This window comes from Cyanistes caeruleus, chromosome 16 (genome assembly GCF_971803275.1).
Source record: "Cyanistes caeruleus chromosome 16, bCyaCae1.hap1.1, whole genome shotgun sequence".
Lineage (NCBI taxonomy): Eukaryota > Metazoa > Chordata > Aves > Passeriformes > Paridae > Cyanistes > Cyanistes caeruleus.
This window is the reverse complement of record NC_141716.1, coordinates 7,929,777-8,475,526: the sequence shown is the minus strand read 5'-3', so window position 1 is coordinate 8,475,526 and position 545,750 is coordinate 7,929,777. Positions and strand designations below refer to the sequence as shown.

The following is a 545,750-nucleotide window of genomic DNA, read 5'->3' as shown; positions in this document are numbered from 1 at the left end:
AAGTATATTCTCGTTACACGTTACTTAAATCTTTTTCCCCAAAAGGAACTTTCCCCCATGCATTCAGTCTACACAGAAGAGAACAAAGAACATCAATTTAAACAAAAAAAAGTACTTAAGTTAACTTCTGCACAAATCAATAGCAAAAACATCAGCATTACTGGGAACTGTCTTACACACCCTGTAAAAATATTAATATAGAATAAACTTTACACTTCCATCATACTGATCATGATTTATACATCTCAACAAATGGAGTTTCAGGACATCTCTATAGGTGGTAATTGATTCTACAGATGCAGAGACAAAGGCACAAGAATGTTAAACAATCTGGTCAAGGTCACATCACTCTGGAGAGCTGTAAGAGGATTTATTGAATCTAAAGTCTGTATCTTAACCTTCCTCCAAAAATGTGAGAAAGTCTAAAAATGTCTCTACCATACAAACTGCAAAGTGTGTTTTGATACAATTCCAGTGATGCACAACTGGTGATCAGACAAACGCATCCATTTCAGTTCACAACATCTTGTGGAAGAAACAGGGAGGGAGATTTTGAGGAACCTGAAAGGGATGCACAGATCTTCCCTCAGTGGTAGTGTGACATTCCAGAGAGGACATGGAAGAATAAATACAAGTTCAGTGAAGCCCAATGTTTCCCCACACCGATTCAAGAAACCACATGAGTGTCTTAATGATAATTCCACAAAGACTCTGAGTGTCCCTGCTGAGATGGATTACAGCTCCTTTGTGACTGAGTCTGTGCCTTCCAGAAGCCTACTCATTCCATTCCCTGGAATGCAAAGAAGATGGGTTCATATTTTTACATTATTTTAACTGCAGGAAGAATAAAAAACAAACATGGGACCAATTTGCTAAATAAATTCAAGATTACTGCCATTTTGTAACAATTTCAGATGTGTTCACAAGGTTCAGTGGAAATGGTACCCAGCAGATACAATGGAAGTTGTTCAGCAGAAGAAATTCCTAGTTGGACACAAAGTGCAAACTGAATTCTAAAGAAGCCATTATGTAAGTCACTGTGAGTACTAGAGGTGGGGAAATTAGGGTTGCCACAGTTGCCTTTTAAATATGCACACTTACACACATGGAAATAATTAAGTTTCAGTACTTAGCACGGTCAGAATATGGAATGTGCGAGACTCCTTAAATGTGTTCAGATCATTCCCTGAGAGGTAAATTTTCCACCTCTGCCAGTTTTACACATATGTACATTTTGCATACATATTAAACATGCACTAAGGTTTAAAATTATTTAAATTGCACGTGCAGTCATTAGAATACAGAGGTGTCTGTAGCTGTGCAAGACTAATGCAAATGTGTACAAAGTTATAAACATGCACAAATAAAGTTGGAAACCTTTCACACCTTCCAATTCTGCTTTACATAACTCAATACACTTTGTGTTACAGAAAACCGATGAGGATTAACTGCCATTTTTCTGAATATTACACAAAACCACCGTAGGATCTTACAGCCTCGCAGCTATTCACAAAAGAAGCCTGATGTCTTAGAAGTCTGCTATTGGATTTTAAAACACATACAAAACCTTATTTTTAATGGTAGTTCAGTCCAAGCAACTCGGGGCTGATGCTGCAGAGGTGCACAGTGGTCTCAGCTGAGACCAAGTGGAACTGAAATGCTGTGAGGAACGTGGGAAGCCTCCATCCTCACCAAGAGCTGTGTTTGTGTGGAATCTGACGGCTGAGAAGCACCGTGCCTGAACATGTGTCCAACACACACAGGGTGTCCTGCAGCTGGGGTGTGCACAGGGAAACAGAGACAGAGGAACTTCTACAGCACATCAGGCCTCACAGTCACAGTGTGGGGAAGGTACACAGATAGTTTCTAACAGTGTATTTCATTTGTACTTTCCCTGCTGAACCCTGCACAGAGGCAGAGCATGTGCTGTGACCAGGGCAGCAACAGCTCAGAAGCTGGCTCTGGCATGAGCACTGCAGAGCACAACCAGCTGAAATAATGGGCTAAGATGGTGTATAAAATACAAAAATCCAACTCACTTTTGTCCCATCTACTGTGACTGACACTAGGGAATTCAGATGTCCTTGGTTAAGCCTTTGATAGTAAAAACCCAGGTCTGATTCCAATGTGATTTCTCATTTCATAATGCTAATGTGCAAGACTGCATGGGAGAGACACTGCTGACAAATGCATATTCTTTTTCACAGGTACTGAGATGTCACAGGAATATCAAGCATAGCTCAGAAATAATTAAATCTCTAAATCTCTTTAGAATACCATAGACAAAATGATACTTAAAAGATATTTTAAATGAATTCTATATATTTACATTGATGATGTAGTCAAGTATATACATGAAATGGACCAAAAATGTGAAATGCCTCTGCCTGTCCTCAGTGCCTTTGCCAGACTAAGATTTTTGAATCCTTGGAATAAAGGGGTGGAATGTTGCACAGCAAAATAAAGCATTTTGCACTGCAAGCTGAAACTATACTAGTGAATTCATCTCTTGATACAACAGCAGACAGTGACAACCCCCCAGAGATACTGAGCAATTTTAATGCCAGGAACAGCATTGCTGCAGACTTTAAATTATGACACTGTACTTACAATTGTGGGTTGAGTAGTTGGAATATAGGTGGTGGTCTGCGGTACCTGGACCAGTTTTATAGGCTGGTTGCTTGTCACACCTGTTGCTATCTGCAGAGACAGCACAGGCAACCTCAGTAGAAGCCTCAGCTTTTACATAAATTCCACCTAGTTGTTACATCATTATTATGATAAGCAATTTGTGTTGGACATTTTCTTCGTGTTAAAAATTTGCAACTTAATGAATTCACAGCTTACTTCTTTGTTAATAAAACAAAATTCAAATGATGAACATGGTCAATGTATACAGCATGATGCTTCAGGTAGAACATCTATATAAAAGCAATCCCATATCTGTGTAACTGGAATATTCCCTGGCAGGTTTTAGGTCTCACATTCCCTATTTCCCCAGTAATACAAAGCTTGGGCTGCCATAACAATGAATACGAACATTAAGTGAGTGAGCCAGAGTTTAACCAACTTCATCAAAACATTTAAATGAAACAGCACCTCTTTTTTCCCCCTCTTCAAATCTGTTCCCCAAGTTACTCCCTTAGATGACATTTCAAGCCCAGAGATCTAACACCAGACGGTAGCAAAAGTGTCAAGAAATGAACACAGCTCTCTAGATTACTATGCTTCCCAATTCTACAGGACTATCTTGATGAGACATCATGCTGGAATCACAATACTACAAAATTAGTTTGCTTTTAATATTTTAAAGTACAACAAGGCTCCTACTGATGTGGAGGATCATGTGTAAGGGTTTGAAGGATCAGCCCCACCCTCCCCCCCCGCTAAAATTTTTCATTTCATAAATCTTGCAAGGGCAGAAAAAAAATGATGCCAAAATTGCTAATAGTCAAGCCCTACCTATAAAGCAGAATCTTCTCTATAAACATTTTCTATATATGCAATGTTAAGTCCCTTTTTTTAGAGCATTTGCTCATCCTTGCCTACTGAAAACTATCAGAGTAGATGCTATGGAGGATTTCAAAACTGCTCCGTTAACCGTAGATCCAGGTGAAGTGTTGTATCAGTGTTATGGAACATTGTGGTACCCTAATGGCAGTCTGTGGTGAGAAAGTAAGTTGGTTTGAATGCAGGTCTTGAGCTTGGCCTCTGAACCCCCAGGCAAGAAGGGCTTGGAAGTGCTGCAGTCAGTATTGCTTATCAGAAGGCAACTTGTATCGAAAGATCCAGACCAGAAGCTACACTGATGGGTCCTGGAGAGAGAGAGAGAAAGAGGTCCAGTCCCCCTTGGCTGGAAGGATGAGTCAAGCCAACACAAGGTTCTATTGGGAATAAGTGAAGGGGAAAGGGTGTTCTCAGAGGAGAGAAGGAGGTTTTTTTACAAGATGAAGAATGAAAACCACAACTCTCTATCACTCCCCAAAACACACTCTTTGAAATATTCAAATGGTTATAAATTCCTGGTGTATCCAGGGAAGCCTTTAGGGGTAGGTTTCAGAGAAATCTTACACATTATTTTTGTTTGAAGTGATGATACTCACTGTAACACTCTCTTTGCTCTTATCAGCTGAGCCTTCCTTTTCCTTAGGAGTGCTGGCTGTTTCTGTGGGTGTAGACTGCACGCTTGAACTGGGCTGGGATGATTTATTTAGTGTTTCTGTGCTAATTTCAGTATCTGCTTCTTGCTGTGTCGCAGTAGCTAAAATCAAGGAAAAAAGAGAATGAGGCAACTACTCATGGGAGCCAGTCCACAGTCCCTCCTCAGAGCCACATCTGCACATGAAGAACTGAGCCACTGTGGATCCATCCAGCCACCCAAACCCCCCCAGCTGTGTAAGAGGCACCGTTACCTGACTGTGTGCAAGATTTCATATGCTCAGGCCAATGAGCTTGTTGGCAGGGGTAGTCGCAGTAGCTGGTGTTCCAACAGCAATAAAAGATGGCCTCTTTCTTGCAGTTGGCACACCATTGCTTCTTCTTGGTCTCATCTACTGCTTGTTGCTTTTCCAGTTCCAGCTGCTTCTTCACCTCAGCAATCAAACGATCTCGTTCCTGCTCCAGGCTCTGACGCATTTCAGCCATTGTCAATTCTATTCAAAATCCAGAGAAAGAGGGGTTTGCATTGTCTGCCCCCCAACAGCAAGGAGCAAAACACATATTCAATATAATATTAATTATATTTAGTTATTATTTAATATTAATAAGTTTAAAGACAACATGAAATTAAAACTAGCAGTCAAAAAGTGTTCCCTGAGTTTGGGCATCTGTTTAATACCTACTTGACAAATGCAAGTCTTCCATCTTCTTTTCTTATTCTGGCACCATGATTTTTAACCATTACTTTCCATTTGTCTAACACTTTAGTTCTGAATGTCCCACAGAGGACCAGAATACAGCATAAGCACAAAAAGGACAAATGCAGCTGCTGCTAACGTGCTTTGTCTTTGCAAGCCCAAACTTTTGTTCGGCTCCAATATTCAGAAAATACAGAGGATTCCATCTCTCATCTCATTTGTTCATGGAATCTTGGTTTCTTTACAAAGCAAAATGTGGTAGTTCCAAGCGGGACAATGTGCAGCACCATGTGATGAAGGTAACACACACTAAAAGCATTTCCATTTCCTATGTAGGACAATACCTTACACGCTGTTTTGGACTGTCAATTTCATACCTAGATTGTGTTTCATTTCTGAAAGTTCCTGTTGATGTAACCATTGAAGTTTTTCTATCTCAATCCTCAAACGCCGAATCTAAATATTAAAAATGTAATAGTTAGTAATAACAAACAGGGCGTGGTGTTTAATACATAATTACTATATAAAAAAACCATGCCCAAAGCAATGAGCCATTATTTACATCAAGGCTCTATCTATCACACTTCATATAACATGAGGACAAGACAATTGTAAACCAACCCCAAACCAAAGTGTGAAGGAATCTAATTATCTGTTTGCTAAATTTGCTCACCAGAAAGAGCACAGGACTCTTTGAAGACAAAAATCTTCTGTTAAACTTACTCTTGATTCCTCCAAAACTGTGAAGTCCTAAATTTCTGAATGGAATCAAGAACCTATTCCTCAGTGCTGTTTGCATTTATTAAAATAATATTTCATTTATTTTATTTTTAACTAGATGAGGCTTAGAAAAGCAAGATTACACAAGTTTGTTGTTTTTTTATTCTTTCACTAACCTCAGCTATTGTACTTCCAGTAGTATTTTTTGAAAGATCATTATATATTTCAGTCATTGTTCCTTTGATGGCATCCATCATCTGAAAGACAAAAAGAAAAAAATTTCTTTGGTATATATTTTTAAAAGATTTTTTCTTTCAACCCCTCTACTGGGAATCTATATTGCTACCCTTCTTTCTCTCTAAATATATGTAATTTACCTGTTTCTACTTATTTAGAAGGTAGAGCACAACAATTTTGATCAGCACTCTGATTTTCAGGTGTCCTGAACAGGTGAACTGCTTGACTTTCTACTTTTTGAAGAAATTATTATTGATATAATTTATGAAAAAAAAAAATATAACCATGAATTTGGGGAAGAAACGCAATGCAAAAATATATAGTATTCATTGATTTTTTAATCTAAATATCTAAAAGAGTATGGAAAGCTCACATCCCCCTTCCCTCAGTGTCACTCTGATGAGACCAACACTACAGCACCCTTCTCTGTAACAACCTAGCACCTGTTTAATGCATGAACACACTTCTATGACAATTTCCAACCTGATGAAACTACAGGGTGTTTTAAAAGTACAACTCCTTCCTCCAGAACTTACTTTGCTGGTATATTTAGCAATATCTGCAGCCACATCAGCTGAAGCTGTTGCAATTGGCAAGTCTGTGTTGAGTGAGGAAGAAAGTGTGCTTGCAGATCCAGAGCTGGTAACCATGGAAATGGGCTGAGTGCTTGTGACCAAGGTTATAGTGGATGTGGAAGTGCTCTGGGTGATCTCTTTTTGCTGCACAGCTAAGAAAAGAGAACATTGAGGGCATCAATCACATAAGGAATTATGAAAACAAACTTCTACCTTCAATATCTAACTAAACTGAGTGCATGTAACCATTTCAGATTTATTTATACAAATAAGTGCCATCTAATGATTAATTACACAGTGCCCAGCCACTGAACTTGTACATAACTGTAAGGCTCAGAGGTAATGAAGCAAATATAACTTTGAAACTTATCATTTTAGACTGGCCAGTGCAGAAGACTCGCTCAATTTATCTGCTGGAGTATTTTTTAAATAGTATTTTTTTAAGAATAAAATGCTTCAAGCTATTTTTACTGATTCATATTATAAAAGAAGTTTTCCTTGCCAATATCCTCAGTAGTGAAATTACTGAAATGTCCATTTATTCATCTTTATGTGCTATATTTTTGTTTATGCCAATTCAGTACATAAGAAATCTATAGATTTTATAGCTTTCACATGATAGATTTCTAGACTATAATATTTAAGATGCAACATTGCCATGATGTGCTCAATAGTAAACAATATTGAGAAAAACTCACGGGCTGAACACAAAGTTCATCCCATACTATTAAGGTATGTGTTGAAGTTCTTCAACTTCTCCAATTTTCACATTTATTTTTCCTCATTGAATATTTCTGTATCAATTTGTGAAGTCTACAAGAAGGAAGATACCACTTCCTCAACACTGTTTAAATGACAGAAACAAATGCAGTTTGGGACCAGAGAAGTGAGCCTCTGTAAATGTCTGTATGTGAACCATCACCTAAACCTCTCTCCTCTATAAAGTCACCTGTGTGCCAGTCAGCAGAGTGGAGAATGTCTCCTCATCAGGCACAGCAGTAAACATTTCAGGTTATTAACTTGAAATGACAAATGAAGCTGATTTACATAAAGTTGGTATTAAGTGAAGGGAAGAAGCAACAGCAGCACAGGCTTGTGTTACCCTGTGCCAGCTCTTGGTGAAGGCTCCAGCAAAGGGATGGTGAGAAAACACTTGTGAAAACATTCTGAAATGCCAGGGCTGTTTGCTCAGTAAACTAGCATCAAAGTCCTGTTAAACAACAAAGACAAATCCTGGAGCCTGGGTAATTTCATTGTTGTCAAATTATACTCTGAAAAATCTTCCAGATCCACTGCTTGTCAGATAAAACTGGAAGCAATTTGTAGGTACTGAGGTGACACTGGTAAACATGCAAGTGGGATAGTTAATAGTTTTAGTATATGATCCAGAAAATGATTCAGTTCACCCTTCCAAATCTGTTATGGCTATGAAAAGCAAAAATATTTATACAGACACACAATTTTTTTGTCATTAAAATAAGGAAACATGACTCTAAATACACACCAGAAAGAGCAAGTACAATGAGCCACTTGTATACTGAAGACACTTATCAGAGTAGAACCAGAGTTCTGAGATCTTTTTTATACAGAAGAACTCTTGTCTGGGCACCCTTGGAGCACAGGGATCACCACTGGGGAATTATGGCACCACAGGCACATTGAGTTAGAGAAGTGTGTACCTTTAACTGCTTGTCTTGTCTGGTATCTTGTCCCCTGAGAGGACTGAGGCTGCTGTGACTGAGACTGCTGGCTCTGCTGCTGCTGTCTCTGTACCTTCTGCATGTGCCATTTCTGAGAAGATGTCTGGAATTTATTTGAAGAATTCCACACCACCCTCTGCACAGCAGGGGCTGTTTCCTTGGGCAGCAGAGGCCTCTGCTTTTTCACAGGGCTTCCTGTGGCAGCTGAGGGGGCACTGACAGTGGAAGCAGCACTGGTGGTTGCTGTCACGCCGGCTGGGGGGGTCTGCGATGCGGAGCGGGTGAGCACTGGAGTTTCTGGTAGAGGCTGGGTGCTTGCACTGGAGGAAGGTGGAGTTTTACCTACAACTAAACAAGCAGAAAATGTTACACCAGCTTTTCACCAACACATCTGATTCATAAGTTTCCATCTAGTTTTTGGAACAGCCATATATACCTTCCAGTCTGCTTTGAATTATTTTCTTCAAAAGTAATCAATATTCTACAAGTAAAGTCATTTCAGTCTAGTTGAAACTGGTGGCAATTCAGGTGCATCAGTAACTAAGCAAAACAAGAAGTACAAAACCAAGAAAAACCAGCCTGACCTCATTAAAAAGATATGTGAGAGGTTAGCATTTGTTAGGGTGTTTCTGCCTTACCACTTTCACCTGTCATCCCAATTTCTTTCAGGATAGAAAAAAAAACATTCTAAAGGATTAATGTCATCAGTTACTGAAGGAACACTATAAACTTTCTAAACATCAGTGAACTGACATTGACAACCAAATGCAGATGACACCACATTGGGCAGGAGTGCTGACCTGCTCAAGGGCAGGAAGGCTCTGCAAAGATTTGACAGACTGAATCAATGGGCTGGGACAACTTAATCAGGTTCAATAAGGCCAAGTGCTGGGTCCTGCCCAGCAAAAAATATGTATATTCATAGTTCTACATTGCTGAAAGGAAACAGTAAAACTAATTCTGTTTAAACCAGAAACTATAATGGGGACTCAAAACTTTTTTCATAGGCACAAATGTTGAACAATCACTCCTAAAAATTGCTTTAATACAGCTATTTTTATCTCAATGAAAAAATAAAGGAGGCAATTCTACCTTTGGTAACAGCCCTACAGAACAGAGGGGAAAAAAGGAAATAATTCCATCCTACCATCTTGTTTAGGAGAAGGTTCTTTAGAATCTTTCTTGTTTTTCCTTCCTTCACGAGCACAATGATCATCTCCAAGATCGATGACAAGTTCACTCTCAGAATCAGAGTCCAGTCCTAGATGCACTGTTGGAGAGTCTGTTTCATCTTTACCTTTCAGCTTTTCTTTTGCAGGATGCTGTAAACTCTTTCCCTTTTCAGAAAATTCTTTTTCAGTGTCTGAAACAGCCTTTTCCTTGAGTGGTTCTTCTGTTTTCTCCACTTCTGGACTTGTGCTTTTAAGTTCCTCCTTGTCTTCATTCTGTGCTGGAGGCTTAGGTTTTTTTTTCAAGCTCAATGATTCTTTGTCACTTCTTGCACCTTCCTTGTCCTCACCATCATCTTGATCATTCTTTGATTTCTGATCCTCATCACTGTATTCACTGTCACTGGTATCAGATTTCTCAGAATCTTCAGAGTCACTGTGTTCTACTGCAGTATAAACAGCTTCAGATATTTCATTTATTCCTAATTGTGGGAAGGAAAGCACATTCCATGCTGACATCAGACTGACTGACATTACCAAGAAAATACTGTATATACAGGAACAAAGTGTACACATAGCATTACCTTAACTGTCAGTCCTTAAGCTACAAAGCTTAGTGCCCTATCCCAGCACCACAATGTGTAAGAATGAACTTCTAGATACCCCAATTAATATTTTTATTTCATTAAATAGCCCTCCTTTCACTGCTTTTCCCCCACTACCTGCAAGGTCTTTTGTTCAACTCAGTGCTAGCAAACAAAAAAAGGAGTTACTCTTATCCACAAGAAGCCACCTTGAAAATAAGCAACACTATTTACCTGATTATAGTTAGTTTCATTCTACATTTTTACATTTGTGCAACTGACACAATTTAGGCAGAATTATCTTAATTTTTCAACATGCAAAGCAGGCAAGACTATAATCCTCTCATACTACATGCATATCTACATCAGAATGGTACAAAAACAGGTTAAAAGATGAAAGCTTTTTGACAAAAATTTGAAGCATCGGGTCTGTGTTCTAAATAAAACTAGTTCAGTGCATTCTACGTGCCTCAGAGAGTTTGAATATCCCCTACTTTATTTTAAAACATAAAATACTTATGGTTTTACTATTCAAAAACTTATTTAACTTCCAGTTGAAGTGCATCCTTCCCATGACCACTGTGTTGTTGAGGGACACTCACCCAGTTGTGCTTTACAGCTCTCGATGGTCTTGTCGAGGTTGAGCTGGAACCTGCTGCGGATCTGGCGCTTGGGGGAGATGAGCTGCACTGGGGTGCTCTGCTGCTGCACCGACTCACTCAGCTCCTTCAGATCCATCTCAGCTTTGCTACGATCTGCAAAAACAAACACCAGCTAAGAAAAAGATTTTACAACAAGATTTGAGATCATTATCAAGATAAAACACATTTCACCAAAAAGCAATGCAGACGATCTGGAACATAGTGCACTTTTTTTTGTAATTATGGGCTAAATAATGACTTCAGTACAAAAAAATGGGTTCTTCCTCTCTTCACACACAAAGCACATGCATCAGTTATGGGGACATTTTCTCCATCAATGTGAATTTATCCAGAAATCCCCATTCAGGTTTGTAAAGCTGTCTGACAGCACTTCTAAACTACTAAACTACTGCTGTTATTTACTACTCTGAATACTACCTTCACAGAGAAAATTAAATAAAATCCTTATAAGATTTAAAGACATATAAAATCTTCATAGTCATTATTTAAAATCCAAAAGTTAGGTCATGAGAATACATATAAAATGTGGATTATTTCACTGGATAGAATAGTAATTTCAAGATAAAATAATACATTTTTCAGTATATGTCAGCGAAATCTTGAGTTTTCATCTACATGTATAGAATTTTCACTCTGAAATGCACACCTGTCTGCAAAGAACACATACTACAGTGCTAAGGGTAGAACTGTCTTAGCAACCAAGTTTCACATTTTTGCTTCAATTTTCCCATTTCAGAGGCTGCATTTGTACAGCACAGTCCTATCCTTTACCCTTTGCCAGCAGTGCTGACATTCCATCAGTGCTCAGGGCACTCAATCAGTTGGAGTTAATTGAGGGAAGAGGAAGGACCCATGAAGAAGGGGGAAAAAAATTGAAGAGCAGAATTATGTTTGACCAATTTAGCTCCTTCAACTGGCTCCTAAGTAAAGAAGGACCAATTCCATAAGCTGAGAAAGACCAGTGGCTATGGAGAAGTCAAAAGGTAACACCAAGCACAATGTGCATTTGTGCTTTATTTTCAATTTTCATTCCAGAGTAGTTAAATATGACAGTATTGCCTTATTATTTTTTTTTTACAAGACATTTTCCGTTAATGTACAATTTACAGAAAAGTGAAATAAATACAAAGGGCTGAACCAATGATTCCTCTGACCAGACATCCTTTTTAAGTCTGACTTTCATATCATATTCTTATCATTTTTTTATTGCCTCTGCTAACCAAGAGCAGGTCCTATACTATCAGAGACATGGGTTTTTTCTCCAAAATCCCCATATATCTTACTCATTCACACCTTCATTTTTCAAATTAGCAAGTCTGCCAGTAGCAACAGATGGTTCATTTCTTATATTTTTCCTTTCTTTTTGCTGAATTGCAGACCACAGAGTCCTCCTAGCATTCTGCTGAAGATACAAAGTGTCTTTGTTTTCTGGACTCTCCCTTTTGTTTTTGCAGAGAGAAACCCTGGTCACATCACCCAGGACAATGGGACACAATGAGTTATATTGGAAAAATTCTAACATCCACAGAAGAACCTATGTCTGGCACAGCTGATGCTATTAAATGAAAAAGGGTTTTTATTTTCACTCTCATCAACAAAAAGTATATTTATAAAGGAAGTTCCCTTAAACCTGAAAAAACACCCAGATATTCTACTTGAGAGCATACAAGCACTTTTTTTCTGGTATTACTCATGGACCATAACATCAGATTTTTCAATTTATGTTATTTATTCAAAGTGCTCCAGCTGATATCTTCCATCTGTGCCTCAACAACTGCAGTATTTTTTAACATTTTTCCAAATGCACTGTCACCTCAGATGAGATGCAGAAGAAGAAATTAATTCTACAACTATGTCCACACATGTGATCCACTGAAAAACAGACTTATGAGCTTATATCCAGGATCAGAATATCTGTAAGGCACTGAAGACATTAACTCATTATCTGAACTTGAGCCCCCCTGAAATACCTGCCTAACACCAAGGGGCAAAATCCTGATTTCTCTGTGTAATATCATTTGGAAGTAAAAAGTTGCCAGAACAGAATCAGTACGGTCACAGGAACAAAGCATGACTGAGGAAACTGACTTTTATCTGTTTGGCTTGTGAAACTATTTTACCAACTTAGTACCTACCTACTCCATCTTTCAAAATTTCAAAATCCCAAAATTTACTTCTAGGGAGTTTCAAGACTTCAAGAATTCTGCTAATTCCTTTCATCCATCTATCTCCCTAGAGAGGGATGGTCAGTGAGGAGGTGATGTAAAGGCAGCAAGAGAGAAGCCCTAGTAAATGCTAAAGATCACAAGAAAACCTTGCCAGCAATTCACTTGAGAGAGACTGAGTGGTGAAGAGAAGCAATGTTCATGTAATTACAACCATTAGAAACTTGCCTATTGTTTAGACACACTCATTTGTACAGCTCAGCTAAGAAAAAAAATATCCTTTAACTACTTCCTTTCATCAACAAGAAACAGTAACAGAAACTTTCTTTTATGAGATGAAAAACCCAGTAAATCTGATGAAACAATAATTGCACGTGTGCCTCATTTAAAGACCTTTGTTCATTTAAAGCCGCATACAAGCACATTTGTTCATATTATGCTGCAGACACCACCATAATTTGTTCAGCTGTAAGAATATTAGGTTTTCAAATGTCAAAACTAACCAAGGTTAAGATTCAGAATGCTTCCTGGAGTGGAAGTTCTTTCTTGCTTAGCAGAAATTGGTGTTGATGCTTGAGGAGAGAAAGGTTTGGGGCTGCCTGACAAGCTCCCTGCTTGACCTGTTCTTGTTGGTGCTGGAGAAGCTGAAAAAGTACAAAATTAATAAAGACAGATTTAAAACCAGAACACCTACTCATGACAATTCTAATTTTTTTGTATTTATTTCCACTCTCCATTCACTTTAATAGTTACAACTATTTCCTGCTATTTAAATTGAACAGGTTTAGTCACTTTTCAGGATTATTTATTCCTTCTCAATGTGACAGAAAGAACTGTTCTTTCTTATCTGTGATACTGAGAGTTAAATGCATCTCTTTTTTTAGAATTTCTTCATAAACCAAGTAATAATATAGCCTGTCATTAAAAAGTACACAGAATAAAACCAGTCAATTTCCAAAGTTCTGTACCCCCTTTTTTTTTTACCTGTATTTTTCTCAATGAAGTCCATGGACTCTTCACTGGCACTAAAATGACTGGAAGTTGCTTTTTTCTCTGCATCCTGTTCAACATCAGACCCAGTGTGAACTGATGAGTTTGTACTCATTGGTGACCGTGGCATATCTGTCAGTGAAATCCTGCGACCTGTGCTACTGCCCAGCATGGACTTGCTCATCAGAATCTTGGGTGATGCTGTCATATCAAAATTCAGTTTGATTTTCTCTTGTTTGTCTGTCTTTGCAGTTCCAGCAGCTGGGTTTGCAGGGTCTAACAACATTTGGTATTGATTGTTGGGAGTATATGGTGTCCGGAAAGGTGCATAATTAAATACTCCAAATTTTCTACGAATGTTATCAACATAAACCTCCATTTCTTGCATTGCACTATTGAAGATGCTTTTAGTCTTTTTCACAGAAAAAGGAATTTCTTTAGACATGAGGTAGCAATTATTTATTGGAACCCAGGCCCTATATGTAAAACAGATAAATAAAAGATAATATAACTACATTTCATACTGTGAATTGACACTGCCAACTTTTATGCACATACTAATTTATTTTTGCCTAATCATAAAGATATGAATAGTTCAGATTATTTTAAAGAAGCATCATTACATTCTTTTAATATTTCAGTGCTTAGTTTTGGTAAGTTAGCAAATTGCATGCCCTAGATTATCACTGGCTTATTTTACTTTATCCAGTAGAAATAAAATGACTTAACACTCGTCCAATATGACAAAAAATATTCCTAATTGGAACAGTCTGTGTAATTGCAAGACAAGCATTGCAAAACAGTTTGTCATAGCACAAATCATGGCACAAAAATGTAAAGAGCAGGTAAAAAATGAATACTTCACATGCACCTTCTTAGAAACCCAAGCCAAGTTGGCCAAATTCCTCAGTGGCAGGAAAAGTTCTATCAGCAAGTACTGGGCAGTTTTATTTAACATTAAATGAAAACTGCCTCCCAAAATCCTAAGATAGCAGGAACTTTGATTTCATTCTCCGTAGCTGTGTATAGTTGGTTTTTTTACAGCACATGTTATTATAGATTTGTATTTCTAATTCATGACAAATCAACTTGTATTCATCATAGTTGTGTCCATCTAAGCAGAGGATTCACAAATACAGAGAACTCCCTTCAGAGCAAAACTGTCATTTTCAACACAGGTTATATTTCTGTATTTTTCAAACCTACAGGTTTGTGTATATTCTCATTAAGGTTTAGACAACATAAATGACTTCATTGGTCTCTTCCACTTTTAAGTGGAATACCACCAGACACAGGAATTAAGCTGCATATTCACCAGATTCTGTAGGTATCTTACAAACACGGCTCACGCTCTACAGACACCATGTAAGGGTTTAAAACTGTGTCTGCTACAATAATTACACAGTTTGTTAGGGTCAGGGTTCTAAAGACAGGATCAAAAAACGTGTAAGCACACAAAATTACAACACAATTTTTTTAAGTACAGTCAGACATCCTTTTGTTCAAGTCCCACCTGTCATGTTGGCCAAAGAAACGGGCATCGACTTGCCCATCTTTATCCCTCAGTGCTTTAGCAGGCCAGAATGGAAAGCCTTTGAGTTTAGCCCAGACCAAAGGGTGGGGATTGCTCTAGAGGAAGAGGCAAAATACACAGGAAGAAAATGTAAGCACTAGTACCTTCAAATCTGATAATGAACATGATTTTGTAAAAATTGTATGTATTACTTAGATTCAATAAAGACCCAATGTGCATAAGGCACTTACCAAATACAAGATTCCATTTTACTATAAACATAATAAATTGTGAGAGGACAAAATGATAAAATTATATTAAAAAACTACCAAAACATAAAACCTTACACATCTTGATTAAACTTATCATAGTTACACTTCTTTATTCATTTATTTTTGATTAGTCCCCTCCAAATGTATAGCTTAAGTCAGGCTAGAGCCAATCCTTGAAATGCTCTAATTTTCACTTAGGCTTGTGTCTTGGCAGATTATAAGACACTAAAAAGTGCTCGGCTTAGGGCAAGCACTACTTAGCAACAACCAAAACATCAGTGTGTCATCAACAGTATTCTCATTCTGAATCAAAATCACAGCACTGTTCCAGCTGATAAGAAGAAAAGGAACTCTTATCTCAGCTGAAACCAGGACAGTCCAAGAAAGAACTTGATGGATTACACACTTCTACTTAAGAATTGTAAGGTCTCCCCAAATTCTGTTCACTATTAAACAGGAAACAGACAACCTATCAATAGGTCATGAAAGAAAAATCAAGTCCAAACTGATGCACATTGCAGAAAGAAACATTCACATTTCAGAAATCCTCTGAGCACTGAGGGTACCACAAGCAAGCACTGCTGGCACAAGGCAGTCACCCTATTTTTGAAGACAGAAAACTTGTGAACTGGTTGCTGACAGCCTTTACAATTATTTCCAAGTGGACCAATCCTTTTGGGACAACCTGCAATCTTACAGCTAAGACATTTGAGACAGTCTGACTCCACAAGGATGATATGCCAGCCTAAGCTGCTTGGTAAGCTACAGCAGCTTTCCTTGACTCAGCAACCAGGTTTAAAACAAAGAGGGGATAACAGTCAAATGAGAACTGCTAGTTTATGTAGTAGCTAGACTATCATAATTTTTAACTTACACAAGGCTCACAAAACCAATTCTCGCGTTTTTGGCAAGCAGCTAAATAACATTCCGGACATACTTCAATTTCATTCATCTGGAAAGAAAAAGCAAAGTTATTGGAGAGACTAAACAGAGTGCAAAGTGTGGTCATTTACATTTATTCAGAGGAAAATCGTATTGTTACAGTAAAAGAACCACAAAAACTACATCTATGCATCAGAAGATGGTGGTCACTTTTTCCAGCTCCAAATATTCATTAAACAAGACAGGTGCCTTTGAGCAGAATCCATAAATCCACCTTCTCCTCTTCCCTCCCCTTCCCACAAGTCTTAATTATAAATAGTGAATATCCTACTGGAAGATATGTTAGCAATGCCTTTGCCAAATGCCATTCTGTAGGCCATGGATATGCACAGCTAAATGTAGGGAAACCTACAAAACTCTACAATACATATTATGTCACTCACAAATACATGGCATGGAACACTAAACATACAAAACAATTAATTTAATTGGGGCACTCATACCTCATGCTCACAGATTTTGATGATGACTTTTGCTGTTTGTGTCAATTTGTGATTTCCTGAGGAAACAATAAAATGCTTTAACTAAGAAAATAGTTATGGTAGAACTATGATAAAATCAACAGTTTTCAGATATAAAAGTCATTCGTAAAAACTAAAGAGAAGATCTAAAAAGACAATGTAAAAACAGATGCATGAACTATATGCTTGTAAAAGCAGAACATCATCACTTTTCTTCTCAATGTAGCATTTAATAATCTTTAAATGCTCCTTTTTGTAGCCTATTGCAGCCTTCCCACCACTGACACACCCTTGCAATGAGGGATGCGCTGTATGATTTTCTCAATCAGGTCTCAATTAAGTGCTGTACAATGCAAAACACTAAAGCAATTTGAGAGTTGGAACTAAATGATGCAGGTTGGATCAGGTCATCTAAGGTCCAATGATCCTATGAACCCAAACCTTTCCATGATTCTACCTTATTTGAAATGTTTTCTCTAAGGTGGAACGAGCAAGTGACAGCACAAGTTGTATAAGGCTCTACAGTTTTATTTATGCCAGTAGTTAAAAAAACAAATTGTTGTTTTTAGGCACTGTGGTCATTAACAGGAAGATACTTCCAGTGTAGAAGTCTACAAATTGCTCCATGACTAACTATGTAAAAGTTTCATATCTGAGGATGTAAGTACATATTAATACCTACCCCCATTGTAAATAATGCAGTTGTGCAAAATCCATTTGGCATCAGCCAAAAATGCTTCAGTGCAACCGTACATTTTCTTTTTAACATTCTGTAAAGAAGAAATTAAGAATCTATCAGGAAACAGAAATCAGTAAAAAGTGACAGCTTCTTCCTGAATGTTGTGTTTTATCAGTCATACAATAAATAAAACTGAGCCCTGGAGGTGTTCAAGGCCAGGCTGGGCAGAGCTCTGAGCAACCTGGTCCTGTCAAAGGTGTCCCTGTCCATAGCAGTGGGCTGGAATGAGATGAGCTTTAAGGGCTCTTCCAACCCAAACCACTCTGGGATTCTATGATATTTATTTACTGCAGACTTTTGATTCTCAATGCTTAAGAATCTCTCAAATTCTTTTGACTGCCCTAAAAATGTATGAACTGTCTAAATTAAATCTAGATAGTGAAATACTTAGATCAACATCTCAAACACTTCCAAAAAATCATGTTTCCTAACAAAGTGTTAGGAACATGATGTTTCTGCAGAAAACGGTTTTGGTTTCTTCTAATGATGTATTATCACTTCACAGCAGTTTTAATTTTTACAAGACCCAGAAAATATGCTGGTCACAGTACATTAGACAGAATGTTTGATATTACAGTCTACCTAGTGGGTAAAGCAATTTGATTAAATAAAATCAGTCCTGTGGTTTTGTTACCATACTTTATACCATAAAGGCATCAACCTCCACTGTAAGGACACAGAGGATGAAAACTTGACTCTTCACCAGGTCCTGACAGAATAAAGTAATGCTTCACTCTTCATTAAGCAATGGAGAATTTCTTGATTATATGTACTTTCAAATTACTATCGAACTGAGAATGAAAGTTTCATTATCCACCTCTTGACCGTTTCTTTTTCTTCTACAGCTCAGGTGCAGTGGAGATTACAAGTATTTGTTGAATGATCAGTAAAACGTGTCTGGAATGACCCCTGGATATACATCAAATGGTCCCTAATTAATGAACCAATGATGCATAATCATCAAATGAAACAGAAGGATCAAATGAAAATCCTGCTTTAAGAAGTGTCTCCTGGAGATCATTCATGGAATCAGATATAATTTAATAGGAGGAAGTCAGCAGTGTAAGCTTGTCTTTTTCACACTATTTTTTCCTGAGCACTTGTTACTGGCTCAAACAAAACAGTGAAGTTCAGTTAACATATGATTGTTTTTAAGCTGTAAATGAACAGACTTTCATAATAACCAAGAAACCATCCCACACATCAAAATAATTTTTAATATCTTCCCCTGCCATTTTAGAAATGTTACAGATGGCAATCAAACTCAAGAAACCTTCCTCCGTTAGCTTCATACCAACCTTCTCTAATGTACAAAGGTCCATTGGATGAAAGATATATTCTGCATAATCTGGGTGTTGATCCAGTGAAACTGGCTTTTGAAATGGCTCTGTCTGTTAGGGGAAAAAATAACCACTGGTTACTAGTACCAAACAGTTCATCAGTGACACAACACTCATTTTCTAATACTACTTCCAGCTGTGTTATCAGACAAAATTCTTCAAAGGTAATTATAAAATGCTGCAAGGTAATAAATTATTAGCAGAACAACAAGAACTAAAATGTCTCAATTGATTTTTTGTATAAGGTACTGTTGTGATTTACAAGACACAATGGCACATGTTTTAGACACACTGAAAGAAATTTTCTCAGCATTTTAAAAGTATGTGATACAACCAATTTCTGTGGTAAGAACACTTGGTAATAACAGAGAGAAGCTACATTTTCAACACATATAATCAATAATGCAGCAGTGTCAGTGCCTAGGGCCCCTGTCCATGTAAATATGTTGGGAAGAGATCATTTCTCCACATTCCCCTTTTACATCCAATACAGCATTGTCCACTTTCAGACAGTAAGAAACCACCACCTTCCACTGGAAAAACACACTGTATTTTCATTACACCTACTGAAAATACATCCAGAAGTTACATCATAAAACTACATTTTAAATGCACTCCAAAACAGTCTGTACAACCTAATCTTTCTGTGCTAGACAGGTGGCAGACAGAAGAAAAGCTGTCACAGACAATCTGATAAACTAAACATGCATTATCCACTTAAGGAAGCAAACCCCAGATTATGACAAATACATGACCCAAGTATTTAAAGAAGAAAACAAAAATTTCCTTACCCCTGGCTGTTTCATTTTCTGTAGTGCAAACTTCAGTAGATATGATAGCTGTTCAATGGTGAGCATTGTCATTGCTTTACTCTGTGTTTCTATGCATTCTGCAACTGTGATTTTCTAAAAGTTCGGATTAAAAAAACATTTTGTCAGCAAACATTTCTAGATAAATCCTTCTCCACTGAAACATTCTAGCATTCAAATGAAAGAGAAGAACTGTTTTATAAAAAACAAAACCTTTTTGATAATGCAGTGTAAGTACTTCAGATGCCTGTTTTACCTGGCTTTTGGCCTGTGTATGCTACCAAAAAAGAAAAAAGGAAAAGACCGGAAAATTATCCAGCACCTTCAAGATCACGCAAAGTGAATACATGAATATGTAAAATTCCCAACTACAGTGTGGATTCAGAGCAATGTGAGAGAGTGAGGAGGTCATCTGGGCTCTAACAAAATCAGTGATCAGAGGAAAACATGCCATAAAACAATTTGCTTTCACTACAGATACTTGAATGCTAAGTATTCTCTCCCCAGAAATCACTGGAGAGGAATGATTAAATTCTTCCACAGTAACAAAATACCCACTTGTTTATGTAGACCCTAAAGTGCATTGTTTTTCTGTGCTGTTGAAAAGCTGATCAGCCCACCAGAAGAAGCACAAGTTAAATTAGTGAAAACTGCAGAATGATTTCAGAATTACTGGTGCCTGATGAAGAGATCACGCTTTGAAATGGTGTTTCTCTAGAGCTGGAGGCACAAAGGAAGCTGGAGACTCGTGGTAAGAAGGCAAAACCAAGCCAGGTAGCACACAGAGAAAAAGTGGTGAAGCAGAGCCATGGATGCCTCCTCTTCTGTACAAATTTTTCTGGTTGACCAGAGGCAATGTAGGAATAAACCAGAAACATTTCAGAACACAGAAAAAGCTGTTTAAATCTCAAAACCAAGAAAGGAATCCACTCTTTATATCAAACTAACCTCACATTCTGGGCAAAACCAATCCCCCTCTGGTTCGGCTGTCAGTTTCAGACACTTAGCATGATAAACCCGAGGACAGAGCTCACAGCAGAGGACTTGGCCTTCCCGATGACAAACCCAGCAATAGAAATCATTCCGTCCATCCTGTGGTACAACATCAACAGGGTCTGTGGTGAGTGGCTGCTTCATATAGTAAAACGGACCATGTCTTAGCTCTGACTGAAATGTAGGCAAGAAAAACAGGTTTGGTTTCAAAACAAATTTGCATTTTTTCAAATCATAATATTCATAATATATAAGCAAAAAAGCAATTTACAGGGTTTGATTAACATATAAGCAAGCACAGTATCTTTGTCATTGCACAAAATCATTCATAAAGAAGTTTACTGCTTATTCAGATGTCGAATGACAATTTGCACTCAGGACCAGAAATAAATTTTTTGTGGCAAGTGAGGACATTGAGTGCAAGACATGCAATTCAACAAGAGCAAGCAAACATTTTCAGCTTCAAGAAAGAAGTATTGCTATAGAAGCTATGAGGCCCTCTAAACTCAGAATTTCATGGGGCCGTGCAAGCTAAATACTGAGATATTTAGTGGTGGCTAAACCTGGGACAACTGAAGAGGTTAGTCCTGAAACAAGGAGTTGAACACCATGCAAATCTGTGCTAGTTTGCAGCAGTTTATAGCTTTGTACCACGAAGCAAGCCAATGCTGATTTTGATTAATAAGGCAAACTGTAGAGAAGGACAACAAAGGAGCCAATTCACATCCTGAGCAGCCACTACAGGAGAGATTTCATTCACCACCTAAATGCATATCACAATTTAAGACTCACATCTCTATTGGTTTGCCTGCACTAGGAAAGAGTGTTAACTTTGTAACCTGCATGAACTGGTCTTCCCTCTGAGCCTGACATCTCAAAGATGACACAGCTGACACCAAAACACAAGAAGTGAAGAGCCTGGGATGGCTTAAATGGGTCCAGAGATACCCAGAGTTTGTTATATCATCTTTGAAGAGTTGCTAACATCTATTGGAAAACTACTTTCTATTTATTAATGACAAGGAAACTCAAATTCTCTGTCTGGTATTCATTACAGGGGTGGTTTGGTTAGGAGGAAACAGCCTTGAGATTTTAGACAGCTCATTTAATGTAATTTTTTTGTTTGATGTAAAACGACTTGCTCATGACTTCACTTGAAATTATCCAAACACCTGTAGTCTGAAGAACCATTTTGTTTGAATCTCAGGTCATTTTGCAAGTGTCCTACACCATTTACAAATCTGAAGCTTCTGAGACTCTCGATCACACCCATGTGATTCACAGAACAGGGCAACCAAACGTGGGTTCTGTACCTTTGAGGCATCCTGAACAAAATCAGTCACACAGGGCATAAATATTGTCCCCAGAAAGCACCAGCATGCCACTTTGAACCATGGTATTTACAAAGGAGGAGGTCTAATTATTTGCAGGAATAAGAGATCTTCAAGGTAGAAGCAACAACCCACCTGAAGATACTGTATCTCAAAAAAAAACCCCAGATTATCTAACACTATAAAATATTTTAGGCAAAGAAAAGATGTTATCCATAAACACTCTGCCACCTAAAGTTTCACATGATTTTGTGCTAGTTTTGGTGGTTTTCATTTTCTATTCTACAGACGACAAAGCACAAAAAGACACTTGGTTCCCACCACAAAAATGGGCAAAGTGTTACTTCTGTTCTTTATCTATACACACATTTAATGACATGGCAAAAATTTCAGAAGGATGGTTCTATGAGATCTTGTGGAATAACTGAGACAGCATAAGGGTTTCAGTCCATTTCAAATCAATTACTACAACAAACATTCAAAGAAAGAAACCAGAGTGGGGAAGGGAAAGTTGTACTTTCCAGTGCAGAAACATGTTTTGTTTGCAGCTAAATGCACTGCAGCTGTGAGACCAACATCTCAATCTTATACGTGGAAAGGCAGCTATGGGGCACTTCCTCCATTGCAGATAAAGGAAATTACCAGAGGAATTTAATATATATTCTGACTTTGAAGTGAACATAAGTAGTATGTTCACACTAACTTTGTAAGATTCAAAGATTCTGCTTTAAGACAAACATAAAACCTGTGAAACTTCTACAAAAATCATCACATCCAAACTGAAGAGAAGTCAGTTTTTGCTGGAACATGAGATGAATTGGTTTGCTGTTCAAGGATGTTTTTTTCATTTAGAAATCTATCACCTTATTTTGCCTAAGTCAACTTTAAGAAACAAAACAAAAATGGGTTTAGAGACTCAAGAGAGACCCAAAGAACAAAACTAAAAAACTGAAAATGAATGATTCAACTGTATCAAGGAACCTTTTCACTTGTTCTAGTGAGAGTAATAGGTTTTAAGAGTTAAAATTTTAACAGTTATTCAAGTTCAAGCTCAACTAGGTGGTCGCTTGTTTTATAGGCTTTATTGACATTATTAAGACCTGTAGAATGACAGAGAAAACTGAAGAAAACAAATAACAGTATTGTAGTGCTGTTTTGGAGAGAAAAAGATCACTATTTATATTCAGTTTAAATTTAAAAAATGAAACTAGTAGTAAAACAAGCTGACAACTTCAATTACATTATAATTGACCAATTTAGTGTCAGAAGTTCCTGATTTTTCACCTTAGTTACATTCTACAATTCCTTAATTCTTGGCTTGATTTTTAGCCCTTTAAATACTCGATGGCACCATTCTGAAGATCTGTTACTGCACCCACAATATGTAATACAAAGCTTTGTGCAACTGTAATTTTAGTAATGGTATCTTGAAATGTTCAAGTGCTATAAAGCACTTTGTAATGTAGAATATTAAGTTAGAGGTTTCCAGGGAGGTTGTGATACCTCAAAACAGATTTATCAGTCAATCAGAACCACAGCTATCAGCTACATCATACTCAAACTCAGGACTCAAACTAGAACCTGTATGCTCAGCTCACATCTGCTCAGCAGTGAAAGAATCTTTGAAAACAACTCCTGCTACCACAGAGAGCAGAGTTTGAACCTATTTAGACCCAACAATCTTCAGGCATGCCCACTTCAAATTTGACATGCAAGACAACATCAAATGAAAAGCAACTTGTAAAAGCTAAACAGAACTAAACAGATGATATTTTCTTGCTAACTTGTAATAAACACAGCAAAAAAAGCAAGTCTGATAGGTTTTCTTCATTAGATACACAACTTTATTCTATCCTGTACATTTCAGGTCTGAGATACCTGGAAAACAGAAAAGTATTTACCAAGGGGAATTTATCAAGTTCAACAACTGCAACTACATTTTCACATATATTTTTAAATGCAGGAAAAAAGTGGAAATTAATACCCAAGGATTCAACTCCACTGTTTGCAAGATTATCTCTGCACTGCACAGTAACAAGCTCAGACTTAAGAGGGGCAATATCTGCCCAGAAAATGTCCAAGATGTAAAGGAATAAACCCAGGCTGCAGTGAAGCTCAGCAAATGACAAACTGACCCCAGTGTACCTCCACATGATACAGTTACACTTCCTGATTATCCTGAAATAAAATACAATTTACACTGAGTTTTAAGGCCTGATTTATTCACAGCTTTTGTTCCAGGACAACCGCAGTGAGTAGGAATTTCATTTTCTTTCTTCACCAGTACAATTGGACCAGCATAATGTGGATGCTCTTATGCCAAGAGAAAGTGCTTTGAATACTTAGAACTTAATCCTGTGTTTATATGACACTGGCAAAAAGCCCTGTGACACAAAAAAGCACTTTGAAAAACACACAGGCATATCATTAGTACATCAGGTGTGAAGTAATTTCAGTAATACTGAAGATTGATTTCATGTAATCTACTCCAAGATGATACAGATGCTTTACAACATTTGCTATTCAATACAATTAATATAATCCTTTTATGTGCATCATACAGTGAATCAGAAATTGTCAAAGTCTTGTGGAGTCAAGTTCTAAGAAGGACAACAAATGCTATCAGTTCAGCACTTAGAAGACAATGAAAATAAGGTTACAAGCATAAAGACTGAAAAGTCAGTGTGACCCTTTGATTTAACTATTTTGGTAAGAGTGTACACAGCCTAGAAATTTTAAGGAAGAGGAGGAAATATACAGAGTACCAAGGTGGAGCTGACTAACGGGCAGTAAGAATGGACTGCAAGCAGATGAGGAACTTCAGTGACATTATGAGACCTTTCTTAATCTAGGTTATCCTGCTACTGAACATTTCCTGCTAATGGTTTTAATAAAAAAATAGCTATTGTTGGTTTTTGGTATTGTTATTATTCATTATTGCAATTATTCGTAATAATCCTATTCCAAATTGCATTTATTGGTTATACATCTTGTTACCTTTATGAAATCACTAAGCAGTACACAGATGGTCTTTTTCAACAGATGTAAAACAATAATCAAAGTGCATTCAAATAGAAATTATAATACCAACTCCTATCCCCACTGCATTCAAGAATTAATATCCATTCCTTAAAAGTACAAAAACAGAGCTTCCTTGAAGGAGACTGAGCTCCTGATCAGCTATTTCTACATCCTTTATTGTTTCATATTTTAGCACAATAACAGCTTCTCTTACCTGCTCTTTATTATTACTGTTCAATAAACCAGGCTTCTTTTTCTTTTTTATAGGACTTGTTGATGCATCTTGAGGTGAGTGGCCATTGGAGGAATGTGGAGGGCTGGGAAATTTCCGTTTTTGTGCTGTGCGTTCAGCAGAGCCAGGATCTGTGACAGATACAAACAACATGGTTAAAGACTTCAAACTGATGAAAAATGTTCCATCAATGTTATGGTTTGTCATTCACACTCTTCAAAGATTTTTATTTCATCTTTTTAAAACACGAGGATTTGCAACTTCATTCTCTCGGAACAAAATTTCAGCTATCCCTAATGAATATGAAATACTCAGCTCAATTAAAAGGAACTTACAGATATTTTTCAAAAAAAGCAAGTACACAATCAGCTGTAAAGGACAGTGATATGATTCTGACAAAATACAAATGGAATTTCAACACAGTTGGGTCAACAAGTTCAATTTTTCCTTAAGCTTCTAATGCATGCAACAAAACAAAATTCTACAGCTTTTGAGAACCACAGGGATCAGAATTCAATAATATCACAAGAGAAACAACTGAACCTTCCCCCTAATATTTAACTGCACAGAAAAATATAAAAAACTCTAGTGATTTTGGCTACTTTCTACACAAATCCGTGGAAAATGTAGTACTATGTGATGACTGTGATTAACCAAAGGTTTGGTTAACATGTGTCAAGATAACATTTAGGGAAACTATAAATAAATATGAAAAACACGTGAAAATAGAGATATAAGGACCTATAACTGAAAGAGAGAAAACAAAAGTAAGAGTGTTTGCCCATCCTGTGTTTTACTACTCTAGAACAGCTACACCAGGCTAACATCTGGAATTTCAACAACTTCAACAATTCTAGAGGTGTTTGACACTAGTCCTGTAGGCACAGACTTCAGCAGTGCTGTCCATATTAGTGCCAGCTCTCAGAGAAACTCTTCTGATGACATAAGCTATAAAATGTAGTAAAGCTGGTTTAAATAAACAAACAAAAGCCTGTCATGTTTTGAGCTTTGACACTGAGACCTGTGACTGACTTCCTTTAACACACACCCCTCCCCTTTTACACGTACTGGCAGCATTTAGCACCAGTTATCTGTTGATATGCCTTGGGTGAAATCAATCAATACAATATGTCTGAGGCCATTATTGTTACTTGCTGTGTTTGGATTCAAGCAAATCTGCCTCCTGCTCCATTTAGGTCAAAATTTAGATTGATTTGACAATAAAAAGAGCTGCTATTTCACCTATGTGTGTGAAAAATACAGTGTCTGCCTCCTCCCCTCCTTAAGCAATTATGACAATAAAAATGCCAACACAGTACAAGAATGCTGACAGGGACTCAGAGGGTTTGTCAGTTTAGCTGATTATGCACAGAAGGTGGCAGAAGAACTCCTCGGGCTGGGATATGCTTCATATATCCCAAGAGAGCTGTGCTAATCCAGATATCCTGGAAGAAACTGCAGCATCAGTGTCAGCTAAACCAAAGCCCACAGCTAAATCAAAATGAGCAAACCTGAAACCAAACAACCTCTGAATGCTATGTTTTTCATGAAAGTAGAGTGGAGCTTATTCAGCGTGGGAACTGTTTGCATTCAGAGTGATCCACAAAAAACAGCATCATACCATGCCTTTCCTCATCTTCCCATCATCACATTAAAGTCTTTGTTTCTTTATTATCATTTGCAAGGAATATCCTCAAAGGGGTCTCTAAGGCCAAGTTTCTCACCAGCAAATAAAGCTATCTCCATAATTCTCTGAAGCGATTTGGGTTTTTATTTCCAGACTGTACCTATGCAGGCACACCTTAAACTAGGGGGGGAAATGGGCAGTAGAGTTTTCTGCCCTTTGGCTTTATTTCTTACTTCCAGGCGCAAAACTGCCACCAGTGGAGCACACCAGTTTCATTTCAGCTCTACAGCCTCACTTGTGAGATTTACAAAGAAGCTGTGACACTGCATGCTGTGTTTCAGCTCCACGTATGAAAATCAGCTGTAAAGTTCCCGCCCCCATAATGTGTTGCTTTTGGCTTTTAAATGCTCTTTATTTCCTAAACTAACTAATTCAGGGTCAGGAAAAGTGTTAAACTGTTATTAGCTAAACCAGAACTGAATGACTATTCAGTGACAGCCAAATCCAAGCTCAAATTCAGCAGAAAAGGTGCTGATTCAATATCAATCTTATGAAATGGTCACACAAACATGTATGTTTGGTTAAGTAATTTCAAAAACTACTTCAAGTGATGTAATCTTCCTTCTTGGTTCAAGAAGCCTGAGTATACTGGGGCTTTTCAAATCAACTAGTGGTGACTCATAGACAACATACAAAAACTGACCTGAAATACACTTCCCTTTTTTTTTTTTTCAGCTGGCAAGTTATTCAAATGCACACAGATTTTCTTGAGGCAATGTAACTGGAAAATTTAAGGAATAGACAGGAAAACAGCAATGCACAGACATATTTTTTCAGATTTAGTTGTACTAGTGGAATAGGCCAGTGTCTTTAAATACTACAGTATGCTGCCAATTTACTAATCTGTGAGGGACCTGATAATATGAACAATCTTTTAATTCAGTTCAAGTAACAAAAGAGTGCTAGCATCTTCTTAAATTGTTTGAGCTATAGTTTCCAGTTCTAATTATGATTTAAAAATCGCATTTTGTGTGAATTTCTTTCAGTGGGAATACCCTGTTTAGCACAAACTGTTGCTTCTCCTTCCCTGGCTCTCCCAGCTGTATGAGCAGAGTTCCTGTAGCTGAGTTTTGAGCCAGATTAAGAAACTGATCCCTGTTAAAACAACCTGTCAGGAGGAAAGTTAATTTTTAATTTTGGATCATTTCCCTAGTGTAGAGTTACTTGAAGAAAGCAACAAATCTGGGGGGAAAGAACATAAGAGACCAAATTTAAGCAATAAGTTGGTGACTACAACAGTTGCTTAAGGGGTGGACTAAAGTTTCTGCTCCAAAAGGGAACAGCCAGAATTTCTGTGATAAGTATTTTTTCAAAAAGTGTTTAATGAGCAAGAATGGTCTCACCTTAGGAAGGATCTCACCATGCCAGCTGGTCACCATTCAGCACATGATCCTGCAATCTCCCTGCTCCTACTGAACTCTTGTCACACACTGAGCTCATCAATCTGAACCAAACTTCTCATTGATAATATTAAAAATATTATTTTTGCCAAACAACCTTAGTCGACTTATTTCTTGATTTTTTTTGTGTGATTTTGCTTTCTTAGCACAATTTAAAATGTGCCTCCAGCTCAAGTGAAAAAATAGACACCTGAAATAACTTTTTAAGTTCCCTGGTTTTACATCACTAGGTTGGTATTAATTGGTCTGTGATGTTGTCAAGGTTGTCAAGGTTGACAACAAGCAGCTCTGAGTGCTCTTGCCAATCATTCACTGGGGAGCAACAAGCTAACCTGAGCTTCACCTGGAGCTTAAATCTTTGTTTCTGTATGCCATCATGTGACTAAAGGATTAGTAACTGCTGCTCCCAGGGATAGACTAAAGCATACTTAAACCCTAAAGCAATTTCATTTCACACTTTATGACTGTTTTGTAAGTCCAATTTTACGTGATGGCAATGCACTTCGTAAGCAGATAACTACAGTAATGACTTACTATAGTTTAGCTTAAAAAATTATAAAAAACAAACAAAAGTGTATTATTTATATCAGAGGTCTTATCCTGCTGCAGCATATGGAACACAGACCACAACCAAATATTTTTATACTCTGTGTATTGCAAAGTGCTGCACTGTAAGCACTCCATAGCAGGGATTCCTGACAACTGACAAGTCTCGCTTTTCTCAATAGAAGCAGGTGCCAACTCAGAAAACCTGTAAAAGTAGGATGTTGTTTTCCTTGCTTTTCCTGTGATATTTAAATGTAATTCTTCTTGAAAATAAGCAACATCAACATGCCTTACTGTAAGAACACAGCATAAACTGCTCAGTACCAAAGACTGACAGTGACACCTCCTTATACCCTTCTTTTCATACTCCTTGTTATATTTTTAATTGAAAAACTTCAGCTAAACACTATCAAAGCAATTCCAGACTAAAATAACAGTGAATTCATTTCTACATATGTGTTTCTAGGCATCTCTTACATTTGGATTATTTTCTCTCCCAATAAAGCCTTAATAAGAGCTGAAATCCACACCCAAGTCAAAGCTTCACAGCACCCTTCCACAAATAAAATTTGTTCCTTTCTTCTTTCTCTAGCCCTGTGGTTTGTTCACCCAGGAAACAAAATGATTTGGAAAACTGATATGGCCTAAATCAAGAAGAACCTTAAAATTTAATTCCAGTTAAATCAGCAGAGCAACAAGTGCCAGAGTTGAATGAGCCAGCATAAGGGAAAAGGATGGAAACATGATGATGGAGGGATGCTGGTATGGCAAGGCAAATGAAAAAAGCCTGAGTAAATCAGAATTGCAACAGACTATGATTTTCAAATTCAACCTCACAAAAAAAAGTTAGGCAAACAAAACAAAAACCTTCCCAAAAAGTGTGGAAATTGCAGGATCAAATCTTTTACTGTGAGAGAAGAACCATCTTTATTTGAGATTGTGTGCATGGAAGGCAAAGTTTTGCATTTCAAAATACAGCACAGACAATATAAAAACCCAGAACTTAACTATATCAAGTTTACTTTCATGAAGAGTATTTCTTATGCAAATTCTGTACCTAATTTTCTTAAATTGTAGTCATAAATCCTATGAAAAATGAGCTGTTTACCGCTTGAGGAATAAAACTTTTCTGTTCTGGAAATTTTCAGAAAGTGAGAAGAGGGAAACTAAGACACATTTGTTTAAATAGCAACAACAACAACAAAATAAAAAAATAAAAAAGTTTTCCAATATGATTTGTGATGAAGATGGTCAGATAAGCAGTCATCTTGGTTTTCCAGGAGCCAGAAACAGCAATGTACTTTTTCAGTGAAAGCATTATTTAAGCCTCCCAGAAGATATCAGTAAACTGAGACTTAGTTACACCAATGAGTTTTCTGTGATCTAAGCAGGTTTTTGATGTCTCAATATAAGTGGGTCAAATATGCAAGATTCTGAGTAATGTTTCCAACTAGAAACACAACCAAGTGTTCCACGTAAGACACTCAGCAGAAGTGTCACTTAAACAGAGCCAGCTCAAGGCTACTTCTGTTAACCTTGATTCCCAATGCCATGCCATGCCTTTTATTATGGCACAGTTCTGTCAATGTTTGCTGAACCAAATCAAGGAATTAAATACAATAAAATACAACACAAAAAAAAATTATTGAAAATAGTTGCATGAACAATTAATTTGATGGATTTAAGAAACAGCTGTAAAAAGGCAGTCTGAGAGAAGGTACAAGAAAAGAAAAAAAATCACCTAGACTACCACATCTCTCTTTACTCCTTCTCAAAATCTCTGAATGCCTGTACTTTAACTGGCATGGAGTGTAATCAATTAAGAAATCCAGCAGAAAATGTAGCAATACTAAATTGTCCCATTTGATAGAACAGGCTTCAATTAATAATTTAGACAAATTCCAGAACTGCAAAGCCTTCCAGTTAAATTTATTATCCTGAATGGCTGTTAAAAGATTTCTGATTTTCCAAATCCATTACCTGTAATACTTTAGAAGGGTAAATATCTTAAAAACTTAATAAAATCATGGATAAATCTGTTAGAACTTACACTCAGCTTTGAGGAATTTTAATTTTCTGCCAGAATTTTGAAACATGATGCAGTTGCAACCAACCACTAAAGCCTTGTTTACATTCCAGAAACTTCAACCGACATAATTAACCCAATCCAGTTGCTTAATGTAATAAATAACAGAGGTCAGCCGTGGTTGTGCAAATTCTGATGAACTCCTGCCACATTACAGTTTTACGCAAGTACAAAAAGATTCTGTTAGTTTCTTTGCTGTAAGACTTTGAGAGATAAAGAAAAAGAAACACTTCCCAACAACTTGCAAGGTAAGAGTTGAAAGGCAAGGATAACCTGGAGCCTGGCTGTGGGGGATTTGCTGTCCCAAGGCTCTCCTAAGGTGGGTCTGCTGATAGCAAGGGCTCTGCACTAGAGACAAAAGCCCAGGGCTGGATTTCTTCCCTGCAGGAGTCTCATCTTCACACTGGAGTATAAACCCTATCTCTGTGTGATTAAATACTTGGTATGACTACAAAGAAAGCTGATAGAGATGTACTATTATGAAATTGTTACAAAATGTATCATGCATTCTGGGAATTCCATTTTATTAGTCATTTTTGTATTTTTATTTATTGTATCTGAACATTTTACCACTGAGAGGAACTCCTAAGCCCAAAGCCTTTAACACAAACCTGAAAAAAAACCCAAACCTGTAAATGTCAGAATTCTCCCCATTAAGCAGTAAGGCCTCAGTATATGATTTCATGCCAAGCTAGGACCATCTAATGACCAGCTGTCCCTGCTGGGGCAAGGCTGTTTCCAGCAATGTCCAACATCTGCTCAACTCCCCAGTAATCTGGTTCAGTGAGAAAAGCAGGTAGAAAACAACCTCTCCACCCAAGTCCTAAGAGCCAGCAGAGATGCAAAGGCAGTTTAAGAGAGGTATGACTGATGATGGCAAGAAGAGGGTTACAGAGCTCCTTTTGACTGGGCAGTAAACAGGCAATGGCTCCAGTACCAGATGAAATACATGGAAACCTACATGGAAGTCCATCTGCCACCACAGCTTGCTACTGTTGGCAGCTAAATAAGTTAAACTAGCAGAAAAGATTTTTTTAAAAAAAATCTTCCAGGTTAATAGGAAGAAAACACTCAGTGGAGAGTTCATTCTGTCCAAAGAGAACAAGTACAAGCAAAGACAGAATTTCCTCTGAAACCACAACCTGGAAATGCTTATACATTTAACCAGAGACCTTGCAAGCCCCATCTTGAAATATATCATAAACAAGGGTAAAAAGCAGTCCATAAGGCTGGGACAGAAATATAACAAGATGTTTCTGCTGGGTATGTTAATGTATCTTATACAAAGGACAAAATATAATCATATAATCCATGGCCTCTCTCCTTCATTAAAGAGTAATCCTCTCTTCACTCCATTTTCTGTTTTTGGACTCCTTGCATTCTCTCTAAGCTGTCATTTCCCATTTCCAGTTCTCAGATGCCTTACGATTTATTTTTCTTATCAAGAAAGCAGTGCATTTTAAAACCTTGTCTTTAACAAGGCTGCACATGCACAGCTTATAAACAGATCTAAATTGTAACTGTTAGAGTAACTCTACTCCTCTTTCCCACCTTACCAGGCATCTGTCCCCACAACTTTTCAGAGACAGGCACTTGTGTGTAACAGTAGCAATCAGTTCATGATTCAGGCAAAATCTGGTACTAAAAAAAATTATCAATTTTCTGCCAGAGCAGCTGCTTGACACAGCTGACTGTGCAACAGCAGAAGTATTACAGCCAGCAAAGGAGAAGGGTAGAGAAATGCAGCTGAACATGTAGAGCTTCATATCTCTGACCCCAGCTACAGACTTGCTTTATCTATCAGAATATAAAGCAAGAAGTGCCAGTGATGGCTTTCAGCTCTGGTTTCATTCCAGCCTAGCCCTGTCTAAATGCTTGCTAACAAAGCTCCACACTTCCTGCACCCAGCTGGTGTATTCCTGCCTTCTCTCTTACACCGGTTCTGGCAGTCCACCAAGCTGTTTCAGCACACTGAGCTAGTAGAAGACTGTTCATGTTTTATGGTTCAGTTAGTTTCCTGCCAGCTATGGTATGGAAGGAAGTGGATAGAACTGCTGCACTGAGCAGTTTGACCAGCTTAGGCTGCTTTGAAACCACCACATTACCTAGACCAATTCAAAGGCTGTGTTCAGACCCGTGTTACAGATTAAACAATGCACGGTTTAGTTTAGCTTCAACTGCAATTGAATTACAGCAATTAAACTGCTTATACCAAAACAAGAGTGTTCATGAAGAGGTCTGCATCAGGCTAATTGGTTTTAAAGCAATTAAATGCATTTCCCTACAACTTTCCTTAGACACAGGCTCACATGAGCTGTACAAACCATGCAAGGTTTGTAACCAAGCAGGTCACAGATCTGCAGCACATCTGCTGTTCTGGGTCATGTCTGAAGTTATACAGTGCCACAGACTGATCTCCTGCACAGGCTTCTCACACATCAAAAAACCCAAACAAAGCACAAAGAGCTGTGTGCTGTCTCCAGGTTTGCCTAGATGGGGTCAACTTCATCATCTATATCCTTTCCAAAACACACAAAGCAAAACTCTACACAAGCTAATTGCTACACGTGGAGACATTGCTGCCACCACCCCACCAGTTGAGAGCTTTGCTGCACTTTTTCTGCCTTGCACAGAGTAGAATAACAGTTTTGAAATTCTGGTTTGTGACTTCTCTGCTGGAGAAATACTGCTCTGAACTATCAGAAAAGCTTGTTTTAATCCAAGCAACAGGAGCCCAGAAAGATTCATTACACCAGGCCTGTAATGTGGCCAGCTCTTGGAGATGACATTCATGATCCTTTCATTTTCTGTGAGAAACTATATTTTCAACTATTATAAAGTTCTATCACTAATTTACAGATTAGGTTGGGTATACAACAAAGAGAAATGGTTAACAGGTATAAGACTAAAGAGTTCTTTATATCCCACATTCTCACTGGCAAAAATATAAGCCTGTAAGGGCATGGGGTGGCTGGTTGGTATTCATGTCCTTGGAGTGGTGCTGCCAGGGCTTTTATCAACATACATGTTAAATTTAACAAACCAACCAAAGCCAATCAGTATCTAGTTAAATAAATACCAATTCTCTTATTATTGGAGTGATTCAACATTTGCTAAGTTTTATCTCTACTATGGTGATACCGAAATGCCATTTACATCACTCCCACTGGTATTTAAAGCACTAGGAGAACATCTTTGCATGGACCAGTGGCTCCCACACAATGACAGCTTGGGTCAACCTAAACCAGCGCTGTGGAGAGACTGGCTTTGGCATCAGCTAGTTCAGGGAACTGCAACAACAGTTAACAGTATGAAAACACGAGTCTTTTTCTGCCAGGTTAAATCCCTCTTAACTGACCAGCTCTAATTAAGAGCCCACAATGCAAGGGAAGCTGCAAGATCATGTGTATGAGAAGGCTGGGACATGACAGTGACCTTTTCAATAACCATGATATTAAATCAGCTCACTGTCCTAAGAAACTTCATCTTAACCCTACCAAACAAAAAGCAAAAAAATTCCTGTGGGCTTAATTCACTGAAACAACATATCCTGAAGTTAGGGCAGCTCTAGAACTACCACAAAGAAATGGAAACTTTATGTATGGCCCACACACCTGTTTGTGGCTGATTAAAGCACCAGAACTAAAATGTAAACATCCACATAAGTAGATATAAGATTTTTAAGTGTCTTTTAGATATTAATTACATCAGAGAGACATAAGTAATGATTTAGCTCAGTTAAGGCATGCAGTACTATTAATACTAGAAAGTGGGCCAGTGTTTCTAAGGAGAAATAAAGATGAGATTTCATGGACAGCTAAATGTATCTAATAACCCCTACTGTCTGTTTAACCAAGTTCTTATGTTATCAAACTCTTTCACAAACTGGTCACTACAACAGCAGAAAAATGTTTCAGTTTTTAAGTTGGTTAGCAAGTTCAGGTGGCTGGGATGTGACAAGCACCACAATGGAAGTGGTGGAATGCAGAGCTAGGAGCTTACCCCAGCCAGTAGCAATCATTAAAGCAAGAAAAACATTTACTTTCTGCTGGCTTAGAAAACTGAAATACAAAGAAGAGTAAATGTTGAGAGCAGTCCAGTGGTGGAGACTGACAGACAAGTTCATAAGGAGAGAAGGGAGAAAAAGACAGGGAGAAGGGACAAAAGGAGCAAGTGTACCTCTTATGAGGTGTCAGGTCCCATATATAATACCTCACTTAACCATACCATGAGAACTGAAACAAGAAATTTACTCTCTGTTAGCACAGATAAGACCTGAATCCAATTTTATAACCATTATCCAGCCAAGATTCCTCATTAAAAAACATGCAGATTATCTGTGCCATGCCTTCAAGACAAACCCACCTGTAGATTCAGAGTTAACCAGACTTGTGAGCCCTGCTGTAGGAATGTGAAGAGCAAGTGGGTATGTGTAAGAACTTTAAAAGGAAGGTAGTAACTATTGTTGCTGTTTTAGAGAAAAGGCTTTCAGGTAAACTCAGCTGCAAAGTCAGTTGCAAGTACAAAAGGAGATGGACAGGCATGAATATCCATGAAATACATACTGCTCAGGGGACTAATTTCAGTGGAAACAGAAATTAGCCACTGTGATTCTTTGATCTTAGGAAAAAATTATTTATTGCAGTAGGAAATACTACCTTAATAGTTTTGATGTTACTACTACTTTCTCCTGTCTTGCCAATCTAGAAGTACTGCTTTAAAGGAAGCCATGGTAAGTGATACAACAGGTTGTTGGTTTTTTGGTAATTTAGCTTTAGTTATTCAGAAACCTAAAATAACACTGAAATATTTGTGTGTAGATTTGAAACATAATGAAAACAAAGGAAAAATTAAAATACTTTCTAACATACAGTAGTCATTGTAAAAAATACAGTAAACCTTGTCTCCACTTAACAGTAGCTTCATGGTAGATGACACTGCTTCACTATCCTGGTTTACAAATAATTGCATTGTAGAGCCTAATTGAAATATTCCTCTTACTCACCTTTGGATCGAGTGGAGATGTCCATCCCCTCCACCACCTCCTGCTCTGCCTTTATTTCCTCTTCAGCCAAGCTGCAGAATTCAAAAAGGTGAATTAGAATACTTTATGGACTGTGTTAATCCCATGACTAACTTCTATCCATTAAGTTCAACCCAACACTGTTAAACACAACTAAATCAAAATTTCTGATGGAATGAAAGGTTTGCTGTTTGCCAGAGCATACATTGACCAAACCACAGTGAGAAACAATCCAGGTACACACATATGCTGCAAGTTACCAAGCACAAAAGTCACATTTTTGTACCAAAGACAGTCTTGTAACATGTACTGAAGATTATGGCAATGTATGTATGAACTGTATGCGTGTGACAGACAAACAGGAATTCTGTTCCTTGCAGCTTCTAATCTCAGATAAACCATGTGGACAGATGCCTGCCAACATTTAAATGCTCATCAGCCTTCGTGAACAGATTAGCTGAAGTAACAGACTTACCAACACAGAACAACTTGTAAAATTAGAAGGTAAAATGTAATTTAAAAATAAATAAATAAATAATTTTAAGGATTTTGGAACTAGACTGTATAACAGAAAACTGAATATTTATCATTTATTGGCAATATAATTCCACCAATTATTAACCATAAAGAGTAGTAACCATAAAGAGTAAGTTGTTACCATTCAATCTTATACAGTCAGTTTCCGTTTGCTCCAGGCAGGATTAAATTATTACAAAGTACATCTGACTTTCTGATATTCTACTAGTGATATGCTATAGTGATGCCATTCAAGAAAACAACTCAATCAATTTGGCTTGTTAAGTCACTTTGGGGAAAGAAGATGGAAAGGAGAGGATAAGTGAACACGAATGAACACAGAGTTACAGAGCAGTTTTGGAGATGTTACTATCCTAGATGAAAGGTAAAAGAAAACACACAATGTTGAAGCAAACCCAAATTCAAAATGATGGACAAATGGGGCTCTGGAGCATCAGGCAGGTATTGCAGTGTCTACCAGAGTACAACAGCCATGAGGGATGCTGCTCCTCTGCTCTACAGGGACAATTCACCATTCAGTCTGTTAATGGAAGCTGTTGCTGATACCAGTTTGCACTGATATGGCAGATTATGAATTTCTGCTGTTGTGCAGCTGGCTGAGGTTCCATACGCCACCCCAGCTTCAGGGACAGGGCCAAGAGGGCAGCTGGAGACCTTTACTTTAGCTACTGTGTATAAATCTGCCTGAGACATCTCATCAGAGCTGGGAAACAAGTGAGGACTTAGTTACATTTATACCAGAGAAACTCTTCAGCCTGACAAAACAGTTTATATTAGCAGGAGTTTTGTTACGGGTATAAGTTAAAAGAGATTTCTAAACAAAGTAAAACTTAAGAGCAGAAGGATTTTTCAGTTTGCTAATTGACAAAACTGCTTTTAATCCACTATGAACTACTGGGTTGCAATTCCTTTCGCAGTTCTAAACAGTACAGTTATGTCAGCAGAAATTTCACATACAAATTAACCAAGCTCAATGTATGGAAAACCCAAAGCTGAGAAGTTCCATGAATGCCAGAAGTCATTGTTCTTTGTCATCTGGATATAGAAATAATTTACAAAATAAGCTCTTTAAAGTCACAAGACACTGAAGGGAAGTTCTATTCTACCAGCATCTACCTCCCAGCTCATGGACTATTTTGATAATTTCAGGAGCAAGGCAAGGCACCCATGTGACCACAATTATGGTAAATGTGTAGCACAGTTGACTGTAAAACAATGCTTCCCAGATTTATTTTGCAAGGGCAGATTAAATGCACAACACAGCCAACCATACTACAATGCTCACACATTTACTATGCATGGGCAGATCAATTATCCTGCACATTTGTTACACCCTTTCCCAGGGGCCTCAGCAAAGAGGAGCTGGCAGTGGCCTGCAGACACCAAAACATTTCATGCACCACTTGCCTTTGCCCATTCCTCTCCTAAGCAAAGGGAAGGGATGGGCTCATGGGATGGGCTCATTGTTCCCTTCCAGTGTTGCATTGGAGTTTTTTCCTTTCCCTCCCTCTTTATAAAATCCTATTTCAATATCGCCAAACTGTAACACACCCCGTATTTCTTGAACATCATGTATATACAATAAATAATGCATACAGGTAAATATGTATTCACACCCAGTAACTCAGTAAGACTGGAGTGATCTGGCAGGGCACATTACCTGCTTCTAAAACACAGGTCCAGTTCTAGACACAGACTAGGACATACAAGGCTTTACAAGACTCAGGTTGAACACTTATGCTCACTTTACATGGGCTACTACTAAAAGGAATGGTTTCCCCAGTCCTTAACTTCTTGTTCCAGAAATCATGTCCATTTCACCCAAATCAGCTCTGGAATGTAACTCTCTGTGCAGCTGGACATGCAGAAAACGGGAGAGAACCACACAGGGAGAAAAGGGCTCCACCCTCTTAGCAGCTCACATTTAAGTTACATTAAAGAAACCATAATATTCCAGACTCATCCAAATCTATGAAGTCATTTTGTTTAAAAAACACACTTTAGGGGAACATGGTACAACATGAAAGATACAGGAGTTGGTACAAATCAGTATTACAATCCAGAGAGTTGACCATGAATCCTGGCTGAAAAATGGGAGTGATGGATCAATCATCAGCAACACCATAGCAGGAACTGTTCCTACTTCAGTGACCAAAGCACCAGGAGATGTTTCAGACTGACTGAGGATGTTCTGTGCCCCTGGGCCCAAACCCATCAGTGCAGGGGGTTACAGGGCAGGACTCCAACCTATTAGTTACAGCCTAGCAGGGTTTTTCAGCTCAGAATGTGTCCCACTCATGTAGTGAGCTGAATTTAGGAAACTGAGTCAGTTTCCTCCATCATCCTTTGAAGTGTTCTTGCAATAGTGCCATGAACAAGAAAAATATTCTTCAGAAACATTTAAGTGAACAAAGTATCTTGCAAAATCTTGATACAAAGAATCATAGAATGATACCATGGCTTGCCTTGGACAGGCCCCTAAAGATGATCCAGTTCCTTGGGCAGGGATGCAAATATCACCTAAAGGATGCCTGAAAACAGCCTTCCCAAAGATTTTAAGTATAAATGAGCAGTCAAAAATACATTCTCCACTTGATACCAAGGTTCTCCACTTTTCTCAGCAATGGAGGAGCATATTCCCTATATACACATGTGCACAGTGTGCATCACTCACACAAAATCCAGCAATTACCTCCTGCACTGTGAAATCTGAACCTCAGAGGAACACAGGCATCTCCACATTCTCTGCAATTAATTAATCTTTTAAGGGAACAAACATTTAGGTATATAAGAAAACCACAGAGCCTCTTCTTAAAAAAAAAAAATCACAATGTTGGTGGGGAACAGTTAAATAAAAGTGTGTCAAACATAGCTGTAAAATATACTGAACATTCAAGGCTCTTCAAAAACATCTCCCATTGCTTTATTTGCCATAATGTATAATGACTTCTGCAACATGACATTGTTTGAATGTTGGTAGTAATGACTGCAGTGGTCATCTTTGAGATTCAAGTTTATAAATACATACCAGCAACCCATAACAAGTTTACAGTAACTTTTCTAAAGCTGACATCTTTTCAATTTTGCACCCTCCATCAATACAAGGAAAATTCTGAAAATGCTTTATAAAGCACAAACTTCCAAATGCAGATATTAACAAAATATTTCCAATTAAATAATTCAAGAAAACAGGTTCTTAACCAGTTACCTTGCTATTACCCACAACAAAATAAAAGGAAAATTAAGACCAGCAGCAAAATAATTAAAAACAAGTATCTCGTTCCATGGAAACAATAACTGTGTGGTCAAGTTGACTATTCTAGAGAGTTTTATTTTGAGAATTCATTTTTGTAGGGCTCAGAGCAGCTATTTCAGCCAGCACGTATTACTGTCACGCATGTATGAATGGGATTCTCTGAGGCTGCAGATCAGAAATGATACTGAAATATACCCAATTTAGTACCTTAATGAATACAACAAATAGCTTATGTAATTCTGAAAGCTACTCTTATTTCCTCATTAAGATGAATGAACACAGAGGACCACATCTTAAGAACACAACTGAAATTTAAGCTTTGCCAGTTTCCCTGTCAAATGACCAGAAAACCAATTAATCATTTAAAACTTCCCTACTCATATTGACAAAACTTGCAACAACAACAACAACAACAGAAGTTTGTTTTCTAAAATGTTAAGCTAATTTGTTTCATACAAACTAGTTTAGCATGTCTGAATGAGGGTAGAAGGGGTGGAGATTATTTCTTTGGGGAGAGTTGGGCACAGAAAGAAAAAAAAATAAGGATTGCAAACATACAAGATTTATTGATACTTAGGTAAAAATGGGAAAAATAACTTAGCTGCCTAATTTTTAAATATGTTCTCTACCAAACTGAAGAGAGGGTGGGGTTTTTTTAATATAAAATTCAGGTTTTCAAATTTCACATCCCTGAACTATATATACTGACTTCTCTGTTTAGGAAAATCATTCCTTCACTAATAGTAGTACTTACCTGAGAAAATGTACATATACAAGAATATATAACACTGCTCTAATCCACAGTAACTACAAAGAGCAATTAAAAGTTGCAGATGAACTACTGCACCTTGACATTTAACCAAGAAAAACTGACAGATATGGAAAACCACTCGAAACAGCTAATGCCCACATACACAATCTAGATCTACATTAGGGAATAACACATGAATTTCAGATCAAGAACTACATATTTCTGGAATTCATTTTTCTTTTTAATTAACAGAAAGCAAAACAAAACAAACAAAAAAAAATGGTTAAAGACTATAAGCACTAAAACTGAATTTCATCTTTAAGATAATTCCTGCCTCTCATGCATCACATTTGTGAGCAGCAATTCCAAATAAAGATTCCAAAAAACTGCATTCAATAAAAATTTAAAACCAAAAACCACTATTTGCATGCCATTGCTGAATAAATAGCAGCTTTGTATGAGCACTCACCTATAACAGTCTCTTACTCATCGGTAGCTATGCTATTTATGCAGGGCTCTTAAAATGGCGTCTGCCAGCACTGCACTGCCTCACTCCTGCTCTGGAGCTAAAATGGTAGCACTTTGTTCAATACCAGCAGCTCCTGTTTACACAGCAGGGCAAGATTCAAAGCCAGCGTCTAAATATCAGAAATGGTAAAGAAGGACCAAAAGGACACCTGACATCCGAACGTTTAACTAAAAAGGCACAAGATAGGGAGATTTGTGAAGTCACAGGTTACTAAGGAAATCACTCAATTTTAGCTTCACCCTCCAGTGTGAGCACCTCGTATTTTACATTTCCTTTTGCAGAATTCCCTGCAAAATGCTCCATGTGTATTAAGCAAACAACACTTCGTATTAAGTAATTAACATACACAAAAGGCTCGTTCAGATATCAGTGTACAACAGTGTTTAAGCTGGTTACCTGTGATAAAAAGCAAAGTAACTACTTTTCATTTAAAATACATTTCAGTTCTTTTTAAAACATTACTCTTATTCAGTGTCCATTTAAAATAGCTGCAGAAAAGAGAAAAATCAGGGGAGGAAGGGGGATCCTTGGTGTTACATAGTCATCTTTAAGTCTATTATCTACACAGCTGAGGCCCAAGCAAGGCAACCAAATAGCTGCAGATTTCAGATGGTAAAAATATAATTTGAGAACAATCATGCTTGAAATTAAAGGTTTATATCAGGTGAATTAAGAATGTTAACATCCTGTTACAGGATGGTTTTAATCTCAGTGTGAAACTCAGATGCTCTGACAACAGGCAATAAAGGGTTAACATGAGAATGACAGACAACTACCAAATACATGAAACTCATTTCTTATGTAGCTATGGCTAAATGAGTCTTTAACCCATGAGTACAAGACATGTTTATTAACAAATGTACTTAAATTACTTTCTAAATACAATTTAAAGGGCCAAGCTGGATGGCCTACTGTGATGGTTTCCATTCTGCAGACCCCTCAAAGCCAGTGTACTACCACAAAGGGGTTTGCAGACAATAACCAAGTAAATCAAACCTAGTCTAACAGGCTTAAAGTCACCCCAATGGGATTTATGTGCCCATGGGAAAAATACTGGGGATCCACAAATATGCAAAATTTGAAAATTGGTGTCTACTCCATTTTACATGGGCAAAGATTTTGTTCAACTTTCAAGATACTTAGGAAATTCAAATTAATACCCAGAATTTCAGACAGAGGAGAGCTTTTACTGAGATTTATCTCCCTTTAACCAATTATGCTGGAGTAGTACCACCACTATGGAAAACTGACCACCAGCTATCACTTTTCAGCCACTGGATCTACAGGCAGGGCCAGTAGCTAAAAATTGATATAATACAATACACTGGAAAACAAGGCAGAACAGGAAAAACAAAACAACAAAGCCAGAAACAAAACACCAACAAAAACCTCAAGTACAAGTGATATCACAAAATGGAAGACAGCTCAGGAAGACAAGCCAGTTGAAGTTTGTGGACATGATATGAAGGGCTAAATTTGTAATGTAAACTATCTATTTCTGCTCTTTAAGCACGAAGTTCCTTTTATTACATGCTCCCTTAGTAGCAACGTAGGTTTTCTGCAACATTTCAATACTCCTACCTTCTGGGGGTGGGGGGGGACTGTTACATTTGGAGTAGTTTATACTCTGTATTTTTCTCATTCCCAATATGTTAAGTAGTGTCATTTGTTTAAAGAAATTACTCAGCTTTTCCCTAGCACTATTTAGCTTCCAAGTAAAACAGTTTGCCTGCAAAGAATGAAAAAGGCATGTAGCTTTTAAAAAGCTACTGTTTTCACCATGATTTATAATCCAGATCGCTCCTTTGTTTCCCCCCCCCCCTTCTTTGTCCAGTTAATTACAAAAGTAACTGGATGTTGGCACTAAATAATAATGGCTAATCATATTCATCCTGGGCAATTCAAATTACTCTCTAGTAACCAGAAAACTTACAGTGCAATTATACGATTAACTGCTAGTTATAATCAGAATAATGGCCATTTGCTCCAAGCTGAATAAACCTCAGCTGCATTGCTTCATACATGTCCTGTCTAATTGTGATTGTAACAAGATCCAGGCCAGTAAAATCTTGAGGAGAAAGCATACGTGCTTTTTCCCTGCATCTGTCACTTACACAAAACCCCACATTCCATCTGTCCCGAACAGAAAAAAAACAGCAGAGTGCTGCTTATTATGCAACCTAGGGAAGTGAGTGTACCTTGACAAAGCACCAAAGAAAAAAAATAAAATAAATTATATATTAAATTCTTCAGCTTGGCTGAATTTGCTTTACTTAGATGGAACAAAGATGGCAGAAATTTCCAGAAGGCCTTTCTCAGCCTTGCCACTGCAATTGTCAATCTTTAACCTGCCTGCTGCGGCAATTGGCTCCGGCGCTGGCGGAGCAGCGCCATTGGGCTGAGCCGAGGCACAACGCTGCTGTCTCTACCTTGCCTCAGACATCTTGCTGCAATGCAGACATTTGTTTTTTGTGAACTATAAAAGAATTATACTCGAGTGATTGAAAATAGTGAACTTTAACAGACTCACGATGCTCCGTTTCATTACATGCACGAGGGCAGCTCACACAAACGCGCTTCACTGTCAGCAGCGTGTCTGGAGGTGCAGATTTGAAACAGATCCTGGTTTAACAAAACCTGTGGGAGCCATTTTAATACAAGCTTTCTGATTGCAGATCACTTACCCCTGCTTCCTCATATTAAACAAATATTATGTTGTTCACTCTTAAAGGCTGAAAGTAAACTACTAACGTGGATAAACTGCTACTAGGAAAATTGTGCCCACTGCTAATATGTATAAGCTACTACTAGGAAAATTGTGTCCAAATTTCTGGTTTTTAGCAAGTGAAGAACAAAAACCAGAGTGACTTCTTAGCTGTGTCAGCACTTTCGTGTATGCTGAAAAATGCATTAAAATTGCATACAGAAATACTATCACATGAAATCCAGTGGTACCCCAGCAGTGTTTCAGGTTTCAAATTGAACTAGATATTCTTATAATCTAATCCTAGGGGATTGGGATGGGGGGGGTGGGGGGGGTGGGGGGGTGAACGGAGAAGGAAAGCTTTTAACCAAAGTGAGACATCCAACATAAGATACACTGGTAAACAAATAACCAGAGGTAAATTGCAACGTTAAAGAACATTACCAAATACATGGCAAGGGGCTGTGAAACTTTGCATGCACTGTGCCTCAGCACAGTCATTTGCAAAGCCAGACTAGCTTTCAGTTCTTTCCTAAAATAATGAATGTGTATGGACTGTTAAAACAAGTGCAAAAATTACATGAAAAGCACAAAAGAGCATCCTTCCTCTGCTTTTGTAACAGCCCTGGTGATCACTGAGAAACAGCTTGTTCAAAAAGCATGCAGGCGCTACAATTAAAATCTTTATAAAGAGCACAAAATGTTTCTAAATTAGTTATAAACCAAGCAAGTTTGTCAGAGGTTACACTTTGTATAGTATCAGAAACATATGCTCATTAAGTGTTATTTACTTTACTTCATAAGGTCACTTCATTGCTGAGGACTAGCACTTTCATCACACCCAAAAAGCCCAAGGAACAGTGAAAACGCACTTTACCCTGCAAACATGGTAATTAATGATCTATGAACAAACAGCAAGTAGAATATTTTTCACTGGCCTAAGGTAAACAGGAAGTAAAAGCTTCAAAATTTAGAGACAAATTATCAGAAAAACAGTGCATTCAAATAGAGCAGTTTACATGTACAAGTCCCTTAAAATGGACGCTAAGTAAATCTGATCTTTTAAGTGACTAAGCACCAACATCACTTCACCTACTGCACTAACTGACCCAGTAAAAATAAAATCTTTGGAAAACTATTAAAAATGTTCAGAGAGTAGCATGCTGCTTACTTACCAACTGTTCAAGCACCCATCTCATTTTTCCAGTTAAGAAGATACAACAGGCTGGCAGATTTGGGAATTGATCAAAAAGGAATTTCTTGAAATAATTACGTAGCATTAAACCAAAAGTTAAAAAAAAATAAAAGGGAAAAAAAAAACCAAGAACGAACAACATGTACTACTGTCATGAACCACACATGATTTTATATCTTCTGGACTCCACAACACAGAACTGTAGCTGATACAATGTAAAACAAAAAGGCACAGATAAAAGTTACATTAGTTTATTTGAACTATGCAAAACAAGAAAGCTAACAGTTCAGAAACATTATCCATAAAGCATCAGATTTGTAAACAGATGCACTGCTGCGTTTTACTGAGCAGCACTCCATTCCCAAAATCTGCAGCATAAAAACTCCCTTTTAAAGGAACAAAATATTAACCATACATTGTCCCTCAGAAAGAGAAAAGCGTTGTATTAATTACTCCTGCAAGAAAAAAGGTTCAATAATCATTTCAAGTTAAGATAAGCTGCATAAAAAACATGATGCAACAGCACACCACCACCTAGGCCCAATATCTACAATCTGCCATTAGCACTTTTTGCTGATGCCTAGGTTTTTAAAAATCCCATATTTTCTCAGAGATAACTTATCTTAGCTGTTCCATTCACTGTTTAGAAAGGTAAACTTGCCTGTTCCTCTGTCTGCCATTATCCCTGCTTGACTCCCTGTAGGGCAGTTAAATGCATCTGCTCCCTAGCTTCCATTTTCTCTCCAGCAGGCATGTGACACAACAGACAATAGTGCTGGCAAACTGCTCAGAGACAGAAACCTCCTTTGGAATACCAGGATCTTGATAAACTCTAAAAACACCATCCTCCTGTGAAGAAGTAGGCATGCCAAGGCTTTGCCAGACTGTAAAATAAAGCTGTGGCTAATGGCTACTAACCATGTGACCCAAGAAAGCAAATTTAAACAGTTCCAACTTAATATAAGTGCTGTGGTGTGAGTTTTGCACGAGAAATCACAGAGAATCACACTCTCAACCCACAACTCATAGGTCTTAGAGAAAAAGCAAGGTAAAAAGCAAGGCTTACCTCTGTGGATGCATTGTTAACACAGTGTTATGTCAATACTTATAAAACATGGAGGACAGGCTCTCAGTACTCGGGCAGGGAGGGCTTGGCACTTGGGCTTGATGATCTGTCTTCCCCATGAAAGCCGCCCCCGGATTGGCTGCCCCGGCAAATCCGCATGTACGGCGCCAGGGGATTGGCTGAGACACTTCCTGAGCGATTATCTTTGTGCGGCTCGGGGAGCAGGAGCCATCCCGGGCTCGGAGCAGGCCGGCGCGCTAGGCCCCGCTCCGCTCGCCGCCGCCCTGCCGCCCCGGCCCGCTCTGCCCCGGGCCCGGGCCCGCACCGCCCGCCTCGGGGAAGCGCCCGCACACCGCCTGCCCGAGCAAACGGGCCCCAGCCTGCCGCTCGTTGAAGGCAATCTGTGTGCTCCAAACGCGAAGGAGGCAGAGTTCGCCCGGGTCGCGAGGGCTGTTCTTTTGTTTGCACGGAAAGCGAAATTCGCTTTGCTGGTGCTCTGCTGGCCGAGAGAGCCAGGCCGCAGGCAGAGAGCAAAACTTACCGAAAGGGCACGTGCACAGGAGGGACTGAAATTAATACCTCAGAATTCAGAGAAGGGCTCTCCTGCCCCAGAATTTAAATACATGAGCATGCAGCAGAGCAACAATGTACCTACAGCGTGATTTCTTTAGATAGCACGATACAGCTGAGTCTTAACAGCAAAAAGGAGCCTTAAACAGGAACACTCGTGTCTCCTTTTCCCAAAAAAATTATAATAAAAAAAAAGTATTCCAGAATGGAAATCGCTTTATCACAGAGCGTTGCTGCCACTTGGTGCAGGCCCTCCCTGTGTTTAAAATGCTGCAGAGCAAAACTAAAAATATCCAGGTCACCCCAGCCCCTGAGATCTGCAATCCCCCCCGGCCCCCACCTTTCGGCCTGCTCGGGCTGTTACACAAAAACTGACTTCCTCAGGAGCGGCTGTAGCTGCAGTTTCCTGGCCGTTAACCCTGTAGCACTTGGTGCTTTTTAAGATGCAGCGCAGGCCCTGGAAGCACACATCTCTCTCTACGTGGCAAAGTTATCAGTCTGCCCCCACAAAAGCATTCACGTAGCTTTTCAGATGTTTTTGCTTTACCTTTTTGTCTCCTGCTAAAATGCTGCAAATGAAACAAAATGAGAAAACGGTGTGTAAGCAACCGGTTTGATCTTGGGCCAATTCCCAAGCTTTTGATTAAAAAATGTGATTCCGTTCTTTTCCCTAATGCAGTGAAAGTGGGAGGATTTATCGTTCTGCCAAGAAGGAAGTCTTAACTCCAGATGAAGATCTTAAAGGTTAAATTTTTAGAAAGCCTCCAGCAAGCCTTTATATTATGGTTCAAAATTTTGCATCTGTGTTACATAGCTCTGTATTATCATTCTGTAGCCATGAAGATTGTAATGGAAATTGCAGATGAAAGGGTGATTCTGAAGCATATTGAATATCAAATAATTATTTATTAAACAAAAGCAAAAAGAAAACAACAAGGGAAGATGTAGAGGGAGACATTGACATTGAAACAATAATTATTAAATAATGAGCTAGAATAACCAAAGGAAAATAAACATTCTTCCAGTACAACATGCAGGATCTCAGATGGTACAAAAACAACTGTAAAAAGCCCTCTTCCATAAATCTACGACAGTTGCAAACAGAATATGCACATCACGTTTAGTCGAGTGCTAATAATCCCAGAAACAATCACCACAAAAAAACCTAGTGCCCTCCCTTACCTCCATACAGCACCTCTCACGATATAACTACTTTACCACACAAACCTCTCTGCCTGAGAGCCGACGTGACTCACAATTGTGCCACTCAGTAAAATTAGTCATCCTGCTCTGCATTGTCCCATACTGCATTCAGATTATTCCTTGAGATAGCATTGTCACAGGGAACTGCCACAGCAGCCCATCTCTGTGCTTACACTTCTGTGTCTCTGCATTTCAGGCTGCAACAGAGGATTAACAGCCCAGAGTATAAATTATCATCTCATAAGGAATTCTGGAGTCCCTGCTGGAAACATTTTCTCTTTTTAGATTTGGCAATGTTTTTCAGGGCAGGGAGCAGGGAGGCTCATGGATACACTGACCGTTTGTTCTGTTTTAGGAATGTAGCAGAAACTGGAGAGAGTGCTGCTATAAAGGGAATCATACAGCCCACTACAGCAGCGGGAACACAGTGGAAATTCATCACATTCAGTGAATGCTTGCATCAGTTTCAACAGTTCAAACCATTCAAGATAGATTTCTTTTTAATTGAACTAAAAAGGCCTATGTTGCTCAGAGATATCACCCCCCCAACACAGAAACATCCAAATTTTGATTCCTCTTAACAGGAAATGTGAGGATTGCCAGTCATTAACATTTATGCTCATTGTGTGACTGCTCTACTCTAATATTATTCTCTTAAAAAAGGAAAAAAAAATATCCTAATCCCTGTGAAGAACAGCATGAGAACAAAACTAAATACACAGAATTTGTCAATGCTTTGTGCTAAGCCAGACCCGACTCCGGGAATGTTGTAATGCTGATGGTGCCTGGGAATGCTGCCAAGCTGACACACTTGGGCCTATCAGACAGAACGAGCACGCAGTGGAGAGAGGCAACAGCAGCCTTTGGAAAGGCCTAGGGCCCCCTCTCCTCTTGATTCAAGGAAGTGGTGGCCCAAATGCAAAAGAAAAAATTTATAAACCTGCAGTCATTAGCAGGAACAAAACCATAGAAAACACATCAGACACATATAGCATGTGTATTCAGCCACTCAGCTACTCTGCTCAAAAAAGACAAAAGAATTCTGTCAGGAATCAAAGGGGAAGCTTGGAATATATTTCTCTTTATTCTCTTGTCTACAAGACAAGCTATTTCTCTACATGCTTATTTTGCAGCAGGAGGTACAAGCCTGGTATAACACACAGGTACATCTGGAAAATACAGATTTTTGTCTTAAGTCACCATGATTGTATGTCCTGCTGCAGCTTGATCATTTCTTTTACATAGGAGTAGTGATTTTTTGTTTGCTTTGTTTTTTTGGGGTTTTTTTTGTGTGGGGGGAGGGAAGGAAATGTAAAAAAACAAAAAAGAAGAGCATGAGAGGGGATGCTAAAAGCTTTGTTAAAGCAGAAAACAGGGCGGAGCTCAGATTAGCTTGTATTTGTCCTTTTCAGCTCTGGAGATACTGAGGGAAAACAGGGCTGTAAGGCAGGGGTTAAAAATGGCTAAACAGAGAAACCAAAGGAAAGATGGAAAGCAAATTCAGTCAAAAGGAAATTAAAAGACAATAGTGTTAAAAGTACAACCCATTATACAGGTCTTTACAAAGAATTCTGCCCACTGTACAGCATCTCCAGAAAGCGCACACACCAGGCATCACAGAGTTATAAGGGACTATACTACATAATATATACCAGAGCCTCCAAATTAAACAAATACCAGTAAGGAAAATGTCTGCCTGTATGACAGAAACAGGGGCTGATATTTACCCCTCCCTACAGTGGGTGAATCATCACTGACAGAGATGGAACTTTAAGTGATGGACAACAGATGGAGCATTTTGAACAGATAGACAAAAGGGGAAGTGTCATATTTTTCATGTATAATAAATAGATAAAAAGAGGAAAGAAAATGCATTAAGAGTGTGTAGAATGGGATTTCCAAGTTCTTGGCTGATAACCCTGATTTCTAGAGTAAGAACATAAAATATTGTCATTCAGTGTCCTGGAAAAAAAAAATCTTCAACTTTTCTCCTTTTATCCTGAATCTGACAAAATATCAGTAACTGCTTGAAGACTAGTAGACCGCTGTCTGGTACAGAATCCAACAATAAATGTCTATAGAAACAGTTCCTCAATTTTCAAAAGTAGATTGGATTCTAAAATTAGTGACCTGTCAAAGAAGGTTGTTAATTTCATAAATTATTAGAAACAACAGAAGAAGGTATCTATGCACAGCAGGCCCCTGGCTTGCCTGTGAGCTTAAAACGCCTTGCATGCATTGGTCCTTCTGAAGAGCAGCTTTCAGTACTCTGGGCTGACAGTACTTGTTCTGGATTAAAATGGTCACTCACTGTCTGCAGATTAAAACCTGGTTCAGTTTGTAACACACACTGAATATCTGGTGCATTATGAAAGTGTCTCTTGATCGCTATTTTTAGTGTGCTTCATGTAAATTTCTTTCAAAAGGAAATCTCCATTCATGTTCAATCATCTGCCAAAATACCTGGGGGGTAAAAAAAAGCATCTTTGAGCCCTTTAACAGCTGTAGCTTTTTAAAAGAAGTGCTACAGCCTATGTTATCTTAAGGCATAAGCCCATTTCATTGCTTTCACCTCCACTTTGAACCAGTCTTTCCACAATTAAACAGCTGGGCTGCTGGATATTCTGTATAAAATGGAATTTTCATTATTATGTATTTAAATTTTATGTTCTATGTTAAAGGCCTAACAGATACAATTGCTTTCATATTTTATATGCAGACAAATACTTCTCTAGTTACCCAGGAGGCAGCTGTGAGACACATGCAGCCATGGTGCACTCTGGCCTGAAGCACACCCACCGTGCAGGTGAACAAGTGGATTTATCAGCCCTGCTCTGTGATGAGTCCAACCCTGCACAGGCAAGCTCTGTGGCCATGGAAATGTAAGTACCCTGCATGAGGCCTAAGTACAGAATCTTGAAAGAGGTTTGTACTTCACCAAGTGATTTCAATGGCCTTGTGTGACACATCTTGTATGTAGCACTTATTCTGGCATAGGGTACTCCTTAAGGAAACAAAAGGAAGTCACTGCTCTTAGGCAAGGATTATTCAGGACTACGTAATGCTAAACTCCAATCCTGTTACCATGATTTCTTTCTTGATTTTTTCACATTCAGAAAGCAGTTGGTTAGCAATAATCAGATGACATGACTTCTTTCATGTTTTGGTTTGTTATTACTGTTGTTTTAGTTTGTGTTTTTTTAATTAAATCTGATCATGTCTCAGAAACTAAAGCTCATACCAAAGATGTCAAGTGACAGAATTACAAAGATAAAGTTATTACATTAATTTTTCCTGCACAACCCACTGCACATTCAGACAATATCACTTTCACTTTTAATCTCCTTCATGTTCCTCCACACACTTAATTCAGCTTGGCTTCAGCTTCAAGGCTCTGCACGTTCACACCTTTCTCCTCGCTATGTGCTATTCCAATTGCTATTTCATCTCAGTTTTGTGGTTTACCTCTCACCAGCAAAAAGTCCTTTCTTTTTCCACCACAGGTTTCTTTTCTTTTTCAGTCAGACTTACTGCATCTCATCCTTCCTTCCAGCCACTGCACTCAGCTGCACTTTTAGCAGAACTGTCTGTGACACCAAGAACAGTGAACCAAAGATTTATTATGTTAACTTCAACCAGGAAAGGCTCCAGTTCACACCAGTTCACAACACTGCTGCAGTAACTGTTGTCATGGCAGGACTGGGAGCAGGCATGAGCAGCTCCAGGAAATCAAAACCATCACTGCCACCATGAGAAGTTTTTGTGAAACTATGTGATCAAGCACTACATCTATCTTTTCATCACATTTGTGGTATTAACTAGGTTTTCTTCATGTCTTAATGACACTGTAGATCTGACTTTGTCTCTTCAACCCATGAAAGGACAAGAACAAAAAAAGCCTTTGAAATAGAATCATGTCTCTGTAAAGAAGCAACACGTTTTCCAGCTGTGGCTTTGCCTTCTGAAGCCAGGTGAAAGCCTTGCCTGTAATTAGTACACATCACTCACATTAATTAGCGTGTACATAAACTGTTGAATTTATGCTATGACCTTTACAGATTGTTATTTTTCCTGCACTGCTGGACTGACAGCCAATGTTTACTGACTTCCCCTTATCAGGTGACAAAAATGAGGACATTCCTGAGCTAAAGACACTGTAAAGTTGTTTTCAACAGTTGTTTCATTTTGCTTACTGTAAAGAAATGCACACCCACACGAAAGTAATTCTGAAATACCAGAACGAATCATGCTCTATTTAATCTACTTGCCTTTAACAATCAAATCCAAGTGTGTGTTAATTATGTTCAAAAAGTAAGTCTTTAGTATGTCAGTGGTCTGCAAGTTTTGTTATTAAAAGTCACAATATCCTCATATGAATTAGAGTGGACACGTGTCACAGTTGAGGGGAGTCAAAAGTGAACCCGTATGCAACATTTCAGCCATATAAAGAGCACATTTACATTGGAGCTATTTACATGGGTATGCATTTGTTCAAAGCTTAGATCTTGATAGATAGTGTAGAATACCACCAGCATTTCAAATAACACCCAAAAAATGCCCTTTTTTCTGATGGCCCAAAACCCAACAAAGGGACTCTGACAAACCAATGATACACTGTCTTAAGAACAGAGCAGCATGTCCTAAGGCAGGGCTCTCAGCAGAAACTTCAAATGCAGCTGCCTGTATAATTTAACATATCAAAAACTCAGTCCTCTGTAACTCAGTGTATGAAAATTAAAAATTCTCTTTAATATTGCTTCTATTTGCAAACATTTGTAAAGCAAATGCAATTTCTAAATAGCAATGCTTTGAAAAGTCATTCCTGCTTGTTCCAAACTTGTTCTTTTAAATGAAAAATGTTACCTACATCTGGTTTTATATTTTGTTCTTCATTTTAAAAGATGATGAAAGTTTATAAATACTTGAAAACAATGTAAATTATTTAAAGGAAAAACAAGTCCTAGTGCAGAACAACCAGCTTTGCTCTATAAGAAATTTCAGACCAACATATTGTTCTGGTTTTGTTATCAATGGGCAATTTCTAAAATTTGAGTCCTGGACTAAAGATCTCTGTAGATTTGTGCATAGTGTATTTGATATTCTCTACTGACTTCTGTATACAATTTACTGAACTGGACTCATGGTCTTGACTTCGACATTTCTATATGATAGAGACTTAAAAATAAACCTCTATACACACATAAAAAGGACATTTATATATAATAGGACAAACAACTAGTAAAGAATATTAAAAATTATCTATTTCTACTCACTTGAATACTTACTAATAAAATAGCCTTGCTGCATAGAATGACCAAAAGCTTCTTTTCCTTATTTTTTGTGTGGAAAGGAAATAGTAATAAGGCCACTAAACTGGTATTTTCCAGGCCGCAGATGTGAAATTGTGTAGGAGGGTAGCATCCCCTAGTGCTCGTTTGTGGGACATTACAAGACACCCGGAAAGGCACTTTGTTAGTGAGTTCCCCATGGAACATCTGTCCTAGGATTTGGTGGGAAAGAGGAGCTTCCTAAGGCATGATATCCTCCTCCATCCACATCAAATACCTCCTGCAATAATTTAATTTTATGAATACAAGCAAATACAAACCATTTGGAATCATTGCTGATTCTCAGTCCAGATATGTTTTGGCCGTATAAGTCACAGTGTATTGTTAAGTATTGTAGCAAAACTTAGTCAGGGTGGCAGAAAAGACACAGGCTAGAAACAAACGATTTCTTTTATGGTGCAGCAGCACACAGAAAATCCTGAATAAACTGAATAATCCACCAGAATGCACAAGGCAGCCACACACACATAACTCCAATATACACTAATAAAAGCTCACCATACTCATGGTAACACCTCATAGAGAACAGGTGGGCATATGGGCCCTCAAAATACACCTCTAATTTCATTACAAAATGTTGATATCTTCAAAGTTTTTTCAATACCCAGTGACATTCAGAATGAGTTCTCTTGAACAAAGCACACGATTCCTTTGAGCTTTAATATGGCAGATTAAAATTCAGTTTGATATTAAGTTCACTAAAAATAAGGAAGGTCTGTCTGAGCTTTTGGAGCTACATTTCATTTACATTCAAGTGAGCTGTTGTAATCAGAATAACATTTTCTGAACAGAATGTATTCTCTTATTAGAAAATTGAAAAAAAAATATTATTTTCAAGTGGTATGAGAATGGCAGTGTTAGAGTTTTAGAAGTTAATTTCAAATGGACATAAGAGCTTAAGTCAGAGTATCTGTGTTTCCTGCAGTAACCCAAAACTGAAAGAGCTAATTTACAATTCTCTTCTCAATTCCCGTCTAAACTTTGTGGTTTATCACATTTTTGGGGGTGATAAAGGTCAATGATGAATTAAATTATTTTCAAGTGTTTCATCCCATTTCAGGAGACTTACTGCATCAACATCCAAGCACTATCAGTGTGCTCACACAGCCACAAACACACTACCTCAGAAAATACCAAAGAAAGCATAATAAATATTACTCAATATTCACTTATGCAGAGTAACCATCAGATTCCTGAAAAAAAACCACCAAAAAAACCAAAAGCCAAACAAGGGAGTCTTATGAACACAGATTTAAAAAAAAACCCCTCATACAATACAAAAGAAAAAAATAAGCTTATTTACAGTTTCAAATATTTCCAGTGCTCAGAAAGCAGGGGCAAGGCTGGGGCTGAGGTAAAAGCTCTGCCCTGCTTTCAGGATGGGCTGGGGGCTGGGAGAGCTCTGTTTCCCCCCTCAGGTGTGCAGACAGGGGCTCTCACCCTCCTCACAGGGCTGCTCCTCTCTCCGGGCAGCCAAAGGAGCACAACAGCAAAGGCCACCCACAGCAAAGCCCCTGCCCTGCACACCGGGAGTTTGTGCAGCTCAAAGCCACCCAAGGCACCCAGAAAGTGCCCTGGGGATGCCAGGAATGCCTTCACCCAGAGGACCTCTTGTGCCCCCTGTGCAGCTCCAAGCCGCTGCTCTTCTTTCCCATTTTTGCCTCACCATTCCACTCCTGAGCTCGAATCCACTGCTCCTCCTCCCTTGTCATGCCATGGCTTCTGCCAGTGAAGGATGACACACGTTCCTCTCAGTGACCCTTATGTCCCCCCCCACAGGGACACATTGGGCACCATCTCTACATGCACTTCCAGATGAAAATTTTACTGTTACAAACATGCATGCACACAGGTGTTAAAGACATTTCTTGCCCTAGGTTTCCTTCGGTAGTGTCAGGTATTCAATTTCAGGGGGGAAAATAATTTAATAGTTGAGAGGTACAACAATAGGAACAGCTCAGACTGATGCCTGTGGACACAGACCCTGAACAAAGCAACCCCTGGAGTTTTGTGCCCTTACAGTACAAATGTACAAATTAATGTACCTCTCTCCAATGGTGATTTTTGTCTCTGGGGCTCTTCAGAGTCTCTGGATGTTGGACTCTCTCCACCCTGGCTGGAGACACAGGTCCTGAGGCCTTTGTTAGGCAAAGGGTGGACACCTGTTCCTGGCTCCAGGTGTTTCCAGGGCACAGCATGCAGCTTGCACTGGTATCTTGCACACCCACCTGCCTGCCCTGGGGGGATTTCTCAGCACAGGCATGGTGGAATGCTCTCCTTATACACACACACACAGTCTTAACAAAAAAGGAGTTTATTAAGCAAAGAACATAACCTGCTGTTTACTATGAGAGCAGTAAATAAACATTAGGAAAGAAACCACAGACTATTTTAGTTCAATTTCTGTCTGTGCTGGCAGGCAAGGGCTACATTACTGAAAATATATTAGAAATAAATCACAAAAAGCTCCATTCAAATGAAGCAAAGAACTGTAAATATGAATTAATCTAGTGTGAGAGCCAACAAACACTGCCCCAAAGTTTCTATGTGTCTTCCCTGTGCAAAGCAATGCATAAGGGTGAGTTTCTTCTTCCATTCCTGATAATACTATATTAATTGCTTTTGCTCGGAAATCCGTGAGGGAATTTACATTTAAAGCAGTTGAAAAGAGTTATCAGTGACTGAGAGACAGGGACATCCGAGTTGAGATCAGAAGCCAATTTTATTGAGTATACAAGGCATTTATATAGGGTTTTACTTGTATGGCACTTATACAGGGTTCTATTTTTGGTAACAATTTCCCATTGGTTATACACTCTTCATGGCATCAGTTACCTGGAAATCATTACAAAGTTTCACAACGTATCTCTTGGTCACTTCTACCCCAGGGAGAAGTTATCTGTGACTGACTCTCCCATGATTTCTGTTTAAGTCTAAGATCCTAGGCTCCTTTATCAGTTCCATTGTGCTCTGTTTCATTCCCCATAAAGAGTCAAGAAGAGGGGAAGAAAACAAGCGAGTACAGCCGCATGCATCTCGCTGTATTGAAATGCTTTTGGTGGTAAGGGTGGCCAGTTATGGGGGTGAGGGAGTGGGCCAGGACCCCTGGTTGGCCAGCTCTTTCTGGAGCAGCATTTGGGGGATGCTGTGGCGCATGAGGCTCGGAGCTCGCAGACACCGGACCCAGCGCAGCTGGAGCCAGGCGGGGACCGCTCCCTTCTCCCTGGCACAACGAGAGGGCACGGACTGGAGCTGCACCTAGGGAAGTTTAGGTTAGACGTTGGAAAAAAATTCTTCACTGAAAGAGTGATTGGGCAATGGAATCGTCTGTCCAGAGAGGTGGTGGAGTCACCGTCCCTGGACGTGTTTTAAAAAAGACTGGACGTGGCACTCAGTGCTGTGGTTTAGTTGATGAGGGGGTGTTAGGTCATAGGTTGGACTTGACGATCTGAAAAGGTTTTTTCCAACCTAGTTCATTCAGTGATTCCATGATTCTGTGTTTCTGTCATCCTGTGACTCCGTGCTTCCGTGTCTCCGTGGTTCTGTGGGCGCCTGCAGTACCGCGCTCGGGCCGACAGGCGGCAGCAGCGCAGCGCAGGGCCGGGGCTCCCGGGAGAGAGGGGACCCCGAGCCGGGCTTTGGGGCCTGGGACAGCCCCGAGCCGGGCTTTGGGGCCTGGGACAGCCCCGAGCCGGGCTTTGGGGTCAGGGACAGCCCCGAGCCGGGATTTGGGGTCAGGGACAGCCCCGAGCCGGGCTTTGGGGCCTGGGACAGCCCCGAGCCGGGCTTTGGGGCCTGGGACAGCCCCGAGCCGGGCATTGGGGCCTGGGACAGCCCCGAGCCGGGCATTGGGGCCTGGGACAGCCCCGAGCCGGGCTTTGGGGTCAGGGACAGCCCCGAGCCGGGCTTTGGGGCCTGGGACAGCCCCAAGCCAGAGTTTGGGTTCGGGCCCAGCTCCGAGACGGGCTTTGGGCAGCACGGAGATTTGGAGCAAGGCTGGATGAGCCTGGGTTTGAAGGTTTGAGTTACAGCTGAAAGCTCCGAGGGCCTTTGAGCTGGGCTTTGTTCACGCCCTCCTGGCTGCTCGTGCCTTGGCAGGATGCTTGCAAAGGTCTGCAGATACGAGCCTGTAGTTCTTGGTGGCAATGCACAGTCATTTCCTGAAGAGAGCCTGTAAGAAAGATGGAGAGAGACTATTTATAAGAACAGAGACAGAGCAAGGGAAGATGGTTTTAAAGTGAAAGAGAATAGGTTTAGATTTGGTACTAGGAAGAAATTCTTTACCGAGAGGATAGTGAGACACTGGCCCAGGTAGCTCAGTGAAGCTGTTACTCTTCAAGGCCAAGTTCCAGCTCCATTCCAACCCTTTCCAGTAATTTTCCCTGCAATCTGCTGATACTGACAAAGTTACCTTGCACTGCTGTGAAAATTTAAATTCTTCTAAATTTCTTTAAATTTGAGTTGGGGATAAACAAAGTTTATTTAACAAAAAGCTTTAATCTTTCTTCTAGCTATCTGTCTTCCCATTTCCCCAGTTACAATTCCTGGGGTAGCACTAATTGAGCCTTACTGAAATTGATCTCTGAGCTTTATAATTTGGACAGTTCTCCCACTTCCTCTTCCATAGCCTTGGTCACTTGACAGCCATTTACCTGGGATAATAACTTGGTGCCTTGTAGCTTTTAAAGGATAATGCCTCATCACACACAATATATGTGCATCATACTTTGTGTTACAATATACAGACTTGGCAGTACATGTTAGTGAGATTTTCTCCCAATCACCAGAAGAAATTTGGTTTCTCTTGTTTGGAGATGGAGGCAGCTTTCCATCAGATCTATTTGATTTGATGACTTTAGTTTCATTATGTTTGTCCAGTGTCTTCAACTCCAGCCATGACAATCTAAAAACTAAGCATGGCATCTTTCTAGTTTAACAAATGCAGTTAAATTTACAAATAGAATCAGCTGAAAGAAAGCCAAGATAGATAACAAGTAACAACAGTGGCAGAGTGCAAGTGGGAGACAAAAATAATCAACTATTATCCTCAGTAGTTATCGGAGTTAAAGAGGTTGGACCAATTCCTTGTGTAGGATATTCAGGTGATACAGGGTTCTGCTTAATATGTTCCCAGATATTTTGTCTGTTGTCTTTTAACATTTGCTCTCATTGGCTGTATCCCTGTAACAAAGAGATAAGCTTTACATGTCATTTTAACTGAGATGCTGTTAAAGTTATGTATGTGTTTGTTTTGTTTAGTTTTCTTTAGCATGGTGGTGAGGTTTTTTGCTGTTTTGTTTTCTTTCTCTTAAAGGAAATAATCACTCACCATCATACACTAGAGGGTATCATTATTATCATCATAATAATAATAATACATCACTCACCATCATACACTAGAGGGTTAAACTTTTGGGAACATTAGATACAGCACCTGTCACTATTAAACAGGTAAGATCATCATCTTACACTCACCTGCAACATCTTACATAAAATATTTGTTTTATTCTGTCTCAGTGCTATTCTACTGTTGGATATTCTCTCTCAAACCCTCATATAAACATGCTTAACCCCCAGCACTCTCAGTCTTTGACTGCCTACAATGTGGATGACATTTAATGAGCTTCCAGGAACTGCAGGCCATTATTTAGCCACAACCACATCTGTAGCTGACAGACCAGTGCAGTCCCTCTCAAACAAAGCTACCGGTACCTGAACTCAGCAGCTCCTCTTACAAAAGCCTGTACAGCACTGTTTTTATCACCGGGTAACACTCAATGGAGCAATAGTATACAAAAGAGCACTAAAGTATTTACAGTCATCCAGAGGTTTCATCTCACTGTCCTCCATCCAAAGTGTTCACAGCACTGAGTTTCATGACTAAAAAGCTGCCAAGAAACCCCAAGTACAATTCATGCTTTAACAAGTGAGTGAGATAGTTTACACTGGTGACTTTCCATTGGGAATGAGTGTTGCTCTGTCAGAATGACCAGCACAGAAGTGCCTCCAAGTGTAAAATGATTGTGAGAGGTACAGCCCTTAGCCAGGATCCTCTATAGCTTGTCACCTGTTTGAGACACTGTACTTCCCTTGTCAGGAAATAAAACTGAAGACAGGCTTTTCACAGAACAGGAGACAAAAGGACAGGTAGCCAATCAATGACATTGCTTAATGGCTCACAGTCCTGGGTCCCTGAAGGGGGCAGTTCCAAAGTCAGCATGTGGTCATGCAGCAAACAGAACCCAGGAAACCTGATGACTCCCAAACCGGCACCCTTTGTCCTCAGCTGCACCACAAGTAATCCTGGTTGGACTAGCCAGACATACACATCCTAGTCCTTGTTAAAATGCAGGTATGAAAAACAAGTAGGAAAGACTGACTGAATGAAATCTGCAGGAGAATAAGCGTGACTGAAATCAGTTTTGTTTAAAATGAAATCACCTTCCCTTTCTATACAGTCTCACATTTAGCTTTGCTATGTTCATTTTATATCTGTAGATGCTCACAGCTGATTGTTAAAAAATTTCAAGAAAATGTAAAAGTGTGTGCTTACAGAAGAATGTCAAAGGAGAGAGAACTGTTTAGGGAAGTGAGGACATGGCAGGTTTGAAATGGCTTATCTTTTTGAGGCAATACTTTTTTCCCCTTTTGCCCAAAGGAAGTGACTTGGCACACTTAAAATTTCTGCTGTTACACCAATATCTTCTTATTTCACAGTTCACGAAGAAGAAATAACTGTTAAAACAAGTTGGTTTCTCAAAACTGGCCCTGAGTATGAAGTTACAGGAAATGTCCTAAACATTTGTGTACAATGACACATGCACTGCTGTACTAATATGAGCAACCTGAACAGAGAGAGAGCCAGGAAAATGAGTATTTCTGTTTACCTGAATACGTGAGGCTTAGAAACACAATTTCAAATACAGAACAGAAACTACAACGCTTAAAGCCCTCAAGATTTCAAGGCTTCTCAGAAAGTATTTTACATTGAATGGAAAGAAAAAAAGAATCGATTGCAATAGTCAGTGTTGTTATTGTTATTACCAACAGCAGTTTAAAGTTGTGAGGTATCTGGTACCAGTGACCAGTTCTTTCTGTGTGTAGCCACTGGGTCATGCCAATGGTTATACTGCTAAATACAAAGGATTAAACTACTGCAGTATCATTTATAAAGTTATTTGTTAAAAAAAAATCCAAAAGGAAACGAATTTTTATAGGACAAGAAGTCTGGCAGTATTGTAGTGGGATGGGACAAGACACACTAACAGTGCCAGATCTCAGCACCTTTCTTGCCAGTTTGGCCAGCTGTAAAAAATGAATTCTACTCACTACAGATACAAAGTTTTAGGGAAAAAAATGTTAATAAAAAAGTGTTCAAGGTAAGCTGATAGTGTTATGGATATTTTTACCATGAAATTATTATGTTTGCAAGGACATAAAATGGATAGTATTATAGCCATAGCATGTGACCTATCTATGCCCCTTCCCCTCTTTCAGTTACAAGTGGCTTCAGATTTCAGAAGTAAATCCTGTCTAAAATAGTATAAAATAGTTCTGTTGTTGAACCTGCCTCATGGTTCTAAGAGAGCTGCCACCATTCTCTAACAATGGGAAACACTTGCCCTCTTGTTTGACAAACAAGGCAATGAGATTCACTTAACTCTCTAAAATGAAAATATAGGCTGATCTCTTGCCTTGGAAATAATCCTCAGGAAATGCCTTTGTTTGAGTGTCATGTTTCTGATCTCTCCCCAGATCTTTTTCACTCTTACTCCAGACTAATGGATTGAGACTAGTGTGGGCCCTAAATGGATTATGCTCTATTTTAGCCATAGTCATGCATTCCACACTGATCAAATGCTTTCTTCCTGGAGGAGCTCAAAGCAAGGACAGGATGGGCTCATAGCTAAGTAAGATGCCAGGACACTGGTGGCCAGAAATGTCTTCAGTCTGATTTGAAGCTGAGAAAAGTTGTGTGGCTGTGAGTAAAGATGAGCTACAGAGGCAATGCACCATGCTGGGTTCTTCAGAACAGGTTTGGGTAGTTCAGGTTAATTCTATGCCTGTGACTGGGGAGAAAACCTCCCCCAAATCATGACACAGTGTTTGTAGCCCAGTATACGCTGGGCAGGACCTGTTTCTTGGCACTCATATATTCCAAAGAATTCTCTTTCAGAGTCAGCATTAGGCATAATTATCCACTATGGAACTACACAGTGACCTCCTAACTGTTTTGTTACAGCCCTGCCAAATCTGTAAGTGCCTGATTGCCCCTGCTGCAAGAAAACAGAACAAGGAAAGGGCTGGAGATGCACAATAGAGCTGCAGGAAATGCCCAGGAGAAAAGAGACTTGTCACTGGTGTGACAGAGCTGTGGATGGCAACCACTGCTTCTGGGAGAGTTATTCCCTATCCTACAGTAGTTGCACTCCTGGCAGGGTGTGCCTGCTTGGCAGCAGGAACAACTGTTGGGATTTTCCAACGCTCTGACGCAAAAAATCCCCAACGGCATCTGCTGACTCCCCAGCAGCCTCTGTCCTTGGCATTTTCCTGCTTTGCAGACTGTTAAGAGTCTCAGCAGCCCACTGCCAAGGGAGCTGGAGAATTGTGGAATGTTTCCTAAAACTTCCTAGTTATGCACAGCCACAGCATGTAGTGCTACCTGATTCCCTGCTGAAGGCAGAGAATGTCTAGCCTTGAGTCAAAGGCTCTGCTGGCAGAGATACAAGCACTGGGTCCCAGGAGAAGTCTTGCTTTAAATTCTTAGCACAGATTCAGCATTGCCAAAATTCCACAACTATTCTAGCAGCGCTGTAGCTGTGTCCAAGGTCACACAACAAACAAGATATGAAGGATAGAGCAGTCACTTATTACACCAGCAGATGCAGCTGGAAAACATAGAAAAGCTATGGGCATGTTGTGATTTCTTACACCAGGTTTGCTAACTATTTTGGAGAGCATCTTGAATTTCAGTGAAATCACTGAAATACAGTATTTTTATATATATGCTGATTCTGTACTTTGTTACTCACTATCCCCCTCCCTTTTCTTCCTTGGTTTGGTCCTTGATTCTCTTAAAGCTTCCATTTCCTTCATGCGAGATCATTTTTCTCTCTCATACTCATATCTTCCCCACCATCCCTAGGCTAGGCATTCCCCAATACCTCCTTCTGATGACATTTCCTCAGACATCATTCTTCTCTTCCTCAGTTTTACTCTTCTTCCACTCTAATAAATACCAAAGCACTATTCTAGTTCAGTTTTTTCCGTCTTTAAGTCGCCTTAAATTTCTTTCATTGTTTTCATTGTCCTCTCTTGTAGGGAATATTTCTTCCATGAATAAGATACCAGAATGTCTGGTTTTCTTCTTCCCCATAGCCTAACTTTCTATCTTTAATTTCTCTATTTCTCTTTTATCTTAAATGTATCAACTTTTCATCTTCCTCCCCACTGCAGGCTGTGTTCCATCCCAATTCCTGATCTCCTTAATTCTGTTCCTTACTATTTCACAATTGTTTGACTTCTCTCTAATAAGAATATTTGCTTGCATCTCAAACAATTGTTTCCTTTGCCTTTCCAGCCATTGCAGCATTTTCCTTGTGGTTACCAGTTCCCTGAGCACCCTATTTACAAACCCCATGTCAGCTCATTTGATACACTCCAATCCTCTCCTTTAACATTATGGAATTCACACATCAGCTTCTTGTGCAAACTCTCTTCACACTATTTCCAATACACCCATTTTACCCATCCACACAGCTAAACATCATGTCCAGGCTTGTTATATCTTCTTATGACATTCCAATTCCTTGGAATGATATAATTCCTTGGAATTACATAATTCCACAGGATGAGCAAACACTGTCTCGTGGGCTAAGCTGAGCAAATGCTGAACTAACGAACAAAAATGGCATTAATAGAAAATAGATCAGGAAGTACTAAAAATCACTGCCACCAATTTCTTATAGTGTATTTTCCCTACAGATGATGTTTCAATTATTTTTTATTTATATCACGAAGGCATACAGGAGAAACTGAATGAGTTTCAGAAATGCACAACATATTCAAACTATGGTGTCAACATGAAAAGAGACTGGAATGTCTGATATTATGTAATTTGGAGGAATATAATGAGACATGATATTATAGAGAAATACAAAGCACTGAACAATAAAGTGAAGCAAAGCCTTGGGTACCTTTTTTAATCCTGACGATGTAAAAACCAGTAGATCTTAAATGAAGAAAGGGAATGTTTAGAACATTATTTACACAACTCATAATTAGCATGTGAAACACATTGCTCTAAGGTATGAAAAACCAATGAACTCTAATGGATTCTAAAAAGGAGGTGGCTTTTCTCTGCACACACACACACACACACACACACAAAAGGTGTGTCTGTTTTCAGGTCAGTGCTGTAACTTCCCTCTTTTGGGAACAAGTGACCAAGTGACTGAAGGTGGGACAGACTTTTCCTTCACAAGATAATGGAAGGAGATTGCTGTGGGGCTTGTGAACTGGCTTGCACTGGCAGATGCAATACTGGACAGACAGACAGACAGACAGACAGACAGAGGTTAGCACTGTGCTAACCTCCCTCTTTCTATGCAAAATATTTTATCACTCCTTTGGCATGAGCAGTTCTTAGGACAAATGTGACACTCAGTCTGCAGGCTCATGTGTCACAGCAGCTGTGAGGACACAATGTGAGGTGTGCACTGTGAGGCAAGTCAGCCACAGCAAGAGAGCAAAGCCAAGGCAAATGAGACTGAATCAGCACTGGATGCAGAATGCTTCACTCAGGTCTCAGCTCACAGGTCTGCTCAGGTCTCTCTACCCCATGCAGTTCAGCATCAGGTGCCCACAATAAGCAACGGGGGAAAAGTGTCACTGTCACACCTTTGACATCAAAATAAATGCCCCAAGGGCAGCTCAACTATGAAGTTATGTTATCCCTGACAAATCTGCATTGTGGTTATTCTTAATCTCCATGGAAATAAAAAAAAATTAACATTTTGATAACCTAACCAGAGGGTCTAACACTTTTCCTCTCTGCCAACATTTTATGTTTCTGTTCAGTGTCTTCAGTCAAAGACTGAAGTTTTTAAGACCATGACTCCTCAGTTGACCTCCTCTTTCTATAGCCACTTTTCATCTTTTTCAAAAATCATCACATCTCTGCAGTCCTCTCTGTTTTACACTGATCCAGCTTGATCCTTCTATTTGTTTTTTAAGCTCTCCATTCTCTGCAGTCTTGACATTATCCAGCTGAGATTAGCCCTGGGCTAGCATAATGCTTCAGCTGAACAACATTAACAACAGAAAAGAGCATATTTAAAATGTCAATGCTCCAAGGCAGCTTTTAATGGCACTTCAGCCACTATGCCCTTCCAGTTTGATGGTGATCCATTGAAGCAATGCAGCATTTGTTTTTTTAACAACAAGTTGTGCAGTTAACTAATAGAAATCTTGTGTAATCAGTGTTTCCAAAGTGTACTTATGAAAATACCCTGTGGGATCTTGTTGCAAATCCAAGTCAGCATGTGGTGATAGATGACACTTCTTTCTTCTCCTCTGATGGGCTCAGCTGGCTTCTTGGCATGTCTTAGCTGGCTGTTATTCATCTAGATGCTAAGAAGTTCATCTCTTTCAATGTTTTCCAGGAATTTGAATCAAAATAGTTGATGTCAACTGTAATTTCGCAGTTCCTTTTCATGCCTCTTGCCCCATTTTATACATAAATACTGTGCTTGCCCCTCTTTGATCTTATGAAATTTCCGCCTTTCAAGTTCTTCAAGGTAAGCACTAACATTCCTGAGATTGCTTCAGTCTCTTCTCATCATTGTAGATAAGCCAGATGAAGTAATAATGAAGAGACAAAATACTTTGTTCAAGTCTGTGTAAGTGTAAGGAAACAGAAGTTCCCGTATGTAGAGGGCAGAAGAGAGAAAGAGGCATCTGTGATCAATTTGCTGGCACTGATATGGAAGATAAAGGATGAGCCTGAAACAAAAAGAAATACTATGAGGCCATTCGGACAAATTCATTTTCTTTGTACCTATAGAATTTCCTGTATTTGCCAATGAAGATATTTTAACATTTATTGTTCTCTCTCTAGAGTCAGAAACCAGATGAGTAACCACCATTGAAACAAAATTGGAAGTTATAATTTATACTTGCTCCAAAATGAGTCTTTTATTTGATGGTGATGAAGTTTCTCTTCGTGTAGGGACAGTTACTGCCTGAGATCCTCTCATCAAAGCTATTCAATGCTCAGTGGTTTGTCAGGTTACTACTAGCTTACACTACATGTACAGCATTCATGCCATTAGTGTAATTCACAGAGACTCTAAGGAGGGGCTGACACAAAAGCATTACTGTGGTGATCCCCAAAAAAGGACCAATGAGGCAAATGAAAAGTTCTGGGGTTTTCTTCAGGACTCATGAGTACACTCATAGGGAGGGGACCATATGAATTTGATTATGAATGTATACTTTTATTGCATGAATACTCAACTTTGGATCATACTGGGAAGAGATATTAATTTATACTGACTCAAAAAACATCCCTTGCCGAGTGATGCATCATTGCATGTGAAATTCTGGATTCCAGGTATGCAATTAAATGCTCTGCTTTTCTAAGCATCTCATCAACCTTCTGGATAAATGACCTGAATTGCACAAGTCCAGTGTCTTAAAACCCATGAGCTAATATAGGGTTACTAGGAAGTTTACATGACCACTGGTATGACTTACCTGCCTCACTCACCTAATGTGAATTATAATTGGTTTGAACATAAGGAGAGGCCTAAAGTTTTCCCTATAAATGCTGCAGCACAGCCAGAGCTTGAAGTCTTATCATATAGGTCTACTGTTGCTCACAGCAATACAAAGTCCAAGGCACAGAGGAGCAAAGGAGCATGGCTGGTAAGTTAAAAAGAAAAAAGAAAAAAAGTCTCTTTGTTCATATGGAATGGGAAAGTGAATAATGTACCATGTGTTAGCTTTCTCTGTGGGGTTGTTTTGTAAAGGGCTCTGAACTGTTGAAGTACAAAACATTTTGAGAATTATGCATGTGTTGTTTCAGTGTTTTTCTTTCCTGAATTTTACAAAAGACATGAACAAGCAAAAGAAGATAATCCATCCATTGCTATACTGAAATTAACTATTAAATATATTATAAAATTTCAAATACAGCAGAAGAAGTTTTGGCAAACTGCAGACTTTATTTTAGCATGAAATTTAATGAATCAAGGAGTAGGTCATGTATGAATGGTTCTTTTGTCAATGGGAATACTTATGCAAAGGATACACTACGGACTAAATTTCTTCCTGCAGATCCAGAGCTAGTAATGCCATTTTAACTACTTTTTAAAATTAGTGCGAAAGGCAAAGGCACTTTAAAATGCAAACAAAGCAAGCAGAAGTCCAGCAGTGAAGTCTTAGAAGGAAGGAAATTAAATCAATACCTTTTAGTAAGATTGGCCATGTACTTGCTTGGGCCTGACTTGCTGGCACCTGTATAAAGTGTATGGAATCACAGAATAGTGTGAGCTGGAAGGGGTATTTAAAGGCCATCTGCTCCAGCTCACCTGCCATGAGCAGCAACATCTGCAGCTAGATCAGGTTGCCCATCCACCCTGCTCTTGCATTTTTCCAGGAATGGGGTATCTACCACCCCCCTGGGCACCCTGTGCCAGTGCCTCACCACCCTCTGTGTTAAAAACTTCTTGTATCTAAGCTAAACTGAGTCCTTCAGTTTAAAACCATTACCCTATGTCCTAGTGCAACAGGACCTGCTAAGATTTTGTTCCCAACTTTCTTCTAGGTCCCCTTCATAAATACATAAGAGGAGTCCTGAGTTTACCAGTTCTAGGCAGAGCATATGCTGTGCTGGCTTTATGTGACTTAGGCTTGAAAAGCTCAGAAAATTAATAAAAAACAAGCATGCACAGATCAGGGGGGTCAAGTGCAGAAATTACATGTTTTCCCCTCATGCAGTTTAAGAGAGGCACAGTTACCCCATTCTCACAGTTCTAGAAGTCATTGCACAAACTCTTAGAACACAAATGTTTGTCCTTATATCTATTGTTTGAAATTATTCCTGTTATTGTTTTGACCTTTTGCCAGCATCTCTCACAGCATCTGCAGTTTGTCTGGCCAGCTGATGGTTAATTAATGACTATCTCAGTGCAGCTGCTGTGATATCATCTATATGTTTATTTGTTTATGAGCAGAACTGAGGCAAGGAGGGAACTGGGTCCATGCAAACAGCACAGGGCAGTAGATTTCTTCATAAATCTCCTCTGAGCAGAGCTTAAATAAATGGCAAAACACGATTTAACAGGTGAAGCTGAAATATTGGGCTGAGTAGAGAAATCCTTTTCAACAAAAGAACTGTACAGTAAGGTGGACAGTTAAAACCTTCAGGTGTAGCAATGGGGGAAAAAACCCCACAAACCAATTGTTTCTGCACTGTAACACTTCCTTTTAAGCAATGATTTGCCAATAACTTAGAACATTTTAGCAGGGCTCTCTCTCAAAACTTCCTCTTGAAATTTCAGACAGCAGTCTATCCTTCTCAACGGCAATTTTCTTATTGCATGAAACTCAAGAAGCATTTAATGCAGTGTTTAACAAACAAACAGGTATTTGCTGATCATGATCAGCACTCGCTTGTGAAATACCCAAGGTCCAAGAAATACCCAAGCCCAGGCTCAGCTGGAGATGTCAGAACTGCATGAAGATGCTCCTCATGGTACCAGGCACAATTTTTTATGTAAAAACCTGTGAGGGTTTGTGTGCAGGTGTGTGTGTGCACTGAGCTTTTTCACTCCTTCTCTTCCTCTCTCCCCACTCCTTCCATCCCCTGACACACATCCTGCAGACAGACACACCTTTTTTCCCAGAAAATCTTTATGCATTTGTGGGCCAGTCTCCAATGGACCTGCTTTAACAGAATCCAGAAGGTGATGCTTAAAGAAAAGGGAAAAACACTGAAAATGTTCCTGTAAGTTTGCCTGGTTTTTAAAAGGTTTTGATAGTCTGCAGCACCACTATTGCTACTAAGGATTTGACAACTTGTTCCATAGTCTCACATTGAAAATAATTATCTCAGCTTCTTCCTGTCACTTTTAAGCTTCAGTGTCATTACAATTAAGGTGTGAGTTACACCAGCAAGCATCTTGTTTGTGCATTAGCATTGGGAGCGCCTGCCCGCAGAATGGGACAGCACGCTGGGTTCTCAAAGACAGGAGCAGAGCAGGGCAGTAATGGGAGCCTGCACAGGGCTATTCCTGCATGATGAGTGTGCAGCAGCAGCTGCAAGTTAAAACTTCCACATAATGTCTTTATTCCATTCCAGTGCAAGAGATAGGTGCATGAGTGGCAGAGGTAGGGAAATACATTTAAATATCATAGGTTGTACATAATAGGTGCTGTGTGACTACGTGGGAGCTGTCAGGAGAGTCCAGCAGAGGTTCACCTCAGTCTGTGCACGGCCAGTTTGGCTTATTCCTGTGTGCTGGTCCTGTGGGAGCTTTTGAAGGTCACACATCAGTGCATGTCACTGTTATGTCACTGCCAGCCTCCCTTCTGAATAAGCTGTCACATCTGGAATGAGCTGAGATTCCAAGAGGAAGCTGAGCCCAACTAGAAGGGTACCCTCCTTACACAGCCACTGTGGAAGGTGACTGTCCCAGGTTCTGCTGTCATCAAAGAAAGGCTGTTGGCAAACTTCAGGAACAGCCAGGAACTTCAGGAAGGCTTCAGGCTGCAGCAGGCTGCAAGCTTCCATTCCAAATGCCCCTGCTATTAAAGCATGTGAGTGGAAGAGGCAGACAGAAAATGAGAACCATGTCTCGGACAATATGTAAGGCTTGGAAGAGATCTTGGCCAAATAGTTTTGCATATGGACCTGACCATTGTCTGTCAGGTGTTTCTAGACCTGAAAAGGCTAACTGATGTGAGCCAGTCCACAGCAGTGTCCCAGGGACCCAGGTGTCTCCCTAGTGTGGGTCACAAATAAAGCATAGCTGCAGAAAACCACTAGAATTCCTGAATCTAGGATAGCAGGAGTGGGGTTGCTGATGGAACTTCTTGCTTAATTATTCAAAAATGGGATGTGATAAAAGATAGACTAGCCCAGACTCCTCAGGATACTGAATCACAGAATCAGAATCATTTAGGTTGAGAAAGAGTTGTAAGATCATCAAGTCCACTGAGGCAGTCCCAGTGAGTCATGGCTATGTGGTTGCAGCACAATGCTTTAGGGATATGTTAAAGAAGAGCTGAGCTCAGACAGAATACAGGAGCAGATAGATTATCATAGGTACTACTTTTCCATCCTGAACAAAAGCACAATTAATAATAGGTGACATTTCATAAAATGTAAGTATCACTGAGGATACATATAGAGTTGGTGTGAAAGAAAACACTGGAAAGAAGGAGAGAAAGGAGTTTACTGAGGGGAATTTGTCAACATATGTCCTTCATTGTTCAGTGCTGAAACTCTTAGTCTTATATATTCATGTTTTAACAGTTACTGGGGTGAGAGAAAAAATCTGGGTATTACTGGGAAAGGATGTTATGAATTATATGACAGGACCAGCCTGCAAAAGATGATTCTGATATACCTTCTGGGTACATGAAACAATATACTAAGGTGGTTCATAGCTTCAGTTTTTTGAGGTCCAAAAGAGTCTTCTCTTGCTGTCCACAGAGTTTCAAGCACCTGCCTGTGCAGTCCCTACATTTAGAGGCATTCAAGCTCTGCAAGCATTGCTTGCTGAGGAAGCTGCCTGGGTCAGACTGTGCTTGACTGACTGCGTGTTCTGACAAGTGTTAATATTTCTCATTAATTTAACCTTCATTCTCAACCTTTGCCCATAATCTTTAATCCAAAGGTCCAGTATGTATCATTCATCTGTTTTACAAACAAAGCACACCAGAGGCCCGCAAGGCAACTTAGGCAGAGCTGGGAATAAACACCAGAAGCTGACACAACAGCCACAACTCGTTCTTCCTGACATACTGTCTGCCACCATAAATGGACTGTTCTTCTTTTTCTTTCAACATTAACTAATCTTCCTATCAAAGAAAAAGGGTTTGCTGTGTATCCAAGGATAGGCTGAAATCTTAAATTTATTCTGAAAATTGGTTTTGTGCCATTTAAAAGTATTTAGAAGTATGGATAGGAGAGTATGTCTTAACATCAAAAAACTAGAATCAAATTCTAAGACATTTTAAATTTAAGAATTAGTCTTATAATTTTAAAATGACAGTTGGGCTTCTATGGTCCCTGTTAAGATTAATATAATTAATGAACAGAAAGTCAAAGTAGCAGTCTGAATTATAACCAGGTGAAAACTCTTTCTTCTAACAACACCATTTATAAGAAACATGAATAAAACATGTCTGTGTATGAAATGGGTTGAGCAAGTTGCAATTCTAGATTTTCCAAACATGATCCAAACCAGAAAATAGAACAATTTGGCTACTGAATACTGAGCCCAGACAACTAAAACAATGAATCTGGGAATGTGTACAGCTGTGCCCAGTCCAGCATGATGGGTATCACTGAGAGGCATCTGTAGATGTGCATTGAGTTCATCAAATTTGACAGGTAGTTTGATAAAAGTATCAGAATTAGTCTTATCTCTTTCTTAACACAAAGTGGAGCCATCTGCAAAGCATAAGCAAAATTTGGTCTCCTTGAACTTAAGTGGAAGTTTCTGGGCATAAATTTGCTTTGCCAGTAGCACAGTCAGAGATGTCTTATGAAAAAATTGTAGAGCATCAGCTGAAAGCACCAATAGATATTCTATCACAAGCCATAAATATACTTGCAAATATGACAAGGAGTGCTTGTCTGTTGAACAGGGTTAAACAGCAACTATGTGATAAATTAAAAATTGGATCTTTAAATTTGGCCCTGATTGGACCTGGGGCAGAGACAATAACTTGGTCATTGTTTTTCAATTACTACAATGCAGGGAGAGGAAAACAACCAGCTCCAAAACAACAGATTTAGGGAATCAATTTAAAGAAAACATCTCTGTAAATATGAAGTATTAAAAATACTGTTTTGCAAGGAGGAGTTATTCCTAGAACTTTAGCACTACAACAGAAAGAAAAGAAACTAAATGCTGAAGCTCTTATAACTTTTAAATACATTAAGAAACTCTTAACAAGTGGCCAGACTGTTAGGAATAAATATTGTCCAAGCTTCAGATGTTAAGTTGCAAGGAAAGGAGATGAGGAGATGAGGACTGAGAGAGGAAATGGATGAAAGTGAATCCTCAAGGCCCACTGGTCAGATCAAGGCTGGGGGCAAAGACAGCTACTCAAGCTCCACCCCCAGAGGAAATATCTTGCAAACAGACTTTAAAGAAGTGAAAGGCACCAGTCATTCCTTGAGGCAGCAGAAGTACAGGAGGCCATTCACAGGGAGCTTCAGAAGCTGCATACAGAGGACACATTGATCAGATATGGGCCAAGGTGAGAAAGGGGAAAGCCCATCCTGTGATGCTCTTCGTTGCTTTCTTGCATCCATACTTCAAGTTCAGCTCTGTAATGGACACTGAGAGGTCACTACTTCTCTAAGGAGTTTTGACCCAAGAAAAAAAAGTAAGAGAAAATTCTTCCATTGAAAGTCAGGAGAAGGATTTTCATAGGAACTGCATTTTTTTCACTTGAGTGCATGGGAAAAGCAAGCTTATCAGAACAAGATTTGGCAGTGCAGGCATATTAACTGATATAAAAATGTATTTTGCAAGTAGGAAGGGAAAGTCTGCAGCTATTTGGAGTTGTCAGAAAAGTGCAAATAACAGACTGGCAGATCTGATATAAGAGAAAGAAGCAAAGCAGAACTCTGGGGTTATATCACTGCAAAGGCTGAGGAAGACTACAATGAGCAGAGAAGGCTGAAGGCTGAAGTTAAGGCAGAGAGGATACAAAAATTGGGGGGCTGGGGGGTTTGTGGTGGTTTCTTTGTTGCTGTGGTGTGGTGGGTTTTTTGCTCACATGCTAATATTTATAGATATGCAATCAGACCAGTTTAATAATGATTATAAAGGGTCTTAGGTTGCTTTTCCAGCTCCTACTGTTCTAAAGACAAACCTCCCCAAGCCCTCAGCTTGTTCTACAATAGATATGCTTCACTGCTAAGTTTCTGAAGATTATTTTTTAATAGTAGGTAATGTTCCTGAAAAAATGATTCGTGCTTCTCACCTCAATACCGTAAAAAAAAAACCCCATTCCTCTGGAATTTGTTAGACTGTGACTGCATAGCTTAAACTACCAACATAGTTATTTCAAGGCTTGTCTGAACTTGATAAATTTAAGATCATGTTGAAAAAACCTTTACATTAAGAAATCTGGTTGAACATAAGATGATGGTATTTTTACTCAATAATGGCACAGGGTAACAATTTTCCACTCCTAAGCACCTCACTCTTTCCTATTCTCCCTCTTCGCAGGGGAAGGAAAAAAATCTTTTTCTTCTGTTATTCTGCACTTCATTTAAACCATCAAACGATCTCCTATTAGAAATCCCTCCATAGGCTCCAGTGATGTCAGATCCAAGCCAATCTTGGATGTTTATTCTTTGGCCACTGACTGAAGCCCTAGTTCTCATGCAAGAACATTCTACAGCATATTTTAGGAGTGTTCTCTCTCCAATTCTCCCGTCTCTCCCACTGCTAAATGACAGTCCAGTGTCCATCAACATGTTCCTGTTAGGTGCTTCCAACAGTGGCAGCTGTGTGACACATCATGGGACTAGAGACCACAACATGCCTAAAAATACACGAGTGCTTCTCAGCTCAGTCAGGTTTATTTCTCATTCAGAGGCAGCAAGGCTGTGCCTCTGTTAGGCTGACACCATCTCAGAATGGTAGAATTAATTGAGTTCAGCCAGATTTTTATCCAAGTAACTCACAAATATTCAATTCTCTCAGGTTTCTCTCCTCTTAGATGCTTTTCTGATTTTTCTTTAGTACAAGATATACTACTGCTTCTATATTTAATTATGCAGACAACTTCTAACAGCCTGTGCAAAATGGAGTCTTTTAAAGAAAAAAATGTTCATACATAAATTATTTCTAATTTTCATGGAAGCCTCATGTGGGTACCAGTTACCTGTAGAAAGGAATAAGCAATTCTTCAGAGTGTGTTTGTGCTCCTTCCTCTTTGGATGTACCCTCAAGCATTTTTGCTCTTCTCATTTTTTCTAGCTGCAACGCAGCCAAGTACCAACTGGCATCTGAAAGAAAATGCAAGAGAACACCACACAAGTAAATTCTCTAGTGAAGAACTGATTGTGAGGAGAGGACAGGCCTTCACTATCACCTTCAATGGAACAGAACGGCCTGAGCAAAACTTAATATTCATTGCAGAAACAGGTATGGCCCCCAGCTTCTTTTACAGAGAATAGTTCTGCCTCAGGACATTCTTCTGGCCCAAGATGCAGTACAGAGCAGCAAGAGAACACCTCAGAGCCAACATGCTCATTCACACAGCAATGAAACTGTGTGAGGTGTTTGTTGTGTTACTCCCACCTCAGCCACAGCTTCCCTCAGTTGCCAATGCATGGCACAAATTCACCTGAGGGGAGGGTTGGGAGGGTTACATCCCTGCTGACTTTGTTGATGTTTCAGCTCTGTTTCAGCATCTCTGAATCTCTGTTTCAGCAAGCCTGGGAAAAAAAATGTTATTTATTTTTCTTGAAAGGTCCAAAACCCTCAAAAGCGACCAAGACCCTGGCCACGTTTGATATCTCCAGCACAGTGAGCAAGGAGGGCTGGAGTGCAGTTCTACAGTCCAGCAGCTCCAGCTCTGTGAGCATCTCCATTTCCAGCCCACCTAATGCTGTCATTGGACGCTACAGGCTGGGTGTTCAAAGTGGCAGCTCCTCTCCAGCAAGTCTTGGCACTTTTGTTTTGCTTTTTAACCCTTGGTCTTCAGGTATGAATATGTCAGATTTCCTCTAAAGACTTAAGTTGCTTTTAGCTTCATTTGTATTTGCATTCTCCATTTGAGCTATACTCTAATATAGCAGCTGAAAATTGACAACATAACGTATCAGTGACCAGAAAAAGGTGTCTAACAGTTTCTTAGGATCTTCTGGTACATAAAATCAGCTCTGCGGCATGCACATGCTGGAGAGTTCATTGCTCTAAAAGATAAGCTTCTGCTTTTGACAGAGCTTCCCTACTTCTGCACAAGTTTAGAAGTGTGTGTCTGGTTCTGTAGAACCAAGAAAAGAGTCATATTTACCATTTTCTCACAGATTTGGCAGTGTCATGCCTCCATCTTCATTCAGACACCTCCCACTTCTTTCTCTAATTGTAGAAGATCCTGAGTTTCATGATCTGTTTATAGCAGCAAGAACAGCAAAGGGTGGATATCTGCAAGCACCCTTATAGACAGAGAGCAAGGCTCCTGAGGTTTTGTTTTATTTTGCCTGCTGTATTTGTACATCTCTCTGTTTTGGTTTTTCAGGTGATGATGTGTTCATGCCTAACAAGGCTGAGTGTGAGGAATATGTGCTAGAAGAGTTTGGCATCATTTTTGCAGGCAATAAAAATCATATCAGCAGCTTTGGATGGAACTTCGGCCAGGTAAATGTAGCACTGAAACACCAGACACTGCTTCTGCATGAACTGGGTCATTTGGTTTTTCCAGTTCATTGCATACATCTCTGAAGAGCAGAGCTCTGGTGTTGCAATCAGCACTTGGCCAAGCCCTGTTTCACTGATCAATACGAGGATTTGTAATTTACTAGTCCCTGTTCTGCCTTGGAAAGCAGCCAGCAGAAACATTAATATCTTTACTAAGACTATGTAGCCTTAACTTAGTAAAGTACTGTAGCAATGTTGAGAGGCCTCAAGTCCACAGATTCCAAGTTTTGAAAAGCTCTGTGAGTTCTGATTTTCAGAGTTTGTTGTGGCCACATTTTGATATGGTTGATGACTGGCTGAGCTCTCCAGCACTTCAATCAGTGATTTAAAAACCCCATCCAACATTAATACAGCTGTCTGCATCCTGATTTTTAGTAATCTGTGTTTTCAAAACACTGATTTATTTCTGTACCACAGTTTCAAGAAGATATCCTCAATATTTGCCTGTCCATAATGGATCGAAGCTTATACTACCGTCAGGATCCTGTCACGGATGTGTCTCACAGACACGACCCCAGGTACCTGGGCCGTGTTCTCAGTGCAATGGTAAGCAGCATGTTCATAAAATATCCTTTAAAAGTAGTCAGTGAAAGTAAATATGAAAACATTTCATAGAGAATTTTAGGCCTCTGTCTGTATGCACCAGACAATATGGGTGGTGAAGTGTGGGCCTATGTGGTCATCTGATCTGGGCCTGCCAGATTTATCTCCTCTGGGACAGTTCTGACATTTATCACTTTGATATCCAGTAGTCAAACTAAAAATGTAAGACAGGGGTGATTGAGGGACCAGTTCCTTGGAGGTGTTTAGTCCAGTCCCCCATCTGAAGTGGAATTACTGGGTACTAGATCAGCTCAGCCATGGATTTGCCAGGCTGCTTTGAAGCTCTCCGAGGAAGGAGGTTTTGTGGTCTCTGTGGGTGACCAGTCCAGAGCTGCCCTACCCTCCTAATGAGGAATTTGTCTCTTATGTCAAATACTATTTTCCCAAACTACAGCTTTCTGCTGTTGCCTCTTGGTATATAAAAGAGAAAGGTTAGTTAGAACACACATTCAGATGGATGTAAACTGGTTTTACATTCCCCGCACCCACCTTTACCAGACAGAACTAGGCCAGTTCTGTCTGGTTAATCTCTTAATGGTTAGAATCTCAGCTTCTCCCCGTAGATTGTGTGTGCAGGACCCCTGAGCATCTTGCAGCCGTCCCTGGTGGGTCCTCTTCAGTGTCTCAACATCCCCTTGAGCTGACAGACCCAAAACTAGAGACAGGACTCCTGGCACAGCCTTGCTAGGCATAATTAAAGGGGGTTAACAAGCTCTCTCAGCCTCCTGGTCACACTTTCCCCAAGTGTACTACACAGCCTACTGTGAACTTTCCCTTTTTGATGAGAGAGGACTGTTGGCATAAACAAACAAACAAACAAACAAACATTAAATGTATTATATGTGTAAATATATATAAAAAGAAAAGTAAATATAAACATATATAATTAATTAAATCAATAAATAAATATGTGTATGTGTATATATGTGTATATATATGTATATATATATGTGTATATATATGTGTATATATATATATATGGCATTTGCTATAACTCCCAGGGCCCTTTCAGACAGGTTGTAAACTCTTAATTTGCCTCATCATAAATTTAGTGAATATCTTCTCAGGTCAACGCCAATGATGACCAAGGGGTGGTGCTAGGAAACTGGAGTGGAAAGTATGAGGGTGGTAAAAATCCCAGCAGCTGGACAGGAAGTGGTGAAATCCTGCAAAGCTGGAAGAAATCAGGATTCAAACCTGTTAAATACGGACAATGTTGGGTTTTTGCAGCAGTATTGACTACAGGTATGTTTTATGTCATGCACATGACTGACATTGCACAGATCCTGTTAAAAGAAGCACTAAGAATACTTCCGATATGGAAGCCTTTAAAGACATTACTATGCTATATGAAGCCTGCATGTAAATATGAAATATTGCTTTCTGACTGTGGTTTTCTCTTCACCCTTTAGTGCTGAGATGTCTGGGGATTCCCACTCGTACAATTACAAACTTCAGTTCTGCCCATGATGCAGATGGAAATCTGCGTGTGGACGAGTTTTATGATGCAGACGGAAATCATTTGGAGAGGGGAGCTGACAGCGTGTGGTAAGGCTCAATATTTAATAGCAGAGCTTATCAATGCCAATAGTTTCTCCAAGTGCAGAGCATAGATTCTAATGATAAATGCTTTATCTTCTTAAAAATTGCCTTATAAACTACTACACACACAGAAAGCATCAATAAAAAATGCTACAAAATAATACTACAAAACTTGGTGTTTTCAATCTTTCTCAGTTAAACAAAGAACTGTGACGCTAATTGCAACAGCTAATTGAAGTCAGGGCAGGCAAAATTACAGTTAAGATGCCACAGATGATTGAAAATTTTCTATACTGCACTGGATGTATCAAACAGTGGGGACTTCACCTAGTTTGAAGCCATTCTTCAAAACCCATTCACGTTAAACTGTAACATTTCAACAGAACCAGCTTTCTTGCAGTGGCATCAGTTGCAGTGCAAGTAATTTAACTACTGCCTCTATTAAGCATCACATGCAGTTCAAACAAGCTTGCATTCAGCAAAGAGCAGAAGCAGTCCCTCAGTTTTGGTCTTGTTTATTCCCCTTCTTGTTTTGGACCCATTCTATCTACACATGACATGTATAACTGAAGGAAACCTAAAGCTAAAACTAAGGATGTGCTCAAAGCTTTTGGAGAAGAATAGGCTCAAGGCATCTTGTATAACTTCACAAATTTGATTTCTGCCTTTGAACATTTGTATTTATTCCACAATGGAATTTTCAGCACCTTTCTAGTTAATGCAGTGAGGGTCAAGGTAGAAGTGGTGAGTCTCAGATAAGAACTGTGCAAATAAAGGCATTTAATCCATGTAACTAAGATTGCTGATTAAAGGAGATGGACAGGAATCCACAAATACGTACTAGTAGCTTACCTTGTTCATTCTTGCACACAGGAATTTCCATGTCTGGAATGAAAGCTGGTTTACACGCAATGACTTGGGGGCCTCATACAGTGGATGGCAAATTCTGGATGCAACTCCCCAAGAAGAAAGTGGAGGTACACAAATTTTATTTCAGGACTAATGTTGAAAATTTATAAAGTCAGTTAGTTTTAGAGAGAATTAAAAAAGTAAAATCATTGTTAAAGCAAATTGTTAACCTGCTCAGAAAGAGTTGCAGAAGAAAACATTTATTGGTTGCATTAGAAAAGCTTCAGGTGATCTGTGGATGCTAAGAAAAAAAAAGGAATTCCAGGAACAGTTTTTACAGCAATTCCTATATTTCCAATGTAGGTATCAAGTGCTATTGAAAATGAAGGGATAATATAAAATAAATCAAGTGTACTTTCAGAATAAACAAAAGATACATTGATGATTGGCCGTGTATGAGAGTTTATGTGGATGAAAGGGCTTGAATGGAGCAGCAGCACTGGGCAGTTCAGGAGTCAGTGATAAATACCTGTCTAATAATGTGCTTATTGACAAAGATGATGCCTAAATTCCTTTTCCTTGATGCCATAGGAATTTATCAGTGTGGTCCTGCCTCACGGCACGCCATCAAAGAAGGAGAAGTAGATCTGGACTACGACGGCCCATTTGTGTTTGCAGAAGTGAATGCAGACTGCATGTACTGGAATTATGACTCTGCAACTGGAAAGAAAAATCTGATTTTCTCCAAGTCCACAGAAATTGGTGCTTCCATCAGTACAAAGGCAGTTGGTAGAGATGATCGTGTAGATGTCACCAGTGATTATAAATATGAGGAAGGTAAAACCATTGGTTCTTCTGATCCCATAGCTGCTTCATTCCCAAAAGTACATAAATTTTCAGTTAGAAATCTCTTAGTGCATTTATAAAATAGTAGCAGAATTTATACTTCATTTATTCAATTCCTACAGAAAAGGGGAGAAAAGGTACTAAGTAAAAAAAAACCAAAACTGTCTTGCCCTTTTTGATACGGAATTGCTTCGTGGGACCTAAATAAGTCCAAGTATCTCCAAATAAAGTGTTCACTGTTCCATCTGCATGCACTGTCTGCCTCTGCTTAGTGAGAATTAGGCTACAGCCCAGTTATTTGTCTGCAGGACAAAAAGCCTGTTGCACAAACCTGAGCTAAATCAGCACTTAAGCCCAGGAAAAGCAACTCCTTCAAAGGGTGCAAGAGCACAGCACCTCCTCAGTCCTTCGGGTCTGATTGTCCCCATGTTACATTTCTCTTTTTCCTTGGCTCATGAGCAGCCTCCACTTCTCCTGTTAAACTGTCATTACCTCAATCCATGACCTCAATCCACGAGCTCTCTCCCCTCCTTTGGAAAAGGGCAGTGAGATGGATGGCTGGCTCCCTGCCAGACTCAACCCATCACACAGTGCCATCAGCCTGGCCCAACATTTGGGGCTTTCTCTGTGCTAGCAAATAAAAATTCACCTTTCTTAATGTTATAGACATAAAAAGGGATAGAAATGGGGAAAGAGAAACTTTAAACTTAAGATTTTACATCAGAAAAAAATGTTATTAGAAGGACAGTGATGTTACTGACTGCAGACCCAAAAAATAAGGTATGGCTGTGGAAAACAGAGGGCCTGTTTATCTCTAAGCACAGACACTGCATCCTGGCTAGCTTGTCTCTAGAAGCCATGAAAAATAAGAGATGCATGTTAACTGTTGAGGATAATTTTCATGGTTCTTCCTGACAGGCTCTGCAAAAGAAAGAGAAATTTTTAAAAAAGCCCGTAAGAAGCTAGGACTGGGGGATAAATTTGATCCTACAGCACCAAAACAAGAGGAAATTGAGCAGAAGCCTGACATCTCAGGAAAATTCAAGGTGACTGGCTCTTTAGAAGTTGGCAAAGATCTCAACCTGCTTCTGGTTCTCGAAAATTTACAATCTGATGCTAAGGCTGTAAATGTAAATATGACTGCATGGAGTACTCTGTATACCAGAAGACCAGTTAATGAGATCTGGAAGGACTCCATATCTGTTACTCTGGCCCCGAAGGAAGGTAATTTTTCAAATTCCTTTTAATCATAATGGTTTTATCAGTAAATGGGCATTGGAGGCAGGTCAGCTTGGGGAAAAAAGCTCTAACAAACTGCAATCCTAAATCCCTACATAGAAAAGGCTGAGAAAAAGGCATGTTTCACACTGTCTGGTCCCCAAGTGCTTTTCACATTTTGGAAAATGTTACCATTAAGAGCCTGAGATAAGAGATATGTCAGCATCTCCAATGTGAGGTGAAAGATCATTGAATCACAACTGATACTGTCTTGCATGAATCTTAGGCTTCAAGTAATTAGCAAAAAGTAGAAATAAGAATTCATTTCTTAATATGTAATTTAACTTCAGGAGAGGCACCAGTAAACTCCTTAAGCTCCAGGTGCTGCATTTTTCAGAGCAATAGGGGGGAAAACGAGCCAGGTAATACAGTGGCAGTGAATGAAGGAGGGATAACATTGAAGAAATCACTATCTATCTAAAGCAAACTGATAGATTTGCCTGAATTAATTTTGGCAGTGATGGCTGAAGGCCCTCCTAGTCCTAATCACAGCATAAAAAGAAAATACTAATGTTAGATATGAACCTCTGTGGGCTTATAAAAGTCTGTACCAAGTTGTTTTGGGTTTTTTTCCTTCCAGAAAAACAATTTCCCATTAAGATAAAGTATCCTGAATACCAGCAGCAGTTAACTACAGACAAAACAATCCAGGTCACAGCTTTATGTCATGTAAAAGATGGGATGCAAGTGCTTGTGAAAAGAAACATCACCCTGGACAATCCTGCCATCGACATACAGGTAAATTCCCTTTGCTGTAACTAACTGCAGTGGCAGAGAAAAGGGAAAGTGAGTTCTTTGTGAGCACTTTCTTCCCTGAAAAAATGTTCTGCTCACATTCTGCCATGGTTCATCAAAGCCTCTCATAATATCTCCTCTTCTGATGCCTGAAGAGGCTCAGACAGGAAAGAACACTGAGGACCTGCCCTCACAAGCATTTTCTTTGCACAGGTACATGGTGAAGCAAAAGTGAATAAAGAGGTGGTTGTGGAAGTGGCATTTACCAACCCAATCAATTCAGAGGTGAAGGACTGCGTGCTGCAGGTGGAGGGCAGTGACCTGCTCCAAGGAATCCTGGAGTTACGGTGAGTGCAAGAGACGTCTCCCTTCTGCTGTCAAAGACACATGAGCAAGAATGTGGGCATGGATGAGTTGGAACTGAACTGTTTCAGGGATGAGACATCATTGTCTTCTTGTTGTAACCTGGGAGGCCACTCAGTGTGACACCTCAGAACAAAGCACAAAGTGATGAACCAGCTCTTCATCTAGGCTGGGCTTTGGCTCCATGGTTTGGGAGGTCAAATAATTGCTGCCATAATTGGACAGAACTTGTTTTCCTGCCTATCTAGCAGGACCACACTCTTCCAGAAAAAAATTCATGCTTACCCAAGCTGTAATTGTTGCTGAGGCTGTCTATCCTGCTATAGGCCAGAGGGGTTGCACCTTCTTGTTCTGATCAAAGGCCAACGATAGGATACACGACTATTTCTGTCCAGTCCTACCCAAATTACAACATATATCAACCAGGATAATTTTTTCACTTTATTAAATGGACTGCAGGGGCCAATCTGGGTGCACAGCATTGTAAATAAATTGTATTTATATGCAACAGGTAGAAATACATGTAAAAAGCAGATACAGCAGTGTCTCGGCTTTAGGAATAAAATTAATACTGCTGAGACACAGGTTGTGATCTCAAAAGTGGGACCTCTGAAAGGCACAAACCCAGGTCTGCTCCATGCTCAGCTTTTCCAGACACAGCAGATCACAGTTTGAGGAGGATAGGTTTTACAGAACAGCTACCATGACAAGCAGCTTTTTCCAAAATGAGAGCTACAGGCACACAAATTTTCAAGCTCTGCTTTCAGAGCTCTACCAAGTAATTATCATAGGAGATTAATAAAGAGAGTCAAGAAACCATTTGATGATGTTGAGAAAGTGATTGAGAAGACTGGAATAAAATACTTTTTTTTTTTTACTATAGATCCCAGTTTCCTGTTATATGCTTTGGTGATTTTATATCTTTTTCTGCCCTTTTTCCTTCAGTATTTTATAATTGAAACAGAAAGATTAAATTTCCAGACTGTCCCTCATTCTGTACAAACAAGAAATTACACAAAAATTTCAACATATCCTCACAAATGCAATTATTTCTGGAAAATACCAGGGATATAGGAACCTGCTCTTTAGCTGAACACACAAACACAAACAAACACAGCAATTTAACATTGCCATTTGCACTTGAGCAATTAGGAATGGTTCATCCCATCATTTATAATTTCTCCTGAGGGAATTTACCAATCTCATGTTGTCTATCCTACACAATTTTATCCTCAGGCAAGACAAGACAATATGTCAGGATAAGGGAAAAACATTAACAACTTTCCAAGAGTTAGAAAACACACTGGTGTAAGACTTTTTAACTTCCATTCAGAATTTCCTGCTCTGTAAACACTGAGGTTTTCTTGGTGCTATAATCCATTCTATTTCAAGAACTGGTATTAACATCCTCCGTGGTCTCAGATTATTCTGTGGTAATGATTCAGTGATGTGTTTTACACCCTCTGTTCTGCATGAAATCTTATCTCACATATTATTATGTCCTTCTTTGTGGGCTTATCTGGGTTACTGCATAATGAATTTGTGAGAGCCCTTAATGAATAGATTTGAGTCTTTAAGTACTTATCAGATACCATGTGTGGTGTTTTCATGGCCATCTTACTTGGAAGTGATAAGAGTTCTTATTCCAGGTGGAAGATGATTAGTGAAGAAACAAACATGATGCATAAGCCTGTTTTCAACTTATATTTTCCCTCTGTTTCTTTTTATTTTAGCATACCACCACTGAAAGCCAGTGAGAAATCCAGTACCAAGTTTAAACTTATCCCTTCTGAGGCGGGTCCCAAACATCTACTTGTTAATTTCTCCTGTGATAAATTTGTAGATATCAAGACCTTTAAGATGGTAAATGTGATTAACTAATCTGAAGATATACAAGAAATGGTCTGTGTGTGTATAAACTGAAAAAAATACGATAAGAAATCTTATATAGAAAACAACGAGATAATCAGCAAAACAAATCTTCACTTCCTCTGATAAAGGGTCACCAACATCATATCATTGCAATTTTACATTGTAATTTTTAATAAACTGAGGAATGGTTGATTGTTCATTTACTGTTGTGGGCATCCATGTTATTAAAAAGAACATTTTACCTTCTACTTAGAGACTCTGACTTACATCTGTCTTTCTTTGGAATTAATTCCTCCTGGCTCCAGATGCCATTAACTCATTTTTACATATGAAAGCTTTATCCTGTGGACTCCCAAGGCAGTGTTCCTCCCTACTGGGACTGTGATACTACAACATAGTGAGGATGACTTGCAGAATTTATATCACTTAGCTTTGTCTTCTGTCGTGACATTTTCCTTTTATTTTTCTTTTCTTTCTTTTTGGTAAATCACAGTGACCAAATGAGGCATAAGAAATGTTCAGCAGGAATTTGGGTCATGTCCAATTTGAGAGCCATTCAACAAACACATTGGGGTAATTGCCCAACTCTGTGTACATATTTTAGCATGTTGATATTTTGCATTTGCTGAAAGTCTCCTTTGGAAATAAAAGGCAGGGGAATCTTAAGTCTGAGGGTATTTTGACTTGAGAAGAGCTAGGAATTCTTCACTATAGATGATGTGTCAGGAAGTTATCTCTTAGATTCGAGTTTAGTAAAGCAAACTTCAAGCCTTTATGGGAGGACAGGTACAGGGTAAATGATGGGTTCCAGTGAGGTGGGTGTAGCCCAATGAGTGACTTGGTTTATGGGCAATAAGTGTGTAACAGTAAGTCAAGCTCTGACTGAAAATGACTCTGTGTGTAGGTAAAGTGGATGGAAAGCCAAGCTGCTGCTCTGGCACTGTTGGGCCAGGAAGCAATAAAATCTTAACTCAGTGCCCCAGCTTCCACCACACTAAAGAGGGTTCTGTGACTTGTCATGGGGACTTCTCACTGTTGAGGAGCCCAAGCTCAGATAGATTATAAAGTTCTTTGTCCTTGTAGCCAGAAAAATTGCTTTAGAAGGGCACCTGCAGCCCCCCTGGTTTCCTGCTGCCAGTCACAGGATGTCAGTACAACACCACACTGGATATAAAACGGGATGAGTGGCAGAAAGGATGCCCAAGGAGCCCACAGTAGTACCTTCCCTTTTTTCCTGGTGTTCCTCAAGGCTTGCCAGAGCCAAGAGCTCTCATTGTGTAAATCACAGATCCATAGAATGGCTTGGGTTTGAAGGGACCTCAAAGAAAATCTGGTTCTAATCCCCCTATTGTGGGCAGGAACCCTTTTCATTAGACCAGGTGGCTCAGAGCCATTCAAGCTGGCCTTGAGCACTTGCAGGGATGGGGCAGCCACAGCTTCTCTGGGCAGCCTGTGCCAGGGCCTCACCACCCTCACAGGGAAGAACTTTTCCCTAATATCCAATCTAAACCTACTCTGTGTCAGTCTGAAGCCATTCCCTCTTGTCCTGTCACTCCACACCCTTTTAACTAGTCTCTCTCCAAATTTCTGGTAAGCTCCCTCCAGGTACTGCCACAATTAGATCACCCAAAAGATTCTCTTTTCCAGGCTGAAGAAATCCAGTTCTCTTGGGTTTCCTCACAGGAGAGGAGCTCCATCCCTCTGATCATCTTGGTGGCCTCCTCTGGGTCACAGTAAACCACAGCAGAAGTTTGAGCTCAAGCACAGCCTCAAGTTTAGAATATAGATCTACATTTAATGAAAGAGATGTTCTTTCTACATCCCGTGCGTGTGAAACACCCAGACTGTGCTAAAGTCAAGTGAATTGCACGAGCAGAAATGAGAGAACCTTTAAATCAGACCTTTTACAGCAACATTCCCTGCACATGAAGTTAATGGGTGTAAGTAAAAACCAACTCCAATACAGACTTAGAGAAGAGATTCTGCAATGGGTGGGGGTTTTTTGTTGGGTTTTTTTTCTGGCATTTATACTGCTTTCCTTTTTCTAGTAAAAAGTAGTAACAAGACAATTGTAAGGTAGATTTGGTTACTCTGGGGATATGAACAGTAGATAAAATTATTAAGAAGACAAATCAAATCTAAAAGTTTTTCTCTGAAAGTCAGCAAATTGAACTGCAATTCCAAGACTCTGATACAAGGGAAAAAGAGGAACAAAGTATTTTCAACCATTTTGGATGATGGGTGGGTGGAACTGAGCTAGGAAAAACACCTGGGACAACGTTTAGTCATTAGTCACTCAGGAACCATGACTGCAGCATTCCAAAGGGATTACAGCAGCTGCTGCTGGTGCTTTGCTGTGGTGAAGGTGAGACTGGCAGGTGCCAGTTTGGGATGTAGGCCAGGCTGAGAGAGGCTCTGGTGGCTCGGTGAGCACCACTGTGGGCGTGCCTTGCAGAGGTAAAGGAGGTGGTTGCAGCCAAGACAGAAAAAGTGTTCCGAGATTTAATGACCTGTGTGAGCAGCAAGGAAGAAGAAAGGAAATAGTCAAATGCCAGTGGGAGCAATGTGTAACATCTGAGGCAATCACTGTAAGTACTGAACGCCTGAACTTAAGAACTGGTCGATGCGGTTTGTCACTAGGGCTGTGTGTGAAGACCGGGAAACATCAGAGGCTTGTGGCTCTTATGGTTTCCAAGGAATATGAATTAAGGAAAAGAGAAAAAGACCAACTGAAGTAGCTCTGGACAGCAATCAAACCCATTTGAGGTGATTCCCGGAACAAGCCTTGACAGCAGGAACATCCTGGAAACTTCCAAGGGAAGGAAGAACCGCTGAATTATAATGTAAGTGGAGATGTACTGTGCCAGATGTACTGCTGCCTAGTGGGAAAAGCTTTGTGTTTTTCTTTGGGATGGGGCTGGCATGACTCTCATATTAGGAAGTACTCATAGCCTTTGTAATAGGAAACCAAAGTTTCTCAAAAAGGTACAAAATCAACCTTAGAAACAGCTGCTGGAGCTTAACTTTTGCTATTTCAGTTGGTTTTTCTTTAACTTAAAATTCAGACTAATTTATTTTTAAGTCTACTGAGTGCTAAAACCTGATCAGTGGGGTTGCAGAATCTTAAGCAGATAATCCTCTTCAAAACTACATAATTTTATTACTTGTACTCTTTTACAAAGTGATGGTACAAGACCAAAAATAAATATATTTATAAACCCAAAAACAAATATAGTCATGGTTGTTAAAATGGACAGGCTTAAGGTTTGTGGTGAATAAAAGTAATCAAAGTTATTAGTTTGTGAGTTCTTTTTGAAATAAAACTTTTAGAAAAATATTAATATATGGAGCTAACTTAACAGGTAAACAGATACTTGTTTCTAGTGGGAGCTTATAATTTTATTTGTCAGTGGGTATTGGAGATAATATTAGACCAAAAAAAACCTGTCTGATAGCAACCCACAGCTATTGGACAAACCCAGAAGTGATCTTAACCAACATGGAAGTTAAGTCATCAGGAAATGCTCCTTTTTCCCTTCAGACAGCTTTTACGTCCCACCACACTCCCCATTTCCTCATCCTTGAAGATAACTTATTCATGGCACACCTATTATCTTTGTAGGAAGTTCTTCTTGTCTTGGGATTCAAGAGCATGCATTTCCTCTGAGTAAATAATTCTGGTATCTCCTCCCATAATTACACCCACGTTGAGTAGGAACACTGGCATTAGACAGATACATATTATAGGAACCAGTTAATTCATTTAACAACTTTACAGGTATTAATAACAACTGCTAAGTACCTCTCCCTTCTCTCAAATTTCAGCTGACAGCACGAAAAGATTGCTGGGTTTTTTTCTTTTTATGATTGATGTGACTTGGACATCCTTGAAGAGCAAAGTAGAAGTTGTATGCGATTCTCATAAGCTGAGGGAATGGCAGGTGAGTTCTGCAAGTCATTTGTTTCCCTTCAGCAGGTATTTACTCAGGGCTGTTTCCTCAGGATTCATGCCCTGTAGGTATCTGCTCAGATTTCTTATCTGAAGGTAATTTTATATTGCAATTTGTTCTTGCATTTCATTTTCAAATTTTTGTTGTTATTATTATTAAGGCTTGTTTGAGAATAATTTTTGAGCTAAACAGAGGATATTGGGACAGGGAGGATAAAACAAATTTTCATTACTTCAACAGGCACCATTTTTTAAATGCTTTGTCAGAGATGTGTTATGCTTGGTATTAACAAAATTTGTGTAATCCATCCTAATGGAGCTCTAAGCGTGGAACCTATAGATGGATATTCAAAGATACATTAAAGCCCTACCAAAGGAAAACAGTAATGAGAATTTCTCTGCTTTTTCAAGTTTAAAATGAAGATGATTATTGAGACAGGCAATTGCAAAGCAGGGTTCTCTCTCATTTAATGCTGGAAAAAACATTTACAAATCTCCTCTGCAGGGAGAGCAGCAGCTAACTGCAGTTTGCTGTGGCCCATATATTCATGCTAGAAATTCTCCTTTTCCTCCCATCAATACTTTCTCACATTACCTCTTTCTGGTCTTAAACTACCAGAAAAAGAAATTCTTCCTTTAATTTAATTATAACACTTTTTTAATAAAAATTAATTCTACTTTTACCTCTTCTTCAAGCATTAGATGTAAATTGTGCTTTAATATGCAGCTATATTGTTTCAGATCTGGCTTAGTATTTTACTGACAATCTGCATGGTATAGAAGTTTGTTTGGAGATCACTTAAATAATATTGCATAGGCATTAATCCATCCTCTCCATCCTATTCTTTTTGTTGTTATTATTGTTTTCTTTTGATTTCCCTTTAAAATGGTGGTGGTCCCCCATCCTGTCCCCACTCCCCCCACCCCCAACCTCATTGCATTTATGACACTGACCTTAGTAAAAACGACTTAGAAGAGCCTTCACCAAGGTACTTGCCCTGAGCATTTGTCAAAACTTGAAACACAATGTTCCAGGTGTATTTTGTGGAGTATCCCAGGGCAGATATTAACACAGAAGGTGCTTCTCAGCATTCCCAAAGGCAGCATAACTGCTCAAGTTTGAGCACAGCAACAAAACACAGAAGGGAAAATAATCTTGCAGGGAATACCATGTACATATTTGCTTGGCAAAAAGGCAGTTTTGCATTTGAGGTGTCAGGAACCACTTTATGGGGTTTAAACCACAGAACATAATAACAGCATATGTGCAGGAGGACACAATATCAGAGAACTCCAAGCACACTGCAAGAATTCTTCCATGACCTGAAGTTACTGCCTACTGGAACAGGAACTCCAGTGGTCCAGTTGTCAGTTTGAACAGAGTTAGATCCAGACAGATGGATTGATTTGTCAAAAGCTTCAGCATGTCCTCAAATACCTCTTGCTCATTCCTATAAGACAGATGATCTCTCTGTGCATTTTTCCTTGCATCTAGGCCAAATGGCATCAGGATCTAAGCAGGAAAAGCAAGATGTCCTAATTGCTGTTCCTGTGATCCTAAAAATATGTATGTTGAAAATGCAGAGGAGCTACAGGCCACTTTCTTTGGTGCTGATTATGAAATGACACCAATTTGCCCCTGTAAATTTATTTTTAAGTCCAGTGGTAAAAGAGCATCCAACCCTGTGTAGGAAGTACATAAGTACTCTGTATGAGGGCTCTTTAACAAAACCAAAGACTTCCATTATTGACCAATAGACTTAATTTAGTGGGTCATCTGCTTTTCAGTTGTACTTCCTCCCACAAAAGGTAATTGCTCTTAGTAACCTCCTCATGCCACTAAAAACAGCAAATGACCTCATGCCAGTTGCTTCTCCATGACTTTTCTTGTGTTTTACAGATCTGACCCCGACACACATCAGCTGGCAGCCGTCAGTGAACGCAGCCAACCACCACACTGACAGATATGCCAACACCGAGCTGACCGTCAGGCGAGGACAAGCCTTCATTATCACCCTGTACTTCAACAGGCCGAGGCAGAATGGGGAGAGCCTAGGATTTGTCACTGAAATAGGTAACATTCCCACAGCTTAATCCATGTGCTCAGAGAACTGTAATCTTTATTCCTTGTGGTTCTCTCCTTATTCTACTTAAAGACACGATTTTTCTGCCTGTATCTTTAGTGCTTCCCACACCCCAAAATGCTCAATTTCAAGTGTGAGGTCAATGTTGAAACCCTGGGACGGAAACCAGTGACTCCTTCTCTCTGGCAGGACCATCCCCCTCGGAATCCCATCGCACAAGGGCAATATTTAACCTCTCTGAGGCGGGGGGCAGTGGCTGGAGTGCTGCCCAAGGAGCCAGCGACTCTGCAGCCATGAACTTCACAATAACCAGCCCAGCCAACGCCGTCATCGGGCGCTACAACCTCACCCTCCGTGTCACCACGGGGAACAAGATCTTCTCCAGATACCTGGGCCAGTTTGTGTTACTCTTCAACCCTTGGTGCCCAGGTAGGTGCCAATGCCTTTGCTCTTGAGCACAGCTGAGCTTGTTGTTTTCCTACCTGCACACAGCTGCTCCCTCAAGCTGTCTCCCTTTGGGTTGCCAGAGGCTGCAATCTCAGCTCTGTGCTCCGAGATCTGGCTTCACTACGTTAAAAAGCTGCTGTCACCACCCCACCCCCTTTGTACCCTAACAAAATGTGCTATATGGGGTTATACCACAGACTCCTCAGAACCAAGCAGGTCACTGTTTCTGTAGACAAGGGCTTCTCTGGGCAAAATCTTCCAGTGCATCGCTGCCCTCTGGTAAAGAATTTCCTAACAGTTAATCTGAATCTGTCCCTTTTTTGGTTACAGCAGCTCCCCCTTGCCCAGTCACTCTCAGCCTGTGTAAAGCATTTCTCTCCCTCATTTTCATAAGCCTCTTTATGCACTGGAAGGCCACAGTGAGGTCTCCCTGGAGCCTTCCCTTCCCCAGGCTGAACATCCCCACCTCTCCCAGACTGGCTCCAGAGCAGAGGGCTCCAGACTTTGGAGCAGCTCTGTGGTCTCCTCTGGAGGCTCTAACAGGTCCCCATCTTGTGCTGTGTGAACCCCAGAAGTGGGTGCAGTGCTCCAGGAGGTGCCTCACAAAGGCAGAACCAAGGGGGAGAATCCCCTCCCTCAACCTGCTGCCCACCCCTCTGTTGGTGCAGCCCAGGACATGGCTATAAGCACACACTGCTGGCTCCTGCCCAGTTCCCATGTTCTTCATTTTGGGTTGAAAATGGACAACTCTTGTTGCTCCAACTTTTAATTTCTGCATTTCTTCTGCTACATGCTGAGGCTGCAAATTTCTAACCTCATATTTTCCAACTATGCAATAGTCTAGAAACCTAGATTAGCCTGAAAACATGACACTCTAGTGTTAAGAGAACTCTTAACCATCCCAGAGAGTAAACAGCTTATAAAAGAAAAGTAGCCACAATCATCCACTATTTTTTTTCAGTGACCATATGTTAGTCAAGACCCACTAAGAAATGCGTCAATAACCAAGATGAAAAAAGCTGCTAATTAGCTCAGCAAGTCCTGGAAGACAGAAATAATTATACAAATATGTTCAGGAAACTCAGACCATCTCTATACAGTCCTGAGGGAAAAAAGCTCCCCAGAAACCCCTGAAAAATAATTTGTGTGTAACTTGTAATTGATGGAAACCACACTGCAGGGACAGCAATATTTGACAGCTCCTGAACTGGAACACCAGCGTGGCAATGCTACTCAAGAGACCAAACTCTTCTCAGATGACAGCAGAAAAATTAAGTTGTGCCCATTACAATTTTAAACTAATGATTTTGCAGAAGAGTCCTCCAGATTTACCAGATGATGCAATGGCTACTGACAGATAAAAGGGAGTATCCTTAATCCTGAATGAAGGATGCTGCTGAAAAGGTTCTGCAGAGTGCAGTAGCTCCCTGATCCTGACAAACAGGAGCAGATTCAATTTGAGGGTATGTTATCACTATTGTAACTGTCATAGCAGAAGGGAAATGGAAAATTTATTTTCTTGCTAAAGAATAAATGGAAAATCTGGTCTGTAGATATGGTTCCAGGTGGGAGATTAGTCCTTAAGATGAGGAATACAGAAATTAATTTATGAACTGTTAATATCAATAAAGAACTACTTGTAAGAAAACAGTCAGGACTAGAGATGAAAGAAAAAATACTAGATTGGAGAAAAGCTACTGGAGAGTAGATCCTTAAATGTCATCTGAAAAAACACTCAGATCACTGACTTTGGCATGCTGACATTAAACAGCATTGTCCATGCCCAAATGGGCTGGGACAACACACAGAAATAAATTGGCTGACCTTAGAGAGTGGAGAAGGTGAGAAGAAATAAGGTATAACAATAGGAAATAAAAGACCACACTCTAGGGAGAAATAACAATGATTTCAGTGACAGACTTATCACCTGGAAATCATGAAGAATGTGAAAGCCCTTGTTAATCAAAGAACAAGAACCAAAGTGAAATGGCCCTGAAAAAGGAAAATGCAATCTTAAGCTGTATAAGAAAAAACAGTCAGATTTGAATGTTAATGCCATTGAATGAGATGACAAGAATTAAACCATGTTCTGTGAAGGGTTACTAGGATAAATGAAGATGTGAAAAATCTTCTGGACCAAAAAAACCCAAAAAATGTAGTTTAGAAAGGTACAAATGTTTATTGAGACCACATAAACCCTAGGGGAAAAAAAAAAAAAAAAGATGTTCTTCAAGTGATTGTACAAGGACATTTAGATTGCTCAGAATAATAAACTCACAGGGCTAGAAGGATCTTAGAAAGTCATCTACACCACACCAGGGCTCTAAGGCAGGTTCAGTGCAGCACTTAGGTCATTCCTGAGAGGTCTTGAATTCCTTCTTAATGACCAGCCATTAGGGAAGCTCCCCTGGAAATTCCTTCCAATAAAACACAAGCCTTTTTATAAGATCTTTATCCTATTAACTAACCAAATGCTTCTTGCTTTGACTTCAGTATATAATTTCTCATCCTACGTATGATAGACACCAAGAATAGATTTTATTTCCCTCCAGCCCCATCCTCTTCACAAGAATTTCTGGAATTGATTACAATGCTTGCCCCATTCCTCACCCCCATTTTCTTCCTACCTTAAATAATTCTGAGTTAATTCATACCTCAGATTTTCAGGAATGCTGAGCCTTCTTAGTGCTCCTCCCCCTTTTTCCAACTGTTTCACATCTTGAAGTGCAGCACCTGAAGCTGCACACAGGCCTCCATGTCCATGAGACCCCAAAACCTCAGGAATCAATGGTGATGATATTATTTTTAAAAAGTGTGGTCAACAACCACAAAAATAGATTTATACCACATGATACAATTTTTAAAATAAACTGCAATCTTTTCATTTGCAGGAAGGGAAGGATGGGAAGTTCCTATAGGAAGGCAAAGAAGTTGAATCAATAAAATAGAAAAGCTGATCTTTTTGTATGTATTTCCTGAAATCCTGAACCTTTCAGAAAATATCTTTAAACATTATGGACTTAAAAGCAGAGCTAAGCAGATATTGCTACCTAAAGAGTGACCAAAACAACCTAAACCTCTGTGGGAATCAATGCTTTCATAGCACCTAAATGTTGTGCCATAAACTTGGGAAAACAATGAGGAACAATGAACTCCAAGTCAGTGGCTGAGCAGGTTATCCTAATAACATTCCTGATAGGACTTTGGATCAGGCAAGCATAGGTCTTCATTTAGGAAACTTAAAACAAGACAAACACATCTGGAGAGAAAAATGTCATCTGTGTGGCTCTTTTCAAATATCTGTTCTGCTTCTAACTACTCTGAGAAGACAGAAAAATGTGGTGAGCTATCCTGGACTTTTAAATAATACACAAGGCTACCCTAAAAATAGAGGAAAAGAAATAACTAATATTATATGGATCCTCCTTTCACCCTCCCCCACTTTCCCTGGCCATGTATAAAAACAGACATTATCACTGAACTGCACCAGTTCATGGAGCTGAAACAATTCTATTTTGCAAATAGAAGTTTTCTGCTTGCTAAATCAGGACAAAAATGTTTCTGATAGGTTACTGGTATTCTCAGCTTTAAGCCTGTCCAACTTGGTTTTCAGGTGATGATGTCTACATGTCCAATGAAAATGAGAGACAAGAATATGTTCTAAATGAAAATGGAATAATCTTTGTGGGCAATGCAAGGTACATTGAAGCAAGAGGGTGGTATTATGGACAGGTAAGTCACAAGGACTTTGTTTGGACTCTCATTCTGTCTCCAACAGCATTTATCTTATCATTATTTGCTGTTTATATAATACCTGCACAAACCTGGGGAGCCTCACTTGTGGTTTGCTCACATGTGCCCCACTGTCCCTGTCACCTTTGGGCTGGGATACCTCAGAAAGGAGGAACTGCAGTAAAATCTCCTTTAATTCTGTTTGTGAAAACATCCATTTTCTTAAAAATGTATCTTACCTGATCACAGTTTCAAGACCTTCTAAACATCTGTCTCACCATGCTCGATCTGAGCCTGTACTACCGTCAGGACCCAGCCATGGATGTGTCACGGAGGGGAGACCCTAAATATGTGGGCCGAGTAATCAGTTCTATGGTAAGAAATGGACACCTTGACCCCAATCCCACGTGAGTAAGCAGCAAACCCCACTGAGACTCAGCCTCCTGCACCCTAAGCAACTGCATGAGCTGCACACAGTGCATCACAGACAATTAATGATGTGCATTCTGCCCACTGGCCTCTTCTCAGATCAATGGAAATGATAACGACAACGGAGTTCTCCTGGGGAAGTGGCAGGGGAGTTTCCACTCGCATGAGAACCCATCCCGCTGGGATGGCAGCGTGGTGATCCTCAAGAAGTGGCGCCAGGACAACTACAGGCCTGTTCAGTATGGCCAGTGCTGGGTGTTTGCAGGTGTGATGTGCACAGGTGAGCTGTCAGGATAGAGGACTGGGGTGAAATGGAAATTGATAGAAATCTGGTTTTATCAAAACTACAAAGCGATAATTTCTACCAAAGGAACAGTGCTGTGATGATTGCTAATGCTGAAGAATCACAAAATATTTAGATGCTTCTCAGATATTTGTAATCATTGAACTAAAGCTTTGTGGTCTGTTGCATTTCTTCAAAATGCTATTTTTTTTATTATTTTTTGTAAAATATATTTCAGTTTTGAGGTGCTTGGGGATTCCAACTCGTTTGGTTTCAAATTTTAACTCTGCCCATGACGTGGATAGAAACCTGAGTATCGATAAGTACTATGACAGCTCTGGAAGGAGTCTTAATATCAGCAAGGATTCCACATGGTAAATATAATTTCTTCCATTTCACCCACAACAATAGAGAGAATCTAGGAGACTTAAAAACATGAGCACTAGTAGTACAAAAGCAACTGAGTGGGCAAAATGTGATACAACCACCTAAATTAATACTGCAGACATCTATTTGGAAAACAAACAAACAACATAGTTCATGATTTTCTCTCTCCCTGCCCTGAGGCCTATACCTCAAAAGCAGGCAGTAAATGTGTCCTTTGAAAGAGGTACTGTAACTTGACAGTTTGTGTCTCAGTTTAGAATTTAGGAATTTTTGTTTTGAAATTCACTACTCCTCTCCAGCTGGAAGTCTGCTTGACTCTACATTATCGTGCTCTTTAGACATTGTTCTTTGTCTCCAGGGATTATCATGTCTGGAATGAAAGCTGGTTCATTCGCCCAGACCTGGGAAGATCATACAATGGGTGGCAGGTTTTAGATGCAACTCCACAAGAACAAAGCAGAGGTAAGAGCGCAAGTTCTCAGCCTGACTTAAGAGTCCTTCTCCAAACTGAGCACAACTAATAAAGTTTAACCATTTTGTTTGTTTGTTTTTCCACAAACTAGGAATTTTTCAGTGTGGCCCTGCATCTGTCTTAGCCATTAAAGAAGGTGAAGTAGACCTGGATTACGACACCTTGTTTGTGTACTCAGAGGTGAACGCTGACTGCAACAGATGGATTGTGTACAATGATGGAACTAAGAAAAGGGTTTATTGTGACACTGAAATCATTGGCAGGTCCATCAGCACCAAAGCTGTGGGCAGCAACGGCCGTGTGGATGTCACTGCCAACTACAAATATCCAGAAGGTAGAGGATTTAGCCCAAGTGATCTCCTGTTATTGCCTACTGAATCCTTGGTGCTGGGAAGCTACAATGGGGAACCTGCTTAGTCTGGACATCTCTACCCTGCCTTCAGAAAATATTTCTCCAGTGTGCTCAGATTACTTTCTGAATACAATTAAGAAGGTGTTACATTTCTGGGTTTGTGCATTCAGTAGCTTCCTTATTAAGGGACAGTACAAAATATACTTTAGTCCCTTCTACAGAAGTGTAAAATCTAATGGATACACAAAACAGGGCTGTAAGACACATTTTACTACCCAAGGCAGACAAACCCTCAGGGTTTCACTCCTCAGTGCTTTAGTGTAACCTTATTTAATACAGAGGCTGGCTGTCATCAGACCAGCACAGTATCACTTAGCACACTACTGCATGCTCTGACCAGAGAAAAAGAAATCTCACTTCTAAATAAATACAAATGCATCATATTTCATTTTAGTGATTTATTCACCTTGTAACAGTATATCCCCTGTGAAAAACCTGAATGGAGGCTTAATGAAGATACAGGGAGCTTTTAGGTACGGCATATTTCTGGGTGATGCTGATACCCTGTACTGGTCTGAAAACCTGTTTACAGAGGAAGTGCATTTGCAACAAAAGTAGAATTTTACTTGGTTCTCTGCTTCCACCAGGCTCTTCTGAGGAAAGACGAGTCTATAGAAAGGCCTTGGCCAAGATATTGGGAACGAGCGTCACAGAAGGACGCACAGATTCTGCTGGGGGAAGATCTTCAGAGACAATGAGAAACCCTGGGATCGCTGGGAAATTCAAGCTGGCTGAACCCCCAGTTTTTGGCAAAGACATTAACCTAATCCTGGTCCTCAGCAACCTCTCCTCTGACCGCAAGAGCGTGAGGGTGGACATGAGTGCCTCCACCATCCTGTACACAAGGAGAACGGTGGCAGAGATCCTGAAGGCAGCCACTTCTGTGGAGCTTGGTCCTAAACAAGGTAACTTTTAATGTCCCTAAGGAGCCAATATAGCTCTGTTCCTAGCCACAGGAAGGCAACTGTAAGGAGGAAGCATCAGTATCATGCCTGTACCAGCTTTGTGGTGCATCTACTCATCCCACCTCTTCACAGAATTCTTTATGAGTACACTTTACTTTTTTTTTTCCCCCTCTGAAAACTTTCAGTTGTTCAAGTACTAAATGAATGTTTCATGAAATGTTACATAGAGGTTATACACTTAGGTTATAGCTCCAGAGCAGCAGTATGTGTGTGTTTCATGGCTTCTGTATGTATATATATGTGTATGTGTGTGCGTGTGGTGATTATTATGTAGGAACACACCTTACCCTTAACAAGAAATAAAAGTCTGATGTGTGCCTTCTGCCACTCAATGGGCAACACATGAAAAGAAATCAACTAGGAAAAAGTTTAAATGTTACAGTGAAATTCTGTCTCTCTTTTGAAGAGTCAAGACCATTGAAATTATTATAGAGATCTTTTTCATCCCCAGGGGCTACAAAGATAAACATTTTCCCCATACACAGCAGAAAAGTTGTAGGACTACAATGAGCAGCTGACCAGGTCACTTGAAAAGGATCTCTGTGAAACTTGACCCAAACTTTCTTCTCGACTGAGGTAAAATAAAGAGGATATAAGGAGGGAATAGATTAAAATGGTTATATCTCTAATCATAAGAAATACAAAGAGTCAGGAATTCAGTAAAATGTAGATGAGCAGACTCACTCATTTTCAGGCCAAAATCCCCTATTCAAAACTGTAAGGGTCAAATGAGTTAAAGTAGGCAGGGGAAATACACAGTCAGTCTCACAAGAAGGAAATATAAACAAACTTCACTGCCATCTTTATTCTCGTCAGTAATTAATAAAACCCCTCACTATAACTCTTTTTTCTTTGGCTTGCTTTGAAAATGTAATGGTTCCTAAATATTTGTCTGAATTCTAGGGAAGCATATCCGGGTAAAGATCCCTTATACTCATTATGGAAAATATCTGACTACTGACAAAAGGATCCAAGTTACCGCTTTGTGTGAAGTCATGCGCACACACGGGCTGAAGCTGCTGGTGGAGAAGACAATCATTTTAGAGGACACAAACATCATCATTAAGGTGAATAATTTTCTCCCTGATGTTCTGAACAGATGCTAAAAGGTCTTTCTGGAGCTCAGATCTTAAGAACCTGGGGATAAATGTATTACTTTTAGGCTGCCATTTCAGATGTTGTTCCAAAATTCTGCCTGCTTGAATTGAGAATGCAAGGATGTGAGAGGCTGGGTCTGAACCTTGGCCTGAATCTGGCCTGGTTTTCAGAACAGCTCTGTTACCTTCTTTTTTTTCCAATCACAAGCCACTGCCTTATGTTCCACAGGACTTGTTTTCATTCCATGTATTGGCAAGTGCTTGTGTTGTCCTTAAAGAACTTTGCCAAAATACAGATTTAAACCCTTAATTCTAACCAGTGCTAGAGCCAGTTCATATTGTTTTGCACATTAATCCTAATCAGTGATGTGCCAAAAAAGGAGAAAAAGCCACTCAGCAACCAAAATATCAGACAGATTTCATGGGACATGTGTGTGTGTGTAGCCAGGGCTCTATTTCACCGAAATAATGCACAAAATACAGCAGACAGCTGGACAGCCCTATTGAGCCATGCCAGCTTCAAACATCAGGAGAGCCAATGCTTGCCAGCTAAATGCCACTTGCAGCTCCACTGAATTCTGACTCCAGAGAGTGATCAGAAGGTGTTTTGTCCTGCAGCTGCCCCGGAGGGTCGTGGTGAACAGAGCTGTGTCTCTGGAGATCTCCTACGCCAACCCCCTGCCGGAGCCCGTCAGCCGCTGCGTGCTGCTGGTGACCCTGATGAACCAACAGGTCAAGATAAAGTAAGTGCAAGCTGCAGCCATCACTCACTGCTTACTGTGACCAACAGCATGTCTAATTCCTCAAAAGAAAGAAGGAAAAAAAAAAACCCACACTTGACCTGGATTTTTTATGTTTTCTATTTCTGAAAACAAAAACACCACCAAATGTGATTAGGAGAATACAGATATATAGAATATAGATATATGAGAACAGAGATGTGATTCCTTAATCATGTGGTGCTTTTTCCACATGGAACTTCTTTAACAACTCAAACCTGATAGCATTCTTCTTTCCTGGGAAAGCAAATGTTCATGTCAGATTCTTTTGTCTCTCTGCAGCTTATTCTATGGTTTGGCTTTCTGTTTTTATTTTCATATACAATACCCTGATACTACAAAGATAATTAGGCAAAAGCAAATAAGTCAGACACTCCCCTTGGTTCAGCCCAAACAAAAAGTTGCTCTGTTCTTCTTGAAAGCAGGAAAAAACTTGCCTTTTCAAAACATAAAAGCAAATTCTTCTTTTTTTTCCTTTTCTTCTGGGCTCTGCTGCTTTATGGATCAGCTCAGTGCTGAGTAATAGTTTGTACTTCCTAAAGCTCCTTATACTGTAAAACAGCCTGACTTGCTTTGGCTGTGGAACTGTTTGGACTTAATAATCCATAAAAAAAACCTTCAACATTATTCCAGTAAAAGACAAAGCAAATTTAGGCCAAAAGGAGATACAAACCAAAGGACAATGGCCATTAGAAAAGTCATTATTGTCAAAATGGATATGAACCAAGCAGGCATTGGAGAGAGTGCTGACCTTTGCCATCAGAGTTCTTCTGTTCTGAGTTTGTGCTGATTATCCAAATTTGCAGCCAGCCCTAAGACGGAGCTGTGACATTGCACCTCTCTTCTCCATAATTCCATTTGAGAGTAAAGGAGGATGGTGCTGTCCTTTCTCATCTTAGTCTACACAAAGCCTCAAAACCCAAGGCTGGGTCTTAAGTAACTACAGTTCTGTTTCTTGGGAATCTCATAAAAGACAATGCAAGCCTGAACTAAATCCTTTTTTTTCTTTTCCTATTTTTTTTTTTCAGTTTGGCACCACTGGCACCGAGGGAGAGATCAAGAATTTATTTTGAGTTCACACCTCGGAGGGCTGGGCCCTTACAGCTGCAAGTAGACTTCTCTTGTGACAAATTTTCACACGTTAAGGGATTTGTAACAATTGCAGTAGCACCTGCATAATGTGATGGAATCAACCTTCCATTTCAGCATAAACACAGCAAGACACTCTCCTCTGTATAGGGACAGTGATGACAGAAAAGAACTTTGCACAAAAATTCCTCTTACATTGCAGTAGAATCAAGTCTGCTTCATGGTGCTTAATTATTCAGTCTCTAATTGTACTTCTCTTCCCTCCCACCCCCCGACAAAACAAAAAAATGGAGTCCCTTCTTTGTAGAAATAGTTTCAGGATTTTCAAATCCCATTCTGTTAAGATCCCAGTTTTGACTTTTCCCTCAGATAATTAATACAATCTCCTTTTGACGACATTCTAATTGTCAGCAATAAATAAAAAATCATTCTCAACTGTATTGTTTTAAAATGATTTATACATTCCATGGGGGTATTACAAGAAATCACAAGACTGAGGAAAAGGTTATTTTTTTTCATTTCACAAGCCACTAACCTAGAAGAGCAGAACATTTCCTCCATTGTTCACCTAAGTTCTGTATTTGTGATGCCTGTAGTTCCACAAATGGAGAGGGAAAAAGCCTGGGAAGGCTGGGAAAAGTGATGCTTGGGGTCCATGGCATTATTGGTGTAGCCTGTGGGCAGAGGCCTGTCACAGGGTGGAGAACACATACACATATTCAAAACATTAGCTTAAATCTTATGCAGCCTGACAGAATAAATAAAGCACAGAGAGGGTTTTGCAATAACGTGGCAGCCCAGCAACACAGAGAAAACTTTTCTTGCCCACCAGTGGAAGGTCACTGAGGATAAGGAACACATTTATTTTTTGAAGGTCTTCAGACCTTCCCCGTGTGGCACACTCAGAGGCAGCCCCACACCTGTCAGTGTCTGCAGACACAAACCTCTTTTGTGAGTTCCCAATCCCAGCATTTCCAGGTGCCAGGTCTCCCCTGAAACCCATCTTTGAGTGGCTGTGAGGATTCCCTGTCCCTGGAGCTGCCAGCTCACCCTCAGAGCAGGATGTGGGGCAATCGTGGTGTGCAAACAACTCTGCTGAGCCTGAAGAGTTCTGTTCGCTGTATGACTTACAAAAAGTTTAAAGCAGAATTAATAAGCTGAAAGAGAGCTGTCAGGAGTTATGGACCTGGGTATTTTTGTCTGACAGTTGATCAGAGTCTGAGGGATCCAGATATAATCACAGATTTTTACAGAAAAAAAAACCCAAAACAACAACACACAAGAAACCATAAAAAACCGCTTTAGATTCCCTTTTTAAAAAATGTATTTAAACTGCAGGCAATTAATTCACCTTTTTGGTTCCCAGAAATCTTGATATGGAGTGGAAACAAAACAGAAAACAGAACTGAAAAAAAAAAAGACAGAAGGCAGAATGTAGAGGTGAGGAAAATAAGAGATCATCCCTTCTCCTGACACCCCTTACTCCTCTCATTCCAGTCCACTGGAAGTCCAGAGCAGCCTGCAGCTTACTCTTGGGACAAATTGTCAGGACATGTTTTTAGATAAGCTGCTACACAGGATGAGGGAGGAGAGGGCAGGAGGGAGCTGCAGGAGCAGAGAGTGCCTGTAATTACCGTGGGCAGGGCTCACACCAGAAGAGCAGCTCTGCAGCTTCCTCCAGGGCCCAACCAACCCTGCCGTGCCAAACAGCTACAGAGAAACTATGTGCATGTGTGATGAGCACCAAACTACAAAGAAAAATTAATAGAAGCAGAGGCAGCCATTAAACACTTCTCTTTACTTAACACAGGTCCCTGATCACAGTTGTGCTGACTGCACAATGCCCCCTCCCTGGCAAGTGTTCCTCCTTACAGAAAAAAATGCATATTATAGGCAATCATGTCAGAAAGAGGTAGTGATGAGAAGGAAGCATTATTACAGCAATGTTGTGGCAAAGACAGAACAAATTATATGAAGTTATGAGGAAGATCTTCAGACAGATGTCTTAAAAAAAAAAAAAGAAAAAGTGGGGAGAAAAGCTACTGGCAGTAACGTTAATTATTATAAATCTACTTAGATCACTCCATGTCCCACGTGGATGTGTTGTACCATAGGTACATTAGTCTACACTTGCTCTCTGGACATACAGCCCCAAAAACCTAGATTGGCACAAACCACCTAAAATTAAGTTGCTCCTGTCTACTTAAGATAATATTTCCTTCTATTTCCTCCTATTAGACCCATTTTGGACGTTTGAAAAGGCCTTCCTCTCTAAAACCCCAGAATACTGATTATCATCTTTCCTCAGTCATTCACCAGTTTTACATAAGGATAATTGGATTCAATATTGTGCAATTAAGGCAGTCATCAGTGGATGCTCACGTAGGATATCACTACAAAAACAGTGGCTACCAACCACAAGTCACACCCAGCTTGTATAAACTCCAGCCTATGTAGCCAAGTCCAGTCCTGAGCCTTTCATTACTGGTGCTGGTGGAAGAGGATTTAGAATGTTCTTGCACACTTTTGTGACTGTAACCTGAGCTACGCACAAGTGTGGAAAAGAAGAAAGAATCCTTATGGCAGGTAAGTTCATCCAGCTTGATGGCTCCAGACATCACTCTTCCCATCCAGATGAGCAATATTTGCTGAGGAAACAAGATAAATTACATCTAGCTGCTCTTTCAGGAACTTTGCTTTTTTAGATTAAGTGTATTTATTGTTTTTTCTACTAGAACTGATTTTCTTTTTTCTTTTATTATCACATGTCTTGAACTTTTTTATTTTTCCAGTAACACAGAAAAGTAGAGTAAAGAAATATTTTTCTGTCATATCAATTAACTGCTCTATTCAGTGCTTTGGCAGCCATCTAACTAACTATTGGCTAGTGATTGGGGCATCAAACTGCTACACACAAACCCCAGGCTCCAAGATCCAAGTCTGGCCTCAGCCAGGTGGCCTCTGGTCTCCCAAGAGGAGCTCTGCCAGCCGAGTGCTGCTTGTCTGTCTGGGGTTGCACTTGCTGTGCTCACTCTCATGCTGACTGTAAAGATCTTGAGTTAGACATGTGTACCATGGAATACTCACACACAGACTCTACAGTTCAGCCTAAACTGGTTTTCCTGTTAGAGCTTCGGCTTCCAGTCAAAGGCAAAGAGAACCCTGTGAGCACCATGGTCAGCATCTTCACCAGGCTTTTCCTTCTGAGCATGCTCCATTACAGAAGGGACACCCAAACAAATTTTTGGCCAACTGTACATTGACAGAATTATAGAAAATAAGTTTTCCTCACAGGCACTGAAAGAAGAAAAAGAAATTATAAGATTGAAATTGAAACTATGAAGATCAAAACAAGGATAAATTTGAGATGCACGTGGACAAAAGACTGGCATCAAGCTTTACTGTGCTCTTTCCCCATATACAGAACTTTTCTTTCTGATCTCCTGCACATATTTTCTAGAAATGCATATGCAGCCATGAACTTTGCAAGGCAAATCAAGCTATTGATGCAGTAAATTGTTAGAGCAAACCAAAGCTAGCCACTGCCTTCTTTATCTTTCCTACTTCTGCTCACTTCCCCTCTTCTTTTTGGACATCTTGTCTTTGCCTGTGACATTTCACTCTGACAGTCTTCAGCAGCACTATTTAGGTCCTTTAATATCAGAGCCTTGCTAATATCAGGCCATGGCTCAGCTGCCATGAAATCCTCTATGCATGACATTTTTATTTACAAATGTGCAAAATGCTCTCAGTTTCCTGCATCCCTGCACAACACGTGGTGCTCCCTGCCCCGCAGAGCCTGGGCATTCAGGATACACATGGAGAAATTGCAGCAAGGCAAACTGACTCCTTCTCAAACCCTGACTCCAAGTGCCCTTCAGAAACACCTCCTAAGTCACTCTTAAATTAGAGGACTTGATATTAGGAATGATGTTTTCCATAGGTCCCTTTCAATTAAACATGTTTGAGGCAGGAAAATGAAGTGATGATGCAAGCAACACGCTTTCCAGGCATTTCACATCATGTGACTCAAACATCAAACTCCTGCCAATGGAATTTTGGTCTCCAGGTGACACATCTGAAGCAAGACCCTTAACTAAAAACACTCACACATGCTTATGCAAACAGACTACAGGAAAGCCACTTGCTCCAGGCCTTTACTGCCTGGAGTATGCCTCAGAAATGCACATTTCTTCCAAAAAGCTGAAAAATGGGTACAATTACACCTTTATCAAGCCTTCATAGAATATAACTCCATGCTGCAAATGCAGCAGAAAACTGAAATCTCACCCTCTCTATTATTATAGTAGAACCTTATCAATTGTCTCAGACATCTTGGTTCAGTGAAATGTTGGAAATGTTGCTTACAGCACCATTATTCTGCACAGGCTTAACAAGATCTAGTCAGAGCAGGAGGTTTTCTTCATCTGAAACTCCTCTGGAATATCATACCAGGAAAGGGCACTTCCCAAACACCTGTTCTCATAGGGGAACCTGCATTTTTTTTGCTTTGTTTTTGGGTTTTTTTTGTCATTGTGGGGATTTTTTAATCTATCAAGGAAAGAGAAAGCTTGAAGCTTTTGTAATCTGAGCTTCAGTGCCCCATTTTCAACATTGGGCAACCTATCATGATATAATAGAGCAATCCATAGCACTGCCTCGAGATATGCCACTCCTCTGCTTGTAATCTTTTTCCAGCAGAGTGTGAAATAACACCCAGCTTCAAGCTACAAGCCTGTAAATTAATTTAGATACAAGATACGTGAGAAGATAACAAGCAAGTTCCACACTGAAGATACCAACCTTCTAACCATCATCTGTCAGGCAGTGTTTCCAGAGTCAGCCCTGCATTTCCTGATAAGAGTTTTAATATTTCTTTCTGTAAATCTGTAAAGAATTATGGAAACTAGATATCACCACAGAAAAAGAGCAGGAACACAAATATTACCTAAACACAAATATTTTGATTTTTTTTGTTTAAATCCAAGATGAATCTCTGAATTTTGAATTTTTGAATGGTTTTTTTTTTTCTCTTTCTGAAAGAACCCTACAGAAAAGAGTTAATCTTTCAGCTGTTTTTCTAACTCCCTGGCCTTTTTTTAATTTTTAATAATAATGGATTTTTCTTTTTTCCTATAGCACATAATGCCAGGTATATATAAATATAATAAAATTAGTACATTAGACAAAATGAAAAGGTGTGCAAGTCTGAAGGAAAATATTTTTAATTAACATGTCTTGTGTCTTTCTAGCCCTAAAAATAGGAAAAGTCAACTGGCAACCCAAACTAAATAAAGCTGCACACCACACCTCTGATTACTGCAGCACAGAAGTAATCTTGAGGAGAGGGCAGCCTTTCAACATCTCTCTGAACCTCAAAACAACAGCACAATCTTGGGACAACTTCACCTTCATTGCAAGCACAGGTAATCTCCCCATGGCAGCAATCTCATATCCATGTTAATTCAGCTCCAAAATACTTGTGCCTTACAGGTCTACATGGCCCATAAAACATTAAACTTTGTCCTGTTTCACTCAGGATTCCTCGTCATTTTAGTCTTAGGAGCTCCCATTTTAGTTTGATCTGTACCTTAAGACAAGAGAGAGTTAAGGTAATAATTAGAAGAAAGGCAGGAGCCATCCTCATTCCAAAACCAAGGCTGGATCTCTGCTCTAAGAACATCCCTGTAACACTGCACGTTATCTTCATTCTGGCCCCCAAACGTGATTCACCTCTACCTCTCACAAACCACCATCCACTCCCTCCGCAGGACCATCTCCAGCAGAATCCCAGCAGACCAAGGCCATATTTTCCCTTTCTGAGGAGGGTGCCAGTGGCTGGAGTGCAACCCAAGAGCCCAGTGAGCCTCGCTGCCTGAGCTTCACCATCCTCAGCCCAGCCGACGCTGTCATCGGACGATACAAACTCCAGCTCCAGGTCCTTGCTGGGAACAAGAGCTCTTCCAAAGTCCTGGGCCAGTTTGTGCTGCTCTTCAACCCCTGGTGTCCAGGTATGCTCTGATGTATCACATCCTTCAAATAACTCCTTGTTTCAGCCTGGAAATCTGGGTGTCACAGTAAAGTCTGACAGTCACAGCTACAGAAAGATGTTTTTTGCTCAGCATCAAGGATAAAGTTTTTGTCCCTTATTCAGTGTTGCAAGGCATCAAAGACCCAGACTCCTGCTTGTAGGATAAAAAATCAAAGGCACTAAATATTCCAAATACTCATTCTATATTTTTTTTCCTCTGATTTTTCCTCTGATTCTTGCATTCAGTTGTAAAAGAAGTAACATGTGCCAGTGAGACAAATTCTGCGAAGGGACAGGAACACAGCTCCTCATTTTATTCTTATTTTACTCACTCTCTAAATGGTTACAGAGGTGTAGCAGAGAGTCCTAAGCCTGAATGCATGGGAAGTCTCGCCTGATCCCTAGAACTGCCCTCTATTTGAGATTTTCAGTTACAGCAGAACAATTTCCCTCCAGCCATCACATCTCATTCTGCTTGTAGATGATGATGTCTACATGGCTGATGAAAAGGAGCGGCAGGAGTATGTTCTGAATGACAGTGGAATCATATTTCAGGGAGTGGAGAAAGATATTCAAGAAGAAGCTTGGAACTACGGACAGGTAAACAGCACCACCTCTTCCAGAACTTTCAAAATAAGAATAATGGATAAATAGGCTCTTGAAGAGAAAAAAATCATTCTCTCCTAGTATAATAGTTCAATATTCCTCACTCACTTCAGATTTTCTCACAGATACATATCTCATTTATCATTACATTACAGACAGCATCATCAAGCTCATTTCCCCCATGTGGCATGTGCTCACACAGAAATAAAAGAAACAAAGCCTATTTTTAGTTTTCCTTTGCCTGTTACACAAACTGGTAAAACTGGACTTGTTTTCTTGGCCCTTGTAGAGAGCAAAGAAAGCCACTGGGTATTGCAAAGCCAGTGCATGTAAATATTTATGCAATCTGTTCAGTAATGGGGCAGAAGACACAAAAAGGATACCCCAAATGTACTCAACTGAAACAACTCGTGTTGGAATTTTTAAATGTCAGCCTGGCCCTCCAAGTCAGAACTACAGCCCATCTCTAGTCATGCAGCCATCCTGCAACTGCCCAGGCCAGCCAGAACCATTCCTGGCCACTTCAGGCCCTCCAACTGCACCAGCATTTGCAGACAGCATTTCTATTGATCCTCCTGAACCCATGTTTGCTTTTACACTGATAATGAAACCAGGCCAGAGTTCCTTTCCATCTCAGAGGTCAAGGGCCATCCCTGCCTGGCCACATCCATCCAGCCAGCCAAGCACTGGGGCGTTCTCTGGGCCAAAGCAGTGTCTTGGTGACCCTAATCCACAATAATTGTTTTTGTGGGCTTCTTTCGGTTCAGCTCACCTGATATGAGGTGGAGGCAGCCCATGAGAGTAAAGCTTTCGTGATAGACAGGTGCCTGAAGGGGCACGGCAGGATGTGGGAGGGTGTGACCCTGCTGAGCCCAACCACACTGGTCTTATCTGTGCCACCAGGCCACGCAATGTCCTCCTGGATGCCAGTGGCCACAGCCCCACACGGTGCTCACAGACATCTTTAAAATACTATGAGAGTTGGCAGCTTAATGGCTATGTTTTCTTCTTGGCTCAATTCTCTTTAACAGTACAGAAAACACCTCTATTCCAAACATCATCCTCCCATGCTAGGAGAAGGAAACTAGGTGGGTAGTCTATCCTTGCCTTTTTTATGAAATTAACCTTTAACATATCCCTTGTTTTGATTCCAGTTTGAAGAGGACATCCTTGATATCTCCCTGGCTATTCTGGATCGGAGCCTGAACCACCGCGAGGAGCCAGCTGTGGATGTCTCCCAGCGGAGCAGCCCTGTCTATGTGAGCAGGGTTATCAGTGCCATGGTAAAGTGACCCAGCACTTACAGCTGGAAATGCACCTCCCAGCAACACCACAACCCACACTCACGCTTGAGCGTGAGTTCCTCAATGTTTTATAGGTGTAGCCAAGCAAAAAATAGCTACAAAATAGGTAAAATGGAGATTCAGTCTTCTTCCCAAAAGTTTGCTCGTGACTGAGGGAAAGTTTCCAAGAACTTTTGAGAAACATCAAAACTCAGATGTATTTTCCAAACAGATTTTCAGTCCATTAGATATTTTCACTAATTTGGTCTATTCTGAAATCACCTGCTAAGTTTTTCAAACACCAAGAGAAGCACAAAATATTTTGGAAAACTAGTGCTGGTTCAGCTGCATTTAATGTCTGAACTGAGCATTTTTTACTTAAGGGATATTTGTTCAGTGAGGTTTTTATTATTTCCTGCAACAAATAGTTACAATTTCTCAGCACACTCATCTTCACAAACACATAGACGCACAACTTAGGCAGCTGAAAAGTTTTCCATTTTATAAATAATGCATGCCTTATCACATCCCTTAGCTGAGATCCCTCTTTAATAGCTGTGGTCTTTTTCAGCCTTTTGGACAGCACTCACTTGAGGCATTCTCAACAGATTGTAAATAACTCTAATCAGATGTACAAAATCACTATAAATACAAATAATTAGGAAAAAAAATGTTAATAACTTACTGCATCCTGTACCACCACACTTGATACTTAAGCAGGGCTCTACAATGGATGAGCACAAATATATACAACCACACCTAACAAGTTTGGGCAAGCTGTAAGTACTTTGCAACCAATGCACATTCAGAGAAAAGATGGATTTCCCAAGGCTTCCATAAATCACTTGAGAATGTGAAGCAGCATGGATGCACAGTCTAGCAGAGTAATGACATGCAAGGAGGTGAGATCAATAGAGATGAAACAGAGAAAATGTAAACAGGTGTCAGCCGGTACATTTGGGGCCATGAGAACACATTTGGGTACTGAAAACAAGGCAGTTTAGAATCACCAGACTTGCAATCTGGTCTGGGTTTGATCTTGGGTTTGGTCTTTGAGCAGACAAAATTCTAAGATTCAAATATTCTGTCCCACCACCCAATCAATGAGAACAGTGCTACCCACACAGGATCACTTCTAACTATTTCCCTCTCTCTTTTCCTGTGAATGCTTTAATTCTCTCATGAGAAGGACTCTTTCAGGTTAACAGCAACGATGAGAAAGGAGTAGTGGAAGGGAAGTGGAGCGGGAAGTTCCGCTCGGGAACAAACCCCCTGCGCTGGAGCGGGAGCGTGACCATCCTTCGGAAGTGGTACCGGGCCAGGTACCGACCCGTGCGCTACGGCCAGTGCTGGGTCTTTGCAGGAGTCACCTGCACAGGTACACAGGGAGAGGTGGAAATGACACCACAGGGGCAGCTCACTACCAGTTCTGCAGCCTGACTTTGTCACAATACCACTGAAGCTGTTTCAGCTTAGACAGGGAGAGTGAAGAAGCTCTTCTCTCCATAACTGAAGGGTTAATCCTTCAGTTTACAGGTTGTAATAACTTGTGACAGCTTTGTGAGCAATCAAACAAAAACCAGAAGGGTTTTCCAGGCTGGGCTGGTAAGAAGAACAAGGTTTCCTGTTTGAAATCTAGGATTCAAAGAAAACCAATACTCTTTTAAGCCTTTCTCCTCACAGTGCCAGTTTTCTACTGCTGTATCTTACCTGCTGGTGACACAAGAACAAGTTACAATTGTGAGGACCTGTAAAGGGAGCTGCAAGTCAAGAAAATCATTGCATCCTAGCAGTGTCCAGTAAGAGCTGCTCTGAGACACAAGAACCCCTTTGGGGAAAATACAAAGGAAAATTGAGAGGTGTATCTCCATAAGTGGGAAAAAACCCAAGGTTCCTCCAAGAGGAAAATAGGATGACGAATCAAAGATTAAAATTAATGGGTGAACCAAACTCTTATTAAAAAGGACATGACAGCTAAGAATGTCATGTCAATGGAAGTGTCTTTTAAGCAATTTTGCACAATGAGTGTGACCTTTATCATAGCTGGAGGGACATTTCTGAAGGTCTGTTTCACCACTGTAAACATACACTAAACTGTTTGACCAAAAAAAACACTTTTTAAATGTCTGCAAAATCAGTTTATAGGGCTTTTATGGTATTCTGTATTGCAGTACTGAGATGCTTGGGAATACCTACCCGTGTTATTACAAACTTCAACTCTGCCCATGACAAGAACCTAAATCTGAGTATTGATAAGTACATTGACGTGTCTGGAAACAACTTGCACTTGAGTGAAGACAGTGTGTGGTAAATATACATATTTCTTTAATATTCCTTCCATTATATTCCCCACTAATTGAAATATCTAGAATCATGCTCCTGAAAAACCACCCTGACCTCATCCTCTCAGTGATAAAACTCCACACCAAACCTTTGGCTTTTTGTTCAGGAATGTCCAGTATTGAATTACTGACTCTGAAATGAAGTATTTTCCTTTTAACATTTATTTTTCATAACATCCCAACATTTCTCAGCAGTATAACACAAAAAGCTGGCAAAAAAGGGGAAGAAGGTACTCATGCAAGGAGTACAGCAGCTGCTCTCTCTACAGAGGAGTTTTCATTCACTCAGTTAGGATTTTTTCTTGCACTGTATGAATCAGATATTCTGCATTCTACCTCCCTTCCAGGAATTTCCATGTCTGGAATGAAAGCTGGTTCATTAGAAGAGACCTCGGCTCTTTTTATGATGGCTGGCAGGTTCTGGATGCAACGCCCCAGGAAAAAAGCAAAGGTAGCACATGCAAATATAAAAAACCTGTAGATAGTGATACTCCTAAAGATTGCCAGGGAAATTTCAGGACAATTCTCTTCTATATATTCCTTGTAGATGTAGCATTAATTTGGGTGCACAAGAAAAGCAATACCCACATCAATCTCCAGCAGGAAGCTTTTCTGTCAGCCTCTGGATTGCTGACCAATATAACAATTCTTCCTTTTTTAATTTCAATTCTCTCCCTCCACAAAAGTCAGCACATCTTAAGTTCATTTATCTTACCCTTGTTTATCTTAGCTCCTCACATCACACAGTCCCATTCCTCACTACCAGGTTTAACAAATTCAGTTTGCTGGTTCTTCTCAATGCACACCCTGCACTGTTGATTCCCATCTCTTCAGTCTGGCTGTACTCCTGACTGGGCTCCCATCCCTCACATCCTCTCCTTTCCCCTGCCAGCTTTGCCTTGCAGCCTTTGGTGGGTGAGAACATTTCTCATGGCACACATCATCAGGAGCTTTAGCTCTCCCTACCAGCCTCCTCTGCAGCCCCACCTTTTGACAGAAAGTACATGTGGAATCTCTGGACATGCTGTTACCACCTTACACAGACATAAAAACAGAGTACTTGACCCAAATGTGTCTTTGCAGTGAGTGAGCCTCTCCCTCTTGCTGTCAGCAAGAGGATTTATGTTGTTCAACTTCTCCCTCTGTAATACAGGCATCTATCAGTGTGGTCCTGCCTCCACCAGAGCCATTAAAGAAGGGGATGTGAACCTGGATTACGACAGCCCATTTGTGTTTGCAGCAGTGAATGCTGACTGTGTTACTTGGATTCGCTATAGCAAGAAAAGAAAAGAGAGAATTTATTCTGATACCAGGAAGATTGGAAAATTTATCAGCACCAAAGCAGTGGGCACCAACTCCCGTGTGGATGTCACTGCCAATTACAAATATCCAGAAGGTAAATTCTTTATTACAGTAGTTTTGCCACTGATGATCAGATGTGAAAAGAATTTAGGCCTTTGTTGGACTGAGCACTGATTCAATTTCTTTACATCTAGAGTCAAGTAATTGTGAATTTTCAAAGTCTTAGGGCTCCTTATCTGCTGATACTGATTCAATTGAAACAACAGCTATTCTGGAGTGCTGTTTGGGGAGAATTTCTGCAAAAGGGTATTCTTACCCTTCTCAGTTTCAGAGGAGATGGTAACTGCCCTACCTTATGCAGAATTACCTTTTTATTGCCCACAGCTTCTCAGAGGAGGCCATGAACAGTCACCTGGAGCTGATGGGCAGGTTTTACTGTGCAGCCTTCGTGGCCATGTACATTCATTTGTTTTTGTGACAAAATTCACATTGAGGTTAGACCTCATTTTCTCCTCTGAGTATCTTTGCCCTTCTCAGCTTCCCTAAATTTCTGAGATCATCCATGGCTCCACTGCACTATACCCAGTACATGCACAAGATCTCTGATCATGGTATCTTTCAATGCAGGATCCTCAAAAGAAAGGCAGGTGTACAAGAAGGCACTGAAGCTGCTTGGTGTGAGAAGACCTGGAAAAAGAACCAAAATTCCAAGACCCAGAAGACGATTTTCAAGGGCACAGCCTGCAGAAACCCCCGGCATCTCGGGGAAGCTGCTCCTTGATGCATCTCCTGTGATTGGCCAGGACATCCTCCTTACCCTGACACTCAGAAACTCGACCTCAGATTTTAAGACCATAAAGGTTAAACTGAAGGCTTCAGCCATTCTCTACACCAGAAAACCCAAGGCAGAGATTTTGCAGTTGCATAGGTCTGTTAAACTTGGATCTGAGGAAGGTAATTTTAATTTTATTACAGCTTTTATTACTGGACAAGACAGTTGTGGGTTGTGGTCAGATCACATGAAAATAAAAAATGGCTCAAGAAATGTATGACCTGCAAACAGCTGGAGGTCAAAGCTCTTCAGGGCAAAAGAAACACATATATTTTCCCTATCTTAAGCATTTGCTTTCAGGCACTGACAAAAAGGAGACTGAGCACAGTGACTTTTTGTCTGACCCAGCACAGCCACTGTTGGTGCTACCTTGTGACCTTTTTCACTAAGAGAGAACAACTAAGAGACACACTCTAGAGATTTGTGAGCCACTAGCTCACTAGCAAAGCATAAAGACAGACTAAAGGGGGAAAGCCAAGCCTAAGACTGACAGCAGCAACTGCAGGAAGGGCTGTGCCACCTGCAGAGAGTGGTCTCTGCCCTGCTTTCATAGGGACAGTGCTGAAAAATGAGAGGTAGCACAGATGAGCAGAACTACCATCTCAAGCTAAAACATAACACATCAGAACTCATCCCACAGTTCCAGCAGTGGAACTCTTTTTTCTCAGTATACTGAGTTCCACTGCATCCCTCACTGGCACAGAGACTCTGATTGTGCAAGGCAGAGGCTGGACAACTGCATTTAAAACAACCCACCTTCTGACCTCTGCCCTCTTTGCAAGGAGGGAGAAATAAATTCCAGCTCCAGAAAAATGAAAAATCACCAGCAGGTGTTGCCACATCCATCCATCCTTGGATCTGTCCTGGTACCAATCTGTACCTGACCATTTAGTGGTTTATGTAAATGTAAGTCACCCATGAGCATCATTCCAGTCTGTTGGTGTCAACACCCACAGATGTGCAGCCCCAGGGTGATAAGAGTATTGCTCCTTAAAACACAGGTATCTTACAGGTACTCAGGTACAAGTATCTTATCTGGTACTCAGAAAAAGGAAGAGAGGGAAATTTTGTTTCTGTTTCCGTTCCAGTGAAAGAGATTTCTTTCAAGATCTCCTATTCCCAGTACAAAAACTCTCTGATGGATGACAGGAAGATCCTAGTGACTGCTGTGTGTCAACTCAAACAGGGAGCCTCACTTCTAGTTGAGAAGGATATTGTACTCCAGGATCCTTTTCTCACCATCAAGGTAAAAGCTACTCCCTTCTGTGACCCTTGAGAGATGTGCTGAGAAGCAGAAACTAGAATTCCCACTCCTATTCCTCATGGAAAGAGTATGGGAAGTGAAATCATGTCTGAGGGTGACTGGATCTTGTTGCTGTGGTCATATGATACAAATGAAATTTGTAATATGAAATACACTAAAAAGAGGCAAATCTTTCCATGGCATAGCTGTGCTGGGATATTTTTGCTGATGCTTATTAACGTGGCACTGATAAAGTTCTCAGTGTTACAACATTTACAAGGTGAGTGTACCTAAGGAGGGACAGGAAGAATACAGATAGACAAATCTCATCCATATTTAGACCTCTCCTTTTGTTAGAAAAGTCTGATCAATATCTTCCAGTTTATTTAGGAAGATTGATGTTTATCAAAGACACCTCCACTGACCAGCTGATTATACCTGTGAGGGCTGTGAGTCTATTACCAATATTGGAAGAAAGTTCTTTAACTGTATCAAATGAGTGTCACTTTTCACCTTCTGCAACACTGCCCACGTGATTAATTAGGACTGGAGGCTTTCTCTTTCTTGCACTTTTAACTGACTTTTGACAAATGTCATACAATGAATAAAAAGAAGTTCTTAGTCCACAGGAAAGATCCTGCACTGTGTTTGCCCAGGGACAGTCCTGGCTTTGCATGGCCCATCACATCCACATAAAGGAGCTGAACCGGTTTTGGACACCAGATTTAAATACTGTATAACACACAGGTTCAAATGCTATCTGCTCATCTTACTGTAAATAACATAGAGGGAATATGGTAATGTGGGAATGTGCAGAATCCTTCAGGGCCTCCAGACTAGATTAGCTGTCCCAAACCACTCTGCCAGTGGCATACAAGAAAAGCAAGGGCACACACAGGAGTAAAAAGTGTGGTTTTTTGCAGGTCTGGCAATTTCTGAATACCAAGTTCTAGTGAGATTCCATAAAAAGTCTTTGTGCTGTGCCATGCAAATAACAGAGTCAGTTTATGTAGGGAAGGCACCTGGATTAAATTACTTCAGTGATTAAGTTCTAAGAAACATTTATATTTCTGTTGGTTGAAACTTCCCTATAAACATGGAGACAGTAACAGAGAAATGCAGTTGGGCTGATGGACCTCTCGATTGTGTTAACTAATATTACATTATTTACAAATATATACCACATGTACCAATTCCACATTATCTCAGCCAAAATAAGGTAATGAATATGCTTATTTGCTAATTTACATTCTTTTCTCTGAGACACCACAATTCACCTGTCTCACACCTCCCATGTCCTCCAGTTCCAAACCTTTCATTTAGCCCAGTTAAAGGTAATTTAAGGTACCTCCAGGAGTTAACCATATATGCCAACACTTGCATTCTCATTCTGTTCTCACTCTGATGAGTATCATACCCTGTGTTATACATGAAACCATGCACTGACCTAGTTAAAAAGGAGATTAAATGGAAGATTCTCCAGCAGTTTGCTGACTCTTAGCCACACTGGATGGCTCACTCAAGGCTGAACTCTCTTGCCCAGAACTATGTACATGAACTAATTCCTGGCTCCTCCCTGCCCAGGTGATCCTAAGAGGGTAAGTGGTTTGCAGTGGGAATGGAAGGAGAAAAGCTTCAGGAAGACATGAGACTGATGCTGTGGCTGAGCAGAATGTTTTCTGTCTGTAGGTCCTGGGTGCAGCTGTGGTGCACAAGCCTGTCAGCGTGGAGGTGACATTTACCAACCCTCTGTCTGAGGAGGTGACAGACTGTGTCCTGAGAGCTGAAGGCAGTGGCCTGCTCAAAGAGCAGCTCCGAATCCAGTATGTAAATGCTTCTGGCTGGTAACTTGTTCACTTTGGTGGGAAATCTGAAGTACCAGTGGGTTTTTAAAAAGATTCTGTCAACCTCATGACTTTCATTTGCATCAGCCTCGGACAAAATGCCACCATGTCCCGACTCTCCATACAGAAGATAGAGTTTTTGCACCTCTTTTACCAAGGTTTGAATTACAGAATGCTCAGGGAGTGGAGAGATGGCATACAGTCTTAAATTTGAGTACTCAAAAGAATACATAGCAAGAATCTTTCAGCTGCTTTAACTTACAAATGCATTCTCTCTTTTAGTGTGGAAAGAATGGCCCCCATGGAGACTTCAACAGTGGAATTTGAAATCATTCCCTACAGGAGTGGCACCAGGCAGCTTCAGGTGGACTTGGTTTGCACCCACTTTTCAGACATTAAGGGATTTGTGATGCTCCACGTGGCTCCTGCTCAGTGATACAACCTGTACAACAGTTCAGTTTTGCCTGGTTATGAGGTGGTGCAGTGCTCATGCATTCTCATGACTGGAAGCACAGAAATGCAGATTACTCAGCCAAAATAAAGTGATGTAATATGAACGGGAACTAATAAAAAGGTACCACAGACTATACTGTAAAGACAGTGTCACCTTTCTCATTCTCCAGCCTGTTTTATGGGCCTTCACACATACAATTACTAGTGGGAATCATTATATAATTTAACTTGAAGGACAGGATCAAGTGGTTTTCAGCATTAGAGCCTGTAGCAATAATAGCAGCTGTATTTCCAAGGAACATAATTTAAAATCACTGGTTTTATAAGCTTCATGGAATGCAATTTAATTATCACAGAATGATAAAATGGTTTGAGTTGGAAAGAGTTTTAGAGCTCATTTTGTTTCAGCTGCCTGCCATGGGACACCTTCCACTACCCCAGAGCCCTGTCCAACCTGGCCTTGAACACTTCCAGGGTTGGGGCAGCCACAGCTGCTCTGGGCACCCTGTGCCAAGACCTCAGCACCCTCACAGGAAAGAATTTCTTCCTCTTATCCAATCTAAACCCATCCTCCTCCATCTTAAGGCCAGTCCCTCATGCCCAATCTCCCTTTTACCTTGTGAAAAGTCCCTCTCCATCCTCCTTGTAAGCCCCTTTTAGGTACTGGAAGGGGCTCTAAAACCTTCTCTTCTCCAGGCTTATATCCACTAAATATGTTTTATTCTGTAGGAGCCAAACTACTATCCAAGTAGCAGACATAATGAAATACTAGAATTAAATTTATCATTTCATCTTATTGCCAGAAAGAAAAGACACCAATAAGATATGGCAGTGTTACAACAGAACTCTCTTCTTATGACTGGAAAAATGAGAAGCTACAAAAATGTAGAAAAGCAGAAAAGTAAGGGCATCAGAAAGACATATGAAAATTCACAATTAACAGTCACTCAGCCCACAAAGCTGCTTAAAGCAGATCCTCATTCATGAGGGAGGCATTGTGCCACCCATATCTAAATCCCTAATGTGCCCATTCATTCTTTGCAGAGTTAACAAGCCAATATAACAAAGCTCTGAATGCTTCTAAGAGACAATTTGACTTTTTCCTCCTGACTGTCAGTAATGTCCAGCAAAGCAGGACCAGCTTCCCCCAGAATGTCCCATGCACACAAAGTGACCCTGTGACACAGATTAAACTGAAGACTCATTTAAATATTTCTTTGATTTACAGCCAACAAAAATCTTCAAAACATGTGAAGTCCCATTTTATTACATCAATTACAATATTTTGCCACCCACACATATACTTACAGTGGATGTGGAAGCTTGGTAAAACTAGTCAGCCCGGAGAGACTGGAATGAAGGTTGAAAAGGACACACACACAGAGGAATTCAGATTTCTCCAGGCAAAGGAGAGGGGAATAGGTAGCTTTGCACCTATCAATTAAGTCTTGCAGGATCTTGGAGAGTCAGGGTATACAATCCTCCACTAGCCTCAGAAAAGGCCTTGAGGTAGTTGATGGTATTTCAGAAAATCTTATTAAATCTTGCAAGAATGCAGACTGACATTACATTTAACACACAGTACAGCCCAAACATTCAAATTCCTTCAGTATTCCCTCTTAAACACAATCCAGGCAATTATTTCAGACAGTGTTTGTTACAGGAGTTTGGAATGACCTCATCCTAATTAACAACCTGTAAAGGAAGGCTGCAGTTCAAAGGGAAAGCAGCGCTGCAGAGCCTGGGCCAGGTTCCCAGCTTTGCAACACTCTGGTTTTTCACAGTGTCAGCATTTTCATCTCCCCTCAGCAACCACACCCAGCTCAGCCCGAGTGTGAAAATGCAGATCTGGCCAGTGCCATGCAGGAGAAACATTCTTCCTGCATGAGAAGTGAGACAACTGTTCAATTACGCTAATGTTTATTACAGAGAAAAACATGTAAGTGCCCGAGGAAGGGTTTAAATTGCTTTTGTCAAACCTACAATCTTTACACAGCCCTTGGTCAGAAGTCAGTGGGAGTCGGTGGAATAAAATATGTCTAATTGCCAGTATTTCTCTTTATAAATATGCAGCTTAAATAGGAGCATGCCCAAGAGGCTGACCCAGCCAGCCCCCATTCCAGTCTGATCACTCCAAAAAAATCCAATGAGCACTCACTGATACAACACATTCACACCATAAATTGTCTTGAAACACACTAAAATCAGCCTACAGGGTTCTCCCCATCGTTCTGTTCATCTAAGCTTCTCGATTCAGATTTTAAAAAAAGTCAAAATTAACCAGAAATAGCCAAAGTTGCTGGTTTCAAATCACATTGTTCTGTCACCAAAGCTTCACTGCTTTACTTGGTCTGTCTCTCTCCTGTACTGAATGTGGAGGGCACTGCTCTCTGTAAAGGACAAACCCAAAGGCACAGTGTAAGCATTTCTTGTTGCTCTAAAGCAACAAAAAATTCCCCTCAAAATCAAAATTCCCATCTAATTCATGGGTATGCCACATCAAAGCTGGAAATGTAGACACACGAAAAGAGTGTATGTAATTCTTGATCACTACATTCAGAGAGAGACAGTTATTAAAGATGCTCACAAAACAGTTTAAGCTTCTTTTTTAAAGGTAATAAAATTTTTATGGATTTATGTCTGGACCTGTAAAACAAGTATCCCTACACACTAAAAGATAATAAAATAAGATCCAGGCAGGATGGACACTTGCAAGGATCTTATGGATTACTTCTCCTCAGGATTTCTAGGAGCATGTCAGGGATGCAGTGGATAGAGAAGTGACAAAACCAACTAAGTTTAACAAAGGCAAGTGCTGGATTCTGCACCTGGGACAGGGCAGCCCTGGGTGTAGGGACAGCCTAGGGACAGGGGCCCCATTCTCACCCGAAGAAATGCCAGTACAAACATTTGATTGCTACATGCAGAAGTCTCTTTTGTCTGTTAACCCTCTCCATGGGGTTTTTAAGCCCATTTCAGTGTCATGAAAGATACAAAGGCACAATAAGTATGCCTCTTTTCAGAGCTGAAGCACATCCTACTCAGGAAATCCTACTTGCAGTTGTCAGTTTGTCCAAGAGATGGTACTGTGTGTACACACAGCCATTAGAAGGCAGTGATGATGGGATAGATACTTCCCTGTTCCTAAACCACTCTGTTTAGAGGTTCAAAACTCATACATATACTGCACAGGTGCATTTAAGAACATTGATCATGCAAAGAAAATCAAAAATTTGAGCACAATCAGTTGGTTTACAATTTACTTAGACTGAAACTGGACTATATTATGTAATCAACTTCACAAATTATTCTTGAGTTTGGTGGAGATCATGGGTGTCTGCAAAACTATTGATGACTCACTCCACAGTGAAAGTTGTTCACTTCTGATAACTTATTTCCTGTCTTTTGACCAATTATTACCAACCCAGGGCCATTCCTTTTATATTACAGAAACTTTAAGAATGTATTTAGTCCAAGCCTCCAGCACGGCATTTTTAAATAATCTGCATTAAGCTACATGAATTTAGTTGTTTCTTTTAACACATTTTCTCATTTTTAAGTGGTTTTACTTTTCTGAATTAGGCACAAGAGCAATGGATTTACTGACTGTACTTTTTAACTCCTTGAAGGGTGCACTCTGTGCCTTGTTTAGAGCCATGTAAAGATTTACACTTCCTACTCTGGGGCCCTCAGTGCACAGCTCCTTGAAGGAATTGTCACTGGCTGTTTCTAAATGCTTTGCATCCCACTGTTGCTACTCTTCTGTAGCCTGTCCTCAGTGTGGTCTGAGAGATAAAAGAGTCCTCAACATCTGCACACCAGATAAGCAGGAAAGGTGGCAGCACCACGTCCCACCCTGTACAAAGAAATCAAGCAAACAACTCTGCAAGAGGACAGTTTTTAAGACAGCTGGAGGAAGGAGCCACTGCCCACCAGAGCAAGCAGAAGCTGAATATTTTCATGGTACCTGGAACCAGCCATGGGCCAAGGTAAACAAAAATAATTTTTATTAGTTCCAAGCAATTGCCAGCTGTGTGTAAGGAAGAGGCAACTCCAAGACATAGCTCATGAGGCCTGTGGAAGAGCTGAGCTTGCAGGGCAGGTGCCAAGTGCTCTAAAGGCTTAGGGAGCTCAGTTTGCATGGCAGACTGCACAAAAAGGCACAGCAATCAAAAGCTGGTATTGATGTCTGAGAGGAGTCTGAGAAGCAGCAAGAAGCAGCTAAGGCAGACAGGTGAGAGTCTGGAAGCAAAGGTAAGTGAATCCTCAGCACAGGGAATGGGAGGGGTGGGAGGAATTAAACAACAACTGAAACAGAGACCAAGTGCTTGAGCCCCTGGAGCAGGGAAACAGTCCAGGTTCCAGGCAACCTTGAAGAAAGTGACAGTAAGGTCCATGAAAAGTCATTTGATGGAGAGGGAGCCAGACTCCACCTCACTCACCATTCTTTAAGATAGACAGAACAGACATCTTCATCACAGAGAAGAAAATAGATGAGGTCAGAGCTGGCTCCATAAGGCCTGAACTGGTGCAGGGCTTTGAACTGGGACAGCCATGATAGGATTTGAAAGCTGGACCAGAATCATTCACTGAAAACAAAATTTATATGGGGAAAAGAGAAACAGAGCACACAATCCAGTAAGAGTCACCAAGAAACACAGAAGGGATAACCACAATGGGAGAAGGTATCAATGCAGAGGACAAGACAGGACAAGACATCAGGAGAGAGTGAAATCTGCAAAGACAGCAGTTATGGCTTTAGCACAGGAGCAATCAATTTAGATAGCAGAGAAATGCTCCACGGATTTTAATTATTTTTAGCTGCAACAGAGGGACAAGTATGGGTCAGCAAGGGGAGGTGGGTGACAGCACATGTCACGTAAGGGGCAGCAGTTAGAACCCACAGGGCCAGGGATCTTAGTGATGAGCTACAAACCAAAGAGATAAATAAAGTCAGGATGATCCCAAGGCTGAGATAAAACAAGGAGTAACTGGCTGCTTGAAATTGTGACAATTTTTTTGTCTCCTGGTGCTGGACAGAAGCATGCATGATGTGTACAAAGCCTGTGTAGGAGACAGGAGGAGCATCTTTTCTGTCTCCTGCATCTCTGGGTATAGCATTGTCAACAAATGTGGTACAAAGTAGGAAAACTGGTGTTTATCCAGCTGTGCATTTGAACCAGCTCAACAGTCAAAACCAGAACAATCAACCTCAGAGTGAAGGTCCCTACCATTGCTGGACAGAAAGTCTCAAAGTCAGGGGGAGAATGTCTGGGTGGAGAAACACCTAATCAGTTGTTTGTGTGTCCCAGAATTCAGCTCAGAGCCCAGCTGCAGGCAACTCACATTCTGTGAGCCCAAACTCATTCTGTATCTTCTCACACTACAGGTCTGAGCATCCAAAAATGTGATTTCATGATCCCAGAGAATAACAAAAACCACCACACAGAAGAAATCAGCACAGAAAGGCTCATAGTGAGGCGGGGACAGCCATTCACCATCACTCTGAGCTTCTCAGCTCCAACACACAACTACCTGCAGCAGATGAAAAGGACCTTCCTCATTGTACAGACAGGTAATGCCATTACAAACCTACCAGAGCTCTGCTCCTCCACCCACCTGAAGAACAGAGCTGGGGGAAAAAAGCCATCTCCAGAGCTGGGCAGGAGTGACCAAATTTAGATGTGAGGGCAGTGAACTCTTCAAGTAATGCAAAATAGTCTCCTGCTGCTGCAGGATCACAACCAGATCCCTTCCAGAAGAGACACTGCAGCACAATAACCAACACAAGTTCACTATTCCATGATTTCAAAGTACTCATGGGATCTCTTCTGGCTTTTGGGGTTAGGAAAGTTCAAACCTACCTGGCCTGTCACAGATTTTTCTGTTAGAGTGTTTTCTAGTGAGACCCCTGAGAAGGGCAGCAGCTTTCAGCCCCAACTTGTTTTACCATATTGTGATCACTGGGCTGTGATTTTTGTTGCAAGAAACTAAATTCCAGCAACAGCAGGGCTGCACCATTCTGGCTGTTCCTGCTTTCTATAAATCTATGGAAATCACATCTCACTTTCAAACATGGAGGCCATGCTGACCTTGGAGGACACTGACATACTGCCCTTAGCAATGTTCAGTAGGCATTAAACTGCTGAAGGATCATGAGCCTCTCACAAGGAGAGCTATGGCTCCAGAGATAGACAAGGTCCCTGCAGTCTGCACAGGTGAGGAATAAATACAATGTTTGGAGTAAACACAACCAGATTTCTCTGCCTGCAGGACCACATTCTTCTGCAGCAGATGAAATCCAGGCTGAATTTCCCATCTCCAGCCTGGGAGACCAGAAGCAGTGGAGCGCAGCAGTGGAGGAACAGGACCCAAACTTCTGGACCCTGTGTGTGAACACACCTGCCAATGCCCCCATTGGCCAGTACACTCTGCTTTTACGTGCCTCCAAATCCCTTCAACTCCTGGGCAACTTCACACTCCTTTTTAATCCCTGGTGCCGAGGTAGGTGGTCAGAAACAAGAAGGCAGGCTGGGATCAGTCACTTCACAGAAACAACTTTGGAGCTGTGGCACTGCCTCCATGGAAGGAGGCTGGGGCTGATTCGCCCAGTGCTCCTTCCACACCTGCCCTGCTCCTCTCAGCACCTCAGGAGAGAGGTAGGGGCTCATAAAGCCCAAAGTTTCCTGCCTCAGCACTTCTCTCTCTTCCTTGGAGTACTCCATTGCAGGAACCCTGTCCTTCTGCTAAGGGAAAAATGTTTGATTAACTGTTTCCTATAACAGAGATTTTAGAATGAGTCAAGATTATAATTGGTCTGCTTAAGACCACTGTATCTTTCTTAGTATTAGAACTTTTCAGCCAGGAGAGTGGAAGAGCCAGCAAGTGCAACAGCCTGGGTTCAGAGGAACTTTTTGGACAAGGAAATGGAGATAACAAAATTCTTCTTTCCTGTCTGATTCACAGACTGTGGTATTTTTCAGGGCAGAATGCCAAAGCACAGTGGAATCTGCTGAGGGATGAGAGATGCAAGTGCCTCTGAGACCAGGAATGCTTTTTTCATGATGCTTTTTTTCCTCTAATCTAGATGATGAGGTGTTCTTGGCTAATGAGGCACAGCGGCAGGAGTACATTTTAAACCAAGATGGCATCATCTACCAGGGGACTGAAAATGCAATCCTAGCCCAACCCTGGAACTTCAGTCAGGTAAGTAAGAGGTCCAATATGTCTGTGCGCTCTTCCAACCACCATCAGAGGAAAGCTGCATGTATTTGGTGTGAACAGGATGCTCTGATGAGAGTTCTATCCATCTCCATGTTCTCTGCACCCACTACCTCCTGTGCAGGAGAACAGGGGCCTATGTATGAAGTCCTATAACCCAGAACATGTAATTTCAGTTTCCTTCTCAGGCAATCCTCTATAAAGGAATGCATTGATCTGTATCTAAGCTTTGTGCTCCTTCCTTTCATCAACAGGTATAAAAGCATTTAACAGAGCTCAGTAATACTGTCTCTAAATAACAGATAAAGTGAGGACAAGAAGATCTTTGTTTGTCCAAGGCCATCTGACACAGCCAGTGATTAGAATGGGATTCTATTTCACTTTAGTGCCAGCAGATCATAAAAGTACCTCTGTGTCAAGCTGGAGAGTGCTCCAGAAAAGCATCAATTTCCCTCAATCAGCGGATACAGTATCATGCTGATTCATTTCCTACCTTCAATGAAGTTGGAGGTCTGTCCTCAGCTCCCCCTGCAAATATCTGCCTGGAGCCCTCCTTCACAGCCCACTTACCTAAAACTAACAGCAGAAAGGGAGAAACAATCTGCACAGCCACAAACCCTTGTAGGGACTGAAGAGAACAAAATTTCATAGAGAATTTCCTGAAATGATGTGTACTTGTTTCAGTTTGAGGAAGATATGGTTGACATCTGCTTCATCCTGCTGGCTCTAGGGGAGCACTTCCAAAGAGAAAAGGATCCTGCCCAGCGCAAAAGCCCCGTCCACGTCTGCCGAGCAGTTGCTGCCATGGTAAGGAGGGCAGAGAGCCAGGGGGAACCTTCTCAACCCCAGGTCAGGCCAAACCACTGACCAAAGGGGAAGCCTGTTCCAAACAACACCTCCTGCCCATCTCCAGCCTGTCAGGACTCAGCAGACAATCGTGCTGCAGGAGGTTCTTAGCAGTGAGAGTGCACTTACTGAATAAATCTCAGAGGAGATGCTGTACCTGTTCTGCTCAGCCATGACCTTCATGCTTTGCACAGAAAAAGTCCTCTTGGTTTCGTTTGCTTTGGGAGTAGTTTCCACCAACAGGATCAGGTGGACCTATCAAAGAGAGGCAATTCCTTAATACAATGTTCTCTTCTTCTCTGCAGCTGAACTGCAGTGAGTTTAGAACCCTGACAGAATGTGAGCCTGGGCAACCCTATAATGGGACACCCCCTTCCAAGTGGCTGGGAAGCAGCCCCATCCTCCAGCGGTGGATTGCATCAAAATTCCAGCCTGTCCGCTACGGGAGGTGCTGGGTGTTTGCTGCAGTCCTGTGTTCAGGTACAGTGCTCCTATAACCTTTCATCTTTAGGTGAGAGGCAGATCTTCAGCTTCCTCATCAACACTCAGCATCACTGCCTTCGAGATAAGAGTATCAGTACATCCATCCACTGAATGCACTTATGAAATCTTATTTCCTGAGGGAGCAATGCTTCTTGCAAAGTCCAAACAGCAGACCTGGTGCTATTCCTAACAGGCCTAGCACCAGAAGAAGCTCTGTATCTATCAGCAGAGGCACCCTTAGGGCAGGATGTGTAACTGGTTCATAGCTCTCTCTTCTGCACAGTTCTGAGATGCCTGGGTATTCCTACCAGGGTGGTCACTGGCTTTACATGGGCTCACAACACCAAGAGCATCCTGAGCGTGGATGAGTATTATGATGAAGATGGGACACTGCTTACACAGGACAAGAGTGCTCGTGTCTGGTAAGAATACATGGCAGGGCCCAAGAAAGAATTTGAGACAATACTTGGATATGGGAAATGAAACATGGGGGAAAGAGGTAAAACAGCTGCGAGGAGGTGATAGGAGACAGCTCAGCTGAGATCCTGTCTACAAAACCTGCTCTTGATAAACTGCTGCAACCCAAACTCAAAAGTGCCCTTTCTCTAGGGCCCACAAAGGAAGAATGATAGCCCAGTCCAGCTAGAGAAACTCCACTTGTTCCCCACACAGAGGTCTTGCTCTTCTCAATATGAACTGAACTCTTTCAAGGGAGCATTAACTGGCTGTGGTTTGGCAAAAGCTTCACTGTATCTCAGGGCTCAGTCCCTCGATACAAGCTCATGCTGCTGCCCCTTGCAGGACCTTCCATGTTTGGAATGAATGCTGGATGGCTCGGACAGATTTGCTACCAGAGTACAGCGGGTGGCAGGCACTGGATGCCACCTGCCAGGAAAAAAGCAAAGGTAAGATATCAGAGCATGAGCAAGGGCAGGGGGGAAGTGAAGCATGGCACAAATAAAGCTGTTCAATATTCCTCCTTTCCCATCTTCCAGTGGAAAGATGCAAAAGGACAGGAACTCACTCTGGTGACTTTAGGCACAAAACTATCATTTGTTTGGTCTGTGCAGCTCACATAGCTCTAAGAGCTCTGTCGCTGCTTCCTAATGGCCTCCTAAACTAGATACTTCACCAGTATAGGTCTAAAGTAGGGATGGGTTTAATTGGGAAAGCATCTGAATCTTAACTGGACCACATTTTCTCTTCAGGTCTATCCTTCTGTGGGCCAGCCCCTGTTCATGCCATCAAGGAAGGGGACACACAAGTTGATTATGATGTCTCCTACTTCTTTGCTGCCATCAATGCCAAGTGTCATGTCTGGATACACAAAGCAGATGACACCCTCAAGCCAGCTTTTGGTGGGACAAAATACACCGGTAACAACATCAGCACCAAGAGCGTTGGCACTGAACGCTGTGAGGACATCACACAAAACTACAAGTATCCGGAAGGTATGGGGCAGGCACATTCCTTGTCACTATTACAAGCAAGGAGACTAGAGCAGAGCCAAACCAGAGCACCAGGGTCATCCACTTCTCACTACTTCCCCTTCTTCAGTGGCACTAGAACACCTAATTCTCCCTGTCTCCAGAGCCTAAGTAGAGGTCATTACCCAAACTTCATCCTGCTTTATAGCATTAAGGTCTCTAGAAGACCAGGTATTTGTTCACCAAGCACTTTCATGTCTGGAATACCTTTTCTCATTTCTGTTATCTCTGGACATCCACCTCCCTTTACCTCTGTAATGTAATATGGATAGATTATTTCAGACTCTAGCTTTCTGAAAAGGACTGGTGTGCTCTCAGATGCTGCCTAAATCTCTCCCTCAACAAGTATCTCCCCTTTCAGAATCTGAGTGCTGTTTCCCTGGCCCAACCCTACCACCTCACTTAACCTGTGGCTTGTTGTCTTCATGGCTGCAGAAGACAACTACAACTTCTCCACACATGAGAACATGGAATTGTGCCTTAGCTACAGCAAGAAAAAAACAGCTGCCTCCTCTACTCTGAGAGATGTTAGCACCAAGGTGTTTTAAAAACTATGACAGCTACTCCCAAGTAGAATCTGTCAGGCACATCCAATGAATATCCTGACAGCTGAAGCTGTCAAACTGTTCCAATGCACAAAAGGATATCTCTCTATGCTCTTAGAAACAGTTATCTACAGTACTACCAGAAATCAATGCCATTCTCCTGCTGTTTCTCACTAGTAAACAGGAAAGAGTACCAAAGTATACGCTGCTTCTTTTTTGTGACAGGTTCTCTCCAGGAAAAAAAAGTACTTGACAAAGCCTACAAAAATATGAAGGAACTTGAGACAACCAGCAGCAGCACAGAGTTTATCTCCATTCCTACTGCTCTGGAAGACCCAGTCAACCTTTTCATCTGCCTCCAGTCGAGCAGTTCTTTGAAACTGGGACAAGATATTACACTTTCCATTGAAGTGCTAAACCACAGTGGTAGAGAAAAGGCTACTCATCTAGTAGTTGGGATCCAGTCTCTGCATTATAATGGTGTTCCCATTGCCCAACTTTGGAAAGAAGATTTTCATTTTAACCTCCAAAGCAATTCAGGTAAGCACTCTCCTGGGTGCATGGCTAGAAAAGTCCTCTAGTGCTTTCAATACAGAAAAATCCTCCTAGCCCTAGGTTTACAAAAGGTTGGCTGAATAGTTGATTCTAGGTGATTTCCCAGAGAGATTGTGGAGTCTCCCTAACTGGATATATTCCAGAATTGACTGGACACAATCCTGTGCCATGTGCCCTGGGATGACCCTGCTTGGGCAGGGAGGTTGGACCAGATGATTCCCTATTGTTCATTCCAACCTCACCCCTTCTGTGAAATAACACTTTGGCAACATCACCTTAGAGATTTTCAATCTGCAAATCCAATTTGGGTCACTTAAGCATTTCAATGCTGCAGCTTTTAGTACAATGTTGGGCACTGAACACTGCTAGGTATCACGCAGGAAAAGACCAGACTGCACTCATCACCTGTTATTTCACCGCTCTGTTGCAGTCAATAAGCTGCAGGTCTCTGTGCCTTACACATGGTTTGGAAAAGATCTGGGAGAGAACCACCTGCTCAGGCTGACTGCTGTGCTGAGAGATGAGGACTCCTTCTACATGTACCTGGCACAGGAAGAAATCAGCATTTGTGAGTCCCCTCTCACCATTGAGGTAAGATTGGGCTGTCATTCTGCCACTGCAGTAGGGAGAAAACAGCTTTCATAGCCATAAGCAGCAAAACAATTCTGCTGTGCTCAGGGGCTCTCTGAGAAACTAGAGCAGAAGAAATTAAGCTGGACGTTGTCTCTTCTGGCAAATAGGAGCTCAGGCACTGAAAAATTACATATCTCTCTTTAATCATAGAAGAATATAATTTTTTTTCTCACAGTTTCAGCTCATTTGCTTCTTTCAACAGTTCCCAGAAAACATGGTCCAGTATGAGCCAAGCACAGCAAAGATCAGCCTCCAGAACCCCCTCATGGAACCCCTGGAGCAGTGTGTGATCACAGTCGCAGGGCAAGGGCTCATTTACAGACAAAGGAATTACAGGTAAGCACAAACGGACTGATCCAAGAACAGCAAACAGAGACATAATACAGGCAAGAGAAATCCTTGCACAGGAAAGGTTGTCCCCAAAAATAACCAGGCAACAACATGGCAGGAAGATATCACTAGAGCATGAAAGCCCTAAGCATCCCATCCTTTATTTACAGATAATGCAGACAATTTTCACACTGAGAAGGAGAAAAGCCAGCTAAGAGAACTTTCAACAGATGTGTAATACATAAGTTGAAGCCAATATGGCATCTGTGAAAGCTTCAACATCAAAGGCATAGACAGCAAGAGGAAAACCTCCTGCCAACAAAAAGGATAACCAGAGAAAGGCCACAAGACTCAGTCAGAAACACACATTAAATAAGACAACAGTTAGAGGTCATTGAAATGTGCTATGAAATTTAGAAATTATTTGCTGTTGAGAAATAAATTACTTTTTAGCAAGCAACCTGAACATCCTTAAGTGGAGCAGAACTGTACTGTTCATGACATCTTTACATCCATTACCCACTGTAAGCCATAAAGACAGTGGTGTCTTCCCCTTCTCTACTGAACAACCACACAAATGTGACTTAGCCAAGTTACCAAAGGGGCATGCTCCCCTTCACATGGCAAACACCCCACATTTGTCTCAAGAAGCTGCATTAGGACAAAGTCCCCTTCGATGTCTCCATGGAGAGTTTCAACTCTCCTGTCCTATCTCCCTCCCAAACTACTTCTAGATGACAATTTAAGTGTGGTAGCTCAAGTAACTGCCAGCTTTCTTCTATTTATTTTTTTTTCTTTCCTTCTCTTTGGCATCACATTCCTGTCTAGCAAATGCGTATCCTAGACCCAGCAAACAAAAAACACAAGGGGTGACTCCTGTATAATCCCTCCTCTCCTTTCAGGTTGGGCTCTGTTCAAGCTAAAAGCACCCAAGAGCTGCAAATCCCATTCACCCCCACCCGAGCAGGGCCCAGAAGACTCACTGCACGTCTTGCCTGCCTTCAGCTCCAGAACCTGAAGAGCTACAGAACTACCAACATTGCAGCTGCCTGAGGCCAACTCAGAACAGGTCCTGCTGTCCCACTCAAAAGAGTGGCCATGATCTGTGCCCTGATCACAGGCAAGCATAGATGTTAACAGTTTAACAAAATTTATATTTAAAACCATGTTTGATTTTGATTGTTTGCACAAACTCAACTCTTTCCCATCTGCCACTATGTGCAGTCTCCAATTTTAGAAGTTGAACCTCACTATGACAAAGATGGACTCAATGCTCAAGCAGACATTGCAGTTCCCACCACACCTGTGCTTAGTCTCTTGCCCTACACCTGTGACAAAGTAAAGGGTATCCTGGAACTTTAAAGGGATGATAGATGTAGCATGTCTCTAGGGATATACATATACATATAGGAGGATGTATCCCTCTATAGATCTTTGATATTGGTAAGGTAAGGTAGTAAACAATATTTTCTGCTGTTTTCTGAGAAAATAAAAAAGAGAAAGCTCATCCACTGCTCCCTAAGGTTAGACAGAAAATAGCAGAAGTGCAGCACATTTTATAATTATTCACTGGGCTGCCTGCAAAAGAAGCAAGACCCTTTCATCCTGTATATATCCTTTGCCCTCTGAAGACAGATAAAGCAACTAATGTAAATCTAGCAATATTTTATTTTTCTCTGAACCCCACAGTAGTTGTAATGTCTGAAGAATGGGGCACGTTAAGATGCAGTATTGCATCATCCCAAGAATCCAAGCAAAATGACACCTTCTGCAATGGCAAAGGGCAACTTCCTGGAGAAGTTCTTCCAAGTGGCAGTGAAATTCTCTCCTATATTGTTCTCATCATTTTCCATGCAGCTGAAGAACAGCAAAGTTCACTGGAAATGCAGATGCCAGAACCAGTGGCAGCAACACACGTAGGCACACAAGAGTTAAAGTTGATCCTGTGTGAAGTTCTTAACTTTGTTCATGTTGTGGTCTACTGCGCCAGTTAGAAACTGCACCCAGCCTTCCTCTGATGCTGGACATACATGGCTTGTCCTGCAAAAGCAGAGGAAATCCATTAGGGAAGCCTCCTGGGTATGTTATGCATCAAGGCAACATGGGGATATTGTGAAGCTCTGAATAAGCACAGCAGTAAAACAAGGCTGCTCTAGCCCCACAGGGCTTTGAGCAAAAAAGAACTCACGCTCATGTCTGTAGTCCCAAACCCAAAACAAGGGAACCACTATCATCCCTAGCATCCTTTTCTTACTCCCAACCCTTTGTGACTAGATAACATCATCACAGTTCTGAAATGGCAGCATCTACTGTCTAGAAATGAGTCATCTTTGACATGAGGCAGAAACGTATCAATCTTCATAGTAGGGAACACACTCTTATAAAACTGTAGCTCATACTCACTTTGCAATCTCTAAGACTTTCTTTAATACTGAGGCCAACTTAGCAGCCTAGAAAGAAACAAAAGGGAAATAAGGTGAGCCAAATGTAAGGAAAAGTAGGGTCTGAAAAGTATTTGAAAATACAGAGGACTATAGGGATGCACAAGAGCAAAGAATGAATAAAACTGCCACAGATCCTGATGCAGAATGAAGTTATCCATCACTGCCATGCTGGAAATGTCTCCCAGCCTAATCCTGGTTGTGACAGGAAAAAAAAAACCTGGCTGTATTAAAAAAAATATTACTGAGGCAGTCACTAACACCCATCTCTCCCTGAAGTCACATAACCCCTCCAATCTGATTTCTTCCCCTTCCTTACAGCCAGGCCACTTCCCACGTGCAGATACTCAGATACTGAGATATCAGTACTGCAGATACTCACATTAAGTCGCACAGCCAATGGGTTCACAGGCGGGTACATGCTCAGTGCCAGCTCATCAACACTAGAAAAAAAAAGAGGGCAGCAAGGAAGAAATGTTCTGCTAGCACAACTCACAGAACCTGGTCAAAGCCTGCACCCATCCTGAATGCAGGTCAGGAAAAACAGTGAGATGTCAGCTGTACCAATGTGAAGCTTCTCACTGCCTTCTCTGTGTGTCGTTTTCACCATGGAGTGGTCACAGCTCCATCCCCTATGTTCCTCTCCTGACCTACACAACTCTCAACAGCTTAACAGCTTTCCCCCCACACCCCCCACCACCTGCTTACAGCTCCATTATCATAAAGGTTATGATACTCAAGACCCCAAAAAAAGACCAGGACTGCTCTAGAGGGAAAAGCAGCATGGGGAGAATCCTGCTTACCTTGGGCTGATCTCATTAGCAATGTCTGCCAGGTCATCCAGCTGTGCAATCTGCTCTGGAGAATCAGCTTTGCCATGGGCCTTCACTGCAGCCAAGACTTTCTTCAGGCAAGCTTTAGAAGCCTTCATTAATCCCATGCAGGAGCTGAGCAGCTGCCGGTCAGCCTCTGACCAGTATGTGTCTCTGTTGCCCCGAAAGCCCAGCTCTTCATCTTCCATGATGTCCCCATAGGGATCCTGCCCTTCCACCAGTGCCTGAGAACACAGAGGCACTGAAAACCAAGAGCCTAACTCATTTCCAGCAATACCCAGGAGGAAAGGGAATGCATATTCTAGACATCATATAAATAATTAATGGAGAAATCTCAGTTGGCTATTCCAAAATGACTGGATTAAGAAAAACTAATCCACCACTCTAACAGTGCAAACAGCAAGAACCTGGTAAATTCTTACATGACCCTAAAATGCCTCCCCCATCCCCAATTCAGGACATGACTTCATGAAAATCTTATACAAAGTAAACCAGGCTTGAGAATAAAAAATCATTAAAAACCACACATAAAACAATAATCTGTGTCATTTCAGAACAAATTTATATTAAAGCCTGTATAATTCCCGTGTTTCATCACTGAACCACCATAGAGGGTGGTTGGGCACTGGAACAGACTCCCCAGAGAAGTGGTCACAGCCCTAAACCTGCCAGAGTTCAAGGAGCATTTGGGCAACTCTCAGGCACATGGTGGAATTGTTGGGATTGTCCTGTGCAGGGCCAGGAGCTGGACTCGACGATCCTTGTGTATCCCTTCCAATTCAGAATATTCTGAGTCTATGAATCCACCACTGCAGGTTCCTCTAAGGCTTAGAGGCTTCCTTACATGTTCCATCTCCTCCACAGCATCCTTGACCACACCTAGACATGCTGCCAGAGTCGACACAACTGCTGCCTGGTTATCTGCAAAAGCAAAAGGATGAAAACTGTGGCACCCCACTGTTTCAAAAGTTTGCAACAACCTTCATCTAGGCTTGCAATCACTGTAGGATCAAACTTTCTGCAGAGCTCAGAGCTGCAGTGTTGTCAGGCAAAGAATCTGACCTGGTTTCCAAACTTATACATCTCAAAACCAGTCAAGTTTTTGAGTCATTCTCCATTCAGCCTTCACTGTACCAGCTGGATTGCCCTTGCAAAAGCTATTGATCTTCCAAGTCAACACATCCCAGTTCTGTTACTCTACATTTACAACACTCACCTCGTGGCAGGTTAGACACTTGCTCACAGGCCTCCCACACACCTCCAGTTGATATCAGCTGTTCCTGAGACAAGCTGAAACAAAACCCTCAGTCAGTACCAGAGCTCTGCTAGACTGTGGTCCAATTTTCTGCACCAAAGATTATGAACGTCAGCCAAAGTTCTGTAGCATAGATGTCACCAATCAGCTTGTCACTAGTATGCAATGTCTGCGTAGGGCCCTTGCTGCCTCCTAACAAGTACACTTGTAACTTTTTCTTGCCTTTTTCCCCAAAAATTATCACAAAATCATAGAATCATGTGATTGAAAATTACAACCTCTCCACTGGAGCATTGAGAATTGTGTCTGTGAGCTGGATCATCCCTTCCACTACTTCAGTGGTAGCATCTCGAACCATCTTCCGAAGAGTTGTACCTGGTTGAGATTGAGAAAGAACAGGAAAGTTGGCACAAAGTCAGCACTGACGAAAAACAAGTGTTGAAGATGAACACAGACTGCTCTGTTTGTGTGGATACACTGTATAAATGAAGTTACAAGTATTTTGAAAAAGCAAAATGCTTCCCAGTTCCAAAAGAACGCTGGACAAGGATTTCAACACTTCATAAATTTCAATGCTCAATCAACTACACAACTTCCTATATTATCACACTCCCACAGATGGAAAACTGCAGCAGCAACAAACAAGTATTTCACTCATAAACACGTTCAAAGTCTACAGAATAGCTGACAATGGGATACCATGCTAATGAAAACTTGCTGATACCAGACCTCATTAGGCTCTGAAACACTGAATTTCTCTATATAGTGGCGGTGAAAGAACCACCATCCTATACAGTGGTGACTGCCTTGCTGTCATTATCTCACCTTGGCCCTTGGGTAGCCAGTAGTACACGGTGGCAACTGCAAGAATGGCATTTTGGACATCCTCACTCAGCTTCTGACAATCCTGAAAATGGAGAGGCAAAAGGTCACCCATGAGTAACACACAGCTGCACCATATTTAGACATCCTCACAAGCAATCACTGGCCTTCAGACTGCTCTGAGAAAAGGGAAAAATAGCAAAGACCAGTCTGCTTGAAAAACAAATACAGCAGGAGAAGAAGGCACCGTAAGGAAGCTGTATGCACCTTAACCTGCCTCATAATTAAGTAACAAAACACTCCCTGGTGTGGTGGTCATACACCAGAGAGAAAAGAGTAAATCAGATCATTATTCTGAACTGAAGGTCTTTTTTTTTCCTGTCCTCCAAACACCTGTACTATAAACTTCTCTTAACTGATAGCAAAAATATTGCATATTCTTTGTTAAACCTAATATCTGCATTCTCCAACATTCTATCAGCAACTAGTTGTAGCTGATAAAGAATATAAGAATATTATTATTTAGTGTGTCTCCCTACCTTACAGAAATTAGTTCTCTGGGCAGTTCTTGGACTATATTAATACACTCTACAGTACACTGCCCATTTAGTCAAATGAACCAAGAAATACCCAAAGCTTGCACACACACTGCAATTTCATAGTCTGTTGAGGCTTTCTCTCACCTCTGCAGAAGGTAGTGGAGGCCTTGAGAATGCCAGACTCAGCTTTGTAGCTTCCTGTGATGTTACTTGGAATGTCTGACCTAAAAAAACAATCCAATAGGAGCAAAAGAGAAAGTAACTCAGCTAAAAGATAAAAGAATAGAACAGCTTGATGAGCAGCAGCTCCGATCCTACTACTTGCTTCCCATCACACCCAAGCCACACCAACACATAAACTAAACCCCCATTACAAAGAAAAACTCCCTGGTGCACTTGTGCCATGCATGTTGCTTGTGTCCTGTGTCTCCTTTTTCCCTATTTTTTTTTTCACTTGGCTAGTAGTGACAGCCAGAAGCCCAGTCTTCATCCTGGTTCACGACCTGTTCACCAGGCTGTGCCAGGAGGCTTTAACAGAGACCTTTATGAATCTTGTATGAACAGTTCAATATCGGCCTCTGCTTTGCCACACCTTGGACTGTTTGGAGACCAGAGTTAGGGTGGTCAGGCACTGGAACAGGCTGGCCTGGGAGGTGATGGAGTCACTAACCCTGGCGATGCTTAGGAGGCTGGATCTGCCACTGATGTTGTTTAGGGTTTATAGAGATATAGCGCTGAGTTAACGGCTGGACTTACTGATCTTAAAGATCTCTCTTTTCCAACCTTGCCGATTCCGTGGCTCCATGAGTGGAGGGCACGCCCCAGAGCTGGAGACCCGCCGGGAACAGCAGCCCTGCCCCGGCCCGGCCCCGCGGGGACCCGGCCCCGGCGCCCCCCGAATCCCGGCCCGGCCGCTCCCCGCCCGTACCTAGCGCGTCCCAGAAGCGCTGCAGCTCGAACGGCTCTCGGCCCTCGCCCGGCTCTCCCTCTGCAACGGCACAGACAGAGCTCAGCCCGCGGGGAGCCGGCCCGGCTCGGCCCGACCCCCGCCCGGTCCCGGCCCGCACCTCGCAACCGCGCCAGCACCGCCCGCAGCGCCCCGCGCACGTCCCGCAGCGGCTCCCGCGCCTCCATCGCTGCGGGGCGGCCTCAGAGCGGCCTGCGCGTCACGTCCGCTCCGGGAGCGGCTGGAACGGCCCCGGCCCGCCCCACAGGGACAGCTCCGCCCCACAGGCACAGACCCACAGAGACAGCCCAGCCCCAAAGGGACAGCCCCGCCCCACAGGGACAGCCCAGCCCCACAGGGACAGCCCCGCCCCACAGGCACAGACCCACAGAGACAGCCCCGCCCCAAAGGGACAGCCCCGCCTCACAGGGACAGCCCCGCCCCAAAGGGACAGCCCCGCCCCACAGGGACAGCCCCGCCCACAGGGACAGCCCCGCCCCAAAGGGACAGCCCCGCCCACAGGGACAGCCCAGCCCCACAGAGACAGCCCCGCCCCACAGAGACAGCACAGCTCAGTTCGCAGCGATACACACTAATTTATTGATGATCAAGCAAACGGGGAAAGCAGTGGGGCTGTGCCCCTGGTTGCGCGTCTGTGATAAGAAGCAAGGCTCGCACCCCACTACATTAGCCGGCGGAGGTCCTCGAAGTTGAGCATGTTGTTGGCTACATCGGACCAGGCCGCATGGGTTGCTCCGTCCATCTCCGGGGCCAGGCTGTTGCTGCTCTCCAGAGTGTGGTTCGTGCCGCCAATGACTTCATGGCATTCAGGGCACGTACTCTTCTGCATTGCCCCTCCACACTCCCCAATTACATAGATATGTCCATTTTTGCACTTGAACCAGTGGCCACGGGGACAGCCAATAGCGCTGACAATCTGCACCCGCTCAGCTTCAGAAATCCCTAGCCCTGACATGGGCAAGCCAGCACTGATCTTCTTCAGGTGAGCCTTCACTGCATCCTCATCCTCCTCTGTGAATTTCGTTGTCCTTTCCAGGATCTCACGTGCATTCTTAATCTCTGCTGCAATGTCTGTGGGTATCATCCTACTCGCTTTGCACCTTGCCAAGAGGCTCAGCAAGTAAGTCAGTCTCTGGATCTCAGACTGCAGGTCAGTGAGCTCCTGTCCTGAAAAACTGGTGCGCGTCTTACACAACCACAGCAGCACTTCATCCAGCCTCTTTCTCAGCCCCTTACTTTCATTCTCATCAATTTTGTTCAGAGAACTAGTCAAGTCTGCTACACGTTCACAGAAATTAAGCAGGTTCTCAATTAGTCCAATACTCCTTGTGGAGTGAGCAGAAGCTTCTAGTTTATGTACCAGCCAGCCACAATTTATATCAAATAGATAAATCCTCAGATCAACATTCTGCTTCAGTGCAGCCCGCAGCCTCTGTCTTTTAGACTCAATTTCCTGTGCTGGGCCTTGGATTTTCTGTTTCACCCGTTCTATCTCCTCCACCTGCCTTTTCACACTGGTGCCATATCTCAGGTTCTTTCTGATGGGTGTCTGACACAAAGGGCATACCTTCAGCTTGACAACATCGTCATCTTCATCCATATAGTGGTCAAGGCCTTGCGACTCAAAGACATGGCCACAGTCTTCAAGCTGTACAAATCGAGCATCTGGGTCATCCTCAAAGCCAAAAAAGATCTGAGTGAGTTCCTCATGGTCACAAACAAGGCACTTCTTTGGGCAGGGCTCTCCACAAAATCCTACACAGGGATGACCACAGGGCAGCATCTTAGCACAGGGAACATTGCAGCGAGGCCTGTTGCACGGCTCAGAGCAAAGGCTGGTACACTGGTAGTGCTGGCACTGCCATTCACACGGCTCAGCACAAGGAACACAGCTTTCCCAACATTTCTTTCTGCACTTACTGTGAATACAGTAGTTCTGACATTCCTTTTGGCAAGGAGGACATTCTGTAGTACAAGGCTCTTGACACTTGTGGGAGCAGATCAAGACACGCCTGCATGGGCTGTCACATGCCTTATGAAATCTTCCTCCATAGCAAGTATGACAGGATCCTGAACATACATGACCACAAGCCAGTGTGACAGAACACTTACTCTCACATTTCACAGCCTCCTCATTTCCCATGCTAGTGATCCAGCAAAAAACTTCCTGCTTGTGGCCACATTTCAATGTAGCTGTAACCTCTTCATGACATCGCACCATGCATCGTTCCCCACAGGAATTCCTGCATGAGTGTCCACAGTTTAACTTCTTCTGGCAAGGTTCTCGGCACCTAAATTGCCACACTGGCATATGGCATGGCACCATCTGTGTGTGGCCACACTTAGAAATAGTTTTCTCTACCATCACCATACATTTTCCACAGGGCTCATAACAGGACTTTGGGCAGCGGTGCCCATCTGCACAAAGCATCTTTTGACAAGGCTTTAGGCACTGGTAGTCTTTGTGCTCCAGGTCATATGGGTGACATGCCCTTGTGCAAACATGTCCACAGCTCAACCTAAACTCACAGGGACGAGTACAGCCTCCCTCTGGGACGCTGTTGAAGTCTTCACCTGTAGATACCTGTGTCTTCATTTCAGGGTGGTTTTGACAGCAAAGCTCCAATGACTTGCCAATGTGACCGTTCTTCCCAAGTGTTTGAATGATCTTGTTCCAGAGAGGAACTTTGCCAAGCATTCTCATGTTTCCAATACAATAGAGCCCTTTCTTAGCTCTGGATAATGCCACACATATCCGATTAGGGATCTGCAAGAACCCAGGTCTCTCCTCTTCGTTGCTCCGCACCAGTGACAGCAGAATAATATCATTCTCCTCTCCCTGGTACTTATCTACTACATGAACCTTCACACCTTCAAAGACCTTCGCTGGCATGAGTTTATGCAGACAGAAGAGCTGTCCAGTGTAAGTAGTGAGAATGGTGATCTGAGAAGGTTCATAGCCCTGACACAAGAAGTATTTGCACAGTTCCACTACAAAGTGGGCCTCATGTCGGTTCTGGTGACTTTTCCCTTCCTGAATCTCTTGTTCAGGAACTTCATGTTCCACAAAGAAGACATTAGTTGAGACACCCTGAAACAAGAGGAAGGATGTCAGAGAGAGAATTCTAGTTTCTGTCATCCCAGCCTGTTTCCATGTTCCTTATTATAGACTGACTGGAAGACATTTAAGGAGTTGACTACAGTATGCAGTTACTGTGTACTTAGGTCATTTCCTCTTAGATTTACAAAGGTTATTAATGAAATTCTCATTTCAGCTTATTGGTAATATTTCAGTATTCTAAAATAAAATCAGTTTCTGTGGGTGATTTTATTCCCTGTCTTTCCAGAGATGTCTCTGGAAAGACAGGGAATAAAATGTCTCTACTGTACATTTCCAGGCTCTACCAAAGAAAACATTAAGTGTTAGTAATATCCCAAAGCATATTCATGGTGTGAACCATGTCTTGTTCTGGCCCTGTGGGAAAAATATACGAAGTTACCAATGCACTTGCCTAAACATGCCTCCCCTGTTGCTGCAATAAAAACAAAGCAACAAGGAAGATTTCTTCTTCATCAGAAAATACTGGGAATTCTAAGACTCCAGTAGTCACTTACCAGCTCATGGTGTGTAGAGTTGACTTCTCACCCGTTCAAAAACTCTATTTGCCTTGAGTTAGCAGGGGCTTTTATTTTTTTTACCTATTAACTGGAATTATTCTACCCATAAGAAATGATTGTTCTGACTGCCAAAACCCAGAGACTGATTTTAACAGGAAAGAAAAGTTTTTGTAGATCAAACACAGATCTCTGGTTTTCCAAGGTATCCATAGTGGTAAAGTGCCCAGTGGAGTAGAATTTAATTCAGTCATCACCTACATTGGTTATTGTACTAGCTGGGAAGATTCAATTTTGATGCCTTTTGGTACCTCAAGTTTGTTTTAAGGCCAGATGGAACCACAAGATTCTCTGTAATAGATTCTTGTAGGAGAAATGGGGTAAAAAATTGTGGTCTCCTACATTGTGTGTTTTAGGTGGTATTTTTCTTGTTTGTTGGGGTTTTGGTTGGCTGGATTTTGGAGGGAGTTTATTTGGATTTCTAATTTATTTAACTAAATCATCTTCTACAAAGACTTGATCTGGATTTCAATATATCAAAAGAGGATCTGCCACTTTCCCAAATAGCTTATTCTAATAATTAAATCTTCACTATGAATTTTCTCTGGTCTGACTTCAGCATTCTGCTATAGTTTTCAGTATGCTTCCTTCATCCAGTTAAAGAACCTTTAACTAATTAGTACTGGGGTTTTTTTTATGAATACAGATTTACATAGTCTAAGCTATTGTAATGCTACTTCTGCAACTGTCTCAAATCTTTCTCCCAGGGTATTCAGTGGCTCGTGTTTCAGAGATCCAAGGGCATCAGTGTAAAAATGTAAGCTTGGCTCAGACTTCTGGGAAAATAGTTCAGTTGTGACAGAGAGCTGTGAACGAGTCTGCAGAAAAGTGCTATGCAAGATATGCAAGGGAAGATTACAGAGAGATGATTGTTAATAGTTCAAAGATGCAAAAAAAGCACCAACATAGAGATACATGAAGTCCTGGTTAGGGTGAGGAAATACAAATCAGAAAATAGAGAGTGAGTGTTAAGATGGAAATTCAGTACTATTAAGGAAGAAGCAAAGACTGACACTTCTGACTGATAACCAAGGTGAGCTTTCTAATAACTTACTAAATTCTGACTATTTATTGTGTATGTTAGATAATAAGTGATTACTTTATACTTGTAAGCTGCATAGATTTTCTTTCCAGATGTTGTTTATTGGTAAAATACTCAAATGGAGAAAACAAGGAAAAAAAGTTACAGTAATCCTGTTGCCTATTTTATGTCGGAGTTTCACATATTACGCTTTAAGTTGTTAAAATTTCTTCCTAGCTTTCAAACTCCTACAAATCATTTGTTCCCACTTCCATTTTTTACTGTTCTTTTAATGTCACTGGTATTGGATCTTTTTCCACTGTCCACCACCACTAATGCCAGAAGAAGTTACTTATTAACTAAGAATTACAAATTACTTACCTAATTCTATATTGCACAATCCCTTGAATCAGGTATAAATTTCAATAACTGAATTTTACCTAAGAGCTTGAAATCCTTGAACACTGTATTTTACAGAAACTCATTTAACCACTAACAGGGGACAAAAGCAACCACTTGGATTGCTGAAAACTCACTTTTATATTCTCATATTCCAGGACAGAGGGATGGTTCTCCAGCTTCTGGTATATATGAGGGCTGATAAGTTGGGCAATTTCAGGGCGCATGCGGTGCTGAAACACAAACCAGTTTTATCTTTAGTCTTGAAGAAGGAGCAGAATATTTCCCTATCATTATTATTTTACTCCACTGTCCAGATGGTGGCTGAATGCAAGACAAGGATGACTTTTCAATAAGAGACAAGAAGGGAGCACTTCCCAATCGCTGCTCTCCCTCACCCCATTGCCAATGCCACCAACAACTACAGGAGTGGTAGTAGCAGAGTATCTTCTAGAAAACCTCTTGGTAAGGCTGTTGTACAATAAAGTTGGTTTTAGTGCTAATCTAAGCACATTTATAGATAACAAAAGCCAGCACTTCACCCTAACTACTAAATGAGCAGGTGCCTTTAATACAGGATTGTTGGTGGTAGAATTAACTCCTCTGGGCACCAAGATAGATGATTATAGCAATTTAGCAGGAAGCAGCCTGAGAAGAATTGTGCTGTCTTACTCTGCAAAGTTCTGGAAGTTTCAGCTGCCACAATAAATTGTGTTCTTCACACAAAAACATGAGAACCACAGTGCTGTGGATGATATCACTAAATAACTGAAAATATGCTGGAATTCTGTGTCAGTTTGACAGATCCTACCACTTTTTTCAGAAGTCAGATAGTAAATTCTTGTCTTTTGGGCTGCTCTTACAGTAGAAATATAAACCTAAGTGTATTACAAACTTAAAACAACCTAAATACAAATGCCATGAAGTTTTTTATAGCTCTTTCTTACTTGGTACTTCAGACAGACAAAGGGGAAATCCACTTTGATCAGACGTTCAAAGAGAGAGACTTCGAGGTTGAAGTTCTTGGCCAGGTCATATACATTTGCACTAGGCTGCAACTGAAAGAGAAGGGATAGGAGGTCCATGTTTTGGCACTTTTCCTTTGTGTAAGTATTTTCACTCTCATTTTCTGTGACTGCTCATCCACTCAAAGGCCAGAGACTGGATTCTCGCAAAAGTGCTAAACATCGAAGCTAGATACAGTCACAATCAAAGCATATGTAAAATTGTATCAGTTAAACTAAAACACCAATCCCACTGGAGCTCTTGTCTGAAACTACAGGGAACAGGACCTCTGGTATCTGTGGAAGCAGGGGAGCAACAAGCCTTGGCAATTTTCTCACACAGTATTTGGTTAGACAGTTCTTGTTCATTAACACAGCAGATAGAGATGTCAGTCATGAACATTACCTGCTGGTGATCTCCAATGAGGATGAGGTGCTGGCAGTCTTTACTCAGAGTAGTAATGGTGTGAGCCTCAAGCACCTCTGCTGCCTCCTCTACAACGACAATTCGCGGCTCTATGAACCGCAAGATCCGTTGGTATTTTGCAGCACCTGAGCAAGGACAGAAGATAAACCTTAGGATATAACTACATTCAAGCAGTAAGGCAAGACTTTTCACAGAGTGGAGTAGGCTCTGTTTCAGAAAAGACTGGGGTTATTCTCAAGATTCCCCATTTCAACACTTAGCTTTTTGAATTTTAAAACAGCACCATACCAGGGACAGCTTCTATATAAAGAGTTATTAAGAAAGGCAGGTGGGGATTAGCTGTGCCTTACTAAGGCACAAATGGTGCAATTCCATTAGAAGAATGCTACTCGAGACAGGGGGAGTGCAAAAGGGCACAGAAGCTGCTCATGCCACTAATTAACAACTCTCACAACAGCCATGTTTGCAAAGAGAGCCAGAGATTAAAAAGGCTGCAGACTAATGCAGAGCCTGACCCAGGCTGTGAAGCAGCAGATAATACTCATCCTTCTGCAAAAGGCTTCTTTTAAACATGACTGGAAGCAATAAAATACTGGTTTGCTTCCTAACTGCTTCGTACCTGTAGTTGTCATCCCCACAATTCTGGCATTTTTGAGAATGCAGAGATCTTGCTCCAGCCTCAGTTCTTCCAGTCTTTCTGCTGCTGCCTGATACTGCTGTTCATGCCTCAGAATATCCTCTCGAATAAAACCCTGGTAAGTCTTCAGCCAAAGCCTGGGAAGAAAGTACCATTATCACACACTGCAAGGAAAACAGGATGGTGATCCAACACTTCTGAGTGGATTCAGTTCAAAACTTTCCCCGTGTCTTTTGGGAAACAGATTTTTACCATCTGTACCTAGTCCTGAACACATACAAATGCAGGGCATGACACTGCCTCCCATGCAGTACAAGGAAGGTAAGAACAAGCATGTTCAAACAAGGAGCTGAACAGGCACAGGCAGAAACATCATGGCTTGACACAGTTTGCAGACTGGAATGATCCTAGGAAACACCTGCCTGACAAGCCCTGCAAAATAGCTTTGTCACCTGTAAAGTCTCCAGCGGGAGCTCAGGTCAAGCTGCCACACATCCTGAATAGCATTGGCCTCTAACTCTGTCATTGTGTTCTGTTTAAGGAGCTCAACCTTCACCTTTTGCTTAATTTTTCTCCTCTGGCCAGGAGTTATCTAAAAAAAAAACAAAAACAAAAAATAAAAGCACCCCAATAAGCCCCAATAAGCAGTTACAGCACAAAGAGTCTTTTGTATTCTTTTGTATTAACACCCCCATGTTATTCTTTACCTAGTCATGCTAATGCATGCAGTTACCTCCCACTGCGTGGTCTCCCATCGTTGTTGAGCTGTTTCTTCTTCCTGGTCCAGATCCATAGCCAACATGGAACAGGGTAGCGCCCGAAGAGGTATGCTATCTTCCATCCTTCTCCTCCTAGGATTTCCTATCTTTTCATCCTCAATCACTCTCTCAGCTTCAATCAGGTCAGCCATCTCTGGGATCTCCAAAAGCTCCTCTTCTGCTTCATCTACCCCCTCCTCCTCCTCTCTTTCCTGCTGACCACCTGTGAGAGTCACCAGTCACATGAAGCAAGACACAGCCACTTATCAGTGCAGCAGTCAGATCACTACATGGAACTTAGGGTTAATCTTCTTTCCACTCCCTCACAGTATCACACATCATTCTCTGCCTGTTGAGTAGCAGTGTCTCTTTTCTGGCACACATACACTGCTTAGGTAAACACACTTGTAGAGGATGTGTGTGGGGTGGGTGTCTTTTGGTGTTTTGTTCTGTTTGTTTTACCTGGATTTTCAGCCCATATATTCTCTGCAGCATTCTGAGTGAAGGCAGATACACCAAGTCCCAGCCACTCCAGAATCACTGAGTGTCGTGAACCAATGTTGTAAAGCTCAGTGTCCTCCTAATACAAGGAAAGTCAAGTCAGCCAGGCCTATTGCACTTCAGAGTCTTAGGATAATGCCCAAGCAGCCCCTTACAGCAGTGGCAACTAGGACAAGTCCCTGCAAGACACCCTCCAGAGCTAGAAAGTCCAAGCAGCCCAAGATCTTCAGAAAAAACACCCTTCCTCCCCTTCAGTTTAAGAGGCTTTCCTTCGGGTATTTGCATTTTTATCCTGCTAAAGATCGCTTAGAATCTCTGCAGTTTAAAGAAGCAAAATTCCAAGTCCCTGTTTGCCCCGCCTGTCTAGACTACTATCATTTGGCACAGCTTGCTGTTCATACCCTTACGTTCCCAGCAACCAAATGATGCTAAAGAGATGCATACTGGGGGAACCTCAGGCCCATTAGCAGAAAGGATGCTAAGCATGCACTGGGACTGCTTGACTTAGAAGAAAGGGACCTCTCTTACCTTAGCCATTGTCAGGCTGGCCCAGTGCTGAGGTGCCATGTGCTCTTTCAAGTAGCGCGCATTCAGAACTCCCTGGGTCGTGCACTCCAACTGCTTTGCTCCTTCAAGGAGATTCTGCTCAGCCCTTCTCATCTCACTCATTACCTACTCATAACAAAGAGAAGGGAGGCAGTGTCACGCTCACAGAAACAAAGTTCACTAACAGCAGGACAAAAAACTGACAGAAGAATTAAAAGACCAAATTCAGCGTAAAACAAGGTGAAAGGCCAGGTGTGGGGGAGGTTTATTATCTCCTCCAATGCACAAGCAACCCAGTCCCAGCATCTCCCAGCAGGCCTGCACATACCTTTTCATAGTCTCTGGAGAGGTAAGCTGGGAAGTCAAATGCGTAGGGAAGCTTCCTCAGCTCCTTCAAGGTGAATCTGTGCAAGGCTGTACTGCTACTCCTGCCCCCAATACGCACTATCTCATCTTCTTGAAATGAGAGTATTCCTGTGAATGAAAAAGGAACATTAGAAGTAAAGGGCCAAGCTCAGTTTTCAGCAATAGGACAAGGAGTAGGAAAAACACCCTTTGACTGCACATTCTACAGTGGCTTGCTCTGGGTGAAGTTTTTTTATCTATATCAATGGGGCTAGGGTCACGAAAAATAATCAAACCAAAATGGAGGTTATCATGCCATACAATAAGCAGAGTAAGAGTTATAGTACGGTTTCTAATTACAGGTTCAAAAAAAAGGTTGACCAGAGAATTTGTGGATGCACTATTGCTTGAAGTGTTCAAGGCCAGACTGGACAGAACTTGGAGCAACCTGGTCTAGTGGAAGGTGCCCATGTCCATGACAGGTGGGTTGGAACTAGATGATCTTTAAGGTCCTTCCAACTCAAACCATATATGATTCTACCTCCATCCTGCTTGCAGGTACTCTTACCTTCTAAGAATTGATCCAGTGCATGGTTAGTGTAGCAGACTATAAGGATGGGACGTTTCTGGTGTGTGTCTTGCCACACGACATCATTAGTCAAGAGAGCCTGAACAATCTTCAAACCCACGTAAGTCTTCCCTGCAAGACAAGCTCAGAATCAGAAAAGGGTTACCCACCCTCTTTGAGTGCATTGAAACACAGAAATCATCAAAAACAGATACAATTCTTTCTAGGGTGCCAATCTGCTCTGTACCAAGAAAACTGACCCCGGGGATAAATAGCATACAAAATGTAGACAAAGTAGAATGACACTTACTTTCTGGCCTTTAATTGAGCAAGGTCACAGTCTGCAAGAATGCTATTTTTTGGATAATACCCCAAACCTGGACATAGGGTTTTCTCTCCCTCTGCATCCCCCAGCCCACTGGCATCATACATGACATTTGGCTGCACATGAAATATCCACACACTATTGCAACACAAGCACTGGTGCTTGTTAAATTCAGGTACCATTTAAAACAATTACAGTTCATCTTGGAATACTTTATTCACACAATGGTTCATGGCTAAATGCTCCCAAAGCTCTAACATGCCATGAAGAGTGCTGCACAGCAAGAGGGACCAACTTCTCAAAGGTGATTGAAAACTTCTTCACCCCAATATATAAGCACAGCCAACAGTGCAGTTGGTATGTACTTGCAAGTACATAGCCACAGACCAGATGTGGGTATTTCAGGATACTAACTGTCTCCACAGCTCACACTAACTGGGCGACTCAAGCATTAATTAGCCACAGGACTAAAGCTTTGGAGACAGTACAGCTGGCTTTTTTCTGAAGTTAATCTCCCTAGTTGGGGGAATCAATGAGAATTTCTTAAATTACACAGTCTTTAAGCAAATACTTCTCACCAGTGCCAGGAGGTCCTTGGATAATAGCCAGCTCCTTGGTGAGTGCAAGATTCAATGCCTGCATCTGAGACTCATCTAATTTCAAAGCTTCCATTGAAAGCCATTCATCGGGATCTAGAATGTGGACTCTTTTCAAGCTATCAGGGCACTCCTTTCCAAATGAAGTCTCCACCAAGGGTGCAAAGTTGTAGGCAGTATCCCCTGTCAGGTATGCTGGCTCCTTCACCTGTACATTACATTCCACAATGTACTTCTGGAACGGGATATCTTCTTCCCGCATTTTCTGCAACCCTTCTAACACATGCCGATAGGCCTCAAAGTAGGCAGCTGTCTCTACCATGAGGAAAGAGTCTGAGGGTTGAATGTCTGCCAGCAGGGGCCGGCTGGCTGCATCAAAACACAGCTCCACAAACCCATTGACAAGTTCTTCAGCATCACGATTAGAAACAGTGGCAAAAAGGAACGTTTCAAAGTGATCCTGGGACATGCAGACTAGGGATCCATATAGCAGTCGTTTAGAATTCTTCCACTGGACAAACCTCAGTGGTTTTGTGTCAAACTGGACCTTGTGAGCAATACCAGTTGAGGTACAACATGGAGCAATAATCCGTGCATCAAAGTAGATCCTGATATCATCAAATTTTTTCCTTCTCAAATTTCTGCCCTCGAGGTTCTGCAAAACCTCCACGATACCTTCCCTCAAAGGCCTTACAAAGTCTTCTCTCAAAAGTCGGAAGTGGGTGTCAAGATAAATACTGGCGCTTTCGTATCTTCCAAGAACAAAATTGGGACGTAGAAAAGGTTTCTCATTACCGTGTATCTCATCATATGTTGGATAAATGCTCATGATACGATAGCTTTCTTCTTGCCCATCTTGAGGCTTCATAAATGTACACTTATCAACCCTCAGTGTGCCTTCACGTCTCTTCTCCTGCAGATGCTTCATGAGCATCTGGACCTTACTGAGATTCTTCTCTGTCTCTTCTGTGATGTCCACACCGAAAGCTCTCAGGGCATCTATGGATGATGTCAAGACTGTCAAGAGAATGGAAACTTTCTGCACAGAGCTGGCAGGGAAAGTACTTATCAGGTGCTCAAGAAGTAAAATGATGTTGCTGATATGCTCAGGGTACTCATGGTGTACAGCAGGAACTACTTCTGTTACCATGTCAGACACGTACTGTGGCAGACAGATCTTGAGAAAGTTTGACTCCTTCACAACTCCAAGAATGTGTTGGACATTCCGTCTATCCGTTTGGCAACTGTATACTTTTTGAAGCACCTGGCAAATGAGCTGAACGAAATTGCGGTTCATAGTTGTTTGGGAAAGAAGCTCCTTCAACCCTGAACTGGAAGCAAGTGTGATGACAACTTCTGAGGGGTCTTTCTCAAGGAGACTTTCAAGGAATTTGTAGCCCATCCTTCTGGCTTGCCAAGGCTGCTCACTGTGGTGGCCACCACCTGGGGTGGCATTCTGGTAGAAATGAGGATTCTCTCTAGGTTGCCTCCTCCATGTGCTACCTTCATTTTCCCACCCAGTCCTCAGCCCTCTCCCTCTAGTTCCACCCTGAACTTGTCCACCTTGATACCTCCTTCCCCTGCCTCCATTTTCTTGCTCATTCCAGGGTCCTCTGGTCCTCTCACGAGCTTGTCCAAGCTGACACGTTCCTCTTCTAAATGCATATTGCTCATGCCAGGGTCCTCTGCCCCTCTCATGTGTTTGCCCACCTTGATACCTCATTCTCCATCCCTCATTCTCCTGTTTAGTCCAGAATCCTGTGGCTTCACTGTTGGTCTGTTCACCTCGAATCCTTGGTTTATTCTTATTTGATTCAGGAACCTTCGAAATCCAACCACCAAACCTGTCTTCTCTTTGCTCAGGTAGAAGAGTATAATTACTGTCTTGGAAGTCTTCCCCTAACTGAGGTGCCTGGCATGGTACATTATTTGTTCTGTTTCTGCCTCTTCCAATAAAGTCAGTGTCCAAATGAACTGCATGACCTCAAAAAAAAAGCAAAAGAAAGAGACACTCTTTAATTATAAATCAACCAAATTAACATGTTTCCCAACAAAGATGAATGAGTATATTGACCTGACAGTCAGCATATATTGAGCATTTCACATCAAGTTAAAAAATTTATTGTATTTGCACACAGACTTTTGAATCGGTTTCTCATTTGTAGCCCTTTTTCTAACTGCTAAAGAGAGTGCCATGCTTGTACACTTGACCTACGAAGATACTGGAAAACAAAACCTCTTTCCATAGAACTGAAAGCAGAAGTAAGAAGGTGAAAGATTAAGTTTTCTGCACAGGACATTTCCTCGGGAGGAACATCAGTCATCAGTGAAATAATACAGAGGACGTCATAGCTGCCTTGAACTGGCTGTACATAGCACACGAAAAACATGAAGCCTCTTGCCGAAGCCCAGGCTCTCGGAGTAGCAGGAAGCTCAGCCCTTAGTGCCCTTCTCAGACTCCCCACAGGACGCTGAGGAAAGAACTGATTGCTGGCACGAACAAGAAGCAAGAGGCTGCTGAAACAAATCACCGCATCATGGCCCCAAACAGACTCCAAGGGCAAATAAAGAAGTGTTGAAACTCACCCTTGAGAGAAAATTTTGCTGTACACAAGCAGGGGAGTAGCGGATCCCCTGTAGGAGCGTCCCACCCAGCCCTCCTGCCCTGCATTCCCCGGGGCACCCTTACCTCTCGCTCCATCTCGGGGGTGTCGGGCGTGAGGCTCCTGCCGAGGACCCTCCATCGCCCGGCCCGGGACTGCCCCGGCTCTGTTCCAGCTCTCCGGGTCGAGGGCAGCGCTGGCGCTGGGGACCGCGGCGCTCCTGCGGCCGAACACGGGCGATGCTGCGCTGCGCTGTCCGCACAGCTCGGGAGCCGCCGCTTACTGTCCCGTACACACACCAGCGCTTCCCCTCCCAATTCCCCGCAAAGTTTCGCTTTCCAGTTCCCCGCAAGTCCCGCCCGGTGGGCAGAACGCCCGCCTCACGTCACCGGCGGGCAGCGCCCCCGAAACGGAGCTTCTCCTCCTCTCTCCGGCTCCCGCATCAAGGGAAAGCGGAGAGGAGAGGGCGCACCAGCACCCAGCCCTGGCCCGGCCGCTTTCGGTTTCCTTTCCCGGCATTGCGGGGCGGAGGCAGCCGCGGCTCTGCCCACCCGCCCGGGCCCGGCCCCCGGCCCGGCCCAGCGCACGCGTGTCCCGCGGGGTTCCGGCTCAGAGCCATGGCCACGCTGGAGAGCCTGGGCCTGGTGGGCACCATCGCTGAGGGGGACGTGGTGCCCGTGGACTCCGAATCTGGCGACTCGGAGGATGAGGAGGTGGGGCCGGGCGGGCAGGGAGCGGCGGGCCGGGGCGGTGCGGCGGGGCCGGGCGCGCTGCTCGCTCACCGGTGTTACCGCAGGAGCTGCCTCGGGCGCCGGGCCCCAGGCGGCGGGGACCCTCCCGCGGGGACTTCAGCGTCGATTTCGTGTTCGGGGAGGCGGAGGCCGGCGGGGAGGATGCCTGGACGGCAGCTCTGCGGCAGCTCCGCGCCAAGGTGAGGCCTGAGGCCGGCATAGAGCTGCGGTGCCAGAGGCCACAGCGCCCACTGCTCTCCTGGGCCCCTCCTACAGCTCTCCTGTTGTGGTTTTCTGCCTAGAAAGCAGCTACGACGCTGGATGAGAAGATTGAGAAAGTGAGACAGAAAAGGAAGCTCCAGGTCAGGGTCTTTCTCGTTTCTGAAAAGACTGGTATGTGTTTGTCCATTCCCTCAGCCACGGCGCTCTGGCTGCAGCTCATCGCTTCGGCTCGGTTTGCTGCCACATGTGAAGCGTTGCTGAATGGATGAGGTTGCAGAATTATTAGTGATTAAAGTTATGCAAAACCATGGATTTGTGAATGGGCTTATAATAACAAACACAGACTCAGAAAGGATTGAAGTTTCTTTTTCATCCTTTCTTTTAAAACATTTTCATTTTTTTATTTTTTTTTCTTTTAGGAAAGGGAAGCTAAACAAGCAAAAGTGAAAGATGAGGATGCAGAGGCTGAAGATGATCAAACCAAAAAGAAGGAATGTGAGGATTGCAGTAGGGATGATGAAGATGTGGAGTCTGAGTATTCACTGGATGATGAAAGTATCTTCACAACAGCAGGTATCAGCCGTACACAGTGAGATGGACAAGAATCTGACACAGAGTTGGCTCACTGGAGAAAAGTCTGAAGTAAAGCCTTGCTGGGAGAGGGCAAGAACCTTTTCTACTTTATTTCCCTTCTGCAGCATTCCTTCTGATTTTAATCAAGCTTATTTTGAATGGTAGCCATAATTGAACTCATTACTGAACAAGGATATTTACTTGGCAATTTTACTCCATTACATGCCTCTACTTATTTCTGAGGCTTCTCCCTCAATATCTGAATTGAGAGCAAAAAGTATGAGATTACAAGGTTAAGACAGTTCACAACATCTTGTTATGGGTTTCCCTGTGTTTACTAATTCCTATCACATTTCTCTTTCTCTGCAGATAAGGTCAAAGTGAAGGAAAAGAAGAGATCAAAAAAGGGAGAAGTTGTAAGTGTGAAAAACCAGTCAAATTTCTCCAGAATTTCTTATTGAGGAATTTTCTTTGGTTAATGAATCAATGACCAGCCCAGAGCCCTTTGATAGCATGTGTTGCTACATGTGTTGTTCCAGTTTTGTTGTTTTTCTCTTTCTAGGAAGCAGAGAGCTTTTTTGAAGATGCTTCTCAATATGATGATAAGTTGTCATTCCAGGACATGAATCTTTCACGACCTTTGCTAAAGGTATTTACCTTGTTGATTTATTACATGTTACTCTGAAGAATGTTGTACAGCCTCCCTGCCACCAATTAGAATCATCAAATTTCTAATTGTTTTGCAACCTCTCTGACAAGGAAATAATTTAGCAGCTAGTGTGATAGTCCTTTAGGAGCTGTTATTATAGATTAATGGAAACTATTCTTTGATTGTGTCAATAAAAGATCGAATATGTTAATACCATCTTGAGCAAGACTTATCACAGTGTGGTTGGAAGGAACTTTGGAGGTCATCTTGTCCAACCCCTTCTCAAGCAGGGCCACCTAGAGTTGCTGCCCAGGAATGTGTCCAGATGGCTTTGAGTATCTCCAGGGCTGGAGACTGCAACCTCTCTGGACCCCTTGTGCTGGTGCTTGGTCACCCTTGAGGTGAAAAAGTGGTTCCTGGTGTTTAGAGGGAGCTAAACATATATATTGCCATGTTTTAGTTTGTGCCCATTGTGTCTGTCTTTGGGCACCACTGAACAGAGCCTGGCTCCATCCTCTTTTCACCCTCCCATCAGGTGTTTATTGGCATTGACAAGTTTCCCCCTGAACTTTCTCCAGGCAGAGCAGTCCCAGCTCTGTCAGCCTTTCCCCAGATGTGGGGTGTTCACAAGCCCTTTATAATCTTCATAGCCCATTGCTTCTCTCCAGTATGCCTATGTGTCTCTGGTCTCTCTCCAGTATGTCTGTGTCTTGTAGTGATGAGCCCAGCTCTGGGCACAGCACTCCTGGTGTGGCCTCACCAGAGACAGAGTTTAATTTCTCTCTCTCCTTTGTAGGCAATCACAGCTCTTGGCTTCAAGCAACCAACCCCAATTCAGAAGGCTTGTATCCCAGTGGGTCTTCTGGGAAAGGATATTTGTGCTTGTGCTGCCACTGGGACAGGTAGGGGGTTGAGCAGGGCACTAGAAACAGAGAATTAGCTATTCACAATAACTGGTAACCCTTCTTAATTTATTTTTTTTTTCAGGTAAAACAGCTGCCTTCATCTTGCCTGTCCTCGAGCGCCTGATTTACAAACCTCGTCAGGCTCCAATAACACGTGTACTGGTTCTGGTGCCAACACGAGAACTGGGTATTCAGGTGCACTCTGTCACAAAACAGCTGGCACAGTTCAGCAGTGTCACAACTTGCCTGGCAGTGGGTGAGTGTTAAGTCATTTATGTGAACTGTACTGCTCATTGTAGACCACTGCACGGAACTGGGAATTCTGTGTTATGAAACTAGAGGCTGTATGGTTATTATGCTTCCAGTAGATGCATTATAGTTTAAAATCCTGTTTTCCAATATTGTGCTGTACTTGTTTACCCATTTGTGAGAAAGAAAATATGGGGTCATTTCTGGTTTTGAATGTGGTTTTATCTGAGGTGCTTCCCATTCCTCAGGCAGTTTGCATCCCTGTACTCTGCTGCAGTCAGCAGTGTGTATTCCCTCTCTTTCAGGTGGCCTGGATGTGAAGACTCAGGAAGCTGCTCTGCGCTCAGGGCCAGACATTCTTATTGCCACTCCTGGGCGACTGATTGATCATCTCCACAACTGCCCTTCTTTCCACCTGAGCAGTGTTGAGGTGCTGATTCTGGATGAAGCAGACAGGTAGGGTAAGCAGGACAGCAATGAAAAACATGGTAGTTTTCTGCTTTCCTTTCTCCAGGATATCAGGCTGTCCTATTGTTGTTTTGCATTATGTAATACTTCTTGGCCAGGCCCAGGTGAAGCTGCTTTACCTTGCTGTTTTTCTCCTGTATAGGATGCTGGATGAATACTTTGAGGAACAGATGAAGGAGATAATCAGGTTGTGTTCCCACCACCGTCAGACAATGCTTTTCTCTGCCACAATGACTGAGGAGGTAAGACAAGCTGTTGAGAAACATACTGAGGCAGGAATTTGAATGGGAGTTTGTCAAGTCTTTTACCAGAAATCATGTGAACTTTTTTTTCTTAACCTCTTTTTGTAGGTGAAAGATTTGGCTTCCGTTTCCCTGAAGAATCCTGTCCGAATTTTTGTGAACAGCAACACAGATGTTGCTCCTTTCCTGCGTCAGGAATTTATCCGGATCAGACCCAACCGGGAGGGGGACCGGGAGGCCATTGTTACAGGTTAGTGATGAGCCAAGGCAAGCTGCAATCTGAGTGATTATGGAGCAGGCTGCTGAGAGGACTTTGTTTTAGCTCTGCTGACACGAACGTTCCAAGATCATGTGATGCTTTTCACCCAGACCAAGAAGCAAGCTCACCGCATGCACATCCTGCTGGGACTGATGGGCCTGCGGGTTGGGGAGCTGCATGGCAACCTCTCCCAGACACAGCGGCTGGAATCACTCAGGTATTAGCAGGGTTAGTTAGCAAGCCTAGGCTAAAAAGAAGGTCCAAGTTGGAAGTTTTAGGGTGGAAGTAAATGGCTACATTCATTGTTAATGTATTTTCTTTCTCTGCTCAGGCGCTTTAAGGATGAGCAGATTGATATTCTGGTAGCTACAGATGTGGCTGCACGTGGACTCGATATTGAAGGTGTTAAAACAGTGAGTATTTGAAATGCTGAGCTTCTTTATGAGGCCTTTCCTGTTGTTTCCCTACCTGTAAATGTTTCTGTTACAGGTAATCAATTTTACCATGCCCAACACCATCAAACACTATGTCCACCGTGTGGGTCGGACAGCCAGGGCAGGCAAGGCTGGGCGTTCAGTTTCACTTGTGGGTGAGGAAGAGCGCAAGATGCTGAAGGAGATTGTCAAGACAGCTAAAACAGCAGTGAAAGCCAGAATCCTCCCCCAGGGTATGTGGTACCTTTAATGAGGTGAAGAGCTGGAGAGAGTACACAGGAAATACTGTGGTACAGAGGGACACTAAAGGAGGTGCTGAAAAAATGGACTTCACATGACCTGCCTCTGGTGTTCATATGGTATTGTTTTCAGATGTCATATTGAAATTTCGGGAGAAGATTGAGAGTCTAGAGAAAGATATCTATGCAGTTCTCTGCCTGGAGCGTGAGGAACGTGAGATGCAGCAGTCAGAGGCCCAGGTAAGCAACTTTTTTAGTATCTGTGATATAAAGGTGTGATATAGTCCATTATGAGGTTACGCCAAGTGTACTTAATTAACCTGCCTACTTTAGAAAGGGAAGAGAGTATTTTTTGGCTACCATGAGCTCACATCTTGCCTGAATTATCACAGATCAACAAGGCAAAGAAACAGCTGGAGACAGGAAAAAAAGAGACTGGGAGTGAGAGTTTGGAGCGGAGCTGGTTCCAGACCCGTGAGGAGAGGAAGAAAGAGAAATGTGAGTCATGATGCTATTGACATATTAAATTCTATAGCCACAGCTGGCCCCTGCTCTGTGCTTTAAGAGGTTCTTTATTCTGTTTTTCTTTCTCTTTCCAGTGGCTAAAGCCCTGCAGGAATTTGACCTAGCATTACGAGGGAAAAAGAAAAGGAAGAAATTTGTACGGGACACACAGAATAAAGCCCAAATGACAGTGAGTTCATTTGTAGACAAGTGGGACCCTGGGCAGACTATCATAGTTTTCCCTTAGCAAAGCTTGACATCACCAAAACTTGTATTTTAACACCTTTCAGCCAGAGGAAAGGTCACAGTTTGAGATCTTAAAATCTCAAATGTATGCTGAGCGGTTGGCAAAGAGGAATCGTCGAGCAAAGAGAGCCAGAGCCTTGCCAGAAGAGGAACCAGCAGCAGCACCAGCAGGTAGAAACTTTTGTTTTACAGATAACTTAGTTTATGTCACTTACTTTGCTAGAAATGGCAAAATTAATCCAGTTTGTATAGAGGGAGGCACTGATCTTTGAAGGAATGGCCACAAGTGCTGGCCCAGGGTCCATGTTTGCAGTCATTTGCCTCATGTTTCGGTTAATTGTTGTGTTCAAGAGTACTGTGATGATGCTGTGGCCTTCTGTTTACAACCAGTGTTCTGATTATTATGTTAGGTCCCAAGAAGAAGAAGAAATTGTCTGTGTTTGACGAAGAGCTGACCAACACGAGCAGGAAGGCTCTGAAGCAGTACCGCGCTGGGTAAGGTCTTAGCAGGTCTACACTAGAGCAGACTGCAGTAGATGAGAATTTGTTTGCATCTCTGCTTCCTCAGGGATACTTTGAGGTTCTGAAATTGGGGCAGGGTTCTTCTGAGAAGTACCTGTCCTACTGATAGAATTCTGTGACATGTCTGACCTCTCCTCCCTCCCCCCTTTCTCAAAAGCCCATCATTTGAAGATCGAAAACGCTTGGGTATTGCTCAGTACAGGAAAGGAGGAAACTTCAAGTCCAAGTCCAGGTATAGATCCCTTTATTTTTTTGTTCAAGTTTTGGGGCTTTTTCCCTGCTTTCTTCTTCTTCCTCTTGTGATTGGTTAAAGGCCCTTGCTAAAAGGTATGTTGGTTTTGCAGTACCCGCTTGCTGCAGGTCTGATGCTGGGGGTAATCAAGGATAGTGCCTTTAATAACACATTCCTAGGCTTCTGCTTGGGAGACCATTTAGCCTAGAAAATGCTCAGTGCTGCTCCTCATCTGTCATTGAGAGATAGGTTGATGGAATAATATTATTTCAATTATCTTCTCTTTCAGGTATAAGAGAAAGTAAAGTAAGAACTGTTACCAAATGGGTAATTTCAGAGACACTGTACAGGCCCTTGATTTTATAGTACTGCAAGACAACATCAGTAAAATTGAAGTTTTTCTTCAAGTTGTGGAATAGCTCTGGGATGTTTATTAATTAAGTGGTTGAAGACTGTGAAAATATCTGTAGCAACCCATGAAATAAAGGATTATTTTTCTTTTAAGATGTTGACTGTTTTATGGATAGCTAGAACAGCTGAGAGTTGGAATATGTTACATCTTTCTTGTTCATGTAAGTAATCTGTAGGGCAAAAACTGAACAAAATTTTGATCATGTACTTCTCTGATCTAAAACAGCAGAGCTCAAAAAAAGATTCATGTGGCTTAGGACCCATTCCTATAATAGGAAAAAAGGGTTTTTCAAACTACCTGTCACAAAGATGGTTTCTTTAATTTTTTACCATCTCCACTCTCACGATGTCTTTTTTTTTTTTTTTTCCATCAGCCTTGCTAAATTTCATTGCTATGGTTTAATTCTTATAAGGAACACAGACCAACTGTTAATAGACCAACTGTTAATTTCTGTCTATACAAATGAAGCTTTTTTTCTTCAAGCCTGCTCTTCTGGGATGACCAAAACAGAGCAGTAAAAAGTAATGGCTGCATTCTTAACACAAACAGACCAGCACAACAGTGACTCCTAGTACTAGGTTTTCCAGCTTTATTATAAAGGTCAAACATTACCAGCAGTAGATATAAAATATACATATCAAAGGTCTGACAGGTGGTACTGCTCAGTGTATCCCCTTCCTTGGTCTTCTCCCAGTTCAGAGGTATATCACAAAATTCTCACGGCCGTGGGGGGCGCATGCCAGGTGGAGGAGGTCCTGGGAATAAAGGAAAGAGTTGAAGAGAAAAGAAGCAGCAACACTAAACAAAAATTATTTTGAAGCTCAAAACAGTCATAGAATCCCTTTTTTTGCACCAAAGCATTTATGACAACTAGCAGAGCTAGGGAGATACTGGAATACATCACCCTTCAAACATTATGTTACAGCTTCTTAGAGCTCCTAGGCAGCTGGGATAACCTCTGCTCACCTCTCATTCCTGGGGGTGGTGGTCTCATGCCAGGGGGGGGCATTCCCATCGGAGCCCCTCGGCCAGGTGGCATTCCCATGGGTGGGCCCATTGGTGGTCTCATGCCAGGTGGAGGTCCCATCATTCCTTAACCCAGAGAGAAAACAAACATGTAAATCCAGCTGACTATTCAAGGCACTAGCTGAGTACCAGAATATCTCCCATAGTACCAGATTTTCATCAGAAAAATTTTATTACAAATTTTGCAACAAAACTTGAATCCTACAGAGTAATTCCTACCTGGAGGAGGGGCTCCTCTGCTCATGGGTGGGGGAGGACCCCCACGCCCTGGTGTGTATTGAGTTGGGGCTCCTGCTATGCTGGCAGTGGCTGCTGCAGCAGCAGCTGCAACCGTTCCACGACCCTGGGGTGTCATCACCTGTAGATGAAACAAGCAGACTCAGAAAAATAGCACCTGCTTTATCATAATTACAAAAAAAAGAAGATTGAAGTTCTCCTTCAGAAAATTACATCAGTCTCCTCTTAACTTACTAAATAACTCTACAGCCTGTAATATGATTCAGTGGATACCACTTGAATTATGTGTGAAAAGCTGCACTGTTCAACCCTCTTCTTCTGTCATATAGGACAATACCTAGGGAGATCTAGTACCAAAAAAAGCCTTGCTAGGCTCAAACTTTGTGGTAACAAAAACCAGGATTCCAGTTCTTCCACTACACCGATTTCTTGCATCACACTGCCACCAAAATACAAAAGCCACATGGGTCATAGTTTCTCACCTGTTGGGATGGTCCTCCCACTCCTCTGACAGGGCCAGCTAATCCTGCTGGAGCTTGTGGCATGGGGGCACCAGCTGGTACTCCTCTCCCTGCTGCTCTCCCAACACCAGGTCCTCCAGCAGCTCCAGCAAGGGGTACCCGGGCAATTCCAGTCTGAAAACACAGCCCACCAAAAGAAAGATTTATCACAGTCCTCAGATCCTACAGATGCCCACAGTCTTCCTTTGTCCAATTAAATGTCCAAGCCCAGAAAGGAATTAGAGCTTCCTGCAGTAAAGTTTGTTGGACCTAGTCACAACAGCATCTGTAAGTCTACAGCAATACAATAGTAGCACTCCCCTGCAAAGGAGCAAATACATCAGATTTCCTTTCCCTTTTTCTTTAGCTCTCTGCTCATTCTTACATCTTTTGGAGGTGGTCCTTCAACTGTCATGGACACCAGGTTTTCCCCTCGCAGCAACACAAGTCCAAGGACTCGTTTCTCTTCCCGTTCTGGTTGTTTTGAATTTTTAGGTCTAATGAGAAAAAAAATTGCAAAACAGAAGGAAAATCAGAATGAATGAATGAATGAATGCTGCTCTTTGAGCTTACAATAGAATATATAACAAAGCTGCTTCTCCAGCACATTTTTCTATGCCTCAAACTGAGCACACAGAGAAGTTTGAACTGTTACAACTGGCATCACGTATGTTGGTTATTAAGAAAGAACTGAGACAGTGTCCCGCAAGTCTTGGAAGTTTGGGGATTTGACAAACGAGACTAAACCCATGACTGTTCTTGCAGCAGCCGGCAGCACACGCTGCCCCATTGCTGTCCTGGCTCTCGCCCCGAGCCCCCCTCCCTGGAGCCGGGCTGGGGGCATCCCCCCGCTCACTTGATCTTGCGGAACTCGTCGCAGTCGCAGAGGATGAGGTTCATGTGCTTATCGAAGGCCTTGAACGTGCCGATGAAGACGCGCCCATCCTGCAGGATGCACCGCATGCGGTAGTCGATGTGCTGCAGCATCTTGCTGCTCTTTCCCACCGTCTGCAAGAGAGCGCCGCGTTACCCGCGGGGCGGGCCGGCCCGGAGCGGAGCTCGCTGCACCGCCGGCCCCCGGCCCGCCCGGCTCACCATGGCTGCGGCTTTCCGTGCTCCCCCCGCCGCTGCTGCTGCTGCTGCTGCTGCTCCCGCCGCGCTCCCTCGCCGCCCGCACCCGGCCCGGCCCGGCGGAAGCTGCTACGCGCGGCCGCCGCGACTTCCGCCCGCGCTGCGCAGGCCCCGCCCGTTCCGGCGCGCCGCGGCCGCGCTTCCCGGGGCGGGGCGGGCCCGGGGGCGGGGGCTGCGCAGAGCTCCGCGGCCCCGCGCTCGCTGCCGGGGCGGAGGGAGCCGAGCGCGGCCGCGGTGCCGCCGCAGAGCCCCGCGCCAGCCCGAGCGGCTGCCCTGCATGAGCTCCTGCACCCCCGGCCCCTGGCGCTCGCAGCCGCTCCCGGAGGCGGGGCACGGTGGGCACGGGGAGCTGACGTGAGCCCCGCCGCGGCGGCCCCGGAGGCGAGGAGGGGCGCAGGGACGAGGGACGCTCGGTTAGCGGCGCTGACTCGGCTGCCGAGGGGGTGCGGCGGGGCGGGCGGGTCGGGTCTCCATGGTCCCCGCGGTCTCCATGGCAGCGCGGCGGGCGCATGACGCGCCCAGGGGCGGTGCCAGCGCCGCGGCGGGGCCGGGGCAGCGCGGGCAGGGCGTGGGTAGGGATAAAGGGAGGGGAGGGGGCGTCTCGGCTCCGCTGCCGCGGCCGCCGCCCTCCCCGGCGGTGCAGACCCCGGCCCGGCCCGGCCCAGCTCCCGCTGCGCCGCGCTCCGCCCCCGCTGCCCCCGGAGGGGCCGCGCCACCGAGAGGGGCGAGGCCGCCGCTCCCTCGGGAGCCGGGGCACAGCGCCGACGGTGCTCGGCAGAAAAATTACTGTTTAGTGCCTTTAACTAGGTTTTGGGCCAAGCTTCAGGGGTTGCCGCCTGGCTGGCGTCTTTGAGGTTACTTGGCTGATTAAAAATAATAAAGCAGTTCTCTTTTTGCTTGTTGCTATCAGTTTCTGTCTTTGCCAAGAGATGGTCTCTGCCATACTGTGTTGAAATGTGCGTGGCCAGGGCCCATAGTAGTGCTTTACAGCCAAAGCGCAGCCATGGAAGGCCTTAGGAGTGTAGGATTCCAGAGGCAGGGAATCTGAGCTCTTTGGCTCTCTGGTTTATCTAGAGAGGGATGTTTCTCATTGCTGTGTGAGGTAACGTAGAAAACTGCATAGCCTTTGGGTTGGACTCTGCTCTCTCCTACCCTTTCATGCTGCTTGGCCAAGGACTGTGTCTTCTCTGCCCACCTGTCCCATTAGTCCCTCTGCCAGCATCACTTCCAACTTTAGCTTGGCCAGTTGGTACCATCTGGGGACTTGCTGAGGACTGCTGAGGGTGTTTTGTTGCATCTACAGGTTTCAGAATCTGCAGCTATTTGCTTGTTGACTGGGGGATTCTACCAAGCAGCTTTTCTTTTTCAGGGAATGTTCTTTCATCCTCCTCATTTTCATTCTGTGTGCAGCACACTTTGTTCTCTATCTGTAATGAAAAGAAGATTGAGTTTGTGAATAGAGAAATTCTGCTTAAAATACTCTAGTTGTTTTAGCTTGCAGCTTCTCAGAAGTCTTTTCAATAGTGTGTTTTTAGTGGCTCTGATGATTTTTCCTTGCCCTGCAGCTACCCCTGCACCACTGCTTTATATGACAGATCTTACTCTGCAGAAGCAGACTGAATTAATTTTTGATGGATTTTAGCTTGGCTTCTGTCTCTCCATACAAAGTGTGAGAAACTGTTTACATGCTGTTGAGAAGAATGTGCTGTGAGAGCATGCACATAAGTGACTGACTGATAAACACCATTACACAACATCATGGTCTCTACTTCCTCACAAGAGCTTCTCAAAAATTTTATCAGCTCTATCACTATTGCACTGCAAAATATCCATTGTAAAACCAAACATCTTGACACCCCTCTTGTCTGCAGATGCACAGTGAAATCTTTTCAAAGCATGCTTTTGGCAGACAACCCCATGTTAAGAGGCTGACCTGAAGTACCCTTTGTTTTCATAGTCCAGTTTTCTTTGTTCTCTTCTGGAAAGCTGCTTCTGCTGAACCATCGATCTGTGCTGGTCTTTCAAAGCATCGTTTGACCAAGACTGTTCTAAAAAGTTTCCTACCCTTTTAAATTTTTAATTCCTGTTTCTCTGAGTTCTCCTTAGCCAAGTCACTTTAGTGTTCAAATCTCTGCCTTGGTAGGGATGCCTGTGGTGTCTGTTCTGTGAAGCTGCTGTGCAAAAAAAGAAAAACCTTGAAGATATTTTTCAGAGTCCTGAAGCCCTGTTTCTTTCACTGTATTTGCTGTGCCTTGAATACTGATTGGAATAGGGAGCACAGTTGCCAGTCATGAGTGGGTGCTCATTTATGGAAGAAATTTGGGGCAGAAATAAGTGTTAAATATCATGGTGAGTTATTTTGAATTTGTTTGCAGCTGAGAGCTTTTTCTTTTTTTTTTTTTTTTTTTTAGGATATCAAGGTAGTGCAATTCAACTTGATTGTTTTTGGTGGTGAGGATATCAGGGCAGCTGCAGGTAGAGTGTGTGACCTCTGGGTGCTGTGTGCCTCTGCAGTACTTTTTGGGGATGAAACAGGACATTTATATGGTTATTAAGGATGTGATCTAGTGGTGGACTTGGCAGTGTTAAGTTTATAGTTTGATTTCATGACCTAAAGGGTGTTTTCCAACATAAATGTTCTATGATTTCTGCAGGATTTCCCCTCATGTCAGTGTTTCTGTTTCAATGGGCACTTCCCCTCTCTGAATGAGGGGTGTTCTTTGAGTGGAAAAGACAAGTTAGAAATTTGTAAAGGCTTCTACCTCAGTTAATCTGGACATGATTGTTTTGGCATATAAAGTGCTGTATTTCCTTGTACTTTGCAGTAGCGACTTGCCACTTGAAATACAAATAGATGACTATGACTGTACTGCAAGAGGCTGAAGGGAGAAGTGGTAATTAGATGCTAATTGCTCATGCATAATTACTCATGGGTAAATTAGCTTAAAAAGTTGCAAATTCAATTCTTTATTCTCAGGGACTAATCTTTGAGCCTTGTCTCTTCACTGTGTATTTGTTGTGACTTGAACAGATACAGATTTAGATATTTTCTGGTTGTGACTTGGCTCGCTCGTGGGAGAGGTAATTACCTGTTCATTATTACAGGCTGGTTACTGGGGATGTTGTTTGTGTGCTTCTGCACAGCACTGATGTTTCTCAGGCTCTCAGTTTAGGCCATCATAGCCTTTAATTGCTGGAGAATAGTGAGTGGAAATCACTCACCATTTGGGAACTGCCTTTCTGTTTCTAGATTTAATACATGGAAACCTGTAAACCCTGCAGGTCTGTGGGTGTCATACAAATTGGGCTCTTTGGGGACTACTGGTTGGATACTGGTAATTGCCCTGATTTGGTGCCCTGAGCCTGCTGCTTTTCCAAGGCCAGCTAATGTGTTCTGCTTATCTGAAAGGTTGGAGATATTTTGAACCTAACTTGACACTTTTCTGTGTGAGATGTGTTTAGTCTTAGAGTCATTTAATGAGTTTTAAGAAAATACAAGCCATTCTCAGGAGTACTGACTTGTAGCCATCTCTGTGAATTGGGGTAGGCTTTCCTGAATATATGAAATTCTGAATCTGGCTTGCTAGATACGTCCCAGGGGGTGGTAGAGTAGACCAAGTCTGGCTGTCATAGGAGTGCAGAGGTCATGTAGTCCAATGTTTTGGGCACAAATGACTGTGTCTGACAACTGACTGGGACCAAACCCTGAATACAAGCTTATGCTCTGAAAGGCAGAAAGTGAAAGGTGGACTTCCAGAGCAAGTGCCAAGTTACCTTATTTTCTGTGATGGATGCTCATGGTTTGGATTTATGATGTTACAGGAAGGGAATAGGATAAAGCTAGCTGCTGCCTCTTTGCTAAGAGCCTGTTTGGGTATCCTGAGTGGATCAAGTTATCTAAGAAATTCGGATGGGGTATGAGTAAACACCAGCCCAGGGGAGGGAGGCTACCTGCGCAGTCTGTTGCTGTTCTCACCTACAGACAGCAGCTGGGCTTAGGGAGCTGCTGCTTTAGTAGTCCTGCAGACTGAGCTGTCAGTACAGACAGGGGTGGCAGATGGGGCTCTGATCAGTGACCCTCCTTTCTGTGAGTGCCCCAACAAGCTCTTAGAAGTATTTCTCAGGTGATGAAGCTGGGCATGCAATTTCACAACATGTTGTTTGTATGAGGCCTTGTTCTCTGCTAATACTGGGTGTTTTGTCCCTGTCAGGCCCAGGAAACAATAAGGCTGAGCTTAGATGTTTTGAAGCTTGGTGTTAGGTCCAGTGCAGCAAGTGAAATAATTTTCAGAGAAGATGCTCACTGTCCTTTCTCTTAACAGGTGTGGAGGTGTATGCTGTTGTAGGAGGAGTCTGGAGCAATGCCACCACCTTCAGACATTGTGAAAGTGGCTGTTGAGTGGCCAGGTGCCAATGCCCAGCTGCTGGAAATAGATCAGGTGAGACCTGGTAACCAGATGGGGGAGGAAAGGCACCCCAGCGTTGCTACTGGAATGTGGGAAGCATAGAAATGGGCAGTATTCCTTTCTGGTTGAGAGGAACACAGCTACTGAGGACTCTCTTTCTGTTCTAGAAAAGGCCTCTTGCATCCATCATCAAGGAGGTCTGTGATGGGTGAGTAGTTCTCTGGGAATCCTTGTGGAGAAAGTCTGTCCTGCTGACAAATCTTGCTGGGTTACTGTGGAAGTCTGCTGCTTGTTAATGTGCTGCTAGCACAGTCCCTGCTGCCTGCTGCTGGTTTTGGCCATGGAATGGGCTGGGATTTAAATTGTGAAGAAAAGGATCTCCTGGAAAATGGGAGCCTTCCATTTTTATTCCAGTTCTAAGTATGTCCATTTGTATGCCCTAGGGTCAATTTCTCTGAGGATTAGCCAGCCCATCCTGCTGTTCTTGAAGTGTAGGCCTCCTCAGGTGTTCCACAGAGTTAATTTAGAGTAGGCTGAAGTCCCATGTTGTCCTCAAGAGGAGTTTTATCCCCTCTTTGAGAGACCTAATTTCCCCTGCTAAAGCTTTGCTTGAAAGTTCTTTTGCAACTTCCTGGGATCAAGCTTCATTTCCTAAATGAAAACCAGAAGAAAGAGGACAAAGAGGCTTAATACATCCTTCTTCTTCCTCTGCCAGGTGGTCATTGCCAAACCCTGAGTACTACACGCTACGTTATGCTGATGGTCCCCAGCTGTACATCACAGAGCAGGTCAGTGTGAGAGGCAGCAGTTTGCTGATGTCCTGGGTGAGAGTCCAGAATGTCTTGGACTACAGTCATGGGACAACACTGGCACTAATCCTTGATGAGCATCATCTCTGCTCTCAGATTCAGACTCAAATGGTGCCATTCAACAGAGGAGCCTCGCACTGCTCCCTTTGCATGCCTGTAGGTGTGGGGACTCAAGTTCAGTACTCTCAGCAGGGTTGTGTGGCATAGGAGCCCCTTTACTTGTGCTTACAGATGTGCACTGTAGATCCAGCTGGGATTTTTTTTCCCCCCACCACTTTCCCACAGTTTAAGTTTGGGTTTTCTTTCAGACTCGCTGTGACATCAAGAATGGAACTATCCTACAGCTGGCAGTCTCCCCGGTAAATGCTTCCTCGCCTCCCTCTTTCTCAGTAACTCTCCATGGGTGACAGGCTGTTTCTTAGCTCTTGGCTTTTCTTTCTCCTTCTCCCCACATTGCAGGGGGTTACCTTTGTGGTGGGCCCCTCCACACAGTGAGGCATGCACTCTTTGTTTTCCATACTGGCTGTGGTGTGTTCCTTTCCTTTGGGTGCTCTGCCCTTTTATAGGACTTCCTGTCAATAAATCCAGTTTACAGTTTTAATGCATCTCCTAGATTAAGATGCTGTGAAACACCCAACAAATGCGTTCTCAATATGAGTACACTTAGCATGGTCAGTTAGAAAGCAACAGTTCCAGCGACTGAATGCAAAAAATTAGAGACAAATTTGATTAAGAGGAGGTTGTTCCTGCTGAATTGTTGCTAATGTGCCCTCAAAAGTCATCTTTTGCAGCTTTCTTTTTATTTTAATTCTTAAACCTTTTTATGTGCAAGTGTCTTGGTGTAGAGCTGAGGGTGAGTAGAACTGGGAGAAGGTCCCTGGGGAAAAGGGAATTAAGAGGATATCAGTGATCTGTGTCTGAGAAATCTTACAGAATGCCTTGTGGATACACAAAATGAGATCATGCTTCTCTTTGCATCTATGAGACTTTTTATCAATATTGTATTTCTTTAATGGTGTTGCTCCATATTTCTATACCCACCTCCACTCACCTCAGCAAGGAGAAAAACAGGCATTTGCTCTAATATGCAAAACAGCATTTTATCTCCTGCTTGGCTGTAACTTGCTGAGAGAAGCCTTTTTTTAGTCTGTCTCAGACTTGCTGACTGCAGCTACTGAATGTGACTTTGCTGCTATCTCTAGCCTGGCCCTGCTCTCCCTGCCCACCCATGGGCTTCTGACAGAATGCTGATGCTGGCAGGACTCAGGCTGCAGGTGACTGGTCTGTAACTGGCAGCATCCCTCTTTCCTGCCAGTCCAGGGCAGCTCGCCAGCTGATGGAGAAGATCCAGTTGCACAGCATGGAAGCCCGGCTGGAAGCCATGAAGGAACTGGCGAAACTTTCAGCAGACGTCACCTTCGCCACAGAGTTCATCAACATGGAGGGGATTACAGTGCTGACACGGCTTGTGGAGAGTGGGACCAAGCTTCTATCCCAGTAAGTTTCATTTATTCCAGGACTCTGGGAGAAGGCCTTGAATAAGGGGCTAATTTTGCTTGCTGAAGTGGCATTAAGCAGCTAACCTTATAGCTAACGCTCATCTGTGGAGACAAAGTCCTTCTTGTTATTTGCTAAACCTTACGAGACAGGAGACAGTCATGATTTGCTCTGGAAGTTTCCTCAAGCCCATTCACAGTGAGCTATGATGCAAATAATTCACCTGGATTTTCTGTTGCAGTTATTATATTTTGTTGAAAGTACTTTTAAAGTCTTCATAACTTACTGTAATAACATTTATAGCTCTGCTTATATATTAGCAACTAATACGTTTTTGGCAATTTTTGCAATGTTTCCTTCAGTCTCTTTTATCTTTCTGTCTTGTGGTTATGTATTAAATTTTCCACAATTCATGCTGTGCCTTCATTTTATTTCAAGTCAGGTCCCAATATTTAGAGGACAATTAACTTCCCTTAGTTTTTTTTTCTGTTGTGAAAACGTGTTTGTTCCTTTGATTAGCCACTGATGCAGGTGGTTGTGAGTCTCTGGTGGCAGAACTAGGGACTCACTGCTGCTGATTTTAATTTGTGCTTGTAACCAGGAAATATAAAATATCTTTCTACAAAACAGTAAAATTACCTGCATAAATGCATACACTTTATTGCTCCCCCAGGTACCAAACTGTTATTAGGAGAACGTGGTGACATTTTTCTCTTATCCAACTTGAGCAGGCTTTTTTTTCCTGCCAGCAGATCTATTGTAACTGAATTCTTCAATTTCTCAGTTATAGTGAGATGTTGGCTTTCACCCTGACTGCCTTCTTGGAGCTCATGGACCACGGTATTGTCTCCTGGGACATGGTCTCAATAACCTTCATCAAACAGGTGAGTTTGGCTGGAGGGGGTGACTGGATATTATTTATTTCCATGCTTTAACGCAGAACACTTTGAGGAGCTGAGTACTGTCTGAGAGCTCAGTGCACCCCCTTTCTGAGCCCTGGCTCACTCAGCACAAGGTGTCCTGGATGGGCAGCAGCTGACCTGCTGGTTGATGTGATTTCAGATTGCAGGGTACGTGAGCCAGCCCATGGTGGACGTGTCCATCCTGCAGCGCTCCCTGGCCATCCTGGAGAGCATGGTGCTCAACAGCCAGACTCTGTACCAGAAGATTGCAGAGGAGATCACTGTGGGGCAGCTCATTTCCCACCTGCAAGTGTGAGTGTCCACCCAGCACTGGTGTGATTTATACTGATTTTATGACTACTTGTTTATTTAAAAATACATCCACTTACCTTTGGAATACTTAAGGATTACAGTTTTCGTAAGTATTACCAATATGACAACTTACTTGAACTTGAAGATTTCTAATGGATTTGTTTTAAAAGTGAGATCCTAGAAAAATAAGTTCTGTGTTCTGGGAGCACTTGGGCACATGAGTGTTGAACAAAGATATTTAGCTTAAAATAACTGCCCAGGTGTGTTCAGTGCTAGGACCAAACCTGCATTTCACTAGAACTACTTCTCAAAGGTTTTGCATCCAGCTGTCTGTCACTTGTACCTCTCCTTAAATTGTCTCCACTAGAATCTAAGAGCTCATCATCTTCTGGGTTTTGTCCTGCATACTAAGGAAGAAAACAATTGCTTTTCTTGCTGGAAGGGATTAAAAATTCCCTTCATCCCCTTCCTCTCTTTCCAAACAAACCGGCAAATTAATATCTGTCTCTAAGGGCTGTTTGTCTAGGTCAGTTCTACTCTTCATTATAAAAAAGCAGCATGTAGTTGTTAAAGCTTTGAGTAGGTTGAGTTTTTTCTCAACGCTTTTAATTCTGAACATGTGGAAAAGCACTATTTGTGAATGTGATGGATACTCTTTAGTCAGTGAACAGTAGTTTAACCAAATTCTAGTGCAAACAAAGTATTGCATCAATGTCACTGTATGCTTGGAATGTTTATACATTTGAATTTGGTTAACAGAAAAGCTGAACAAGTTCTCCTGAACACTCCAGCAGCTTTGTTCTACAAAGAGTCTATGTTCTTTCAGCTTTACGATTTCTGGCTTAGTCAAACACAGACTTGGTCCTAACATTGAACACACTTACACAGTTGTTTTTTTTTAAGCAAATCATCTTTGCTCAAGACATAAACTTGTGGGCTTAAGTGCTTCCAGAACACAAATGGTCACTTAAAAAAGCATCCATGCAGGGAATATTTTGGAAAGGGATGTGGAGGGTGAGTCAGGATTTGCTGGTGGTTTTCTTGGCAAGACCATCAGGAGGAAACAGTTCATAGCAGAGGATATGTTCTGGAAGAACATGGCCATGGAAACATGTCCAAAGGAGATGAGTTAGAGGAGGAGAAACTAACCTAAAAAATTGTTCTGCTTTGCCAAAAAGCAAGTAGTGTGCTGAAAAGAACAACAAGCCCTGACAAGGAGAGCAGAAGTGAATTACCGAATTCAGAGACCTGTGCAGCTTGGGGGCCCAAGGAGAACCTAGGGTGGTGCATGGAGATTTGCATGTCTGAAGTTCAGCAGATTGATCAAAACAAAAAAGATTTGGAAGGGAGCAATAGAAGAAAGAATATTGTCGTTATCCAGAGATATGTCAAAATGAGGAAAATACTTAAACTATTTAAACTAACAGGTTTTTGCAAGTCTTTTGAAGAGCTGGACATCATAAGCACAGGTTACATGAGTCCTGCTTGTCTGTTGAAAATGCAAGACAGCTGTAATCAGTGTTTTCATGGTGCAGGTAAAGCAACAAGCTGCAATATTCTGTACTGCCTGTTGCCTTACAGGTCTCCTTTTTGTTCCTGCAGCTCAAACCAAGAGATTCAGACATATGCCATTGCCTTGATCAATGCCCTCTTCCTGAAGGCACCTGAGGACAAGAGACAGGTTTGTTCTTGCCTTTTGACTTTAAACCTGAGTGATGGTTTCTGCCTGGCTGTTTATGCCTCAGAAATCATATTGTCTGGGCAAGGCAGACCTCAGACCTTGCCAAGAACTTCAGTGGCTGTTTCAGTATGGCAACAGAGGAGAAAAAGTACCATCTCATTAATAATGTGTCCTGGAACACACCCCTATAGTTAGGACATGCTCAGAAAGGATTCTGAAAGACCTTCAGAGACAGAAAGTAATCCTCCAGACTGCACGGGAAATTTTTTAAGTTGTGTATGGGAGAGGAAGGCTGGGTAGACTCCTTGGGGCTGTATGTACTTAATAAAAAAATCACCCCACCTCCCTCTTCCCCTAAAAGGGACCTTTCTTAAGTAGAGGGATATTCCTGCTGGCAAACATGAGAAATGAAACACTGCCCTGCTCTGAAGAAACTCCCAAGATCTCAGCTACCTGCAAGACGTGCATATGTGTGTATTGTGTAGCTTTGCTGTGTTAAGCCTTTCTTCTCTAGTGCCCTGTTTGTGCCTTATTCCTGGACTCCAAGCTAAATCCTGTCTGCTTCTCTTTGTGCCTTTTTTTGCTTTCTGCCAGCAGGACAAGCTGCTTAACCCACTAGACCTGCCCATCACTGTAAGTAACTCAAGCCTGGGGGCTGGTCATGTAGGGGACCCGTAGGCATGTTAGCTTTTCACTAGCTGTGCCTCCTTGTATCCCAGGGATGATGCCCACAGCCTCAGAGAGTGGATGAACCTAGGGAGAAGGGCGGGAGGACTCCTGGGGATGCACTCAGACTGTGGAGGGGAGAAGAATCAGTAGCAGGAGAAACCCTGAATGGCTTACTGTGCACACAAGGTCATACAGCTGGTCATAAAAGGAAACTGATACTGCAAGACTGACCAGGTGAACCAATTGTAAAACTGAAACAAGTTCTTTAGCAATCTGAATCTGCTTAAACTTACTGCAGCATGAGTTTATACCCCAGATCTCACTTGTGTTAATGACAGTTTCATATCCAGCTGCATCCTTCTAAAGATAGAGCTGTTTGTCAAGAGCAGTCACGAAACGTGATGCTGACTCGGGGCTAGAGCATAAATTCTGCCTAATTTGTGACTTCTCCCTTATGGTAATTGTAGTGTAAGAATGTTTTTTGCCCTGTGCTAACTCCAGGGAAATCACCATTCTTATTAATAGGTTGATTTGGAACCTTCTGTGTTGTGATTCTGGTATGTTTTTTTGTTTTCTGCATGGCACAGAGAATGTTCCACTTTTTTCAAGGAGGCAGCGCCTTCAGAGTGGAAACTGCCATCTCAATAAATGTACATAATTTGTAAAATTAATGGATATGCTTAATACATGAACATAAGAAAAACCATACTCCTCTGTTGGTAATTCAGCAAAGACAGTAGACATCATAGCAAACAAAATTTCAAGGGATTTTTCACTTTTTTCCCCTCCCTTGAATACAATCCAAATTACCACAAAGGGCCATGAAGTTGGCTAAGGGGCTTAGAGTATCTTCCATATGAATAGAGCCTGAGAGGTTTGGGATTGATCAGCCTTAAGAAGAGAAGACTCAGGGAGGTCTTATGTGTTTAAATATCTGATGGAAGGGAATAAAAAAGAGGGAGCCTGGCTCCTTTCAGTTGAGCCTACTGACAGGACAAGAGGCAGTGGGTGCAGCTTAAGACACAGGAAATTCCACATCAAGACATGCACACATACACAACTTAAATGTGAGAGTGATCAAACACTGGAACAGGTTACCCAGAGAGATTATGGAGTCTCCATCGGTGGAGGTATTAAAAACCTGACTGGACACAGTCCTGGGCAACCAGATCTGTCTGATGTTGCTTGAACCAGCAGAGCTGGACTAAGTGATCTCAAGATATCCCTTTCAGCATAAATCATTCTGTGTTTCTGTGACCATCAGGCAGCAAAGTGGGCCTTACTGGACTCTCAGCAGAGCATAGATCCCTTAGCAGTGGTTAGACTGTGTGTGTGCTCATGCTTCTTTCCATGCTGTTCAGAATTGTTTAATTGTCTTTGTCCTTCCCACTCTTAATCTGCTTCAGTCACCTGTTAACTCCATCCCATGTACAAACTAATTCCTTCAGAGAAAGGATTCTTTGTGTTCATGAGCAAATCCTGACAACAGAGCCTGGTCCTATTCTCAGTACTACATCTCACAAATAGTAGTAGAAAATAGTGACTCAGAGGGCAGTGTGTTCTCTCTGAAAGCACCTCCTACTTCATCTAGATGCTCCTTAGATACCTTCCACTCAAGCACTGACTCACTTTGGTTGTAACATGAGCACTGCTGAACTTGAAGCCATTAGAGCTTGCCTGTCAGTCACTGTCTTGGTTCAGGAGGTTTCTGTCTGGATCAAAAGTGATAATAGGGACTCTGAACAAGGCTAATGCACGCATTTTACTAGACTTCTTAATCTGTCAAGATTGATGTTGATATGAGCACTTGGAAAGTCTTTGATTGCTCAGAATGTACAGCTGATCGAGTGCAATTGTCTGAGACTCCACATCTGCTCCCAATTCTCAATCTGCACTGCACAGGAATGTGAAGAGATCTCAGACTGTCAGTTCTTTTGGACTTCTTCCAGATGATAGAATGCCCAACAGATTTTTCTTACCCAAAAGGTTTTGCTTGTAGCAGCAAACTTATGATATTCACCTTAACATTAGCACTTGTGCCATTCTCCTAGCAGGGGTAATGAGATCACTGGTTTGTTAGAAAGTGCCTCTTCACAATTTACAAGGAAATCACAGGTTAGGTTTTTGCAGGTGCATGTGTAACTTGGTGGAACTGAAGGCATCTTGCATCTGCTGTAACTGTCTGTCATCATGACTTAATGTTTGGGGAAACCCTCCTCATCCAGAGAAGGAAGCCATGCAGTCAAGAGGGAAACTGGAAGCTTTCCTCTAAGCATGAAAATTATTAGCCTGTATTTTTGTAAATTGAAATGCTTCTGCAAATTGTCCTCAAACTGACTTCTGAACATCTCTTTAGGAACTGGACAAAGGAAATAAATTTCAGAGGGAGAGTTTTTGAGAGGCAGGAGACCTGAAACCTGGATCCCATAGCTCTTGATACTGGGTGTTTACCTTGGTATAAAAGGCTGTGAAATGCTGATTGGAGGAGGCTCTTGTAGATGGCAGATTTTTCCTGAGCAATGCACAATATGCTGCCTTGTCTCCTAACAGTGAAGTACCATTTGATGTCCAACATTAAGCTAAATTTACTTCAGTGCTTTGACTATGCTAGTGGCTTTCTCCACATTAATGATGTTCTGTAGGGGAGCCATCTATGAGTTGTGGTGAGATGTCATGCTAAATTGAATCTGTAGAAAAGCACTTTGTTATGTGCCAGTGCTATCTCCAATTTATAGGCTTCTTCCATTTTCTCCTTTCTGCACAGTGTGGGCTTTTTGTTTATATTTCACTGATGTTATTTCATCTTTAAATTCCACAACAGGAAATGGCTAATGCGTTTGCCCAGAAGCACCTGAGGTCTATCATCCTAAATGTAAGTATGCCTGGAATGACAGAGTGCTTCCTAATGTCCTCTCAATGGAGGTTTCACTTATGCATAGTGTAAATTTTGATGCCTTCAGGCCACTTTCAGAAAAGTGACTCTTTCAAAGGTAAAACTTGTTCAAAAGGGAGTTACCAGGAGGCTGCTTTTTGTTCTTACAGAGCACTATGATTATGCTTCTGGTGGAATATGGAGGTTAAACAACTGAATCTTCATACAGAGAGGTGCACATGCAGTCTGGCATATGCCTAGGGCTAATACCTCAGCTTTTATTTGCATTCTCTTAATTTCTACCCTCTCCTTTATTTTGCAGCATGTGATCAGAGGAAACCGCCCCATTAAAACAGAAATGGCACATCAGCTCTATGTCCTGCAAGTCCTGACCTTTAATCTCCTGGAAGAGAGAATGATGACCAAGATGGATCCAAATGATCAGGTCAGTATTAGGGCTGAGTAAGACCTGATAGAATGGGCTGTACAAGGGGCCTTATTCCCAAGCTTGCAGTATAGAAGGAGGACTGGCATTTTTTAGGTGTCTGTTACTCAGCTGTATTGCAGCTTTTAAGTAGAAATGCCATTGCCTGAATGCCTAGAAATTGGCTGTAACTAAACTTGCAGTTAAAGAAAAATTCAAACAAATACTTTGCATTACCCACTGTAGTGAAACTTGCCATTTTGAAATGAATTACCTTTTTGTGCACAGTGTTAATGACCTTTGGCATCCCTCTCTGTTCATTGTGTGAGCTCTGAAGAGAGCTCCAGGACTGTGCATTATGTGAAAATACTGCTGTAGTGATTGATCACATCACCATTTCCCTGCCTTCTGTCCTTCAGGCACAGAGAGACATCATATTTGAGTTGAGAAGAATTGCATTTGATGCAGAGTCTGACAGCAACACCGTCCCTGGCAGTGGAACAGAGAAACGCAAAGCCATGTACACCAAGGACTACAAGATGCTGGGATTCACTGTATGCATCTAGACTGTGAACTTTGTGAAGGCAATCTAAGCCATCTCCATAGGAGTTGTGTGGAAATAAGGAGCAGAAATAGCTGTTTCCTTTACCTTACTTTGGTATCTGAGCTTAGAGATTCAGTTACACTCCCACTCCTGGGAAGATTGTTATGAACTTGCTGATGGGAGAAATGCAAGGGTTCATTAGGCATTCTCTGGAGGTATTTCCTTACCATATGCACCTGTGCTATGAGGAACTTGGAATCAGCCTCTCCTCTAGAAAGTTCAGATAGCATTGTCAGCAGGTGCTCAGCTTTACCTCTTGGATAGATGTGAGGGAGTGCTTGATGGACAGGTGGTTTAAAATCCATTCAGAAAAAGTTCTCACACAATTCCTTTGAGCTAATTTGTTTGGATTCTTTCTACACACTCTTTTCACAGAATCACATCAATCCAGCCATGGATTTTACACAGACTCCTCCTGGGATGCTGGCATTGGACAACATGCTTTACTTGGCCAAATTTCATCAGGACACCTATATCAGGGTATGTGAAGCTGCTGATTTTTACAGATGCCAACTCCTCAGCAGCTCTTCTTAGTGTGGCATCCTGTTCTTGTAGATTGTTCTGGAGAACAGCAGTCGAGAAGATAAACATGAGTGTCCCTTTGGGCGCAGTGCCATTGAGCTCACCAGGATGCTTTGTGAGATCCTGCAAGTTGGGGAGCTCCGTAAGTACCATTTATTACCCAGCTTTACAGGCTGCTGGGATGATGCTTTTAGAAAGTAGTATTCATAATTCACAATTCACAATTATCATTTGTACCTTGTTCTCACTTCTGCCATGTAAGGACATGGTGAGCTTGGAGTTAGCACTGTTGATGTCTGAGTGATAATACCACTATCAAAATAAAATAAGAAATTTTGGTGTTTGCACTCTGGTTCTCCTGAAAAACACAAGCAGAAAGCTTCAACTTCCCAGAGCTTCAGGAGGGTGCTGTATAAAAAAAAACAGTCGTGAAACCATCATTAACTTGGGAGAAGTTTATTAGCTCTGGCGGTTTCAAAAGCATTCTGAGAAAATCAACCAGAGGAAGATAGGAAATACTGCAAGCAGTTATTTTGGATGACAAGGGCATGAATCACAGAGTATGGCAAAGTGTGGGGAGAATTGCTGTTGTCAATAAACTGTCTGTGGGGTGACAAAGTATTGAACTGTCTTAATCTCTTGGAGTAAGAACTGTTGCACACCATCAGTTGTCTCTCACTGTAGTGGACTTCAGTTACTCCCAGTCCCTTTTGTCCAATATGCTCACGTGCTTGTGGTTTGTTTCTTCCTGAAGCCAATGAAGGCCGGAATGACTATCACCCCATGTTTTTCACCCATGACCGTGCATTTGAGGAACTGTTTGCCATCTGTATCCAGCTGTTGAACAAGACCTGGAAAGAAATGAGGGCGACAGCCGAAGATTTTAATAAGGTCAGGGTAGAGAAGAGATGTTTTTGTAAAATCTTTTGCAGATCACTCAGTCTGTACATTTGGTTAAAGACTAGGGCGCAGAAGATGTGACAGGGCATTGTAAGGGAAGATGATTCAGATTTTGTTTGGAAGGCCCTGAGGTTCTTCTTGGTTCTTCTGGATCTTCAAAGTGACTAGAATGCTGATACTCCCGGCCCTGGTTATCCCGTGTCAGTTCTTTGCTGCCACTGAGCTGTGCCCTGATACTCTGCTGCCAACAAGAATGTGACTTGTTTTTCTTCCTGTCCCACCTCTTTAGGTTATGCAGGTTGTTAGGGAACAGATCACAAGGGCTCTCCCCTCTAAACCAAACTCCTTGGACCAGTTCAAGAGCAAACTGCGCAGCCTGAGCTATTCTGAGATTCTGCGGCTACGCCAGTCTGAGAGAATGAGCCAAGATGACTTCCAGTCTCCACCTATTGTGTACGTGCCTAACAAAAACAGCTGTCTTCTGTCCTTGCCATTATCTCCATTTTCTGCTTACTTTTCCATATTTGATTGCCAGGGAGCTGAGAGAGAAAATCCAACCTGAGATCTTGGAGCTGATAAAGCAACAGCGCCTGAACAGGCTTTGTGAGGGAAGTAGCTTTAGGAAAATTGGAAATCGCAGAAGACAAGGTAAGGTGACAGTGTCTACTGTATTTTTTCATGTGAAGAACTATAGCAAATAAGATCTAATAAATCAATCTGTCACCAGGCATGTTTCCAGAAAGAAAAGCTGTTTACTTGGGCTGTCCATATCAGCCAGGAGTTTGGGATGGCACAGATGTGCATTTCTAAGAGTACAGCCATCCCCTCGTGAATAATAAGCTGTGCTGAGGAACTCAGTGAGCAGATGGATTGGGTGGAGAAGCTGTAACATAGTGGCTGTGAGACCTTATGTGAATGATCCTGCTCAGCTTACTCTACTTGGTGTGTGTTCCAGAAAGATTCTGGTATTGTCGCCTGGCTCTGAATCACAAGGTGCTACACTATGGAGATCTGGAAGATAATGCCCAGGGGGAAGTGACCTTTGAATCTTTACAAGAAAAAAGTAAGTCCTGATTACAGGCTGTGCACTCTTCTGTGCTCTAGAGGCTGAATATAATCCAAGATAAAGATGAAAGACCCAAGGCTGAAGCCCTGATTAAGGGGTTACCAACTTTTGGTCCTTGCTCAAATTCTTCAAATCTTGGAATTACTTGATAGTTCTTTTTTAAAAGCCAGCTGCAGGGATGTCTTACTGGTAACGTGTTTTGGAAAACTAGCAAGCTAAAGAAGCAAACTGTTCAGTTGCAAATACAAAGTTCTGTCTTTTCCTGGTTAGGATTGCTTGTTTGGGAGTTTTACTTTTTCACTGTTAGTTCCAGTTGCAGACATCAAAGCCATTGTCACAGGGAAGGATTGTCCACACATGAAGGAGAAAAGTGCACTGAAACAGAATAAGGCAAGTGCTCCCTTTTCACTGTCATTAATATTTAATACTGTAGTGTTTAAGAGTGAAAGCGAGCAACAGGAGTGAGTGCTCTCTCCCACGGAAGGGTGTGTTGTGTACAAACCCCATCTCCTGTCTGGGCCCTTTACTGGTGTTCCTTTGTGACTGCAAGGAGCCGTAAGCATGATCAGGAGCTGCAGCAAGGCAGCTCTCTCGGGGTGGCAAGCAGAAGGTGCTGTAATGTTTTGCTCAGCTGGTGAGTGAAAGATTCTTTTCCATTTAGGAAGTGTTAGAATTGGCCTTCTCCATATTATATGATCCCGATGAGACCTTGAACTTCATTGCACCTAATAAATATGAGGTAAGAAATGTAGTGGTTAAGCAGTAGCATATTTAGCAATTAACTTCAGAGATTAAGGAGGATCAGTTGTTTCTCATTAGAGACTGGAGCAGTCTGTCTCTCACCAGTTTCATTTCTAGAATATGTTGGCGATGCTCATTATGGGCTATCTTTTTTTCCCCTTAGTTATCCTTTTCATTTAAAAAAAAAAAGAAATCCCACACTAATTTCCTGTAGTCTGGACTGCTACTTTTTTCCCTTCTATGATGCCTAGAATAGGTTTACTTTTTTCATTTGTTATTCCACGGTAGAAGCTCTTGTCCTTCTACTACAAGCATGGGCTCACACTTTCCTCTAGGCTTGTAACTTCCACTGGAAATATCTGTGAGCACTGTTTTAGGGTTGGGGGTGGGATTTTTTTCCCCTACATATTAACTCCCTTCAGTGTTTCCCGGCTTGAAGCTCTCTAATTTTTGCATGGACGGAAAGATTCGACATAAGGTATCATTTACGCCTGGAGTCGCGAATTACCCTTCTCTTTCACAGTACTGTATCTGGATTGACGGGCTTAATGCTCTCTTGGGGAAGGACATGTCCAGTGAGCTGACCAAGAGTGACCTGGACACGCTGCTGAGCATGGAAATGAAGCTGAGGCTCCTGGACTTGGAGAACATCCAGATCCCCGAAGCGCCGCCGCCGATCCCCAAGGAGCCGAGCAGCTACGACTTCGTGTACCACTACGGCTGAGGGCCCGGCACCGAGCCCGCCCGGGCCGTGCGGCCGGGCCGCCGCTCGCTGCCGTGCCGGGGGCCCCGGCGCCGCCCGCCTTTTGTATCGGTTCCAATAATAACCAGTAGCGCTCCTCGCCGCCGCCGCCTCCGCCTCTTTGCGCCCTGCGCGGAGCGTCACCGCTGCGCGCCCGCCCCGCTCCGCCACCGTCGCTCCTTCCCCGCCCCGCCGGGCAACGTCACCGCGGGCCCGCTTCCCCCGCCGCCACGGCCCGCTCGGGCCCTGCCCTGCCCTGCCCTGCCCTGCCCTGCCCTGCCCTGCCGCGGCCCCGGCATCCCCCCGACCCCATCCCCGCTCCCTCCCGCCCGCGCTGTCCCGGCGCGGTGCCGGGCGCATGGCGGCGGGGGCGGGCGGCGCGGCCCTGGGGCGGGCGGCGCTGGCGGCGCCGCTGGTGCTGCTCTACTACGGCTTCTCCATCGGCATCACCTTCTACAACAAGTGGCTGATGAAGGTGCGGGGTGGCGGGGCGGGGCGGGCTGCCGGCGGCGGGAGGGCGGCGGCGGTGACAGCGGCTGTCGGTCCCGCAGAGTTTCCCGTTCCCGCTGCTGGTCACGCTGCTGCACCTGCTGCTCATCTTCGCTCTGGCGGCGCTCGGCCGTGCCCTGGCGCGGTGCCGCTCCGGGCGGCCGCGGGCAGCGCTGTCCTGGGCCGACTGCCTCCGCCGGGCCGCCCCCGCAGGTACGGGCTCGGGAGGGCACGGGGACGGGGCACAGCCGTGTAACAAAGACACTGAGCTGGTGGACGGCATCCAGAGGAGAGCCGCGAGGATGCTGATGGGAGCGGAGGGGAAGTCTTAGGAGGAGCGGCTGAGGTCACTTGGTGTGTTCAGCATGGAGAAGTGGACACTGAGGGGAGACCTCGTTGTGGTCTTCAGCATCCTCACGAGAGGAAGCAGAGGGGCAGGTATTGAGCTCTTCACCCTCGTAACCATTGACAGGATCCAAGAAAACATACAAAGGTGAATCGGGGGAGGTTTAGGTTAGATACTAGGAAAAATACCATGCTTCACCCAGAGGGTGTTTGAGCAATAGATCAGGCTCCCCGGGGCAGTTGTCTAGAACTGAGTTCTAGGAATATTTGGACAATGCTGTCAGGCACAGGGTAGGATTCTTGGGGTGCCTGTGCAGGGTTAGGAGTTGGACTCAGTGATCCTGGTGAGTCCCTTCCAGCTCAGCGTATTCTGTGGCTCTGTGAGGCTGCTCAGGGGTGCCCACGGTGCTGTGCCTGCTTCCAGGGCCATTTGTCTGCCTGGCATGCTCGGGGCCAATCCCTGGGACAGGGTGAGCTGTAGGGTGCAGCCCTTGCTCTGGCCCCTGGGTTTCCCTACCAGGTGTAGGGCAGGTGTGGATGCTATTTAAAGCTTCAGCCTTCCTGCTGCCTTCATTGCTGATTGCAAAGATTTGTGAGAATAGGGAGAGGCCACACCGAACGAGTCTTTCTGAAGGAGCCACTGGCACATGAGAACGAACAATGAGAACCTTCTGCAGTGCCTTGATGAGTTGTCTCTGCAAGTTACATCGTCTCTTTAACACTGGTATCCAGCCGTGTGTTGCATCTTTCTCAGGGTGGAGATTGGTAGAGAATTCATCATTCATGGCACACAGAGCTGTACCTGAGACCAAGGAGTGAAGCTCCTACTCGGAGCACAGAATTGTAGCTACTGCAGTTTTTTGGCTGTGTGTTGTATTGGCTCCCACAGAACAGCATCTGGTCTATGATTTCTGGCAAGGTTTGCAGTATCTTGCATAACATGCCCCATGGTTTCTTGAAAAAAGCTTTCTCCACATCTGCAGAAATTTTACCTTTCAGCATGGCCTGCCCTTGGATCAGTAACACTGTTTCCTGTGGTAGAAAACTTACATAGAAAGGAGAATAAACTGTACCAAAAGCTGCACCAGGGTTAAGGCTGTATGTGGATAATTGTTGCTTCTTCAGGCTTCTTGCAGTGGCCCTCAGACTCACAAGTTATCATGCTCTGATACATTCAAGAAAGACTTTATGCAAATCTGTAATCACTTTCAGTCACAGGGAGGGCAAGAGTTATTTCTGGCTTTTTTTGTAATGCATGTTGAGTGAGTGCAATGCTGAGCCCAACTTGAGTCACAGGGAACAGGACAAAAAACATGAAGAGCTGAGAATATCTGAGTTATGTTGGTTCTGGAGAATTAACTTGAGGGAAGCTTTTTTTTCCCCCCTGGGTCTGCTCTGCTATCTATGTTTGTGGCCATGAAGCAAGGTTTTGTGGTGGGTTTGTTTAATGTCATGGAAGGCAGTTAACTTCAGGACTTTTTCATTGATTCTTTAGCTTTGTCAACTTCCTTGGATATTGGGCTGAGTAACTGGAGCTTCCTGTACGTCACTGTCTCCCTGTGAGTACAAGCACCACGTTCCCTGGGAGCCTCTGGTGGGATTTGGAGAGTGTTTTGGCAGGGTCTGTTTCTTGAACAGGTGTTTGGTTAGTGGGTCAGCGTGCAGGGTCTGTGATAGCTTGCTGGTAGCAATGTAGAAATGGGTGATGGTTCCTCTTAGTACTTTGATGGGAAGAGCTGCATTGAAGGAATCTGACAGTGTATTTTGGTCCTTACAGCTACACAATGACCAAATCCTCTGCCATTCTCTTCATCCTGCTTTTTTCACTGCTCTTCAAGCTGGAGGAAATGGTAAGGGTTCCACACACTGCTTTAGGGAGGGAGGTCAGGCCCAGGGAAATAGGCAGTGCGTGTACAAGAAACATGTTAGCAGAGGAATGATGCAATTGTGTGGGTGAATCTGAAAGGAAGGAGATGCCTGTCTCTTGTGTTTGCTCTCCTGCAGAGGGTGACGTTGCTGCTGGTGGTTCTGCTCATCGCTGGGGGACTCTTCATGTTCACCTACAAGTCCACACAGTTCAACGCCCAGGGGTTTGTGCTGGTGCTCTGTGCCTCTTTCCTGGGGGGCATTCGCTGGACTCTCACACAGATACTGATGCAGAAGGCTGAGCTGGGTATGTGGGGTGTTAGGAGGGGGTGGTGGTGCTGGTAAACAGGGAGGGGAATCAAGAGAGGTGATAGCCCTTGCTGCAGCAACAAAACATCTCTTGGAAAGTGTTTGAAACCTTGGGCACAGGCTATCTCTTGGTGGGTAATGAAGGTTTGGTGTCTGCAGCAGCGCAGGTGTGGGCATCACAAATAAGGTTATGTCTAGAAATGGTGCTAATAAAGGCTCGGGGACCTGTGTTATTCCCTGGCTTGTTGCTGCCTGGTCTGTCACTGATTCTCCTCTTTCAGGGCTCCAGAATCCCATTGATATCATGTTTCACCTGCAGCCGCTCATGTTCCTGGGGCTCTTCCCACTCTTTGCGGTGTTTGAGGGTGCGTGAGTTAATTAGAGAAAGCAGGGATAGCTTTATAGAGTGGTTGGGAAATTGGTTAGCAGTTTGTTGTTCGAGATAATTCACTTAGATAAGTAAACAGCTATGAACTCTGCAAAGTAGCTCGAGACCTGGATTTATATTATGCTGGCAGGACAATAAAGAATGCATAGAAGCAGTAGCCTGCCACATTTGTGGAAGTAAGGGCTGTGAAGAACTGGCTCCACATCCTCCTGATACTGGAATGTGAGCAGCCCACCCCATCAATCTTATTAAGAAGAATCCTGGGAGCTGGGAATGGTATTCTGCTACTCATTGTCTTGTTCCTAGGCCTGCCTTTGTCCATATCAGAGAAGCTCTTCCGTTTCCATGAAGCAGGAATGCTGTTCTCTCTGGTAGGGAAGCTGTTCTTGGGTGGAATTCTTGCCTTTGGTCTAGGCTTTTCTGAGTTCCTCTTGGTTTCCAGAACATCTAGCCTCACCCTTTCCATTGCTGGCATTTTTAAGGTAAGGCATGGTTCCTGTGCTAATCCTAGAAGGCAAGTACTGAGTCATCCCTATTGGGCTTTACATAGTGGGAGCTTGCTTAGATCCTTAGAAATTATTGCTTGTTGTTTTTGTTCTCCTTGCACAGGAGCTTGATGCTTTGCCTTGCAGTCTCTGCAGTGAAGTCTCTTGGTCCCTGACAGAAAAGAGCCAGAGACTAGTTCTGTAAAACTAGTTTATAGTTTATAGGCTGTTCTATAAAAAATACCATTAATGATCAAAGTTTGTTGGAATATGGGACAGACTAAAACACATTGCCCTCATGAGCAGCAGATGGTGTGGAAGAGAGGAGGGGTAAGAAGGGCAAGGTCTTCTGTCAGACCTGCATACGACCAAACCACTGGTTTGAGCTGTCTCTGTAACCTAGTTTGGCACATCCTCCCTTCCTCAGAGGAGTCCAGCACACATACTTTTGAGCTGAACTGTGATATATGAAATCTCTCTGATCCAGAAGTTGCAAGATTCCCCTGTAACTGAGCTATGCAGTCAGGTGACTTAAAATCCTACATCCTGGTTTGACAGGTTGTTTGTTTCTAGAAACTGTTTTTAGAACTCTGTGCGCATGAAAGAATGTGCTGATGGAAATTTAGCAGCCTGACATCTTGATCTAGGCTTCAGCTGTAAAATGTATCATGCATATCTCCTCAGGTCCTGCCCTGCCACTTGTCATGGTTTTTTTGTTTCTACAGGAAATCTGTATTTTATTCCTCGCCACACATTTACTGGGAGACCGCCTCAGTCTCTTGAACTGGCTGGGCTTTGCTGTCTGCCTGTCAGGAATCTCTCTTCACGTTGTTCTCAAAGCCAGGAATTCCAAAGGTGATTGTTTTAAAATCACTGTCTCTTTCTTTGAAGGCTTTCTCATTGCTTCACTAGGAGCTGTGTCTGGTTCCAGCTCCTCGACAGAGCCAGGTTTGGTGGGAGCTCCAGCAAGTTTGTCACTAAATGAGCTGTCTGCATGCAGGTGACAAAGCACTGGAGCCACAAAAAGAGGCCAGCTCTGACCCTGACCTGGAGCTGCTGCTGCGCCACCCTGAACACGGTGAGGAAGAGGAAGAGGTGGTTGAAACCCCACAACAGAACTGATTGAACATGAAGCACAAAGCCACCTGCTCTGTTGTAACCAGACCTGCCTGACAGCTATCCAGGATGGAGGTCCAAAAGTCTCTGTGACCACCCAGAGCAGAGCCAGGGCCTGGTGAGAGAATTCTGCTGTTCTGCTGCAGTGTGGATCTGTAGATGCTGCACAAGAAACAGGCAGTATCCCTTTGACAGGAACTTGGGGGACAAGCCCTGGTTCAGGGGATGTAGAATGGTGAAGTGAGACAGGGAAAAGCTGTAAAAAGTTCATTAGGGGATCCTGGAGGCTGTTTACTGAGAGTGTAGACCACGAGCTGTAGAGTGAACATGGACATGTCTGGACTGCAGCCTGATTTTACTGCTCTTTAAGTTTTGACTTCAAAGGACAAGGTAGATGCACCTTTGCTTTTTTTTTTTTTTTTTTAAATGTTTCTGCAAATTAGAAACTTCCATCCTGGTGGATCATATGACTGAATAAATCCCTAGAGTTGTCCCAGTGAGAAGGACCATTTGTGCCTGGGGACCTCCATGTTCTGTGTGCATAGTAAGGACAGAATTAAATGCTGGTATTTGGGACCAATTGAAAATGATGAACATTTCCAGATGATGTTGGTTGGAGGGAAGACAGGGGTGCACAAGTACTTCTGGTGCCACAGGCCAAGAGGAGAATGAGCAGTGTCACAGGAGATCTAACTTGAGCAATAAACTTACCAGAAAGTATGTGGGGTTTTGAGGGGATTTTTTTGTTTTTTAAATAAACTCTTTTTCTGAATCACTTTTGTCTGTACATTCTGTACCTATGCTTCATCAAGCAGAGTTCATTTGTCTTCTCAACTCCTTTCCTTTTAGTCCTCCACTGACCTTGCTACTGCGTGCCTATAAGGCCTGGCACACAAAATACTTGTCCAGCTGTCATTGATCTCTAGAATTTGGGAGATTTTCTGAAGCCTCTCATATTTATGCCAGCCAAGAGAATGTACTGACTGCTCTGCCTTAATGCACCATATCCTAAGAAGACTTTGAGTATCGTGGCTTTTTATAAGAATCTTCTCTCTTTGCCCCATTTGGTTGGATCAGGTAATGCTGCAGTCCAGGAAGGAAGAATAGCAGGGTTTAAGATGTCACTTTTGTTGCTGCTAAGCCTCAAGTGGTATTGGGCAGGTGGCTGGTTTTTTGCATGGCAGAATTTCCACATCTTTCAAAGTTTTATTCAGTGCTAGCTTTTGTAGTTTCTGGAGTAGAAATAACTTGACAGAGTTTCCCAAAGGGATAGCAGTACAATGTTTCTTCTGGCAGGAGCTGGGTATTAAAGTGAACTTCTCATATTCTGTTTGAGAGCCTGAGCCATTTTGACTAAACTGTCCCTCTGTTGATCTTGCTTCTTAGTTTTCAGATATGAAGTCTTTCTTGATGACTTTAATCAAGAGCATGTCCTGTAAAAAAACTGGCTCTGAAGAAAACTTTTGTTGTTAGTGATCATCTTTGATCATGTTCTGGTAACTGGCTTCACAGCAGACAGCAGGTGGTGCAGCTTCCTCATGTAAAGCTACTGAAGCAGCACGTCCACACCAGGCTGGCAGAACAAGGGATTTTGTGCATCAAGTCTGGAGCTGAGGCTGACTTGGTCTGGACCTAGCTGTATTTTCCAATAACTGGGACTTGTGATGCTTCCAGCAGGATTCACCCTGTTTACCAGCCAATAGCTGTGGGCTCCTGGCCCCAAATACTCTGTGCTTGATGTGGGGCAGTGTCAATCTTTGCACATGAAACGTCTTCAACAGTATCACAGCTGCTCCTTCAATTCACTTCCCACTCACCTACAACTGAACCTTGGGAATCCTTCTGCTGTGTAACTCCCAGACTGAGATTTCAGATCCCTGTAAACCCAAGGCAAGGGCAATTTCATTCTCAGGCCAGAATTTGCACCAGATGTGGTGCTTGAATATGAAATCCAATTGTGCTTGTGACCTGTAGAACCACGTAGTCTGTTGCTTCCAGCCTTGTTTCATTTTTAAGACAGAAGTGATATCCTAGAACTCCAGCTCTGTCTCAGAGCTCCTGGAGCATGGCAGAGTTGTGGGCAATCTTGGCAGGGGTGGGGAGGGACTGTGCTGGTGTAGGGCAGTGCAGCAGAGTGTTAAAGCAGCAGCACAGCTCATCTGTTGAATGCTGTCCATCTTGCTTGAAGATGGCACTAATATTTAATGAAAGGAGGAAGAACCTTTGCCTACCCTCTCACATAATGAAAAAATCCTTCTGTGCATTGAAAATGCTGGAAATGGAAAAAGACACAAAGATGAAGGACTTGGAGGAGAGAGACAGGGGTGCTACAGCAATGGCACAAAATAAATGAGAATGCAGAATCCTGTAGTGAGTGTTGGGGTACAGACTGTAGTCATGAAGAAGTAAGATTGAAGATTGGAGTCTACTGAGGAGGGAGGCTGGAAGTATTGGCAGGATTGTAGTGGAAGCTGGGAGTACCAGTAGGTCCTGTTTGCCTCTGGAATAGCCCTGGGTGCCTTTGCAGTGCCTTGGTCAGAGGCAGGCAAGGCCTCTTGGTGTTGCTGAAGTTGTTTGAGGCTTGGCTTGATGCAGTGGGACGGGAAGCCCTGGGAGCCCCCAGCCGTGTGTGCAGGCACAGGGCCCTGACTCTGCCTTGAAGAGGTCTCTTGGTGCCACACTGTGCTCCCTGTGGCTGGCTGAGAGGAGTGGTGCAGCTCACTGCTTGTGCAGACCATTTTCTGACCAGCCCCAAGCCAGGGGCCACTGTAGGGGAAGTAGTTTTCAGTAGAGACAAGCATTGCATGGCAGAGTTTGGTTCTGCCCCTTCCTGAAAGGAAGCGTGTGAAGGCTGAATGTCCTGGAAGCGCTCGGGAGCAGCGCAGTGCCAGGGACCCGTGTGCTGGGGAGGGCTCAGGGCTGTGTCTGTGCCAGCCCCACACCGACACAGCCACCCTGGCAAGGGAGGGCTGCCACTGAATATTGATGCTGTTTGAGCTAATTAAGCAGAGGAAGCAAAGCTGAATGAGTCTCAGAAGTGCTGCACTCCTTCCGCAAACTCTGTTCCTGACTGTAAGACCAGGTGTTTACATGTGTGATGATTCTGCCTCCCTACACATCCCCCTGGGAGACCTCTTTATTTGAAGAACAGATGCTGGCTTCCTGCTAAAATTTCAATACTGTAAACATCCTGAGGGCAAGGAGAAAGTATCCCTGCAGACCCCCCTGCACTCCTCTGGTCCTCTGCCCAGCAAACAAGGCATGTAGCACCAGTGGGCTTACTGTGGGGAAGCAAGCCTGTCTCCAAAACACACAGGAGTAGCAAGGCAGAGCAGCAATGTGGGGCCTGGTGCCAGCACTAGGGCTGCCTCAAGATGTGCTTTGTTTCTCGTTTCTGAGTGGTGAACATCTCTGTAGCATTAATTACACGGTTTGTGGTTGGTGCCTTGTGAGGGGAAGCTCGGGGTGTAGATGGGAGGAGTGCTGGTTACTGCCAGCCTGGGCCTTTAAAGGGCTCACATTCATCTGCAATCTCTGCAGTGGTAAATAATTGCCTCTGATACCCCTGCTGCTGCACTGGCGCTCTCTTGGTTTTGCTCATTGCTGGGGTATGCACATTTTGATGTTCACACTCTTGGATCTCTGCAGGATTTTTCTGAAAATTGCACTTTCCGTTGTCTTCTTGCCATCATTGCCACAGTATGCCTGCCTCAGCCCCCTTCCTCACTGCCACATCACCCCCAGGAAGGCAAAGAATGGGGGAGGCTTTGAGCAGAGAGGAGGGGGGAAGGCAGCTGGGCAAGAGAAGTGTACAAATGGCAGACAAGAAAGAATATGAACAGCTGGAGATCACCATCACAGCATGGTTCAGGTTGGAAGGGCCATTGGTCATCTTGCCCAAGTCCTTGCTCAAGCAGAGTCACTTAGAGCTGCTGCTCAGCAGTGTGTCCCAATGGCTTTGAGTATCTGCAAGGATGGAGACTCCACAACATTTCTGAGCACCCTGTGCCACTGTTCAGTCACCCTCAGGGGAAAAAGTGGTTCCTGGTGTTCAGGGGAAACCTCCTGTTCCGGTTTGTGCCCATTGTGTCTGTCTCTGGGCACCACTGAACAGAGCCTGGATTCTCTATCCACCCTCCCACCAGGTATTTATTGACATTGACAAGTTTCCCCCTGAGCCTTGTCTTCTCCAGGCTGAGCAGTCCCAGCTCTGTCAGATGTGAGGGGCTCCCAGGCCCTTCATCATCTTCATGGCCCTTTGGTGGACTCCAGCATGTCCATGTGTCTTGTAGTGATGAGCTCAGCTCTGGGCACAGCACTGTAGCTGCGGCCTCACCAGCACTGAATAAAGGCAGGAATCACCTCCCTTGACCTGCTGGTAATTCTTTACTGGAGACAGCACAGGATATCCTTCCCCTCTTTGTGGCAAGGGCACGCTGTTACTCAGGTGGAGATGCAGGTGTGCAGCCAGAGGGCAAGAACCTGCCCAGTCTAACACTGCAAGAGGTTTGCTGGGGCAGAGAGTTGTCCTACAACACCTCCAGTGGCATAAGTAGCCCTTCCATCTCGTTTTGTGCTCTGCAGCCTTGCAGAGCGGTGTAATTGCTGTATCTATCAGTGCTCCTTGCATTAACAGGCAGTAATTGGCACCTGTGTTAAAGAGCCTGGTTTCAATTACTGCTGAATGCAGCTCAAACTCCAGAGCTGGAGATTACATGGGGGAGGAGCTGTAGTGCTCACGTTTACACTCTGTTTTTCCACCAGGTGCTCCTCTTTCCCCAGGGATGAAGCTTTTTTCCATTTCTTGCTTGTGCCTTGAATCTGCAAAGCTGCCAGCAAAGGCTGCCTGGGAGGCGTGAGGCTGTGCCTCTCAGGAGCCCAACTCTGCTCTTCCTCGTGTGGATGTTTCTTACAGAAGCCTCTACTACAGATCCTGCACTGAATGGTAGGGATGCAAGGTGTGGGAGGGAATTAGTCTTTGTAGATGGTGGTGTTCCCCCAGCCCCATGCAGCAGCAATCCTGGGGGCTTCCCCTGCCCTCAGCTACACATCTGTCTTTGCTTTCCACTGCATCAGCACTCCCCTGTGTGCTGGGCCCTGCCCCCTCCTGCTGCCATTCATCATTTCTGATCCAATAAATTACAGCGCCGTAAAAATGCACAGGGAATTGTTTTCTGTGTTATAGAGCCATGAGCCCTTAAATTTCCATTTGTTTAGTGGTTGATGAATGGACAGTTGTGGCTGGTGCTGGAGCCGTGTGGAGCAGTGGGAGAGCTCTGACTACAGTCAGGGCTCCCTCCTGCAGGCTCAGCACCCTGAGCTTGAGAGACAGCTCCTGTCTGGGGCTCCCCTTCCCAGAAAAACTGTTCAGTTCACAACTGGGGTCAAGGGAGGGGTTTGGAGAGGCTGAGTCAGAACATCCAGGCTTTGTTCCTACCCTGTGGTGGGAGTTTTATCGTGTCTGGGAGGGAGCTGCTGGGTGGGATGCCAGGGTAAAAAGTTGTGCTGTAGAAGCAGGACTGGGAGTCTCAGGCCCATCAGCTCCCCAAGGGACTGGTTCAAAAAGTGGGCAGGAGCCCTGATATCAGGAAACAGGAATAAATGGAAAAACTTGGCACAGTGTGAGGGCAATGGAACAAGGAAGAGGACTGGGATAGCTGGTACAAATCAGAGTTCTGGCTACAAGCATATGGGGAAAGGCTGTGCTGGCATCCAAGAAATGCTGTGGCTTAGTGGCTTCCAGTGACAGAAGAAGTTCTGCTTGATGCTGGAACTCAGCATCCGTGCTGCTGTTGTCTTTGTACTCTCCAGTAACCTGGAGGCTGCACCTGGACCACAGTGCTTAAACTGTGAAGATGGGGGGCACGTGAGGGGCATGGCCATCTCTGCATAGCTTGCTTCCCTTTTTCTCTATGTGGCTATTTTCCTCCAAATGTGATTTTAAGTCAGTCTTGCAGCACTTTGGACCTGTCTAATGGTTTTGACACTGGATGTAAACTTAGCTGCATGACTCGTGCCGCAGTTGAGTCTGAGTCCTGCCTTAAGCAATAATAAATGCCTGATCTAAGCTGTTCTGCCTGCACTGCTGATGCCTGTCATGTTCTTCTCCTCTTCCCTGTCTCTTCAGACTGCAGGCCACTGGGAAGAGCCTGGGAGAGGCCTCAAGCTCTGTGCTCCTGCTCCAAGGGTACAGCACAGCAGTCATTCCCTGTGATCCAGCACTTGCATAAGTGGTAGGAGAAGGCACAGAGGGAGTTAAACAGTGCTGGAAAAATTGGTATTTAATCCATTGCTGTCCCTTCTAGCAAACCTAGATGGGAAAATGCCTCCCTGTTGGAAACAGCGCCTCTCAAAAATGGAAATGCAGGATGGCTGGGGATTAGGGTGCCTATCACTGGAAATGGGTTTCTTATCATCTCTCTGAGCTGAATTGGTGGGACAGCCTCTGAAAATTGAATTGCCTTCCCTGTTTTGGTCTCTGCCATTGCATCCCTCCTGTGCTCCAGCTTTGCACCCACCTTCCCAGCCTCTGGCCTGCCTTGTCCATGCTCAGCAGAGCGGGGCTGCCTCTGAGGGAGTCTGTGCAGAGGAACTGTCCCAGCTGCAAGGTGGGCAGGACTGGCTACGTCTGGGAAGATTCATCCTTTGGATTCTCAAGGCCAGGAGGATGTAGTCCCTCTTTCCAGGCTTCCCTCTGTCCTTGCAAGGGCAGTGGTGGCCTGGCAGAGCCTGGATTAGGTCAGCATGAGGAAAGGTGTGAAATGATCAGAAGGCATCAGGCACTGCTGGAAGTAAGAGCTGGTGATGAGGAGCTGGGTCAAGGATGGATGAGAGGCTGAGAAGATGAGGAGGCTGTAAGAGATCAAGGAGGGAGCACGTTGAGCACATCAGAGCAGGAATGAGTCTGATTTTAAGACTGTGGCAGCATGAGTCCTGTGCTGTGCCAGGAGGAGGCATCTCTCCCACCAGCACACAGGCTCTGCTCTGGGATGGCCAAGGAGGCTCTTTCAGCTCCTCCTCAAAGTCTCTGCACTGTACAGGCACCAGCCAGCCTGTCCCCAGCTCTGTCCCCACAAAACCTTGGGGGCTCAGGTGTACCAGCAATGATGTCCAGGCACAGTGCAGGGACTCCTTAAAAGGTCTTTTTTCAGTGTTTGGTTTGGGAATAATCTTTTACCAAGCTGTATTTTACCATAGGTTGCCAGTGCCTAATTTCATCCTTGTCTCTGTCACAGTATGGGGTTTTTTTTTGAGGAATTTCCCATCCTCTGCTAGAATTAAATGTGAGCCCTAGGCACAAGAGCTGCTGAGTGTCCACTTGTCTGTGGCTTTTCAATTCACCAGACTGCAATCATGCTGCTCCAACACACAGTTGGTGCCCTTGATTCTTTGTCTGCCAGAACATGTTGAATTTGAAAGTAAAAATTATTTAGAACTAATTGGGGGATTTTTTTTATATACTCTAACGTAGCTACCGTTCATAGTTAATGAAATCTGAAGCAGATCTCTCTCAGAATAGCCCCTCTGCACTGAGCTGGAACACATAAAGTAATGCTGGCTGTCAGGGCAAAGCACTAACCAAAGGCCTGGCTCCTTTTGGAAGAAAAGGCTGTACTCAGATTGCAGAGTCTTGTTGTCTGCCCTGAGAAAGAAGAGTTGTCTCTTCTTGCTAGGGTGCTGTTCTCGCCCTCTGCTGAAGGACTGACTCAAGTTGCTGACAAATAATGGAGAAAAGGTTACCTTTAATCATACAAGTGCCTCCTTATTTGCTGAGGGACAACTCTGGTCAGGTCTAGCAGCATGAGAGGGGTGGGAAGCCTTTATCTCTGCAGCAAAGGAAATTGTGGCCAAAGGCTTTCAGCTGTTTGAGGGCCCTGTTACAGAGCCCTTTTCTGGAGTGGAATGCAGGTTTGCTTGTTGATCCCTAGCAGCACCCACACCTGTGTGGGAGAACACACTGCTTTGCTGTGTGTGACACAGGCTCAGCCTGCAGTGGTGGCCTGGGAAGGAGGGACAGGGATGGTGACAGACCAGTGGCAGCCACAGGACAATCCTTAAAGCAATTTTGCAAAGTTTCCTTGTTACCGGCCCCACAGGCAGTGGAATGCCCAGGGAAGTGATGGAGTCACCATCCCTGGAAGAACTCCAGAAGTGACTCAATGTGGCACTTAGGGTATGGTTTAGTTCATGTGGTGGTTTTTGGTCAAAGGCTGGACTTGATGATGCTGGAGGTTTTTTTCCAACCTTAGGGATTCTATGATTCTATACTTCTTCAGCCTCTGCCCTGCCCCTGTGGCCCTGTGCCTGGGGAATGGACCCACAGAGTTATCCCAGGTGTATTTTGCAAGGGGGTTGTTTCCCCAGCTCTTGGTCCAGGTCCACCTCCACTCAGTGGGGGCCAGCACAGAGCTGTGCTCTGTGTCATCTGTCACTGTGAAGGGTCACCAGCTGGGCACAGGTGCCCTCTGGGGCCATCACAGACTCCTGGTCATGTGTGGTCATGTTTTTAACAGTTTGTCCAAAGCAACTTACTATTTCATTTTGGGTTAAAACTGATAAATCAAGGTGACTTTGGGGAGAGAAATAATTCCTTTTGCAGGATTTGCATAATCCTGGCTGGTGATATGATAATGGTGTTTGTTAAAGACAGAACACAATGAATTAATACTGTTAAGTTGCTGTTGCAAAATGCAAAGCAGGTAATTTACAGTGGGTGCAAGCAGGAGTGTGGCTACAGCAGGCTTGGCAGTGGAAGCATCAAGCCCAGAAGGCTCCTTGCCACAGGTCCAACCAGGGTCTGGCACAGACTTAGCAACAGGTACCTCCTGCACGCTGCTGGGCCCTGGCTAAAGGCTGTGCTTGGCTTCCCCAGGGGAGGATTTCCACTTTCAGTCCCTTTTCCCACTTTCTCTGTGGGACTGGGACCTGTTTTGTCCCCCAAATTATTCTGGAGAGCCAGCCATGCAGGGCCACTCCCTGCTGGAGGAGGGAGCTGAGGGTGACATGTGCCATGCTGGTTCAGAAGGGCTCTCTGGGCACAGAGGTGCCCTGGCAAGGAGATGAGCCCTGGCACTGGCCTTGATGCCATCTTATTCCTGTGAAATCCCAGGGGTGGGTGCTGCAGCCTGGGCACCTGCCAGCTCTGGCCTCAGCCCTCGGCTCCCACCAGGCTCAGCTGAAGGAATGGTGCTGCAGGCTGAGTGAGGATGAAGAGCTGGTGCGAGGCAGAGGTGGAGGGAGGTGTTTGGGAAAGGTGCACGGGTGTCTCACTCCTTCCCTGGGCTGGCACTGCACTTCCAAAGCCATCCTTCCTGCCAGACCCCACTGGAATCCTAATGCACTGTTTATCTCTGCAGCTCCACAGCTCTGTGAGAGGGAGATGCTGTGCAGGAGCCAGAGCAGGATTTCAAGCTAATTGGATTCTGTGTCTCCGTGGCTTCCCGTGTAGGCAGGCGACTGGGATTAGTGCGGTGTTTCTGAGGAATGGAGGAGAGCAAGGATGACCTGCATAGGGATTTCCTCCTGCACAGCTTCTGCTGCTCCCTTCAGGAAAGGACTGAGCAGGAAAGGTTTTGAACAGGCCAACTAGGTGGAAGGGCCCAAAGCAGCATGTTCCCACCATCCAAATCATTTCTGTTCTTCCTAAATATTTGAGCAAGGTGCAATTCCCTTCTCAGGGAAGGAAACAGCTCGAATACCTCCAGAGCCTGAGCCAGCCTGACATGGGATTGGTCTCTCTTGCTGACTCCTCATCAGGGAATTAGAAAGGGAAATCAAAGAACTGGTGGCTCTTGTGCTCCACCAGCCACCTGCCTGGCTCTGCTTCCCTTTTCCTCCCCACTTCCATCCCCAGGCCCGGCTGCTGGCTGCTGGCACAGCTGAACCTTCCCCCCTGCTCCTTGCTGTGTTTCAGAGCCTGTCAGGGCAGGCGCAGGATCCAGCTCATTAACACAGATTTATTCCTGTATAAACATTTCATTCCTTTAATTGCACGGCAGTCACGCCGCCGGCAGCAGCGCCCGTGGCTCCGGCTGCGCCAGGTGTGCGCCCGCAGCCGGGACACGCGGCTGAGCACTCACACCCTTGTGACACACCCAGGTGCCCACGGGTGCAACTCTGAGCTGTGCAACGCAGGATGGGCTGGGCTGCCTGAGTGTGGGGCCCCAAGCACTGCCATGGGACGATAGCAGATCTGTGGGGTCACAGAATCACACAGTCCTAAAATGGCTTGGGTTGGAAGGGATCTTAAAGATGAGCTCGTTCCAACACTCTGTCATGGGTAGGGACACCTTCCACTACCCCAGGTTGCTCCAAGCCCTGTCCAACCTGGCCTTGAACACTTCCAGGGATGGGGCAGCCACAGCTTCTCTGGGCAGCCTGTGCCAGGGCCTCTCCACCCTCACAGGGAAAAATTTCTTGCTAATATCCTGTCTAACCCTGCTCTCTGTCACTGGGAAGCCATTCCCCTTTATTCCATCACCCTTGTACAAGTTATTTTCATCTCTCTTAGAGCCCCTTTAGGCACTAGAAGAGGCTCTAAGGCTTCCTCAGAAACTTCTCTTGCTCAGGCTGAACAACCTTAACTCTTAGTTAAGGAGCACCTCTGCTTTCTAGAGCATCTCCCTGGCCACAGTTCTGTGGTAGGACTGGAGTATTTTCTTTGCTGTGCAGAGGAGTGGCAGAGGCCCAGAGGTTCCCCGCCCCTGGCTTTACAGGCAGTGTAGCAGAGCATTGGATGAACCCCAGTGCCAGCAGCTGTGCACCCCAAAAGCTGCTGGGCCCATCTGTGCACTTGTGTCCCCTTGTCCCCACAGCACACACTGAGCCACGCAGGAAGCTGAGGGTGGAGAGTGGGGTTCCCCCAAGGAGACCTGGCTGGTTCCTGCCCTTTGCCACTTACTCCCCATGGCACTACCAAAATGCTGCCATCTCCCAAAAGCTTCCTGGCAATCCCTTTCTGGCAATGGAGCCCCACTGGGTCAGGCAGGAGGGTGCACCCAGCCAACAGTGCCTGCTGGGCTCTGAATGCAGGGGTGGCAGGTACTTGCAGACCTGCTGCTGCTGCAGCTCACGGTCTCTTCTCCCATATCCTCATTCAAATGTTAATTTTATGGATGCCTTTATAAATCTTTTGGCTTTCCCCTGTCCACAGGCTACATAGATTTCATCTTGTTGAGAGGTGACACTTCTGGCCTTCGGTACCAGGCAATCAATTTAATATTCTGAGAGTAGTAAAAAACATGGGACCATATTAACTCACAATTACTCTGCTGCTCCTTCCTGTAACTCTTTCTGTGCCATCCAAAATGCCAGGATGATGAATAGATGCCTCAGCTGCTGGCAGAGCCACAGGCAGGGGACAGCACCAGCCAGAGCCAGCCTCCAAGCTGGGACAGATGCATGGCATCCAGATTGTGAGCTGCTATTCTTCTGCTTGCCAAGAGGACAGAGGTTTGTGCCCACCTCTTTGTTAGACCTGGCAGTCTGAAGAAATGCTTGTGCCTTACCTTTGAGGCCCTTCCATGTGTTCTGAACAGGGGACACCTGCAAGTCTGCCAGCCACCCAGCACATTGATTTGCCAGGCTGAAAGGAAAAGGCATCCCTCTGCTCACTGTGAGGCAGCCTGACTGCTGGCCAGCCTGGAAAAACATGTTTGGGTCATTCCATCAATGTAAAGGTTAAATGTTTAACTGCAGCTATTGAAAACAAAGCAACAGCAGCAACAACAACAGCAGCAGAGGAACTGGGTGCCTTATCAATGTCTGGAATTAAGATCTGCATCTAAGCACCTACCAGGTACAGTGCACTGAGGTCCTGTCTGGGCCCTGCCCTGTTGCCTCTCAGCACTTTGCAGAGCTACCCATAGATGACAACAGCTCAGCCCCACTTCACCCCAGCTGACAGCTTTGCAAAATGGATTTTTGGACTCTTATTTTTGCTTGGAAATTTTGAAGAAGCACCTGATGTGCTCTCCGTGCTGATAAAGAGGGCTTCTTTATGTTGTATCTTTATTTCCAGCCATTCAACCTCCATGAGTATGCCAGCAAGAGTTATCTGAATACAGGTCCTTTGTTAAGTAAATATGAACCTGGAGGTGTCATTGTTCTCCTACCCTGCACATCTCCTATTTCAGTAAATCAGTAGATTTCTCATATATTTAACTCTTGTTGTTTTGCAAAAAAACCACTTTATATTTTAGCATCATAGAACAGGCTGTCATTTGGAAAACGTGGCTCACAGCTTTCATGGCTCCATTACAAATTGCAAAATGCATATTAGTAAAAGGAAAACTAAAACCTCGTCATGATGAAATATATCCAAGAGTCCCATCATGCCCAAATTCCCTCTTCCTGTCACATCTGTGGGCATGTCACAGCAACTGTCCTGCTGCCAGGCCATTGTCTCTGGAGTCTGGGCTCACCCTCTGTACTCATGTGCCTGCAGAGTCCAGGAGACATGGGCAGGGGTCCTGCTCCATGTGTACTCCTCTATCTCTCTGTGTCTGTTCCTGTCACCCTGCCTCCCCAGGATTGATGTTCTTCCAAGCTCTTGCTGGCACAGTCACCCTGTGATGGGGCCCTTTGGGCTTGAGCTACAATCCACTGCAATCCACAACCAGCCAGCCCTGCTACCCAGCAGACTGATCCTCTGGGGGACTTTATCTGGCTGGGAGCAGCTCTGTGGCTCTGCTGGCCCCACCTGAACATCAGCCCAGCCACAGGCTGCAGCCAAATGAGGCTGCTCTGGGGTGCAGGGGCCCAGTGAGCACCCAGATCTTTGCTGGGCTGTCACCTGAGGAACAGCAGCAGATGGATGTGGAAAGCCTTTAAATTCAGCACATGATCAATACTAAACCGATCTTCTGGAGTCTCTTATAAGATTACCCCAGCCTCATGCATCCAATTGCAAAAAAATCACTCAGCGCACTTGGGAGATGTGAGAAACGCTGCAGCCCCCATTTAGGATGCATAGAGCCAGAGTAAGTGACTTCACAATTGTTTATTGCAGTAAATAATTCATCCACTTTACATTTGGTTTTGTTTCTACCCCCATGCCCCTGCCTCAGCTCCTTTCCCTCAATCCTAAAATTCCCATGCTGGGTCGTTTCTGCGGTCAGGATTCCCAAACACACACAAACACAAATCTGTCTCAGTCCAGCTTTTCCTGACTGCCATCCCAGGGAGAGCAGTGCTGAGGGAGGGACAGTGCTGGTTCACTGCTTGGCTCAGCCCATGCCCAGGCCTGGCTTTGCTGCCTTGGTCTCTGCCCTAGTTTTGCTTTCACATGGTGCCAATGCACAGGACTGCTTGGAATACATTAACATTGCTAATAGTGTTTCTATACTAATTAATAATGACATTTGAACAAACTAACACAAATTATCAGCTGGCCGGGTTGCAGCTGAGACAGAGCAGTGGTGAAGGGGTAGGTGCTGCTCTGGAGTGAGAGCAGGCTGGGGCAGATGCACCTCACCTGGCACCTGGCTGGCAGCCCCAGGCTCCCCCTCAGCCAGAGGCAGGAGGGACCTGGTGTGGGGCTCATGCAGGCTCTGGTGGGGTGCCTGCAGGGCTCTGCCCATTCTCATCACACACACTTGCCAGGATGGACTCTGGTGGGTTTTCTGAGCCTGACAGCTCCTATGTCAGTGCAGGTTGTTTCAGCTGCTAAAAACAGATTGATGAGAGTCCCTGCTACGGGATGAAGCTTTTCGAGTCCTGTCAACTGAGACAAGACTGTTCTATACATCTCTGAAGCCCTTGGCAGCATGCTAGCTCCTGCTTCTGGATAGTTTTGTCAAAAAGACCAAGTACAAATTGGCACGTGTCTCTTTGAATTGAAAATCGTTGGAGTCTGGAAGAGTGTTAGGAAGAGCATCACACCAGAGTGCTCGAGGCAGTTGTTTCTGGCTGCTCTGGAGACACAACACAGGCCAGGAGAGCTCTTGGGACAGATTTTGCTCCTCCCTGTGGAAACTATCTTGACTATCTGTGCCTTGGAGCCCTGCAGACCCTGTCCTGGGGGTGCTCTCACTTGCACAGGGGGGTGCTGAGGCTCTGATCCCACCTCTGGTTCTGTCCACCCCTGATCAGTGAGAAGGGCTGGAGAGCTGAGATCATGGTGGCAAGGTCTGACCCAAACTGCATCTTGAGGGATGGATCCTCCTTTACAGGCATTGCCCAGCCATCTCCACTGGATCTTTGAACACTTCATCCAGCAAGGCAGCAGGTGACCTTTTGGAGCAAAATGATCCCAGCATCCATATGGTATTTTGCATGCTGTCCCCTTGGGATCTGCAAGTAAAGGCCAAATCAGTGTTGTTCTCATCATCCACTGTTTTCAGAGGTGCCAGTGAGATTTGGCCATCTGGGACACAGTCACTGCTCTGGGGGATTTTTTTCTCCAGGACAGAATCCCTGGAACTTCTCAAGGTCATTTCTTGATGTGGTCGCTTGGATCCCTTCCTGGGGCCTGGTTTTTGAGGGGCTGGAACACCTCAGGCATGAGCTGCTTTGCCAGTTTGTGATTCCTGCTGCTCCTGGTGCCAGAATCTGGCTGCAAAGGGGTTGTTGCCCCTCCTCAAGGTGTCAGTCCAAGGCCCTCAGTGCCTTGGGCATGCAGAGCATTACATTCCAGCAGCTCAGGCAGGCACCTGCACATCATGGGTGATGTCCCCAGGAGTGACCTGTAAGCTGTGCAAAGGCTTCTCCACTTGACCTTGGCCTGTCCATTATGTCACATCAGGAAATCCTGGAATTCCTAACCTGGAATTCTAACCAGGGTGGGGCATGTAAGGGGGTGTGTGCACAGCCCTGCCAGACCCTCACCTTCTGCAGGCTGCCAGCAAGTGAAGGGGGATGGAGGAGCATAAGGTGGGTGCCCAGCATCTCTGCTGTCCCCGGGCCAGTCCCTGGAGCAGAGCGCTCCAGATACCCCTGCAGATGGCAGCTGGTGGCACTCAGCACCTCTGGAGCCATTCTTAAGGCTCTGGGCTTGTTTCCATTAAAGGTGTGTGCCTTGGCTCAAGCCCACATGCTTCCCATGGGTTTTGGCAGGCTGTGCCCATGGGGCTGGCTGCTGACAGTCCTCCTGTGCCAGCAGACAGCAGCTGGACCTGGGGCTGCACTCGGCCACATCAGGCTGAGCTGACAAGCCTGGTGTGAAACAAGATGAATGGGCTGAAGTTGGTGAAAATTATTCTAATTTATAATCTGCTGCTTTGTGGAGCTCCCCAATTAATTCTTTCTAGATACATAAGTAGGCCACATGTTTTCTTTGCTTCAAATGTAATAAACATTACACTCTGTCCCCTGCTTTTGGTGCTGGTTCCTGTCAGAGCGTTAGTCCCTGTAGCTAATTCCTCACACCTGTCTCCGAGGCTCCTGGGACCTGGGCTGAGCACGGGGCGGAAACGCCAGGCTCCAGGAAACTTGTGGCATGGAGAGATAAATTGCTGATCAAAGGGCTAGTGCACAGTGCCTCTGAATATTTAGCGTAGGCAAGGCAGCCCAGCCCGCTCGGGAGAGGGTTTTGTTCCTGGTGGCACAGCGAGCAGCCGGGGCAGGATGGGGTGCTGGGATCTGTGCAACCCCAGGCCACAAAGAGCTGGGGACAAAGAGCAGGGCTGCAGTGTCTGTGGGGAGCTGCTCTTCACAGCTCTGCTGGGGTCTGGATGTGCACCAGGGCACCAGCCCTGGGCAGGAACATCAGCCTCTGGCTGGTGCACGAGGGACCCCTGTGCCCACCCTCGGGGAAGGGACTGCTGCTGTTCCTGCCCTCCATGGAGCTGCAGAGAGGGAGCTGAGCACAGCTGTGGCTGTGGAGTCAGACCAGGAGCTGCAGCCTTGCTGCCCAGAAATCCTGGAAAGCCAGGAAGAGGTGGGGAGGTTCCAGCACGTAGGAACCAGTGGTTCCAGGGTGTCCCTGGGATATTCACGGCCCTGAAGTGCCAGGATGCCCGAGGAGAGGCCCATACTGCCTCTGCAGCCAAGGACAGCATAAACCAAGGGTTTGGGCACTGCTGCCCAGGCAGTGCTAGTCCTGCTGTCAGGGGGAAACTGAGGTGATTGGCAGTTCCTTATTCCTTCTGTGCATGTAAAAATAGAACCAATTTTACAATGCCTTGCTGATCCCTGTCACCTCCTTCCCTGCATGCAGGGGATGGAGGCTGATTCCGGATTTGCTGATAACAAGGGTGTAGAGAGATTTGCAGGAGCAAAAGCCAAGTGCTGGGTGTTGGGCTTTATTTTCTGTTTTGTTTGTCATGTGGCTGATCACAGACACCACTCTCTGCCTTGATTTCTGCTTCCTCTCCTGGTACCATCACTGTGGTCTCTTCACCTACCTAACAAGTTAAGCCTATCTCACAGGCCCCAAGTGTGAAAATGGGTTGAAAAACCCAGGTTTTATCATTGCCATCGCATCTATCCTCCACCTAAATCCCAAGAACTGCCAGCACTGTGGCAGCAAGCTGTGATGCAGATGCATGCACGAACTTTTGCTGAACTAGAAGTGACCCTGCTGTTTGTCCTGTTGCCAGCAGTTTCCATGGTCCCAGGGAATCTGGAGACTTTTCTTTCCCAAGCCTTCCTCTCCCTTCCACACACAGAAAACATCCTTCATCCTTGCCTACTTTCCCCCAGCCTGCTCAGCATGCTGGCCTTGCTCTGGTGCTGTGTTGTTTCCATGGGTGAAGCAGGGTAAAGCTGCTTGGCTTGCTGAGATGCCTTTGGTGGAGGTGAAAGAACTGGGGTTGGTGCCTGCTGGTGAAGGGGCCCACTTCCACCTGGTTTGATACAGCGATGGCTTCTTGTTTGCTGCGCAGAAAAGTGGGGGCAGATTACTTGGCACTTTGTTTGCACCATCTGCAGAGGAAAGAGAATTTTAAAAATAAGTTAAGAGTAGTTTAATCATGATTTCAGCACTCCTGCAACAAGCACTGCCTTGTTCTTTTCTCTCACCTGGCTTTACCCCTCACACCATTGTCTGCTTGAATTCAAGCAGCAGAAAAGCACCTGCCTGGCCTTCAGCTCCTGTCCTGCCCTGGGAGGTCCAGAGCCAGCAACTCCGTGCCCTTCAGTGAGTCTTGGGCCAGGGATGAGTTCCTTGAGCTCTGTTAGGGAAGAGGTGCTGGCTTTGCACTCTGAGCCCCAGCACTGGGTTCTGTGCATGCCATAAGCACGAGGAGCCTGGCCCAGCATCTGCCAAGTGTCTGAGCACTGAGGGCATGCACCTCCCACCTACCTTCATCGTGGGGATGAGCATTCCCTCTGCACCCCCTGGGGATGTTCCAGCAGGAAAAGCTGTGCTGGGGGCTCTTAGGGGCAGAGATGCCAGCCTGGCCTGGGGGCACGTGGCCCCCTCGTTTCCTGGAGTGCCAGACACAAGCACTTGTGTGCCTCATGCAGGCCTGCCAGGGAGGGAAGCCAAGCAGCCACGCTTATCAGACTCACACAGACCTTTCCCATCTGGCTGCTCTTCTGAGGAGTGATCCACACTCCCTGCAGGTGCCAGCAGCCCTCACCATCACGGGAGGGGCAGCCAAGGCAGGAGGGGCAGCTGGCCTGCTTGCAGGATCTCAGGCTGCCTCCTCCCAGCCAGGCTGGTGCAGCCCCTGCAGCACCTGCAGCCCCTCTTCTCACCTCAGTTACACAGGTGGGAGCTGACAGGGAGTCCTGAGATTTGAGTCGGCTCAGGCAGCTTGAGCTGTGTTGCAAAAAGCTGGAGACACAAAGCTCAGTCTGGATCTGGGTCTGGGTCTGAGTCCAGAGCACAGAGGATGGAGAGCTGGTGTGCAGTGATGAGAGGATGCACAAGATCCTTGAGACTAAAGCCACCAGTTCTCTCAACTGCTGTGAGGGCCAGTGCTCTCTGAGTCCTCCCCCCAGCCCTGCTGAGGTCTGCCAGGGCACTGAGCACCCAGGGGTCTCCTGGCAGACATGGTCTGTGTCAGCACAGCTCTTTGTCCTCCCCGCAGCCATTTGTAATGTGCTGCTGGCAGCACGTGCAATGGAGAGCTGCCCACCAGCCTGGATGGAGCTCAGAATGAACACCTTGCCCATGGGGTTGTCAAGCCCTGTGTCTGCAGAGCCACTGAGGCTGAGCCAGGACATTGTCAGCATCCCTGTGTCTCCCAAAGCTGTCCCCCCAACTTCTGGGAAGGGCTGAGCTAAGTGGGTGTCCAGCACCCTGTTGTCAGAGCCTCCTGCAGAGGTGTGGGGCTGGGGCTGGCTGTGCTGGGGAGGCTGAGCTGGGCTGCAGCCGTGCCACTGCCTGCAGACGCTCCTGCAGGGCACAGGGAAGCAGTGATCCCTCACGTGCCTGCAGCTTGCTCAGTCCCTGGCAGATGGGGAGTGGTGCTGGCTCCTGGGGAGCTGTGCCAGGACACGTTTCCAGGCCTGAGATGGGAGTGTTTCTCCCTGATGGATGCAGTTTGTTTCAGAGGTGATGGAGCACTTGCTGCAGGAGCAGATCAAAGCTGGTGGGCAAAGGGGCAGCCAGGCTGGTGAAGTGAAATGTTTGAAATGCTTTTCATTCCAGCTCTCTGCAGCCCATGCCTTGCCAGGGGCTGCTCTCTGTTTTTAGTTAACATGGTAACTGCATCAGGACCAAGTAAACAAGCTTTCCAAGCATGCTGCAGGAGCCAAGGCAGCTCTGGGCATCTTGGTCATGTCCCTGGGGACAGGGCTGCTGAGTGTTGCTGATGCTGTGGCACAGCTGCTCCACACCTTGACTTTGGGGATCCTCAACACTTTCTCTTGGGAGACTGAGCCAAGGGTCTGGCTGTGGAGAGGGAAAGGGCATCCCCCAAATGCCTCCTTGGAGAGCAGTGCTCTGCTCTCAGTCTGGGCTGGACACTCCAGCAGGGGTCTGCATGTGTTTCCTGCTCCTTTCTCCTTCCATCTTCACCACAGGCACAGGACAAAGCATCATGAGGAGTTAGAAGAGGTAACAGAGCTGAGCACTCAGAACCACCAAGCCCTGTGTTTCATGGCACCCCACTACTCAGAGAGCTGTGAGTGTCAGACCCTCAGCTTCCCTATCCTGGCCTGGCTTCGGTCCTGAATATATTTCTACATTTTGTGACTCTCTGAGGTTTTTAAATTTAATGGGTTCCTCTTTTTTCTTTCCTCCTACTTATCACCTGAGCTGGATCCTCTCTGAGCTGCTGCCAGCTCCAGGGATTACAAGTGAATAATTTACGTCTGATGGCACGTTTGAAGTTTAAGAAAAGGAAATGGCAAGTGTAGCCTGCTCCTCATCCCTGCCCCAGAGCCATGGTGCAGGCTGCTGCTGTTTCTCCAAAGGCAATTCCAAGGATCCCCGAAGGATCCATATTCTGCACATGGCATGGCCCTGCTTGGGAATGGCCATCCAGATCCCGGCAGCCTGGAGCTGGGGGATCCCAGGGCACCTCAGGAGCAAAGGGCCCATTTTCACCCAGCTGCCTTTCCAGGCTTTCTGCTGTGCCACGAGGCAGCTCCCAGGATCAGGCAGCTCCCAGGATCACCGTGTGCCATGGGCTGCCCTCCCTGCCCGTGGGAGCCAGCCCGGTGCCAGGAGGGGTTCCCTGCCAAGCCAGGATGTGTCCTGGCAGCCCTGCAGCACACACAGGAGGGCGAGGGGCAAGCGTGCCCTGCTGCTGGGCTGGCTGCTGGGGATGCCTCGAGGGTCACCAGGCTGCTGTCTCCAGCTGCTGGTGGAGGAAGGAAACCCTGGCACCCACCTCTGCCCGACCCACCCGCACAGTCTGGGGCAGAGAATCCCTCCCACACCCGGGGGCTGTGCTGCCACTGACGGGCTCTGGGCTGGGCTTTCAAGCTCGTTGCTAATTCTCAGAACTGGGGCCACAGGAAGATACTCTGGGAAATTATTTTTAACTCCCTGCGATTCACTCTTTAGAGCTAAGTCACTTTTATCAGCACTGGTTCAGCCCCAATGAAGGCAATCTTTCCTCATACATAAACTTCTCTCTGCAAGGTGGCTCTGACAAAATTTAAATATGAACTTTAGTGGTTTCCAGGAGCTCTTGGAAGAACTAACAAGCATATCACAGGGTCCAGCATTAAATCCTTCCCTGCTGGGATGCAGTAGAGAACGGAAACTGTCAGGCAGTTTGAGATCCACTTAGCAATTAGCGCAGATGAAAGAAGCACTAACGCGAAAGCCCTGGTCTCTGTGCTGCTGGTGGGAGGAGGAAAGGAACGTGTAAGAGAAACATAACAAAATGCTACTGTGTATCCCACAAAACAATGAATCATTTTAACATTTCCAATCCTTTTCAAGCGAGCAGAAACAGTCGATCAATATGTGACAGAATTAAAGACCTGCAGTAAACCCTTGGAGCTGGGGATCTGTGAGAATTGTGAACACAGACTAATCTGTGAAATCCTGCATATGGCAATAGCACACCAGGAAAGACCAGCATATGTACAAGAGCCAGAAGCTGCAACAGTACAAGTCTGCTGGGCAAGAAGGCTCCTCTGCCTACCCAGAGGAACACCCACTGCAGGGGAGAAATCATCACTGGCAACGGATATGCTGCAGCTACAGAAAGCAAGAGTATTTCCCAGAAAACTCAGAGTTACAACAAACGTGGCCCTAAGCCATATCCCTGTAAAAGCCTGCGAAAATGTGATTCAGAATGTGTATACATAAAAGCTGCCATAGCCGTGGCTCTGGAGGATTTGGGGCTAGTAAGAGCATCTCATAGCCTTTACACTCTGAAGTGGTGAAAACAGCTGAGAGATGCAATTCCATGAGTGTGCCACAGCTAACTTCAGAAAAATGACAATTCCAAGGTGGGTTAGTAGAACGGTATGCCTGGAAAAAGGAAAGGCAGGCATACAACAGCTAAGCAGGTGACTACTTAGTTATGTGTTCAAGGGACATGATGGACTGTGTTTGAATCTATCCTAAAATATCTACACCAGATCATTTGAAATGTGGTAGGGAAGACACAAGTACACTGTTTGGAAATACTAGTATTTTTAGAAAGTTAGGATCATTCTTTGGGTCCTGGTAATTGAGTGAGCATAGGAGCCCCACAAGGAGCACTTACACACACAGAATCACACACAACACGTCTTTGGCAGGTTCAGGTTCCTGCAGCTGCACTTTGGAAAAGCTGCAGAACCCTGTCATACACTCACAGAAGCCTGCCAGTCACAACAGCAGGACAATAAATGGCACAAGGAAAGCGTAACTTTAAACCCAGTGCAATGGGACTGCCATGGGATGAAGGAAGCCAGGGAACTGTCTGCATGTGCACATATATTGCCAGTTAATTTACCAGTGGTGGTGGCTGAGCAGGATTTGAGTCAGAGGGAATAGGGTATGATGAAATGTAAGCAGAGCTGGGATTGATGCTGCCCCTCCTAGATGTAGGCACTGAATCAATGCTCTTGGGTACAGGAGGGCTTTGCTATCCTCCCCAGACACATTATGGTGGTCTTCCCAGCCCAGACTGCATAGCCTTCACAGGGCTGGACTCAGCACTGGTGTGCTCCAGCAGTGCTCACATCACTCTCCTCATCTGGGATGTGAGTCCAAAGACCATCCCAGTAACAGAAATAAACAACTCTTTTCCATCTTACAGCCTCTCCACTGCTTTTTGCAGCCAGACAGTGAATTTCACTGCACCACAGTTCTCCTGTCATTACTACAAGGAAGATTGCCATGGCTTTGAACCCCATTTTTCTCTGCCCTTGAGTGACCTCAGGGCTACAGAAGAGTGTGTTTGAGAGAGTGTGTGTATACCTGCATATGTGTGTGGACTAGGGACAGAAGGACAAAGGGAGGCTGTATCATGGTTCTCCTGCCATTTAGCCCTGGTCGTAAGATTTTCATCTAGCTGGGATACCTGGATGCAGCCCAGACTTGACAGCACCAACCTCTGCCTTTCCTCATTCTCTTTGCCCTGTCTTTTTTATATTGCATATCTAGGGCATAGTTTCAGTTAACCACTCTCTTGTAATGCCTAGGTGGTGAGCTGTGCATCATGTAAGTCTTGGGAGCAAACAACTTGGAATAAGTCCCTGTTCCACTGAAGGGAAGGCACTTTGTGAACACATCCCACAGCAGGGGCAATTCATCTACCTGCCCATTAGCAGAGCCAAGTACTTGTCTGGGTCTGGACCAGTAAAGCAAATGTTGAATGACTGCTACAAATAACTGCCCCAACCACCAATTTTTATAGGCAGAGTGGCAGCATTTCACGCTGGGCACAACAAGCAGTGGAGATGAAAGCTCAAAGCCAAATAGACATCACAGAGCCAGTACAGATGTGATTTATTAAAGAAATGTCTGGATTGCAGAGGAAGCAGAAAGGTGTATCTTGAAAGGAACCTTTAACGCCTATGAGTGAAAAGGAACAAGGGCTGGGAAGCAAGGGAAGCTGCCAGGGGCAAAAGCTAATGGGCCTGGTCCTGGGGTGTGCTGTCAGCAGGGGATGTGTGGCTGGGAGCCAAAGGGTAAGCTGTGCTGCTTCATCTGAAGCCATAAAAGCAAGAGCTGAGTAAAAGGGCTGCCCAAGCTGAGATGAGAGGCAGGAGAGTGCTGCTGGGGAAGGGAATAACCCCAGGCTCCCACAGGGGACTGACATTTTTTACTGTGGTTTGTGTGAAGAAACCAATAACCACACACCCGTGCCAGCAAGGCACATTGCATTCTGCACCCTCCCAGGGACTCCAGCTCCCACCTGGTTGTCCAAATCCAGTGCCTGAGCTGCCAAGGTCTGACCAGACTCCCCATCCATCCCTCCTTTCCCAGTGTGTCAGCACTGCTGCTCCAGGCAGGTTCCAAGCCTTGGGTCCCCCATCACTGCAAACAGGCCTGCCCTGTGCAAGGACAAGTGTCCAGCTTCCAGCAGGAAGCAGCAGGAAGCAGCAGGCCCTTCCAGCTGGACATGCTCAGGCCAGGCTGAGGCACTTGTGGGGAGAGCCTTAGGCCTTTCCTTTCCCATGCTGTAGCCCCCCAGTGCCTAGCCTGTCCTCCCGTGCCAGCACAAGGCAGGGACAGTGCCAGCACATGCTGTCCCCAGCCCTGGAGCCACTCTGAGCAGCAGAATCTGCTGCATTAGGTCGATTTCAAGAGCCCCTCCAGGTCAGTTAGCAATTACCTGCACCAGATACACGCTTGGAAAGGAGCTTCTGATCTCTTCAATGCACCCGTTTTCCTCTTTCAATTTCAAATTCGCCTCACTAGAAATAGGCACTTCAGCCTCTTTTACAGACCATGGTAAATTAGGATTTCATCCAGTTCTGTTGGTTTTGCTGATATAGGTGTTTTCCTGTGCAGAGGCGATGCCATGGCCAATCCGAGGTGTGTCCAGACCCTTCCTGTTCAGCCACTTCCAGCTGAGCCTGTGGGTGATGTCATGTGCTGAGGGCTCCTGCACAGACCACTGGCCCTTGCATGTGCTGAGCAGCCTCGCCTGGGATGGGCACCCTGGTTCCAAAGCTCCTGTTAGCAATTCAGACTGGTGCCCCATGATGTTGAGATGTGGCCAATGAGGAATACTCTCCCTTGAAGAGTCAGCTGAAGTGCAGGTTTCCACCTGCATACTCCAGTCTTGTCCTGGAATGGAAAGACTTGCAGGTGGGAAAGAAGAAAATCCAGGGTTTTTGCATCTGTCCTTATCTTTGTGCTGAAACCTGACTTGCCATCCATTTGTCACAAAGACATTTTTCATAGTGACATCCTTCATGCTGAGCTCTTCCAGGACTGCACTGGTCACACTGTGGGAATGCTCCAGCTGGTTCATTCTGCTGCTCAGCTGAGGGAGACACATCTCCTGCCCGTGCCCGAGGACACGCTCCCGAGGGAAGGGAGGCTCACCGCAATCCTGCAGCTGCTGCATCTGCAGCAGTCTCTGGGGCCAGCGTGCAGCCATCCCTCGTGGTGCCCTCCCAGGCTCAGCTGAGGCACCAGGACCAGCTGGTTGCAGGCAGGCACAGGCTGCTGGGAGGGGTCTGGCAGTTTTCTGCTTGTCTCATCACAGGGCACCCACAGCCCGGTGGGGTCGTGCAGAGCCCTCTCCCAAAACTGGGGTTCAGCGCTCAGAGGCAGAAGCAATTTTACATAAAGTTCAATTAAATATTTGCTTTATAATTGCGCAACAAATTATTCATAAAGGCATTGGAATCTAATCACAAGGCTGACACGGTGGAGTCTGCAAATGACACAGTACTTGGAGAGAATAAAGATGGGGGGAGCTGCCAGGCTGTGGTGACAGGCAACACCTGAATCTGTGGGGCAGTGGGGAGGCTCCCAGAAAAGGACCCACAGCAGCACAGAAGAACCTCAGCAAGGCAGGGGGGTTGTCTGACTGAGTAAATAGGGTGGCATGTGAGAAATGCCTCTGGGCAAGAGTTTGGGGCATTTGGCTCAGGTGTGCCAAACAAACAGGGCAGTGCTGGGCTGTGTCCCTCCCAACCATGTTTTGTCACCTCCATCTTCGTGTGGACATGCTCTGTGTTATGGAACAGAGTGTCCCCAGTTCTGCAGCACTTGTGTGAGCACAGGACTGCTGCCTTCAGCTCATTCCCCTGTCTCCAGCAGGAATCATGGTGCTGCACCTCTAAAGGGGTGCAGAACCTCTCCCACAGCCATGGACTATGAAGAAAGTCATGAGGTACAACCTGCCTGTGGGGTCCATCCTAAACCATCCCAAACCAGAGCAGCAGCCAGGTAAAGGCAGGAGGCAATCTGGGCATTAACTCTGGGCATCCCACATTGCAGCCCTCCAAAGACAGGCAGTGTGAGGCAAGGATGAGCAGCTGGCAAGAGGCATCTGAAAAGCACATTGGGAGCAAATGTGACCTCCCAGGAACCCTTTGCAGGGAGTGTGTCAGGGGGATTTGTTCCCATGCATCTTCATGGCATCCTGAGCTGCAGCTGTGAGCAAAGCCCTCTCTGCCAGTCCTGACACCCAGTGTTCAGCTCCTTTCAGGGTAAATTTTGGAGAGCAGCAGACTGAATCCTGCCCCAAGAAGAGCGAGGCTGTTGGGACTGAGCTGTGTGCATCTCCTGCTCTGCTGAGACGAGGTGGGGTGTGGTCAGGGAATGAACCCAGCTCTGCCAGACAGGTGCTGAGCCCAGCAGCCACTGCAGCGGGGATCACTTTGCCTAACAAGTGCTCATCCATCCCAAACTCTGTCCCCTGCTGTCATTCTGGGCAGTGGGCTGCAGGCTGCCCTTGTCCTGCCAGGGAGAAGCCCTGCAGGGCACCCAGCATTAGGAAAGCTCTGACTGACAGGGGAGCTGGATCCTGGACAGAGCTGGACTGAAGATGGATTGCCTGCCTGCCAAATGTGGACATTAGACAGGGAGTTAGATTAATGGGAGATGGCTCTGCCAACAGAGAGGTGAGTCACAAAGCTTGTCCTGTGCTGAATCTGTTTCTCCAATAGGGAAGGAGTAGGAGGATTTAGCAAGATTAATCTCTCATAGAGTTGTGAGAATAGCCAAGATTCATGGGCTTCTCAGCAACAAATTTCCAAGTAAGCAGACAGCACTTGGGCTTGCTCCATGTGACACAGCACAGATCCGTGCTGGTAACGCTGGAGTTTCCTGCTGCTGGTCACAGGTGAGACTGACCATACTCCTGTGCTCACACATGAGCCCTCCACAGCACAGGCTGCACAGAAGCACCAAGCAAAGTGGCTTGAAAGCATCAATTCCCTGAATTTCCCTGAAGTGGTCTGCAGCTGCTAAACCCAAAACAAACAGTGTTGGACCTTGCACAGAACACAAGGAGCTAAGAAAGAACTCCTTTTGGCAGCTGAGAGGAGCTGGTGACACATCAGCTGGGAGAGTTTGCCAGGTCTCTGCCATCTTTGCACAAAAGAAGAGTAGGAGCAGGGTTGGACAGGAGCCAGAGCACCTTTCCTGGTGAGACCAGCATCTCCCTCTGGATATCAGTTTGTGATGCAGCACTGACACACCTGGCAGGATCTGTTAGAGGTGGGGAAGGAAGAACAGGTCGGTCACAGCTACTTTTTTGGCAGATGATGGGGAGCTCTCAAGCACCCCTGTGTCTACCCCCTCCAGAACTGAAGTCTCCAGGAAGGAGGATGAGGCCAGGAAAATGAAATCTTGGTAAATGGGTTTTACATTGTGGTAAATGGGTTTTATGTTGTGTTTTGAGGAGCTGTGGAGAGAAAAAAATCCCAGTACTAGTGAAACAGAGATTTTTTTGGAAAAGGAAGATTTCCATTCCATGTTGGGAGTCCTGTTTCTTTCTGATATTTCTTCAGTTGTTCATGTCATGGCTCTTCAGTCTGAGCAGTTTTACAAATGTGTTGTGGAGATGAAAGCACCAGGGAAAGCTGCTCAGGATCAAGTTGGAAAAGCTTTTAACTTTCAACTCCTTGCAGACAAAGGCACAGAGAGGAAGGGGGGAAGTGCAAAGACTGGGAAAAGGAAGAGGAAGAAGCAAAAAGAGATAAGGAGAATAGATGAGTGAAAGGGACAGAGCAGAGAAGACAAATCACAACAAGAAAAGGAACAAGGCACCAGCAGAAAGAAAAGGAGAGATAGGGAGAGAACAAAGCAAAGGGGCCTGGAGCTCAATGAGATGGGGAGAGTATAACAGAGTAAGGGAACAGTGCTGCAGGTAGAGGAGAGTTAAAAAATACAAAAGAGCTATTTAAACGCTGGGGTAAAACAGTGATGAGAATAAGAGGAAAAGAGAAGCCAAATGAGGGCTAAATTCTCACAGAGATAAAGGGAATGGCAGCAAAGTCTAAGGATAACCTGTCCATCCTTCTGTCACTCAAATACAAGGCATGACATGAAAGTCACATGTCAGCTTCTCAGAGGGGCTGAGACACAGCTGTGGAGGCTGCATTTGGTGTTCATGGGGAGCCACAGGACTGATCATGTCATGGCTGGTCCTTGGTTCTCCTGCTTTGCATCCTCCATCATTCCTTCCCCATGGCTGCTCCTGGCCACATCACCTGGGCATACTCTGAGGCACCACTGATTCCAGGAGTCATGGAGGGACTGTCATCAAGTCCCTCGTTATGGTGGTCTCCAGGGCTTGTCTGGGAGCTGGGTGGGACAGCCTGCCTGGCCTTACCAGCACCTGCATGGCAGCAGCAAGAGGGCATGGAATCATGGAGTCACAGAATGGTTTGGGTTGGAAGAGACCTTTAAAGGTCATCTAGTCAAACTCACGTGTGATAAGCAGGGACTTCTTCAACTAGATCAAGCATGGAGCTGCTGTGCCACAGGGGAGGGGGCAATGGTAGGAGATACAAGTTTTCTGTGTCTTCAGAACAAGGGGGTCTTAGCAAAAACGGGCTGGAAGAGAGCACCATGACTACAGACAAGTGCTGGGACCATCTCCTCCCAGTATAACACCAGCTTGTTGGATGCTTTCAGCCAGGTGGGCTCAACTCCTCCTGCACTGTGTGAGGTGGCCTCTTGGCTGTGCCAGGGAAAGGATCTGGGTGTTCCCAGTGCCAGTGTCATAGTTGGCACAAGAGCCTTGCAGCTGTCCTAGGGCTAGATTGGCATTGAGCACACGGTCTCTGTTTGCAGACTGTGTTAGCAGAGGAGCAGCTGTGCTCCAGGCTCTGCTCCTTTCCCTACAAGAGCATCAGGCTCAAGTGGGATCTACTTTGGCAGCAGTGCTTGCAGCTGGGAGGTCTCTCAGTCTCACACTGGGATTGAGGATATTTCTAGATGCTTCTGTGTCTGAAGGGGCTGATATGGAACATTTCCTAGGATGTCTTCAGGGCCCCCTTGGCCTCTGAGGGTGGAAGTCATGCAGCAGTAGGATGGTGGGAAGCTTTGTGCCAGCCAGTGCAAAGGTGGGAAATAAAGCTGCTAGAGCCTGCTGCTACATCTGCATCCTGCTCATCTTTTGGTCCTGGAAAGGAAAAGCCACTCCTCCTGGATCCATGCTGTGGTTATAAGCCTCTCTTTTGCTTTCCACCCACCTCTCCCTCACTTTCAGGGCACCTGCCTATAAAGGAAGCACTGGATCCAGTGTTTGAGGATAACCTGCTACTGGGTTACTCCTGTTTCAAACTGGCCAAGCAGAGGATTTGTTTGCCTTGTACACAAGGTGCTGTACAACTGGAGCGACACAGCATTCCCTCCTCTGGTGTTCTCTGCTGTTCCTTTCAGGGCCAAGCTCCAAGGCCAAATAACAGAGGATGCTGTGGAAACAGAAGAGCATTTTCTCCAGGTAAGATGTGAGTGTCTGGGCGGTGGAGACTGGAAAATGTCCCACTGGAGTCTATTTGCCTGAGCTGAGACTAAAATCTGACTTGCAAGAGCAGATTTATCTGTCCCCAAATACAGTATTGCAGCCTCACCAGCCTTGAGCTTTTCCCCTGCTTCCATCTTGCGCTGGTCCTGATCATACACTGAGTGGTTTGTACACCCCCCATCCTGCTGCTGGTGTATGACCCTACTGCAGGCAACAAGCTGTGTTTGTACTTCTACCCCTGCACCCTCAAAATGCTGCTGGGCCAGGACAGTGCCCACCATGCTTCGAGCAAGACTCTAGAGAAGGCACCAAGGAGCTGAGGTGGGTGCTGAGGATGCCAACAGCCATGGCCACCCTGGTGCAGAGCAAGAGGGGGTCTGACAGCCCCAGCCTCAGCCCCAGAGATGCCCAGAGCCCCTGAAAGAGCTCCTGCCACGATGCAACTGGGCCACCAATGTCTGGCACCATTCAAAGGCAGCAGAAGCGTGGGCTGGAGTCTCTGTCCCTGACCCGTCTGATGCCTTGGCACCCCAGCTCAGTCCTGCGCTCCATGCACTGAGTTCTCAGCGCCGGGCACAGGAGGGTTGGCCCTGACCTGGGGGTGGCCAGGCCTGTCCCTGCCCCTGTCCGCGCCCCGCTCCCGCCCCCGGGCCGGCCGGCAAGGCACTGGGGCGGTGGGGACGATGCGGGAGCCCGGGGCGGGGGCACCGCGGGGTGCGGAGCGGACCCGAGCCGCGGGCAGAGCCTCGCCGGCCAGCGGGGGCCGCGCCAGCCCGCGGGGTTGCGGGGCCGCTGCCCCGGGGCCGGGCGGGTCCCTAGGGCGGGTCCCAAGGGGAGGCCCCGGGGCCAGTCCGGGGCGCGGACCCGGCGCTGCATTCTCAGAGTCTCCAGCAGAGGCTGGGCTGGGCCGGGCAGGGCTGGGCAGGGCTGGGCTGGCGGGGAAGGAGGGGAGGCAGGCAGGGAGCGAGGGGGAGGAAGGCGGCTCTCGCCGCACATGCAGCCCCCGCCGCGCTCCCGCCGCCCGCGCCCCGCCTCGCGCCCTGCCCGCCCGGTGCCGGCACCGGCTCCGCTCCCGCCGCCGCTCGGGGCTCCGCGCTGCTGCCGGGGCTCCGCTCCGCTCCGTGCCCGCCTGCCCGGGCTGCGATCCGCTCCGTGCCCGCCTGCCCGGGCTGCGATCCGCTCCGTGCCCGCCTGCCCGGGCTGCGATCCGCTCCGTGCCCGCCTGCCCGGGCTGCGATCCGCTCCGTGCCCGGCTGCCGAGGCTGAGATCCGCTCCGTGCCCGGCTGCCGGGGCTCCGCTCCGCTCCGTGCCGGGGCGCCGGGGCTGCGCTTCGCTCCGTGCCCGGCTGCGGGGGCTGCGCTCCGCTCCCGCCGGGGCCGTGGATCCCGCAGGATGCCGCGGGAGGCCGAGCGCCCGGCGCGGGGGAGCCGCCGCGGCCGCCGCCCCAGGTAAGAGCCGGCGCGGGCGGGGGCTCGGGGGGCGGCGGGGCGGGCACGGCGGGGGAGCCCAACTTCTCCGTCCCTCGCCGCGCCGCAAACTTTGCCGCCGCTCGGCGGGGCTGCGGCGGGCGCTCCCCGCGGGGGAGCGCGGGCTCGGCCCGGCCCCGGGGTCGCCGCCGCCTCGGGCCGTGCAGCCCCGCCGTGCCCCGGGCAGCCCCGCCGTGCCCCGGGGAGCCCCGCCGTGCCCCGGGCAGCCCCGCCGTGCCCCGGGGAGCCCCGCCGTGCCCCGGTCTCCGTGGTGGCGGCGGGCGAAGCCAGAGGTTTGGTGCCTCCTGCGCGGCCCCGCCAGCGGCGCGTCCGAGCACACCCTTCAATTAAAACAGTCCGGTGCTTGAAGAGCTGCGGCTCCTTTTTTAACCGGTGGTATCTTAAAACATCCTCTTCGTGCTCCTTCCGACCCAAGAGCCAGCTCCCCGTTTCTTTCGCTGAGACCGGAGCCTTCGTGCCCATTCCGTGCCCATTCCGTGCCCATTCCGCACGGAATTGGCTCTGGCTGCGTGTGGATGCGTGGCTGCTGTGCCTGAGGAACCGAGCGGGAGCCCTTAGAGCCGGCCGGGTAACATCTCTCTTCACAGAGCCACATTTTTTTTTTCTAACAACAAACTAAAAATAACTGTTCTAAAACTAGCACTTTCCTCATTTAAAATGTGGTTCCCAACTGGCTGTGCACAGGCCTTCTGGGAGCGAGAGCTGCAGCCGCATCTGCTCCTGGCGTGCCCTGGCCCGGTGCTGCCACGCCGGGTGCCTCTCACCGGGCACCCTGTGGCTGCTGGGCTCCTGCGGGCACTGCTGGTGAGTCTGGCAATGGAGGGATGCAATTGATGCCTCTTCATTTTTATTAGATTTCTGACAGTTTTAAAATCCTGCACAGTCTGGGGAAATCTGCCCTGTCTTCTCATCTAACCTCATTTTATGCATGAACAAGACCAGATACAGGGGTGATGGTGTAGACAGCGGCAAGGAGGGGCAGGCTCAGGAGTTCAGAAATAACTTCATAAGACAGTGCAGTGCACCTCAGGGAAGCCTTTGGACCTGAGAGGGCTACGAAGGATGGGTGGCTCTGCCAGGGCTCTGGTTCTCCAGAGCTTGCTTGCATGGCCTGAGGAAATAAATGGGGGGATGTGCTTCTCTGTCCCTGCTCCTAGGTTGGTACTTGTGCTGTTAAAATGCTGTGTGTTGTGACATAGTCTTGCACTGAGGAAATCTCAGCTCATGCCTGTTTCTTTGGGACCTGTTTCTGTCTCTTCAGAGAAGCCAATGCACAGAGCATGGCTGAAGCCTGCAGTCTCTGTACTCATAGATTGCATGCCCAGCTCAGAACCTGGGCTTTGCCAGGTTTTCCCTATGAGGCTGGTGGATGCTCCCCACTTCTTTCAAGAGCACTGGGTAAGGAGTATTTGCAGCAAACAATTATCAGGGCTGGAGATCATTGTCCTGGTACATCAGTTTTCAAATGCTGAAAATAAATTGTTTCTCTGGCTTGAGTCTGAAACGGTTTCTCTGTGCTGGTGCTGTGTTTGTTTGTGTTCAAGGCCAAAAGGTGGTTCTGCTGCTCATTGATGAATTCCCTGAAATGTTGACAGTACCCTGAGAGTAGCACAGGGTAGAGCCCACTGAAATCTGAATAAGCTGGCCCAGATTCTGTGCTGACTTTTGTCTCTTGTACGTCTCTGCTCCAGTGAGGTGAGGGTCAGATCAAGTGAGGTTTGGTCTCTGTATGAAATGCCGGTTGCTGAATAATACAGCCCTGAAATTGGTGGGCTTATGAAAGAAAAAGTATGTGCTGTTTCATAGGTAAAAAATCCAGTTTTGCTCCTGCCAAAAAAAGAAAAAATGCCCTTTGCTTTTTGGTGCATTGACACTTTATAATATGATATGGTGATTTCATACCTATGACAGAGAAGTGGCTACTGGAACAAGGTCAGTTTTAAAACTCTTTTTGAAAAGGAGCTAGGAGGACTCCAAAAAAAAAAAAAATAAAGAAGAAAAGGTTGTCTTTGGGTTAAAAATAACAGTTAAAATCCTATTCTTCCTCACTCCATGCCAAAAAATATGATACTTTCATGATTTAAATGCAATGTCATGTTTGAAAAATTCATAGTTCTTTCTTGTGTGTAAGGATTATGAGAAAAGGGTCACAATTTACTGTTTGCTGTTTATATTGTCTGGTCAACTTTGGGGGGTTTTTTGCATATTAAAAATAATATTGCACTAGCAAGGCTTTTTTTTGTAGCAAATTTTACTTTTGTGCTCATAGTCACTATCCCATAGCAGTAAAATTTGGCTGCAAATATTGCAGAGGAAATGTTTGTTTATTTGAAACCCCTTTTTCAACCCATGGACTTTATTTCATTAGAAGGATTAGATTGTTTGTGAAAGCTTAGAAACAAAACCGGACTTCAGGTGGGATTTAATCTGCTGTTATTCCTTTAAAATACAATGACATATTTTTTTTCAAATAATTAGGTTTTATATTTTAAAAGCCCAGATGTTAAAAGTGAAGGCAAACAGTTTGAAAAAGAAGCGGTGTGGTGACACTTGGGTTCTTCCAACATCCGTTAAAGAGTATTCATGCATAAGCCATGTATGAATTTGTGTTGTTATCTTTTAACCATGTGGTTATGCAACTGTGTTTGGGTTTACAAGCAATGACACTTCTCTGCAGATAAGTCCATGCCTATCCCGAGGCACAGGCCATTTTGAGTGATCTGCTTTCTTGACAAATTACATGTACAGCTGAGGTGGGTGTGAATCCCAACCAGATTCCTTGCTCAGGGTTGTAGGTGGACATGGTGTACAGCTCCTTGTTGTTCTCGGGATCTCTTTTGTCTCTACCACCGGTTTATCCCATGGTGTTTCTTTGTGGAAGGGGTGCTGGATGGGGAGGGATGTCAGCAGCTTAGCCTCAGCCTGTTTGTTGCTCTGGGAGTGTCCTGCCCCTGCCCTCAGCACCCGTGTCACCTTGCTCTGAGCAGTGTCACCTCAGGGGTCTGTGCGTGGCTGCCCTGGGCTGCAGGTGAGGGCACAGAGTGCTGTCCTTTGGCTTGGCTACTCCAGCGTTCACAGAGTTCATGCCTGCCTGTCCCTGTGAGCTGTGCTGCTTGGGCAGTCCCCGCTCTACCCCAGCAGAAAAGCCAAGTCTTTGTGGCTGGATTTGGGCAGCAAAATCTGCTGCAGACTTGGAGTATGGAGTTGGACTTGGACTGAGCTGTTCAGCCAGCATGAGCTGGGTGTCCACTACCTGCTCAGCTCTGTGGGACATCTCTCTGTGCACTTGTGTCCAGTTTCTGGGTTAGTTTCTGCTCTGGAGGGCTCAGGAATGGGGCTCTCTGCTCCTGCCAGCAGCCACTGCAGAAACCCATCCTCCCAGTTAGTTCACAATTTCTTTTTCATTTAGTCATCACTTTCTATTATTTGCAAAGTCCATAAAAGGAATACAGCACATTACAGTAATTTTCAATTTTATCCTTTGCAACAACTCTGCTTTCAGAGTCTAGTCCAGACTTTACTTTAGCCTGTCTCTGTCTTGCATTTTTCTTTCTTTTTACTGTCCTTTGTGCTATGGCAGGAAGAAGGGAGTTCTGTTTTATCCTGTTGGGAAATGGTTGTTGGATGGCATTTTTGTACTGGTTCTGCAGGACGATGTCTGGGTGGCAAAAGCGGATCTTTCTCCAGCTGTGGCTGCCTTTTGTTATCCCACAGGGCTGACTGGGCTGCCTGCAGAGAGTCTAGATCTAGCTGTGGGGCTTCTTGGTGATGCTGTTCCTCACATCCTCTTGCAGTGTGGTTGGAATTCTTCTTGAATGGATGTCTCAGCTCTTTGACAGCATTACAGCACCTTCCTTTGAGGGCCTGTGGGACACTGTGGGCATGAGCAAGTGGTAGCTGGCAGCTGGGTGTGGGGCCCATGGCAGCCTCAGAGCTGCCTTAGCTCTTGATGTTTCCTGGTGCATGTGCAGCAGACGGGGATACAGAACTCTGCTGGGAGGTGGGAGCACAAGGAGGGACTGTTCTCAGCATGTGGGTTGTCTGGGGGTGCCTGTGCCTCAGTGGCTGGGCATGGCTTTTGTCTCCAGACGGGTTTCCAAGTGCTGTCTCAGCTGCTTCCACACTGTGCTGGCCCAGCCTCAGCAGTGGTGAGGGTGCACACCAGTGTCAGCTGGGGTAGCTCTCCCCAGACATCCTAGAAGGCATCTTTGTGTGAAAGGTGGGGGACAGACTCTGCTAAGCTGAGGCCCTTGCATTTTTCTTCCTGCAAGCAGGTGTAGTTGTGCCCTTGGGCACAGGAGAGGCAGCCAGCCCGAAGCTGGTCCATCTGTGCTCCAGCCCAGAGCTGGTTCATCTGCTCCAGCCCAAGGATCAGGTCTGGCTGGACCATTCATTGCTGCTACACCTGCAAGATGAAAACCAAGGTGCTTTTCAGAAAGTGTCTCCTTTCTGCTGGGTGCCCAATCTCAGAATAGCTCACTAAACACAAGGCAAGGTTGCAATACTCATTGCAGGAAGGGCAGCACTTCTGTGTTCCCAGTCCTGCCCTCCTGCTCTTGTCTGGGAGATCTGCACTTGCCTTCTTTCTGCCTGCTGTGCCTTGTTCTGCTGTCCTGCTTTTACTCACTGCCTTGCCCCTCTGGCAGTGCCATCCATGGAGAAAAAAAACCAACAAAAAACAACAGAACTCATTCAGCTTTGACTCCACTCAGTGCTGCACTTTCTGATTTTGGATCTCTTGTGGGAGAGCCATGCCTTAGCTCACACTACTCAGGGCTGAGGCTCTGGGCTAAGTGCCTGTTAACACTGCTTTCACACTGTTGTGGGCAGGGTCTGCTCCCCAGACAAAGCCACCTTGCTTGTCTCACACTGTCAGTGCTGTCATGTGTGCTGAATTTGGCCCTGCCTGGCTCATGATGGAAGCTGTGGCTGTGATGGAGGTGGTGCTGGGCCTGGAGCTTCTCAGAAGCACCCACAGATTTGTGGCTGCCCTGTAGGAGCAGAGCTGGGAGCATCCTGACTCTGGCTGGAGCAGTGGTGTGTCAGGGCTGGTCACTGCATGGGCTGAAGTGGTCCTGTGCTTTGCTTATGGCAGTTCTGTGAGCTTTGCTGATTGGCAAATCCTTCAGGAAATCATGAAAGCAGAATTATTTTTCCAATACCCTTTTGCAGACACCCCTGCCCCTCTTTGTTGCTCCTCCCTGCTTCAGTACTTGAGAGAACACCAAAGGGAAGAAGCCATGGGCTCACTCCTCTTTGACACTGCCTTGCTCGCTGTTGCCTCTTCAGGTGGGGTTTTGTGAATCTCTTCCCAATTTGCTGTGGCCAGTGGCATTAACAACTGCAGGTGACTTGGAGCTTGAGGCCCTCAACTCACCTGAAGCTGCCGATGGCCAGAAGCTTTCCACAGCCAGTGATGGGATGTGAAGGTAGTCACCATAGAAACATCTTGGGCAATAAATGGAGCCTTGAAAGCCCTGCCTGCCTTTTGGCAGGAGCCCACATGTGAATGTGGGTACAGGTAGTGGTGTTCACCCTGCAGACCAAGGCTGGGAGGGAGACATTTGGAAACATCAGCTGTAAGGGCAAGCACAGGATCTGAACACTGCTGTGCTAAGCTGGCACTTCCCTGAGGTTTTGATGGCAAAACAGGGTCAGAGCAGGAGGGTGTGATGTGGTCAGTGGCCTGGCAGGAGGGAGCTCATTCCCACAGATGAGCTGTCCAGTTCTGTGCAGCAAACAGCCCCTCCTGGGTGCTGCAGCCACAGGCTTGGGGCATCTTCATCCCCAGTGCTGAGCCTGGGGACATGGCACAGCTGCTGCAGGTGACACCCATCTGTCTCTGGACCCCACCTTGAGCACTGCTGCCCTTCCCTGTGCTCTGGCACAGCTGTGTGCAGGCAGACCCAGCCTGGGGAGGGCCCCATGCTCACCTGAGAGGTGCTGGAGCTGGGTGCCCTGGGCGTGTGTCCCCTCGGCCCTGGGTCTGCCCCCGCGGTGCCTTTCTGCTGCCCTGGCTGTTTGCTCACAGCCTGCCCAGGGAGCCTGATCATCTTGGTGGGAGCCTGTGGGGCAGGTGGAGCCCTTGGCTCTGAGGCCCCACTCTTGGCCAGAGTCAGCAAGGACAGATAAAGGTTTGGCTGGTCCAGAGAAACCGTACTGGTCTGCCCATCCCAGGAGGGAAGAGAGCTGGAAGCTGTGGGCCAGGCCTTTGTTCTGGCAGCCTCCTCCTCTGGAATGGGTGTTCCCTTGTGCCAGACAGTAACTTCTGTGTGTGCCTGGGGATGCTGCACTCCCTTTTCCAGTCCTGCTTCCTTGAGTCTCTGTCACACTGGGATTATCTCCCTCTGCTTTGACTACAGCTGCTTCTCGGAATCCCAAATCCCCAAAATGCTATTTCTCCAGTAATTCCTGTCATTAAAAGTGGCTCCTAAGCTCTGAGCACCTCCTTCTTCCCTCATCACCCTCTCTAGACGGAATCAGTTTGAGCTGCGCACAATCTAACAGCGAGAAAATCATCTCATTAACCTGGAACAGGACACTGGTTTGTCCCCCGCCCCTGCCACTGCCAAACTCCAGAGTTACCCTTGGATCTTTCTGTATTTTCACTATTCAGTGGTTTCAGCTGGGTGAAAATGTGCTCTCTTTGCTATTGTTATGGCCCCAGCTAGGTGTGTGCTGTTGCTGACAGTGTTGTGCCTGTGTGGGAGAGGGAATTGTGTCCCCGGCCACTGGAGTCTGGAAGGTCGAGGACGGACAGGTGAGGGAGGGGGTTGCTTTGAGAGCTGGATTTCACCAGCTTTCTGAGCTTGGCTGCCTTCCCACTTATGAAATACAGCTAAACCTTTTGATGGCAGGTAGGAATAGCTGAGCATCAGCAGAGTCCTTAAGAAATTACATCCCTGCTTAAACTTTTAAAACTCAGCTGAACACCCATTTGCTACAGCCCTCCCGGGCTGTTTCCCAGCGGCACGGTGTTTTTTCCAAACCAGCTCCCGCTGCGGCAGTGCTGTCCCGAGGCAGGGCAGCCCTTCAGTGGCATCCCCAGGAGATGGGAACTGGGTGGGATGGGAATTGTCGCCGTGCAGCTGCGGCTGTGGCGGGGTCCGGGGGGCGCAGGGCGGGCGGGGGGCTCCTCCTCGGGCCGGTGCCGGCAGAGGGAGCCATCCTTCCTCCTTTCCTCTGCACAGCCCGCCGTGCCAATTAACCAATTAATCCGAAAGGTGCTGTGAGAGGTGAGCTGAGAGCTCGGATCCTCCACTGGGCGATGGCTCTGCTCGTCTCGCTGAGGCTGAGAGGTGTCCGTGTCTTTCCCAAATCCCTCTTTCCTGCTTTGTTGCCCAGGTTCAACTCTCAGGTGAACCCTTGGGTGGGTTTGATCTGGCCCAGCTTCTTGTGGCCATGCAAGACAAGAGCAGCCTCCGTGGCAGGTGTGGCAGAGGCTGATGCCAGCGTCGTGGCCAGCTGGCTGTGTGGGCAGGGACCGAGCCCCAGCTGTGCAAAGGACTGGGGCTGCCACCGTCAGTCCCCATGGCCTGGGAGACCAGGGGCTGTGGCTGACCCTGCAGATGAAGACGTGGCCTTGCCAAGCCCAGGAGTTGGCAATGGATTAGTGAAGGCAGACGAGGGCTTTTGAGCTGGAGCTGTGAAGTCCTGCCTAGAGGACTGACTCTTGTGCTGACAGATGATGCTCCTGTCCTCGGTACCACAAAGCGATGGACGTATGGAGTGAATGCAGGCTCTGAGCCTTCCCCAGCTGGAGTAGCCACCACAGGTGAGCATTCATGGATTTTGCTCTGAAAAAGCTGTATTTGTGTAACGGGAGACTCGTGTCTGGCTGGGAAGGATGCTGGAGCCGTCAGTTGAGGCTTTAATTTGTTTTGCACCTAGAGTGCTAATGTATTTTAGTGGATTGGATGGGAAGTGGGGTGGTGCTTGGCTGCTCCAGAACTGGAGATGTGAGCTCACGTCACAGGACTGAGAGGCTCAAAGCATTGTGCAAGGAGAATGGCAGCTTCTCACTCTGCCACAGCTGCTGCTTTCTGGTTAATGCATTTGGAAGGCTTCAGTCTGATTTCCTCTGCTCTGGCTGTGAACATGGCCTGTACTGGTGCTGCCAAGTGTTTTGGGCCTGTTGTGGGATAGCCTTGGTAAGCAGCTAAGCCCCACACAGCCAGTTACTCACTCCCTCATTCCCAAATGGGTCATGGGAAGAGTAAAAGCAGGAAAGCATGTGGGTTGAGATAAAAATGGTTTAATAAGTGAAAATGGAAGAAGAGAGAAAGAAAACAAGGGATGCAAAAGCAAACACTCACTGCCTTCTGTGCATAGGCTGATGTCCAGGAGTTCCTGTGATGTCCAGGAGTTCCTGAGCTAAGGGTGGCAAACCCCCCAAGATCCCTCCTCTCCCTTTTTATTTCTGAGCATGATGTTAGATGGGACAGGGCAGCTTTGTGGTTGATCTGAGTAATCCACTCCCAAACTCTTGTGCACCCCCAGTCTGTTTAGTGGGGACATGGTGAGAAGCAGAGAAGGCTTTGACACTGCAAACACCATTTGGCAGTTGCTAAGGTATCAGTGTGTTACCGGCTTTGTTTTGGTCACAAACCTAGAACTCAGCACCAAGCAAAGCTAATTAACTCCATCCCAGCCATACCCAGTCCAGGAGAGTTAAAAGTCCTGGACAGTTAAAAGTTAAAGCTCTTAGTGCTCATACTGAGGGAGATGCCTTGGCAGAGTCCCTGCCAGACCTGGGCAGCAGGAGATGTGTCCACTCTGTCCTGTGGGTCTGATGGCCAAGGCACACTCAGGCTGACCAGGACAGAGGCATGGCACAACCTGGGGTGCTGCAAGGCATGGTGTGTGTTGGGAGAAGCTGGAGAAACAACAGAGTGCTGAAAAGGAAGCCTTGGTAAGCAGGACTGTGTGTCAGTGGTGAGCTGCTCACTCAGCTGGTGTAAGTTATCCTCAGTCCTTCAGAGAGCTGGAGCTGGCAGGACAGAGTCTGACCTGTGACTGCTCAGCATCTCCCTTCAGTTCCTGGCCACAGGCTCCAGTCAAGTTTGGTGCTTCTAGGGAGAGGCATTTTCCAAACCTTACAATGTCCCAGAAGGAGAAAATCCTGCAGCTGAGCTTATAGCTTACTTATTGCTTATAGTAAGCACTGTCAGGGTTGTGAAAAGCTGCTGTGAAATAGAAACGAGAGGGAGGGACTGTAAAGCACCAGGCTGGAAGGCTTTTTCTTTAAACTTCAGCTGAGCTGGGCTTAGGCAGAGGTAGGACACAATGTCTGGTCCTGGTTTCCAGAAGGCAGCACATGCATTTCCCTTGTGAGCGATCAAAGGCTGGGACTGAGACTCATCTCTGTCTTTTTTATATCTAGTTGATCACTGTGCTATCTGGTGCTTCCCTGTATATATATATATAGTATAGGTAGAAATAGCTTTTTTCTTTTCTTTGTCCTCTTCTACACAATGCTTGGAGTTTTTGATAACTTTTTATGTTTTGTATGTTTTTGTGTGTGAGGTCTGTTCCTATGTGTACCGAGATGTGGAAAGGTGTTTCATGACTGAATGCTCCTCCAGGTCCATGGGGGCCCAAGGACTGCCCAGATGCAGTGCTTGTGTCTGGCTGGGTCCTGAACCTCTCAAAGGTTTGTTATCAGCCCTGCTCAGGGCAGCTGTGTCTTGTGTTTCTGTTTTGGAATCACAGTGACTGTGTGTTCAAAGTGTGAGTTTTGGTGTCACGCCACAGTGAGGTGTGATGGCAGCGGTGAGAGGCAGGACGTGTACAACTCAGAGGCCCAGGAGGGGCTAGAATGGCTTCTTGGCTGGACACTGCTTGGCTTTGGACGCCCAAACTCTGCCTGAGGTTGCAGCCAGCCCAGCAGCCTGAGATAGGTGGTGGTTTGGAGAGGAGGACACCTTTTGTCTGCGCTGCAGTCCTGGTTGACACAGTCCAGTGTCCATCTGGAGCAGTGGGGATGTGGAGATCAGTGTGGCAACACACAGAGGGTGCATTTGCAGTTTTTTAAAGTGACTGGATGGACTGGGCATGGTGGGGTCTGGACTGAGGACTTGGGGCTGTGTGAATGGGTTCAAACGTGAGTGCCAGCAGAGGAGCTAGAAAGGAGTGCAAAGGGAGAAGTGAAGCAGCCCAGAAGACAAAGGGAGTGCAAGCAAGGGTCTGCAGTGCAGTGACAGAACAGAATGCAAAGGATCAACGTGTGTGAGGGTGACAAAGCTGGAGAAAACCATACAGGAAAGTGGCTGTGTCCTGCCAGTTCTCCCTCTTTCAAGCTCGGAGGGAGAGTGGGGAGTGCTCAGAGCCAGCGTCTGTCGGCTTCTTTGGTTGTGAGGCTTTCACTGTCACAGTGGCTGCTGTACTGAATGGAGAGGGCTGGGTCAGGGAGTCCTGCATGTGCCCTGGGCAATCTCAGGGAGATCCCTTGCTGAAGCAGTGCCAGCCTGGGCTGGGGCAGGAGGACTCGCAGCTGCAGGTGGCTGCACCCACCGTGTGAGCGTCTGTGCCCCCTCCTGCACACTCACACTCTCACGTGTTCCAGCACAATCCTGCTTGCTCACGTGTATGTATATCTCCTTCCTTTCATTCTTTCACATGCACTTTGTCCATTTGCTTTTCTGCCCTCCCTGTTGCTACTGTAATCTCTCTCTCTCTCTCCCTTTGTTGCCTGGGCTGCTTTGCTGCCTCATATTTCACCATGGCCCTCTTTATTCCTTTTGATAATAGTAACTTCAGAACCTACATACAAGGCCCCAAGGTCTCTGCTTTGTGCAGATACATGAGGAAAGACCCTTCAAAGCCTGCATGCTGGGTTGAGGAGATTCTCACAGTCTCACTATTTCCAGGAGTGTCAGAGGCAAAGGGCTGGATTGTGAAATAAGGCCTGTGCAAAACCTCACGCTGTGTCCTCTGTCCATCCAGGAATGTCAGAAGTGAAGATGCCGGTCTTGTTTGATGGAGTTTTACACCAAAGCCCTGAACCCCAGTGCCTGATGGAGGAGCTGAATGATTAATCTCCCTTTATCAGTTGTGCTGAGCAGAGTGGTTATTCCCAGGGCTCCCAGTCTGTCCCTTCCTCATTGTGCTGTTGGTTTGGTAGTGACATTAAAGTGAAGCTACTTGCAAATTCTGTTCCAGTCTGCTGTGTTCACGTGCTTCGAGCTTTCAGAAATGTTCTCCCTTTCAACTGCAATTTGCACATTTGGCCTCTGCTGAGAGGTGATGCTTCAATGGGATGCTGAAGTCTGGTGGTTGGAAAGCAGCGTTTCTAGTGATGCACTGAGCTTTGCATATGTGATACCCACTATATTTCCTGTGCTTGAAGGCCCTGTGTGGTTGCTGGATGCTGGTTCACAGTCTGCAAATACAGCACTGGGGGGGTGGTGGAGGAGGAATCAAATCTTTTTCTTCACTCACCAAATGGTCAGAGTTTATTGCAGAGGGAAGGCTGGTACTGTATCTGGCTTGCAGAATCATATCCAGAGACCCACTGACTTGTCATAAGGATGTGTCTCTGCTGTCTTGCTCCATCATGATTCAGACTGAAGATAGCAAAGGGCTCTGAAATCAGGAGACGCATTTAACACTTTTGGTCCCTCTTAAAGTCCTCCAAGGAATGTATATCCTGTGTGTAGTGGTCACTTTCAGCCTTGTTCAGCCACACTCCAGTTTTCTGATGCTTCCACTTCAGCTCTCTCATAGGTGAACTTTCTGCTATTTATGCCCATGTCCCGAATCTCCTTGCTGAAAGCTGGATTTGGGAAAAGAGCAAGCAGTAAACTCGAAAGCCATCACCTGTTCCTGTGGTTTGCTGCTCTTTGCAGCCCTTTGGGTTTATATACAGCAAATGTCTGTTGCAAAGTCTGTCCCTGCAAACAGCAACAGGCTGTTTTGGGATATCTGCTTCCCCCGTGATTCCTCTTTGAGCAACATGACCTGTAGGTAGGGTCATGGCTCAAGAACAGTAGAAGGAGATGGGAGTGGGCTGTAGCAGCAGGACCCTCTGTTCTTGTCTCTGCAGTAGAGAGCAGAGGGGCTGTAACACCTGTGCCAGCCTTTACCTGGCACCATGGACCACTGTGGAACCTTTTTACCAGCACTTACATTGGTCACTTGGTTGGAGCTGGCTGTCAACAGGATCATCTCCTTCTTTCTTTGGGCAAATTGCCTCAGAGAGCCTGAGCACATCTTCTTTGGAGAAACTTGGTCTCTTTTCTGAGCCACAGAACTGGGAGATGTCATTTGTGGATGCAGCAGGGTGGGCAGCTCAGGGTCCTGCACATGAAGATTTTGGGAATTCCTGGGAGCACCATTCATGTGTCAGTGCTGGCAGCAGGCAGCAAAGCCAGGGGTTCTCAGAGCAGGTGGCCAGGGTCCCTCTCGATGAGATGTCTGGTCCTGTCCCAGGCTCACCTCCCTGTGAGAGGGAAGTGGGTGGTAGCTGTTGCTGCCCTTAGGTCTGCCCCTTGTTGCTTGCACCTTCCTGCAGCACTCAGGAGAGCCCCTGATAGCTGAAGGTGGAGGAGGAGACTGATTTCTCCCTGGGCAGGTCATGTTGGAGAAAAATAAACTGGATCTGGCCAGGTGAGATTTTTGAAAGGTACCTGTAAGTTCTGTTGGGGCTGCTCTGTGGTGCTGCTTCTCTCAGGCTCTGTATTGCTTTGGACTCATCCTGAAGCTGATTGGAATGTGGAGACTAGCATCATTCTGCTTACAGGGGACTTGTGAGAGGTGTAATATTGCTGGCAGAGCAGAGAAAATTGGTGTCTGTCCAGTACGAGGCACTTCAGACAGGACAGAAATGGAACAGGACCTCGTCCCCTGTTGTAGCATTTACTGGGGTGTGTTGGAAGACCCAGGATCTTCCCTCGAGGGAAGGAGGAAGGACCAGCCCTGGAAAGAGCAGTGGGACTGGTATATCCCTCTGTAAACTGTCCCATCACTCCTGGTCTGCAAACTCTCCTCCTCTTGCTAGTTAATATTAGTATTCCGTTTGTGGAACGGGCGATGCAATTAACACAAAGGTACAGTCATTCATTCTGACTGGAGGACTCATGGGATCAGATGTACTGGGGATAGGAAGCGGAGGCTTTCTGCTGGGAAAGAATGTCACAGCACAGCGGACACAGAAATGAAAAGCTATTAATAATGATCCCGGAACTTCACTTCCATCAGCTGTTTATTTAAAGGTGCTCCATATTCAAAGCCTCCTGATTTATGTGGGCAATAACACTCACAGTCCTGGGATCACTTTTTTAAGCAAGGCTAATGGGGTGAAACCATCATACTGCGACAGTGGAGATCAAGCTGGGAAAATGATACTGGAGAGAAAAATAAACTATTGCCTAGATAATCCCTGAGCTACACTGGGCTGGGAGCTGGTGTGAGCTCCCTGCTCTTCCAGCATTTATTAAGGCTTTTACTTCCTTTTTTTTTTTCCTTGGTCTTTGTGAACAGAATTTAGCAGGCATGGAAGGATATAAAAATTTGATTCTACCAGAATGGATGTTAAAATGCTTCTTCATTTGCATGCAAGTGACCTGGGGTGTCTCTGTCCCTGAGCTCCCATCCTGACTTGGTTCATTCCCAAAGGACTGGTTCCTCTGGGGAAAGGTCTCTGCTGCGTGTGTTTTGCCTGCACAGTGGTGGCTCAGGATTGCCTGGGGGGACACAATTGGGATGTTCTGGGCTGTGGTACAGAGGGGACAAAGGGATGCTCTGCTCTGGAGGTGTCTGCTTTCCATGTGGATTCTCTTTATTGGGCTGTTTGCCCTTGCAGGGAGAGCTTCTTGGTGGGGCCCAAGTTTGGCCACTGACATGTGAATTGGCACAAACTCATAGTGGTTTTCTTGTTGTGCAGTTAAACCATGACAGAAGGCTGAGCTCAAAGTGCAAGAAGGGCTCATGGCAGGAGAAGCATGAGTGTGGTGCTGGATTCTTGTGGCTGCAAGTGAACCCTTGGTGGACTCTGAACGTGGGGCAGAGTGCAGGAGTGCCAGAGGGTATGGGGTTAGTGGTGTCTGTAGGGCAGTGAGCAGCTTTTGGCAATGGCTGGATGTTTTCCTGGGGAGGTGAAATAGCCCTGAGGCCGCTGAGCTGCGGTTTGAGTTGCTCTGGGCAGCGACTGACTCCTGGGACACGACTGTAAGCACTGTTCATTGTCAGGAGCTGGTAGTGGTGATGTGATTAGTAGAATGAAGCAAATGATTCCAAATAAATAATGCATCAATCATTAATGGTTGAATGCAAAATTTAGCCTGTTGCTCTTGTCTGCAAGTTGCTTACAAGGAGGTCAGTCCTTTATTTTGAAAAAAGGCTGTTATCTGCAGCTCGTGGGCAAACGCTGTGCTCTGAGGATTCCTGGCACATCTCCACTCCCATGTGTAGGTCCTGGCCCAGCAAGAGGCTCTGGTCCCTCCTGGTTGTTCTTTGTGAGGGGGAGATGGGCTTTGCTTTGAATGAGGGTCTGCCAGGGTGACATCCAGAGGTTCCTGTGGGGCTGTGATGCTCTGGTGCTCATTCTCAACAATGCTGCTCACTGCTGACCTGTTTGTGCTCCACGTGCAGCCTCAGGGACCCAGCAAGGGACACAGCAGAGCTCTGATCATCTGGGCACCCCCCTCTCCTTGCTGTGCTCCTCATGGAGATGTTGACTTTCAAACAGACTTGGCCAATATGTACTGCCTGTGTTGGAGACTCAGCTGCCAGGGATTTCTGCCAGCTCTGGTGGGGTGTTCTGCACAGTGCTGCATCTTAGCAAAGCATGTTTGCTTCTTCTTTAGGGGATGAGGCTGTGCAGCATTCTGTTTCAGGTTCCTAAATTCCTGTGGTACCCAGATTCCTTCTTTTATTCCTGGTGCTCAGGAATTCCTGGAGAGCAGGAAGGTTTGGAGCATCTTCTTCCAAACCAGAAAAGCCTGTCTGTAGACAGGACAGCATTGGATTTTAGCAGGTTGTTTCAGAAACAATTTTCTTACCCATTATACTATCTTGTTTCTAATTTTTATTTAATGAGCTCCTCTGAAAAAAAGAAAATCGTTGTAACAGTTTTCTTAAGTGTGAGAGATCAGGCTGAAATTGGCATTAAGGAGACTAATTACACTCATTCTTCCACCTTTCTAACAGCTGTTTATTGCCGCAGGCTTGTCCTGAGGTGCTGAGGAAGCCACTTAGCTTGGGCCAAAGGCACTCAAAGAGGTATCTGCAGTAGAAAGTTGGTACAGGCTTCTAATCTGGGCTGTGCTCAACCAGATGATCTTGTTACACTGCAGAAAAGTACTGTGAAAACTGCAGGTGCAGCCCCCCAGGTCTTGTCCTGGTTTTTTGCTGCCCTCTTCTCTTTGTCTTCCCTCACAACTTCTCAGCTTCATTGTGGAGGATCCTGTGGGGGCCTGGTCTTAGTCTCAAAATGACAGTGTGCTGTCAGGGGAAGGGACTTCTTCGGTCTCATGCGTTCTGTAAAGAGGGGTTGCAGATCTCCTGTCATGAAGACTGAGGGATTTCCAAGGACAAAATTGCTAAGAGGATTAAGATGTATAGGGAAGAAGAGTGAGCAGCAGCAAGAGACCTTCCTGAAAGTGATGTGTGCCTGCCATAGTATTTATTTCACCAGAGGACTGAGTCTGAACGTGACCTTGAACCTTGAGAAGCAAATTGAAGGAGGTTTCTTTGAACCTTTCTGACTCAGTATAATACCCACTTGTTATTCCGTGTAGGAATTTGGGGAGCCTTTCACAAGAGGTAGAGAGTTGCAGACAGAGCTATGAACATCTTCAATTTTCCATTTAATCACACAATATTGAATGATAAATAATTCATGCATCTGCCAAACATTGGCTTAAAAGAACCCAATTCCCTCCACATTTGTCAGAGCGGAAGAATTCCATTTTGTGCTTTTTTATTTTACCTTGTCCTTTAATTCCTATCCCATTGTCTGGGCCATCAGCTTTGATTCCACCTGTCCTGTTTTGGGCTCATGCCTTTCCTTTCTTGTCACTTTTGGTGGTGTTCAGGGCCTGAAGAAGTGGCAGCAGGAGGCAAGGAGGGGATTGACGATGGTCGCTGTGTGTCCCTTGGGCTGTGCCACAGGCGCAGCTCTGGCAGTGGTGAGGGTTCTCTGCCTCACTGTGTGAGAGCACTTCTGGCTCCTCAAGAGGTGCTGGGGCTCTTTTAGGAATGTAACTTGTGACTTCATACAGGCTGTTTGTAAGAGAATGACTTTCAGATACAGCTCTCTATCCAAAATTAAAGACTTGGTCTGAGCTCTGGAGCTCTCTCACCACAGCAGGAGGAGCTCTATCCACCTCAGCAGTTGTGACAGTGATGCTGTGGTGGCTGCTTCCACCTCCTCTCCGAGACTGTTTTTAAAGACAAATTAAAAGTATTGTATTCATGTAGACAAGGCATGAAAATTCCATATTTGGAGAAGAATTGCTGCAGAGCGAGACCGTTATGGTTGAAAAACCTCTTCCCTAGGGCAAATGTTGAGATTTTCTTTGCAATTAAAATTTCTTTGAAACTTAGACTAGAGAAGATTTGGAGGGGGAAAAAAAACCTCCTAAAGTTCGAAAATGCTTCTTTCCAAACAATCACAGATGCTTGTGTGAGAGCTTTAACAAATGCTGTTCCTCACAGTGTGTCTGGTAGCAGAAAGTGACTGAATATAAGAAGTCAAAAGGTTGTGAATGGCTCCTGCTCTGGCACTTGCCTCATTTTTGTATTATAATTTCTCAAGGCAGCATCAAAGGGGACAGTAATTAAACTTAAAGCAACGTAAAAAGAAGGGAGAAAGAGGCATGTTTAGTCATACAGACCTGGGCATTGTGTAGATACACATTCCTCTGCAAAAACTTTTCTCGACTGTGTGCAGGTTTATTGAAGAAAGGCAGATGGAGAAATTCCTTGCTGGGAGAATTGTTCCAAGGAAGCAGAAAGAGGAAATCCAGAGATTTACTTCAAGAATAAGCATGACCAAACTTTTACTACAGATAATGGGTTTTCTGCCCTGTTTTCAAAGCTGAGGCTAGGGTGACATCAGAGAGAGGACTTGATTTTATCACTGTCTGTCTGTCTTCTGTGCTCTATATCAGGGTTGAAGACTTGCTGAAAGGCAGATTGCTACCAAATGTTGCCTTGCATGGTCTGAACCTGCATTTGGGACGTGGTTGTCCAGTAACTGGCTACATGACCCTTTCACTGTGCAATTAAAGACAAAAGTAATTTAAACATTTTAATTCAAAAGCATCTACAGTTTTGAATCCTTTTGCCACCGATCTCCAGCATTTGTACACAGTGTGATGCTATGTGCTATCCAGGTTAGTATCTCTTGCCATCTCTTGCTTGATTGGCAAAATTTGGTGGTATTCTGGAAAGAAAACTGAGTTAGAGCCTGCCTTCTGCAGGACCCATTTCAACAGAGGGTTCAATGGGGGTTCCAGAGCTTGCAGTGGCAAAAACCTGTCTAGCTCCAGATGCTCTCAGTGGCACCAGTATTCTGGTACTTTGTCCAGCTTTGTCTGAACACTGAGACATAAAAGCCACTGATGGGATCTGCTGTGCACTGGGAACTTGCAGTGCACTGGCTGTGATCTGTCTTGATGTGAGTGGGCATCCCACACCTTTTCTCTCAGCAGTGCTGCCACCTCTTACAGAATTAGTGATGTGTGTTCATGTTTTCCAGTCATGGACACTGGTTTGTGGGGGCTGCAGCCAGGTTTTGTTGTTGGTCCCTGGCGTTCTAAAACTGCAGAGTATTCCCTGTGGGGCAGAGGGCTCAATGCCCTGAGCATTCCACTGTCCAGCCCAAGGGGCAATCCTGGGGAGCTTCGTGCATGCTGGACAGGGGCTGTGGGGATGTGGGTGGGGGCTTGGTCAAGGTGCAGTGGTCCAGCCTTGATGTGGTCTGACATGTCTTGTCAAGAGACAGTGTGTGGGATGTTGGAAGCTTGATTGTGATACAGCTGGCTGGCCTGGAGTTGACAGTATTTTATGTCTGGCAAGATTGTCTCATCTCTCGTCTCTGTATTTTGAGGAGAAGTTTATAAAAGGAAAAAAAAAAAAAAAAATCTTTGCCTCATCTTGTCTTACAATATCCAGTAGAGAAAGTGAGCTCCAGAGAGCCTGAGTTCATGTCTTAGCCCTAGGCCTGGAGATTATGAACCATCTTTAAGCTTTGCAGCAGCCTTGCCATGCTTGTATTACTTCCATACAACAGATCTGGGGAGTGTGCTCTAGCCAGCCTGTTCCTTTTCCCAGGAAGGGGAGCATTAAGCGGATTTGAATCCTGTTTAACAGGAGGAGACGTGGTCACAGCCCCTGTGCTGCACTGTAGGCAGTGCTGGAGAAGAATTGCTGTTGGAGTAATTGCAGGCTTTTTCCTGCCCCTCTCCCAGCAAGGGCTGTCTGAGGCTGGGCTGTTGTGCTGCCCACACACTCTCAGATGTGAGGCAGGTGGGCTCCCCGTGGATGCAGGCTGAGCTGGCACTAATTTGACACCCAGAACTGCTCTTGTGCTTGCACGTGGCTTCAGCTGTTCCCTTGAGCTGACAAGTGTGGATGGTGCTGGAGCCAGAGCACACCCTCTGAGCTCTCAGGTAAAGGCACAGTGGGGTCAGAGCTGGGCAGAGAATGGAGGGGGCTGGATGGTGGTGGAGGTTGGCCCCACTCTTTAGAAAGGGTCTCCAGATAGGTTTGCATGTTCTGGGAACAAGCTGGTGTGAAACTTGTGCTCTTTTTGCTTCTCTAATGGTGGGGCATTTATGGCTGTTTGCTGGGGGTCAAGTAGGAGCTTTTGTCCATCTGATTTTCTGTCCTGGGTTGTCTCCAAAGGTGCTGTAGTCCTGCCTGTTAGAAGCAGAGCTGCAAACCATTACCAAAGCTGTGACTGTGCTCTGTGTGCATGTCCAGCCTGCCTCTTACATCTCCCCATGCTCTTCCCTGCAGCCTCCCTGTGAGGCAGCTGTGGCCAGTGCCAAAGCTGGCAGAACAGTGCTGGACCTGTGTGGCTTCCTTGTGACTGGTCAGAGATATCTGCTCCAGACCTTGGGGATGCAGGCACAGCACAGCTCTTCTCATGCCCTTTTTCCCTGTGTGATCTGCCCTTGGGAGAGCACTTTGTAAGGAGCAGCTCTCTGGCAGCATGAGGGTCCACAAGCTCCCAGTTTTCAGCCATGGGGTTGGGATTCTGCATGCAGGTGGTGGCATTGCTACTGCTGTCCCCACCCTGAGGACTGTCCCTGCTGTGCTGCTCCTTCCTTGGCTTTGTTGGGTAGCAGGGCAGGTGCTGCAGGAGGGGTGCTCCCAGTTTGAACTCGTTCTGCAGGCAGCTAACCCAGCAGCAAGAGGACTGTGGGTGTCAGGACTGAGGTATTGTCTCTGGCCAGGGACCCTCTGACTGCAGCCTTCATTTCCTTGTGTCCTCTGGAGCATGGAAGGGCTATGGTAAAGCAGAAGAAAGCCCAAGCTTTAAGGAGCTCCTCTCTTGTGCTTGGTATTCAAGCTGCAATGTGGCTCTGCATTCTAGAGGGTGGCACAAGCAGTGCCTTGCTCTTGCCTTGCTCCTCAGCAGTCTTTGTAGCATCCTCATGGCTGTTCTGAACAGCAGAGCAGTCCTGATGCTTGTGCTGGTAGCTGGTGCCACCCCGCTGGGAGGAGTGGGCAGCCAAAGCAGAACATCCAAGCTCACATTTGCTGAAGCTGCAGACTGGGGTTGAGGAGAGAGGGCTCTCTTTCCCTGCCTTTGCATCTTCTGGTACCTGGTGGCATTTCTGTTTTCTACCAATTATTAGGGCTTGTCTCAGAGGAGCAGTGCTGGTGTGCCAGCCCTTCCAGCAGAGCTGTGTGCATGGGAGCACTGCATGAGCTCCCAGAGATGCTCCCTGGCCTCTGGGTGGGACAGCCCTCCCTGGGCTCCTGAGGCTCTACCGTGTTGGGCAGCAATGCAGGACTGTGGGGTACTGGGCAGTGCTATCCTGGTGTGCTATTGCCTGCCCATGTCTTCCCCCTCCCCCTGCCTACTTTCTCCTGCATCAGCCTGCATTTGTAAAATGAAATAAATATTGACATGGACGGGATGCTATTCAATTTGTCCTGATCACTGGGCTGCGGTGAGTTCTGACAGAGCACAGTGTAAAACATAAGCTCAGGATGTAATTTCTACTGTCAACATGATGTACAGTATAGCTGTGCCAAATGCACACCAACAAACTGCACAAGCTCTTGTGGGGAGGGGAGGGGGGAGTTGTGCTGATAATTGGAATCAAGGATGGCAGAGCAGCAGGAGAGGGGACATCACCCTGGGCCTGGGGCAGTGTGAGGGTATGGTGCTTCACACTCTGCATGGGAGCCTGCTCGGTGTGCTGAGTGCTGGGCACGCTGCCATGTGGGTGCCTGTGTGCTGCTGTGGGCTGGGCTGGCTGCTGCAGCAGCTCCCACTGGTTATTTACAGCCCTGCTGCTCACGTGTGGCAGAGAGAAGGGGCACTTCCAGCTGTTGGTGAAAGGTTTTCAATAAAACAGGGAAATAAATATAGTGCTAGTCATGGTTCCTGTGCATGGGACCTTCTGGGGTGTCTTGATTCCTGCTGCTGCGAGGGCATGAGTAGGACTTGGGGCTCTTGGCTTTGCAGCCTCTAGAAAAGGTCTGTGATGTGACAGCTGGAAAGAAGGTTCTGCACACTGAGGAGAGACATGACCCTGAAGCTGTCACAGAACAAACACAGGCTGAGAATTTGTCACTGGAGAAGGAGGATCTGGTTTGTGGCTGTGAGCTTGGATACAGATGTGTCTCTGGGCCCACATTTTGTGGTGCAGGGAACTGGAGGTCACCACAGGTTCTCTAGTTGGGCTTTGATGTCTGGGATGAGGCAACTTGGGTTACAGCACCTGCATTGCTGCCCACAGGAAGAGCATGCAGACAGCTCAGCTGAGAGTAGCTGAACTTTGGACACATGAGGCAGTCACCAGCAAACTGCATTAGCTCAAATGAGAGATCTGTTAAATAAAAAACAGCACAATAGCTGAGACTATACACAAGGTTGTGTTTCCCACAGCAACGCAGCCCAGCCCATGGGTGCTCAGCAGGACTCTCCTCTCCATGGCAGAATCTGCTCTGTGGAGTGCTCAGATGCAACAGGGCTGAACAAGTTGCCTTGGGAACTGCGGGCCAGCTTGTCTGCCAGCCAGGGAGCAGCTCTGCTCAAGTGGAGCTCGCCCACTGCAGCATCTTCTGCTCTCACTTCCTCTTTCCTGCCTTGTCTTAGTGTTAACTATTATTGTTACTGGTTTATGGATACTGTTTGGGATTGTGCTGCTTCCACTGATGTGCTGTAACTCTGGTCAGGCTGAGGGCCCAGTGTCCGTTTCTGAGCGAGGAGCAGTGCCATTGCTGTGTGCACAGGGCTGTCTGCAGTGTGTGGCTGGGGTAGCTGTGTTGTGGAGTAAATCAGAATGCCACTAAGGTGTGAAATGGTGTGATGAGGGGAATGAAGGTGGCTCCTACTGCTGTCACAGAGCCGGTGCTGGTGCTTTCTGTCAGCTGTGTGCCCCGAGTGCTGCATACTGGAGGCAGTGGCAGTGTGCTGCCTTCATGTGCCAGCTTGGTTGGAGACCCTGGATGTGATGTTAGCCGTGGTGTCAGGACTTGCTCTGCTGGACTGGCTTTCTTGCAGCCTCCCCATGTGTTCAGAAGGCCTTCAGTGTTGCAGAACTGCTCCCTGGCACTGGCATTGCTGCTCAGGCTTCTGGCAGGGCTTTATAAATCAGTGTGGATGGGTCTGCTCATGGATAGCAAGGAGAAGATTCTGGGTGGGCAGAATAGGAGACTTCAGCAGGTGGTGGCTGCTTCTCCCCAAGGCTCTGCTGACATAGTTGTCCTGAGAACACATGCAGATGGATTATTTTTTAAACTCTCCTTCTGGAAGTTGAGTTAACCAGCTACAACTCTTTTGTACTCAGATTTTGGATGCAACCAGAGGTGTTGCCTGCAAAAGTGCTGCAGGGTGTCAGGCAGAGATGCTGGATAGATTGTTCTCCCCACACTTACTGTTTGCCCTTGTTGCTAACCTGAAACTCTTGCTCTGGCACAGCTTGTGCTTCTCAGTTTATTGACATGCCTCACTGTTTGGTAACCTACTCCAAAATAACAAGAGATCTCCTAGGTGTGAGAATTTGGAGAGGTGCTGTTTGTGACAGCGGTGCACTATGTCTTGTATTTATCTTCTGTATACCCAGGAGAGCATGATAAAGCACATTTGCCCTTGTGCTGTTCTTGTGTCTTGCTCTGGAGCCTGCTGTGGGTCAGGCAGCCTCAGCTCCGTTGCTCCAGAGCAGAGACCCCAATTTCTGCATTTGATCTGTGAAGTTGCTTCACCCTCTGTGTGGGAAGAGATGGCTTGGTCTGTCCCCACCTACAGGTCATCTTGCTCCCCTAAGTGTACAGTGTTAAATACTCTGGTGTTTGGTAGGGATCCTCACCAGCAGTGCAGCTGTCCCTGCCCTTTGGGAGCAGGGACAGGAAGCGCTTCTGCATGGGGAGGTCTGGCTGCAAGACACAGTCATGGCATTGCCAGCAACCTCACCTGCCTGGTGTGGAAATATCTTCATAATAAATGGGCTGGCATAGAGAAGGGGTGGGGAGCAATGCTAGTGCTTCTGTACCATGATTGCTAACATAAAAATACACTGGAGACCCTGTCTTCCTTGGAGCATGAAGTGCACAGGGCTGGCACATGTGACAGCTGATGTGCATGTGTGAGTGGAATATAGCATGTGTACGTGGGGAGGAAATGTGTGTGCACACAAAGGAGGCACGAATAGACAAAAGATGGTGTGTATGAAAGATCTTAGCTGTGCATGGGGTGGGATGTGTGTGAGCCCTTTTGGTGAATAGATGTGTGCACACTGTGGGACACACAACTTGTGAGCCATGAGCAGGCAGTGTAGAGTGATGCTTTGTGGTTCTCAGGGAAGTGTTTGTCCAGACAAGTGAATGCAGGCAGGAAAGAGTGCAGCAGACATTCCTTGTTTGGGAAACAGCCCCGTTGGTGGAGTCACACAGGGGAATGGCAAGGGAAAGAGCTGGAGAAATACGTGGGAGCTGTCCCTCCTCTGAACAGCTGGGACTGTTCAGATTCATGCAAGGGTCTATGCAAAGCACAGTTCAATTCCCTTTCTATGGGGAGTAGATGAACATCTAGTCCAGGATCATTTACCTTTCCATTCACCCTTTTTCTGCCTCCTGTACAAAGTATCAGCTGACAGGAGATGAATTCTGCAGACTGGTGCATGTTTCATGAGTAGATCAGGCTGTGGCTGCTATCGCAGAGCTCTGGTGGAAGCTCAGGGTGTTGGTGCAGGGAGAGATGGATGCTGCATCCCCAACTCCTGATCAGACTGCTTCTCCCCATGTGCTCACTGGATGCAATGTACCCTTGGCTAAAGGTCTCACATCTCAGCCCTTCGTGCCTTGAAGGTGCCTTGAAGCTTACACCTGAGCCCTTTTTCAAACTGTTACCTTTAGAGTCAGCCAGGTGGCAAATTCTTGATGAACAGATGCTTTTCTCCTGCCCATGGCTGCAAAGGTGAGATGACAGAAAGGTTCTGCAGGGAGGGCTTGCAGGAGTGCCTGGATAGGCATGGACACCTCCCATGCTCAGGGGCTGGTATTCCTCAGCATGAGCTTTGTCTGCCAGTGCAGAGCTACTGCGGTCTGGTCCTGTGCAGGCACTGGCAGCTGTGCTGTGCCAGGAGTGCTGCTACACATCTCCTAACAGTGTGAGCACCAATGACTCCCTCCAGGCATAGACCTCACTCCTCTCAACAGCCAGGACCATGTGATGAGGGGGTGCCCTTGTCAGCAGGGTCCTTGGTCTCAGAGTCCCTGCTGGAGCAGATGTCTGCAGTGCTGAGAGCTCTGCAGCCCTCCCTGTTGTGTTCCTGGCAGGACCTGTGGGGTTTGGCCCTGCTGTGGAGCACCTGGGGCAGGGCAGGGTGGGAGATACTGACCAAGGCTGCAGGAGCAGCACAGGGGGACATTGAGCCGTGTTTTCACACCAGCTCTGACATCTTGGCTTTTTCCAGGCTCCCGGAGATGCTGCTGACTGCCCTGCACCTCCCTGCGTGAGCCAGCAGAGAATGGAAGAGACCAGAATCATCTGGGCAAAGGACCCTTCACCAGGCACTGGGATGTTGTCCCCCTGAAGATGGGAGTTACAAATGGCCTTGTGAACTGTACGTGTGGCTCAGACACCTGCACCGTCACACCCCTTGCACAGTAGTCCCAGGCTGCCACAGGATAGGCAGACGCTGGCCACAGCAGCTCATCCTGTTAACTCCCCTGTGAAAACATTTGTGGAGGAGCTTTCCTTCTCCTCCTGTGAATGCCAGCAGTGGGTGTCTGTGCCCCGTGTGCCGCCGCGGCGTTCCCTGCCCGCCGGTGGGGTGGGCAGCAGGCTGCGCATCGCCCCCTTCCCCAGCGAGGCCGGCGGCAGCCGAGCACGGAGCCCTGCAGCTCTATCCCCGGGGACAAATGCCAGCTGCCAGACTCTTCTCTGGAGACCCAGGAGCAGCCTGCGAGGCACCAGCACTGACTGCTCCCACGGCAGCAGCGGGCGGTCCGGGACGCCTGTTGTCGCAGATGTGACTCACGCTGGACAGGAGCGCTCCAGCTGCAGGGCACGGCATGCGGCAGGGACAGGGGTGCTCTGCACTGACCCGGCAGCCTCACGCTGCTAGTGTGGACTTGCCTCCTACTCTTCCCTAAAGGATGCTGGCTGCCCATCCAGAAGCTCCTGCTCATGCAGCCTTCTAGGGTGCCATGGCGAAGGGTCTGCAGGGCTTCTTGTGGACCATGCTGCTGCTGTTCTGCGCCATCCAGGAGCTGGGGACCTGGGCCATGCACACGGCGGTGGAGGGCCCTGGCCTCGGGGAGCCCGGGGATCCTGCACTGCTGGCCGGTGGGCGAGTGAAGCGTGGCTGGGTCTGGAATCAGTTCTTTGTGGTGGAGGAGTACACGGGCACCGAGCCGCTGTATGTGGGGAAGGTAAGTGGAGCTGATGTCTCCATGGGGCTGACAGAGTCAGGGGCAGGGTGGACATGCTGGCAGTGCTGAGCAGAGAGAGGGCCCATGTGAAGGTTGTTCACTGGGGCCTGGCTAGAGAAATACTCGGTGGACTGCGATGGCAGGAGCCTGGTCCCTGCTGGGAGTGGTGAGATTCATGTTCTCCCAGAGATGAGAACAGAACACACCAAGATTTACATCTGTGTTCCTACAATCGTATACTGGGTCCTTGTGATGTCTGGGTGTGGGTGCAAGAAGCCCTGTCTGTGGGAGCTGCTGGCAGGTGACAATGCCTTCCTGGGCAGGACTGGGTCTGTAGGTGGGAGCTCACCACACTTCCCTGGCGTGTGACCTCCTGGGAAGGGTGGACATGGACGACCTCTGCTCTCTCCACTCCTGGTGTCCTGAGGCTGAAGGAGCATTTCGCCCTGGGGTTGCTGGGCTTTTTCTGGGAGCTTTGGAGAAGCAGCTGTCCATGTGTCAGGCAGATGTTTGTATATGGATGAAGGCAGTGCTGGTTGTTGGGACCTGTCAGAGGAACACACTACAACCCAGCTAGAGCTGGAGGCATGGGCTCACCCCACAGGAAAGTGCCCAAGAACTGGTACAGCAGGGCTATCTGATGGCCTCAGCAGTCTGGGCATGAGTCTGGAGGAGCTTGAAAATGGGTTTCTTGGCTGGGGGCCAGCAGGGATTTCAGTGGTGATTTGTGTCCGTTTCAGCAGACACTCAAAGCCGCGCTCCTCCGCCGCCCTCGGAGCAGGCACAGCTAATTCATGGCTCCCCTGGGAGCAGCAGAGGCACCAGGCCCTGTCACAGGCCTGGCAATGCCTCGGCTCCAACTGAACCCAAACCTACAGCTCACCCGTTTTACAGCCCCTTTCCACATCACCCACCACATCACCCACCACATCACCCGCCTGGCTCACAACAGCAGCGCTGAGATCACTGCCTGCGGATCCCCAGGGCTGAAAGCCAGCAGGGCCAGGCTTTTCCTGGTCCTGGGAGAGGATGGAGTGTTTGTCTGGGACACTGTCCCCATCAGTGTGCCAGCCCTCTTAGCACAGTCTGTGGGTCCAGAGCCTTCCTGCACTGGGAGGGACCCTGCAGGGTAGCTGGGGCTTGCCCTCTGTGGATGCCTCTCACACACCTACATGTGCTTTCTGAAGGGCCAATACTATTTCCATAAAATCTGGGTTCTCTAGCTAATCCTTCTTCTGAACTGTAATTTCCCCCGAGGCTGCTGTCAGTTTGATGTGGATTTCTTTGGGTTTTTTAAATAGAATTATGGGGTCAGCACTAGTTACAAACTTCTGCATGTGGACAGATCTATTTTAGATAGAGGAGAGGATTAAAGGGAAAAAAGCAGATTTAATTAAGTTGCTAATATTTAAAGAAAATTGATGAACTCGGGCTTTATGAGTTGGAGCAAACAGAGTGCGCCTTTATTACGGGCTAGTTTTTATTTGATTTTCTTTCTTTTCTAGCCCTAGAGTAATTTTTTATTTGTGTATCTGTGCTTTCTGTTTAATTGCTTTTAATAAGGAATGTGCACCTCTGTTCATATTTAATTTTGATTTAATTATTAGTATGTAATTAATGGCTTCGTAAGAATTCTGGTTGTAGTCTTTTAGGACAAGGAAACAATTTTCCTGTTTAACAAATGGGACAGATCAGCCCATTGTCCGCCCTCTGGATGTCCCAGATCTGCAGACACCGCTGTCCTTGCTTGGGGCTGAGCTGCAGGCAGGGCTGGGTGGTCCCTGTGCTCCTGGGGCCCAGCAGGGCTGTGTGACTTCAGTCTCCTGCCATGCCCAGGGGTGGAGGGAGCCCTGAGGCTGCGTGGGAGCGCGGTGCTCCCCAAGCCTGCCTCCTGTAACAGGGAGGAGAGAACATCCCTGGGATGTGGTCCGGGTCTGTGGCATCTCCCCTCGCGTTTCTGTAGTCTGCCATCCGGCCCTCCCCCATTAGTTGTTGTTTAGCCAAGCAGCACAGATTTAGCTCTTTTAATCTTCCCCTGTAAATCAATCTCTGCAGCCCCTTGAGCCCAGGCTCCATTTTTCTTCCTAGCACTCCGGTTTGCAGGGATGCTGGTGAATGCTCCAAGCAGTCAGCAATGAGCAAATATGTGAAGAGGATGTGCTGAGAGCTCAATGTGGCGCTGGATACTTTATCTCTAGTCTAATTATTAATCATGAGCCCGGTGTTCAGCAGAAAAATGCAGGTTTCTGCTACCTGCGCTGCACAGACCTGGTGCTCCTTCTTCGTTCTGAAAAGCTCAGGGTGTAGCAGTGAGAACTGAGGAGAGGGTGATAAAGTAAAGAGGGCAGCAAGCTCTCCACCAGACAGTGGGGAGGGTTGGGACTGGATGGCCAGGCTGGGATGGCCAGGCTGGGGTGACCATCCCCACAGACCCAGGGCAGGATGCTCCAGGTGGCCAGGGCAGGGTGGCCACCCCATAGGCCCATTTGTAACCAAAGCCATCACGGTGGTCCCAGACTCTGCTGTCTGCCCTATTTGTGAGCTGAGCGAAGGTCTCTTTCCAGCAAGCCTTGAGAGATGTGTCACCATGGGCAGTAATTTGTGAATGTTGTGCAAAATGCATTGAATTGCCTAACGTGTGGGTCCCTCACTTGTGAAATAAATATATAAACTGTATCTAACAAGACAAATATAATGAAGGCATCATAAAAAAAGAGGCAGCTCTGGTATAAATTCTTGCTGGTGGAGCTGTATGTCTGAAAGGTGGATTATAGAACTGCAGTTTGGAAGATTGAATGGCCCATAAACATTTTCATATTTCATTAGCCGATTAATGGACGGCTTTTTTCTTTTTTTGGAGGGGGGGACATGACTTTGCTGATTCTAAGCAGAAATTGTAGGAAACAAATGAAAGCAGCTGATGAAACCTTTCCGGGGGCCTGTCCCAGTATGGATTGTCCCAATTAATGCCCGTGCTGCTCTCTGTCAAGATGCATTCTGCCTGTCCAGTTACTGTTAATAGATTTCTCATAAGTGGCTGGATTGTAAAAACCTCATAACTCAGTTTAATGCCACCAATAAAATTATCTCTGGACGTCTGGCCTGGATTCCAGTCAGCTCTTGGTCTGTGGGGAACTGCTGTTTACCCTTTCTTTTCCTAATGCCAAACATTGTCTTAATTAAAAAATGAAGCAGCAGAGATTGCCTGCAAAGGCATCTTCCTCAGGGTCTGTTTTTAGTCCTGAACATGAGCCGGTTTGTCACACTCTTTTGCAAGTTTTATCCAGGTGGGGCTCTGGGCATGATGATGGGATGTTGTGACCCCTGTTACCCTGCAACATAAACCCAGCTCAGGGGTGCAGGGAGTGTGTCAGCTCCTTAGCAGGGACACTTGTCAGCTGCCTGGATCATGGAGGGTGGATGTGGCTGAGGCAAAGCGGGTGGATGAGGATGGACTTTGGGCAATTGGTTGTGTAGAAGGGGAGGGATGCTGATGGTGAGGTACCTGTGCAGCTTGGGAGAGGTGATCCCATGCTGCCAAAGTCCCTTGCCCATAGGGAAGTCTCTTTCTTTGGAGTGCAGCTGAGTTGTTCTTCACTTTTCCATCATCTCATAGCCCCTTATTAGAGGGGTTTGTCCCTTGGTTTGTAGTGGGGGTGGGCACTGGCAGAATCTGTAATCTGCAGAGCTGTAATAGCAGGCCTGAAATTCCAGTTCATTGGGCCTTCTTTCATGCACAAGAGTTGTCTGGTGGTGCTCTGTGTCACCATCCAGTCCAACAAGAGCAGAAGGGCATCACGTGGGGACCATGGGCATATGGTGCAGGTGGCTGGGGTTGGGTACGAGCACAGCCCCAGCCTGCTCCCACCCTCTCCCTCTTCCCTTGGCAGATCCACTCGGACTCAGATGAGGGAGACGGCTCCATCAAGTACACCATCTCCGGGGAGGGCGCAGGGACCATCTTCCTCATCGATGAGATCACAGGTGACATCCACGCCACCGAGCGCCTGGACCGGGAGCAGAAAACCTTCTACACGCTGCGGGCACAGGCCCGGGACCGGCAGACAGACCAGCTGCTGGAGCCCGAGTCAGAGTTCATCATCAAGGTGCAGGACATCAACGACAGCGAGCCACGCTTCCTGGAGGGGCCCTACATCGGCAGCGTGGCGGAGCTGTCCCCCATCGGTAGGTCTGCTGCGGGGGACGCCGTGGGTTGGGAAACCTGCACCTCTCTCCTGTCAAACCTTGAGCCCGATGTACCCCACAAAAACCACTTGCAAATCCCAGGGATTCCAGAGCTAGCGAGCCAAAAGGGAAAAATAAATAAGGTGGCTTAAGAAAAACAAGTGGATAAATCCTCTGAGCTGATTGCCAGCCTTTGGCTGAGCGCTCAGTCTCAGCCCTAAGCCGTGCTCTGGGGATGGGTCGTAGTGGTGCCAGCTGCCTGCTGTGCACTGACTCTGGCTTTGCACAGCCCCCTCCCTCCTAAATGCTGGGAGGTTGGACTAAGCCCTCACAAACCAAGGGGCTCACGTCTGCCTGTGGTCAGATTGGTCTGGGTGCTGCTTCTCCCCCAGCTCAGGCCGTTTTCTGTGTGCTGCTTTGATGCTCTTATGAGCCCTGGGGTTGTCCAGGCATCATCCCTTTGTGTGTCCCCATGCAGAACTGCCACACCCTTCTCAGCTGGATCTGTCCTTCTCTGAGGGGGCAGGCCTTGTTGACTGAGGTTGGGGAATTCACGTCCCTGTGACAGAAATGTGGCTTTCTTGTGTTTGCCTTAACTGCCCATCCCCTTGGCACCAGGCTCCTCTTAAGTGTGTTGGTGATCAGCCTCACTGAAGTTCTTAGGGCCAGGCTGGGATGATGAGGCTGCACAAGTCCATCCCCCTGGGATGATAGAGCAGGACAGTTGGCTTTGTGCCCACCCAAGCTTTGGGAGGGCTGCAGGGAGGTGATGTGTGAGCTGCAGCACTGCTGCCCTCACTTCTGCTGGGTTCCCACGCTGCTGAGCACAGCTGGAGCCCAGGAGAATGACTGGTGCTGCACTGCCCAGAGCCATGCCATTCCCTGTCCACACCATTCCCTGTCCACACTGGGCACTCTGCTACCCCTATAGCAGGCTGTGTGTGTCAACATGTGCTGCAAGCAGGAACTGTAAATCTCTGTTCCCAAAGGCTGTATCCAGGTAGAAGGCAGCTTGTGACAGGCTGACATCAAAGATCAGGCAGGACCCCAGCACTGTCAGCAAGGGCTGAGTCAGCAGCACAGGGGGCAGGAACAGTGCCAGGAGTGCAGAGAGCCCCCAGGGCAGGGGCAGCAGCTGAGCTGCACCAGGGGCTGGAGGGGTGAGCCACCAGCTCCTGCTGTGCTGCTGCAGGAAGGTCTGGCTGCAGAGGCATCCTGGCAGCAGAGCACAGGGTCTGCACCGCCTCAGGACAGAGTTCCAGCTCTCCATGGTTCATGTGCAGCATATTGCAAGGCTGGTGCATGGCCTCCTGCAGGTACAGATGTACAGGAATTGCCCGCACCAGAGGAGCTGCTGCTGCCTGGATTCTGTTGATGTATGGAAAACAAGTTCTTCTGAGGCATCCCAAGCTCTCTTTCCACTTCCAGTTACCTGTGCAAATCCTTCCCTCAGACAGAGAATGACCTCTTGAACTATAGCTGGGTGCTCCTGGAGGTATGAAAGACAGCATGTGGGCACCAAAGCAAGAGGCATCCTGTTCCCAAAGGGAAGAAAGAAATTAAATTAATCTAATTTGCTTGAACAACATTTTAAAAAGCAAGGAATTCTCAACTCTGGGTATTAGACAAGGATCCCAGTTCTTTGAAAATCACTAACAATTATGGAGCTGCCTGATCAGACTGATGTGAACAAGACATATCAAAGGAGACAGTTTCTATGCGAAATTGGAGATCAGAGGGAGAAAGAAACACGGTTTCACAACATGAAAGAAGGCGATTCCTGCAAATTAAAATACTTGGAAGTTAAAAGTAAAGAGAAGTGCTGTGAACGGCGTGGGCTGCATTTCCCAGCTGTGTGCTTAGAGAGGGGAGCTGGAGCCAAGAGCCTGTTCTGCTTTCCGGGCTACCTGCCTGCCACAACCTCGGAGCCTTCTGCAGTCTGGCCATCCTGGGGAGTGTTCGGGCTCCTCCAGAGCAGCCTTGCCCTGGAGACGGCCCAGGGAGGGTCTCACACGTCATCTTCCCATGGTGCTGCTGCCCAGGCCCGGGCAGTGTGAGTGCAGAGCTAGAGGGACCCACATGCTGCTGCTGCAAGTCCCCAGCTCCCTCCCACTTCTCCCTTGGCTTCCCAGTGCTTTGCCCAGGAACAGGCAGCACGAAGAACAAGGTGGACACATCCTGTGAAAGCATGAACAGGCAAGGCTGGCAAGGAGCTTTCTGCTCAACCCTCCGAGGTTCAGCAGCTGGGAGGCAGATGGGGCTGGTCATGGGCCTGGTGTGAGAAGTTCATCTCCAGATGCTGTAGGAAGGGCTGAGGGTTCAGGATATGGGAGGCTGCTGGGCCAGGGAGGTGAAGTTCAGGATATTCTTGTGGGAAGTGGCCTGCCAGGCCCTTTTTGTGTGGGAGTGTTCCTTTTGTGGCATCAAGGCTGGATGCAGCTGTGATGAGGCTTTGTTATGGTTGGTATTGATAGTGATGTTTGCTGACTTGCCTGTGGGTATTTTCATGAGATCAAATGGGGAGTGTGCCTTGCTGCCTTCCTGAGGGTGGAAGGAGGTGATCCCAGCTTGTGCTGGCCAAGCAGGAGTATGAATGCTGAAGAATTTAGGTAGGTTATATTAGTGTATCAAGATCAAAGCCTGGGGACCTGCTGGTGGCCATGCCTGCTCTCAGCACCATTTGGATTCAGTTGTGCTCTGCTGGGGAAGGGGCTGGGATGGGCAGGGCTGCTCTCCAGCTTGGAGCTGTAGGGAGCTGCTCATTCCCTGTCTTTGCTGCTCTGAAGCCTTTGCTCTGCATCCCAGCCTGAAAAGTTAAGGGTGACCCCCTCTTCCTCCTTTTGTGGTCTTGCCTTCCCAGACCTCGGTGGGGTTTGTGCTTGGGTGGTTTTTGTTCTCACTCAAGGCAGCTCTCAGCTGCACTCTCCATTCCCTGCCAAAAGCAGAGTCCCAGCTCCCAGAGGTGGGTGCCTTCCTGGGGCGTGAAGAGGAATAAACCAAATACAGTCAGATCCGCTCTGTGACAGCAGGAGCAGATCAAAGGACATTATTTGCATAATGAAGGAGTACTAATTGGGAGGGAAAGTCATTTGATTTCCTAGTGTCTAAGAGGGAATAACAAATGAGAACTGCACAAACTCTCAGAGTAACTGGGAGTGCTTTGCAGCACAGCTGCCCCTTGCTCTGCGCTGGGGCCAGGGCAGTGTGTTTGGGTAGATATCATACGTGCTGCCCAAGATTGTGAGACTGAGGGTCAACTGAAGGCCTCTTTGTTCCAGGATCTTGTCTTGGCAGTGGTCAGAGTGCATTCTTAGGAAGGAGGAGCAGCACACACAGGACATGTGATGCTCCTCTTAATATTCTCCCAGCCAGGATCTGTTTTCAGCTTGGAAATTTCTTTGGCTGTGGGTGGTTTCTGGGGGTTTAGTCAGCTTTGGTATCTGTCTTCCATGAACTCATCATTGTAAACCTCTGCAAAGGGAAAAGAAAAGGGGTTGCTGTTGTTATCTAATGGATCAAAAGTAGCAGAAGCAGGATGGTCAGGAGGATAAGGCTGGAGACTGGGATTTGTTAAGGGCAAGAGGTGGTGCCTGGAGCTAACACCGGCCTATGAGCCAGGTTGGAGAAGTCATTGTTTTCTACACAGGAATATCCTGCATTTGGAAGAAACACATCCAAAATGGGAGCTCACCCTACAGCTTTAGCTGGCCTCCCTTGGCACAGCAGAACCAGCTGCAAAACCAGCAATTGGCTTTTCTGGAGAAACTTGATCTGGCCTGGGGCATCAGGAGCAGTAGTGCAGCTGCCGTGGGAGGTTTTCTGCCTGGCAGGGAGGGCAGCTGGGGCTGTAGAGGAGTGGAGAGGGCCCTGCTCAGCCCCCTGAGGGAGCTGGGTCAGAGGCAATGCCCTGGAGTGACCCAGGCTGAGGAAGGTGGGGGCTCCTGGAGAGTATTTTCACTGGCTCCCCTGGCCCAGGGCCATGCATATTGAGGAGCAGCCTGTGTGTAGGATGGGGCCTGAGCTGCAAATCCTGTTTACAGCTTCAGTGCTGTCCTGTCACCTCAGGGAGAGGCTGCTGGTCATGAGCTTGCAGGCTGCTCTGTGCCGGCACCTGAGGCTCAGCCTCTATGGATACCCCACTGTGGATCTCTCCAAAACGTCAGAGTTGAATCCAGTACCAAAAGGAGAGACCTGCAGCTGCAGAAGAATGTAGGATGGGACACAGCCAACTGCTTTGGAACTGCAGGAGCTTCACCTTGTTACAGGAGGTGCTAAAATTAGCTGTATTTTGGGCTTCTTTCCTGATCTCCCTGGGGTCTGCTTAACAGCTGTCTGCTGCACTCAGGCATGAGCCCAAATCCAGCACATGGTGCCTTATGTTAAAAAACTCTGTTGGTTGCGCAGGGTGGGTGTTGCAGCCCAGAGCTCACTTGGGGTCCTTGGGGAGCAAGCAGGGCCTGGAGTGAGGAGCATGCCAGGAAAGGCATATGCTCTCATCAGAGCATCACTCCTCCCTTGGTGCATTTCACTCTTATTTCTCTGTGTAGCACCATGTCCAGATTAGAGGCGATTTGGCTGTACAGACAGAAACTTGGGGTCAAGCCCTGACTCCAGCACAAAGCTGGCTGAATGCAGAAGTGATTATTGTGAAGAGAAATTGTTTAATCTCCATGCTGGAAGCAGAGAAAAACACTTTGTTTACCATGCAGCCAGAACACTTGCAGGCAATCTGATTTTTTTCCCCCCCTTGCTAGAAAGTGCTTAAGTCTTTTGTGTGTACCTGGAAGCTTCTGGGACAGCAAGTGGCTGGGAGCTGGGTCTTGTCCTGTCTGTTTGTCCTTAGTGAGATGAGTCCTTCCCCTTTGGCACTGCACTCCAGGTCATGAGACAGGCTCCAAACACTGTCCAGCCCAAGTGTGGACCCCATTCAGGGAACCTGAGCCTCTCCATGGAATGCCCCCCACAGCACCACGTTTACCTGCCTCATGCCAGGGGCTGGGGTGCTTTGTGCAGTGGCTTTCTCTGGCCAGACACCCCAAAAGAAGTTTCTTTGCAATTGTACACCGCCAGGTTACTGGCACTGTCCTTGTGCTTGTCCTGCGAGGACCCCCTTGTGAGAGGGCATGAATCTCCTCTGGGCCTGGCTTTCTACCAAGTCAGAATGTTCACAAGATTGCAAGAAACTCACTTCTGCTCCAGTAATTTTTTAAGCTCCTGTAGTTCATTTTTTTCCCTGAAGTCCTGCCTGAATGTGTCTGAGGTACATCAGCCTCTGCAGGTGTTTGGGGCCAGACAAAAGCTGTAAATTGCATTGTTTATAAAATCCCACCTGCCTCCTGCCCCGTGGCACCCAGGCACCTGGGATGGGAGTGCTGCATGCTGGCATCAGGCCAGGGAATGTGGCTTTGAATGACACAGCACTCCTTGCAGGGTCCCTGATGTTCTGCTAAAGTGCCCGAGTGCTGTCCTGGAGCAGGCCAGATCCACACAAAAAGGGGTCTCAGCATGGCCAGAAAGTGTCCCTGGTCTCTGCCTGAGCTGAAGGTGGCAACTGAGCCCCAGAGCTGGTCTCACCAGTTTCACCACAGAAGGGTGACTTGCTGCCATGAGGAGGGACAGTCAGATTTAGCAAGTGTTGGTTTTTCCTGCTGCTCATGTGCCTCTTTGCCTGCCCAGAGCCTGGCTGTACTTCTGTCCCTGGGGAAGGGACAAGGCCCAGTCACTTGTTTGTGGATTCAGGGCAGGGCTTCTCTGCTCGTGGATCTGTTTGGAGTTTGCCTGTCAACATTTCTTTCAGCTAAACGTGTTTGGAGTGAGTGGCATAGCAAGTGGTCTGGACCTATCAGTCTTCCTCATGCAAGGTCGCTGGGACTGGCCCCAGAGGCTCTGGGGCCTGTGGGAAGGCAGTCATGGGTGCCAGGACAGGCCTGCTCTGGTATTCCAAAGGTGCCCTGAGAGTCCCATCCATCCCATCCAGGGCACTGGGCTGAGCTGCTGTGCCCTGCCAGCCCTGGGGACACTCAGCACGGCAGGGTGGCAGTGGGGGCTGAGCTCTGCGCTCACGGGCAGGGGCCCTGCGGAGACACGGCTCCGGCACCCCACAGCTCCCGGGGCATGGCGGGCACCGCTCGGGGTGCTGCCCCTCGCTGCCCTGCTGACCCTGCTGACAGCACGGAGGGGATGCTGCTGGCAGGGCTGAGCGCTGGCTGCTGTCCCTGGCAGGTCTCCAGGATGGCTCAGGGTGTGGAATGGGGACAGCCCAAGCAGGCCCATGGGGACAGAGGCTGGCAGGCAGCCAGAATCAGCTAGGCTGAGGGAAGTATTGCTCTGGAAGTGAGGGTCTTGCTCCCCCTTTCTTCTGGAAAAGAAGAATCTAATCAGATCAAATCAGGTTTTGTTTGATCTGCTGTGCCAGATCTCACCTTTGCAGAGGGAGAAGAAGAGATGGATTCTGACCTGTTAATTTTTATGTAAAATTGTTGGTTTCCTCTGATCTGTGGAGTGAGCTTATCGGGGGTGGGACCAAGGTCTTATCTTATTTTACATGTCTAATTATCTCTCTGGATACGGGCTCAGGCTTCTTAGTTATGGGAGGCGGGTGATAGAGTACATGATGGATGTTTAGATTTTATTTAGTGTATCTTTTATGGCTAAGGCATGTGCCAGAAAACTAAATAAAAGCTGTACATGCTGTACTTGCTGTGGGCAGTGCTGTGCTTGGAGAGCAGGGACTAATATTGGAGCAGGGTGGGAGCCAGGGAAAGCTTGTCTGCAGGAAGGAGGGGACCAGGTTAAGCTGAAATTGAATACCACTGCTCTTCACATGGAAAGAGAGTGGGAGGGAGGGGCGGGAAAGGGATAAGTGGAGGTTAGGGGAGGATGCTGGAAAGTTGAACTAGTGAATTCCTGATACCCTTTAGGTGACCTTGAGCAGGCTGCAGTGTACCTTCACAGACAAGAAGTCAAGGCACAAAGTGGGGTCAGTGTTCCCTACCTGGCTGATGTTGCTCTTTTGTTAATGAGATGCTGTGAGGGTAGGTGGGGAAGGGCAAAGCCTTCATCACCTCTGGCATTGCAGCCCAAGGGCACTGTGCCCCATCTCTGCCTCTGAGTGAAGGTGTCTTGCTGCAGTGCTCCTCGTGCTCCTTGGTTTCCCTTGCCTTAGAGCAGAAAACTCTGGTCCCAAACATGGGGCTCAGCCCTGGGATCTGGAGGTGGATCTGCTGCCCTGTTGCCCATTTCTTGGGAGTGCCCAAGCAGCTGTGGGCTAGGAGCTCTCAGTGCTGGCACAGGAAGCCTGAGAGCAGCAGCCCACCTCACCTGTCCAAGGCATGTCTTAGAATGGTGACACAAACTGTGCTCTGGGTGGGCACAGGTCCTGCCTCCTCTTCAGACTCTGCAGTTCTGCAGCATTCAGGTAAATACTGGAACACAGGGAGTACAGCTGTGTCTGACAGGGATGGATTAGGAGGTCAGTTATGGATGGAGTGAATGCCTCTTGGGGGAAGCAGCATGAGATGCAGTCTGGTGCAAACGTTTAGTGGCCACCCTGCCTCTAATGATCCCTTGGTTGGGATGACTGCTCAAAGATGGCAGGAACAGCAGGCTGTGGTGTGCTCCTTGGGGCACCTGCTCTGTGTGCAAAGGTGCAGTCCTGACACAGAGTATACAGGGCAAGGCCAGGGAAATAACTGATGGGCTTGGGTACCTGTGGGTGAGTTTTGAATCTCCTCAGCAGGAACAAGTGGTTTCTGGAGCGTGGGATGTCTGTGCGAAGTCAGCAGGCTCTGCCTGTGCTGCAGGTGCAGAGTGGGTGCTGCTGTGGACACCAGGCTCTCAGCTGATTGCTGCCAGGCTGTGCAGAGGGAGTTCTCTCTTGTTCCCAGGGGCAGGTACTGCTTTCTGTGATTCTCAGACTTTGGCACCTCCAGCATCCCTAGCAGGCTTCTCTATTGAAGCTGAGAGAAGGATGCTTGGAGATCCTCGTGTCATTTCCCTTCTCTGGTCCCTTTTTTTGCTTTCTGATCAAAAACTTCCCAAGGGAATGTGCCAGGATGCCCGAGGGAATGTTCAGTGCTGGTGTGGGGGTGATCTGCCTTGGCTCGTACCTGCTTGAAGGAGTTGTGTTATGGCAGGGAGAGGAGGAGGAAATGCAGCAATAGTATTTCTTAAACAGTTGTTTGCAAGGCAGAGAGCCAGTGTTGCCGTGGTGTAAAATCTGGACGTGCCTGGCAGGGATGCACCATAACTTCACTGGAGACAGCAAAGCATAAATAAGTTGACTCAAACTAGCTTGTTGCTGAAGACTGATGAGGGGGATTCTCCTGTTATCAGCAGAGCTGCAGCTCTGAGAAGGCTGCTAGGGAGAATGAAAAGCAACCATGGTAACTGCTCGTTTCCCTCCGTGAACACCCTTTCCAGGAGATCAGAGTGAACTGGACTGGGGGGAACATGTGCATCCCAGCTGCTCACAGCAGCACTGCTCTCTATGCTGCCTCATCTCATGCCTGAGTCCAGGCAGGGCTGGTGCAGGAAATCCCTGGCTTGCCAGCAGGCTCTGGGCTTGTGGTCTCCTGACAAAGGAGGAGGAGGGCACCAGGGACTGAAGCTGCTCATCCCCTTCTGGATGGTTTTAGCTCCATATCTGCCTGCTGTGACATAGGAACAGAGGCTGCTTCTGACTGCCTGGGGCCAGTGCTTGACCTCTGGGCAGGGATGCACCGAGTGTGGTGCTGCACATGAAAGAGGGTAGCCTGTCCTCACAGTGCTTGGTCACACCACCTCCTTTCTCAAGGTGTCTGTAGGTAGGGGTAGGCTTCCCTTCCTTCCTTCCTTCCTCCCTCCCTTCTTTTGTCTCTGTAGATCTCAGCCCCTTTGCTCCTGCCCCCACCCTGCGTCCTGCTTTTGTTAAATTGAACATGATGTCAAATTAAAGCCATCACAGGGACAGTTGGAGTGAAGTACCCAGTTTAATGAGGCAGCCTTGAAAATCAATAACTTAATTGCAGACATTTGATGGACTTTCATCCAATTTATAGTCCTCCTGCCCTGCTACGTGTAGAGCATGAGTACCTGGTGCTATGTCTGGCTCTGGGCAAGTGAAAGCCTTTCCTCTCCTCGGGCTGTAGTCCCTGTGCAGTTCTGCTTGCTGCAGTGTGGATCAGGCCCCAGCTGGGAGGTCCCTCTGTGGTCTGGAGGTGACCATGTCACCGTGTGCTGACAGGAAGGGCAGGTGTGAGTATGACATCCCCAGCTCCTTCCCAGATGGTCCAGTAGAAGGCTACTGGGAGAAAAGCTCCCAGCTGTTCAGACCAGTGATCTCCTGGAGAGCAGGTCCTGACCCAGGATGACCCTGCTTCCACTGTGCAGCACACCAGAGGCATTTGCAGCAGTGTCTGCAATCCTGGCTTTCAGGCTTTTGGTGGGGAGGTGATGCTGCATTTGCACCCAGCTGTTCTCTTTTCCCTCATCACTTGCAAGCAATCAGTGTTGGGCCCTGCACTGAGGTCTGTGTTGCTCTTCTAAACTCCTGACTTTGTTTTCCCCCTTGTCCCTGCTGCAGGCACCTCTGTGATGCAGGTGATGGCCTCCGATGCCGACGACCCCACCTACGGGAGCAGTGCCCGGGTAGTCTACAGTGTGCTGGAGGGGGAGCAGCACTTCACTGTGGACAGCAAAACAGGTGAGCACCCAGCTGGGCTGGGCCAGGAGACCCAACAGTGGCTGTGTGTCCTGGGCACGAGTGTGAGCCAGCAGATCTGTGCCTCCCTGCTGGCCACTGATGCTGGATACTCCTGGCAGGGGTGCTGGAGAGGAAGCTCAGCAGCCTTGTTCAGGCTGCTGCCCAGCTCCATGCCCTGCCTGCAGGCAGGATCTGCAGCTGCCAGCCCAGAGTGCCTGGTCTGCACCTGCTCTGGCCAGAGCTCCTCTCTGCCTGGAGCTGGAATGCCCCACAGGCACATAAAACTTCAGTGTAGAAGGTTTAAATACTACCAAAGGGGCCTTACCAAAGGCTGCATCATTATCACCAGGGCTTTGATTAAAGGTAACACTTTAAATTAAGGATAGGTTTATAAATGTTCTATTAATATTTAATGAAAGAACAGTAGAAGCTGCTCCATTCCTTAATAACTTATAATAGAGCCTGTTGTAAAATGCCTCTGTAATAAATCTGTGGCAGATGATGCTCTGACATACTGGTTAGAGCAGACCATAACCAGGGGATGTTGGGGTATATATTCTCCTTGCCTCCCAGGAGTTTGACTCTCATTACCCTTAATGGGAGCCTCACAAGCTTGCTAAGGAGGGAAGACACTCAAATGCTAATAAGTGATATTTAAGGCACAAAGCATGCAGTAAAGTGCCCATAGTTTAATGAAAATTTGTCAAATGACAAGCAGGCTGAGAAGCTGCAGCTTGTGTTGGGAAACTGGACAGCAAAGTCTTCCCCACCCTACTGCTGAACTGCAGGGGCATGGACTGAGATCAGCCCCTGGGCTGAAGTACCAAGTCTCTGTCAGGCTGATCTGTGTCTGTGCTGATAGATATTTTCTAAGGCTGTTTTTGTGTAAGTCAGAGTTAAATTTGTTTGGAGATGCTGGTGTAAGGAGAGTGTAAAAGAAGGTCTGTGTGCCTGAGCCTCTGCATCTGCAAGAAACCCTGTACATTGTGACAATGCTCTGGTACACATGGGGAAGGTGGTCCCAGCCCTGGCTCTGCCACCAGCCTGGCTGCTGCTGGAGGAACACTCAGATTTGGAGTTTGGGAGCTCCTACACACACCTGACATCAGCACTGTGGCATGTGGTGGGAAATGCCTTTTTCTGGACTGAGGCTGGTTCAGTGGGGAGAGGGCACAAGCAGCAGGTTGGGGCTGTACCCACCCCTTGCTCAGGAGCTGTTGCACCTGGGCTCTCTTCTCTCCCAGATTTGCTTTGTTTTATAATGTGTGTGTAGCAATAATAGGCTAAACACTGAAAATTCAGGTGCACATGAGATCCTGTTAATCTGAGACAGCTTTGTGTGAGTGGAAGTCTGGCTGCTAGAATGGAGAGGGACCACTGGGAGCAAACTGCACAAGCCAGGACGTGCAGAGGCTCAGCTTCCTGCCACATTAATGTTCTGTATTAAGGCATAAACTAAAATGTGCCCTGTGGGACTGTGGTGAAAATTAATGTCACTCTGGGAATCCAAGCTTCTTGATTCCTTGACTTTTTGTATCTTAATTCTCAAGCTGGCTGTTTCCTACACTGGGGGGTTGATTTACTGTTTTACTTGCTTGTGTTTCATAAAGGCAAAATCGCTGACAGTCTGCAGAAGACTTCGGCTCCTCTTGAGCACGTCTGTTTCCAGGATATCTGGCTGCTAATACAGGTGTTGGGGCTGACTCTGGTGGTGTCTGAGCTGCAAATGGCCTGTGGCAGCTGCCTCACCAGCACTGCAGGAACTGCAGGGCTGCAGCTCTGCCCATCAGTCACTCAAGTTGTGGCTTCAGCCTGTCCTCTGTCAGTCCCTCTGTCAGCGCTGGCCCATGTGGATGCAGCAGTGCTGTGGGGGCACATGGTGTCATCATATCCATCCAAGCACACCCCAACCTGCTCCCACTCTTATTTTGTTAGAATAAGTCTTTATGCTGCACAGGGAAATCCAGGTCTGATAGCCTGGGGTGGCCCCGCTTCTGCCCTGAGCATAAGATTTAATTATCCATAGCAGCAGCGTAGCTCTCAGAGCCACCATTGTTATTAATGGCCATAAAAAGAACCATAAAAACCTGGCATGTTACATTTCTTATAATATATGATAATGAAGAACAATTTGATTTCCCTTTTTGGTTTTGACCTCCTTCTCTGCCATTTCTTGCAAGTCCTTGCGTGCATGTGCTGCCTTGCACACCACCTCAGCCCCCAGCTCCTTCCAGTACAGGTTCTTTCTTCTCTCCTTGCCTTGTGCTCTTTTCACACCCTCCTTCATAGCACAGGTGTGGCACGTACAAAAGTGGTTTCCATGCTTGAGTACAGAACATGGACCATGTGCAGCTGACTTTGTCTCCTGTTCTTGGATGTTACCAGCTGTAGTGTTCAGCTGGGATTTCGTATTCAATGGACCTTTCACAGGCAGACCCAAACTGTCTGGATGCTGTGCTGTGCCAAGTCCTGCCACTCAGCAAGCCCTGAATGCCTGCAGCATCTCGGATCTTTTTGGAGGGAGACAAGCATCTAAATGGCTCCACTGGAATACTGGGAGCTGCAGGATGGCATTTTTGCTGTAGGAAGATTCCAGAATTGAATGATGGTGAAGAGAAAGCACAGCTGATACGCATGAGCTTTTCTTTCTTCCATATACACCAGCCACTCTCATGCTCTGAGATTAGTTTCACAGACTGAAACTTGTGTTGTGTACACCAAATCAGGTTCAAGAACTTCACCTGTGTGTGCTGAAGGTCTAGGCTGGCTTTTTTCACGTGAGTGGGGAGCTTTGTATGCGTAAGCTTTTGAGGCAAGGTTTTCTTGCCAACTGTAAGAATATCCCCGTGGCTTGTTGCAAGAGCCTGCAGGCATTAAGCTTTGTAAGCTTTGTGCTGCCTTCCTCACTCAGACAGGGTGCAGCCAATCTTTGCTCCTTGCAGCAGGTGAGCAGCAGTGCCTGTGCTGTGGCTGCCCTGATCTCCTGAGGAGGCTGTGCTCTCGTGGTGACCAGCACACAGCTCTGCCCTGCTGCTTCCAGTGGGAAACAGCCTCTTCTGCTGCTGTGGTGGGTGTTGGCTCTAGGTGAGAGCACTAATCTGACAGCAGAATCCCTCTCGCTGCTGCTGGGCCACGAGCCCAGCTATGCCCAGAGTGTTACACAGGGTGGGAGGTGTAGTGGCAGCTCCTGTTCCAGCTCCAGGAATCTCATCCTCACTAAAATCTTTCAAGCTTATGCTTTTCCAATATGGAGATGTGCACCTGAGTGTGGGCACTCTCAGTGCATTTACATGAGAGGAAAAATCTCTGCATTTCAATCCTCATGCTGTGTTTTCATGCTGCTTTAGATCACCCTGCATTCTCTGTACCACTGCAGATTATTCACCTTTATAGGGGCAAATCTCTCTTTTGGCAGGCAGCTGTGATTGCCTGCTCGTGTCTGTTCCTGTGTCCTTTGCAGTGCCCTTTCTTATCCCTGGGCAGTGTGGCTGGAGACTCACTGCTGTCTGTGATCCCTTGCACACAGTCTTCCTTGGGAGGGAACCTGAAACACCCCACAACCTGATGCCCCTGTTTCCAGCAGTCTTGTTCATCCCTTTTCAGGGATATTGAGTGCTATAGAGCAACCAGAGCATGTAACACCACAGGTTTTGTGATGTTTGATGCTTTCCTTAAAAGCTAGCTTGTCAGTTTGGGGCTGTGCATGGGAACCTGGCTTTTTACGGTGAGGAAGAAGCTCTTCTTCAAAACTGTCACTCTGCTGAATGCAGAGAAAAGGCAGAAGAACTCAGAAGGTATTTGAAATGCAGTCTGGTATTTGTGATGACTTAAACCAGCTCCTGAGTTCTAGAGCCTGTGTCCTGATTTAAAGACTGAGCTGGTAAGAACTTGGAGCTTTTTTATGCCAAGGAGAATGGAGATACCAGCCTGCTGGGATGAAGCTGATGGTTATTTGTGTGCAGTCCTTAGTTGTTTCATCCCTGCCTGCCAGCCTTGCTGTGTTTGGAGACAGACCACAGCCCTGGTCCTGGGGCAGTAAGGCTGGACTGGGAGAGGAGCTGTGTCTGGGAGCCTGCTGCTCACTGAGCTGGGCTGATGAGCTGTTGATCTGTGTGATGTGGTGGTGGGAGGCAGAACACGTTTCTCTGCTGCTCTTGCCAGTTCATTAAAAATGCTCCTTGGTGCCTGGAAACACAGATGTGTCAGAATGTGTGTGTTCCTGTGTGCCCAGGGGCTTGTGCAGGTCTGTTCCCCATCCCTGTCTCTTTTCCACCAGAGCTGTCCACAGGCACAACGAAGTCTAAGGCACAAGAGTCTGCAGAGAAGCCACATTTCTGTAAGGGGATTCCTCTTGTTAGCAAGATTGAGCATTAACAGCTCTTTTCTGAGACTGGTACAGGAACTTCAGCTGATTTGGGACCAAATTGTATGTTTGGTCATCTTGAGGAAATTAGAGTGTATCTACTAAAGTGCCAAGGGAATTAATGTTAAGTGATGAGGGACTCAGCTGCTAAAAGAAGGGACAAAGCTAGGGCGAGTGTGCTCTCTGCACATGTCTCTGGCACGGGCAAGGCTGATTGCAGCCTGGAACAAGCCCTTGTTAGGTGCTCCATGAACCTCCTGACCCTTTGTGCCTCATTCTTCACTCAGAGCACCTTTAGCTTCTGTCTCTCAAATTGTGCTGAGCTGAAGTACAGGATGTGGGGCTGGAGGGTGACTGAAGTGCTGGTTCTTGGGGCCAAGACCTCTTCTGCATGGCCTGACCTCCTCCAGGATGTGTGCTTCCAGCAGGACTCGTGTCTTGGAAGATATACTGGTATTTCTGTGTCCCTGCAGGCAGGTGAGGGCACAGGTGAGGAATCTGCAGTCTGTTTGGCAGGTGCCTTGCTATTCCTGGCCTGAGGCAGAGATGGGTTTGATCTGACTGACCAGGCTGCTGGCAGAAATTAATCTGTTTTATCCAGCTAAATAGGAGAGGGATAGAGGAGACAGACCTGATTTCTTCTCAGACATGCACAGTAAAAAGACCCAAATGGCAGGAAGACAAGGCTTGTCACCATGGTGGTGGCACTTCTATCCCTGGAGATACTAAACACTTGACTCTTTATGGCCCAGGGTAATCTCATCTGCCTTTGAAGATGCCTGCTTTGAGCTCTAGATGGATCAGGAACCTCTTTAGGATAGGTCCCTGATTGTTACTCCATGACTTTCTGGCTTATTGCTCCTCCTACCCTCAGCTGGAAGGTGCCTTGTCCAGACAGTCTCTGAGGATGTGGACATCTGACCCAGCAGAGCAAAGCCCATAATGATGGGAGTCCTGGAAGGCAGCTACCTGCTGAGTGCTTTGTCCTGCTTTTTTATCACCCAAAGGGAGTCTGCCTTTGGAGCAGATTCAGTGGTATTTATGTGATGCTGTTAGTGTCCCCTTGCCTGGTAATTATACTGATTAATCTGGATCATGCTGGAAAGCCACATGTGCCTTGTACCAGAGGGTATGCCACCATGTGTCCACATTATTCAGCTATAACAGATACTGACAAGAGCGGGGGAGACAAGTCTGAGCTCGAGGTTGTTCTTGCTTTGTTAGCAGTGTCTGGGAAAGACAAAGTTTGTCAGTTTTTCCAGCTGGAAAGAAGGTGAATCTTGGGAGATGATAGCAATGACTTTTCTGTGCTCTCTGTACAGCCTTGAGGAAGGTCTGTCTCCATCCCTTGCAGCTTCTTTGCAGAGTCCCTGGGGGTCAGGTTTTGGGAGTAGAGACTATCTTGGCTCTGAAAGATGGGTCCATGTGGGTTTGCAGCTGGTGGATGTTTAAGGCAGTGCCCTTAGTGCCACATGGATGTGGAGCATGTGTGGAGACCCTCATTGGCCATGGCCATTCGAAAATGGTGAGTGGTGCCTCGGCCTGGAAGACAAAAGCAGCCTTACTCTTGGGCTGGTGGCCTGATGTGGCCCATGCATTTTGGGAACAGCGTGCCAGTGACAATCCTGATGGGGCCCCTGGAGGTCTGGTAGTCTGTCTGCAGCAGATCCCCACCTTTGCAGGATGGACTGGACACACAACACCATGAGAGGGAGTTTCTCATCAGTCTCCACCCCTGCCACAGGTAGAGATTTTGTCTGCCTTGTGCTGCTGGAAGAACAGGAGCTGGCTGGGGACATTTGTCCTACTCTGCATGTGCCAAACAGCCTGGACTTGCTCCCTGTTGGGACAAGTGACCTTGGAGGTGTTCTGGGAAGTGCCTGAGCACTTTCCTCCCATCTTGCATGGCGTATTATGAGCTATATCATTACGAGCAGCTCAGTTAAGTCATTACAGCCTTGGTGAATGCATGAGCTTTTTTCCTCTCATCCCAATTCATCACTATTGTGCTGACATGAATCATTTTCATTATAAAATGCTTCAGACCCCGTTAATTAACAGAATTGCTTAAATTTCAATGAGATAGTGCTTGCCCAGAAATAGCAGTTTTGTATTCACAGTGGAGTGGCAGGAGAGGCCTGTCAGCATGAGCTGCTGGGGCTGCTTCCTGAGCCCTGGGTGTTTGTGCGGGGCTGGCCCTGGTGCCCACATGGGAGGGTGCCATCCTTGCTGGGATGGGTGCCCACAGACACGTTCTTGCCTCCCTTTCCTGCATTCCCTCTGCCTCTGGTGGGATTCCTTGCTGAGTGGCTTCCTCTGAGCAGAGCCAGGATGAATGAGGGGGTCAGAGCAGACCCTGGGCCCCATCACAGGGTAATCTCCTGCTCCCTTATCCACGGGGCTGAAGGCAGGAGAGTGCAGGTAATTACAGAACCTGAAGTGACAGATGGACAAGGGAAGCTGGGTGCTAATTGTGCCTATCCATGAGAGCTGGAGAATGGCAACGATCTGAAATGGTGGTTATGTCTTTATAATAAATCCTAACAATGCTAATCATTGGAATAATTGCTAGTTTCTGAGAGGAAGGAATGATAAATGTCTCCTGAACAGTTTTGCCAGCTCCTGCTGCACCTGTAATGTCATGCAAAGGGCGAGGGGGAGGAATTTCATCCTCCCAGCTCCGTGGCATTTCTGACTGCCTTTGGGCCACAGTGCCGGTGGCTCCATGGTGTGAGCCCTTGTCTGGAGGTGCACAGTGCCACACCAGACACGTGAACAGGGAGACTGGAAACCTGCTGGCCTTGGAGTGCAGATGCCTGGTAGCCTTGGGGCTATCCCTGTAGCCATTTCTTGGCTCCTTGCAGCCTGCTGGAACTCAGCTCCGCCTGTGCTGTGCTCTTGGTGACTTGGAGCCTTGATGCTCTACCACTGCTCGATGTGCTGCACGTCCAGCTAATGGATTGTAAGGTGCTCAGACCACTGGGTGATTCTCTGCTTTTTGCTCAGCAAGAAGGGAGCTCCCTGTTCCCCCTGGGTCAGACCCCTCACTGGAGACCCATTCCAGCAGCCTCCTCCAGTACTGTCCTTAGCACTGGGCAGGATTGCTGGTGAAACAAAGCAGAGATGAATTTGCAGTTCACAGCAGGAGGAGGTAAAGCTGATAGTTAAACAGAAAACCCTGGAAGAGAGAGGATTTACAAAAGCATAAACCAATGTCTAAATCTGTGGGAATGTTAAAAAACTGAGCAGGAGGGATTTTAAGCTGATTCCTGTGTGTTATGGGATGCTGCTGGTACAGTGGGACTGGAGTGTGGTGCTAATGACCTTGTATCCATGTAGGCGCTCCTTCCTTCCTGACCCTGGTGCCACGTCAGGGCAGAGTAGTTTCTTTCTTTCTTTCTTTCATCCTCAAAATTTTTCTTCCCTACTTTGTTTCCCTGTAAATTAAACAGTTGTGGGTAACTGGTAATTTCTGCATTTCACAGAGGTTTCAGGCTTTTACTGCTCTTTGTTTCTTGTTTTACAAACCTTGATATTTTAGTCCTGGTCATTTCCCCAATCCCAGATGAATACTGGAGACCTATAAACATTGCTTTTAAGAGACTTACTTTTGTAAGAAGTACTACCATACCATTCATTTTGTTAAGCTCCAGTGCATTCTCTGACACAGAGCATGTGTTTTGTCGTCTCTTGTCTCCTTAACTTAGAAGGACATTTGAAAACGAGGGGTTTTGTGCTGACAGACTTTTAGAAATGTGCTTCCCCCATTCTCCAAATCACACAAGTCCCCCCGAGATGTGCCTGGTAGATGGAGCCTGGGCAGGGGCACCCCTGTTCTGTAAGGGGTGCTGCAGCAAGCCTGACCCCTCTCAGCAGATCAGGAGAAGTGGGCTGTTGCAGATCTGTGCCAGAGGGGTTTTGTGACTCAGCCTGGGTTTTTACAGAGTGGACCTTGAGGCTGGCCCCAGCCAGCCCCTGCATTTGGATGGGGGTGAGGATGAGTCCTCTTCCTGTGACTCCTGCCCCCACCAATCCTCTGAGCAGACCTTTCACCCACCTCACGGTCACCCTCAAAGCACAAACCTCCTCTGTGCCAGGGTTTAACCCAGTGGGAACTGCAAGTAGCCCACAGGAAAAGCAGCAGTTGGGACTCTTTCACGCTTCATGAGGAGACTTGCTAGGAGCAGGTTGGGCCTGTGGCCATTCCTGGGCTTCAGGAGGATTTTTGGGATGTTTCTGGCTGGCTGACAATCCCCAGGGCTTGTTCTTCTCCCCAGTGGCCTTGTCTCCCCTTAGTTGGCTTATGCTGATGTGACCTCTTGCAGAGGGGTTGAGCAGATACTGTTTGTGGCCAGCAGTGAGTTCCTGTGGCAGAGGCAGCCAGCAGAACCAGGGCTGTGCTTGGGGAGAGTGTCCCCAGCAGTCAGGGGAGGTGACAGTCCCTTCTATTGTGCACTGCTGAGATGCAAGTGCCGTATCTGACACCAAATATGATTCTGTGGACATACCAGAGTGAGTCCAGGGAAGGGCCATGAAGGTTGGTGAAATCCTGGAGCAACTGCCCTGTGTGAAGAGGGAGATTCAGCTGATCCTCTTTAGGTCTGGATCTTGTCCAAAGTAATCTCCAGTGTCCCCTTCCAGCCTCACCCTGTCTGTGGCTCTGTGACCTGCCTGTGCTCAGCTGTCCTGCTGGTTTCCAGGTGTGATCCGGACAGCCGTGGCAGACCTGGACCGCGAGACACAGGACCGCTATGAGGTGGTGATCCGTGCAACAGACATGGCAGGACAGCTGGGTGGCCTGTCTGGCTCCACCACGGTCACCATCGTGGTCACTGATGTCAACGACAACCCACCACGCTTCCCTCAGAGTAAGTCCTGCTGGCCGTGGGGGTGGGCGCTGGAGCATGTCCTGGTTCCCTGTGGGTGATGGGATGGAACCTGCATGCTGAGCCAGCCTGGCCACTCCAGCTGCTGGCAGGGTGACAATACCAAAGGACCATGGCAGCTCCTGGCCTGGGTGTGAATGTGTCCCTGCCTGGCAGCACAGTGGGTGCCAGATCCCTGCTCCAGTGCAGGTCCTGGAAGCAGGCATGGCTTGTGTGGTAGGAGAGCAGGGCCAGCCCTTTCCTGAGCCCTTCCAAGCAGCTGGAAGCCAGCGAGGTCCACCATGCTGCTGTCCCCTCTGGGAGCTTGGGCTGGAACTTGGCTACTGGCCTGGCCCCTCCTGGCTGCTGTGTGAGAATGTGAGAGTGCAAGGACAGCGACACTGCTGAGGGACAGCAGCCTTGTCACAGCACAGCTCTGTTTTCCAACCTGCTGCTAATGGCCTGTGGCTGGTGCTGGTGTCTGGTCTGGGACCCTCCCCAGACAAGGTATAGGGTGATCCTGCTGCAAGGAGTGGGCTGTGGTGGATCTGCCATGCACTTCAGCTGAGGCCTGGCCTCTCCAGGCTGGCAGGCCAGGGAAGGGGCTGCAGCTGGAGGAGGCTCAGCTCTTGGGCTGCATCTCCTAGAAATCAGAAATTGCAAAGGAATCTTTGCAAGGAATCAGAGAGCACTGATTGCAGGGCAGTGTCCATGCAGAGAAATCAGCCCTTATTTCACACAGCACCTGGAATGTCAGTGCTCCCCAGTTATCTTCCCTCAGCCCTTGTTTTTGGCTGGTGTATTTACTTCTTTTGTTGGGGCATTCTGGACTGTGGACACAGTGGGGTTTGAGCAACCCTCACAGCCCAAAGGTGCCCCAGGGAAGTTTGTGAAGGCTGGGGCTGGTTCAAAGGCAGAAGAAGTGACCCTGGTACCCATTTCTCCTCCAGAGATGTATCAGTTCAGCATTGTTGAGACGGCCCCCGTGGGCACTGCCATCGGGAGGGTGAAGGCAGAGGACTCTGACGTCGGAGAGAACACGGACATGACATATCAAGTGAAGGATGAGGAGGGGGTGGAGATGTTCAAAGTCACCACGGACAGCAATACCCAAGAGGCTGTCATCACGGTACAGAAGGTGAGAAGTCTTGATTGAGTAGGGAGGGCACAGGTCCCTAGGAGGACCCTTTCCTTTGGGGACTGCTGCTGTTGAATCTGAATTGAAGAAAATGCTCTGAGTGCTGCTCTAGCAGCAGCAGTTGCTTTTTTGTGCCTGCTGATGCAGGGAGAGACCTGACTCTGCTCTGCCTGCATGGCAAAACACAGGGCTGTGTCTGGGAGGAAAGACTGAGAAGGAGCAGCACAGAGTGCCTGCTGGAGTCCCCCAGGGTGGCTTGGGGGTGGCAGTGAAGCAGTGAGCTGTGCAGAGCAGACACCATGCATAGGACTATAAAGAGGAATGCTTACAGCTGTTATTGATAGCACCTGTTAGAGGAGAAAAATGCCCACCTAATTCCTGTACCTGACCAGAAGCACTTTAACTATATCTGCTTTTGGTGGCAAAAACAATCAAGCAAATACTTGGTGCAGGCAGAAAAGAATGATTGTTCTTCAAGGCCACTGTATGCAGCTTGCCTCCCTTGTAGAAATAAGAGTGGGGTGATTAATGATGAAAACTCGCTCATGTGCAGCACACACTGTGCTGTCTTCCCAGTGAATCCTGGCTGCTCACAGCCCAGGCACCCTGTTAGGGGCCCTGAGGGGAGTGGACTGAGGGTTTCTGCTTCCTCCTGCCCCCTTGGTTTGGGTGCTGCTGGCAGAAGGACAAAGCAAAAGCTCCCAGGCTGCTACAAGGGCACTGCTTGAGAGCAGGTGGCTTTAGTGGCTCTAGTGGCTCTAGTGCTGCCCTGGTGTCTCTGGTGAAGGAAGGGGCAGCAGAGGGGCTCCTTGGGCTGGCTGTGGCTTACCCTCTTCCCTTGTCCCAGCCTCTTGACTACGAGTCAAAAAGAGTGCACACTGTCGTGGTGGAGGCCCTCAACAAGTTCGTGGACCCGCGGTTCGTGGACCTGGGCACCTTTCGGGACCAGACCATTGTTCGAGTCTCAGTGCTGGACGTCGATGAGCCCCCCGAGTTCCGGCCCCCCTCCAACCTGATGGAGGTCCAGGAGGATGCACATGTTGGATCTATCGTGGGGGTGGTCACTGCCCTGGACCCGGACACAGCAAACCACCCTGTCCGGTAAAGCAGCCGTCCAAACCTGACGTCATCCCCCTTCCTGCAGTGGGCACGGGGTCATCTGCAAGGGACATGTGGGCTGGGAGGGCTTGTGGCCATGGCAGGGACAGAGGAGGTGGGAGAGTGCAGGTAAAAGTGGCAAGTGCTGCATGTGTGTGAGTGTCTCGTGGGACAGCAGCTGGCAGGTGAGTGGCAGCCTGTGCAAGAGCAAGCACAGTGGTCTCGGTGGCAGATATGTCACTGGCAGGTGATGGCTTTGTGAGTGCAAGGGAGTGTCAGGGAAGGTGCCTAGGTGATGCCTGTGTGTCCTTGCTGCTGACAGCAAGGTATCTGCAGTGGTACCTGACACAGGCTAGACACCGGGAGTGGCAGGAGGACAGTGGTGAAGGGTGATAAATGAGGTGAGGCTTGGGAGGTGCAGAGCCACAGCCTGTCTGTGTGTGCGTGCATGTGTGCATAGGATCAAAGATCAGAGGAGTTTATATTTGGGCAGGGGACATAATCCAGGCAGCAGCTTATCTGCACAGGACATTTCCCATTTCCATTTAATTTGTGGCTAAAGAGATTGTTACCTTGTTAAATTGTTATTACCTAAGGCACAAAGCAGCCTTCTGCCCCTGCCAACTGGCCTGAGTCATGAGCAGTTGGGTTGAAAATCTGGTGTTCAGAAAACATCCTCAATGTGTGGAAAATTTCCTTGAAATGTGTGTTCTGGTGCCAGGTGCCGGCGGGGCTGCAGGCGCCCGTGGAGCCGCTCACTTCCAGGGAGCAGCACGGGCTTTGGCTGAGAGCTCTGCAGGGAGTCAGCCCCACAGCAACAGACTGGGAAGGACAGGGACAGAGATGTGGGGTGGGGGGGACAGGCCAGAGAGGGCCCTGTTACAGCACTTGGTTGCATTCAGTGATGTCCTCCAGTGCCCGTTTGGGGCACCCTGCTCAATGCTGTGCAGCCGTGGGTTTCTGTTTTGTGGTGAGGTGAGGAGATCTCCTGATCCTCATGGAAACAAACACTGTGATGGTTAGAAAGCTCAGAAATGCATTTACACATGGAAAGCTGCCATCTACAGATGCCTGGCAGCTAGCAGAGAGTACTGTGTCACAAAGCTGGATGCTCAGAGTTGACTTGGGGGGGAATGTGAATGAAATCAGCCTTGGTGTGCCAAGAACTGTGTATGTGAGTGCTGCACCGCTTGCACTAGTGGGTGCTGAATGTGTTCTCAACATCTGCTCATGTTGTCCTGTGACTCTCCAGTCCCTCTCCAGTCAGGCTACCTGTCTGATTTCTTTCTTTGTTGCCCCTGAGCACATATCTGCCAGGGAGACAGACAGGAGAGTGGTGTGTCCACGTACCTGTGTGTGTGCACAGGTGCGTGTGCTTTTTCACTTGACTGTTTCCAGCAGTGCTGCAGAACATAGATTTTATTTTCTGATCTGGAATTGTAGAAAAGGGACCTTGGGGACAGAAGGGACAGAACTATTCTTTTTCTTGTTTTTTCTTGCTCTTTGTGCTGCTTCCCTGTGGAGCTTGCTGCACTGTTTGCATACAGACCAAAAAGAAAGCAGTGGAGGGACTCTCTTCATGCTGTACAGAAGGTGATGGAGACGTGGACCAGAGAGAAGCAGATTCAAGTACTGGGCAGGAGAGAGATGGTGGGAGCCCAAACTTCACTTTGGGAGTCTCTCCTACAGTGAGCTCAGTGCTGGCAAGGCAGTGCCTCGTGCTCAGAGACAGGGACTCAGCCAACAGGACTCCCAGGCATCTGCTGCAGCTTGGGAATTGCCATGTGTTTTCCCTTGTCAGGCTTGATGCATTCAAAGACGTGTCCTGCCTCTAGCTATCCCCAGGCAGGTAGCTCATCCTGTGTCCCCCACGCTGCCCTGTGGGACTTGGTCCATCCTTCACTCCCTCTGTGCTCAGTCCCTGCTGTCATGGACAGTGACAGTGCAGCCGGCTGAGCCTTCACAGACATTTTAACGTGTACCAAGTGGACCTGCAGTTCGATATTGGTCGTGCTGATGCAGCACCAATGCAAGAGGAAGGTACAGTTGGATCCCTCCTGCTTCCCTGTCCTCTGGCTAGCCAGGTAATTTAATAAAATTCTTTGCTGCGTAGGCAGCTGTTAACAGCTTCAAAGCAGTGCACAGACATTAATGCCAGCACCCTGCAGCAGCAGGATGTGACACTAACCCGTCAGCAGGAGACGGCAGTAAGTCACCTCTCCTTTCAAGTGTGCTGCTCGGAAGTACAGTCACAAGAAGGCAGCACTTGTACTTCACCTCTGATACATTAGAGAGCACCTGGTCCTGACGGCATGACCAGCATTTGATCCTCATCGCCTTAAAGCTGGTAAGAATCCTTTGAAGTTGCTGCAGTTCAGTGGATCCCTTTAACTTCCTGCTCCTCATCTGCCAGAGGTGGGAGCAGAGGCACGGCTGTGCTGCTGCAGTGGCTGCTCTCCTGGACTCGGGTCTGTGTGCTGGCTCTGCCTGGGCACAGGGGACAGCCACCGCTTCCCGTCATGTCGAGATGCGCTCTCCCCTTGAGGTGGGAAAGAGCAAGGATTGCCAGAGACAGCAGAGCAGAAATCAGCTCTGTCAGGGTTTCCAGGTCCTGCTGACACCGGACTGCCAGTAACAAGGTTTGGGAGATATTTTTAGCCAAATGGGAAGGGAGGTGCCCTTGGCTTTTTGTTTTCAGCCCCAGGCCAGCACGAACAATGCTCTGCAACTCCTGCTGCAATGCCCAAAACAACTGCTAGAGGCACATCCCAGCCTGATGTTCCTCTGCCCTCCTGGTGATCCATGTGTCCCACAGGATGCAGCAACCTGGTCTGAGAATAAATCCTTCCCACAAGCTGGACTGGGTCACAGTGACCTGTTCCAAAGACGTGAGGATTGAAGGGGCGTCCCTGTGGCACCTCCTCACTGCCTCACGCCAGCTGCACATCGGCTGCAGAGCCCCTGACAGCTGCTTGCCTTGGCTGTGAGGAGGCACCTGGAGATCACCCTGTTTCTCAGAGAAGGACACCTTCCCAGTGACACCAGTGCATGAGCAGGGTGCTGTGCTGAGCTCAGCATGGCCAAGCAGCTGTATGAACCCTCTGTGAGGCACAAAACCTTCTGTGGTGCCAGTGTGGGAAATGCCCTCCTAAAGGTCTGGTCCTTTTAATTTTATTCCATCCTTGGTTTTTTTGCCTATCAAAGGCTGGAACTGTTCCTTCTCAGAAAAAAAAAATTAGTTTCAAGTTGGCTTTTTGGCTTTAGCTGTGTGTTTTCTGGGCGTAGTGCAGTTTTTCTCAGCTGAGCCATTGTATGAAGTAATACAGTGATAGACTGTCTGTGTGTATGAGGCTGTTTGTATGGGAGCCTTTTGTTTCTCTCTCTGCAGTGGGAGCCTGTGCTCTGATTGTGTGCATTCCAGGCTTTATCAGCACTGGGAAGATGTTGCTTGGGATTTAAGGTTCTCAGAGATATTCTTGTTTGGCATTCACAAAATCCAGAGACACGTGTTGGACATGGGCATTTTATAGACTCCAACAGCACAGCAAGAACTACAACCTGCTTCAATACAAAAGGGAGAGGAGGAAAAAACAAACACAACAAAAAGCTTTTCATACAGTGTTTGAAAAGCTCCCTATTAACAAAACACATGGCATAAAATGTGCTTCTTGTTGTGTTGGGGGAGAAGTGAAACAAACTGCTTGAGAAATGCATTGATGGGAAAGATGAGCACCAAGAAAGCTGTCAAAATTAAACAGTCACTTGTAACATCCAAACCAACAGGCAGTGCCAGCAGGAAGAGAGGGAAATGGAGTACAAGGTCCGCATCCCAATCAGAGCTGGGGACTGCGGTTCCAGATACGGAGCACCAGCCAGCTGCAGGAGAGATGAGCATAGGTCCTGTCTCTGAGTACCTGGAGGACGAGGGATTAAATGCTGCCTCTTCCCAGGTGAGAAGCACTGTTTGACTTCAGTGGGATGGGTGAATATGAAGCTGGAGCAGAGGTGGAGAGGCTGGTGGTAAAGGTTGTATTGCATAAAATGATGTGAGCACAGCAAAGCGCTGCTCACTCCAGAGTGGGATGAGATGGAAGCTGTTGGAAGGTGAGGTCTGTTGTGGGATCTGCAGCTCTGAGCAGGTTATGGCTGTGGCTTTCAGGGGTGGATGGACATCCCTGTGCCACCCTCCCAGTCTCCAGCTCCCACACCAGCCGAGTGCTCCAGAGCATCCATGGCCTTTGGCACCTGCAGAGAGCTGCAGACCCACCTGGACTGGCCACCTCCACAGTCACAGTGAGTGGCAGCAGGGTCAGCCCTGCCAAGGCAGTGTGCTGAGCTCTGTCTCCTTCCCTGGGGCAGTACTGAGAAGGTGACAGTTGTCTGTAGCAGTTGTGACAAAGGGATCAGAGTTGTGGTTTGATTTGTGCCTGGCCATGGGGTACAGTCAGCATGTCCTTCACAGACCATTCAGAAGGGGCAGAAGACAAGCTCAGCAGCAAAGCAAGGAAAAGCATAAGAACAGGTTCCCAGTGGCATTACACTGAACACTCCCTGCCATCCTCCTGCCCTCTGGCCGGGCAGGCAGCCCTGTCAGATGTGTCCAGGCTTGGGGGTGTCTGCCATCACTAGCTGGGTTTTTCTCTGTAGATTATTTTTTTTGCAGATGTCTCTGTCTATGCAACAGTGACAGAAGTGTGATCAAAACAGGCATGTGCTTATCCAAGAGGCAGGGAAGCTGTGGGGAGGGTGAAGTACCATCTTGAACTTAACAGCATGAAAGAACAGAGTGGAAGGTAGGACATGTTCAAGGTCAGGTAATGTGGGAGAACAATGGAAGCAGTTATGTAGAATTAGTAATGCTACTGGAAAGGTATTGGGTGTTGTCATCCTAGTGTCTATTCCTCTTTCCAACAGAACATTGGACTGATTTGTACAATTCAGAGTGGCCATACCTCTCCTTTTCCTTTGCAGTGAGTGAACAGAGTGGATGAGAGGCTGCAGTACATGCCAAGACAGTGTCACTGTCCCTTTTGGAGCTGGCTGTGTGCCTGTAAAAGCTCTGCTGCCAGCTGGGAGTTGGGGCAGAAAATGCAGGCAGTCCCTAGTAGCTGGTGCTGAGATACATGAGCTTGCACCTGGCTTTCTGTGAGAAATGTCAATCACCTCTAGATGCAAGGGGGGAAGAGGAATTCAGCTACATAAGTACTAGATGGTGGCTGGGTGCAAGTGTATTTAGTGACTTTTTAATGTTTTTATTTGGCTACAAGCGAGTGCTGTTGTATTTACTCTCTCATCTCCCCATCTGTCTGAAAGGGAGAGAGCTAGGGAATGTAATCTGATACTATGTAACATCTTAAACAGTGTAGGAATGCCTTTTTGTGTGCCTCCATCAGAGATGGAGCTGTGTGGATGGACAGGGGCTCTGCCAGAGGCACTCCCATCTGCAGCTGGTCCCATCCCAGGGCAAGGGGCAGAACAGCACAGGGCCATCTATGGTCACCTGTAGATGAAGGTGAGCTGATGTTCCTTGGCTGTGAGCCATGTGGATCATGGGCCCACAGCTGGAAAACTGCTCTGCAGCACATGGAGCACTTCCCCAGTCCTGAACATGCTGCTAGCCTGGACCTGTCCTGCTCTGCTCCTGTCCAATGTGGTCTCTCAGTCCTACCTCACCAGCTTTCCAGTTTGCTTTGTCTCTACATTTATCTTCCTTCTGTGGTTGGACATGTGACTGAAGGCTTTAATTTATTCACAGCCCTCCTTCTGGTAATTTATCCTTTGTACTCTTTGCTGTCTTGTATTATTTAATTCTGTGAAGCACTCTGGGATTCAGTGTGTGTGAAAGATGCTGTACACAATAACATTATGCTGTATTGTTTGTGATTTGCAGGCCTTCTGGATTTCTAATTCTGATTGCAGTGGTGGTTTGTGTTATTTGTGCTATGGCTGTGCTCAAGGGCCTCAGATGGATCAGGCTTCCCTTCCAGCCCTTTTCTTCAGGAGCTCACATCTCATTGTGCCCTGATTTAATGTTGGCTTGCTCCATTCCACGTGTAATGGTTGGAAATGCAGGACACGCCAGTGGGACATGCATGGATTTGTGGTGTCCTGGTGACGGCTCAGGGCTACACTTGGTGTGTGACTCCTTGTGAGCTGTGGGGTTGCCCTTGGGGAGAGGTGGAACCGTGCTCTCTGGAGGTAGCCCAGGGAGTTTGTGGGTTCCACCCTCAGGAGGGGCTGCTCGGGGCAGTGCTGAAGCAGCTGAATGAGCAGAGTGAGAGCCACTTGTGATGGGTCTGCTGAGCAACTGGACACAGCCAGAGCTGGAGGAGCTCATCAGCCTGTTCCTTTTGGGACTGGGAAGCTCGAAATAGGGCAAATCTTGGAGCTGCTGGCATGATGTGCTGTGTTGATGGGGGGGAGCTGGCTGCTGCCCACTGCTCTGCTGGCAGGATTGCTGCACCAGTTGCACGTGTTCAGTCCCTGTGCTTTGTGCCAGCTGTAGCTGCAGTTGAGGTGTCTGCAGATCTGGCTTACAGCCTGCTGTGTGCTGCCCTCTGGGTGTCTCACTTGGGTGGATGCAGGAGCAGGAGAGAGGGCAGTAGGTGAGATGGGTTCCTCGAGCAGGGGTGCCCACCTTCAGTTTGGTTTATGCTTTTCCAGAACCTACAGCACTGAAGCTTCCCAGAGTCACGAGTGAAGTTACAGCCTAAAAATTCTGTATTGCTTTGTCTATCCAGAACATAAGGTTCCCCTCACAGCAGGTTTTTCCCCTTGTCCAAAGTCTGTGCACAGTTCCACTTTATGCACCAAAAGCCACACTGTAATTTTAGTTGAAGGCTCTGAGCTTGCAGCCTGGTAGAAACATGGCATCCCTGTACCATGCTGCAACACAGAACAAGCAGAGCAGTGATACAGGGCCTGTGGTGTTAGATTCCAGTACTCCTGGGGCTGGTGGTAAGGGTGGGCTTGGCACATCCAGCTGCTCATGGTTTCCCCTTTTGCCTGGTCACAGGTACGCCATCGACCGCAGCACGGATGCCGAGAGGATCTTTGACATTGACGCCAAAACAGGGGCTATTGTGACAGGAAAGGTGCTGGACCGGGAGACAGCAGGGTGGCACAACATCACTGTCCTGGCGATGGAAGCAGGTGAGATGGAGGAATGCTGTGTGGAGCAGAGTCTGAGCAGAAGTGGACTGGGGCGGGAGGAGGAATATGAGTGCTGTCATTGCAGGGGTGGCCAAAACACGAGTGTTAATCAACACTGAAGTAAAAAAGAAAAATAAATGCAGCGGCGCTGAGTCTGACATCTCCCTAGACAACCTAAAAATACTCTTCCTGAGTCGAGCATTAATAAGGGAGCATGGTCGAATAGTATATTTGATGAACACTAATCAAATTTGTGTTATCTCTGCACCATCTCTGCCAGTCATCCCTGCACAGCTTGCTGCCTGTGCTCACACCTGCTGAGCAGCACCGGGGGCTCCCGGGGGGCTGTGCTCACATCACCTGCCTCCCCCCATCAGTCACATGCTGTGTGTGGATGTCCTGTCAGCTGGAGCCCTGTGGCACTGTGGGACCATCAGCACTTGATTCTGCCAGAGCTCCCAGTGTTTGGGATTCACAGACTGTACCTGCACCAGGGTTTGTAGCTCTGGATGCCTCCTGTGTGCTTGGGGTGGTGCAGGCTTGGCACAGAGGGAGTGGATGGGAGGTCCTGGGGCTGTAGCAGTGGGAAGGGACTGTGGGAGCAGACTGTCCCAGGCACCGTGCTGGGAAACAGAAAGGTGTTGCCATATTCTTCAAAGTTTTCCATATTTTGGATGTGCAAGTCACCAGGGTAGCCTGGGCCCCGCTGTGCTTTGCCTCTGCCCTGCAGTGGGTACCAGGGAGCTGCTGTGGCTGCAGAGCACCTCCTTATCCCTCCTGACATGTCCCAAGGCCTGTCCGTCTGTGAAGCCTTCCCCAGGCTTCACTCTGAGTGTTTCTTTGCTCATTCTTGAGAGATGAAGCTGCTGTTCATGTTCAAAGCTCCAGCTCAAGGCCTGACTTAGGTCCCAGAGGTCAGATCCTGCCACCCACTCTGGCCAGGCAAGGGGCCCTGGGAGAGGAGGGGTCAGTGAGCCTGGCCAGACCCCCACTGCCCCGAGGGGATATCCCTGTCTCCGTGGTGCATCCCAGTCTCTCTCTGTGCCAATGCTCTGTGCTGGGTGATGGGAGTGACCCCTGCACTCTCTGGCTGTGGCCTGTACTGGGGGCTCCATGGGGAGGCTCTGCAGGGAGGAGGGGATGGTGGCATTGCAGCACAACTCAGCATCCAGAGGAAACGTGAGGTGACAAGAATCAGAAGGACAATATTTACACGCTGTGGCTAGGATTTCAGAACAAGTCAGTAAATGCTGCAGCTCCCCTCTGGCAGGGAAGCCTGTCAGGCTGGATCGCTTCAAAAGCCAGGGAGACTCTTCAGTGCTCTGACTTCTCCCATGGTGAGCTCTGACTCATCCATTTTAGCTGCCCAGACATTCTTCCCAGTGACATTATCCTTAACGTTTTGTAATCATGAAATATTAATGACTGATATTGAATTTAAAGTACAATTTATGTCTGAATCCTCTGGCGGAAAGGGCAGTTGTAAAGGTACAGCCTTCTGAGTGATGGAGGGGTTTGGGAGCGGGGCTGTGCAGCAGCTGTCAGGCTGTGCCTGGCACAGTGGGATCAGCCATGGCAGTGGGAACAGGGAATGCAGGGCAGCTGGGAGCCTCCAGGCCGGCAGCAGCACATCCAGCAGTGCAGTTCCAGTTCCTGGCACACAGCTATCTGGGGCCAGGGGTGCTGGCAGGGCTCTGTGGTGCTCACCATGGGCATGTGGGGTGCAGCTGGATGCCACAAGGCTGGAAATCACCAACTCCATCAGAGGCAAGTGGTTGTACATTCTCTTTCCTCAGTGAGATGTAAACTTGGCAGGAGAAATGGAAAAAACGTGGTGGGAGTCCTGCTGCCCAAGATGGGTGCCTGGTGCACCAGCTCATTGGGGCTGGTGGGAAACTGTACCCACTGTATTCCCATGGTGCCAAGGCCCGCTGGATTCCCATGGCACCAGTCACATGGCCTGGGGTGTGCTGCAGCAAGATGCTGCATTCCTGTGGCCTCCTTGAGCTGCCCTCCTGGTCTGCTGCCGGGGCTGTCCTGGGCAGGGTTTGACCGCTGAGGCTGAAGGACAGCACTTGTTCCCCCGGGCAGCCTGTGGGGCTCCCAACAGGAGCTGTGCCCCCACCCTGGAGAGCCCTGTCTGGCAGCCGCTGCAGCAGAGACCGTGTCCAGGTTATTTCCCACCTGCGGATACCAGAGTGTATTTGCTTCTGAAAGCAGTAAGAAAGCTGCAGAAGATGCCCAGCTGTGCCCATGAGCTGTCTGGGCTTCCCACTGCTGCCATGAGGAGCAAGGGCAGCTCTGTTCCCCCATCCAGGCACCCCAGCAGGAGCTGCCTTGGCCGGCCAGGGAGCAGCAGAGTGTTTGGCCTCGCAGCAAGGCAGCCGGCAGGAAGCATGGGGGCTGTTCAGCTAATCTGGCCTGGGACCAGGCCAAGCGTTTCCACAGATAAATCTTCATCTCCCTCGCAAGCTGTTTACCTTCCTTGGGCTAATATTAGTGATTCTCTTCCTGTTTTCCTCTTTGCTCATGTAAAATGATGAGGCCTTGACTGCTGTGTCCACTGCTGGTAATTGAGATGATAAATCTTCCTGCTGGAGACTGGCTTTAATCAGAGCATTGTGTTTGGATGCAATTTAATGACTCTCATGCTGCTCAGTTTGGTCAGGACTCAGGAGAGGTGAGAGCCATTTATATGTTACTTGGCTTAACTGCTGCTTCCACTTTGCTTCCCCTCAGCTGGGAGCCACGTTTTCAGCTCCAGCCTCTGATATAGCCACCTGTCAGACGAGTCATATCCCTGGCATGCCCCTGCTCTGTCCTTGGCATCAGCATTCTGGTCTGTAGGCAGGACTTGTACCGACAGCTACAAACCCACCCTGTGCCCCAGAGCCGTGGCATCGGGGCTGAGGAGCAGAGTGGCACATCCCAGTCTTCTATTCTGCATTTTGTTCACCCAATTTGGTGAGATAGTGAGGAGTAAATTCCACTCCTGCCTCTTCTGACTTCCTTACTAATGTAAAAATTTGGAATTCAGTATTGTACCAATTTGGTCTTGACACAGAAGAGCAGGTTGGATGCTGTGCCCAGCAGTGTCCCTGAGCTGGTCTGCTCCAGGTGCTGCAGCTGCACATGGCAGCCCATGGTCCCCTGGGCTCTCCTCAGACCTAGGGAAGCTGCTGAGCACTTTTGTGTGTGTGTAGGGAGGAGGGAAAATGGCATTTGCTGGATTTGGAGCTCCACAGGAGAGGTTTGAGTGTAAAAATGTAAAGTGTTTTATTGGGAGATCGTGTGAGGGTCTGGAGGAGTAAGGGCAGGATCCTGGCACAGCAGAAACCACAAGTCCTCTCCTTTCCTGCCACAGCAGGGGTGACCAAGCACTGTCAATCCCTTCCCATCCCTGGGAGCTGCTGCAGAGCTACAGAATTGCTGAGCAGTTGCCCAGAGCTGTTTGGTGTCAGTCCTGTGAGCACTCAGCTGTCTGCAGCTCAGGGAGAGGGCAAGTTGGTGTTTTGCATCTGAATATTTAAGAGGAGAATATTGTACTGTTCAGATTACTTACTTACATGATTAATTAAATAAGGAAATACTCTGGGATGTGGATGAAGATTCCCCTGAAGGATTTGACTCTTGGCCTGATGATTGCCGTGCAGCAGGACTGTGGCCATCTCACGCTGCAGAATCCTGGCACTGCCTGTCCCATCCCTGCCAGTCCTGTCCCAGTGCAGCCTGTTCTGCTACATGGCACCTGGGCAGGGGTGGCACACCCTGAGCCACGCTGGTGGCTGTGTTGAGGCAGGCACAGAGCAGCAGCGTGGAAGCACCGGGCACAGCTCTGTCCCCCACGCACGGCAGCTCCAGTGGCTCTGAAATAATTCCTCCCATGTTGGCAAAGGCAGCTGCCAGTCACCAGCCTGGAGCTCCCATACTGCACGGCTGTGCTTCCAGCATCTCCCTCTTGTTCTGTGTATTTTCCATGTCTCTTTCCTCAGTCTTTTCAGATTAATAGCATTCCAACTCCTGAAGGAAATGCAGAAAAACGGCATGTTTAATTTTAATTTAGGAAAGCGTTTAGGTAGCAGCCTAGTTTTCTCGCTGCTGTCAATCAGGTTTTCTCAAGGCTGACATCAATTAGTTTAAAAATATTGAATGTAATTTTGCCTGACACAACATATTGCAGCCACTGCAAAATATAATTTATTTTAGAAGAAGAAATAATTAAACTAATTTGCATGTCAGTCAGCTGAGCTGGAATACCGAGGAGAGACGCTGAAATGGAAGATGGCTTTTTTCCCTTCCAGTTGCCCTCAGTCAGCACGTGCTGCCCTCGCCTCAATCACGGGCCAGGTGCTCCTCACAGAGCTCTTCGAGGGCAGGTGCCTGCAGCACCCATGCCACGGCCTCATCCACCCTCTGCTTCTCTTCCTGGCACTGGGACCTGCCTGCTGAGCCTTTGCTGCTGTGCTGGGGCATTTTGGGTGCATGCACACAGGTAGAGAAAGCACAGGCCAGAGTTTCTGACCTCGCAGATGTGAATCCTGTGTTAGCTGAGTGCTTTGTGCCTTTCATCACAGATGTGCTCCAACAATCTTAATCACACTTCTGACCATCATAATATCAGTTTATGCCACTGTTACAAAAAACATATCTCAGATGTTTCGGAGATAACTTCTTTCAAATACATCCAACCATTTTTCATTTTTTCCACCTGTAAATCTAGGTACTGGCTCAAAGGAAGGGGAAAGTTGATAAAGCATTAAGAAACCTTCAAATATACATTCTACAGCCAAAATAAAATAATAAGAAAAAAAGCTGATGTGTGCCTCACTGGAAAGGTAGACAAGAGTGCAGCAGTTGCCTTTCTAACCTTGATGTTCCTGGACACGTCAAATTTTGACCCCGTCACTGAGCCAGGAGTAAGCATGAGCCTCAGGCTTCAGCAGTTTTGGAAGGGCAGAAGGAGAGCTTCAATATGACAGGGTGCATTTAGAAAGGTCACTGTGTCAGAGCCATGCCCAGGGATGCAGGATGCACCCCTGGCTCGGGAGGGGATGGCTGCAGGTGCTCAGCTCTGAGCCGAGGAGTGGCCGTGACCCCGCTCCCATGTGCGGCTCCAAGCGCTCCCGGCTCTGCAGCTGGAGCTGGACCAGCATGGCCCTGTGCTTCTGCCCGGCTCAGGCACACACATCCCTCCTCGGGGGCTGGGGAAGATGCTCTCCAAGAGAAGCTGCTTTGCTCAGGATCACCTGGATGTGCAGACCTGGCACGCAGGATCCCAGCAGGTCCTGGGGAGGGTTCGGCAGCGCTGGGTTTGGTTCCTGCTCACAGCTGGCTCCCACACTGTGGAGCACTAAGGGAGGAGCTCCTCCTCTGGGTTACAGTTAAGAAGGGGGAGAGCTGGGATCCTGAATTCTTCCTCCTTTTAGGCTCTATTTCCTTTCCTCTCTTTCTGCTTTTCCTCGTCTTTCTCTCAGCAATCCCAGCCTGCTCCAGAGCTGAGCAGCGGGCATGGTTATCCATCTTCCTGTGGGTTGAGGAGGGGGTGATGAAATGCTGTCATCCTCCTTCTTGCAGGAACTGAACCCTTTTTCTTCCTGCTCATTTGTGGGCATCAAGCACACACCCCGCTGTCTCCCTGGGCTCCCTTCTCACCCCGCTGCCTCCCCCTTTCTTTCTTCCTGCAAGCAATTGCAGTTTATTTCACTGCACCAATATGCCTTTTAAAATAACACATAGTTCTAGGCTTTCAGTCACGACTTCAGCCTCCCTCCCCCAAAAACAACTATCTAATCACCAGAGCAGCTGGTCTGGGTGAGAGGGAGTGATAACATGAGAACCGGGTGAAGGCAGCTCTGGGGAGGGGGCTTAGATTCCTGGCTAATTATGGAGCAGCGCTAAATCTCCTCTCCCCTGGGTCCTCCCCCACCTGATCTGTTGGGGCCAGTATTAATGTTATAGACAAACAGGCAGCAGAACTCCTGCCTGAGCGTGGAGAGAAGCATTAGTTCTGTCACAGGTGCAGCCTCTGGGTAAAACAAAGGAGATGGAGTAAGAGGGAGTTCTCATTTCTGGAGATATATGAGGTGCTTCAGCAAACATCAGGCCCTCCAGAGTGATTTATAATCCTATGGTACGGGCTCAGTGTCCCTCCGGCAGTGTGTGTGCAGCTCAGTGATGCTGCAGTGAGTGGAGGTGTAAATGCTGCCCCACCCCATGGCAGAGTGAACCCCAAGGGAGGGGGGGTCCCCAGGACCACTGCCTGTGTGAGGCTGGGCTGGGAAGTGCCAGGGTGAGAGGGCTGCCCTCAGTTTTACTGTGTGAGCCCCTCATGCCAGCTGGTGGATGGTGCTGTGTTTAAGCTGTACTGGCAACAAAAACCGTGTCAGCACAAGAGGCCTGAGTCCCTGGGCAACAGCCTCATGCCTCAGTGGGGTACATTTGACCCCAGGTCACCTGGGCACAGCAGAGGTGGATGGACACATCTCACCACCAAGCTGTGCCCTCAGTTGATCGCAGCTGTTTCACATCCCAGCTCCATTTGTTCAGCCCTCAGATGTTGCTGCCAGTCTCGAGCACCTATGGATCAGGATCCAGGTCAGAGAGTGATCTCACATTCAAGTTTTCTGTTCCATCTTGGTGCTGTTTTGCTACAGCACAGATCCTCACCACTGGATGGCTGACCCTTATGGCTGGGACTAGCTTTGGCCTGTTCCCATTTTCCAGGGGTAGATCAGGTGGTATTTCAGGAGTCCTTGGCACACAGTCCAGTGGTAAGCATGAACCTCAGGCTTCAGCAGTTTTGCAAGGGCTTCTTTTGCAGGGTGTAATGAGGCTGAAGCATGCTCTAGAGGTGCTGCTGTCCTCTAGGCAGTCTGTGCCACAGGCAGGCAGAGGTGCAGCACTGGCAGCAGCCACAATGGCCTCTGGACAGATGGGGATGAGGGTGTTTGCTCCCTGATAGCAACAGTTGGTCCTTTGTCTTGAAGCTCTGCTTCTCTTTCTGTTTCAGATAACCATTCCCAGGTGTCCAGGGCCTCTCTCCGGATCCGGATCCTGGATGTCAATGACAATCCACCTGAGCTTGCCACCCCCTATGAAGCCTCTGTGTGTGAGGATGCCAAGCCAGGCCAGGTAGCGAGAGTCCCCCAGCCCTGGTCTCAGGCTGCAGGCAGCAATCTGGACCAGTGCCAGCTTTCCCATCTGTCCCCTTCTGCCTGAGAGCCTTCCTGTGCATCCCCTGTCACAGTGGGAGTCTCTGCTGGTCCCACTGAGCCCGTCTGCAGGGCTGAAGGCTCGTCCCTCTCTGGCTGCAGCCAGCACTGCTGCTGGCTGGACCCTGCCTGTGGGACCCTGGGAGAGGCTGTGGAAGCAGCACTGGTGCTCACCTCTGCCTTCTCCCCACAGCTGATCCAGACAATCAGCGTTGTGGACCGGGATGAGCCTCAGAGCGGCCATCGTTTCTACTTCACATTGGCACCTGAAGCCACCAACAACCACCACTTCTCTTTGCTGGATATCCAGGGTAAGTCCTGCTGCACCCAGCATCCTTCACGCTGAGCAGCACCTCTGGCCATGGAGAGGGATGTGGGTTATGGTTCCTCTGTGCCAGCTCTGGGTGCTTTGGGCATGCTGCCGAGCTTCTTGTCAACCTGAAATGGTGGGACTGGTCAGCTAACAGCTTGGATTTCCTCAAGGAGGCTCTGGGAGCTTTATCCCTTGCTGCAAGCAGCTACAAAGCTCCTCTCATGCTGTCTGGTTAAGTCTTTGGTATTTTCAGGGCTCTCAGTGCCTTTCTTGATGGGAAATCTCCAACCTGCCTGCAGGCAAGGAGAGTATATGGATTTATAGATGAGCACACTCCCATTTTGAGCGTTATGATTGATCCCTCTCCAAGGTAAATCCTGGAGCACGGGTTGTCTTGAGGCTGCCATGTGGTGGCCAGCCCTGTGCCCCCAGTGAAGGGGACCAGCTCTGGAGCCCTGGGAGGCAGTGGGGCCACACTGTAGCCAGCCCACAGCCACAATGAGTTCTCTGGGACACAAACTGCAGAGCCTGAGTCCCTGTGGTGTGGTGGCTCTGGGGTGTGCAGTTCCTCTGTTTCCTGGGGCTCATCCTCTCTTTTGGGACACGCAGCCAGGCAGAGCTGTCTGTTCCTCTGGGCAGCTCTGGGGCTCTCTGCATCCCTGAGCTCAGGAGCTCATCCTGGGTGACCTGATGCTGCTGTGAGTGATGGGGTGCTATGCAGGCTCTGCTGGCTGAGCCTGGCTGCTGTTGGATTTTGCAGGCTGCAAAACAGACTGCATTTGTATGGACAGTAACAATCCAGAAAAGTAGTTACCGGGATGCTTCCTATTTTTGTCTGGTGTTTAGGGTGAATTTAGGTGTTGATTGTAGCAGTAGGTACATCAGGGTCCCCTGCAGATACTGGGACCTTCTCCAGCCACATGTGCATGTGCTTTTCACAGGGGCCAGCAGACCACATTGAAATTCTTCTTTGGTTTTGGTTGGGTTTTCTTTTGAAACCGTTTTCTTTCTCTGCTTTTGCAGCTTTATCTGTCAAAAGCCTGGTTTAGTTTGTTCTGAGCTTATCACAGGAGCCCTGTGCTGACGTAAGATCATGCTTGCTCAGTTTGGTTATTAGGGACAGTCAAAATGGAAAAGCTTCAGATGTGGTGGTATCACAGCTGGATATTGCTTTGTGTCCTGAGTAGCACAGCTGTCCCTGACTTGAGTCCCTCTCCCTCTGCTCAAGGGCAGCTGTTCAGAAGACCTTTGCTTCTTATCATGTAAACAGGCTTTAATCCTCAGCAAGATTTTGCCCCACACCCAGCGATTAACTTCCCTCACTTTCTTTGAAGGACCTTATAAAAATGTGCTCAGACACACTGAGCTACACCCGGGTATCCATCCCTGCCCAGACCCTCATGAGGCTCTGAGCTCTGGGCCAGGCTGTCTGCCATGGCCAGGTTGCCATCCCAGAGCCACCACCACTGTTCTGCTCGTCTGGCAGGGCACGTGGCTGGGGGTGTATGGAGCTTAGCAGGGGCTGCTTGGCTCCCTGGCTCTGTGTGGGGGTCCACAGCAGTGGCCTAAGAGCTGGCATTACAGTAGATGCAGGACATGTGTGCCACCATCTCCTCCGGAGCTGCTGCTCTCTTGAGTGGGATGAGGCTCTTGTGGCACAGGGTAATTCTTTGTGCTAAATGATCCCTCGAGCTTTTTGTGTGGTGTAACACTGCATAAAATGAGTAAAAGCTGGCATCACCTCCCGCCTCCTGCTCTTGGGAAAACAAATGTTGTTGCTGCAGGGTTATTCCCAGAGTGTTTGGAGACCCTCCCAATTGCTGAGCAGTACTGTCTTCTACAGCAAGTGGAGGTGGCTGCCTGTGGCAGATGGAGGCACTCCTCATTTCTAAGAGGGTGCCTTGGTGCCATCTCCCTCCCTTTGATTTCTGCCCCCTTCTCCAGTCCATCGACTGCCCTGGGTACACTCACCTTTGCCCCTGCTCTCGTAGCTGTCCTTGCATCCTCCCTTGTGTTCCCCCTTTGCTTCCCTCTCCTGCATTCACCCCTCTTGCACTTGTCTCTACTCCCCCGTATAAATATCAGTGGTGACAAACTGCTACCACCAGCCCATCTGTTTCTTTGTACAAATTTGTAGCCAGTTTTGAAACGTGATTTATAAATATTGCTTTTGCAGCCAAGGAGTGACACTGATGGATGTCAGCACAGATGGATTCTTTAAGCTCTTGCTTAAATCCTCTCTTTTGCTTTGCACCTACTTCACTTGGCTCCTTCGTGCCACCAGAAAGCCACCTTGGGAAGTGACTTCTCAGCAGGGTGGGGACCAGCACTGGCTCAGAGCACTCCTGTTGCAGTCAGGCAGGGCAGGAGCACCTGGAATGGTGGGAGAGCCTGGGGGGCTGTGAGCTGGCAGCAGTATTGGGGCTCCTTCTGGGGTCCTGGCTGTGGCACACAGAGCTGCTGGCTCCAGTGCTTCGGGTTGGAGATGCAAAAACCAAGGGTATCCCTGCAGGTGACCACAGAGCTGAGTTATGGGTGGTTGACAAGAGCTGGGCTTTGGAAACAGCACCATTGCCTATTGGTGTCTCTCTTTCCATGCTTTTGCTCTGTCTGAGGGAGCGCTCACACACTTCCTGATCCATCAGACAAGGAGTAAATGTCACCTGTGGTAACAACAGCACTCATCCAGGAAGAAGATACCCATCATAAGGAGTGACTAAAGGAAGAGATGGAATTAGAGAAGCTGACTGTGTTAAGATCCAACTGGTACCATTCCAAAGACATTCACCATCCTCTGTTTCCTAACTCGCCTTTTGCTGGGTCTTTCTGGCCTGAGAAAATTGATTACAGCAGGATCAAAGGCAATTAAAGCCTGAAATCGTGTTCTCCAAGAAATGCTAATTGTGTTGGAAGGGATGGTAACAAGCATCCAATCCTGGCAACCTGGAAGGAATGCTAGGTAATATGGAGTGACACATGGAGCTACTGACTCCAGGGCTCAAGGGCTCGGCAAGCAGATGTCTGAACTCTCTGCAGGTCTCATTAAGAGCATGTAATGGGTGATAGAAGATCTGAAAATCCTAACAATCAAAAGCAAAATGTTAGGATTTGAGGATTGCCTGAGGATAGAGGAAGCCTCCTCCAGCCCCGCAGGGATGCCCCTCTCAGCACAAGCAGCGCAGATGCTCGTTTGACCGGGCCAGGGTGTGTGTGTAAAAGAGCATCAAACCTCCTCAGGGCTGAGCAAACAGCGGAGCAGCAGTGGTGCTGTGGCCTGGTATCCAGAGAACTCGAGAGAAGGAAGAGGCAGAAGGGAAAAACAGGATGTTTCTTCTACCAGCTGCACCATCTGGGGCTGGAGGAGGTCTGCTCCCTCGGGGCAGCTCTGGCAGCAGTGTGCCCGCAGGCCCAGCCGGGTGCTCCTCCCCAGAGCCCGTGTTCCCAGGCTCTGGTACAGCACAGCAGCTGCTGGAGAAGGGGGAGACTGATGCTCACAGGGCCCTGTGAGTGTGGGAGAGGGAAGGGACATCAAAATCTCTCCTAGCGCTGTTTGAGATTGAGTTATGAGAAGGATTTATTAGTTCAGTCTTTGAGGCTGCCAAGAGCCTCTTTGGAGAGGGAGTCTGGGAGACTTAATTATTTTATTATTCCTAGTGACGTTAAGCTACCACCAGAGTATATTGCATTTCCAAACTTTCCTCTTAGGACAGTATTGATAAGTCCCTGTGTGTTCAGCTCATGTCAGTTCCTGCCTTGTCCGGTGTCCTGCTCCTCAGGTGGACAGAGGGGCCATCTCCTGCCCTGTCACACAAGGTGATGTAGCACAGGATAATGTCACTGCATGATCAGAGAGAGGGTGGCACTAGAAACCTATGAAGAAAATGTCAACTTGTGCAGCAAAAAAGCAGTGATAGTAAAAGGTGTTTGTTGGGGCATCAGAGGACACTCGGCACAGCCGCAGCAGAAGGTGCAGCTTTGTGGGGACTGGGCAGGAAACCAAGTGTGGAGACCCAGACTCGTCTGTTCAGGAAAGCTGTGGATTAACGTCTGCTCACATTCCAGTGCTGCTCCTGAGATGCACTGCTGCTCAGCTCATCACCCCAGAAATGGATTTGGCAGGAAGCTGCTGCGGAGGAAGACACACGAGGGCTGCGGGGCCAGGGCTGCCTGGGCTGTGCCAATGCAAACAAATCTGCAGCAAGACACATCCCAAAGCAGCTGCTGTGGGTCAGCTACACATAAAGAAACAACTGCACCAAGAGAAATGTCGATTGTTTTGTAGGAGGTTGCTTTGGATGCATTTTCCAGGATACACATTCCAAGATCTGGGTGAAATTTTCCCAGATCTGTGATCAAAAGGACTACAATCGTATGGCCAAGCACTGCTTTTTTTGGAGTATCTCAGAGGGGAAGACAGAAGTTTGTGAGTGCAAACACCCGGCAGAGGAGTTCATGGTGGTGGGGAGCAGGGGGTAGTGGGCAGGTGGTGGAGCCATTTCAGTGCTGGAGGCAGGTGATCCCTGCCAGGCTGGGCTCTGGCTGTCGAGCCTTGGTGAGCAGTTTCATTGGTGTACACGTGAAATTTCTGTGGATCTCCCTCCTGGGATGAAGGGTGCCTGTCACCCTGTTCAGGAGATAAAATACAGTTACATGATGTTTAAAATAATGTTTGTAGTTGTGGTTTTTGTCGCTCCCTTGCATCAAGTTTTGGGTCACAGGGCAAACCCTCAGCCCCTTCCTGAGGCAAGATTTCTCTGAGCAGAGCTGTGTGTCATGCTGCTGTTAGATTTAAGTATCAGCTTCTTTATTTTGACTTGGTGGGTGGCAATATTTCTTTTTCAGTGGTGCCAGGTTGCCTAAACTGTCTGGGCTGAGCTGAGGTTGGTGCCTGCCCCTCTGCCACTTGCATGTCTAGCTCCCCTTGGTTTCTAGAGACTGTTTCTAAAAATACAGCACGCCTTGTCGCAGGTCCCTAACAGGAGCTGGAGCTGGCTGTAAACAGAAGGGAGTTGCCAGCCTCCTGCTGCATTTCCAGAGAGGTTTGGTGCTACCCCTGTGTTTACACAGGGCTGAAGAGCAGCTGGGGGAGTTCCCAAGCACTATATTCCATCAGCCCTGTGTGAGGGTTGGGCTGAGCTGCAGTGGAGGGGCAGGGCTGTGTGCTCAGGGATCCTCTGAGCCAGGATCTGACCCCAACCCCAGGCTGGTGACCTGACTGATGTGACAGTGACAGCAAAGGTGGCCTTCCTGGGCTGTGGCCAGAGCCTCGCTCTCTTACAGCGCTTTGGTCTGTCCTTTTTGTCCTGTGGTTTTATCTCCACTCGATCCAGGTGTCTGAGGCTTACTTTTAGCTGGGCTAGCTAGGAGCTAGTCCTGACTTCTTGCTGAGATGGTGCCATTAACATTATTTATGTTAATAATAATAATACACTGCAGCAAGGAGGGGGGACCAGCACCAAATGAGATCTCATTACCTTTGCTCAAACGATTAGCATAACAATATTTTTTTTTCCTAGCTCATCCCTGGTAGGCCACAGGCAGCTCTCAGATGTTGCTGCCACCACACTTGGTTCAGCCTCCTTGCACCCAGGGGCCACTGCTCCCTTGTTCCTCCCGACATCTCTGCCCAGTTGCCATGGTGCTGCTGCCACATGCTGCTCCAGCAGTCTCAGCCACAGTGGCAGGTGTCCCACGGGACAGGAATCTGTGCTCTCCAGTGCCCTGGCTGCCAGACAGAGCCTTTGGGATCTGCTTCCTGGCTGACCAGTAGATCTTCCATCCTGGCTCACCTCCTGTCCCCACTATGCCCTGTGTGCTCTCATGCAGCACCCAATCCATACAGCAATTTCCGTGATGGCAGCAGCCCAAGGGCCAGAGTTACAGTAGATGTCTTTTCCAATGGAGGAGCTGATTCATAGAGAAAGGGGATGGTGTGGCATAAATCAGGTCCAATGAGGAGAGTCTGTAGACAGCAGCACCTTGCCATGAGTGGACCAATCTATGGTTTATTAGATGAAGACTTCAGACAGTCAGCAACAGCTTGTGACACCTGGCTGCAATTGTCACCTGCTGTTCAGCCCCATCCTGCCCATGCTGCTGCTGGCTGGCAGCCTGCAGCACCCCTGAGCAGGCAGTCAATCCCAGTGTCAGTCCCTGTCCCTGCCCTCCCTCCCTGCTCCTGGTCGGCAGCAGCTGCTCCTTGGGTTCATTGCTGGCACCAGGGCCCTGGAGGGTCCCGTGAAGTGGCTCTGTTAATGGGATCTTAATGAGTTGTGCTGTGCCAGCTGAGCCCCTGAAGCAGCAGGGTGGAAGCAGATGGGGAGGAGGATGCCTGACTTGGCTGAGAGGTTTGGAAGAAGCTCTACCTACTCCTTCAGGAGTTACAGAGGATCACAGGGTATCTGGCCCTCTGGCTGAGGCAGGACCATTCACTCATGGCTCTTGGCTTTGGAAGAAGCAGTGTCTGCTCTTGCAGCCTCATTGCCACCTGCAGATCTTTTCTGTTCTTGTGTACATGTCAGCAATTGATTTTTATCCTGATTCTGTGCCACTCTCAGAGGGTCTTTTAGAAGTTTTTCCCCTCTCTCTGTGCCACCTGCATTGTTTGTCAGCTTGGTTCAGAGACTCATGTGCTGCCGTTTCTGTGCCAGGCTCATTCCCAGGTGTGGTGACAAAGGAGAGCCCTGAGGTGCCGCTGGCAAAGGGGAACGTGCTGGAGTGGAGCTGGCCGTGTTCAGGCACTCAGGTTGCAGGGGTCCATGAGCTGAGTCTATGTGATGGAGGAGGGGGAGGCCCCAGGCTCTCTCAGGATGGCTGCTGGAGGTGGTGCAGGAATAGCTCCAGAGCATGGAGGAGCTCCTGGCAGGTCCTGCAGGCTGTGATGTGGGGGTGACTTGGCTGCGGTTTCGCTTGTTCCCTGCAGACAACACGGCAGCGGTGCACACGCAGAGAGTGGGCTTCAATCGCCAGGAGCAGGATGTGTACCTGCTCCCCATCCTGGTGGTGGACAGCGGCCCCCCAGCCCTGAGCAGCACAGGGACTCTGACCATCCGTGTCTGCGGCTGTGACAGCACCGGGGCCATCCAGTCCTGTAACAGCACAGCCTACGTCGTGTCAGCCACGCTGAGCCCCGGCGCCCTCATCGCGCTGCTGGTCTGTGTCCTCATTCTGGTTGGTGAGTGCCTGCCTGTCCCCTGCGTCCTTCCTGTCCTGTCCCAGCTCCACTCCATCAGCATCACGTGAATGTGTGCAGGCAGGAGCTGTGGGCACAGAGCAGGCTTCTCTGCATCTGTCTCCTCCCTGGTAGCTGCAGCATGGGGGGCATGGACCTCAGCCCCTGATGGGGGGACCAGCTCAGGCGTGCTGGGGCTCCACAAGGCAGCCAGAGCAGAGTGTGTGATGCTGCCCAGCAGAACCTGGAGAGCTGCTGGCTCACTCCCTGCCTGGAAAGGCAGGAGCCAAGAGCTGCTTGCCAGCTGTCATGCTGTGCCCACAGCAGGCATCTCGCAGCAGATGGGGTGTGTGCTCCCAGCATGTGGGAAGGTGTGGCAGGTGTGGGGCACACAGGTGTGTCCTTACCTGGAAAGGTCAGTGTTAGAGCGTGTGTGAGTGTGTGGGCAGGATGCAGAGCTGGGCTGTGGTCAAACCAGCGTGCTGCCTAGGTCAGGACCTGTACCCCAGAGTGCTGCTGCCTGCCAGGGGCACACTGGCACAAACTGTGCTGGGCATGGGGAGCATGTGCTTCTGTGCCTGTGGGAAGGGGCTCTGAACAAGGGATGTTGGAGTGCCATCAGGTTTAGCACAGGACAGTTGATGGATGCAGCTGCTGAAAGCCCTCTCTGGCCCCAAAGCTGGCTCCTGGCTGGCTCCAAGGGCTGTCCAGACACCTGTGGGAGCCAGCACGTTGTTTGGTGAGGTCTCCTCTCCTTGGCATGGCTCCACTCCGTGTCTCCTGCAGCATCTCCGTTCAGAAAACCCTTTCCCACAGGGTGCACTTTACACTGGTTTCATTTTCCAACGCAGTGCAAACAAATTTCTGCCTAATTGCCCAAACGAATAAAGTGCACATCGGTGCTTTAAAGGTGATGGGCTGAATGGATGATGATCCAGGACACAGCTGTGGCTCGCTGCTCGGGCTCTGTGCCATCTGCTCCACATTCACCCACCCAACTTTTGCCTGCTACTGTGAATCATGCACCCCGTTTTCCTACTCATCTGCAGAACCCATCCGTTTGTCTGTCCAGCTGTGTGTTTATCCATCGCTGCCTCCTGTCTCGGTGGTCACGCTGCATGGCAAAGGAAGCTCCCAGTCTGCCCTGGAGCTTGGGAAAGCCTCTCTCCAAGCCTGTGCACAGCACGGCTGCTACTTGATGAGCCTGGCTGATGGGAACCGTCTGGCATGCCGGCAGGGCTCCCCGTGCCAGGGGTGCTGTGCCTCCACACCTGCCACCAAGCAGGAGTCATCCTCACCCTGCAGGAGCACGGCATTCCCGAGACTCTGCCCACATCTGACTGTCTCTTCCTTTCTCAGTGCTGGTCCTTCTGATCCTCACGCTGAAGCGACACCACAAAAGCCACCTGACCTCTGAGGATGACGAGGACATGAGGGACAATGTCATCAAATACAACGATGAAGGGGGTGGTGAGCAGGACACAGAGGCCTATGACATGTCAGCCCTGCGCAGCCTCTACGACTTCAGTGAGATCAAAGCTGGTGATGGAGGTGGGGGGCCAGGAGAGGGGGGCCCAGGCAGAAACCCAGCCTCGGAGCTCCATGCCCTCCCACAGTGGGTGCAGAGCCCAGACCTGGACTTCTCTGTGTTCAGAGACTATATCTGCAGGAAGGTGGAGCAGGCAGACGAGGACCTCTCTGTGCCGCCCTATGACTCATTCCAGACCTATGCCTTTGAGGGCTCGGACTCCCCAGTGCCCTCCCTGAGCTCCATCAACACCTGGTCCAGCGGCTCGGAGCAGGACTTCTCCTACCTGGGGGGCTGGGGGCCACGATTCCGGCAGCTGGCAGCGCTGTACGTGGGGCGCAGGGGCGAGGAGGACGGCGAGGAGTCCTAGCTGCCCCTCCAACCCAGTGGGCTCCGGACACCTCCTGGACTGGGGCTCCAGGCCGTGCCACACGGGAATCGTGTGCTCCTGGCCGGACTCCACGGCTGCCGGCCAGAGGCTGCACCGCAGGCACCGGGCCACTGCTCCTCTGCAGCTGCCTTTGGCTCGGGTGGGCTCCACACTCACGTGGGGAGCCTGGGGAGCCCAGAGGAGCCACCGGGCTGTCCTCATCTCCTCAAAGCCAGTCTCCATTAAAGCACTACGCATTGACTTAAGAAGGAGAAAATCTAATTCAAGAGGGTTTGGAGAGGGTTTCTCCCCCACAAATTATAATTTAAATAGATCTGTTCGGTGATCCCTATCCAGGAGAGGAAGAGCAAACCGGGAGCCTTTTGTTGTCTAAATTGTTTTTGTCACTTGAGTCAGAGCATTTAAAGAGCTTTGATTTCTTTAAGAGCTTTCCTTGCTGAGGGAAACAAGCTTTTAACTTCTGTTCAGATTTTTCCCTCCTAAGTTTACGTGCTTTTTGAAGTCTTCCTTCTCGCTGCTCCCCGTGGGCCTCTCGGTAGCTCCTGGCTGCGGGCATGGTGTTGGAGGGAGGATGCCAGGCTGGGATCACATCCTGCACAGAACGGCCGCTCTCCTCAAACCAGGTTTCCCTTCCGTGCTGCAATCACTTCACCCCTGTATTGTGGTCACAGAGGTGCTGGTGATGTGAAGGGGATCCCCAACACTCCCTGCACAGCAGACATTGTCTGTGAAGTCCTGGTGTGCCCCACAGCCCAGTGACAGACAGGGACGTCCCACCTGTCACCAAGGCGCGATGTGCCCTGGGCCACAGAGCAGCTGTGCTGCTGGGGAATTCCATCAGAGCATTCTGGGGGGCCCAGAGCAGCACCCCCAGGTGGGATCTGCCAGCCCCTCACACAGGACCTGGGGTTTGTAGGGCTCCCAGCCAGGCACTGGCTGTCACCAAATGGTGTGAGCTGCACAGGGCAGCAGGCAGGGTGTCAGTGCTCCTTGGCCCACTGTGGCTGGGGGAGAGCTGCATCCCATGGAGGACTTTGCTGCAGGGTGAGGGAGAACCCTGGACCGCTGGCTGGGAAGAATAATTCCTGCTTGCACCTAGCTGACAGCAGAGCATCACCATTAGCAACAGAACAGCCATCCCCAGGAGATGTTTGTGAGGCCAGAACCTGCTGGCACAGCTCTGGGGCCGAGCTGGCTGCAGGTTGGGCAGCACGTCTCTGACACCTCGGGGTACCCAGGCTGTCCCCACCCCAGCACAGTATCACACAGCAAACCAGCATGAGCTCCCAGCGGGACTGCTTTTGCATGCAATTCCTGGGTTTGGGAGGTAGGTGATGAGGATGCCAGTGGGATGTGCCATTGCTCTTCAGGCTGCAGATGATGCTGGAAAAAAGCACTGGGTGCCCAGTGCCTTCCCAGCCTGCCAACTACCACAGGGAAAACTGAACAGCCTGTAGAGTGATGTCCTTGCACAGCACCTCAGGCCATCCTGGCTGGTGCAGCTCTTTATCTGTTCGTGTTGGGAAAAAATCAATTATATCATTGATAGGTAACTGATACAGTCTCCCAAGGCCTGACACATCCTGGGCTGCCAATGACAAACATTGGGTTTGTCCTTTTTAGTTTAACCACAGACACTGTTTTCTCTCCTTGGAGAAGGTTTAACTGTAAATGTACATGCGTGTCCATTTTTTTACTGCGTGTTGCTTCCCGGCTGCTGGCGTTGGTCCTTTGGCTGCAGCACGAGACCCGGCAGCGGAGAGGGACAGGACCTGTCTTTGCCACGGTGCCTGCCCTCAGCTGCTCCTGCCCACTGCCACCACGGCCCCTGTGCAAAGCCCCAGCTTGGCTGATACCGGGACCAGGAGCCCCTGGAGGGACCAGGGTCCCTCTGAGGAGGCGATGGTGCTGTGGCTGGCACCTGTGCCCAGCGTGCTGCTGGTTCACTGTGATGATGCTGGGGAGGCAGCAGGGCCCTCGAGTGCCAGCTCTGGCCACGCTGTCTCAAGCACGTGGCACCCCGCACCTCCCAGCAGGAGAACAGAGAAAGCCCTCTCTTTCCTCAGGAATGTGTTCGTGTTTTCCCTCTGGGCTGCAGAGCTGTGCCCGAGCCCCTCTGGCACTGGCCCTTCCTCTAGCCAAGTGTTGTGCAATAGCAGGGCTCTGTCCTAGGAGATGGGGTCTGACAGGGTACGTGTTTAGCAACCCTCCCAGCGGGTTCTCCCCCATCCCTGACCACCCCTGCCCAGCCCGTGCTCCCTGGCGCGCATGCACGCACGCTTGCGTTTTACTTTCTGTCCCACGTGTAAATACGGGAGGAGCGTGGTACCGAGTGGTCCAGTGCCGATAGATCCCGTGCTGAACGATCCAGTACCGAGGGATCCGGTACCGAGCGATCCGGCCCCGCCGCGCTGCCCGCACCCCCTGCCCGCCCCCGCAGGAGGAGCTGGCAGCTGCCACCATGTCTGATGGAGTCACTTTGGTTTTGTTTCTCTACCCAGATGAAATTAGAAGGTTGATTTCCTCACCCTTGTTATTTTTTCAAGGTCTTTCTGGGACCTGGAAATAAATTATTTCCTTGTCGTCTAGCCTGAGTCTTACGTGCTTTTTTTTGTCTTTTTTTCTTTCCTTACATCACCCTGTCATTGTGGTCCCTTTGGTGGCTTCCACGAGGGGCTGGGTGGCTGACAGGCTGCAGCATGTTCCCACTGGCAGGATGCTGTATCTCTGGCTTCTTCTCATTTCTCATTGAAATGCTCATCAGAAAAAGCTTCTTCAAGAGAAGGGTCAATTTTTTTCTCCTGAACTTGAAGGAAATGAAAATGAACAATGAAAAATAATGCCCTTGGTTTCCTCTATCCTTTCAGGAGAAAGTTGGGTTGTGCTTTGAGCAGCTCAAACTATTCTATGATTCTCTAATTCTTCATGGCTTCAGTGCAGCTGAACATTGTCAACAGTTTTGGAACCTGACCCATTCTCATTTTGGTGATGTTGTGTGTTACAGCAGTGTTCAGTTACTGGCAGCAGCTAAAAAACCCTCCTTCAATATTAAAACTCAGTTTTAATATTGAAATTATGAAAATAAATTACATTCTGGCCTGACCACAGCTAAATCAATTGCTGGTGGTTTCCTTGCTGGCCAGGGGCTGGGGAAGGATCAAGGTGCTCATGGCAAAGAAGGCCTGGGAAACCTCACTGAGGTGGCTGCAAATGCTCCAGCAGCCATCAGTGTGACAAGGACACACCATGGAGGGATGGAGCAGGCACAGAGAGAGGGGACACAGCTGAGCTCGGTGGTGGCCTCAGTGTAGGTCAGCACATAGAACAGGCAGACTTTAAACTGCTCCATAAGGCAACAGTCATTTAAACAGCATCTTGCAGTCCTGGCTCCAAAACAGGATTATTGTTCCCCCAGGTCTTTGAGTGTTTCCTTATCCTTCACCATCCCCCTGCCTCCACTCCATCCTGCTCCCTTGATTATTCACTAAATGTTATGGCAGAAGCATCTGGTGACCTTTGATGACAGCAGTTAGTGGGATGCTGTGGCAGAAGGGGGAAGTCTTGAGGCTGGAGGGTTTTCCAGAGGCACAAGGTGTGCTGTCAGACCTCAGTGTCCACACGGTTTTCCTTCTCACAGTTACACTGAGTCCCTCTACAGCTGCCAGCCTTGAGAAAGACTTCTGCCAGCATCACATTAATTGCCCCCTCACAGCAAGTCTGTCAGTGCTGTGGTCACAGCTGCCTGCTCTGGCAGGTCTGGACACTTGGCCCATTGCTGTTTGCAGAGAGTTGAGCATTGCTGAGTGTTTGTGCCCAGGTTTCCAGCCCAGGTCCTTGGCAACAAGAACTCTCATCCAGCTGCAGCTCTTCAAGTCCTGCTGTCCTACTTCAGGCACCCAAACACTTTAGGACTCTCGAGGCCGGGGCCTGGAGTGTTCTGGGAACTCCACGTTGAGGAGGAGGAGGTGTCTGCAGTCACTGTGCTCATTGCTGTGGAGGTGACAAGTGCCTGGCATTGAGTGTGAGCCTGCGCTGTGCAGGAGGATTTGCTTCTTGTATATTGTGGGGAAATGGAGAGAGCTCAAAGCAACAAATTGCCAGTCAGAACCAGACCCTCCACTACAAAAGAGAAGGATTATTGAGAGCTTTGATTGCAGAAGCATCTGTGAAGATGCTTGAATAGCTCCATGCCTCCTCAACACAGCTCCTTCTGAGGAAATCTTCCTATAGCAGCTTCTCTCTCTCCAGCAGTTGCACAACAGCCTCCTTGCAGAGCAGGGTAAGGGCAGGAGGGGAAGCCAGTCCTGCTCTGCAGATGATGATTCTCGCCACATGGGACGTGACCTGTGACTGTCTACTGGCCGAGTGGCACTTGCCACTGTCACATTCTGAACAGGTCCTACAGGGCTGGTGCTGCTGTGTCCCATCAGCCACAGGCTTCTGCAGCCCCTTTTCATCCCCAGCACAGGGAGACTGCATCAGTCACCTCCAATGCCTGCACTGAGCCATGGCAAGCTCCAGAAGGCAAGGTGTCCAGGTCTCCTCTAGAGAGGTATTTGCAAAAGATGGATGTGATCTGCTGGGATCATTAAGGGGAAGTGAAAAAAGGGCAGTGATACCTTCAACCCCAGGAGGAAAATCTATCTCTGGTAACTGAATGTAGCAAGGCTGTGTCAACCTCTACCTCCCGTTCCCACTGGCAATATCTTGCTCTGGAAGGTGATCCCTTCTCCCCCCATATCCTCTGAGGAAGCTGCTTTATCACCAGAAAGCTGACTCCTTTAACCACCTCCACCACAGCTGATATCCCAGCCCCCTACATCCTTTCATTTACCAAGCCCTTGAGCTCCTTTCAGACTCTCCCTGCTCAGCAAAATCCCTGTTTTGCCCTTCTGCCCTGTGCTTGGTGCTCTGTCTTGTCAGGGCTCTCTTTCTGTGCCACAGAACTCTGGTTTGCGCTCTCTGCTTGCTGTGGCTCTGCTGCCTCCCAGCCCATCCCAGGAGTGTTCCCAGTATCTGGAGATGACCTGGCTTTGTGCTAGGCAGCAACAGTTCTTGCTCCCCTCTCACTGCTGGGAACAGAGCTGTGTTTCCAGACAGCTGTCACAGCTCTGTCATCACAGCCAGAGAAGCTGGAGAGAAACAAAATCATTGAATTTCACTTGGTCCTGGAATTGTGTTCTGTGCAGTCAGTGGGGCTGAGGCCACCCCTCACCTTGCTGAGCAGCCAGGGCAGTGTGGTGGAGAGCTGGTGCTCCTGCTGCCAGTGGGGCTATGTCCTCTTGGGATGCTGGTGCCATGCTGAGCAGCCAGGCTGGCCATCATCTGTCACTCACACATCCCAGCCTGGGCTTTCTCCAGCCTCACAATCCCTTTCCAGATGAGTGTGGATTTAATGACTGTTCTTCAAATTTTTATGGAAGTACCTTGGGCTTTGCAAAGCTGAATCCAGCATGGATGGGCAGAGTCTGAAGTAGCTGGGATACACAGCAAAGCACAGCCAGGGCTCCCCGCGCAGCAATCACACAGCCCTGGCCTTCCCATGGTCCATCCCACCCTTGTGAGGGGTCAAATCTGGCATTTAACAGCGTGACATTGGGCAAGAAAGAAAAGGTAAAAGCAGGAGCCCAGTGCCTTGGTGTTTGCCTCCCCTAGGCTGCAGAGCGAGCCACACCATCCAGCCACCCCTTCTGCTGCTGGGTGTGCCGTGGGCCGTGGCTGGGAGGCCAAGTGCTGGTTCTTAGACATCCCTCATCTGTAGGCAGTGCCAGCGGGTGTTTGTGGCTCGGGGTTGTTAACTGCCCTGTCCAGCTACACTGCAGCTTTATAGACATCCATTTTTCATCTCCTTCACTGCTGTGGAGGAGCTGCTCAGGTGAGCACGAATTGGTCCAGCTTTTCACTGGGGGAACAGCCACCAGCCATTTCTAAGCAGAACAGATCCCCTTAGCTTGTGTTTTAACCACGGTAATTCGTGGAGTTTTAATCCCTCTTCTGCTTTGGGAAGCACGCGTTGCCATCCACCCTGGCAGAGGCAGCCCACGGCAGCCTCCACTGCGGTCAGGAGTCACTCACCTTTAGCCAGGAGCCAGGCAGCTGTTGAAATCCCTTCACACTGCACGCAAATTAGGCATTGAAAACACTCATTACAGGCAACATGACACGCCTTCATTATTCCAGAATAATTGTCTGAAAAGCTCAGCTCGAAGCACAAGCTTCACTTGGTGCAGGAATGTGATAAAAAGAAAACAGGAAGTGCAATCAATGCTTGTAATCCTTTTAAATAAAAAGGTACTTGCTAGTAGCTGCCAACATCTTTAAAAAGCTGTGATTTCCCCGGAGAGAGCCCTTATCAGCTACGACTGCGTGTCATTCTGGCTGTCTGTCAATCCATCAGACTTCAGTGCCACTGACATTAAGAAGCCAGGCGTTAAGATTATCACATTTACCCGTAATGTAGCACAGATTGTGTTGACATTTGGGAAGTATTCCACCACAGGAGCTATTTGACTTCAATGCTTTCTTCCTGAAGAAAAAAAATGCTTTGAAATACTGGAGGGCAGGCGCCTGCTCTGCCTGCATCATGCTGGCAGGAGGAGCAGGAGGGTGCACAAGCGATGTCCCAGGATGTATCCCAGGAATGCTGCTCTCCTGTTCTTTGGCTGCACCTGGCATGGAGCAGGCAGGTCTTTGGGTTGGTCGAGGAGGGTTCTCCTGTGCCCTGCCCTGAGGCAGCTGTGGTACAGTCTCCACAGAGACCCAGAGAGCAGCACCATCTGCTTGCACCCCTCCTTCCTCCTCCTGGCACTCCTCCTCTTGAGAAGGTCTCGGCTCTGTCCACAACGGAGAGGGGGATATTCCAGGCTAGGCCATGGAAACAATAGTAAATGACCTAAAAGGAACTGATTAATCTCTTTAAATAACTGTGAAGCCGTTTTCCAGAAAAAGTTAATCTACTCTAAATGGCTCTGGTGCTTTTCTTGGGCTCCAATCAATACGTGGTCACTTGCTTTTCATGTGTAATTCACAGTAATTGCAAAAGAGCATTTTCAGAAGAAAATTACACTTTGCAAGCAGAAATGCATAAAGACACAAGGGCCAATTGTCTTTGAATCCCAGCACAAGGCATGCTGTCAGACACACTGGTGAGCTGGAGGTGCTTCAGCTTCACAGCTCGGTGTCCTAGGTTCTTCTCTGGGAAGCTGCTGGAGGTGCTGGAGCATGTTGTGTCCAGATGGCTTGATTTGGAGTCTCATCTGCTTGCAGGTCTGGCTGCCAAGGCCCTGGCCTGTGGACCCCTAGCCCACCAGCTGCACAAAGAAGTTGGCTGCAAGATTACAAGGTTGGGCAGAGACACATCCCTCTCCTGTCGCTGCAGACGTTGCTGGGATCCAGAGGCAGCCGTGCTCTTTCCAGGCTGTCCCATCCAGGGCTGCACACAGCCAGCACTGCCCATGCACAGCAGCACCCAGCCATCACCCAGAGCCTCTGGGGCCTGGGATGGGTCCTGTGCACAGAGCTAGTGCAGTTCAGTGCAGATCACATTCCCAGGTCTGTCCTACCCCCTTCATCTCCTGCTCAAGTTTGCGCCAACCAGCGCTTGCTTCATCCGTGCCCAGCCTCGAGCCATGGCTGCCTGATGGTAGGACAGGCATCCCCTTCCAAAGAGTCCATTGCCTTTCCGTCATACACTGTAAAATCAGAGCATAATTTTCCAGAATGTCATTCTAATTCTACTGAGAAAGCTTATTACTTGTGATTTACCCATAAAAAAGCCGGGTGACTTATGCCGGTGTGTCTGTGGGTTTGCCCATCAATCCATCACAGCAGCAGCAGCTCTCCGCAGGGCAGGGGGAGCGGATCCAGGGGCTGAGGTGAGCATGCCACTGTGATTGACACACTGCTTTTGCTGGCCATAAAGCCTCTGACATATTCCTTTTGGCTCGGTGCGGATCCGCACTGCTGAGCTCCAGCACAAATGTCATTAAAACATGTTCTACCCATGGTACCTATAAATAATTGAGACAGCAGGTTTGCACTGTGCTGCAGCTTTCCTCCAGTGAGCTGGCCTGGGGAGATGACCTCTCCTTCTCCCACTCACCCTCTCAGACACAAAGGGGCACCAGACACTCGCCCCACACTAATTTCTCTGAGACATTGGCAGGCCATGCTCCCAGGGCTGGGATCTGGGCTGCTCCCTGCAGGGAGGTGAGTGCAGACCATTGGGCTCCAGACCTTGCTTTTATGGGCCATGAGCAGTGCCTGGCTCCTGCCTGGGGCACTGCCACGTGTGGATGTGTGGGCAGAACCTGGCAGGTGGGTAGAGGAGCCCAGTGATCTCAGTGAGTCAGGAGCAGTTCCCGGTTGTCAGTGCCCACCACTTCCCAATCTGTTGAAGTTTCCAGAGCTGCACAGGGCAGCACCTGCAGGTCTCCCTGTGCCAACACATGGCCCACATAGTTAATGCTATCTGAAAGAGTTTAATGGACTCAGATGCATTTCCAATACTGTCACTAAATGTGTAGGAAATTCACAATCCATGGCTGAGAATGCTGTTTGCTGCCATGGCCTTGGAAGCACAGCCTATCCCTGAACTCAGCTTTCCCCACTCACCTGGCCAAGACTGGTGGGAGCATCCTGTCCCTTGTGAGTCCCACCACGGTGTAGTACCTGCCACCCATTCTGTTCACCAGTCAGACCCCTCCAGCCCTTCTGCAAGTCCTGGCACAAAGGACAAGTGCAGTCCTTGATCGGGGCTCCTGCAGGCCATCAGGTATGAGCTGTGGAATGGCAGATGAGCTTACAGGCAAGGCTTCCTTTTGTGGGACACCCATGTGGAACACCTATGAGGGACATCAGCTCTGTCCCTGTTGAGAAGGGCAAGCTCACACCTTCAGCACCAGCTCCCTACACCTCCCATCACATGGTTCTGTCTCCCTTCATACCCACAAACAGGTTTTTTCTTTCCTTCCTTCTCATGACAGCCACCAGCTCCCCCGTACCAGTGGGAGTCATTAGCAGGCATCACGCTGGCAACGCGCAGTGTAAATATGGAGTGCTGATATCCCACTTTGCCGTGCTGGGAGCAGCAACCCCAGACTGACGCTGTTCCCCTGGCAGCTCCCACCCATCAGTCTGACTCTGGATGTTCTTTAGATCCACAGGCTCCTTCTGGCTCCCTGGGTTCAGGAGAGCACAGTGTGCGAGAGCTGTGTCGTGGCTTCACACGAAGGCTCATCCATCGCCAGCACAGGCACACATGGAGCCACAGCAAGGTGTTCTGGCGATGGAGGAGCCACCTCCTGCCCCAGGGACACACCCTGGGCTGAGCATGGCTGTCCTGCCCCTGCACACACACGTACAGGGTGCTGGGCACGTGCCAAGGCAGGTGCTGTGTGCGTGTGGAGGTGTGCAGCCATGCAGAAGCATGTGTGTGCTGAGGCAGACGCTGTGCTGTGCAGTGTGTGTGCCCTGACAGATCATGGAGGTGTATTAAATAGCAGCTGTCGGGCTCTTCCCGAGCACAGCAGTAACACAGTTGGGACCATTGTGATGTCTTCTTAATTTAAACTCGTGTTGTCTTTCAGCCACGTTCTAATGAGGGCTAATGGGAAGATCAGCTTGCTGTTTGCCAGCGTTGCTGTGTGCATTGCCATGGCCCTGTCACTCCTGCAGCCTGGATGTCCTCACTGGCTGGTGCCTTTCCCTGCCTTGCTGCTCTGATGGGAAGAGGGACTCGGGGTCTGCTCCCTCCGGAGCTCATGTGGCATGTCATAAACCATTCCACCATGCCAACTTCTCTGACCACACAGCAGCAGGACTCATTTGGGGAGCAGAACCTCCAGGTGCTGTCCATGGGCACCCCCCGGGATCTCCAGGGCTCCCTTGTGTCACAGCAGCAGCAGTGCCAAAAGCTCGACTGGCCCCTGTGGCTGGGACACCCACAGTGCTGTCATATCCTCGCACATCTCTGCAGCCTCAGGACAGCCACACGCACCCTGGGGACCCTCCCCTTGCAGAAGGGACAGCCATGGAGTCTGTGTCACCCCTCGTGCTGCCCTGCTGTGACCCAGGGTCTGCACAGGGTACAGCAGTTGCTGGTACCTAGAGGAGTGATGGTTTGGCCACAGCTCAGTAACTTTTTGTCACCTGCCTGCCCATCCTGGCTGGCATGGCTGTGGTGCTGGTGCTTGGGGACAGGGCAGCTGTGCATGGCACATCTCTGCTCCACAGGGCTGGGGCTCATTTTCCCTCTCTCTGTGCCTGTCCCCAGCTCTCCCTGCCCCACAGCCACACGTGCCAGCTGCACAGCAGGACACTGTCCCAGGGCTGCCGGAGGGGCTGCCTGAGGATGCCAGCACCGACCCGACGGAGCGGGAGCGGAGCACAGGGAGCTCCATGGTGGCAGCATCCCTGGAGCTGCTTCTCCCAGCACTAACCCACACATTTATCAGGATTAATGAAGCGTGCAACAAACGGATCGGGGAGGCAAAGAAAGCAGCAGAGACAGAGCCAGCGGCTGGCAGCAGGCAGGAGGGAGATGAGGGGGTGTGTGGAGCAGGGATGCTGGCCAGGGCTGCACAGGAGCAGCACACCTCCCTGGGTACATGCTCCCAGCTTCCCACATGGACACACAGGAGCGCTCACGTTAGCCCATCATTGTGCATACAGGCATGAAGAAAAGAGAGACAGTCTTACCAGAGATCAGCCATCAATATTTGAAAAAAAGCCATTGAATACTAACACAGCCACTTATGCCATATTTGCATACTTGCTTAATAAAAAATTACGGCCATTCAAAGCTCAATCATTAATTACCCAGCATATTTTTGTTTAACTCCCTCCCTTTTTTATTACAGACTAAGCTGTTTTCCTGCTTATTCAGCAAAAATTCCTTACTCTTCCACCAGGACGAGACATGCAATAAATATGTACTTATTAAGTGTGCATTACAACTGCACGAGCTGGGAGAAGTAATAACAGGCCCAACATAAAGCTGAAGTATTTATGCATGTACCTAGGGCCACTTTAGCTATTTATTTTCACAAAGAAATTAAATTAGATAGTTTGATAGCTCTCAGTGTGACTATGGTGGGAATTCACATAGGCCTCAGCCTGTCAGGTGGGGATGGGTTTGAAAGCACAAACCCATGATGAGGAGATGCTGCAGACATCCTGACAAGCCAGATGTGCTGGGCAGGAGTCCCTGCCAGGAGGGTCAGTGCCCAGCCAATCTCCTCTGCCTCCCAGCTGGGAATCCCATGGGAACACCAGGCAGGCAGGATGGACAGCAGGCAGTGAGGATGGACACCAGGCAGGCAGGATGGACAGCAGGCAGGCAGGATGGACAGCAGGCAGTGAGGATGGACACCAGGCAGGCAGGATGGACACCAGGCAGTGAGGATGGACACCAGGCAGTGAGGATGGACACCAGGCAGGCAGGATGGACACCAGGCAGTGAGGATGGACACCAGGCAGTGAGGATGGACACCAGGCAGGCAGGATGGACACCAGGCAGTGAGGATGGACAGCAGGCAGTGAGGATGGACAGCAGGCAGGCAGGATGGACAGCAGGCAGGCAGGATGGACACCAGGCAGTGAGGATGGACAGCAGGCAGGCAGGATGGACACCAGGCAGTGAGGATGGACACCAGGCAGGCAGGATGGACACCAGGCAGTGAGGATGGACAGCAGGCAGTGAGGATGGACACCAGGCAGTGAGGATGGACACCAGGCAGGCAGGATGGACAGCAGGCAGTGAGGATGGACACCAGGCAGGCAGGATGGACAGCAGGCAGTGAGGATGGACACCAGGCAGGCAGGATGGACACCAGGCAGGCAGGATGGACACCAGGCAGGCAGGATGAGGCTGCCCACTACTGGGACCACAAGCGACTCTTTGTGGGAAAAACACAGTGGTACAGTGTCCTTGGAGAAAACTGCTGGGGTGTGAAGAGGGACAAATTTTCTCAGGAAAATTGACTTTTCAAACCCTTCTCACTTGAAAGAATCCCAGCGCCTTTGTGAGTGTTTAACGCCCACTCTCCATAGATGCCTTTGACAAGAGATGTGACACCTGCCCTGGACAGGAGAGGGGATGAGGAAGGCAGTGCCACCCCCCTCTGCGCCCCCCAGCCCTCACCACCCTGCGGGAGGCCCCGCAATTAGTGAGCGAGCTGATTAGCGCTGATTGCGCACACGCCGCCTGCAGCGGGAGCCGGCGGTGCTGCCTGCGGGGCTGCCCCACCGCCACCCCGCACCAGTGCCACCCCAGGGCACAGCCGAGGGCACCGAGCCCGGGGGCTCTGAGCCTGGAGGGGACACCGAGCCTGGAGGGGACACCGAGCCCGGGGGCCGCCTGCCTGTTCACATGGGGCTGGGACCACCTGCAGCACCCCCTGCTCCCCAGGGAGTGGCTTCCCCTTGGGCTTGTCCCCTTGGTGTCTGACATCCCCCTCTGCCTGTCACGCAGGTTCCTGATGTCTCCGAGTTATTAAAGATGGGATTTTTAAATAGCACAGAGGATGTACGAGTTTTGCCGTGTCAGCACGGGGGAGTGACAGGAGCTGCTGGGAACCAGCCCAGCCCCGGCAGTGACAGTGTCCTTTAATTACAATTGATGACCTGGCATCTGCCTTCCCTAGTGCTCATCAGCTCATTGCCTCGCAGCAGGACAATGGGACCCCAGGCCCTACCCAGTCGCCCCCTGAACCCAGGCACAGCCTGCTCTGCTCCTCCAATTGCCCACATTTTATCCAATATAAAGGAAACATTGGCAAGATGCCTTCCCGGGGGGCAGAGGAATCTCGGTGAAGTGCCTGGCGCCTGCCCATCCACGTGTACATGGCACCGTGGTCCTGGTCATCCTGTGGTCTCCAGCAGCTCTTCCAATGAGGGCTTGTAGAGAGACCAGCAGCTGCCAAGCTGGGGTGGTGTTTGCTGGCAGAGGAGTGAGAGGAAAACTGCCTGTGCCCGGGGCATGGCTGGGGTGGAAGCACGCGAGCTGAGCGCCGGGGCTGACCATGGATGTGCCAGCTTGCCAAGAGATGTGTGAGAACCGCCTCTCGCTGGTGGAACAGGAGGGAGCACAGCTCAGCAATTACAGCACAATTAGCTCAAACAGCAGGTTGATTGTAAATTGCAGCTCTGTGCCAGCTACAAGTTCGGAGCGAATGGCTGGCGGGAGCTCTCCGTCAGCCCGGCTGTCTCTGCTCGGGTCTGAGCCAAGCAGGAGGTGTGGGGTCACAGCCCACAGCATCCTCTGTGGGGTCTCCTGGCACCTGGCCCCACAGCCTCCCCCTCGAGCTGCTGCAGACACAGGAGAGCTGGTGAGCAGCCCTGTGGCCTTGCTAGTGCAGTTCCTCTATGGAGAGCTGCCAGGAGGAGCTCTGCAGAGAGGAGCTGTTGGCCCTTCTTGGGGCCACAGGGTATAAGAGCCATGCCGCCTTCCCAGAGCATCTCTTGCTCCAGAAGAGCTCCTGGGCCTCCCCTGCTCCATGCTGGAGCCTGGACTGCCACTGGCTCGGAGCCCAAATGAGCAGTGCCACCCATGTGTCCCCAAAGCAGGTGTGCAGGGTGCAGGAGCCTTGCTGGAAAGTGGGTAGTTGTAACACTCCTCTTGCATCCTGTGTGGGGAGCAGCCACAGGGGAGACCACCTCTCAGAGGGGACCCCCAGACCTGTCCCTGTGGGGCAGCGAGGGTGGCTGAGCATGGGCTCAGCTTGCAGGACAACCACCTACAGCCAAGCAGTGAGTGCAGTTGTGCTGCCACGGGGATGTGTGGCAATGAGCCCATGCACTTCTCTTGGCAATGACTGCCTCAAAGCAGCCTGTTCCCTGCACCATCCATGATGTCCTGCCTGGTGTGCAGGACAGGCACTGTCAAGGAATAGGAGGGGACCCCAGAACGGGCTGTTTCTATGTCCAAGCAGTCATCCACCCTAACCCTTGTGCAGAGTATGAGGCAGCCTGGCTGCTCCAGCTGGCCATGGAGACATGGCAGGACGCCTGTGCAGCCCGAGGGAGGGACAGGCTTCTGGGGGCCCACAGTGGAGCCCCACTCACTCAGCTGTGCTGAGGAAACCTCTGGCACAGGTGCAGGACGACTCAGTGCTGCCTGTGGGGCTTGCAGCAATCCCTGTTCCCCAGGACAACACTCCTCTGAGGGATGGCAGAGGGATGCTCACAGCCAGCTTTGGGGATGGCCATGCCCTCAGCAGGGTGTCCCGTTGGCTCTGTCCCCAGACTGTGCTGGCAGTGGGGTCGGTGTGCACGGGGCTGTGTGCTCGGTGGCAGCAGCAGCAGACGGACACCGAGTGTGTGGCAGGGAGGGGCAGGAGGGGCCCATAGCCCGGCTGTCCTTGTGCGTGGGCTGCCGAGGGGCCTGGGGCAGGCGGGGGGCAGCGCCTGTCAGCCTGCTGAGGCTGATGCCTTCCATCTCTGAGTTACTGGCTCGTGTCAGGGCAGAGCTGGAAATGTCAGGGACTGCTGCAGGGTGACCGTGCAGAGTGGCAGATGGTCAATGATGGATTTGTCACTTCAGATTCAGGCGGTTTTTAAATATTCAGCAGAATCGGAGGTGACAGCTCATGGCAGCAGGCAGAATTTCTGTACGTCTCGGTAAGACCTCCTGGCCCCCTGGGAGGGGGGGCACAGCAGGACAAACCCCAGCACCTCACAGCAGTGGCTGGGGACAGCGCAGGCTGGGAGCGTGGTGTGCATGGCCAGGGCTCCCCGTGCTCCCCATGCCTGGTGACCCAGTGGAGGTGCAAGAAGGAGGCTGCTGCTGTGCTTGTTCTGCTCCAGCTGCTCCCTGCGAGCTGGAGCATGCAGGTAGTGCCTGTGCTGCCTGCAGCCACCCCGCTGTGTCAGCACCGGTGCATTGGGGTGTCTCGAGAGCACTGGGGGCTCCCACCAGCTCCACACCAGAGCTGGCACTCCCCAGCCCTTTGGTGATGCCCGTGGCAGCCCAAGAGGCCCTGCAAAGGGCAGTGTGAAGGAGGTTCCTCAGGCAGGGAGAACAGGGGTCTGGGCAGGCCGGTGGTGCAAGGGGTGTGGGAGGCTCAGCTGAGCATGTGAAGTAGCTGGGTCAGCAAGGAAGAGAGATGGAACTTGGACAGGGAGCAGGGTGCCTGCTGGGCTGCATACAGGTGCTCTGCAGATTGCCAGTGGCAGCAGCACTAAGGCAGGACCAGTGCTGCAGTGCTGTGCAGCAGGTCAGGGCAGACTTGGGAGTGATGCCTTCCACAGCTGCTGCCATCAGCCTGGGTCCCACCAGTGGTTATGAGGAGCAGTCACTTCTTGCTGGTGCTTCCTCCTGAGGCACAAGTCATTGTTCAAAAACTGCCTGGTACCTGCTCAGGGCCCCTGTGGTATGTGGGATGGACATGGCCCTGCAGAGCCAGCACAGGAAATGTCTCCTGCTGCAAGAGGTGCAGAGCCAGGATGGAGTGTGGGGTCCTGGCTGATCCAAGGGACAAGGAGCTTTCCCTCCCTGGGGGTATGTGTGGCTGTGGCCACTGTCAGGAGGAAGGCAGTAAGGTCATTGCAGTAATGAACACTCTGGCACTTGAGGACAGGGGCTGAAGTATTGACTCTGCATCCCCTGTGCCTGCTGCCTCAGAGAGAGCTCTGCTCATGCCAGCTGGATTGGCTTATCCCTGTGCCACAGCTCATCAGGTGCAACCACACACACCAAACTTTGCTAACAGTGCAGGTCTTCCTGTACTTCCACCATGTGTGCAGAGGTGCCTGGCTGGGGGCATGAGCAGAGGGATGGCATGCTCCCCCTGGTGCTCCTGTGCTGCAGACAGGTCTGGGTAACCTCCCTGCCTCCCCCCAGCCCAGAGAGTGGTGCCCTTGCAGTACACATTCGCAGTCCAGGCTGGTCATGCAACCCACAGGGCAGGCAGCACTGAGAGGGCTGTGTCTATCAGGGCTGTCTCCCATGCCCCAGCAAGGCAAAGCTCCTTGGCTTTGGAGTGAACAGGTGAAACTGCAGCCCCTTCTTGCCACTGTCCAGCTCTGCCAGGAGCCTGATAGGCAGTCAATGATTAATGCTGAAGTCAAACCCTTCCACCAGCTCCAGCCTCAGAGTGCTCTGCAGCAGTGCTGCAGCCCCCACCAGGGAACCCCACAGACCACCCTGAATGCTGTGGCTCCTCAGCACTACCCTGCTCCAGAGAGCTGACTCCTCTTCATTCCTGTGCCTGCTGTCAACAGCCTGTTCCTCTCTCCTGCACGGGCTGCATGATCGCAGTGGCTTCCAGCAGGGCCAGTTCTCTGCAGCCCAGCCCAGTGCCAAATTCTTCCTCCATTAGGTGCTTCTCTGATCAGCAAGCAGAAGGCAACTTGCTGGTCAGACCCTCCTGGAAGAGCTGAGCTTGGCTCTGGCTCCAGCCTGCGCTTGGAGCAATTTAATATCAGCAGCAGGAGGGGATGGGGAATTAATTTTGGTTGCTGCCACCCCTTCGGGCCACACCTACGTGTGCTGGGTAGTGCGATGTGCTGGCTCCCCCCTTCCTCTGCTGGAACAGCTGCTTGAATTTCCTTGTCCTGCCTTCATCCCTCCTTGCATTAACTGTTTCTCAGCCATGAGGCACTGAAGGGCTGCAGCTGGCTCTGCCCAACAGGCTTGGCCCTTCTGCTGATGGAGAAGGACAAAGCTCTCAAGGAAAGCACAGGCCATAAATCAAGGGCAGCAGCAGCATCAGGCAGCCCTTGGCTCTGAAGGGGCCGTGCAGGGCTCACGAGCACAGCTCAGGTGCTGGTGGCCACCAGCCCCTCCAGGTGACTGCAGTGGGACTCTCGGGTGGGTGCAGAGTCCAGGCTTTACAGGACAGCCCCACACAGCAGCAGGGTGTCAGGTCACACAGCACAACATGCTGTGTCCCCAGCCCTGAGAGACAGCACAGGATGTGTCCCAGCTCAGGTCTGGGGGAGGTGGGTCTGGGGGACACTGCCTGGGGCTGAGCACTCGCCCTGCAGAGGCTCCAGCTGACTCTGAAGAGGTTAAATCTTTCTAATCGCTCAGTAAGACCTTCTCTAAGAATTTATCTACTTTCTGCCTTCCAAGAACATATGGATAAAATCCCCCTGAGCGGGACTTACATTTATAGCATCTATTACTGAGATCAAGGTTAATCCAGAGTAATCTAATGGGGTGAAAAGGACTTTATATAAATCTGTTTTAATCTACGGGACATGATAGCCTGACAAGGCCATCAGAACACTCCTGCACCACTGCTTGGGGCAGTGAGAGGTGCCAGAGTTGCACAGGGGATGCAGGAGGCAGAGCTGGCTCATCCAGCACCCACCAGTCTGACTGCAATGGGGTCAGGAGACTGGCAGGGCTGGAACACGGCTCACTGGGCCCAGGGCCAGGCCAGCTGTCCTGGTGTGCAGCTGCTGCTGGTGCCTCCAGAGAGACTGAGTGACCCTGTCCCTGTAGGGATGTTGTGCCATGGTACAGGGGAGGCTGTAAATGCTCTGAATTAAGAGCCATCCCTCATAGGTGTAATTGATCCACACTTAAAAAGAGGGGATTCAGCAGGGAGACACAGAAGGTGAGCTTCAGTGGCTGCCAGCGCTGAGGCTGTGTCCTGTGTGCTTGCCCATGCTGGGGACCGGTGGCTCCACCGGGGCTGGTGCCTGCAGCACACGCACAGGGCATTCCAGGTGGGCAGAGAGGAAGGACTGCCCCTGCCAGGCTGTCACACTGTGGTCCCTCCCGCACTGCACTTCTCCCACAGCCGGGTGAGTGCACCCACTCTGAGCTGTCCAGCGCCAAGCACTGCTCCCCCTGCCCCTGTGCTCCCCATCCTGCCAGCACCGGGCTCACTCCAGTGCGAGCTCTGCAGCTGTGCCTCTGCCTGGGGATGTGCTGAGCCCCAGCCAGGCCTGGTGCCGCCCGTGCCTGCTCCTGCCCAGGCAGAGAGACACAGCAGCGAGTCCCACGGACACAGGAGGCCAAATAAGACAGTTCTCCAGAGCACGGCGTGTCGTTTTACATCTGCTCAGATGGAGACTGAGTTATCCAGGTCCCTGAGTCCCAGACCCGCCAGAAGACAGTATCTCAGCTAAACGATGCAAAAATGATTTAATGGAGGGAACTAATCAAGGAATCCAAGAGAGACTGCTCACCAAGGGCTGATGCAAGATTCAATTAAACTGCAGCCTTTGTGGGTTCACCATTTTAATTTTCCACAAATTAGCTTAAAAAAGGTATGGAAATGAAGATATTAGATTTTTTTTTAAGTCAAAAGGAAAAATCCTTTGAGGATTATATTAGCTATTTCGCTTTAACAAACATAATTTCTATACTCATTTTCTTGTTTTAATCTCAGCTGTTGAGATACTCTTTCCATTCCAGCTCCAGTGTCAGTGTGGAAGGCTGTTAACCCTTCCCAGAGCAGGTCCTACAGCCCAGCTGCTGCAGTGCCCCATTCCCATGCCAGCCACGGTGCTGGGGCGAGGGCAGCACGATGGCACTGAACACTCCTTGGTCAGTTGGATTCCAGCAAAAGAAGCAAGTCCAGCCCCAGAGCAGTGATGGAGATGCCTCCCCAGTTCAAGGGCTCTGCTCTGTCCCTGCCTGTGCCAGGTTGGACAAGAGGCTGGCTGTGAGTGATTCCAGTGCAGTCAGGGATGTGGATCTGCCTGGGGCTGCAGCAATGCTAAGCTCCAGACACCCCACATTTTCTGTAACTTCACCTGCTTTTGCCCTCAGGCAGCTGGAGATAAACACGGAGTAACAGTGTTGTGTGTCGGCTGTGATTTGTCTTCTGTAAGAGTTTGTCTTGCACTAAGGATCTCCTGTGAGTAATAACAGCTGCTGTTACGGCCCTGCCTCGGCTGGCACCTGCTGGCCTGGCATGCCTGGCCTTTTCCTGCCCTGTGTGGTGCAGCTCCACAGCCTGGCTGGAAGCTGCTCTCCAGCAGGAATGGTGCCTTGAAAGTGTCAGGGCTAGTGGCTGGTTCACTGAGCTTTGCCTGGCCACACAGCCTGTTCCTCTCCCTGGGTTCCTCTCCCTGGGTTCCTGCTCATCAGTGGAAAACAAGTCCCCATCAGCAGCATCACTTTCTGGTGTGGGGGCTTTGCCAGGACCACAGTGGGTCTGGCTGGGCCACCCTGGCCAGGGCTGGCATGGCCAGGCCATGGTGCCAGGCATGTGCTGAGGAACATCATCCACAGACCCCCTGCTCCCAGGGTGGGATGGGCTGCTTCTTGCCCTCTCCTCCCAGCACCATCTGCACCTCTGGCACAGAGGCTCATCAGGTGCCACATCCACCATCCCACCCTGCTTGCACCTTCCTGTCCTGCACTGTCCCCTCCTGGATCCCGCCTTGCCCCATGGCAGCTCCATCTGGCTCCTGAGTGACCTTCAGCTAGCAGCTCCTGGAAGCACCTCCCTGTCCCCTTCCTCTGTGCCTCGAGCGGAACGGAGCTTCATTTGTCACTGTCTCTTTTCAAAGGTCCAATCTCTTGCGTGGGGTCACCTGGCTGCTCTGCCAGCAGCTCCTCGTGCTGGCACAGCTCTGCTGCAGCCGCCGCAGCTGCCAGTCCGGGATGCGTCATCCCTGTCCCCTTGTCCTTGGGGTCCTGAGTGGTCCCCTCTCTGCCCATGGGTAAAGTGCTCCCAGTCAGAGCCCAACCCACAGGTGTTTGCAGCACGCAGCTGAGGCTCGGGGCATCCCATCCCCTCCTCATGGAGAGGAGCAGCAGAGCCAGGGACACGGGGCCTCTCCTGCACCACCCTCCCAGAGCAGTGCAAGGCTGGCTGGGCACAGGTCTGGCCGTGGCTGGGACCCTCCCCACCCTGCACACACTGAGCCCTGAGTGGAGCTCAATGCAGAATTAATTTGTCATATTGACACTGATCGTTTATTAGGGAGCAGAGTGGAGCCCATTCATTTAAACAGAAAACATTTCATCTTATCTCCTGCCTTTTCATGCCTCAGCTCTCACTCTTTAACCTTGGACAACGAGACATTCATAATTTCCTCACTGGCTCTATGGCTCCTCTAGATAAGAAACTTATTTTTTAATCTTTCTTTCTATTGAATTTTAAACATGTTCCATTACAAAACCTGATGCACATAACAACATGTTTCACCCAGCATTAATGTGGCCATGCTGTGCTGCAGCCTCTGCCCTGAGCTGAGATTATGGCTCTGCCGTTCTCTTGGAACCCAAGATCCAGGGAGCAGCTGTTTTTCCAAATGACTGTAGGGGCTCTGGCAGTGGTGCAGGGGCTGGCAGGGCCCAGGCTCTGGGGACAGTTGACAGCAGGGTGCTGCCTGCAGAAGGTCTGTGGGGCTGGGGCTGCCCACTCCAGGGATTGTAGCCAGTGGGACTGCAGGGGAATATGTGCTACAAGAGGAACATGTTGTCACCACCTGATGGTTTTCAGCAATTCCCACTTGCTCTAACATGGTCTGAGCTTGGGAAAGCATTTCTTGTTTGGGGATGGTTGCTGGAGAGCTGATGCGTGACTGGGAGCTCTTGCAGCCCCACACAAGCCCCACTGCAGCCCCACACAGCAGTGCAGGGTCTGCCCCGGCCCAGGGCCAGGAGAAGCTGCAGAGAGATTTGTCTCATTTCCAGTCCACAAAGCTACTGCCCCGACAACAAATAGCCCCACCAGGGCCCCTACAAGGAGAGGCCATGATTGCTTTCCATGTGCAGAAGAGCCACAGAGATAAGGCTTTCACCTCCAGGCTCTGCTGAAAAATTAGGGATGGGAGGTGGGAGGGAGCAAATTGAGATAAATGAGTGTGTTGCATGGCATCCTGCCTGCAGGATGCTGAAATAAAAAATCAGTAAATAAAAAATCACCAGTCTTTATCTGGTCAGAGTCTGAATGGGCTATGTGATAAGTGTAACGGATGAGCCTGCCATGAGGGCCTCTGAGAGGGACCTGCTGGCCCTGGTGCCACGTGGGAAGGCACCTGCTGGCCCTGGTGCCACGTGGGAAGGCACCTGCTGGCACCGGGGACACAGCAGTGGCACGCACAAAGGGCCAGGGCAGCAGCTCTGCTGTGACACGCTGGGTCCTGTCCCTCTGAGTGCACCATGCTGGCTGCTGCACCAATCCCAGGTGGCTCTGGGAAGGGCTTGGCTCCTTCCTCAGTGTGAAATGCACTTTTCCAAGTCGTCCTTCACAGTGAGAAAAAGGCAGATCAGATGCCGAATTAGCCTGCGAGAGCTGTGTTCCCGTCTCTCTTATCTAACTCACTGTAACAAGCTCTTTGCATTTATTCTACCAAATGTGCTGCAGAATTGCGTTACAGCTCATGGCTGCGAGCCATCTGTGGAGAGAAATCCAGTTATACCTTGTATAATAAGTTCCTGACAATCTTACAGAGGACTCCGGGTCATAAAAGTCTCCCAGTTTTATCGCCAGTAACAGACACGGAGAGAAATTAAGTTGTCTTATCAAATTTAGATAATATATATCCCTCTGGAGTGGAAGGTTTCTGATGGATCTTTTACAGTATTAGACCATTTAGAGGGGTGAGCAGAAATGCACAGTGGGGGTGGGAGAGCAATGGGGTGCTGAACACCCAGGGGCACCCAGGAGCAGGAGTCCCATAGCCGCTGGGCAGAGACCGGCCCTGGGGAGCCCTTGGAAAGCACAAGGGAGGCGAGGGCTGTTTGCAGGCAGGAGCCATGCTGAGAGCTGGGCTCTGCTCCTGCCTGGCTCACCTCGAGCACTCTCATGCAGCTATTAATGAAAGCAATAACCTCCAGCATCCTGATACGCACACTCCTTCCCGCTGCCTCCTGCGCCCGTCACTGCGGGCAGAAGGAGCCACAGGATGTCTGTGGAGTTCCTGGGTCCTGGGATCTGCTGAAATCAGGAGCCAAGCCCTGCAGGAAGGCTGGACATGGGATGTGCCTGTCACGTGTCCGCTGTGGCCAGCGCAGGGATGAGGATTCCTGGTTCTGGAAGGGTCCTGCTGTGGCAGCCTGCACAGTGTTAGCCCTGCCTGGGCTCTCCTTGCAGCAGTTGGCAGGGAAAGGAGTGCTGCTCCATTCAGGCAGTAATTTTAAGCTCCCTGGAGAAGGCTCCCTGCTGATCCCATTGCCCAGGGCTTGGCCTGTCCCTGCCCCTGGCTCAGGTGTCAAAGCTCCTGCAGCCAGGACGCTGAGACAGGGATGGTCGCCACGTGGACTGACCTGTGGCCCCTGGCCAACCTCTCCCTCCTGGGGGACCAGCTGCCCACAGGGATGGTGCTGGTGGCGTGGGAGGGCTGGGATCCTTGGCACACCTGCTCTCTGTTCAATATTTAGTTTCTGCAGAGGCAGAGAGCAGTAGCCATGGCAATGCAGCGGGCAGGCCCAGCAGCACCGGTGTGCCGTTTATTATGAGCTGAACAGTCTTGGGCACTGGGAATCAGACACATGCCTCCCCCGAGAGCCCTGTGCTAATAAAAAAAATGAATCCTCACTTACTGATCTCTGTATTTTTAAAGATCGGTTACTCTATCTTTTCCTTTTTCATTCATTTTTAAAAAATCTATCTTGCCGTTCAGGGCAGAATTATCTGTTTAGCACCGTTGTTACTTTAATCACAATTAGCTTTCCCACTCCATTAATAAGACTCTCAATAGTGCTACATCATGGGAATGTGCCTTCACAGCCATCCTGGCGCTCTGCCGGGTCTGATGCCCAGGGTTTGTTCTCCCTGCAGCCCTGGCAGCCAGTGCTCTCGGTGCCATGCTGTGCACTCATCTCCATCGCCTCCGTGCTCCGAGGGGTGCTGAGCCCCACAGCTGAGCAGGCTCTGGGGCAGGCAGGCACTGGCAGCACTTCCCTGGAAGGCTGAGCTGGAGCTGTTCCCGCTCCTGGCAGCAGGAGCAGAGAGGCTGGGAATTAGGATTTAACCTCAAGAGTGGGTCAAGAGACTACCTCGCCTCCCCACATCTTTTCTCAGAGCATTTGGCGAACAATGCGTGCAGAAGGCTTTTTATTTTTGTGTAGAAACGTGTGTCTAATGAATTATCCACGGATTGGAGCCTAACATGGGTAATTTACACTGAACATTTGCTTGCTCAGAATCATCCATCAATTTTGTACCACATTAAAACCCACATCCCGCCCTGGGAGTGCGTGGCTGGTGCTACACCTCGAGACTCCCTCCCTGCCCATCCCTTGGTGCAGTGTGACCACACTGGTGCCCTCTGCAGAGAGGGGGACTGGTGTGCCTCAGGCTGTGGCCACTTGGTGGGCAATGGGATTTGGAGTCATTGGCACAGCATGGGGACAGACACGGGGTGTGCCCATCCCAAGGCACTGGGGTCAGCCAGAAGTCCTGCTGTGTGCTTCCCCAAAAGCACAAACAGCTTTTCTGCTGGGAGTCGTGTCCCCTCGGCTTACAGTGTGGCGTGAGCTTAAATTTCCTGCCTGGGGCCAGGCACTGGACCCAGGAGGGGATGCTGCCACCAAAAACCATCATGGCCACAACAGAGCACCTGTAACACCAGCAGGGTGTGGGTGGGTGGTGCATGGCCATGCCCAGGGCACAGTGGGCAGCTCACCCCTTGCTCAGGAGTACTGGGCCCCCTCCTCTAACTGGCCTCCCCACCACTGCAGGGATCCCCCCCCCAGGGGAGGCATTACACAAGGGAATTGCTGGCACAGGCATAATTGCTGATATAACTGCTGATTGTGGAGTTTGCAAACAAAAAATAGAGTGGCCAGGGTCAGTCATAATTGGTAAATATTTGTCTATCTAATCAAAAGGCCTTTTAATTAACAATTTTCTTCTTGCAACTGGTTTAATTTTTTTTAAGAACTTCTGCGGGAAGTCAATTAGACCCAACAGATGGTGAAGAACATCCCAGCATCAGCACATCCTGCCATCTGCCACCTCTGGAAATGGCAGCCCCACCAAAGCCCCATGCCCCATGGCAGCCGCCCCTGGGACAGGGCAGCTCTGACACTTTGCCCCCCATGGACCACAGGCAGGTGGGATTCTCTCAGTGAGAGTCATGCACAGCCAGTGCTGGTGCAGATTCTGGGGCAAGGGGAGGGGCTGGAGCTGCCTGAAGCACACACCGGGGCCTCTGGGGCTGCAACTCTACCCCAGGCATTTTGCCTCTTCTTTCCTCTCCCTGGGCAGCTCTTGAGCCCTGACCCAAGCACACAGCAGGCAAAACACGTAGCTCTGCCATGCCACGGGCTGGCTCCTGGTAGCATCAACAGCTGGCACTGTTCAAGGTGGACACAGCTTGCCCTGTTGACAGGCTCTGCCCCAAATCTGGACACCACACAGTGGAGCACGGTGTCCCTGCCTGCTGCTGCCCTTGGGGCTGGCTGGCCCCTGGTCACCAGGTGGACTGTCCCTGCCAGGCTGGGGCAGACCTGCCCAGCCCTTGGCAGAGAAATACCTGCAGTGACACAGGGCACTGCCACATGGGGACACAGGACACCCTGTCACATCCACCCTGCCCTCCCCACTGTCCTCCCTTCCATCTCGGCAGGAAGAGCTCCTCTCTGCAGGTGAGCTGGCAGCACTCGCACCTGCGGCTCTCCACAATCAGGAGATTGCTGTGCACAAGAGGCAGCTGACGCATCTCTTCCTCAATCAGCTGCTCTTCACGCCCAGCTCCGTGCCACTCGCTGTGCCACTCTCTGTGCCACTCGCTGCTGATTGCCCTTTGTCTCCTGCAAGGCCGTGCTCGGTGGCAGCACAGACAGCACGGCCAGGCCGCTCCCATGGCATGGTGTGGTTTTGCCCTCCACTCCCCATGAACCCACAGTTCCCAGCAGAGGAAGATGCTGGGGCTCTCCCAGCTCCAGGGGCTTGAGGGGAGCCCCGGGGATGGGCTCTCTGCAGGGTGCTGGCTTTGGCCCCATGTGGGTGCAGGACCCTGCTGCTCCTGCCCTCAGGAAGGTGGCCAGAGAGCCTGCAGCCAGCTGGGTCTGTCTGGGTCTGTCTGGTGATCAGCCGTGGGGCAAGCGGATGCTCCTGCAGCTGGCAGGGCAGGGAGAGATGTGGGAGAGCAAAGGGCTGGTCTGGGAGCCGGGCAGAGCGCCCGTGCCTCAGGGCTGGGCACAGGGCCAGAGGGGGTACGGCCACCCCGAGCATCACTGCCCGGCCACACCGCTGGAACATAAGCACCACGGAGAAAAGCACCTAAATCTTTCCTGCCGGGCCCTCCAGAGATGTCCCCCTTTATTCACAACTGCTATTTAATTGCCTTTTGTCAATTACAGCGAGATGGATCGGGTTCCTCGGGGAGGCAGCAATTAGTGCGGGGATGAATGCCGAGGCAACCAAGCTCCCTCTGCACGCAGCGGTGGTGATTTGTAAACCTGTCACCCAGACACCGAGCTCCGCTCCCAGCCACAGCGGCCTCAGGGCAGCGGGAGCACCATCACACCTGCCCCGGAGCGACAGCACCTCCATCCCCATCCACCCCAGCCTGTCCCCTGAAAGCGCCCCAGCCGTGCCCCCTTGGAGCGGCTCCAGGGAGGGGTGTCCAGGCCGTGTCCAGGGGGATGTGCCCCACCGATGGAAACGGGGGCGCATACAGAGCAGAGTGAGGATGAGAACATGGTGCCAGGGCCGCTGGGAGCCCTCTGGACAGGCTGGGTGGCAGGAGTCCCTCTGGATGGGGCGCCATCCCTGCCAGAAAGAATTAACACCTACAGTTTCCAGCTGGCTGTGGCCAGCCTCCTAATTAGGTATGGTGACAATGGCAATTAGTCATCCAGGTTCCCCAGTGCAGTTCCTGGGACGTGCAGGGAGCTCTGACCAGGTCACTGCTTTCCACGCTGTGACTGCAGGTGTTCTGTCCATGGCTCAGCCTGCACAGACACACTGCCTGCTGCTGCACAGCCACCACAGCTAACTGTCCTTGAGCTCAGGATGCTCTCATTCATCCCAAATTCATCCCTCCGGATGGATAACCTGGTCAATGATGAGACAACCTAGGCTGGACTTGGCTACATCCAGAGGTTCAGACTGCCAGGGGCTTGTTCTCCCTCAATAGCCATCCCTTCTTGGCACTCACTGATGTCTCTCATCATCCTGGTCCCAGTTCTGCAGGGCTCTGGGGACCAAGGATGTTTGGCCATCAGCCCATTCTGGGGTTGCAGCAGCCACTTCCTGCTCTTCCTGAATTTACCCACCCCCCCTCTCTGCTTCATGGCCTTTGTCTAATTCCCTACGCCCCTTTCCTATTTTTCATCTTGACAGAAGCAGCAGGCTCATGCATCCAGAGACTCCACAGCCCTTTCTTGTAGCTGTAGATTAAATTTCCCAGCTCAGTGTCTGCTGGCCTCTGGCTGAGTCACTGTGCACAGGTGTCCCCTGTCCCCAGGAGCAGCAGGCAGTCCTGGTGGTGCCAGAGCCTGGGGAGAGGGTGCATGCAGGGACACAAGGTGAGTCCTGCCAGCTGAGCTAAACTAAGCACAGCCTCCTGGACCATGGCTGTGGGCAGAGAAAAGGGGTGAATCTTGTGTGGGCCCAGCAGCCAAACTGTGCCAAGCATTCTTCAGCTCCTGCTTCCCTCACTCCACTCTGTCCTTGACCCTGGGGAGGGTGCAGCATGTGGAGGGAGCCCGGCTGCTCTAATTAAACCATGTTTGCAAACTCCCATGGCAAGCATCACTAATTATAATTAGGGAGAGTAGATCTGCCGTTCCTGCCTCTTGGACACGTGAAGCACCCTGCATGCCGACCAGGCTCAGAGGGCACTGAGGGCTGGCACATGGCACTGCTCAGCCTCCCCTGGGCTGGACACATCCCTGGAACAGCCCCCATGGAGCAACAACACCATTGGAGCCCTTGGGCCAGAGTGCCAGGCCAGGGGCAGAGGGCCACGGTGCAGCTGCAGCAACCCCTGCACCCAGGCATGGCGTGACTGCACCCCTCTCCCTCAGCACACACTCTTCATGCTTGAACCACTGGCCTAACGATTTCAGGTTTTTCCCCATTTTCCTGTATTATTATTTGTCGTTGTTCCTGTTGCAGTTCAGTGACCATGAATTATTGAACGTCTGCTTGCTCAGTAACTCTTTACTTCCACCTCGGCACACTGCTGCCGTGCCGCCTGTGTGGGACGGCCGCCAGCTCCTGCCCCCGGCCCCTCCTGCTGCCGTGGGACCCCTCACCACGCTCAGCACATGGCAGGGCCCCACACGCTGCCAGGGCTGCGGGCAAGGGGCCACACAGGCTCTGGGTCCAGCAAAGGCCCTTCCTCTGCTCCACTACAGCAGTGCAAAAGCTCCCAGCCATGGGACCCCTGTCTGGGACATGGGAGGCACTGGGAGGCACTGGGATGCACTGGGATGTACTGGGATGCACTGGGATGCACTGGGACGATTTGCAGTGAGTGCTTTTGGGGCAGCACTCACAGGCAGGAGGGGATTTGCTCAGCACCCATCCCTGCTGTTAAGGACTTTGTTCCCATCCATGGGTGGTTGTTGGTGATCATTGTGCTGCCCTAGTGGTGATGGCAGGACAGGGGTTGGAGCCACGGCTGAGCCATGGTGTTTGCAGGAGTGAGAAGGCTTCTGGTGGGTGACAGTGCCTGTTCAGGTCACCAAGGCACAGGGAGGCCTCAGGCAGAGCCTGCTGATGCTCCAGAGCTGTTCTGGGCAATGGTACAAGCATTGGAGATGAGCAAGGAGGCTCATGTCAGAACCCAACCCAGCCTGGGATGGGAGGACTGGGCTTTCCCAGGATGGCAGAACACCTCCCTCCCCTGTGTCATACTCAGGATGCATTTGCCAGGGACAGAGGGGAGTCCCGAGGTCTACCAGGCCTTGGAAGTGGCCCTGTGGTGGGTGTGAGGACACAGGTAGGGTCTGTGCCAGCAGAAGCCAGTCCTGGCAGTGCTGGGGCAGCCAGGGTGGCTGTGGTAGGAGCTGCTGCCCTTGCAGAGCCATTGCTTTCCCTGAACTGCTTTTGTACTTGGGGCAGAGTTGAGAAATCTCTGCTGGTATTGTGGGATTTCACAGACATGAAGGATAAAGTCTCTGAACTCCCACAGCTGCATTTTCTGAGCACTGCAACACTCCAATACCTCTGAACCGCTATTAAGCACCTGGTGCTGGTTTGTCTTTGCAACTGTGTCCCCTAAATAAATCCCTTCCCCATGCTGAGCCATGCTAATGGCCTATTGTTAAATGGCCAGCCAGCGCACTCTAAGCTGAAGTCATTATTTTTCCCACTCATCGCTGGGAGAAAATCTCTCTCCAGCATCCGTCTTGTAGGATAAGACTGAAACTTGGAAGCTGCAAGCCCCTGTGCAGGGCACATGCCCCTTGACCTGAAGCATTGGATGGTGGCCACTCAAGCCCCTGCAGGGCTCCTCACAAGAAGCAGTGAGGGTTTGCCAATATTCATCTGGATGAGGCACCTCTCTGGTGGGACAGGATGGCACCAGGGCTGGGGAGCAGCGTGGCAGCAGCTCTTCTGTCAGGGTGGGCTGGCAGCATCCACAGGGACCCTTGGCCCCCTCAGACTGTCCTGGAGCCACCAGCACCTCTGGCCTCCCCTGTTGTGAGCCTGGGCAATCACTGCCTGGCTCTGGGCTGACTGGACTGATGGCCAGGCCAGGCAGGGGACCTGGCCCTTGGCACATGTGTGTGCCTGGCACTGCCTCCCACCGTGTGCCACCCCGGCTGCTCCCTGGCACCCGCGCCTGTCTCTGTCTGCCACCATCTCACATGCAAGTGGCTCCCTGGGAGACTTGCTCCATTTTTTTCCTTTAACCTTGAAATGCAATTTCCTCCCCAAAATATCCTTTTTCCTGTAAACAACATCTCTTTAGTGAGATTACAGCAGAAATCCCTGAGCTCCCGGGTCCCGGGCGCTTTATCACCTGGTGAGCCCCATCCGTCACGGCCACGCGTGGGATCTCGGCACCCCGCCCTTGCCGACGGGTGATGGTCTTTTCATCATTTTTACAGATTTATTTTACAATAATTTAATTTCATCCTCAGCCCTGGGAAGACGAATTGGCCCCTGATGTGACTGGGGATTCAGAGCCAGTCTCATAAATTTGCCGCCTCTACACAAAGCTCTATTTGGAGTTCCTGATGCAGCCGTAAGCGAGAGTCTTTAAACAACAGGGGACGGGCTGTAAATCCCATGCGTGGCAGAGGGATGTCGTGGTGCCAGTGATACTCCCCAAGCCTCAGCCTGACTTGCTGGCTCTGGGTGGCCACAGGGACAGCAAAGGTCTCAGGGCTGGGAAAGGGGCAGACAGGGCTTTGCAGGCTGCCCCAGCTTGGCCCATGTGGCACTAGGTGCTGCCAGTGCTGTACTGCCAGGATGCCATCTGGCCACATGGGCACCGCTGCACAGGTGCCCTGGAGTGGTGAGTGCCCAGGACCCATCTCTGTCAGCACGTGCCTCACTTCCCGACTCACTGGAGCCGGTGCTGTGCCGGTGCTGTGCCGGGCACAGGCATCAGGGTGGTGCCGCCAGCTCTGCCACCAAGCTCTGCACATTCCTGCACATCTGTGCTTGACACATCTGGGACTTGCTGTGCTTTTGCTGCGAGAGGCTTGCCAATGTAATTAAACTCGAGTGACTCCCCTGCCCCTAGGCACAGCCCCTCATTTCCCTTTGATTTATTATGTCTTCTTAATTTATTTAAATGAGCCTCGGTGTTTGCACAGGCTCGGAGGGGGCTGGCTGGAGCTCTAATTGCCGGAGCGAAGGGAAGGCGGCTGGAGGGCTCCAGGGGATCTCTGCAGGGGTGTGTGCTGTGGGGTAGGGGGCTGCAGCCAGACCTCCAGCTGAGCCCCAGGCATGGCAAGTGCCTTTGGAGCAAAGCTTCCTGCACATGTGGTGGTGTCTTGGTCCCTGGTGCTGGGCTGTGCCAGTGCTTGGGGATCTGCCTCACTGGGGCTCTGTAGGAAAGGCAGAGCATCTTTAGGAGCTGGCATAGGGGCATCTCCCTGGGGCATTGCAGGGCAGTGTCTGCCCTGGCTCTGAGCTGGCAAAGGCAGGGGATTGAGAAGCCCAGCAGGGAACCTCTGCTCTGCCACGCACTTTAAGTGTACAAGGGCTGGGATGCTGCCAGATCTCACAGCAACTCCTGGCCAGGTGGGAGAAGTGCGTGGGACAGCAGGGGAGCCCGTGGCACAGCTCCAAGAGGTCAGTCTGTGCTTGAGGCCAATGAGAGTTTCTCTCACTCCCTCCATCTATTCCTCCTGCCTCCTCATGGCCCTACTCCCCCAGCTCAGACTGAGCAGACAGGGTGCCTCCTGCCTGCCCACAGCCCGTGCCTGCCCCATGCCTGTGTGGCCTCATGCCCTGCTGGGCCCCACGCTGCTGGCCCTGCTTGTGTTTGCACAGCTGATTGTTCCCCTGCTCGGTGTACTGCCTTGCACTTGTCCCTGTTGAATTTCATCCTATTTTTTCCAGTCCATTTCTCCAATTTGTCAAGATCATTTTGAATTCTAATCCTGTCCTCCAAGATACTTGTAGTCCCTCCCAGCTTCGTGTCATCTGCAAATTTAATAAGCACTTTCTCTATTCCATCATCCAGGTCCTTAATGAAAACATTGAGCACACCAGAACCAGGGCAAGCCCTTCACCATCCAAGCAGCCTGACACATGCTGTGCTCACCATGCTCTGCCCAGATGTGATGGGAAAGGGTACCAGAGCTTTGCCATGTTGGCTGTGCCTCACTGCACCCCAGCTCACATGGGACCTCTCTGCTTTGCTGCCCTGGAGCAGTGCTGGCACCGCGGTGTGCTGCCAGTATCAGGGGCTCTGGGGTGAGGCTGGGAGGGAACAGGGCTCATCTCCAGGATGGCTCCAGCTCGAGCTGCCACTGTCTAGCACAGGGCAAAGGCCTGGGAGCAGCTCCCACTGTGACCCCAGTGGTCAGTGTGGGCACAGGGGCAGCACAGCAGCCCCTGATGGGACCATCCTCCCCCCTCACAGCTGCCCACCTTCTCTTCTACAGGGTAAGGCTCTGCCCAGCCACGTAACTCCCCATTGTGAGGCTGCTCCCTTTGGGCTGGGACTGCTCCTGGGGCTGGATGGCAGGGATCTGGAACCAGCCCCAATCTGGAGCAATCTCGTGTGCCACCTCTGGCTACAGCCATCTCTTTTCTTTAATTGATTGTAGAAAGCAATTTACAAAATACAAACTTCTGCTTGTGCCAAGCCCTGCATGTCCAGGCAAAGCCTAATTTCACAGTAAAATTTCAAGTGCAATGAATGGCTTTTCCCAGCACCAGTCCATGTCCAAGCCAAGAGCTTTGCAGTCTGCATAAGCAGTGCTGAGCAGCCCAGAAATGGCTTTGCACTGCCCTGCAGAGCATGCAGCTCCCTGGGCTGGCTGTTACAATAGCCAGGGCAGCTCTGCCAGCACTCACTTCTGGGCTGGTGCTGCCTGGGTTGGCATGGCTGTGTGGTATCGGCTATTGAGAGACAGGGACATTCAAGTCGAGATCAGAAGTCAATTTTATTGAGTATACAAGGCATTTATATAGGGTTTTACTTGTATGGCACTTATACAGGGTTCTATTTTTGGTAACAATTTCCCATTGGTTATACACTCTTCATGACATCAGTTACCTGGAAATCATTACAAAGTTTCACAACGTATCTCCTGGTCACTTCTACCCCAGGGAGAAGTTATCTGTGACTGACTCTCCCATGATTTGTTTGATTAAGTCTAAGGTCCTAGGCTCCTTTATCAGTTCCCTTGTGCTCTCTATTTTATTCCCCACGGTGTGGGACCACCATGGCTGCAGCCTGGTCTGCAAAGAGCCACAAGCCCCAGCTCTCCATGCAGCCAGCTGGATGATGCAGGGATCCTGCATGGTCCGTGTGGCCATCAGGAAGGGGTCCCAGCAGGGCTGGCCAGAGCTGCAATGATGGGGGCTCAGCTGAGAGATGGTGCTCCTGGGCTCTGGCTCTTTACATGTCAAAGCCATAATTTCATGGTCAGGGTCTAGGAGGTTTGTACACACAGATGCATTAATTCTGCATTTAGTGATACAGGAATAATTGGTGTCACATCAATTAGATCGGTTCTTGGATACTGCAGTGATAAGTGCTGTGCAAAGGCCTCTGGGCTGCAGGATGTGAGGAATTCCAGCAGTGAGCAAGCCTGGTGGGGCTGGCAGCAGCAGGCAGAGTGAGGCTGGTAGGGATGTTGGGTGCTGAGAGAATGGTGGAGTGTCCAGCAATTTTGGCCTTTGCAGAACAACAAGGCCTGGGGCTGCTGTGCTGGGGGCTGCTGCACAGGCTGGGAGTTCAGGCCTGTGCTTGGAGAGGGGCTGGCAACTTGGCAAACCTCTGAGCCTGATGTCCCAGTCCACCAAGGTGATCCACTGCACCAAGCCGCTTGCTAGGCGCCTGGTTCAGCATCATCACCTGTACGAGGCCCTCATCCCTGTGGCTTGGCTTTGCACACAAGGTGGGTTTGCCAGCTCGCTGCTGCCCACCCCACCTCCTGACGAGGCTCAGGTGGGTCTGGAGAAGTGTGGAGTGGAGACCCCCTGTGCTCACACTGCCACAGTACAGATCAGCGCTGTCAGTCCCATCCCCACTGTGAACTAGGCAGAGGTAATTTGCAGATGACAAATATCCCTGACAGTAAATATTTTTCCCACCCTCATCTTTCTACAAGCAGATAAGGTGGCAGCACTGTAGCAATACAGTTGCTGGAGGGAGACAAACTCTTTGGCAGACTTAAAAGTCTATTGTGTCCCCGCAATTATTTATAGATAAAGAGAAGAAAGCCAATAAGCAGAGAATGGAGCTGCACAACTGCATTTGTTATGACGATGATGATGTTATCTCTCCCTCACACCCACACACGCACATCTCCAGTGCATGGAAACTCGCTGCTGGCAACAATCAAATCCCCAACCAGGACAAGGCAGGACAGACTGGAGGCTTTACCCTCTCATCACTGATTTATGCCCAGCCTGTTTTCCCACAGTGAACCCACCACACAACTCCTGTGGCTTGTCTGGAATAGCACCTGCAGGGGCCCAGGGGGTTTCTGTTTCTGGCTGTAGGATGTGGAGACGAGGTGGTGTTTGTCCCCATAAACCAGCCCCTGGCATGCTGGATGCCTTGTGGTGAGGGGGGTCTGGGGCTGCCTGCAGGGAGTCTGGGACTGGCTGGGTGCTCACCAGTTCAAGCAGCAGGACCCCAGAATGTGGGCACTCCCCACTGATGGGAGGGTGCAGGCGGACCCTGTCAGGTTTCCCAGCTCCGCATGGCCAGGACCTCCTCTTCCATCCCAAACTACTACTGAGAACAGAAATGTGGGTGTTTGGAGGGATCTGGGATTAGAAGACTTGGCAGGCATGAGTGATGGAGGTCACTGCCAATAAGTGCATTTCTGCAACCAGTGGAGCAGAGACACCCTGAGAGAGAAACATTGACTGCAGCATGGGAAGAGGTTGGGAAGCACCGCGTTCTCTCTTTTCAGTGAGCACTGCAGGACCCAGTGGAGGAGACTAGGGGCCTGACAGGGCTGGACCCACAGAAGGGAAGAACAAGGAAGTTGAGGGGTCAAGACCTGGAGTGCCACTGAGCCAGGCACCAGGGTCCCTGGGTGACCTGTCACATGTGTGACACTGGGGCCCTTCACCAGCCCATGTCTCCCCATGTGCCAGGGTGCTTCATGGCATTGTTTGGCTCCTGCTGGGGCAGAAGTCCTGCACCTCCCCAGAGCATGCACAGCACTGCTCCTCCCCAGGGAGGAGGCAGGAGGCGTGGGGGCTCCTGCCAAGTGCACTGACAGTGCCCTGTCTCAGTGGGACCCCAATCCTGAGAAAGCCCCAGGCAGGGCAAAGCTCTCCAGCTGGTGAGATATTGCCCAAGACTGCAACTGGGAACCCATAACTGGACTGGAGAGTGGGATGATTTTTCATTGCTTCCTCATAATAAGAGGACAGGAGTAAGTGACTAGTACAGTCCGTTCACTCGGTAAAGATTTATACAATCACTTCATCCGGTAATTGGTATTCTGGGGAGAGAGAGCGAGCTGCAGCTCCAGCATCCGCCTCTATTTGTTTTATCTCTGTCTTTCTCTCTTTCTCTCCCCTTTTCAGAATGAGTAATTCTGTCCCTCACAATCCCATTTAAACAGAGCATTTGCAGAGTGAATAATTAGTTACATTCAATTAGGCCTCACGCGCTCTCCCTTCTCACTTTGGGGGACAGACGCGCTAATGAGACGGTACATGTCTGACACGCGGCAGTGGGCACTGAACATGCTGCATGCCAGCAGGGAAGGGTCAGCCTTGGGGGAAGTGGGGAGATGGCCCCAGAATGTTCAGCCTGCCACCTGGGGAGACAGTCCTTTGGAAACCATCTGGGGCCAAAGACTTAATGTTTGGGGCCAAAAACTTTGCATCTGTGGCCTGAATAACACCTTCTCCTCCAGCAGGAGAGAGATCACATCTGTCCCCAGAACTGGGTGTTCTCTGGGCTGGTGCCAAGGGAATGCTGCCCAGGCTGAAACTCCCACCAGCACTGCTGGGAGTGCCAAGCCCTGAGAGGAGGGAAAGCTGCTGCCATGTTTTTATCTCCCTTATTAAACCTAACATTAGGTTTTAAGAGGAGCCTTAAATAATGTGCCACTGCTTGTACAAGCAAAGTTGCTCCATGCTCCAGCTGCTCCTCTCTGGGATTTATGGCCTTTCTCATGCTGTGTTGCCTGTGTTCAGAGAGTGGGTGGGTCCCAGGCTGAGGATGCTCTCAGTACCTGAAAGTCAGCAGTGGGTCCAAGCACCACCTCAGCCCCACGCCCGTGGTGACTCTGCTGCTACACCGCAGCACCCCACAGTGCTGCCTGCAGTGCGATGGACCCCACCTATGCATTTTACTGCCAGAGCAGTGAGGCGAGGGGCAGGGAGCTGCCTGCTGCAGGCAGCCCTGCCCGCATCTTCTGTCTCCTCTGGCGTGGGACACGGCCTGGGCATGGCTGTGCTGGGGGGGTCAGTGAGGGCAGCCACAGGAGAAGCACATGCAGGGGAGTGGGCCCAGCCAGGGTGTGCTGGAGAGGGCGTGGGGGCACGGTGGGGGTCAGCACAGCTGGCGACAGCTCTTCCTTCCCTCCTCTGGTGAGAGCCTCTGCCTTGGGAGCACCCGCCCACTCCCAAAGCATCATTCCCGGAACATCAGAGCTGGGAGCGCCGGTCCCGGGCTCGTCGGGGTCTCGGGGCTGCTCACGCACAGAGGGCAGGGAATCACCTTTAATCACACGGGCGGAGGGTGACGGAGCGGCCGCTCCCGCACGGACGGGTGGCTGTGCAGGGAGCCGCGGGAGGGGGTCCCGCTCTGGGCAGTTCCGTGGCCAGAGCCCGGCGGAGCCCGGGGCGGTGCCGGTGCCGGTGCCGGTGCCGGTGCCGGTGCCGGTGCCGCCCCCCGCAGCCCGCGCCGGTCCCGCAGCACCATCTCCCGGCCAAAGTACACCGCTGGCTGCGCTCCGGCCCCGCCGCCATCCCCGGCCCGGAACACAGCCGTGGGGCCCCGGTCCTGCCTTTGTTGGTCCCACGGAGCCCGGCAGCACCGGGCGGCACGGAGGGACCGCGGCCGGGCCGGGATGCCCTGTCCGGATACCAGGCGGGCCCTGCTCCAGCACGGACAGCACTTCCACAGCACCCCAGACGGGGGAATGAGCTCTGCCGTGGTGACTTCACACTAGCAGCCCCCTTTCCCAGCCCTGGCTTCTCCAGCACTCAGGGAGACGGCTCTGTGCTGAGGTCTTCTGTCAGCAGTGACACTCTGCTGTGGCCAGGGGCTGCACTGGGCTCTGCAGGGGCTCAGCAGGAGAGCAGCCACGCTGGGCTTCATTGCATCACCTGCACAGGAAGCAGGATGGAGTCTGTTCCATGTCCCCATGCAGGCAGCCAAGCCTTGCTCCACAAGGGCAGCCCAGTGCAGGTGACCAGACCAGGAGTTGTGGTGGTATTCCCGTAGGGCGGTCATGCCATGGTCCACTGCAGCATCACATCATTTGCAGACAGGCCAGATGCCAGATTTCCTCCCCAGCTGGAGAGGGGACAGAGGAGATGGTGCTGTCCCCAGTCTGTGCTCCTGTTGGAGGCAGTGCCCTGCGCCTTCACAGCATCTCCTGCTCCGAGATGCGGCTCTCCTTGCCATCCTCCTGGGCCACAGGCTGGCCCCTGAATAGGGTCTCCTGCACAGGCAAGACATTCTCATCCTGCTCCGTGGGCTGCTGGGTATCTGGGTTCTCTCCGGGCTCCCCAGCCTCTATCTGCACAGGGGCAGGGGTCAGGGGCAGACAGCTACATTCCCCCGCTCTGCATCCGTGTCTTTCCACAGGCTCCTGCTAGATTCCCACACAGGCCAGAGTATTGGTCCCTCCCAAACATTTGCCAGCAGCACGCTCAGGTTGCCCCAGCCCTTGTCCTGCCCCAGCCAGGCAGCCTAGTTCAGCTCCCACCCGTCCTGTATTGCAAAGTCACAGCCCCTACTCTGCTGCTGGCACATCCCCAGCTGTGCCCACGAGGAATCCCAACCCACTGCTGGAGGGGGCTCAAGGTAGACTCACCTCTTTCGGCACACGTCGCCTGGAATCTGGATGGAAAGAGGGACAGAGAAGGCAATGTTCAGTGGGAAGTTCTCCTGCCCTGCGGGGAGCTTCCCAAGGTCAGAGCCAGGGTTGGTGCTGCTGCACCACAGGTCCTGAAGCTCATGTTATGCCTGGGGTCACAGGGTGGGGGTCACAGCAGGAAACAGCATGGATTAATGGGGCACTGGTGCTGTCCTCCATGAGCTGGCCCAGCTCAGGCTGCAGCAGTGCCAACACACCTGCTCCCAACAACAGAGCAGGACTTGGCAAACCCTGTCCTGGTGATGTCCCCAGAGAGGCTTCCCCACTCTCAGCAGAGCTGCTGCTGTCTTCCCTGGCTCAGCCCCCCAACCCTTTATGGCCCCTCCGGCCAAGGTTCTCCCTCCCTTGTCCAAGGCAGCAGCTCACATGCTTTAGCCCCTCTCACCTGTGTGGACCAGGCAGTAGATGCAGACACCCATGAGGCACGTGACAACTGCAGCTGTGATGGGGATCAGCACCGACAGCGAGGAGCGCCTGCTCGACTCTGCAGGAGGACACAGGGTCAGTGAGGCACCCACGGGACACCCACACAGGGATCCCTCATGGACACTGAGAGGCAGGAAGGCATCACACTAGCCATGCACTGTCCCAAAACCACCATGCATGAGGCCAGCTCTTCTGAGTGCTGCAGGAGCTGGAGCCCTGCGGGGCTGTCTGCTTTGCACTGGATCAGCCCTGGGCACCAGGCACCTACCGCAGATCACATCCGAGGAGTTGGTCCCTTTCACCTTCACCACCAGCCCCTTTTCCTCGCAACTGCAGGGAAGAACAAGACCATGTAACCACAGTAGTAACTCAGGGAATAGCTGGGGCTGGGCAGGCACCTGAGCTTCCCCAAAATGCATCCTGCTCTGAGTCTGCCAAGCTCCAGCAAGGTGAGCAGGGTGATCCCCACCAGACACAGCCTGATGGGGACAGCAGGTACAGAGCAGGGTACCAACCCAGGGGCTTGGCCTGGAGTTGCTGAAACTGCTGAGGATGGGAATAAGTTTAAGGACAAGACACAGGAAGAGCAGACCTGCCCGGTCAGAGAAGCCCCCAGGGCTTGAGCACTGTAGCTATGACAGAAAAGCTTAGATAGGCTACAAGTGGCTCTATGGGGAAGTAATTTCTGGGCACAGATAAAAGCAAAGTGAAATCCAATGGCTGGCAGCTGAAGCAAAACTAATTCAGCTTGGAAATAAGGCTCATGTTTCTACCAGGAACTGCAATTAACCCTCAAGCAGCTTTCTAAAGACAGGGATGACCTGCCAGTTCATGGCATCCTCAAAGCCAAACTCCCCATGGGGAGGGCTTGTGCTTTGGCTGATGACTACAGCCACAGAGAACACTGGGAGGGAGAACCTGAACAGGGCATGGGGCATTCCCATAGATCCTGATCCCTTGCTTCCAGCTCAGATGACAGCATGGAGACACCTGAAGGGATGAGCAGTCTGTGCACATACTAAGAGACAGACACAAATGCTGAATGTCTGCTTGACCTCAGTCAATGCTGCCCTAGACCACACTGTGCTCCTAGCCCTGTTCCTCTCACTCTGGCCCTACACCAATTGCTGTGTCCCTCAGAGACCAGCCCAGCTGCCCAGTCCCCAAGGCCACCAAGAAAACTGACAGCAAAGGATGTGCTCACTGGGGCTGGTGGAAGGACATAGTCTGTACTCAGACAATACCTTGTCCAGGGGTGGCACGGCTCGGTTTTAGAAGAGACGTTGGAGAAGGTGCCTTCTGTACAGGGTTCACAGGGGGATGACATCCCATCCATGGCCTTGGCTGAAGAGGAACAGAGATGGTCAGTAGGGTCTGTAGGGGGTAAGGGCCTGAGGGGGAAAGGGGCTGCAGAAGCCAGGTGTGCAGCATGTCCTGTGGAAACAGCACAGCTCTCCCGAAGTCCTGCCAGCGACACTATGTTGGGCGGAACCTCCATTCCCTGAGGTCAGTGCTGACAGGGCATCAGACCTGTTGAATGGGAACAGCTTGTCAGATTTACCTGCCACGAAGCCAAAGCCAAGCTGGCAAGGCTGATTCTCCACGCAGGTCTGGCAGCTGATGTCAGAGCAGTGCATGCCAGCCTGGCACTGGCACACCGTGTTGTGTGTTGCATTTCCTTGCATCTTCACAATGAGGCCAGCATCTGGGCAGAGGGAACACGGACAAGGTGAGACACCAAGGAGGGGAGCCAGTCCCCACCAGTCTCCACAGGCTGGGGTCAGTGGTCACAGGGAGCACTTACTGTCTTCACAGATATCATGAGGAGCACAGTGCTTCTCCTTGGTCCAGCTCGGCTGATAGTGCCCGCTCTCACAGCGGACACAGACAGAGTCTTCTGTTGTACTGCACTCAGAGACCAGCTTTTCCCCTGCAACAGAGCCTGGTGAGGAAGGGGCAAGGGGGCTTTCCCTCTCTCCAGACAGCACCTCTACCAGCAGGAGAGGGGAATGCTGGCAGCTGTGGATGCCAGGACTGCTGCAGCATTCTGCTTGGAAACCAGGGCTCAAGGAGCCAGCTTGCCTGATGACTACAAACTCTGCAGGGGCCAAGTGGGGAGGAAGGACTGTGGGGTCACTCCAGCACTCCAGAGACTGGGATATGACCTGACAGTGACAGCAGGAGCTAGCAAACACCATCACAATTTGCTAGTGCCAGTGGCTGCACTCTCCCCACAAAGCTGCCTTTGCCATGGGATCCTGTAGCTCCAAGGGCACAAACAGTCCCAAGAGAGCTGTGGCACATTTGGTGAGGTCTAAGGGGTCTCCTTGAGCACCCACAAGGTCCCAGTTGCTCTATCACTGAGATGACACAAGGAGGTGAAGCTATCAGCATTGCTGGCAATGAGGTGCGGGGCTCCATCATACCAAGCAAAGTTTGCCCCACTTGGCCAAGCAGTAGGTCCTGACACAGCCCAGTTGAGAGGTCCAGAGGAAAGGGTTTCCATACCTGGCTGACACCGGTTGCAGCATCTGCCCTTGTATATATACTGCTTATCAAAGCACGTTAAGGCATCACCACGCTCCCCGCACTGGAAGAAACAAGACCTGTGAATTCATATCCAACACTCCCACATCACCACGCTTCCACAGACACGTGTGTGCTAATCTGCACCCTGAGGTGAGGCCTTCTTCACACCACTCTTCCCACACATCCACTAACCACAGACCACAGCAGCCACCCATGCTGCCTGATGGCATCAGTGTTGTCTCTGAAGTGGGGTGGCGGTGATTCCGGTAGAGCTGCTCCACATTTCCCCGGATTTCCTACCACAAGGCGATTGCACATCACCCCGTGCCCTTGCCAACAGTACTGCAGTCCCTTACAGAGGGAGCAGCGATCACCAAGCTTTCACGCCCAGAGCACTGCCAGCCCCTTCCCAAGGCTGACACACCGTCCCTGAGGGACAGGAAAGCCCCAGTCAAGTGCATCACCCATGCAAACTTTGCCAAAGCCTGCCCTTGCTCCTCCTGGCAGGGGACTACCAGCACAGGGAAGGGTAAAAAGGAAGCAGGGAATGAGTTCCCGAGCAAGACAGTGTGCAAGAGGGCACCGGAGCACCGTTCCTCTCACAGAGCCAGCCCCTCGCTGCTCATCCCCAGTAGCCCGGTAGCTCCCGGCAGATCCGCCTGGCCACCCTGGGGAGCGGGACGGGGGCTCCGGCAGAGAGCGAGGGAGAAGAGGGCCGGGCCGAGGGTGCCGTGGACGAGCACCCAGCAGGGTCGGGCGCTGCGCACCCCCTGGGCACCTCGAGCAGCCCCGGCTCGGGGACAGCGATGAGGCCGCGGGGCCGTCCCAGCCGTCACACCCGCCCACATGGAACCGAGAAAGGAAAGAAGCGCTGGCAGCCGGTTCCAGAGCCCCGCCCGACTGGGGGTCCCGACCGAGGGTCCCGGGGCTCGCCGCTGCCCGTCCAGGCCCGTAGGGACCCCTGGGCCAGCGCAGAGCGGGGCTGGGCTGCCGGGCCCGCGCCATCGAAGGAAAACGAAAGCGCGTGGATAGAGGACCTGGAGAGGATCCCAGAGAGTCCAGACAGCTCCTCCGCCCAGGCTGGGTCCCGGGACACCGCACCGACGGACCCCACGCGGCAGCGCCGCCGGCTCCCGCTCACAGCCCCGGGGCTCCCCGGAGCGGGGCGGCTGCGCCGGGGGGACCGGCCGGACCGTGCCCCTTCCCGGAAAGCCCGGCGGGACACGGACACAGGGATGGAGGGATTCCCTCCGCCTGTGCCCCTGCCCCGCTCCATGCCCCTATCCCCGCCCCACTCACGTCCAGCAGCGCCGCGCAGAGCAGTCCCAAAAGCCCCAGCCGGTTCATGGCGCTGCGCCCCGACCGCCGCCACCGCCGCCTTGCTAAGAACGCCTCGGTCCGTTCCCGCCCAGGAAGGGGCGTTGGGCCGCCCGCCCCGGGGCTTCCCCGCCGGCCCCGGCTGGGGACAGCTCCCCGCCGCCCCCCGGGCCCCGCGCTGCCCGCCCGGCCTGAGGCGCTGCCACAGCCGGGAACCCCCGGCCCGGAGTCACGGCCACAGGCAGGAGGGGAGGGGAGCGCCTGTGCAGCCCCCCGGCTAGAGCTCCAGCTTTCACTTCTTCTTTCCCACAGCAGCTCAGAGAGGTTTTGTTGTTTTGTCGGGGTTTGTTTGTTTGTTTGTTTGTTTTATTTAGCCTTTCTAGAGCCGCGGAGCTGTAGCACTGGAGGGCCCCCACGGCTGTGGTCAGGGAGAACCCCTCTGGCCGCAACCCCGGAGAGCCCCCAGAGCTGCCAGGAGCCCTGAGCTCTGCGGAGTGTACCGGCAAACACGTCAGGCATGAAAGGGGAAGGGGCAACAGCGCTGTGATCTGGCTCTACCTCCGTTTCAGTTCCCCAGACGAGTTCCCAGCAACCCCAGGGAATTTCCAGGATCCCTGCCCGCTCCGGAGACGTTCCCTGGACTCGTGGCATTGCGGTGGCTGGGCAGCGAACGGCGGCTCCTCAGCGCCCCTCGGTGCCCCGCTCCCTTACGGCAGTGCCACCATGCCCGAGAGGTCACACCGCAGCAGCCGCCTCCCGGTCACGGTCACGACCTCGGCCCCAGCTGGAGGTTGGTGGCCACAACCGGCCGCCGCCGGGTCACGGCTGCTCCCGGGGATAAGGGCGGCGAGAACCGGGAGCCGAGTGCTCTGGATTCCCCGGCGCAATGTCACTTCCCAGAACTGACTCACTCAAGAGCACGAAGGGTCCCTGGGGAATCTCGAGGGCAGAAGGGGAGGCCGCGGCGGAAAGGGGATTTCTGGGCCCGACTCCCGTGGGCCTGGCCTGGGAAATCCCCGCGGCGCCGGGCACTGCCCGAGCAGGGTCTCCCGTGGCCACGGGCTGTGAGCGCCCCTTGCTCCCGGTGCCGGGTGGCAGCGCGGCCCGGTGCTCCCGGTCGGCAGGAGCTGCTTAGGTGCGAGTCCCTACGAGACCCCCGGTCCCGCTACTCGCACAGCGGGACAGAGTACAGGGACAGCTGCGGCTCGGGGCGGGCCGGGGCTGGGGACGCAGCACGGGGACATCGCCCCTTGAACGGGGCAGGGACACTCCGGTCCTGGTCCTGGCCTCGGGTCCGGTCTGATCCCGACTCCGGTCCTGGTCTCGATCTGATCCCGATCGCGGCCCCCGTCTCAGTCCCTGTCCTGATCTGATGATCCCGAACCCGGTACCGATCCTGACGCCTGTCCCGGTCTCGTTCCAAAGCCCTGTCCGGTCCTTGTCTGATCCTGAGCCCTACTCCTGTCCCTGTCACAGTCTGATCCCGATCCCGGTCACGCTCTGATCCTGATCCCCGGTCCCTGTCAGTCTGATCCCGATCCCGGTCCGGGTCACGCTCTGATCCCGATCCCGGTCCTTGTCACAGTCTGATCCCGATCCTGGTCCCTGTCACAGTCTGATCCCGATCCCGTTCACAGTCTGATCCCGATCCCGGTCCGGGTCACGCTCTGATCCCGATCCCGGTCCCTGTCACACTCCGATCCCGCCGCCTCCCCCGCACGAGGTCCGATAGCGCCACCCAGCGGCCGTCTGGCCGACGCGGTACTACAATTCCCGGCATGCCTTGCAGCGCCGTACCGCAGGTCATGCCGGGAGCCGGGGCAAGTGGCCTTCGCCTCGGTAGGCATGGCGGCACGCTGCCGCGCCGTAAAGTGCGGTACATCGCCATAGCGACCGTACTCCCCCCGCCTTCTCTTTGCGACGGCGCCGTGTGGTAGCGGCGGGTGGCGTCTTTGTCCTGGCGGCGGCGGCGGCCTGACGGGGCTCCGGGTCCGGGCCAGGACCGGCGGTAAGTCTGCGGGTCCGCGGCCCGGTACGCGAAGTGCCCTAACGAGAGGCTTACGGCAGCGAGCCCTGCGACAGGCCCTGTCCTCTCGGCTGGGGCTGGGCCGGGTGTGCCTCGCGGCCTGCGGGCGGGCCGCGCCTCCGCCTCGCGTCCGGGCAGCGCGGGATCGCCGAGATTCGCTGGGGCTGCTCCGAACCCGCGGTGTAGCCGGTGCGCGGGCTGAGCGGCGCTGGCAGCGCCCAGGCCCGTGCGGAGGTAAGGGAGGCACGGGTGGGAGCGGCGGCCGCCGGTGAAGCTCCCGGCCGGGCGTCCCTCCCCGCTGCCTCAGGAGCCGCGGCGGGCCCGGGCTGAGCGGGGCCCCGGGGCAAGGGCGGCGCGTTGTGACGGTGGGAGGAAGGCGGAGGCGCTCTCCGGGTTACCGTGTGGGGAGCACCGTGTCTCCCCAGGTGCGGGGGGCCGGGATGGGCGATGCCCCAGCCCCAGCAGGGCCTCCTGGCTTTTGGGAGAGCGCGGGTCTGCTCCGAGGGAAGCTCCTTGCTCCTCGGCACCTCTGCCTTCCGTGCCCGCTGTTTCTCCTTTGTCCCCGAACTTCTTGGAGACTTCTGTCGTGTTTCGCTTGTGGCAAATTAATTTCAATATCCCACTCCAGAAGAGTCTTGCTTTCTGAAGCTGTAGCGCTATGAATAAACAACTCTGATTTGAAATATAAGATTTTTAGAGAGATGTGGCTTCAATTGATTTCCAGAGGATTTGTTGGCTCATGAGGTGCCGTGGGCTATCCTGTCGTAGGACCCATAGTTATTTTGCGCGGGGAATCGGCACCTTTAAACTGTCCCGGTGCCTCTCTGGCTGCATTCACACAAGTCTTAATGTGGGAATTAGGTGTGCACCTGATGTAGTATGCCTAGGGTGGGACAACATTCATTTATTCTGGTCTTGTGATCGCTAAATGGCCCTTAACTATGTAATCTGCCGAGTGCAAAATGGTAAGAGGTAGTGAATTATTTTAGATGAGAGTTCTGGGGTAACTCATCTGATTTACTGATTGTTTTGAAGTGGGAAAATAGCTCTATGTTTTTCTTAATGTGGAAAGCTCTTGCAGCCTCTTCCTCAGACACAACCTGCTATCCCCGCCCCTAAGGAACACAAAAGGGAATTTCTTACAGCTTTTTATACTGAAAGTGAGATGTCCTGCCAGCAGATACAGGCCTGTTTGACACCTGTTTACCACGTGTGGCTGTGTGCTGCATCCTGCTCCAAATGGGAACTTGGGCTAGATGGTGCCTTCCATGTTTTATTGCCACTTACTCATTTTGAGGGAATTTTGAAAGCTTCTCTACCCTCAACTGTTGAGAACTTGAATTGCATTGGTGGAATAGCCAATGCTTCCATGTAAAAAAATGGGATTTGGTACTTTTCCTGGGGAAGATATAACTCTGTGTATGTGTGTGGACAAACTTGGCAGGGGGATTGGGACAAATGCGATAGAGAAGAATAATTTTGTTGGATTTTGGTTTGGGTATTGAGGTTTTTTCCTCACCCTGGTTCTGGCAGTTAATTTTAAAAAGGTTATTAGACAGGGAAGTGATCTCTGCCTCCCATCTCTGCAGGGTTTCCTAAAAAGGGGAAAGGGTGATACAAATGTGAAGTCAATTGATCTTTAAAGGATAAATAAATACATTTTGTGTTTCAAATCTGGAGTAGATGTATTTTTCATGCCAGTTAAGTGTTGCAAAAGTATTCATATAGAGCCGTCTTATATATTTTGACATTTGATTTATTTATTTACAGATGATGTTTAAATTGTATTTACTCTAGGGTACTGTTAGGGAGTATCTTGGTTGTAGACATTGCATGATTAAAAAGAGAAATTTCTGTTGATCATCTTTCTTTTTCCAGGCTTCTTGCATGTTACAAGCAGAAAATCCCATCCTGCATTCCTGTAGGTGAATGCTTAGGAAGTAGAACAATTTTATTAAATAATTGTCAAACTTTTAAGTTCACCTTGAAAGTTTCAGTGTTATTAATTTCTTTAAGCTTTATCCAATGGTAAATTTTAAAGCAGAAAGTCTGAATCCTGGGGATGGTGGTTTTTATTAGCTTTGGCAGTGTTTGTTACGTTACTGGTTTTTTTTTGCTGGGGTGTTTTTTTTTATTTGTTGGGGTGAGTTTGTGCAATGAGTGTTGCTGACTGCTCCAGCTGTGTGCAGGGGTGTGGGCTAAGGGAATGTGCTTTTGCTGCATGAGGGAGGTGAGGAAGGGTGCAGCATTTACCTGGGGGTGGTTAAATTCCCAGCCATGGACCCGCCTGCTGTGGGAGCTGACATCTCCATGGGGACAAGGGTATATGCTGTCTAATAGAGACGCAGATGAGAACCTGTGCTTTCTGGGATTGGAAAACTGAGATTTCACGCCTAGGGAAGTGATCCAGGTGTGGTTACTTACGAGCATTTCAGCAGTATTTCCTGATACCTCATTTCAAGCCCTACTGGAATATTTGTGTGCTGTTATGCAGTGTTGCAATGAGTATTTCCTTTCATTAAAATATTGCATAAATTTCAATACTTCTTGTCAGTGGATTGAAGAACTAGATGTGACAACAATGGGTGTGTTGGAAAGCTTAAAGTTAAGGCATTTTAGTGGAAAAGTAGTTTTATTTGTATCTTAGTTTAGAGTTAAACCATTAAAACCTATCTGCAAAATAATTAGGCTTGCTACATTTCAGTATTACAGAAAAGCTCAATCAGAATGCTGCAGTGAGTGTTTTTCCCTGACCTCTGTGTCCCTCGTATTAAGATTTCTCTGGAGTGAAGTTTGCGTCAAGCAGACCCAGTTGGCTTCTAGTCTGCAAAGCTGTTAAGTTTAATCTTGTTCCAGTTTAATTTTAATGTCATGGATTGAAATTATATGCATGGCCATTTTTTTTTTTTTTGCGAAGAGTTGGATTTGGAACGAAAGCAAAATGGCTCGAGGACGCAAGAGCAATAGCATCAAACAGAGCGACTTCACTAACAGCACCAATCCTCAGGATTTAGAGAGAAGACTTTTTGTCGGCAATTTGCCCACAGACCACATGACTCGTGAAGAAATGGAAGAGATATTTTCAAAATATGGCAAAATCAGGGGTTAGTATATTATCTTATGCCTTTTTGTGGCAGGGATTTCAGTGAGAAATATTGCTTCATGCTTGTCAAATGCTATTTGATGATGATGAGAGGAGTGACCAATGTTGTTCCTAAATAGTGACCTTTTAATGATAATTTTCTCTGCCTGCGTTTTCTCTGGAAAAGTGATTCCTTCAGTACAGCTCAAACGTAATGCAAATATATCAGCTGTGTTTTAGCTTTTAGGGTCACAGTGTGATGTCACAATACTCTTTCATAGCCTCTTAATCAAATCTTGGTCACTTCGTGGGCTGTATTTTGGTCACTGCCTTTTCAGAAGGAACTTGATCAGAGTCTTTGAGCTCTGCATTTTGATCCCTGATGGATTTGATTTTCCCAGGAAGCTTGCATAGTGGTTTCTGGGTAGAGTGCAGCTGGTGGGGTTAGGATGGCCGGGTGTGGGTCAGCACTGTCCGTGGTTGTAACCGGTCTTGCCCTGCTGTTAACTCTTGCAGCCCTCAGCATGTACCATGGCTATGGGTTCGTGCAGTATGACCGTCTAGAAGATGTCCAGGCCGCTCTGGACGGTGAGAAGGGTCGCCTTTATAAAGGGTATAGATTAGGTAAGGAAAACTGCTCCTCGCTCTCCTGACCCCAGCATGCGTTCGGGAGAAAGAGTGCTGTTGTTCTAAAGCCCTCTGGAAAGGTCACAATGTGACATTTGTCTGGCCTTAGTCTCAATCACTTTACTCAGAATGTATTTGCCTCCTGAGTTCCTGGTGTGTGCTTCACCTGCAGTTTGGTTCACCTTGCTGCCTGGGTCTTACCCTGAATTTTTATGTGTTAGTCTTGGGAAAGCTTTGCCAGCCTGTGTAAGAAACCGTGCAACAAGTAAGCCCTGGAAAGGGATCATTGAAATGTCCAGCACAGAATTTAATAACGTTTGTAAACCAAAACTGGGCTTCATCTTGACATGCTCAAAGGAATTGGTCACAGCACTTAGCGGCTGGTTGGCTAAGTAAACTTAGCTGGGATTTTTGCACAAGTGGAGCCAGCCTTTAAGCAGTGCTATAAATACTGGGTGCTTTAAAAAGGATATTTTCATAAAGATGAAGATAATTCTGCTAAATGTGCTGGGAGCAGACTTAAACGGAAATGAATGGTTAGAAATCCACGAGTAATCTTTTAAATGCAAGGGAAAAATTACTTTCAAAGTAAGCCTATGATAATTTGAAGAAAAACAGTTTGACTTAAAAAAGAATGACAGGAGGAATAAATAGTAACCAGTGGGAAGGTGTATGTACAGTAAAAAGAGGAGCCTAAAGATGGAAGTTAAGGCAAATAGACAAGAAGCATAGGATACAAGAAGAAATGATGTCCAGCATTATCCAAGTGTAAAGGCTTAAATAGGAACAACTTTGGCTGTTTTAGGAGCTGAGGGTAATTGACTGGCAATGATAAAATTTCTAACTGAGAAGACCAGTTAATCTTTTTGCTGTCTGTTTTTGAAGAGGCAGGAAGTGTGTTTAATGTAATTTCCATTTCAGTAGCAAAACCAAAAAGGTAAAACTGCAGCTACCAAAGGTAGACTCTCAAAAGAATTAACATCAGTGAGGCTCAGTGAACTGCTGACCTGTGTTAGTGGTGTTTATGCACAAGCCTTGGAAAACTAGGGAGTTTGCAGGGAGCTGGTGGAGTGCTGCAGGTGAGCCAATAGGCAGGGTAAATGGGATGAGCCTGGCATCAGTGCCTTGGAACAAAGGGATTCTTTCACCTGACACTGATGAGAAGGCAACTGATTAATGTCCATCAAAATAAATCCTATCTTAGTTACTCTTAAGGTACTGCAAGCTCTAGGGCTGGAAGCAGCAGTGTTAATGTACAGATCTCTGTAAGGTGTTTGGCTTGATAAGAAATGAGAACAGTTAAAAACAAAAGAGTTAAGTGGATTTCAAGTGAGTCTAGAATGGAATAGATGTAACATAGATGGAATTTCCAAGTGCTTAGAGTGGTGGTCTGGAAAATCAGTCCTGGCCATACAGAACTTTTGTAAGTTACTTGGAGAGAAAAACATGTTTTAAAAAAAGGATGAAATAAAGAAGATTGAGTCACTGATGGTGAAAGGACCTGGACTTCCTATCCTGGATGCAGACAGACCTGAGCTTTAAGTGAAGCTGACAGGGAAGGTCTGCACTCAGCCAGAGTGCTTTGGTCATCCTTGGCTGTGCAAAACACAGGTGTTCAAGTAGGAAGGTTTTGGTACCTGTGGGATTTTGCTGCTGGAAGAGTGCTCAGTTTTGGTATGCCTGGTTCAAAAAGGATAATGCTGAATTGAAAAAACTTTGGAAAAACCTGACAGAGGTTTAGAATTAAAGAACAAGCCCAAGCAAAAACCTCAAGAGAAAGGAGTGATGTGATCTTTGTGTTACAGACAGACTTGGGCATAAGGGTGTTTTAGTGTAGTAGGCACAGGTGTGACAATGCCTTTAATGTGAATAAAGACTTTTCTCTAACAGCACAGTAATTGGCTTCTGGAGTAATTTATTTGATCTGTGGTGGTTTCTGTGCTCTGAAGACTTTTAAATTGGAATTGGATGTTTTGCTAGAAGATAAGTACTAGTTCAGTGCCAGTGCTGCACTTGAGATAGGTGGATTCCAGAAACTCCTGTTACCTGTGGTTGTTCAGAAGGTTACACTGTGTGATTACAGTGGCCCTGTCATCTCAAAATCCTACGGGACAGAAGACTTTTTATTTGAGCTTTTTTCCCCTGAAGTTTTGTCAGTGTTCAAATACTTAACTTGTAAATGCTGTTGGCATTAAATAAAATGTTACTAAATGTGTTTTGCACAAGAGAAGGATCCCTGTCAAAGCTTTTTATTTCTTCTAGTAAAATATTTTTGTGCAGATTTAAATACTATTTTTATTTGGACGAAATGTATGATACTGAGTGTAAAAATCATAATAGGTTTCTTCAATGGCATCTTAAAACAGAAAATAAAAACAATCTTAAACCAAAGAAAGCAGCTAGTGTCTTGCTTAAAGATAACACTTGACTTTAAGGGGAAAAATTATCAACTAAAAAATAAATGCAAGGAGAACAATTACTTCAGTTATGCAGCCTGAGTATTAAATACAATCGTTAATAACAAAATAAGGTAAAAAGTTTTGGGAGAGTTTAACTCCGATGTAGCATTATACAAGTGTTTCCACAAATGCACAGAAGTGTTTTCATATCTTTAATAGTAAAACTAGAGAATAAATGTCCTTCAGATGTAGTTTGGAACAGTAGACCCTGCAGCTGTGTTTGATCCTGGAGAGGTGCTTGGGGTCCAGTCAGTGATGTTACGCTGCAGTTATAGTTAATGTTCAGATTACACTTGCTTCTCTGCCCATCAGAGAGGAAACATGCTGCTTGATTGACATCAAGAACAAAACTTTTATCTGATCCCTTAATTGCAATTTTAATCTTGAAAATAATGAGGGATAGTTTGGGATGTTACAGAAGATACTAAGACTGTACAAAGACAGTATAAAGACATCATGGCATGTTTATATTCTCATGCAAGAGCTTTGAAAGTGGTTAATGCAAATAACTCATCAGAAATGTTAGTTGTTGATAGATTCTGGGGGAGCAGATAGGGCCTAGGTTTGGGTTCCTTTCCTTAAAAGGTTCTCAGTAAAATGTGCAAAGTCGCTTTGCTGTTTGCTCTTGCCCCCCTCCAGTGCATTATTTCATCTCCAGTCAGCTGTCACGGGAGGCTTTGACAACAGTTTGGGTCCTTAACAGTTCTGGGCAACTTCATTTTTGCGGGTTGAGGACAAGATTCTGTTTCTTCAGCTCTCTTACTTCTTTGTGTTTCCCTTCACGGTGTTTTTTGTGGAGATGCTCAGAATGCCAACCAGTTTTCAAATTTCTGATCTGTTGTCTCAGTTTGCATCACATTAACAATGGTGTTTTGCACCATGCTAACTTCATAAGGAGCCTGTGTTCAGGCTCCCGGATCCGTTTCTCAGTGGTGGGGGTCATGCACCTTAACACTGCAGCAGTCCCTTGGAAAGCAGTTACACGTGCCCCTTTGAGAGCCCTTGGATTATTTCCATCAAGGGTATCAGCATGTTCCATTGAACAGGACTGGCTGTGAACTTAAGACTGTGCTGGCCATCATTCCTTTCTCGGTGGTTTTCAGACTCTGCTTTTTCTCCTAGAGTCCATGAGTTGCTTTCTGCTCGCTCATAGACTGCAGAAGAAAGAGGTTCTCTTATGGAAGGAAGAGTCTGGATGTAGGCCTGAACATGCAGGGTTAAAACTTCACCCAAGCTGTCCACCCTATTTTGAAGTCAGAGAAATCCATGAAATTTTCATTATGTTGTACTATATAAACTTAATAAAAAATTGTCAAAGTGACAATGTCTCTCTGCTGAATGGATTTCCTTGCACCATCTGGGTGTTGTTGAGCTTAAGTTGCTTTCGTTTGAATTGTGCTGATGATCTTTTTTTTGTTTCATAGCATTGAACAGATGGGTTGATTATTCTTTACAGATATTAATAAAGCAGTGGAAAGAAGAAATATGAATAAGGCTTCATCAAGGTCCAGTCCGACACGAAGGTAAAGTACCTGGAAGCAGTGAGTTATACTAGGAATTCAGGCCTCCGGGGCACGAGCCCAGTGGCCTGTGCTAAATGTCTGTGTCTCTTCCCTACTGCCACCTCCCCAGTCAAACAGTGATGCTCCAGCAGGAAAGTGTCTGCTCCATCTCAGAGAGAGAGCCCTTATGGCTCTGGCACCTTGGGAGGCACGAGAGAAACCTTGTGTCTGCTGCCATTGCTGCAGCCCAGCATTTGGTTTTGCAGCACAGGCTGTAAGAGACTTGGAAGGAAGAATATGCTTGATGTTTGTTCCTGCCTCCAAGAATGAGAGAAGCTGAGACATATCTAGAGAAATGCCAAGGGGCTGCAGTGTTTCCAGTGCAGAGGATCTTGAGATCTTGCCTCTTCTGATGTTGAAAGCTTCCATTACTGCAATGAGACTGGAAAAGAACACTTGAGCAAAACACAAGACAGAGCAAATGTGTCTTGCACAGTCCCGTCTCCCATGTTGTGTTATCAGAGCCTGGAGCCAGCCCCGCGGTGCAGTCACTGATGTACTCTCCAGCTTCTCCTGGCTTCCCACCCCTCAGTGGGCACAGCACAGTCACCTCCTTCTCCTCCACTGTGTGGGCATCCACAGGCAAGGGGAAAAGTTAAGGATTGTCCTGTCACAGGAAGACTACTTCAGTTTCCTTTCCACAGCTAGGAAAAAAGACATTCTTCAGTGGTGTTTGGTGTACTGTATCCACCCTGTGTGCCTCTGCTGTAAAGCTTTCCATGAAAAGGTGTGGTGCAGGTAATTGAGGTCCCACATCTAGTGTGCTTTACTAGCTTGACCTGTTAAATTACCAGAATTGAGGAAAAAGTGCAACTAGCAAGATATCTGCACCAACAAAAAAAAGCACAGAGAATGAATAGCAGCAATGCTTGGCACCTTCTAGGATTTTTATGCACTACACTTAACCCTGCACAGGGCCAAATGTGCTTGCAGAGACCAGCGAGTGGGCATCAGGCCAAGAAGTGCTGGGATACCTGTGGCAGATGCAGCAAGGCTTGGGCCTGGGGCTGTGCTTGATGCTGGTGGGAGGACCCTGGGAGTATGTGGGCAGCATGCACTGAATGGCACATCTTTGGCCTCAGTGCCACCAGTGCTGCAGCACTGCAGGGGTGATGGGCAGGCATCTGCACCATGAGCGTTGGTCCTTTGACTGCGCTGCAGAGGGACAAGCACAGGCACTGATGCCATGGGCATTGCAACCTATGTCATCCTGCATATGTGCAAGAGCAGGTGCCTGTGCTGCAGTCCTAAGGAGCACCAGACCTGCGTGAGCTGTGGTGCTGTGGGCACCAGGTTGTGAATTGGACTGCAGCCAAAGGCTTTGGTACCACTGACAGGCACTGGATTTCAGCTGGCACTGCATACACCGTGGCCATCCCATGTGGTTAGCACCAAGTCACAAGCAGCACTGTGGGCACAGGTGGCGGTGGGGTCCCAGTCATCAAGTCCTGGGCACAGCTGTGATCTCTGGACCATACTGTGGCCTGAGAGGTGGTGCTGATGCTGCAGGAGCCAGACCATGGTGACTGAGGTGTGGAAGCAGAAAGTGGAAGCTCTGCCTTTGTGCTGCTGTCTCACTTGAGCAGGACAGCCATGCAGGCATAAGAGCCGAGGCCACGTCTCTACTTCTGTCACAGTTGTGCGTTGTTCATGCCGGATCTATTTGTCTCTGCGGATAATGAACGTGGCCTGTTCCGGTCACCCCCACTCCAGCTAGAATAAATGTCATATGCCAAACAATTCCCCTGCATCTGGTTGTTTTGCTAAATGATCTCACAGCTTTGGAAAGATCTGTTGCTCAATATCAATTAGAGCAAGTCAGAAGTTTCCCCTTAGCTTCTGCCATCATTCATTGTAGGTTTTGGGGGAAGGGGGCTATGATGTGTCTCTCACAGGATGTGGTTTCAATGCAGATCACAAACAAAAAGTGGATTTATATGTCCAAGAGGCTGAAGGAGTTTACACCCTGGCTGTCTGCAAATTCAGTATGTCACTTAAAGGAGGAGGCTATGTGTGCTCTTGACATCTCTAATTTGTCCCAAAATCTGGTTTGTATCTGAAATGGAAACAGAGAATGCCAGCACTCTTTATGTGTTCCCATCACAGCTGGGTGTCTGACACCAAAATCCATGTACAGACTCTGCTCTTCCATCTCGTTCCTGTTGTTCTGCCTGACACCAAACTTGGGCTCATCTGACTCGTTCTCTCCAGGTGATCTCTATGTGACTGCACTGCAGTGGATGCAGACTTAGGTTCTGCTTATCTTTCATAAACTAGATTAGGCTGTTTGAGGACTGTAAAAGTCATGTCAAGTTTGGGAAATAAAAAGATTCAAAAAGCTGGGTTTTTTTCCTGATGGTTGTCAGTATTTTGGGGAAAAAACAGTATGAACACGTGAAGCTCCGTAGTTTCTCTGCAAGATTTTTTTAAGGCTTTGTTTTGACTACACTGAAGTTATGGTTTCGCTGGAAAACAGAATACAACCTTGATAAAACTTGACTGCCTTGGGAAAAGTTGAAGACTGGAACATTATTCTCCCTTGCCGCTGAAGACTGCAATACAAAGTCTGAATGAGATGGATCATTCAGATCCAACAGAGAAGCCTTTTGTGGCCACTGAAGATGCAGTACTGGTTGGGTTTAGTACCCTCTTAACCAGGGCATTATAAACATAAGGCTGGCTTTCTACAGAAACTATCCCTCAAATCCAGGACAGTGCCATAGCTGTCTTTGCTTTCTGTCAGCAGTACAAACCCAGCCACAATGTGGAACCTGCAATTTCTTTGCTCACAGACTGCTCCTTTTTAAATCATATTACTTCAGGTGTTCTGCTGTCATTGATGAGTGAATTTAATGGATCCCTTGAACACTCCTGGCTATTGCATATTTGTGGGCATTAGTCTACATCACCTTAAACTCTCTCAAAGAATTTGCCAGACTTGATTGATAGATCATCTATGGCTGATGCTGGAGTTCAGAGGCCTTAAAATGGTGGCTTCTGAAGTGCCTGTTCACTTCATCCACAGATGCTCTACACTTAGTGCTCCATTAAGGAGCTTTCTGGGTTTGGCTGTGCTGAATATTAGAATTAAAAACCTTCTCCAGACTGCTTTAAAAATATGACTTTTGGTCAATTTTTGTTGTGGGATAGGAGGGAGGATTCAGCTGCTGTGAAAGGTCACTTTGGCACCTCAGGTAAGGTCTAGGGGTAACTATACTTGTGTTGGTAGCAGGCTAATGGAATTTCCCTGGTGTTTTCCTCAGAGATCAATATGCCTACGGGGATGGCCGAGATGCCAGGCGCGACCGCTCCCCTCTTCGGGGGAGCCCACGGAGAGACCCCAGAGATGGCAGGGATGGCAGGAACGGGCGAGATGCTAGAGACACTCGAGACATGCGAGCTAGAGACATGCGTGATGCCAGAGACCACAGGGACCCACGGGATCTGCGAGACCCCCGGGATATCAGGGATCCAAGGGACTTGAGGGACCCACGTGATGTTAGAGATCTTCGTGACCCAAGGGAGCCACTGTATGATCGATACAGGGATCCGCGGGATATGAGAAGTGCACGAGATGTGAGGGATCCACGGGATATGAGAGACCCTCGGGACCCTTTGTACAGGTAAACTCTGCGGGATCTTATTTGCCAAAATAACGTTTTTAAGCATTTCTGCCACAATTGTTTGAGTGATGTCAAGTGTTTAAGGAAATCACCCTTGGCTGGGGACAGTTGGGTCCCACTCTGTGTCTTGTGAGGAGCGGATGGGTACCTCAGAAATTAAACTTGGGGGAGGTGTGGGTATGATGCATTGGCCAAAGTCACTGCTTTGAGATGGTGCTGGAGGAAACCCATTGCTGGTTCTGAACGTTGCAGACGAGACGAATCTTACGACCGTTACCTGCGCCTTGAGGACTACTATCGGCGCAAGGACGACTCCTACTATGACCGCTACAAGGAGCCAGAGGGTGAGTACCTGTACCACTTCACAGGGAGGGTGCCACAGTTGTGGCACTCTGAGCAAGTCTGAAGGGTGTCACTCCTGTCCCTGCTCATTTCAGACCGCCTGAAGCGTGAGGAGCGGCGCCGGGAGGAGCTGTACCGTCAGTACTATGAGGAAATCAAGAGACGTTTTGATGCAGAGAGACCCGTGGATTGTTCTGTGATAGTGGTGAATAAACAGACAAAGTAAGAAAACAGTTAGAATCAGTTTTATTATTGCTTGTTAGAAGAGAATGGGTTTAACTTAGTTCTGCCTTGAGGCTCTTTGTCTTACAGGTTGCTCTTGAGAAGTGTGGCTTTAGAGTCCCCAGAAAGCTACAGCTCCCATTTTTCTCCTGGGAATATATGTTGATGAGATGAGGAAATGTATCTTGTGCTTTGCTTGTATTTCCCCCTTGTAATCTATTGCTATACCTTCCCTGGATACTTCTACTCTCCATATAAACCTACCATTTCAGCCAGTTGTAGGGACCTGTGCAAGATGGTTGAAGGGGGGACAGTTTTAGTCACCATTATAGACTTTGCCTCCAAAGACAATAAAATGACCCTCTTTCTTGAGGTGTGGGTGCACACAGCCTGCATTTGTCAGACTTTTTGTGCAGTCAGTATTGCAGGTTTGGTTCTAAGTATATTCGGCTTAAAAAAAACCTTGGCGATTTAAGCTCAGCCTTGTGAGCTGTGTTTTGTGCTTGGATGGGGAAGTCTGTAGGACTGGGTACACAGGAGCAGTGGATCCAGAGATGCTGAGTTGGCAGTGGGTTAGAGCAGAAAGCAGCTAGTAGAAGAGTAGGCCAGTAAGGAATGAGGTGCATGTGAGCAGTTGAGATACTGAACAAAGCAGGAGTAAATGAGTTGTGCAGGTTGGCTCCTCTGCTCTGTACCCCTTGGACCTCTGCTGGCGTAAATTTCTTCCCCTAATGAATTCAGTTGAAACACATTTATGTGTAAACAAATTTGTAGTAGTGTAAATCCCTTTACAAACACTCTGTTTGTCAGCTAAGTTAAGGCTTGATTTGTGATTTATTTTGGTTGCATTGAAATGACTGATTCAAATCAGAATAGGGGCTTTTATGTTGCTATAATGGGATTGCTTTAGTACGGTCCTGGTAAACGTCATGAAGCTGGGCAAGTAATCAGAAAAGCAAATCTGAGATATGGAGAGGGTGCAGTGCCAAGGTTTCTGTTCCTGTATGGGACTGATTTGTTAAACTTCTGGCTTTGCTTTGTGGTAGGGAGTACGCGGAGTCAGTGGGGCGGAAGGTGCGAGACCTGGGCATGGTAGTGGACTTGATCTTCCTCAACACAGAGATGTCACTGACACAAGCCCTGGATGATGTGAGCAGAGGAGGGTCTCCTTTTGCCATTGTCATCACCCAGCAGCATCAAGTTCACCGTTCCTGCACTGTTAACATCATGTTTGGCACCCCACAAGGTACTAAGGTCTCAGTAGGCTGGGAATTGTGTGGTCACTCTGAACCTTTCTTTCAGGCAGAACCACAAAGACAAAGTTCATCCTTGCTGTCACATAAGTAGTTATAAATGACTTGACACTGTGTCATAAATTTGAGTATCATTATTTACAAGCTTCTGTAATACTCTGTTTGTCCCTTGTCAAAAGGAGTGTCTCATCCTTGCCAAGAGGTAATTTCATCTGTGTTCTTGGCTCCTAACACTGCCAGACGTTGCATCTCTGGGCAAGTCATGGACCACAGAGCTGCACTGCTGTGGGAGATCTTTGAGTAATGCCAGCCCAACCTCACTCTACCACTTGTTCTCAGAAAGAGCCTCTTGGGAATGTGGCAAATTAAATGAGAGATTTTAAAATCAAATGTGATTTAATAAGGATTTGGTAAAGGTAGAGATTTGATACTGGGAAGAGTTATGAAAAGATAGAACTAGAAAGTGTTACAAAAAGATAGATCTACAAAGTGTTTGGGAATACAGGCTTCACCTTCTTAGCACCTTTACACTTGTCACATCACCTTCCATCTCAGGGTGTGACTTGTTGCATGAGGGTGAGTGTAGGTACTGAAAATGCCTTGTCAGAATGTGATTGGGGAAACCAGCTATTACTCTGATCATAGGCCTGTTCATGTTATCTGTCAAGACAGGTGACTGGTTTGACCACAGCTGAGCTTTCAAAGGTTATTTCTCCCTTACTGTGTTCCCATGTAAATTTCTGTGAGTTCATCTGGGAGAGGAAACCTCTGAGTGCACAGTCAATGTGTGCTCACAGACTGGAGAAGCCCGATTTCTTTTAACATCAGATGCAGATGTGATAGGAGAGCTCCCTCATTTCCTGCAGACACACAGCTCACACACACTATCACTGGGCTTCCTGCTGCCCTTGGTTTTAATTCTTAACTTCCTTGGTTTTAACACCTGTTAAGCCTTTGGCAGGAAGCCAAAGCTTCTTTTCGTCACTGGATCTGCCGGTGTATCAGACCTGATGGGAACCCCAGTCATTAGCTCATCCACAGCTCATTCCAGAGATTAAATATGCTCACTTCAACCACTCCTGGCCACCTTTGCATGCATGTTTGTTTCAGGGAACTCTTTCACAACTTGTGCAAAGGCTAATGTTAAAATGAACCCAAGTTTCCTCTTAGGAGGAAAAGGCTTGCAGGATTTGATGTTCTGCAGGTGTAAAAAGGACCCTGCCCAGAGCTTTGGGCACTTTTGGGAAGGTAAAGGCTCTCTTGATCTCCCAGTTTAAATCTGTGTTCGGGTGACTGTTCATGTATGTGCTTTGGGAGGTGGAAATAGTGACCTCAAACCCACCATTGGAATTGCCCATTACTTATTTTATCACAGAAGAATTTGATTGCTGCACATGCACGTGAGATGCTAAGGGACTGGCAGTACAGAAACACACATACTTCCATGGCTGTCCACCTCTGGGAAGCATACTGCCTTCAGAGAGCAAGTTTTGGATCTGACCAAGGGTTTAGCAGTAAAATGACTGGGATCTCATCTCGGAGAACCGAGGATTTATGTGAGAGGTAGAGGGAGCTGCTTTCCTTTTAACTGGTGAGAGACAAGAAAGACATTTCTGGGCTGATGGTATGTCTGCTTAGAGCTCTCAGCTGTGAAAGGAAAGGCTGGCCTTGCTGGCTGATAGCCGTGGGCCTTCTGTTGGCTTTGGAAATGTAACTGTTCCCATGTGCCTGGGAAGTTCCCAAGCCTGCACTCACACTCCCTGAGCCGTGCCTGCTGCTGACTGGGCTGAGCTGGCAGGCGGGAAGAACAGCACCTCTGTCAGGGTCACTTTGGGTCACTCAGAGCATTTCTTGCTTTGTGCAGAGCACCGCAACATGCCCCAGGCTGATGCCATGGTACTGGTGGCACGGAATTACGAGCGCTACAAGACGGAGTCCCGGGAGAAGGAGCGGGAGGAGATCGCCCGGCAGGCTGCCAAGATGGCAGATGAAGCTATTCTGCGAGAGCGGGAGCGCCCACCCCCCATGGAGGAGGGTGTCAGAGGAGGTCACCCTCCTGGGATCCAAACCCTCTTGAACCTGCTGGCAGACAATCGCTATGTGACTGCTGAGGAGATAGATAAAGTCATTAATTACCTGAGAGACCGGAAGGAACGGTTGCTGCGGGGCAGCACTGAATCTCTGCAGGGTAAGTTCCATGGCCCCAGACAGTTCATTGTGTGGTTTGTGGTCCTCAGGGCTGGGACAGGAAAAAATTCCTGGGACTGCAGAGGAGTTTGGGAGCATAATATCCTCATGGAGCACCTCATTTTACTGAGATGGACATGTTGTTGCATGCCGTGAGACGATTGAGAGTTTTCACATAGAAGACCTTTTATACTGGATTCTTTTAGGGCAACAGCAGGACTGCCATAACTGGTTGGGCCGCTACACTCAGTTCTCTAGTGTGATTTGGGATCCCAGAGCTGTGCAGCTGTGATCTGAGGGTGGATGTTCACTGATGCCATGTCCTCGGTAGCTGTTTCATTAGTTTTCTTCAGGTGTCCCTTCAAGGGCATTTGTAGAGTTTTAACTATCTTTCCTTTCTTTCCCAGCACCCATGTCAAGGCAACCTTTGGGGGCACCTTCAGGATCATCACTGGGTAGTCAGTCCAACCTTCCAAGTTCTCAGGCTCATCAGGGTTCACAGCCTCTGGTCTCTACTCCTTCTGTCCCAGTGTCCTCTTCTACTCCTCAGCAGGAGCTTCAAGCAAAAATCCTCAGTCTCTTCAACAGTGGGGCGGCAGCGGCGGCAGCAGCTGCTGTGGCAAACAGTGGTCCTGCAGCCTCCACGGGCTCTTCAGGCAGCACTCCCAACCAGAACTTTGCTAACCTGGCTGGTGGGCAGCCCCGGCCAGCACAGATGAATGCTGGAAATTTAAACCAGCCTCAGCAGAGATTGCAGACTCCAAACACGCAGATTCCTGCTCTCCCGGGCCCTTCGAGAAACGCAGGTCCGAGACCTGGAGCTCCTCCACAACCTCAGCCGCTCTATGGTCAGCACCAAACCCGCCTCCCTGCACCTGGCAATGTGCCCGCCCAAAGGCCGGTGTCTTCTGGTATCAACTTTGACAACCCCAGTGTACAGAAAGCCTTGGACACCCTTATCCAGAGTGGTCCTGCACTCTCCCATCTTGTGAGCCAAACCGTGGCCCAGGGGCGAGGGGGGTCTTCAGCCCAGCAACCGATGGGTGCCTACCAGCGACACTATTAGAGCTGAGCTGTTGGGCCCATTCCCCTTCCCTTTGCCATTCCATACTTATAGCTGTTTAAGGAGTCTCCCATCCTTGACCCGGGACAGATGCCCTGGACATGCATGTCCTCTCCACTCTGGCAAGAGCATACCCCCTGCAGCATTGCTGCCAACGGTTGTTGGCGCTGCCCTCCCTCTCCTTGGTCTGGTTAGCAATGTTCGGAGCAGAATGCTCAGTTTTCTCCACAGCACAATGTGCTGTGAACTGTGTTGGATCATTGGTTGTCTTGTCCCATCCCAGAAGCTGCTGCAGTATCAGTCCTGCTGCATTTTCCTTACTCCCAGCACCTGGTGCACCTTCCCACTGAGGTGCAGTCTGGGCTCACTGATTGGTCTTGGTGTAGTTTTGGATCGTTGGTTTTGGTGAATTAGGGGACTGAACAGAGCAGCAAATTGATGGGCCTTGGACACCCACCACTGTGGAATGGGCACTACCCTTCTTTGGATTTCGTTGTTTTTTTGGGGTTTTTTTCCATTGTAATAGCATATAAGCCATTTGGAAAGTCCAGTGATAGTGCTGGCAGCCAAAATCATGAAGCACATGCCTGACCACTGCTCAGTAACCAGGACTGTGCAGTCCATCTGCACATCCATGTCCAGGCAGAGAGGCCGGTGTTCCTCACCTCAACCCATTCAGAGACTGGCAGCTGTGGGCTGAGCACACATCTGCAACGCAAGAACTTCCAGCCAAGGCTGAGATTTCAAATAATCTGTCAATTTTCCTACCTTGAGTAATCAGTGTTAAGACCAACCTGGTAAATCTGGTGTATAAATTTTCTTTTCTTACAGTCTTTGGCACGGTTATTAGTGCACCTTAGCTGCAGCCACACTGATGTGCTGCTGGCTCTCCCTGGGAATACCTCTCACCAGGTATTGGGGGGCAGTGCTGCTCTATCTGACCTCTTCTTGCTGTTGATGGAAGTTCAGTCCATCTGAGGTGGAGAGACAGTGCCAAGTTTTAATACCATAATTTTAAACCTTTTTTCAACACTTTGGTAGCTGCAGCGGACAGTGGAATGGTAAATCAGGCAGTGATTCCTCACTGTATTTTTACTGGGAGCATACTTTGATACCAGAACACAAAACATCACTTAACTGTGTGGTCCTCCCCGTCATGGCCTTCTTGGAGTCTGTGGGCTTCCTGCAGGGAACTGGGAGATACTAAGAAAGCAGTGGATTGAAGCAGAGGATTTTCTTTGTCCCAGGTGATTTGTGTTGTAGCATTTCTTTTATCTCTGTGCTGTTAACAAGAGGACATTACTTTCTAATAAAAGGCCAGAAAAATTAGTTGTTGCATTTTTTGACACTTGAATACTCTCAGAATACATCATTCCACTTACTGTGTTTGCTGTTACTCTCCTCTCCTGGATAAGCTGTGCTGGAAGCTCCACACTGGATGCTGAGAGGAATGTGTATGGACCTCACAGGTCCTGACGCTTGCACAGCACTGGGGTGGCCTCAGGTCAGGAGACGTGGTGTGGCACGGCCGATGTGAGAGGTCCAAAACCTCTGTGGTGACAGGCGGTGGGAGGGACAGGTCCAGCTCAGAGCCAAAAGCCAGCATCAGGTCAAGGCTGCAGGTCCCTGTGCTTTCAGCACTGCTGTCCCATGGCTTCATGCTACCATCAGCCCACGGGATGAGTCTGGACAGCAGTGTGTCTGTGCTGTCTCTACTCCTGTTGGATCCCTTTCTCCACCTCTACAATCCTGCAGCCAGGTAGAGTGCTTTCGGTGGGGTGACCAGAAATCTTTGTGAGGTGAAATGTGGGAACTGCATCCCTTTGGAGAGGAGATCCTCTCCTTGTGCTTTGCTTCCTCTGCAATCTGCACTTTGTCAGGGCTTGCTTCATGTTGTGGAAATGGTGCAGAATAGCTGTGGAGACCTGGAAGCAAGTGAAAAGTCCCCGTGCAAGTAGTGAAGGGTGTAATAAAATCATTTATTGCATTTTGTGCAGACAGGAGTCTAGAAAAATGAATACAGGTAAAGCAGTAAAGCAATAACAGGGAGCATTCAACAGCTGAGGAGCCACTCCTCCATGAACACCTGCACAGAGAACACGGGGTCTGCACCGAGGCGGCCTAATGCACAACACTGAAACACACAGAAATTAAATGCAAGCCTAATAGGGGTTGTTTTTTTTTTGGTTTGCAACCTGTTTTATTTACAAGGTTTTAAACTTAATTGCATTGCTCTGCACACAGATTCTCTAAAACACAAAGCATTCTAGGTCACTACATGTCTATTGAAATATTGCACTCGAATAAAAGTCACTTGAATGGACAGAGAACATCTAGCTACAGTGATTTTTAAAAGAGTATTGAATGAACCGACTTTGTGATAACATTCATAACAAATATATTGCACATGTAGCACAGAAAGTGTTGTAACCAGCAGATCTCAGACCTTTCGGTCTTTCTGCTAGTTTTTAATCCTGCTACACAGAGGAGGGTCTTGACTCTTCTAGTGCAACTCTTGCCCTTGTGCAGTCTCTTGTCCTTCCTCTTGTCCAGCCACAGACCAGCACCTGCCCAGGCTGGATGTTGCCTGTGTCTCCTGTCCCTGCTGCCCTGTGGCTTGCTGCCTGTGTTGCGTGGTGGCCACAGTGACCTGAGCTGCCCTCCACAGTGACCTGAGCTGCCCACTGCCACACTCCCAGGGGCCGGGGCTGCTTGGGCCTCTTGCAGTAGGGACTGGAGCACTTGCCACCAGTGCTGTGTGCTGGCCCAACACTCCCTGCTGGCTGTGGCCACACTCCAGCCCACCCTCCCGTGGGTTGTGCTGCTCTAGCAGCAGCCTGCCTGTAAAACAAACTGGGGGGTCAAGACCTTCCTGTCTGGAACAAAAACCGGACCGTGTCTGCGCATGTGCCAAGGAGGAACTTGCATGTCTACCAGAGGAGGACACTGTCTTCACCACGGTGGAGCGGCAGAAGGGTGCTCCATGGGGAAACTGAACACTCACAGAGGCCAAACGTGCAGGGCTGGGTTTGTAAACTAACATGCAGTGCTGTCTGCTAAAACTGGCCCTCTCCAGCCGACGGCGAGGGGACATGCTGTGGAAACCAGCTCCTGTCTTGCCACAGCCAAACTGCCTGGCAGGGGTGTGGGAGCAGCCCTGACTCTGTCCAGAGCTGTGCCCCTGCTCTTGCTGAAGGATGGGGAAGGGGAATGCCTTTTTTCAGCAGTAGTGATGAAAAGGAATGGCCTTCCTAGTCCCTGGCAGAGCCAAGACCATGGCTTTGCCATCAGGGTGGAAGTGATGCTGAGGGGAACAGGATCCACTGGTGGTGCTGGGGGGATGAAGCAAACCTGTCAGAAATGTGCCCTGGCTGCTCTCACCACTGCTCTGCAAATGTCATTCCTGGCTGCCCTGTACCTGCAGCCAACAGAAGAGCCTGTCATCTGATGCTGTGAGGGTGGGTGCTGTCTGCAGGCTCAGCAGAGGCTGTGCATAACCTGCCTCTCCCTTCTGCCCTGCGCCATGTGCCAGGGCAGGAGGGGACCTTGCTGGCTGCCTCAGGCCCAGCAGCACAGGGGGCAGCAGCCAAGCTGCAATTAGAGGGCAACTGCAAGGAGCGAGTGGCATCTTGTGAAGAGGCAGAGCAGCTGGCAAGTGCTCGAGCCCCAACAACATGGTGCTAACACATGAGCTGTGTGGGCAGGATGCTGTGCCTCCCCCGCTGCTGCTGAAGTGCCTCAGATAATTTTGGGAGGCTAGAAACGGCCCATGAGCTTGTGTGTGGTGGTACAGGGCCAGTTCCAAGGGGCAGAGCAGCTAGACACTGGCAAATGCTGGTTCCCATGGGCTGCCCTTCCCAAAACTAAAGGAACTTTTCACTTGCAGACCCCTACCTGCTCTTCTCACAGCTCCCAGGCCGCTGAGGCAGCAGCAGGACTGGAAAGTGCTACCCTGTGCATCTGCACCACTCGTCAGCCCCGAGCTCCTGTGCCGAAGCCAGCGCCCAACTCGGCCTGACATTCCCCCCGTAAATGCTGAGCTCCTCATGCCTGTGGGAGCGGCTTCCACAGCAGCGTCTGGGACACAGACCTGCAGCCACACAGGCAGCCAAGCTACCCTGGCAGAAAGTCTGGCTGTGACTGGGACTACTCCTGGAGAGAAGGGAGGCACTTCGGGAGTGATGGAAATGTAGGAGCAAGGTATGAGCAGGCACAAATGTGCAGCTGGGGCTTGGTTTTGGTCTAGGAGTGTATCCAAGTAGTATCTCTATAGCAAAAAAAACCCAACATCAAAAAACCCACTGCCTTTTATCCAAGCATCCCCAAATAGCTTTGGCCTGGACCTGGAGTAGAGGAGCTCTGAAAGGGAGCAGGGGCTGGAGTGGCTGGTGCAGGGGGGAGTTTCCTGTTCTCAGGGAGGCAGGAGCCAAGGTTAGCAGGGGGTCGGGTGGGCAGGGAGCTGGGACCCATCAGGGCTGCCTGTGCCAGGCAGGAGGCAGCTGATGCCTGGATGGACACCCGTGGGGATGCTGTAGCAGCACCCGCTCCCCCTGCTGCAGTGTAGAGCGGCACTGGGGAGCATCTGGAGGGGCTGAGGGGGCGAGTGCTTCAGCACAGGGGCTCAGCTCTGGCCAGGGACAAAGTGCTGCCCCAGGGCCCAGGCTGGCACAAAGCCACCAGCGCTGCCGGGAGAGGGCAACTCTTAGCAGGCTGCACTTTGAGTGGAAGCTCAAATCTGCTGTGAAACAAGTTCAGAAAAGTCTGTGACTTCTTTTCCCTGAAAACTCTTAAGAAGCTAAATTGAGAAGAGAATAAACCTGCGACCTGGCCCTTTCCCAGGGGCTGCTGGTGGCCGGGGAAGGCTGCAGCCTCCACCACCACTCCGGAGCGCTCGGTGCGACGGATGGGCTCCCGGTTTGTGCAGGAGCAGCCCAGCTCAGCTCCCTGTCCCTGCGGCCTGGTGCTAGCAGAGCCCTGCATCTCTCAGAATAGATATAGATCTCTATATATAGACTTCATCTGGTTCTATTAACATAAATATGATCACTTTAAAAATACACGTACTGTATTATGTACACTATGTACATGGGGCTGGGGCGGGCGCCAGCGGCACCCTGCTGCCCTCGCACCGCTTCCTGCGTGGTTCCTGGAACCGTTCACATTTGTTAAAAGCGCCTCAGTTTCTCTTCTGTGAGAGATGCTGGGGGTGGGGGGGGGTGGGAGGGGGGGAGGACGGCGGCGGGGGCGACCCTGCAGCTGCTGCCAAAGACAAGAGGTGTTCGCTCTGCCCGGGGGGCTCTGCTGTGGCGGGGCTGCCCTGGCCAGCCGGGTGAGGGGACCCCTACAGCCCCCACCTCACTGTGCCGTCTTGCTGGTCAGATCAGCAAACAGCCTTTGCATATGTTAAAAATACACACAGATCCAGACCGTCCTACAGCCCCCGGCAGCATCTGCGACTGCCGGGGGCCGCGGCCAGGGCTGGGTTAGCAGCGGAGCCCTGTGGAGCAGCAGGGAGGGCGGCGGGGCACAGCGGGAGCCCGGACACTCGTGCGGGTGCTGGGCCCTGAGAGCCCCCAGTTTAGTGCGGCGGGGGAGCAGGGTGGGGGACACCCCTGTGCCAGGCCGGAGCAGGCACTGGTGCCTCGGGGGTCCCCAGCACCCATTCGGCTCCAGCCGCCGGACAGGCCCCGGCTCACGCTGCACACGGCAGCGCCTCGGCTCCAGACACCGCAAGCAGCCGGGGAGCGGCAGGGGAGAGAGAGCCCCGAGTTCCGGCAGGGGGCACAGGGAACACCCCCAACCACCCTAGGGCAGGGCTCCTGCTCTCACGGCCTCGCTGTGCTCCGGTACCTGACCCCACGCAGCCGCCCCCCACCCTCTGCCTCCTCCAAACCATCGTGCTGCATCTCCACAAGCTCAGCCCGCGGTCTCCAGAGAGGCCGGTGCCGAGGCGGCGGCGAGCCGGGGCTGTCCGGGCCGGTGGCGGGCGGTGAGGGGCCGCGTGGGGAGCGGCCCCGGGCGCTGCCGGAGGCGGGCAGAGGAGCGGGGGAGCGCGGTGTGGGGGCCTCTCTCTCGCAGGGAGGCACAGGGCACGGGCACGTCCAGTCTGTGCAGGAGTAGCAGCACGGTGGGGCCAAGGTCCGTCTCGGCACAGCCGCCCTCCTGCCCGGCCAGGGGCTGCAGCGGCAGTGCTGGGGCTGGCGGTGGCGGCAGCGCCGAGCTCTGATGCTCAGTCCGCGGTTCACTGTATATATTTATATATAAACAAGGACAGCAGTGCTGTGGTGTTGCAATGAGAAACAGCTGCTCTGGTGCTGGATGCTCCCGGAAGATCTGGTGCTGCAGTTCGAATGGAGAGATCAGGGGCACGGCCAAAGCCAGGAGAAGGTTCTGCGCACCGGCTGCCATCCGGCCTTCCCTCCTCCCCTCCGGGAGCGCGGTGCAAAGGGGTGGCGGGGCTCTCGGTGTGCAGACAAACCTCTCTCTCTCTCGCCGTCTTTCAGGAGTAGATGGTGATGACCTCCCGGCCTCCACCACGCACCAGGAGCACTCTGTCCAGATGCTCCGTCAGCACCTCCAGGAACTCCATGTCTGCACAGCTGTCAAGGAGGACAAACTTCACACTGGAGCATGGGGACAGCCCTGTGCCATCCCTGCCCAGCCCCAGCTGAGCCTCCAGCACTGATACCTCCTCACCAGAGCCAGGAGCTGGCGGGGTCAGTCCCAAGCCAAGGGGCCAGGGAAGCCCAGCCGTGCTGGTGCTGTGCAGTGGGCACAGTGAGTGAGCCAGCAGAAGGCTGAGCCCCACAGATCCCTGCTCAGGCCCCTGTCAAGTGCCATTGCACCCATGGGTTGTAGGTGCAATGTCATGTGGTCCCACCACCCATCATGTGCAGAAGGGGCAGGCTGGTGCCAATGAGAGCTGCTGGACCCAGTCAGGAGCAGGAGGTTTGGGGGTGGTGCAAGCTCAGGAACGAGACCTGTGCCTCCTGGCACTCGCCTAAAAGACCCACCAGTTTTGGGGAAGGCATGGACCCTGGTGCCCCTGGCATAGATGGGTTTTGACTACTGGTCCCACAGGAAGGATACAGTTCTCATCCCCTTTCCGGTTACGGGGAGGCCCTGGCATGTTCAGCAGGACCAGCTTGGCATCCTGGGACTTCTTCACGATCACCTCATTGAGCTTCACAGCCGTGTGCATCCTCCGCACGTTGGACTGGTTCCTGTGGGTGACAGCACGTGTGGGCACGGGACAGGTACAGTGAGCCTCCAGCCCCACACCAGGCCCAAGGGGCCACAGGGCACAGTGGCCTCCTGCCCTAGAGCAGTCCAGGCTGCACTGCAGCACAAACTCAGCCTGCAGCAAGCTTTGCCAGGCACTGCACTGGTGACTGAGCCTGCACTAGTGGCCATGTTCCACAGGGCCATGCATGGTGTCCATGGACAGTGGCAATCACAGCTGCCTGGGGGCAGGCTTGAGTGGGAGTGAGCAGGAGCAGACGGTGTGAGTGACACCATGGGTGCCTGAGCCCAGGCTCGCAGGGAGCTGCTGGCAGCACAACGGGGCAGTCAATGAGCGTGTGGTGCGGGCAGTGCGCGGAGCACGGGGCTGGCAGCCAGAGCCGCCGCACGCTGCCCGAGTGAACTGTCTGGCACTGCAGCTGTCACAGCTCACTGAGCCACCCTCCTGCACAGGGGCAGCCCTGATGCTGCCCCATGAGCACAACCCAGCTCCCCCCACCCTCCCCGGCACCCAGCCAAACCCAGACTTACAGGTTCTCCCACTCCCTGCCAGAAGCATCATGAGGTCGGAGAGAGAGAGGAAGAGAGAGAGAGAGAGAGAGAGAGAGAGAGAGTGATGAACACCAGGTGTGCACCCCCACTCTCTGCAGCACACCCATCCCTTGCCAGCACAGTTCTACACAGGGACCCCTCCCCACTTGCCCCCAGCCCCTCGGCGAGGGCGCACTCAGAGCACCCAGGCTGCCTGACCACTCCTTGGGGCAAGGATCGAGCTGGTGCTGCTGAGGCCCTGCCTGCACCCGCCTGGCTGGGGCAGGCAGGGACAGCCAGGATCACAGGGCATGGGTGGGACAAGGTAGCAGCATGGGGGGCCATACGGCTTCATGCTGAAGAAGTCCTTGATGCCCTCGGGGCTGACAGGGCTCTTGCTCTTGTTCTTCTCAGCAACGGACTTCTCCTTGGTCCAGGTAAGATGCACCTTCTCAGGGGCTGCCTCTACCTCATCACCAGGGGACTGAGAGCTGCTGGAGAAGGTGGTGGCATTCTTGTCATGGATTAGCTGGACCTGCAGAGGGAAGAGGGGAATGGTGGGAAGGGCCTGGGGCCAGCTACCTGCCTGACCATGTCTTGGTACCACGCCTCACCTCCTCCTCTGGCTTCTCCTCGCCGTCGGCAGCCTGCTCCTCGGGGACGTTCAGGCGCAGGCGCGTGTTCGCCGGGTTTTTGCGCCGGATGGAGCCACGGGACTCATCCGTGATGCTCTGAATCTGTGCGGGAGGGGTCAGCCAAGGGACTGGGGCACAAGAGGGCTTGGCTGGGCGGAGCCTAGCCTGAAGCCCAGTTCTTCATCAGGATGAGAGTGTAGAGCTGCAGGGCAGCTCGGTTCACATCAGAGCCACCACAGGGGTCAGAGCCCACCCAGCCTGTCCTGCAGCCTCACCTCCCGCTCCCGCTCATTCTTGGTAAGGTGCATTTGTTTGAGGATCTGGGAACGCTGCTCCATCACCAGCGTCTTCTCATAGGTGTAGGCAGAGATGTCACTCTCATGCTGTGGGGAGAACAGGAGAAATTTGGGGCAAGGTAAGCTGTACCAACTGCTTCCAGCATGGCTCAGCATGTCCCCCCATGGTGCTGTGTGCTCCATGTCAGGCTCTGTCTGGCCCTCCTATGCACAGCATCTCTGCCTGCAGCACATGTCCCGTCCCAGTACTCACCATCTCCACCACCTCCACCTCTGCGGTGATGCGCAGGTGGTACAGGAATGTGGTCAGGTCCTTCTTCATCTGGATGCTGTTGTCATCCATCTGTGCCACCGTGAAGATGCGCATCTTGCACTTACGCCACACCTGCAAGGGATGGGGGAGGCTTGGGCACGGCTCGACAGGGACGGCCGCAGCCCAAGCCCCAGCCCCGCACTGCAGGGCCCAGCCTACCTTGTGCTGCCGCAGGAGGAAGGGCAGCAGCATCAGCATCCCCCCATCATGGACAATCCACCAGACATCAATGTGGCCCTCTGAGAACCGCTCCTGGTTGCCCGGAAACATGGCAACATTCTTGGCCACCAGCAAGGCCAGGTGCCCAGCTGTGGTCTCTCGCACCAACTCTGGGAGGGGAAGGGCCACGTCAGCCAGGGCAGCTTGCAGCCCCCCAAGTCCGGCAGTGCCCACCCTCCACGGTGCCTACCAATGAAGTTCCTCCAGGTCTGGTGGTCCTCCTTCTGGCGCCAGCTGCGGGGCCAGCCCACCAGCACTGTGTTGTGCTGCAGCCCCCCCAGCCCGCTGGACTGGATGAGGTGGGACATGCCGTCCCGCAGGTTAGAGGAGATCACCACCTGACAAAAGCCCTTCACCTTCTCCGCTTCCATCAGGCGCCGGATGGACTGCAAGGGAGAAGGAAGTCAGAGATTCCAGGGCCTTGGGGACGGGTGTGGATCACAGGCACAGCAGCTGCCAGGCCCAGCAGTGGCCCAACCCAGGCCGGATGAGGTACAGGGTGTAGGGCGTGGGATACAGGGTACAGAATGGGGGGGTGCAGGTACAGGGCTGTGAGGTGTGGGGTGCAGGTCCTCACAGGGTGCCTGGGTCTCTGTGCCCCATGGCAGGCTGGTGGCTCCAGGCCAGGGGGCTGATACCAAACGGTGCACAGAGCTGGCACACAGCTCTGCACCGTGCAGAGCGGAGGGTGTCCTTGTGCCAGGGCTCTGACAGGCAGCAGAGCAGCAATTAGAGTTATTTACTCAGAGAAATTATAACATGTCTGCATGGGAGAGAAACTGTTTGCTTCCGAGGGCTTAATCTCATTAATGTGCCGCCCCGCGGGTGCAGGGGGTGGGGAGTGCTCTCACTCTGGCGGGGAAAGGCTCAACTCCCACCTTGCCTGTCACCAGGGCCACAGAGGCTGTGGTGAGTGCTGAGGCTGTGGAGCCCGCTCAGCCCAGCAGCCCCTGGCTGGGCACTGTGCTGTGCTGTGACGTGCCATGCTGTGCCAAGTCCTGCAGCAGCTGGCCAAGACTGGGACCAGTGCTTGCCTGGTGCCAGCATCTCTGGTGTCTTGGAGGGGAAGAGGGGTCCAGAGGTCCCTGCTGTGAGCACCGGTGAAGCATGGATCCTCAGGCTCTGCCTGATGCCACTCCAAAATTCTCTGGACCATCCCAGGGCCACCAGCCTTGGCCAGGGGGCAGAAACAAGCCTGGGCACCTGGGGACCAGGAGCACCTACTGCTGGCACAGCCTGTCCCAATGCAGGCAGCTCTCACCTCCTCTGCCCTCTGCGCCTGAGGATGGTTGTCCAGGAAGGTCCCTTCCAACACAGAGGCCACGATAGTGAGGCCCTTCCCAGCCTTGAGCTGTGACGTGAAGGACAGGAGCTGCGGGTGCACCACATTCTGCTCCTGGTCCCCGCGGACCAGGACCAGCAGCTGCGGCCTGGAAGGAGGGTCCTGCAGTCAGTGCCCGCAGCCAGCTTGTCCCTTCCCCAGAACCCTCACATCCCCATCTCCCTGCCCAGCCTTACCTCCAGTTTTTGGTGTGCGGGGGCCCTTCCTCCAACCGCAGCAGGGCGTAGCGGGCTGCACTCAGGGACAAGCCCCGGATCCCATCACCCCACTCCTTCTCCGCCCTGCAGGAACCAGCAGCACATAAGGGATGCCCATAGCTCCGGCCACAGAGCACCACGCTGGCACCCTGGAGCATCCTGGGACAAGGAGCCTGGGGAGCTGAGCAGCCACGCTGAGAGGCCATGTGGCCACGGGGCGCTGGCCAGGACCTGTGGCACCACGGCCTCCCTTACCCGCGGTACTCGATGTATTTGTAGATGAGGCCAGCGATCAGCATGGCCACCAGTGCGTAGTACCAGGAGCAGATGAACATCAGTGCCAGGCAGAGGCTCATGCCCAGGAAGGACAGGGTCCTGCAGAGAGCACAGAGCTGTCAGCATGCCCTGGGTTCCCCACACCGGGGTGTCCTGGGGTGTCCTGCCCCATCCTGCCTGGCTCACCAGTGGTAGTAGCGGAAACGGGGCCGCCAGTTGGGCGTCCTCAGCAGTGTTTGCACCGCACATGCCAGGTTGACAAACATGTAGCACATGAGGAAGAACCTGCAGGAGAGAGTAGGGGGCTGAGTGGGTGCACTGTGTGGGACTGAAGTCTCCACATCGCCTGGCCCCGGGGTGGCCAATGCTGGAGCAGGCCCCACTGATGGACAGAGAAGCAGTGCCATGGAGAAACTAATCCTCAATGCTGACCAAGATGGGACCCCTAAGTGCCTGCAGGGCCCCTTCTTCCCAGGCAGGGGCCAGGGCAGCAGGTGCATTCCCCCCCAACAAGGAGCAGAGACCCACACACGCCACCCGCTGCTTGTGAAGGTGCGGGTCGACAGCACGCTGCCTACATGGAGAGGATGGGAGCCACCTCGTCCAGGGAGGCGATCAGGATCCCGATCTCGCAGATGCAGGCTGTGAGCAGCAGGGCCCATGTCGGCTCCCCATTGGCTTTGCCGTGGCCGAAGACCTGGAAGCGGGGGGAGAGGGGCGCGTCAGGCTCTGCGGGGCCCTGTAGCCCTGGGCAAGGGTAGTCAGTGCAGCCTGATGAGACTGGACCCTCCCGTATACCCAGCCCTGGCAGGAGCGCTGTGTGCTGTGAGCTGGCACATGTCCCATGCTGGAACCTCCCAGGGCTGGTTCCTACTGACAGTACAGTCCCATTCCCGGCAGATCCCGTGGCTCTCTCCACACCCAGCCCCTGCATCCCCAGCAGGGACGAGCCCCAGCTCACAGCCTGGCCACAGCCAGCAGAGAGTGGGGCACCCTGCGCTTGGGACGGCCACGCAGGCGGGGGAGAGTGGCCCCTCCTGCGGCTGTGGGGCCCGGGGGGGCCGGGGAGGGGGCCGGGGGCGCGTGTCCGGACGCATTAGAGGGTGCGGGCGGCGCGAACGAGAGCTCGGGCTGGGGCTGGCAAGGAGAAGGAGGGAGGATAAAATTAGCCTGCTCTTCCCTGGGGGGAGCTGTCGGGTTGGATTTGGAGAGATGAGGTTGTGGGAACGCGTCTTCAGAGAGCAGATAAAATATGAAGCGGCACGGCAGCGGGGGGGAGGGAATTTTGACCTTTCCCGACACTCTCCTCCCACCGATACCGCAGCCAGAGCCACCACGGCCGCCCACCGCCCTGCCGGTGCCGGCGGGATGAGGGCAGGGACGTGGGGCTGCCCCCGGCAGGAGGCAGGGTGGGTTCCCACCGCTCTCTCGTGCTGGTGGGATCTGCAGACACTGTGGGCGCTCAGGGTAGGGCAGCACCGGATTCGCAGGCAACCTACCCTGAGGAAGGGTACGATCCCATCCCTGGAGATGGCTTGCAGAAGGCGGGGGGCTCCAGTGAGACTCTGCAATCCAGCCCCACAGGTGGAGAAGAACGAGCCAATGACAATGACCCACGGGGACGGCCACGCCAGGGTGCCAACCACCAGGTTCCCGTTGACAGCCTCGCCAAACCTGCGGGGCATCAGCATCACCTGCGGTTTCGGGGCATGACCGAGCCCCGAAAGCACCAGCACCACAGTGGCACAACCCAGCCCCCCACAACGACACCACTTTGGGGGGATGCGACACAACTGAGCAAGGGCCCACCCCCTCAAGGGGTGAGCAATGGAGCAGAGGGTGCCAGAGGTCCGTCCTCATCCCTGTACCCGTTAGCGTGGCCAAGGACAAGGGCAGGTGTGGGACAGGACTCCTCGTCCCTGTGCCGGGGATGATGCGTGCAGTTGGATCCTGTTTGTGTTGGTGCTGGCGACCCAGAAGTGTCACCTGCCACGTGCGGTGAGCAGGGCTGCCCCAGATAGGCAGGAGCACAGGCAGCCCTGCCTGTTGACAAACAAGTGTCTGCTTGCAGCCGCGGAGCGGGAGGAATGCAGCAAAACATGGATGATGGGGGTTGCAGGCCTCAGTGCCTGTTACAAGCTCCAGCCCCCCTGCCCGGTGACACCCACAAACCCCCCCAGTGCCCCAATATCTGTCCAGTGTATCCTGGTTGCAGCCTTCCCCACACCTCTGTCTGCCCCTGGGGCTGCCCCTGCCCCATCCTGTTCTGGGGGGCTGCCAGACTCTCCCCATGCCCCCATGGCCTTGGGACACTCACTTGTCACGCAGGACGACCCCCTCGATGCATGCTCCAAAGAGAACAACAGAGCTGATATCTGCCGGGTGGTCAAGGAGAGCCAGGAGGATGCAGAGTCCTGCCTGCCCAGCTAGTGGGGTGCTGGGACCCTGTTCCCAGCCCAGTGAAGCACCCAAGATCAACCTGCCCTGCAGAGCCCACCCACCCTCAGCCCCAGAGCCCAGGCTCAGGCAAGCTCTGAAGGATACAGACCGCAGAGGTGGTGGCAATGGCCAGGATGGTGCCCGTGGGGATGGACTTCTGGGCATCCCGCAGGTCTCCAGAGCGGTTGGAGCCAGCCATGATGCCTGGGGAAAGAGGGGATGGTGTCAGGGGGAGTAGAGCTACAGCCCATACCCATCCCAGATGCCCTCATGCCAGGCAACGCGTGAGCCCTGGGCACAGCGGGGCACTGCTCGGTGTGCATCACGATGGGAAGCAGACAGGATGGGCAGTGGAGAAGGCACTGCTGCAGCTTGGGGTACCCAGCCTGCTCTTCTCATCCCCCCCAGCGCTTCCCCCCCTACCCCAAACCGCAGTCTGAGGCCACTCAAGGATTAGGCTCAAAAGCTCTCAAGTGCCTTGTCTCATTAGCCCTTAATTAGCTCAGGCAGGGACGGTGGCTGCCGCAGGGGCAGGGACAGGGTCCAGCCCCGACGCTGCTCTGGGAGGGCAGGAGGTCAGGCAGGGACACGACTGCACAGGCGGGTTCAACACAGCCCGAGGGATGACCCGCGCTCCGGCCGCAGCAGCAGCCGGGGCAGGATCCCGCGGCACCGGGGGACAGGCGGCCTGCGGAACCCGGCACCTGCTGCTGAACGGGCGGCCGGACGGAGGGCAGCGGAGGCTGAGCGGCTGCCGGGGACCCCGCAGCGCCGGACCCTCCAGCGCTCGCTGTCCCCGGGGCAACCCGGGGGCTCCCGCCGGCTTTGGCCCCGGCGGAGCTGCAGGGGAGCCCCGGAGGCTTCGCCCCGCTCGGCTCGGCAGCGGGACTGTGGCGGGGTGGAGGGGCTCCTCTGCCCCCGGAGAGCTAAAAATACCCAAGCGGCGGAACGTCAGCGCGCACCGGGCGGCACCGTCAGATCTGGAGCGCGGGCGGCTGCGTGGGAGGCGATGGCGACCGGCCGCCCCCGCGCCGCCGCTGTCACCGCCGCTGTCACCGCCGCTGTCACCGCCGCTGTCACCGCCGCAGCCGCGCGGGGGTGGCACACGTGGGGCTCCGCGGAGCACGCCCGGCCGCACGTGCCCGCTGTGCCCGGAGCGGGACCCAGGAGGCTCCCACCTGTGACTGAGGGGAAGTAGATGCCGACGAGCAGGGTGAAGTAGGACGTCATGTCGCTGAAGACGTAGGGCTGGTCCATGTCCACTGGGGTGTCGGGGGAGCTCACTGAGGGAAGCCCCCGCTTCTCCACGATCACGCCCTTGGTCAGGTATGAGCTCCAGAGGTTCTCTGCGAGGAGGGAGGAAGCCGGGCAGTGCCGCCGGTATCAGATGGCCACAAGCCCCATACCCAGCACAGCATCCCCGCCCCACAGGGATGGAGCCGGAGGGAGAGGGTCTGGTTCTCCCTCCCCTTCCCCGGCCTCACTGAGCAGCCGGCTCAGCCAGCAGACGGGGCTACGGGACCAGAGGCTGAGGATGGCAGCATAGGTGGGCAACCAGAGCAGGTTCATACTGCTGCTGGCAGCGCCTCCGCAAGATGCCAGAGCAGCTGACCTGAGATTGCAGTAGCAAATAATTAAGAGGGTAATATAATTAATGCTGATCAACACAGGTTTAAGGGAAGTGGATCGTGTCAAAGTAACTTGATAATGTTTTTGATGGGATTATGAGTGCGGGGCTGATGTAACAGGCTTAGTGTCCCTCCGCGTGCTGTTTTGGCCGCAGATTGCAGGGAGAAACTGGAGCAGTGGAGAGCAGCCAGCACCGGGCAGGGTGGGCTGAGGCAACTGCCCTTGGCATGTCACTGCCAGGGGGCTACAGCAAAAGGCAAAGGGGACCAGCCCTCAGCCCCAGGCACTGAGCGCCCTTCATGGCTGCGCACAGGTGACAGATGGGGCTGGCAACCCCCTCGCCTGTCTCATCCTCCCAGAAATGTGTGTTTCTCCCTACAGGGAGACCCCTCACGTATGGCACAGCAAGCTCCAGTCATCTCTGCCAGGGTCAAACTGTGCCACCTGTCTCAAGATGCTGCTGGGCTGGTCACCCATGTCACCAGCCACCCCAGAGTGGGGTCCTGGCTCTATCCTGTTGTCCCCAGTGCAGGAGTGTTTGCTTCCTGTTGCCCTGAGAGAGACCAGCTGGGTGGATGAGGGTCTGCACCCCCTCCCCAGCAGCACCATTGCCAAAAGGAGCAGGTTCCACCCAATACCTTAAAAAAGCCAGGAATCCCTTATCTGACCCAAAAGACCTCAGAGTGGGACACCATCATGAGGCTCCCAAACACCCTGTGACTGCACTCTGCTAATCACGGTCACAGCTGCAGCCCTGAGCACCACGTGCTTAGCCAAGTCTGAGCTCCCATGCCTGTGTCCACGCAGACACCAGGGCAGGATGGCTGGGGCAGCCCCGCAGCCATCAGGGAGGATTAATACTGCTCGTGGCTCTGCTGCTTTCCTGAGTGCCAACAACCACTCCGGCATGGGGGTCTGCAGACACCCTCTGAATGTGGCACAGAGCATCAGCCTCTGCCACCCACTGCTGAGCGTGAGCACCTGGCAGATGTACCAGCATCTCCAGAAAAACAGGTCATAAATGGCTCCTCCCAGCAAATTCATGCATCTTTCTGTGGTCCTGGCCACTCTCCCAGCAGGGCTGTAGCCACAGCAGCTAAGTAGCCCCAAGGGGTGATCACTTCTCTCAAAACCTCAAATCAATACCAGCGCTTCCAAAGGCCAAGAGGAAGCAGAGGGAGGATTTATTCCTCCCCAGCCTTTAGGCATCATTCTCAGCCACCCCACTGGCTGACACAGACTGCGTGCAGGTGGCTGCAGCGCCCTGCTCTGTCACCCGTGCAGGAGTCTGTCCCACTGCCCGCCACAGCATGAGCACAGCTCACTGTGCCTCAGGAGCAGAGGGGCCCCCAGCAGGGATCACCCACGTGCCCTCTCACCTGGACTGTTTGCCCCCACACCTGGCATGGCTGAGGAGCCATGCTTAGGACAGCCTCCCACGGCACACCTCCACCAGTCCTGCTGGCAGAGCTGCCCAGCAGGCACAGCCACTGCCCCACCACAGCTCCCTTGCACTTCCTTCTCCATGCTCCATTCCCATGCCTTCATGCCCATGTTCCCATGCCTCTCTTGGCATGTGCTCACCTTGGATGAGGCCGCTGGCAGCGCCGGGGATGCCCTCGATCTCAGTGACGTTGTTCATGGTGAAGTACTCATCGCAGGTCGCGTTGAGGAAACGGGAGGTGCAGAAAAGCTCCCAGAGCTTGGAGCCAACCGTCTCATTCCCCTCCACCACCATCTTGGTGCAGAGGTCAAAGCCGTGGCGTGAGAGGGTCCTGTTGCCCAGGAGGCAGATCCTGGGGGGACATGGGCTCTCAGCACTCAGCATTTCAATGTCCCAGCCCTGCTGCCTCCCTGCAGGACCCCGTACTCACGGGAAGCTTGGTGGGTCAAAGGCCGATTTGATGACACCAGCATAGATGGCAAGGATGGAGAGGATGACACAGCCCAGGAAGACCAGGGCAAATTTGTTGACGTATTTGACACCCACGAACACGACAGTGGCCATGCAGGTCAGCACACAGGTGCCATACACACGCATGTTGTTGAGCATCGCGGCCGCCTCCCCGCTGGCGTCCTCTGCCTTGAAGATGGCCATGGCCGGGAAGATGTAGGCCTGGGAAAGAGTCATGGCATCACCACCTGGCTAACAGTCTGCAGAGGGGACCCCTTCAGGCCCCCTGCCCTGCCAGGAGCTGAGCCCATGGCACTGCAGAAGTCAAGGACCGGGTACATACCAGCAAGATTTCGATGGTGCCCAGGATATACATGGCACCGGCAAAGGTAGTGCCCAGGTAGAAGCAGAGCCCCACAGCCCCACCAAACTCAGGTCCCAGGGAGCGTGAGATCATGTAGTAGGAGCCACCCGCTGTCAGAGAGAGCAAAAGCGGGTCCCAACCTGACCCCAGTGACACCCTCAGCCCTGCCAGGTATCCCCGAGGGCAGACTGGAGCCAGGATAGCCAGAGGCCCTGCTCCAGCACTGAGAAAGGTGCAGAGCAGCAGGAGTGACCACACTGGCAGAGTCATTCCCCAGGAGCCCAGCACCAGGTGCTATGGCCAATGGCGCAGGTGTTCCCTGGACAGCAGACAGGAGCTGGAGCCCCAGGGACCTGGGCCATATCCTGCTCCATCCTCCCAGAGGAGCCCTTAGAGCCGGGCTGCCAGGATCGATGGTCCCGCTGCGGCAGCAGGATGATAAATAGCTTTAATTACACCCCGTGTTGGGCTGTCAGTGCTGTGCCCAGCCTGGCGCAGCTCACGGCTCCCCAGGGCTCTGCAGGGCTGGCATGTTCCGGGGGAGGCAGCCAGGGCACGCACCAGCCGGACCCCGTGGTGCCTCCCGCGGGGCAGAGCCCACACGCAGCAGTGTCCGGCGATGGGAGAGCCCAGCGCATCCCCCAGCCCGCGGCACCCAGCACGCCCGGCTCCCATCCTCCTGCCGTGCGGCTCCCGGCTCCCCGCGGCCTCGCCAGTCTGGCGGAGGGAGGAGCCGCGGCTGGCGGCTCTCGCTGCCATCTGCACCTCGCGGCTTTGGGGACGGGTGGCGGCTCCAGCGCTGCGCTCCCCGGGCCTGGGGATCCCGCGCGGGCTGCTGGCAGAAGGCTGGGGAGCGGCTGGCGGCCCCGGGGGATGCTCTCTGGGAAAAGCCCCTGCAGGCACCCCACCCGGCAGGGACCGGCTGCCCGCACACGTGGCACACGCGTGGACGCGGGCTTGGCTCTACCTGGCACCACACCGTTGGTGGCGATCGCACTCATGGAAATGGCCGTCAGCATCGTCTGCGGGAAGAAACACAGTGTGCTCAGGAAGAGCTGGGCAGAGGGACAGGGGAGTGCAGGGGCGAGCTGGGGCCATCCTAGGACATGGGGTCCCCTGGGGCCACGCTGAGCTGTGCCACAGGGCAGGGATGCTCAGGGAGGATGAAGGAATAGATGTATGGGTGGGTGGGCAGGCAGGGCTATGGGCTGGGAGCACAGCTGAGAGAGCTGAGGCCTTGGAGGGGCTGGCAGCACTGGGGGGGGCTCAGGCTGCCCAGGACACTGGATAAGGCCAGCCTCTTCCCAGCCTCTGCCCTGGGGTGACTGTCCTGGTGAGGTGTCTCTCTGCATGGTACCAGAGCAGGGGACCCCCATCACATCCCCCTACATGACAGCTATGATCTGGGTCACCATTTGAGCACCATTCCACTGCTGATTCCTTTGGGAAGCTGAAAGCTTCTCCTTGCTCTAAGTGGGGCAGGAGCTAGGGCAGGGGCAGAAGCTGGGGCAGGAGCAGAGCAAGGCATGGTGGGGCTGGTAGCTAGTGCACCTCTCCAAAGTCCAGCCAGTCAGACTGGTGGCCCCCAGGCCATGGGCAAGGCCAGTAGAGGCTTATCTGGCTCCAAAACTCACGCAGGAGCAGCAGAGGAAGACCATGCAGAATGACTCCATGATGCCAGCGATCCCCACCACCCAGGTGAGACGCAGGAAGAGGATGACTCCAAAGATGTTCTGGAGGCAGGGCAGGTAGACACCCATGAAGGTGCCCATCCGTGGGGCCTGTTGAGGCAACAGCAGTTATCAGGGCTCAGGGGCCTGGCTGGCAGAGGAGCAAGAGGTCCCACTCCTCCCACAAAGCAGCCAGGAGCACAGGGTAAAACTGCCCTGGTTGAGGCCAAGGGGTCCCCATTTCCCAGGGCAGTCTATGGCCTGGCACTACACAGGCATGGGCTGGAGAGGGAGGGAAGGTTACCTCTCTCCTAAGTCCTCACCTGCACCGGCTTCTTCTTGCCTCCATCGTTGTTCTCAGCCTCCTCATGCTCCCGGCTGCCCTGTGGCAGGTTGGTGTAATTGGCCAGTCCACTCAGCAGGGATGAGACCATAGGGCTTGTATCCATCTCCTCCTGTGTAGGGCAGATCCCGAGTCGTGAGGACAGTCCCTTGGGACCCCAGCCAACCCCAGAGATCTCACCAGATGCCACCCCACTCTCTGCCCCTTCAGGAACGGCTTTGGCAGTGCAGCAACCTTGGCCTGGGGCTCTGGCATGTCCCAGTGCCCGGGGTGTAGGTTGGGTGCTGTGGAACAGCTTCTTAGCTCAGCTCCCTCCCCCTGCCCCACTGCCTGCATGCCCTACCTCGAAGAGGGCCATGTTCTTGCCATCGTACTCTTTGCCCTTCTCCAGGTCCGTGCTGTTAATGAAGGGGCTGCTCTCCTTGGGATTGCCATCGCCTGCGGAGACACCACTGAGTCAGTCAGGCAGCCCCTGCCCCACTCACACCTGGAGAACACCCACCCCACAGGGTCACGGCTGTGAGGGGTCACAGCTGCCCATGGCTCCTGCAGGAGAGCTGCCAGGGCTGTGGGCACCGTGCCCCAGCCACCAGCATCACCTCCCACACCACACACGGGCAGGGGCTGCCATCCCCAGGAGCCACACGCTGCCCTGCCCGGCCCTGCTGACGTGTGGACCCGCCGGAGCCCATCCACACAGTGAGGCAAGCGGAGCGGATCCGGAGGGAAGCCTCCGGTGGGATGCGCGGCAGCAATAACTCACGGCGCGGGGTGCGTGCGGGTGAGCGCACTCGTGCAGGTGAGCGCACTCGTGCAGGTGAGCGCACTCGTGCAGGTGAGCGCACTCGTGCAGGTGAGCGCACTCGAGAGGGTGAGCGCACTCGTGAGGGTGAGCGCACTCGTGAGGCTGAGCGCTCTCGGGCTGCCTTCCGCGCTGTGTTTGCACGGGTTGCGCGTGGACGGCCTCTCGGCATTAGCGCAGAGGGGATGGTCCCTGCCCAGTGCTTGGGAGTGAGGGGACTGGCCAGGTGTCTGGTCCTCCTCCCAGACACGCACCACAGCAGTGGGGGCCACAGGATGGGAAGGCATCTGGAGGTGACATCACTGAGGACAGGTGATGCTCAGGGCAGTGGAGCCACCCACAGCAGTGCCAGGCCCATTGAACTACCAGGAGAGGGGCCACAGCCACTCTCTGCATTAATGACCTAGTGCAGAAGAAACCTGGAGTTGGCTTAATAGCGATGAAAACAGCTGAGCTGCAGAGCAGCAGAAATAAATCAAGCTGGAAATGGAGCAGCAGTGAGGATGGTACTGCTGGAGCAGCACAGCTCCAAGAGAAGGCCCAGAGCAGAGAGGGATCAGGTCATGAGGGCCAGGAGCTAAAGGACGCAGTCCTGGGCAGAGCAGCTGGGGAAGTACCCATGGCACAGGTAAACCTGGGCAGCCAGGCTAGTCCCCAGCCCTCAGTGGGGGGAGAGAGGCTCCCTGCCACACACCCATCCCACCACCACAGCCCTGCAGCCAGAGCAGTCACACTGCCATTGGCCACCGCACTGCTGGGCAGGCTGCCCGCATGGGCAGGGTCACAGACCATCTCCACACTTTGGGGCTGGGAGAGAACTGCCCCCTCCACCATCCTTCAGCATGGAGCCTATGAGTGCCCCAGGACAGAGGGATGGTGCCCTAGCAGTGTAGTCACCCACTCATGGTGGCAGTCACAAGACAGACCCTGCGACCATTTGTAGCATCCTGGTCCTTTGAAGATCGCCATTCTCCTGCCAGTTGACTCATATTCGGGATCCTGGAAGCCCGTGTGCAGCGGTGATTCACCATCTGCAATTCCCTGGCAGACAGGGTGCTCCTGGCTGACCAGGAGGTGAAGCCTCAAGTGCTACAGGTGACACCGACCTGCGGGCTGGTCCCCAACTCCCACCATCCCTGAGCTCCTCTAACACGGGGCAGCAGGGCAGCAGTGTCCCCAAGGGCACAACCAAACACCAAGGCACAGCCCACAGGCTCCTCCTGTGCAGGAATGGCTATGGCAGTGGCACTGGGACACCCTGGCCCACAGTTTCCTCGAGCTTCACTCCGAGTCCCCTTGGAGACACACCCAGCACCCAGGCTGCACCACTGGCATGTGCCTGCCCTGTATCTCCCACAACAGGTCTCATCATGAACCTCATGCGCTCCTTGCTCTGTGTTTGGTCTAAAGCCCCACTGAACCCTGCTGTCAAACAGCAATGGTGTGGGCTGGCAGCCACCCACTCGCCACAGCTCTTGCCCACGTGCACCAGCTCTGGGGACCACATTGATGTGAAACATCCACCACACTGACAGCCTCCAGGCTGATGCTGCGGCCATCCCCAGTGTGGCAACACAAGGGTGCAAGAGCAGGGGTGGCTGGAGCTCACCTTCCCCTTGGGGCTGGGTGGCAGCGGGGGACACGGGCAGCTTGGCAGGGAGACGTGCTTGAAACGTGGCAAGGCTCTGGGACCCCTCCGGGAGAACGGAGCCCGCGGGGGCCTCGCCTCACCGCCTGGTACCCAGCCGACGACATCACCGTGCAGGTTTCCATGGCAACGGCGAGCCACGGCCGCCTCGGCTCCCGCTCTTATGTAACGGCGCAGGCAGCCGGACGCTGGCCCCACATGGCACCCGCGCCCCGGCCCACCGGAGCCTGATGGATGGCGCGGCCGGACCCCCGGCCCAGCCCACCCCGACCCCACGGGACTGGCCCTGCTCGGCTCCACACGACAGGCACCAGCAGCACCCTGGGGTGCTCACGCTCCAACCCATGGCACCTCAACAGCACCCACAGCTCGCAGCCTCTCCGCCCCCGCCTCTGGCCAGCTCCTCACGCCGGGGCCACGGCCCGTGCTGACATCACCCAGGCTGCTGGGGCTGGCCCGTGGCGCAGGAGCCCCTCGCCTGGCGATGCTGCTGCGAGGATCAGCACCGGCAGAGGCCCCGGGCTGGTGAGCATGAGGATGCAGCACGGCTTGGGGAGACTCTCAGTCTCCCACGTCGCTCCAGCCCCACAGACTGGAAGGAGTTAAGCAGCAGGGCGCAGGGTCCCAGGTGACAAAGCGCTCCAGCTTCTGCTCCTGCTCCTGCCGGAGACCATTTTGCCGCAGCGGGGCTGGTGCAGCCTCTCCCCGGCAGCTGCCTCAGACCCGTGGTCTGAAGTCAGGGGCAGGCAGGGCAGGCAGGGCAATGCACCCGCCCCTCACCTGCCACTGCCGCGGCCAGCCCTGCCCAGCGCCACAACGGGGTGCTGCCTCCCGGCCCTGGGGACACGTGGGACACTATCAGTGTCACCAACGCCACGGGGCAGCCAGGACAGAGCAGCGCAGGGCCGGAGCGCTGGACGGGGCTAGCAGCCCCAAGGCCAGCAGCCGAGCCGGGAGAGACAGTGTGAGCAGAGCAGAGCCGAGCCGAGCCGTGCCAGGCTTCGATCCCGGCGTTCAGCCGCCCCCCTCCCCAGGGATCATTCAACATGAATCGGCCTTTTAATTTGCTGCGGCGGCTGGAAGGGCTGGCGGCGGGATCGCTGGCAGGAACCCGCAGCCCCGCCGTGGGCACCGCGCAGCCCCACTCTCGGCAGGGCTTCCACCAACCTGCCTGCCCGGGGCAGCCCAGAGCAAACACGGCAGCGCCAAAGGACCGTCACAGCATCCTCGAAGCCCCCCAAGGCAGTGCTCAGGCAGAAGCACCAGCCACAATTTGATCTTCTAATGGCTTTTTGCTTAGCCCTAAATTGGGTTGGGAAGCGTCATGTCCCTTATCCCAAATCCTCCCTAATCGCTTTACACGGCGCAGGGCACCGAGCACTGGCTGGGGTAGCCCCAGCAGCCACCCCCCACGGGCTAATTAACCAGAGCTGCTGCCAAGGTTGCTACCCGACCACGGCCGGCCCGTCCCCTCCGCAGCATCCAGAGCACAGCGAGCCCCAGCCAGGGACATCGTGCACTAGGGCTGGGGCACTGCCCGGGAGGTGCAGTGAGAGGGGTGAGAGGGGGCCCCGACCTCACAGCCCTCCGAGCTTCCATCTGTACTCCACACGGGGCTGCTGACAGCTCCGGAATCCCCCGTGCCACCCCCACTCCGCTCCCCTCAGCCCCAGGGGCAGCAGCAGGGCGATGGCTGCTCACGGCACTAGGGATGCCCTGGGGCTGTCCTGGAGGTACACAGGACACCTTGACTTTTGCCACAGGACACCTGGACTCCCGGGGCTCCGCCTGCAGCAAGGGGCACCCCAGGGTGACCCCAGCAGGCCTGCGAGCACATGGGCGAGCACGTGGCCCTGGCTGATGTCCCCAGCTGCTGCCGTTTTGCAGGAGCTGCTGGCCAGGGAGCCACGCTGCTGTTCTGTCACCTCCGGCTATCAAGGGGACTTGGCTGTACACACACTGCCTGGCCTTGGGCTGTTGGCCTGGGGCACCTAAGGCAGATGGGGATGGCCAAGGTATTCTTATGCAGTGGCATCTCTGCGCCCACACGGCTTCCTTCTACCCTGCACAGGAGTGCCTGACAGCTGCCCTGGGGAGGGTGGCCCTTGGAGAGGCCACACAGCCCTTGCAGCCCCACCGAGGCAGAGATCACTGATGATCAGAGCAGCGCTGGCTCGTGCTGGCAGTGTCACAGCAGAGCCAGCTCCAGCTGCAGCGTGGCAGGGGAGCAGGGCTGGGGGTCATGGGTGGGATGGTGGAGTAGGATGCTTCCCCCATCCCAGGGCTGCACTTTCCCCCTCCAGCCAGCAAGCACACCCAGTGGCCTTTTGGGCTGGATTCCTTCACTGCCTGACCCAAATTGGACCAACTGCTACTTCAGACCTATCCTCTTCCTTCCTAAACCCAGGATTATCCTCCCTTTGATCAGCCGGCCCTGCAGCACAGGATTTCCAGCACAGGCGTTTTGCCTGGCTGCATTTAAACAGCTTCCCAGATTCTCCGACAGTCCAAGCCCTTCCTTAGAAATGGCCATGGATACAAATTCCAGCAAAGCTCCTGGTCCTGGATCTGGGCTCCCCAGGCATCGCAGTGCCCCCGGGCTGGGTGTCAGCATGGCACCCTGCAGTGGGGCTGCGGCTGACATCCCAACACTCCAACCAGAGCAGCACAAGGTGCCAGCCCGGACACTGCAGGCAGGGGCCCTGCCTGCTCCCCAATCCCACCATCTCCCCAGAGGGTCTGTGCTGCTCCAGCCCCTGTTGGGTTTCTGGAGCTGGAGCCCTTCCAGCCTTTGTCATGTGGCTCCAGAGCATGACCTGAGTGGGGACACTGCTGACCTTCCTGACAAATAATGCCTAAGTGGTACCCAGGGCTTCAGTGTTTGCGCTGGGCTTGGCAAGTTGCTGGACAGCCAGCACGGGAGCAGCCAGGACATGTGGAGGGGGCCCACTGGCATGCAGCAGCTTTGCCACCCAACGGGTTTTCCACGGTCCCTGCAGACAGACCTCATGATGGGAGTTCAGCTGACCCTTGGCATTGGGGGATAACCCAACCCCCCCATTGCAACCACCCTTGTGTGGGGAGCTCAGCTGAGCCCCTTCTTATGACAATCCCTGCTCCCCCAAGCCCTCCGGGCCCTTGCTTCCTCCAGCCCTTCACCCACTGTCCCAAAGGGCACCATCTCACCACGCTCAGCTCCAGGGACAGTCTGCCTGGTCCATCTGTAGTGGCACTGTGTCCAGCCCTCCTGCAAGACCCCAGCATGGCAGAACTGCCTGCTGCCACGCCGCTGGCACTGCTGCTATGGAAATCAGTGAGTGGGAGAGATCCTGGTGCTGCAGAGGGCAAGGGGAGGGCAAGTGGCCAGGGAAGGGCATGGCCAAGGGCCAGTGCGACAACCCCAGCCCAGCAAGGTGCTCCCAAAAGTCTCCTGCTAGCCCTGACCTTGAGCAGAGCAGCAAATAAGCAAGCAAATAAACAGACTGGGGTCAGGAGAGCAGAGGAATACATAGAACCCCTCTGTGGCTGTGCCCAGAGCCTCAATGTGGGCAGCCGGGACCCCCACAACCACTGACATAGCCAGCCATGTGCTCCCGGCTGGGGCTTTGATAGACCCCACGAAGAAGAGACTTGGCGGGGTCTGGGAGGGTCAAAGGGGCAGTGCAAGTACTCCTGGGCAAACACTGCATTCCCCTGGCTGCAGCCCACCCATGTGCCCTGCAGGAACACCCGCAAGAATGGGGCCTATGCTCCGTGGCTGCCTGGTGATGGACGTGGTCCCGGGAGGAACGGGGACCCTCACACAGCTCAGTAGTGCCGGATGCCGGGAGGGGCAAAGGCCAAAGCGCCAGCAGGGACGGGGCTGCTGCGGGGCCGAGCAGCCCCTCGCCCACGACGGACAGCGGCCCTGCGCCGGGGATGCGCCAGGGCTGCAGCGGGACGGGGCACAGCGCGGCGCGGCACGGACCGGACCGGACCGGCTCGACTCGGCACGACAGGGATCGCTTTGGCTCAGCTGGGCTCGGCCCCGGGACGAACGGCTCCTGCGGCCCCGGAGCAGGGCCCGGGCGGCCACTTCAGCACCGCGGACAGAGGCGGCGGCTCCGGGGGGTGCGGGGGGCGGCAGGGAGTGGGGGGCGGGAGCGGAGAAGGGAGCGGGGGGCGGCTGCCCGGGATGGGGAGGCGGCTGCCGGAGATGGGGGGGCGGCAGAGGAGAGGAATAGGGGGGGAGGGCAGCGGGGGTGAGAGAGGAGATATGGAGAGATGGGGGGCGGTAGCCGGAGATGGGGGGCGGCAGCAGGGAGGGCTGGGGGGGCTGCAGCGCAGATGCGGGAGGCAGGGGTGGGGGGCTCCCGGGAGCGGGGACCCTTGTGGGGGTCCCGGGCAGGCGGGAGCGGGACTGGTGCAGCGGCTGGGGGTGCTGTCCGGGAGGCGGCGGGGCCGGCCCCACAGGGTCGCTCGGAGCACAGCAAGCAGCCCCCGCCCGGGAGGAGGCTCCTCGCTGAGCCCCGCACAGCTCGGCCGCACCGCCGCTTCCCGAGGCTGCCGCAGCGGCGGGAGTGCGGCCGGGGCTGCGCGGAGGCGCCGGGAGCGGGAGCATCCCCGCACCGCTCGCCGCAGCCCCGCGGGGCCGCGGGCGGAGAGTCGCCGTCGCGGCCGGTGCTGGTGCCGGTGCCGGTGCCGGTGCCGGTGCCGGTGCCGGTGCCGGTGCCTCCCGCCTGCCCCGCGGCAAGGCACCCTCAGCCTCCGCTGCCCCCGGCTCCACGCCGCTTCTGCCCCGCGCCGGTGCCAGCCCCCGGCCCGGCGGGGGCGGCCGCCCCGGGCCGTCCCGCTGTCCCGCTCGTCGGTGCCGATGCCGGTGCCTCACCTTGGCTGGCGCCGCCGTCGCCGTCCTCGCAGTCGGTCAGGTTGTTCAGCATGGCGCCGGTGCCGCGGCCGCTCGCTGCCGCCGGAGCTGGAGCTCTCGCTCCGCAGCAGCCGCGTCCCCGCGCCGCCCCCCGCGCCGGTGGGAGGGGGCTGCAGTGCGGAGGCGCCCGGGCTCACGGCTCACGGCTGATGCCGGCGGAGCCCAGCCCGGCCGCCCGCTTCATCACGTATGCGGGAGGCATTGCCCCCGCCGCGGCGGGGAGGGGGGGCTCGGCGGCGGGGGGGGCACAAAGACGAGCGAGCAGAGCGGGGCCGCCTCCCGGCTGCGCCAGGCGTGGGGGGGAACTAGGGCAGCGCTGCGGGCCCGGCTGGCGCGGGCGGGACCGGACGGGACGGCCCCGCAATCGCACCGACCCCGCACCCGCCCCGGCCCCGAACCCCGCCTCCAGCCCCCGCACTCCGCACCGGCCCTCTCACCCGCCCCGCACCCCACACCAGCTCCCGCACCGGACCTCGGAGCAGCCTCGGGACCTGGAACACACTCGGGGTGTACAGCGGGGCAGAACCCGTGTCTGCGGGACAGACGCATCCCCAGAGGAGGCTGAGCCCCGGGATGACGGCAGCCCCTGTCTGCGTGGCCCGTGGCCCGGGACAGACGGCTGCCGGGTGGGCAGCACCAGGTCACGCAGGGGACCCCTCTGCGGGCACCGGGGCTCCGGCCGTGGATGGAGATCCCTGCCTCAGTAGCAGGACTACCCAGGATACCTGGGGGAGGGGGCGGACGTCCAGACCACCCCACAGGAGGGCTGGGGAGATGGTAGAGGTGATTAACCCTCCTCTGGCCAGCTGACCTGCAGCACAGGGAATGCTGCCTGCAGAGGGGAACAGGCTTAATGTAACCTCCCCTGGTGACCAGGGGGCCAGGATCACACCCATAACAACCTTCTTAGACTTGGACAAAGGTTGCAATAGGGCCAAAACTCCCAGGCCCTGTGCTGTCTATGGGGGGCCCAGCTCTTGCAGCTGTCACCCACAGGGCCAGGGATACAGGCCACTCTCGAGCTGGGATTGTAGAGGGACACTGCAGGGCTGCTTGAAGCCCCCTGTTCTCTCATGCACTTAATCCGGGAGGATCCCCCAGCCAGAGCTGGCTGCAGCTCCCGGCATCTCCTCCGGCACAGGCTGAGATCATGACAGCCCGCTGGCCTCCGTTACTTCTTGACGGCTGTAATTAATTGTTTACTTTCTCCTGGTGTGGAGCCAGCTGCTCCGCAGCGAAGATGCTCCCCGGCCTGACCTCGCGGCCAGGAGAGAGGCTCAGACCCCTCACCCCGGCCCGGCAGGCAGCGTTGATCCCTGCCCTACGGCTGCAGCCAGGACCCCGGCACCTGGCATCCCTGGGGAGCTGCAGCAGCACAGCCCCAGCTCCATGGCAAGTGGCACAGGAGGGTGGCAGGGAGGATGGGCAGTTCAGGGTGGGCAGCTGAGGGTGGGCACCCCCCACCCAGGGCTCCGTGTGGCAGTCACCACATGGGGCTGCCCCTGTCCAGCTGCAGCAGCACCAACCCCTCACACCTGCATCCCGCAGCCCTGAGCAGGAGCCAGCGCTGGAGCATGGGGCTGGCCCACTCCCAAGGGTTGGGAATGGAAGGAAGGGGCTGCAGACAGGATGCAGTGGACAAAACTACCATCCCATGTGGGCCTGGGGGGTTAGAGGGCACCCCCAGCCACCCCAAGGAGGCTGTGGATGGGCAGAAGGGCAGCGGGCCAGGGTCCAGCCAGCCACGGTGAGTGCCAAGCACCAGAGGGTGGTTTTTTGCAGGAGGCCACAGTGCGTGGGCTCGGCACAAGAGGGATTTTCCTACTAAAACAGATGCAGGGGAGGGAGCACGTGAAAGACCACTAATCCCCTAATCCCTGGATTATGGCTCCATTTCAGGGGCTGGGATTTGACGGCAGCACAGTGGGCTACGCTATCAAGACTGCATTGGCTTAGCCTGTGCACAGGGTCCCACCAGCATGTGGGGACAAACTGAGGGTGTCTCTGAGACAGAGGAGACTGAGGGGGCTTGATCCCCCAGCAGAGCACTGGCCTTAAGCCTGGTCCAAATGCCCATGACTGGGGTATCTGGTGCAGCGTGTCAAAAGGAGAGCTCTGACACGGTTTGGGCATCATCCATGCCCATGCCTTGCTTGCAGACATGCTGCAGGCAGCACAAGGGCATGGGGAAAGAGGAAGACAGATACTCTTCCCTGACCATTGAGTGGGGGATCAACTGCAAGTGGCTCCTGAGTCCGAGTAGCAGGCAGGATCCTGGCACCAGGCCAGGCAGAGCATCAGTGCCCCACTTAACTGCAAAGGCTGCCCAGGAATGACGATGAAGAGCGACCAAGCCAAGAAGGATCCCTGCAAAGTGTCCTGTACCCCTGCAGAGACTCCTGAGAATGTCCCAGACCCCTCTGCATAGAGCCTGGGTGAGGGGATCCATTCTCACAGACATTCCCAGGGCTGGAAGCCTGGCCACCGGCCACACAGCCCTTGCCTATTATCAGCAGCGGTCAAACCTCCCAGGAGCGAGACACGTGCTGGAGTGACTGGGAAACCTCCTGAGGGCAGGGAGCGGGCAGCCTGGCAGTGTGCCACCCGGGCAGTGAGGGCGGCTGTACTGTGGAGATGCCGGTCAGCACATTGCACTGCCTGCTGTGATCCCTGGGCACTGCCAACAGCCTGTCCATCCGCATTCTGCCAGGATGGGACACCCAGCACTGAGGGCTTGAGGCATGGGGACAAGCAGCTCCCAAAGAAAAGAAGAGCTGGGGCAGGAGAGATCCCAAGATGATGGAGGTGCAGCCAGGCAGAAGGGCAGTGATGCCAGCCAAGTGTTGTAGAGGGAGGTTTTCGTCACAGTGTGCCCTCATCATGCTGTCCTGACAGCTCCACGAACCCAGGGGCAACACATCCTGCAGCACCCTGGCAGGATGGAGCACTCTTGTTCATCACCATCCAGAGAGGTTAGGGCCCTGCCACCAGCATGGAGCAAAAGCCGAGCCCAGAGCTGACACGGGCACCAGCTGGGTCTTGACACCAGCTGCAGCAGCAGGACAGGACATGGAAGGAGGTACAGCATTCTGAGGGGCTGGGAAGGGAGCCACAGGAGCCACTGCAGCTGCCTGAGGCTGAGAGCAGAGGAGCAGCAGTGGGACAGGGCTGGCAGAGGCCATGGGGCAAGGCTGTGAGCTCCTGCGTCATGCGAGCCCAGCACAGCGCGCAGCTGGTGCAGCGTCCCCAGCTGCCCTTGCCCAGATGTCTTGCCAGCAGCAGGGCCGTGGCAGTGGGCGGCTGGGCAGCCTGGCACAGGGATCAGCCGCGGAAGCAGCCTCCTCCCACCAGGCCCCGCTCCTGGCGACACAGCTGAGGAGCCCCCAAGCAGCTCCGTGGCAGTTGCGGTACCCTGGGGATTCCAGGCAGCCACTGCTGAGCCAGGGCCTGAGGGCCCAGTGATGGCCAAGGAGCAGCTGCATGGCCACTTGCCAGCCCCTGTCAGAATCAGCTGATGAGACATTGGAGTGTCGTGTCCCACACAGCACTCCTCACTCAGCCCCACAGCCTGCGCACAGACCTGCACTCTGGCACCCCCCTGAAGCACCTGTGGTGTGTTCAGTGGTATGGAGACTCCTTGGAAAATCTACTACAGGCAGCTGATGGGGCTTCGGCTGCTCCACCCCGCCATATCATCAGCCTCTACCTGCTGCAGACCCTTGGTTCTTCTAATGATACCCCAAGGGCACCCAGTCTGCCACAAACCTGACCTGAGTGTCTGCAAGGAGGCTGGAGGAGACAGGGGGTCTGGGGGAGCCTCCTTAGCAGCCCCACATGTACCCTCTGTGCACGGTGCCCCAAGTGGGGGCCCTCGGCAGGGGCCCTGCATGGGGGTGCAGCCGGGGCTGGTGGGGTCCCCACTCTACCCAAGCCCCCCTCAGGGCCTCACCTCCCGCCTAGGGCCAGCCTCACACATCTGCCTCATGGCTTAAGGCCCACAGCCCCATGACCCCAGGGCCCCAGAGAGGGGCCGAGAGAGCTGCTGGACCCCCTCAGCACCGAGAGTCACGGCAAGGGTGACACCGGGACCGGTTTCCATGGCAACGAGAGAGGCTCCTTAACTGGGTGGTTGCCATGGCTACTGCCGCCGATCCCGACCGCTCGGGACCCAGAGGGCTCCGCGGTGGCGGTGCCCCGGTGCCCTCTCGGGTCAGGACAGCTGCCCCACGGGCAGCGCACCGGGCGCGGGGCCGGCAGCCCCACACGTGCAGCCCCCGGGGGGAGGCCAGCCCCGCGGCGGGTCCCAGGTGGAGCACATGGAGCCGGTCCCGCGGGGTCCGGCCCGCCTTGCGCTGGCGGTGGGACCGGGTCCCCGCGGGCCGGCGGCACCGGCGGGCCCCGGGGGCGGGGCGGGGCGGCGGGGGCGGGGTCGGGAGGGGCACACCCCCACCGGAGCCGTCCCGTCCCGTCACCGCCCCCTGGCGGCGCCGCGCAGCCCTGCCCGCCCCCGCCCGCACGGACCCCGCACGGACCCCGCCGAGACCCCGCGCAGCCCTGCCCGCCCCCGCCCGCACGGCCTCCATTTCCCGGGACAAGCCCTGCATCCCGCCGTACTCCAGCTGTGACCTGCGCCCGGCCCCGAGGCCCCGCGGCGGAGCCTTGTCCGTGCCCTGCCCCTCCCGGCACCGGGCGGTTCCTTCGCCGCCACCGCCCCTGCCCGGGGGCTGAGATCCCTCCTCAGCACCACCCGCCTGGGGCCGCTCCCGGGCAGGGCCTTCCCAAAGGGCGGCCCCGGGAGCCGCAAGGCACCCTGAGCACGGCGCCAGGTCACGGATGAGCAGGGGCCCTCCAGCTGACCCGGAGGTCCCCGCACAGCCCCGGCACTGGCAGCACGGCCGGCTGCAGCCTTCGCTCCCGCACCGCCCCGAGATCCCTGAGATCTCCGTCACTCTGTCCCGCCACGCGTGACACTGACATGTGGCCAGGCAACCACCGAGCGTTCGCCCAGGGCCGAGTCCCTCCTGGGACCATTCCTGCCCAGAGCTCCCGCCTGCCATCCGCAGCCCCTGCCAGTCCTGCAAGCGCCAGCCCCATGCACCCCCTCCCATCCAACCCCATGGTCTCAGCGCTGTGGAGAAATGTGGGATGTGAGGAATCCCTGAATGCTGCCAACCCCTAAGTAGCCGCCCTGCCATGGCTACGACCACCCCACAAGACAAGACAGCTCTAGCAGAACCAACCACTGGCTGTCCTCCGGGAGGGCACAAGGTCACAGCTCAGCCAGAAGGATGTGTCCCTTGTTCCCACCACGGCCACTCAGTATGCCCACCCCAGTTTCCCTCAGCCCCCTCACCAGCAGACTGGCTGCCAAACCGAGGAGTTGTTCCTGGAGGGCACCAGAATTCAGCCACAGCTCCAGCTCATCACAGTCTACTCCACCCCAACATAGCCCACAGGCCAGGCCCAGTTGGCCCAGCTGCCATAGAATGACAAGTGTCCCTGCATCCCCTTGCCACTCGATGCAGCCCTACATCGCCCACAACAGCGTGATCCTAGACAGGGCCCCAAAGGCCAGAGCCCACTGACGGAGGCTCAGCCCAGCCCGGGTGTCGTGGTGTCTGTCCGGCTGCTCGCGCCTCCCACCCGCGCCCTTCGCCGAGGGTGCAAGGTCACAGCTCCGGCAGCACGGTGCTGCTGTCGGCCGGTTTTCTGGGATCGATACGGCTCTGGTGACAGCAAAGCCCCACCACCACGTCCCCTGGGCACCACGAGGTGATGGCTGCCGGCTCCAGCGCCTGTGCCCATGGCAGCCCGGTGGGCACTGCTGCATCCGAGGGCTGGCCACAACTTGCCCTCACCCGGCTGGGCAGCAGCCACTCTCCACCACGGCTCCCTGGGGAGCAGTATGTGACCTCGCACCCACAGCCGACCCACAGCCGCAATCCCGCTCCATCCCGCTGCAGCTCCGGCAGCGGCAGGGCCTCGCTCCGGCAGTCTCCGGTATGGGGACGGAACAGGGGAGCTCCCTGAGGAGCGGAGGTGGTCGCGGAGAAGAGTCTGGGACGAGGGGTCCTGCCCGGGCGGCTGAGCCCCACTCCCTGCTCCGCACCTCCCATCTCCTGGATCCCGCAGCTCCGCGCCATCCCTACTCCGGGGGTCTGCACTGCCTCCGAGGGGCCAGACCGACCGCAGCTCCGCGCCCCCCATGGTGCTCGGACCGCCCGGCCCTCTTCGCGGACCCTTCTCGCGGACCCTCCCCGCGGACGCTGTCCTGTCCTGCCCCACGGATCCTCGTCGCGGACCGTGTCCCGCCTCCGGAGCCTCCCCAGGCCCCCCTTGCCCCCGGCGCTCACCCCCGCCGCCGGTGACTGTGAACCGCCCGCTCATGGCCCCGTCGTCGCCACAAGTGGCTCCGGCCCCGGCGGTCGCTGAGCGCGGCCCCGCCGGGCGCTGACCGGGGTCCTAGTGCCCGCGGCACCGCCCGCCGCGCCGCCCCCGCGGCCGCAGGGCTGGCTCCAGTCCGAGCGGATCGGCTCGGCCCCGCTCCGCTCGGCTCGGTTCGGCCCCGTTCGGGCCGGCTCGACCCGACGGGACGGGACGGGACCACTCCGCCGCGCCCGGTCGGTCCCGCAGCCGCCGCCGAATTGGGGGCGCTGGGACCGTGCCGCAACGGGACGGGAGGGGGCCACTCTCTGCCCCCGCCCTGTCCGGAGTCGCGGCCGCTAATTACATCTAATTACAGCCCCGGAGCTGCGGCTGCCCCACCCTGCCGCGGACCCGGGCACCCTCGGGCACGATCCGAGCCCTGACCCTGCCGCCGCGCAGGGACAGACCGGGGCCGGGGTCTCGGCTGCAGTGGGGAGTCCGGTCACACGCTGTGTGCCGGCCGCACGCGGTGACAACCGCCCGCCACTCATCTCGGAGCAAAGGTGGAGCGCAGGAGAGGGCAGCGGGTGGAGGATTACGCGGAGCCAGGGCTTGGGAGGTCCGGGGAGTCGGGGCGGGGAGTGCCGCGCCTGGCGTAGGGCTGATGGTAGACAGTGTTGAGACCGAGGGACATCCGTCCTGGATGATGCCCCCAGTACACGGTGGTTCTCCAAACCATGGCCCCAATAGCTGATAGAACACTCGAGACCGTCTCCAAAGAATTGTCTTTATTACAAATGGGCAGGCAATTGGCAGAGGGGGTGGTTGGCAGAGTGGGCAGTGGGCAGGAATAGGCAAAACCACATCTCCCACCCTCATGTGTCTCCAGGCACCAGCTCCCAGTGGGGCTCAGCCTGACCTGGCATCGCTGGCTCAGGAAAAAATAAATTTGTCTCGAATCCATGTGCGGTTTGCACCAGACAAACGCCTCTGTGCAGTGGAGCTGGCACTGGCAGGGGTGGCACAATGCCAGCTGTGGCAAGAGTCCTTCTCCCCAGCTGGTGCTCCCCAGGCTGGGCAGCCCCCAGGGGGTGACCCCAGGACCCCCTGTCCCTTTCTTCCAGGAAGATGGTGACCTCATCTGGGGCTACCCACAGCCACAAGGCTCCCAGGGGTCAGCCTATGAGACAGGAGCCCGCAGGCTGGGAGCAGTGGGCAGGGAGCAGCACTGGCAGAGCCGGTGGCTGCTCAGGCCTTCAGTGCTGGGGACACTGCAGGATGTCATACTTGACGTAGCCCACCCGGTCCACCTGGTAGCGCGGTGTCATCCTCCAGTAGAAGCTGCCCCGGCAGAAGTGGTACTTGCCTGGGCAAGGAGGGGGACAGAGGGATCGGAGGGTCAGTAGGAGTTTGGCCATACAAAGACCCATCCCGATGGCTGCCCAAGCAGCTCAGGCACATGGCACCCTACAATGTGCTGGCACCTTGCCAGCTCCACCACAAGGACCCACCAGGGCTGACAGCATGCCCTGTCCCAGCGCCATTCCCCACACACCTGAGCATCCCGAGCCAGGAACTGGAGCAATGCCACGAGAGGCTCAGGTAGCCCCAGGCCTGAAGACACAGCACCCACCCACCAGGTTCCACTCACCTTGGTAGAGGAACACATTGCGTGCATCAAGGGGAACGCCGGTGAAGACATCGTCGGTGGCTCGGGGGTAGCCCTTGTCCACCCTCTGAACCTTCACATCCAGCCTGTAGGACAGCAGAGCCGTGCTCAGGGCTGCTGGGACCCCCCTCCCTTGCCTTGCCAGGGCTCAGGCAGGCACTGCTGCTCTCCAGTCCTGCTCACCTCCAGTAGCTCTCCCCACTGAAGAGCAGCACTTTGCCGCGGCCCCGCTGCAGGGCCCCCGAGAGGCGGCCGGCTTCCTTCCCTATACCCAACTTCTCGATCCCCCGGGGGCCCAGCACACTCTTCCCAGAAAACACCCAGAACTGCCGACCTGCAGTGGGAGATAGTGGGGGTGTCAGACAGCCCTGAGAGCTCCCAGGCTTTGCCAGGCTCCTCCCACGCCCCGTGGGACTGGGCCAGGGGCAGTGGAGGCAGAGCTCACCAGCAAAGAAGAAGACCCTCTTGGTGAGCAAATCCTGGAAAACAGCATCGATGGTGTCTGGGAGGCCAGGCCAGGTATCAGCAACAGAGAAGGCACCCTGGATGCCCGATTTCCAGAAGGACGAGTAGGTCCAGTATTTCCTTGTGGGGAAGATGAGCTCAGTTTGCCACAGCCCATGTCCCCCACATCCCACCTCACCAGGGCAGCCACTCACCCATCCTTGAAGAAGTACAGCTCCCCATTGATCTCTGTGATAGCATCGAAGTTCTTCTCCATGCAGGCATCCCGGCTGGGGTCCACAGGAATGGGTCCTACTGTGGGCTCTGGTGTCTCCTCCTCCTCCTCTTCAGTGGTGGAGGTGCTGCCAGCCTCTGTGGGCATGGGCTGAGACTCCTCTGTGGGCATGGGCTGAGGCTCCTCTGTGGGCATGGGCTGAGGCTCCTCTGTGGGCATGGGCTGAGGTTCCTCTGTGGGCAGGGGCTGGGGCTCTTCAGTGGGAGCAGGTGCAGGTGCAGTGGGCTTAGGGCCAGAGCCACGACCTGAGTGAATACAGGGGAGGGCATGAGGCTGGAATCAGCTTGGTGCTGCAGGACACTCTGCACCCAGCTGCAGTACAGCTGCTCACCATAGAGGTACTGAATGCCCTGGACATCATCAGGGTGTAGCTGGAAGTCCTGGATGTAACTGTACATAGGGTACATCAAGGCCTCACGCACACTTGAGTGATCCAGCCCCAGTGAGTGTCCGAACTCATGGGCAGCCACCAGGAAGATGCTGTAACCTGGGAGAAAGCACTAGCCTAAGTGCCTGGTGGGCCACAACAGGGCAGGACACACCATCCAGAGGCTGTGGTCCCCACAAGAAATGTGACAATGTGGCACGAGTCTGGGAGGCACAAAAGGCAGAGGGGCAAGTACCTCTGTCAGGGCAGAAGCCCCACTTCTTGTCGGTGTCATAGTTGCTGGTGGTGGCACACCAGAGCTTGCCGTCCTGCCGGCCCTGGCTGGTGCAGGCACTGTAGGACTGCCCCAGGAAGGTGAAGGGAAAGACGCACGGGTCCCCCTGGGAGTTGCCACCGATCACCGCCGTGTCTGCAGCAAAGTGTCAGTGAGGCTGTCCCTGGCCCCTGGCTGCACCGGCCAGAACCCAGGACAGCGCAAAGATCCCTCATGTGTCCACCCTGTGTGCCCCCTCCTCCGCATGCCCCCCTCCCTGCTGGCACCTCGGTTGGGGCAGAAGCCATATTTCTTGTCCTGGTCGAAGCTGGAGGTGGTGGCACACCAGCGGTAGCCATCGGAGCGCCCATCCGTGGTACAGGTATCGTAGGAAGTGCCATCAAAGACGAAGGGGAAGACGCAGGGGGCTCCATCACTGTTGCCACCATTGGTGTAGAGGACTGTGTGGTGAGGGAGAGTGAGGAAGGCCCCAGGCACCGTGGGGCTGGGCAGGGGTTATGGTCACCACTACTCACGCTCGCTGGGGCAGAAGCCGTATTTCTTGTCCTGGTCATAGTTGGAGGTGGTGGCACACCAGGGCAGCCCATCCTTGCGCCCCTCCGTGGTGCACCGGGAGTAGGAGCGGCCCTCGAAGATGAAGGGGAAGTGGCATTCAGCTCCATTGGCATTCCCGTGGCGGGTCTTCACCACTGCTCAGAGAGGGGCGGCTCAATGCTGCAGCTGGGGCTGGCACCATCAGACCCCCCCAAACCACCACACCCTGCCCTTACCTAAGCCAGTTCCCAGTGTCCAGAACTCATCGTCATCAAAGTGGGCATCGCCCTGAATGCCCTGGCCTGGGGGAAAGGCGTGGGCCAGGAGTCCGTCCTTGCCATCGAAGGGGTACCCGTCCCCATGCTCTGCAGAGAAAAGCACCCTCAGCTGGACCTGCCAGAGGAGCTCTCACATCCCCAGCATGCACACAGACACCCCTGCACACCTCCTGCATGTGGGGAGCAGGGGGCCTCTGGGCACAGCCCAAGGAGACATGGGATGTGGATCCCACACTCAGGGTACGTCCCCAGGCCCCTCCTCACTCCCTGCCTGCCCAAAGGACATCACCTTGGCTGCCAAACATGATCATGATGTCTGCCTCGCCGCTGTATATCTGGGTGAAGGTGAGAGGGGTCACATCGCTCCACACTTGGAATGCTCGTCTGAAGGCATCATCGATCACAGCACGGTCCAGGTCAGGGGAATAGTTTATCACCCTGCCAGGGAGGAGAGGGTCAGTGCTGACAGCTCCCCTCCTCATGCAGGAGTGACTCTGTTCTAGGAAGGAGCAGACCCCCACCCCCAAAGGTGATAGCAGTCACCACCACCCTTGACCTCCCCTAGGGCTCAGGTGTTCAGGGCATCAGGGAGCAGATGGTGCTGCCGTCCCGGCTTGGCCCTGGCAGCACTGAGACCCAGCTGTACAGGCAGCACCAAGCCCAGACAAGGACTGAGCAGAGGCTGCCATCCTCCTGCTCCCTCAGGCTCTCCATTCTCCTGGGACCATCACCCTGGGGACACAAGGGTTAATCTCCAGAGCAGACTCACCGATAAGTCAGGTCCATGTGGTCCCACTTGAGGTCCCCCTCAAAGGTAAGGAAGGTTCCCACGTCAGGGACACCGCAGCGGGGGGCTCGCATGGCTTCCAGCGTGGCAGCATCCAGCTCTCCTGTCTCCTCTAGGCCCAGCTGCTTCTGCATCTTGAGCAGTGCCTTGCCCAGGGACACGTGCCTGCCACCAATCTTAGCCTCTGCCTCCGTGGTGTAGCCGAACCTCTGCAGGTAGCGCTGTGGAGGAAGGGCAGCCAGAGGGGTGAGTGAGGCAGGAGGGGGCTCCAGCAGCCCCGGGCACCCATCCCAGCTGTGGTGCCTCCCTGAGCTCAAGGACACTGACTGCTCTCAAGCCGTGCCTGCAGCCCCTCTCTGTCAGCGTAGGTGCCCCTTGGGGACCTGAGTGCCAGGAGGGCACCACGGGGCCGTGCTCCCCTCACCTCTGCCAGCTGTAGATCCGGCAGAGTGCTGATCAGGTCCCCCGGGAAGGTGACAACCGCCTGTGGCTTGCCCTGGAGAGGGGCTGCACAGCAGGAGCCAGCCAGGAGCCCGACGACAAGCGGGGCCAGGAGGAGTGCCATGGTTCGGCGGTGACAGGAGGGATGTGGCTGTGCTGGTCCCCGCTGTCTGCTCTGGATGCCGCCGGGCTACCCGCTCCTATTTATGGGGTGGGAGGGCAGTGAGTCACCCTCAGACCCCTCAGCGCCGACTCACGCTCCCTTCTCCCTTCCCACGGTGACGAAATGCACACTCCATCTCTGCCTTAACTGTTTCATCACCTTGTTTACTAAACACGCTGCGTTCCACAGCCACACGAGGACAGGAAGAAGGAGAGTGGCTGGGTAGCTGCACCGGGCCACAGCACAGCACTGAATGACCACCCTGGGGCTGCCCTGCACAGGCACTGCCCTGCTGGCCCCAAGACCATGGTAACTGTGGGGACAGCAGGGCATCACTGGAGGCCAGCCAGGTGCTCAGGACCCTGTAGCTGTGTCATCACACCGGCTGACACTGAGCTTGGCTGGCCAAGGGCTGAGGGTGCTGGACCCAGACCTGCAAGGGCCTGGGTGGGCATGGGAGCAGATAACAGTGGAACCCCCACCTAAGCCCCAGTGCCTGGAAACTACCTGCCTGGGATTTGGGAGCTTGCACCCTCACCAAGACTCTGCATCCTTCCCCACCACCCCAGTGGGTCTGAGTGTTTCCAGCACTGGAGATGCCCATGGCTCCTCACCCCATGACCTCTAAGCCCACATGCCAGCAGTTTAATGGCAGAGCTTCCTGGTACCAGAGGCAGTGCCTGCCCAGGAATGCCCCACCTGGGGCCCTGGGACATTAGGGGTGCCCTATCCTTGCTGCACTGCTCTGCAGGGTGCTGCTGACTCAGGTTCCCACCCAGTACAGCACAGACCTTGCCATGGGATGGTGTTTTCCTGCTTCTCCCAAAGTGCCGATGCTTGTGGGAACGAGAGCAGTGAAGGGGAAAGCAAACAGGGATGAGGAGAGAGGGGAAAACAGATGGCAGGGAACAAGGCGCAGCGTCAGCGGGGGGGAGGGAGGACTGGTGTAGCCCAGCGAGGCTGCCTGACACACAGGTCCCAGAGCAGATCCCCTATCCCAGCTCTCACAAATCCCACGAGCCCAAGGGGTCCTCAGCTGGCTCATCAGGAGGATCTTCCCGTTCACCCCACTGCTGTTACTGCCTGTCCTTCCAGCTCCCAACAGTGCCAGACTGGCTCAGCAGTTGTCCCCTCCCAGTATCCCCCAGCTCTGGCTGAGCCAAGCCAGCAGCTCCTGGCCCAGCCAAAGGACAAGCAGGTTATGCTGGCACCCAGCACAGCTGGGGCCAGTGAGAGGTCAGGGCTGTGCTCCCCATGCCCTTGAAGACGAACCCCTATGCCCAAGGGAGGGCTCATCCCTGGGGCAGCATCACCTGCCAGGTGCCCTGTGCTGGTGGGATGCATCCCAGGGCCACGGCTGGCTGGGCACAGGAAACTCACCGGCAGTGTGGGCTAAGCTGGAAGGAAGCAATAATGAGAAATCAGGGGGTTGCCTCACTCCCCCACCACAGCCCTGCAAGAGCAGCCCCCATTCCCTGGCACAGGAAATTGCTTCACAAGCAGCCACCATCCTGCACCCGGTGTGACAAACACATCCAGACAAGCATTCCCTCATGGTGGGACATAGCCCAGAAACCCTGCAGCCAGGTCACCCTACAGCCCCCTCCCACAGGGTCCAGCCTGCCCCCTTGTCCCTGTGATGGCCCAGCTCTTCACCAGGCAGGAGGCAGTGGCTCTCTGTGCTCCCTGCCTGACTGGGAGCTGAGGTGAGGAGGGCTTTTGCCAAGGGGCCCTGAGCTGGTGGCTCCTGAGGCATTTGGGGAGCAGGCACTGCTCCATGTCCTCCACTTTCCAGCCTGCCAGGACCTCAGCCCACAGCACAGAGCTGTTGTGGGAGCTGGATGCTAAATATCCCCTGGGAGGATGAACCTGCAGGGCAGCCCCAGCAAGGAGAATTCTGACTCCAGCTCTGGGATACAGTCAGAAAGTCAGATCCAGCTCTGGTCTCTCTGTCACTGTGGCAGATCCTTTGGCCTTCCCCATGCTATTCCCATCCCTCATTTCCACTACATGCAGAAGCTGCAGCTTCAACAGCAGCTCCTGGGCACTCTGCCAGGGCACACCATGGCATCCTGTGGCACCCTGAGGGCAGAGCCACGGCCCAGCAGCACGGAGTAGTGCTGGCAGAAATGGGTCTGCAAGGAGAGTGGGGCCTCAGAGCAAGTGATGGCAGAAGGAGATGAGGTCCAATGCCCCACACATTGTGCATCAGCCCCAGCAGGTCCTCGAGCTGGGCAGTGGGAGCTCCAGTGGGGGGTTGCCAGCCACAGCTCTGCCCCCGTCCTGGCCGCTCCCATTGACTCACCGCTCACCAGCTTCCTCCTGGAACCATCCCGGGGGAATTTCTGGTGACTCTCTGGAGGCTCGTCAGGGAGCAGGGCCAGGGCAGCAGGGAAACCCCCATGTTTGGCAGTGCTGGCAGCCTCTCTGCCAGGCAGGGAATTCTGTGGGATGGGCTGGCACCGCTGCCATGAGCCCTGTGCAAGGCAGCCTCAATCAGCTTGTCTATAGGAGCTGGGTCGAGGCACAGGCTCCTCAGAAAGCACATGTGTGGAGGGAGGCTTGGGGCAGCCGCTATGGCTGGAGGGAAGGAGAGGAGGGCAGTGGTGATGGGGCAGTGCCACAGGCAGGAGAGGGCTGTGGATGGCAGAGACCCAGGAGCTGTGCCCAGCCCAGGTTGCCCATGGCCTTTTTTGCTCCCAGAGCCCCTGAAAGGAGTGAGATGGAAAAACCCAGGCAGACATCCTCCAACCCAGACACTGGCCGAGCCACGAGGTTGCCGGTCACCACCGTCGCTGCCAAAAGGGGAAGGAACAGCCACCGCAGCCCCTTCATACACCCTTACTCATGGCCACTCTCATGAAGACCCTCTGTGGGAAACTGGTCCAGAATGTCAAAGGGGACTGGTGCCTGCCTGAACCCCTGCCCAGGTCAGAGTCTGACAGGACACAGAAGCAGCTCTGCAAGGCTGCAGGTCAGCAGGCTGGTTGGGTCAGCAGTGAGGTTTGGGGGACTCAAGCTGGTGGGGAGCTGAGGAGCCAGGGGACACCGAGCTGCCACAGTCACTGCTTCACACCCAGGAACCCCAGGAAGGGGACAGGGGTACACAGGAGCAAAGAACAGGCACAGGCGTGTGGATGGCATCAGGTGCCCTCCCAGCATAAGCAGGAGTGTGGTGGCAAGGGGAAGTGGGGGGAAGAGAGTCAGCATCTTGTGTGGGTGAGACAGCACTGGATTGGGGAGAGCAAATGCCGGTCGCACTGGGAATACGACCTGTGCAGAGGGAAGGGAGCACTTGGACTTGGCAAAAGCCTCAGGGAGAGCCAGTGCCACACAGCCACCACAGCACAGCCAGACACCCTGAACAGTGGGCAGGGCATTATTGCATGCCTCTAGCTGAGCCAGGCAGCCACTGATCCCACTGCCCTGTGTGCCCCAAATCTGTCCCTGTCCCATGGGCTCTGCACCACTCCATGCCCAGGAAGCAGAGCTAACACCCCAGCACTGGCTGCCATAGCCAGCACCAGTCCATGGTATGCAGTGACTGGAGCACAGGGACACTTGGCATGGGAGCAGGACAGGGCACAGGGAGCAGCTCTGCGTCAGAGGTTCAGAGCCCCTGTTCAAGGGTTCCAGACAGAAACAACATTCCTGCACACACTTCCCGTATCTGCTGTCCCGGCACTGGGCCCTGCGTGGGCTGGGGCTGCAGTCTCCAGCTGGGCCCAGGACCCTTCCTGGCAAACCACCCTGCATGCCACCGACCCACAGCTGTCCAGCACCAGCAGTCCCTGGCCCTGCACCCATTCTCTGCCTGCCCCAAACTCTGTGGATACACTTTGCTTGCCCCTTGCCTCACCTGGGGAACTCCCCACCTCTCCGCATCCCCTTCTTGCCAACCCTTCACCCTTGCCTGCCTGGTGTCCTGCCCCCCGCAGCCCCTTACCCCTTAGTCCCAATGCTACCCAGCCCTGCTGCCCCCAGCCCGATGCTGCTGCTCCCACACCTCTTGTCTGGGTGAGGATGACGTGGCTGTCACCGGGAGGCTCACTCCTCCCTGCAGGCACTGAAACCAGCGCTGCTGTGTCACCACCCATCCCAGCTGCAAACCACACATGACGGATCCCCTGCCTGCCACACTGACTCCCGGTATCCAGGTGGGCGGCACAGTCACCTCCTGTGTTGGGCTGGGACATCCCCCTCCGTGCCCACCCTGGGAACTCCCCTTATCTGTTGGGGTCCCACTGGAATGCTGCAGGAATCCCACCCAGAGCTCCATTCACCAGCTGCTGGGGCTGACAGCTGGCACCATGGCACACCTCACACCAACACCACCAGCAGCCTGCTCCAAACATCACAAGGCTCTTGTACTTCAGGACTTCTTTGTAAACTCCATCCTATCCCTTGACCCTCCTCCTGCCTCAGCTTCTGCCTCCAGCTTTGACCAGCCTTTCTTCTCCCAAACTTTCCCACCTGCTGGGAGCAAGACCACAGGGTATTCAGGCAGGTGAGAGGGACACAGGGTCCAGGTCAGCTGGGGAGCATTTGGGAAGGGGTATCCATGGGCAGCCTCGTGGCCATCATCCCCTCAGCATCCCCTCTTGAGCTGGATCAGCTCCATGGAAACATCTCCTGTGCACCAGAGGAGTGAGGCAGGAGCTGGGAGGAGAGAAGGGCAGGACAGAGCTGGGCAGCTGCCAGCTCCAGGGGACACAGCTGCTGCGGTGAACCATCAGCACCATGGCACAGGACGGGTGGGCAGCACTTTGTTCCCAGCAGTGACATGGGCACAGCAGCTGCCTGCTAAAACAGGAAGAGCAGCAGTTGTGACAATGACAGGGAACCTGACTGTGAGCGAGGGGACAATGTGCTGCCAGGAATCCATGGCTTTCAGCAATGGAGCGGCTCGGGAATAAGGAGCGGGGGTTTGTGGAAGGTGGAATATGGGCAAAACTGGTGGTATTTAATTGTAAACTGCGCAAAGCAGAAGGAAGGGCGGTAGATGCAACACGTTTGGATTTCAGTAAAACATTTGACAACTGTTCCAGCGCTTGCTGCCAAATTAACTCAGAGCAGCTCAGTTGTCAACACAGGCATATGGACAAAGCCCAGGCAGCCCAGGAATGGCACATAGCCTGGCTGTCTGCCAGGAGCTGCCCTGGCCACACGACCTGAGACCTTTCAAAACTGGGCATGGTGTGAGCAGAAGGCAGCACATCCTGGGCTGAAGGAACACCAGGATGGACAGAGCTGCCATGCTGCCCTGGCAGAGAAGGGCTGGAGAGCACGCAGGCAAGAGCCAGCAGACCTGTGAGAGCTGCCATGCCCTCATTGGGAGCAGCCCCAGAGCCTGCCTGCTCTGCCCTGGGGTGCTGTGACCTCCTCCAATTGAGGGGCTGGAGCAAGGGAGACTCAGCAGAGCAGCCTTGCAGGACCAGTCGTGGGCAGGGATGCAGGACTGGCAGGGTCAGGAACCCCACAGCAGCACCAGGTACTAACCCCCTGCTCCAGGAGTGCTCATCCAGGCACAGGCCCTGTGCCGGGGATGAGAGCAGGGGACAGACAGAGCCCAGCACAGCCGAGGCCTTTGGGGCCCTGCTACATACACAGTTTTCTGCCCACCTTGTTTATTTTACTTATATTTCAGTAATTTGCTGATTACCATTTTTTAACTAACCAGCAGTGATGAATCAGCAGCACGGGAGAGGTTGGAAACTGGTGGCCTTGGACCGTGGCTCCAAGGTCTCAGGGTCTGGGAAGGAAGCCACAGGATCCCTCCAGAAGGGGAAAAAAAACACTCAGCAGTAGCAGCAGCAGTTCTGGCAGGCACAAGGGAGCCAGCTGTTTGCATCCAGCAGCTCCAAGCACATCCTGGAAAGGCTGTTGATAGCCCCAAAACTTTCAGGAATGGCAGCCGTGGCACTGACCTGGGTGTGGGACAAGACACATGAGAGAAGGAATGCATGGCTCGGTGCCACCATTGCTCCGTCCTGGGATCAGGGCAGGCATTGATGGCACAAGAGGAACAAGGACACACCAGGAGAGCCCCTCCATGCCCAAGGTACAGCCACCAGCAGTACCTCCAGGGCCAGTGAGCTGCCTCCTGCCATGAGGACCGTATCTCACCATCAACTTCCACATGCTCCTCCACTGGGAGTGGCTCCTGCCTGTCCTGGGATTGCCTGCCTGAGCCCAAGGGTGGCATTATGGCTGAGGTCACGGGTTCAGCCACAGCTTTGGTGGCCACAGAACACAGGCATTATCCTATGGCACTCCCACTCACGCCAGCGCTCTGGGAAATGGGGATCCCAGCAGAAACAGCCAACACCGGGGGAAGCTTCTCACCACAGAAGCACCACCCTGGCACAGGGCAGAGGGGCTGAGGCAGTGCCTAGCAGGAAGTTATCCCAGCTCTCATGGCCACCCTGGCATGGAGCAATCCCCCAGGAGTGCCTCAGGAGCCTTCTCCAGGAGCCAGCATTGCTGGGAAGGCACAGAGCAGTGAGGCAATCTGGTGTGAAGAAAAACCATTTCCTGCAGCAAGGGCTGCTTTGCTCAACGTTTTACAAAATGTGCTGATGCAACTGCCCTTCCCAGGTGGGATATAAATACAAGCCTTGATGTGGATTCGTGCCCTGCAGCTACACAAACATCGCAACAATGTTTTCTTTGAAAAGAAAAAAGAAAACAAGGAGGAACAAACAGCACAGATGACAAAATCACTGGCAGTGGAAGTCCGAGGTTCGGGTTGCGGGGAGGGGAAGCTGAGGCTCTGCCTCGGACACCGTGCTCAGCACAACCATCTCCTATTTTGGGACAATGACCAGGGCCATGAGCTCATGGAAGAGCCACTGTGGGAGCTGGACAAGTCCACTCACAGCTCAGCAAACTGCACTGGGAAGGGGACAGCCTGGCATGGCTATGGGGCATCAGCAAGAACAAGTCCCTGGCTGCGGTCACCCATCACTGTGCACCCACCCTGCCTGAATGGCAGCCTGGCTGATGGTAGCTCCTTCCCAGCGCCGAAGAGCATGGAGCTGGGAAACCTCCCTGGGCATGGGACAGCCTGTCAGTGCAGCCCATCAAGCAGCCTGATAAAACCAGCCTCATACTCCGCCCAAGCTTGAGCTTTGTCCTCCAGGCACAAGCGCTGCGTTGTCTTCTCAGCCCGTTCCCAAAAGGCCTTTAACCTGCTGCTCCCCCCACTAAGGTATTTGGACACATACCCAACACGTGTTGCAGCCATTTTTGGATTCTCTTTAAGCCTCTTGCTGAGATTTCCTTGTGTTTTCTTTGGCTCTGAAGTGATTTCAGGCTCGGAGGCACAACAGCAGAGAATTATCAGCAAGAAGCTGTGCCTCTGGAGCTGAGGACGGGAGCCGTGCTCTGCCTGCCCTGGAAATCCCCCGCTCACCCTGCTCGGGGGCACACAGCATTTTTAAAAATAGCAGGTTACCCATCACAGCAAAGCTCTGCTTGGGACAATTCACTGAGACAGAGGACATGGGGCACCTCTGCAGGGTGATAGGGAAGCTTGACGCAACTTTCCATCAGCCGAGCCAGCACCAGGAGGGTTTGTGTGAGCCCCTGAGGCCCCTGGAGCTCAGGCTGTTTTGCCCTGCAGCCATCACTCCTTGGGAAAATCCTTCGCTTGTCTCACACAGCAGCTGACTGAGGGCAAAAAGAGGAAACCTGCTGGTCTGACACAAATCCATCCTGCTTCCTCTACCTGGCAGGCAGCTTTAGCCAAGGGTTCCTCTGACACCACTCCCCCTCCCCAACAGAAACACAGAGCTTCCCCCAACAGGGAGCACAAGGGCATTCCAAACCCAGACAGAGCCGGTCACAGGCAGTCCTAGGCTCTACCGGCGTGAGGTACAGAACTATGGAGAGGGGACATCAGGCACAGGAGCACCTCCCTCCCATCCTCCCCAGCTCCACTTCCCCCACTGAGCTACACAGGGCTGCTTTAAAAAGCAGTAGTAGGAGAAAAAAGCTCAAGCCCTCGGTCTTTCTGGGTTTCTGACACGACAGTGACGGCAGCAGCCGGGCGCATGTGGGGACTCAGGCCTGAGGCTCTGGCAGCAGCGCTGCGGCAGCAGAGCTCAGCCAGCCCGGGGATGGATCTCACCGCTGCTGTCTGCCCATGATGGATGAGGGCATAAACCTTTCAAGGATGCATTTAATTAGCTTGAAAAAGAGCCGGAAGGTGCACACACAGCAGCTGGCGGTGCAGCTCCTCTACTGCCTCTGCCGGGCACACGGTGTCTCCGGGAACTCTCACCTGGGGCAGGACACATGGGACACACGGAGCCCCAAGGAAGAGCCCGGGGCTGTGGGGGCTGGATCCAGGCACCGCCTGCCTCGCACCGGAGCAGAGGCACAGAGGCACCAGCCAAATGCTGCAGAGTACTGATCCAGCCCAGCACCCATCGGCTCGGATTTCTGGCAGGCTACGTCCATGCTCACAGACTGCGCCAGATGAGACACTGTCTGTCCTCCAGCAGCTGGCACCATGTCAGCACCGGCTCCGGACTGGCCATCCTGGCCAGTGACACGATGGAACTGCCCACCCTGACCCGCACTGCGGGCTGGCCTTGTCTGAGTGGCCCCGAACCAGCTGGGATGCAGAGCCCTGACCCCCTTACCCCTTGTGTTTCTTCCACAGGGACCCAGAGCCAGGGTCAGCCCACCATGGCCCAGCCCCAACAGAGCTCAGGCACAATACAGCTGCCTTTCCTCCAGAAAAAAAAACCAGGATAAAGCCGTTCTCTTTAGAGCACTGCAACATGAGAAAATATCAGTGGGAACAAGGAGCCACCTGAGCGTTTGTTAAAGCCATCATCATGGAGCAGAGGCCAAGTCCAGGCCGCTCACAGCTGCGCTCCACTGGAGGATCTGGAACAGCAGCGCGATCAGCAGTGCTGCAGGGAGCTGGGACAGCAGCAAAGTCCGAGCACATCCCTGCAGGGAATGCTGTGGCATCGGGAGGTGGCAGGAATGCCCCACCACTGGCAGTGCTCTGGGAGCCCACAGTGAGGCCAGAGCAGCCCCCCAGACTGTGCGCCCCAAGCGTGGGTGCAGCCCGACTTCACCCCAGATCAGGTGCCCGTCACCATCTGCTCTGGAGGAAACCGTCCCGGAGGGCGGAATTTGGTGAGCGAGAGCCCATCGGAATGTGTCTGCTGTTCAGACGCAGAGCTGCCATCGAAAGAGGCAAGATTGGCACCAAGGAACAAACGGACAGGAGGTGCCATTCCCCGCCAGAGACCGAGGGGGAAAGGGCCCAGCAGCCTGAGGCTGGGCCGCCGCCGGGGCTGAACGCGACAAGGCCCCGGGACTCGCAGGGAAGGGCGCGGCGGAGGTCCCGCGGCTCGGCCAGGATCGGACGGCCTCAGCCCAAAAGGCCCGCCGGTCTCAGCGCCCACCTCGGGCTATGGAACGGGAGCTGGAGCGCCAGGGCTGCACGGCTCACCCGAGGTAAGGACCTCGGCTGGGGGAACACGCTACCGGGCCGGGCCGGGCGGGAAACGGAGGGAGGGGAGAGAACGGTGTGACCGCACCGACCGCCCACACTCCGCTCCCGGCCCAGTCCGGCCGCCACTTCCGCCTTCCCGCCACGTGACCAGCGCAACCCGGCGCGACGCCGACGCTCAGGGCCCGGGCGCCGCTTCCTGACGCCATGACGCAGGTCCCACCACCGCCGACCCTTCCGCAGGAAAAGTAGTCCCCGGCGGGGCGCCGAGGCCTCTCCCCTCCCGCGGGGGGCGGGCGGCGCCGGGAGGCGCCTGAGGTGGCGGCCGGGACGAGGAGTGCATCTCCACTGCAGCGAGCGCTGCAGGCGGGGCACGGGCTGGGCGGCAGTAAGTAGTCCCAGCGCGGGTCCAGCGCCGCCATATCACTGCGCGGCAAGAGGGCGGGGGGGCATGGCGGCCGCCGTGGTGCCGGCTCCGGCGGGGACACGACTGGGCCGCGGCGAACTGGGTGAGGGCACGGGTTGGTGGGCGGGCGGCGGCGGCGGCGGGACCCCCTCGCCCCGGCGTGGCGGCGGCTCCCCCGCCCCGGCGGCACCGGGGCCGCCCCGCCGTGTGCGCGCGCGCGGAGGCGGCGGGGGGGACCCCGCGGCAAGATGGCGGCCGAACGCCGGGCGTGGCCGCGGGGCATGACGGGACCGGGGGCGCCAGGCGTGAGGCTGATCGGGACCGCCGGGAATGGGCCCATGGCGGCTCCGGGGCTCCGGGGCCCCGGGCCCGCCCAGCTCCGCGGTGGACCGGGACAGCGGGAAGTGGGTGGCGGTCCTGACGGCGGCGGTCCTCTCGCAGGTCGAGCGTAGCGGGTCCCGGCAGGGCGGGCATGGAGGAAAATGCGGTGGAGAGCAGCAGCGACGCGACCCTGCAGGCGGCCCGGGAAGAGCCCACCGAGAGCGGGCTGGGCGTCGGGAGCTCGGAGGCCGTGTCAGCGGACAGCAGCGATGCCGCCGCCGGGCCTGGGCTCCTCTCCCGGACCGATGACTCCTGCGTGGGGCAGAGCTCCGACAGCAGCGGCGTCTCCTTGGTAGGTGCTGGTGGGAAGGATGGGGTGGCAGGGAGGGCAGCCGTGGTTCTGGTTCCTAGGGGTTTCTGTAGACATTTCTGACAGACTGAGTTTTGCGGCATTGTCATACCTCTGGTCCAGCATCTGCTTGTCAGTCTGAGGAGCAGAACTCCCCTTAGTATCAAAAGCAGCCCTGGGGGTCCAGGTTTTTGTCAGTACCAAAGGATTTGCTCTGATGCCTTTCCTGGAAGTTTTGCAGTGATACATCGGGTCATTTGCATAAGCTGGCTGCTCCAAGGGCTTGGGCTGGCGAAGGTGTCTTACCTGAGCTCTTCTGGACTCTTTATCTGCCAGGAAGAGGTCTCAGAGAGCAGCTCCAGCACAGACACCATTCCAAGGATTTACCTGCCAGACTCATCCTCTATTGCCCAATCCACCTTGGTCTCCAGTGTCTCCACTGTGAGCCAATCCATCATGGTGTCAGAGTCCCCACAAGTCTTGGTCCACTCCAGTGTCGTCACCGATGGAGCCACAGTTGTGTCAGACTCCACTGCATCCACTTCCTCAGATCTGGGTTCAGCCATTGACAAAATCATCGAGTCCACAATTGGACCTGACATCATCCAGAGTGAGTGTGTGCTCCCATGTGGAGATGGCTTGGTGGGCTGGGGAGGGCGCTGCCACTGCACCAGACCTCAGGAGGTGGGGGGTATGTGGATATGGAATTGTTAAGGCTGGAAGAAGCCTCTGAGATCATTGAGTCTAAGTGGTCAGCAGGGTTTTTTCTTCTTGCCTTGCTGCTGTGTCTGGAGGGTTTGGTGAGGGGCTCATGTTGCTGGATGGCATTCCTTCTGTTCAGCAGCTCTTTCAGCCCAGAGCAGGCTCCATCCCCAGAGCCAGACCCTCCTCACACCTGGCTTCTGTCTGAACTGGAAGAGCCCCAGTGACTCTACAGCCCCTGGATCTGGCAGTCACCACTCTGCTCTCCTCTCCTCTCCCTGCCAGGCTGCATCGCTGTGACCAGCGCAGAGGATGGAAGGGCAGAGACCACACAGTACCTCATTCTGCAAGGCCCTGATGATGGTGAGGGAGCTCCTTGGGCTGTCCGTGGTGGCCAGCTCTGCCTCTGAGCCTTATGCCACTGGAGTGTGGCCTGGAGTGGGTGTTGCAGCTGTATCAGCCACAGTGCTTGTGTACCACTGTCCTTTTGTGAGCCTGTTCCTGAGATTCAGTCCTGTGCTCCCTCTACGGGTGCAGCCTTGGATGCAGGTGAGGGTTTACCCCTTGGCTGAGTGGGTTTTGGTTTCAGGTGCCCCCATGGTGTCCCAGATGGCCACTTCTGCTCTAGCCAGCAGCTTGACGATAGAAGCTGTTGCTGATGGACCTACCTCCACGTACCTTGACCAGCCTGGCTCTTCAGAGCCTTCAGGGCAGTTGGAAGTGCTGGAGCTGCCTACACAGCCAGACCGAGCCCAAAAAACAGATGGTGGAGATGAGCTGGACCAGCCAGACTTGGAGACCCTGGAAGAGATGATGGAAGTGGTGGTGGTGCAGCAGTTCAAGTGCAAGATGTGTCAGTACAAGAGTGTCTCTAAGAAAACATTGATCAACCACATGAAAGAGCGTCACTTCCAGCCAGGTGTGTTCCAAAGGCTGAGGGACACTGCAGACAGGCTCTGCTCTCTGCTGGGAAGAAGTGAGAGAGGAGCTGGAGCATAAGGGCCTTTTCTGGCACAGTCTGGTAAAGATCTTTCACCCTGTTCTCTGTGGCAGTGGGTTCAGCTCTGGCTCTGAAGAAAGGACGACCACGGAAGGTGGGAGCTGTTCCGAAGACTGAGGATGAGGAGGCCCCTGAAGAAGAAGATGATGATATTATGGATGCTGGTGCTATTGATGATCCTGAAGGTAGGACTTGCCCTCCCTACATCTTATGTAGCTTAGTGTTTTTCTCAGTTCCTGATGTTTTGGGGCACTTGCTTGCAGAGGACAGTGACTACAACCCAGCTGAGGATGAGCCCCGGGGGCGACTGCCCAAGTATGGCCGCATTGTCCCCACGTCCAGTGAGGAGAGGCCACGTCGACGCCCAGGGAGACCCCGCAAGCTGCATCGTCTGGAGAATATATCTCAGGATATGCCAGAAGGTGAAGGAGGCAGGAGGCAACAACCCTGTTCAGGGGTGGAACAGGGAGTGGTGCACAAGCTCCTGGAGCCGCAGCAAGAATGTAATGGAACTGTGCTGTGTCCTATGAAACAGGAGGGGAGGTGGAGCCCTTGGTGACGTCCCAAAGCACACCGAGCCAGGAACTGCAGAACTTGGAAGCAGCCAGTTCCTCTGGTATGGAGAATGGGACTGGCGAGAGCCTGGCAGAGCCCGGTATCAGCCAGTCTGACTCCGAGAACAAGGACCCTTCCTCCAAGGACCCCACCTCCATCGGTGCTGAGGATGCAGATGTCATCCCCCGGCGGCGCGGGCGGCCCTCCCGCCGCTTCCTGGGCAAGAAATACCGCAAGTACATGGGGCGCAGGTGAGGGTGTGCTGGGCCCTCTGGCCTGTGCCCAGGGCCAGTCCAGCCCATTTGTCACCGCAACTCTGAGCCCTGTTCCTGTTTCTACAGGTACTACTACAAGTCCCCCAAGCCCCTGATGCGGCCCTACCTGTGTCGGATCTGTGGCTCGCGGTTCCTCACACATGATGACCTGCGCTTCCATGTCAACTCACACGAGGCCAATGACCCGCAGCTCTTCAAGTGTCTTCAGTGCAGCTACCGCTCCCGGCGCTGGTCCTCTCTCAAGGTGAGCTTCATCTTCCCTGCCTCAAATCCACAGACTGCCTGGCAGCCCCAGATCTCATGGCCCTGGTCTGCCTCTTACAGGAGCACATGTTCAACCATGTGGGCAGCAAGCCCTACAAGTGTGAGGAGTGCAATTACACCAGTGTGTACAAGAAGGATGTCATCCGGCACTCCACAGTGCACAGCCGGGACAGGTGAGGGCAGCACAATCCTGGGAACTGAATAGCACTGACAGTGTTCTTCTTGTCATGGAGGATTCCATGGCTGCCCCATCCCCTGACCCTTTCAAAAATGGAGAGTTTTGGTGTCTGGGTATAAGGCAGCTTGGCCTTGGGGTGTGGCTGACACAAGCGGCTTTTCTTACTTGTTTTCAGGAAGAAGAGAGCTGATCCGGTGAGTCTGAATACTCTGTTGACTTGAATCTCAATGCTGTTATATGGGAAGAAGCACATCTGGGTCTTCCACAAGATCTCAATGCCTTGTTGAGTGCATTGTTTCTGGATCTCTTGAGGAAAGCCAACTCACATTCTCCAGTGGGGAGAGGGTAAAGAAACTGGTGAGTTCATCCAGGTGATCTCATCTTTATGCTCTCCATCCAGCCACCAAAGCTGAACTCCTTCCCATGCCCTGTCTGCAACCGTGTCTACCCAATGCAGAAGAGGCTTACGCAGCACATGAAGACACACAGTACAGAGAAACCACACATGTGTGACAAGGTGAGGGGGGTACAGCAGGTGGGGAGGGGCTGACAGCAGGTGAGACAGGGCAGGAGGTGAACACTGCTTCACTTTGTTTCACCACAGTGCGGGAAGTCCTTTAAGAAGCGTTACACCTTCAAGATGCACCTGCTGACGCACATCCAGGCCATTGCCAACCGCAGGTAGGAGCCTGGCATGCCTGGGCAGAGCCTGTGTCCCGCTCCCCCTCAGCAGGTGTGACAGGTGGCTTTGTCCTGGCAGGTTCAAGTGTGAGTTCTGTGACTATGTCTGCGAGGACAAGAAGGTCCTGCTGAACCACCAGCTGTCACATATGAACGATAAGCCCTACAAGTGCAGCGTCTGCAAGTATTCCACCTTCCGGGAGGACTTCCTGGTCTCGCACATGGCAGTCAAGCACACAGGTGAGAGGAGCTGTTTGATCGATGTCCTGCACCCTCCCTTCTCCCAGAGACACTCAGAGTCTGTCTGCCCTCCCTGCCACCCCTTGGGGACCTCCTGCATGACTCCCCCTCCGGGTCCCTGCAGGAGGGAAGCCGTTCGCTTGTGAGTTCTGTCACTTCACCACCAAGCACAAGAAGAACCTGCGCCTGCACGTGCAATGCCGCCACGCTGACTCCTTCGAGGAGTGGGCACAGAGGCACCCCGAGGAGCCGCCCTGCCGCCGCCGCCCCTTCTTCACCCTGCAGCAGATAGAGGAGCTGAAGCAGCAGCACAGCCAGGTGCAGGCACCAGCTGAGCCAGAGGCCAGCCCACCGGTGAGTGCCATGCCTGGCCCCAGCTCCTCCCAGTGCTCACTGCCCACTGTGCTGTCAGCTCTCTCTCTCTCATGCAGGCACCTCTTGGCCCCATCACCTGCCACACCGTTCAGACTGTCGCAGGTGCAGAGCCCTCTGTTCTCTCGCAAGGTTCCTTGGAAGGGGCCACCATCATCTATGAACAAGGTACGTGAGCACTCAGTAAGGGGGTTGGATGGGAAAGGAGGTAGGTGAACTCCTGCCTGACCCTTCCTCATCCCCCAGATGTGGCTGGATCAGCAGAGCTGGCCACGCAGACGGCCCTGGATCTCCTGCTGAACATGAGCGCCCAGCGGGAGCTGGCCACTGGCTCACTGCAGGTGGGCAGAGTCAAGGGGAGCCGGGCCTGCTGGGGGCCGGCGCAGGGAGGGTTCTGAGCCCTGTTCTGCTGCAGGGGTGTCTTGCACAGCCTTGCCTCTTTGGCTGAACTGCTGTATTGTGCAGGTGGCGGTGGTGAAGCCAGATGACCCAGAAGAGACACCAGGCCCCTGTGAGCTGCAGGCACAGGAGGAGGACACAAAGGTGGACTCTAAGGAACAGCAGCAAAAGTTGGTGATGCTGCACATGGCAGAGCCTGGGCAGACACTCGTGCAGGAGGCTTATCGGGAAGCAAGCCTGAGTGGCTCGGAGCTGCAGCAGATCACCATCCCCTTCAGTGGAGCAGCAGAGTACAGCATCATTGCACCCATCAGCGAGGAGATCCAGGCTCCTGGCACGCTGTACAGGTCAGCTGTTTGGAAAGAGTGGGGAGAGGGAGGCACTTCTGGCCTCCAGTAAGGAGGTTTTAGTGGTGAGGAGCAGGCAGATCCTCCCTGACCCTGTGCTCTCCAGCAGTGAGGAGGAGAGTCCTATGGAGACGTCCCACACAGTTGTGGTGAGCGGAACTGTGATGGCAGAGGAGGCGCTGAAGGACCATAGCAATCATTACATCATGTCATCCAGTGTTCCAGGGAGCCAGTTCCAGACCATGGAGGTAAGGATCTGAGCCTTCTCCCCATCCCGAGCAGCAGTGTGAGCAGATGTGACTGGTGTTTCTCTCGCAGCCCCACAGCGGGGATGCTGCCTTTTCCTCACCTGCGGAGGGCCAGGAGGCACAGCCCGCCGGCATCAAGTGGCCCCTGGTGCAGTGTGTCACCAGGCAACTCCAGAAGGACTCATCTTTATCCCCAGCATCCGAGGGGCAGGAAGTCTCATCTACAAAGATCAAGTGGCCTGCAATCCAAGGCATGACCAAGAAGTTCGCATGCAAGGTTTCCACAGGCAAGAAGCTCTCATGCAAGATTTCCACGGCCAAAAAGTTTTCATGCAAGATTTGCACAGCCATGTTCACAGGGAGAGCGGAGATGGAGAGTCACAAGAGAGCCCACATTGGGCCCAGCACCTTCAAGTGTCCTGACTGTCCCTTCACTGCCACACTCTGGCCAGAGGTCCGGGTAAGTTTCCTGGTGCAGAACAGCCCTGGGATCAAGGGGTTTGGAGAAACCAGGGGGGTTTCTGATGCAGCACTTGTCCTCCTGCCCCAGAGCCACATGGTTCAACATGCCAACCTCCGGCCACACAAGTGCCCCCACTGCAGCTTTGCCTCCAAGAACAAGAAGGACCTGCGCAGGCACATGCTGACCCACACCAATGAGAAGCCCTTTGCCTGCCAGGTCTGTGGTCAGAGGTGAGTGATGGTTCTGGGCTGATCCTGCTTTGGGAGATCCCACAGAGTTCCACAAGGCTCTCTTAGCAGAGCTGTCTGCCTGCAAACCTTCCCCAGATCAGCCCATTAGAGGAGGCAGTGCCCTTGGGAATGGTTCCTGTTGCAGGTGGACCAAACTTTGTGTCCAAGGAACCTCTGCACAGGAGGGTTCAGTCCCTGGGCACTGATGGGAACATGCTGGGAGAGGGGACAAGCCATGTTGTAGGATGTGCTTATGGGGCCTGTGGCCTGCAGAGAGCACAGGATCCTGTGCTGCCTGTGGCACAGTCCACCTCACTCTGTCTCTCCATAGGTTCAATCGTAATGGACACCTCAAGTTCCACACGCAGCGTTTGCACAGCTCAGAGGGCAAAAGGCCAGGGCCAGCTGCCCAGCAGACCATCATCCTGAACAGTGACGAGGACACCCTGGCCACCCTACACAGTAAGACATGTCCCTGGGACCAGGGAACATGTGGATGTCCTACATCTGGAGCACCATGTGGGATTCACCCAGCTTGTGGGTCCCGTGGGGCTAAAGGGCCAGGAGAATAATCCTGCAGTTGGGATTGCTGGTGGAGACAGAGATAAAGGGGCTGGGCACAGGCAACTGTGCAAAATGAGGGGGCCTGTGTTCTCTCCAGGCTGGTCCTGGTAGATAGTGCATGTGGGAGCAGCTCACACTGGAAGCAGAGTTCAGGGTCTGACCTGGAGGGTGTTTTCTGCCCATAGTTATTTAGCTCTCACCTTGTGTGAGCAGAGCCCAGAGACTGCCCTGTGCTTTTCACTGGGGCAGATATCAGGCAGTGGCCAGTGGGGAGCAAGGCCATTATCAGCCCTGGCAGTGTCCCCAGCAGCATCCCCACCAGCTCTTCCTGTGTTACAGCAGCTCTGCAGGCTGGCCAGGCTGTGCTGGCTCCTGAGCGGCTGCAGCAGGCTCTGGGGCAGGAGCACATCCTTGTTGCACAGGAGCAGAGCGTCACCAGCCAGGTGAGCTGAGTCTCTTTGCCTCAACCTCCAGTCCTGTGTGGCCACTCCTCACAGTGGGGGCCTCCTGGGGGGCTGGGGTCAGGCTCAGCCCCATGACCACATGGGCACTTCCTGACGTTGCAGGAGGAGGCAGCCTACATCCAGGAGATCACGACTGCTGACGGACAGACAGTACAGCACTTAGTGACTGCTGACAACCAGGTGAGGGAACATGGCCCAGGGATGGGAGACTGCCCAGTGGGAAGAGCTGGCAGCAGTGGGGAGAGCAGAGGAAGAGCTGAAGGCACTGGGGTGGTGCAAACAGGCACAGGAAGGAGACCAGATCCCAGCTGTTATAAGGGGGGTGGGTAGTGGTGACCTATTTCTGGATCTGAATTCTCTTGTTTGCAGGTTCAGTACATTATTGCCCAGGAAGGCGTCCCACACTTGCTTCCTCAAGAGTATGTTGTTGTCCCAGAGGGACATCACATCCAGGTGAGCTTCAGACTGTCTGCTCCCTTCGTGTGCTAGGTGGGGCTCATGGCATATCCTGTGTAATGCTGGGCCTCCTCCTGCTCCCTCTTGCTTACCCTGGGTCACAGCATTGCTGGGGGCCTGGGCACGCACAGACCCTGCTGCAGCCTCACTGATTGTCCTCAGGTACAGGATGGTCAGATCACCCACATCCAGTACGAGCAGGGTGGCCAGTTCCTCCCGGAGTCACAGGTAAGGAGCCAGGCATAGTGGCAGGAGCTGGAGGGTGGGTCTGAGCCTGCAGTTGGAGAGGGATATGTGAAATAGAGGGAGCTCATGGGCTGGTGCCTGAGTGCAGCAACCATGGCTGGAGGGGCTCCAAGAGGAACCTTCCCCTCAGGGATTCCCTATTTTCTCCTCTGTAGATCCAGTACATGCCCGTGTCACCTGAGCAGCAGCTCGTCACCCAGGCACAGCTGGAAGCAGCAGCACACTCAGCTGTCTCAGGTAGTAGCAGGGCCCTTTGTCGGAAGGGGCAGTCCTCCCAGGGTTTGGGGGTGCCAGTCCTGTTGCTGGAGTTGGCAGCAAGTCCTGCAGCAGCCCTTGGTGGGAGGGCTGGGAATATCGGGTTTGATCATTGTTCTGCTGCTAGCCATGGTGTCAAAGGGCAGATATTTGCTGGTCCCAGCCTGTCAGTTCTGGAACGGGGTTAGCCGGAGCTTGGCTCCGTGCTGGAGCCTCACATGGGCAGGGTCGCCTTAGGTCCCTTCCCTGGGGACAGGCGAGGAATAGGGAGGGGAGCCCTAAGTAGCCACCAGCTCCCCCTGCCCTCAGTCAGGGGCAGCACTGACCCACCTCCCCTGCAGCAGTGGCGGATGCGGCGATGGCCCAGGCACAGGGTGTTTTCACCACCGAGGCAGCAGCGGAGCAGATGCAGCAGCTGCAGCCGGGGATCCACTACGATGTCATCACGCTGTCGGACTAGCACCGAGCAGGGCCGTACCGTGCCGGGCAGGCGGCCGCACCGGCAGCAGCCGCCCCAGCCAGCAGTTGCCTTATTGTGCCAGGGCTGCGAAGGACACCCCTGAGCCACGGTGCCACAGACACAGCCAGGGACACGCTGCTGCTCGGCCCTGTGGCGTGGGAGTCCTGCACCTCCCCCCAGAGACTGCTCAGCAGCCACGGGGGCAGCCCTCGTGTGGACGGTCTCTGCCTGTTGCACTTGATGGTCTGAAATCCCTTTTCCTGAACGGTCTGCATGGGCAGCCATGGATCAGTGCCTGCCCAGAACATGAGGATCCTGGGGAAGCCGTAGGGCTGGGCACAACTGTGTGCTGCAGTGCCAGAGGCGAGGTGTGTGCAGCCACAGCCACTGCTCCCCACAGCCATGGGGCCAGTGGTCCTAGTGTGCCAGCAGCCAGCCCTCCTGTGTTAGCTCCAGCCTGCGGGCAGGCAGCAGCAGGGCTCTGGACTGGAGGAACCCAAGGAGAAGGAGGCAGAATATGCTCTTTCTTCTGAAGAGGGATGGACTCTCATGTTAGTCCATTGGTGATTTTTGGAGGGGTTTGGCTGTGACATTCTCAAGCTTTGACTATGCTTATGAATAAAAAGGGATGGAGATCCGTGTGTGTGTGTGCCTGGGGGTGCAGGGGACGGGGATGTGACAGCCCAGCCTCAGCGTGGCTGCGGGGCTGAGGCACACAGGTCTGGGAGCCGAGCGCCGGGCTGGGCCACTCACTGCTGGCAGATGCCCTGGGCTATCAACTGCCTCCCGCCCGAGTGACCTTGACTCCTGGGAAGTGAGCCGGGCAGCTGGGACAGCGGTGGGCTTGGGGCTGGAGTCATGAAATTAATCGAGTGGTAAACAGCCTAAATCCCGTGTAACTCTGTCCCGAGCCACACAGCACCCTCCTGAGCGGCTTGTCTGGGCCTATTTACATGCGATTATAACAGCTAATCGCAGAGTTTTAGTTCTCTGCTCCTGCATTAAACTGATTATCCATCGAGGGGAAAAAGGCCGGGAACCACCGTGGCTCGGTGAGAGCCTCTGTGAAGCCTGAGCCCCGCGGGGGTGGGGTGATCTCTTCTGGTCTCTCCCTGCCCTCCTGCAGGGTACGGCGATGGCACCGGGGCCGCTGTGGCAGCGGGGAGGTGAGGTGTGGGTGGCTCCACACCTCCCCTGAGGTGGCTGCGGCTGATGAGTGGTTCCCAGCTGTGGTTCTGTCCCGCTGCCCTCACACCAGCCTTGCCTGTGCCGGTGCGTGGCTGTGCCTGCCCGGCTGTGGCTCGGTCGGTGTCCAGCTGTGTCTGCCCGCTGTGCCTGTGGCTGGCTCTGGCCCTCCCTCTCCAGCTGTGCTGTGCAGGGTCAGGGTGCTGCGCGCAATCCACAGGCGCTTTCCTAGATTACAGCCCCATTATCTAATCAAGCAGATCCACGGCACTGATTAGGGCTGGACGAGTCCCGTGGGGACAAGGTTATGGGGCCACTGCAGGGCCATGGCCGGGGCTGGTCCCAGGCAGCAGCACCAGTGTCCTTGCTGGCTTGAGGCTTGCATGCCTGTGGCTGCCCAGAGCACAAGGTCAGCCCACTGTGGGATGGATGGGAGCAGAGCTCGGGGTGCTGCATGTTGGGAGCTCCAGGTGTTGCTTGGGCTGTGGCCATGGGATTGTGCGGAGGCTTGGGACCTCTGGGTGCTGGCACTTCAGCCCTGGGACCTTCTGCTGTCACCAGGGCCTGCAGGGATCCAGGGATGTGGCCGGGCTCATTAGCACCGGTGACCTTCGCCTTCCTGTCCTGGCCAGCGCTAAGCGGGTTTGTTACATATTTAATATCCTGAGAGCGTTATTAGTCGGTATTTAATGACGGATACAACCTGTGGGATAATCCCAGTCTTAGTGGGGAGGCGTGGTGGCAGGAGCAGGTGGCTCAGGGGGTCGTGGGCTCTTGAGGCCCCTCACACAGCTGCCCACCAGTGCCCTGCTGTGCCAACCACAGGAACCCCCCAGTGCCTTGCAGGGGTCCCCACTGTCCGTGGGGCTGTGGGGCACTTCCCCTTCACCACTCTGCTGCAGGGAATCCAGTGGTAGACATGGCAATGCTGGGGCTTGGATGAGGACCTGGCAAAGCTGGAGCAGGACGGGGCAGCATAGGTTGCTGTCCTCCCACCATGCCATAATTCTTCCACCATCCCCTGGCCCTCCAACCCACCCTTCCACAGCATAGGGGGCTCTGCCACCCACAGCCCCAAATCAGGGCTGGGGTCATGGATGGGACACAGCTCAGCACTGCAGTAAAGCCCCAACTGGGCTGTGTGCTTGTGACTGTGAGTGTCCGGGGGGCTCACGGTGGGCCCCAGTGCACCAGCCCTGGGTGCCACTGTACCCCGTTCCCGGGAGTTGTGTAGGCTGTGCAGAGTTGGGGGCCTGGGAGGGAGCAGGGCTCTGGCTGGTGGCAGGCAGGCGGGGAGGTCCCTGCAAGTCCCTGCCCAACAGTAGCAGGGAAAGGGGGGGTATCAGGTGCCCCAGATCCTGCTGCTGCTCTCGTGGGTGCTAATACCACCTAATCAGCTGTCAGTCACTGCAGACCCCAGCAGCTATAAAACACCCAGGAGCAGCTCCCCAGCTCCTCTCCTGCAGTATGGCAGCACCTCGGGGCGAGAGGAGCACAGGACAAGAGCTGGGGGGCTGCGGGGGGCCTTGGGGGAACCTGCGGGGGCCACCCCAAGCCCTACTGCCCTGCCCCTACCCCTACTCCTGCCCCTGTCCCGTTTTGGCCGGGTACAGCCTCCTGCCACCCCCTCTCAGCCTCGTCACACCCCTGGTAAGTGCCGCGCTGCAGCTCCGGGGGAGGAGGGATGTGGGGCTTTCCCAGGACCGGGATGGGACTGTGTTGGGTGGCTGGAATCGGGGCTGGGGACCTGCTGTCCCGAGGTTCCTACCCCTCCCTGGCATTCCCCTGCCCCCACACACACACCCTCCTGCACTTGGCACTTTGGGTTCACATGGAGAGGAAAACGATGGGCAGGATACAGCTCGGCCCTCTCCCACACACAAAGGGCCGAGCCCTGACATCCACAGCTCCTTCTCCTCTGGCCATCATGCCCCCCTGTCCCACCCTGACACCCCTCTGCCCCCCCAGGTCTCAGCACCCTATGAAGTGCCGCTGGGGCTGCCCGCAGAGCCGGGGCGGGTGAAGGCAGCGGCAACGCGAGAGAGCACCGGGGCACTGAAGGCTTGGCTGGCACGACACCCCAGGAACCCCTATCCCAGCAAGGGGGAGAAGGTGATGCTGGCTGTGGTCAGCCGGATGAGCCTCACCCAGGTCTCCACCTGGTTCGCCAATGCCCGCCGACGCCTCAAGAAGGAGAACAAGGCGAGCTGGGCCACACGCAGCGCCTCAGACAGCGAGGACAGCGAGGGCGAGGGGGTCCCATCGGGTGCCGTCCCCATTCCCAGTTCCAGCCCCGTGCAGGATGGGTGTGAGGGCAGCCCCAAGATGAGGACAGGTCCTGGGCAGGGCAAGCAGGCCCAGAAACCCAAGATTTGGAGTGTGGCAGAGATGCTGGAATCTCCCTCCAGCAAGAACAGGTGTTCCCCGGGGGTGCCAGTGGTGCTGGAGCAGGTATAGGGCTGGGACAGGCATCTCCTGTCCCCAAGGGCATGGCAGGAGAGACACCCATGGGACCCAGCAGCTGCCTGGCCAAGGAGAGTGGGAGATGTGGGTGGGGAGGGACACAACACAGTAATAAATATGATTCTGTCTTGGGTCTCCTGGAGTTTTCTGTGTGCTGTGGGGATGCTGGCAGGGATGCAGGAGTGCCAGTGCTGCAGTGAGCAGCCCCTGTGGAGCAGGGCAGGTCTAAGGCAGAGATCAAAAATAGACTTTGCTCTTCTTGATAAGGGTAATAAAATGGTTAGCAGTATTAAATTAATCCTTACAAAACAAAACCCAAGGAGGTTAAATAGAGACTGAAGGTTCTGCAAAAAAAACCCACAATGACTAGAGAATAGCTGCGAAGACATCTTTACACAAAGAAACTCCTCCACTCCTCCCCTCTCTGGGACACAGAGTCAGCAAACACGAGACACGCATGAGAAAGGAACACAGATGTGATGGGAGCAGCCCCACGAGGAGCGTGGGCGCCACAGACAGAACTATTTACACTATGGACACGGAGCCATGCTGGGGCCAGTCCGGCCGCAGGAGCCCCCGGGCTCTGCCCGTCCCTCTCCTGCCGGGGCCCCTCCGGCCGCGGCGCTCAGCGCCCAGCACTCGCTCTTCCTCAGTTGGTGTCAGTGTCCTGGCTCCTGCTCTTTGCTGTGGAGGAGGAGGACAAGGAGCTGAGGGTCTGGCCCAAATGCTTGTAGGCTGCAACGAGCTCCTGCAGCCACTCCAGCCAGTGTGAGCACCCACATGGAAAATACAGTGCTGTTCTGCATGGGAAGGCACCAGGCACTGAGCTTCTCCCCATGGTCCAGGCAGAGCATGCTGTGGGTCAGAGGACACGAATACCTCAAGGGACAATGCCCCAAAGGAACCCAAATCCTGCCTGGCTCAGGCACAGGGGTCGGCTGTGCAGGGTCAGGAGTGGGGGAACCCAAAGACCTCCAGGCACAGGCACTGGCAGAGGCTGTAGACAATGCAGAGAAGGAGGGTGGAGGGCACAAGGCTGACCAGGATGATGCCCAGGCTGTGGTGCTCGATGAGCAGGAGGTAGATGCCGAAGGGCAGGGAGCTGAAGTAGAGGAGGCAGAGGACGCCCAGAATGAAGCGGGGGATGGCTTGCCACCCCCAGGAGCGCCACTTCTGCCCAGGGCCGTGGCAGGGCAGTGCACCCAGGCTGGTGGGGCGGTACAGCCGCACCACCTCCAGCCTGCCCAGGCTCTCTGGTGGAGCTACATCCTCTGGCACCTCCAGGATGGTGACAACCAGGCAGTCGGGGCTGGATGTGGGTTCCAGCACACTGGGACAAAGGAGTACCTCAGGAGATCGGGGTGGACCCCGTTTCTTGGCCCGTTCACGGCCTGTCAGCAGTGCCAGTGCCTCACCGTCATCCTGCAGCTGCTGCACGTCCCCGCCCGGCACCGGGCTGTGCTGGCGGCAGAAGGGGCAACGGAGCTGAGGGGTTGAAGTGTCTCCCGGGGGAACAATCCTGCGCAGGCAGCGGGCACAGAGGCGATGGCCACAGCGGAGCAGCTTGGGCCTGCGGGCACGGGCATCGAAGCGGCTGTAGCAGATCTGGCACTCCAGCTCGGGGGACGAGGGTGCCACCGGCAGGGTGGCGGTTTGGCTCTCTGGCTGGGCCATGTTCCTGGTGGGCTGCTGAGGGCTGCCTGGGCTGCGGGGAGGGGGCACAGCTGTCAGCCAGGGCTCAGGGCAGGCCCCGGACCCGCTGCCTCCCACGCCTGGGGTCCCGGCTCTGCTGCATCCCATGGTCATTGTCCCGGTCAGACCCCGCGGCTCGGTGGGAGAGCGGGGCAGTGAGAACGGAACGGTGGCGACAGCCCCCTCCCCGGCCCCGACTCCAACCCCCGCCTGGTGCCACCGGCGCTGGGACTCGCCGTCATCCCGGCCCCTGCTTTGCTGGGGAAAAAATTGCTCCCAGAGGCCGGCACCAGCGGAAGGGCAGCTCCCGGACGCATCTTTGGCCCTCACGGTGCGTGCGGGTTCCCCGGGGCCGGGACGGTACCGAACACCGGTTCCGCAGGCGGCGGGGACCCCGCTCCCCGCTCCCGAGCCGAGCAGCTCTCGGTCCGTACTCCCCGCCCCCGCTCCCGGCCCGCACCGCAGCCTCTCCCGTACCTGCGGCTCCCGGCGGGGACACAGCGGCGGGTCGGTCCCCGCCGCCGGTGGGCTCGGTGGCACCGGTGGGCTCCGCGGCGGTGGGCGAGGGCCCGGCAGCCCCATGGGGGGAGGCGCGGGGCGCTGCCCGCCGCGCTGCGGGGGCGAGCGCGGCGCAGGGGCCGCCGGCAGCGCCGCGGCGTTGGCCCGGTAACGGGGAGCGCGGAACGGAGGGGGAGCTCGGACGGGCCGTGCTGGAGCTCTGCGGAGCTCCCTCTCGCAGAACCGGGCCCCGCCGGCTACTGAGGGGTAGGCGCAGGGGTCGATGCAGTGGGCGGTGCGGGTGTTGGTGCGGGATCGGTGCGGCTCCCGGTACTCCAGGGCTCCCCGCTCACGGTCAGCCCTGAGGATGCTCCTTCCCGGCGTGGGGCCTGCGGTAGCGGCGCTTGCGGTTCAGCAGCCCCGGGGAGTCGAGTCGGGAGCAGTCGGAGGACACGGCCCTTGGCAGGTTCAGGCTGGGCACAGCCAAGCCCCCTGCACATCCCACACTGCCGGGTGTGTCTCCCAAGCCCAAACCCACCCCCACCTGCTGTCCTTACAGGGGCATTTTCAGCAACCCCTGGGGGGCAGAAACACTCAGGGACCCCTTTGTTCCCTCCAGACAAGAGAGTGGCAGCCCTGCCCACCACAGGGACACAGGTAGTGAGGGTCTTTTACTTCAAATGGTCCAGGTTTAGTACAGCCTGACAGAGCTTTGATGTGAGGGCTCCAGCTCCTGGCGTGCCTCAGTCCCCAGTCCTGCCCACACCACCCACTGCTCCCAACTCTCCCACAGCTGCCCCTCACACCACAGCCCCTCACACAGCTTGACCTAGTCCTGGTTATCTGTCCTTGAAATGCCCCCAGTGTCAACCTGATATACCTCGCTGACCATCTCTTGCTTTGTTAGGCAGAAAGGAGAAGGCATAAAGGAGACTCTGGAAGCAGCCCACGGCACCAGGCTTCTGGCCACTGATGTCACCCACACATCCCCTGCGAGACCACAGCCGCTGGATACTCAACCAGGTAACTGTCCCTCACCTGAGGGAGCAGGGCAAGGGCTCAGTGTGCACTGACTGGCCGAGGGGTGGGTTAGGGACACTCCCAGCATCAGCACATCTCTGCTCACCTGTGCCTCAGGAGTGGTCTTGCCTTAAAAACAATGATTAAAGGGGAAAAAAGGCTTCACAAACTGCCACTTTCACAGCTGACGTTCTCAACTGCCCTGACCTAAAGAACATCAATGATCTCCTTGCCACCATCAAAAGCATGTCTGGAGAGCTGTGAAGCCTCTGAGGGTGGGCAGCATCTGGGGCTGGGCAATTCCTGCCCACCTCAGGGTGGCACTGTCACTGCTGTGGCACTGACACTGGTCCAGCACCAGCAGCGCTGTGGCACCCCACAGGAGAGATTGGCTGTGCTCCCTGCCCCAATGAGGGGCACTTCCCTGCACCTCACCAATGGGAGAGCACCAAAATCTTACTGGAGCAGTGTGGTGGTCAGGCTGCTTCAGCTGTTCACACTGGTCACTAAGAAACAAATCTCAGCAGGAGGGCAAGGCTGCGTGGAACAGGGCAGATACCAGATAATTCTGAAAAACCAAACTCCAACATTTTTCTGCCTTCCACCCAGGCAGGGGCAAGCACACACCCCAGACACCAAAGAAGGCAAGTCATGGACACAAGCAGAGCTGTATGCTGGTTTTAATGTTCCTAAGAACTAGGAAACAGAAATCAAAAATAGACTTTGCTCTTCTTGATAAAAGTAATAAAATGGTTAGCGGTGTTAAATTAATCCTTACAAAACAAAACCCAAGGAGGTTAAATAAAGCCCGTAGGCTCCGCATAAAAACCACAATGACTACAAAACAGCTGCAAAGACATCTTTACACACCAAAGAAACTCTTCTCCTCTGCTCCTCCCCTCTCCAGGACACAATGTCAGCGAACACGGGACTCACACATGAGAAAGAAACACAGATGTGATGGGAGCAGCCCCACGAGGAGCGTGGGCGCCACAGACAGAACTATTTACACTATGGACACGGAGCCATGCTGGGGCCAGTCCGGCCGCAGGAGCCCCCGGGCTCTGCCCGTCCCTCTCCTGCCGGGGCCCCTCCGGCCGTGGCGCTCAGCGCCCAGCACTCGCGCTTGCCATCCATCCCTCCATCTGTTCTGCTGTCCTTCTCTTCTGCCCACGCACGCGTTCCAGCTCTGGCTGTCCCTTCCCTCGGCACTCCGGCGTCGCGGAGCTGCCAGCTCCTCCTGCCGCACCACGCTGGGCTCCCTCGCCCCTGGTGAGGACTGCGGCTGAGCCTCCTCTCCCACTGGCTGCCGGGCACTCCCGGCTCCTGGGGGCTGGCGTGCAGTTCGCAGAGGAGAGCGGGTGCTGTGGAGCTGCTGCACAGGAGTCCTGGGCCGGTGCTGCGCAGCCAGCAGTCTCTGCTGCCCCGGCCAGCCTCGCCCGGGGCCGCCGGCACCTCTCCTGCTGCCTTGCACCTCTGCCTTAGTTAGGATTAGTCTCTCGGCTGCTGCTCTGCTCTCGGCCCAGCTCCCGCTCTTTGTCCGCTGTGGAGGAGGAGGAGGACGACGAGGAGGAAGATGAGGAGCTGAGGGTCCGGCCCGAATGCTTGTAGGCTGCAACGAGCTCCTGCAGCCGCTCTGGCGTGGGCTCCCACTTGGCAAAGCCGGCGCTGTTCTGCAGGAAGAGGACGGCTGTGTTGTGCACAGCCTTGTAGTACATCTCCTCCCTGCAAGGGAAGAGCACAGGCATCAGCACCTCCCCTGGCCCCCGCCCAAAGCCCTCGGCTCCTGAGCTTTCAGAGGGAAGAAGCACTCATGCTGCAGAGCCCCAGTGCTCCCTACCAGAACAAGTATGTGCTGGAACCTTGCTGTCCCTGCAGAGGGGACTCAGCATGAGGCATCAGTCCTAAGCAGATAAGAACTTCAGTGTTCAGGCACCTGTTGCTTTAAACAAGTTGTTGCTCAAACTTGTTGCCTCAGCAGCAGAGTGGAAGCCAGCCTGCCCCACTGGGGACCAAGCCCCCACTGCCCCTTGCCTCTGCTCCCCCAGGGACATCCAGCTGCTGCTGCACAGGCAGCTAACCAGGCCTGAGGGCTGGCAGAGGCATGGATCAGTGCCACAGGTGTGACCTGTTCCAGCTGGACTCGTGCCCAAGGCATACACCTCTCACAAGCTAAAGTTAGCAGTCATTAAACAGAAGCTGAATTCACCATGCTGTCTGCCCATCCTAAACACCCAGAGTGATGATGCGCCGCGCTTGTCCTTGCCTGCTCCCTGCTTCCCACTGATTTCAGCTTGGGAGAGGATATTTCTGTCACACAGCTTCAGAGCTGTGTTCCCAGAAGGATCTGAGAACAAAGCCTACTTTTTGCAGACGTGCTGGGACCCGCTGCGGTACTCGTGATCGAAGGCCGGCAGGATGAGCTGGTGTCGCTTGAACTTGCTCTGCTCCATGCGCGTCAGGGCTGGCGTGGGGGGGTCCCGCCACTCAGGGATGAAGACAATGAAGGAGAGTGGCTCACTGGAGCTCTCCAGCAGTTTCTAGTGCAAGAAGGAACAATTTCAGCCCTGACTGAGCAATGACGTGTTTAATGAATCCAATAGAAACTAAATGCTTCTGCTTCAAGAGCAGTGCCCAGCTGTCACTGTGCTCTGTCCCTGCCCTCAGGGCGCAAGAGTGGTGGGCAGCAGAGGATGGACAGCACAGCTCCATCACAAACAACCCCACTAGTGAGCAGACATACCTCAAAGTGAGAGACCATGGCATCCATCAGCTCCTCACAGAATGGAGGATTTGCCTCAAAAGAGCCACTTATAGGGAAGAAATCCAGGCACGGGCTGGAGAAAGAGGCAGAGATCTCCATCAGGTCACCCTGAGTCATCTCACAGGCACGCACCCACACCCACACAGAGCAAGGGAACGTAATACTCACCCCCTGGATCCAAAATACCCGTCTGTGTCCAAGAAGGCAGAACAGTACTGTTTAAAATAGCAATTCAGGGGCGAGGCAAAGCATTCAAAACTCACTCCAAAGAGCTTGTGGAGGGCTTCAAAGATGTGCACGGGAAGTGCCCCTTGCAGACCAGTCCCTTCATACAGCCCCACACCGAACATCATCTGAGGAGAGCAAACCCTGGTGAGCCGTGCCTGCACTCGCTGTTCCTGCTGCTCCCTTCTGACCACGGACCCAGGGCCACATGTCCATGCACCCACTCCTCTAGGTATGCAGGGCCCCCTCGTCCTTTCTCAAATTCGTGTAGGTCCCTGCATGTACCCAACAATACTCTTTTAATAATCTTGCTCTTTTAATAATGCTCTTTTAAAAATCTTTAGAGACTTTATCCAACTCTGACCCCACATAACCAGCAGTTTTCTCTTGTACCCAAGTCACCCTTCAGCTGCTCCTCAGAATCAAGAGCTACTGAAGGTTTCCTTCACAAAAATCTTTACCCACACCAAGGCCTTGTGTCAAGACCACAACTGCTCCCCAGTCCACAGTCCTACCTCAGCACAGTATGAGCAGACTGTGGACCCAGTTTAAACCTTGTGTTGCTCCAGGCTCCCAAAGCTGTGACCCCTTCCCAGAGCAAAGTTCCCAGTGCTGCCAAGGCTTTCTGATGTACAGCTGTGGTGAGACCGTACCTGATATCGACGGAGAAGGCACCAAACCCTGGGCAGGAACTTTTCAAAGCCCGAGTCGTCGATGCAGCTGTACCGATAGAGAAGCCACTGGAAGAGAAAGCCCAGCCACTGAAGACACCAGGAACAGCCAAGCTACAGTGATACACACACATTGTGACAGGAAGAGGGAGGCTGAGGAGCAGGTGGGCTCTGCAGGGAGTTGTCAGCACATCTGCTGTCACTGCGTGAGCCACCAGCTTGTCACTAACATGAAATGAATGAACTACCACAGCAGCACGTGTCTCTCAGCAAGGGCTGCCTCGGTTTGAGTACAATGTTCTGGCAGCACAACACTTCTTCAGAGCACACACCCAACACCTGGGAAATACTCCCAGCAGAGCCTGACCCCAGCTAAGGTGAGAGCAGCTGTCCTCATGGCCATGGCAGTGTCTGACAGCCCTGCAGGGACAGTTGGCCAGCCTCTGCCCAGCCCTGCCCCGAGGGGCAGCAGTCGGCACCCAGCCCTTACCAGCTTGCTGAAGTAGTTGCGGCTCACTTTGACCATCTCCCCCTTGTACCGCACACACGCCACGTTGTTCTCCATGTGCATCTCCACGCTGGGGAGCGGTGGGGAGGGGATGGCCAGTCTCACAGGGTAGCAGTACACCAGCCTGTCCTGGACCTCAGGAGCTTCTACCTCAGCTATGCAGAATGAACAGAAAGGCAGCCTGTGAGAAGCCAAGGGTATTCAGGACCAATTTTCAGTCCACCGCAGAAGACACAGCAAACCAACCAGGGCTGAAGAGTAGGGTGGTCCTCCCAGAAAACCACCATGGTGGTCCCTCACAGTTTTCATAGGCAGCTACCTAGGTTCAAAGCTAATTCCCAAAATTAATTCCATCTTCCACTGCTAGAGCACAGGGAGGACCCACTTGAATGCACTTCTCCCTATCTAACCCCACAGAACTGCAGAAAGCACACAGACACCCCAGCATCCTGAGGCGTGTTCCAAGAACACAAAACACTCTTTTTGTTGCTACTGTTTCTTATTTCAGTTTGCCCCAAACTCATCCAAAGTACAATAAAAATTCCCAGGCTGCCAAAGGCAGGAGGCAAAGGAATCTCCCTGCACCTTGTGGTTATCCATTGCCTCAGCTTCAGGGAGAGCTCACAGATCAGCTGGAAAGAATCTGTGACTTAGTGGGGCTGGAAGACAAGCATCAAAAAGAATGGCAAAAGGCAGACATTGGGACCTTAAGGGAGGCTGAAGAGTGCCAGGACCCAAAAGGGAAAAGGACTACACTGGTACTGAAAGGAACAGACCCCATGGAGGAAGGAAAAGCTGACTAGAGGCAGATGTACAGATGTGAATGGAACAAAGAACAGATAAAAGATCAAGGAACACAAACTCTGCCAAGAAAGGGTGCACAGTGACAAGTTGGAAGGAAGAGGGGTGTAGAAAGGTGCTCAGAACATAAGAAATGTGGCAAATGAGAATAAAGGGAGAACACTCAGCATTACCAAGGGGGTGTAAGCTATCCCCAGGAATTCATGAAGCAGCAGAGCAAAAAAGCATGGTCCAGTGAAATGAATGAATCCCTGCACAGTGTGACCTGCTCCTAACAAGCTACTTCATCCTGGCAGAGCACATATTTATAGTATCTGAGATAACAGCTGGTCACAGCACCTGACGGAAGACAGTCTGTTACTGCACAGACATTGTTACTGAAAGCTGAGGCCTATGCTGGACTGGCTGTTTCTTACTTTGAAACACAGAGTTTTTGATTTTTGGAGACAGAGCTGCCCTCCTGGCTGGTAACAAACACTCTCTGAACAGGGACAGGCCAAACCACGGGGCCTTTAACTGCAGTGCTGTAGCTCTACAGCTCTTCAAAGCTGGCTGCGTACCAGAGATATTGTTCTCTTTGAGTATGGCAAGATGCTTCTCCCGGATGCGCTTGACGTATTCCAGGGATATGTAGTAAATTTTACTGCAGATGCCTTCAACAGAGTCCTTGGCTGCAGCAGACACATGGGGCCCACACTGTTTGCGTAAGTGCTCCAGGCGGTCCTGTGGAAAGAGAGAACCAGAGTCTCTCACATGGCCACCACTGGCCCTTCCAGGGTTTTTCAGTGTCCAGGCTGCTCTCCCATGGCACACAGTCAGGGGAGGCAATAGCAGCCATCTTCAGAAGGACCTGCACCTGTCCCCACATGCCCCCTCCCCAGCTCCCTGTGCCCAGCCACACATCACTGGTACACTGACCATGTAGTCCTCCTTGGAGGCAGAATGGTCCCGTCGCAGCCAGCTGAAGGTGTCCTCCACATTCCACTTCACCACCTTCCTGCTGTCTGGGGAAGCACTCCTGCAAAAACAGAGGCAAAATTTAGCTCATGGCTGCACAAGAAGATATTCCACCCCCCTCCAAAGTTTTCTATCAGTGGGGAATGTGGACAATGACACTTCCTCAAGGCCCACACCATCACCCTCCCTCCAGCTGTCTGGAAACACCTTCCAGGCGTTTGCATGATTGCAGACTGCCATGCTCTCTCCAAAACTTGGCTGCTGTCCTCTCTGCAACAGGAGAGGCCCACAAAGCCTTTATTTGTCATGGCAGTGGTCCATCTTGATATTGCCTCTAATTTTCAAGTACTGCTAGGGGCTTATGACTCTGAGAAAACTACCCTGTTTATAAGCTTTTCCTTTACCCCACAAGATTCTCCCCCACTATCCTCCTCAGTTCTGTTTCCTGTGGCAGAACTGGTCAGAAAAACACTGCCTTGTGTAAAAATGCTACTCTAAGCTTGTTGCTCTGCAACAGCAGTGAGTGCCCAAGCACTCTTGATTTTATCTCAGGGATAACAGAAGACATTCCACACCCAGTACTTCATTGTCTCCACACACATTCAGCTCCCAGTATTACATTTTACAGTAACATCACTATCAAAAAATGGCTCCAACACTACTGTTTTCCTTCTGTATGTTCCTAACCTTGCTTTTCCTCAATAACATTATGACCAGTGCTGGATAAGGCAGGATGAGAAGCCCCTACAGTCCTTTTGTCTTTTCTGAACGTGACAGCACTGCGAGAAGAGCTCCCACCTGGATTCAATCAGTCGTTTTGCAGCCTCAGCATACTTGAAGAGCAGCCTCTTGGCTTCCTCCCGGAACTTAATTCTGGATAACCTGAGGTAAGTTAAATTCATATGCATGAGTCTCACAAAGGCATGGAAGCCAGGTTTAGTTCCCCAGCTTTCCTTCACCAGCATCCAACCACTTCATTAGCCAAAGGCACTGCAGCAGAACTGTGGCAGGTGAATCACCAGATCAGACCCACCCAGAACCATCCCAACAAAGCGCTCTGTCTGTGAAGAGTACCTGATGGGAATGTCATTCATGATCTCTCTGAACATGGAAGGAGACACTACTGGCTCGCAGTCACTTGGTAAAAGAGGATCTGTCCCTTTATCAACCACTTTCCTCTCCAACATCCAGCGATTAAATGACTCCCTTGGGGGGTCAATCCCTGGAGACACACAGAAGAATCAATAATATAATCAATAATCAATACAATACAGAAATGCCCAGTATATAATAAGGATCATCACACAAAGTTCTACCTAATCAATTAACCAACAATGTCACAGAGTCTAACCATCACAAAAAGAGAACACAGGGACTAGACAAGCATAAAACAAAAGGCAGATCACCACAGCACTGCAGAACTGAGAAGGAAATCAAAGGAACCCAACAGAAATTCACCTTCTCGCTGCTGGCAGAGCTCACGGTAATGCTGCCGCAGCTTGAGAATGAGCTGGGACCGGAGCAGCTCCACCTCAGGGTGTGGAGAAAGCACTTCTGATGGTGCCCTCTGCTTAATCACAGCATTTGTCTGAATATCCAGATCCCAGTATACTCTGTGGCAAAAGAAAAATGTCATCAGGATAACCAAATCACAGGCTAATTATCAAATACTACTTTTAAAGATGCTTCCTTGGGTTGTTTCTCCAGCCAGGAAACCACACTATCAAGACACCTGGAAATGATTTATCCCTCAGGTTTCCTGTGTCTCAAATGCTTTACTGAAAAAGGAACAGAAGACAAATAGAGACAACTCACTCAGTTGGTCGTAGAAGAGCTGCCTGCTGTTTGTCTTCAGGTGAAACACACCATGCCTTCAAAACAGAGGTTCCTGGAATACTGGGAGAGCTGGGGACTGGCTGAGTAGCTGTGTTCCCTGGGACATCCGCCTGTGTGTGTGAAAGATCAATTACTGCACCAGAGACAGGTAAAGGAGAAGCAGCTCAGTGAACCAAACAGTCCCACACCAGAACATTACACAGGAGACCCCTGTGAGCGCTCCAGCCCCTTTGGTTTCAGGCTGCACACGTTTGTTTCAGAGCACCACGCTCACCTTGGGCTTCTTCACACTGTTGCCACTTGCTGGAACCTCCTCTGAGAACCTCCTCTTCCTCTGCTTGCTCTCCACAGATGCATCTGCCACCCCACCTTCCAGTGGCATTGGAGCCGCGTTCAGTCCCAGAGGGTCTGACTATGAGAGTCCAAACACCAACAGCACACGTCAAGCTCACCCACTGCCACTGCAGCATCCCATTGCACTGCTCCCAGCTCCCACGTGGATGGAAATAAGGACACCACTAGTCACACCTGCACAAAGCTAGGATTCTCTTCTAGATGTCTATATGCTTTTTTAAAATACTTTAATGAAAAAAAACTCATCACAAATCCCCCACGCTGACTGTTCTTTGAGCATTGCACGACTCCTGGAGCAGCATCACCTGACAGGCACCTGACAGAGGAATACTTCCCCAGAATCATGCCAGACAATGGACCAAGCAAGGAGTTCTGAAGGTGCAGAAGACCTTCCCACACCTGTAATCTAAGGTCCACAGACCATGAACACCCCAGTCATGGCACAGCCCCCTGAGGTGAGTGAGCACTTACTATGACATCGTGCTGTCCCAGCACAGGCATTTCCCAAAGAGACTGGTTTGTGAAGCGGTTGAAGTAGTACGGGCGATTCTCCCGCTTGCTCCAGCACTTCTCCCAGCCAGCCTGCACCAGCTCATCTGAGAGGACAGTGAGAGTCAGGAGAGGAGCATCCTGCATGACAGACCTGCCCTGCAGGTGCCCAGCACTGTCACAGCACACTCTGAAACACACATCATTCCCAGTCTCCCTGTGCTTCAGCCCCCTCCCCACTCCCAGGGCCCTGCACAACTCCTGAAGGCAGAGTTGGTACCTGGCAGGTCCTGTACCAGGCGCATGGGTTTGGGGGAGCTGGGCTGGTTCTGGTTGGAGGTGCCAGGTGAGTGACTCATGAGAGATGCTTCCTCCGCAGGGCTTCTGTGATTCTCATTGGCCATTTCTCAGCAACCACACTAGAAAAAACAGAGTAGTATCTAGTGTTACAGCAGGAAAGGTCCCAGATCTGCTTGGCACACTCAGGTGCAGCAATACAAGTTAATTCTGATAATAAAACAGGGACTCAACTGGTACACACAAACAGCACCTCAGCCCTGAAAAACACCTGTTATCCTGGACACAACTAGCTATGAGGAATGCTCAGCGTTAAATTAGGTTAGCCAGGGTGTTCTTCAGGCCAGCATTCAAAATATTCCCTTTTCAGCTAGATCTCTTCAAAGACTGAAGCATCAGATTGTAAAAAATAACATATGCTCCTCTGTGATTATGTGCCACCTTGTGCCACACCAATACCACCGGCCAGGTCTGATCTGTTATCCTCAGAGACAGTTTAATCAACTCACACACACATAACTACACATTATTTTAACAAAAGGCTTTAATTAAAAAAAAAAATCTGCTATATAAAAAGTAGCCCTGGAGGTTCACTAACAACTTCTGTGGTGCAGAAAACCACAGGCTGGGAGACAGGAGCTCCTAAATTATTACCCTCTGCATGTCCCAGGCCAACACGTCCTAGTCCTAGTCCCAGGCCCACAAGCAGGGCCTCAGCCAGCTGTTTTGGCCCTTGCTGCTCTTCATCTGCATAACAAGAGTTATGCAAAAGAAGGTCTGTTGGAACAATAAAGCTCCTCTTAATCATAATTTAATGTTGCCAGCTGGAGAGAAACAGCCAGGCTTTTCCGCTCTTAGTCACCACTCTTCCCCTGGGGAAGTTTCTGAAACAGCGCTGCAGATTGCTCTTCTCTGGCAGCCCGAAACACATTGGCAATGAACTGGGGGGAAACAAGGCATTTTACATAATTCCCAGCTACCTCAGACACTTAACTCTATTCAGGCTTTAAAGACACCCGACAGCACACACCAGCAGTCAGGGCAGCAGCAGCACAATACTGTGCACAGTGTGCTCCTCACCTGAGCAGCACAGGACCTGGCAGGAAGAGCCATGTACAGGAGCTCTCCAATAAAAACCTCTGTATTTTTTTATTTTTTTTTTTACTAAGTCACTTGGATTTGAAGCCTTTGCTGCCCTTCTCTGGGCATAAAGGCCAGTGGCTATTTCAGCAGAACAGAATGGCGGGAGCAAACAGCAGTCAAGAGTGAGTGGGCAGTAACTCAGCTGCCCACAGCATTCACTGAGATCAGCATTGAGGAGCTCAACACCTTCAGTCCCTCGGAAGATGTTTCCATCCTTCCAAGCAGGGTACACAAGGGAAGGTGTGGGACACTGTGGAGTTTGGGTCTCTGCTCCAGAGCAAGCAGGTAACAAACACACCGTGCCTGCTGAAGTGTGTAGGACACAACTGGGGACCTTTAATGGCCTCAGCAGTAAGCATTGTGCAATCTCACACTCCTTCCTGAACTCCAACCCCACCATGTCCTTGCAGTCACTTCACAAAAGTGCCAAGGTGAGCTGGGCCAGTGGCAGCAGCTCAGGCTTGTGTCAGCCCATGGGTACAGGGACCCCAGAGACCGTGGGCCTGGGGAGCATGGGGAACTTGTGAAGGATGTTTAGTCCCTCCTCCTCAAACTAAAGCTACACTTGCACACGCAGCTGCTGCTGTGTCCTGCATGTTACACAGAGCACAGGCTGCAGTGAACTGGTGTGTACTGGGGGGACCAGAGCTTCCAAAGTGATGAATGTCAGAATTCACAGACAGCGCTGGGCACAGAGCCCTGGCCAGCTTGGATGGCACATGCCAGCTCCAGTGACCTGCCAGTGTTTTTCACCACCCATTGCTCAAAAGAGCTGTCAAATAGGGTCACTGGCTCTGCCTTCTCCCATTTATGGATAAACTGGAATGGTAGAAGTAGCCAAGAAGCTTTATCACTTGATCAGTGTTAACAAGTACTAAATCCAAGTACCCTTAAGGTCTGGGAAAAGGAAACAGCCAAACTAACAGGAATCCTGGCAGAAGCCACTCTACTTTTATGTAACTACACTGGGACTTAGACAGTGACAGGGATCCAGAGGAAGCATTTTATGGTGATTACGGTATGTTTTTATACACCATGGCAATGCATACAGTGCTTCACAAACACGGTACAACGCTGTCCCTGCCCAGAGAGCTTACAACCTAGAGCAGCAGCACAACCAGAGACCACAGCGAGTGGTAAGGAGACACAAAATAAAGAAGTACAGCAAACAGGACCGGTATTTGTTTCCATTTCACCGAGGTAGAATTTTGTACAAGACAACAGCAAATGCAGACAAAGGAGATCAGCGACAGCCCCCCGGGACAACTCCGCGACTCTCCCCCATCCCAGAACCACGGCTGCTCCAGAAGGCTGAGAGCCAGGTCACCGCCTCCCCATCGGTACCCATTCCTTCCCCGAGCGCCCGCCGGCAGGCCCGGAGCTGAGCAGCGCAGCGCTCCCGGGGCAGCACGGGCACTGGGGACCGGGGCACCGTGTCTGCGCGGGGAAGCGGACGGGAACCTCCTGGGGCTGCCCTGCCGGCGGCGAAGACGGCACGGAGCTCCTCGGCGCGACGGGCCGGGGCCGGCGGGCGGCCACGAGCGCCCAGCGAGTGCGGAGAGGAGGCGGCGACGGCGACAACTCTGCAGTCTGGCCGGGAGCGGTCCGGGGGCGCGGCCTAAGCGGGGCGGCGGCCGGCCGGGCGGGTACTTACGGTGGCGGGCTGCCTGGCAGGACGCGTGGCCGTCGCTCCGTGCTCGCCGCTGGCGCGCCGGGGCCGCATCCTCATAGCGGGGCGTCCCGCGCCTGGCCCGCGGGGGCGGCTGCGGAGACAGGAGCCCGTTACGGCGCCGCGGGGAGGGGCCGCGGGACGCGCAGGCGCGGCGGGGGCGCGGCGGCGGGAGCGCGGCGGCAGTGGCGGCCGCGCTCTAAGATGGCGGCCGCGGGCCTGCGCCGCCTCCTCTCCGCCGCCGCTGCCCGCCCCCGCCGCCTCCTCCTGCACGGCGGGCCGCGGCCACGCGGTTGCGCCGCTTACCTGGGCGTGAGGCCAGGGGCTGCAGGCACCGGGCACCGCTGCGTCCGCCACCGCCGCCGCCCCACCTCCGCCTTGCCCGCCCCGCCGCCGCCATCTTGCGCCGGGGCCGCGGGTGTGGAGCGCATGCGCGAAGCAGAGCCCGCGCTTGGGGGAATTACATGGCGCGTGCGCAAAGGCTGCGCGGTCACCCCGCCCGCCCGGAGCCATCTTTGTGGCGGGCACCGCCCCGCGGTGGGTGCGGCGCGGTCGCGGTCCCGCCCGCGCTGTCCCGGAGCCGCTTAGTGCGGACCGGGCCCGCCCTCTCACTCGCCGCGGGCGGTTCCCGGCACTGGCAGGGTGCGGCCGCAGCGGTCGCAACCAAAGGGGCTTTGAAGAGCGGCGGCGCCGGGGTGGGGCGGCGGCCGGGGCGGGGGGGCTGCATTGATGTGCGGGCGCGGGGCTTCCGCCGCCCGCTGGGCACAGCGGTTGTTCCTGCTGCGCTCCAGCCCGGGCCGGGCCTGGCAGCCACTGCCTGTCGTGGCGGTCCCTCGGGCGCACCGCTGATACGTCCGTCCCCACACAATTAGCGTGGCCATTCCCTGGCCCGCGGATCCCGGCGCCAGGCAGTGAGGGACGCGGTGCAGCGCAGGGCACAGCCGGGTGATCGCTGGGGTCGCTCCCGCGGCCCGTGGCTGCTGCTGCTGGACGTGGAAGGAGAACACGGCTGTTACTGGGGGTCCCTGTGGGCCACAGGACCCCCTCGCAGCCTTCGTGTTCTGTCGCATCCATCTAGCAGAGCACCCGTCCTGCCTCGGCCCCACCTCCCCGGGCAGCCGATGGCTGGTGCTTGCCCACGTCCCCTGGTGAAGATGGGCTGGGGAAACCGCGGGGCCTCTCCTGCCCTCTTCTTCTGGGATATCCCCGCTGCCCAGCTTTACAAGGGGTTTCCCATCGCCCGGCGTCCTGCCCTCTGCTCCGGGATCACCGGGTCAGTTTAATGAGTTAACGCTGGCGCAGCAGTTCTGGAGGGATAAGTGCTGTGTAAGCACTGAGTCTCCCGTTTTGGGCTTCCAGCAGCCCGGCTCTGCTGCCCAGAGCACCGATAACCGCCCGGGGCACAAGGGGCCGGCTCAGACCGACCCCTGGGGGCAGAGGGGACTCTGCGAAGGGACAGTGAAACTCCAGCCTTGGAGCGAGGCAGCTCAAGTGGCCGAGGGGGTGGTGAGGGCAGGGGCAGACTCTCGGCATGGCTCGGCCAGGAAGGATTTTCGGGAAGGAGCCCCGGGCTGAGGAGCTGCCCATCTTTCCCGTGACGGGAGCAGGACGGTGGCATGGGTCCGGCAGTGCCCATCTCAGTGCTGTGACCCTGGCAGCCAAGGTGCCGCTAACACACGGGGCAAGGCCATCCAAAGGCCCGTCCTGCAGAACCACTGCTGCCTGCCTTGGGGTCGGGGCAGAGCCTGTGGAGGCAGTCCTGAGGGTCCACAACCTCGGCAGCTTCTCTGCTCAGGTTCACGTTACAGATGGGCATAAACCAGCCCTAAGCAGCACCCCCGGCCTGGGGCTGCGGGGTTTGCACTGAAGCTGGGATAGCCCAGCACTGGCAGAAGCTTCATAACGCAGATTGGGGGTCCCCCGCACCCCAGGCCCTCCCGGACGCCGTTTGCACATGTGCCCCTCGCACGGCGGTGCCGGAGAGATCCACGGCCGTGGCTGCGTGTGCAGGACGCGGGGAGCGGTGTTTTCGGGGGAAGGAGGGCTTCGTGTCCATCCTGGAGCTGGGGTGGCCAGGAGAGCCGCTGTCTGTGCCGGTGCTGGCAGCCAGCCGGGCTCGGCGGGACACAGACCTGCATCCTCCCCGTCCGTCCGTCCGTCCCGCTGTCTCCTCCCAGCTGTGAGCCCGCAAGGAGTGGCAGCTGGGGGCTATATAAAGGCAGGGAAACCTCAGCCAGCTCAAAAGAAAGTCTTGGATCTTGTGTTCTCCCTTCCTCCTGCCTTCACGTGATTCAGCTTTCCCCACGCCGGGAGCCGAGGACAAGCCTCGCTGTAAGTAGCCGAGCCGAGCCGGCATTGTGTAGGGGAACCCCCCAGCCTCTGGGCACCACGGTGGCTCCGGGCCCCGGGGAGGGGGTCCCACATCCTCTCCCTTCAGAGAAATGGGGGAAGCTATTGGGGGGCCCCGTCCCATCCCACAGCCTCGCATGGAGCTCCGCCTGTTGCTGCGGGATGGACAGGTTCCAGCTCCCATCTCAAACCAGCCTGGGGGCTGGCGGCACATCTCGGGGGGTGCTGTGAGGGTTGTGGGACGGCCCCACGGGCGAGGTTTCGCTCCTCTGCGAAGTGCTGGGGCTCCCCGCTGCAGCAGCACACATGGGGCTGGCGCCTGTCCCTGCGGTTTGGGGAGTGGGCTGTGTTCAGGGCGGGGGGAGCGCTGCAGTGCGTGTTCACAGATGTGGGACCCTCGGGCTCCACAGGACCAGTGCTGGGGCTAGTGCATAGAAACCTGCGGTGGGGACCGTGCCCCTCATGGGCTGCTGGTCCAGAGGTTTCGGGCAAAGGCGACCTGGGCAGCACTGGGGGGTTTCAGGGAGAACAGTGGAGCGGTGGGGTGTTCCTTGGAGCTATCCCCTGCCGCAGGCAGGCTGGGTAGTAGCTGCTTCCCTTCCAGTGGGTCCCCCAGGCCTGTCCGTGCTGATACCCGTGCATGTCCTCAGGCCAGTCTGTAAGTACCCGCTGCTCTCTGCCTCCAGGTACGAGATGGCTGCCGGCAGCTGCCTCCTTCTCCTCCTGCTGCCCTCGTTGGTCATAGCCTTGCACAGCTCTCCGGGCTGTAAGATCCGGATTACTTCCAAGGGACTGGACCTGGGTAAGGGGCCAGCCAGGATCTCTCAGCCTGGGAAAGAGGGACGTTAGGCACCCTCCTGGGGTCTGTGCTTGTGCAGGGTTCTGCCTGCACTGCTCCACCATGGGGCAGCCAGAGAGGAGTGGGGGCTGTCAGGGGCCATGCTGCCGGCAGGGCACGTCCCAGCCCAGCCTCGTTCTTCCCTGCAGTGAAGCAGGAGGGGCTGCGCTTTGTGGAACAGGAGCTGCAGAACATCACAGTGTCAGACCTGCATGGAAATGAGGGACAGTTCCAGTACAACATCAGCCAGTGAGTGCTGCCTGCTGCCCGCAGCTTCTCAAGTCCATCTGTCCATCTAACCACCCTGTTTCCTCCCTGCAGAGTCAAGGTGACAGACCTGCAGCTGGCCTTTGCGGACCTGAACTTTCAGCCCCAGCAGCACCTTGTCTTCAACATCAACAATGCTTCCATCAGCCTACGCTTCCGCAGGCAGCTGCTCTACTGGTTCTTGTGAGCTGCCTCCCTTCCTGCTGCTCTGGGTGCTAGCCCACCCCACAGCTGTGTTGGGTGCCACAGATGCCTTGCTGTCCTGCAGCTGGCAGGAGCTGTGTGCTCCTCTCATCTGCTTTACTGATTTCCAGCTACGACATTGGGTCCATCAATGCGTCTGCGGATGGTGTCCACATCTACACAGTGCTGCAGTTGGCCAAGGATGAGGCTGGGCGCCTCAAGATCTCCAATATGACCTGCAATGCCTCCATAGCCAGAATGCATGCTGGCTTTTCTGGCACTCTCAGGTACATCTGACCCCTCTGCCTGTCTCCTTGACCCCCTTCCCACACCCTCAGTGCTTCCTCAGCCCAGCTGTGAGCTGAAATAGGCACAGAGCCACAGGGAGAACAGGCAGTGCCGAACAACTCTTGTGTCCTCCAGGAAGGTCTATGAGTTCTTGAGCACCTTCATCGTCACAGGGATGCGCTTCCTCCTCAGCCAGCAGGTACAGCTGAATGTAGAGGAGAGGGGCTGTGGGCTGTTAGGGCTCTGCCCTTTGTGTGTGGGAGAGGGCAGAGTTTTATCCTGCCTGTCTGCTGGGCCTTGTCCTGCCTCTGCAGCTCCTCATCAAGTCCCAGGAGTGATTCCCATCAGCCTGGCTCCTTGCCTTGCAGATCTGCCCATCCCTGGAGCATGCCAGCATGGTGCTGCTGAACTCTTTGCTGGACACAGTGCCAGGTGTGTGTTGCCCTGGGAAAGGGACTGGGTCCCATTCACTGTGGGGCAGACAGGGCTGGGCATCAGGCTGCTAGGCAGCTCCAGGCTAAGTCACACCAGCATATCTTCCCTGGCAGTGAGGAACTATGTGGATGAGCACGTTGGGATTGACTACTCCCTCCTACGGGATCCATCCATCTCCACTGACACCCTTGACCTCGACTTCAAGGTGAACACTGGGTCCTGCCTTGCTGGTCCTTCCCCATCCCTGTGGGAAAGGCTGTGCCAGCAGGCAGGTTTGGCTTTATGGAGCAGGTGAGGTGGGCTGCCCTGTGGCTGTGGGAACCTCTCCTGCTCTTGGTCTAGGGCATGTTCTTCCCTCGGGTGAGAGAGGACCAGGAGCTGGAGAACCACGCGGTGGAGCCGGTGATTAAGGAGACTGAACGCATGGTTTATGTTGCCTTCTCTGAATATTTCTTCGACTCAGCCATGCACTCGTACTTCCAGGCAGGAGTGCTGACCATAGAGCTCCAGGGGGAGAAGGTAAGGAGCACCTGACACTCAGAGGGGTGGGCTGTGTCACAGAGCAAAGGAGTGCCATCCAGGGAGCAGCTTTGCTGGGACCTGCAGGAGCAGCTTGCTTCTCCTCCAATGGTTTGTGCTCCCCACAGGTGCCCAAGGACCTGGAGGTTTTGCTGAGAGCCACATTCTTTGGAACAATCTTCATGCTGGTAAGGAGCCCCTGGACAGGGTGGAAGGCAAGGCAGAGCACAGCCCTGCCTTGCTCCCAGCTTCCAGCTCATCTGCCTTCCCCAGAGCCCTTCTGTGGATGCTCCGCTGCGGCTCGTGCTGCAGGTCTCTGCTCCTCCCCGCTGCATCATCAAACCCTCAGGGACCTCAGTCTCTGTCTCTGCTTTCCTGAACATCTCACTGGTGCCCCCGGACCGTCCTCCTGTCCAGCTCTCCAGCATGGCCATGGTAAGGAGGGAGCTGGGGTTCCTTGTGCAGTCACCCCAGTGTATATGGGAGCAGTGTCCCCCATCCTGTGTTGTAAGGTAGATGTCACCAAGCAGAGGGACACTGGACCTGTGGGATGAGCTGGCCTGTTTGTCCTCTGCCTGCTGTGAGTCAGCTCTCTCCCTCCCCAGGAAACCAAGCTGAGTGCCAAGGTATTTCTACAAGGGAAGGCATTGCGTGTGCAGCTGGACCTAAGACGGTATGGCTGGGGTCCCACAGGGGCATGGGGAGAGTCCCCTCCAGACCCTGCTCACAGCTGCTTCCTTCTGTCCAGGTTTCGCATCTATTCCAAGCAGTCAGCGCTGGAGTCACTTGCGGTGAGAGCATGGTGATGGCCTGGGAACCCTTACACCCAGCCACAGCGTAGGGTGGGCTGGGGAGAGGCTGTCCATGCAGGATCCCCACCTACAGCCCTCCTTAACCTGGCTGGTAGCTCTGCCACTACACTGACCCGAGCTCTTTTCCTGCAGCTGTTCTCACTGCAGGCCCCACTGAAGACCCTGCTGCAACTGACCATCATGCCCATCATTAACGGTAGGCATCATTGCTCCCACTCAACTGGTAGCGTAAGCAGGGGCTCAGCCTCATCCCATCTCCCTCTCTGCAGAGAGGACAAAGAAGGGGGTGCAGATCCCACTGCCTGAAGGCATGGACTTCACCAGGGAGGTGGTCACCAATCATGCGGTATGTGGTGGGATGGGACAGCCTGTGCCTCCATGTCCTGCTGGGAAGGGAATTGTCATCTCCAGCCTTGCACTGACCCTCTTCCCTCTGCAGGGATTCCTCACAGTGGGAGCTGATCTCCACTTCTCCAAGGGGCTTCGGGAGGTGATTGAGAAATACCGCCCAGTGCCAACTGCTTCTGCCTACTCCAGCTCCCAGCCCACAGAGCCCAGCCTGGACCCCAGCTCACTCTAGCCCTCCTCCCTGGACCAAGGGCAGATCCTGGGCTGGACCCATAGACTGTAGGTAGGAAGCAGCTTCCCTGGTACCACCAGCACATTGTCAGGGCTTCCAGGCCCTGGTGGGGCGCAGCAAGGTGGAGAGGGTGCTCTGGGAACCCCTGCTGCACCCCTGCTCATTACACTAATAAACCACCTGACTCCAACCACATAGCCTTGTTGCTTGGAGGACATTGTCCATGCTGGGGTACATGGTGAGGAGATGGAAAGGAGGCAGCTAATGCTGCCCAGCTTAGGTCCTTGGGAGCAGACACAGCTTAGTGCAATGCCAGAGGGCTCAGAGTGACTGTGCTGCTACCACTTAGGTGGGTCCTTTGTTTCCAGGAGGAAGGGACCCCTGCAGACAGGGCATAGCTCACAGCCCAGGGCTCCCTGGCACAGAGCATTGGCACTCACCGGTGCTCCTCAGAGAGCAGAGGAAAGCGAAGCAGGAGCTGGCACAAAGGTGCGAGAAGGAGCAGAACCACCTTGGTCAGAGTTTATTGCAAGTTCCTGAAGCACTGCGTGCCCTAGCAGTGGGATTGTTGTGGTAGTGGTGGTAAGTCTCCTTCAGTGGGAGCAGAGGTGGTGGGAGCCAAGGTAGAGGTGAACAGGACCCAGGTGCCCCCTGCTGCCGCTCCTCGGCCTGCCCAGGCCGTGTGCATGTGGGTCTGAGAGGAAGTGCTGGGGACTGCTCTCTGCCTGGGAGGGAAGCAGCTGCTGCTGCAGACAGGGAGGAGGCAAGACAGGAAGCCACAAGGGGGGAAGTGGCTGCAGCAGGTGCACAATGCCTCTCCTGCAAGGACAAGAGTCCTTGAGCCCATGCCCCCCACCCATAGCAGGCAGCCCTGTCCAGCCAGGGGGGAAGGCTGCAGGCATGACACATCCATGGTGTAGCCGAGCAGCAATGAGGACAGGCTCTGCAAGGTGCCAGCGACGAGGGCAGGTGGGGTGGTGAGAGCAGCTGGAGCACCAGGCACTATCTCTGCAGCTCTTAGTAAGGCTGGTTCTTAATGAAGCGGCAGAACATGGTGAAGGCAGCAAGCGGCCGGTCAGTGGGCACCATGTGGCCAGCTCCCTGTAGGAAAGGGGCAGTGGTTGTCAGTGTGGCTGGGGTGCTGCCACAGCCCAGCTGACACCACCCTACCCTGACTGGAGCCTTGGTGTCCAGCACACCCAGCCACAGCCCCATCCCTGGCCCCCAGCCCTACCTTGACAGTGAGGAAAGCAATGTTGGTGAATTCCTTCACAAAGCCACCGATCTGGTTCTCACCGTTTTCAGTGTAGAGCCAGGGCCGACGAGCCACCTGCACCTGGGAGTAGCAGCAGAGTCTTCAGCACCTGTGGCTGGCCCTGGCCATGCTCCTGCCACATCCAGGTACAGCAAATAGCCCAGAGCCAGTGACTGGCATGGCCTGGGCCCTGCCCATTTACCTTCTGGCACAGGGAATCCACAAACCACTCATCCCCAAGAAAGTTGCAAGCCATGTCTACGTCCCCATTGTACACCAGGATCCGGTATTTCTGTGTAGCAGACAAGAGGGTGAGCTGTTGGCAGGGCAGCAGCCCCAGCCAGGTAGGATGAGCTGGCAGAAACACTCCCAGTCTGTGGGCTCCCCTGCACACACCGTGGTTCCAAGCAGCTTGAGGTACTGCTCATTCATCTGCATGTACAGGCGCTTGTAGCTGCGGTTCACGTCAAAGCTGTGAAGGAAACATTGGCATCATGTCTGCTCATTCTCAGAGTCGTCCCTCCCTGTCCACAGCTTGCTCACCTGCACACCTGCCACTCTGGGGCCTCAGGGGAGATGTGCAGAGCCTTCCGCACCTCGGGGGAGTTCAGATACATGCTAGGGGCTGTGGAGTTGGTACAGGGTGGGTCCATCCGGACCTTCTTTCGGGCTACTGGCATCCGGAACAAGTTCTGGGAGAGTTGTGAGAGTCACTGTCACAGCAGCACCTGCCCCATGGAACAGCTGCTTTCTGCCCCTCTTGCCCACAACAGCACAACCGGCTGAACAGAGGCTGCTCACAGCCCAGCAGCACGAGCACCGCTGCTCACCTGCCGCCAGGAGAACCTCAGGGGCATCCGGATGAAGGAGTTTCCCAGGTCATGTGTGATGAGATAATCACCCTCGTACCTGTAGCCAGAGTGAGTATGAGGACAGACTGAAAACCCTGGAGAACAAAGGCTAAGGGCTCTCCTGGGGGCAGTCCTCAGCAGCAGCCACACACCATGCATTTGTCCCAGAGGGGCACTCTGCCCAGCCCACCATGTCCCTCTGTGCCAGTGCAACCAAAGCGAGCTGGTGCCTATAGAACCGTCTTCCCTGGGGCCACTCTTACCTCATGCTCCCTGGGACACCGCCATCGCATGGGGCATAGAGGTTGTAAATATTGAGGCCAGACTCTTCTACAATCTGAATCATCTCCCCCATCTGCAAGGAGCCGTAAGAAGGGTTTGTGACTTAGCAGGATCCTTGTGGAACTGTGGCCCCACTGAGAGCCAGGCACATGTTGTTCAGCACATGTATAGGCTCTGGTTCCCTCACCTTGAGTGTGCAGTTCAGGTTGGAGTTGTCATGGAAGTTGCATTTCCCCTGGGAGCAGCAGAACTCCTGAAGGTCTTTCCACAGCCTGCAGGCAGAGACCAGGACTACTTGGGCCAGGTGGCAACACTGACCTGACAGCTGCTCTGCAGCTCTCTGCCCAGTGGCCACAAAGCACACAGCTTAGTCCCGTGCCCTCTTTACCCCACAAACAAATGCACCCATGGGAGCTGCCTGGGACAAGGAGCCACAGCCCAGCTGCTGGCCCAGGGCAGGCTAGGTGCTGCCCTTGTCTCAGTACCACCCACCCAGACAGCCCCAGCCTCAGCTGTGCACCCATCCTGCTTGCACAGGGATGGCACAACCAACATTCCCTCTGCTCTTACTCAGTCCCCAGCAGCCCGTGGTAATAGGCAAAGTAAACCAGGGAGTTGTCATTGATCTCATAAGATGAGAGGCCGTTTCCCACAGCGATTCCCTGCGAGGCAAGAAGAAAACAACCCTGTTGTGTTCCAGCTCCCCGCGGGGCGGTCACAGCACAGCAGCCACAGGCAGGAAGCAGATGTGGAACTGTTTACTCTGCAGAGGGAACAGGGAGGGTTGGGGGTGCCTGAGGACGCTGCCCCGGCAGCAGGGACAGACACGTCCACCAGCAGTTGCTGCCAGAACCCCAGGAAGAGATGAAAGGCTGCAGGGCCAGGCGTGCCCTACATCCTGGCTGGTCCCACCCTGGCTGTGCCAAGCCCTCTGCTCCCCAGCTAGGCAGAGCCAAGCTGCCCACCTTCAGGTTGAGGCTGGGGTCCTGCATCACCCACTCTGCCAGTGTGGGAATGTAGACCCCTCCATAGCTCTCCCCTGTGAGGAACAGATCATTCTTGGAGTACTCGGGGAAGAGCCGGAGGAAGTCCTTCAGTGCCAGGTAGTTGTTGTGAGCAACCTGCAGGGAGAAGGTGGCATGGTCGCGTGGTGAGGCTGTACTCTATGCCCAGGAGAGGGCAGGCAGGGGAGCAGGGCTCTCCCTACACCCCAGTCACTCGCCTCTGTGTCATTTGTGGCATACTTCTTGTCATCAGAATATGAGAAGCCGACACCAGCAGGAGACTCCACATAGAGGATGTTGGCAATCTGCGAGGACAGCAGAGGAGCCAGCAATCAGGGGAGACCATCTGGCTCAGTGGGGCCAAGGGCTGCTGGCCCCACCCATGGTAGCACCCACAGGAGTATGGCCCGCCCTAGAGCTGTGCTGGGGTGGCCACATTCCTGTGCTGCTCAACAGCAGACTCGAGAGGAGGGTGTGTTGGGTGGGAGGGGAGCGGCGGAAGGGTCGGCTCCACGGAGAGGGCAGGAGGAACTCGCTCAGGGCCACCCCATCTTGAAGCCACGAAGGGAAGCAGTGCCTGTACCTTGTTCCATGCGTACTCATTGTACTTCAGTGTGACCCCATCGGGCTGGATCTGAGGAAGAAGGTGGTGACTTTGGGCAAAGCAGGGCAGGACACAGCGGGATGGCTCGTGCCACGCAGCCGGTCATCCCCTAAGTCCTTGAGCCACGGGATAGCAGTGACTACTAACCAGGAAGGGGCCATGCTCCTTCAGGAAGCCCTCCATGGAGCTGCAGCCAGGGCCCCCGTTCAGCCACAGCACCAGGGGGCTGCTCTGGGGATTGCTCTGGGCCTCCACGAACCTGCGGACGTACAGCTGTGAGTGCCCGCTGCCAGCCGGTGCCCCCCCATCGCCAGGCGCAGTCCCACGTACCAGTAGTGCAGGTATTTGCCCGGCCCGGCGCAGAGGTAGCCCGAGAAGTGGCGGAAGGAGGGCTGCTTTGACAGCCCGGGCAGGTACGTCACCTCATGGTCCGGGGGGGCGGCCCGGCACAACCCCAGCAGCAACAGCGACGACAGCAACACTGGCCCCATCTGCGGCGGGCGGAAGGGACGGTCAGGGCGCCGCCGGCCAGGAACGGCCGCGGCAGCGCTCCGCGAGCGCCCCGGCCCGGCTGCCCCGGCCCGGCCCCCCACTCGGGGCTGCTCCCAGCCCGGCACAATCGGCTCCCCTGGCGCGGCTCCCGGTCCCTCCAGCCCATCCCCCCGGTCCCGTCCCGGTGCCCCCCGGTCCCGCTGACCGCGGCCGCTCCCGGCGCGGCGCTCGCAGGCGGCGGTCACGGCGGGCACATGACACGCGCCCATATGACCTGCGGCGCTCACGTGAGCGGGGCGGGGCCCGGCGGCGCCCAATCAGCGCCCCGGGGGCGGCCGGTCCCGCCCCGGCCCCGCCCGCGCACGTGGGAGCGGCCCGGGACCGGGACCGGGCCCGGGACCGTGCGGGGGGCACCGATGGAGCCCCCGCACCCCAGCGGGGCAGCCGGCGGGCACTGCCGGGCACCACCGGTTACAGCTGGGTGTCGGGCACTGCTGGGTATAGCCGGTATGGCTGGGTACCACCGGCCACTACCTCCGGCCGGTGGGGAACACCAGCTGGTGCCACCCAGCACCGCTGGGTAAAGCCGGGCATCACCGTGTGATGACCACTGGCCACTGCTGGCTATAGCTGGAATCACTGTGCACCTCTGGACACTGCTGAACAGCATGGGCACAGCCAGGCACTCCGGCCCAGGTGGCATCACTGGGCAGTCCATTGTGAAATGTCTGTGGGTCTGGTTTGGGCCTGGTTGTACCCAGCAGCCACTTCCCCCCCACAACCTCCCCCATGGCACTAGGACCCCCCTTGAGCTCTCTGCTTGTCCCTCCCAGCCGGGCTGTCACCACCTCACAGCAGCTGTGACAGGGACAGTTAAAAATAGCTCTGGCCGCAATGGCTGCCCGGTGCCGGCTTGCTGCACGCTTCCACCACATCCACGGCACCAACATCCGCCTGGATGCCTCACACACGCACGCCACACGGGTGGAGAGCTTCGCCAACGGGCTTTGCTTCAGCCAGGAGCCTCTGGCACCTGGGCAGATATTCCTGGTGGAGATTGAGGAGAAGGAGCTGGGCTGGTGCGGGCACTTGCGTGTGGGACTGACAGCCCATGATCCCCAGAGCCTGGAGGTAGTACCTGAGTACTCGCTGCCGGACCTGGTCAACATGGGAGACACCTGGGTGTTCGCCATCACCCGGAATCACAACCGTGTGGTGGTGGAGGGGGAGGAGGTGCAGGCACGGGGGCGGCCCTGGGAGCCCTTCCTGCTGATCCAGCGGGTGCGGATCCCCCGTGACACGCTGGTGGGGCGCAGCCGGCCCAGCCGCTACAGCCACATCCTGGATGACCTGTACAAGATGAATGTGCTGCCCGCGACCGCCCGGCGCAGCCGCATCGGGGTGCTGTACGCCCCGCAGCCCGATGGCACCGCCGACATGCACATCATCATCAACGGCGAGGACATGGGGCCGAGTGCCAGGGGCCTGCCCACCACCCGCCCGCTCTACGCCGTCATTGACGTCTTTGCCTCCACCAAGAGTGTCCGAGTCATCCCAGTGGATTATGGCTGTAGGTACCTGTGCCCCTCCCTGTGGCACATGCTGCGTGGGCCGGGAGTGGGGATGCTCTGGTGGGGTCATCCCATAGTCGCCAACAGTAGGAAGGTGCCACTGGGCAGAGGGACACAGGAGGTGAGAGGGCACAGGAAAGCCTCTGGTCCTTGTGGAGCACAGGCAAGATCCACAATACCGCTGCTGGGCAGTGTCTGATGAAAGCTCTGCCACAGGCACTGTGCTGGAGCCAGGGGAGAGACCCTCAGCAGCAGCAGCAGCAGTCAGGCGGAGCCCCCCTGGCCATCCTTCCCAGAGTGATGGGGTTGGGTGTTTAGGGCCGTCCCAGAGCTGTGAGGCCTCACTGTGCCCAGCCTTGCCTACCGCACGTGGCAGGCAGAGTCAACCAAGATCCTGCTCTGGCATCAAAACATCTGCCTACATACATCAAGGCTCAGCACACTGTGCCCACGCACCTGCCGCGTGCCCCAGACACGGTGTTCCATGGGCAGACACCCTGTGATGCCTGGGCATTATCCCGCGTCCCTTGGTTTGCTGGGAGGGACCAGGCTAATGAGTGCTAATTAGAACCATACTGGAAAAATGAGGACATGGATCAGGTGAGACAGAGCCAGAAGAAGAGCTACAGTCAGAGTACTGGCTGCCCCCAGCACTGGGAGACACTGCTTCATATACTGGTGTCATATACTGGTGTCAAGAGCAGCTGCTTCTGTCCCAAGGCTAGAAGCTGGTATTCTCCCTGGTGAAACACCTGAGGGGAGTGCTGCCTGCAGCAGACAGTACCCACACTGCTGAGCTACTCATGGCTCCAGGAAGTGGTATCACAGGAGCAGGAACCAGACAGATTCTGTGCAGGTGCCCAAGGAGATGGTTCTCATGGTGGTCTGCCCCAAAGGCATGGCAGGTGCTGTCTCTGCAGGCAGTAGAGCCCCAGCCTGTAGACACTCACCCAGCAGCCTAGTGCTGGGGCCAGTGCAGGCAGACCAAGGGAGTGTGATGGAAAAGGAGTGCAGCAGAGAGGTGCTTGACAGCTGCCAGAGAAAGAAATGCAAACCAGGCACATTCACACACAGCTTGGGCACATAACTGTCTCTCAACCTTTCTCCTAATAACTTTGCTGCCTGGGGCCCTTTAGCTTCCAGCCCTGCTGGAGCAGCCTGGCACCAGCCCCCGCACAGCCAGTTCAAACCCACGGCAGGATGATGCCACAGAACTCACCCTTGAACCACAGTGCCTCTGAGCTCTTCCAGCTCCTCCACCCCTCTGTGCTCAGCCTCACTGCTGACTTGCCTAGCTCAGGTACTCTCTGTTCTCTTCCAGTTCCTTCCCTGCAGACGCTGTGCCGGCTGGTTATCCAGAAACACATCGTGCACCGCCTGGCCATTGATGGCCTGGACTTGCCCCCACTACTCAAGAGCTTCTGCCAACATGAGTGAGGTATTGAGGGTGCTGCTGGGCTGCCCCCCATCAACAGCCCCGCAGCGATGGCTACCCAGCAGGCTCTGTGCCCCTCCCTGCCCACTCACCCAAGTATGTGCCATTGAAGGGCTGATGTGAGAGCAGGGCAAAGTGGGGTTGGGATTTTCTCCAAATTGACGTTGTGGCATGCCCAGAGCACGGGCAGGAGGATTTATGTGGGTCAGAGAGAGCAATAAAGTGCTTCCAGACAAGACTCTGTCAAAGGAGGCTTGGGGAGCTGGGACCCCCCCACCCTGTGCTTCAGCAACCCCTCGTGGGAGCAGTTCCCCCACCAGTGAGGAAGGGAGCACAGGCCACAGCCCTGTGGGGTTCAGGACGTGTCCTCGGCCCCAGAAATACACTGGGACTGTCTGGGAGGATCAGAGCAAGTACTGGGGTGGGTGAAACGTGGGAGGGCACAGCACTGCACTCACGTGGAGGTAAATTACAGCTGGATGCTCATCCTGGCTGGGCAGTTTCACTCTTGGGAAAGATGTTTACCCAGAGAACGATGAGTTATTTCCTGTGTGTTCAGCTTGGAGGGGGACGGGTCAGATGCTGGAGCACCCAGGCAGCAGTGCTGGCAGCAGCCTTTGCTTGGGCACGTGTCTGTGGTCACAGAGCCAGTCACAGTGACCTGGTGCAGGGCGCAGCCATCCTGACTTGGAGCTCCATGCCCTCAGCTCCGTGCCCTCAGCCAGACCCCTCAACTCCTGGCAGGTGGGATTGGCAGCTGGCATCCTGCAGTGCCAGGCCGGAGGGGAGGCAGGGTGGCAGCTGTGCAGAGGAACAGGCTGGAGGAGAGAGGTCTCCTAAAATGAGAGGGGTGCCCACAGGAGCCAAAAAGATAGCGAAGGGGTGGGCAAAGCCTTCCAGGCTTCCTCCACAGCACAACCAAAGGGGAAACAAGCATCTCTAAGCTTACACAAAGGTGTTTTAAAGAAACATGATGCTATATTTAGTCGGAGACTCGATAGTATCAGATCATGTTACAAAACTCTTGCTCAAAGGAAATCCCCAGCCCGCAACTATGGCCAACTTCATCAACATCAAAGTGTTAATGAAGGAATTGCTAAATGGGGAAAACATGGACAGTGACCAAACCACAGAAATGGAGCAAGCTTTCTGACATTCTCTGCTATGTCTCAACAACAGGCTGGGAGCTGCTGGGGCTGGAGCTCATCTGGCTGCGATGGGGCTGGGGAACTCACCCACTCCAGAGCAGCACCCACAGTCCAGGGCGTTTACTCTCCAGGCTGTTTTCCCTCCCCCAGCCTTGCACGAAGCCTTTGCTCTCACCTCCCTGCAGTGTTGTCTGCCCGGCAGTGACCCCCGCACACGAGGGCGGGTTCCTCTTGAGGAATTGAGAGCAGCTGCTGCAACCAGACAAACAACAGCCCTGCTTTATAATGGGTTGCAGCACAGTGGGATTGCAGGGATTCAGGAGCTGCCACCTCGGGCACCACGGTGGGACAAGACCACCGACAATTGAGGAGCACTGCCTAAAGCCCTGCCTGATTCCCCATTCCCTGTTCTCTGGGAAGGGAGGGGTGGCTGCAGCTGGCACAGGGACAGACTCAGCTCCCAAACAACACAAGGGTGATTTATTGGCTCTGTTGCACAACCTCACAGCTGGATGCTGCAAGGACCTGCGGGTGCTGGCCACAGATGAAATAGTTTTGTCACATGTTTTTGTACCTAGATCCTACAAATCTATGGGGCCTTATGGGATTAATTTGAGAAACCACAAAGAGCTGGCTGATGTCATCACAAAGACTCTCGATGATTTTGAACAGTTTTGGTTATCTGGAGAGGTCCCAAATGACGGGAAGCTGGGAAATGATGTCCCGATTTCAAAGAAGGGCAAGAAGGAAAACCCTGGAAACTACAGGCCTGTCAGTCTCACTTCAGTGCCCAGTAAAATCATGGAAAAGATCATTCTGGCAGGTATTGAAAAACACCTGGAGGAGAACATAGTCACCAGCTGCAGCCAGCACATCCTCATGAGGGGAAAGTTCTACTTATTGAACATGATTTTCTTCTTCAGCAGGGTAACCCACCTAATTGATCAAGGAAAGCCAGTAGATTTAATGTTTTTGGGCTTCAGCAAAGCTTTTGATACTGTCTGTCCCAGTATTCTTTCGGACAAAGTGTCCAGCTTGCAGCTGAATAATCCTGTTACACAATGGGTGAGCAACTGGCTCACAGGTTGGGCACAGAGTTATAGTGAATGGGGTGACATCAGGCTGGTGTCCAGTCACTGGAGGGGTTCCACAGGGCTCCATCATTGACCCAATTCTCTTCAACATCTTCATTAACGACTTGGACTCAGGACTTGAAGGAATTCTAAGTAATATAATAATGTTTAGTGCTGATGACACTAAACTGGGAGGAGCTGTCAACTCCACTGAGGGCAGAGAGGCCCCGCTGAGAGACTTCAACAAATTGGAGAGATGGGCAATCACCATCCATGTGAAGTTTAACAAGAGCAAGTGACAGATTCTGCACCTTGTACAGGGCAACCCTGGTTGTATATATAGACAGGGGAACAAGCAGCTGAAGACCAGCAACTGTGGAAAGGGACCTGGGAGTCCTGGTTGATGGCAAGTTGAATATGAGTCAGCAGTGTCCTGGCAGCTGGGAGGGCCAGTCATGTCCTGGGGTGTATCAGGCACAGCACCACCAGCAAGGGAGGGGATTGTCCTGCCCTGCTCTGGTGCAGCCTCACCTCAAGTCCTGGGGGCAGTTTTGGCACCACAATATAAAAATGACATTGAGCTATTAGTGTTCAAAAGATGCCACAAGGATGGTGATGGGACTGGAGGCAAAGTTTATGAGGAATAGTTGAGGTAACTTGGTCTGTTCAGCCTGGAGAAGAGGAAACTGAGGGAAGACCTCATTGTGGTCTTCAACATCTTTATGAGAGGAAGCAGAAGGGCAGGTACTGATCACTGTCATGACCAGTGACAGAACTCGAGGAAATGGTATAAAGTTGAGTCAGGAGAGATTGAGATAGGATATCAGAAAGAGGTTTTTCACCTAAAGGGTGGCTGAGCACTGGAACAGGCTCCCATGGGCAGTGGCCATGGCATCAAGCCTGTTCAGGTATTATCTGGACTCAGGAAGTATCTCTCAGGCACATGGTGGGATTTTTGTGGTGTCCTGCACAGGACTGGGCGTTGGACACGATCCCAATGGGTCCCTTCCAACTCAGCAGATTCTATGATACCAGCACCTCCCACATCACACCACCCAGAGCTGGCTCCTGGCCACAGATGCTAGCCAGGTCAGTGACTGTTACACTGCCTGTGGGATCAGGAGCTCCCAATCCAGTTCCTCTGCTGCCCTGTGCAAGAAGTGACACACACTCAGCAGATCAAGGACCCAAACTGCCCCTTCCACACCGAGGAAATGGCAGGCTGGGGGGGAATGAAGGTGCAAGACAGTGGAAGCACCCAGCTCAGCTCCCACTCAGTGCTGGAGCTTGACTTCAATGGGGGGCCTGATCCAGCTGTAAGCCAGCTCCCAGAGTCCTGTGCTCAAAGTCCTCACTACCGTGGTGGGGAGCTGGCTGATCTCTGCTGTAAGGAAGGACACCACCAGGCATTTATCCAAAGACTTGTTCCAGGAGCTCTTTAGGACCTGCAAGAGGCCATCAACACTGTCTAACCCGGCCTGATGGGCATCACATCCCCTCTCCCATGGTCTACTGAGCATCTCCCTCTGCAAGAGCTTCCTGTTTGAATTCAGCACAGCCAAGGTGTGCCAGCAGGGCAGTTGGAAGGCATGGTTGAAGTGGCAAGTGTAGCTACTTGGGCCTTCCTGGAAGATGCCCACAGGGTGAGCATCCTCCAGGATATGTAAACTGAGCATGTCCTACCTGGTGCCAGTCAACTGCCTGGACTTCCAAACCACTGCCAGCTCACTCAGACACAGCCTGGCAGCAGTCTCTGTGTAAATGCCGCTCAAAGACTGCCTGATGCCGTCTTCAGTCCTTTGGGTAATCTAATCCTCACTGTTACCCTCTGAGGTTTCTGTGGTCTCCAGTTTTAACACAAGATACAGTATCTAACAGGGACTGAGCTTGCTGGCTCACTCTGGAGAAGAGCATGAGATGTTTCAGGCTGACACTGAAGGGCTTCAGAGAGCTGGTGGACTCCAGGGAACAATCACACAACTCTCAATAGCTGCAAGAGAAGCTGACACAGGCTGCTGCTTCTGCTGAGCTGCTGCCATAGCAGGAGAAGCCTGGCCAGAACTCTGGGATGTGTTACCCTGACACACCAGAGGGGCAAGAGGTGAGTCTGAAATAGGCAGACTTTGGGGAGCTGCCTGAGCAGCACAGTGATCAGGATGGGGAGCAGAGAGCATCATGGCATCAGGTGGGATCTTAGAAACACACTCTTTGTAGTGCTGAGCCAAGGTGGTGATGCAGCTCTCCAGAGAGAGCCCAGCACTGAAAATCTGACCTAACCTTTGGATGACAATCTCCAGCTCCATTAAGATGTCGCTGCTCTCTCCCCTCAGCTGCCTTCTGTCCGTGGCCCAGATCCCATCCTCGAGTAGCCAGTGAAGGTGGAGCTGAGGCAGCAAGTCCAGCCTGATGAGGTCTCTCAGGACGATGAGCAGCTCCTGCTGGCGGCTCTCTGTGCCTGCACCCATAGCTTTCCTGGCGGCGATCACAACCAACCACTCGGTGCGGTGCTCCAGGCACAGCTGCTGCAGCCACTTGCAGAGGGGGAACACGGAGAGCTGCAACGCGGCCGCCGGGAGGGCGCGGGCCAGCTCCGGGCTGTCGCTCCCGGCGGGGACATCGCGGCACGCTGCGGTCCCTGCCGCGCTCCGCCGCCGCCTCCCCCGCCCGTGCCCGTGCCCGCGCGGTGTGGCCTCGCACGGCACTGCCCGCCACGGCTGGACCGGAGCGCTCGGGCGCCGCCCGCAGCGCCCGCTCTGCATCGCACCCGGCCCGGGACGCCGGGAGTGCCCCTCGGTGCGGCCGCTACCCAGAGAGACGTGAGGACACCGGCTCCTGCCTGGCTGCCTCACCCTCCTTCAGCTGCTCCCCATTACTCTGCAGCAGCTCGAGGCTCAGCGACTGGACTCTGATGTCCCTCTCTTCAGCAACAAGTACACCGCTCTCCGCCCTCGCTCCTTGCTCTCCACGAGGAAGGTGTCGAGGACTTGTCCTCCCTTGCCCGGCGCCCGGTGTAGGAAAAGACTGAGCAACTGCTTGAAGAAGCACTTCATCACATTGGTGTGGAAGCTGATACCCATGTGTTTGTGTCTTTATCCCTAAACTGCACGGCTCTGCAGCTCTGGAGGAGCAGGCTAGAACATGACAAGAAAAGTTTCAAGGAAGGAGGTTAAATTGTATTTTAAGAAGGTAAGTTATATTTTAAAAGGGCAAAGGGAGCAGTTGCGTAAGTAGTGAGTGACCTTGCAGCCTTTGTGCACACAAGCAGATCCACCAGCTAGGATGGAAACAGGGTCACTACAGCCGCTTGGAGAAGCGAAGGCCGGGGAATCAAGTGCTCCCTGAGGGAAACCTGGTATCACCTTCCCACTGCAGTGAGGTAAGGACAGCTGGAGAATGCTGCAGATGCCGACGCTTGCGAGTCTTGAGCTGAAAAAGGCAGGAGCTGTACAGTGAACACAGCGCGTCAGAGGCACAGCTGGCAGTGCCCCGGTACCGGGGCATCACACTACCGGGATCAGCCCGGTGATCAAAGCCAGGTACGGGACAGGGCCTGTGCCCCGGGGCTGGGCCCAAGCGGTGTCCTCACGGGGCCTGGCGGTGCTACACCAGGGGACCCGGCCCTACCACAGGGGCTGCCGCGAGCTGCAGCCGGACGCGGCGGGCGGGCCTTACCTGACGTCCTGGCGGACAGCGGTGCCGTGCTGCCGGTTAGTGGCTGCGCACCGCGACGCAGCTCTGCAGGCCGTAGAGGCAGCCCTTGTAGGCGAGGAAGCGCGCGCATGGCGAGGGATGGGCACGGGGGGACGCCCGGACACTCTCCGCCCGGCCGTCAGCTCCGCTGCCCCAGGACCGGCCCAAGCCCACCCCGCCATCTCCGTTAAACCAGCCGGGCACCGCCCTCGCCTTGATATTGACCAATCAGAGCCGTCTTCTTCCGATTGACAGGAGGCAAACCAACCAGCCCAGAGCATCTTCAGAAGACAAGGGTGACTGACAGCTCTACCGTCCAATCACATGGCGGTCTTCGCCCCGCGGATGGGCGGTGCTTCCTGGTCCGCCGTGCGGGTCGGGTCGCGGTGCCGGTCCGAGCTCGCGGAGGTGATGGCGGCTCCAGGCGGCGCCGGTGAGGCTGGAGCGGGGCGGGGATCCGGGCCGCCGCCGCCCGGGGACCTGCGCAGCGTACTGATCACCAGTGTGCTGAATCTGGAGCGGCTGGAGGTCGACCTCTTCAGGTGCGCGTGGATGCCGGGGCAGCGGGACCGGGCCGCTTCCTCCTCCGCCGCCACCCTCACCGCGGCCGCCTTCTCCCCGCAGGGGCCGGCACCACTGGGTACCCGCCACGCAGCACCTCTTCGGCGGGCAGATCGTGGGGCAGGCGCTGGTGGCGGCAGCCCATGCCGTGAGCCGCGACGAGCAGGTGCACTCTCTGCACTGCTACTTCGTGCGGACAGGTGCGCCCGGGGAACCGGGGAACCGGGCGGCGGGGACGGGGTGCAGGGCTTCGGGAGAGGCCCGGCAGTGTCTCAGACGAGAGGGAAGTTCGCAGGAGTGAGGAGGCGCCGTCATCCCGGTCCCAGCAAAATAGGGAGGGTGTGAGTGGCGCTGCGGGGCAGGTTTCGGCTGTGCGTGGTGTGCCGTGGCCCAGCCGGCAGAACGTCCCTTTCCTGTCCCAGGGGACCCCAAGGTGCCGGTGCTGTACGAGGTGGAGCGGACCCGTACAGGGAAGAGTTTCTCTGTTCGTTCCGTAAAGGCCATCCAGCACGGACAGCCGATCTTCACCTGCCAGGCCTCCTTCCAGCTCTCCCAGGGAAGCCCAGTGCAGCACCAGTTCACCATGCCGACCGTGCCACCCCCCGAGGAGCTTCTGACACAGGAGGAGCTCATCCAGAAGTTCCTGCAGTGAGTAGTGGGGTGGAAGGGACACGCTGGGGACGCTCCTTGCTGCCTGGGGCATAGGGAGATGTGGGAGAGGACTGTGAGGAATTCTCCAGTATACCTGGGAGGGAAACAGAGGAGCAGGACATGACAGGAGCTGTGCTGCTCTAGTCTCTGTGTGCCCCTGGGTCCCTGAGCTGGAGCTGCTGCCAGTAGGATGTGATCCAACCTGCCTATCTGGTGTTAACCTTGCTTCTTTGTTCCGGGCTGCAGGAATCCTAATGTGGCTGAGAGATACAGGAAGCATCTCACCAAGATCCAAGCTCAGGATGTGCCGATTGACATTAAACCTGTGAACCCACCAGATATATTCAGCTCAGAGCCACAAGAGCCGAAGCAGCTCTTCTGGGTGCGAGCACGAGGCTACATAGGTGGGTCCCGCTGGGTCCAGGTGCCTCCCAATCCAAGGGCATAAGCACCAGCTCACACTGTGGAGCACTGTTGCAACAGAGTGGGCTGGTAGGGCTGTGATTAGGGGGCTGCCTGCGCCCCAGCCTGGGCACTTCAAGGCTGTAATACAGGTGTGGGTGCAGAGGTGATGCCGTGACCCACGCCGGGGCATGGCATGGCAAAGAGAATAAGTCTGGAAGAATCTCAGCTGTGCTTGGCAGCTGCCTCCAGGGCAGCGGAGCCCTGGGGCTCTGCCTTGTGCTGCGCTGCCCCAGGCGTGTCCCACGGGCCCCCGCCCGTGGACGGGCAGCACTGGTTGCTCTGCAGGGGAGACTGACATGAAGGTGCATTGCTGTGTGGCCGCCTACATCTCTGACTACGCCTTCCTGGGCACGGCCCTGCTCCCGCATCGGCAGTACCACGTCAAGTTCATGGTGTCCCTTGACCATTCCATGTGGTTCCATGCGCCCTTCAGAGCTGACCACTGGATGCTGTACGAGTGTGAGAGCCCCTGGGCTGGTAAGTCCTTAGTGCGTTTTTGGGAGACCTTCATGGCCAAGGCCAGCCCTGCCTGTCCTGGGGACACTGGGCTGCAGTCTGACAGTTGCTCTCTGCAGGTAGGTGCCGCGGCTTGGTGCAGGGACGGCTGTGGCGCAGGGATGGGGTCCTGGCTGTCACCTGTGCACAGGAAGGTGTCATCAGGGTGGAACAGACACCAAACCAGAGCAAGCTCTAGCTGAGGAGACCCTATAGCTGGGGCTCAGGCATGCCTAGGGAGGGACCCTGAGATCAAGAAAGGACCTCGAAAGGAACAGGAAGGAGACCAGGTGGGACCAAGGACTGCAGGAGGTCCTGGTGCCAGAGGTGTTTTCGACAGACTGTGACCAACAAAGCATCACTGCAACCAGCTGCTAGCTGCACAGCATGTAACTGCACACTGCCATCAGCTATCCTTCACCCACCTTAAAATAAAGCTGTTGGGTGAAGAGCTGGACTCTGTCCCTGGAGTTTGTCCCCTTGCATCTGTGACTGTGCTTACTCGAGGACAGGCAGTGCCAGGAGCACAGTGCCAGGATCAGCTCTGCCCCCGTGGCAGGCTGGGCCACAGGAGGGGAAGGTGCTACTTCGGCACACGTTGCTTCCTCTTCTCACTTCTGTACTGCTTGTGCCCTGGCTCCTCAGTTGCTGCTTCTGCTTGTCCTTGGGCTCCTTCCCAGGACTGGGCTTGGGCTTGGGCCTGGCTGGGTGCCGGGAAAAGAAGATGAGGCAACTCCCACCTCTGTGTGGAAGCTTGAGCCTCCCACTGATGGTGCCCTAGGGTAGTGGGGCTGAACAGACACAGCAGGCGCCTTGCTCTTCTTCCTGCCAAGACTTTATTTAATAAAGTCCTTTCTATTGTGTAAGTTTCATGGGAAGTTCCCGGCAAGAGCCCTGGACCCTGCCAGAAGCTTTCCCGTTCCCTTGCAAGGTGCCAGTACGTCCCAGCTAAAGTCTCAGCCACTCCGGGATCCCCAGGAGAGGGGGAGCAGCTTCTGGCAGCACCCATGTGGGTGGTGGACCCCCCTGAGTCCCCAGCCCAGCAAGACAGACTAACCACAGAGAAAGTGCATTCAGGAGGCAGCTCCAGGCATGGGCTGTGCTGCCCGTGGGACTGCAGTGCTGCTCCTCTGCCCCATTGCCACCCACAGCATTGCCCTTACTGTTCCCAGCTGCCACAGGCATGAGCCCCCCACAGCCCTTGCCCTCTCACCCATATGGGCACAGGTGGCTTATTCCAGAGGCTCCTTGATCAGGCATTCCTTCAGGGAAGGTTGCTGCTGCAGGGGCAACCCAGCTTCCCGCAGGTCCTGCAGCCGGGCCTCCGAGCGCCGCTTGTCCTTGCCCACCTTCCAGGCCAGGTGGACGTGGGCCTGCAGGAAGGGTCCCAGGAGTGGGTGGCTGCCCTGGGCCTCCAGCAGCTGCAGCGCCTGCTCACAGTAGCCGTGGGCCTCACTGAGCTGGTCCAGCTCCTGGTGGCAGACGGCCAGTCCAGCCAGTGTCAGCAGGAAGCGGCCGGAGCTGCAGACCCCCAGCCGGTCCTGCAGCCGGTAGGCATTGGCCCAGGTGGCCAGGGCCTCGCGGTACATGCCGGTGCAGGTCAGGCGCTGTGCGGCCTGCAGGTCCGGTAGGAAGAAGAACTCGAGGAACTCAGGAGAGCGGCGGATCTCGTCGATGGAGTGCAGATGGGACAAGAACTGTTCGAAGGCTCGGCTCCGCTTGGCAATGGTCTCAGCAGTGAAGTTCCGGCGCAGTCTCTTCCTAGGGAAGGCAACGCCGGCCATGTCGCAGCTGAAGCGGCAGCGCAGGCGGCGGTTCAGCTGCTCGAAGTCTGAGTAGCGCCGGGCGATGGTGGCAGGGGCCTTGTCAAACTGGCCAGAGCGGATCAGGTAGATGGTGTAGAGCTGCGGGGGAGGCACGTGTCAGGCAGTGCTATGGGCACGTTTCTACCGGCACAGCGGGGTGTGCGGCCACAACGGGCTGGGGGAGTTTGCCCAGACAGAAGGGAGTGGACTGGGCTGCTGCAGCCGCAGCACCCATCAGCAATAGTTACCTGAGGCTCATCTGAGCCGCCAGCACCATCCGAGCAGCACGGGGAAAGAGAAAAAAATAAGCGCCAGCCCCGTGGGATCCCTGCCCCGGGGAGAGCAGGACTCGTACGCACCCCGTGCCCGCCCAGCCGCGCCGGGCTCACTCACCACGTACTTGGAAGAGCGCTCGCTGACCACGCTGGCGCTGGTGACCTCGAAGAGCAGCCGCTGCGGTACCACGCTGCCCCGCGACCTCCGCCACAGCTCCTGCAGCTGCCGGGTCAGCAGGCTGCTGCCGGGACGCTCCGCCGCAGAGACCCACTCTGTGGGAGAGGGGTGGTCAGTGCCCTCCGTGGGGACAGGGCTCTGACATCTGTCGGGCTGCCGGACGCCACCAGCGCACGAGTGTCCCTGAAGTCCCCCCAGCTCACCACCCCGGCACCTGCCTCCGTCCTCCGTGCCTGCTGCCGTCCCCGGCGCCTGCGGCGGCTCCTCCAGCTCCTCGCTAGCTCCGTCCCCCTCCTCCTCTTCCTCCTCGTCTTCGTGGCTGGTGAAACTCAGGGTGCCGCTGAGGCGCGTCGACAGCCCCTCGGTGTCGTCCTCCAGCTCCGAGCTCTCCGGGCAATCCTCGGCCTCGCCGCCGCCGCCCGCCGGCTCCTCCCGGCCGCCCTCGCCCGCCAGCGCGTGCCGCAGCCGGTGCAGGATGCGGGCGGCCATCGCTGCCGGGGGGTCCGGGCCGGCACCGCGGCACGGCGGGGCCGGGGGCTGCCCACCGCGGCACGGCCCCGCGCGGGGACAGCCCGGCCCCGGGACACCCTCCCGGTGCTGCCCCCGCCCCGGTCCGTTCGCGCTGCACCGGCCCGGGCCGAGCTGAGCCGGGTGGTGCCGAGCGATGGCCGCTCCGCCACGGCTCGTCCCGGGATCCTCTCTGCGCGGCTCCGCCTCCGCCGGGAACCCGGATCGGAGCGGCGGAGCCGGCACCGCCCGGCACGGCCGGGATCGGGATCGGAGCCTGCGGCACAGTCCGGCACCATCGGGATCGACTCTCCCGGCACTGCCCGGCACGGCCGAGATCGGGATCGGTCCCTGCAGCACCGTCCGGGACTCTCGGGTCAGGGCTCAGCCCGGCGCCGCACGCAGCCCCTGTCTATGAACCGACCCCTCCTTTCCCGGTCTCGGTTCCTCTGTCCCCTGTGCGGGATGTCCTGGTCGGGCCGAGCCCCAGGTATCTGCCCTGGGGCCGCAGGAGCTCCACACTCCCGTGCTCGGCGCTGTGGTGTCCCAGGGTCTTGATACCCCAATACCCTGGCACCGTTGTGCCCTGACAGGTTCCCCAACACACCTGTATCCTGGTACCCCAGACACAGGCTCCCGATCCCACTGGGATGTCCCCCAGACCACCCTGGCATCCTGCCACCCTGGCCTCAGTCAGCCTCACCATGCACCCCATAGCCAGGCTGTGCTTTCGGCACTTGCCCAGCCATTTTTAGTGCCTGCCTGCTCACTCCTCACCACTTCCTTGGGAATGTCTATAAATATCGAGGAACCAGCCCAGCTGCTGCCATCGCTCTGTCCATCGTTTGCTCACTGCGCCGTGTTCCAGCACCCTGCACCCCACCCGGGCTCAGATGGGACCCCGAGCTTCCCTGGGCAGGGTGGGATGCACTAGGGGCTGGACTTGCTCCCAGCTCCCACCTGGTGAATGAGGGTCCTGGCAAAACCAGGAGCCAGCAAAGTCCTGGGTGTCCCTGGCACTGGGACCTTGTGGGACAGGGATCTGTCACCCTGACTTTACTGCAGCCCTGAGGCTGAGCACCACAGGGCATGGGCCACTTGGCCAGTGTGTCCCCAGAGCCACCAGTCCCAGCCGGTCCTGGCAGCAGTGGCTGGCATGGGCTGTGAGTGTGAGGATTGAGCCTTCAAGGAGGCACCGGGCATAATTCCCACTCCTCAGAAGCACGAAAAGATGGAGCCATTTCCGGAACCTGATGCCAACAGTGCTGGGGACCCCAAACCATGGGGCTCATGGTCCAAATCTCTACAGGGACTTCATGCCCTAGGCTCCACTGGGGACCCCTTCCTTATCTGGGGCAGGGGGCTTCAACACTGCTCTGCCTGGGCCCCCTGGAGCAGAAAATGGGGGTGCAAGTGGGGGGGATACTGCACTGGGGAAAACCAACTTCGTATTGGGAGCTTTACCCAGGAAAGGCTGCGTTTTCAGGGGCCAGTGGGTGATAGCCCGTGCCCCTTGTGCAGGGGGGACCTTGTCCCCCTTACCCGGGTGATGCTGATGGCTCCAGGGCTATTTTTAACCCCCTCATTGCTGAGCTGCCTTGGATGGGGGTGTTGGGGGTGGGCAGAGCTGCGCTCCTGCCACAGCTTCGGTCTCCCTCCTGAAGGGCTTGAATTTCCATCCCAGCCTCATCCCCACGTTAATCCCAGCTCTTGGCCAATAAAGCTTTGGCTAAATTAGGTAAAGGCACCAGTTGCCAATGAGAAGGGCTGGGTGCTGCCAGAGCGCTGATAGGCTGAGGGGGCCAGGGGGCAGTAGCTGGAGACACATCCCACAGAGGAGACAGTACAAATTGGGGTGCCAGGGGCACCACGAAGCTTCTGGGAGTTCCTGCTGCAGGACCTGGTGGTTCTCTGGGGGTGGGAAGCACCATAAATTCCCAAGATGGTAAGCGCTCCTGTGTGCTGTGTGCTGTGTGTTACGTGCTGTGTGCCAGGACAAGACCTGACTGGGCAGGAGGCACCAGGGGCATTTGAGCTGTGGAGGTGCTTCTGCAGAGGGCAGTAGGGATATGGTCCCCAATGCTGGGCTGACCATGGTGGTGAGGGCAGGGAAGGATTGGGGTGATGCAGAGTCCCTGCAGGACAGATCTGAGGGTGACCGTGTGGCTGCTGAGGGAGTGCAGATGCCTGGGGACACCATCTCAGCCCTGTTTGGAGCTCAGGGCTGCACAGAGGCAGTGGTGGCAGGGGGTGGCTGAAAGCCGAGTGCTGGGTCATGCGACACAGTATCGCTGCTGGCTCCAGGGCCGGCCTGCGCCTCCAGGAGAAACTTGATCAGGGTTGACAGGTGCCACGGCTGTAGCCCCAGCGATCCCTACAAGGGGAGCTGAGGAGATCCCAAAAATAACACTGCATGCCCAGGATGCCAAGGCTGTACAAAGGGACCATGACCCCAGCACAATGGAGCCCCCCAGATAGTGGGAGACTCGAGCTGATGGCTCCCTGAAGCCCACATTGTTCATGGATGCCTGGAAGGGATCAGAACTGTAGGGGTTGCTGGTGTCTGTGGCTCATGCCAGCATAGGATCATCCTGCAGCAGGGGAGAGGCTCTTCCCACAGCCAGGCCTGTTGGGCCATGCTGTGTGAGGGGTCTGTGGCCTGATATGGGTGGTGCAGTGACCCCTGTCCCTTGCCTTGCAGACGGACCAGCAGGCAGAAGCCCGTGCCTTCCTCAGCGAGGAGATGATTGCGGGTGAGTGTGGGGATGGCAGTGACAGGGGTCAGACATGGCCATGGTGCAAGGCCTGGCTCTGTCCCATTGTGTGGAGACCTGACCTGTCTCTCTACAGAGTTCAAAGCCGCCTTCGACATGTTTGATGCTGATGGCGGTGGAGACATCAGCACCAAGGAGCTGGGGACGGTGATGAGAATGCTGGGCCAGAACCCCACCAAAGAGGAGTTGGATGCCATCATTGAGGAGGTGGACGAGGATGGTGAGCAGCCCTTGGTGGTTGGTGGAGGGGTACTGGACCCTGGGCAGGCAGCCTGACCCATGCTTGGCTTCTTCCCCACAGGCAGCGGCACCATCGACTTCGAGGAGTTCTTGGTCATGATGGTGCGCCAGATGAAAGAGGATGCCAAAGGCAAGTCTGAGGAGGAGCTGGCCAACTGCTTCCGCATTTTTGACCGGTGAGTGTAGGGGCAAAGTGACCCATCCTGTCTGTGGGGGCAAGTAAGGTCCCATCCCTCCCTCACCCTTCTGCAGGAATGCGGATGGGTTCATTGATATTGAGGAGCTGGGTGAGATCCTGAGAGCCACTGGGGAGCCTGTCACTGATGACGACATAGAGGACATGATGAAGGACTCAGACAAGAACAATGACGGTCGCATCGACTTTGATGGTGAGCGATGGCCCCAGCCAAGCACCAATGTTGTGCACCCAGGCAGGGCCATGGGCTGAGGCTGCTGCTTTCTTGCAGAGTTCCTGAAGATGATGGAGGGTGTGCAGTAAGGGACCAGACATTCCTAGGGCCAGCTGCTGCACCCAGCCCTGCTCCCCTGCTGTCCAGGGAACAGCAGCTCCACAGCATCTGGCCCTCAGCGCTGGCTGGGACCTTGCTCCGTGCCAGGATCCCGGTCTCATCTCACCATCGGCGGCTGAGCTTTTCCTCACATCTGTCACCTGTGGCTTTGATTCAAGCCTCAATTAAAGAGGAAAGGCTTGAGCTGCTGGTGTAGGATTTCACTGGGGGTGCATGGGGAGGGGGTAGTGTCAGTGTGCCCCTGCTCTGCTCCCCAGGGAGGGAACGTGGGCGAGCTCACGCCACAGGGCGGTGCTGCAGGGGCAGCCCAGAGTTGTGGTTCCCACGGGCTCTTGAGCAGGCGCCAGTGCTGAGCTCAGAGTTTCCATGCAGGGCAGCTCGTTCACACGCCAGAGGGCGAGAGAGCATGGCCCTGGCCCCGAGGGTCTTCCAGAGCAGGGCTGTGGGACCACAGGGGTCCTAGAGAGCCACTACTACCTGCCCCACACTGGGACCCACATCTCCCACCCAGAGGACCTGGCTAGAAGGTGGAAGGGCAGGAGCAGCGCTCTCCTCACAGGGGAAGGGTGACACTTGTCTCTGCATGTCTCTCTGAAGAGGCTGTGCCAGCCTGCTGGACATCACAGTTCCCCGGGGACCAGCTGGGGTGGAGCACAGCAAGAGGGATGAGGCGGGGTACAGTTCCCAGCCAGGGAGGGGAGGGTGGGACCACCGGAGCCAGACACAGCTCAGAGCTGGTCACATACCCGCAGCGCTGTGGCACAGAGCGGCCGAGTCCCCTGGAGAGCCAGCGACCACCGTGGGCATCCTGCCCCTGCCCTGTATTCACGGGGTGTAATGGCACCAGGCAGAAGGGATGCGTGCCGGGGGCGGGGGGCAGTGGGAACGTGTGCCACAGCCCAGGCTGCCCTCTGCAAGGCCACGGCCGGACACCGGCAGCTGGTGCTGCAGCTCGGGGGGAGCAGTGACAGCCCCCAGCTGCGTGAGGAGCGACGCAGGAGGAGCGCAGAGGCCTGTGAGCTCAGCATGGGTAAGGAGGAAACTGCTGTACCGGGCAGCACCCACACTGGGGCCAAGGAGGGGCTGCAGAGCTGCCCCTGCTCAGCATGCGTATCCCACAGGGCTGCGGCGGGTGCTGCTAGAGGGGCTGCGACAGGCCCCAGTGAGCCCCCCGGAGCAGCAGGAGCTGGAGCGGCTGTGGGTGCTCTTCCTCTCTGCCCTGGAGCTCTTCCTGCAGGACCTGTACAGAGCCCAGCACCTCTGCCAGCTCTTCTCTGTGAAAGGGGGTGGTATTGCCCCACTGCACACTGGGCTGGGGGGCTGGGGGCTGCCCAGCCGGCGAGGAGGGGGTCCCACACAGCCCCCACCCACCCAGTGCTTAGAGGAGGAGATCGAGCAGGTGAGGGCCACGCTGGCAGAGATGGAGAGCGGAGCCAACATTCCACCATGGACAGTGGAAGCCACGGAGACCACACCGCCAGCAGAGACAAGCAGCACCACAGAGAGAGCAGCCTGGGGAGGGCCCTGTGCTGGGCACTGCTGTGGGGTGCTGTGAGCTAGGGGGCCTAGGAGATAGCAGCAGAGGTGGCATCCCTGTCACAGAGCAGGGGACAGAGGCCCTATGTGTACCTACAGTCCTCAACCCCTGCCTTTGCAGGTGATGGTGGGGGCTGCTACAACCCTGCAGAAGGAATGGGACCACTCCAGGCCTCCAAATATTGATAAAGCTCATGTTACCCCACAGAGATCAGTGTCCCTTCCACCCTCCCTGCCCACATTCGCATAGGGGCCTCTGAACACTCAGGGTGAATAGAATCCCTTACAGAAGTTATAAATGTGCATTTATTTATACATTAACCGTGGCTCGGACTGCAACATTAATTTAAAAACAGCCTATGATACAGAACACAGGGGACAGCTGGGAGGGAGGGGGTATATTGGGGGGTGGTGACGGTCAGGTCTCCTGGCTCTTGGTCTGCTTGTTGTACGTCTCCCGCACATACTTCTTGTAGGCTGAGGAGAGAGAGAGAGGAACGTGATGTCAAGGGTCCTGAGGCAGCAGCCAGGGCAGCTGTGGGGCCAGACAGGCACTGGGGGCTGTGCTACTGCCTGTCCCACTGGGGAGGGGGCAGGAGGGATCTGCTTCAGCCACTCACCGACTTGGTTCTTCCAGAGTTCAGCGGCATGTGTGTTCAGAGGGCTCTCGATGTTTGGCTCTGGAAACAGTGGCTGGGTTAGCTGGTGTAGGGTGACCTGGACACCCTTGAGCCCTGATCTGGGTTGGAGATCCCCACCACCACCACCACCATCACCCCTTCCCCCAACACTCCACTGGAGCAGCAGTTTGCCCACTAGACCCACCTGCCAGCAGGCTCTGTATGGAGAGCAGGATGGTGCGGACATCATACAGTGCCGACCATTTTTCCTTGAGGATGTCGAGGCAGATATTGCCCTGGGTGTCGACGTTGGGGTGGTAGCAGGGGGTCAGGAACCGCACGGTGGGTGCTGTGTAGGGATACCCGCTGGGGAACTCCAGCGACAACTTGTACCGCAGCTCCTCATAGGCCTGGGGGTGGGAGTCGAGGGGGACAGGAGTCAGGAGGGGCTGTAGCCCCAGAGGTGGTGGAAAGCGTTAAGGAAAAAGAGTTACAGGGGCAGTGGAGGGCGGGGACCACCCTCAGCTGAAGGCAGGAAGGTGGAGCAGGGTATGGCCCCCCCCCTCGACCGGGGGATCTCGCCTCTCACCGTCCCGGCGGCGCCGTCGATGGTCCCGATCCACTTGAAGAGATTGTCGGACTCGGGGAAGGCAGAAATGCCTTTGTCACCGGACATCTGCGGGGGCAGCGCGTCAGGGCGGCCCAGGACACCCCGAGATACCCCACCCTAGTTCAGCCCCAGGTGCCTTTGGGACCCCCAACCCCGGGCTTGGTCCCAGGATCCCCAAACCCCGAATCGACCCCGGGGCCCCACTCACCATCAGTGCCATCAGTTCCTGCTGCAGCCTGCGGGGAAATCACACGTTACTGGCCGGTTCCCCGGGGCAGCCCCCGCCCGCAGCCCCGGCCCCGCTCACCTCTTCCCCACCGCGCCGCGGGCCGCCGTGGCCCCGGTCTCGGCCGCTTTGCGGGCTGCTGCGCTGGACACGGCGGCGGGGTCGGCGTTCTGTGAGGCCATAGCGGCTCCCGGACCGGCACACCGGGCTCCGGCCGCAGCTGCCGGCGGGTCACGGGCTGGACGCGGCTCCCGCTCCCGGGCGGCGCCGCACCGGGTTCCGCTGGATCCTTCCGCAGTCCCGCTCGGAGCAGGACTCGGGCCCCTCTGAGGCTCTACCGGTGCCGAGCGGCGGTCAGGGCTCCCCTAGCGGGGCTCCCCAGTGCCGAACGGCGGTGCTTCGGGCTCTCCCGTGAGGCGGCGGCGGCGGCCTAATCCCAATCCCCGTTCCAGACGCTTTCCGGTTCAGGAGCGGCTCGGTTCCGACCCCTTCTTCGGTGCAGGAGCGGCTCGGTCGCGACCCCTCTCCGGTGCAGGAGCGGCTCGATCGCAGTCCCGATCCCGGACACTCTCCGGTACGCTGGCCCCGCGCCCCGTTTGAATATTTCCGCGTGCGGCCCCTCCACCAATCAGCGCGCAGCCCCGTTCGAGCCGGCCAATCACCGCCCGCCGAGGATGCAGCTCCCACGGTAACGGCCAGCGGCTGCTGACTGCCCGCCCGCGCTGACGAACAGCGCTGTGATTGGTCAGCGCCCCGCGAGGGGCGGAACCGCGGGTCCCACAGGCCCTTAAATGGCCCCACAGCCCCGGCCCGGTCCCCAGGAGGCGGCGAGGTGGGAGCGAAGCGGCTTTATTGGGGGGTATCAGGGTTCGGGGGGCTCCTCGGGGGGCGGCACGTCCGCCCCGCGCCGAAGCGTCTCCATGTGTTTCTGCATCTTCTCAGTCATCCAGGCTGGTGGGATGAAGGGCTTCAGCTCTTCCAGTCGCAGATCAACAGAGTCCCTGGTGAGGAAGGAAAGTGACATGGAGGGACTCCAGCACTCACTACTGACCCCAAATCTGCCAGGTCCCCCGGCACCCATCACTACCAAGCCCAGATCCACCAAACCTACCACTGATCTTAATCAGCACTGAGCCCAAACCTACCATGTACCTCCAAGTTCAAACCTTAATCGCCTGCCATGGCCCTTGGGCACCAAACCCCAACCATAACTGAGCCCCACAACCGTCATGGAGAGAGCCCCTCCCACACAGGACACCCCTGCAGTGCAGCAGTGAGGGGGGACGTGCTGAAGGCCCCCAGGAAAGCAGCCCCAGGCACAGCAGCACCTTCAGAGTGTCTGCTTTAGTCCTCACCTGTAATCCTCACTGGCAGCCAAATCCCGAATGTCCTCTTCGATGAGGAGGTAGGCCTGTGGCACAAGGTGGGGAACACCTCAGGATTCCTGTGTGGGGCAGCCAGGGCAGGGCCACTTCCCCCAGCGACCGCTGTCCCTGTGGGAGCCAGCTGTGCCTCCTGGCCCACGCCCCAGTCCTGTGGGCAGGGGATGGACCTTGGCAGCGCTGTGTCCCGGCGCCCTGCCTATCCTCCTGCCACTGCCACCTGGCCCGTGGCTCCTCCGCCCGTGCTGGCCCTGTGGCGGGCCCTGTGGCCGGCCGTACTCACCATCTTGCCCCCAATGGCCCTCATGTGCTGCTGCTCTGTCAGCCAGTGCTTATCCTGCGGGTCGGCCGCGTACTACAACAAAGCAGCAAGGACCGAGCTGAGAATGGGTGACAGACCCTCCCCTAAAAGCCCGCTCCTGTGGGACGCTGCACCCCGCTCTGCTCTGCCCCCCGTTCCGCCTGCCCTGCTCCAGCCTCAGCCCTGGCTCTGGCAAATCCACCGCCTCGGCGGCATGCGACAACATTGGCTCGTGTTCTGTGTGCTAGCCAGACCTTGGGAATGTGCTCCAAGATAACAAACAAGGGCATGGGGGTGGAAGTAAACAAGGGAGCTGAAGCACACGCTCCCAATTCCCATGGGAAACCATCTGGCTGTGGCACCTGACCTTAAAGAGGTGGGGATGCTTGATGTAGAGTCGCCCTCTTGTTCCTCCCATCCCGAGAGCTCTGCAATAGGAACATGAGGGGTGTTAGGGTTGTGGGGAGGGCAGCTGCGGTGGCACAGGGACACCCTTCTCCTCCCCAAGCCCTTCCTACTGCTTTTGAGGCAGAGAAGCGAAGTGACGGGAGGAGTGTCACGGACTCCTGCCTGGGGACACCACCCTCCATCGACAGGGCCGTTCCTTACTTGTTTGCTCGAGATCCCAGCACAAAGGTTGTGGTTTCAGTCAGTCGGGATGGATCCCACTACAGAGCAATTGGAAAAGGGGCAACATTAGAAATAAAGTTGCTGCTGGCCATGCTCCACAAGCCTTGGTTCTCTGACAACCTTGGAACCTTGGAGCTGCCTCCAGACTGGGAGGAAGGGAGCTGGCCACAGACCTCCAGCCTTCCGCAGGGGAGGGACGTTACATTCTGTCTGGGCTGATCTAAGCAGTTTCCCTCATGGGAAACACTTGTGGGATTCTCCAGGCTACTCCTGGTCCCCTCAGGTCTCCTTCAGCGGCACCACACCGCAGGGCTACAGGCTATGGTGCCTGGGGAGACCAGCAAAGGCCTCCGGGCACTTCGCTTCCTCTTCTTGCTCCACCCCTGCCCAGGGCCCCATCAGGCCAGAGCACAACCTCTGCTCCTGCAGCTGCAGGGCTCTGCTAGGGGGAGCAAAGGGGAGGAGAGAGGGAGCCCAGCAGTGTCGGACAGCTAATACCTTTGGTCCATCCCTTTTCACAGGCTCAGAGACTTTGAGCTTCCACCTGAGGGGAAAGAAAACACAGTAAGAATGCGTCCCAGTGGGATCAGCTCAGTCACCGTCAGCAGCAGGGACTGAGCCCAAGCCCTTCCAGATCCACCCTTTTTCACACCCTCCACTCTCCCATAGTACCCAGCTTTGGACCCTCAGCTTTGCTGCCCATTCTCCTCTCCTGGCTGCCCAGATCCCACCACCCCCCATGTCACATCACTCACTCTGGATAGTCCATCTGGACCTTTTCACACCTTTGGGCCTGTTTAAAACCACTTATTTGAATGTCTTTGCCTCCTGAGGGGAACACCTCAACCTAACCCTGCTTCTGTCCAGACCCAGAACTCCCATCACCCCTCTGTAGGAGAAGAGTCTGTGAGGTTTCTGTGCTCCCCACAGGCAGTCTCATTCCCCCTGCCCTCCCAAAACAGGAGCTCTAGCTCAGCGTTTGTACTCACGCTGCCATGCCTGAGACTCCACGGTCATTTGACAGGCTCTGTCCTGGAGGCCGCCCCTTCCTCTGCATGGAAGAAACCCTTCTGTGACTCAGCTGTGCTGGCTGAGGGAACCCTCTCAGCAACTCTCCCTCTCACAGGGAAGCTGCTTTAGTCACAAGCAAAACCACTGCCTGGCACCAGAGTGAGCACCTCCAATGCCTCAAAAACCTGCCTGTGCACCTCCATGCACTCACACTGTGGGAATGGCCAGGTTTCTCAAAACATAAAATCTCTTGTGGGGAAAACCACCCTACCTTTTTTGGAATGGGGCTCCCTCGACGGCTCAGCTCCTCATCCATCTGTCGGGCACGCTGGAAGGGGAAGGGCAGTATGATGAGCAAGGCTCTTCTCCCTACCTGGCCAGGTGAACACTGACCCCAGCCCACCTCTGTGAGCAGCACCCACACCTGGGATTCTCCCTGCCCTGTATTCCCTTCAAGCCAAACATCCCCCACTCTGCCTCTGCACTACTGCACTGGCAGCCAAGAAGAACCAGACAACGAAGTGATCCCAACTCTTCTTCTCCCAGCTCTCACAAGTCATTCAAACCTCTGTGTACAATTACCTTTGGCACTGCCTGTTCATGGGGCAACCTGGGAACCACCTTTTTGCCATCAGAGAACAACAGTTTCGCCTGCAGGAAGACAAAGAAGGTTCCATAGATTCTGGGCTCAGAGAAGGCCCCATAAGCAACCTCCACAAATCAACATATCTACCTAAAAGCCCTGCAACAGCTTTGCTTTTGGAGTGCTACTAGGCCATGCTTCCACAGACAGCCAGATGCAAAAGCACAATCTGAGCATGATAAATTCTGACAAACTGGCCTCCCCTGCCAGGACCCTCTGACGGGTGCTGGGGGAAGTTTCTGTGTGACTTCAGCAGTGTGCCATGTTCCTACAGCAGCAGTGAGGTAAAGCAGCATAAGCTGTCCAACCCTGACTGCTCTGTTCTTCCCGGTCAGAATGAATCCCAACACAGCAGTCACACAAGGGCTGCCTATGTCCCCTCATGGTGACAGCACAGGTTTTAAGAGGGACACATTCTAGCCAGGCAGCTTTGCTTGGCTGGACACCCAAGAAACACCTCACCAGCACCCACCTGCTCCAGGCAGCTCCTACACGTCTCCTGGATGAGCTGCTCTGGGTCCACCTCCTCCCCAACGTTATCACGCACGTTGATTGCTGCTGTCTGGAAAAACTGGAGGGGAAAAGGCAGGAGAGGGTGACAGCCTGCGCGTGTTGGCTCAGCTCCCACACACAGGCACGATGGTCTCGGTGGCAGCCGAGCTGTCCCCATGCCCCTGCCGCTGCCCACCTGTCCCCAGCGCTCACCTTCATGTACTTGTTGAAGATGCCCCGGATCTCCTCGTTGATGCTGGGCTGCAGCACAGCGCGCAGCAGGTCCATGGACACGCTCGGGTCCGTGAAGCTGCGGGTGGAGCACTCAGGAGGAGGGAGCAGAACCCCCTGGCCCGGCCCGGTCTAACCCGATCCTCCCTCTGTCCGGCTCCCATCCCGGTCCCGCTGTTCCACCCTCGCCCTCCATCCACCACGTGCCCTGGCCGCTCATCCCGGTCCCGCCGTACCTGGTGGTCATCTGGGAGCGCCGTCCGCGCCGCTGCACCTGCCGGTGCTTGATCATGATGTTCCAGGGGCTCTGCGGGACACACGCGTCAGCCGCGGCCCCGCCGCCGCCCGCCCGGCCCGGCCCGGCCCGGCCCGGCCCCGTCCTCACCGTGCTGACCAGCTGCTCCTCGGCATCACCCGGGCCCTCCTCGCCCGGCGGCCCCGGCTGCTGCTCCGCATCGCGGGCGGCGCCCATGGCCCCGCTCCCGGCTGCGCTGCGAGTGACCGGATGCGCGGGGATCCCGCGCCTGCATCATCGGGCCCCGACGGATGTGACGCGGTACCGGGGCCACGGGCCGGGCCGAGCCCGCGGCGGCAGCGGGGCGGGCGAGGCCCGGGGGACAGCCGGTGTGTGCTGGCCGAGCTCCGGGGCTCACACCGGGCCCGCCCGGCCCGTGCCGGCGGAGCGCTGGCCGCAGCCCCCCGGCTGTCCCCGCCGCCCCACACGGGGGGCTGAGCAGTCCCGGAGGGCGAGGCAGGGCATCCCGAGTCCCAGAGTGTGAGACTCGGCCTGTCCCACCCGGGGGTGGAGGCCTGCGGCTGGAGCTGGACACGCGTGGCCTCTGGCCCTGAGAGCCGAGTCCCTGCAGCTGGAGTGAGCTCCAGTCTTTCCATGATCCGTGTGCTCCTTGTATAATTCCTCTTTCCGGAATCTCATTGCTTCTCTGAGCAAACACCTCAAAACAGCATTTCCTCATCTTGTCTAATATGTGCAGAATAGTCAAAACAACATTTCTGTCGTTTTCTAGATAATCTCACCCCATGTTGTGGTCAAAGAGAAGCTTTTCTGTTGAATCAGCTGGATAACAATTTGCATTGAAAAACCATTTACTATTTTGCTGGTAGCATTCTTCCTCATTCCAAGATGATTCAGTGGGAGAAACCAAGCAAAGGGGACTTGCTGGAGCGCAGGGTGGGTCTCGCTGTGCAGAGCAGGGGTGTAGGATGTGCTCCAGCAGCCATCTCCAAGCACTGTCCCTGTCGTGTGTGCCCGTGGGGCAGCCCTGAGCCGTGCTGAGGGGGAAAGTGGGATCTCCTTCCCACCAGCTTTGCCAGATGCTCCATCTTGTTTCGTTTGTGTTCAAGGGATGAGTGCATGTGGCACTTAGAGCCATGATCTAAATGACAAGGTGGTGATCAGTCAAAGGTTGTATTCGATGATCTCAGAGGTCTTTTCCAACCTAAATTATTCTGTGGCTCTGTGACCAATGCTGTGGGTGCTGTGTTGGTGCCTCTAGAGGGTGTTGTGCTGGTGTCTCAGCATCTGTCACTGCAGCCTGTGGCCATGGAAGAAGCTCCTGCCTTTGTCCCCTTCCTGCTGCTTTGGCTGGGGCTGCACCAGCCCGGGGTAAGCTTTGGGCTGTTAGACAAACCCAGTGGCGGATGTGGCACCAACCAAGTCACCATCAACACCAACATAACTTCATTATCACCGGCACTGGGCTGCTTGTGCACTTATTTTGGTTGCCCTAAGTTGTCATCAACAAAAACCGGTCATTGCCCAGAGGAGAGGAAGAATAACTGTGGCTGTAGGAACCCCCAGGGAAAGGTGAGGAGACTGATACTGTTAATCTATGAGACCAGCTTGTGCTCTGTACCCACCCTGTGACCCTCAGTATCCTCAGGCGTTTATTTCATCAGAGCAATTTGCTTGTCAGACATTCTCTTCCATTAGTTCCCTAAATGTTATCCAGGATTATGATCTGCTAAAACAGAAATGTGCCAGAATCACGGTGTTCCCAAAAAGGAGGAACCACCAGGCAAGCACGGGGACAGCAGCAGTGCTGAGCTCTGCATCGTGGCACTCCTGAGGTTGGAAGGAGCCCTGCAATCTCTCAGGTTGTTCCAGATGGTTTTCCAGGTGCGTGGAAGGGAGTCGTCACTGCTGACACGGGCTGGCCAGCACTGCCTGCTCCGGGGTGTCCGGCTCGGTGGTGATTAACAGCCACAGAAAGGCGCGATAAGCACCAGGTTCCGCCAGGCAGCTGCGAGGTGTGGAGCACCAGATCTCCGGTGGACACGGGTGGTTCGTGGAGGAATTGCATCCACCTTGAGTCACAGCAGGAGGAGAAGGATAAACCTGTACTAAAAGCATTTTTCTTGCCATGAGCCCTCTTCCCACACTGATTTGTGGAGATTTGTGCAGAGCTGTGCTCCTTTCGTTGCACTGTTCCTGCATCGTCGTGATGTGATGTTGCTGGAAACCTCTTTGAGCATGACTTTGATTTTCCAGTGCTCCTGTCAAGTGCCAGCTTAGAATTGTAGTAACAATGTCAATCTCAAACCAATTAATTTCACTCACCCCACAGCTGCAAATTTAAAGTTTTTCTATTATACAGAAACTCCAGCCCATTTGTGCTTGGTGCTGATGTGTCCTGGGCAGACCAGTCCTTAAGTTCCCCTATCCTATTGATTGCACATTGGTTTGTGCGTAATTCAGAAAGAAATAATTAAACAGAGAAGGAAAAATTTGGAAAATTAGATTCCAACTCGTATTCCTGGGTGACTGGAGAGTAACTTGGTGTAAATGGGTTAGCACTCACAGAATTAATTAATTAATTAAGCTTTGTCTGCTGTCTCAAACATATTTAATATGCCTTTACCTTGAGATCACATGCAGAGGAAAGGGAAGTTAACGTGGCAGTGCATCTGATTTTTATTTCCTCTGACTGTGGGTCTCTGGTGAAGGCCAGCAGTTTGGCTGGCAGTTTGCAGACAGGCTCCTGTGCTCTCCTCACCTCGGGTGAACCCTCGTGCTTGAAGTCCCAAGACCTTTTCCTCCACAAAGGCCCACTGTAGTTCAGCACTGTTTCATTGGAGCAGATGTTCACTTGGACAGTAACTAATTTGGTGTTTGTGCATGCAGTAACCCTGCACTCCCATTGCAAATTCATGTGGTTATTGAATGCTTGTGTGTAAATTAATAGGGCTCTCATGTATGGACACTAAATCCTGCAACTCATGCTCAGGAGTTCCCAAAAGCTGTGTGGAGGCTACATTGATTGAGTCTGGTTGGTCTGGGGGAAAGGCACACTGGGCTCTGACTTTGCCCACAGTGTGCTGAGCTGCTTGGGCTGTCTTGTGATAAGGGAGGGGTCCTGGGGGGGCTACAAAGCAGGAGGACCATGGGGCTGGGGAACAGCCTTGCTCAGGAGACTTTGAGCTCATTTGTGTGCCTAAACCTGGCAGCTGACAGTAGGAACACTGAAGGAGCTGGAGCACTCTGCTTGGGAGTGGGATGGTTCAGAGACAGATGATCAAATGAAGCTTTGAATATTTGACCTACAAAAATCTGCAACGAGTCTTACGTGTGAAACAGTAGCTGTGAATGAAGGGCATTTTGCATGTGCAAGGAGGGAGCTCCTGGTGCTGCTGCCAGGTGCTCTTGCCCTGTTCCTGTTCCATCCGGGATGGCAGGGCCAGGACAAGCTCCTGCCTGCAGCAGAGCCCAGCACTGGGGCAGAGCCCGGCACTGGGGTCACTGCTGTTGATAGAGGTCAGTGTAGGGATTCCTGTTGAGAGCAGCAGTGAAGAATCTGCCTCTGTGCAGTCCTGGTTTCCCCTTCCATCCTCCAGTCCTTGTGCTGTCCTCCTTGGAATGCTGCCAAGCCTGGATCCTGCTCCTTGGCTGTGGGTGGAGGTGGAGTGGCTCTTCGGTAAACAGAATTAGAGGCAAATGTGGGAGGTTCCTGAAGTCACCTGTGAGCTGCCTCCTCCCATACCTGGACCCGGGCTGCCTGCAAGGCGCTTTAAATTGCCACTTGGCACAGCCCTGGACGCAGACTTCATCGCCATGCCACGAAGCATCCTCCTGCTGGGGCTCCTCGCCCTGTGGGTGCAGCTGCAGGCAGCACCCATTGCAGGCAAGTGTGGGTGGGTGGGAAGAATATTTAAGAATATTTTTTTCCTTATTTTCCTAGAACCACAGGTGTTTTGCAGCTGCTGGCAGGTGGCAAGTTGCTGCCTTGTGAGGGCCAGGGAAGCTGCGGTGGGAGTGGGGTGGGATGAGCCTGCCAGAGCCAGCAGGGCCCCTCAGGCACCAGCCCCACCATGATCCTACCATGAGCTGGGAGGTACCAGCATGGCCTTGTGCTGTGTCACCTCAGCCTGGAGGGCAGCAGGGCTCAGGCAGAGCCCTGAAAACCCACCAGGAAAAGCTGCAGAGGAGAAGACAGCACAGCATCGTGGTAAACTGGGCTGCTGGGTGGATGGGAGGGCAGCATGCTGGGGCTGATGTTGCTGCTTTCTGCTCTCCTACAGAGTTCCATGGAGTAGCTCCAGCTGGGTGGCCGCCACCAGGGCAGCTGGGAAGTGCCCTGAGCCTTGAGCCTGGGAAAGAGCCCAGGATGGTGCCTGATAATGGTGATGGTGACAATGACAATAACAGCTCGAATAGCAGTGAAACTGGTGACTCCAATAGCAGTGAAACTGGTGATGATGGCAACAATGCCAATGACTATGATGGTGATGATGGTGATAAAAATCAGCTTTGTGATTGCAATGATCATGGTGACAACAACGGTGATGATGGTGTCAATGGTGACAATTCCAATAGCAATGAAGATGGTGATGATGGTGATAAAAATGACCTTTTTGATAGCAAGGACAATGACAATGATAATGGTGGCAATGACAGTGATGATGGCAATGATGATGGTGATGATCTCATCAATGATGAAAATTCCAATAGCAATGAAGATGGTGATGATGGGATCAGTGATGAAAATTCCAACAGCAATGATGATGGTGATGATCTCATCAATGATGAAAATTCCAACAGCAATGAAGATGGTGAAGATGACATCAACAGTGACAGTTCCAATAGCAGTGAAGATGGTGACTCCAATGACAATGAATATGATTACTCCAGTAACAATGAAAATTATGCTGATTATGGGGGGTGGGGATTTTAGATTGTAACAGCTGGGATTTTCAGAGATTTTTGTGTTTTTTTTTTGTGGCACCCAGCTCAGGCTACCAGATTTGATGATTGTTCTGTGCCAATAAATGTATCTAGTGAACATGAGAGTTTAGTGTCGAAGATTTCTTTAACAGCCTGGCAACCCAAAAGGGATACTTGGTTACTTTCCTGTTTTCTTCTAAGCACCAGATACCCAAATTTGCAGCAATGGGTAGTTTCACCCGGGAGCTCTGAAGTAAGGAAAGACTTAGTAGTGAGTGGGAAATCTCAAAAGGAGGTTCAAATCCTGCCTTCTACAAGTTTGAGTTTTGTGGGTTTTGGGAAAGATGAGCAATGTACCTGGCATAAAGAAAGGAATGCTTTTAGCTGAGGTGCTGCAGAATTGGGAGATGATAGTTGACACTACTAAATGAGCTCTAAAGCTCACAGTGATATTATGCCAGGAGGAATGGCCATCAATTTCTTGATGTGCTGGGACAAAATCTGCAGAAGTGTGGCCCACACAGGGGGATTCAAAGAGACTGTTTTGATTTGCCTTCAACATAGACTACAGGACTGATACACAGGGCAGATGGACTATTGATATGGAACAACTGAGCCTGAGAAAAGCAGCATCTCAGGATTGAGGATGGTACATGATATCCTGAGGTAAATTCTAGCCCAGACCCTGCTTTTCTCTGTGTGCCCACTAAAAAAGATTTTCCACTGTCTGTTCCTGTTGCTTTGCTTTCCATGCTCACTTCTACTTCACCTGCAACTGCCCCAAACCAATCTGAACAAATTATTTGAGTACTGTAATTAATGGGCAGACAACAGTTGTTTTAATTTATATCCATTGATCCTGGATTACAGGAGATTCAGTGTTGTGGACTACTAACATTCCAAGGCTGAGGGAAGATGCAGAGCAATGTGCTCAATCAAATTTGTGCTCCACATGATGAAAACTGGCATGATTGGAAAGCTGTGGAAGAATAGCTAAAAGTGGCCAGGGACTGTATAAAAGATGAAAAGAGCAAAGGAATTTTTTGTAATATATTAGACACTTGCATAGAAGCTGCCTGTTAGGATAGGAAAAACCATAGCAGAGAGAAACAAGATCTAAGAGAGAAACAGAAGGTTGGAAAGAAGCTGTATTGTTGTCTTTGAAAATTGAGAAACTGCATAAACAGGAAGAAAAGCTACAGAAAAAAAAGGAAAAAAAATAAAAGAAGAAAAGATTCAAGTTTATGTGAACTCCCTGTCCCCCAACATTGTATAGATTAAAAACTGTTATCCCCTGAAGAATGAGACTGGAAACATTTGGGGTAGCCCTGACCATAGTGAACCTAGAGAAGATGATTGTTTCCTTCAAATCCCCCTGAATATGAAACCAGACTCATTATAGAAACAGAAGAAACCAGTGGACCTTGGGATAGAGTGGGAAATTGTACTCCAAACCGGCCTCATTTGATTTGATTTAGATGACTGATCTGCGAGAGCACTATGGCTGTAAGCCAGGCCAGACTGAAATCTGGCAAGTGAAATCCTATTAATGCAGACATAATAATGGTCCAGACATTCTGATGCTATTTGACCTCATGAAAAATTAATGCAATTTTTAGCAGACACGGGAGCACGAGATTCAATTTTAACACAACAGAATGCTGTGTTAAACCTGGTCAGCAAAGAGTTAAAGTTACTGGAGTAAACAGAGCAAGTGCCAAATGCCAAACCACCCAGGTTAATTCATGGCCCCTGGGCAAGAAGCTGTGTTGGCATCAAATGTATGTCAACCACTTCTTTGCAGTTAGAGATCATAATGAAAACTTTTGGGTTTTGATGTTCTGAAAGGCCAAACCTGGTGTCTGCTGTTCAGCAGGGTAAGGTCCTTAGGCTCAAATGCCAACCCCTGAAATCAGGAGGCTGCAGTGTGTGCTCTGTGCAGCACCTGCACTCCCTGATTTGACAGTCACTAATGTTCCACAATACTCAAAATGGGATTTCTGTAGCCACACACCCATGGATGGCAGCACTGGATATGAAAGATGTGCCCTTTGTAGCCCCCTTATTAGAGAAGAAAACAGAAATTGGCATTTCCCTTTCCATAAAGGGACAATATACCTTTAACAAACTGGGGTGTAAACATTCACTGAATGTTTATGTTATTGAATGTTTATGGTAATTCCCCTGGCAAGAAACCAAATTAAGGGAAAGAAACCCCAGAATGTGAGGGAAGACTGTGACTAGAGAAAAGCTAGAGGCTGTAGCAAAGCTGGAGACTGGTGGAAAGCTGGTATCTGGGGAGAGATCTGTGCTGGGGGAGAAGCCAGAGAAGCCTGAGGAGGGAAAGAATCCTGGGTCTCACCATGGTGACAGGGAGGCAGATGATGGCAATGATGATGATGGCAACACTGATGATGGCTGTGGTGCTCATGACTGTTGAAAATCTTCTGTTATTTGAAAGTATCTGAATGCTTGTTTGGTATCAGGAAATGGACATATTAGGTGCAATCTGAATTTTATCCTAACCATATTGGGTGTGTTGTGTAGGTGAAAGACAGAGTAATGAAACCCAGGGCTGACAATCTGAACATTAATGCTAGAATAGACAGAGCTGTAGCTTAAATGTTACTTAAAAATAAATAGCTGGAGTGGACAGCCCATAGATCACGGTGTGTGAACTGTAACAACCATACTGTAACATGGACCAGAGAACTGAGTGAAACCCCCACCAAACCTGACCTCAGAGGGCATGAAAATGACCACGTGGCAATCACTTGGTAACAAAACAGCGAGGCAATGAAGAGTGAGAAGACCCCAGAGCCTAAGAATACTCTTGATCTGGACGGTCACATGAGAGATGGGGAGTTTATACTATGAGGGTAAAATTGCCCAGAGATTTCTTTGTTTGGGGTCCTCCTTTTGAGGTTACAGCTCAAGCTACCAGATTTCATGACTGATCTCTGCCAGCAAATCTATCTGATAGAGATAAGAGAGCCTGGAGTCAAAAATTTCTTTAACACCAATGATGATATAAGATGATGATGATGGTTACAGTGATGGTGCTGGTGACAGTGATTACACTTGTTGACTGATGCCACAAGTTATATGAGGAGCAGGTGAAGTGAGGAGAGCCCACTGTGTGGGTGCAGGGGCCTCTTCCTCTGCCTCACTCTACAGGGCTGGTCCTGGGCACCAGCAGTGTTTTGGGCAGGACCTTCTCTTTCCTAATAAACCCCACACTGGCCACTGGCTGTGACAAGCTGTCCTTGGCCAGTGTCTGGCACAGCCAGGTCATTTGTGGCTGCCCCAACTCTGTCCCTGCACAGGGGCCCTCTGGTGCTGCTCCTGCTCAGGGTGGGCTCAGCAAGGCCCTCTGCACAGCAACGTGCTTCTGTTCCCTGAGGGAGACCCCCAGAGACAGCCCCAGGCATGCACCCACCCAGGATCCACAGGGCATCTCTGGACCAGAGGAAACCTCCCCATAGGGTCTGTGGCCCCAGCTCCCTGGGGCTCCCCAAGCATCCTCCAAAAGCTTGACCAGGATCCATGAGGACAGGGACCCCATCCCCCCACAGTCACTGAAGGTCTCTCAGAAGCTGGTGGGGGCCCACCAGGAGACAGATGCAGCAGGAGCCAGACATTGTTCATCACAGACTGAGTTTACTGGGAGGTGGGGGGCACAGAGACCCCTATGGTAAGCACAGAGCTGAGGTGGGATCAGGAGGCTGGGTGATTATCCAGCAGCTGATGGAGCCCTCCATGGCTGTCTGTCCAGCTGTCCAGCTGTTGTCTGGCTGTCTGGTGAGGGGTGGCTGCACAAACTGTGTCCTTGGTCCAGGTCCATGTGGGGGCTAGGTGAATTCTGGGAAAGACAGGAATCCACGCTCAGGCCCTCACTCTGTAGCATGACTGGGCACATCTGTCCGCCCCACAGTGGGACCCTGGGGGTGAGGGTTCCAGAGACCCCAGACAGCTCTCCCAGGGAGCTGTGGGGGGTTGGTGGTCATTTCTGCAGCATGCAGAGATGTAGGGGACACGGCACAGGTGGGATGCTGCACTCCCAGCCATGGTCACAGTGGTCTCCATGCTCATGGCCTCATATCCTCCCGCAGCACTGTTCCACTGGCTCCCACATCCACCCGTGCCCACCTGTGCCCACCCGTGCCCACCCACACTCACCTGGGGAGACCAGCCGGGCCCAGAGGCAGCAGAGCCCCAGGAGCAGGAGCAGCGACAGCAGCCTCATGGCATGGATGGGCAGCGTGGGGGCTGCCTCTCCGGGCACAGGCAGGGGTTTAAATCCTCCTGGGGCAGAAGGTTGGTGCCCATGACCTGGCCCTTGCCCCAGCACCTGACACGCTCCATCCGAGCGTGAACCCTCCCGTCCAGTCCCTCCCGCAGGCAGCTGGACAAGCCTCGGGGGAGGCAGGAAGGTGCTGCTGCTTGGTGCTGGGCTCCGTGCAGCCGCAAGACAAGAGCAGCCAGCGCAACTTCCAGGAGACAGGTACGGGGCAGGCAGCAGCAAAGGGCCGGGGGACCCCGCTTGGGGCTGGCCTGGTGAGACAGCGGAGGAGGCTCCCCGGGCCGGGCGCTGTGGAGCAGCCCGTGGTGCCCTGGCAGCTCTCCGGGCATTGTTCTGCCTCTGGGAACAATCGCTGGTTCCCGAGGGACGTCCTGTGACCGGACACGGTCCACAGCTCCACGCTGCCACCGGCCCCTCAGCCCTGCATCTCTTGGCCGGCCTCTGCCCGGCTGGGCCAACACCTGGAGAGCGGGAGAGGTTCAGGGCCAGGGGGTCCTGCTGCTGGGCACGGGTGGGAGCTCTGCCTGGGCGCCGGGACTGCAGGGCTGGAGCAGTGAGTGCCGTGCCCTTGCCGGAGGCAGAGTGGGTGCTCAGATTCCCGTCACACGGTGCTCAAGCTCCCCTGCCCCTTCCTTCCCTGGGATTGCCACTGGACGCTGCAGAGCGTGGCAAGGACGGCACCGGAGCTGCCGGGGCTTTCCCTGACAGCCCCTTCCGGGAGTGCCTGTCCCGGGGAGAGGCAGGAGGGGTCACGCACGTGTGTGTGCACACTTGGGAGAGGGTGTGGACACGTGTGTGTGCAGCCCGCAGCCGCTGCGCTCTGCCCTCGGCAGCGCTCCTGCCTGCCCTGGCCCGGCCGGGAGCATCACCCGGCGGCGCAGCGCCGCCTCTCTCTGTCCTGCTGGTGCCGCGTTCCTGGGAGGTGCCGCATTCCTGGGTGTTCCCTGGTACCCCAGTCACTGCTTTCCCAGAGAGGAGGTCTGGCTGGTGGCTCTGCCCTGACGGCTACACCCAGTGCTCACCCTGCGGGTCCCTGCTGTTGGGGGTACGACTCAGGTCCTCCCCCGCGAGTGGTTCGCTGTCATGTGAAACCTCAACATCTACCTGGGAGAATTCCCCCACCATCTCTGGACCATCCCTGCATCCAGCGCGGTGTTGTCCCAGCCTGGCCATGGTGTTGCTGCCGGCGCACGGACAGGCAGACGCCATCAGTCCGGCCAGTGACCGCCCAGCCGCTGCGATTCCCCGGGGAGACAGCAGGATAAATTCAGCCCCGGTGGATTTTGGCGCTGTGGCTGTGGCTTTCCCACTGCCCACCCTGCCCCTGCGCCCCCCACCGCCTCCGGCACGACCCTCCCGATTTGCTCCCACCCCTGCTCAGGACCGGCCACGTCACCGTGTCCCGTGCCGGGGACACCGCCAGGACCTCATCCTGGGGCTGGCGACGAGAGGCAGGAAAAGCTGCGGTGGGGCAGGGGCGGGGGGCGAGGGTGGCACTGCCCTCCAAACCTCACCCCGATCAGACTTTCCTGGCCCCTCCCCACGGAGCTTTCCTCGCCCTCCGCTTCCCCCTTGGGACAGTAATTACGGCAGTAATTAGAAAGACAATTATTCTTGCTGAATGGGAACATCTTAATCTGTTTCTCCCTCCTCTGGCAGGTTTCACCCCACGTCCACCCACGGGTACCGGCGGGTTCCTCCCTGGAAGCTGAGCCGGCTGCGAGCCGTGTCCCAGCCCCAGGGGCCGCCCAGGCACGGTGCAGCCGCTGGACCCCCACCTGCTGCCAGGAGCAGGGGCTGCCGCAGGGCACAGGACACGGCTCCGCACCGGCGTCCCGCGGGAGGGGGTGGGTGAAAGGCCCCAAACCGAGAGAGGGTGGTGAAGGAGGCGGCAAAGGGTCAGAGGATGGGAATGGATGGGAGCATCACATCCAGCAGGACCTGCCTTCCACAGCCACAGTGGTAGGCAGCGAGGTGGTACCCACAGGCTCAGCCCTGTGTGGGCCCATCGTGCCCGGGATGCTCTCTGTCAGACACGGGAGAAAGCGATGAAGGGATACAGCTCTGGCACAGCCTTTCCCCACCACTTGCACCACAGGGATCATAGAGAGAGCGCTGCTGCAGCGTGCTGTGCCTCAGCCCTTCTCTGGCTGATGGCTGTGCCAGAGCTGGTGGCTTTCCATGCCCTGTCTTGGCACTGTCATGATCCCCAGCAATGGAGAGGCCAGTGTCAACCTCCCCATTTCTGTCTCCAACACAGGCTTGTCCCCAGGAGACTGCGGCAGTCACTGGTGCTGTCCCCAGCCCAGCCTGGGCATACTGCTGCCACCCAGCTGGGCTCCCCAAGGGCTGTGCCGGGACAGCTGTCCCGTCCTACCGGTCCCCCCAGCTCGAGGGCTGTGGCCAGGATGCCACCAGGGAGACCAGGCCCTGCCTGGGTGTGGCTTGTTACCTGCATGGCAGGAATTAGCTGGGTTTAGGCACCAGCCCTGCTCCCTCCGCCCCGCCTGCGCACCTTAAATCCCAGCCCACCACACCCAGGGCCAGACCCAGCCATCCAGGGCACCATGGAGCTGCCATCTGTCTGTCTTCTCCTCCTTGCTGCCCTGCTCCCTCTTGCCAAGCGGTCCAGCCCAGCCCCACACACAACTGGACGAGAGGAGCTGGGGATGGGTGAGTGTGGCTGGGTCATGGCCTGGGAATAAGGATGCTCTGGGTGCCTCTGTTGCCCAGTGTTTCCCACTGGCCCATGTGCTGCCTACGAGTGTGGGACTGTGGGAGCCTGGGGTCTGACCCCGGGGTACTGGGGGGCTGCTGTGTGCCTCTTACCAGCATCCTGGCCACTGTGTCCTGCAGCAAAGCCTGGGTATTGCTACCACATCCCAGAGGTTGAGGACCTGCTGGACAAGGACTGTGGCTCCTGCCGCAGGGGTGCCTCCTGTTCGCGCTGCACCAGCGATGCCGACTGCCGTGGAGTCACCAAGTGCTGTCCCAGCAAGTGTGGCTACACATGCCAGGAGCCAGTGCTGGGTGAGGACTCAGTGCCGTGGTGGTGGGGCTCTGGAGTGGCAGCGTGGCTTTCGCAGGGGTGGGTGACAAGAGGGGTGTTGGCTGACATGAGGTAGCAAACTGGGAATGGGGGTCCCTGGGGTGCTTCTGAGCTCTTGATGGGTCTTGCAGACCCTGGGGGTCACCACACTGTGCTGTGGGGAAGCTACTGGTGTTGTGGGGCTGGAGGCAGGTGGGTGCAGAGCTGTGTGCTGGCACAAAGGTATGGCAGTAAAAAGGAACCAGAACTGTGCAGAGCTGTCTGAGGACCTGAGAGTGCTGAGCGTGGTGGTGTCCCCCCGCCATCCTGGCTCAGCTTGTCCCCTTTGGATCATGCAGACTTCTGCTACCTGCCCTCAGTCTGTGGGAACTGCAAGGCGCTCTTCCGCCGCTTCTTCTTCAATGCCTCCAGCCAGCAGTGTGAGGAGTTCATCTACGGCGGCTGCGGCGGCAACAGGAACAACTTTGAGACCAAGGGCGAGTGTTTCCAGGCCTGTTCCCACATCAGTAACTAGCAATGTGCCGTGGGCCACAGATGGAAGCTGCTCCTGGCCCCTCTCCTGATGCCCCAGCTCTCAGTTCCAGGTGCCTGGTAGTGCTGGCCTGGGAAGTGGTGGCATCTGCCCTGCCCTGCCTGGGGGAAGCTGCTGCTGGTGGCCATACCCCCGACCCTACAGGGAGACCATGAGGCTGGTGGCAATGAGGGCTGTGGGCCAGGGTGGCCATGCTGGGGGCTGTGGCTTGGCTGGGATGCTCACTGGCCTAAGGACAGGGACATGTGCCCATGGATGCCCCCTCCTATGAGTGGTGCCTGACCGGAGGAGCCTGTCCCTCCCCTTGGACTGTGACAATACAAGGACGGGTCCCTGGATGAGCACGTCTGGGTCTGGTCCTTCCTGCCTGTGCTGGCAGGAGCAGACAGTGCCCATCCCTCTGGGCACTCCTCCCTCATGGGGACTGGGCGCTGGGTGCCTCCAGCAGCATGGCATGGCAGGGCTCACCCAGCCACCACCCTGCAGCTCCCATTGCCACCGGTGGGCTCCCAGCCCAACCCTGCCTTCAAGCTGCCGACATGACCTGACCAGGAGCTGAAGCCACTGAATGGAGGAGGAGCAGCTCCTGCCTCGATGGACGCCCGGGGTGGTGCCTGTCCCAGTCTGCACTGCTTCACTGGCCCTGTGGCACCAACTCTGGCTGAACCTCCTGGCCCTGGAGGCCTCGGGTGATTTCAAGGCCACTCCAGGACCACGTGGGGCAGTCAAGCACACGCTTTATTGCTGGAAGTGGTGGGGAGGGGACAGGCCAGGTGGGGCTCGTGACTGTCCCATGTCCCCTAATGAAGGCATCTTCCTGCTGCAGAGGAGCTGCTCTCCCATCACGCAGCATCTGAAAAGGAGGATGTGCTTTTAGGGAACAACGAGACTGCAGGAGTGAGGGACCAGTGGCCATGACTGCAGCCGTGCTGGCCGGCTCCATGAGAGCTCCATCCCACTCTGCATCACTTCAGATCCCCTCACCCTGCAAATGCATCTGCTGGGAGCAAAGCAATGGGGCAGCAGTGGGAACTGGCCTCACAGAGATGCTGGGAGCACGCCGAGGGCTGTTCCCCTCATACAGGTCAGCTGGCACCCTGCATGACCTGGTGTTAGCCCTGGTGCTTGCCCCCTTACGGTGCCCACAGGCCTCCTTACCACCAGGCACCCGCATGCAGACGTGGCCCCAGGGACACTCCTCATCGAGGCTGCACAGGTCCAGGCAGCCCCCACTGCCCCCAGGCATGGGGCAGGCTCCCCCTCTGCCTGCAGGGCAGAGCACCCTGCCATGGACCACCTGGCTGAGACACCCCACGTCTCCTGGGACAACACTGGGTGTCCTGTGCCTCACCTCCAGGAGTGTCCACGCAGACACGGCCGCAGGAGGTGCGGGTGCACCTCTGTCCCCAGGGACACTGTGAGTCGGCCTCGCACTCCTCCGAGCATCGCTCAGCACTGGGCCAGGGCACAGCCACAGTGTCATGCTCTGTGGGCAGGGGAGGATGGTCACCTGTGACTAAACTGAGGCTGTGTGTGCTCACCACTTGCACAGAAAGAGGGGGAGGCATGGAAAGAAGGATGGGGTAGATGATATCTGTGGAGGGTGTGAGAACCCCAGCTGCCTTGGCAGACCCAGCTCAGGGCTCCAGTGTGGTCATGGTGAGGGGTCCCCATTGGGGATGAAGGGCCAGGATGCCCCGGGGTGGGTACCAAGGGAACCTGGGCTCTGTCCCTGCTGGGCTGGGTGGGTGTGAGGGGCTGACCTCGCAGAGAGGCTGGTGTGCAGACGTGGCCACAGCCATTACTGCAGCACTTTTGGCCCCAGGGACACTCCTCATCGAAGTTGCACAGGTCCAAGCAGGTGCCGCCCTCCCTGGGGATGGGGCACACTCCCACTCTGCCTGCAAGGTAATCACCCAGCTGCGGGACATCTGGCCTGGGGCACCTCACCATGGAGCACTCCAGGGCAGCCACACACGGCTCCCGGAGGGCCTGGCTGGTTCTCACCTCCAGGGATGTCCATGCAGATGTGGCCACAGCTGATGCTGGTGCACCGCTGTCCCCGGGGACACTGTGAATCAGTCTGGCACTCCTCCACACACTGACCATCAGCTTTGTCCCCGCTGGCTGCAGGGGCACCAAATTGCTGTCACCTGGCTGCCCTTGGGGGGCAGGGGCCAGCTCCCCCCAAACAGGCTGTGCCCTCTACCTCTGGGCACGGCCACGCACTCCCAGCCACAGCCGGTGTCACAGCACTTCTCCTGTCGCCGGCAGACGCTGTCATCCAGGCACTGGCTCCCTCGCCGGCGCCGCGTGTCCCAGCACGGCTCGGCCCGGGGGCACTCTCCGGGGTGCTCTGCCACAGGAGGGGAGCCGGGGGAGGGCGGAGGTCCCAGCCCTGCTCTCACACCCCTCCCCTGTGCTGGTGGCCGTGCTGCTCACCTCGGGCAGGGCGGGTGCAGCGCATGGCGCAGCCAGAGAAGCAGCACTTCTCCTGCCGGGAGCAGTCCCTGTCGTGGCTGCAGGAATCCATCTCCGTGCACGGTTCCGATGAGTGGTGTGGCCTCACCTTTGGGCACTCACCGGGTTTGTCTGCGAAGGGCGGGAAGAGCCAGCAGGAGGGACTACCCTGTATTGCAGGCACCTCCTTTCCTGCAGCCTCGGGGTGCCCGGGGGTCTGAGTGCCCGCCCTGTGGCAGCGCCGTCACACGCCCAGGAGCTTGGACAGCATTCCCGGGAGGATCACTGCTCTAGCGACCACCTCCTCACCTGGTTCGGGGGCTGAGCACACGTAGCCACATCTGCTGCTGCCGCAGCACTTCTCAGCCCCCGGACACTGCCAGTCCTCGGTGCAGGTGATGCCACACGGGGCCAGCGGAGCCTCCTCGGCCAGCGGGCAGATGCCTGGTTTCTCTGGGGACAGGAGGCAGCGGGGCTGGGAGTGCAAGCAGCAACAGCGGGTCTTCCCCACCCAGTCTCAAAGTCCCTGGAGCTGGGGGACACCCCTGCCCGTTTCTGGCACCTCGGGATGGGGGCAGGCAGACATAATCGCAGCCACGGAGGCAGCATTTCTCCTTGCGGGGACAGTCGCCATCGTGCCGGCACCAGGCTCTGCAGTCGTAACTGGGGAACAGCCCGGCACGGGCTGGGCAGAATCTGTCCTTCCCTGCAGGCACGGTGTGGGGTGGCTGCGGTGCCGCTGCTTGGAGACACAGCCGTGGGGACCGGGGCACCTGGGGCTGTCGAACCTTTGGGGTGGCTCCCAGCCCTCTCACCTTGGCTCTTTGCCCCACAGTGCCTGGCGCACAGCTGGTGGCAGCACACATGGAATGGGGGACAGTCCTGGTCCTTGAGGCATCCCCACTTGTGCTGCAGTGGCCTTTGAGTGACTGGGGCAGGGCTGGTGTCCTCTGCACCGTGGAGCAGGATGAGAGCATGAGGGTGGTCACACTGTCCCCTTCCCTCCCCGCTCCAGTGCCCACCTGGGGGCTGTGCGCCACCGGGATGTTGGGCTGAAGAGGCCCAACACTGTGTCCCCACGCCAGACCCGGCAGAGCCCACCCTGGCAAGCATGGGGTGAGGGGTCCCGTTTGTGCCACAGCTCTGTGCCAGGGTGGCTGCTACCTCAGACATCATTCCCGGTGTCTGAGCCATGTCCCCGCCCTCAGTGTCCATCGTGTCCCACCCTGTCTCACCGGCCGGCGCTCCCGGCAGGCACTGCTGGCCACAGCTGCTGTTGCAGCATTTCTGCGCGTCGGGGCAGTCGCCGTCATCTCGGCACCGCTCCCGGAATGGTCCCGGCTGCACCGTGGGGCCCTGGCTGGGCTTGGGCTGGTCTGGCAGGGCAGAAGGGGTGTGACGATTCAGCATCCCCCACTGGCCGCTCTACCTGCCCCGGGGTCCCCGGTTCCTGCCGTGACCCGCACGTTCCTGGTGCCTGCGGCCACCTCCCGGCGTTGGGTTTTCCCGGCAGCTGTCAGGAGCTGCCGGTGCAGGGAAAGCTGCGTGTGCTGCCCCAGGGGCCAGGGCATCAGGGAGACAACTGTGGGACACAGGGTCCCTGGGGTGAGCCAGGGCTCCCAGCCGTCCCCCCGAGTCCTTACCCTGCGCCGGCTCCAAGCAGGCAGAGCCGCAGCGCAGCGGGCAGCACTTCTGCGCTCCCAGGCAGTCCTTGTCCTCCAGGCAGGGGAAGGAGCAGGCGGCAATGAGCCTCTCCGGGGCTGCTGCCGGGCAGGCACCGGGCTTCTCTGCAGCGCCGAGGGGCCGAGAGGTGAGGCTGCACTGCAGTGTCCTAGGGCAGCACCAAGAAACCTGCCCCTGCCAGGCCTCTCTGCCTCGCCCTGGCTGCACCCATTCCTGTGTCCCATCCCATCCACATATCCCAGCGGCGGCCAGGAGGCTGCTAGCAGGGAGCTGCTCCGTAGCAATGGGGATTGCACAGGGAATGGGACAGGGAGAAGGGTGCCAGCTGCCCCGGGACAGAGGTGGTGTCAGCGGCTGTAGCGCGGTGCTGTACCTTCTGCCGGGGGGATGCAGCGGAGCCGGCACTCCCAGTGGCAGCACTTGAGCCCAGCGGGACAGCTGGAGTCATTGGCACAGAGTGGGGAGTCCAGGCGCAAGCAGCGCATGAAGTCCCGTGGACACCTCCCCGGTTTCTGCAGGTCCCCTGCGTTGGGATGGCAATGTCAGGACAGTGCCAGAGCCCCTTATCCTCCATCCCTGGGGAAGCGGGATGTGGGTCTCTCTGCAGGGGCCGAGGAATCGGAGCAGGGACTGCAGCCCAGGCGCTGGAGACTTCTCTGCATCATGGCCAGGGCTGCTGGACACATCAAGAACTGCATGGCACAGCAGAGCGTGGCACAGCACAGCATGGCACGTCATGGTGCGGTGTGGCACGGTCCTGTGTGTGCCCTCACAAGTGACACAAGGAGTGTCACTGGCCCTGTCAGGGTGAAGCCAGCACCAGCTGGAGATCAGGACCTATTCCTGAGCATCCTGCTGCTGCAGGCATCCTCACTGCAAGCAACACACTCCTCACTGCAGCTGTCTCCTCCTGTTCCTTCTCCTTCTCCTCCTCCTCTTGGCACCCTGTGCTCCTCTTGGCCATGCTGGAAACCTGGGACAGCCCTGCCTCTGGTACAGGCGAGCTCCAGCTGGTGCCTGTGCCCGGCTCCTGCTGCCAGCTGGGGCTGCGGGGGGAGCCGCCTCTGCCAGCCGCCCGCCCGGGCCGGGTGTTTGGGCTGCAAACAGACGCCGCCGGAGTTTCACTGCAAACAGCAGCTGCTCGGTTCAAACAAAGAGGCACCGGCTGTGGTCCCGGTGTGGGCAGAGCCACGCCGCAGCTGGGCACCACCGCCCCAGGCATTGTCCCACGGCGGGGGCTGGCAGCAGGGTCTGTGCCCAGGACACAGCACAGACCCTGCTGCTCGTGCCTGTGGGGTGCAGGGGGTGCCCCCGGGGCTGCGGGCATGCACAGGTGTCCCTGCACCCCGGGGTGGGGACAGGGTCCCCCAGGCAGCAGGGCTGCGGTGCAGGTGCTGCAGCTAGCTGGGACACGGTCCCTGTCAGCAAATGCTGGGCAGGGACAGAGGGGACACGGCAGGGACACGGGGGCCGGGATGCAGGGAGCTGCTCTCAGGCTGCCTGTGCCGGGCAGCTGCCGGGGTTGACTCCTGGTACTCACCGCCCTTCTCTGGTGTTACGCTCGGCTCTGCCCTGAGGATGAGGAGGCCCAGGAGGAGGAAAACTCCTGGGCTCATGGTGCTGCCAGGGGTGTTGTTTAAAGTCTGTGGCAACGGTGCCTGAAGTGGCAGGGCAGCTGAAGTTGAGCTGCCTGCTGTGGCAGCTGGTTGTGCTATGGGCAGGAGGGGCAGGAGGAGGGGCAGTTCCCAGAACCTGCCGGCGCCCCGCCAGCCATCCTGCTTATCTCTGGCCAAGCTCTGCTTTGGGGTCAGAATGACCTGTGGGGCTGGGAAGGCCAGATGGGGTCAGGCACTGACCCCCATGTTGCACCACCCCATCCTTGCTGGAGCTGGCTGCCAGTCCCTCTCTGGGTTTCCTTCCAGCCGCACTCACCCCTCTACTCCTTGGAGTGGGGGCTGTGGATAGACCCCATGGCTCCTGGCATGGCAGTGGGAGCAGCACAAGGGGTTCTAACAATGCTACTGCCATGGTGCTGCTCCTCAGCCAAGTGTAGCTTCTATGCATGGGACTGCTTGGGGTCCAGCATCATAAGTAAGCACATGAGTGATTCCCCCAGTCCCCTTCCTTGTCTGGGTGCTCCATCTGTCCTGACTTGTGACTGCTTTTCCCCCAAGATTTTCACACTCTGGGATGCAAATGAGCCCTTCCTTGGCACAAGGAATCTGAGGGAACTGGTTTTCCAGTCCATGACTGCTGAGGGGACATCATGCAGCCCCCAGGCCAGCAGGATGGTTACCATGGAATGATGATGGCTGGAAGTCACCTGCATGGAACTGGGACCCTCTCCCTGCCCTGGGGCAGCACCTGCCTGCAGGGATGGCTGCCTGCACCTCCCTGCCTGCACGCAGCCCAGGCTGCCAGCGCCTCTGGGAACCAGAGCACAGAACAGGGATACTGATCCAGAGCAGAAGTGGCTGTGGGATGGTTTATTCTGTCTCAGTGCTGTGGAGCAGCTGGGGCCATTGTGGATGCAGGGTTTTGCCTCATGCAGGAATCTTGGCCATGGTGTAACTCAGGCAGCGTGCAGCCCTTAATGGCATGGCTGGGGATGCCAGGAACCCTGACCAGAAGCATCAGTCAGTGCTGGTGCCATTCTGCCAGTACAGAGGGTCCAGCACATGGAGAGGTGTGGGGTGCAGCAGCATCTCTGCTCAGCCCACAATGGCAGTGGGGTGGGGGATGACTGAAATGGCAGCTCCTGGTGCAGCCCTTCCTGGCCATGGCTATGCTGTACCTGGAAGAGGCATGGGAGGTGGTCAGTGAGGATGCCTCAGTGTTCCTTCTCTGAGGGACTGGGGGCTCTGTGGTGCTCCCACCCCCCTCTGTCCCCTCCAGGCTGGACCCAGGAGGCAGCAGGCTGGAGGGGACATGCTGCACAGTGGGTGGATGCAGACCCGGCTGCAGCCCTGCAGGCAGCACTTCTGCCCAAGGGGACAGTCCTTGTCCTGCAAGCACAGGAGGAGGCACTTGGCTGCCCCATCACCCTCTGCTGCAGGGGGACAGAGACCTGGCCACGCTGGTACATGGGGAGAGAGAAAGGGGTGAGGGGCTCAGGACACCCTTCTGGGGTGGGGGAGCTGCCCTGCCTGCAGGGGTGAGCTCCTCACTGAGCTCCTGCCCCACTGGACAGCAGCTCAGTCAGTCCCCAGAGGTGACAGGTAGGGAGGGGGCACAGGGGTCTTGGCCCCACAGGGTGCTGATGGTTTACCCTTGATGGGTGGTTTGCAGATGTGGCCACAGCCGGTGGTGCAGCACTTGTTGTCCCCAGTGCAGTCACTGTCGGTGTCACACAGCTCCAGGCAGGGCCCCAAGGAGCCCCGCAGCACCACGGGGCACAGGCCAGGCTTCACTGCGTCACGGTGGTTCCCTGGTGACAGTGAGGGGTGCAGCTGTGCTGGGATTCTGTCCCCAGTCCTGCTCCTGGCATAGCCTCGATCTCCATCCTGTCCCTGTTCTGCGCCTCCGTCTTCCTTCCCAGAGCACCATGATGACCTCACAGCCTCACACCCATACCAGTCTCACCCAGTGGGACCAGTCACAGCCCAATATGGGATACCAGCTGGTAGCTGGAGTGGTGAAAGACAGCCCTTGCTCTGGTTGCAGCAGCACAGTCAGAGGGGGGTGCAGGAGGGAGGGTCAGGAGGGGGTTCAGCCTTTCACGCACTCGGAGCCATCTCCCACCCATCACGGAGGAGCTGGGCATGGGGATCCCTTCCCACAGCACCCTGAGGGCCAGCTCTTGGCAAGGGGCTCCTGAGGGCTGGGGCTGTGGCCAGAGCAGGCGTGTGGCACCGGGAGCCACAGCCCGCAGCACACACTCCCTGGGGCCTGGATGGATGCCACCAGCTGCACACTTGGCCGGGCACAGCCGCTGTGGCTTGTCCAGCAGTACGGCCGGGCACACGCTGGGCTCTGCCAGCAGGGAGCTGGGCTAGCGCCAGTGTGGGCTGGATGTGGGGATCAGAGAGGTCTAGCAGGGCTGTACCTGTGTCTGGAGGGGTGCAGGCCAACCCACAGCCAGAGAAGCAGCACTTGTGATCCCCAGGGCAGTCCCGGTCATCGGTGCAGTGGTTTGGGCAGGCAGCAGCTCTCTGGGCACGCTTCCGAGGGCAGAACCCAGGTTTGGCTGGAGGGAAGACTCAGGGTTTGGCATGCAGCCAGCCTGGCCCCACTGCCCACAACTCCCCTACAGTGTGGTGGGGGCTGCAGACCCCTGGGGCTGCTCCAGGGCATCCTTAGCCTGGCATGGGGATCTCCAGGATACCTCACCTGGCTCAGCAAGCATGCAGCGGGTGCAGCAGCCGCGGGTGCAGCACTTCTCCCCCGAGTGGCATGTGGTGTCGTTGTGACATCTTGTCCCACAGCTTGGCCCAATGGCACTGCCAGCACGGGGGCAGTAGCCTGGGCTCTCTGCAGGGGGAGATGCTCCATGCAGCCGTGTCCCAGGGAGCAGGACTTGCTGCAGGGGCACTAACACAGGCACCAGCCCACATCCCACCCATTGCCTGATCCTTGTGCTGGCATCCCTTGGGGTGAGCAGCAGTACCTGTCACGGGCAGGAGGCAGGTCCAGACCTTCCCGATCTGGCAGCACTTCTCAGCACCAGGGCAGCCATGGTCAGAGAGGCAGAAGAGTTTGGGGCGCCAAGGGGCTCCGCTCGCCCCCGCCGGACACTCACCCATTTTGGGGGGAGCAGGCAGGGCAGTGGGGCTCCAGTGTCCCTGCAGGGCCCGGTGTGGGGATGCAGTGAAGGTGAGGGCAGTGCCCTGGTCCCATGGGCTGTGCTGCTGGGCCAGGGTGAGCAGTTCCAGCAGCACCAGAAGAAGGGTGCGGTGGCCCAGCATTGCGCTGCGATCAATGTGCTTCTGGGCTATGGGCTGGGATTTAAACCCTGCTGGAGCGGGGGCTGGCCAAGCCAAGCTGCTCCTTCTCATGGCAGCACAGTTTCAGGACTGTGGGAGTGCTGAGCATGAACAATTCAGCTTGGGGGAGACTCCCGGGGCAGTCCTGGGCTTGTGGCCCATGGCTGACACATCCACAGCTCCTTTCCAGGTCACTGGTGACCTGTGAGCAGCTGGGCCAAGGGCTGAGCAGCACTCCCAGAGCCACACCACTGCGAGCATGGATGGGACAGAGGAGCAGTGTCCTATCCCAGTCTTCAGTGCCCACTGGATCCCTCCTGGCACACATGGAGCAGAGAGAACTGCTGTGGAGCTGTGGTGCTGGCGCAGCCTGCACCTGCACCGCAGAGAGAGGGGGAACCAGCACCAGGCACTGGGCAGTGCTGGGCAAGGTGGGGGGCTCACTCAGTCCCAGGGATGGCTCTGCTCTGTCCCCTGCTAAGGGCAGGGGCTCTGGGTGCCAGCCCCTCTCAGGCAGGAGGGACATGCTCTGATCCCAAGGGCTGGGAGCAGGAGCAGGCAGGTACAGGAGGGCCCCTGGAGACCTGTGGAGAGCAGGAAGTGCCAGGGGAAAACAGGACAGGAGCAAGAACCCAGCTTTGAGCAGGTGGGGAGGGATGTGGCAGGGACATGGGACTGGGGCATGTCAGTTGCACTGCTGAAAGCCCCTTCAGGCTTCTGCTGTGGGCAAGGTGCCATGGCCAGGCTGGGAGGGCAGAGGGTAAGGAGGAGTTTGGGTGATGCTCGTGTACGGGCATGCACTGCAGCCTGTTTGTCCCCTGGCCATTGCGGAGCAGGGAGCAGGGAGCACATCTGCTCTGATGGGACATGGACACAGCTGCACCTCAACAGCTCTGCTCTGAACACGTGCTCTGAACACCTCCCAAGGTGGAGAAGCCAGAGTACAGAGACAGCTGGGGCCATGGACCCATGAGACAGTCCCAGGCAGGGCACAGGCTGGGGACCCTTGGAGGTATGACAGTCAGTCGATGCTGCTGCTTGTGTGAAGCCCTTCCAGGCATCCCTGGCATGGGATGGAAAGGCAGCCATGGCTCGTGATGGAGAGGTGGCCACAGCATGGAACAGAGAGGTGGCCATGGTGTGGGATGGAGAGGCAGCCACAGCATGACAGGGAGAAGCTGCTTTATTGGTGCAGAGTGCAGGGGGCTCACCCCGAGCAGAGAACCCCAGGGACAAAACTGAGGCTGAAGGCTCCAAGACAGGGGGTGATGGTGCAGGGCCAGGGCATCAGGATGGGCATCGGGCAGCAGCTTCCCCGTGGCTGGGCTGGCAGGAGGCGGCTGCACCTGCAAAGGAGCAGAGGCTGTGAGCAGGATGGGTGCACAGGTGCCATGATGCAGTGCTGTGGGATCCCTGGGGCTGGAATGCACCCAACTGACCTCAGTGGATGGGTGTCACACAGGAGACCTTGCCGCAGCCATTCCTGCAACACTTCTGGATCCCGGAGCAGTTGGCGTCGGTCTTGCACTGGTTGGTGCAGACGCCCAGCATGGGGATGCCCGGGTTGACGGGTGGGCAGGTGCCAGGCTTCTCTGAAAGGCAAAGGAACATGGCTGAGACCTGCTGGGCCTGGCATGCTGGGCAGGGCCCACCCTGCAGCTCCCAAAGCTGCGGGCATGGCCCTGGCCCCTATCTGCCATGGAGGAGGGACCACCATGGAACCCGGCATTTCCCCCATCCCATAGCTCTGCTTGGTGGCACTCCCTGCCAGCTGGACATGATGGGGACACATCAGGGAGGCCACGTGGCACAGTGGTCCCCAACAATTCCTATGCCCAGTGTTCCTGCTCCAGGCTGGCACAGGACGTACAGCTACAACATGCAGACATGATGGAGGCCATGGCCCTTCTGTCCTCTGCAATGCCATGGATGACCCTGGCTGTTCGTTCATGGCATGGGGGCACACGTGCCCCCCAAACAGCCTTTGCCCGGCAGTGTGGGGCCCCTGCCCCGCTGTCCCACTGCCTGCCACTGGCATTGAGCTCTGGCTCTGCACCATGCTGCCCTCCACTGTGGTACAAACAAGCCAGCGCTGTCCCACAGGCAGCCATGGAGGCACTGGAGCCTCCAGGTCACATCCATCTGTCTGCAGCTGTGGATTCCAACTCCTGCACCCATCTCCTTGAGTTGCTGTCCAGAAGGAGTGTGAGTGTGCTCAACACAGAACAGTGCCCATATCCTGGGCTGGCAGCTGCCCACAAGGCTGAGCAGGCAACAGTGGGGAGCGGCGCAGACCTCACCCTCCACCCAAGCCCCAGCATCATTCGGAGGTGTCCACTTATCCCCTGCATCACTGAGAGGAGGAAGGTGTGAGCATGGCCCATGCTGAGCACACCCCGAGCCTGCTGGGCTGCTTCCACGCAGCCCCCAGTCCCCGTGCTGCAGCTGAACACACATCGGGCGCCCAGGCCTGCGGCCACCGCTGCACCGGAGCACCAGTACTGCCGGCTGGGACGGGCTGCTGGCTCTTGGCAGTGGCACCGACTCTGGGCAGCACGGCCAGGAGCAGGAGGGAGTGTTACCGTCAGGCTTCTGGCAGGCCTTGCCGCAGGCTGCCGGGCAGCACTTGAGGGTGCTCTCGCAGTCGCCATCGGACTGGCACCCGACCGTGCAGTTCACCGCATCCATCGCCGGGCTCGGGCACACGCCGGCTTTCGCTGCAAGGCAAAGGTGGGGCCGTGGGCGGCCGGCGCCGGGCAGGGCGAGGGCTGCGTCCCTTCCCGAGATGCTGCCCCGGCCCCAGGGCTGGGTCCAGGGATGCTGCCGAGCACAACCGCAGCGGGCACAGGCTGCTGCTCGCCCCGGCCCCCACGCCGGCTGCCCTGGGGCTGGGAGGGAGGGATGCTGGCCGCTCGCCGGGCGTGCCGTGACGAGCCGTGCTGGGCCATGCGCTCATACTCACTGGTGTCATTCTGGGCGGATGCTGCCGGCAGCTCTGCCCAGAGAGCCAGGAACCCCGCCAAGATGAGGACGCTGCGGGCCGTGGGCATGGTGCAGGAACCGGCTGCGCTGTGGCCGCCCGGCCGGCCTTTAAGCTCCTCTCCAGGTGGGGCCGGCGGGCTCGGCCTTCCGGGTGGCTCCCAAGGGCCGGGCAGGGCCAGGCTCCCCCTTCGCGCTTGCACAACCCGAGTATCAGGTATCTGCTGCTGCTGGCTGCCGACCAGGGAGGGGGAGCCTCGAGGAGCCTGGGCGGCCATGCTGAGAACTCGCCCGGCAGGAACAGCAGCCAGCCACCCCCAGGGCCGCGCTCGGAGCCCACCGGGGCCCTGCGTGGCCATCGGCCGCGGGCATGAAGCGGGACCGCTCGCAGGGAGTGAGGCGGGCACCAGGGCACCGGCGATGGGGCATGACCCGTCCCTGCTCACACTCGCCCTGCGCTGCCCTGGCCGCAGACACGAGCTCGAATGGAGCCCCTGGCCTGGGTCGCTGATGCCACGAGGAGCCAGCAATGCAGACAGGGCTGTGGCTCTGCTGCTGCTCACCCAGCTCCTGCTCCTGTTCTCCAGCTCTTGCTCCTCAAGGATCCTCCAGGCTGCCTGTGCCTTGGGCAGGCGCCTGCCCCAGGGCTGCCCTGCACCTCCCCGCAGCCACGGGAGCTCCTGCCTGGCTGCAGCCCTGTCCCACGGACCCTGCCGTCCTCACAGCCTCCCACAGCACCGGGGATGTGGATGGAGCATCTGACAGCACCATTGGTGCAAGTGGCTATCAGGGAGTGGGTCATTGGCATGCACTCCCGGTGCTCAGGGCATGCTGTGTGACCCCAGTCCCTTCGGCCTGTCCAGGAAACCCTTCCCATGGCACGTCTGGCGGGTCAGGTCACTTCACTGCCCCTGGCAATGTCAAGCTGGGGATGGTTTGAACGGGCCCAGCTTGTCCACCTGGCATGGCTGCCCTTCTCACATCACCATTTCCCACTCTGCCAGTGCCCATCTCCTCCACAGCCTCCTGCAGGAGGATGAAACCTGCCCTGTTCCTGGTGATGTGCCCTTGCTGCTGGCAGAGGCAGCCCCAGCTCCGGGCATCTTGCAAACTTGCCCAAGGCCCAAGGGTGCATGGGGCTAGGACATGATCCCTGCCTGAGTCACGAGCTGGCGTCTGCTCTGCCGGGGTCCGTCTCCAGGTAATTTAACCCCACAGTCAACAATGTGGCAGGATGGCTTGGCAGTAAATCAGTAACTGTTTGCCTTTGCCTGTGGTCCCCTCCCTGCCGGGTGTTTATGCAGGAACAGGAGCCGGTGCTCAGCCGCCTGCCCCACTGCCGCACCTCGTGTCACCACTGTCGGCAGTGGGAGTGACACATGGGCAGAGGCCTGGGGTGGCAGGGAGGTCATCAAGACAGCAGTTTTCCCTGCACCCTCCAGGATGGGGGCCTGATGAGGAACTGCTGGGACCTGGCCACGCTCAGGCTGGCAGGGATGCGCTCACAGGGGGCCCAGGGCCAATACTGGGATGCCAGGAATGAAAACAATCATCTTGCAGCCCAGCGGCTCCTGCAGTAGCGCCAGAGAATAGTGCTGTGTCAGCCAGGGTGGGATGGGGGTGGTAACAGCTGGGAGGTGAGCACACTGCCCACCAGGATGGAGAGGACGGACCTGCACCATCCCTACCTGTGCTGCACAGGGATAGAGCCCACCTGAACCCAGCAGCAGCTTCTCTAGAGCAGCAGCACTGCTGCCAGTCCCACACTGCTCACCCAGGGTCACAGGTGTCCCACTGTGACTTGGCTGTGGCCCTGTGCTGGTGCTGTCTTTGAGCATCGTTGTCCTGGTCTGATCCTGTGACAACTCTGCCCCAGAATGGGGTGACCCCAGCGTGGGGTGACCTGGCAGTGAGCAGCCAGCACCGGGAGGCTGCGAGGGTGGATGCCAGCAGCCAGGACACACAAGATCAGCTGGATGACTGCAGATGGGAGCCCAGAAATGGAAGGCTCATGGGAGGAGACAAGGGGAAAACCACAGGGGAAGCTGAGAGCTGTCAGGAACAGTGTGGGCACCAGTGGTTTTGCCCACAGCTGTGCCTCAGCTCCAAGGTGCCCAGCTGGCTGCTGAGGGGACAATCCAGTTGAAGCTGCCCCCAGCCAGCTGGAGCACCTGGAGAGGGACTGAGCAAGCTGGCAGCAGTGCCAGCAGCTCCAGCCCACGCAGTTGGCATCACCTTCTGGGAGACAGGAATGCTTTGGCACCAGTCCCATTCGGGATATTGGTGTCCCCACCCTGGCTCTGCCAGGTGCTTCTTCAGCAGAGGCTGAGGATGGCTGTGGGGAGTACAGGGGTCTGCCAGCTGTCCCCATGGCCAGGGAGTGTCCTGGATGAGCATATGGGAACAGCAGCCCCAAGCCAGACCTCAAAGGCTCGTCTCTGCTCCATCCATTGGGAGCTGTTCCCACCACCACTGAGCCTGGTCACAGTGGCTGCACCCAAGCCTTGTGGGTGACCGTGGCTCCTCCATGGCAGCAGGGAAGGCGCTGGAGTCACGTCTCCTGACTGCTGAGGGAATGTGGTCAATGATTAAAAGGGGCACACAGAGGTGCCCCCAAGCAGTGATCCAGACTCCCGCTGCTGGCACAGAGCAGGGATAGCAAGTACAGGGATACAGAAGGACACCCTATCCTCTGGAGATGCTGCACTCCTCAATCAGCACAGCCCACACCATGGGCAGGGACTGGTTCATGGCCCCTCAGGTCCAGTTCTGCACCTGCTGAGGGCTCCTGCCACACTGCCACAATCCTGCCACCGCCGAGCCCCCGCTGCCCACACTGCCCCTGCAGCACAGACCTGTGGCACAGAGCTTCAGTGGTGCATGGAAGCTCCGGAGCTTGGGATGTGCCTGGCTCTGTGCTGTGGGATTGCTCCTACCTGCTCGTTCCATGTGGGAGCCCAGCCCCAATCAGCCCCACAGCACTCTAAGGGCTAGCAGAAGGCATCCACCCCAAGCCCCCCAGCACTCACCATTGTCCCTAGCAGTCGCAGGGGCTGCCTGCAGCTGGGCACACAGGGCCAGGATGCCCAGGAACAAAATGATGGTGGTCTTCATGTTGGTGAATGCCACAGGTATGGATGGAGAGCACGGGTTGGCGGGGTTTATATCTGTGTGGGGCTGGGGAGGGGCCATGCACACAATCTTCGTGTGCCAAAACACTCACTGCTGCTGCGTGTCACAGTTGTGCCCGAGGCAGTGACGGCCTGAGAAATGATTTACCTGGCCTTGTCCAGCCCTGGCAACCCGGCTGCAGCAGGGGGAAGGACCCTCAGCACCCTCATGGGGAAAGGGAAATGAGGCTATGGGCTGGGGTCACCCTACAGCCATGGGGAGCCCAGAACTACCTAGCTGTGACAAGTGATTAGATGAATTTGTGGGATAGGAACCCAGAGGGGGTTGCTCAGGAGGATGTTCCCCTGGGGGCTGCTGTCCTGGCAGTGTGTCACTGGAGTGACACAGAGCTGTGGGTCTGCTGGGCTATGCCCATCCCAGTGACCCAGTGCCTGCCTGTCCCGGTCCTGGCCTGGTGCCTGCATCACGCCACGTCTGCCGGTGGAGCCTCAGGGGACAACCGGCTGGGTCCCCGCGGGCAAGCATGGCCTCAGGGGGAGCAGAACCCGTGGGAAGCCTCCATGAGACACAAGGCTGGGTGCACCTGTTGCTGAGCACCATTCCTGCGTGGGGACAGGCTGGTGGCTCAGTGCCGACACGTCGCTGGCTGCAGACATGTCCCAGCAGATGGGTGCTGTGGCGGGGTCAGCACTGGGGCTGCCTCTCACCTCTCCATGCTCCCAGACTGGTGAGAGGTGACCCTGGGATGCCCAAGGTTAAATGTGTGGAGGGGTCACAGAGAGCCCAGACTGAGCATGTGAAGGGTGACCATGCCAAGGGTGAGGTGTGCTCCCTGCTCTTGGGGACCCCACGGTGCTGCCACTGCCGTGTCTGAGACCTTGCCAAGCAGGACCTCTGCTTCCTGCATCCCTTTCCATGCAGACAGGGGCATGGTCAAGGAACTGCAGCCCTGCCAGGGGGCTGTTCTGTGGCTCCTCTCATTGTTGAACATGCAGGCACAGCGAATGGCAAAGGGCACCAGCAGGTGCTGCCAGCAAGTTGGGCAGAAGCCGCCTGGCTTAGCGGGCAGAGCAGGGGACTGGCAGGGCTGCAGGAAAGCACAGCCAGGGCTGCCGTGGATGGAGAGGGACAAAACCAGGCTTTTTGAGGGGCTGGTGGAAGAGACTTGTTCTGTGTTGGAGCTGGACCCTGGCCTCAGCTGGGGTTCCAATGTGGGGGATGGACACCAGGGACATGCCCTGCCTGGGAAGTTGGGACAAGGCCACCCTGCCAGGATGCAGGCATCTTTGCTGAGGCCAATGTGACCTCTGTGGCCTCATCCAGGGTTTTACAGCTCAACGATCGTACTTTCCCACTTGGAAATTCCTGTGTGCGTCATCCCTGTTCTGAGCAGCCGAATGCATTTGTTGTGCCAGAACTCTGTGTCTAAAGCAAAAGGAATCACGAGCAGGAACCAGGGGCTTTGAGAGCAGCCTGGTCACATGTCCCTTTGAGTGACACCTTTGCCCCGATGTGGCATGTGCCACAGTGCAGTGGTGGCGATGCAGGGGCCTCTCCCGAGCAACCCTGGTTTTTTTTGGCTGGCGCTGGCCCTGGGCTCTGCGGGGACCTTGCACTCTTCCTGCCCCAGCTGCTGTGTGCCCGGTGGGTGTCACGGCATGGAGCGGCATCAGCGATAGCCCACGGCAGTGCGAGCCTGGCGTGTCCTCCGCCACTGGGCTGTGGGGAATGGACCCCCTGGTCTGGGCAGCCCCTTCCCCACCTGCACCCACTTCCCTCCCGCAGCCCCTCCCGGCCGGTGCCGGTGCCTCTGGCGGCTCTCCCCGTCTCCTCCCGCCGTGTGTGGCGGCTCGGGGGCCGGGCCCGTCCTGCTCCCGGTGCCGATCCCTGGCGGCGGCCGGCAGAGGAGGCTGTTGCTCCGCCGGAGCGGACCGGGAGCCGGCCCGGGCTCTGCCAGCGCTGCCCCATCCCCGTCCCCGGGGGTGAGCCAGCATCAGGAGAATGTGGAGCTGCTGGAGTGGGTCCAGAGGAGGCCACGGAGATGCTCTGGAGCCAGGCTGGGGGTGTTCAGCCTGGAGAAGAGAAGGCACCGTGGAGATCTTACAGCACCTTCCAGTGCCTAAAAAGGCCCCAGGAGAGCTGGAGAGGGACTTTGGACCAGGGCATGGAGTGACAGAACAAGGGGGAATGACTTCCCACTGGCAGAGGACAGGTTTAGATTAGAGATTAGGAAGGAATTTTTCCCTGTGAGGGCAGTAAGGAACTGGAACAGGCTGTCCAGAGAAGCTGTGGCTGCTTCATCCCTGGAAGTGTTCAAGGCCAAATTGGGTGGGGGTTGCAGCAATCTGGTCCAGTGGAAGGTGCCCCATGTGCTCTAGGACTGCTTGGCCCCAAGCTGGCACCGTGGCTGCTGCTGGGTGCTGACATGGAAGTTCCTGTATGTGGGAGGCAGGGGGCTGGCACCTCATCCCCAGCACGCTGTTGCTAGAGCTGGAGGAGCTGAGGGAGGTCAGGCAGGACCACAGCTGTCCCCTAGCTCAGGGTGAGGAGGGTGCCCAGCACAGGCAGGGTACTGCCTGCTACAGCCCCACTCAGCCCCACCTTGAGCTGTCCCTCACAATCTGGGGGTTAAACAGCACTGCCTGCCTGAACACCCGCAGGGATTGCTGCTCAATAGCAGCTCTAATAGCCCCTATCCATAATGCAGTGAAGCCAAGACAAGATGCAAGGGTCTAGGCTGGGCTGGTGCTGGCTGCTCACGGCTCTGTGCCACGCATGGCGCCTGGCTGGTGGCACGGCCACGCGTGGCGCCTGGCTGGCTGCGCGGGAAGGCGGCCTCCCAAAATGGGGATTTTATTACAGCCATACATCACAGCGGCGGCCTGATGCGGGCAGACGGCAGTGATTTTTCTTCATGGTTTACAGACAAATGAGGGGAAGGAAAATTGATGTGAACTTTGCTATAGCGAGAGGTCGGGCACGGGCAGGGAGCTGGTTATGGATGAGCCAGGGACTGCTGGGGCTGCCTGTCCCTGGGGCCCCTCCTGGCCCCCTGCTCCAGGCTGGATGGATGGGGGCACTGGCAGCAAAAGGACTGGGAGCATCGTATCCAGCATGGAGACTGTGCTGCTGCTTCAGAGGGTTGGAAGAACAGGGGCTCCCATCCCTGTGGAGGGATGCCCGGAGCGATGCTCTGCTGCTTAGGTGGACCAAGTGAGTAGAATTATTAATTCCAGCATGGTTTGGCCATGCAGTGACAGGTAGGCTGCTGTCACTGGCTACTGGCGAGACCTTGGCTGCTCTTACCACAATTAAAGTTGCCTCCAAACATTACAGTCCTGCCCAGTGTAAGATAACAGCTAATACCCTCCAATAGCAGTTATCAGCTTCTCCATATGGTCCATAAATATTAATACAATTCTAATTAGTTCCTTTAAATACATTGCCTAAATAAAATGTTTCCAGGGCAATAAATCAGGAGCAGGTTGTCTGCTCACCCTGCTCACACCCATTGCACAGGGACTGATAAACCCCACGGTTTATCATTAACCCCTCACCTTAGATCAGGGAGAAGAGGATTCCAGATGCAGTTTGTGAGCTGGGAACGCCCTGTAACCCTCATCAATAATTCGCTGATGTATTTCTTCAGGTGCACCTGGTTTGTATTCTCAGTGATTTGCTCAATACCAGGACTGCCCATGTCTCACCCTGGCAGACAGTGGCTCTGGATTGATGGCTCTGTGCTGGTGTGCTCCTCTGGAAGATCTGTTCCAGCTGCAGCAGTGCCACAGGTCCCCCTGGCACAAGGCAGTCCCTGACCTGTGAGGCAGGAGGGTGCCTGGGGGGCTGCTGTTCTGTGCAGACCCTGGCCTTCACCCTCACCTCTGAGTCTTCCTTCTGCTGGGAGGTGGCAGCAGTGACCATCCTGCTCAGAGCTCTCCTGTGAGCTGGAGGAGATGGGATCCCTTCAAAGGGGCTGTGTGGGGGGTGAGTGTGTGCACAGGGTGACATTGCTCACAGGGGTGCAAGGGACACAGAGTGCCAGCTGGGGCACAGCACTGTGTTTGAGGGAAGCATGGCATCCATCCTTCCAGCTCTCTGGCTTTGGCAGTACCGGAAAAGAACAAATACCAAGCTCATTTGCTTGAGAAGGAATTAATATGGTGTGAAGCCTGTAGTAGATGATTTAGGAAGTGAATTTAAAATCTCAACACAAATAGATTTTTTTATAAGGTCAGAGGAAAGATTAAATGCTACAGACAAGCACAGCACTTGCCATTTCCAGCATCACTTTCACCATAAATATTTTGGGCTGGTGCTGTCCCTGCGCTGTCCACGTGGGTCTGAGGCTGCTCACCATGGCAGTGTTGGGTGAGCAGGGATGTCCCCACGGAGGGCAGGATGCCTCACCATCCCCTTCCTTACCAGGTTGCTGCCAGCACATGGAAGCAGCCAGTGATGCTCCATGGTGAGAAGAAGGAGAGGTGTGTGTTAGTACTGGAGAAACCAGCTTTAACTGCTCCAGCTTGGGCAGGATCTCTTCCCAGACCCCTCCAGTATTCCTCAGTGGTGCAGGGGGAATCCAAACTGTGGTGCTCACTGTGTGCCCACTGCCAGTTCCTGGCTCCTCCTCCCAGTGCCTGGCAGCGACCAGGATTGATGGCAAGAGATTTGAAAGGCTCCAAATGTGGAGGTTATAGCACTGAGCCACCCCCATCCATCACTGGCCATTCATTACCAAGTAACACCCTGCACTCTGGGCTGATTTCACACCTTATCTGAACCCAGCAGCTGTGCCCTAAATCCTGAGTGCCGAGACTGTCTGGAGGAATTCGGCTGCCTGTGCTTAAAATTAGTGTTAGCATCTATCATTTCCCTACACCAAATGGCTTTTGTGTCGGCAGTTGGCAGCGCTCATCCGTCACCGGGGCTCCAGGCTGCCCAAAACCATGCCCTCTCTGTCACTGTCACAGGACCCCTTGTTGGCAAAATGTCACCCAAAGGGCAAGTGCAGCAGCTTGGCCTCTCCTCTCAGCTGGCCTGATGGCACTGCCAGCAGTGAGAGTGCCCTGGCAGGCACCAGCTCTGCTCTCCCCAGCCCCACTGCAGCCAGGCATCTGGCACGGGCACAGCCTGACACGTGTCCTCTGGCAGGGTGGCTCGCTGCCTCAGGTGCCACGATGCCAGCACAGCCACGGGGCCGGGCACCTGTGGCTGCAGTGCCCGCAGCCATTCCCGGTGAGGTGAGTCTCTCCTGCCAGGCTGGTGCTGCCGGAGCTGTCGGCGTGATGAAAAGCCTCCCGCAGCAATGCAGATAACATACAAGCACAGGTCAGGCGAGGCCCCTGTAGCCCATCCATCAGGCGCAGCAGCTACAGGCGCTCCTGGTGCCACCATCTGATGCACGTTATCCGGCACAAATGTGTTTCTTCCCCCAAGGTTAAACGGATGAGTGAGGTTCAGGCGCTGACAGCTCCGCCTGCCCCGCGCCAGCGATAAATGAGCTGCAAGAACCAGAGGGAAAAAAAAAGGTTTGTTTTCTGTCAAATGCTCCTTTTGATGGTGCCGGCACGAGGATGGTGGCAGTGCTGAGATGAGCACGAGGATGGGACCTGCTCCCGGTATGGCCTCAGGGCAGCCAGCGGTGGCACTGTCACAGCTGTGTTGGGTGACGGGCAAGAGCAAGGGCTTGGTGAGCTGCTGGAGTACCGAGTGATGCTGGCAGCAGGCACTTGATGTGGCCCCAGCGTGCTGCCGAGCCATGCTGGGACTGGCAGGGATCGGATGGGATGGTGGCAGGCCTAATCCTTCCCAGGGTGCCTGCCTGCCCTGGGCACTGCCACTGGAGTCCCCACCATTTGCAGTGTCTCTGCCAGGCTGCTGCTGCCCTGCTCAATGTCACACTTGGAGCCTGTCAACGTGAAAAAAGGTTTGCAGGCGATAAGCGATGGGGCTGCGGCCGCGCTGTGCCGCCCGCGCGTGATTTACTGCGGCGTCGCTAACGGAGCGCAGATTTTTCTTAATCTAAATTGAAAACTACTCAAGTAGAAAAATAATTTCATTGCTTCATCCTGAAGGGGCGGGGGGAGAGGGAGGGGAAGAGCTGTGCCAGGGCAGGCAGGGCCACAGCCGCCTGCACCCCCTGCGCCACCATTCCCCATGGCCTTGGGCAGCTCCTGTGCTGGGGACATGTGGCAGCTGCTCCAGCTCGGGCAGAAAAACCAGGTTGTGTGTGGTGGGGGCAGTTGCCAGGACTTAGGTCTGGGGTGACAGGGCACACCCAGTCCTGGCTGGGATGCAGCCCCCCAGTGCAGGTTGATGCTGGCACAGGTGGGGATGTGCAGCCTCACAGATAGATTGGTAATTTGGAGCACGAGTGAATTCTGGGAGCATTTGCTGAGCTGGATAATAACGTGCCCAGTGAGCTGCATCCCATGCATGCTGCCAAATTAAAGAATTTTTTTTCTCCTTTAATTTAAAAGTCACCGTTGGGAAATTTCCACTGGCCGCAGCAGTGATTTCCCCTAGGCTGCCTTTCTGGAGAAATCTTTAATTTTGATTGTCACACTTTGTGGAGTTTATCTCAGGGAAGTAGAGCCATAAATAAGGTGCTACTTCAGCAGCCAGGCTCCAGCTGCACCAGGACAGTGAGTGGCACTGGTGCAGGTGGGGAGCAGAGAGAGCCTGACCACAGACACCCTCTCCCCTTGCACCTTCCTCTTCCCTCCCTCCTCCAGCCCCATCTACCCTTGGCTCCATGCCTGGCTTCTCACAGCCTGATTTCACAGGTCAGCAACCTTTAATTACCCAGGCCTGTCCCCACCCCTCCCACAAAATGATTCCTAGGTTCATGAAAATCTCATTAACCATAATACCACAGCTGGGTTCCCATGCTGGCACTGGACACTTCCAGCTCCTGCAGTGCTGCGGGTTCAGCCAGGGCTATGCCCTGGCATCCAGCACCATGGGACCCCAGGTCCAGGCATGCAGGGATCCTGGTCAGGAGCTGTGCCAGGCTCTCACGGTGGGAAAGTGGCACTGGAGAGGGAGGGTACAGGCTGTGTTTAGCTCCATGGTTACACCTTCACAGCCCCAGCTCAGCTGGTCACGGTGCTGTGGGGCTGGAATGGTGTCACGGTCAGACCGGGCAGGTGGCAGCTTCCAGGGCTTCCCCAGCACCTGCTCTGTGCCTCCAGCTCTGGGGGTCCAGCACACGGCCCTGACAAGGGGCCTATCCTCTCCCTCCTGGGGCTTGGGGAGGGTATCCCCCAGCAGCTTTCAAGCAATTAAAAAGCGGGAAGGGATTCAGGCAGCTCCCTTTGGCGCGGAGCCAGAGCAGCAGTGCCGGGCGAGCTCAGGAAAGGTTACACCATTTGCATTTTACCCTTCAGTAATTCCAACACTTACGGGTGCAATTAAGTGGCAGCCTGGTGTTATGAAGCTATCAGGGCGGAGAGCTCTGAATCCCAACGATCTCCGTGTGCGTGCCTGTCCCAGACTGTTCCATCTGTCTGCGGTGACACCGCGGCGATGCCGGCGGGTCGCAGGGATGCGCTTTGATTCCATCAGGTGCCCGTTGTTCCCTTGCTGGTGGCTCAGCCCTGTCCAGGCACTTGGTTTGATACTCGTGGAGGGTGAGCTCAGACGCCACAGAGGGAAGTGAGTGTTGGGATGGTGGGGCAGGTCCAGGCTTGTGCCATACTCGTCACCACAATCAAGCATCTGGTCTGATGGTGCCCTCCAAAGAACAGCCCCTGGCCTGCTTTGTTATATGTGTGACCCCCTGATGCTGTAGAGCTGGATGGACCTAGATGTCTGTCCCAGTGCCAGTGGCACATCTCTCCTGCGAAACCTGGGTCTCCTCAATGTTTGGTGGCTCCTACCCTCTGTGGGAGGACAGGGGCTCTGTGGCCATTCTCCTTTCCTGCTTCAGGGGGACAGCAGGTTGGGAAAACCGCTGCCTTCCACTTTAAGCATCATCCCAGCTTAATTCGATGGTTTTGAGTCCCGGCTCATGATTTCTGCAGCAATTTGGGCTGAGATTTCTCTCTTTCCCTCCATTATCCACTCTGATTAACTCAGCTGGCCCTGTCAGCTCCCATTCCGGTGTGGGGAGCCCTGTGAGAGCCTGTTAAAATGCATGAGCCTGTGGCAGCCGCTGCACTGCCCAGCGAGGCTGAACCGAGGGAAGGGGCTGCAGGCAGCAGGGCTGTGGTGGGAAGCTGGGGTCTGTGGGGGTCCAGGGCCAGGGTGCAGGTGCTGTGGGGATGCCAGTGTCCCCCTCTGTCAGCACAGGGGTGTCCTGGCAAGAGCTGAGGTGGGGGGGGACCCTGTGGGATGCAAGACTCAGGCTGTTGGGTGGCTGAATCTTCCCCCATGCAAAGGCTAATTTCCCATTCCAGCTCTGACTTGTTCCCTTTTTCTCATTTTAATAAAGACGAAAGCATCCAGAAACGCGGCTGCACCCGCCAAAGAGCGAGATCTGACATAATTAAAAAGTGGCTTCAATCAGGCTGTTTTCCTAATGGTTTGTCATATCAGCCCGCACGGCCCTGCACCCCCTGTGCTCCCAACCCCCTGAGGCATCATTTACATTTCTTAATAACCCCTCATTAATATTCATGACGTGGGGAGGGTAATAACGGCTGAGTGCACACCACTAATTCAATTTCAGCGAGCCTCAGTGTGTTTAGTTAATCACCGGGGGACCTGGGTTACTCAGTACAATTATTTATTCGGAATTAGATCTCGAGGCATCTGGGTTGAAACCTGAACTCGGAATAAAATTAAACCAGGATTCTCCTCCTCTCCTCCTCCTCCTCCCACCTCCGCTCCCATCCATGGTTCTGAGCATCCCCTGCAGCCCTGCTTTGTTGGGATAAGGAAATGGTGTTTCTATGCTGGGACCCTTGCAGTGGCTGGGGCTTCTCCTCATCTATGGCTGCTGCTGGGTCCTGGCTCCTCTTTCCTGTGCCCACTCAGGGAAAAGTGTCAGGAAAGGCCTGGGGACATTGTCAGCCCCGAGGGTGGCACCGCATCCCCTGTGGAAGGTGGGTGCCTGGGAACAGGAAGCCAGGATTTCTGAAGTCCTTGTTCTCCCGACCAAGCCAAGTCCCAGGCTTTGCTCCTGCCTATCCAGAGCCTTCAGCCCCTTACCCAGCTTTGCTGCACGTTCCACCTGGGAGAGGCTGGTGCCAGCCCCATGCAGCACCCACCATCCAGGGCAGCTGCTCGTCTCCATCCTTCATTTATTTCCTTGTGAGCTTTTTTCATACCCTGATTTTGCTCCTGGTTTCACTTTTTAATTCAATATTTCGTCCCTGTGCTCCAACTCTCCTTATTGGATAAAATTTCTGTTATTGAATCCTGCCCTGTAGGACTGGATGAGAATTGGGTTTCCCAGACAGCAATGCGGTGCCTCGGTTCCTCAAATTCATGCTTTTGTTTTTTTGAGTGTTCCCCCTGGCCTTTGAGTCCTGTCAGGGAGGTGAATTGAACATTTTCTATCCCTTTGTTTAACAAAAAGCTCGAGGCGAAGGTGCTGGCCTCACTCGCTGAGCTCAGGTTGGGGCTCTTGCCATCACTGAAGATTTTTGCCTTCCCCCAGCTCCTCCCAGAGCTGCTCCACTCAGCGGGAATGAGGTGGAGGAGAAACCTCGTGGCAGGAACAGATCATCATATTCTGTGTGTCCGTGGATGGTCAGTTCTTGTCCCCACAGCTCTCCGTGTGTGTGCTACACCTGCTTGTTTGGTTATCCCTGGATGGGGGTCAAGCTTCCCAGTAGCTGCATCCTGTTCCCAGCATGTGCCAGTACCCCTCGAGGGTCTCCAGATGTGGTGGTTTCACAGCTGGGGAATTATGTGAACACTCAATACCCCAAAGCCAGATAAGATAATAATTATCTTCTATTTATCTCATCTTTAACATGCAGATTTGTTGAGTTAATTTTGCCATGACCGATCTCCTATATTTTCTTGAAACAATGGGGGATGTGAGGGACTCCTTCAAAAACATTATATATTTTTTTAATTTTCTGAGATTTCTCAAACCAGACTCCTGCTGAGATGACTGCGTAATAGCTGCAATCATTATGAAACATTATTTTAGCTCAAAAACTGTTTTTTAAAGCATAGTTGAAATAAATTCAGTAGGATTTTGGCCGAGTTGCCTCTCTCCTAATTACTCTTATTTGTTAAACTGAGAAATGCCTCAGCCTGTCTGGGGTTCTGCATCTTGTGGAGTTACAGAGCGATTTGTCACGACCTCAGCAAACAGGAGCCCGGTTATTGGGCTGTTCTCAAGGTGACAGCGGTTAATGACGCCGGGTATAAATAGAAATGTGTTGTCAATAAACGCGCCCGCATTCCCGAGCGCGGCTCAGCCCGGGGAGCGTTTTCAGAAGGTTATGGGAAATGTGTCACGAGAAAACGCCGCTTCTCGCTGTCCCCGGGGGTGGCTGCAGGGGGGCTCTGCTGGGTGTCGCTTCCCCCGCGGGTGACAGCAGCGCCCGGCTCCCAGGGCACAGCGGGGACGGGACCCCTCTCCCCCTTTCGCCCGTGGAACCGGCTGCTCGGGCCAAGGAGGGTTCTCCCCTCACCGGGGGTGCGGCGGGGTCTCGTCCTCTCCCTGCCCTGTGGCACCGGGGGACAGGCCCCCCGAGCTGCTGGGTGGCCCCGTCGGGCCTCGCACCGCGGCGGGGGGGTCACCCCGCCCCGCTCCCGTTCGCGACAGCCCCGCGCTGCTTTACGATAGCGTGGCGCTTCTCGCCTTTCCCTTTCCGGCACGGCACCCCCTCGCCTCGCTTTCCGGCAGTGTGGCATCTCGCCACCCGTCCTCCGCTGCCTGCCTTACGGCAGGTGTCGCGCGACCCCGCTGGTTTGCGACAGGTTCCCGGTGGCGGGGCCCGGTGGGTGCGATGGACGTGGGGGAGCTGCTCAGCTACCAGGTGAACTCGGGAGGTTGGGCCGTGCTGGGGGTGTCGCGGTCTCCTGCGCTCCGGCCACCGGCGCGGAGGTCCTCTCGTCCGTGGCCCCGCAGCGGCGGCAGCGAAGCTGCTTCAGCTCCGGTGCGGCCGCGGGCCTGGGGCGGCCGCCGTGCGGGGCCTGCCCGGCCGCACTCGGTGCGCTCGCTCGGGGTCTGGTTAAAAAGTCGCTGAATTTTGGGGGTCTCTCCCTCTCTTCGGAACAGCGGTGCCCGGTGGGACCCGGTTACCGGGGGTTTTGCCGGTGTCGTTTCGGGCACAGATGGGCAGATTTGTGCCCGCCTGTGCCTGGAGCGAGGACTGAGCTCGTTCCATAGCTGTTCGAGCATGTCTTTTTCTCCCTGCTTTATGACAAAACCCATTTAATTTCATGTTTAACAAAATATTTTTAAAAAGTTTTCCTTACAAGAAAACTCCTTACTTCCTTTGCCCTGCGGTCACTGAATGCTCGTTGTGTACAGGTATCGAGTGCGTTGATTTATTGTCCCAGGAGCAGATTTCAGGTGTTCCCTGTGAAACAGGGAATACGGGTGTGAACTGCAATGACATTTTGATATCTTGGCTGCGATAGTATTGGGCTTTACTTCAGTTCCCACCCGGCATGCAGCCATGGGGCTTCCCTGGGGTGAGGAATACACCCTGAGACATTTTCAGGCGTGTGAGTGTGGCCAGGTCTGCTCCTGAGCTGAGAGCACAGAATTCCTTGGGGAGCTCAGTGCCATCCTGCTGTGCCTCATTCTGTGGGGCACAGAGGTGAAGGGAGTGTCTTGCTGTTCACCCCATGTTTGTGCTTTGAGAATCTGTTGTTTGGAGATGCTCAGGGAAAAAGGGAAAGTTGCTGTGGCTTTGAAAAGTTTCCCAAGTGTCTGGGGCATGGCTGTGGGAGGAGTCTGTCTTCGAGAGCTCCACTAGATTCCTCCTTGCTCTGTCTCAAACATCCTTCCACATCCTGCTGCATTCAACAGCAGAGCCTTGCTGGTCTGAGATCTACTCCACTTCTGTATTTCTCTATCTTTTTAAAATGTAATTTTTCAACATCAAATTAGAATTTTCATTTCTTACATTCCTTTGGTTCTTTTGCCTTCACCCCATCTGGGGGTTAGCAATGTCATCTCTTACATGTCTGGGATACAGGTTAAGGCACAGAGAGGTTAACCTGAATGAACTTTGACATTTTTTTAACCAAGTTCCAGTTTGGGGTTTTGTTAGTTGGTTTTTCTCTTCCTCTCAAAATGTCAACACCCCAGGATTCCCTCCACTCTGGAGGGAAGTGTCCATCCACTTTGCTTTGTTCACTTGGATTTTGTACAGCTTTCCCTTGGATGAGCTTTCAACACGGCAAAGGGGTGACTGCTTATGACAGCGGGGACTGTGTTCTGTTGAGGTAAAGAAACGCTGCTTAGCTGCAGGGTATTGAAATTTTAATTTAATTTCTTGCTGCTGAAATTATTCTTAGCTGCAGGGAAAAGCATTCTGCAGCTTTCAGCCAACTGCTGAAATAGTTCCTGAAGGATTTGTCCTGGCTCTTGCTCTCCTGGGCTCTCACCTGAATGCAGGTGGTTCTTGTGTCACTAGCTGAGGTGATGCTTTAGTGAGCATTGGAAGTCAGTGGTGCTGAATTCAGACCTCCAGAACTGGGTACAATGGTGAGTACAGGTGAAAAAAGTGGAGGAGCAGAAGGCAGGTAAATAGCTCTGGTACTGAGAAAATGAGTTTCCCTTTTGTGAGGGCATTTTTGGCTGAGAGGTGGGGAAAAATAGTCAGAAATAGCAGATTTCACTGCCTCCCATCCTGTGGGTCAAGCTCTGCCTTTGGGGAGGATGGCCTGAAGAAGATAGCCAGGGGAGAGTGACTTGGCAGCTCACCCAGCAGTTCCTGGCCCACTCCAGCCCTGGATTTCGAAGCTTCCATGCTCTGGGCTGAGCTTGGGCTGGTTCAAGGTCTCCTTGGTTGTCCTTGTTGCAGGGATGGTACTGGCTGTCAGGTAGGTGGTGTGGTGCCTTAGCTCTCTGATTTTAATCTCTTGCTGCAAATGAGTTGGTCTTCTCAACCTCCCTCAGCACAACCCAAAATAATTGCTTTCCTCTTACACTGTTTTGAATTTTCTCCTCTAAATGTGTAATCTGTGCCCTTGCTTCAGCAAGAAGATGTTCTCCCTCGGAGCCAAACTTGGCGTGGAAGACTGCAGGCACCATGCCACCAATTCAGCACCAAGTGTCTGCCAGAACAGGAAAAGAAACCTCTTGCAACAAAAAATACAATTAAACAGCACCTGGCCATTTATACAAAGCTCAGGAATCCATAAACTTTACGTGTTGCTGCAAAACAGTTGCAGATGGTCTAAAGTGATGATTAAATATTGCTGCTGTTTGCCCAGATCCTCCGTGTTTGGTCTCTGATTACAGAGGGTAATTAAGAGGACAAAGCCAACTCTGGGGCTATTCAGAGTCCTCTTTCAGTTGTCTTGGGATGGAATAAGGGAGATTATTTGAATTCTCATTAAAGGCAGATTTCATCACCGTGAGTGGTCATTACAAACTGCTAATTTTTTGATGGAATGTCAGTAAAATCAAACAGCAGAAGAAGCAATAACTAACGGGGTGAGATCTGACTTCACTGCGCTGGGCGATCTTCCCGTTGTCTGTCAGGGTTGAGTGTGTTGTGTATGGGGATGGATCTCTGTGTGTCCATGGGGGCACAGCATCATTTCTGCTGCTGGGACAGATAATGTGCTGTGAGTTTGCAAAGTAATGGATGCATCTGACGGTAGGGGCAGCTCAGCTGAGCTGGTTGTTGACTACTTACAACATTATTACCCTAGGAGCTCCGAGCCGATGTTGGCTCAGCTGTCTGCCTCATCCCTTGGCTGTGCTCCTGGGAGTACAGCCCCACGCTGTCAGAGCTGTCTTGGTGTTCTCACAGGGTGGCAAGTGAATCTCTAGTTTACTTCCCAATGCATTTGGGAATGTCTCTGACCACCAAACCAGAGGGTGTCAAGCAAGATCCCCGTCCTGCACCTCCCTGATGTGCTCCTTGGCTGGTTCACAAGGGATGGCACAGGGGTTCATTCCTTCTGGAATTAATAATCCATATCCATGTGGGTACAGTGTGCACCTGCCATTGCATTTGCCTCAGTTTGTGTGATTTTGGAGCTTTTGGGTCTCTGAGATTTCTGATTTTCCTGGGGTATCAGTTCCAGTTTTTAGTGCTCAGATCCTGCACCATTTAGAAGTGCTGTGTTCACGCCTCAGGAAGAAAAATCATGGAAAAGTGAGATTGATAGTAGCCTGGTTTATCACAAACATTGGAAATAAAATTAGGAAGTCATTGAAGATTCCTCTGGAGATCAGGATCCCAAACTGACATCTGCTGTGCTGCTTTCTGAGTGGCTCTTTGGAGCAGGCTGGGAGGTGGGCACAGAAGAAGCTGCATCATTTATGAAGATTTATTTCAGATTTCATTATCAAAAAAATTCTGATCCTCACAGTAACGAGGTTACTTACAAAATAGATACGTCAGTAATATGAAACTCCTGAGTATTTCTTGAGTAATATGAAACTACTGAGATCCCTCTAAACCTTCCTTATGTTTAGCGAAGGCTGAAGCAATCAGGATTCTGAGAAATGTGTGTTCTGATTTTGTGGGGTACTTAACCCTGATATTAATGTGCAATCAGTACTTGGAAGAAGCCCAGGGGTGCTGGCAGATTATTGTGCTTTGATTTAGGACATTGTTTCCCTGTCCCTCGTGGCACACATGTGGGTGCTGCTCCTGCTGCCCACGCTGAGGGCAGGCTTGGCTTTACCTGTGTTAGGTGTGTCTGGGGAAAATACCCAAAGGCTGGGCCCCACGAAGTGTCAGCTCAGGGTATGTCAGCTAACAGACACAACCAGTACAGGAGGACTGCAAGAGAAAGGGAAAGATAATTCTCCCCTTCCCAATTACCAGCTTCTGTTTACTTTATCATATTTTATAAACAGTAGCTTTTTTTAAACCCTTTTGTATTCATTGGTTTTTGTGTGGTGCTATCAGTGTTAGATTTAAATGAGAATGCCTACTGAATAAATTACTGTGAATGCCCTGCATTCAACAGGAACAGAATTAGGCTTAGCTAACAAAACAATTGAAAAATGCTTTTCTTGTGCATTTTCTAATGAATTCCAACTTCTTGCCAGATTCACCTTAGCACAACTAAGTGAAAAAACCCACATTTTGTTTATCAAATGATTAACTTTCTCTTTGCTACCAGAAAGGCAGAATTTGTGCAGATGTCTGTGAAGCTGTGGAATTGGTTAAATAAATGTGTTTGGACACAATCTGTGTGTTTGCTGAGTGAAATGCACCAGGCTCGGTGCAGCAACCTATGGGCTTAATTCTTGCTGGTTGGTAACAGTCCTTTGCAAAACACAAATGCAAACCCAAGATGAAAATCAATGAACAGAAACTAATGCCTGCCTTAAATCAGTTGTTCATGACTGTGCATCTCTTGTGGAATGAGCAGGACCCAGGTGTTCCACTCGGGCCGTGGTTTGCTGGCTTTAATAAGTGCTGGTTGGGAACGGCAGTGTTCTTAGCAAGGTTTTGCATATCATCAATAAGGAGAGGCAAAGCCTTAATGCCTGCTTAATAGCGTTTGCCCGGAATTCAATTACTGCCTATTGCCAGGCTGCTGGCAGCGTTAATGATCGCACGCGGGGCACTTCCATGATTTATCATAATGATTCTGGTATGTGTTAGAGACGCCTCTCCCAGCAATGCATAAATGCAAAAAAAGGGTAAAATAATTGAGATGGAAGCAAGGGTGTAAATTCTGATCTTGAGGATTGTGTACTCAGAGGAAATGGGGAGAGGTTAATGATGGAGTTTTAATTTAGGTTTTGTTCTGGGATGTAGTCCCTTCCCATGGCACATTACTTTGCATCTGAGAGACCCCCAGCTTCCTTAGCCTCTAATTGCACCTCAGGGTTGCCAGGGGCTTTGGTCCTTTTTAATGTTTAGAAATAAGAGTGAGGAATGAGATTCCAATTCCAAATTAGGAACATCCATAGCAAATCTTGTTGAGATTTTGATGTAAATTTTGGGATTTATGTCACTAATTGCTGTTTCTGTGTTTGTGACATTAATCTGTCAGAGATGGTTTAGGATGAGTAGGGTATTACCAAGGAGTGAATGGAAGGACATAGGAAGGGCAGTGCTCTTTGTGACATCAAGGACATTGAGAGAGGAGTATGGATTTACTGAAGATTTTCCTTGGATGATGTAATTTAGAACAGCACCTTTTCCTTATTCTTTTTATGGGGTTGCTGGTTGCACAGGGAGTGTTTGAATTATTAGTTGTTGTCAACGACACATTTGTTTCCGAACGGATCTATGTTAAATTATATTTTAATGTACCTAGAAGATAAGTAATAGGAATCTGCTTAAAAAAAAAAACCCAATCCACAAAACCCTCCAAGCAAATAAATTTTTCATTTCACAGAATCTCTGGGTATGCTTCCACGTCATGGCTATTGAATTATGAGCTGAGTAACTGCTTTAAAGGTGCATGGAGGCACTTTAGAAGGGTTTTAAGTCAGGAATGTACCATCCGTAATGGAAATGGCAGGGAAGATATAGGGAGAAAGGAGACAGATAACAGAGCTTGAACAGGTCTGCCTGGGAGCGAACAGATACAGCTCTGATTTGTGCTAATGTGTTGTCTGGGAAACTTGATTCTGCATCTTCCCTAAAGTGGTGACAAGGTGGTAACCCTGAAAACAAGGTGATCCTAGCCAGTCTGCTGTCTCGCCTGCTTCTTAACTATAATTAATTCCTCATGTGCTTTTTGGGGCTGAGTGGGGGGGACTTTTATTTCTTTACATCTCCTGAAATCAGCATTTTCTCCAGAGCATCTTGTCATTGGTACTAGGCTGTGCCACTGGTGCAGCTTGTGGCAGAACTGGAACCACAGCTGGATTCCCTTATGAGCCTGCAAGGTTTATTAACCTCTGCAACCCAAAAGTTCCTAACCTGGCAGGGAGCTGGAAATTCCCGTCTTGATGCTCACACTAGTGCCAGACCTGGTGGGAGGATGGCACTGTCACTTACTTCCTCTGCACCTTTCTTTAGATCAAGCAGGAGAAGGATCCCAGTCTCAGGTAAAAGCAGGACCTGTGTTCATCTAAGCCTGATGTGACTTTTGCCATTTTAGACAAAGGGTCCCACAGAGCAGATGAGTAGGGGCTGCCTGCCAGGTGGTGTTTTATAAATTAAGATGGATGCATGTTAGACCTAATGAGGTTACAAAATCACCTACCAGGTGACTTGAGCAGTAATGTAAAGTAAAAGTATTTTTGTTATTAGTTCATTATTCTTGATACATACACTCCTTTTAAATAGCAAAGAATTAACTTTGTTTTGCTATAGTTATAGAGCATGGAGTACTCTTGTTTCAGCTTGGTCGTCCTTCAAAAATGTGAGAGACCAAATTTAATGTCCTTGTAGTTTTTGAGGGCAAAGTTTTTTCTTCTGTTGCAAATGCTTTTATCCCTTTCTGCCTGAATGCAAACATGGGATTAGGATTAATGGACTTCTTATCCTTGGCAAATTACCTTTAATTTTGACAATCAACTAGAAATAGTGGAATGAAATAGTAGGTTGTTCCAAGCAAACCATGATGGTTTGGGCTCTGTTTAATCCAGTGTCAAGCCCCTGCAGAGCTGCAGCAAGCTGCAATCCTCCTTGTCCTGCCTACACTGAGTTGGGCTGATTCTGCTTTTACTTGTCAGCAAACTTCAGACAGAAAGATGGGGGTGAAATGAGATGAACACAGGAATTCAATATAATCTTGTATACATTGCAGGTAAAAAATTATCTTTCCCTGCTGTCTGCTGAGCATATCAGTCTGCTGGCTGTGAAATGTGGGGTTGTCTCAGCTGAGTCAGCAGGTTGGGGTTCCTTGATGGGCAGCTGTGCCCCACTGAGCAGGGCTGTTCAGCCACTCCTTGTCTGTGCACTCCTTGTCCTTGCTGTCTATGAAGATATTTCCCCATGAATTGTGTTCATAGATCAAAGAAGGTAGGATGTTGACACAGCTCTTGGCAGAGGCATTCATCTACTCATGTGATGTTCCACTTCACTAAATTAATTTCCTTTCCAGTTTTCAGAGTTGTTAAGTGTCGTGTAAGCAAATCTTTTAAACAACTTGTAAGAATTTCTTTGGTATGGCTTGTAATATTGGTATTCTGGTTTGCAAGGGTCACAAAACACTTGTATTCATTCACCTTTTATTTCTCTGACTTCAGCCTAACAGAGGGACAAAAAGACCCCGCGATGAAGAGGAAGAGGAAATCAAAGCACGTCGGAAACAAGCCAGTGCCCGGGAGCATGGTCGCCATAGGGAAGAGGAGTCTGCTGCCCTGGAGGAAACTGATGATGAGAAGAAGAAACTCCTTCAGATAATTGAGAGGGATGGAGAAGAGGAAGATGAGGAAGTAAGTCCTCTGGGAAAGGAGAGGCAGTGGAAATAACCAAACACCAAACCCCTTCTCTGTGATTTCCATTTCTTACCATGTAGGTGGTGAGACTTAATGTGATCTTCCTGTGCTTGTACAGCTTCAGTTTGTGGGTTTGCTTTCCTGCCCTGCGGGGTGTTCATTAATTTCATATTTCTCAAATTTGTCAGCTGAAGATTCAAATCGGGGGCAAAAGCGAGAGGGCTTTCAAGTCTAACCTCTGTTTGGTCTGAGAATACCCAAATCACCTTCTAAAGTATATTTTTAGGAAACAGTTTCTGTGTTCTAACCAATTTCCTGACGATTGTTCTCATCAGTACCCCCAACCATGCAGCTTCTCCCCCTCTTTGTAGCTGTGCAGCAGCAGCAGCAGCAAATAAACAAACATTCTTCTGTACAAGAAAGGTCTTGGGTCAGAGGAGGGGGGTGGCAGCTGTCAAGGGTAAATGATTTCAAGCCTTGGAGACAGAAATCCAATGCTGCATTGGCCTTTCTGCCAAGGGCCAGGGAAAAGATCACTTTATAAATGTGACACATGGATTGGTATAAATCTAGAAGATACTTCCTTCCTGCTGCCCATGTCCTGTTTGATAAAAAAACCAAGTGATGTTCACCACTACAGAATCATGTAGCTTTGTAAAATATCATTGTCCTTTGTATACAGCATTGCCAACATCCGTCTTTGAGAATCTCCCTCGTGTTTTTGATGTTGAGCTATTGCCATGACAGTTGTGGCTGATAGCAGAGGAAGATAATGCAGGATTTCTGTAGCATTTCAGCTCCAGGGAGGATGGATCGAAAGAAGAATTCTCCTGACTGGCTAGAGTCTTACGGATTCCTGCAGTGTGCCAGTCCCTCATCTTTGTCAAGTGGAGTCCTCCCAGCCAGACTTTTTAAAAGCTGAAAGTCCAGTCTTTCTTTAGAACTCAAATATCTTGTTTATTACTTTGGACTGCAGTTAATATAAGTGCCATTAAAATGTGCTTTGTCCCAGTAAATTTGATGGGAAGAAGCTAATCTGTAGGACACTGCAATACTGAATGCAAATTCAATACAAGATATAAAGCAGATCCTAATGGAGATATTGTGGTGATATGTGTTAGAGGAAGCAAAGAATCAAAGGGAACACAGAGCAAAGCGGTGTCAGCATGTGTGGGTTGAAATCCCACTGCAAGAAGAATGTGCTTTGGGCACTGTAGTATTGATTGGCTGAATGGGGTGGTGACATGAGTGGGATGGCAATGAGACAGGATGGGCAAAGGAACGAAGGAAATCCAATAATAACTGAAGGCTGGGGCTGGTGTTGTTACTGTAATGGAGTTTGCTGAAGAAATGGAGGTTTTCTCTCTCATACCAGATTGCTTCTTAGAGTCACTGACCAAAGAATCTGCAACACCAGCAGTACCTCTTGACTTAATACTGAGCAGGGGATGGGGACAAAACTTGGCTTAAGATGAGAGGGTGTCTGTTTTTTGTTTTGAGAGCTTCTCCTAAATAGTGGTTGTAAAACAGTCAAACAGAGGAGAGGGAAGAGGTTACACAGAGAAATCTATATCATCAATTTTTTAATAAAAGAAGTGCATTAAAATCATAAACTAAGGAAAATGTTTGTAGGTGTTAGGGAGGCAGCTGAGGTTGCATTGCTGCTGTACAGTAAATATACAACTCCAGCTGAGAAACACCTTCAGAGCATTTACAAAATAAAGAGAAAATACTAGACTAGAATATTGATTTATTTCTTTCTTTAGGAAAGGTTTTAAGATAGCAGTGAAAGCTTATCCAAGTGAGGAAAATGCGGAAGAACATAAATTCAGGGCAGTTAAATGTAGACTTACAAAAAGCAATAGCACAAGGGACTTCTGCAGAGAAGCTCTCTGTGGGTAGAGGCTGTGAGTGCAGGGTTGCTCTATGTCAGAAGGAAAAAAGCATCAATATGTACTGTTGGTGCTATATAATATATATAATAACAGTTATATGTTATAACAGGTGTAAAAGAGCAGCTCGAGGTCTGAGCTGGAGTGGGTAGTGATGGTGTGTGAGGTGTTTGGCAGCTCTCTGCAGTGAGATTCCAGAGCTGGCTGGAATTCCGAGGGCCCTGGGCCTGGCTGCAGTCCCACCACATTGCTGATATTTCTCCAGCCATCCAAAGCTCACTTTCCTGCCTTTTCTGATTTGGTCAGGAGGAACCTTTGGATGAAAGTTCAGTGAAGAAGATGATTCTTACCTTTGAGAAGAGATCCTACAAAAACCAGGAGCTGAGGATCAAGTTTCCTGATAATCCAGAGAAGTAAGACTATGCTTAACATTTTCCTTTGATTTTAGGTGTAAGCCTAAATCAATTGCTGGAATATAGAGATGTTTTCAGTTACATAAGGCTTATGTAACACCAGTTATTGCCTTGTAGTTCTTCTAAATATTATTTGAAACTGACTTTGTTAATTAAAAATGGCTTTGTTGAGACTCTGGTGGGGCCAGTATATGGCTGGCAGCACACAAACCGTCATAAGCAATAATTAAAGGTTTCATCTCATCATTTGTTGTGAGGGTATGTGCTTGCATACCAGCCAGAGGTCTTTGTGGGGAGGAAATAATTTTGTGTTACTCAGTGCTGTGGTGAGCAGAATGGCTGGATGGGTGCAGAAAGCCAGATGTGGTGTTCATGCTCTAGAAGCCTCTTCCTCCCTTCAAGGTGTTCTGTTATTCACATTAAAGGGATTTCTTCCTACACTTCAATACCATTATTTTTTGTCTAATTTGCTATCCTTTCCCTTACCCAGGTAATTTTTATGGACCTCATTCAACCCACATACTAATATTTGCTAGCTAGGGAAGGTGCAGCACTCTGTAGAATTTATTTTATAAGCAGGTTTTTTCATGTGTGGCTGCAGCATCTTGATTTTAATTTTTTCTTGAAATTCTAGAACTGAATTACAGAATTGGAACAAATCTGCTTATTTACTCTCTGTAAGTTATACAGTAAAAATGTTTATGGTGCTGCAGGATTAAACTTCAAGGGGCAGGTGTAGTACAGGGAGAATAGAAATGCCGATGCCATGTGCACCTGAGGTGACAAGTCCTACCTGGTGTCTCCTGGAAGGTAGTGGTCTCTTCTTGCCTTTTTATTACCCTTTTTTGTCTTGCCTCAGGTTTATGGAGTCGGAACTGGATTTAAATGACATCATTCAGGAAATGCACGTGATCGCGACAATGCCCGGCCTGTATCACCTGCTGGTGGAGCTGAATGCTGTGCAGTCTCTGCTTGGGCTGCTGGGACATGACAATACAGATATCCTTCAGTTGTTAAAGCAGCTCTCATGGGAGAGGCTTTCTACTGACTTTTCTGTAATCTCTCATATCCTCTTTCCCAGGCTCCTGTAGACATTTTTCTCCTCTTCCCACCACACTGAATTTATGTGTTGTTTTTTTTGTTTTTTCCCAAGGAAAGCCCTCTTTGTTCAAGTAATATTGATTCTGAATTTTTTTCAGTGTTGTTATTTTCCTTTCTTGTTTTATAACCCTTTCATCTAGTTTTGTGTGGCAGTGTTAGAGTGTGAGCAGATGAGCAGCAGAGGAGAAGTGAAGGCCTTGGGCTTAGCCATGATAATCTCAGACTGTGCAAACTTTGTTTTACCCCTTCTTGCTGAGCTGAGCTGTCAGTCTGTCAGCTGTTGGTCATGGATTAGCTCACCACATGCTTCACTTTGGTTTGTAAATGTGCCCTCTTCATGTGCCCATACCTTTAGTTTAGTGCGCACAGAGCTCAAGGCTATGGGTGGCTCCTCTGGTTAAGTACATATCCAGAGACAATTCCATTTCCATTCTCAGTGGGGTCCAGTGTCACTGACCCTGATCCTTCTGTACACCTGGTTCTTGTACCTCTGAACCTCTGAGGGCATCTGGGAAAGAGTTTCCCATTTGGTAATGTTGATCAAAAACAGTGCCATTTTTTGAGTATCCTGGTGCCTTGATGCTTAGCTATCAGCTGGGAACTGGCACTATGCCCAGCTCCCCACTGTGCAGCCTGTAAAAGCAGACCTCAGCCCACTTTGCTTGTAAAATATTCTACAGCAGATTAATTTGAAAATTTGTTACATGACTTAGGAGATTGGTGTGTCTGTGTCCTGAAAATATCAGTGAGTGGAGAGAGCAGTGAAGCCCCATGGAAAGGGCACTGGGTGTCGACTTGGGACTCAGGCAGTCCTTTTTCCATTTTTATTGATCCATGGCCTTAGGAAGGTAATTTATTCTTTGCTTCTTTATGTATAAAACAGGAGATAACACTTACCAGCTTTCCTGAGGTGTTTTGGAATATACAATGTGAAAAGGCCTGTTAGTGCTGCATGTTGTAGTCTGATGCACAGATCTTGGTTTTCTTTTTTAGCACTTTTCTTTATAGCACCTTCTATTGAGAATTCATAATTCATTCTTTCTAAATGGGTGCAGTGATCAGAAGCTAAAACCAAAACATAAATATTTTATTGCATGCCAATTCATATTAGAGAGCACTGCTTATGTGTTTGGGTTTTTTGACTTGCATCGGGTAGAACCTTGATGTGGTGAATGCTGTTCCCTGCAAAACAGTAAAGCCCACAGCTTCCCTTATCCAAGATCTGTGAGGAAATGGCTCTCAAATAGCTGTTAACAATTTATGTTGTACAGGGAGAAGCTCCTCCCATGCAAATCCAATTTCGTGGTTACTGTAGTTTAATTATTTATTTTATACCAGACACCACAGACTTGTTTGTACTGTGCTCTTTTATACTGAATTTCTCATTCATAGGGAAAAAAGGAACAGTGGGAATATTGACTGGGATAGCAGAGCTATTTTCCAGACAAAGTGTGCCAGGGTACAGCTTGCTTTGTCCTGTCAGCCATGGAAAGCTTTGTGCTGGGGTCACTGCTGCTGTCAAAGACTTGTCAGAGTTTCCACAGTGAACTCTTTTTATTTGGCTTGCAACTTGCCTGTCACTGAGTTTACAGGTAGGAATTTGGCCTGAGAACTGCAGTTTTGGGAAAAGTATATTTCTTGTTATAAAACTGCTGAAGTGTTTTGAGCTCCATTGGAAGCAGAGACTGCTGCTGCTCACATACAGGGTAGAAGCACTATTAAAGTGAAGCATCTAGACATAAAACTGAATTGATACAGCTCAGGTTTTCTAATGATATTTTGTTAAAACAAATGGGAAAATATTTTTTAAAATGAGTTCTTCAAGGAGAGAACTAAACAAATGGCTCTTCAGATGTGATTTAAATGTGGTGTCTTGAGGGACTAATGCAAGGAGACAAAAGCAGTGTCCAGGGGGAACAAATAATCTGCTGAATGATTCATACAGTTTTACACAAAACATGTGAATGAAAGATGATCACCAACAAGATTTTATTAATGAAAGACATGAACGCTTCAAGCGAGGCTTTGCTTTACCGTCTCCTAAATTTTATAGGACAGCTGATACTCTCACTGCAAGCCTCAGCAGAAGCTTCTCAGACAGGAATGCTCTGCATGATGAACTCTGCTGAGTTCTTTGCTGTGCACTCTCAAAAGAACCTGGTTCAGTTATCTTTTGTAGCACCCAGGAGACAGCAGAAATCTTCAACTGATTCCTCCCTGAGCTTTCTCAGCCATAAGCTGATGAAATGCCATTCCCTCAATTTGTCTTTGTCCATTATGTATTAACCCCCAGACCACCTTAGTGGTCCTCTGCCTTCCCAAGCCCACTATGTCAAGGTCTCTCTTTTATTGTAAGTTGCCCTGTGAGTGCCAAAGAGAAGACAAGAATTCCTTCTGTTGACTTGCTGGTTTTGCTCTTGCTGGTGCAGTGCAGTGTGTGATTTGCCTTTGTCACTGCAGTGGCACTCTGCTGAGGTGACACTTGGCTGAAGTGACACCCTGGTGACTTGTCTGCAGCTTGTCCAGCAGAAGGTCCAGGCTTTCTCTTGCAGAGCTCACCTCTCCAGCCAGCCCCAGCACACGGCTGAACTTTGCTAGGAAAAGACAGATGAAAATACTTTTCCTGTTGCTGCTTGTGTGTCTGAGCAAGTGCACAAATAGGAGACCTGGGAGCTGGTTTGTCAGCCTGGGCACTTGAGAGAGATCCATCACAGAGTGGTTATTTAGGACATGCAGAAAACCACGTCTCTTGCTCTGCCCCTGGGACGAAGGCAGGATTGATCAGTGTGTCTGAGAGAATAGGGAAGTGGGTCTAATGAGCTGGAATACGTCTTGTCGTACAAGGGAGCTGTGCAGCAGGCAGGGGAGCTGTGTGTTATGCAGCCCAGAGTTAATGAGTGAAAATTGGGCTGGCAGAAGCTCTGCTGTTCCTGTGAGGGCTGTGGTTTGAGGAGTGTGCTGCCCTAATTGGGCTGGGCAGAGGGGGGTGATGCTCCTGCTGCCGGCGGTGCCCTCGTTAGGGGGGTGTGTGTATCGGGTTAGCAGGGCTATCACTGAGAGCAGAATACCCAAATCACATTATTATAACTCATTTCTCTTTGCTTGTGTTTAGTCTTGACAATGCAAAACGGTGCCTCATTAGACCAACTCCAGCATGTTTGATTTGAAAAAAATAAGTAACTACCATGAAGAAACAGTAAAATTGCCTGATACAGCAAGCACAGAATCACATTTTTTTTTATCATTCCTAATTGTTCAGATTCCCTAATTTTAGTGCTTGTGGGGCAGGTCTGCTGCAGTAGTCTGTGTGCTCTTGTGTCTGGTATCCTGTGCCCTGCTGCTGTGATTGTAATGCATTGTATCACCTCGCTGGTAATGTATTGCTAGTTGCTTTGGTGTCCTGTCATGAACACACTGGCCTAAGAGCCATCTGCTATTGATACTAAATGTGTTTGCCTCCCTGTTAGTTATCCTTAACACCCAGCACATGTTTCCATAGCTGTGGTTGACTTGCTGCAAGAGCTGACTGATATTGATACTCTCCATGAGAGTGAAGAAGGAGCTGAAGTCCTCATTGATGCTCTTGTAAGTAGGAAACCCCAGATTATTTCAGTGCCTCAACATCTGCCTCAGCCCAGCAATAAGCACTGACCCACACTGCCTTCTGCAGTTCTGGGTGTCTTTGCTGCCAACATCATGATGGAGATAGCCAGCAGAAGCCAGTTCTGAACCTGAGACCACAATGGCTGTTTTTGATGAAATGCTAGAGTTTGGGGAGTGGGTGGTTGCACCATTTGCACGTTGTTGCACCATTTCTTTTTTGGAAGGAACACTGTCATATTGCAAAATTTGTGTGGGCTGGGAGATTTTTTGGTGCAGGGAGGGAGAATGAAGTAATAATATTTATGACTTGGACAGTGTCCCATTGAAAACAGGAGCTTTGTTTGCATTTCCCTTCTCTTTTGTGGAAAAGGGTGACCTGGGCTCACTCATGGAGAACTAAAGTTTGTGGCAGGAACTGTTATCCAAAGGACAGTGATGCCTCTGTGATGTTTCAGTCTCACCTCTTGCACAGGAGACTGGTTGTCTTCTACCCAGTAACTCTTGTTTCAGGCCCAAAAATCTGGGCTTGAACTGGGGCATCTGTTGGTGTGATTTTTTCTTAACAAGAAGTAAAAACTTGAAAGTTTTCATGTAGAAGAGCAAATGAACTTTAAAGGGTGGAGGAGGGTCCAGAGGTTAAGGGTCCCTTTTGGCACAGAGAGTGAACCAACCCAGAAAGTTACCTAGTTGGGTAGGATATGCATTTGTTGGTATTAAGTGTTTTCTGCACTGTGAACCCTCTGAGTGCCTCTTGGCCTCTATGGGGGTGAAGTTTCCCTTTTCCTGGTGTTTGTGCTGGATGCCTCCTGCTCTCTGGCTGAAGAATGGGGATACCAAACTCTCCAGAGAGGTGATGGCCAGCCAAACATGAGTTTTACAGGTCTGTCCTACCTTGGAGCTGGTGAATTGGCTGCCTTTGAGGTTTACTGTGGCTGTGCCTGGTTCTGTAACTATTATGTTGAATTTGGAAGACAGGGAATTACAAGTTTTCTTTTGTTTGCTTTGTTTGGCTGCTCTGTTTTCTCCTACAATCCTTCTTGTCCAGTCACTATAATGTTACCATCCAAAGGTTAATGACAGTGCCCAGAGCCCAGTTCATCCAGCTGGCCTCTGGGCTGTTGTTAATTACTCTGCCTTGGTGGGGAGATTGCTTGGTGAATGAAATGGGAGAGAGGAGCTGCTAGAGAAGATGTTTTCTATAAAATATGTGGAGAGGTAGTAAATCAAGTGAAGTTCTTTCTCTGTTTTCATTGTCACCAGCTCACTGATAATAGCCTTGTTTAGAGGTTTCATTGTCCTGCTTGAAAGAAGCAGGTCACGACTATCTTGGGAGAAATGTTTAGATATCTGCTTTTTAGATTACTTTTTTTTTAAAGAAAGTAGGTAAAAGGTTGTACAGTATCTGAAGATCGTTGCATTGTTTTCTGCAGCAGCCCGTGTATGTGTTTTTTCCACATATTTACTGGGCCCAAAACTGGTTAAGAGTGTTTGAATTGGTAATATTTTGTTTAGCTGTTCCAAGCTCATGTCCACAATGGAAAGTTTGCCAGAATCAAGCTGGACTCTTTCCAATTCCAGTTTTAAAGGCATATTTCAGGTGTGAGCTCCGTGATTCAGGGAGTCCCCCCTGCCTGTCTGGTTTTCCTTAACTCACTGAAGTCAACTTGGTACAGTCATCCTGAGAGGATTTAACTGCAGGACTTCAGATGGTGATGGTTCAACTCTTGGGTTTGGATCTGTGGGTGTGAGCATTGTTCTGTCAGCTTTTTGTATTAGGTGCAAGGTCCAGCAGCAATGTGGGCAGGCAGCAGTGACCAGCTGGGAGCAGAGCCTTTCACAGAGATGACAGTTCTCCTGTCTGCAGTGGTTTGTGAGCTTCATGCTTCAGAATTCTGTGGGATTATAAATCTGGTTGGTTCAGGAAATAAGAGTGTGACAAGGTGCATGTTTATCTCCTGATGCTTTTCTGTTTAATCTGAAACACAAAACTTGTTTCATTAATTAGGAAAAACATAGTAACAGATTTACGATGATTCCTTTGCTTTCTCTGAGATTTTACAGCAGGGTTGTTCGTGTCTTCTGATCATGTCTGGCAGGGTGTTTCCTTCATCTTCTTTTCAGTCTTGTTTCTTATCTTTTTATCTTTCCCATGACCCTGGGGATTTAGGTGGAGGGTCAGGTTGTGGCCTTGTTGGTCCAGAATTTAGAGCGCCTGGATGAAAGTGTGAAAGAGGAGGCTGATGGTGTCCACAACACCCTGGGTAAGTGGCTGCTGCACAACCCCTTGCTCCTTTCTGTGGTTTGGACCAAGGGGTGTGAGTTATCCCTTCCTTTCCTTCCTCCTCCTTTTCCCTTGGAATGCCAGCACTGCAGTACAGGATCTGGTATAGCTTTTATTCAAGCACAGCTTGGAATCACTCGTCCTTGGAACCAGAGTTTGTCCTTTGTCCCTGCATGAAAGGTGCCACTTCCCAATCCAGTTGTGTTTGGAGGTGCAGATACATGGATCACTGCACTACACCAGAGGCAATCACAGAACTGTTTAGGTTGGTAAAGCTCTCTAAGATCACTGAATCCAGTTATTAACCCAGCACTGCCAAGGCCACCACTGAACTGTGTCCCAAAGTGCCACATCTACACAGCTTTTAAAAACCTCCAGGAAGGGACTCCACTGTCCACGTATTTATTATGAACATATCTGTGAGCTATACTTTGTTTCTGTCTTGACAATATATTTAACTTTCAGGTAGTGAAACATTTGCAGTTCCTGGAAGGACATAACTGCCCCTGCTCCCTGATCTTTGCACAGCACAGAACCATAGCAGGGTGGTGCCACTGCTGGCAGTCAGACCATCACCCACTCCTTGCAGTCCTTCAGGATTGTAATTTCCTAGGACTGTAAGAATGAGAGAGACTGGAAACATGAAATTTGTAATTTTTGGTGGGGAAAACCATCTGTTTTCTGTGTCTTTCTTCCCAGGAATAGTGGAGAACATGGCAGAGTTCCGGCCGGAGATGTGCACAGAGGCTGCACAGCAGGGCCTCATGCAGTGGCTGCTGAAGAGGCTGAAGGTGAGCTGGTTTCTCACTTTCCTTCTACAGACCAGCTAGCACAAAAACTAGGTTAAGAAAAGCCAGTTGTGCTTGTGTATGTTGTAACAGCTCAGTTAAGGACAAAAAGTTATAGTTCAGAGTCTATGTCCTCAGCAGTTTTAGTTTAAAGAGACACACTTTGGTCTTGTCTTTAGAAATGGAAACAATCAATAGAAATTGTCTCTTTTATCTTTTCATATGATTCATATATGTTGGATTTCCATGTATGAGATCTGTAGGATTATAAAGGCTGACCAGTGAGAGGGGACACTAATATTAACCATTTAATGGCCTTTGCTTTCCATGTTTCTAACACTTTTTTGAGTTTTAACTGATGTCTGTGTTTAAATGCTGCTGGGGGCAGCTTTTGCTTTGAACTCAACTAATTGCTTTTTAAATTAAAAGCTGCTTTTCATATGCTGCATCCTTTGACAGTGAGTTACAGACTTTAACTGTGTCTTGTGTGAAAAGACCCCTAAACATTCACTGGAAAATACTGTAGAAAAAGAATGGATAGTTCAGCCCTCTCACAGAAATAGTGAAGGAAATACAGCAAAGAAATTCTGGCTGTTCTCTAACCTGTCAGGCATTAGTACTTCCCTACTTAAATGATTAGAAAGCCTCTGAAATTCCAGAAATTCTCCATCAGCTGTGTAAGTGCAGGTACCCCTCTGTGCATTTCACATCCTTGTTAGCAGAAGTTATCTGTAATTTCTCACTACAGGTAGTAACATAATTATGTCTTTTACTTAAAAAGAAAAAGTGAAGTTAATTTTAGTCTTGGCAGGTAGGTACTGCTGCCTGCCTTGGAATTGCTATGGCAGCTGAAAGGCTGAGAAATTTGGGAAAGCAAAATAATCCTGAGTAGGATTCCCCTGCTTGGTGCCATAGGATATGAATGCTCAACGGCATTCCAAGCTTGTGCAGGGTGTCTGTTGTGTTCCCTGTCTGTATTATGCCTGGATTTGGGATGTGGGATCAGGCAGGGCTTTTTCTTACCTGTACAGGGTTATGGGAAGCTAATGAACCCCTCTCCAGGTGTGTTGGCTCTTAGCAGCACATGGTCTTGAATCTCTAGCCCTGAGAGATGTGTTTGTGACTAACCCAGGATCTCAGCAGCTGTGTAGAGATACCATGGAATGTCTGTGGGATAAGTTTAAGATCAGGGTTCTGTCTGGGCAGTGATGAGGACATCTGGCACACAGCACAGGACATGAATTTCTGTTTCCTGACAACATTTCAGGTCTTATAATTGTATTGTGACTGTCAGAGCTGCCTCAGAAAGCTCAGGTGGAGAGCTCATAGCTCCTTTCTGCAAACACAAGCAGGGTTTGATGATGTGTGCAGTCTTGGGAGATCAGGATTTGCAGGGCAGCAGTTGGTCACCCCATGGCAGAAGCTGGCAGGGCTGTACAGCACTGAGCACCTTCCCCTCTCCTGCATGGTCTGCCTGGAGGTGTCACCTGGCTGCTGTAAATACTGTCCTCTGCAGAGTTCATTTGGAATGAAAAGCTTCATTAAAAGTCAATACTTGTTGGTGTTTGGGGTCCTCCTGCTTTCCATGTTTCTGTGTGTTGCATGGTGCTTGCACACCGTGCTCTGTTCCCTGGCAGCACGGTGGGAGATTGGAGATGCTGCAGGGGGTTGTGTGTTTGGGGTGACAAATGTTATATTTTAAGCCTAGGACTTCTGCTTTTTTCCTTCTTGAACAGTGGAGTATAAATAGCTGGTAACTGATGATTTTTAAACTTGTTTTATTTTATGAATCTCAGTAAAACAGGTTGCATTATTATCTGATTGGTTAATGTTCAGTCTGTTTCTGTAGATGAAGCAGCTTTGGCAGCATGCAAGAACATTGGATCCAATTCAGAATCCACTCTAGGGATTTTTTTGGGGATTCAAATTCAGCATTTTTGTTTCATTATGACTTCTTTAGCATATTTGAGGATGGAAGGAATATCTGAAATGGAAGTTATGTGATTGTGCAGGCAAAACCCATCTCATTTTCTTTTGACTGTGACACTCTGATCCTCTCAGGAAACTCTGGCAGTTACTATATAATGTTATTGTGATGTATGTTCTGAAATTCTGGTTTTGCTGACAGGCACGGACTTCCAGAACAGAGATAAGTGCCATGCACGCACATAACATTGTGGAAAATATATCATAGGAAAGAGATTCTGTGTGGCAAACAACTGGAAACTGTGCTTGGGGGTTTTGAGCCAACTTGGCCAAACCTACTGATGTAGGGCCATGTGAAGGATCACAGTGGAGCTTCTGCATGTGTGCATGAGCCCACATGTACCTCCCATCATTCCTGAATCAGAATTGTTACTGTTCTGTCACTGAGGAAAACTGCAGAATTACTGTTCTGTTTTATTTTAAAAGCTGCTCATACATTTGGTGATTTGATTAATATGTTCTTCAAATCAGTGAGATGCTGAGGGCCGTGCCCTGATGGGTCTCTTTTTCCTTCCCCCACAGGCTAAGATGCCTTTTGATGCCAACAAGCTGTACTGCAGTGAGGTGCTGGCAATTCTGCTCCAGAATAATGATGGTGAGCCATACCTGCCATATCTCTGTCAGTGAGGGCAGAATCCAGGCTTCTCTCAGATCACAGCAGCCCTTTTCTGCCTCCAGCTCCCCTTTGCTGGCTTAACTCTCCTCCATGTGCTCCCTCGCCTCCACCCTCTCTTTCTCTGCAGCTTTTGTGCTCTGTCAAGCTGTATTGATTTTGTTTGCTGATGTATCAGTGTTAGATGGCTGTAAAATCTGACAGTTAGCTTCATTTTTCTCTCTCTTTTCCCCCTTCCCCCCACCTCCGTCTAGACAACAGAGAATTGCTTGGGGAGCTGGATGGGATCGATGTGCTGCTTCAGCAGTTATCTGTGAGTAATTCCCACATGCCTCCTCTTCCCTCGGGAGACTGCTGGGCTGGGTGGGAGGAGTGGAAAATATCTGGGGTGCAGGTGCTGCCCTAGCAGTGCTTCATATTGGGTGAGGCATAGTCCTCAAATACCTTCCATGTCATCCATGGTCAGTGAGATGAATCCCTTTGGTAAAGATGTTAATGCTGACGTACACGGAAGTTAAATTATTACATTATAATTTCATGGCAAGTTGGTGGTGGGCAGGGTTTGGAATTGGTCCATCTTCAGCATGCTCCACTCCAAGCACAGGGCTGCCTGTGTTTGAGCTGGCTGAAGGTAGTGTGTTCATAGCTCACCTATATTTCTTCAGGCAGTGTTGCCTGCAGCACCCTCAGGTATGAATTGTGTAGGAATCTCTGGTAATCAGCTTATCCACATACTTAATTTGCCCTTCCCCTTGCAGGCCCTGTGTATTATCCTTTAAATCCTGCACCAGGCTGCTGCACATTTGTGGGTGCACAGTCAGGGCAGCAAACTGCAGCACTACAGAGGATGCAGCAGTGACCTGTGTGGTCACTTGCTGACACCTGTCAGGTGCTGGAGCTTTTGGGTGCAAACTCTTCACATGTGTTCTGCAATAGCACAGCCCGACATTTGGGGATAATTTTGCTTTCTTTGTCATTCAGGTGTTTAAGCGTCACAATCCAAGTACAGCAGAGGAACAGGAAATGATGGAGAACCTGTTTGACTCCCTTTGCTCCTGCCTAATGCTCAGCTCCAACCGTGATCGCTTCCTGAAGGGTGAGGGTCTGCAGCTGATGAACCTGATGCTCAGGTACCTCATTAGCATTGTGATTTCCTTCCTGCTTTTGATGTGCCAACACATGTTCTGGCTAGATATTTGTGGCTGTATTTTAAAACTTCAGTGTTAGTATATTTGTATGTCTTCTCTTTCTTCAGCAGGTAAGTAAGTTGGACTTTCACAGACATGGAATCTCCACTCTTTGTCTTTAATTTTATTTCCTGAGTACTGAGGTTGCCACAGTGGCTGCTGGAAAGTGGCAGATCTTTCATCTGGGTGTCTGCCACAGAGAATGCTGTAGGTCAGGTAAACCCTCTAAGGATTTAAATGACCTCCATGAGGGCAGGAGAGGACCTTTGGATGTCTCTAGGGAAAACATTTTTCCTTTTGTACCCCAGTTCGGTCTCCACTGTGCTGTGTAGCCTCTGAGCTGCTGAATTTTTGTGGATGCTGATAAAAAAATTACTTTTGTGAATGGGGCATAAGTTTGCATTTCTTGTGCTGTGTTTTGTCACACCCTGAACCTCTGGGGTTTCTCTGCTCTCTCTTCACTTTGCCTTGCTGCCTGGCACTGAGTTGTGTCTGCTGGGCTGTCTGGCTCCCCAGAGCTGCGGGAGGGCACAGCGGGCTCTGTCTGGCTGTCCCCAGAGTGCCAGGCTGTGTGCTGGCGGGTTAGCAAGCACCAGCCAGGAATGCTGAGCTCCTGCAGCTCAGGGCTGGGGAATGTGCAGCAGCAGGGAACCGAATAAATAACCCAACGTGGATTATTCAAATAGGAACACTGGGTTTTCTTGAGGCTAATTAAGGAAAAGCTCCAAAACTAAGAACGGGAGGGAGGCCTCCCTCTGCCTGGAGTCCTAAGCTGCTAAACCAGCCTTGCAGAACTAATTAGTTGGAGTTCTTGTGCCATGTGGGTGGGATTCAGTGTTTGGATTTTTAAGAGCTTTTTACCCATTTTTTGACTCTACTGTTTAGCACTCTCTGCACCAGGATCCCAGCTGGAAAATTATGACAAGAGGAAAATTTATCTTTGGCTGCATTTTGCCCCCCACAGTAGTTGCAAAGGGGTTGGGAGGGACAGAGTGTGATGGATCTGTCAGCAGCAACTCTGTCTGGTGGACAGAGCTTCCAAGGCCTCAATCTGTGGATTCTGCAGTTTGAGTGGAATTGGTAAAGTGACAGTGGAAAAAATCTAACAATTCACAGAATTTGTTCTAGAAGCTTCTGTCACTACTGTCCACAGGCATGTACCGACAGCTGATTATTTTATATTTTTTTAAACTCTTGTAATCCACTTCTAGTGCTTAGAAGCTCTCACAGGTGCTCAGTTTTTCTTGGACAGAGCAGGTGAGGTGACCACAATCTGTTGTTGTAAATAGGTGGTGAATGTGGATAGTTGTGATCTGGAGCTGTTCATCTGTATCTTCTTGATACCTTCATGATAAACAGCAGAGAGCAGACATGCCATTCAGTTGTGATTGACCACCTTGCCCACAAACAAGGCAGAGTATTTTTCTCTCTTGTTGGTGTCCTCTGAAGGCCAGGGGCAGAGATTTGTTATTTTTTGGTTTTACTTTGGAGGTGGTTAATCACTGTACCACAGCCTGTGCAGATGAAAGAACAAATAGGCAAAGTTGAAAGTGTATTGACATGATGTGAGATAGATAAGCTGTGTGAGAATAAAGATATCAGGCTTGAATCTCCATTACTGTCGTAGGGAACACAGCATTCTGTGTCTGGTGCTGCCCGATCCATCCAGCCAAGTCGTTCCGTTATTGATGGTTGTGCACACAGACCTGCAGAGAGCTGCAGCAGCTTTCGATGAGTATTTAATGTGCTCATGATATTCCTACAGATAGTCATGAGAACAGGATGGTTTCTGTTGTGCTGAGCATTAAAATGTGTGGCCAACAGCAAAAGGCAATGTTGTATCATGTGAACTTCTCCAGGTTTATGGGGGGTGAGTGGTGATGCCTGAGAATGAGCCCAATGTGGCTGATGTGCCTTATGTGCATGTCCATGGCCAGACGGGTCCTTGACTCGTGCTGTGATCTGGGACTTGCAGTTGGCCCTGAAGAATTGTGGCTTCACCAAGCAGGTACATGGGAGGTGAGCAGAGGGTCTGGGAGAAGAGCAGGTCGAGAGGGATGAAGCTGGTGACAGCAGGAGTGAAGGAGGGAGTTTGGAAGCAAAATGAGAGCAGGGCTCTATATAATTATTTAACTTACATCTCTGCGCCAAGGGAGGCTTGTTTATTTTATGTCACATGTTTATCAAAACCAAGGTAGTAGCCACCAGCAGAAAGTCAAGAAATGTCCCTTAGAATTAAACTGAATTTTCTTTTCAGGTCAGGAAGTACTTCTTAGTGCTCAGTCCCTCAGTCTTGCCTTAGTAACCTAACTGCAGTTTAGCCAAAAGAGAGGAGAACAGGCTTGTCCTGACAGCTCCCTGGTGCACCCTGACAGGCAGCTTACTGCTTTGGCTGTAGAGCTGTGTTGGGTTTGTGCTGCTCCCGGGGGATGTGTCAGGGAGATTCTCTGTTGCTCAGGGAAAATGATGTGTGGCTTTCCCAGCTATGAACTGAGGAGCATGTGTATGCACAGAGACAAACACAGCCCAGGGAGCTCACAGGGACCTGCGTCACTTGGGCCACAAAATGTTCTGTCCTTGCAGCTATGCTGTGACTTTCCTTGACCCTCAATAAAAGCTTTTGTCTCCTGTACAGCAAAACAAAACAACTCTATATAGCTCCCTGAAGCTTTTCTGAAGCTATTTCAGGATATATTTTTTTATGATTATTAAAATATTTTTATGTTTTCTTGTCCTGCTGTTCCTAATGACCCCTGGAAACATAAGCTGTCTCTTTACTAAATCTTCTGGTTAATTAAACGGAACCATTTTATGCACACTTTCCCAGGAAATCTACTGTTCTGCTTTTACTGGTATTTTGGAAAGTTAAAGGCTATGTTCTGCTAATGTGGAAAGTACAGATAATGTCAGCACCTCTTTTTTTCTTTAATAATAGATGTATCAAAAGAGTTGTCTCAGATGTACAGGTGTTAAAAGGAGGAAAACAATGGTCAGTGAATAAAGTTGTAATTCAGAGTTTCCATGAACACTGAGGCCCCTCCACGTTTGGTGATTCTCACGTTTGCTTGTCTGTGAATTAGTGTTCAGCTAAAAGTTCCCTCAATAAGCACAGATGAGACTAAGATAAACTGCTTGCCCTCTGGCAGAATAAATATTTCAAATAAAATCAACTCCAGACAGTCCAGGCAAGCAGCTATTGATCTCTAAAAGCCTGAACTTAAACCCAATGAATATTCCAGAGCTCAGCCCTGCACAGCCTTCCTAAATGCTGATCAATATGCAATTACTTCCCCTGAAAACATTTCTGGTGTCATCTGGCCTAAGGAGTACTTTATTTTTAGCTCTCTGTAGTGGTGATTTGGGGGTGCCAAACCACCCTCCTGCACAACCCTTGGCTGGTGGGGGGAATTCAGAGTCCAGCTCCACATGCTGTCCTCCCACCACAGGGTCAGAGGTGCCTCTGGCTGCACTGGGCAGGGTCACTTTCTTTCAGGCTGGGATGTTCATATATGGATATTTTAATTTGCCTGTTGTTAGGGGCTCATGAGGTTGGGTCTCTGCAGGGAAGTTTTCCACAACTTTCTGGAGGCTTTCAGGAGCCCCTGCCTGAGGGACATGGGGTCCTGGTGGCTCAGTCTGCAGCTGGGTAGGATCAGAGGAGATTGGCCTGTGCTTGGGGTGAAAGGTGGCGAGGCTTGTGACTGTCCTGTCCTGGAGGGAATGTCCTTCTAGGCTGGCCTTTGGGGACACTGGTGGCTTATGTTCTCCAAGCTCATGTTAGCTTCTACTGATGTTCTCTTGGTCTGGGCTGTATTATTGACCAGTTTTTCGGTTCAGTTTTCCCCTGGATGGATTATAAATTGCTCTGGTTTGGTTTGTGATGTAGAGGACAGCTGGTGATCATTTTCAGGGTGTCCCTGTGTTATTGGTGTGGGTTACCACCATCAGCACCCTGAACTGGCATTAAAGCAGAACAGCCCAGAGTCTGTCTGCCTCCTTCCATTGTGGTTCCTGGTGATGAAGTATCATTATAACTGACCCAGCTATGCTCACCAAATTTACTCCTTTGTTAAATTAAACTATTATTAGATTAAAATCCTGATCTTTGTGGTGTGATAGGATTTGTTTTCTGTATCCAACCCAGCCCCCCCTTCTGTTTTGTGCCAGTGTTTGTAAAGGAGTGGAAAAATATCTTCTTCAGTAGCCAAGAAATAAGAAAATAAAACCGTGACAATAAAATACATAAAATGAAATAAAAATAGGAAATAAAAAGAAATAAAAGACATTAAAAAAGAAATAACCAAGACAGTTTTGAAAAGAGTTACTGTTGATACAGTGTTTTCCTAGAAGAAAAATCTTGCTTTGAGCTTGTACTCAGACTCTTTATCTTGTTCTTGTTGTGTTCCTTTCCCTCGTGTCTTTAAAGTAGGGTGCTCCAAAGCTCCTCATGTACAATTTAATTTTCCTCTTTTCACAGAGAGAAGAAGATTTCCCGCAGCAGTGCCCTGAAGGTGCTGGACCACGCCATGATCGGACCAGAGGGCACAGACAACTGTCACAAGTTTGTGGACATCCTTGGGCTGAGAACCATCTTCCCTCTCTTCATGAAATCACCCAAAAAGATAAAGAAAGTTGGAACAACTGAAAAGGAACACGAAGGTAGGTGTGCTTCCAGATCCTTCTTGTTGCCATGGAGGAGCTGAATGGACAGCCAGTGTCTGAAAAGTACCTGCAGGGAGGAGGGAAGGGCACAGCTCCCATCTTCTCAGGGCTCCCTCTGCAGCTTTCAGGTCTGGGTGTCCAGCCTGCTGCTCCCTGTCACAGCTGGCTGTTGAGGGCACACTTGTCCTACTTGTTTTGGTATCAGCAGCTCCTGGCGATTCCATTTCATGTGCTGTTAATAAGTTATTTTACTCCTGTAGAGTCTGTTGTTTGAAGCTCTTACTCTGATGCAAAACTCTTTTGAAAAGAGTAATGAGGCAACTACAAATGTCACCTCAAAAGCAGTGTTTTCATGGCTCTGAGCACTGAAGTGTGACTGGATGAACATCAGGCATTGCAGAAATAAACTGCATTGCTTTTGAAGTTGTTTTTTTTTTTCCTTTTTATATTTTTAAACTCTCTACCCTGGAAAACTGCTTTAACAGAGACCTGCTCTGCAATAAAACTACAATTACTGTGGAACCTTACACTGAGCTGAGTGGTCAGTCCCTCTTGCTCCTGGTAACAGTGCCTTCCCCATTTTGTTGTTCATGGACTATGCCTTGGAAGAAACTTTAAATACTGCCAGTGATGCTTACGGTTTTGTGCCAGTTCATTGCTCAGCTCAGTTCTACAGAGGGTGAATATTGTCAAAAGCTGAAGAGGTGTGAGTGGGACTCACATATGCCTAGGATCCATCCTGAGCTCCTGCAGCAGCCAAGGGAAAGTGGAAAGAAATAGCAAAAACAAAGGAGCCCAAAACCCAAATCTCCTGCTTTGGGACTGTCCTGGCAGCTCAGGTGGGACTCAGGTGTTCTCCCAAGGCCAGGAGGGAGGTGCTGCCCCTGCAGAGCTCTCTGGGTTCTGGCTTGAGGCACTGGCTGGGACTGAGCAGCTCCTTTCTGTGGCAGAGCTGCTGAGCTGGGGACAGCTGTTTGTCCTCTCTCCTGGGGACATGGAATGGGCAGTGGCATGGCTGGGCATATGTGTGGCAGTGGCTGCTTTCCTGGCACAGGTGGAGAGCAGGGGCTCACCTGTCACCCAACCCCAGAGCAATTCACACACCTGCTGGCAGCTCTGGTCACTTTGTTTGCCTTGTGCTGCTTGTCTTGGGTAGATAATGGTGAGGGGGAAATGCTGTTGTGTGGTCTGGGGGTTCTTCAGTGGACTTGTAGAGATAGGTTTGGTTTCTGTAGGTTATGTAATTAAATTGCAGGTTTATGTAATGAAATACGCAGTTATGCTTCGATGGATTTAGGGGATGTTTTGAAGTTTTCATTTGCAGTGTGAACATGAGGTTTGCTTAATTCTTCTTACTGAAAGAAAGCTTCAGCTTTCTGGGTAGAGATCTGAGTCTGTGGCTCATGCCATTGACTTAATTTTTCAGTTTTAGAAAGTGAGCTAATCTCTGTCTCATCTGCTTCTTCTGGAGACTGCAGTTGATACCTGTGTGCAGTCCTGGCTGCTGTGAGGATTAGTCTGGAAAGCCGTGACAGGGTCAGTTCCTGACTATTTCTGTGATAGCATGAAAAGCCAATCTGGCCTCAGGAAAATGAAGTGATCCATGCAAACAGGCTTTGTATCACACCTCCGTCTCATTATCATGCTGAAGAAATGGCGAACATTAAGATGACTCCAGAAATCAGTTCTATTAAAATAAACTCTCCCTAAAAGGCTGTGGTAGTAAGTCCAATTTTCTTTGTTTTGCATCACTGGGCAGGTGAGTTACTGAATTTCTAATGACAGGAGGTAATAGAGATGTTCAACAGGGTCCCCTGGAGCCTATCACGGCATTGTCCTGACACGGTGTAAGCAGCACAGAGTGTGCTTTTACTCTGCTGAATGGTGCCCCAACCATGCAGTAGTTGCCCCTGGGGGGGAACATGGCACAGGCTCCTGGGTGCCTCTGGCTTTTAGGGAAATGGTGCAGGTGTGGCATGATGGAACTGGTTCCCTCTGTGCTGTTCTGGTCCTAAGAACAGGCTGCTTTTTGCTTATCTGTTTGTCTGTTGATCAAAAAGAACACTCCTGTTCAGTCTGCATATTTTCTCATAAAAACTTTATCCTGTGTTCAATCTGTTTTAAAAAAATTAATTAGAACAGTCTTGTATTAGGAGAGCTTTTATGTGTATGCCAAATGGAGGAAGAGATTCCTTGAAAGGATTCTTTGGAGTGGCTTTGCAGCAGTGGCATCAGTGTTTATTTAAAGCAGCTCTGAGGGGCTGGGCTGTGCTTGCCCTCTCTGCGCTGATGCTGGGATGGTGTCGGGCTGGGCATCCCAGGCTGTGCTGTGAAACAGAAAATCCTCAGTGGGCTCTGGAACCTGGAGCCTAATTACAGCTGCCTTAAGGCAGCTAAAATTCTGTGGGTGAGGTACCAAACAGCTCTGCTGAAGGGTTTGTCCAGCCTGTCCCTCTGTCCCTTGGTGTGCAGTGGCTGAAGGGCTACCAGGCTGGCAGTCCTGGCACCCACTGGTACACTTTAGGTACCTCACCTCTCACAGGACATCCAATGCTCAATCTCTAAAGCACCAAATTTTCTGTGTATACCTGATGGTTGTAGGAAAATATTCCCTTGTCTTTGTTTTATAGCAGTGATGCTATTTACATAAGAGATAGTCTATAAAACCATGTTTGTTTTATTGTCTCTAAGGCAGTGTTCTGAATGTGACAAAATAATAAATACCCTGGTGAAAAAAAATCTCAATGTGACTTGCTGAGCTTTTATTTATTGCAGAAATTTATAATCCAAATTAAATTTGATAAAAGTAACTTCTCTGTAATGTATTTCTTCATTTCTAAATGCTAGCATAAAGGTGTCAGTGCTGGTTAGCTACATTTTAAACACTGTCAGTGTTTAAAAATTATTTTACTCTAGGGAGCCTGTGAACAATTTAAATCCAAACTGCACGTATTTATGCTTTATGTACACTATGTAATTAGGAAAAAAAAGAAAGGGAAAATTTCTTAACCATCTTTATGGATGATCTGAGCCTGAAGATTGGGCCTGTGGTGTCTAACTGAGTGCACATTATCTACACTTGAATTTTGCCTGTGTTTGTACAGATCATTATATTAAGATATTAGATTTGGGAGAAAAAACTCGTTGGAAGCAATTTCCCTTTTTCTGAGGCAGTGAAGCAACTCAAACCAGAAATATTTTGCAGCTGAAGACAGAAATGGAGTTTTCCTGTGTCTGTGGGGTTGCAGTACTCACATGTGAGTGCCCAGCTGGGTTGGACAGCCACAAAGAGAACCAGCCTGGCTGTGTAGGAGGTGCTGTGTTGTGCATGTGTGTTGTGAGCTGGTTGAAGCAGTGTCCCTTTAGTGTCTGTGATTGCAGGGAATGGACAGAAATCTGTCTCTGGGTGGTTCTTGGCATAAAGAGAGGGTAAGATTTTAAAGAACACTTCAGTGTTGTTACTTTTGAAATGTGGGGGTTGCCATATGAGCATCTGCATTCCCAAAACCTTTTTGTTGCAGAGCTGAGTGTCAGGGTGTCCCCCTGCCCATGAGGGTGCAGCAGCTCTCAGCACAGTCAAGTCACAGCATTGGATGCTGGCTTGAAATTCTTGAACAGTCTCAGAGAGCTAAAAATGGAGAAAAAACAAATTCCTCCTGAATTAGAGAGTCTGTAGTGAAGCAATCATAGCTGGCTCGACAGGCTGTATATCCTCCTGCTCTTTCTCAGGATGGTTATTTGCAGCCGAGTTTTGCTCACTTGGAGAGCATAATGAACTATAAAAGGATGTTTGTCCAATTCATCTTCATTTAAAAGCCTTCTCTTGTCTTAGATGTCAGTTTTAGTTAGGAATGCTTAATTTGATAACCTGAGAATTAGTTCAGCCAGTTTCCAAAGGAGAATTCCTATTGCTGAGGTGTTTTGCTTGTTTGCCCTCTATCAATAACAAAGCCTCTTTTGGAGATCCTCAGCTACACCCTCCCTTTAAAAACAACAAAACTCATTTCTTAGTAAATATATTCTTACTCCTTTGTGACATGCACTAAAGGCAGCAGAGCCCTTGGAATGAATGTTTGCTGCAGAGCCAGGTTCCCTGGGCATGGGGAATTGAAAAGGCAGCAGCAGAAACATGGCCTGATGAGGAGTTATGGGTGTTAACTGAGCACCCTCTGCCAGCCAGCAGAAAGTGTTTTTCTTTTGGTGGTCTTGAGGAGTGAGCACCCAGGGAAGGCATCAGTCTGTTTAAGCAGAACTTTATTATGCCAATTTGTTATTTCACCATCACCCTCCGACAGGAACCTGTGATTTGAGTGAGCCATGATGCTGAGAACAGAGTTAAATTTATCTCAATTAAAGTGAGCGTGCTCCGCTGCAAGAACATCAGAAAAATAAACTTTCTCAGTCAATAGAAAGAATTTTGTTTTACGTTCAGCTTGATGGCTGGATCCAGCTCACCAGGGCTGTTGTGTGTGGAGCTTTTCCAATCCTCCCAGGCCCCCCTTCACCCATCCATAAAATTGGTGTTTCTTGCTTCTTCTCAGTATTTTAAGATAAGATTTTTCTTAGCAAAGTGCAGTGATACTCGGGTGGGTTACTCTTCTGAAATGTAGATTATTAATGTGAAAACAGGCTATCTGATGCTACACCACTGGAATAGCATGTTCCAGTGCCACCTGTAATACTGGGATGGGCCAGTGGCTTCATCCAGGTTTCACAGAAGCTAGAAACCCTGAAGCCATAGAGTTGTGTGCCTAGGAGGGATAAAAGTATCTCAAAAAGCTGGCTTGCTTTTTTTTCTAGTATTTTCCTGCTTCTAATTAGAAGCTACAATTTATCTTAATCGTTCTTTACAGGACAGAAAGCTCTGAAATGTGTTCTGCTGGGTTCACCAGATCATCCTGCTTAGCCTCCAATGGGCTGATGTCCCTGGCATCCAGAACTGCCCGCTGTCCCCTTCCTGCAGGATGATGCTTGCCTCCTCTTCCTCACTGCTGAGCTTCCTCCCCTGCCAGGCAGATGTCCATTCTAATGAGATGAAAAAAAGAAAAAAAAAAAAAAAAAAAGCAGGGGGTGGGGATAATAAAGGCAGAGGAGTGTAATGTTACAGCTTGATTTGACAGGACCTCCTGCTGTTGCAGCTGCCAGTGCCAGCCATGGAATAGATTAATCTGTATTCCAACACGCCGAGCTGAAGTCAAGATCGATCTAATTAGGGTGTTTTAAACACTGCTTGCATGCTGAAGTCTCTGTGCCTGTCTGGAGAGGGAAAGGCTCCCAAGAGCTTGAGGTGATGCTGCAGGAAGCACATGGAATATGACCTCCTAAAGCCAGGGATGTGTCTGGGATGATGCCCTGCAGGATTGGGATCGTAGGGAGCAGCAGGGCTTGCAGGTGAGCCAGCCATGGGGCAGCAGCAGTGCTACTGGCTGATGAGAGAGAAGCCTCCCATCTTCCCACATTCAGGAATTTAGGGGATTTTGGGATGTTTGCATGAAAAAAAGTTGTTATTGATGCATAGTAGCTGCCAGCTGGTACCTGTTATTTTTGTGAAGGCACCTTTGTGGTGTTTCAGCATGGCTCAGTTTGGTGTTTCCTTCTCAAAGGAATCACATTTAGTCATTCTTTGAAATAGGGCTTGTCTGCAACCTCTGCCTCTGGCCTTGTCTGTGCCCTCCCTGGAAGTGATGCATTTTGTGCAGGTGATGTGGACCTTGGCTGAGTGTTACATTCCTAGGGAGAAGCTCCCAGAATATTCTGTAGCAAGGAGAGTGCCTGTGGCTTCACCCTGGGGCACTGCACAGCTTGTGGCCTCTGTCTGCAATGAGATCAAAGCCAGGCACCTGCAGGTTCTGCATTCTGGGGACTCAGAACAGCATCAGCTACTCACCATTTCCCAAAGGAGATACAACCCTGAGCAAATACTGTGATTACAGCTTTATAAATGTTGCACGTGTGAGATGGAGATGGGGTCAGTATGGTGAGATGGTGAGACCCCATCCGTGGGAACCTGCACCCCAGGGTTCGTGTTTCTCCCTTCCCATGGCTGTGCAAACACTTTAATCCACCGAATCATGAACTCAGCCTCTCATTCCATCAAGCTTTGTCCTCATCTTGGCCAGTGTCCTTGCCCATGGATGTTGGTATTTATTGGGTCAGGACTTGCACTATGAGGCATAACCTTGATTTTGGGGTGAAGCATAAAATACACTAGTATGTTATTTTTCAGGAAGCTGATAAAAAGCCATTTTAGATCAGAAATATTTCTCTAAAATATTTCTTTGAACATTTTGACCAGGCAACTAAATATTTCCTGGATTTTCTGCAGTGATATGTTGAAAGAATAACCTTGTTCTCAAAACCTCTGTGTCAGCTCCTTTAGACTTGTCAGTAGTTTTAAAGATTCCATTGATAAAATGGATAAATATCTGCATACAACCACCAAAGCAAAAATGATGGTTAAAATGCATTTCCTAGTAAAGGAATATTGGAAAAAAGCAATGAAAATAGATCATTGGTGAGAATACTGCTCCTAAAATGCTGCATCAACACTTCCAAAAAAAGAAGCTTGGGGAAAAAAAATAGTGTGACATACAGAATGCTGACTTCTTCCTAAACCACCAGAGCATATGTTGGCATATATGGGGGAAAAAAAAAAAATTTTCATTTTGTTGAATTTCTTTCTCCTTAAGAAAATGGTCTCATGCAAGAACTTGAAGGCTTTTATGATGCTTTTAATGTCAACACTTAATTTGGTGTAGCTTTTTGTGGAGTAACAGTTTCTGTGCACTGACACCCCTGGAGCCATCCTTCACCCCCGTTAGCCTGTCGGAATGACGGAGCAGCCACACGGTGCGGCCACCCGATAAACCTGTTATCTGCCTGCTCCTCCTGCCGGCAGCGCTCCCAATCTCCTTGGAACATGAAAAATTGACACCACCTCAGGCAGAAATCTGTTTCGAAAAGGAAGCTCCATTTATAAGCAGCTAATGAAATGGGGGGTGTGCGTGCGCCTGTGCAGCCTCTCCTCGTGCTGCCCTTGTGGAGGATGCAGATAACCGGCGCAGCGGGGAGCGCAGGCACCCCGGCCAGGCAGTCTGTGTGCCTTCACCTGCCAGGGCCCAGGCAGTTTGGGAGCAGGAGCTCCCAGCAAACATGGTGGTGTAACCCATTCTTTGTGCTGGGCTGATCGATCAGGGCTGCTCGTGGCTCTGGGCTGGGCAGCGCTGGGGAAGTGCAGGGTGTGACAGCAATGAGATGGTGATCCCTCTCCTCTGCATGCTGTTTCCTCCTCTGAAAATGTCAAGTCTTGATGCCCCATTGCTGCCCACCACCGTGGGTGAGGAAGTGTTTATGGCCATTAATTTTCATCAGTCTTAATCAGCGGGATTATGGTGAGGACATCTTGGAGAAGCTAGGGTGGCTAAACCACCAGCTCTGTGTTTAATGCAGTCATGCAGGTGGGAAGTAGTACTGACTCGTTTGGAAAGGGAGATTCAAGCCCTTCTCCTTTGCTTTGCACTGCTGTGCTTGGGCTCAAGGCAAGTGGCTCAGTCACCTCTCAGAGTGGTGGGACATTGACACAGGTGTCTCCTGTGTGCTTGCAGCCTTGACTTTTTACTTGTCTGCTTGATTTGTGCTGAAAAATATGAGCCCCAAGTGCAATTGAGAAGATTGTAAACATGTTTATTTGGTTGTTTCTGGTTTGTTGTGGTCCATTTATATTCATTGATGGGATTTTCTGTAAATGAAAGTGGTTGGATTGAGAATTTTTCCACTAGCTCATACCACTTCAGTCTCTGCAGAAGTGCACTTTTCTCTTTCTTCCAGCTCTCTTGTTTTAGTAGCTGTCCCTGCTTGGGTGACCTGAGGGTTTGGGTGATAGTTCTGGCTTTGTCCAGGGCTCCTTTAGGCCTAAAAGAAGAGAAAGCCAGAGTGGAACTTGTACTCTGTGTAAGGTGCTTTAGGTCCCTGAGGCAGAGGAGGAGGAGGCCTCACTGGCTGGGCTGGAATGAGGAGCTATCTGTGCTCTCTGCAAACATGGCTTGTGGCTCTTACTGCTGCTGTCTCCTCTCACCATGATGGGAGGGAGCCAGGGTTCTGCTTATCAACAGCTACACGCTGGAGTGTTAATAGTAAATTTAATGGCATGTTACTGAGGGCAATAAGCTCCTCTTCCTGATCTCAGCATGCAATTTTCATTTTGTATTTCTAGAACATGTCTGTTCCATCCTGGCCTCCCTTCTGCGAAACCTGAGAGGGCAGCAGAGGACACGGTTACTGAATAAATTCACAGAGAATGACAGTGAGAAGGTGAGTGCTGAGTGTGTGTCTCAGTCTCTGGGCTGCCAGGTTGGGAGGGTTCTTGCTCAGGGTGCCTGGTGCGCTCGCTGAGTTACGAAAAGCCATCCTTGTACCTGCCTGCAGAGACTTCTGCTGTCACAGACCTTTGTTCTCTCATTCACATCATATCTACAAACTGCAAAACTGGACATTTAGTGCATGGCCTCTACATCCCCTGTGCTCTTGTTTTTTGGTGCTCTTGCACCAAAGCAAAGGTAGTAGCAATTCTGTCCTGGGTTGTGTCTCGGCTGTAGAAGACAATCTGCAGTATTACACTGTGCTCTGAGATCAGCGTGGAAAGGCACCAGTGTGTCTGGTGAAGCTCTTTTGCAGAGAGTTTAGGAGTTGCTGTGGTACACATTTAACATTCCCCTCTTCTAGAATGTTTCACTTTAGTGGTGTTTGCTCTGGGAAATTCTTCCCAAAATATTTACATGGTGGTGGATAGATCAAAGCTTTGCTGAAAAGAAATAGCTTTTGCAAACCAGGGATCCCAAGGGATTTTTTAATTCTGCCACTGGGAAAAATACTGGTTCCTTAGTATTCCTCATTAGTGTGTTTTAAAGGTGTTTTTCATAACCTGTTCTACCAATTGTAGATAATTACTAGATAGGATTTCAGCTGCCCTAACACAATTCAGAGGAGAGTGGGAGAGCTGGAACATCCAGCACGGATAGACAAGTCCACTGGGGAAACCAGGAGCCTGGAGGACCACAGCACAGAGAGTGAGCTGGGGACACGTGTCTGTTTGTTGCCATTTGTCTGGCACTGATGGGACCGTGTTCCCATGCAGGATGACATCCAAATGCCTGCAGCCCCAGTGTGCTCATCCAGCCAGCACTTGTACCCTCCTTCTGTAACACCTTCCTTCCCGGGAGGGACAGAGCTGCCTGTTGCTTTGTGAAGGCTGAAGCTGAGAGGAAAACAAAATTGCATGAAGGATTAAAGATGATTGCATTATTCTTTTTTCTTGCTTACGTCTCTCTTCTGCCTTTGCAGGTTGATAGGCTGATGGAACTGTATTTTAAGTATCTGGATGCAATGCAGGCAGCTGATAAGAAGATTGATGGGGAGAAACACGTATGTATTGCTTGAGTTTTGCCAGGTCATGTCTGTAACACCTCTGCACAGCCATATCATCTGCACAGGACTTCTGGCCCTGCCAGTCACTATTCTCAGGTGTGCCCTCATACCTGTGCTGTTACCTCTTAATTCCTATTGCCTCACTTTCCGAGTTCCAGGTAACCTCAGATAAAGTGGGCCAAGAATTTCTCTACAAATGCTTCTGGCTGTATCTTAGAGCGGATTTTACCAGAAGTACCTAAGTCTGTGCTTCAATTTGCCTTCACTTTTACCTGGCTGCAGTCCTGCTTGGTTTGGCAGATGGAGAGCAGGTGAAATGCAGAGAGACAATTACATGATAATGTGCGAGGCCTCCCACCCTGGTCTGCAGAGTTGTGATCAGCGGCGAGGAAGTGTCTGTGTTGATGAGTTGGCTGAGGTGCAGCCAAGGGCTGTGTGCTCCCTGCACACCAGCAGCGAATGTTTGAGTGACACGAGCCTTGGTACAGCACAGCACTTTCTTGGAACTGAAACTGGAACAGACCTTTTGAAAGGGAACGAGCGGCTGGAGTCAGGAAGCAGCTTGCAGAGCTGTTAGCAAGCTTGGCCAGCTTCCCACAAGATTATCTGTATCAGTGCTGGGGAGGGTGTGAGATTGATTAGCGCCGATGGAAAGCGATGGCTGCAGCTGCCGTCCCGCACGCCGCGCGCTCCGCGTGCCACGGGCAGCAGCCCCCCACCAGCCCCGACAAACAGCTGCCTGCCCGCTGCCAAGGCTGCTTCTCTGGGCACTGCCAAGCATTCCGAGGGCATTGGAGCACTGCTGCTGCTCAAAGAGGCACGGGAGTGAGTGATGAATGGAGCTGCTTTTCCTGCCAGTACTCAGGCTCCATATGGACAGCGGCAGCGTCACCACTGAGCGGTGGCCTGGAGGAAAACAGCATTTACCCTTTCCTGCTTTCCTTCCGTGCTCCGTCCTTCCTCCTCAAAACAGGGCAAAAAATTATTTATTCTCTACGTTTTGGTGTTGCTGTGGGGGTTTTAGAACTCAAAATCCAGAATGGATTTTTTCAGTTGAAGCCTTGTAGTCTGTTGGAGCTGCCTGCACAGAGCCCTAAAATACCACATGCAGAGCAAGGGTATGTGCCCTTTATCCAGGAACACTCTGGAGCAGCCTGCAAACATTAACATCTGTAGCAAACAGCCAGCACAAAGCAGGAATGGAGGAAATTTGAGTGTGAAGAAGCTTTTGTGGAAGCTTTTCAATTAATAATATTAACCCATTCGTGTCTACTAAATGCCCAAAGGAAGTAAAACTAAGGAACGTCAGATTCTCCTCCTGTACCCAAAATAAATGAACCTAAATTCTTTACTGTCTATTATAACTAATAATAGGATTTGGCAGAAACATGTATAAAATATATTGGAGTTCATTCCTAGCTTGGAACACTTCTGGAGAATTTTCATTTGCTTTATTTTGTAGCATCATCAGATGGTCAGTGGGACATGGTGTCCTGAGATCTGAAGTGGCTCAAGCATTTTTCCCACACAGAAATAGGCAAAAGCCATCATTCTGTCTGTCACATCACAGCACTGTCTGGCTGTGACAGGATTTATGGGGCACTTTAATGTTTCTTGTTATGGCACATGAATCACTGAGGTGGATTGTATGAACACTTTAGAAACTGTGCTCCATCACAGAGGGGAGCTTTTGACCTTCCCCTTGCAGTAGAGGACATAGTACCCCAAAAATCTGGTATACAGATCCGCACCTTTCTCCCTGCCCCATGGAAAAATGGTATTTGGTGAGATTTCACAGGTTCAGGCTACACTGACGAGAGTGAGATCCAAGTTTGATGGACAGAGTATCCTGGTGTAAGTCTTGCATTACAAGGAGTGGAAAGCTGCTTACACAAGGAATGACTGAGTGCTTTATCTTTAGTAGTGCAGCTGGCATAAGAAGCTCCTGCTCTTGCAGTTCTCTTTCTTTGTATTTCTTTTAGCTTGGCTTATTGTAGTGATCTGGTTTATAGCCCTGCTTTTCAGCCCATGGCAGTGATGGTGATGGAATGGTTGGGGTGGAAGGGAGGGGAGGGATTTCTGAATCTGGCTGTTCTGAGGAGGGACAGGTGTAATAATCTGCACCCTGATCTGGACTGTGAAACAGGATGCAGTCATTGAGCTCCTTCTCAGTGTTACCCCTTATTTGCTTCAGTGGAATCTGTTCGGAAAGGTTCAGAGGTGATAACTTGGTGATTATCCTAATTGCCATGGGAAACCCAGGAGCAAAGTCCATGAGAGCATTGTCTCCAACACCTGGTGCCTATCTTAGCACTTTTCTCAGAGTTTTTAGTTAATGAAAATATCTTGTTCTCCTCTCAATTTCTTTAATTATTTCTGTAGGAAATGGTGCAACATCCTGTGGCCTTTACCTCTCTATAAAATGAGCTATAATTATGGGTGGCAGCAATAGCCTTGATGATCTCTAAAGATGGTAGGAAATGACAAGAGATAGTTTAATATTTTTATAGTTCCAAAGAAAATTATGCTCATCAGGTTTATTCAATAAAATATTCTCACCAGACACTTTGTGCTATAATGACTTACAAATTACATGCTAATTGTGCTACAGCAGAGCCACTCCATCCTTGAAAGGAAGAGGTGGAACTCCTAGGGATGAGTGTGGTATCCACAGGTGGGGATAACAGGTGGGGATTTGTGTCAGCCCTTTCAGTTTGGTATAGAAAGACTGGATTGCTTGGAGCTGTGCTTAGGGCAGGATGTGATGGCTGTGAGTGTGACTCTTAGCCTGTGGTCTGAAGGCCCGTCCTGAGCATATCTTGCATCCCTCAGCTCTTGCCAGTGATAGACAGAAAGTAGTAAGGGGAGAGACTCCATCCTTAGAGTGAGAGACATGTAGTGGTGGTTGTTTTGGTGCACAACTATTTGGAACATGCTCATTTCTGTCCACCTGGATTGGCCTCACTGTTCTGAGTGGTGAGGATGGAAAACCAGGATCTTGGAGGTGTTCTTTGTTCTTGATCAGTACCCATTCCTTTTGCTCTGCCCGTTTGTGCAGTGTGTGCTGGAAGGTGAGGAGGGAGGAGGATGCAGAAATCTCCAGTGCCCATATGGAACAATGTGATCTTTGGTACAGCACTGGCACATCCCTTGCATCTCTAGGCTTGGAGTCTCTACTTGACACCTCGAGGCCTGTCAGTCCTGCCTCATTAGTGTGAGAGAAGCTCATTTTAGCTTCACAGAAGCCCATCTTATTGCTGTCTTCTCCCATCAGCAAGGGGCATCTCAGTACATATTGCTGGCAGATTAGAAATGGCACCTGAGCGCTCATTTGGAGGTTAGCGACTGACAGCTTTGAAAAAGAGACCAAGTGGGAAAGGGGCTGCTTGGTACTGAACTGAAGCCAGATTAGCACTGAAAGGGTTGCTGTGGTTAAAAAAAAACAAACAAAAAGAGGACTGTGAGAAGGCACCTTAAAACTGTACTTGTCTTCTAATTCATATCTGCTTAATTTACTGGCACAAAATAATCTTCTCTGCGAGAGGGGCTGTTAGAGCCGCCGCCACTGTGTAATCAAGACCGCGGCTGCCTGGATCCAGCTCCTGTGATCGCCGTGCTCGGATCAGAATACAGAGCAGACCCAGCCTTTGTTTCTTGCTCTGGAGATTCAGAGTCCTGGCCTGTGGCTGTTTTTCTGCTCAGGAATTTAGCACTGTTGAGCAGAGCAGCCAATGAGCCTGTGTGCAGTGTGGAGTGTTAGCAGTGGTTCAGGAGTGAGTGTGTTGTCTTTCTTGAGTGTTTTTTTTTTTGATAATTGTCTCACTGTTCAGCTCTCTCACTAGCCAGACTCATCATTGTTTAGCTTTAGAGACCAGATTTGAGCCATTTGGCATGGATTTAGGGTGAGGGAAGTTACTCTCTGCACAAAATTGGATTTTTCTATTTACTGGCAAGAGCTCACATGCAGGCTTTGCCCAGTCATGCCTGTGCCCATGATTTTTGAGAACCTGGAGTAAATGACAGTCATGCATGTGTTGGAGTCTTCAGGATGTGATGCTGAAGTATCACATCTGAGTGTAGCCAAAGCAGCTGATTTGACAACACAAACTTGTTCTTTTACTGGCAGACTGGATTTCTAGGAGGAAAGGAATATTTCACTACCTAAGCTTCCCTCTCCCTTTCAAGGGGAAGTGAGAATCAACTGTCTAAGCCACTCCATCAAATTTCTATCCAGGGAGCATCCACTGCTCCCCTCCAGGGAGAGTTGCACAGGACTCATTTTCCTTCTTACACCTAAAACCCTCAACTCACCATTAGGTACGAGGGCTTGGCTTGACAGAACAGCAAAATTTGGCAGCCTCAGCCGGCTTTGGTGGTGGTGACCTTGTGTGCATGCATGCCTGGAGCACGTGTGCCCGAGGAGGCGCATCCTGTGGAGCATTGCAGGTCCGGAGCGCTCGCAGGCGATGGCTCTAATGAGGAAATATTGCTCCTCCGGCGTGCGCCCACCTGCCAGACGGCTGCGGAATAAATCACAGAGCTGCAGCGAGCTCGCGGGGCTGACGAGCTGCTTCCTTTGTTTAAGGACAAAACCAGAAGACAAACCCCAAAAGGCAGAAGGTGACACGTGACACGGCTGCTTGGGCCTGTCAGCCCTCCCCACGAGGATGGAGCACAGGCATGTCCTCGGGCCAGCTCAGAGGAGGCTGTTCTGAGCTCGCTGCCAGGTGGCTCTTGGCAGTGTTTTGAAGAAGACGTGCTCTCTGGACATGGGAGATGGAATGGAATGGAATGGAATGGAATGGAATGGAATGGCCTCTTTCACTCTTCCTCTGGCCTCCCTCTGGGCAGGTCTCTGTGAGTGAAACTCGTATATGCAGAGGAAGAATGGATGGTGGGTTGTCATTCGCATGGGAGTCAATGCTCTTTGATGAAAAAAGCCCAGTCCTGGGTCTGCCCTGGCAGCACCTCTTAGAAACACAGCTGGAAGAGCCTGGCTGGTCATGGGAAAGTTGTCCTTGTGCAGGATTTTTAGATGTGTTTTCTCATCTATTGGTCAATAATGAAGCTAGAAGCCCTCTAGGTATTAGAGTGTGCTGGAGTCGTGTTTTGCACTGCCGAACAGCACCCTCAGATGGCCAGTAAAAGAGTAGGTTTTGTTCCATTCTGACAAAGGACTTGTAAATCACAGATACATGGGTCTTTCCACAGCCACACACCCTCATCTCTCAATGTAGAAATGTGATTTGTGTGTTTAAATTAAAATTTTAACTTGCAGATGGACACACTTCACAACCAGCAAAGGCAAAACTTCTTCCAAATTGAATGAAATGTTTTGTGAATTTAAATGAATTATTAAAATACTTCTTCGGCGAGAAATACATGGCTGATAATGTTTGGGGGAACAAAACAGTTCTTAAGAAACCACAAATTCCACCAGAATTTTGCCACTCCTAATGGGAAGTGCTGTGAGAGGATCCTCACACCTTTCCTTTGTGTGGCTTTACAGGACATGGTGCGTCGAGGAGAGATCATAGATGATGACATGGAAGACGAGTTCTACCTCCGTCGTCTGGATGCTGGGCTCTTTGTGCTGCAGCTCATCTGTTACATCATGGCAGAGATCTGTAATGCCAATGTTCCCCAGGTAAAGCTGTGTACAAGGTTGGCAGATCATCTGTGTTGGCATTCCCGGTGCAGACAGGGCTCTAAATCCTTGCAAATGCTGTGTTGAGTAATTGTTTCTCTAATTCCCTTTTAGGGAGGAAACCTACTGTTTATTGCACATACAGCTTCATCAAGCTGTACCAGATAGGAGGGCATTAGTGGGGTCAGAAGCCAATTGTTGTCACTAAATTTGTATAATCTGTGTGAGCGAGGTCAGGGTTTGAAATGGAAAGGCCATGTTGATGCTATTGCTGAGGGAGTAGGGGAAAGGGACCAGCTCTCAGGAGGTCTCACAAAAGCACAGATACAGCTTTTCTTGATCTGTGCAAAATGCTGCATCTCTGCTTCCTCTGAATTGGGGGTTTGTGAATGCATTCTGTGGCTTCTTATTTCTGTGCCACGTGCCTTCCTGGGTGCTCCTGAGAAGATGCTGTGGGCTGCCAAGGCTGAGTTGGTTTTTGTGGTGCTCAGGCTGTGCATGGACTTGTGTTGAAGATCTCTTTCTTCTCTGTCCTACTCCCCATCAGATTCGTCAAAGAGTTCACCAGATCCTGAACATGAGAGGCAGCTCCATTAAAATTGTTCGACACATCCTGAAGGGTGAGTAGAGATATCTTGTGCAAGTGTCTCATCGCTACTGGGGACAGCTTGGTCATCGCTTTGCAGGATGAGCCTTCACATGTAATTCTCCTTGGCTTCCTGAGCATCTCCAGGCAGCAGCTGAGCAGTGTTCCGAGATGCTGGCAGGGCTGGAATCACCCTGATTAGTGGCGTGCTTTGCTTTGCCTCTGAGTTAGGACACTCGCTGTAGCTGCTGTCAGAGAACAGCACGTCACTCCACGCTTCCATCAGCTCCAGCCTGGCTGGAATTCACTGCTGACATTAACGTGAGAGTAAATATTTAAGGGAAGTGTGCATGCCTGCTAGAGGGAAGAATAGTGGAGTCTCATCTTTCATTAACATGGCCTTGCACTTTACCATCTGCACCATATTAGTACCCATGGTGTATTTGTCTTGTTCTTAGTGTCAGATTAATATGGATTATAGCATTAAAGTATCCTCCATAGCTTTAAAATGTAGCTGTTGTGATTTGCAATCCCAGTTTTAAAGTACTGCTTGTTATTTTTAATGCTCATGGTGAATTAGAGCAGTGCCTATTTGAGCTGTGGCCCTCCTCAGCAGCAGCAGCCAGTGGAACTGGGGGTGAGGAGGGCAGGACTGAGCCTCTTCCCATGGCCCCTTGGAGCTGAGAGGCTTAATGGGAGCAGCAGGGAACCAGAGCTGCCTGGAGAAGTTGCTTCCTTATGGAATGTATCTGCTCCAAAGGGGCTGTGTTGTTTTTCAGTGTGGGGTAACCCACAGTGTGGGGTGGTAAGTGGAGTCTTAATTTTCTTCTGGAGGGAAAGGAAGTTTAGCAGCACTGGGCTTGTGTTTCAATGTTTCTGCTTTCTTTGGGAACAACAATGTTCTCCTGGGTTTTCCTTGTCCCCACTTCAACAATGGCAGGTACACACAGCTTATTTCCTGCAGAACCTGTCGGTTTTCTCCTTTCTCATACGCAAGAAAAAAAGGAATTAGAAAGCTGGCTGGTATGACAAAATTAAGAGTGATTTTCTGACAGTGTGAGATTGCCTGCAGCTATAGGCAATCTCTTTGGCCCTTGTCCTTGGCCACGAAGTGCAAGCTAATGCCTGCTGGTGAGAAGGGGGGCTGCATAGGATGTCTTTTCTGATTTTAATTATGATACTTGAAAATTCCTGCCTCTAAACTGCCCCTTTCCAGTGTGGAGTATGGCACACGTCCATGATCAGATTCTCACATTTGCCCTGGGCCGTGTGTCCCTGAGGGAGTTGTCTGCACACCTCGCTGGATTTGCACACCTCACAGTCACGGCTCTGGCTTGTTGATTTACATACCAAGCTGAATCAGAGGGCAGCTGCATTACAATTTCATCTGATTCTTTTTTTCCCAGACAGTGACTTGCATTGTGAAACTTTCTCCATGGCTGTGTCGGGTGTTGCAAGCTCAGGGTCGTGCTGGGTTGGGTGCTTTCAGCAGCACCACGTTCCCTGCCTGAAGGGACACATTGGCATGTTAATAATGCAGGGATGGGTACAGAGTTTGGGCTCTGACTGCAGCTCTCCCCAGCTCTTATACCTGCCAGTTTTAGAGACTTTTAGAGACAATAGTCAAAACCTCAGTGATAAATTTCTTAGTGGGTGCTTGTGAAGTCCTGCAGTGGGACCCAAGAGGCAGGAGCAGCACTGGGCTCTGAAATTTGAGGTAGTTACACACCCGTGTCCACATGTATAGTGAGCACAGATTCACCAGCCTGTAACAGCAGCACCACCTGGGACATGCACCTGCCTCTCTGAAGAAGTCAGTTCCCTGGACACAGATTCCAGGAAAGTAAAGGAGCTGGAACAGGGATTTGGGTGTGGACCCTGCAGTGTGATGCTGGGGCCAGCAAGGGGTTTCCAAAACTTCACTGGAGTCAACTGCACATGACTCTATTACAAGTGACTGAGAGATCAGGAGCTTGAGCCTTGGCTGGAAGGTTTCCAGGCTACTTCCCAACTTGCTCTCAGGACAGATGAGGACTGGTTTATTTTTACATTTTGTTCAGTGTTTTGCTCTTGTTCAGTTTTTATTTTCTATTTTTGCATACTAATTAGGTGCTCAGTTTTTAGTTTGATTTTTATGGCCTACATATTCTCCATGTTTCTCTGGCAACCTGACAGCTGATGGATCCCTTGGGGTGGCTCAGAATTACTTACGATGCAAGCAAGGAAGCGAGACTGTTTTCTTATGGTAGAGCTTTCAAGGGGGAGGAGTGGGCAGGGAATAACGGGAGGCTCATTAATGCATTTCTGCAGGCTGACCAGTCCTCCCACACTTCCTTTTTCTGGAAGATCAAGCATTTCTTGCAACAGGACAGGTAGTTTATGCTTTGGAAGAAAACAACTGAGTGGTGTGTGCCTTGGCTAGGGAGATGTTTTTGGGGATGGAGGCTGGATTTGGGGTAGCAGCAGTGTCTGTATCTTGGGGAGGTGCCTGGTCTCCATCTGTCATTGGCAATGGAGTGAGGCACAGGCCTCTTTGAAATGATACTTGGCTCTGGAACGGCAAATCTCGCTGTTCCTTGCTGATCCAGAGGGTGTAGCCATTGATCCTGGCTCCCTTGGAAGCTCTGTCAGAGCTGCTCCTGCTGGGGCCCCTGCCCTCACACCTGGTGTCAGGTGAGTGGGCATACTGGGAGCTGGGCATGTGGAATGGCTGCTGCACATTCCAGCCCAAACCCATTAGCACAGGTAAACACAAAGGAAGGGTCAATGTGCTCTGAGGATGGAGCTCAGTCTGGCTCATGGTGCCTCCATCTGTGCAGGCTCCAGAGCTTCCAATATCCATTACAAGCCTCAGTATTTCCCAATTGATTTTTACTGTTCTGTAACCATTGTATTTTGTCTAATGAAGCAGAAACCAATCTTGGGCTCTTTCCCTTTGTGTAGCTACAGCAGTGTGTAAGCTCTGGTTAACTGTTGGCAGGGGCAGCTTACATTTGGGGTTTTTTTTAGCAATCTCAGTGAAGTGGTGGAATTTTAAATAAAAAAGTAAATACATAAAATCTTGGTTGGAGATTTACTTTGTTAAGCCTGGTTCTGGGGGTTTTATCTCGTGTCTTCAAGCTGCTAATGCTTCAAATGAGCATTAACATCTGTCATAACCCAGTAAACATTCTGCCTTGGAGTCACTGAGGTTTTAGTCTTACAAAGCCTAGATGTTTAGAAGGAGAAATGCTGAGCTTTTGGACAAGATAAGAAGAATTTGTGTCTTGTTTTTGTTTGGGTGATCTCCTGGTACAAAGGAAGGGCAGTGTCATTAGTGGCACTCAGCAGCTCCCTGCTAGTCCAAGGAGTCTGGCCATCCTTACAGCTGGGGGCAGAGCAGCTGTGCCAGGCTTGAGGACTGTGGCTGTCCCTCACCTGGGCTTGGAGAGGCCACTGCAGGTGGGAAGTGTTGCCCTTGGGCTGCAATAAACTCCAGCAGCATCCAGTGCAGCTGTTCCCCTGCTGGAGCGTGGAAGGGGCTGCTGGGGACAGAGCTGGCTCCTGCACCAGCTCCGGGGGCATGCTGCTGACAGAAGGCTCTGGTACTGCCTGAGGGGACAGGGATCCTGAGCTAAGTGCCAGCCTTGGCTGGGAAGGTGATCCCATCCCATCCCTGTGCACTGGGACCATCTCCTGCCTGAGGTTTGGATCCCCAGTGCAGCCCTCAGCCAAAGCACACGCAGCGCAGCAGGGCTGGGCTGTCCCACAGCAATCAGTCCATACACAGGGAGCTACAAGGAATCCGTCCTTGTAGGAGCTTTCTGCTGCTTTTAAGAGCTGTGGAGAGCAGCTCCTCTGTCCAGGGAAGGTGCCCTGAGTTGGGCCCTTTGCTGGGACAGTGGGCAGCTCAGGTTCACCTGCAGCAAACCTCAGCTGTTACCACCTGCTCACGTTACAGCTACTGGAGCGGTTTATAAATATTAAAAATATTTTTCCCAGGGGCTTGGCAAAGAACTCTACTGCTTTTACACAGAGAGAGAGAGAGAGCCAGCATGTACACACAGGAGGGAAGACTCCCACATCAGCTAACTTCTGGCTGTCCTCACTGCTTTCAGTGCTCCTGTAACAAAGGCTTTGATGGAGCTCAGAGCAAGTAGCTGTGCTAAACGTATAAATATTAAAGCAAACTTTCTACAGCAACTTACCATTCAGTGCTGAATACAAGCTGTTCTGTTTGTTTGGAAGAAGGAAAAGAATGCAAGCAGGCGGAGGCAGGGAAGCGCTGTCTTAACCATCAGGCTGCTCCTGATTTCCTCAGATTTGTTCAGCTCCTTGCTTCCACAGCTCAGAACCTGCTTTTCATTTTTTCTTTTTAAAACGTCTTTGAAAATGCAGGTTCTGGTTGCAGGAAGGAGGGAGCTTGGTAGGGGATGAGAGCTGCCAGCTCCAAATGAATATCAGGAAGGAGAACTACAGGGGGAATGTTTAGTTCTGTAGTGTTTGGCCGTGTGCATGGATGGGCAACACCACGCTCAGGGTCTGGTGTCCTCTTCCTGATGACAAGGAGTTTGGTTTGTAGTTAAATCTGAGCTGGTGGCTTTTCTTCTGTGTGTCTAAAAGCAGATGGAGATGGAGGAATCTGGGTCTCTTTGGCAAAAATCCTCATTCAGGATGCTTGGACAGCAGGCAGGTTAAACCCAGGACTGGGAATGATTAACAGCTGTCACAGAGCCTACCTGACCTTCCCTGATGACACTGAGTGTCCAAAGGGACCTAGGAAGCCACTGATTTGCAGTGATTTATGGCACTGTTTGCATTTCTTGGGCGTAGTGCCATGATTCCCATGCCAGGGAATGGGTGCTCCTGGGTGCTGGTGTCTGCTTGGGCCAGAGCAGGGAGTTCTCTGCCTCTGTCTGCCACAAAAGCTTTAATGAGTGTCAGCAGATGTTTGTTATGCAAAGCTTTAACCCTGGAGATGGGCAGGAAAACCATCAACGCTCCTTGCATTAATTCCCATTAGGCTGTTTGCAGTGGCTGTGGCTGTAGATTCGCTGTGGTGTCTGCAGGAGCTGTTGCCCTTGTTTGTTCCTGTTGCACTCAAAGCCGGTGTCCCTCTTCTCTCTCTCCCTGCAGAGTACGCGGAGAACATCGGGGACGGCAAGAACCAGGAGTTCCGGGAGAGCGAGCAGAAGCGGATCCTGGATCTGCTGGAGAATTTCTGAGGACCTGGGAGACACCTCTGTGTCTGCCCACAAGCACGTGGCACCAGTTCTCCCTCCTCCTGCCCCTCCTCCAGCCTCTATTGCACGATGAAAGTGATGTTTCTATGAAACTGCTTCTAAATGGGATTTGGGAGATATTAAAGATAGTTTGCTTTTTTTTTAGTTCCTGGTTTGTTATTTGAGCAGTGTTCTGTGAGTGGGGCTGCAGCTGCATACCCAGCACAAAGCCAGCGTGAGGTTCCCATCTTTTTTATCTTTTTCCCCCTAAATCAAGCTTCCAAGGATCAGTGTGAAATAATACAAATGTATCCGTGGCAGGGAGGGCAGAGAGGAAGCCTGGATGGCTTGAGAGACTGTTTGCAGGTTCTTCCAGCCCGATCCATTAATGAAAATGTACAACCCTTGTTCTGATGGGAGCCAGGGAAGCTGAGGTGGTGGTGTGTGTCCAGTTCATCCCTTCTTCAGTGGTAGAAGAGGTCCAGGAATTGGCCCCATCAGCCATTCCTGTTAAATATTCCCAAAGGTGAGTGGGAATTGAGAGTAGGTTCTGGCACAGGCTGGTCACTGTTCCCTCCTGAAGCGGGAAAAGAAGGAATGAGTCTGTTGGGGTTTTACCCAGAGCTAAGAGTGAGGGGAGGTAAGTAAGTGACGTGCCCAAATTCCTCACAGTCAGCTTTGGGTCTTGGCTGTGCTTGTTCAGCAGAAAAGCAGTGTTGTAGTTCCTGGACAGGAAAGCTCTTGGAGCAGCAGCAAGTCCCCAAGAGCAGAGGGGTGGCCCTGTGTGCCCTGGGGAAAGGGGCCACAGCTCATTCTCATCACCCTCTGCACTGTGGTGTGCTTTTGGGTGGCATTGTGCCAGACTCCGGTGCTTCCCTGAGCCAGGACGTCCAGCTGGGATAAGAAGTAGCAGAGGATATTTTCCTGCATCCTCTTTTCTGCTGCTGAAGTTAATGACTGTCATCACAAGCCATCGTGGATCCCGCAAGCTGGGCCGTGCCTAATTTAGAGAGATTTGCATGCTGGCAGCATTCATTTTTTATCTCCAAGAAAAATGCATTGTCAGGGAAGCTTAAAGGCTTCCTTCAATCCTGACTGCACAGGCACTGCTGGCCTGGTGCTATTGAACGCTGGTGTTCAGGGGATCAGCATGGAAGTCATGGCTTCAGCAGCCACATAAAACTGCAAAAATACATTTATTTTTGTGCAGAACTTGTCAAATTCCTCATTTCTTTCTTCTGTTTTCAACCTGCTTCCTTAAAGATGTTTTATTTCCTTTAGCTTTCAGGTGTGTTTAGGTTTTTACTTGATTCCCTTTCCATACCCAGTAGAGTTGTGGTCAGAGCTGGTTTCTGGTTTCCCCTGGAAGGTGAATGGGTGTCCCCTCACACTGTGCTTGTGTTGGAGGAGCTGAGGAGAAAGAGAAGGATCTCAGAGAGTATGAGGCAGAGCAGAAAGAGAACTTAATGAATGTGGAACAGCTTCAGGTGAGAAGAGAGGCTATGTATCTGGGGGAGAAAAGAGCAGGGAAGGTTTTGAGAAAACTTAATAAACTGCCTAAGGGCAAGGTAAGTTTATAAATCTGAGTGTACATTTTAAACCTGATCTTGCTGTTTGCCACACCTGTGTGTATACATGTGATCATTTCCATGCACAGCTGGTGAGCTGCTGTGGGTGTGCAGTGCATGATCCCTGCTCTGAGTTGGCTCCTCTCAGATGAGGAAAACCTCCCAAGCATCTGCTGGGAGCAAAATGTCGATCACTGCCACAGTGGATTGTGCCAGTGAACTCACCTGGGAAGCACAGCAAGGGACAGGGGCTGGAGAAACCTAAAGTGTGGTGGTGTGTGGGTTCCCTGGGGAGCAGGAAATGGTCCTGGCACTGCTCCAGCCGCCAACAGTCAGTGCTGGCCTGCATCAGGAGAAGGAACAGGCACAGTCTGTGATGGGGCCTGAGCCTCAGCAACATCCTGTGAGGTTGTGTTCCCTCTGCATGGCTGGGGACGTGGTGCCACCTCTGCACTGTCCCTCTCAGGCCATGGTGCTGCACCTGGGGAGCAGGAATGCCTTGCCATGAGGATTTTTGTCTTCCTTGCCACGAGGATTTTTGTCTTCCCCAGCTGAAAGAAGAATCTGTGGGATTAAGGAATGGCAGCGTGCCCATCCCACCCAGCCCAGCCACTGTCCCTGTGATGGATGAGGGTGCTCCAGATGTTGCTGAGGAATTTGCGCAGAGATGGTTCCTGCAAGTCAGGCTTTTACAAGGTGGATGATGAATTATTCTCTTCTAATTTCCAAGCTCTTTCAGAGGGAGGAACCCCACTGCTTCAAAGGAGCCCAGTCAATTTTGATCCTGGTAATCACAGCAGACCCTACCCACTCTGGCCCCACACCTCACTGCTGGGAAACACTGGATCCTCTGCCTTGGTCCTTGGGATAGGCTGGGGGCCCACATAGGCACACTGTTATTAATTAAGGTAATTATTCAGCTTAATGTGCTGCTCCTGGCCAGCTCATTTGTGCTGTCATATTGAGCAGCACAGAAAAGCCTTGGAGGTGTGAGGATGGGCACCCCGAGCCTTGGCAGTTGTGGAGAATGACGTTATTGTAATTGAGGGAGGATTAAAAGGTGGAGCTACTAGCAGATTTCCTTGAGGAAGTTCCATAGGCTGCAGACAGGGAGATCTGTGCCCTGGTTTAACCCTGCTGGTTCTGTGGCCTTGGAACAGCAGCATCACTGTTGCCTTTGGAGCTAAATGTGGGTTTTGGGAGAAGGTGCAGGAGTGTCACAACCCACAAGCAGCACACATGGGACTCTGAGCTGCTGGGACTGATGGCAGGGACTGGGTGGCTAGAGCCTGGTGGCCTTGGCTCCTCTGAGGAGCTGAGCTCATGCTGAGCCACACTCCCGTGCCTGCTCTGCTCTCAGAGTACTGGGCCAGCCTCGGCACAGGACAGCAGAACATGCAGGGACAGAGGCCCCTCTCCATTGTACCCCCCCAGGCCGTTCTTTCTTGTCTCTGACTGTAAACAGATTTGACTAAAGAGGTAAATGAGAAGGTAATTAGAGGGAACATGATGGATGAGGCACTCTGGTGATGGGAAGCAGGAAGCTTGCCCTCCAGGAGAAAGAAGCTGGTCTTCAGCAGGGCACCCGCAGTGCCTCCCGCTGCCCTCTGCAGCAGGATCCTGGGATGCAGAGGTGGGAGCTCTGACCCCTGGGGATGCCCAAGGCTGCCCCAGGCTGAGAGAGGGCAATGGGGCAGGCAGGGATGAGCCTGTCACCCAGACACCTGAACTTTGCCAGGACACTGATCCAGGTTCGGTACCAGGTGCACGAGGCTGCCGAGCATCAGCCCAGGATTTAAAAGCAGGAAAGCAGCAAAGGATGCGGGACATGCTGTCCTCAGTCTGTGGGGTCATCAGATTCCTCTGCTCCATGGAGGTGCTTGCCCCAGTGGGGTTTGGTTGGGCTGAGGCCAAGCTGGCCTTGGCTGGGGCTGGGGAAATCCTGGGGCAAGTCCTGGGGAAATCCTGGGGCAAGTCCTGGGGAAGCAGGTGTGGGAAGGGGGAGGGATGACACCATCCATGCAGTGGGGTGGGAGCCCCAGTGCTGGCAGTATCAGGGAGGGTGGGAGCACTGGTTTCCTCCTGCCTCAGCAGAAGCTGATGGCACTTCCCCCTGGCCACAGGAGACAGGCACTGACTGTCCTCACTGTGTGTCCAAATCCATCTTCAGCTCTGCTCCCGGCTGAGCCTCCCTAAACGGGGAGAAATGAGTGTAAATCATGGCTGAGGAACATCTCCTGATATCCCAGTGGAGGGACTGAGGCTGTGCTAAATACAGCGAGTCTGTCAGCACTGGGACCAAACCATCAGCTGCGAAATAAGTCACTTACACTATTGATTTTGTAAATTTTTTTTTTCTTTTAAGGCCTTGCTCTCAGGGAAAGCTTTTCTCCTGGGGCAGGAAATTATTTGGAGGGGGAAGGGCTGGTTGGTTTGTGGTATTTTTGTTTGTTTTTTTACATTTAATTTTTTTGGTGTTTAATGGTTTGGAAAGAGGTAACTGTTCCACAATGACAGACACCTGTGATGGTGCTCCTCTCCATCGGGAACCTGGCAGTGGGTTCTGCAGAGGAAGGAGTTAATGGCCTGGAAACTTGAGTTCTCTGAAGAAATAATTCTTTTCAAGTAATTTTCTTCTGAATTTTATGCTTTGGAGACTTCCCTGTGCAGGGGCTGCTCTGGGCAGAGGCCTTTGAGTCCCAAAGCCCCCACGTGCTCGGGCAGGGTGGTGGGGTGGTTCCTGCTGCCTTTCCCACATTGTGCTGGGGCTCCCAGGGTGAGGGGCCATGGACACAGGGCTGTGAACATTCCAAAACAGGCAGGGGGACAAAGACACCTCATGTCCCTGCCCAGAAATGTT

General features: G+C 50.7%; 36 protein-coding genes and 8 long non-coding RNA genes across 206 annotated transcripts in view; 23 read left to right on the top strand and 21 right to left on the bottom strand.

Moving 5' to 3' along the window:
- ZMYND8 (zinc finger MYND-type containing 8) overlaps positions 1-47,189 on the bottom strand; it is a 47,784-nt gene extending 595 nt beyond the window's left edge. The window contains exons 1-23 of one of the 50 annotated variants that reach the window (XR_015277018.1): positions 47,002-47,175; positions 36,036-36,106; positions 25,294-25,442; positions 20,683-20,901; positions 19,717-19,830; positions 18,884-18,976; positions 17,529-17,616; positions 16,829-16,884; positions 16,318-16,395; positions 15,172-15,287; positions 13,653-14,134; positions 13,172-13,312; positions 10,444-10,596; positions 9,236-9,739; positions 8,068-8,436; positions 6,350-6,540; positions 5,753-5,833; positions 5,234-5,312; positions 4,413-4,652; positions 4,104-4,261; positions 3,463-3,815; positions 2,611-2,700; positions 1-790 (exon numbers count right to left, since the gene is read on the bottom strand). The exon at positions 1-790 is cut by the window's left edge and continues 595 nt beyond it. Coding sequence is in view for 31 of the 50 variants with exons in the window: in XM_086852934.1 (XP_086709060.1) it covers positions 2,593-2,700; positions 4,104-4,261; positions 4,413-4,652; positions 5,234-5,312; positions 5,753-5,833; positions 6,350-6,540; positions 8,068-8,436; positions 9,236-9,739; positions 10,444-10,596; positions 13,172-13,312; positions 13,653-14,134; positions 15,172-15,287; positions 16,318-16,395; positions 16,829-16,884; positions 17,529-17,616; positions 18,884-18,976; positions 19,717-19,830; positions 20,683-20,901; positions 25,294-25,442; positions 36,036-36,106; positions 46,092-46,105 (3,504 nt within the window). In the remaining 19 variants the exon portion in view is untranslated. Of the gene's footprint in view, positions 791-2,539; positions 2,701-3,281; positions 3,816-4,103; positions 4,262-4,412; positions 4,653-5,233; positions 5,313-5,752; positions 5,834-6,349; positions 6,541-8,067; positions 8,437-9,235; positions 9,740-10,443; positions 10,597-13,171; positions 13,313-13,652; positions 14,135-15,171; positions 15,288-16,317; positions 16,396-16,828; positions 16,885-17,528; positions 17,617-18,883; positions 18,977-19,716; positions 19,831-20,682; positions 20,902-25,293; positions 25,443-36,035; positions 36,107-41,066; positions 42,411-45,686; positions 45,954-46,091; positions 46,422-46,632 lie in introns of those variants that run through there. The other 49 variants (XR_015277026.1, XR_015277019.1, XR_015277029.1 and 46 more) reach the window with 49 other exon arrangements.
- LOC147650164 (uncharacterized) lies at positions 47,166-53,184 on the top strand. Its single transcript, XR_015277035.1, has 4 exons — positions 47,166-47,257; positions 47,341-47,405; positions 50,584-50,746; positions 51,418-53,184. It is a non-coding gene; the product is annotated as an uncharacterized LOC147650164 (long non-coding RNA).
- A 14,700-nt stretch (positions 53,185-67,884) lies between these two features.
- On the top strand, positions 67,885-83,228 carry LOC111938196 (protein-glutamine gamma-glutamyltransferase E-like). The gene is made up of 13 exons (XM_023939834.2): positions 67,885-71,710; positions 73,447-73,614; positions 73,943-74,176; positions 74,714-74,832; positions 75,310-75,438; positions 76,563-76,740; positions 76,908-77,043; positions 77,911-78,014; positions 78,478-78,723; positions 79,651-79,956; positions 80,591-80,748; positions 80,959-81,092; positions 82,842-83,228. Exons 1-13 carry the CDS (start codon positions 71,701-71,703, stop codon positions 82,987-82,989), a joined length of 2,070 nt encoding a protein of 689 aa, XP_023795602.1. The 5' UTR covers positions 67,885-71,700; the 3' UTR covers positions 82,990-83,228.
- Positions 83,229-84,627: 1,399 nt separating this feature from the next.
- LOC111938197 (protein-glutamine gamma-glutamyltransferase 6-like) lies at positions 84,628-99,543 on the top strand. Of its 3 annotated transcripts, XR_015277034.1 has the most exons (16): positions 84,628-84,920; positions 85,621-85,823; positions 86,806-86,921; positions 88,830-89,003; positions 89,203-89,442; positions 93,074-93,192; positions 93,442-93,567; positions 93,721-93,901; positions 94,143-94,278; positions 94,650-94,753; positions 94,855-95,097; positions 95,763-96,080; positions 96,592-96,716; positions 97,044-97,207; positions 97,856-97,980; positions 99,045-99,393. XR_015277034.1 is itself a non-coding variant. In XM_086852959.1 (15 exons), the coding sequence occupies exons 3-15, from the start codon at positions 86,915-86,917 to the stop codon at positions 99,193-99,195; spliced, it is 2,088 nt and encodes a 695-aa protein (XP_086709085.1). In that variant the 5' UTR covers positions 84,628-84,920; positions 85,621-85,823; positions 86,806-86,914; the 3' UTR covers positions 99,196-99,543. The 3 variants fall into 3 exon arrangements, 2 of the variants coding, with proteins under 2 accessions (XP_086709085.1, XP_023795603.2); XM_086852959.1 differs by lacking the exon at positions 96,592-96,716 and having other exon boundaries at positions 99,045-99,543; XM_023939835.2 differs by lacking the exons at positions 84,628-84,920; positions 96,592-96,716 and having other exon boundaries at positions 85,466-85,823; positions 99,045-99,543.
- A 4,786-nt stretch (positions 99,544-104,329) lies between these two features.
- On the top strand, positions 104,330-115,184 carry LOC111938213 (protein-glutamine gamma-glutamyltransferase 6-like). Its single transcript, XM_023939854.2, has 12 exons — positions 104,330-104,531; positions 104,877-105,116; positions 105,618-105,736; positions 106,897-107,025; positions 108,226-108,403; positions 109,197-109,332; positions 109,715-109,818; positions 110,521-110,763; positions 111,297-111,623; positions 112,590-112,747; positions 114,434-114,567; positions 114,871-115,184. The coding sequence occupies exons 1-12, from the start codon at positions 104,339-104,341 to the stop codon at positions 115,022-115,024; spliced, it is 2,115 nt and encodes a 704-aa protein (XP_023795622.2). The 5' UTR covers positions 104,330-104,338; the 3' UTR covers positions 115,025-115,184.
- A 3,342-nt stretch (positions 115,185-118,526) lies between these two features.
- EPB42 (erythrocyte membrane protein band 4.2) lies at positions 118,527-128,307 on the top strand. Of its 2 annotated transcripts, none has more exons than XM_023939822.2 (13): positions 118,527-119,030; positions 120,431-120,616; positions 121,315-121,545; positions 122,129-122,247; positions 122,947-123,069; positions 123,414-123,588; positions 123,875-124,013; positions 124,393-124,496; positions 124,800-125,042; positions 125,849-126,163; positions 126,609-126,769; positions 127,014-127,147; positions 128,044-128,307. In XM_023939822.2, the coding sequence occupies exons 1-13, from the start codon at positions 119,021-119,023 to the stop codon at positions 128,192-128,194; spliced, it is 2,091 nt and encodes a 696-aa protein (XP_023795590.2). In that variant the 5' UTR covers positions 118,527-119,020; the 3' UTR covers positions 128,195-128,307. The 2 variants fall into 2 exon arrangements, with proteins under 2 accessions (XP_023795590.2, XP_023795588.2); XM_023939820.2 differs by having other exon boundaries at positions 118,929-119,275.
- On the bottom strand, positions 127,254-134,544 carry CCNDBP1 (cyclin D1 binding protein 1). Of its 2 annotated transcripts, XM_086853429.1 has the most exons (11): positions 134,099-134,544; positions 133,960-134,019; positions 133,176-133,255; positions 132,496-132,577; positions 131,949-132,045; positions 131,632-131,705; positions 131,260-131,336; positions 130,386-130,639; positions 129,965-130,025; positions 129,545-129,591; positions 127,254-129,181 (listed from the first exon to the last, which is right to left on the bottom strand). In XM_086853429.1, the coding sequence occupies exons 1-11, from the start codon at positions 134,163-134,165 to the stop codon at positions 129,073-129,075; spliced, it is 1,008 nt and encodes a 335-aa protein (XP_086709555.1). In that variant the 5' UTR covers positions 134,166-134,544; the 3' UTR covers positions 127,254-129,072. The 2 variants fall into 2 exon arrangements, with proteins under 2 accessions (XP_086709555.1, XP_023795621.2); XM_023939853.2 differs by lacking the exons at positions 133,960-134,019; positions 134,099-134,544 and adding an exon at positions 133,788-133,945.
- On the top strand, positions 134,358-146,805 carry LOC111938190 (uncharacterized). Of its 2 annotated transcripts, XR_015277120.1 has the most exons (7): positions 134,362-134,392; positions 134,525-136,921; positions 138,381-138,706; positions 139,411-139,558; positions 141,873-141,986; positions 143,674-143,793; positions 143,870-146,805. It is a non-coding gene; the product is annotated as an uncharacterized LOC111938190 (long non-coding RNA). The 2 variants fall into 2 exon arrangements; XR_015277119.1 differs by lacking the exon at positions 141,873-141,986 and having other exon boundaries at positions 134,358-134,392.
- Positions 134,554-147,960, bottom strand: ZNFX1 (zinc finger NFX1-type containing 1). Its single transcript, XM_023939818.2, has 13 exons — positions 147,490-147,960; positions 144,783-146,783; positions 143,880-144,011; positions 143,295-143,440; positions 142,949-143,092; positions 142,382-142,499; positions 141,895-142,142; positions 141,614-141,753; positions 141,144-141,298; positions 140,504-140,649; positions 140,041-140,151; positions 139,231-139,326; positions 134,554-137,089 (listed from the first exon to the last, which is right to left on the bottom strand). Exons 1-13 carry the CDS (start codon positions 147,542-147,544, stop codon positions 134,660-134,662), a joined length of 5,922 nt encoding a protein of 1,973 aa, XP_023795586.2. The 5' UTR covers positions 147,545-147,960; the 3' UTR covers positions 134,554-134,659.
- Positions 147,643-154,382, top strand: DDX27 (DEAD-box helicase 27). The gene is made up of 21 exons (XM_086853427.1): positions 147,643-148,116; positions 148,200-148,334; positions 148,437-148,496; positions 148,776-148,929; positions 149,299-149,345; positions 149,492-149,578; positions 150,375-150,480; positions 150,566-150,739; positions 151,038-151,188; positions 151,343-151,442; positions 151,551-151,692; positions 151,765-151,918; positions 152,033-152,114; positions 152,191-152,368; positions 152,508-152,614; positions 152,767-152,872; positions 152,974-153,068; positions 153,169-153,295; positions 153,535-153,619; positions 153,804-153,878; positions 154,168-154,382. The coding sequence occupies exons 1-21, from the start codon at positions 147,643-147,645 to the stop codon at positions 154,181-154,183; spliced, it is 2,655 nt and encodes an 884-aa protein (XP_086709553.1). The 3' UTR covers positions 154,184-154,382.
- Positions 154,383-154,856: 474 nt separating this feature from the next.
- Positions 154,857-157,288, bottom strand: SNRPB (small nuclear ribonucleoprotein polypeptides B and B1). Its single transcript, XM_023939819.2, has 7 exons — positions 157,149-157,288; positions 156,910-157,061; positions 156,439-156,550; positions 156,036-156,188; positions 155,536-155,674; positions 155,257-155,382; positions 154,857-155,045 (listed from the first exon to the last, which is right to left on the bottom strand). The coding sequence occupies exons 1-7, from the start codon at positions 157,149-157,151 to the stop codon at positions 155,008-155,010; spliced, it is 723 nt and encodes a 240-aa protein (XP_023795587.1). The 5' UTR covers positions 157,152-157,288; the 3' UTR covers positions 154,857-155,007.
- ELMO2 (engulfment and cell motility 2) lies at positions 157,246-175,434 on the top strand. 17 transcript variants are annotated; one of them, XM_086852403.1, is made up of 23 exons: positions 157,246-157,301; positions 157,409-157,597; positions 161,507-161,623; positions 161,758-161,798; positions 162,306-162,378; positions 162,708-162,758; positions 163,715-163,896; positions 164,681-164,780; positions 164,959-165,110; positions 166,713-166,791; positions 167,389-167,424; positions 170,282-170,332; positions 170,655-170,777; positions 171,176-171,310; positions 171,736-171,840; positions 171,916-172,024; positions 172,637-172,773; positions 173,072-173,235; positions 173,318-173,430; positions 173,738-173,845; positions 174,156-174,238; positions 174,510-174,587; positions 175,113-175,434. In XM_086852403.1, exons 3-23 carry the CDS (start codon positions 161,546-161,548, stop codon positions 175,311-175,313), a joined length of 2,199 nt encoding a protein of 732 aa, XP_086708529.1. In that variant the 5' UTR covers positions 157,246-157,301; positions 157,409-157,597; positions 161,507-161,545; the 3' UTR covers positions 175,314-175,434. The 17 variants fall into 17 exon arrangements, with proteins under 17 accessions (XP_086708529.1, XP_086708531.1, XP_086708533.1 ...); XM_086852405.1 differs by having other exon boundaries at positions 157,291-157,309; positions 157,409-157,565; XM_086852407.1 differs by lacking the exon at positions 167,389-167,424 and having other exon boundaries at positions 157,291-157,309.
- A 122-nt stretch (positions 175,435-175,556) lies between these two features.
- On the top strand, positions 175,557-181,101 carry SLC35H1 (solute carrier family 35 member H1). Of its 4 annotated transcripts, none has more exons than XM_086852425.1 (9): positions 175,557-175,806; positions 175,883-176,033; positions 177,661-177,724; positions 177,943-178,015; positions 178,170-178,338; positions 178,622-178,705; positions 179,035-179,210; positions 179,939-180,068; positions 180,214-181,101. In XM_086852425.1, the coding sequence occupies exons 1-9, from the start codon at positions 175,690-175,692 to the stop codon at positions 180,333-180,335; spliced, it is 1,086 nt and encodes a 361-aa protein (XP_086708551.1). In that variant the 5' UTR covers positions 175,557-175,689; the 3' UTR covers positions 180,336-181,101. The 4 variants fall into 4 exon arrangements, with proteins under 4 accessions (XP_086708551.1, XP_086708549.1, XP_086708548.1 ...); XM_086852423.1 differs by having other exon boundaries at positions 175,630-175,806; positions 179,035-179,099; XM_086852422.1 differs by lacking the exon at positions 178,622-178,705 and having other exon boundaries at positions 175,637-175,806.
- A 3,302-nt stretch (positions 181,102-184,403) lies between these two features.
- Positions 184,404-188,192, bottom strand: LOC147650163 (uncharacterized). Its single transcript, XR_015276964.1, has 2 exons — positions 188,070-188,192; positions 184,404-187,181 (listed from the first exon to the last, which is right to left on the bottom strand). It is a non-coding gene; the product is annotated as an uncharacterized LOC147650163 (long non-coding RNA).
- Positions 185,014-195,640, top strand: LOC147650162 (uncharacterized). Of its 2 annotated transcripts, none has more exons than XR_015276962.1 (2): positions 185,014-185,274; positions 191,482-195,640. It is a non-coding gene; the product is annotated as an uncharacterized LOC147650162 (long non-coding RNA). The 2 variants fall into 2 exon arrangements; XR_015276963.1 differs by having other exon boundaries at positions 185,047-185,274; positions 186,457-193,356.
- A 915-nt stretch (positions 195,641-196,555) lies between these two features.
- LOC147650161 (uncharacterized) lies at positions 196,556-202,190 on the bottom strand. Its single transcript, XR_015276965.1, has 3 exons — positions 197,572-202,190; positions 197,289-197,440; positions 196,556-197,192 (listed from the first exon to the last, which is right to left on the bottom strand). It is a non-coding gene; the product is annotated as an uncharacterized LOC147650161 (long non-coding RNA).
- A 13,792-nt stretch (positions 202,191-215,982) lies between these two features.
- On the top strand, positions 215,983-286,781 carry CDH22 (cadherin 22). Of its 2 annotated transcripts, none has more exons than XM_086852544.1 (12): positions 215,983-217,811; positions 234,136-235,096; positions 238,987-239,281; positions 248,844-248,963; positions 258,027-258,194; positions 259,142-259,329; positions 260,177-260,430; positions 267,443-267,579; positions 274,589-274,710; positions 274,984-275,101; positions 282,026-282,277; positions 283,324-286,781. In XM_086852544.1, exons 2-12 carry the CDS (start codon positions 234,872-234,874, stop codon positions 283,689-283,691), a joined length of 2,247 nt encoding a protein of 748 aa, XP_086708670.1. In that variant the 5' UTR covers positions 215,983-217,811; positions 234,136-234,871; the 3' UTR covers positions 283,692-286,781. The 2 variants fall into 2 exon arrangements, with proteins under 2 accessions (XP_086708670.1, XP_023795563.1); XM_023939795.2 differs by having other exon boundaries at positions 216,711-217,811; positions 283,634-286,781.
- LOC147650160 (uncharacterized) lies at positions 241,051-245,348 on the bottom strand. The gene is made up of 2 exons (XR_015276915.1): positions 244,062-245,348; positions 241,051-242,752 (listed from the first exon to the last, which is right to left on the bottom strand). It is a non-coding gene; the product is annotated as an uncharacterized LOC147650160 (long non-coding RNA).
- Positions 286,782-315,618: 28,837 nt separating the features above from the next.
- CD40 (CD40 molecule) lies at positions 315,619-325,822 on the bottom strand. 4 transcript variants are annotated; one of them, XM_086853278.1, is made up of 9 exons: positions 325,034-325,128; positions 323,714-323,795; positions 323,010-323,135; positions 322,767-322,910; positions 322,450-322,549; positions 321,474-321,535; positions 321,165-321,263; positions 320,717-320,742; positions 315,619-320,419 (listed from the first exon to the last, which is right to left on the bottom strand). In XM_086853278.1, the coding sequence occupies exons 1-9, from the start codon at positions 325,079-325,081 to the stop codon at positions 320,264-320,266; spliced, it is 843 nt and encodes a 280-aa protein (XP_086709404.1). In that variant the 5' UTR covers positions 325,082-325,128; the 3' UTR covers positions 315,619-320,263. The 4 variants fall into 4 exon arrangements, with proteins under 4 accessions (XP_086709404.1, XP_086709406.1, XP_086709402.1 ...); XM_086853280.1 differs by lacking the exon at positions 325,034-325,128 and adding an exon at positions 325,610-325,822 and having other exon boundaries at positions 320,036-320,193; XM_086853276.1 differs by lacking the exon at positions 325,034-325,128 and adding an exon at positions 325,610-325,822 and having other exon boundaries at positions 320,138-320,419.
- A 106-nt stretch (positions 325,823-325,928) lies between these two features.
- On the top strand, positions 325,929-344,826 carry NCOA5 (nuclear receptor coactivator 5). 2 transcript variants are annotated; one of them, XM_086853274.1, is made up of 10 exons: positions 325,929-327,059; positions 329,995-330,181; positions 330,676-330,783; positions 334,702-334,768; positions 338,071-338,430; positions 338,683-338,774; positions 338,868-338,994; positions 340,041-340,240; positions 342,112-342,435; positions 342,842-344,826. In XM_086853274.1, the coding sequence occupies exons 2-10, from the start codon at positions 330,019-330,021 to the stop codon at positions 343,498-343,500; spliced, it is 2,100 nt and encodes a 699-aa protein (XP_086709400.1). In that variant the 5' UTR covers positions 325,929-327,059; positions 329,995-330,018; the 3' UTR covers positions 343,501-344,826. The 2 variants fall into 2 exon arrangements, with proteins under 2 accessions (XP_086709400.1, XP_086709401.1); XM_086853275.1 differs by lacking the exons at positions 329,995-330,181; positions 330,676-330,783 and having other exon boundaries at positions 326,847-327,059.
- A 4,904-nt stretch (positions 344,827-349,730) lies between these two features.
- Positions 349,731-376,682, bottom strand: SLC12A5 (solute carrier family 12 member 5). 21 transcript variants are annotated; one of them, XM_086853264.1, is made up of 27 exons: positions 363,651-363,968; positions 363,231-363,325; positions 362,868-362,999; positions 362,509-362,655; positions 361,842-361,896; positions 360,854-360,984; positions 360,491-360,732; positions 360,201-360,412; positions 358,166-358,333; positions 357,093-357,191; positions 356,866-356,923; positions 356,048-356,222; positions 355,127-355,245; positions 354,735-354,833; positions 354,528-354,647; positions 354,252-354,356; positions 353,995-354,163; positions 352,924-353,119; positions 352,674-352,843; positions 352,455-352,586; positions 352,181-352,288; positions 351,885-352,070; positions 351,618-351,805; positions 351,271-351,285; positions 350,587-350,720; positions 349,976-350,088; positions 349,731-349,836 (listed from the first exon to the last, which is right to left on the bottom strand). In XM_086853264.1, the coding sequence occupies exons 1-26, from the start codon at positions 363,859-363,861 to the stop codon at positions 349,997-349,999; spliced, it is 3,558 nt and encodes a 1,185-aa protein (XP_086709390.1). In that variant the 5' UTR covers positions 363,862-363,968; the 3' UTR covers positions 349,731-349,836; positions 349,976-349,996. The 21 variants fall into 21 exon arrangements, 8 of the variants coding, with proteins under 8 accessions (XP_086709390.1, XP_086709393.1, XP_086709392.1 ...); XR_015277090.1 differs by lacking the exons at positions 351,271-351,285; positions 363,651-363,968 and adding an exon at positions 376,597-376,682 and having other exon boundaries at positions 351,604-351,805; positions 351,885-352,007; XR_015277093.1 differs by lacking the exons at positions 351,271-351,285; positions 363,651-363,968 and adding an exon at positions 365,299-365,460 and having other exon boundaries at positions 351,604-351,805.
- Positions 376,683-377,382: 700 nt separating this feature from the next.
- Positions 377,383-391,569, bottom strand: MMP9 (matrix metallopeptidase 9). Of its 7 annotated transcripts, XM_086852920.1 has the most exons (16): positions 391,311-391,527; positions 387,560-387,809; positions 386,356-386,541; positions 381,703-381,919; positions 381,261-381,499; positions 380,781-380,929; positions 380,450-380,578; positions 380,195-380,368; positions 379,946-380,119; positions 379,641-379,814; positions 379,349-379,504; positions 378,938-379,262; positions 378,724-378,863; positions 378,462-378,612; positions 378,261-378,364; positions 377,383-377,975 (listed from the first exon to the last, which is right to left on the bottom strand). In XM_086852920.1, the coding sequence occupies exons 4-16, from the start codon at positions 381,841-381,843 to the stop codon at positions 377,866-377,868; spliced, it is 2,166 nt and encodes a 721-aa protein (XP_086709046.1). In that variant the 5' UTR covers positions 381,844-381,919; positions 386,356-386,541; positions 387,560-387,809; positions 391,311-391,527; the 3' UTR covers positions 377,383-377,865. The 7 variants fall into 7 exon arrangements, with proteins under 7 accessions (XP_086709046.1, XP_086709043.1, XP_086709041.1 ...); XM_086852917.1 differs by lacking the exon at positions 386,356-386,541 and having other exon boundaries at positions 391,358-391,527; XM_086852915.1 differs by lacking the exon at positions 386,356-386,541 and having other exon boundaries at positions 391,311-391,523.
- ZNF335 (zinc finger protein 335) lies at positions 391,481-401,467 on the top strand. 50 transcript variants are annotated; one of them, XM_086852886.1, is made up of 28 exons: positions 391,481-391,745; positions 392,205-392,436; positions 392,770-393,043; positions 393,421-393,498; positions 393,725-394,054; positions 394,189-394,320; positions 394,399-394,557; positions 394,671-394,926; positions 395,032-395,209; positions 395,290-395,402; positions 395,583-395,601; positions 395,808-395,924; positions 396,012-396,088; positions 396,168-396,328; positions 396,453-396,682; positions 396,760-396,868; positions 396,947-397,041; positions 397,166-397,446; positions 397,556-397,694; positions 397,765-398,154; positions 398,245-398,387; positions 398,719-398,849; positions 399,291-399,394; positions 399,518-399,595; positions 399,785-399,868; positions 400,034-400,099; positions 400,273-400,354; positions 400,717-401,467. In XM_086852886.1, the coding sequence occupies exons 2-28, from the start codon at positions 392,236-392,238 to the stop codon at positions 400,830-400,832; spliced, it is 4,143 nt and encodes a 1,380-aa protein (XP_086709012.1). In that variant the 5' UTR covers positions 391,481-391,745; positions 392,205-392,235; the 3' UTR covers positions 400,833-401,467. The 50 variants fall into 50 exon arrangements, with proteins under 50 accessions (XP_086709012.1, XP_086709005.1, XP_086709002.1 ...); XM_086852879.1 differs by having other exon boundaries at positions 391,534-391,745; positions 400,714-401,467; XM_086852876.1 differs by having other exon boundaries at positions 391,534-391,745; positions 397,553-397,694; positions 400,714-401,467.
- A 1,937-nt stretch (positions 401,468-403,404) lies between these two features.
- LOC147650159 (uncharacterized) lies at positions 403,405-404,550 on the top strand. The gene is made up of 2 exons (XM_086852927.1): positions 403,405-403,667; positions 403,986-404,550. Exons 1-2 carry the CDS (start codon positions 403,485-403,487, stop codon positions 404,472-404,474), a joined length of 672 nt encoding a protein of 223 aa, XP_086709053.1. The 5' UTR covers positions 403,405-403,484; the 3' UTR covers positions 404,475-404,550.
- A 304-nt stretch (positions 404,551-404,854) lies between these two features.
- LOC111942039 (E3 ubiquitin-protein ligase RNF182-like) lies at positions 404,855-406,799 on the bottom strand. Its single transcript, XM_086852926.1, has 2 exons — positions 406,650-406,799; positions 404,855-406,185 (listed from the first exon to the last, which is right to left on the bottom strand). Exon 2 carries the CDS (start codon positions 406,152-406,154, stop codon positions 405,429-405,431), a length of 726 nt encoding a protein of 241 aa, XP_086709052.1. The 5' UTR covers positions 406,155-406,185; positions 406,650-406,799; the 3' UTR covers positions 404,855-405,428.
- A 19-nt stretch (positions 406,800-406,818) lies between these two features.
- On the top strand, positions 406,819-413,318 carry LOC147650158 (uncharacterized). The gene is made up of 3 exons (XR_015277005.1): positions 406,819-406,937; positions 407,578-407,693; positions 408,598-413,318. It is a non-coding gene; the product is annotated as an uncharacterized LOC147650158 (long non-coding RNA).
- Positions 408,354-416,711, bottom strand: PCIF1 (phosphorylated CTD interacting factor 1). Its single transcript, XM_023939792.2, has 15 exons — positions 416,576-416,711; positions 416,278-416,402; positions 415,727-415,864; positions 415,432-415,562; positions 415,075-415,229; positions 414,691-414,838; positions 414,415-414,498; positions 413,578-413,677; positions 413,220-413,382; positions 411,841-412,013; positions 411,333-411,419; positions 410,623-410,807; positions 410,434-410,527; positions 410,055-410,230; positions 408,354-409,415 (listed from the first exon to the last, which is right to left on the bottom strand). The coding sequence occupies exons 1-15, from the start codon at positions 416,697-416,699 to the stop codon at positions 409,172-409,174; spliced, it is 2,127 nt and encodes a 708-aa protein (XP_023795560.1). The 5' UTR covers positions 416,700-416,711; the 3' UTR covers positions 408,354-409,171.
- A 3,130-nt stretch (positions 416,712-419,841) lies between these two features.
- On the top strand, positions 419,842-425,870 carry PLTP (phospholipid transfer protein). The gene is made up of 16 exons (XM_023939789.2): positions 419,842-421,735; positions 422,440-422,555; positions 422,741-422,840; positions 422,913-423,041; positions 423,173-423,328; positions 423,465-423,528; positions 423,698-423,761; positions 423,878-423,969; positions 424,107-424,283; positions 424,412-424,471; positions 424,557-424,718; positions 424,889-424,956; positions 425,032-425,074; positions 425,228-425,291; positions 425,365-425,441; positions 425,535-425,870. The coding sequence occupies exons 2-16, from the start codon at positions 422,447-422,449 to the stop codon at positions 425,673-425,675; spliced, it is 1,506 nt and encodes a 501-aa protein (XP_023795557.2). The 5' UTR covers positions 419,842-421,735; positions 422,440-422,446; the 3' UTR covers positions 425,676-425,870.
- A 313-nt stretch (positions 425,871-426,183) lies between these two features.
- CTSA (cathepsin A) lies at positions 426,184-430,540 on the bottom strand. Its single transcript, XM_086852921.1, has 15 exons — positions 430,369-430,540; positions 430,002-430,162; positions 429,819-429,930; positions 429,651-429,701; positions 429,286-429,372; positions 429,029-429,184; positions 428,634-428,725; positions 428,251-428,335; positions 428,045-428,136; positions 427,761-427,839; positions 427,474-427,622; positions 427,327-427,402; positions 427,133-427,222; positions 426,910-427,011; positions 426,184-426,776 (listed from the first exon to the last, which is right to left on the bottom strand). Exons 2-15 carry the CDS (start codon positions 430,160-430,162, stop codon positions 426,693-426,695), a joined length of 1,416 nt encoding a protein of 471 aa, XP_086709047.1. The 5' UTR covers positions 430,369-430,540; the 3' UTR covers positions 426,184-426,692.
- A 517-nt stretch (positions 430,541-431,057) lies between these two features.
- Positions 431,058-433,407, top strand: NEURL2 (neuralized E3 ubiquitin protein ligase 2). Its single transcript, XM_023939850.2, has 2 exons — positions 431,058-431,733; positions 433,056-433,407. The coding sequence occupies exons 1-2, from the start codon at positions 431,058-431,060 to the stop codon at positions 433,169-433,171; spliced, it is 792 nt and encodes a 263-aa protein (XP_023795618.2). The 3' UTR covers positions 433,172-433,407.
- A 718-nt stretch (positions 433,408-434,125) lies between these two features.
- Positions 434,126-438,713, bottom strand: ZSWIM1 (zinc finger SWIM-type containing 1). The gene is given in 5 exon segments (XM_086853413.1): positions 434,126-437,234; positions 437,267-437,345; positions 437,347-438,192; positions 438,295-438,521; positions 438,630-438,713. Coding segments are annotated over 4 exon segments (1,668 nt in total). The 5' UTR covers positions 438,468-438,521; positions 438,630-438,713; the 3' UTR covers positions 434,126-436,664.
- Positions 438,620-441,703, top strand: ACOT8 (acyl-CoA thioesterase 8). Its single transcript, XM_086852922.1, has 7 exons — positions 438,620-438,766; positions 439,336-439,622; positions 439,705-439,841; positions 440,064-440,289; positions 440,539-440,696; positions 441,043-441,234; positions 441,333-441,703. Exons 2-7 carry the CDS (start codon positions 439,405-439,407, stop codon positions 441,449-441,451), a joined length of 1,050 nt encoding a protein of 349 aa, XP_086709048.1. The 5' UTR covers positions 438,620-438,766; positions 439,336-439,404; the 3' UTR covers positions 441,452-441,703.
- Positions 441,704-442,069: 366 nt separating this feature from the next.
- On the bottom strand, positions 442,070-444,228 carry SNX21 (sorting nexin family member 21). Of its 2 annotated transcripts, none has more exons than XM_086852924.1 (3): positions 443,729-444,228; positions 443,451-443,605; positions 442,070-443,156 (listed from the first exon to the last, which is right to left on the bottom strand). In XM_086852924.1, the coding sequence occupies exons 1-3, from the start codon at positions 443,997-443,999 to the stop codon at positions 442,485-442,487; spliced, it is 1,098 nt and encodes a 365-aa protein (XP_086709050.1). In that variant the 5' UTR covers positions 444,000-444,228; the 3' UTR covers positions 442,070-442,484. The 2 variants fall into 2 exon arrangements, with proteins under 2 accessions (XP_086709050.1, XP_086709049.1); XM_086852923.1 differs by having other exon boundaries at positions 442,070-443,013; positions 443,458-443,605; positions 443,729-444,148.
- Positions 444,229-445,821: 1,593 nt separating this feature from the next.
- On the top strand, positions 445,822-447,744 carry TNNC2 (troponin C2, fast skeletal type). Its single transcript, XM_023948171.2, has 6 exons — positions 445,822-445,962; positions 446,719-446,770; positions 446,868-447,011; positions 447,093-447,207; positions 447,284-447,420; positions 447,499-447,744. The coding sequence occupies exons 1-6, from the start codon at positions 445,960-445,962 to the stop codon at positions 447,528-447,530; spliced, it is 483 nt and encodes a 160-aa protein (XP_023803939.1). The 5' UTR covers positions 445,822-445,959; the 3' UTR covers positions 447,531-447,744.
- Positions 447,745-448,263: 519 nt separating this feature from the next.
- LOC147650157 (regulator of G protein signaling 9-binding protein-like) lies at positions 448,264-449,265 on the top strand. Its single transcript, XM_086852857.1, has 2 exons — positions 448,264-448,591; positions 448,683-449,265. Exons 1-2 carry the CDS (start codon positions 448,399-448,401, stop codon positions 449,114-449,116), a joined length of 627 nt encoding a protein of 208 aa, XP_086708983.1. The 5' UTR covers positions 448,264-448,398; the 3' UTR covers positions 449,117-449,265.
- A 120-nt stretch (positions 449,266-449,385) lies between these two features.
- On the bottom strand, positions 449,386-451,554 carry UBE2C (ubiquitin conjugating enzyme E2 C). Its single transcript, XM_086852858.1, has 6 exons — positions 450,635-451,554; positions 450,536-450,563; positions 450,307-450,393; positions 449,923-450,127; positions 449,718-449,777; positions 449,386-449,574 (listed from the first exon to the last, which is right to left on the bottom strand). The coding sequence occupies exons 1-6, from the start codon at positions 450,733-450,735 to the stop codon at positions 449,516-449,518; spliced, it is 540 nt and encodes a 179-aa protein (XP_086708984.1). The 5' UTR covers positions 450,736-451,554; the 3' UTR covers positions 449,386-449,515.
- Positions 451,387-455,772, bottom strand: DNTTIP1 (deoxynucleotidyltransferase terminal interacting protein 1). 2 transcript variants are annotated; one of them, XM_086852855.1, is made up of 13 exons: positions 455,629-455,772; positions 455,480-455,550; positions 455,226-455,322; positions 454,993-455,091; positions 454,460-454,528; positions 454,149-454,205; positions 453,856-453,917; positions 453,365-453,410; positions 452,846-452,904; positions 452,604-452,664; positions 452,219-452,290; positions 451,909-451,964; positions 451,387-451,554 (listed from the first exon to the last, which is right to left on the bottom strand). In XM_086852855.1, exons 1-13 carry the CDS (start codon positions 455,713-455,715, stop codon positions 451,416-451,418), a joined length of 975 nt encoding a protein of 324 aa, XP_086708981.1. In that variant the 5' UTR covers positions 455,716-455,772; the 3' UTR covers positions 451,387-451,415. The 2 variants fall into 2 exon arrangements, with proteins under 2 accessions (XP_086708981.1, XP_086708982.1); XM_086852856.1 differs by lacking the exon at positions 452,219-452,290.
- Positions 455,773-456,743: 971 nt separating this feature from the next.
- On the top strand, positions 456,744-460,545 carry LOC111938162 (uncharacterized). Its single transcript, XM_023939788.2, has 2 exons — positions 456,744-459,382; positions 459,780-460,545. The coding sequence occupies exons 1-2, from the start codon at positions 459,196-459,198 to the stop codon at positions 460,430-460,432; spliced, it is 840 nt and encodes a 279-aa protein (XP_023795556.2). The 5' UTR covers positions 456,744-459,195; the 3' UTR covers positions 460,433-460,545.
- A 3,517-nt stretch (positions 460,546-464,062) lies between these two features.
- On the bottom strand, positions 464,063-466,789 carry LOC147650156 (uncharacterized). Its single transcript, XR_015277004.1, has 2 exons — positions 464,602-466,789; positions 464,063-464,284 (listed from the first exon to the last, which is right to left on the bottom strand). It is a non-coding gene; the product is annotated as an uncharacterized LOC147650156 (long non-coding RNA).
- A 419-nt stretch (positions 466,790-467,208) lies between these two features.
- Positions 467,209-468,644, top strand: SPINT4 (serine peptidase inhibitor, Kunitz type 4). Its single transcript, XM_023939962.2, has 3 exons — positions 467,209-467,398; positions 467,582-467,755; positions 468,113-468,644. The coding sequence occupies exons 1-3, from the start codon at positions 467,293-467,295 to the stop codon at positions 468,286-468,288; spliced, it is 456 nt and encodes a 151-aa protein (XP_023795730.2). The 5' UTR covers positions 467,209-467,292; the 3' UTR covers positions 468,289-468,644.
- Positions 468,645-469,026: 382 nt separating this feature from the next.
- LOC111938161 (uncharacterized) lies at positions 469,027-474,161 on the bottom strand. Of its 5 annotated transcripts, none has more exons than XM_086852852.1 (13): positions 473,990-474,161; positions 472,823-472,972; positions 472,410-472,553; positions 472,002-472,142; positions 471,582-471,716; positions 471,329-471,472; positions 471,076-471,219; positions 470,749-470,898; positions 470,516-470,662; positions 470,314-470,433; positions 470,070-470,207; positions 469,658-469,792; positions 469,027-469,159 (listed from the first exon to the last, which is right to left on the bottom strand). In XM_086852852.1, exons 1-13 carry the CDS (start codon positions 474,063-474,065, stop codon positions 469,149-469,151), a joined length of 1,635 nt encoding a protein of 544 aa, XP_086708978.1. In that variant the 5' UTR covers positions 474,066-474,161; the 3' UTR covers positions 469,027-469,148. The 5 variants fall into 5 exon arrangements, with proteins under 5 accessions (XP_086708978.1, XP_086708977.1, XP_086708979.1 ...); XM_086852851.1 differs by having other exon boundaries at positions 469,465-469,792; positions 473,990-474,158; XM_086852853.1 differs by lacking the exon at positions 469,658-469,792 and having other exon boundaries at positions 473,990-474,158.
- A 759-nt stretch (positions 474,162-474,920) lies between these two features.
- On the bottom strand, positions 474,921-477,501 carry LOC111938288 (uncharacterized). 2 transcript variants are annotated; one of them, XM_023939955.2, is made up of 5 exons: positions 477,056-477,501; positions 476,779-476,919; positions 476,495-476,635; positions 475,718-475,876; positions 474,921-475,243 (listed from the first exon to the last, which is right to left on the bottom strand). In XM_023939955.2, exons 1-5 carry the CDS (start codon positions 477,441-477,443, stop codon positions 475,233-475,235), a joined length of 840 nt encoding a protein of 279 aa, XP_023795723.2. In that variant the 5' UTR covers positions 477,444-477,501; the 3' UTR covers positions 474,921-475,232. The 2 variants fall into 2 exon arrangements, with proteins under 2 accessions (XP_023795723.2, XP_023795724.2); XM_023939956.2 differs by lacking the exon at positions 475,718-475,876 and having other exon boundaries at positions 477,056-477,463.
- A 1,035-nt stretch (positions 477,502-478,536) lies between these two features.
- Positions 478,537-483,501, bottom strand: LOC111938207 (nawaprin-like). Of its 2 annotated transcripts, XM_086852787.1 has the most exons (4): positions 480,334-483,371; positions 479,954-480,088; positions 478,811-478,963; positions 478,537-478,717 (listed from the first exon to the last, which is right to left on the bottom strand). In XM_086852787.1, exons 1-3 carry the CDS (start codon positions 480,707-480,709, stop codon positions 478,812-478,814), a joined length of 663 nt encoding a protein of 220 aa, XP_086708913.1. In that variant the 5' UTR covers positions 480,710-483,371; the 3' UTR covers positions 478,537-478,717; position 478,811. The 2 variants fall into 2 exon arrangements, with proteins under 2 accessions (XP_086708913.1, XP_086708914.1); XM_086852788.1 differs by lacking the exons at positions 479,954-480,088; positions 480,334-483,371 and adding an exon at positions 483,380-483,501.
- A 10,823-nt stretch (positions 483,502-494,324) lies between these two features.
- CTNNBL1 (catenin beta like 1) lies at positions 494,325-541,487 on the top strand. Its single transcript, XM_086852644.1, has 16 exons — positions 494,325-494,428; positions 501,748-501,936; positions 504,138-504,244; positions 505,104-505,245; positions 508,835-508,930; positions 511,116-511,209; positions 511,929-512,020; positions 514,526-514,598; positions 514,871-514,929; positions 515,598-515,746; positions 520,281-520,462; positions 528,678-528,775; positions 529,805-529,885; positions 535,398-535,535; positions 536,083-536,155; positions 541,237-541,487. The coding sequence occupies exons 1-16, from the start codon at positions 494,399-494,401 to the stop codon at positions 541,323-541,325; spliced, it is 1,692 nt and encodes a 563-aa protein (XP_086708770.1). The 5' UTR covers positions 494,325-494,398; the 3' UTR covers positions 541,326-541,487.
- The last annotated feature ends 4,263 nt before the right edge of the window (positions 541,488-545,750 follow it).

Bases quoted from the DNA above. Each gene is read 5' to 3' on its own strand.
- LOC111938196 (XM_023939834.2), top strand. The intron at 80,749-80,958 runs GTAAATTCCCTT...TTCTTTGCACAG, and splicing joins ATCCTGCCATCGACATACAG to GTACATGGTGAAGCAAAAGT. The intron at 81,093-82,841 runs GTGAGTGCAAGA...TTTTTATTTTAG, and splicing joins CAAGGAATCCTGGAGTTACG to CATACCACCACTGAAAGCCA.
- LOC111938197 (XM_086852959.1), top strand. The intron at 94,754-94,854 runs GTAAGAGCGCAA...TCCACAAACTAG, and splicing joins TCCACAAGAACAAAGCAGAG to GAATTTTTCAGTGTGGCCCT. The intron at 96,081-97,043 runs GTAACTTTTAAT...TCTGAATTCTAG, and splicing joins GGAGCTTGGTCCTAAACAAG to GGAAGCATATCCGGGTAAAG.
- LOC111938213 (XM_023939854.2), top strand. From the start codon at position 104,339: ATGTCTTGTGTCTTTCTAGCCCTAAAAATAGGAAAAGTCAACTGGCAA. The intron at 108,404-109,196 runs GTACACAGGGAG...TCTGTATTGCAG, and splicing joins TGCAGGAGTCACCTGCACAG to TACTGAGATGCTTGGGAATA. The intron at 111,624-112,589 runs GTAATTTTAATT...TTTCCGTTCCAG, and splicing joins TAAACTTGGATCTGAGGAAG to TGAAAGAGATTTCTTTCAAG.
- EPB42 (XM_023939820.2), top strand. From the start codon at position 119,182: ATGGCAGACTGCACAAAAAGGCACAGCAATCAAAAGCTGGTATTGATG. The intron at 126,770-127,013 runs GTAAGATTGGGC...TTCTTTCAACAG, and splicing joins AGTCCCCTCTCACCATTGAG to TTCCCAGAAAACATGGTCCA. The intron at 127,148-128,043 runs GTAAGCACAAAC...CTCTCCTTTCAG, and splicing joins TACAGACAAAGGAATTACAG to GTTGGGCTCTGTTCAAGCTA.
- CCNDBP1 (XM_086853429.1), bottom strand. From the start codon at position 134,165: ATGGAGGCGCGGGAGCCGCTGCGGGACGTGCGCGGGGCGCTGCGGGCG. The intron at 132,578-133,175 runs GTGAGAGAAAGC...CTCCATTTTCAG, and splicing joins CTCCACTACCTTCTGCAGAG to GATTGTCAGAAGCTGAGTGA. The intron at 130,640-131,259 runs GTAAGGAAGCCT...CTGTGTTCTCAG, and splicing joins CTGTGGAGGAGATGGAACAT to GCACTGGTGGAAGGGCAGGA.
- ZNFX1 (XM_023939818.2), bottom strand. From the start codon at position 147,544: ATGGAGGGTCCTCGGCAGGAGCCTCACGCCCGACACCCCCGAGATGGA. The intron at 143,441-143,879 runs GTAAGAGTACCT...TTTCATTCACAG, and splicing joins ACTGGATCAATTCTTAGAAG to GAATACTCTCATTTCAAGAA. The intron at 137,090-139,230 runs GTGAGTTTTCAG...CTCTTGTTTCAG, and splicing joins TGGAATATGAGAATATAAAA to GGTGTCTCAACTAATGTCTT.
- DDX27 (XM_086853427.1), top strand. From the start codon at position 147,643: ATGCTGCGCTGCGCTGTCCGCACAGCTCGGGAGCCGCCGCTTACTGTC. The intron at 150,740-151,037 runs GTGAGTGTTAAG...CCTCTCTTTCAG, and splicing joins CACAACTTGCCTGGCAGTGG to GTGGCCTGGATGTGAAGACT. The intron at 152,873-152,973 runs GTGAGTCATGAT...TTCTCTTTCCAG, and splicing joins GGAGAGGAAGAAAGAGAAAT to TGGCTAAAGCCCTGCAGGAA.
- SNRPB (XM_023939819.2), bottom strand. The intron at 156,189-156,438 runs GTAAGAATGAGC...CTGTGTTTTCAG, and splicing joins AAGGACCACCTCCAAAAGAT to ACTGGAATTGCCCGGGTACC. The intron at 155,383-155,535 runs GTAGGAATTACT...CTCTGGGTTAAG, and splicing joins CAGAGGAGCCCCTCCTCCAG to GAATGATGGGACCTCCACCT.
- ELMO2 (XM_086852403.1), top strand. From the start codon at position 161,546: ATGCCACCACCTTCAGACATTGTGAAAGTGGCTGTTGAGTGGCCAGGT. The intron at 162,379-162,707 runs GTCAGTGTGAGA...GTTTTCTTTCAG, and splicing joins AGCTGTACATCACAGAGCAG to ACTCGCTGTGACATCAAGAA. The intron at 165,111-166,712 runs GTGAGTGTCCAC...TTGTTCCTGCAG, and splicing joins CTCATTTCCCACCTGCAAGT to CTCAAACCAAGAGATTCAGA.
- SLC35H1 (XM_086852425.1), top strand. From the start codon at position 175,690: ATGGCGGCGGGGGCGGGCGGCGCGGCCCTGGGGCGGGCGGCGCTGGCG. The intron at 177,725-177,942 runs GTGAGTACAAGC...TGGTCCTTACAG, and splicing joins CTGTACGTCACTGTCTCCCT to CTACACAATGACCAAATCCT. The intron at 179,211-179,938 runs GTAAGGCATGGT...TTGTTTCTACAG, and splicing joins CCATTGCTGGCATTTTTAAG to GAAATCTGTATTTTATTCCT.
- CDH22 (XM_023939795.2), top strand. From the start codon at position 234,872: ATGGCGAAGGGTCTGCAGGGCTTCTTGTGGACCATGCTGCTGCTGTTC. The intron at 235,097-238,986 runs GTAAGTGGAGCT...TTCCCTTGGCAG, and splicing joins AGCCGCTGTATGTGGGGAAG to ATCCACTCGGACTCAGATGA. The intron at 248,964-258,026 runs GTGAGCACCCAG...GCTGGTTTCCAG, and splicing joins CACTGTGGACAGCAAAACAG to GTGTGATCCGGACAGCCGTG.
- CD40 (XM_086853276.1), bottom strand. From the start codon at position 325,702: ATGCCACGAGTCCAGGGAACGTCTCCGGAGCGGGCAGGGATCCTGGAA. The intron at 320,743-321,164 runs GTGAGAGGGGCT...CTTTCCATCCAG, and splicing joins CTACTGCCTGGTCCACACAG to ATTCCAGGCGACGTGTGCCG. The intron at 320,420-320,716 runs GTGAGTCTACCT...GCCCCTGTGCAG, and splicing joins GGCGACGTGTGCCGAAAGAG to ATAGAGGCTGGGGAGCCCGG.
- NCOA5 (XM_086853274.1), top strand. From the start codon at position 330,019: ATGGCTCGAGGACGCAAGAGCAATAGCATCAAACAGAGCGACTTCACT. The intron at 330,182-330,675 runs GTTAGTATATTA...TAACTCTTGCAG, and splicing joins AAAATATGGCAAAATCAGGG to CCCTCAGCATGTACCATGGC. The intron at 330,784-334,701 runs GTAAGGAAAACT...TATTCTTTACAG, and splicing joins TTATAAAGGGTATAGATTAG to ATATTAATAAAGCAGTGGAA.
- SLC12A5 (XM_086853264.1), bottom strand. From the start codon at position 363,861: ATGCCGAGAGGCCGTCCACGCGCAACCCGTGCAAACACAGCGCGGAAG. The intron at 356,223-356,865 runs GTGAGTGTCCCA...GATGCCCCGCAG, and splicing joins GGGGTCGTCCTGCGTGACAA to GTTTGGCGAGGCTGTCAACG. The intron at 350,089-350,586 runs GTATCCTTCCTG...ACAGCTGTGCAG, and splicing joins CCGGAAAGGGGATGAGAACT to ACATGGAGTTCCTGGAGGTG.
- MMP9 (XM_086852919.1), bottom strand. From the start codon at position 381,843: ATGGCACTCCTCCTGGCCCCGCTTGTCGTCGGGCTCCTGGCTGGCTCC. The intron at 379,815-379,945 runs GTGCCAGCAGGG...ACTTTGCTGCAG, and splicing joins TGGCTTCTGCCCCAACCGAG to ACACGGCGGTGATCGGTGGC. The intron at 379,263-379,348 runs GTGAGCAGCTGT...GTATTCACTCAG, and splicing joins GGGCATTCAGTACCTCTATG to GTCGTGGCTCTGGCCCTAAG.
- ZNF335 (XM_086852860.1), top strand. From the start codon at position 392,236: ATGGAGGAAAATGCGGTGGAGAGCAGCAGCGACGCGACCCTGCAGGCG. The intron at 395,210-395,289 runs GTGAGCTTCATC...TGCCTCTTACAG, and splicing joins GGCGCTGGTCCTCTCTCAAG to GAGCACATGTTCAACCATGT. The intron at 399,395-399,517 runs GTGAGCTGAGTC...CTGACGTTGCAG, and splicing joins AGCAGAGCGTCACCAGCCAG to GAGGAGGCAGCCTACATCCA.
- LOC147650159 (XM_086852927.1), top strand. From the start codon at position 403,485: ATGGCAGCACCTCGGGGCGAGAGGAGCACAGGACAAGAGCTGGGGGGC. The intron at 403,668-403,985 runs GTAAGTGCCGCG...CTGCCCCCCCAG, and splicing joins TCAGCCTCGTCACACCCCTG to GTCTCAGCACCCTATGAAGT.
- LOC111942039 (XM_086852926.1), bottom strand. From the start codon at position 406,154: ATGGCCCAGCCAGAGAGCCAAACCGCCACCCTGCCGGTGGCACCCTCG.
- PCIF1 (XM_023939792.2), bottom strand. From the start codon at position 416,699: ATGGCCAATGAGAATCACAGAAGCCCTGCGGAGGAAGCATCTCTCATG. The intron at 415,563-415,726 runs GTGAGCGTGGTG...TCACACACACAG, and splicing joins ACAGTGTGAAGAAGCCCAAG to GCGGATGTCCCAGGGAACAC. The intron at 410,808-411,332 runs GTACGGTCTCAC...TGCTCTCCTCAG, and splicing joins GCCTTCTCCGTCGATATCAG to ATGATGTTCGGTGTGGGGCT.
- PLTP (XM_023939789.2), top strand. From the start codon at position 422,447: ATGGCTGCCGGCAGCTGCCTCCTTCTCCTCCTGCTGCCCTCGTTGGTC. The intron at 423,529-423,697 runs GTACAGCTGAAT...CTTGCCTTGCAG, and splicing joins GCTTCCTCCTCAGCCAGCAG to ATCTGCCCATCCCTGGAGCA. The intron at 424,719-424,888 runs GTAAGGAGGGAG...CTCCCTCCCCAG, and splicing joins AGCTCTCCAGCATGGCCATG to GAAACCAAGCTGAGTGCCAA.
- CTSA (XM_086852921.1), bottom strand. From the start codon at position 430,162: ATGGGGCCAGTGTTGCTGTCGTCGCTGTTGCTGCTGGGGTTGTGCCGG. The intron at 427,840-428,044 runs GTAAGAGTGGCC...CTCTGGCTACAG, and splicing joins GGTGTCCCAGGGAGCATGAG to GTACGAGGGTGATTATCTCA. The intron at 427,623-427,760 runs GTGAGCAGCGGT...CAACTCTCCCAG, and splicing joins TGAGGTTCTCCTGGCGGCAG to AACTTGTTCCGGATGCCAGT.
- NEURL2 (XM_023939850.2), top strand. From the start codon at position 431,058: ATGGCTGCCCGGTGCCGGCTTGCTGCACGCTTCCACCACATCCACGGC. The intron at 431,734-433,055 runs GTAGGTACCTGT...GTTCTCTTCCAG, and splicing joins CATCCCAGTGGATTATGGCT to TTCCTTCCCTGCAGACGCTG.
- ACOT8 (XM_086852922.1), top strand. From the start codon at position 439,405: ATGGCGGTCTTCGCCCCGCGGATGGGCGGTGCTTCCTGGTCCGCCGTG. The intron at 440,290-440,538 runs GTGAGTAGTGGG...TCCGGGCTGCAG, and splicing joins CTCATCCAGAAGTTCCTGCA to GAATCCTAATGTGGCTGAGA. The intron at 441,235-441,332 runs GTAAGTCCTTAG...TGCTCTCTGCAG, and splicing joins GTGTGAGAGCCCCTGGGCTG to GTAGGTGCCGCGGCTTGGTG.
- SNX21 (XM_086852924.1), bottom strand. From the start codon at position 443,999: ATGGCCGCCCGCATCCTGCACCGGCTGCGGCACGCGCTGGCGGGCGAG. The intron at 443,606-443,728 runs GCAGGTGCCGGG...CCTCTCCCACAG, and splicing joins AGCAGGCACGGAGGACGGAG to AGTGGGTCTCTGCGGCGGAG. The intron at 443,157-443,450 runs GTGAGTGAGCCC...CCTCCCCCGCAG, and splicing joins AGCGCTCTTCCAAGTACGTG to CTCTACACCATCTACCTGAT.
- TNNC2 (XM_023948171.2), top strand. The intron at 446,771-446,867 runs GTGAGTGTGGGG...GTCTCTCTACAG, and splicing joins CAGCGAGGAGATGATTGCGG to AGTTCAAAGCCGCCTTCGAC. The intron at 447,012-447,092 runs GTGAGCAGCCCT...TCTTCCCCACAG, and splicing joins TGAGGAGGTGGACGAGGATG to GCAGCGGCACCATCGACTTC.
- LOC147650157 (XM_086852857.1), top strand. From the start codon at position 448,399: ATGGCACCAGGCAGAAGGGATGCGTGCCGGGGGCGGGGGGCAGTGGGA. The intron at 448,592-448,682 runs GTAAGGAGGAAA...CGTATCCCACAG, and splicing joins GGCCTGTGAGCTCAGCATGG to GGCTGCGGCGGGTGCTGCTA.
- UBE2C (XM_086852858.1), bottom strand. From the start codon at position 450,735: ATGGCCTCACAGAACGCCGACCCCGCCGCCGTGTCCAGCGCAGCAGCC. The intron at 449,778-449,922 runs GTGGGTCTAGTG...CACTGTTTCCAG, and splicing joins CATACAGAGCCTGCTGGCAG to AGCCAAACATCGAGAGCCCT. The intron at 449,575-449,717 runs GTGAGTGGCTGA...CTCTCTCCTCAG, and splicing joins ACTCTGGAAGAACCAAGTCG to CCTACAAGAAGTATGTGCGG.
- DNTTIP1 (XM_086852855.1), bottom strand. From the start codon at position 455,715: ATGGGCGCCGCCCGCGATGCGGAGCAGCAGCCGGGGCCGCCGGGCGAG. The intron at 455,551-455,628 runs GTGAGGACGGGG...TGTGTCCCGCAG, and splicing joins AGGAGCAGCTGGTCAGCACG to AGCCCCTGGAACATCATGAT. The intron at 455,323-455,479 runs GTACGGCGGGAC...CTCCACCCGCAG, and splicing joins CGCTCCCAGATGACCACCAG to CTTCACGGACCCGAGCGTGT.
- LOC111938162 (XM_023939788.2), top strand. From the start codon at position 459,196: ATGTGGGAGGTTCCTGAAGTCACCTGTGAGCTGCCTCCTCCCATACCT. The intron at 459,383-459,779 runs GCAAGTGTGGGT...GCTCTCCTACAG, and splicing joins GCAGGCAGCACCCATTGCAG to AGTTCCATGGAGTAGCTCCA.
- SPINT4 (XM_023939962.2), top strand. From the start codon at position 467,293: ATGGAGCTGCCATCTGTCTGTCTTCTCCTCCTTGCTGCCCTGCTCCCT. The intron at 467,399-467,581 runs GTGAGTGTGGCT...TGTGTCCTGCAG, and splicing joins ACGAGAGGAGCTGGGGATGG to CAAAGCCTGGGTATTGCTAC. The intron at 467,756-468,112 runs GTGAGGACTCAG...TGGATCATGCAG, and splicing joins ATGCCAGGAGCCAGTGCTGG to ACTTCTGCTACCTGCCCTCA.
- LOC111938161 (XM_086852851.1), bottom strand. From the start codon at position 474,065: ATGAGCCCAGGAGTTTTCCTCCTCCTGGGCCTCCTCATCCTCAGGGCA. The intron at 471,717-472,001 runs GTGAGACAGGGT...TCCACGGTGCAG, and splicing joins CCTGCCGGGAGCGCCGGCCG to AGGACACCAGCCCTGCCCCA. The intron at 470,434-470,515 runs GTAGAGGGCACA...GTGCCCCTGCAG, and splicing joins GTGCGTGGCCGTGCCCAGAG to CCAGCGGGGACAAAGCTGAT.
- LOC111938288 (XM_023939955.2), bottom strand. From the start codon at position 477,443: ATGAGAAGGAGCAGCTTGGCTTGGCCAGCCCCCGCTCCAGCAGGGTTT. The intron at 476,636-476,778 runs GTGAGGTATCCT...TCTTCCCTCCAG, and splicing joins CTGCATGCTTGCTGAGCCAG to CCAAACCTGGGTTCTGCCCT. The intron at 475,877-476,494 runs GTACAGCCCTGC...CACTGTCACCAG, and splicing joins CTGCACCCCTCCAGACACAG to GGAACCACCGTGACGCAGTG.
- LOC111938207 (XM_086852787.1), bottom strand. From the start codon at position 480,709: ATGGCCACGCAGGGCCCCGGTGGGCTCCGAGCGCGGCCCTGGGGGTGG. The intron at 480,089-480,333 runs GTGAGTATGAGC...TTTGCCTTGCAG, and splicing joins ATCCGCCCAGAATGACACCA to CGAAAGCCGGCGTGTGCCCG. The intron at 478,964-479,953 runs GTAACACTCCCT...TTTGCCTTTCAG, and splicing joins GGCCTGCCAGAAGCCTGACG to AGAAGCCTGGCACCTGCCCA.
- CTNNBL1 (XM_086852644.1), top strand. From the start codon at position 494,399: ATGGACGTGGGGGAGCTGCTCAGCTACCAG. The intron at 501,937-504,137 runs GTAAGTCCTCTG...TGATTTGGTCAG, and splicing joins GAGAAGAGGAAGATGAGGAA to GAGGAACCTTTGGATGAAAG. The intron at 511,210-511,928 runs GTAAGTGGCTGC...CTTTCTTCCCAG, and splicing joins TGGTGTCCACAACACCCTGG to GAATAGTGGAGAACATGGCA.